Genomic DNA, 576716 nt, shown 5'->3' on the forward strand with positions numbered 1-576716 from the left:
GGGAGCGCAGGGGGGAGGGAGAGGGGTGTGGTAGGCAGAAACATGGAAGGAGACGATGATGAACCAGGAAACACTTGGAGTGTATCAAGTATATCGAGTGTATCTAAATTCAGCAAAAACATTCAACAGACCATTGAGAGAAAGTTTAAGTAGTGACAAGTCAATTGGGAACATGGGAAACGTGGAATGTTGAAAACAAATGGACTCAAATATGGCATAAAAACAACAGGAAATTAGATTAGATCTCTTAGCAAGGCCAGAGGCCTCAGAAAGGGAAAGAAAGTAATTTTTCATAGCCCTGCTTATTTCCCCAGGGGCTAATATGTGGCTGTATATTTAAGGATGCTTTCATTAGATTTCAGTACTTCTGATTTAATAAATTTAGTACACCCTGGGATTTTCCAGGAGGAAAGAAGTTGATATCACGTACATTAAATGAAACTGTAGAAGAGAGAGTATGTGTCAAATCTATCCCTTTTCTTATTTCCCAAGTTTGTTGACATAAAGGAGTCATAGGACACAATAGCGCTAGGGTCAAACCACCATTGTCTATTTGTAAAGCGTTAGAGCACTTACCACCTTATGGGAGTTCCCTAGGTTGCTTGTCAAGTGAAATTTCAAGAATTCCCTTATGAAGGATGAAAAAAGCCAAGTCCAAGATATGAGTTCCCTGTTGAAATGTAATTCATATGGGTGCCTCTGGCTAAACAAGTTGCTGTTAAATATTGCTCTAGTGGCCACCATTTAAGAACTCACATATTTGGAAAACTCCACCACCCTTTTTAAATTTTATTTTTAGAGAAAATAGGTACTTGGAAACATTAAACCCATATGATTATTTTAGATTTTTAGCAGAAAACTTAATAAAAGATAGGGACACATTTTAAGAAGCACAGTCTTAGAAAAATCAATATTTTTCAGCACAGTGCAATTTTCAAAATATCTCTCATTGATTATGTCATTAATTATATGTGATAAATAAGACTGGTTCTTCTTAAAGTAAGAGAATTAGAGGGTTTTGCAAATTTAGTTTGTTACTTAGAAAAATTGGGTCCTTCACTCTTCAGTTCAATGGTCAATAGACCCATGATCAAGTCTTGACTCTATCACTTGAGTATCTCACTTAGCTTCTTCTGATTTGCAGATTCTTCATTTGTAAAATCACTCCAATAATTCCCAGAGCTCTGTAGGATTGTTATGAAAACTAATGAGTAGCTTAAACAAGGGCAAGACAGTAGTATGTTATTTATTTTTGTATCACCAGTCCCTGAATTGCTCCGTGAAACAGTCTGTAATTAATATATTTCCAAAGAAGTTGATAAACTAAAACATGATAAATTATAAATTAACAGCTCACTGTTAATCAGATAACCTTTTTTTCCACCATCATTGCTTGCTGTGAAGCTTTGTCCCACATACTGCCTAGCTTTCCTATAACAGTCAATATATTCTATTTATAGTAGACAGTATTGTCTAAAATATTTTTTTCTTTAGAATACCAGGCTTTAGAAATGGCACTCTTATTAAACAACATGGTAACTAAAGAGTGATGAAACTAAAAAAAATATCTTTAAAGAATATGAAATCCAGAGATGGGAGATACGTATTCATACGTTTACAGCCTCATTCAAGGCCCGTAACAGTGCTGATTGTTGCACTTTTTTTTTTTCTGGGCAGGTTTGCAATAGGAGGTACATCATATATACTTATGCTATGTCTGATCTGATTCAATGTCCTCATTTTACTATGGAGGATTAGTTGACAGGATTGACACAGGATCAAAAATAGACCCAGATACTAAGAATGTTACTTTTATCTATGTATTTTAAAATATCTACTATCATCTTGTAAGTAAAACTCTGTTTAAATTTGATTTTGCCCCCATTTTGTCTATATTTTCACAGTTCTCCTTTAAGAAACCACGTGATTAAATGATCTTATATGAGATAGGGATGACAGTGTGTAAATTCATGTGGAAGAAACAGATGCAGATGAAATATTTCTCACTAGTATTAAACAGTAAACAGGTGTAAAGTGTTAATTAACACCTAGCATTTAGATAACAACTGAGTACAAACTGAGAAAACAGAATCAGAGACCATGAACATATCTTGAGGTGATCAAGAAAGAGGAAAGCAAGGGCTTCCCTGGTGGTGCAGTGGTTGAGAGTCTGCCTGCCAATGCAGGGGACACGGGTTCGTGCCCCGGTCTGGGAAGATCCCACGTGCCGCGGAGCGGCTGGGCCTGTGAGCCACAGCCGCTGAGCCTGCACGTCCGGAGCCTGTGTTCCGCAACGGGAGAGGCCACAACGGTGAGAGGCCCGTGTACCGCAAAAACAGAAACAAAAAAGAAAGAGGAAAGCAAGATAAACCAGAAAAAGAATCTGTTAATAGTACAAATTTAGTAATAAGGGATCATTTGTATTCAGTATAAAATATGGACTACTGGCATCTATTTAAGTGATTTCCATCATTTATTCCCAACTTACACTGCTTATTCAAAATTACGCAACCACTCCTTACCTTCGGCAGATGCTAACCAAATTAAAGGTATATGAACTGGTAAGAACTAAATTCCTAAGACGACTGATTCTGCAGACTTAGCACTTTCTTGAGACGATCCTCCTAGAATATTCTTGTGGACTTCCTTCTAAACCAGAAATGTGAATTTACGTTTAGAGCCCATTTTATTTTTAGAAAAAAAAATTCAGATCTAAATAATTCATCTATTTTTTAATAGAAACACAAATTGAAGTACCATTCTAGGCCAAATAAATGACGCCAAACTTTTTAAGGATGAATTTAACCGATACACGCAGCAAAATATTCAAGTGCAGTTCTTTAAAATGGATGCTAATTCACAAGACTAGGTGATACGGTAATCAATCATTACAGTTGCATTCAATATAATTTATTGTGTAACTCCTATCTTGTTTTATGGAAATAGATGAGCTCTTAATTAGTGTAAAGAAGTCAGAGAATTTTCTCAGGAGAGCTTTTAAGAAGCACGTTTTAGGGGATTTGGAGTAAGACTTTAAAGTCAGTTATGGCTACGAATCCAATAAAAAGCTGTAGGCATTTATGTTCTCATTTTCATTTTGTTTCCTCTTGGTAGTTCAGAGAGACATCAGTCTGTTGCTCTTTGTTCCATTTAAATTTAGGGTCCATTTCTTAAAAATGGCACGGGAGCCGTATATTCCCTTATATAATGTTCCTATAGATAACACCAAGGTCATATCAAGTAGAAAGCACACAGTACATGCAAATTGTTATAAGTGGGGAGCCATTCAATCTAAAGAAAAATTGTTGCAATTGAAAACCCCTGTAACTTCTTTGCATCCGTTTCTCTCTCTCAGGGTTCTGGTTCTTAGCTCTTGGCGAAAGGTAAGCAGGAAATCTGTTGACTTTTAGAATAATTCCAGGAAACTACTCCAGCACCAGATCCAAACAGGTGTGGGGTCTCACGTATAGTTGGGTAGGTTGTTCATTAAGGACTCTTGTTCAAAGAGTGACTACCTCCCCTGAGTCTGGACTGACTGACTGTCTTGAAGCTCAACCATGGTGGCCCCAGGTGACGGAAGGTCATTCCAAACGGAAAAGTGCCACAGAGCGTGTGGGCAGACAGTAAGGGGAGCAAAGGCACAAACTGAAGGATGTAGATAAGACTTGCAGCCCAGAAGTCTATTAAGCCTCATTAAGTCTCAGCCTACCAGACACGTCGATGGCTGTGTTAAATTTGTGCTGCCTGGGGAATAAAATAAATGAAATTTATAAAGTTCAGAGCCAAAAGTTTCTAGGCTCACTTCTGACGCTTCTGATTTATTTTCTCAAACAACACTGACTTTGGAGTTCAGACAGCTCTGTGCCAATGAAACACTTCGAGATGGCTTTAAACTTGTACTTAAAAAGTCATCTTTGTCAGCTCTGTGACCTGGCACCAGAATGGCTTCAAGTGAAGCAAGTTCCCGCTCCAGCTCCTTCCACAGCCCCACTGTGGAAGGAAATTCAAATCAAGCATGAACACACTGCTCTTTTCTTTATTTTCCTTTTCAACCCCAATTAAATTGTATTTTCACACTATGGGGCAGTGTGCAGGACAAGTTATTTACATGGATCTTAGAAGGATAGAGGGTAGAGTGTCACTGTCGCATTTCAGGTCGCAGCGGTAAAAGACCTTTTTTATTTTTCTTAAAGAGCTTGAAAGAAAGTTAAATGTAAGAAGTCTGGCAAAGCAGCAGAGCCTTCAAAAGCAGGCTTGTGAACATTAAGGTTTCCATAGCAACATTATCTTGTCCAAAGAGTTTATTTCTTCCGAATTTATCTACCATAGGATATTACTATTTATTTTGACCTATAGACCCAAAGTGATACTTATTACATGCCCAACGAAATTATAATTTGAAAGGCTCTGATCTCTTAGTAGTATTTCTTACAGCCTATTTTAGAGTATTGCTATTTGCCTCTGTTATATATCCAGCAGTATGGTATAGATCTTATTGTACAAAACCTGCATATTAAATAGTTTCGGTAAATATACTTTTGATAGACAAGATGAGATAATAAATAAAATGAGTTCTAAATATACTCCCCCATTTCTTCAGCTATTTTAAACTACTCAACTTCAGCTTGGAGCATTTGGGTGAAACATAACACTTTCTTGCCTGGGATAGATGCCTTTCATTTTGCAGAGATTTTTGAGGTGAGAACCAAAAGATTTCACTTCATCGGAAACTTACGAAAACATTTTCTGCCAGCTTTGATGTGGTGTCTTTTGCTGATGACTCTTGGCACTGTACATACCATCTCGGTCCATGAACAAACGTTGAGTACCTGTGAGCCAAGTGACTCCCTAGGTGCTCCTGAATTTAAAAAAAAAAAAAAAAAGAATCAGGAGAGGCTTTGACCTCAGTTAGTGAACCATCTTGTTGGAGAGATAAGATATCTATGGATGAATCTGACTAAGAACAACAGAGAAGCAAAAAGTCAAGACTGTAAACAAACATAGCTCCTGTTGAATATTTACCATATGTCACATACTGTCCTGTGAGTTTAATGTTCACTCTGTCTATGATGATGATGATGATTTGCATTTTAGAGAAGAGGAAATAAACTTTCCAAGATCCCGTAGAGTGGCAAAGATAGGATTTGAATGTGTCACCATAAAACTCCTACTTGTAATTCTCTCCCAGTGATACAGCTGTTCAAAAGTGAGTGCTATCATTCTGAACCAAAGACAGCAAAGAAGATATTACAGCTGGTCCAGGGCAAAGACTTGGAGGGTGCCTTAGATGTTCTCACCTAGAAAGGACAAGAAAAATTTTGACAGCTGGGAAGGAAGAGGAAATTTTGAATAAAGACCTGGAAACAGAATGCCACAAATCCCGCACAGAAAATCCAAATGCAAATGTAGATTGGGATCAGACGGGGAAGGGCCAAGGTTTCTAACCCAAGCAATTTGAAGCATAATCTGTAGACCCTGATATGTGGGCAGCATTCTTAGCTTGTTGAAGGGGTGCTAGAAACACAGTTCTAAGAAGACAACAGAACACAGAATGAGAGTAGAGATGCTAGAGGCAGGAGGACATGAGGGACAAGAAAAGGTCAGGAACAGAGAGGGACAGATGTGAAAATCTGTCACATCCAAAGAGATCATGTAGAAGTAAATACAGCAAAACTCCACCGAAATGCTTCTACCTATGTCTCATTTAATGATCTGTCTGTAAGTAATTTAATAAAACTAATAGAATTTTATTAACTGGGTTGAATGAAGGAGAGGGGTAGATAGGAGGCTATTCTTAAAAATGGTGTAAATCAGAAAGTGTTGCCCCAAAACATGCATTCATTTCAATAATATAGATGGAATTAAACAAATCCATGCCTAACCAGGTCCTTGGGGCCCTTGTTTTAGTGACTAGATAAGGCAAGTTTTGTAAATGGCATGTTAATTGTAAATAGCTACTTCTCTAATGCAGTAGTACGTGAAAATGTCTTACTTTCCTATGACCCCTAAGTTTTACTTAAACAACTCACCTTCACTGTGAAGAGATGCTAATGAATTCAAGTGAACTTTAGCCAAGCTCTACTTCACATCATATTATGCCATTTAATAATCAGCAAGCTTTATATTTTTTCCATGTGTGATGGAAACAAGGTCTGAATTATTCCCAACTGCAATGTCTGATGCAACTATTTTAAGAGAATTCGGGAACTCATTCAAGTTCTCAAAGAGTCTCCTTGTTTAAATTGTGGAGAGGCTTACCTGGAGATCACTATGACTAAGACTTAGTTTGTGTTAAAGACAGTATGTATCTCACATGACTGAAACAGGTTAATCTTAATGAGATGGAAACTGGATCCACCTTTTCAAAAGGGGAAAGCACTAGTGTAGGCATCACAGGCAGCAGTACTGTTGGCATTTTCACAGGAATTTGAAAGAGTAGAAGACTTACTTTTGCATCAGACCAACTGGCTAATAGAAATGCTTGGTTACATTGTGTCAGTAACCACAAATAGCAGAAAAATAGCCTGAAAGAGATTTGGTAGATTATTGTGCTCATAGAGATAATGTGTGAATGATCTTGAACTTCTTTTGTTGGAAGGGGTGTTGGTATAAGGAGGCTTCCCAATGAAGAAAAATAAACAGGCAGCTATTATCATTTAAAGAAGAAAGCTACCAGCAAAGGAATAATGTCATTTCCTAGAAATGGCAAGGGTAATTTGCTACTAATCGAAAAGAAGAAATTACATTTAAAGCATCTATTATTTGTCTTTTTTTAAAATTTATTTTATTTATTTATTTTTGGCTGCATTGGGTCTTCGTTGCTGTGTGCTGGCTTTCTCTAGTTGTGGCGAGTGGGGGCTACTCTTCGTTGCGGTGCGCAGGCTTCTTATCGCAGTGGCTTCTCCTGTTGCGGAGCACGGGCTCTAGGCGTGCAGGCTTCAGTAGTTGTGGCTCACGTGCTCTAGAGCGCAGGCTCAGTAGTTGTGGTGCAGGGGCTTAGTTGCTCCTCGGCATGTGGGATCTTCCCAGACCAGGGCTTGAACCCGTGTCCCCCGCATTGGCAGGCGGATTCTTAACCACTGCGCCATCAGGGAAGTCCTTATTTGTCTTTAAAACTAAAAAACCTCTTCTTGATGTTCTGACATTCTTTCAGAAGCCCCTTTGCCTTATCCAGAAGGCTACTTAGTTGTGTGATTATCACATTGTAGGGTTCTGCAGAGAGGCATAAAAAGCTAAAAAGTGAGCTTGTCAACCCTATGAGCCAGGATTAAAATGTGTTTTAATTTTCAGCTACACTAGCTAGACTGAGTGCCTTGGAGGGAAAGGGAGATTGCTTTGACAGGTTCAGAAATGTTGCTTCAACTGAGGGAGTTATATGCCTCAAAGAAAGCCGGGTGCCTTATACAACAGTAAACCCTGTGAACTCAGGCAGGATTCTTGTTATGTCAGTTGAAGTGCTGATACTTATTCTACTTGCTATACCAGTAAAGAATGTGCTGTAAGTAACAGAAAACCCTACTTATGGTGGCTTAAATAAATAAAAAACTCTAGTTCTTTTCCTATAACAAATCCAGGAATAAGTGTTCCAGGGCTGGTATAGCTGCTCTGTATAACTTTCTGCTCTGGCAACCTTAGTTTGTGGATTTCATCTTCATGATCACAAGATGGCTGCTGAATCTCTAGGCATTGCATCTTTGCTCCTGGCAGGAGGAAGGAGAGGAGTAAATTGGCAAAAGGAGGGTTAAGTCTCTCTGTTCTGAAAATCTTGCCTGGAAGTCCAGAAGACTTCCACTTGCATCTAATTAGACAGAACGGGATCACATGGGAATTTCTAGTTACAAGACGTCAGGAAAGTGGGATTTTGTTTTTAAATTTAGATTTCTACTTTCTTTAGGGTTGGATTGCCACATTACAAAATGAGAGTCCTGTTGGTAAGTAAGGAAAGAGAAAGGATATTTGGTATCTAGAACATGTTCATTGTTACTGCATCATCCCAGTTTATTACTTTCAGTTTGGCTGAATTGTTACTCATTTCTCCTGCTTATCTTCAGAGTCTGGTCATTATTCTGATTTCAAACAAACAAAAAAAAAAAAGATGAGAGATACTTATTCCCAACATGCTTAATAAAAATAAACACAAGAATAATGACTGAAACTTATAAAGAAAGGCAGATTAGAATTTTTTTTTCTTTCTCTTTTTTTTTAAAGAACCTCCATACTGTTCTCCATAGTGGCTGTATCAATTTACATTCCTACCAACACTGCAAGAGGGTTCCCTTTTCTCCACACCCTCTCCAGCATTTGCTGTTTGTAGATTTTCTGAAGATGCCCATTCTAACTGGTGTGAGGTGATACCTCATTGTAGTTTTGATTTGCATTTCTCTAATAATTAGTGATGTTGAGCAGCTTTTCATGTGCTTCTTGGCCATCTGTATGTCTTCTTTGGAGAAATGGCTGTTTAGGTCTTCTGCCCATTTTTGGACCGGATTGTTTGTTTTCTTAATATTGAGCTGCATGAGCTGTTTATATATTTTGGAGATTAATCCTTTGTCCGTTGATTCGTTTGCAAATATTTTCTCCCATTCTGAGGGTTGCCTTTTCGTCTTGTTTATGGTTTCCTTTGCTGTGCAAAAGCTTTGAAGTTTCATTAGGTCCCATTTGTTTATTTTTGTTTTTATTTCCATTACTCTAGGAGGTGGATCAAAAAAGATCTTGCTATGATTTTTGTCAAAGAGTGCTCTTCCTATGTTTTCCTCTAAGAGTTTTATACTGTCTGGTCTTACATTTAGGTCTCGAATCCATTTTGAGTTTATTTTTTGTATGGTGTTAGGGAGTGTTCTACTTTCATTCTTTTACATGTAGCTGTCCAGTTTTCCCAGCACCACTTGTTGAAGACACTGTCTTTTCTCCATTGTATATCCTTGCCTCCTTTGTCATAGATTAGTTGACCATAGGTGCATGGGTTTATCTCTGGGCTTTCTACCTTGTTCCATTAATCTATGTTTCTGTTTTTGTGCCAGTACCATATTGTCTTGATTACTGTAGCTTTGTAGTATAGTCTGAAGTCAGGGAGTCTTTGATTCCTCCAGCTCTGTTTTTTCCCCTCAAGAATGCTTTGGCTATTTGAGGTCTTTTGTGTCTCCATACAAATTTTAAGATTTTTTGTTTTAGTTCCTTAAAAAATGCCATTGGTAATTTGATAGGGATTGCATTGAATCTGTAGATTGCATTAGGTAGTATAGTCATTTTCACAATATTGATTCTTCCAATCCAAGAACATGGTATATCTCTCCATCTGTTGGTATCATCTTTAATTTCTTTCATCAGTGTCTTATAGTTTTCTGCATACAGGTCTTTTGTCTCCCTAGGTAGGTTTATTCCTAGGTATTTTATTCTTTTTGTTGCAGTGGTAAAAGGGAGTGTTTCCTTAATTCCTCTTTCAGATATTTCATCATTAGTGTATAGGAATGCAAGAGATTTCTGTGCATTAATTTTGTATCCTGCAACTTTACCACATTCACTGATTAGCTCTAGTAGTTTTCTGGTGGCATCTATAGGATTCTCTATGTATAGTATCATGTCATCTGCAAACAGTGACAGCTTTACTTCTTCTTTTCGAATTTGTATTCCTTTTATTTCTTTTTCTTATCTGATTGCCGTGGCTAGGACTTCCAAAACTATTTTGAATAATAGTGGTGAGAGTGGACATCCTTGTCTTGTTCCTGATCTTAGTGGAAATGCTTTCAGTTTTTCACCATTGAGAATTATGTTTGCTGTGGGTTTGTAGTATATGGCCTTTATTATGTTGAGGTAGTTTCCCTCTCTGCCCACTTTCTGGAGAGTTTTTGTCATAAATTGGTGTTGAATTTTGTCAAAAGCTTTTCCTGCATCTATAGAGATGATCGTATGATTTTTATTTTTCTGTTTATTAATATGGAATATCACATTGCTTGATTTATGTATCTTGAAGAATCCTTGCATCCCTGGGATAAATCCCTTTTGATCATGGTATATAATCCTTTTAATGTGTTGTTGGATTCTGTTTGCTAGTATTTTGTTGAGGATTTTTACATCTATATTTGTGAGTGATATTGGTCTGTAATTTTCTTTTTTTGTAGTATCTTTGTTTGGTTTTGGTATCAGGGTGTTGGTGGCCTCATAGAATGAGTTTGGGAGTGTTCCTTCCTCCACAGTTTTTTGGAAGAGTTTGAGAAGGATGGGTGTTAGCTCTTCTCTAAATGTTTGATAGACTTCACCTGTGAAGCCATCTGGTCCTGGACTTTTGTTTGTTGGAAGACTTTTAATCACAGTTTCAATTTCATTACTTGTGATTGGTCTGTTCATACTTTCTGTTTCTTCTTGGTTCAGTCTTGGAAGGTTGTGCATTTCTAAGAATTTGTCTGTTTCTTCCAGGTTGTCCATTTTATTGGCATAGAATTGCTTGTAGTAGTCTCTTAGAATGCCTTGTATTTCTGCGGTGTCTGTTGTAACTTCTCCTTTTTCATTTCTAATTTTATTGATTTGAGTCCTCTGCCTGTTTTTCTTGATGAGTCTGGCTAATGGTTTATCAATTTTGTTTATCTTCTCAAAGAACCAGCTTTTAGTTTTATTAATCTTTACTATTGTTTCTATTTCATTTATTTCTGCTCTGATCTTTATGATTTCTTTCCTTCTGCTAACTTTGGGTTTTGTTTGTTCTTCTTTCTCTAGATCCTTTAGGTGTAAGGTTATATTTTTATTTGAGATTTTTGTTGTTTGAGGTAGGCTTGTATAGCTATAAACTTCCCTCTTAGAGATGCTTTTGCTGCATCCTATAGGTTTTGGATCATCGTGTTTTCATTGTCATTTGTCTCTAGGTATTTATTTCCTCTTTGATTTCTTGAGTGATCTCTTGGTTATTTAGTAATGTATTGTTTAGCCTCCATGTGTTTGTGTTTTTTATGTGTTTTTCACTGTAATTGTTTTCTAATCTCATAGCGTTGTGATCAGAAAAGATGCTTGATATGATTTCAATTTTCTTAAATTTAATGAGGCTTGATTTGTGACCCAAGATGTGATCTATCCTGGAGAATGTTCCATGCACACTTAGGACGAAAGTGTAATCTGCTGTTTTTGGATGGAATGTCCTGTAAATATAAATTAAATCTATCTGATCTCTTGTGTCATTTAAACCTTCTGTTTCCTTATTTATTTTCATTTTGGGTGATCTGTCCATTGATGTAAGTGAGGTGTTAAAGTCCCCCACTATTATTGTGTTACTGTCGATTTTCTGTTTTATAGCTGTTAGCAGTTGCCTTATGTATTGAGGTGGTCCTATATTGGGTGCATATATATTTAGAATTGTTATATCTTCTTCTTGGATTGATCCCTTGATTATTATGCAGTGTCCTTCCTTGTCTCTTGTAACATTCTTTATTTTAAAGTCTATTTTATCTGATATGAGTATTGCTACTCCAGCTTTCTTTTGATTTCCATTTGCATGGAATATCTTTTTCCATCCCCTCACTTTTCAGTCTGTATGTGTCCCTAGGTCTGAAGTGGGTCTCTTGTAGACAGCATATAGATGGGTCTTGTTTTTGTATCTATTCAGCAAGCCTATGTCTTTGCGTTGGAGCATTTAATCCATTCACGTTTAGGGTAATTATCGATATCTATGTTCCTATGACCATTTTCTTAATTGTTTTGGATTTGCTTTTGTAGGTCCTTTTCTTCTCTTGTGTTTCCCACTTAGAGAAGTTCCTTTAGCATTTGTTGTAGAGCTGGTTTGGTGGTGCTGAATTCTCTTAGCTTTTGCTTGTCTACAAAGCTTTTGATATCTCCATCGAATCTGAATGAGATCCTTGCCCAGTAGAGTAATCTTGGTTGTAGATTCTTCCCTTTCATCACTTTAAATAGATCATGCCACTCCCTTCTGGCTTGTATAATTTCTGCTGAGAAATCAGCTGTTAACCTTATGGAATTTCCCTTGTATGTTATTTCTCGTTTTTCCCTTGCTGCTTTCAATAATTTTTCTTTGTCTTTAATTTTTGCCAGTTTGATTACTATGTGTCTCAGTGTGTTTCTCTTTGGGTTTATCCTGTATGGGACTCTCTGCCCTTCCTGGACTTGGGTGGCTATTTCCTTTCCCATGTTAGGGACATTTTTGACCATAATCTCTTCAGATATTTTCTCGGGTCCTTTCTCTCTTCTCTTTCTGGGGCCCCTATAATGTGAAAGTTGTTGCATTTAATGTTGTCCCAGAGGTCTCTTAGGCTGTCTTCATTTCTTTTCATTCTTTTTTCTTTATTCTATTCAGCAGCAGTGAATTCCACCATTCTGTCTTCCAGGTCACTTATCCATTCTTCTACCTCAGTTATTTTGGTATTGATTCCTTCTGGTGTAGTTTTCATTTCAGTTATTGTATTGTTCATCTCTGTTTGTTTGTCCTTTAATTCTTCTAGATCTTTGTTAAACATTTCTTGCATCTTCTCAGTCTTTGCCTCCATTATTTTTCCAAGGTCCTGGATCATCTTCACTATCATTTTTCTGAATTCTTTTTCTGGAAGGTTGCCTAACTCCACTTCATTTAGTTGTTTTTCTGGGGTTTTATCTTGTTCCTTCATCTGGTACATAGCTCTCTGCCTTTTCATCTTGTCCATCTTTCTGTGAATGTGGTTTTTGTTCCACAGGCTGCAGGATTATAGTTCTTCTTGCTTCTGCCCTCTGGTGGATGAGGCTATCTAAGAGGCATGTGCAAGTTTCCTGATGGGAGGGACTGGTGGTGGGTAGAGCTTGCTGTTTCTCTGGTGGGAAAAGCTCAGTAAAACTTTAATCTGCTTGACTGCTGATGGGTGAGGCTGGGTTCCCTCCCTGTTGGTTGTTTGGCCTGAGGCAAGCCAACACTGGAACCTACCTGGGCTGTTTGGTGGGGCTAATAGATTAGAATTTTCTAATAAGAGATCTTTTGAAAAGATTTTGTGTAAAAGTAGCTTTCCCGTGGGTACAAGGTTTTATAGAGCTAAAATGTGGGCAGAATCTTTGGTGAAACATGAAAAATATTAAGTTCACAGGTAACAAAAACACAGAACTACTCTGATATTTTCAGCCAAAACTAAAAGGTGAGAGTCACTGCCCTAAAGACAAGGATTACTTGGAAGGCTAAAGAAGAGTGATGAGTATAGAGCTATAGAAATGAAGTGAAATGCTGGGGAAGAAGAATTATTTTCTGTAGAGCCCTGCCCTAAGGATGAATAATAAAAAGAATAGAAAAAAATCATTAAATATGAAAGCATATCAATACATGCAAAAATATACATTGTAAGTCTAAAGTGGAAAATATTTTTATGTTTTGATAGGGATCTGTGAAATTACTTCACAAATTGGAATGTACTTTACTTGTAATAGTAAGCAATCATAAGCTTCTATGAAAAATGTACTGGTCCTTGCTTCAGACCTTTAATGGGAAATGCATAGTGTCAGTAGATTTTGAAATTAAAAAAGAAAAAATCTTGATTTGAAAATTCTACAAGCATGATTCTGTTATCCAGTCTGGATTTGAAACTTCAAGCCCTAATTGAGGTTTCCTGGATACTTTTCCACACCTGGAAATTACCCCTAAGGTTATTTAGAGATGATCTGAGGACAAAAGTAAAGGCCATGGGGTCCTGAATATGTGCTTTATTGTTTCTTCCTCTTTCCCCCTCTGGATATATACACAATAAAAAAGAGGTAGGAAGGAGAAGGGTAAGAACAAGTGATCTTTTCCAAGGCATTTATCTGGCTTTGTGAGTTTGATGATGGTAAGGGGTTAAAGAGATCATGACCAAACCCTCCACTGTGTCTTTTGAGCACTGCATTAAACACAGGCCACGTTTGATTTTGTTCCAAGATGACCATTTTGTCATTAAAAAACAGAAAGAGGAAAGAAAAGAAAAAGGAAGACTAATGGAAAGTGTATCCACCAGCCTTCTGCCACCGAAACTACAGACCAATTTCAGGGATACATTTGTCTTTAAACACATTATGTTGCCACCAAACATAAGCTAGTACTGAATTGCCAGTCCAGGGGAGATTTGCTTATGATTGCATTGGCTGGCTGCTTGGAAAAGACAGCTCATGTACAGGCATCTAAAACAGTAAAATCTACTTACTCTTAGACACATTCAGTTTTTAGACCCTTGACTGACTCCCATCACCAGAGGGGGGAAAAATCGAACAGCATTATCTGCTCATTTGAATTTAAGAAATAAGGCAGGTAAAGTCTTTTTCTTTGTCTTCTTTTTATCAAGTAGACAAGTACTCTCAAAAAGAAGAGAAGTGGAGTCTGCAAAAGGCTCCAACACTATAATCTGTACTAAATTACAGATGATTGGTGTCTTAGAAACCAGTGTGATTGAAATTGTACATGCAAGCTAACCCACAGGATAACATAGTATCTTTTTACTGTCCTGTAAAACTATATATCAATTTCCCCTAAAATTAGTGACATTCACTAAAGGGTAAGGGGCCATATTTTGACATTAATAAGGAATCACAGAGTTTTAATGGCAAAGCAAGGTAATAAAATTAATTCTTAGCTATAATGGGCATTAAAAAACGGATATAATTTATGATTAGGTCAAAAGTGCTAGGTGTTAGGCTCACAGCAGGTTGGAAGAAGCACCTGAAAAATATTCCTCCCCAGAAAGAATTTTTTTTAATAGTCCAGGAAATTCAAGGAGGTGATGTTAACTAGATAGTACCTAGAATTTTTTTCATTACTAGGAAAAAAGACTGTATTTTTACCTATGCTTTTTTATAGTTTATGTATCTTTATTCTTTATAGAACAATTATTGACTGATACATCAATTTAGCTTGCTAATAAAATTTTCAAAACTAATTTGATTGTGTTGCTTTATTAGAATAGTTGGAGTGTAGGTTTAAGATGGCTGGCAGAATACTTGTCGGTCTTTCTTCCGCTTGAGAACCAAAACAATAGTAAATCTGTAAAGTAAATATCATCCAAAAACAATGGGTCAGTAACAATGATGACAGAACAACGAATTTCAGTAGATGAGAGCTTTTAACAAATATCTCAAATGTGGAAATTGAATGAAAACCTGTGGAATAGTGACATAAGGCAACAGAATCTATAGTTTAGATTATGCATGGAGAAAGTAAGCAGATAAGAGAGCTAATCTCCCCTCTAGTGCCCAAACCTCAGAGAGCCCAGAACTCAGAGATAGAATATATAACAGACCCAGAGTGAAAAGTGGGACTGAAAACTTAGTATGAAGATTTATCCCAACTTTCCTTTCAACCTTAACACATTTCAGGAAAGCAGTCAAGAATGTATTTATTCCCAGTGCAGGGTGGGGGATGCAGGGAATGAAGAGTTCTTCTGAAAATAAACTGAAAAGAATGTCTGGGGACTTTTATTCTATCTATGTGAATGTCTGCACTCGATAATAAAGGCTTTCTATTTCAGCATGGAGTGTGAAGTAGGGGAAGGACCATATAAAGTCTTTCTTTGTCTGCTCACACCAAAGTACCTTGAAGTCCAAGTCAGTCTTTCTATTTAATCACTCTAAAATACAAACAGATAACCCAACAACATAAAGTGTTTGAGGACAGCCTGCGGAATGAAAGAAAAGATTAGAATAAACAAAACACTAAACCCAAAGGAGCAGATATATCAGATAACAAAAAGAAATTAAAGAAACAAAATTCCTTTTGTTACTGTCAGAGATATTTGAGAACATATGACATCTATAAGAAAAGAATAGTTAGTATAAAAATTATAATCTAAAAATAAAAAAGAGCCTAAAACTATGATTACTGAAATTCAATTCACAAAAAGGGATCAAATGTAATGACACAAAGGCTAACGTTTTAGAAATATTCCAGAGAGCATAGAGATGGGAAATATAAGAATAAAGGTAAGAGACATAGAGAATCATTCTGATTGTCAAACATCTTTCAAATCGGAACTTCACAAAGAGAAATCATAGAAACTGCAAAGAGGAAATTATTAAAGACACAAAATAAGAATATCTCCCAGAATTAAACAGAGATAAAAATATTTAGGTGAAAGAACTCATTGAATACTAAGATTGAGATAAGAAAGACCAGTGTCTAAGAAGCAATGAGGATATTTTATAAATACCTGGGGAAAGAAATGACCCTAAAAGCTTCCAAGAAGAAAAAGGCAAACAAATAAACAAAATACTAGGTTGCCAACTGAGGGGAAAAAATCAGACTGACATCAGACTTTTCATCACCAAAATAAATGCTTAAAGATGAGCATGCATGGCCTTTACATGTTCTGAGGAAAATTAATTTTGATCAAGCAGTCTGTATTTAGTCAGTCATCTCATCAACGGCATTTGGGAGAAAATAAAATAATTTCTAACTGTATAAGTACCTTTTATTTTTACATCCAGTGAACCTTTCCTGAGGGTGTTTCTTGAGGATAGACTCCAACAAAATGAAAGTGAAAAAAATAGGAAGATATGGGATATAAGAAATGGTAAGACTAATCCAGGATCTTTATAACAGGAAATATCAACTGTGCACAATACAAAAGGAAATCAGTGGTTGCTAAGAAGTATATCTTCAAAATGAAGACTAGACAAAAGGCTGAAAGATATTATAGATGGCTTATATTTCTTCTTACCCAAAGAAATAAAGGCTATGAGTTATTTCAAGAAATACCAAACAAAATGTACAAGAAAATAATTTTCCCAACGTAAAGCAAATTCAGGCATGACATGATTTTCAGCACTTGATAGAGTATAATAAAGGAGATTCTATTTAATATTTTACTTTGACTAACAGTTAGGTTACAACATTGAGCCCATAGAAAAAGAGTGATAATCAGACTTCTGGGCTTTGCAATAAGCAATATTTACATAGTCATAATAGCGTAAACACTGTTTTTGCTCTTTCAACTTTTACAATCAAAGTTTAGACAGCTCTCAGATGATTTCATTGTTGTTGCAGAATATAATGTAAATGTTTCTACCAGATGTCTAAATAAAGATTAATTTTCTAGTATCAGTGGTGGAGGTTAGAGCATGAATTTTTACACAGACTCAGACCCACTGAGTATGATAAGAACAAAAGCAAGCTTTAATGCCATCCCTCTTTCCTTACAAGCCACAGTAAGGAAGAGAAAAGGAGGATTACCAAAGACAAACGTTAAGATTTATAGTTTCTCACCACTCCAAGCAGAGTAATTCTCAAGCTGAAAGCAGGGAAAGAGTGGGCTTTTTTCAGATGGCCATAAGTAATTAAAAATCTGGTTCCTTTTCATTCCGGAGGAATTCCATCAGCAATGCAGTCATTGCAGCAACAGTTGGCCAAGGCTTTGAACTGTTGCCTCAAGCTATCTTGAAGGAAGTGTCCTTCGTTGGATGGAATAGGCAGCCTAAAGTAATGAGGATGGTCAGTTGCTTATATGCTAATCAGCCATAAGTGGTGGTCAAAAAAAGAGGGGTGGAGTTACATTTGGGTCTCATGCAGCCAAAAACTACAGTTAGAGCACTGGCATTTGCATCCAGATTGTGCTTCTTTCTAAGGTTTCCGGATCTTAGGAGAATGCTTACTGACCACAGAAGGAAAGACTTGTAAAGTACCTTTTCCTCCCTTGTTGGGCCCTAAATTCTGTAAAAGAATTATCCCAAGGAGCCCTACCAACATATCTTTATAACATAAAAATAAAGGTATAGATGATGGAAGTTAGAATGTGTAGGTGGGGCAGACAGTTGAGACGGAGAGAATGTAGCAGTCTTATAAAAATGGCATTCAAGAAAAACTTATCAAACATCAGTTGAACACAAAAGAGGTTTGTGTATTATTTTGAGTTACATACATAATTAATGCACAAACTAAAAATACTGATTTAACTATCAAACTTAGGAACTGGGTATATAGGTGGAGGTGGTTTCAGTGCATGTGCACTAAAACATCTATACCAGTGGCAACTCAGTAGCTAATGTAAACACTAACAAATTAATTATATGTCTTATAAGCACACTAGAGATGGGAGGACATTCACCAGAAGAAGTACAAGTACCAGTTGACTTGAGGAGTAGGATTAGAGATGGGAGTGGTGGACAGGGGTCTGTTGCTTTTCATTTTAAGCACATTTGTGTTACCTTATTTTTCATCATGAGGAAGCATCACTTTAATAAAAACTAGGCATATATTTAGAAAAGGACAAAACTAATTGGACTAGTTGTTTGATTAAAATGATTAAACAGTAGTATTTGTTTAAGTATTTATTTCCTGAAGCTAATATACTATCTGCCTCATTTTCTTCTTTTCCTATCTTATTCCCAAGTCTACTCCTGTTCACCTCCCTTGTTCTACTCACAACATACTCAACAATTCTTTGTGCTACTTCACACTAAGCATATAATAATCACTAAAATGCCTGTTGAATCAATCTTGCATTTAATATACTATTTTTATGTACTTTACACTGCACAGGGTGATTGATAGATTAGCTAAAAGCTAATTTAGCTATTAATAGCTAATAGATTAGCTAATTTAGATTTAGCTAATAGATTAGCTAAAAGCTGCGATTTTTGGATAAGAGAACTGATATTCCTTGTCAAATTTATTTCAAGGGAGAGTCTGAACAGTAAGTTATTGTATCAATGGTAAGATCATAGTAAAAGAAAATATTTTTTTGAGGGGAAAGAATAGATACTTGTAACCAGAAAATGAGTGATTCAGCAAAAGCAATTATTTTCCTATGAAGCCTCAAAAGACAAAGAAGGACTATTTTCAGAAAATAAAGAGTAACCTTGAAATTTGTCAATAAAGTTCTCATGTTCCTGGCTTGCCTGCATAAAACTATCATTTTACTTTTGCCTTTTGCTTTTTTTGGTACATAGTGGACGTGTCAAAGAATTTTTATTAATACCCCACCTTTTCACTGGGGACAGATTTCTATAACATCTTTTCATTTATTTAATATTGCTCCCTGTACGTTGCCGCTTCTGGTCTTTGGTGAATTAAGCTTTCTTTATTATATGTTAGGTCTTGGATCTTCCAGTTCTTCTCTACCTTCTTCCAAGTCATCATGCTTCTGCAAAGAGCCCAAAATTCTAGTCACTAAGGTGGTGGCTAGCATCCTTGAGTAGAGATGACAAAACGATGGCTCTTTCACTAAACTCGGCTTATGCACTTCCCCAGATTCACTTAGCCCCATCAACCTCTCTGGCCTTGGTCACTTCCCTGGCTTCCCAACCTGTAACTACACAGGCCATTCCCATGCTTGCAAAGCCTGGCCACCATCTCTGACCTTATCACAGCTTCTAATACCTCTAGTTGTCTTCTAGTGACAAGGGCCAGGTTTCAGCAAAGTCTCCAATGCAGTCTCTGCAGTGGGAACCAAAGCAATGCTCTGGTCCAATCAGTCAAGTCCAAGAATGCTTTGGCTTTCTCAGCAGCTGCCTGGAGAAGCCAAATAAAACAACCTGGAAGTTCAGGAGAGGTAATGCCCTACAAGTGAAATTTGACCAAAGAAAGGTAGTATGTAGGAGGCAGCGGTCAGATAAATTGAGGGACCGAGTAACCACGTTTGTTTCCTTGTAAAGCTGTGTCAACTTGGTAACGCATTCCCTTGTGTTTGCTTTCCTTTCTTCCCTGCATCATTGCCTTTATCCCTTACTCTTGGGGGCGTACACTCAATTCCCTGGGATTGTGTTCCTCCAATAAAATATTTACATGCAAACTTTATTTTAGGCTCTGCTTTCTAGAAACCTGGGCAATGCATTTGGCACCTGTATCTGGAAAACAGACCCTCAGGATAGGAATTTTCAGTTGGATTGCCCACCAGTGGAAGGTAATAGAGTCCCCACCTCTGATGGAAAGTGAAGTGGTAATAACCTACTACATACACAATTATTAAAGTTTTCACTTATGGTTAGCTGGATTGAGGTGTTGGTGAAAGATGGAGCATTGAGAGAGCAAGTGTTTAATGCACTTGGTCGATGGATAATTATATGACTGTGGTTGGGATGTCCGGTTTTAACATCATTGGAGAACATATGAAAGCATTCTTTGAAAGCCAAAGGTCTTGAATGCAGCTCTGAGAAAGGTTCTTATTCCTTGATGTACAGGGCATTCTCAACTAGAAATGAGGTTTAGAGTTTGAACACAATGGTGGCAGAGCTGCAACATGAAGTTGAATGTACAGCTTCTCCTTTGGAAAGAATGGGACCCTGAAATATGTGATCACATCCTCAGTTTATAAACCTGAGAGTCTTCAACCTTCAAATTCCACTGAAACCTTCTGGCTCATAGAAACACCCAGTTTCCCCTTGCTAGAAAAGAACAGTTTCCCTATATCTGAATACTATGCAATGCCCCACCCGAAAGAAAGGTGATACTTGTTTTCTTTAAGACTTACCCCCATTATCCCTCCTTGCCTCCAGGCCAGTAAAAAACACTGTTCTTGGAATAAAGAGCACACCCACAAAAGGAATTGTACGTAAACGTACTGCTAGGAACTGAGGAAATATGTATGGGAATGTATTTTGAAGGTGTTAATCGGGGGAGATGGAATACAAGGCTGAACAGGGGAGAACTCATTGAAACTGCGGCACTCACTGACACTAACGGTTCAACATTCTGACAAGTATACCCAAAGCTAGTCATAGTAGTTCACTCTGATGGTTCCTTGATGATTGGATATAACAGTGACCTATGATCAATTAGGTGGAGGTTTCAGAATACTCAGCATAGTATTGAGAGAAGGGTTAGACAGAGAGTTGGTGATGCCAGGATGTTAGAATGGATTTAAATAGTAAGTGTAACTGAGAAGCTGCCACCTGCCTATGTTCCCAGGAAGGACCCCAGAGACACTGCTTTCACTATGGCAGTAAAGATGTGTTTCGAGAAGCACTTTGGCGGCTATCTCTGTAGGAAGATACTGCCATGGAACTTGGATTCCAGATATTAATGGGTAAATAGCATTTGGGGCCAGGTGGCAGCATGTAACTATCCGAGACAGAGTAAATGCAATTGCTGAAATGGACAACAAAGCCAGATTAGCAATAAGGATGCCTCAGTTCATAGAGATTTAGAGCGATGGCTCTTAGCTAGCTGTGGTATGCTTAAGTTGTATAATAATAAAACAAACGAAATCTGGCTAGAATACCAGCTGGCGTCAACCGTCAAGATGGAGAAATCATAGGTCCTCACTAGGGTTCCAGGTTTCTCAGTTTATTGGGGTAGCTCATTGATTGACGGGGAGGCCAAGTGCTCTTGAGGAGGACCCGCAAAGACACTGTAAGTGTATACAGTAAATAGTCCTACGATCTTTCTCCAAGCAGACTTACCATTTCTAGGGTAACTGTGCTTTGCTGACAGCTTTCCAGGATTTCTAAGATGTGGGTCTGACATGGTACTGACACCAGTGAACAAAAAAATGCCATTAAGATTCTCTGAGTAAAGTGGAAGTTTACAGAGGCCAAATAAATGAAATTTTGTCCAAATTTCTTAATCGTTGGTCCAATGGGCATGTAAGTTCGTTGTGTGATCATTTTCCTGAGCCTCAAATATTTAATTGTGATGATAGCAGCTGGAAAACACTCCACGTTGATTCTCTGACCTGTGGGTAAGTGCCACTATGGTTGGAAGGGAAAAGAGAAGTTTCTGAAACTGCCCCCTCCCCCAGGTGACATAGTAAATTAGAAGAAATACTATATCTAGAGAGGAATCGCAGGGATTAACCTCAAAATCAAACACTAGAAAGCGATAGGGGTGGTGGCTCCAATCACAGCCCCCTTTAATTCACCTGTTTGATTTCTACCAAAACCTGCTTGGTTGAGGTGTATGTCAATGGACTGTCACAGTTTATTCACATGACAGATCCACTTGCAGTTGCTACAGGAAGGTTTGAAGTAGTGTTAAGTGGATGTACCTACGGGTAGAGGTTAAAAGTGTGTGGATCTTTGTGCTTTTATCCACAAGAAAGCATCTACTGCAGATGAGGTTCTCAACAATCAGGTGCCAGCATGAACTATCTGTGATTGTCAACCAACCTGTTCTCAGCCACAGTGTTGCTTGTGTTGTAGGTACATGAACAGAGAGATACGATTACAAGTTACACATAGGCTCGACCACAGGGATTTCATTCCACCAAGACTGGCTGATGCAACTGTCACCACTACTAAATGTTCAACTTGTCATTTTCCAGGTCCAACTCTAAGCCCGAAAAATGTCCCCATCCTCAGTGATACCAGGCAACCTCCTTGTGATGGGTTCATTCCATTGGACCTTGGAGGTGGTAGACATTCTTCCTAACCAAGATCAATACAGTCACTCAAGGACTTATAGAATGCCTGAGCTATCAACATGGCGACCCACATAACATTGTCTCAGACAGAAAGAACCTATTTTAATGCAAAGAGGTTTGAAATGGAGTTACAAATACGGGATTCAATGGCCTTGCGTCACCAAGAAGCAGCCATAAGTGGAATGGCATTTTGAAGGTTCAGTTAATTTATCAGTTCAAGGAAAACACCTTGTAGCTGTCCTGTGGGTTGCGGTACATTCACTGAACCGATGGCTGGTACATGGTGTTATGTCCTCAGCAGTAGAAGCCCAGGAACAAAAGAAAGGAAGTATGATTGCGCCTTCACACCATCAGTGTCAGTGAGCCTCTTGTAGAATTTGTTTTCTGCCTCTGCAAAATTAGTCTCTGCCAAGTTGGAATCCTGGTTTCCAATGTTTCCACCAGCAGATAACAGAAAAGTTTTCCACTTAATTGGAAGCCATTATTGCCATCTGGCCACCAACAGTGGACCAGCAGGAAAATAAAAGAACTGCTGTTCTGAGTTAAAACATAATCCGGGCTTCCCTGGTGGCGCAGTGGTTGAGAGTCCGCCTGCCGATGCGGGGGACGCGGGTTCGTGCCCCAGTCCGGGAAGATCCCACATGCCGCAGAGCGGCTGGGCCCGTGAGCCATGGCCGCTGAGCCTGCGCGTCGGGAGCCTGTGCTCCACGACGGGAGAGGCCACAGCAGTGAGAGGCCCGCGTACCGCAAAAAAATATATAAATAAATAAAAAAAAATTGCCGTACTAAGCTGGGGTTGATATTGCACAATTAAGGCAGAGGAGTATATCTGGAAACATGGATTTACTGGGATATCTTTTGGTTTTCAGTGTCCACTGATAACTGCAAACGGACAGTAACAGCAACCACAGGTCCCCGAATAGTAAGGTAAGTAAGGGCTTATACCCCTTGGGGATAAAGGACTGGGTCATTCCACCAGGAAAGTAACCAAGGCTAGTCAAAGTCTTGGTTAAGAAAAACCCAAGGTGACAGTAGAAGAGGGAGATGATACGTATCAATTATTATTCCAGAACCAGCTTCAACATCAGGGGAGGTAGTTTGTTTTGCTCATCCTCCTTCAGTCTCTTTAGGCTATTGCAACCGTTCACTCTTCCAAGAACTGGATTTGTACCACCCCTCTTAGAGTGGAAGTGAAGGCATCATATGCTTAAACAAAAGAGGATGTAAGCAGATCTGGGCAGTGCCAGAAAGGAATTCTGCCGGATCCAATCTTTGCACCTCTGCTGACGAAATCAGTGCTATTTAGCCCCTAGACCTTAGTCATTTGTCCTGTTTTTCAGATGAAGTAGCCCAATTCAAAATGCTCTTACAGCGTTCATGCCCTGGCCATTGCTGTTGTTGCCTCATCTTCAGATATTACCAGTTGACTCAGTTTCTCCCTGAGACGAGAGCTGAGCCTTAGTGCAACTTTCAAGTGTTAGCTGTCATGGGAGCCATTTAGCCTCTCCAATGCCCAGTTTCAACCTGACTGGACCTGCTGGAACTCTCATTTCCCAGGGGCTACCTGGAAGGGCCAAGTAGAATGCCCAGAAGTGCAGAGAAATTAAAGCATTGTGGTCTGACCCTTGATCAATGAGGAACAGAACTTAAGAAGGAGCTGTCAGTTTAAAATGCTTCCCCTTTCTCTCCTTTGGACAGATTCTCCTAAGAAGGGGTAGCTTCACATGGCCACTCCTTGTTACTACCATGAGTTTTCTTATAAAACTGTGGCCAGCTCTTTAACGCAACGTGTGTTTTCTTGTCATTTTTCCTTGTGTCATGTTCTTTTTTCCACTTACTTTTGTCCTGGGAGCCCACCTCTCAATAAAGCATTAGTATATGAGCCCTGTTCCAGGTGCTGTTTTCTAGAAAATCAGGGGTAAGGCAACTTCTATAGGAAAGACATTGAAGTCATTACAATAAAAATATTTGAAACAGAAAAAACAAATAAGCCCTCCAACCCAAGTGACTTGATATGTGTAAAGAGCTTAATGGAGAAGAGTTTGAGTAATATTTTGGAAGAGGAATAAAGTTTAGCATTCTTTTCTTTCTTATTTTTTAAAATTTAATTTATTTTTGGCTGCGTTGAGTCTTTGTTGCTGCGCGTGGGCTTTTCTTTGGTTGCGGTGAGTGGGCGCTACTCTTCGTTGTGGTGCGGTGGCTTCTCTTGTTGCGGAGCATGGGCTCTAGGCACGTGGGCTTCAGTAGTTGTGGCTCGCAGGCTCTAGAGCGCAGGCTCAGTAGTTGTGGCGCACAGGCTTAGTTGCTCTGCGGCATGTGGGATCTTCCCGGACCAGGGCTCGAACCCGTGTCCCCTGCATTGGCAGGTGGATTCTTAACCACTGCGCCACCAGGAAAGCCCGCATTTTCTCTTTCTGCCTTTCTCTGAGACATCACATTGTGGTAAGGCTTGGAAAGTTGCATTTGAGAGCTGGTAAGATTTGTTCAGTTCTTGGGTAGACAGCAAAGTATGAACAGCAAACAGGAAGCAGAGACTTTCAAAATATGCATTCTCTACTGTCCTCTTTAAGAGAAAGATGTAAAGGGGAACTTGAGGTTTTATACTTTCTAGTCTAGACTATAGAAATATAAACCAGTATTCTATTTAAACCAAAAGGGCTGAAACTCTGTGTATTTCTCAAGATTTTCCTGAACTTTCTCCCTAAACCAGCTATTATTTGAGTCTTATCCACCTCAGCAAATGTTAACTCTGTCCTTCCTGGTGCTCAAACTGAGACCTCAGTATTATCCTTGACACTTTTCCTAGTCTCAGAGCCTATATTCAAGCTATCAATAAATCCTATACACTTCATCTTCATTTTCTATTTAAAATCCAATCAATTGAAATCAATTTCAATATGGTTCAGCACTTTCCAATGGTTTTATGTCTCCCTTAGAGTAAAATTCAAAATATTTTTGTTTTGGTTTATGCACTGATATATCTTCTATACATGTGACGATTCCTGGTTGACATTATGAACTTAATAAATATTTTGTGAATGAATTGATATATGTTAAGCCTGCTTTCTAATCTCTAGAGATAAACAAGGAAAGTTATTTGAAAGTTGAAATATGAATTCATGGATATTTGGAGTAATGTTTCTACCACTGGAAGATGTAAGAATGTTCTAATTTCAGAAATTTTAACTAGTTGACTGTGACATGAACTTGGTAGAGAATAAGATGAAAAAGACAATTTTTCTTTCAAAACTAAAATCTGTGTTTTAATCTGCTGTTAAGCATGATCAGATTGACCCATTGGCTAAACATTTCCAACACCCCCAACTAGCAAAATTTTCTTGGTGACCAAATTGTCTCTCTGTTTAATGCCAGAAACTGATGACACTTTGTGGCTAACGTGATAATAAAAATCTTAAGAAACAGCTATTATTAGCCTCATTAAGAGAAATTGTGAAAGAACACCTCCATCTCCAAGTTCTACAGACAAATTTAGTGACCTAAAAGGAAGATGTGACCAAAAACGAAAGAAAAGAAAAAGTAATGGAACACCAATAAAAGTAGACTACCTTGACATTTAGATAAGAACAGTAAAAATTACCAAATGTCTGTGAAGTGTTTCCCCTATATTTAAAAATCATTTTTGTTGTGATACGTAGCTATGCTGTCATTTAAGATTCAAGAATGATTATATAGTATGTGTGATGTTGTATACTCTTATATTTTAAAAAAAATTATGCCATTTTAAAATGTTCCCCTTATCAGTCCAAAAAATTGAGATTGTAGGCATCTTTGAATTTAGGATTCTGTGCAAACTGCTTTGGCAGAATAAGGAAGGACAAACCCCGGTTTGGGGGGTAGAAGACTGGCTCCTCACCCTGGCTCTGCGTCATCCAGCTGTGGGATGATGGCATATCCTTTTGTTGCCTAAACCTTAAATGAGGGATGTGGGTTAGGTCATCTGCAAGGTTTCTCCCAGCTCTGGTAGGCTTTATTGATGATATGAAATTTCTAACAGTTTTAAGTTTAACCCCACTGCCATTTCAAACTGTTCTTTCCCCAAGCGCATATGATCCTCCCCTTAAAACTGCTTCTAGGGGCTTCCCTGGTGGCGCAGTGGTTGAGAGTCCACCTGCCGATGCAGGGGACACGGGTTCGTGCCCCGGTCGGGGAAGATCCCACATGCCACGGAGCGGCTGGGCCTGTCAGCCATGGCCGCTGAGCCTGCGCGTCCGGAGCCTGTGCTCCCCAGCGGGAGAGGCCACAACAGTGAGAGGCCCGCGTACCGCAAAAAAAACCCAAAAACTGCTTCTAACTTCCAAGCAACTCCATTTTTTTGTAGCCTTACAGCTTGCCAGAGGTAAAAACTTGCTGTCATTTTTGACTCCTCTGTTATTATCATTTAACTTACTACAAAGTTTGACTGCTTCTTTTTTGGAAATACCTCTTAGATTAACCACTTTTTATGTTCTGAAATCTATGATTTTACCTATGCGTTCCTCACCTCCTGGCTATATTACTGCAACAGTTGCCTGGCTGGTTTCACAGTCTCTAATGCTCTGCTCTATTCATCCCATATGTCACTTTCAAAAGAATCTTCCTGTACCAATGCTTTCATCCCACTCACCAGCTTTAGAATCTACCCTGGTTACTCTTTATTCCCTGCTGTTTTCCAATACATATTTACCCTCCAGGTGGCTGTGTCTTCTCAATGTGTTTTTCTCTCCCATGCCCTTCCACCTTCCCAAAACTCCCCACTTGCCAAGTTCAGTTGGGCTTATTCCATCATTAATGCTTTTTCTTTCTATTATTCTTAAAACTAGCTTTTGCTCTGATTATAAGTTACCTATTTCATTGTACCACATTTGAAGATACATAAAGTATAAAGAAGAAAATAAAAGTCAACCATAGTCTAACATTCAAAGGTAGCCATGGAAGGCAAGGTCTTTTCCTTTGTACATTTTTGTATTTGTATATGTAATAACAGCAACAAAATGACACTGATAAGCACTCCTTATAAGCCAGATATTTTGTTTAGCAGTTTCAATGGATTATCTCACTTAATACAACTCTATGATGTAGATACATTTATTTTCATTATTTCCAGATAAACTAAATACTGGGGTTCAATGACTTGTCCAAATTCAGAAATTAAATTTTGACCTACTGTTTCTGGAGTCTGAGTATTTAACCACCATGCAATTCTGCCTACCAAAGTCTTTTCTAAAATTTTTAAAAATTTTATTGAAGTATAATCGATTCACAATGTTGTGTTAATTTCTTCTGTATAGCAAAGTGACTCAGTTATGCATATGTATATATATTCTTTTTCATATTCTTTTCCATTATGGTTTGTCACAGAATATTTAATATAGTCCCCTGTGCTATACAGCATGATCTTGTTGTTTATCCATCCTGTATATAATAGTTTGCCTCTGCTAATCCCAAACTCCCATTCCTTCCCTCCCTTACCTCCCCTCCCCCTTGACAACCACAAGTATGTTCTCTATATGAGTCTGTTTTTGTTTCATAGATACGTTGATTTGTATCGTATCTTAGATTCCACATATAAATGATATCATGTGGTATTTGTCTTTCTCTTTCTGACTTACTTAGTATGACAATCTCTAGGTCCAACTCTGTTGCTGAAAATGGCATTATTTCATTCTTTTTGATGGCTAAGTAATATTCCTGTGTGTGTGTGTGTGTGTGTGTGTGTGTGTGTGTGTGTATACTACATCTTCTTTATCCATTCATCTGTCGATGGACATTTAGGTTGTTTCCATGTCTTGGCTATTGTGAACAGTGCTGCTATTAACATAGGGGTGCATGTATCTTTTCAAATTATAGTTTTGTCTGGGTATATGCCCAGGAGTGGAATTGCTGGATCATATGGCAACTCTATTTTTAGTTTTTTGAGGAACCTCCATAGTGTTTTCCATAATGGCTGCACCAATTTACATTCCCACCAACAGTGTGAGAGGGTTCCCTTGTCTCCACATCCTCTCCAACGTTTGTTATTTGTAGACTTTTTAATGATAGCCATTCTGACTGGTGAGAGGTGGTACCTCACTGTAGTTTTGATTTGCATTTCTCTAATAATTAGCAATGCTGAGCATCTTTTCATGTGCCTGTTCTGCCTACCAAATTCTTATATAAAGTAAGCATATTTGTTTATCAAATTATTTAAGCCTCATTTGCATATTCCTGTACTGAGATAACACAGTTATCCTCATGTTTTAGAGAAAGATAAATATACCTTTCTTCTATGGAAAATCGAAAAAGGCTTAGTCATTTGCTAGATCCATTTCTGTAATGCTATGGGTAAAAAAGTAATTACAAACGTATAGGCTTCAAAAGGTGGACTGCCTTGTACTCATATTTAAAATTATTTTCCTAAACTGTAACTGAAGTTTTGGGGGGAATTTTGCTGTAAATTTATAATAGTAATTTCATAGAACTGGTAGAGAAAATAATTTGGCAACCTGAAGCAAAAGGCAAATCATTATAAAATCAGAGTATCTGAAATCATGTACTATGTGAGTTGATAAAGCTGAAGGATAGATCTCCTATGATGATAAGTGAATAGTAAGTTATTGTATGATATCTATATATATAGCTTAACTGTGAACTCCAGTAAGTCATAATAGTTGATAAAAAGAGAATTTTAATTTTAAATTTAGCATAGTTCCAGCACAAAATAATGTCAGATGTAGAAAATGTTCTTTTTTTGAGGTGTAAATCTTTCAGAGTGAAGCCACATCATTCTGTTTACTATAGTTGTATGTATTAATCAGGGCTCCGAAAGATTGAACCAATAGAATGTATGTATATATAGGGAAAAAGAAAAAGATTTATTTTAAGGAATTGGCTATGTGATTGTGGGGCCTGGCATGTCAGAATTCTCCAGGGCACGCCAGCAGGCTCGAGACCCAGGGAAGACTCGATGTTGCAGGTCAAGTCCAAAGTGACTCTGGAGGCAGAATCCTCTCTTCCTTGAGGGACCTCTCAGTCTGTTGTTTCTAAAGCCGTCAACTGATTAGATGGGGCCCACCCACATTATGAAACATATTCTACTTTATTCAAAACATACTGATTTAAATATTAATCACATCTTAAAAATACCTTCACAGCAACATTTAGACTGGTGCTTGATAAAAAGTGGGTACCTTGGATACCATCAAGTTGACATATAAAATTATCATATTAAGCAACAGATTCATTGAAATTTATCAAATAAATTTAAAAGCTCCATTTTTTAATGCACTTACCTGCAATTATTTGTGATAAAAGAATAATCATAAACAAACCAAGCCTAAGTTGTGTTTGGACATGCTGTAGACTGCATCAAAATTTTCACATTCAAAGAAATAACCTTACAATTTTTCAGACTGAGCAAAATTCTGAGGAGTCAGATAGGATTAGGGAAGTTTATAATGGCAAACAAGCAGACTGTCCATGGAAATGAGTTCCTAAGTGAACTTAAGGAAAGCTAATGCTTTAGTAATCTTACATGTAATGAAAAGTTGCTGTGATTGTTTTTAACAAATGAGTTCTATTAACATAAGTCCCTGGTGGTTCTCCAAGAAGAAAACTTTTCTATATGTGAAAAAAATTCATATTTATAGGGAAAATTTTGACCTGCTGGCTCACAGCTCACTTGCTTGATCAATATCATTTGTTAATGACCTCCCATCCTGTGTGCAAAGGAAGGAAGGAAATATAAAATCAAGTCGCTTTTTTCATAAGAAACTTCAGTGTGCATGTGAGTCATTTGAGGCACTTGGTACAAGCGTAATCGAGTAGGCACTATGCCAGAGATTTTGGTGTAGGTCTGGGGTGTACCCCAGGAATTTTCATTTTGAAAAGAGGCTTTAAGATGGTATTGAAGCATGTGATATTCAGACCACACTTTGACTAATACTGATGACATACGTAAGTATAGATTCCTGCTCTAATCATTCCTGCTCTAATCTCTGTTGTAAGATTATTTATTTATTTATTTTTTATTTTATCCTAACAGCTACTTCCAGTTTTCCTAGAAAAACTGGTATAATTTAGACAGAGGGACTACGATTGGTCCCTTACTTCATTGCTATTTTCTAACAAATAAAAGTCCTACAAGATTGAAGCCAAGGTTATCTTTGATAACAGGGCTATTCTTCATACTTGGAACTCTTGAAACAGTCTCATTTTTATTCTAAGGCACACATTAAAAAAAAAAAATCTGGACATTGCTAAAATCAGTGTGAATCTTATCATAGATGAAGCTTTGTAATAATTACTGGGGCCAAATGGCCTTAACTGCCATGGTCTGTGCATTTGTCAACTTGGACATAACTCTTTAGTTTGTCATTATTTCAATTGCATTTGTTTAATTTTTAGTATAGATATGTTGAGTTTTGTTGCTATTTAAAATGTCTTCCCAAATTTTTGTTATGTGATTTGGCATTGAAACAAAATTTACTATATTCACAGAAATGCACGTAAACAAAATGATGTTGTATAAACTTAATAGTCAGCAAGATAAAGTCCTTGTCTTTAGAGGAATGACAACAATTCCATATTTTCTTGCAAAGCAACAATCAAGTGCTTTATAGCAGTACTTTTCCACATTTATTATACATAAGAATCACTGGGGAAGCTCATGAAAATACAGATTCTGCTTCAGTAAGTTTGGGTTGGGGCCTGAGATTACAAATTCCTCACACGCTACCAAATGCTGTCCGTGCCGCTGGGCCATGAACCACAGTATGAGGGCATCACGTTACTCAAAGAGGATAGATGTAAGTAGAGGAAGCTGTGTTACACTTTTTAAAGATACATGTAAAAGAATTATCTGTCATTTATTACTCCACATTTTGGTAACACCTTAGCCATTTATTATATAAATATGATAAATTTATAATAAATACAACATTTTTTTCTCTTCTAGGTATATATGAGTGATTGCTACATGAAAAAAAAACTCAAGTCTAAATTAATTTTTCAAGTTTAAAAACTTTCTGTTAAGGAATTGTTAAATTGGGAATGTATATACTCCAAAGAATTGGGTGTCAAAGAGGTGTTTGTCTACCTTATTTATAGTACTAACGTTATTCATGATAATTAAAACAAGAAAGCAACCCACATATCTACTGATGGATGAATAAATAAGAAAACTGTGGTATATACATACAGGGGAATATTATTCAGCCTCAAAAAGGAAGGAAATTCTGACACATGCTACAGTACGGATGGACCTTGAGGACATTGTGCTGAATGAAATAAGCCTGTCACAAAAAGACAAATATTCTATGATTCCACTCATAGCGGGTATTTAGAATTGTTAAAATCATAGAGACAGAAAGTAGAATGGTGGCTGCCAGGGCCTAGGGACAGGGAGGAATGGGGGTTTATTGTTTAATGGCTATAGAGGTTCGGTTTTACAAGATGAAAAGAATTCTAGGGATGGATGGTGGTGATGGTGGCACAGTAATGTGAATGTTCTTAACATCACTGAACTGTACACTTAACAATGCTTAAGATAGTAAATTTTATGGCCCTTTTAAAACAAATTGAAAAAAATGTATTAGGGATTTTGTTGTCTGATTTCTCATTTAAGGCAGAGCCTATACCTGCGTGACGGATAAGTTTCTCAAACGCGCATCTCAGGCATCCTTGCAAAATTGTGAGGTCTAGCTGCCATTTCTTATTTAGATTATTTTCCCCCATATCCGTAATGTAGCTGCTCTTAACCACTTTGGGGTCTGCTAAAATCCTTTGTCTAGTACCTATGGACAGAGTCATTCTTTTAATTCTTGATATGGCATATCTGTTGGCTGTTTCATAGGGAAGTGGTCCTATCCTAAGGGAACATTTAAGTTGTCTCAATTTAGCCCTTGGTACTAAACAATTTAACCATTTCCAGTTTGTCCCTGTGCATGTGATAAGATAGACTTGCTGCTAAAGAATTTCATAGATATGAGTCCTACTGCTATGGAATTCACTGTGAAATCATATTGTGGGGAGAAAAAATACTACTTTCAAAGGTAACTGAGAATACCTCTTAGGTCTAAAATAATCTTTCTTTAGAGACCTACCTTATTGGGTGTGTTAATTTGTGGAAGTGGAGCTCTTTTCTTCAAGAGTTGGAAAGCTTTCCTAGACCCCGTCCCTACATCCCCAGGTCCCTACACACACACACACACACACACGCACACACACACACAAAACTCACAAGGGAAACAATCTTAAATGCAGAAAAGCCATAGCTCAGGATACAGAGCAACAGCAATGGAGTAGCTCAGTCATCATAGTGTCACTTTACATCTTTGATAGCTTTGTGATTCCACCCATCCTTACTTTGCTTTTCTTTCTGCTTCTTCCTTCTGCTCCTAACTTCCCATAACTATTGTTTAAGGATCACGGATATCTCTTCATTCATGAGTCTTCTTGAAAAGAGAGCTAATTGATGAGCGTGTTTCTGTTCATCAGAGAATCCCTGTGGTGCAAAACTGTCCCTTCATGCCACACCCTAGCATGCTGGCCAGGCTATAAATATCTGCATATGTAACCAGTCACCCATTCCTAGTCCAACTAGTTGCGTCAAAAGTGGTGGTGTCGCTAGGTTTGAAATGCACATGAGAAATGCACACAAAAGGGTCTATGGGTGTGGTAGATGCTCTGATGCTACTCGGGGGTTCATTGTAACAGGCAGACATCTGTCCTGGTCTGTTGAAATACATATCGCTGAGACCCAGTGTGGTTTGGGTTAACTGAGTTTTAAATGGATTGCAGTGAGCTGCTAACACTGGAGACTCACTCTTTATAACAAATTGAAGCACTCAAAATATTTGTCCTTTAGGACTGTATTCAACTAGATTTCCACGCAAAATTTCATTCTTCCCCAAAAAGTTTAGGTGAAACGTATCTCCATCCCTGCAAACATGTTAAGATTTATTTTGCTGTTAAGAATTTCTAGGGAATTCAAACTAGAATTCCATTCAATTATTTATAAATATGTTGGTGTTTGATAGAATATTTGGGGTGATAATGCACTGAGACAAAGCATCGTCAGGGAAATGATCAGGATTTCAAAGTTTATGTAAACAGACAGACTGCACCACTAGGATGTTCTAAATAGTACAATCCTTACAGCTCCTGACTGAGCAAATGCTTCCAGTAAAGCAAAGGGTCAAACGGTATTGACTTAAAATAGAGCAGGGACAATTTTGGTAGTTACTTATAACAGTGAAGAGAGGATGGGGAAAGAAAGAAGACAGATAGGAAATTCTATTGAAAGAAATACTAATGCCCTCTACCCAACACAGGGAATCATCTCCTAGACCATAATAAATGTAAAAGGCTTATGTGCTTGCAGAGGTCTGGCAGAGCCATTGTTACACCAGTATCAGGTGTAGTCACTCAAAAAAGAAAATCCCTATAGCACATAAGAAGGTCAATATTGGGGTCATATCTGGGAGAATCCCTTTTCTTCAGTTCTGAAAGTTTATATTCGCTGCAGGAAAAAAGAAAACCCCAATTAAGGGAAGGTACAAAAGTCTCTAACAGCAAAGTTACAATAGCTAAAGAAAAGTCTTTAACTATGGGAATAATCAAAACTTTAGTGTGCTTTCTCAATGCATGTTCCTTAAATGAACACATATAGTCATATTTGAAGAGGACGCCAGCTAACAAGAAGTACAGTTTTCCCGTATTCCCTATCCTCCCCTACCATCTATACCAAATTACCATTGTTTGCCTCTCAAGCCTACTTACTCCACGATCTTTACACACCTGCTGCAATGCCTTGCCCTTGACAGAAGAAATAAATAGAATAAAAGTTTCAGGGAGACAGAATGTTACAATAATTTTTCAATTAAGTGGCAGACATCTCAAGATCCATGATAACTGAAAGCTAAGATAGGCTCATAGCAAGTTATTTTCAATTGCATTCTTTGTAAGGGTACTAAAAGGCAGTTTGGTAATCATACGTATGCCCATAATATAATGAAATATATCATTGAACATGTCATTCTCATGTTAAAAGAATGGACATTGAGAGTCACATAAGAACTTAATTCAACCCGTAGAATTATTCAAATAAACCCAGAGTTTGACCCAAGACATGATTCATTTTCATGCCAGTGAGCTGTACAGATTTCCTTGTAGGTGTAAAGTCACAGAATGTAAGAAAATATAGCCTCAAGCTTTCTCCTGGTATTTTAGTTTTTTAAATTCCTATTTTGAAATCAGTGGGATAAACTGCTTTTCATTCTCCAAGTCGTTTATAGTTTTAATCTGGGATGACAGTCTGTTGTTCAAGAGCAGTAACCATTTAATTCAGTCTGATTGTTTCATACACAAATAAATGTACTGTCTATACAGATTTAATAGCTGGTTAGACACTGTCAGCCCTATGTGAGAATATTTGTAATAATTCACCCCAGTTTCATATTAGTCAACTGAAACATCTTTGGACCTGTCAGCATTATGTTCACAATACTTAGCTCCATGAAAATAGAGTCACGTTATTTGTAGACAAATGTTGCATGCATGATTGACTAAATTGACCCCGAAATTGACTGCACAATGTTCATTATTTAGGAAAAAATGTCAAATCCAATCCAATTCTGACTTTTCTGAAAGGGTGAGTACACAAGACTACTTAACAGTCTGACTTTCTGAAAGTTTTTCCAAGACCCTTGATGGAACATGTATTATCAAGTAAGTAAGTCATTGTAGATAAATAAGAAGCACCCCAATACTCTAGTTAAGTTGTATTGCATGTATTTACATTTTATCTTTTCTTAATTTATAGATTCAGGTGAACAGCCTTCATTATTACTAAATATTTAAGGCACTTTGATGATGAAAAGGCAGATGTTGTATATTTAGTAATTGGGGAGTTGAGGAAGACCAACATTTGAAAGTTTCTGAAAGAAAAACTTTCTTCCTTTTTATTGTTTTTTAACATCATTTCAGTGAGGGTGTCCTGCAGTGATTAAAGACCTATAGGAAGCATACATACATACACACACACACACACACACACACACACACACACACACACAGAAAGGTTTTCACCTAAGCTTTCACCCCTGTTTTTACTAAATAATAAGATAATATTTCACAGATTTAACCTTGTTTTTGACTTTATACCTTAGAAAAAAATGATGGAGGCCAAATAATATAAATGGAAAGAATTGACTCCAAATATTTGTCCACCTGTGTTTAATGAAATATTTGTATATAATATATAATTTTTTATTATACACAAGTGGGCAAATATTTAAAGTCAGTTTTATGTATGTGTATGCATATATATATACATACATATATATATATGTATGTATATATATGTATATATATATAGAGAGAGAGAGAGAGAGAGAGAGAATTCTATAAAAGAGAGAGAGAGAGACCAGGAGAGAGAGTATTCTATAAAAAACATATAGTATATATAGATTTATATATTTCTAACACGTGAATCTTTCCTATAATATAGCAAAATCTTTTTATTCAGGTATAACTTTTCAGTATTCATTGACTTGATAAAGACTTTATAAAGGGCAAGAGAGTAAGAATGAAATGATTCTGGATTTAGCAGGTTGGGAGGAAGGTTATTTTTTCATCAGAGTTTAAAGAACTAAGAAATTCACAACCATGAAAAAAAACAAAGTTAGTTGTTGGAGGAGGTCCTAAAGAGGACGTGACCGCTGGTTGATCCTCAAGCTAGACTCAGGCAGCCAGAGGCTCTTCACCCCTCCCCGTCCTTGGAATGTACATTCTGCCCACCATTCCCACAGTGGAAGCCATTTTCAAGGATGCAGCCTTGAGAGAGTAATGTGTTACCGGGACTGAGTGAACCCAGTTAAGGCCTCTCTATAAAATGCTATGATCGTGGTGGACAGGTACAGAGATCTACTTGTCTTGTGATGCGCAAGACAAGCCTCCTATGAAAGTTCCCTTGCTTATTAAACCTGCCACCTACCAGTCTGGAGTGTCCTGCCTCTTTTTTCGGTCTCTCCTTGCCCTCTGTATATGGAAACCAGTTTGCAAACCAACGTTAGTGGATGCTTGTAATCAAATTGCCCAACTTGATTATAATTATATGTTAGGAAGCAAAATTTCTAAAATTTCCTCTATAAGAACTACTGCATTAAAACTCAGTGCCTTGGCAGTGACAAGCACATAAAAAAGTCTTTATCCTTATTGACTGTTATTAAAAATATTAATAACTATTTCCGTGATAGAAAATGAGCCATTGGGCCAGACCAACTGACATTTAAATGCAGATCCTGTCACGTTGCACAAACATGGAAAGGCTACTTAACATTTCTGATCCCCAGCTTTCTGTTATGTAAAACAAGGTTAAGAATGAATACCTTACATGGCTGTTCTGAGGTGCTAATCAGGTCACACATAGCTCAATAAGTACCTAGTATCTTGCACGTGTTCAATAATTTCGTTGTTGTTTTAATGGAAGGAAATTAAATTGAATTGTGAGGAGTATCAGGCTACAGATATGACTTTGGAAGGTCCTATCAAAAGGAAAATTCTCTTGTTTTTTTTGTTTAAGAAGGTCTTCTCTCCTATTTTTATTGTTATAGTTGAACAAATATGTTGTGGTCACCAGAAACACCCTGTAACCAAGAGTATTTCTATAAATCATGGGTTAATTCATCACATTATAACTGGCTAGCATCTTTTAAAGTTAGAAGGGTACACTTTGAAGGTGCCACGCCAAGAAATTGAGAGAAGCAGCAGAAGACATGGGTACAAAAGACAGCTTTGCTCATTGAGTTGAGAATAGCACAGCATATGAGATGATTAAAGAAATCCATACCTTCTTTGAGCATATTGAATTAATGTTCTGTTTTTATTAAACACAGGGTTATAAGTTTTGATTTTTATCTTGTTTAGGAAAGCTAGTGACATTTTCTATTGTTTCATAATATTTAGTGTACTTACATATAGATATGAATATGGTTATAGACCTAGATATACAATTTGACTCTCCTAACACCTCCTGAAGTAAGTAGTGTTGGCAGTATGATACCATTATACATGTGAGAAAACAAAAATGAAGGCATGCACTGATTTATTCTGGTTTATGTTGAAGGTCTGATTGGTTCATGTTTACCATTTAAATATCACCATTTTAGTTCCTAACACAAATAGGCTTGTAATTAATGACTCAAAAACTAACATTATGATTACTTTTTTCTTTCTCCTACTGGACAAGAGAGCAATATTTTTTATTGTGGGAGTATTAGCATCAATTTGAGGAAAATATATTAAAAATTAGATGCTCAGTATATATTAAATATGAATGTTCTCTTAGCAAGGCAGGATTGGTATGATTAGTCCCTTAATGCAGTCTAAGATTTTTTTCCTATGTACCCTCAGCTATAATACAGCCATAGGAACAATGAGTAAGACACACCTACACACACACACACACACACCTACACACACACACACACACACACACACACACACACACACGAAGAAGCACAGAAGAATGCTTTGTGGGTCCATGGAAGACAACCTCTGAGAAATTCCAGAAATACTTCTGGTGTGCAGACTGAAAAGGGCTCTGGTTCTGCATTAAGGGGCTGGCACAGAATATAAAAACAAAGGTTTAAATTCTAAGGAAATAAACCAGAATATGGAAGAAAAACCTTGAAGCACAAAGGTATTGCTGTAGCATTATTTATAATTATAAAGCTTTTGAAAGCAACCCAAATGTCTAAATACTGAATAATAATAATAAAATAGGCTATGGAATGTTACATAGCTGTCCAGATGATGTTTAAGAAGAGTTTGTAATAACACAGAAACATAGTTTTGATTTAAAGTAAAATGAAACACAGGAGACAATAGAAGAGATAGAATATGATAGGTATGTTTTTGAAAAAAGCATGTACCTATCTGCAAAAAAATATTTAGAGAAAAGAAGCAAAATGTTAGCATATATTCTATGTGCATGATGGGACCGAGTAATAATCTTTCTTTTTCCTGCATTTCTATATTTCTCAAATTTTTTTTATAATGGAAAAAAATAGAATGTATTCTCTTTTAAGCTGCCAATCTACTTTTTACATGTAAAAACAGTCACGGACTTCATCTCAACGAGGAAAGCAGAAATATACTAGTCATTTCAAAAGCAAGACTTTACGTGGCGAGTTGGTTGCAGGGTTTGGGTGTTAGAGGCTGGAATCAAATGCCTCTCCTGCGAGAAGTATCATTGCTGAATTGATCCTGACCGGAACTGTAAGTCAATAGAAAGGAAAGGTTAGCTCTCCCATCCTCCACCTACTAATCGCTCCTTGTTGCCCCCTACTGGCAGAACCTAGGAAGCTACTGGCAACTGAGAAATGCAGCTTGCATGGTCCCAGTCAGAGTGAAGCAGGGTATAAAAGGGTGGATTTGGAACAAAAAGACAATAACTTTAAAACAAACACAGGGGCTTCCCTGGTGGCGCAGTGGTTGAGAGTCCGTCTGCCGATGCAGGGTTCACGGGTTCGTGCCCCGGTTCGGGAGGATCCCACGTACCGCGGAGCGGCTGGGCCCGTGAGCCATGGCCGCTGACCCTGCGCGTCCGGAGCCTGTGCTCCGCAACGGGAGACGCCACAGCAGTGAGAGGCCCGCGTCTGGCAAAAAAAAAAAAAAAACACCACAGGCTTATTCTATGTAAATAATTAGAATAATGTATAAAATGCATTGCTCAAGACTAAAATCTTAGAGTAACAGTATTGAGACACGGAAACCTTTATTAATGACTTTCATTAATTGGATTACCAAAGCCAAAATGCTTCTTAATGGGATGAATTGAGTACAAATAAGTGATGTTAAACTTTTAACATGTATCATTTGTTTTTATTAAAGTGATTCAGCCATCACCATTCTACTCCAATAGATATTTTATTAAGGAAACTAATTTAAATGTACATGATAAATGAACTGTGTTGAAAATTCTATTTTTCTTCCCTTCTAACCTCCTGATCCTAATTAACTTCTCCACTACTGTTCCCATAGAAACCAACAATGCAGTCAATAAGATGCAAAGGTAGTAATGTACAGGCAGAAGCATTCTACAAGTACAGTAACAACATTTATTTTAAATCATGGGACAAATTAGTACTTGCAATTAGATTAGAAGTAATCTACTTCAAAATTCAAAATGAAAAATGCACTCTAATGGTAAACAAAGATGATAAGCTTTCCCTGAACAACTCTGTTTTCTCTATTTCAGTGTAAAATAAGCTTAATGCCCAGGAAATTAAGGTTCATATTTTTATGTGCCACTTCTTTTGGCTTTCTTGATTTTTCTTTAATCATGCCATATCCCATCCCCTTACCCCACACATATTTTCTCATGAATAAATTAAAAAAAAGCAACAAAATGTATAAAACAATGTAAAAGCCAAGCTCCTTTGCATGAAAGACCTGTCCCATTCTGCCCCCTTTTTTCACTCTAGATTCGCAAGCTAATTACAGCTGACCCTTGAACAACACAGGTTTGAACTGCACAGGTCCAGTTATACACAGAATGTTTTCGATAAATATGTATTACAGTACTACACAACCCAATGTTGATTGAATTGGGGGGTATGGAACTAGGGATAGGGAGGGCCGACTGTAAAGTTATATGCAGATTTTTGACTATCGGGGGTTGGTGCCCCTAACTTCTGCATTGTTCAGCAGTCAACTGTATTCACAAAATTATACATTTGAGGCAGACACCAAGGCACATGTCTCCTAGAGTTGGCCCTTACCCGATTAAACAAACTCCAGTTGGGTTTAACTCTACAAGTTAGACCATGAATCGAATGCTGAGTACAATAGCTGCTATAATCATGACTGTGTTTCAGTTAGAATGCCCTGGTAACATTCCAATTTAGCCATTCTGGATGTGGTGACGTTAGCATGCCTCCATCCCTTCTGAGGTTTGTTGCAAGCAGCTTATTACCAATAATAGTTGACAAAGCAAACAAAGGCAAACAATAATTATAAATGTTTTATTAAAAAAAATAAGAATCAAGTCTGTTCATGGTTATTTCTATATACTTTAACTCTCCATCCGTGTATTTTGATGTCGTTTTATAAATGCACAAACGTGTATTAAGAGCTATGGTTTCAGAAACTTTGATTACAATACCTTTATGTTTCCAGTGCATTGTGGAGGAGAAATTGTCAGAACAATTGTGGTAATCCATGCTTACCCTTCTTCTTTCATCTTTCCTGTCCTGCTCCACTATGCAAAAAACGAAAACAAAAAAACTGACTCTTAAATTAGTCTTTACCAATACACCGATAAAATGGTAACGCACTTTCATATCAAATTTGTACCATTGGCTTTTCATTTCTCAGATGGATTTGGTGGTATTTAATTGATTTACTGAACAGGTGGTTATTTCAGGATCTTCTTATATTGTGAATATAGGTAGATAGAGATAGATGGATAGATAATTATAATATAAATAATTAGGTCAACCATTTCTGACTTGTGATATATTCTGGTGTATATTAAGATTAGATTAGGGTGTTTACATTATTTTTAACAATATGACCTCTTTCCTGTCTCTAAATTCTAGCCAAACATGTGAGGGGAATTTAAGACCTACACGGCTCTAGCACATTATCTAAGTTATATACTGTGCTGCTATTTTCCTTTTATTTTTTTTTTAATTGACACAGAGGACAGCTAGTCTTCATTGCAATATGCACACTAATGAACTTTGAAGTATACGGATTTCACAATTACTCAAGCCCAGTGAGCCTCAGTGCCATGCCATTTCTCTTCAGCTGTCTTAAAACATGTGACTTTGAACTTCTTCCTTATCTAAAACTGCATCAAGAATTTTAAGCTTGAAATTCCCTTCTCTGACCACAAATCCTTGTTGTCCATTGTATTACTCTTTGCCAGTTCTTAGTTTCCCTCCTCTGTAGGAGATTAATGCTTCCCTGCCCGGTTAAACTCGGGAGTGAACATATGATACGCATGAGCTAATGAAATCCCCGTGAAAATGGTGTATGCCACTTCTGAACAGAAGCTGTAAGAACAAGCGGGTACATTTAAGTTCACTTTTCTCTTTGTTACATTTAAAAGCAGACTTGCAGATTTGGGCTCTTTTGTCAGCTTGGGTCCTAGAGTACCAACAGTGACAATTTGAACCGACCGTCCATCTAACTTGTAATGAAGAGAAAGCGTGAACATGATATAAATCCTTGTTGCTTTAAGTCTGTGGTCAGCAAGCTAAGGTCTGATTTGTTTGTTTTCGTGAGAAAAGTTTTACTGGAACATAGCCATGCTCCTTTGTTTATGTATTGACTGTGGTGCCATTTGTGCTACAATGGCAGAGTTGAGTAGTTGTGACAGACACTGTGACTCATGAAGCCTGAAATATTTACCATCTGGCCCTTACAGAAAGAGTTTCGGACCTAGCTTTAAGTCACTGAGCTTTCAGAGATATTTGTTACTGCAACTTAAACTAGGCCATCATTTCATTTGGTAACTCCTCTCTTTGTATTTGGTCAGAGCCTAAGAAATGGGCATAAATCACAATATTATTTGTTTACAGGAGTGTATGATGGAGGAGGTGACCTTGAAGTAGAGAATGACCTGATTCTAGAGGAGAAACAAAGTGAGCAACGCGCAGAGTCCAAGGGGCAGAGGCAGCTCAGTCACATCTCAGGCAAAATCGACATGAGTAGTGGCAAGACAACCTGTCTCAGGCAGCGTGGGCTGCCATAACAAGTACCATAGGCTGGGTGGCTTAAACAACAGATATTAATCTCTCATAGTTCTGAAGTCAGGGAGTTTGAGACCAGGGTGCCAGCGTGGTGGCGTTCTGGTGAAAACCCTCCTCCTGACTTGCAGATGGCTGCCTTCTCATTGTGTCCTCACCAGGTGGGGGATGGGGAAAAAGACAGCTCTACTCTCTTCCTCTTTTTATAAAGACTCTAATCCCATTATGGGGGCCTTACCTCCCTGATGTCCTCTAAACCTAATGACCTCCTAAAGGCCCTACCTCCAAATACTACCAAATACTACACTGGAGTGTTAGGGCTTCAAAACATATATTTTGGGGGAACACATTCAGTCCACATTACAGCTCAATGCTAGACCACCCAGATGGTGGCCCAGATTAAAGAGTTAGGATGATGGGCAGTTGTCATACGTGAGATCATACAGAAGCCCTTTGCTAGACTAATAACTAGGGCAACGCTCTGGTCTTCAGGATGAAGACAGGCACGTACAGGGCAAAGTAACCTGAAATATGTGGGCAGCATTCTGAGCACTTTTCAACATTTCAGAGGCAATCTGTTAAGAGTAAGGGACAGGACCTAAAACAGGTAACCATCTCTAAAGATTGAGTAGATGGGTGTGGCAGTGGAAGATACGTATTTGCAGACAATTGTGGAGAGGAGGAGAAAAGGGATGGAGGACAGACAGGCAATTGTAGCTAATTCTATGGACATTGGCTCCTGCTGACAAAGAGAAAAAGCACAAGGGCACCACAAGAGGATCTAACTGGGCAATTTAATTCTCAGTAACTCTAGATGAGGGAGGACAGGGGCTGTGGAGGATGGTGATTTATGACTCCTCTTGTTAAGATTGGTGCATAAAAATGGACAGCACTGAGAATGGGAGGAGCAGCAGTCTCAGCTGTGATAATTTGGCAGAAGGTGGAGTAAATATATCTTCTTCCTATTTTATACTAAACTGTACGTTTGCCTTTATGATCTTCAGTCATTTCATCTTTTCGTATTCTCACAGGCTATCCGTCCCTTTTCTGGTTTAGTTTGTTCCTTAAGCAACCTTAATTCTATGTTCAGTGATTTCACGTATATTTTCTTTGTTTGACCTCAAACTCCTTTTAGTCATCTGCTCGCAAATCCTTCTGCAACCACAAACTGTTTTAGATCCCTGAGCTCTCCTTTCCTGGCTTCTTAGCTTCGCTTGAGACACTAACCATTGACGATCAGTTCCACCACAAATGCGTTCTCCCTAAACTTGGCAGGATCCAAAATGAAACGCAGCACTTCTTATTCTTCTCTCATTGATTCCCAATTATAATTCCTGCATTATAATTCCAACAGCTGTTCCACACTATCTTCAAGCCCCGGTTTCAACCCATTTATTCATTCAGTAAATAATATTTTTAGCCTTTACTATATGTCAGGCTCTCTGCTAGCTGTTAGAGAAACAACAGTGAACGAGACAGGCGTGCCTTCATGGAGTTAGTGAGTGAGACAAACAAAAGCCAAGCAACGAAGATGTACCGTGATTAGAGCAATAATAGAGAGAGGACAGGTATGCAGTAGACTTGTATCACAATTCATCCCATATCCTAAGTTTTTCTTTATCAAATTAAAAACTAGAAAAGTGCTTTCCTTGCCTCTCAGCAGTCCAGAGTTTATGCCTGTGACCAGGGTCTACCAACCAGATCTACCAACATGTTGATTCAGAAAAGACTGATTTGAGAAAAAAAGCTAAATGGAACTTAATGTGGCAAGGGTGGGAGAGAGGCAGCCACCCATTCAATTAGCAATGACAGAGGACTAAATGGTGGCAGTTCAAGGAGTCCAGGGTTAATGGTTTTTGTTATACCAGCAGTAACAAAGATAGGGCTTCCTCAGAAGAAACTCAGACATTTCTTTTCCTGGTGGTACAGCCTCCAGGCCAGATTCTCTTAGTCCTCTGCTCTGATACATTGTCTGCTATTTAATATTCTTTAATACAGTTCTTTTCTGCTTAAGCCATCTAATATTTCTTTGGGTAATACCTAAAACTTTAACAGATATAAGAATGTTTGGGACTATATAGGAGGGACACATAACTTGGGTGAGAGTAGACCTTACAATATTGCCTAGAAAAATCAACATTCGCATTGAGACCCAAAGGATACACAGGGTTGATTCAAATAAAGCAAGAGGGGAACAAGTTTCCGGGAAGAGGATATAGTTGAGAAGTGAGGGAACATAGCATATGGATAGAATGCAGTATGACCAAAGGAATACAATGAGGGTGATGAGGTAGGGCATGTTGGCAGTGATAAAAAATGAAGCCATAGGGATAAACAAGGAACATACGAGTCTGATCATTAAAGCCAGGTAAGGAGTTTGAACTGTACTCTAAAAGCAGTGGGGAGCTCCTGAAATATTTTAGGTGGATAGGGAAATAATCAGATATGTACTTTGGGAAGATCACTGTGGCTTCAGTCGGGAAACTATATTGGAGTGGGACAAGGCAGGAAGGCCGCAGTGGTTTGGGTCAGAATTTCTGGTGGCCTGAGTAGGAGAGGAGCAGGAGAGAAAGGAAGAGAAGAGACTTATTTGGGAAAATGCTTTACAACTTAATTTATAGAAATGACTAAAGTCATTTAAAATGTGCTTCCTTAATTTTTCTCTTTTCCACTTCAAGGTTTATTAATTTGTTTTCAAATATTTATTGTTTTTTTTCATTTGTTTTGTCTTGTTTGTAATGTGCTAGAGACTATTCCAGGTGTCAGGAACATAATCAGTGAATGAGTAAGATGAAGCATCTGTTCTCATGGAGAACAGAGGCGGCAAACCATAAACAAATAAATACCGAGGAAGATGATTTCAGTGAGTGGTATGTGCCCTATTAATCAAAGCAGGAAGATGTGACAAAAAGTGACCTGAATAGAAGCTCCATGACACTGGAAGGTCAGAGAAAGCCTCTTCAGGGGTGTCACATTTGAGCTGAGACTTGAGTTGTGGGAATTTGCTGGCCATTAGGAGGTGCTGGGAATGAGCATTCCAGGTAGAGAGACAAGCCAGGGAAAATGCGAAGGGGGGAATGACCTAGGCTGGGGGAAGAATCTTAAGAAAGCTAGTGTGGTTGGAGCAAGGGGAGAGTGGAGAGAGAAGAAAGAGTGGACGGAGAGACGAACGTTGGACAATTTACGGAAGATCCGGAGAGGGCATTAGGAATTTTGATTCTAAGTATGATGCTGCTGCATTTTCATCCTTCTTCTTTTTAGCTTGTTCTTCAGAGAAAACAATGTACCGTCATCCCTCAGTACCCTTGGGGAATTGATTCCAAGACGCCCCCCGCCACGCATACCAAAACCTGCAGGTGCTCAAGTCTTTTGTATAAGATGACATAGTATAGTCCGCCCTCTGTATCAGTAGGATCTGGGAGGGCTGGCTGTATTACCGGAACCCTACTAGAATTTTTTACAAATTGTCCTATCATACTTCCAGCCTTTTCCTAATAAATGCCAAACATATTCAAGTTATTTATTCAACAAATATTTACTGAACATCTACCTACTATGTGTTAGACACTATGTGTACCTATTTAAAAAGAAATAGCCATTGCCGCCTCTTACTGGGCAATTCCCTTGACAGAAAATTCCATCTCGTACCTTCTGTTCCTTTCCACACAAGTAATAATACTGATCTTCACCCATCAGCTTCTACTAATCAGTCCTGCGGTCTTTACACCGTTACCTCACCTTATTGCATAACCTACTCCAGGAAAGTTCATCAGTTAAGACCTACTTGCCAAATTCCAGGGCCTCTCCTTTGTCTCATCCCACTGACTCTTCTATGCATTTGCTTCTTCGATTATCTAGTGCTAAAAATCTCCTTTCTTAGTTTCTAAGTCCCTGAATACTCGCCGTTCACCTCCTCTCTGACTGTATGTTGTCAGTCTCATTCACTGCCTTCTTTTTTCATTATCCCTTGGAAATGTAGGCATTTCAGAATTTTCAGTCCTTGAGCTGTGTCTCTTATTTTATCCATTTTTTCTTTGAAAATTGAGTTGAGTGTATTATCTTAGGCTACCACTTCAGAAAAGGATTCGCTGTTTATTTTCATTGGAATATTTTATCAGATCATTGAATTCAGTCTTTGAAGTGAAACATATCTTTCCTACCCCTAAACCCCCTAAATCCTGTAATCCTCCTTTATTTCCTGATCTCATTTTGTTCTTACTGCAACTCTCTTTTTTGGAAGTTCACTCTTTCCTGTCTGAACAATTACCATGGCTCTCAGTCTCATTTTCCTTTCCCCCCATTTTTTTTTCTGCATGCCATAGGCAAAATTAAATTTCCTGAAAGACAGATGCTATTCTGTCATTCCCCAGGCTAAATACACAGTGTACAAATGTGGTATTTAAGGTTCTTCTTGATCCCATTACACCTTACTGTTCTAATTTTACCTCTGGTATTCTTCTTCAGACTTCCTCTGCTCCTGTCAATCTCAATTTCTCATTATTATTAAAAGTTACACTTCCCCATCTCCAATACTATCCAATACTGAGATACTTCTTCTTATTTTTCTCCCTTATTTTGTCTTATTGAGAACCTCACTGATTTTGCAAAGTCTGTTTCAAATATTTCCCCCCTTTGAAAAGTAAAAACTATTCTAAGCAATAAATAATGTCCCATTCCCCTACAATGAAAATCAAGAATTCGTTTGCTCAACAAATATTTTTGCGCTCCAACTATTGCCAGACATTGTTTAAGGTACTGGAGATGCAGCCGTGACTAAGAGTTCCTCCTCTCAGGACCTTACATTGAAGAGCGTGTGGAGGGTGGAGACAGACAATAAATTAATATGAAAAGGAATATAAATATAACAACTAGTGTAACTGCTAGGGAGAAAAGTAAAGCAGAGTAAAGGTATAGAGAGTGTCAGAAACTGCCTTTGTAGATAAAGAAGTCAGGAAAAACTGTCCTGAGGAGTTGATGTTTGGGAGAGGAGAGTTGAGTGAAGTGAATAAGTGAACCGTATCTGATGATTAGCCTTATGCGTCAGCTTGGCAGGGCTAAGGGATGCCCAGATAGCCGGTAAAACATTATTTCTGGGTGTGTCTGGGAGAGTCTCTTCAGGAGAAAATAGCATTTGAATCAGTAGACATCATAAAGAAGATGTGGGTAGACATCATCCAATCCTTTGAGGGCCTGAATAGAACAAAAAAGATAGAGGAAGGTTGAATTCACTCTCTTTGCTTGAGCTGAGACATCCATCTTCTGGATCCAGCTATCTGGAGGAGGAATCTTCTAGGAAGAGGGAACAGAAACTGCAAATGCTGAGTATACATGGTGGACAGGTGGGAAAACATGGAGACAAGCGAGGCTGGGGCACAGTGAGTGAGGGAGAGAGCACAGGAAGTAATGTAGGACAGGCAAAGAGGACCCAGACCATTGAGAGCCTTGGAGGCCATGGGAAGAATGTGCGGGAGGCCACTGGAGGGTTTTGAGCAAAGGACTGATGTGATCGGACTTACATTCTAAGAGGGTCATTCTGGCTGCTGTGTATGCGAGATTGTGGGTGGCCAAGAATGGAAATAGTGAGACACGTTAAAAGGTTATTACAGTGATCCACCAAGAGATAATGGTGGTCTAATATGGTGGAATCACCAAGTGCCTATTATATAGAACACTTAAAACACTGGACTTTGCATTTTGGGTATTCGTCTGCAAGGATGTCACCACATCCTGAGCAGGGACTACACTTGTCCACTTTCGTATTTTCTAGAGTGCCTGGCCCTGGACTTTACACACAGATTGACAGGATGAGCTGCATTTATCATCCTCTCTCTGTAATGCACACTCTTCGAGAACTTTATTTAGACTTCACTTCGTTTTTTCTTTTAAAGGATGCATAATGCCAGTTTCTTCAAACTTTTCTCCTGGGTCTTAATTTACTATCTTTAGTTGTCTTTGTGTCCCTTCTCTGAAATGTAGTATAGCTGGCTTCCTTTTAAATTATTAAGTAAAAGTCTCCAGTAATGATATAGTCTTGGGTACACACATGTGAAATCCCTTTATAAACAAACTCTCTGGGCTTTCATATTATTTGGGGGAGGATTTTACTGAAATGAATATTCTATTAAAAATTAAGTGTATAGACTCTGGATCTGAAAGCAAAATGGCTTGCAACTCCAATGTTAAAGAATTATCTGGTGAAAAGAGTGCTTAAAATCTAAAATGGGCAAGTTTTTTTGTCAAAATATGGATGATATTAGGGAATTGCTTTATTTTGGTGTGCTGGATTTGGAAGTAAAGAGAAGGAGCCTTGATAATAGTGGGCCATGAAAACCTTAACCTCATACCATTTCCCTTTTTTATTTTTCTATTTACAAGGCAAAAACTACAGTGGGTTTAAGAATGAGGTTAAAATTCATCGTAAGGAAATCATAAGGCAGCGTGGTATTAGATCATCTACCTCTCTCTCTACTTGAGGTCCACCTTAGAAGTGTCTGGTCCAGAGGGGAGGCCTTGTGATCCAGCAGCAATTCTGGCTCATATATAAAATGTTACCTGACTTCTGACAGGGAGACAATGTTGGGCCTGATCGCACATGATTAGCTATGGGTGAACTGTGACAATTCATTTTAATTTGTCTAAGTTTCAGTTTTCCTTTTTTAGGGAGGAGGAGACAATAATATACCTATATTACGGGATTGTGGGGAGGATTAAAAGAGATAGCTATAAAGTGCTTGTATGAATGTCTGGAAAATACAGAGCACAACAGATACGAACCCTCGCCTCTACATGGCTTTTCTTAGCTGTCATGCCGATATTCTTCATTATCCAACTTAGATCCATTCTTAGCCCAGAAGGCTGACTCTCAGAGACAGCATCATCTGAACTCCCTTGACAACTGGCTTTTCGATGGGTTCATCTAGCAGTCCAGCAGGAGCTGGGACCATGGGAGAGCGGAGGAGGGAGGGTTTCCCCCCTCCCTCTCTGCTTTCATCCTGAGCTCCTGGCAGTGGCTGGGCTCCTCCTTATTTATTGCTCTGCTCATGGTTCCTCCTCCGTGTCTCCAGCCCTCACTGGCTCTACTAATACTACTCCCACTCCCTGTAGCTAGTGACTGGGTCATAACACCCCTCATTGGTCCCCTAAACCCTGTCTATACCTCTGAAAGTAGTCACTGTAATAGTTCTTTGCCCTTGAACCATCAGAGTGGAATTCTGTTTCCTGCTGTGGATTAGACTGACACCTTTCACATTCTTCCTTTCAGCCAAAGCTGGTTTCATTAAATTTAGGAAAGGTTTGGGACCTATGGAGCAGGATTTACATTAATTCAGCAAATATTTGCTACTGTCTAGGCAACAGGGATATTAAATAATCAAGACACAGCCCCTGCTCTCAAAGAGTCAGCAGTCTCCTGGAGGTATGAGTGTTGCAGTGGGTGGGAGGCAAAGGCAATATTTACACAGGTAAATATTGAAGTGCCAAGAGCATAATAATGTCTAAATATACAGGACATTGTAGATAAATAAAGTTGAGAGCCAGCACTCCCACAAAGAGGCTCTTGATTTTGAGGGCGAGTAGAAATCCTTCAGATGGGGATGGTAAGGTATATTTTTTTCAGGCAAGAAAACAAACAGCATATGCAAAAACTTAGAGTTACAAAATTGCTTGGTGCATTTGATGAACCTTTTGAAATAATGAGGGTTTGGAATAATTAAGATATGGGCGGAAGGCATGGGCGCGGGGCATGGTAACAGTAAGCATTATTGAAGCAGTAGGAGATGCGGGCGGAGAAGCAGTCAGGGACTACATCATAGAGGTTTTATATGACACTCCAGGGAGCTTGGACTCTATCCTAATAGGTAAATGCTAAGCCACTGATTCCTTTTGAGCAATTGGGTTATTCAGTCCAATTTGTAGTATTGGAAAAGGAACGCGGAAGGGATGTGGATGATGTAGGGGACAAGATTGCAGATCGGGAGACAAGGTAGACTTGCTATGGCCCAGAAAGGAGAGGAGAAGAGACTGGGAAAATTCAGTGAAGCGGGGAGAAAAAGAAAAGGAGACTTATTCTAGAAGCTTTGATAAGTGGTCTGGATGAGATTTAGTGACAATCATAGGGGAGCGCAGACAAAGACGCCTAGGGTGGCACTGAATTTCTGACTTGTGGTGGATCTGGGCACCACTGGCTATTAGCGTTCGTGTTGAGGAGAGTTAGTTTATTCCATTTGAATATGTTGAGATGGAATATTTGTGGCAGAGGCAGCTCCAGGTTTTGTGGGAATTGAAGCTAATACAATTTCAGAAACCTCTTTAAGAAAAAGAATTCAAAAGGTTAATACTAATTCTGCTAATGTGTGACCATCAGTCATTGGAAAAACATCTGTACTATATGTGATGAGAAAGTGAGAATAGGGCAGATGAGGTAGTTGAGAATACAGTTTTGCCTGAAACCAACTCAAATTGGGGTACATTCTAAAAAACTAAACCAAAAACATGGCCTGAAATCTTTAAAATGTCAGTATCATGAAGTACAAAGAAAGACCCAGAAACTGTTCCAGGTTAGGGAAAGTAAATGGATATAACACTGAATGCAGCACATAATCCTGGCTTTTCTTTTAGCATAAAGGATGTTATTGTGTATGAAAGAGAATGGTCTTTATATTAAGAAAGTAAATAGTGATGTATGTAGGATTAGAAGAGCATCATGTCTGAAACTTACCCTCAAATGTTTCAGGAGAGAGGGAGAGAGAGAGAGAAAGAAGGATAAAACAAATGTAATAAATGTTAACATTTGTGTAGTCTGGGTAAAGGGTACCTGGGAACTCACTGTATTATTTTTGCAACTTTTCTATAAGTCTGGAATTATGTCAAAATAAGAATACTGTTTTTAAGAAGAATAAGGTTTTGGAGGCAGACAATCTTGATTTGAATCGTAGTCGTGCCACTTCGCAGCTTTATGTTTTGGTGCAAATTGTATAACTTCTTTGTCTTATTTGCTTTAGATATAAGCTAGAAATAATAGGTTATTATGAGAATTAACTAAAGTGAAAAGATGTAACATTTGTAAATTGCTTGGCAAGATTCCTAGACAAAATTTTCAATAAATGATTACTATTATTATTAATAAAAAGTGATTTCCATTCCAGACAGTTGCAAGGGAAACAATGCCTTCAAAATATAACCAATTTTTAGAATATCTGTTAGGGAAAAAAGGTAGAAATGGTTGAGATGTGGAAGAGGCAATGGGTGGTGTTGGTGTAGCATAGGCATTGAAATAGGGCCTGCAGTCAATCAAAGTTTAGTTTTGGGAGTGGGGAGGACAGAGGTTTGAAGGGAGAGAAAAAAATAGGTGATGGGTAGGGGGCTGAGTACAACCTGATGATTCTAGGCATGAGAGGCATGGATGGTGTATCTGGGCTTTAGAGTTCCATGATTGTTGTAAAGTTGTATGGGCCCAGAATTGGCAGAAGGTCCAAGATGATTTTCTAGTGGGGTTTGGGAAGACCCTGGTTTGCAAGATTAGAACAGTAAATACCCTTCGGACAGAATTTCTATAAATTCTTCCCCAGATGTCCAACAAATATGTCTGTGTTGAATCTCTGTAGCTCTATTTTGGGAAGTCAGAGCAGCTGTGTGTTGAGCAAATTTTGTACCGGGATAGAACATGAGCCCAGTTTGATAGATAAAATTTGCTTTGCTATATTGTTATAATTTAAACTTATATTATTAAATTTCTATATTCTCTTTTTCTAAGAATCACCTATTGAATATTTTCTTAGTCTGTTCAGTCAGACTGTAAGATGGGTGGCTTATAAACACTGAAAGTTTAGGGGCTGAAAAATCCATGATCGTGGTGCTGGAGGACTTAGTGTCTGGTGAGAGCCAGCTCCCTGGATGACTATTTTTTTCCACTGTAAACTGGTGGAAGAGACAAGGGAGTTTTCTCCGGTCTCTTTATAAGGGAACTAATGCCATTCGTGAGGGCTCCACCCTCATGATCTAATCACCTCCAAAGGCCTCACTTCATAATATCATCACCTTGGGCATTAGGTTTCAACATATGAATTTTGTGGACACACAAACATTTAGACCATAGCAATTATTATGATCATATTCTGTTCTCCTTTATATTTCTAGAATCTTTCATAATGCCTTTGAGGCATTCAGTAGAGGTATGGTGTTGATTATCAATAAAAGTTTGTTGAATAAATGATTCAATGGGTAAGCGTGTTAATGAAGACATAGGAGTAGTTTTATCACGAAGAGATTTTATTTTTAGTGTTATTTGTTATTGCATTTTACCTGTAAGTCGTTATATTTATGAACTTGATTGTTTCAAGGTTTGGTTTGCAATCTTTAGATGGAGGGGAGAAATAACATGTTAGTCTTGGTTTTATAAGCATGTAATGTGAAGCAAGTCTGCAGAAAGCTGTTACAGTTTTCTTTTCTTTTTTAAACAGCATAGGCCCTGTGTTAAGAACAGGGTAATAGCGTTATTACTGGGTATAGGACATAAAAAATGACATTAACATCCATCTTCATAATGCTCATTCTTTTCCCTCCTCTGAGTGATTTTAAAAATTAATTTGATTACAGAACTGTTCTATAGGGTTAAACAAGAATGATTCTGTCTATTAAAAATAGCAAAGGTATAAATAAACGAAATTAAAATGGCTCCTACCCAGAAATCGTGCTTATAGATCTGCAGGATATTGACTCCGTAGGTATTACGCCACCTCACTCTGTGAGTGTGGTTTCTTAGAATAATGATATGGAGTGTGTACCTATTGTTCTAATTAAAACCCATGGTCATTCATCTAATTGCAACAATGCCCTCCAGGATACTTCTACTCCAAAGGTACCATTCTTCTTTGACCTGAACAAGTGACTTTAAAACCACCTGGCTTCTTGACAACACCTGAAGTGAAAAATTTAGTGACTGTGATATCGCACTAGAAACAGCATTATAGAATGAAAAATTTAAGAGGACAGGCAAAGAAGTGAGATTTTTCTGTCAGGTTTCTGGAGGTATAGCTTATAAGTTTCCGGCATTAGCCGTCATAATATCTAATTTTTTCCACAAATTAATAGAAGTCATCTGTTAATAAGTAACGACTATCTGAAATACACTAAAACCCCTGCGTTCCCAAGCTAAGAGAAAAATGAAGCTTTAAAGAGACAGACACTGTTATTGGCTGTGCTTTGTTATAGATTTAACCCTGAAGGCTGGGAAACTGTATCTAGGAGCACTCAGGGCTGGTACCCAGGCAACACAAAGATGAATTTACCCCATACTAGAAATATCCAATGTTACCGTGAAATAACTTTACAGCATCCTATGGATAAGTATATAAGTGCTATTTTCTTTTAGAATATATTGTGTCATTAGTTTGATTGATTTAGATTATATGTGAGGGCAGGTTGAAATAGGTGGAAAGTACTTTTTGATATAAACAGTAAGACATCATCATCATTATCAGAATCACGAGAGCTATGATTTATTTCATTATTAACTATGTACCAGATACTACCTAAGTGATTTACACATATTAACTCATTTAATCCTCAGAACTATTATATTGAAGAGGTGCTATTTTTATCCCATTTTGAACACCTAAAACTGAGGTGTAGAGAGGTAAAGCAACTACATCAATGTCATGTATTCAGGGAGTGACAGAGCTGGATTTAAACAAAGGTTTCTGGCTTCATAGTTCAAATTATATATTATATACATACATGCTACTGGCCGTTTCAATGTTTGAATTTATACATTTGGCAATGAGCTCTCTAGTTTCATTTCCATTTTTATCTCACAGAATGAATATAAGACATTTGGGCTAAATATGTAATATATCCCATTAGGCGATGATATTATTTGTTTGTTTGTTTTGCATTACGCGGGCCTCTCACTGCTGTGGCCTCTCCCGTTGCGGAGCACAGGCTCCGGATGCGCAGGGTCAGCGGCCATGGCTCACGGGCTCAGCCGCTCCGCGGCATGTGAGATCTTCCCAGACCGGAGCACGAACCCGTGTCCCCTGCATCAGCAGGTAGACTCTCAACCACTGCGCCACCAGGGAAGCCCGGCAATGGTATTATTAACGCGTCTCAAGTAAGTGGTGGCTCTTGAAAACTGGAACAACCGCCCACATACTTAGTTGTAACCGCAGAATGTTTCACGCACAACACTTACTTGCTCAAAACCTTGCCTCACTTACATCAGTCAATCCAGAGACTTCACATATCCCCCTCCTAATATCCCGCTTCTAACAACCTCTGAGTCTAACCCCTAAACAACAAAATCCATGCTTTTATTTACTTCTACTGAGACTCCATTTCAGAATTGTCTTTGTGGTATTTTTCCTTGCTGAAGAAAGTCAATAAAACTCCCATTGGTTATGTATAACAGGTTTCTTTGCTTAAGGAGGGAGCGAATGTTCCAGTTCGGAGATTCAACAAGATTCAGCTGAGACCCCTCAACTCAGTCTGCTTCAGCACTTATCTTTCAAGGCCATTTGCACCTGGCAAGCTCAAGTTTTCTGGTAGTCAGTGGCGAGTCACATGTTCTGTCTGAGCTCTGATTTTGTAGAAGACACAAAGTTTCTAGAACACTGAGTTTATTTTATTCGGTGAAAATTAGATTTTACCCATTGCAGTCCTTATTTACCTAAAGAGACTTGTCTTTGTGGAGGCAAGCTCTACATTGGCCATAGTGATCCTATGATACCTCCTGGTATTTGTGGAGTCCCATTCCATGGACTGTGGGCTGGGCATGGTGGCTTGATTCTAATCAACACAATATGGAAAAGTAGTAAGATGTTACTTCCAAAAGTAGGTTATAAAAAAATTGTTACTTATTGGGTGGGGAGAGAGGAAGAGAGAGAGGAGAGACAGGTCTCTCACTTAATTCAAAGTGAAGCCAGGTGCTGTGTTTTGACCTGGCCTGTGGGGAGGCACAGGTGGCAAGGATCTGGTGCTTCCAGCCAATAGCCTGTGAGGGCTTAAAGGTTGAGTGAGCTTGGAAGTGGGTCCTTCCCCATTTGAGCTTTGAGACGGCTGCAGCTTCAGCAGAAAACTCCACTGCAACCTTGTGAAAGAACCTGAATGAGAGGCTAAGCTATGTTTGGATTTCTGACTCACAAAAACTGTAAGATAACGTTTGTTGTTTTAAGCTGCTGGTTTTGGGGGTGGGTGGGTAACTTGTTATGCATTAATAGATAAATTATACAGCCCTTGTACCTGAAAGTGGAGTGCCACATATAAAACTCTAAATTGTGGAAGTGGTTTGGGAACTGGGTAATGGGCTTTGAAAAGAGCGTTAGTGAACGGTCAAACTACCTTGAGCTCATTTTAGTAGAAATATGTATTTTGAAGATACCACCAGTGAGGTTTCAAAGGGAGATGGGAAACACGGTATTGAAAAGTATAGGAGGTGGGGTCGGGGAGTCCTTGTTTTAGCAGTGGGAAGCTTGACAACTCTATGGCCTGTAGGGACATGGAAAGTAGAAAATATGCCTTATGAACTGGGTGATCTAGCTACAGAGACTTCCAAGCAACGTGCTGAAGGTGCCGCCTGGTTTCTTTTTGCTGCTGTAATAAAATGGGAGAGAGAGAATTGAGGGAAGGGATGTTAAAGGGAGCCAGGCGTTGATGTTTTTGAAAATTCTCAACCTCTTCCAAAAGGCAGGTGATACTAAAATTATGAAATGTGTTCTGAGCATAAATTGAATCCAAGATGCTGTCCAGAAAACATAGTTTAGAGATAGGACCAAGGGTGTGATTCTAAAATCTTTTGTTAAGAGCCCCATCTGATTAAAAGAGGTGCTAGAGTACTGTTCCATCATGCAAAAGGCCCTACGGAGAGATTATGTGTGTGCCTCACAGGTTCTCTCAATAAAAAACTAAAACAAGACAGCCCCGGGCTTCCCTGGTGGCGCAGTGGTTGGGAGTCCGCCTGCCGATGCAGGGGACGCGGGTTCGTGCCCCGGTCCGGGAGGATCCCACATGCCGCGTAGCGGCTGGGCCCGTGAGCCATGGCCGCTGGGCCTGCGCGTCCGGAGCCTGTGCTCCACAACGGGAGAGGCCGCAATAGTGAGAGGCCCATGTACCGCAAAACGAACAAACAAAAAAAACAGCCCCCAAGCAACTCTTATCTTGAAGACGTTTATGAATATAACTTTTGTCTAACGGAGTGAACCTCAATGAGATTCACAGATGGCTCAAAAAATTTTTGAATGAATTATATCAACAGAACCACTGCCGGCTTAGACTGAGAGCAACAGACACAGTACAGATAAAAAGAAAGAGTTGGGGCCCTACATTTTATGCCCAAATTTCTTACCACACTCTCCATAGAGTTGGAGACACAACAAGACTAGGAACGAATATCAGGGCTCTTCTTTCTGGTTCACTTATTTTCTTTCTAGTTTATTATAAATTATTAACCTACCCACAGGGAATTTGCCTTCCTCAAGGAAGTCTTTTTGTGGTAAATGACACCTACACCCCAGTAGAGTATTATTGTTATGTGAACATCAAACCTTTGCTTGTTTCCCTCACTGTAACCTATCCTGAGTCTGCAGTGTAATTGTCAGAGACTTAAGAAATCCAAGATCCTTGAGCCCTTTATGGACAATGTCTCATTGAGATGTGTGCCCAGGAACTTACCAAGTGAAACCACTATAGATTGTTCTGAAGAATTACTCACAGGGTATACTGACAGACTTTTATGCACATCACCTGGGTGATAGTTTCTACAATGAGGATTATACCACTGGAAAGAATGAGCATTAATCTTAAGTTTTAAATCATACTTTCACAACTTCAATGCTCAAAAGACAGGTCTAAACTATTTGGCCTCAGTGATAATAGAAAATCTAGTAGCTTTAGACTTTCTATTAACCTGTACCATTCCCAACAGTTTGTGCTGCATTTGGATAAATAGTATTAGTCACGTAGAACACTCCTTTGAACTGGAGGGGTTGGCCACTTGACTCTCCAAGGTAGATGCTGATACTTTTTGGTCATCTTTCTTATCCTGAGTTCAGTAATTTCTACACATGGCTTTGAAGCATTCTACGAAATCCAACCATCATTCTTCTTTTCTACTTTGTGTACATCTCCCATCTTAAATACTGCTGTGTAGCCACTGTCATATCAGATGATCTGACAACTCATCCTTTAACAGAAGCAAAAGATCATACCCTGGTTTGACTCTTAAACTAAGATGATGACATCGGATTATCACAATGCTGTAGATCTGAAATGAGGCTGCTGTTTTTGTCAACCCTTTGGACTAGCCAGAAGATGGCCCAAAGCTAGTGTGACTTAGGACTAGTCACACTAGTCCTAAGTGTGTGGACTAGTCACACCCCCAGTCCTAGTCACACCCCCCCTTAATCAGTTATGAAATTAGAACCACAGAATATCGTATGACTTACATATGACTTGCAGTTTTACTCAGAACCTCTCACCTAGTTGTGTTAAGTCCTTGTTTTAAGAAATCAACCAACTCAAAGACTCACTCCTTCTTATATCCCAACCTAAGGATTTCTGTCCAATCCATAAGCAATAAAAAGTTGTGCATTCACTTCCTGTGATGAAATGTCAATTCACAATTAATTCCTTACATTCTGTCTTGCTGAAATGAATAAACCTGATTTGCTTATATCATAACAGATTTCTTTATTTAAGAAGGTTTCCCACCCTGTGTCACTAGAAATATCTAAAGTTAACTTACTTTCTTACTTTGTCATTGTCTAAATTATGCTTTTTAAGTTTTTATGCATCATTGATTGTCATTAGATAGTATTGTAATTTTTCTTGGCATTTTGTTTATAAAGAAGCTTGGAAGGAGTGATGACATCAAGGATTGTGAATAAACATACCTTGACATTTAAAAATAAAAACTTTCGGGCTTCCCTGGTGGCGCAGTTGTTGAGAGTCTGCCTGCTGATGCAGGGGACGCGGGTTCATGCCCAGGTCTGGGAAGATCCCACATGCCATGGAGTGGCTGGGCCCATGAGCCATGGCCACTGAGCCTGTGTGTCCGGAGCCTGTGCTCCGCAACGGGAGAGGCCACAACAGTGAGAGGCAAAAAATAAAAACTTTCTTTAAAACTTCTATCTTTAATTTATTTTTAATTCTGTCACTAGTGCTAAATAATTACTTGCAGTAATTTTCCCCCTAATCCTGAATATTTTAAGATTGTGTAGATAAGACTTAACGTTTATAATAGATTCACCTATGGTATAGTTCAAGGATCTAACCTCTGATATTGAATAAATGCCACTGTACCACATAATCTTTTTTTAACATCTTTATTGGAGTATAATTGCTTTATAATGGTGTGTTAGTTTTTGTTTTATAACAAAGTGAATCAATTTTACATATACATATGTCCCCATATCTCTTTCTTCTTGCATCTCCCACCCTCCCTATCCACCCCTCTAGGTGGTCACAAAGCACCGAGCTGATCTCCCTGTGCTATGCAGCTGCTTCCCACTATACCACATAATCTTAAATACGATTTAACCTTTCAAAATTTGAGTGCCTGATGTGGGTCTAGCACTTCTCTATATCTGGTGAGTGGTTTAAGAGAAATGTAGGTAGCTTTTCCTTCAAGATTGCCATTTTGTTAAGAATACAAAACAAAGACATGAGAAACAGTGACACGTTTTGGATTTTCATTTGCTCAGAGCATGTTCAAGGTGGAAGAGCTATTTAAGCATGTGATGATGACTCACCACAATTGAACCATAACAGCGCCAGTAGAGTTCGTTTTTTTGATATTCACCTTTTCATTACTAGTTTGATTATATCTGATTTGGAGGTGTAAGGAGTATACAAAATTAGTAAAATTTTCAGTTTTTAAATATTAACAAATAAAATGATTATGCTTCTTTTATGAAAGTTTAACTTGATTCCTTTCAAAGCATTGATCTTCCATTTTATAAATTCTGCTCTCCCTGGTTAGCCTCTTCCTTCTTTAAGTGTACTGGCATACCATGAGATCAGAAATCCTTGCCATATAGAATCCCAGGCCTCCATTTCAGATTCATTTTTCATCTCTTGCTAATACTAATTTCCTGCTTACTTCCTGCTGGGGATGTTCCTTGACAATATGGTGGTGTTAAAAAAAAAAGAGGTATTAACACTCTAATATAGGTGTAGATGTAAGCATTTAAGAATCCTTTCACATAAGCACTTTGGGAAGGTAATGAACAAAGAGCTAGAAAAAAATAGTAATTGTGAGGAAAGTTAAATATACTGTCTAAGTAGGTCTCTTTGTATTCTACTTTAAGTTCGGATAGACCAGAGAACATTTTTATGATGAATTAATGCTGTCCTGTCAAATGCATACCAACCCCCCAGGGAAGCCTGATTATGTCGCCTGAGAGCATATGCTAAGAGGCCAATTGCCCCCTTTCTCTGGTTATGATCATCATTAATGATAATGGACATTCTGTTCTGGGACTGAGGTAAGGGCCTACTCTATTATTGACCGTTGATGCTATTGAAAATAATAGACATTTATATGGGAGAATTTAGGAGCATCTTGGGGAAGGTGGCTAGGGAAGGTCAATTCAGCATAACAGAAATAGCACCCCTCCATTCAAAGGCATTTGGCTGGACCTTGAGTCAGAGGAGGGAAGATGTGTTTGACAGATGTGACATCTCCCACTTCCATATTACTCAGTTGTGTGCTTTCAGTATACTCTCTTTCCATGGAAATTAGTTTCTTGTGTTCATTCATCTGTCCTAGCTACAAAGGTGAGGTGAATAACAGTTTTGCAAAGTCTTCAATTGCGAGGAAATAATAGGGGACAAGCTGGAGAATTAGAAACACTTTGTCTTGCATGATGTGTTCAGTTTTGCCTGACAAGGTGTCTTATGGCTCCAGAAGACCCAGAACTGAGCGGTATCAGGTGATAGCTGGAAGAATGTTTACACAATCACTGAGCTGAGGAGAAAAAAAAATGAATGTTGTAGCTGGACAGAGAACTGAAATCAGAGACATAGGGAAAAAGGCCCACAATTCAAACTGAAAGGGAGAAGAAAAGGCATAAGTGAAGAGAGATTATCAGGATCAATAGCACAAATGACTGAGAAAATGGAAAGACGAGTGAGGGATGGAACAGGTAAGATTAGAGAGTTTGTGCTCCAAGCATACAGTAGGTCATTTCTATGAAGTTCTTTTAAAACTTTTTTAAATTAATTAATTAATTAATTTTTATTTTTGGCTGTGTTGGATCTTCGTTTCTGTGTGAGGGCCTTCTCTAGTTGTGGCAAGCGGGGGCCACTCTTCATCGCAGTGCGTGGGCCTCTCACTATCGCGGCCTCTCTTGTTGCGGAGCACAGGCTCCAGACGCGCAGGCTCAGTAGTTGTGGCTCACGGGCCTAGTTGCTCCGCGGCATGTGGGATCTTCCCAGACCAGGGCTCGAACCCGTGTCCCCTGCATTGGCAGGCAGACTCTCAACCACTGCGCCACCAGGAAAGCCCCTCTGTGAAGCTTTTAGGACATAAAATTTGATGGGTGTGTGAGTGAAGGAGACCCCCAAATAAGAGTGGCGGAAACAGGTTACAACTGTATTTCTCTTTTAAATAGAAGTCTGGGTTTGCACTCCAAAGCTTATATGGTATAGTATGGTGTTGGGGCATAGGATTCTTCTGTCTTGTGTTCTCTCTGGTGATATGATCATGTCCTCTGTGTTCCTAGCAGAGGAAGACATAAAGATAAAGGGCACATGCAATATTTCTTAAGGAAAAGTTTATTAAAATGTTAAAAAGTTTGTTAAACATTTCTGCTTATCTCCCATTGGCCAGACCATAGTCATATATGGCCATGCCTAGCAAAAAATGGCTCTGAGAAATGTACTCTTATTCTGGGAAACTGAGTGTCAAGTTAAAATGGGAGGGAGAGTTTTCTTTTAGTGAAGAATAAAGTGAGAATAGATATTACAAAGTAATTAACTCTGATACAGAGTTAAACTGAACGCACTGTAACCATATCACCTGGCAAGTTGCCCACTGTTTCATAGCCTAACTAGGCAGTGGCAAGTGGAATGCTTCCATTATTTGGGATTCTTTCTATCTTTGAGAAGGAGTTGGAAATCAGAGTTCAAAGGAGGATGAGAGAATTCAAGGCAAAATCATGGAGCTCTTGATATCATAGTAAAGTTCTGTCTTTTTAGTAAACTAGCTTCTAATGGTCAAGCATTCAGGAGACTCTTAACTGCTCTGAAACATTCTAGGACTTTAAATTATGGGGACTAGACCTATATTTCAATCTGTATGCAACAAAGATGACAGTGGGAGAGAACTTGAACCCATCTCTCATGTGGTATTCACATGTGTACAGATCCATCTGAAAAACTCGGTTTTCCCTGAGGAGATTGAATCCGAGTAAAAGAAAATGAGGCCTCTAAGAGAATATCATCATGAGTTAAAGAATCTGGAAAAATGGACTAGCTTTAACAGCAGAGCTTAGAAAAATGGTTCCAAATAGAGTGTGAGACAGTCAGACCAACTCCTTCCTTCCCACCTGCAGTGTGCCAGTGCTTGCTGGTGAAGAATGAGTGGGCTTTGGTCTAAGCGGAAGATCTCTGCACTAGGGCTCACTTTTTTAAGCTCCCCTGACAGCACTGGCCATATGAAGTGCAGGGTGCTTGCTCTCTGTAAAGGGAGACAGGAACTGAAAATTAACGATGTGGAGAAGGTCAAAGCCCTGCCAGTGAAATGAGCAAAAATCCATTAGAAATGAGATCTTGAGTGATAGGAGCAGTGGAAATCAGAGTGGAAGGCCTATGGATATAACAGGTTTGAGAATCACAATCATTCCTCGCAACCCTAGATTCCAAGAAGGAGAATTTGGGAATGAGATGCCAGGAAAATTCCAGACTTCTGAATTATTGGCCTGGATTCAAATCTTTGATGATTGCACAGTGTTCTAAATGTGACAAATTTATCTTCATTGGTGTGACACAACAAAAATAACACAGATGGAAACAAGAATGGGGAAAAGAGTGATATTCCAGAATTCAGGTGTGTACAGTCAGGATCTGGGTGGGAAGCAAGAGCGTATGAGTATTTTAGACTAAACTGTTTTGATGCCTCGACTAGAAGTTTAAACTGCCCACTAGAACAGTCTTCTCTGCCAATGACATCCTGGTTTCCTGTTCAGTATGCTGCAGTATTCACTGATGAAGAAAGTAGAAAGGCTAGGAAATGCTCAAAATACAGCTCAAACCTAAATTCTTATAGGACACAAACCACGCATGCATGGTTTACTGGGATCACAGAGTGGAAGCTCCTTAGTCAGATACATACTGAGGATCAGGCATATTTGAATACGGAGGATTAGTGGGTTGGTCACACAGTAATTTCATGAAAAGAAAAGGCAAATGAAAGGATCTCAAAATATGCAGTGGATCATAAGAAAAAGTTTCCTGTGTTTATGAGGAAAAAGATGGATAAGAAATGTGATTGATAAGAAATGACAAACACTGTCTGACCTCTCTTATTTCACTTAGCATAATGCCCTTGAAGTCCATCCATGTAGTCAAAAATGGCAAGATTCCATTCCTTTTAATGGCTGAATAATATTCCATTATATATAATGGAATAAATATATACACATATATTTATAATAAATATACCGTAATTTCTATATCTGTTCATTCATCAATGGACACTTAGGTTGTTTCCATCTTGGCTGTTGTAAATAGTGCTGCAATGAACACGGTGCATATACATTTTTGAGGTAATGTTTTCATTTTCTTTGGATAAATACCCAGAAGTGTAATTGCTTCTTTTCTTTGAATAAATACCCAGAAGTGGAATTGCTTCTGGAATATGGTAGTTTATTTTTAATTTTTTGCGGAAACTCCATACTGTGTTCCATAGTGGCTGCACCCATTTACATTCCCACAGTGTACAGGGTTCCCTTTTGTCCACATCCTCACCAACATTTGTTATTTGTAGTTGTTTGTGATGGCCATTCTAAAAGGTATGAGGTGATTTCTCATTGTGGCTTTGATTTGCATTTCCCTGATGCTGACTGATGTTGAGCATCTTTTCGTGTACCTATTGGTCATCTGTATGTCTTCTTTGAAAAAAAAAAGTCTATTCAGATATTCTGCCCATTTTTTAATCAGACTGTTTTTTCATTGTTGAATTGTAGGAGTTCTTTATATATTTTGGATATTAGCCCCTTATCATATAAATTAATTTGCAAATATTTTCTCCCATTCAATAGGTTGCCTTTTCATTTTGTTGATGGTTTCTTTTGCTGTTCAGAAGCTTTTCAGTTTGATGTAGTCCCACTTTATTTTTGCTTTTGTTGCCTTTGCTTCTGGTGTCAGATCCAAAAAATCATCACCAAGATCTATGCCAAGGAGTTACCATCTTTTTTTTCTTCTAGTAGTTTTAAGGTTTCAGGTTTTACATTGAAGTCATTAATCCATTTTGAGTTAATTTTTGTGTATGGTATAAGATAGTGGTCCAGTTTCATTCTTTTCCATGTGGCCATCCAATTTTTCCAAAACTGTTTAATGAAGACATTATCATGTCCTCATTGTATATTCTTGGCACCTTAGTCATACATGGGTTTATTTCTGAGCTCTCTATTCTGTTCTGTTGATCTATGTTCCTGTTTTTATGCCAATACCATACTGTTTAAATTACTATAGTTTGTAATATAGCTTGAAATTGGGGAATGTGATGCTCCCAGCTTTGTTCTTTCTCAAATTTGCTTTTGGTATTTAGGGTTTCTTGTGGTTTCATACAAATTTTGCGATTGTTTGTTCCAGTTCTATGAAAAACGCCATTGGTATTTTGATAGGGATTGATTTGAATCTGTAGATGGCTTTGGGAAGTATAGACATTTTTTAAAAATTAACTTTTCTAATTTGTAAGCACCGAATATCTTTCCATTTATTTGTTTATTCAGTTTCTTTCATCAGTGTCCTACAGTTTGCAATATGCAGGTCTTTAATCTCCTTGGTTAAATTTATTCCTAGCTATTTTATTGTTTTTGATGTAGTTGTAAATGGAATTGTATTCTTTGTTTCTCTTTATGATAGTTCATTATTAGTGTATAGAAGCACAATAGATTTTTTAATACTGATTTTTCTGGGCTTCCCTGGTGGCGCAGTGGTTGAGAGTCTGCCTGCCAATGCAGGGGACACGGGTTCGAGCCCTGGTCTGAGAAGATCCCACATGCCGCGGAGCAACTAGGCCCGTGAGCCACAACTACTGAGCCTGCACATCTGGAGCCTGTGCTCCGCAATAAGAGAGGCCGCGATAGTGAGAGGCCCGTGCACCGCGATGAAGAGTGGCCCCCGCTTGCCACAACTAGAGAAAGCCCTTTCACAGAAACGAAGACCCAACACAGCCAAAAATAAATAAATAAGTAAATAAATAAATAAAAAGCCAAGCATTTGAAGCCCTTTAAAAAAAAAAATATTGATTTTTCTATCCGGAAACTTTACTGAATTCATTTATTCTAATAGTTTTTTTGATGCAGTCTTTATGTTTTCCTATATATAATACCATGTCATCTGCAAATACTGGCAGTTTTACCTCTTCCTTTCCAATTTGAATGTCTTTTATTTCTTTTCCTTGCCTATTTGCTCTGGCTAGGACTTCCAATACTATGTTAAACAAAAGTGACAAGAGTGGGCATCCTTTTTCTGTTCCTAATCTTGGAGGAAAAGCTTTCATCTTTTCACCATTGAGTATGATGTTAGCTGTGGGTTTGTCATATATGGCCTTCATTTTGTTGACCTAAGTTTCTTCTATACCCACTTTCTAGAGAGTTTTTAGCATAAATGAACACTGAATTTTGTCAAATGTTTTTTCTGCATCTGTTGAGATGAACATATGATTTTTATGCTTAATTTTGATAATGTGGTATATCACATTGACTAACTGTGGATGTTGAACTATCCTTGCATCCCTAGAATAAATCTAACTTGCTCATGGTGTCTGATCATTTCAGTGTATTGTTCAATTCAGTTTGCTCATATTTTGCTCATATTTTCTTGAGGAATCTTACATCTATTTTAGGGATATTGGCCTGCAATTTTCTTGTGACATCTTTGTCTGGTTTTGGTATCAGGGTAAGTCTGGCCTCATAATATGAATTTGGAAGAGTCCCCTCTTCTGTTTTTTGGAAGAGTTTGAAAAAGATTGGTATTAATTCTTTGAATGTTTGGTAGAACTCACCAGTGAAGCCATCTTGTCCTGGGAGGGTTTTCATGACTGATTCAATATCCTAACTAGTAATCAGTTTGTTCAGATTTTCTATTTCTTTATGATTTAGTCTTGGTAGGTTGTATGTTCATAGAAATTTATCCATTTCTTCTAGGTTGTCCAGTTTGTTGGTGTATAATTGTTCAGAGTAGTCTCTTATGGTCCTTTGTATTTCCATGGTATCAGTTTTAATATCTCCTCTTTCGTTTCTGATTTTATTTGAGTACTCCCTTTTTTCTTGGTGAGTCTAGCTAGAGGTTTGTCAGTTTTGTTTATCTCTTCAAAGAACCAGCTCTGTTTCATTGATCTTCTCTATTGTCCCTTTAGTCTCTATTTCATATATTTCTGCTCTAATCATTGTTATTTCTTTCCTCTACTAACTTTGGGCTTTATTTGTTTTTTTTTCCTAGTTCCTTGAGATATGAAATTTGATGATTTGAAACTTTTCTTATTTCTTGAGGTTGGCATTTATTGCTGTGAACGTCCCTCTAAGAACTGCTTTTGTTGCAACCCATAAATCTGATATGTTACATTCCTTTTTAATTTTTCTCAAGGTATTTTTATTACCCTTTTATTTCTTCTGATCCATTGGTTGTTCAGTAGCATTTTGTTTAATTTCCACATATTTGTGAATTTTCCACTTTTCTTTGTGTAATTTCTAGTTTCATGCCATTGTGGTCCGAAAAGATGCTTGATATGATTTCACCCCTTTTAAATTTATTAAGATGTGTTGTGCCCTAACATATGATATGTCTTGGAAAATGTTCCATGTGCACTTGAGAATAATGTGTATTCTATTGCATTTGGATTGAATTCTCTATAAATATCTGTTGAGTTCATCTGATCTAATGTGTTGTTTAAGACCAAGGTTTTCTTATTGATTTTTCTGTCTACATAATCTGTTCATTGGTGTCAGTGGGGTATTAAAGTCCCCTATTACTATTTTCTTTGAATTTTATTTATTTTTATATACAGCAGATTCTTATTAGTTATCCATTTTATACAAATTAGTGTCTATACGTCAATCCCAATCTTCCAATTCTTCACACCACACCACCCCCGTTCCACTTTCCCCCTTGGTGTCCATACGTTTGTTCTCTACATCTGTGTCTCTATTTCTGCCGTGCAAACTGGTTCATCTGTACCATTTTTCTAGGTTGCATGTATATGCGTTAATATACAATATTTGTTTTTCTCTCTCTGACATACTTCACTCTGTATGACAGACTCTAGGTCCATCCATGTCTCTACAAATGACTCATTTTCATTCCGTTATATGGCTGAGTAATATTCCATTGTATATATGTACCACATCTTCTTTATCCATTCATCTGTCAATGACACTTAGGTTGCTTCCATGACCTGGCTATTGTAAATAGTGCTGCAATGAACATTGGGGTGCATGTGTCTTTGTGAATTATGGTTTTCTCTGGGTATATGCCCAGTAGTGGGATTGCTGGATCATATGGTAATTCTATTTTTAGTTTTTTAAGGACCCTCCATACTGTTCTCCATAGTGGCTGTATCAATTTACATTCCCACCAACAGTGCAAGACGGTTCCCTTTTCTCCACACCCTCTCCATCATTTTTTTTTTTTTTTTTAATATTCACCTACATTTTATTCTGGCACTTTCATTATTTTTTTTTACATTTTTTTTTTTTTGTACATCTTCATTGGGCTATAATTGGTTTACAATGGTGTGTTAGTTTCTGCTTTATAACAAAGTGAATCAGTTATACACATACACATGTTCCCATATTTCTTCCCTCTTGCGTCTCCCTCCCTCCCACCCTCCCTATCCCACCCCTCTAGGTGGTCACAAAGCACCGAGCTGATCTCCCTGTGCTATGCGGCTGCTTCCACTTGCTATCCATTTTACATTTGGTAGTGTATATATGTCCATGCCACTCTCTCGCTTTGTCACAGCTTCCCCGTCCCCTCCCCACATCCTCAAGTCCATTCTCTAGTAGGTCAGTGTCTTTATTCCTGTCTTACCCCTAGGTTCTTCATGACTTTTTTTTTTTTTTACTTAAATTCCAAATATATATGTTATAGCATACAGTATTTGTCTTTCTCTTTCTGACTTACTTCACTCTGTATGACAGACTCTAGGTCCATCCACCTCATTACAAATAGCTCAATTTCGTTTCTTTTTCTGGTTGAGTAACATTCCATTGTATATATGTGCCACATCTTCTTTATCCATTCATCCGATGACGGACACTTAGGTTGTTTCCATCTCCGGGCTATTGTAAATAGAGCTGCAATGAACATTTTGGTACATGACTCTTTTTGAATTATGGTTTTCTCAGGGTATATGCCCAGTAGTGGGATTGCTGGGTCATATGGTAGTTCTATTTGTAGTTTTTTAAGGAACCTCCATACTGTTCTCCATAGTGGCTGTATCAATTTACATTCCCACCAACAGTGCAAGAGGGTTCCCTTTTCTCCACACCCTCTCCATTATTTGTTGTTTGTAGATTTTCTGATGATGCCCATTCTGATTGGTGTGAGGTGATACCTCATTGTAGTTTTGATTTGCATTTCTCTAATAATTAGTGATGTTGAGCAGTTTTTCATGTGCTTCTTGGCCAACTGTATGTCTTCTTTGGAGAAATGTCTATTCTGGTCTTCTGCCATTTTTGGATTGGGTTGTTCATTTTTTTAATATTGAGCTGCATGAGCTGTTTATATATTTTGGAGATTAATCCTTTGTCCATTGATTCATATGCAAATATTTTCTCCCATTCTGAGGGTCATCTTTTCATCTTGTTTGTACTTTCCTTTGCTTTGCAAAAGGTTTGAAGTTTCATTAGGTCTGTATTGTTTATTTTTGTTTTTATTTCCATTACTCTAGGAGATGGATCATTTATGTCAAAGAGTGTTCTTGTGTTATCCTCTAAGCGTTTTATAGAGTCCGGTCTTATATTTAGATCTGTAATCCATTTTGAGTTTATTTTTGTGTATGGTATTAGGGAGTGTTCTAATTTCATTCTTGTACATGTAGCTGTCCAGTTTTCCCAGCACCACTTACTGAATAGACTGTCTTTTCTCCATTGTATTTCCTTGCCTCCTTTGTCATAGATTAGTTGACCATAAGTGTGTGGGTTTATTTCTGGGCTTTCTATCCTGTTCCATTGATCTATATTTCTGTTTTTGTGCCAGTACCATATTGTCTTGATTTCTGTAGCTTTGTAGTATAGTCTGAAGTCAGGGAGTCTGATTCCTTCAGCTCCATTTTTTTCCCTCCAGACTGCTTTGGCTATTTGGGGTCTTTTGTGTCTCCATACAAATTTTCAGATTTTTTGTTATAATTCTCTAAAAAATGCCATTGGTAATTTGATAGGGATTGCATTCAATCTGTAGATTGCTTTGGGTAGTATAGTCATTTTCACAATGTTGATTCTTCCAGTCCAAGAACATGGTATATCGCTCCATCTGTTTCTATCATCTTTAATTTCTTTCATGTGTCTTACAGTTTTCTGCATACAGATCTTTTGTCTCCCTAGGTAGGTTTATTCCTAGGTATTTTATTCTTTTTGTTGCAGTGGTAAATGGGAGTGTTTCCTTATTTTGTCCTTCAGATTTTTCATCATTAGTGTATAGGAATGCAAGAGATTTCTGTGCATTAATTTTGTATCCTGCAGCTTTACCAAATTCACTGATTAGCTCTAGTAGTTTTCTGGTGGCATCTTTAGGATTCTCTATGTATAGTACGATGTCATCTGCAAACACTGACAGTTTTACTTCTTCATTTCGAAATTGTATTCCTTTCATTTCTTTTTCTCCTCTAATTGCCATGGTTAGAACTTCCAAAACTATGTTGAATAATAGTGGCGAGAGTGGATATCCTTGTCTTGTTCCTGATCTTAGAGGAAATGCTTTCAGTTTTTCACCATTGAGAATGATGTTGGCTGTGGGTTTGTCATATATAGCCTTTATTATGTTGAGGCAGGTTCCCTCTATGCCCACCTTCTGGAGAGTTTTTATCATAAATGGGTGTTGAATTTTGTCAAAAGCTTTTTCTGCATCTATTGAGATGATCGTACGGTTTTTCTTCAACTTGTTAATATGGTGTATCACATTGATTAATTTGCGTATATTTAAGAATCCTTGCATCCCTGGGATAAATCTCACTTAATCATGGTGTATGATCCTTTTAATGTGTTGTTGGATTCTGTTTGCTAGTATTTTGTTGAGGATTTTTACATCTATATTTGTGAGTGATATTGGTCTGTAATTTTCTTTTTTGTAATATCTCTGTCTGGTTTTGGTATCAGGGTGATATTGGGCTCATAGAATGAGTTTGGGAGTGTTCCTTCCTCTGCAGTTTTTTGGAAGAGTTTGAAAAGGATGGGTGTTAGCTCTTTAAATGTTTGATAGAATTCCCCTATGAAACCATCTTGTCCTGGACTTTTGTTTGTTGGAAGATGTTTAATCATAGTTTCAATTTCATTACTTGTGATTGGTCTGTTCATATTTTCTATTTCTTCCTGGTTCAGTTTGGAAGGTTATACCTTTCTAAGATTTTGTCCATTTCTTCCAGGTTGTCCATTTTATTTGCATAGAGTTGCTTGTAGTAGTCTCTGAGGATGCTTTGTATTTCTGCAATGTCTGTTGTAACTTCTCCTTTCTCATTTTTATTTTATTGATTTGAGTCCTCTCCTTCTTTTCCTTGATGGGTCTGGCTAACAGTTTATCAATTTTGTTTATCTTCTCAAAGAACAAGCTTTTAGTTTTATTGATGTTTACTACTGTTTTCTTTGTTTCTATTTCATTTATTTCTGCTCTGATCTTTATGATTTCTTTCCTTTTACTAATTTCGGGTTTTGTTTGTTCTTCTTTCTCTAGTTCCTTTAGGTGTAATGTTAGATTGCTTATTTGAGATTTTTCTTGTTTCTTGAGGTAGGCTTGTGTTGCTATAAACTTCCCTCTTAGAACTGCTTTTGCTGCATCCCATAGGTTTTGGATTGTTGTGTTTTCATTGTCATTTGTCTCTAGGTATTTTTTATTTCCTCTTTGATTTCTTCAGTGGTCTCTTGGTTATTTAGTAATGTATTGTTTATCCTCCATGTGTTTGGTTTTTATGTTTTGTTCCCTGTAATTGGTTTCTAATCTCATAGTGTTGTGGTCAGAGAAGATGCTTGATATGATTTCAATTTTCTTAGTGTTATTGAAGCTTGATTTGTGACCCAAGATGTGATTTATCCTGGAGAATGTTCCATGCACTCTTGAGAAGAAACTGTAATCTGCTGTTTTTGAATGGAATGTCCTATAAATATCAATTAAATCTATCTGGTCTATTGTGTCATTTAAACCTTCTGTTTCCTTATTTATTTTCATTTTGGATGATCTGTCCATTGGTGTGAGGTGTTAAACTTCCCTGCTATTACTGTGTTACTGTCAATTTCCTCTTTTATAGCTGTTAGCAGTTGCCTTATGCATTGACGTGCTCCTATGTTGGGTGTGTATATATTTATAATTGTTATATCTTCTTCTTGGGTTGATCCCTTGATAATTATGTAGTGTCCTTCCTCGTCTCTTATAACATTCTTTATTTTAAAGTCTATTTTATCTGATATGAGTATTGCTACTCCAGCTTTCTTTTGATTTCCATTTACATGGAATATCTTTTTGAGTTCCCTCACTTTCAGTCTGTATGTGTCCCTAGGTCTTAAGTGGGTTTCTTGTAGACAGCATATAGATGGGTCTTGTTTTTGTATCCCTTCAGTAAGCCTGTGTCTTTTGGTTGGAGCATTTAATCCATTCACGTTTAAGGTAATTATTGATATGTATGTTCCTATGACCATTTTCTTAATTGTTATGAGTTTGTTTTTGTAGGTCCCTTTCTTCTCTTGTGTTTACCACTTAGAGATGTTCCTTTAGCATTTGTTCTAGAGCTGGTTTGGTGGTGCTGAATTCTCCTAGCTTTTGCTTGTCTATAAAGCCTTTGATTCCTCTGTTTAATCTGAATGAGGTCCTTGATGGGTAGGATAATCTTGGTTGTAGGTTCTTCCCTTTCATCGCTTTAAATAGATCATGCCACTCCCTTCTGGCTTGTAGAGTTTCTGCTGAGAAATCAGCTGTTAACCTTATGGGAGTTCCCTTGTATGTTTTTCCCTTGCTGTGTTCAATAATTTTTATTTGTCTTTAATTTTTGCCAGTGTGATTACTATGTGTCTTGGCATGTTTCTCCTTGGCTTTATCCTGTATGGGACTCTCTGCGCTTCCTGGAGTTGGGTGGACTTGGGTGGCTATTTCCTTTCCCCTGTTAGGGACATTTTCGACTATAATCCCTTCAAATATTTTCTCGGGTCCTTTCTCTTTTCTCCTTCTGGGACCCCTGTAATGCGAATGTTGTTGTGTTTAACGTTGTCCCAGAGGTCTCTTAGACTGTCTTCATTTCTTTTCATTCTTTTTTCTTTGCTCTGTGCCATAGCAGTGAATTCTACCATTCTGTCTTCCAGGTCACTTATCCGTTCTTCTGCCTCAGTTATTCTGCTATTGATTCCTTCTAATGTAGTGTTCATTTCAGTTATAGTATTGTTCATCTCTGTTTATTCTTTAATTCTTCTAGGTGTTTGTTAAACATTTCTTGCATCTTCTCGATCTTTGCCTCCATTTTTTTCCTGAGGTCCTGGATCATCATCACTATCATTATTCTGAATTCCTTTTCTTGAAGGTTGCCTATCTCCACTTCATTTAGTTGTTTTTCTGGGGTTTTATCTTGTTTCTTCATCTGGTACATAGCCCTCTGCGTTTTCAGCTTGTTTGTCTTTCTGTGAATGTGGTTTTTGTTCTTAGGCTGCAGGATTGTAGTTTTTCTTGCTTCTGCTGTCTGCCCTCTGGTGGGTGAGACTATCTAAGAGGCTTGTGCAAGTTTCCTTGTGGGAGGGAGTGATGGTGGGTAGAGCTGGCTGTTGCTCTGGTGGGCAGAGCTCAGTAAAACTTTAATCCACTTGTCTGCTGATGGGTGGGCCTGGGTTCCCTCCCTGTTGGTTGTTTGACCTGAGGCACCCCAACACTGGAGGCTACCCAGGTGTTTGGTGGGGCTAATGGTGGATTCTGGGATGGCTCAAACCAAGGAGTACTTCTCAGAACTTCTGCTGCCAGTGTCCTTGTCCTCATGGTGAGCCACAGCCACCCCCCACCTCTGCAGGAGACCCTCCAACACTAGCAAGTAGGTCTGGTTCTGTCTACTGTGGGGTCACTGCTCCTTCTCCTTGTCCTGATGTGTACACTGCTTTGTGTGTGCCCTCCAGGAGTGGTGTCTCTGTTTCCCCCAGTCCTATCGAAGTCCTGCAATCAATTCCCACTAGGCTTCAAAGTCTGATTCTCTCGGAATTCCTCCTCCCGTTGCCGGACCCCCAGGTTGGGAAGCCTGACGTGGGGCTCAGAACCTTCACTCCAGTGGGTGGACTTCTGTGGTGTAAGTGTTCTCCAGTTTGTGAATCATCCACCCAGTAGTTATGGGAATTGATTGTATTGTGATTGCCCCTTCCTACCGTCTCATTGTGGCTTCTCCTTTGTCTTTGAGTGTGGGGTGTCTTTTTTGTGAGTTCCAGAGTCTTCCTGTCGATGATTGTTCAGCAGTTAGTTGTGATTCCGGTGCTCTTGCAAGAGGGAGTGAATGCATGTCCTTCTACTCTACCATCTTGAACCAGTCTCCCCCCCCATTACTATTGTATTGCTGTCTTTTTGTCTCTTTAGGTCTGTTACTGTTTGCTTTATATATTTAGCTGCTTCTATGTTGGGTGCATAAATTTTTACAGATGTTATATCTTCTTGTTGGATTGATCCCTTTATTATGTAATGCCTTGCTTTTTCTCCTGTTGCAGTCTTTGTTTTAAAGTCTGTTTTATCTAAGTATATCTACTCCAGCTATCTTTTGGTTTCCATTTGTATGGAATCTATTTTTCATAAAAAGATTAATTAAGTTCAAAGTAATGAATAATAAAGATGCTAAATGACAGGACAGGAGTGGATAAACACAGTGAAAACTTCAACAAAGAGATGGGAAATATAAGAAAGTACCAAATAAAAGTCAGAGTCAAAACATACCATAACTGAATTGAAAAATATACCAGAGGGATTGACAACAGATGAGAGGAAGAAGAATCAGTCAACTCAAAGACAAAGCAGTGGATCAACCAATCAGAGTGACAAAATGAAAAAGGAATTTTATAAAGTGAAGATAGCTTAAGGGACTTATGCAATGACATCAAACTGGCTAACATTTGTATCATGGGGCTCCCAGAAGGAGATTTTTTTTTCTCATTTTCATTTCAATAATTATATATATTTTTATTTCTAGAAGCTTTATTTCTAGGGTTCTAATGTACTTGTTCATTACCTGACATGTTCCACTGCATGCTCACTGATCTGTGTGCTTGCGTCTTAGCGGGTTCATACATATCTGGTCTAGGCTATTTGACATTTCTAATATGCAGTCCTTGGAGGACTACATATACTGCTTTTTTTTCCGGCTGACTTTTATTCACAGTGGTGGCTTTTTTCTCATGTACTTGTTTGTCTATAACTCTAAGCTCATTGTCTTATTTTCATTGCATTCTGATGGGCACATATTAGGAAACATTTCCCTTTACAACAATTCTTCTCAAACTATAATATAAAAATCACCCAAGGAACTTATTAAAGTACAGGTCATAATTCAATAGTTTTGGGTTGGGGTCTGAGAGCCTGGGTTTCTACTCTGCTCCCAGATGATAATATTGCTGTTTGTCCATAGAACACATTTTGAATAGCATGGGCCTAGAAGAATTGCTCAAGTTTCTGCTGGTGGTCAGAAACTTCTACCCAGAAACTGGGGTCACATCAACCTCCATCACCCTTGACTTGAAAGAGTACTGGAAGTTGCCCTACCACACAATTAGCTCAAAGCTCAATACCCTGATAGCATTAAGGTTGCTGGTATTTGCTCTCTGGGACATCCTGCATCTCCTACCTGCAAATCTGTCCCTAGCTCCATGCCCCTCTCACACTATTGAATGTTTTTTAAGAGGGGATATTAAGAGTTACTCCTGTTAGACCAGTGATACCACAAAATATGTCCCCTACTCAATACATGGTGTCTTGCTGCAGGTAGGTCCCTAGAGTACCCAGTTAGTTATAATGCCAGAAACAAAAGTTTTATTTACTTTTTAAAAACTTTAAAAAAAATAATTTGTAACAGAACACTAGCTACGTGTTGTCATGAAAGTCAGTGGAGATAATAGAGCTGGAAGAGCATTGATAATAATAAAGGGTTATAGAAATATGAAAATATAAATTGATATGTTTCTTGATTATCTGTGATTCCCTGCAATGGACAAAGTATGCAGTGCTATCATAAGGCAAAATGGTGCTTGATCCTTTTATCTCATTTACCATATTTGAACTGAGACATTTACTTTGGATCTTTGTTTCTCTTATTAACTTTGCTTGTATTTAAGCTATTACTACAGTGACCTCAACTTATCTTACCATAAATTTTTTTCCAACAGTTTTTCTCCATTTCATAGAAATAGAGCTCATACTACTAGTAGGATGCAAATCCAGACAGGCTGGATTGTGTTTTGTAATGAAATATGGCCATAGCACTGAGTTGGGATAATTTATATTTGGCAGTACCTCCAGTTCAAAAATTCCTACATGTGCCTGCTTTAAAGTATTTGTTAACTGATAACACTTCCCACTAGCCTGGGGCAAAGCAAGGTCATATTCAATTATAGAACAGGTAAGTTAAGGTGTTCACAATTCAAACTGGTAGCTCACCAAAGCTTCAAAGTAATATTCCAGATATAAGAGCTTGTTTTTAGCAGCTAACTAGCAGACCTTATAATGCATGCCAGGTGTGGTACCCTCTGCTCTCCAATCTACCCAGTCATTAAACCTTTGCTGAGAGCACATTTCTCTCCACTAGAATTTTCCTAGGGGCTCTATCCAGGTGCATGAAATAGTTAGGAGGACCACACATACATTTGCATTAAAATTAGATTCTGATTTGCATAACATTTACATACACCTACACAGACTGTGCCATCTATTCTTTTTTTTTTTGTGGTACGCGGGCCTGTCACTGCTGCGGCCTCTCCCGTTGCGGAGCACAGGCTCCGGACGCGCAGGCCCAGCGGCCATGGCTCACGGGCCCAGCCGCTCCGCGGCATGTGGGATCCTCTCGGACCGGGGCATGAACCCGCATCCCCTGCATCGGCAGGCGGGCTCTCAACTACTGCACCACCGTGGAAGCCCTGCCATCTATTCTTAGGTAGCTTTTTGCAAACATTATTTATTGCTACCATTAAGGTTGACACTCCTTGAATTTTCTTCTTTACTTTCATCCTCACCCAGTCTCTGACCCCAGATCTTGACATCAAAGAAATACACAAAGATGGTGCTGATATAGAGAGAACACAAAAGCTTTCTGCTGGGTTGTGGTGTGAAGAACACAAGACATATTTCAAGGAATCTTTCATCTTTAGATCCAAATTATACATTGCTTTTTCTTTTTCAAGAGCAGGAGGTAGAATTGAGATTTATTTATTTTTATTTGTAAATTTTTTTGCGGTACGCGGGCCTCTCACTGTTGTGGCCTCTCCCGTTGCGGAGCACAGGCTCCGGATGTGCAGGCTCAGCGGCCATGGCTCACGGGCCCAGCCGCTCCGCAGCATGCGGGATCCTCCCAGACTGGGGCATGAACCCGTGTCCCCTGCATCAGCAGGCGGACTCTCAACCACTGCGCCACCAGGGAAGCCCCAAGATTTATTTTTGATGGAGAGAAAAAGGTGCAAGAATGTTAGTATTTTAAGTATATAAACTTAAAACACTTGGTGGAGTGATTCATTTATGTAACAAATAATTATTGAGTACTGTGTTCAAGGGCTTTACTAGGTATTGGACATTCAGCAGTGAATAAAGCATAATAAAAAAAAGAAACCTGTTCTCATAGGGTTTACATTCTAGTTGTTAAGAATTGGATTGGGAGAGAAACGGATTTATTGGTAGATAAACCAATAAATGAGTAATAAAATATGTTTACAATAGTCATCAGTTCTAGAGATAAAAATAAGGTAGGGAAGGGGGCATAAGGAATGCAGGATTTCAGAATAAGGAGCCTACAATTTCAAATAGGGTGGTAAGAGAAGATATCTTGGAGAACTTTTTATTTCAGTAAACACCTAAAGGAGCTAGGAAAGAAAGCCATGCTGGCATCCAAGGGAACACTAGTGTCTTTAGGAATTACCTGAAAACCTTACTAAAATGCAAATTCCTGGGCTTATACCTCTTAGTCATCTAAGTTTTATTAAGTACCCCAAGAGATTCCAGTGCAAAAGGTTCTCATGCAACAAAATTAAGAGGAAGGTATAGGCATTTCCCGTATGTCCCCTGCCTCCACACGTGTACAGCTTTCCTCATTTTCAACATCCCACACCAGAGTGGTACATTTGTTACAACTGATGAACCTACATTGACACGTCATTATCACCCAAGGTCCATAGTTTACATTACAGTTCACTCTTGCTGTTGTATACTCTATGGGTTTGGACAAACTTATTTTTCTTATTATTTTTCTAGATTTATTCACATATTATTGGCATATGACATTGTGTGAGTTTAAGATGTACAGTGTGATGATTTGATGAACATACGTATTACAAAATAATTATCACAATAAGGTTAGTTAACACATGCATCAGCCCACTAAATTATGGTTGTTGTTTTTTTGTGTGTGTGGTGCAAACATTTAAGATTTACTATCTTGGCAACTTTCAAGTATATAGTACAGTATTGGTAACTATAGTGACCATGCTGAAGCTTAAATCCCTAGAACTTATTCCTCTTATAACGGGAAGTTTGTACCCTTTGACCAACATCTCCCCATTTCCCCTACCCACTGGTTAAACCACTTGTTGTATTGGTCTCAGCATATCGATTGCTAGCCTGAGGCACTCGCCTGGGCCCATACTACTTGTGGAGAGCCCCACAGACATCTCCCCAACCAGAGTCAAAGTTGTGGCTGAATCACCTCTTGTGGTTATTATTATTGCAGAAATCACCTCAGCAACAACCATCACGGAACTGAAGAACAGTATTTATTACTCACATGTCCTGGAGAATATACAGCACACCAAACGGCCCCACGATGAAGTTGCAAATAGAGAGAGAGGGAGGAAGTATGAACCTGGGACTCTGTCTTTATTAGAGTCTGAGGATGAGGTGTCTAGCGTTTCATGAGTTCACTCTTTATCGGTGAATTAAAAACATAAGAGCAGGAATTAGGGCACAGAAAAGGAAAATGGAGTCACCCAAGCAGTCTGCTATCTATTATACATTACCCAGGGCTTTCTAAAAGGTTAACCTTAGAGAAACTTCATGGAAGGGAGTAGCCTGCTTTCTCAAAACGACATTCCTTAGTCTTGAACTGCACCAGGTTTTCACAGTCTCCTACCTGGATCCCAAAGCTCCCCAAAACGCTCACTTGTTCATGGAAGGATGACAAATTATTTTTGTTGAGAAAGAATATAAATGGGGGGCACATTACTTGGCCATCTTTCTGATCTGGACAAGTACTGTAGTATCATAAAGAATTTTTTATAGCCCTAAAAATCACTTGAGCTCTGGTTATTCATCCGTCCCAACCCCCTAGCAACTACTCATCCTTTTATTATATCCATAGTTTTATTTTTCCTAGAATATCGTATAGTTAGAATCATACAGGATGTAATCTTTTGAGATAGGCTTCTTTCACTTAGTAATTTGCACTTAAGTTTCCTCCAAGTTTTTTCCTGGCTTGATATCTCTTTTTTTTTCTTTTCTTTTTTTTTTAGTGCTGAATAACATTTTATTGATTAGATATGTCATGGTTTATTTATCAATTTACCTCTGTGGAAGGACATCTTGGTTGTTTCCAAGATTTGCAATTATGAATAAAGCTACTATAAACATCCATGTTCAGGTTTTGTGTCGATAGAAATTTTCACCTCCTTTGGGTAAATACAAAGGAGCATGATTGCTGGATCTTATTGTAAAAGTATGTTATGTTTACTTTTGTAAAAAACCACCAAACTGACTTCCAAAGTGGCTGTACCATTTGCATTCCCAACAGCAGTGAATGAGAGCTCCTGTGCGCCACATCCTCACCAGCATTTGGTTTGTCAGGGTTTTGACCATTCTAACAGCTGTGTAGTGGTATTGCATTGTTATTTTAATATGATGTGGAGCATCTTTTCCTGCATGCTTATTTGCCATTTGTATATTTTCTTTGAGGTAGCTGTTAAGCTCTTTGACCCATTTTTAAATTGGGTTGTTTATTTATTGTTGAGTTTAAAGTGTTCTTTAAAATTTTTTCTAACAGTCCTTTATCAGATGTCTTTTGCAAATATTTTCTTCCAGTCTAAGGCTTCTCTTCTTATACTTGTGACATTTTCTTTCACAGAGCAGAAGTTTTTAATTTTAATGAAGTCCAGCTTAATTATTTCTTTCATGGATTGTGACTTTGGTGTTATACCTAAAAAGCCTTTGTCATACCTAAGGTCACCTAGGTTTTCTCCTGTGTTGTCTTCTAGTTTTATAGCTTGAGGTTTTACATTTTGGTCTGTGATTCATTTTGATTTGATTTTAGTCAAGTGTGTAAGGTCTGTGTCCATGTTCATTTCGTTGTTTTTTTTCCCAGCAAACATCATTTGTTGAAAAGACTATCTTTGTTCAATCATATTGCCTTTGTTTCTTTGCCAAAGATCAGTTGACTCTATTTACATGGGTCTGTTTCTGGGCTCTATTTTGTTCCATTGATCTATTAGTCTATTCTTTGTACAATACCAGACTCTTTTGGTTACTGTGGCCGTATAGTGACTCTGACTTTAAGTCAGGCAGCATCAGTCTTCCAACTTTATTCTTCCCATTCAATATTGAGTTGGCTATGCTGCGTCTTTTGCCTCTCCATATAAACTTTAGAATCAATTTGTCAATATCCATAGAATAATTTGCTGGGATTTTGATTGGAATTGCATTGAGTTTATAAACAAATTGGGAACAAACTGACATCTTGACAATATTGAGCCTTCCTATGTATGAACATAGGATATCTCTCTACTTACTTAGTTCTCCTTTGATATTTCATATAGATATTGTATGTATTTCACTAGATTTATACCTAAGTATTTCATTTTTTAGGTACTAATATAAATGGTGATGTGTTTTTAATTTCAAATTTCATTTGTTCATTGCTGGTGTATTTGAAAGTAACTGACTTTTGTATACTAGCCATATATAATGAAACCTTGCTATAATCGCTTTTTTTTTTTGCGGTACACTAGCCTCTCACTGTTGTGGCCTCTCCCATTGCGGAGCACAGGCTCCAGACGCGCAGGCTCAGCAGCCATGGCTCACGGGCCCAGCAGCTCCGCGGCATGTGGGATCTTCCTGGACCGGGGCAAGAACCCGTGTCCCCTGCATCAGCAGGCGGACTTTCATCCACTGTGCTACCAGGGAAGCCCCTTGCTTGTAGACTTTTTGATGATGTCTATTCTGACTGGTGTGAGGTGATAACTCATTGTAGTTTTGATTTGCATTTTTCTGATAATTAGTGGTGTTGAGCATCTTTTCACGTGCTTTTTGGCCATCTGTATGTCTTCTTTGAAGAAATGTTTATTTAGATCTTCTAGCCATTTTTTCATTGAGGTTTTTTGTTGTTTGTTTCTTTTTTGACATAGAGCTGCATGAGCTGTTGTATATTTTGGAGATTAATCTTTTGTCAGTTATTCATTTGCATATATTTTCTCCCATTCTATATGAGTTGCCTTTTCATTTTGTTTATGGTTTCTTTCACTGTGCAGCAGCTTTTAAGTTTAATTAGGTCTATTTCTATATTTTTGTTTTTCTTAACGTTACTGTAGGAGATGGATCCAAAAACAATACTGCTGCAATTTTTTTTTTTTTAAACCATAGAAACAGGAGCTTTATTCTCTAATGTGCATTACACGGTCAAGGGAATGGTTTCTTTTTCAGGCATCTGACTCTCATCAAAAGAAAATCCATCCTAGTTGCATCCATGTTGCTGCAAATGGCATTGTTTTGTTCTTTTTTATGGCTGAGTAGTATTCCATTGTATGTATGTACCACATATTCTTTACCCATTCATCTCTCGATGGACATTTAGGTTGTTTCCATGTTCTTTATTTTTTAAATGATTTGTAAGTGACGTTTAATTTTCTTTTTTTTTTTTTTTAACATCTTTACTGGAGGATAATTGCTTTACAATGGTGTGTTAGTTTCTGCTTCATAACAAAGTGAATCAGTTATACGTATACATATGTTCCCATATCTCTTCCCTCTTGTGTCTCCCTCCCTCCCACCCTCCCTATCCCACCCCTCTAGGTGATCACAGAGCACCGAGCTGATCTCCCTGTGCAATGCGGCTGCTTCCCACTAGCTACCTATTTTACATTTGGTAGTGTATATATGTCCATGCCACTCTCTCACTTTGTCACAGCTTACCCATCCCCCTCCCATATCCTCAAGTCCATTCTCTAGTAGGTCTGTGTCTTTATTCCCATCTTGCCCCTAGGTCCTTCATGACCATTTTCTTTTCTTAGATTCCATATATATGTGTTAGCATATGGTATTTGTTTCTCTCTTTCTGACTTACTTCACTCTGTATGACAGACTCTAGGTCCATCCACCTCACTACAAATAACTCAATTTCATTTCTTTTTATGGCTGAGTAATATTCCATTGTGTATATGTGCCACATCTTCTTCATCCAGTAATCCATCGATGGACACTTAGGTTACTTCCATGTCCTGGATTGTAAATAGAGCTGCAATGAAAATTTTGGTACATGACTCTTTTTGAATTATGGTTTTCTCAGGGTATATGCCCAGTAGTGGGATTGCTGGGTCATATGGTAGTTCTATTTTTAGTTTTTTAAGGAACCTCCATACTCTTCTCCATAGTGGCTGTATCAATTTATATTCCCACCAACAGTGTAAGAGGACTCCCTTTTCTCCACACCCTCTCCAGCAGTTATTGCTTGTAGATATTTTGATGATGGCCATTCTGACTGGTGTGAGATGATATCTATTGTAGTTTTGATTTGCATTTCTTTAATGATTAATGATGTTGAGCATTCTCTCATGTGTTTCCTGGCAATCTGTATATATTTTTTTTTAGAGAAATGTCTATTTAGGTCTTCTGCCCATTTTTTGATTGGGTTGTTTGTTTTTTTGATATTGAGCCACATGAGCTGCTTGTAAATTTTGGAGATTAATCCTTTGTCAGTTGCTTCATTTGCAAATATTTTCTCCAATTCTGAGGGTTGTCTTTTCATCTTGTTTATGGTTTCTTTTGCTGTGCAAAAGCTTTAAAGTTTCATTAGGTCCCATTTTTTTATTTTTGTTTTTATTTCCATTTCTCTAGGAGGTGGGTCAAAAAGGAACTTGCTGTGATTTATGTCATAGAGTGTTCTCCCTATGTTTTCCTCTAAGAGTTTTATAGTGTCTGGCCTTACATTTAGGTCTTTAATCCATTTTGAGTTTATTTTTGTGTATGGTGTTATGGAGTGTTGTAATTTCATACTTTTACATGTAGCTGTCCAGTTTTCCCAGCACCACTTCTTGAAAAGGTTTTCTTTTCCCCACTGTATATTCTTGCCACCTTGATCAAAGTTGAGGTGACCATATGTGCGTGGGTTTATCTCTGGGCTTTCTATCCTGTTCCATTGATCTATATTTCTGTTTTTGTGCCAGTACTATACTGTATTGATTACTGTAGCTTTGTAGTATAGTCTGAGGTCGGAACCTGATTCCTCCAGCTCCGTTTTTCTTTCACAAGATCGCTTTAGCTATTCGGGGTCTTTTTTGCTTCCATACAAATTGTGAAATATTTTGTTCTAATTCTGTGAAAGATGCCAGTGGTAGTTTGATAGGGATTGCATTGAATCTGTAGATTGCTTTGATATTAGAGTCATTTTCACAATAGTGATTCTTCCAATCTAAGAACATGGTATAACTCTCCATCTGTTGGTATCATCTTTAGTTGCTTTCATCAGTGTCTTACAATTTCCTGCATACAGGTCTTTTGTCTCCTTAGGTAGGTTTAATCCTAGATATTTTATTCTTTTTGTTGCAGTGGTAAATGGGAGTATTTTCTTAATTTCAATTTCAGATTTTTCATCATTAGTGTATAGGAATGCTAGAAATTTCGGTGCATTAATTTTGTATCCTGCTACTTTACCAAATTCATTGATTAGCTCTAGTAGTTTTCAGGTAGTATATTTACGATTCTCCATGTATAGTAAGTATCATGTCATCTGCAAACAATGACAGCTTTACTTCTTCTTTTCCAATTTGGATTCCTTTTATTTCTTGTTCTTCTCTGATTACTGTGACTAAAACTTCCAAAACTATGTTGAATAACAGTGGTGAGAGTGGGCAACCTTGTCTTGTTCCTGATCTTAGAGGAATTGGTTTCAGTTTTTCACCATTGAGGATGATGTTGGCTGTGGATTTGTCATATATGCCCTTTATTATGTTGAGAAAAGTTCCCTCAATGCCTACTTTCTGCAGGGTTTTTATCATAAATGGGTGTTGAATTTTGTCAAAAGCTTTCTCTGCATCTATTGAGATCATATGGTTTTTCTCATTCAGTTTGTTAATATGGTGTATCACATTGATTGATTTGTGTATATTGAAGCATCCTTGCATTCCTGGGATAAACCCCACTTGATCATGGTGTATGATCCTTTTAATGTCCTGTTGAATTCTGTTTGCTAGTATTTTGTTGAGAATTTTTGCATCTATGTTCATCAGTGATATTGGCCTGTAGTTTTCTTTCTTTGTGACATCTTTGGTTTTGGTATCAGGGTGATGGTGGCCTCATAGAATGAGTTTGGGAGTGGTCCTCTGTCTGCTATATTTTGGAAGAGTTTGAGATGGATAGGTGTTAGCTCTTCTCTAAATGTTTGATAGAATTTGCCTGTGAAGCCATCTGGTCCTGGGGGTTTTTTTGTTGGAAGATTTTTAATCACAGTTTCAGTTTCAGTGCTTGTGATTGGTCTATTCATATTTTCTATTTCTTTCTGGTTCAGTCTCGGAAGGTTGTGCATTTCTAAGAATTTGTCCATTTCTTCCAGGTTGTCCATTTAATTGGCATATATTTGCTTGTATTAATGTCTCATGATCCTTTTTATTTCTGCAGTGTCTGTTATAACGTCTTGTTCATTTCTGATTTTATTGATTTGAGTCTTCTACCTCTTTTTTTTTGATGAGTCTGGCTAATGGTTTATCAATTTTGTTTATCTTCTCAAAGAACCAACTTTTAGTTTTATTGATCTTTGCTATCATTTCCTTCATTTCTTTTTCATTTATTTCTGGTCTGATGTTTATGATTTCTTTCCTTCTGCTAACTTTGGGGTTTTTTGTTCTTCTTTCTCTAATTGCTTTAGGTGTAAGGTTAGGTTGTTTATTTGAGATGTTTCTTGTTTCTTAAGGTAGGATTGTATTGCTATAAACTTCCCTCTTAGAACTTCTTTTGCTGCATTAGGTTGGTTTTTGGTCATCATGTTTTCATTATTATTTGTTTCTAGGTATTTTTTGATTTCCTCTTTGATTTCTTCAGTGATTTGTTAGTTATAAAGTAGTGTATTGTTTAGCCTCCATGTATTTGTATTTTTTACAGATTTTTTCCTGTAATTGATACCTAGTCTCATAGCGTTGTGGTTGGAAAAGATACTTGATACGATTTCAGTTTTCTTAAATTTACCAAGGCTTGATTTGTGACCCAAGATATGACCTATCCTGGAGAATGTTCCATGAGCACTTGAGAAGAAAGTGTATTTCTTTCAAAGCACAAAGGAAGTGTTTTTGAATGGAATGTCCTATAAATATCAATTAAGTCCATCTTGTTTAATGTATCATTTAAAGCTGTGTTTCCTTATTTATTTTCATTTTGGATGATCTGTCCATTGGTGAAAGTGTGCTGTTAAAGTCCCCTACTATGATTTTGTTACTGTTGATTTCCCCTTTTATGGCTGTTAGTATTTGCCTTATGTATTGAGGTGCTCCTGTGTTGGGTGCATAAATATTTATAATTTTTATGTCTTCTTCTTGGATTGATCCCTTGATCATTATAGTGTCCTTCTTTGTCTCTTATAATAGCCTTTGTTTTAAAATCTATTTTGTCTGATATGAGAATTGCTACTCCAGCTTTCTTTTGATTTCCATTTTCATGGTATATCTTTTTGAGTTCCCTCACTTTCAGTCTGTGTGTGTCCCTAGGTCTGAAGTGGGACTCTTGTAGAGAGCATATATACGGGTCTTGTTTTTGTATCCATTCAGCCAGTCTATGTCTTTTAGTTGGAGCATTTAATCCATTTACATTTAGGGTAATTAATGATATGTATGTTCCTATTACCATTTTGTTAATTGTTTTGGGTTTGTTTTTATAGGTCCTTTTCTTCTCTTGTGTTTCCTGCTTAGAGAAGTTCCTTTAGCATTTGTTGTAAAGCTGGTTTGGTGGTGCTGAATTCTCTTAGCTTTTTCTTTTTTTGTAAAGGATTTAGTTTCTCCATCAAATCTGAATGAGATCCTTGCTGGGTAGAGTAATCTTGGTTGTAGGTTTTTTCCCTTCATTACTTTAAATATGTCCTGCAACTCCCTTCTGGCTTGGAGAGTTTATACTGAAAGATCAGCTGTTAACCTTATGGGGATTCCCTTGTATCTTATTTGTTATTTTTCCCTTGCTACTTTTAATATTTTTTCTTTGTACTTAATTTTTGATAGTTTGATTAATATGTGTCTTGGCGTATTTCTCCTTGGATTTATCCTGTATGGGACTCTCTGTGCTTCCTGGACTTGATTAACTATTTCCTTTCCCACATTAGGGAAGTTTTCCACTATAATCTCTTCAAATATTTTCTCAGTCCCTTTCTTTTTCTCTTCTTCTTCTGGAACCCCTATAATTTGAATGTTGGTGCATTTAGTGTTGTCCCAGAGGTCTCTGAGACTGTCCTCAATTCTTTCCATTTTTTTTCTTTATTCTGCTCTACAGTAGTTATTTCCACTATTTTATCTTCCAGGTCACTTATCCGTTCTTCTGACTTGTTATTTTGCTATTGATCCCTTCTAGAGAATTTTTAATTTCATTTATTGCATTGTTCATCACTCTTTGTTTGGTCTTTAGTTCTTCTAGGTCCTTGTTAAATGTTTCTTGTATTTTCTCCATTCTATTTCCAAGATTTTGGATCATCTTTACTAGCATTATTGTGAATTCTTTTTCAGATAGACTGCCTATTTCTTCTTCATTTTTTAGGTCTGGTGGGTTTTTACCTTGCTCCTTCGTCCGCTGTGTGTTTCTCTGTCTTCTCATTTTGCTTATCTTACTGTGTTTGGGGTCCCCTTTTCGCAGGCTGCATGTTCGTAGTTCCTGTTGTTTTTGGTGTCTGCCCCCAGTGTCTAAGTTTGGTTAAGTGGTTTGTGTAGGCTTCCTGGTGGAGGGGTCTAATGCCTGTGTTCTGTGGATGAGGCTGGATCTTGTCTTTCTGGTGGGCAGGTTCACATCTTGTGGTGTGTTTTGGGGTGTCTGTGGACTTATTATGATTTTAGGCAGCCTCTCTGCTAATGGGTGGGGTTGTTTGTGTTCCTGTCTTGCTAGTTGTTTGGCATAGGATGTCCAGCACTGGAACTTGCTGGTCATTGAGTGGAGCTGGGTCTTGGTGTTGAGATGGAGATCTCTGGGAGATTTTCACCGTTTGATTTTAAATGGAGCTGGAAGGTCTCTTGTGGACCAGTATCCTGAAGTTGGCTCTCCCACCTCAGAGGCACAGCCCTGATGCCTGGCTGGAGCACCAAGAACCTGTCATCCGTACGGCTGAGAATAAAAGGGAGGAAATAGAGAGAGAGAGAGAGGGAGAGAAAGAGAGAAAGAAAGAAAGAAAGAAGATAAAATAAAGTTATTAAAAGAAAAAATAAAAAATAATTTTAAAAAGATTTTTTGAGTAATTAAAAAATAAAAAAAAGGAAAGAAAGAAAGAAGAGAGCAACCAAACCAAAAAAACAAATCCACTAATGATAACAAGCACTAAAAACTATACTAAAAAAAATTAAAGGGCTTCCCTGGTGGCGCAGTGGTTGAGAGTCCGCCTGCCGATGCAGGGGACATGGGTTCGTGCCCCGGTCTGGTAAGATCCTACATGCCGTGGAGCAGCTGGACCCATGAGCCATGGTCGCTGAGCCTGCACGTCTGGAACCTGTGCTCCGCAATGGGAAAGGCCACAAAAGTAAGAGGCCTGCTTACGGCAAAAAAACCCAAAAACAAAAAGAGCAAACGGACAGTCAGAACCTTAGGATAAATGGTAAAAGCAAAGCTATAGAGACAAAATGACACACAGAAGTATACACATACACACTCACAATATATGGAAAAGGGAAAAAATATATATATATTGTTGCTCCCGAAGTCCACCGCCTCAATTTGGGATGATTTGTTGTCTATTCAGGTATTCCACAGCTTCAGGGTATCAAGTTGATTGTGGAGATTTAATCTGGTGCTCCTGAGGCTGCTGGGAGAAATTACCCTTTCTCTCTTTGTTCGCACAGCTCCTGGGGTTCAGCTTTGGATTTGGACCCGCCTCTACGTGTAGGTCGCCTGAGGGCATCTGTTCTTCAGACAGGACGGGGTTAAAAGAGCAGCTGCTTAGGGGGCTCTGGCTCACTCAGGCCGGGGGATGAAGGGGGATGGAATGCAGGGTGAGCCTGCGCAGGGGCCGGTGTGACGTTGCACTAGCCTGAGGCCCGCCGTGTGTTGTCCCAGGGAAGTTGTCCCTGGATCACGCGACCCTGGCAGTGGCGGGCTGAACAGGCTCCCGGTAGGGGAGGTGTGGATAGTGACCTGTGCTCGCACACAGGCTTCTTGGTGGCGGCAGCAGCAGCCTTAGCATCTTATGCCCGTCTCTGGGGTGCGCGCTGATAGCCGCGGCTCGTGCCTGTCTCTGGAGCTCCTTTAAGCAGTGCTCTTAATCCCCTCTCCTCGCGCACCAGGAAACAGAGGCAAGAAAAAGTCTCTTGCCTCTTTAGCGGCTTCAGACTTTTTCCTGGACTCCCTCCCAGCTACCTGTGGCCCACCAGGCCCCTTAAGGCTTTGTTCACGCAGCCAACCCCAGTCCTCTCCCTGGGATCTGACCTCTGAAGCCCGACCGGAGCCTCAGCTCGCAGCCCCCGCCCACCCCGGCGGGTGAGCAGACAAGTCTCTCGGGCTGGTGAGTGCCAGTTGGCACCGATCCTCCGTGCGGGAATCTCTCCGCTTTGCCCTCCGCACCCCTGTTGCTGCGCTCTCCTCTGAGGCTCCGAAGCTCCTCCCGTCCGCCACCCGCAGTCTCCGCCCTCAAAGGGGCTTCCTAGTGTGTTGAAACCTTTCCTCCTTCACAGCTCCCTCCTACTGGTGCAGGTCCCGTCCCTATTCTTTTGTCTCTGTTCTTTCTTTTTTCTTTTGCCCTACCCAGGTACGTGGGGACTTTCTTACCTTTTGGGAGGTCTGAGGTCTTCTGCCAGCGTTCAGTAGGTGTTCTGTAGGAGTTGTTCCACGTGTAGATGTATTTCTGATGTATTTGTGGGGAGGAAGGTGGTCTCCACGTTTTACTCTTCCACCATCTTGAAGCTCCTCCCCCTAAGCAGCCTTTAATACAGTGGCTTTAAAACTTTACTGATGCTGACCCACACTCAAAATATTAATTTTTACTTCTCAACCAGGTACACATGTGTACAGTTTTGAAAGAATATTCATGAATAAAAATTTACATTAAATCACACACAGTGTGATCTAATATTTTCTATCCTGTTCTGTTCTAACCAATTTCATTTTTAAACAGTGCTGGTTGCAACACTAAATATATTTCATAACTCATTAATGGATATTAATTTGTTAAAAGTATTTGAATTTAAGATAAATGTTTGTGGTAATGGGAAAATATATATGGCAGTTTCCTTCTGTGTGTATATTTGTGATTTTATTAAGTAATCATTTCCTTGGAATATGTGGAACATTTCACAAATGATTACAAATAATTCTAATCCTTTCCTTTGACAAGTCACCCGAGACATGCAAAATTTGTTACTTGGAATTAATTGAGAACCTGTTTGAGTGTTTATCAAGTCTTACAAATTATTTTTATGGTATATTCTTTTTCTTCATAGTTATTTTCTTAGAACTAGCACACTGCCTAGTGTTAGGTGTATGTTGAATAAACGGATGGATGAATGAATGAATAAACTCCACTTTGCCGCATTTTGTTGGGTAAATTTGCCTTTTAAGGAAAGTAGGACTGGGTTAAATAGAGAGTCTTTGAGGTGGGATAGAACATGTGAGCAAAGACATGGAGATAAGAAGGGGAATCTACCATATACCCACAGAGCGGTGAGGTGGGTCCCAAGACTGAAATCAGAGTTAGAAAGTAAGTGGTGAAGTAGAACATAATAAACATGATATTTGGGGTGGGAGGAAAATAAGGCAATGGTGAGGAAGATAAATAGAGCAAGAGAAAATTAAATCTAGATACATTGCCCATTGAAAAATGCTTCATTTTGATCTTCCCACATTTAAAAGTCCAGCCTGCCTAGAGGCATTTGATGGCCATGTGATGAAGCTGCCCCATCCTCATAATGGGGTTAGTAAGCCATTATTATCAGGGCTGGTAGAGTAACATCCACTGATGTGGAAAAGATTCAGAGACTATGGGTTTCTTGTCTTTACGACCAGTACTTAGACATCCTTTAATCATCTTATCCAAAACAGGTCAAACCCAAATAATGTCAGAACTTTCTTTGTTTCTTTTATAGCACTTAATCAAAATTTATGTTTTGCTTCTTGATTTTTTTCCTGTCACTCCTTTGGGTGATAGGCTCCATGAGATCAAAAACTGTCTTTCATGTTCGCTATAATATCCTCAGGAATAAGTACAATGCTTAGCATATAAATAGTAGTTTTGCAATATTAAAGAAATAAATGAACGAATGAAGTGGACGCACACAGTAGAGCTGGGAGGCTAAGCAGGCCTTTTGTTTTGTGTTCAGTTGGAAAGCAAACCTTGTCACACTGAGCAAACACAACAGAAATTTTCTTAAGTGATTAAAGCAAGCCAGAACACAGACTATTGTAGCATTCACTGAATGTCTTAAGGGGTTGCCAGCAAATCCATTAGAAAACCTGTTTATAGAGCATTATAATTCTGACATACAAAAGAAGAAAAAATTGCTTCAGGATGAATTGTTTCTTGTAAAATATCTGGAAAGTGACTTTTCTCATTTAACAACTTTATAGCAATTTAAAAATATTTTATAAATTCATCATGTGCTATACATGTCCATGTTTCTTTTTCTTCCCTATTTCTACTTCCAGTAAAGAACTTTGCATTGTTTTATATAAAAGTCCATTTTCATGAGCCTAATTTGATGAAATAACCTCCTTGCTATTTAATATGGTAATTAATATTAGAAAATTGCAAAAGAGAGGTAAAAAAAGAATTCATTGGAGTAAAGTATATTATATTTGAATCCCAGCTGTGTGATTTTCTGCAAGTTATTATCCTCTCTGAATTTTAGTCTCAACTTCTGATAAGTGGAAGTAATGAAGCAATTTGCTAGCATCCTCATGAAGATGAACAGGTACATAGAATCCTGGGCATAAACTATGATACCAGTCTATGGGAGCTTGTATAAAAATAATCTTAAATTTTAATTTCGTTTTCAATTAGAAAGTAAGAAATAGTGGGGAAGAGGGACAGGGAATGAACATTTTTGACTCTAATAACAAGCATGTTGTTGAGGTTATTTCATTTAATTCTTCAATTTTTTTTTTCCTTCTGGGAAATCTATTAGACTTCATTTCCTCATTCTATCTTCTGTGTCACTCAACATCCATATCTAGTAATCTTTTTAAGAAATATTTTAAAATCTCTTCATCTTATGTGCTCTAGTCTACTTTTCTGTTTTGTTTTGAATCTACCTCTGGGTCACAAATTAGCTCTTCAGCCATTATTAATCAGCTTCTAATTCTTCAGTGAGTTTCAAACTTCAGTTACTGTATCAGTTATTTCTAAATTTGCCTTATATGTATTTAGGCCCTTCTTTTAGAACAGGTCATTTAAAACATATTCATTTTATAACCTTTTAGAAAAGTTGTTCTCTCATTCATACTTACTAGTATGTTTTAATTTTCCTCTGGTTTGTCTGCTTGTTTTTTGGTTAGCTGCTTCTGTTTATGCTTTGTAATATTTGAGGTCAAATTTGCTTTCATCCAAGTTTTTTCCTGAAGGAATCTCATGTGGCTTGGAGTGTGGGAATGGCCCTCTATATGCAGTTGTGTTTATGTTTGTCATGTGTCTGAGGGATATTTTTATACTAGTTTCTTGGATTTGTGTTTTGATACCAAGAGATGGGTATAAACTTGAAGTTTAAAAATTTTCCAAGGTATGAGCCATTTTTTTTCTCATGGGAGACTTTTTATTAAAACTTAGATTCCAGGAAGCTGTAAATACTTTGCTGTATCCTGCTCCTGGTGGGTGGATCCCTTGTACCCTAAGAGTGCTGCCTTAAAAGGATTAACAAGACCAAAGCCCCACCTCCCATCCTTGTGTTAATACTCTAATGCTGTCCTATTATAACACCCCACCAGCAACCATCACATATACACACTTAAATAAGGTATAAAGGACTTCTATTTATTCAACAAATGGCTATTGATTACCTTTTTTTGTGTAAGGCATTATAAATTCTCCTATTTCTTTTCTCTGTGCTGACCCCCCTGCACAGGTGCACACACTGATAAAATGGCAGTATAAATGCTGTCAGATACCTAACATTTTTGAGATTAATTAACTCAGAAATCTAGGAATTTAAAAATCTCAATTTTTATAACAAATCGTGCTAGTGTCAAGAATCCTATTATGAATCAAAATGACCTGACTTGTAGCCATTATAGAAAATACTTTTATTATTCAAGATATGATGGTTTTTAAAACAATAAGTATTCTCAGAAAACAACAGTTGAGGGCTTCCCTGGTGGTGCAGTGGTTGAGAGTCCGCCTGCCGATGCAGGGGACAGGGGTTCGTTCCCCGGTCCGGGAAGATCCCACATGGCCCGTGAGCCATGGCCGCTGAGCCTGCGCGTCCGGAGCCTGTTCTCTGCAACGGGAGAGGCCACAACAGTGAGAGGCCCGCGTACCGCAAAAAAAAAAAAAAAAAAAAAAAAAAAAAGGATCTGAAGTCTTTGTATTTGGCAAATAATTTGGTCAAAATAAAATTTCTTTAAAAAAAAAAAGAAATTATCTTAGAAAACAAAGGGAATATAGAGTAAACATGGTGAACAAATCTATTTCTCCTTTGGCCAAACTGGAATTAGAAACAGAAGTATCAAGATTTTCTTCAGTTTGGAATTTGGAAAGCATTCAATGTCTTCTTTGGTCATTTTATTTAGAACACTTCTATTTTGGATATACATTAATTTTAAAATTTAATGAGCTGAGGTCACATTGGTTACAGGAAAACAGTTAAGTCAAAGATACATTAGAGGAGAGGACTCTCTTTAAAATCATTCTCCCTGTGCTGCATCACTCCTGGCAAGACAACCACTATCTCCTGTGCAAGGAATACTGACATCAAAATGCCTAAAACCAGTCACCCATTAAATAGTATATAAATGAATTAATTATCCACCTTCCTCCCAGAGGCAATCAGGACTAATCCTATCATTCCCTTTAGTCCTTCAAAACCACAGTCCCTTCTGGACTTTGAAAGCACAGGATTCAATGTTCACCCTTTGTTACCTAGACACTCAACTCCATAAGTTTTGTACAGCCTTCTACTCTGACATGATCATACATTCAAGCTTCATGCTCCAGATTCTTTCTCCATAAGGCAGGCTCTCTCATTAATAAAGCTCTTTGTTTCTTCCTCTTCTTCTTTTAAGGTTCAATTTAACTTCTTGCTTGAATTAAAATTTAACTCCTCTTTGAAGGTGCTACTTGCCCTTGTAGTATTTCGAACAGTGGCTGTATTTTCTCTCACCCCATGTGCCACTGGACATAGAGGTTGAGTAGATAACCTGCTTGCTCTTCACAACTCCTTTCAGACAATTTTTCTTCCTACTTGCCATATATGCCAGTTCCCACTGGAATGCGTATAATCAGAGAATAACCAGCACTAACATGTACTGCAATCTTCTGCTGTCCTTTTGGGGAGTGCTCCTACTCTTTCTGTTGAAGATTTTACTACCCGCTTAACCCTCTTCCATCACAAAATGATCTCTCCCATATCCTGGGTCTCCTTTCCTCCAATTATCTTCTAACCCATATCAGCTACCCATTTTTTTGAAGTTTATTTTATTTTTATTGAAGTATAGTTGATGTACAGTAATATTAATATAATATTAATATTATAGTTGATGTACAGTAATATAAATGGGTATATATCAGCCACCCATTTCTATGATCCAACCATAGATATCATCATTTGCAGGAGCTACATTCTTTAAAATCTCAATTTCAAGCATTGCACAGACTACCATGTTTACGGCTCATTCCTCCATTTTTGATCCTACACTGTGAGCTCCAATCCGTTGACAGTCCCACTTTAGCTCTTTGTTTTATTCATTTCCTCACATTCTTCCATGACTGGCTTTGTTTTAATAGGCCAATCACAGGCATCACTCTCAGTTTAGTTTCCCCTTTCTCTTTTCAGTCATACCAACTTGGCAAGACCTCAACACTAAGTTCCCACCTACCTACTACCTATAATAGGGTTGGAGAAAACCAAATATCCAGTTTGACTGATCTCACTTTAAATTCACACCTACAACCTCAAGTGGGTCATCAGGGTTGTCTAGGAATCCTCTGTTTCCCAAGTAAATTGATTCTTTCACTTCCTGAGACAAATGTTTCATATCTTCTCATTCTTCAAAGTTATAAAATGTCCCCTCCATTCTGAGCTGATGTCCTTGACTCATATTTTACTACTAAAAGGCAAAGAATAAGGAAGGAATGCTTACCTAGGTCCAGCATTAAAACTCCCTACCTGTATCTGAACCCGTATACCCTGCCTTACTCCAGTTAGAATGAATGACTCTTCATTATCCTATCTGATGTCCATTTCTCCATTTGTGCAGTGAATGACATTTCCTCTGACCTAGTCAAGAACATTGTTCCTGCAGTTGTTCCTTTTCCCTCCTGAAGAATTGATTGTTCCCTTCCTACTTGAATATTCTTATCAGCCTTTTATTCAAAAAATTATCTTGCTCCCATATCCCTATTTGGATACCCCGTTTTTCTGCTCCATCTTAGAGAAAATGTCCTCAAAAATCTTGGTTATATTCACTGTCTGTTTTCTCTCCTTTCTGTCTTTCTTGAACTTAATCCAGTAAGTTTTTCTTCCCACTAATTCACTAAATCTTCTGTCACCAATAAACTTCACGTTGCCAATTCCACTGACTTATTTATAATCTTGATTTTATTTGATTGCATAATAGCAAGGACCATGCTTGATCATTCCTTCTTGAATACTTTCTTTAGCCTCCAAGACAATATGTCCCCCCTCCCCCACACTCTGACTGTTCCTTCCCAGTCTCCTTTGGTAAATCTGCTCATCTTTATAACCTCTCAATATCACAGATCCCCAAGTCTCAATGATCAGATTTTTCTTTCTGTTGTGTTCATCTAGTCTAGTTGTTTTCAATATCATCTTGAGCCCCAGTCTTCCCAATGATACATTCAATCTCTACACCTGAATTGATAACAGACATCTCAAATTCAATCTACCAAAACCTCGAGTTTTTTACTCTGCTTTTCTCAGAATTATCTCCATTTTAGTAAAAGGAAATTCTGTTTACCCAGTAGCTCAAGCCCAAAAAGCTTAAGAATTATCTTTGATTCTTCTCCTTCTTTCTCAATTCCTCCTCTCTTCTCACAATCCCAGTTCAGTTTGGTGGCCAAACATGTCTGTTCTTTGAAATACAGCTAGGATCCCATTACTTTTCATGCCTCTCCTGATACCAAGATATTATTTCAAATGAACTACTGCAATAGCTTTCTAACTGGTCCCTGCCCTTTCATTTTTGTTCCCTTACAATCTAATCTCTCCAAAGAAAACAGAGCAGTTCTTTAAAAAATGCAATAATAATCAAGTGACTCCTCTGTTCAAAAATTTCCAAAACTTTTCCAGCTCCCCCAGAATAAATTGCAAACTCCTTAACCTCAAGGTCATATATGATTTATTTATCCAGACTCCAATTTCTCTTCTCTTACCTTATTCCTAACACTCACCCCTGAGCTCACTGTACCAGCCATACTAGCTTCCTTTCCATTCATTACACAGTGAGCCATATTTCTGTCTCAGGTCTTTGCATCTCCTGGGGACCCTTCTCTGACCTACAAGCTCCTCCTTATCTACATGACTTACTACCTCATTTTATTTTGGTCTCTATTCTAAAGTTGCCTCTTCGGTGAGGTCTTTTTCAACCACCTTATCTAAAAGAAGACATTCTTTCGTCTATCCCTTTATCTTCCTTTAACTTTTTGTTATAGCACTCAACTCCACTGGCTTTTATTTATTTTTATCATGGGTCTCTTCCAATTAAACTATAATCATATGAACATGACTCTGGTCTGTTTTATTCACTGTTACCCCTTATTATCTAGAAAATGACCTGTTGTGTAAGAGGAGCTCAATAAATATTTATTACGTGAATGAGTGAATAAATCCAGGAATATCATTTTCCAGTTCACAACATAAGACCCCCAATGGTTGTTTTCTAAAAAGTGTTTTTATTACATCTTATGGTGTCAATGAATAACAATTATTTTGAAGTCTTATTCAGTATTTTTTAGTAAGCCTTTTTAAAAATGAAAGCAAATCATGCTCATGAACTTTCAGGTATAGAAAATGAGACATTGAGAAGCTAAAAAGAGAAGGGAAAGGGAACCTTGTAGTCAGTCATTAAGTTAGAAGATTTCATAAAGACTACTTGAAAGGGGAACTGCTAATATACATTTGGAAGAAGCCACAGATATCTCCCATAAAATCCTTAGGATATATGTAAAGGGGTTGGGGGAGTAAATATAAAGGATGTCCGTGTTATCTGAGATTTTATTTTTGCCTTTTTTTATTAAAGTATAGTTGGCCTACAATGTTGTGTTAGTTTCTGGTATATAGCAAAGTGATTCAGTTATGTAAGTATATACACATATATACATATATATTCTTTTTCAATGTTACCTGAGATTTTTACCTTGTACAATTCATGGCTGAAGTTACAGTGATTAAGGGAGTGATGATTTCCTTATGAACATTTAACTCTTTATAATTCTAAGTATTCTGTACATTTGGCCAAATCTCACACCTTTACTCTGAGCCATCAAACCCTTTCACTGTGACTCAGTGTATTCCCAGTCATGACGCAAAAAACAACATTAGTAAAAACTACTCCATTCCATTCATGACTCAGTTTGAAGCCCCGCCACTTTCACGCCACCATCTTCATTCAATCCATTGATATTAATTACATCCTTTACCACCCCCTCCATTTCTTTATATTATTCTTACCTGCTTTAGCTATAATGGTCTCAGTACCAGAACTCCCTTTCATATACCATCTCTTGTCTCCTTGTCATTCTCGTCTTTCAGTTCTTTTTTGGAGAAACAGCAACATTAAGTAAAGACAACTCTTCATTTGCTCATTACCTGCAGTTGAGAAGCTGGATTTAATGGAAAATATACATTCACACGGACATTATATTTATAACCACCAACTTCAAATGGGCTTTTGGAAATGCCTTTGCCGGTCATCTTGATTGGGTATTTTCTTATTTCATTAATTTCTGCTCTTTATTTCCTTCCTTCTATTTCCTTTAGATTTTATTTGCTATACCTTTTCTGTATCCTTGTGATGGCTTCTTGATTTTTAGCATTTCTTCATTTTTAATATATACTTTTAAGGCTATAACCACTTCCCATGAGTTTAACTGTTTCTCACATATTTCCATATGCTATATTTTTAGGACCATTTTAGCCAAATATTTTCTAATTTTTATCGTGATTTCTTTTTTCTATCAACTTTTTGAAAGGGGATTCATATTTAGAACATTTAAGGTTTTTTTCTAGTTATTTTTATTAGTTTTTAAATTAATTCCACTGTGTTCAGAGAACATACTATATATGACTTTTGAGATTTAATGAGACTTCCTTTAAGGCCAGCTATGTAAGGAATTTTTAAATATATTTTGTTTCTACATGAAATGATTATAGACTGTAGTTATTTGATGTCATGTTATATGTGTGTCACTTATCTCAAATTTATTAATTATATTATTCAAATATTCTGTGTTTTTTATCTGTTGATTCTATTAGCTACTAAAAGAGTTGTTAAAACCTCTGGCAGTGATTTGTATTTTTTCTCCTGTTGTCCTAAATTACTTTATATATTGTGAAGCTCTGTAACTGGAAGCATATAAATTTAGAATTGTTGTATCCTCCAGTAGACTTTTTTTTTTTATCGTTATGAAATAGTCTTTTCTCTGGTAGTTCTTCTTGCTTTAAATTCTATTTTATCTGATATTAATACAGCTATATAGCCAAAACAGCTTCCTTCTCATTGTTTCTCTGAAAGACAGGTTTTTTCAACCTTTTGCTTTCAACCATTTTGTATCCTAAGAGGTAAGATGCATGTATTGTAGTTGTTATAGCAGATGCTGTATATGCTCCATCCATGTTCCCTTGGATCACTCTACCATTTCTGTGCATGCCAGCCTATCTTCCAACAGCCAGCACTTGCATCTTTTTTTGAGGGCTGCCCTTAGGCTGCAACACCTGTTTTGTCCATAGACATAGGTGTCAGGAAGTACCTGAGAGTTAACACTCCCCAGAGGCAGTCTTTAGCCAATGACTGACAGGTGTGGGAGTATGAATACTTCAACTCCCTTGACCTTTGGCAAGGTTATGCATTTTGCACTGCATTCTAGGATTTCCTCACTGGATTAAGCACCAATCATGTCCTTTTGTAGCTGGCTTAATACCATCCAGTTTAAAGGCTGCCTTGCCTTCCCTGTATCACATCTTCCTCTCCTATTCATGTTCCCTGCATCTTCCATAAACTACTTGCAGTTGATTCCTCAGCACAGGTTTTGCTTCTGCAGAACTCCAAAGTATGATGGAGGGACTTTTTAAAAACCTAGTTTGATAATCATTGTCTATTAATTCAACTATTTAGTTATTTTACATTTAATACAATTGCTGTAATAAGGACTTACATCTACCATCAACTATCTGATGTCTATTTATGCCACTAGTTCTGGGCTTTTTTTTTGGCCTTTTTTTTATTTTAAGGATTTTTAAACGTTCTACCTCTCCCGCATTAGTTCCTTAGTTTTGCTTTGTTTAATAATTTTTCATTATTACAACATGCATTTTGACATATTAACATCTGATTATAAATTAGTACTTTTACCATTTCCTATAGCTGGCATTTTATTGAGAACTTTAGTTATTTAATGCTCAGAGTAACCCAATGAACACCAAGCTCTGTAACTGCAGCCTTGATTATAGAGATGAAAAGAGAGGGAATAACCCTGGCAAAAGTGGGAAGTTAGCAATGTCTGTCATCATTACACTCATATCATATGGCCTTTTCTTTTTGATTGCTCAAAAGTGATCAGTACCATCTAAACATTCATCTATTTAAAATTTTCCATTTATAAGAGTAATAACCTTGTAATTATAACCCCGTTGCAGAGATAGTACATCAGGTTTTCAGAATTTGATGACATTAAATTATTGAAACATAAAACTAACTCCCTTTGCTCATTTTCCACACTTATCAGAAGTCTTTTCTTTATATCTTAGATTTTCATGTAAATTTGTTACAGGAGTAAATGCATTGATTAGGCTGATGCAAATGTATGTCACACTTGGGACTTCCCTGGTGGCGCAGTGATTAAGAATCCACCTACCAATGCAGGGGACACGGGTTTGAGCCCTGGTCCAGGAAGATCCCACATGCTGTGGAGCAACTAAACCCGTGCACCACAACTACTAAGCCTGCGCTCTAAAGCCCGCGAGCCACAACTACTGAGCCCATGTGCCACAACTACTGAAGCCTGAGCACCTAGAGCCCATGCTCCACAAAAAGAAAAGCCACCGCAATGAGAAGCTCACACACCACGATGAAGAGTAGCCCCCACTTGCCGCAACTAGAGAAAGCCTGCACGCAGCAACGAAGACCCATTGCAGCCATAAATAAATAAAAAATTTTTAAAAAGTGTTAAAAGAAATTGTAAAAAAATGTATGCCCCACTAGATAATACACAAATAATACATAAAATCCATTTTCTCATTGGCACTGGTCTCAGAACTTTCCCTGTCACTAAGATGTGAATTACTTATGGTGGCTTAAAATGTTGTTTACATTGCAGGCACTCATATCAAATAGAGGCAAAGATTTAGGTTAAGAGAAGAAAGTTCTTGCCAATGACATTTCAGAAGCCAGTAAGAAATGGTGAATTGGGGCAATGAAAAGGACTTGAAATCATATCACCTGTTCGCATTCTCTACCACTATGTAAGATTCATTTTGATGATTTGAGAGAAAAGTAATTGAACTTGGAGTGATCCAGAATTGGATTCTCTTCTGTTACTAACCAACTGTGGATCATGGGAGATATTGCAATTTTTATACTCTTGAGCTGTTTTTAGGAGCAAACTTTTAAGCAAACTAGCCTTTAAAAGACCATCTTGCTGCTTATTCTTTTTTTTAAAATTGAAGTGTAGTTGATTTACAATATTTCAGGTGTACAGTAAACTGATTCTGTTATATATATTTTTTTCAGATCCTTTTCCATTGAAGGTTATTATAAGATATTGAATATACTTCCCTGTGCTATACAGTAGATACTTGTGGCTTATCTTTTTTATATATAGTAGTATGTATATGTTAATCCCAACCTCCTAATTTATCCCTCCCTCCCTTCCCCTTTGGTAAACATGTTTGTTTTCTATGTCTACGAGTCTACTTCTGTTTTATAAATAAGTACATTTGTATCATTTTTTTAGATTCCACATATAAGTGATATCATATAACATTTGTCTTTCTCTGTCTGACTTCATCTAGTATGATAATATCTAGGTCCATCCATGTTGCTGCAAATGGCATTATTTCATTTCGTTGATGGCTGAGTAGTATTCCATTGTGTATATATACCACATTTTCATATTCAGTACTTGTGATTGGTCTGTTCATATTTTCTATTTCTTCCTGGTTCAGTCTTGGAAGGTTATACTTCTAAGATTTCTAAGAAGAACTTGTACATTTCTTCCAGCTTGTCTATTTTTTTGGCATATAGTTGCTTATAGTAGTCTCTTATGATACTCTGTATTTCTGTGGTGTCTGCTGTAATGTCTCCTTTTTCATTTATTGATTTGAATCTTCTCCCTTTTTTTTCTTGATGAGTCTGCCTAAAGGTTTTCAATTTTGTTTATCTTTTCTAAAAACCATCTTTTAGTTTTGTTGGTCTTTGCTATTGTTTTCTTCATCTCTATTTCACTGATTTCTGCTCTGATCTTTGATTTCTTTCCTTCTGCTAACTTTGGGTTTTGTTTGTTCTTCTTTCTCTAATTCCTTTAGGTGTAAGTTTACGTTGTTTATTTGTGATTTTTCTTGTTTCCTAAGGTAAGATTCTATTGCTATAAACTTCCCTCTCAGAACTGCTTTTGTCACGTCCCATAGGTTTTGGATTGTAGTGCTTTCATTGTCATTTTTCTCTAGGTAATTTTTGATCTTCTCTGACTTCTTCAGTGATCCATTGGTTGTTTTGTTGCATATTGTTTAGTCTCCATGTGTTTGTGTTTTTTACAATTTTTTTTCCCTGTAATTGATTTCTAATCTCATAACATTGTGGTCAGAAAAGATGCTTGATATGATTTTAATTTTCTTAAATTTACCGAGGCTCACTTTGTGGCCCAGCGTGTGATCAATCCTGGAGAAAGTTCCATGTGCACTTGAGAAGAATGTGTGTTTGGCTGCTTTTGGATGGAATGCTCTATAAATATCAGTTAAGTCCACCTGGTCTACTGTGTCATTTAAGGCCTGAGTTTCCTTATTGATCTTCTGTCTGGATGATCTATCCATTGATGAAAATGGGGTGTTAAAGTCCCCCACTATTATTGTGTTACTGTCAATTTTTCCTTTTATGGCTGTTAGTATTTACCTTATATATTAGGGTGCTCCTATGTTGGGTGAATATATATTTACAATTGTTACATCTTCTTCTTGGTTTGATCCTTTGATCATTATGTAGTGTCGTTCTTTGTCTCTTATAACAGTCTTTATCTTAAAGTTCATTTTTGTCTGATATGAGTATTGCTATTGCAGCTTTATTTTGATTTTCATTTGCACGGAATACCTTTTTGAATCCCCTCACTTTCAGTCTGTATGTGTCCCTAGATCTGAAGTGGGTCTCTTGTATACAGCATATATATGGGTCTTGTTTGTGTATCTGTTCAGTCAGTCTATATCTTTTGGTTGAAATATTTAATCCATTTACATTTAAGATAATTATCATTATGTATGTTGCTATTGCCATTTTCTTAATTGTTTTGGATTTGTTTTTGTAGGTCTTTTTTCTTCCTTTCCTCTTTTGTTCTTTTCTCTTGTAATATGATGACTAACTTTAGTGTTGTGTTTCAATTCCTTTTTCTTTTTGTGTATATCTATTGCAGATTTTTGGTTTGTGGTTACCATGAGGTTGTTTTTTTTTTCTTTTGCTGTACGCGGGCCTCTCACTGTTGTGGCCTCTACCATTGCGGAGCACAGGCTCCGGACGCACAGGCTCAGCGGCCATGGCTAACGGGCCTAGCCACTGCTCATCATGTGGGATCTTCCCAGACCGGGGCACGAACCCGTGTCCCCTGCATCGGCAGGCGGACTCCCAACCACTGCACCACCAGGGAAGCCTGACCGTGAGGTTTTGATATAGCTGTCTATATATGAACAAGATTGTTGTAAGTTGCTGGTCTTTTAATTTCAAATGCCTTTTCAATATCCTGCATTTGTGCTCTCTTCACAGTTGCTGTTTTTTTATTTATTTATTTTTGGCTGTGTTGGGTCTGCGTTTCTGTGCAAGGGCTTTCTCCAGTTACGGCAAGCGGGGGCCACTCTTCATCGCGGTGCACGGGCCTCTCACTATCGCGGCCTCTCCTGTTGCGGAGCACAGGCTCCAGACGCGCAGGCTCAGTATACAGTTGCTGGTTTTGATATCATATTTGTGTGCAGATGATTTCCTACCTTTACTTCATGTTTGCCTTTACTGGTAAGCTTTTCCATTTGTACTTGTTTCTAGTGGTGGCTTTTCTTTTTCTCTTAGAGAAGTTCATTTATTTGCTGATAATTTTTGAAGAGGTTTGTTTTGAAGAACTTTTTGAAGAGTTTCTCTATATTGTGAGATAATGTGTTGTAGGATTTTTTTGTTTGTTTTTGTCTAGTTTTAGAATCAGAGAAATCCAGGTCTCATATGGTGTTCCCTCTTCTATTTTATGAAAGAGGTTGTGTAGAACTGGTGTTAATACTTTAAATGTTTGGCAGAATTTACCAGTAAGACCATCTGGGCCTGAAGTTTTCTTTTTCAGAAGATTTTAAACTACAAATTCAATCTCTTTAACAGTTACAATACTGTTTGTTATCTATTTCATGTGTGAGTTTTGGAATTTGTGGCTTTTGATGAATTAGTTGGTCTATTCTGTGTTGTTGAATTTACATGCAAAGAATTGATGGTAGTATTCCCTATTAACTGTCTAATGTCTGCAGGACCTGTATTGGTATCCCATCTTTCATTTTTTATGCTGATAATTTTTGTCTTCCTTTTTCTTCATCATATTGCTATAGATTTATCAATTTTATTGATATTTTCAAATAACCAGCTTTTGAGTCCATTGATTTTCTTTGTTTATTGAGTTTTGCTCTTATCTTTATTTTCTTTCTTCTGCCTGCTTTAGGTATGTTTTGCTGTTCTTTAAAACATAGAATCTTACATACTGATTTAAGACTTCCTTTCTAGTATAAGAATTTTATGTATACTTTTTTCCCTAGCATTGCTTTAGCTGCAGCCCACAAATTTGATAAGTTGTATATTCATTTTTATTCGGTTCAAAGTATATTATCACTTCCCTTGAAACTTCCTTGACCCATGGGTTATTTAAAAGTGTGTGGTTTAATTTTCATATTTTTGTGTATTTCCCTTTTATCTTTGTATTTTTATTTCCAATCTAAATCAACTATGGCCAGAGAAAATACTTTGTATGATTTAAATTATAGACTTAGTAAGACTGTTTTTTGACCAAGATTATTATCTGTCTTGGTAATTTTTCTATCTTCACTTAAAAAGAATGTATATTCTGCCTTTGTACAGAATGTTATATAAATATCAGTCAGACCCAATTGATTCATAGTACTGTTCAGTTCTTCTGTGCCTTTACTGATTTTTTCCTACTATTTCTCTTGATTACTGGGAGAGAAATATTGAAATCTTCAACAATCATGAATTTATCACTCCTCCTTTCAGTTCTGTCAGTTTTCATAGCATATATTTTGAAACTGATGTTGTTTGCATACACGTTTAAAAATTTGTCTCTTTTGTGAATTGACTTTTATCATGATATTATGTCCATTTTTATCCCTGGTCATTTTCTTTGCTCTGAAGTCTACTTATCTAACTTTCATATAGTCACTATGTGAAAGTTTTCCTTTTGGTCATTTTAAATTTGATTATGACAATCTCTATATTTAAATGATATTCCAAATTATATTTAATATAATTGTTGGCATATTTCAAAGTCTTCCATTTTTAATTTGTTTTTTGTTTAATCTCTTTTCAGTTCTTTTGTTTCCCCCCTTTCTGCCATCTTTTTATTTATTTGGATACATTTTAATATTCAATTTTAGATTGCATCTAGAATTTTTGTTTTTTTACTATTTCTCTTTGTATTTTTAGTGTTTTATTCTAGAAAGTACAACATATTAAATTTTCAGTCTGTTTGACCAATATTTTGTCATTTAATATGCGACATAGAAAACGTCTACTTTTTGTGTCCCTTAACTATCCTTCTTCTATATTGTAGTTATCTTTTATATCCTGAAAATCTTATTAGACAATGTTATACATGTTGCTTTTAACCAGCAAACACATTTTGTAAAACATAAAATAAGAATGTTCAATTCTGTTTAGCACGTTAGCTGTTTCTTCTGTTCCTCCTTCATTCTTGATGTTCCCAGTTTCCTTCTGCTATCATTCAGTTCTGTTGAAAAATTACCTTTAGCAATTCTTTTAGAGAGTATACTGACAGTGAATTCTCTAAATTTCTTTTATCTGAGAATGTCTTTATTTTACTTTTATCTCTGGAAATATTTTTGCTAGATATGGAATTCTTGGTTGATAGTTCTTTGCTTTTAGCACTTCAAAAATACTGTTCCTTTTCCTTTTGTCTGTGTAGTTTCTTATAAGAAATCCAAAGCCATTTGAATCATTGTTCCCCTCTAGATAATATGTCATTTTAAGAAAAAATTGCCTTCATGATTTTTTTTTTCTTTGTCTTTAGTTTTCAGCAGTTTTATTATGTGTTTGTGTATGGATTACTTTGAGTTTATCCATTTTGGGACTCACTCTACTTAAATCAGTAGGTTCACATCTTTCACTGAATTGTGAAGTTTTCAGTCATTATTTCCTCAGTTTTTTTTTTCTGCACTGCACGTTTTTTCTTTCTATCTTAGACTACAATGATATGGATAGTAAGCTGTTACTGTTTCACAGGATCATTCTTTTTGATTGATTTCCTTTCAGTTTTTCTGAATGAATAATTTTTATTGACCTATCTTCTAGTTCACAAACTCTTTCCTCTACATCTCAATTTTTGCTATTGAAATTGACCATTAAAAAAATTCAGTATTTGTTTTTTGCGGTTCTTAAAATTCTCTTTGATTCTTCTTTATAGTTTCTTTCTTTGCTGAGATTTCTATATTTTTTTGTTTGAAGAGCATTCACTCTAAAATATTGAAGCATATCTGTAATAGCTACTTTAAATTCTTCAGATAATTCCAACATCTGTGTATTCTTAGTGTTGCCATCTATTATTTGTTTGCCAAGTAATTTTAGGTTGTCTCCTGAACATTTTGAATATTGTTTTATGAAACTCTAGGTCTTATTTAAATCCTACAGGGAATGTTAACTTTAAATTTATTTTTACCTTTCAGCAGGCACTTGACCTATTTAGGTTCAGGCCACAGATTTTGACTATTTTGTGTGGTGTGGTTTCAATGTCAGTTCTACTTTCAAAGGTTTTGCAATGTTCAGTATATCTGTTCCATGAGTGGACCACTCAGTGGCTAGTCTGGGACCTGGGTGGTGATCTGTCCCATTGTTCAGTTCTCAAAGACTATAGAGTGCTTTTAAGATCTGATCCATGCATGTTCAGCTTGGGAGTACGGCTGAAAATTTATAAACAGTGCTATGGAGTCACTTTCATGAATCCCTGTCTCGTTTTCTTCCTCCTCATACTTTTTGATTCTTCGAGCCTCCTCTTTTCTGTGCTCCAGCTAGAAAGCTAGAAGTTTATTTACCCTCATATGCCACACATTTCCCATGGTTGTCTCTGCGCCTGAGACAGAGATACTGCCTCCAAAAGGCAATGGAGTTTTGTCCCATTCTCTTTGGAAGACAGCTTTTCCTATAAAGGAAGGTCACGCTTGCTCAGAATTTTAGCCTCCATAGGCTCCTGTTTCTGCCACTGTTGGTGCCACCATTGCCAGATTGGTTTGGGGCTGGAGTGTGAGAACGGAGAAAAAGAAATAAAAAATGGAAGTGTTTCAGTCATTTGTTTTGACCATTGGGAGGTACTTTGTTTGAGCCAGAAGTAGAGAACTTCTGGAGCTCTTTCTGTCTTTTTGGGGTGTGTTCAGTTGAGATCATGGATATTAAAAAAAAAAAGATACACTAACTAATAGTTTGGTAGTACTTCAAATTCTAATCTTCTTCCCATTGTACTATTATTTAATTCCACATATCTTAAATAGCTGTTCTGTGCGTTCTGTCCAGTTTTCATAACTGTATTTTGAGGGAGAGACAGGATGAAATGTGCTTACTTCTTCTTACCCAGAAACAAAGTCTCATGGAAAAAAAAATTTTAAGGTAGTGTTTAAGTGCTGTTGGTATCTTATTTTTATATACCTTATAACCATTTTTAAAGGAGCTGTTGGAAGAAAAGGCATGAAGGATTTCTTTTAAAAAAATTTTTTTTATTTGTGGAGTTTACACGTCACTCTTTTTATTTTTTAACATCCTTATTAGTATTGATCAGTTTTTTCTCTGCTGCTCTGAATTCTTTCATGCTGTAAAATCAGCAAAAATAAATTGATTATTTGAGGGGTAATCATGCGAATACTTGGCTTCTTTTTAGATTTAGCTCATCACTCTAACTAAAAAGCCCAGCATTATCTACTACTCTCATGTGTTTAAAATTATTCCTATCAAAATGGGTTAGAGATAGTCACAGAAACTTCAAGGTGCATGTCAACAGAAGAACATTTAACTCTTTAGAGCCTATGTTCAGTTTAATGTTAAAATCTTCATCTATTTTATGACAATTAGCCCAGTGCATGCCACAGTGCATGACATAAAACAAATATTTAAAACATATTTGCTCAAATTTTTGAAAGAATAAACCAGTGCATTCAATTCGTAAAGCACACATTAAATGTTTTTTGTGCACAAGACACTATGATGAATGGAAATAAAAAGATGACCAAGATATGCCTCTGACAACCAGAAACTCTCGGTGGGAAAGCCAGATGTGCAAAAAACTTATTATAGGGAAGAATGAAACAAATGAAAGAGAGAGATGTCAGGAAACTTTATCAGAAGGAAAAATAAAATATGAGTAGATATAAAAATATTTTGTTAAATCAAATGAAAATACCACACACAATCTTTCTGATTAAAGTCAGTGTAATCCATGGGAAGAACACTTAACTGGAGTCAGGAAACATGGATTCCTTTCTCTAGTTCTGCTATTATCTGTGTCTCTGATCTTACAGTCCATTGACTATCTCGATTGTCTTCACCATATCTTAAAAACAAGGGACTTAGCTAATGCTTATGGTCACTCATAGCACAAAATTTATTTTATTATTTTATGTAAAAATTCTCTATCAAGAATTAATACGGTTATTTTGTAACTTTCACTTCAGATTTTTTTTTTAGATAATATAAAACATCACAAGTAGAGTTAGATCCTCCAATGCCTCCGTCTCTAATAGTAGTTACTTTTTTTTTTTTTCAGAAACTTGCTACTTAATTTTACTGTTGTAATCACTTCACAATACATAGTTATATCAGGTCATCACATTGTACACCTTAAATGTACACAATGTTTTTTGTCAATTATACCTCAGTAGAACTGGGGGATAAAAAAGAAACTGCTTTAGCCAGCTCTCAGAGCTGGTACTTTCCGTTCTTTGCTATTTTCCTTTCATTGACTTTCTTTGAATTTCCTGAGAATATTGTATGGTTTATGTCTCTGAGATCTTTCTCATTCTTTTCCATTCACCTGGGATACTCTCTCCACGGACATGTCCATACCAATCTTGTGTCTAATTAGCTCCTCTTTGAATAAGGAAGGTATATTATCTTCTCCAAAACATTTTCCTTATGTCCCTATCTTTATCTTATGAGATGCCAAGGATATCTCTACTAAGTAGTTACTACTTTGAAGTTGGTTTATATATTTTTGGTCCAGTTTTTAATGTTTTGACTACATGTTTTGTGTCCACATTGTTTTTATATTTTATATAATATTTCATTATACTGTGAATGTCTTTCAGTAGCTTGATTTTTGGAGGAACGGAACTTAATCTTTTCACTTAAATGTATGTATTAGAGATTTATTCTTGTAGATAACTATAATCAAAATAATTTATTGAATAGTAATATATTATAAGGATATCATAATGTACCTGTCCACCACCTTTGGATTTTCACCCCCCTCCCCAGTATTTTTTATTAGAAATCATGAATATATCCTTTATATCCTTGGGCCCATATGACGGATTGTCAAATACAGATCTAGAACTAAAATTGGTGGATCCTAGTATAAGTATATTTTGAAGTTCATTAAACATTGGTAAACTGCTTTCCAAAGTGATTTTATTGTCAATGTTTGAGAATTCTGATTTCTCCACATACTCTCTGATTCTTGTTATCTGACTTTTATAATTTTGGGGGTGTGAAATACTATATTATATCCTAGAGTTTTGGGGTAAACATCTTTCATAATGCTGGGCAAATCCTCTACTATTCTGGTTTGCTAAGAATTAGTTGTTATTTGATAGGTTTTTGGTTGTTTGTATAGTTCATAATAATCTTTCTGTCGTAATTTTGTTGACCTATATTAGATTGTTATGCCAGTGAGAAATAGGGTGCCATGGTTTGCTTTGGACAGTATTTGTACCCACTTTCCCAGTCTAATTAATAGCACCCCGTTTCACCCACAGGAGTGTCTTAATTTGAATGATAATAAAATCAAAATAATTTTTTATCAAAAAATTTCTGAAACTACTGATGATCACTTTTTTTTATCTTCCATTAATGTGCTTAAACAGGTTATATTATTAAATGCTCTGAAATTAAACAATTCTTATATTTCTGAAATAATCCTTACTGTGTTTAAGGACATATCAGACATTGTTAGATTTAGATTGCTAATATGTTATTTAGAATTTTTGCATTTATATTCATCAGTGAGGTTTATTTCTTAAATTCTTGTCTAGCACCTAAATTTCGGAGGTCTCATTAAAAAAAAATAAAGAGTTTTGCTTCTCTGTTTTCAGAGAAGTTCTGAAGTTAGGGTTTCTGTTGTTCTCTAAATTGAAGGTATAATTTCTTAATACATTTTAATAATGGTAATAACCAAGAGCATAAAAAAGATTGTAGATATTTTACTTACCTTTGCTGAACCTCAGTTTCCTTTATGGTGATACTAACCACATCTGCTTTATATGTTTCTATGAGGACCAAATTACATAACATGAAAAGCACACATTTGGTTTAAATGTTAATTAAAATTTAAAAATTTAGAATGGTAACAGATTGTTGAGGATTTTGACTGAACGGCTATAAGATAATGACATTAAGGCATAGGAGTTTGGACATAACCAATCAGTGGAAATAATCCAGAAACTAAGATGGACGACAGAAACGCTGTTGTTTAACCAGTGTTCAACCAGCCTCTCGCATCCAGAGGCTTTTATGAAAGGGCACTGGTGTAGGTTTTATGTTTATATCCAGGCCTGAGTTTGTATGCCCAAAGTCAATTTAAGTATAATTCAGATTGATTTTAGATACAGCACTGTTTATTCTAGTCATAGGCCTTTCTATATTATACTTGCCAGAGGCAAAAAACTTTGGGATGTTGGATTTCATGTCAAGCCAAATGATTTTAATTTGTTAACATTTTGAAGCAGCAAAAACAAAATGCTGACTGAGAAACAAAATGCCCCCAGAAGATATAACAACTCCATTAAATAAATTTTATATGGTCACCCAGGATGCATCTGGACCATCTTATCCTCTCTCCATTTGCTATGTGCTGAGAAAGTACAAACAGAAATAGTTTCCTAAACAGAAATGTATCATGTATCTAAGTCACACATTTTGTTCAAAAAACTATTGGGAATTTAGAGATAGCTATTGTCAATAGCCCTAGATTCCAAGTCAAGAGAATCTATAGTCTTCTGCCTCTGTCAAATTTGGCAAGTTTACTCTGTCTGCCTTATTTTACAAATATGTGAAAGGGTCCATGTATATCAGACAACTACTTTTCTTCATAAGATTACTATGGAGATCAAATATCAGTGTCTCTGTTGTACAACAAAGGGATTAAAGTATTGTATTCGTTAAGATATTAATTACAAAGACTGTGACAGATAAGCCTCAAATTTTCAGTGGCTTAATTCAAGAAATTTTTAAAGTTTTTATCTTGCTGGAGTGACTACTATTCAAATTAAGACACTTGTGTGAGTGAAAGGGAATGCTATTAATTAGACTGGGAAAGTGGGCACAGAGACTGTCCACAGCAAATCTGGGCACCCTGTTTCTCACTCTCATAACAGTCTAATACAGGTATTTCTGGTCAGGTGGCTTTTTTTCCAGTAGTGAACAAGAGGCTAAGTTCCTTGTAGATTTTGGCTGTGTCATCTTCCACCTATGGATTACAAAACCATTCTAATGGCAGTCATATGCTAGTAAGCGATGTCTCCAAAGAAGAAGAAGAAGAAAAAGCCAGCCCTAATGTGTAGCATTTGCTGATTGCTTTGGTGTAAATATTCTCATGATGGTAAATTTCAAACTGCCAACAATTTAACAACTGGCTCAAAAACATCATCGAATATTTAAGAATGGGCTTTTGTGGGCTGTAGAATCCAGCTCCAGAGTATGACTGACAAGATGTCTTCTTCATTCCACTCAGCTGGTATGGAAAGAAAGCATAGAAAATTATGTGTGGGAGATTTTTTTATGGGCCAGACCTTGAACGTGAGCTTATTATAATCACTTGCAATCCTCTGGTTAGAATTCAGTCACATGCAATGACCGTGACTGTGGTCTGCGTACCCAGGAGGATGCAGAACTGGGTCACATAAACAGCAAGCCTGCCTCTGCCACAGCTAGATGATCTCCAGGACTACTTCTTGTTGTTAAATACTATAAAAACAGGACTATGAATCTCCAGTTTTCTGTCCCCTAATAATGCAAACACTTGATCTTATATGTACTTGGGGTGGGGGGGGAGGATTGAGTGATCATCTGTAATTAAAAATACAGAATGTGAACTGAACATGTTGCTGTGTAGTAATTTTAGAAATAGTTGTCTTTAATTATGGCTTGATAGAATTACCCTATATGTATTATCCATAAAAGAGCTATTTAATAGTTTCTGTTAAATATTGAAACACTGTCTTCAAATCTAGAAATCAAGATGTGTTCAAAGTGCATTTTTAACTTTGAAATTTGTTCACATCTAGTGTCTCCTACTTGAATCACTTTGTGGTAAGGATTGAATTGACATATCTGAAGTAAAAAAAAAAACAAAAAATTTCACTGGTAGCTCTACTAAAGTACTAAAGTGGCAGTAGAGAGCAAGGCGAGTAAAATAAAGCTACCTCTCATTCTGATAAAGTTTCCCTGTGTCAGTTTCAAAAATGAACTCGTTAATTTTGTAGCTAGATCTCCACTGATTTTGTCTTAGGATATGAGAGTGCATATAATAAATTACATAAAACTCCTCTTTTGTTCAACTTGAATTTTAATCAACATTGATAAAACTCCTTTGAGTGTGGAAGTACGTATTGAATTGATGGAAGTAAGACAATTCAATATCAAATCCAACCATAATGGTATCATTATACTTTCTCCCAAATTCATTTTCAGGACATACTTTTTCTCATACAGTGAAATTCATTTGGATTTTTTTTTCTGATAACTGGTTAATTTGGTAGACAGTGTTATGAAATGAAAATGTTAAAGTACAAAGAAGGTATTTTCAGGTTATAGGTCGGCCTGAAATTTGTCCCTTGCACAGCTTGTACAATATTTAAAACATGAGTCTACATTCCATGAAGCCATTTACTTCCTTAATGTTTATGATCTATGTGGTGTAGAAACCAGTTTCCAGCAATAGGGAATAGTGGGTAACAATCACTAACCTAAACCCAAAATGTCTGAGCTTGAAGCCTGACTGCCACTTAGTAGCTCTGTAATTTGGAGCAAGTCATTTTAATTTTTCTGTGACTCAGTCTCTCTTCTGTGAAATGGAGGCTGTAAAATTTGAGTCTGTGCTTCAAAGCTTTGTTATGAGAATTAAATGAGTCAACATATAAAAAATACTTTAGAATAATAGTACATGGTGGGTGTTTTACAAACATTATTAGTATAATTGTATTTATTATTTCTTGATGAGATTATAGTCAATTTTATATTTTCTTCAAAGTGTCTCTATTTTCTTTATTTTTTCCTTAAGTAAACATTTGCCCAGTTAGAAACAAGCGAAACCAAATGTTTTGATAATACTCTTTTTCATCTGAGGAGTTGAGATGATTTTGCTAATTTTAACCCCCAAGAGTGAGCCACATTTAATCTAAATAATTAGTGTCATATAGTATAATGATTTTTCAAAGTTCAAATTTTGTGATAATAAAAAGTCAACAACTGCAAAATTAATTCCTGAATTGAGTACTAAGAAAAGTTTATAATTGACCCTTTTTACACCTTCAAGGGAAGTCACATGAACTGTTTCTTTCTGTATTCTCTTTACCTTTCTTCTGTTCAAGAATTCCCTTTGTCCTGTGAATTTTAAGGTACTTTTACAAGAAAGCAATTTTTAGTTATTATTAAAGCAAATACTCTATTGGGTATTAGTTGGGTTTAGCTTTGTTTTTAGAAAGAATTTTAAATTTTGAATCTGTCACTGTGACCTATCACTTTCTTGTTATTCAGTTCCCTGGGGTCTCAACTGTAAAATAGACTAACAACGCTGAAGTCTAAAAGATATAGGCACAAAGTAATTTGTTTTCTTTATGTGGGAAAACTCAACCTTGATGGACACAAAGGCTTTTGATGCCTCTTGTATTTCTCTCAGATGTGATTGTCCGTAGCATATCATAGGCTTGCTTAGAAGCCTGAGTTTCTGGCCTCATTCTGCGAGCTATATATGTGTAATTTTTTTCTGTAAGAAAATGATCATTTAAAATCATAGTTTGAGAATTTTTAGTTCTTTATTTTTTATATTAGATTTAATATTAGTGTCTGATTGATATTGTTACTGACCACTTTTACATTTACATGCTATGTCTTAGAAAAATATAAATTTTAGTCTGGTGTCCGTCATTCATTAGCTGTATAAGCTTAGTTATGTCTAACTGCTCCAGTAAACTAGAATGTTATAGTTAGATGGGCTTGTTCCCTTCTTTCTGTAACAATCTATAGCTTATGAAATGTAACAACTCCCAGGATCCTTTTTGAAATGAGGTAATCAAACCCCATGGCCTAGAATGTGGCCAGTGAGACTACAGACCAAGAAATCAAGTCTATGGAATTGGCAGCAAACATTGAACAGATGAAGTGCTATAGCAATATTAGATCAAAGCCAGAAGGATAGTGTCCTTGCTTATAGAAGTGTCCTGGGAACAGATAACGCATATGACAATATTTTGGAAATTCTAGAGTAGCATGCTGATGGAAGGTGATAGCATTGTTGTTGCATGACAGATTACGGAGCATGGTAGGGCTGAGAGGAACTTAGCAACTTGCTAAGAGAGGCAGTTCATGTTTTGGTTAAGAACATGAGCTCTAGAGCTAGACTGCTTGGGGTTGGACTCCTGGAACCACCATTTACTAGCCAGATGATCTGGGCAAGTTACTTCATATTCCTGTGATACAGGTTCCCCACCTCTAGAAATACTACTTACTTCATAAGGGTTGTTGTGAGGATTAAATGTTACGTATATAAGGTAATTTAAAAGGTTCCCTGAGGCACTGTAATTACTTTGTAATAGTTGTTGCTATTATTTTTATCAAGTCAAACTCCAGATTATTACAATTGGAAAATTTGGAATTGCAATGTTTTTCCCTATAGTCACTGAATAATTATTAATTTTAATAATAAGGATATTAAACCTTTATAGTTGCATTTGCAACAAAATTTTCTGTCATCCAGTGATTTGCTTTTTAACTTAAAAACTTTATGTAGTCAAAATTATTGCTCTTTTCTAAAGGAATGTTTAAAGATGAAAAGAAAAAGCCCTTAAAATCACTCCAACAGAATTTCGTCTTTGGGTATTTCCTCCTTTCACATAAAATCTTCTATATTTCTCTTTAATCTTCATAATCATCACCTGCAGGGGCATCAACGTATTGTTTCATGTTGACATTGAATCTTGTAATTGATTTCTTTCTTTGCTTTGATCTCTGTTAAAATCAGAGGTGAAGTGTGTGGCCCAACTTTGAAACATATGCACAATACTTATTTTAGAACTAAATTTGTGTGACTGATTAGTCATTACTGTATTTTTGTGATCTTATGTTGTAATTCTTTCACTCCTATAATTAATGCTGCAATAAACTCACTTCATAATTTTCTTCTTCAATGAATCCTCTTAAAATAATAATAAAGCCCAATAATGAAATTGATAAGCAAGAAGCTGCTCTGTGTAAAGCAGGACTAGAATCCCAAACTCCCCCCCCCCACACCCTTTCATCCTTTCTCTGGCATCTTTGGCAGAGGCCCAGATTCTGGAAACACTATTAAACCTAAACCCTTTATAGTTCACTTTCATATGTTCTAAATTTGTTCCTGGTTCAAATAAGACCATCAGAGACTTCAGTACTCTTGTCATTGTTTGGTCCCCTGGTAGAATTGTTTCACTGAGCTACACTTTAGAATACGACTCTGGATTTGCAGTATTTGTTCTAAGTGTACTGTTAAAGGACTTTTCAAGTTCATTAAGGAGAATCACTTTTAGGAGGCTCCATGGGAGAAATTTTTCTCAAACTTTAATACTGGCGGGGAAAAATGAACTTTATTCTATCCATTGGTGTTTTATATTAGGGACACTGAATCTTGTTTTCTCTCTTCCCTTTGATCTGTGCTTAGAGTTGAATTTGTGACCCAGCTCTAACCATTATACACAATACTTCTTTGTATAGTAGATTTATAGAAACTTTCTTATACTACTCTAATTTTTTACTTCATCTTGATTTCTTCATCTCTCTTGGAAACAACATATATGATTACTTATTGGTTTAAGTTCCCTGTAGTGAAATTACTGTGTGTACATGTGTGTGTGTGTGTGTGTGTGTGTGTGTGTATAAATGTTCTTGTAACCTTTTATATTGACTGTAGCCTTTGATTTGATAGAAGAATTTCCACCTTGCCTCACAGCTAACTTTATTACTAATTGTTCATGAATTAATTTCATAAAAATGAACCTAACACATCCAAGATGAACAATGCCTACCTCATGACCGTTGTGAACATTAAACAAGAGGATTTATGTGCAGTATGTCTAATATCTCTTGATAAATACTACAGATGCATTAATAAGTATTAGCCATTAGAGTATTTTCTAGCCAGCCACATTACTGGTGCCTTTAGTTTCCATGTAATAAAACAGATTAAAGGTTACATTTGCAGCAAATGCCTCAGCAATAGAAAACTTATTTTTCTTTACTAATTTTGTCACCAGTGTCCTAGAGCCCTTGGGCAAGTAATAGTTTCCTGTGGTGCACACTTCAGCCAACTGGATTTATTCACACAAACCTTCCTCTGCCTATGCTGTAATTGTCCTTGTAAAATGGTCAAGAGCTATGGTTGAAAAAAATTAATGTCCATTAACCAAAACACAACAGGTTCTCAAATACATAAGCTTTGTAGGGCTTTGCTGCAGGTAATGAATGAAATTACTACACTGTTTATTTTCAACCAATAATTAGTTTTCAATTGTAAAAGGTAGGAGTTACTGCCAGGGCTTTTATTTATTGGGTTGACTTCATTCCACTTGAGGATAATGTAATGTTTACATGGAGTACCTGTGGTTTACTGTGAGGATTACTTTCGCACTCACATAGCTCTAAATGGTAAAGTAACACAGGTAGAGGCTATTAACATGTGCAGCCAAACTAACTGTTCACAAATGCAAAAGCAGGTTTAATTTTTTTAGTAACAGATTGAGCAATAAAGATGCGTCATCATTGTCTGAAACTGTGTTCTCCACCGTATGTGAAATAATTCTATTCCGGTTTTATTTGTAAGAAAGAGAAAAGAAATGAAAAGAGTCCACTTGTTATTCATCCCAACTTTAGAAAATGAATGTCTTTGGCTCACTATACTTTAGTTTTTAATTGCCTATTTGACAGTAAACCTATTTCCATAACACAGTGTCTATATTTCATGTTTTATTTGAAATATCTGCTCTTTTTTCAAGATAACAGCATTTAGCTGTTTTTGTTTATAGAGCTTACTTTGTGTCATAGCATTGTTTGTCTCTGAGTAAAAAATCACTGTTAAAAGAGGATTTTTAGGATTGTTCCATTCTTGTGAAATGGTTATGCCCTTTGCCCATTATTTTTGAAGAAAGTCCAACTGAAAAGTAAGGATAGAGTCAATACATTTTTTTACAAATCTAGTTTATGTGTACTCCTCAGACCAACCTCCAAAAAAAAAAAACCCCACCAACTTACCTCTAATGCTTTTGACTGGAGGTCATCCATTTTCTTTTCATCTCACTGAAAGTTTCAATTTGATCTCATGAAATTATAAAAATAACCCAGACATGTTAATCATAAGAATGTCAGTACATATCAGACAAAATAGTCTTTAAAACAAAGACTGTAACAAGAGACAAAGAGTACATTACATTATGATTAAGGGATTAGTCCAAAAAGAAGATACAGCAATTATAAATATATGTGCACCCAATATAGGAGCACTTAAACACATAAAGCAAATATTAATGGACATAAAGGGAGAAATTGACAGTAACACAATAATAGTAGGGAATGTTAACACCCCACTTAACATCAAAGGACTGATCATTCAGACAGAAAAGTAGCAAGAAAGTCCTAGCTTTAAAAGATACATTAGACCAAAGGGACTTCATAGATACATATATCTACATCTATATACCTATTATATAGATATAGATAATATTCCATCCAAAAGCTGCAGAATATACATTCTCTTCAAGTGCACATGGAATTTCTCCAGGATAGATGATATGCTAGATCACAAAACAAGTCTCAGTAAATTAAAAAAAAACAAAAAACTGAAATCATATCAAGCGTCTTTTCCAACCACAACATAAGATTAGAAATGAACTACAAGACAAAAATAATGCAAAAAAACCCCAAACAAACAAACAAACAAACAAAAAAACCACATGGAGCTAAATAATATGCAACAAAATGACTAATGGATCATGGAAGAAATCAAGTACCTGGAGACAGATGATATTGAGCATTTTCCCTATGCTTACTGGTCAATTTATATTTACTTTTCTGAAACATTCAAGTTTCATGGCCATTTGTTAATCCAGTTGTTTTCCTTATGTTATTGATTCATAGGAGTTCATTGTACATTCTGAATACACTGTAAATCTGTTGTAAAATACGAATTTTGAAAATATTTTTCCAAGCCTTTGATCTGACTTATTAACAGCAGCTTTTGATGAATGGAAGTTCTTAACTTTGATAAAACTCAATCCTTCCCTTATTATTTTTTGATCAGTGCTTTTTGTGTCCAAGACATTTTTGCATACTGTAGAATATGAAGTTATTCTTTCATGATTCACTCTAGACGCTTTTATATTTTTAGCTTTTCTGTGTAGGTCTATGAATCATCTCAGATAAATTATTGTGGCAAATGTGAGTTTGGGGTTAAGACTCTTTTTCATCTTCCAGACTCTTACCCTGCACTATTTGCTGAAATGACTTTCTTTCTCCATTGAGTTGTACTGATACCTTTGTTGACAACCCGTTGACCATATATGTATTAATCTATTTCTGGATTTCCTATTTTATTCCATTGATCTGTACATCTATTGTTATGTCAGTACCACACAGTCTTGATTAATGCAGCTTTGTAGTACATCTTGAAAACAGGTATGCATGTCCTCCAATTTTGTTAATCTTTTTCAGAATATTTAGGCTATTCTAGGTTCCATTTCCACATATATTTTAGATTCAGTTTACCAATTTCTATAAAAAGGTAACTGGAATTTTTATTGTATTGCATTCAATATGCAAGTCAAATAGGGGAGAATTGAACATAATATTATCTTCAAATTAATGAATATTGAATATCTTTCTAGTTATTCTGGGTTTTAAAATGCTCTCCAAGTAATGTTTTGTTTTCAGTGTAGGGATCTTGCACTTCTTATGTGAATGTTTTTCTAAGTATCTTACAGGTGTACAAATATAAATGGTATTATTTCATTTCCCAATTGGTTGCTGCTGGTCATAAAAATACAATTGATTTTTGCGTATTAACCTTGTATCCTTTCATCTTGCTAAATTAACTTACTAATTCTACTAGTTTTAAAATAGATTCCTTAGAATTTCTATGTAAACAATATGTTGTTTCTAAAAAAAGGCAGTTTGCATCTTAATTAGCTGTCTATAAACTTTTTGCCTTTTCGCCTTGTCTTATTGTACTTGCTGAAACTTCCAGTACAATGTTGATTAGAACTTGTAAGAACACATCTTTGCCTTGTGGAAAGCGTTCAGTATTTTACCATGAAGTGAGATGTTAGTTGTGAGGTTTTCATAGATATCCTTTTTTATCAGATTAAGGATGTTTCCTTCCATTTCTAATTTACTGAGAATTTTTAAAAAAATCAAATAGATGAATAAACTTTTTCAAATGCTTTTTCTGTATATATCATGATTTTTGTCTTTTATTCTGTTACTGTGGTAAATTACATTGATGGAATTTCAAATATTGAAACAGCCTGGTATACCTGAAGTAAACTCCTCTTGGTCATGATGTATTACCTTTTCTTTATATGTTGTTGCGTTGGAGTTGTGAATATTGTTTTAAGATATTTACATCTACAGTCTGGAGAAATGTTTGGTTTACAGTTTTCTTATATTGTCTGTACTTTTTTTTAGTATCAAGGATATGCTGGCTTCATAGTGTAATATTCCCTCCTCTTACATTCTGAATTTGTATAAGATTTTTATTTCTTCCTTAACTGTTTGATAGCATTACCAATAAAGGTAAATTTATATTTTGCTCTGCATAGTAACTTTTCATTAATGAGTTTCTTACATTCATTTAATGATTTTTCTCCCTGTGACCTCTAATAGAAATTATCAGGATAATTCAGTTGGCAAATTATAATGTATTTAATTATAATTAAGATATCTACTGTGGCTGTCTTCAACTCTTGTTTATTTTTCTATTGCCATTTAATCTTTCACATAATTTTCTGAACCTTCCATGTGCAAATTTCTTCATGGTAAGAGTCTGTGTTCTATGCCTTGTATTATTCAGAATTCCTACGCTTATGGCATTTTGAGCACTTTGCAAATCCTTACTCATTTGATCTTCTGTCAAACCTCTAAAGAAAAATGTCCTTTATTTGTCTTTAGTTAATTCATTCAAATGTCAAGGGAGTCCCCTTAGTTTCGGTATTATTAAATTTGCTGATTAGCAAATCTCTGTTCTTCATTGAAATAGATTTTATCTCAATGCAGTTCTCATTCTACAATAAACATTTAAAGTATCATCAGCTTCCTTAGGTAGATAACTTCTGCAAATTCACAATTCTTAAACTTAATTTTTGTCATTCATTAATTGTTGTAGAAGTAAATGATTGAAAGAAAAAAGAACCATCCCTGTCAATCAGCCCTTTTATTCCTCACTGGATGACTTATAGAAAATTATACTTAAGATAATAAAATATATAAAACATAAATAACATATAAAATATAAATAAATAAAATATACTTAAGATGGTGAAATGTGATATAAATATTAAAAATGGACCTTGAAGAAATAAAAATTACAGAATGAAAATATAAAGTTTTAAAATTGTGAACTCAAATATATGTAAATGCCAGTTGGAAAAACAAAATTCCATTCCCTTACCTGGAACAATTCAGAAATGGTCATGTAGCCCAATTCTAGCCAATGAGATGCTAGAAGATATTTGCAAAAGTTTGGTAGAATCATTTGTACTGTTAAGGGATAGCTTTCAGGAAGCATGTACAGCTATCCTTATAGATATAAAGAAGACAACATGTAAACCTTCGTTTTCCTCACAGCTACTTTAAGACCATTAAGTGAAACAGTTTTACACTGAAATGACTGCTGTGGTTAGCAGAGGGGAGGGATAACTAAAGCCTGGGCTCTCGATGATATTATTGAATCTCTCAATCAACTAATCCTAAAAACTGCCCTATCTTTGGACATTATTATTTGGGTCAATTAATTACATTGCTCTTTAAGTTAGATCGTTCTTCCTTGCAGATAAAAATATTCCCAATGTTATGACTTCATAATCCAGAAAATATAAAAAAATACATTGTGTGTATGTGTGTGTGTGTGTGTAGTTTTTTAGATTGAGGGGGGTTCACTTTTCTAAGTGACAACACTTAGGCAGCAATAGAGTGGAAACCACTAGAAAATGTACATGACATAGGGATAGAATTTAGAGAAATATGGAAGATTTTTAAAGACCGAACAAACTGTGGTTTGGGTATTATATTTAGGGAGGAAGCCAGACTGAAAAAGATCAAGGAGAAAGCTGTCTCAGAGGAAGTGGGTAGATAATATCAGACTCGTTTCAATATGGATGTGAGTTGCAGATTAATTATCTTAAGTGCAAACTTTATAATTCTTTTTCTTATAAAATTTCCTATGTGGCCAAATCCAAAAGAAAAAAATATTAATTACTAAGTGGATGTGGTATTATATCAATAATTGCTATTTACCTAAGTAGGACATACATAGTTGAGCACAGTTTAAGTCATCAATAATTGTTATTTGGTTCTTTTTTTTTTAACATCTTTATTGGAGTATAATTGCTTTATAATGCTGTCTTAGTTTCTGCTTTATAACAAAGTGAATCAGCTGTATGTACACATATATCCCCATATACCTCCCTCTTGCATCTCCCTCCCACCCTCCGTATCCCACCCCTCTAGGTGGACACAAACCACCGAGCTGATCTCCCTGTGCTATGCAGCTGCTTCCCACTAGCTAACTATTTTACATTTGATAGTGTATATATGTCCATGTCACTCTCTCACTCATCCCAGTTTACCTTTTCCCCTCCCCATGTCCCCCAAGTCGATTCTCTAGTAGGTCTGCGTCTTTATTCCCGTCTTGCACCTAGGTTCTTCATGACCATTTTAAATTTTTTTTTTTAGATTACATATATATGTGTTAGTATACGGTATTTGTTTTTCTCTTTCTGACTTACATCACTCTGTATGACAGACTCTACGTCCATCCACCTCACTACAAATAACTCAATTTTGTTTCTTTTTATGGCTGAGTAATATTCCATTGTATATATGTGCCACATCTTCTTTATCCATTCATCTGTCAATGGACACTTAAGTTGCTTCCATGTCCTGGCTATTGGAAATAGAACTGCAATGAACATTGTGGTACATGACTCTTTTGAATTATGGTTTTCTCAGGGTATATGCCCAGTAGTGGGATTGTTGGGTCATATGGTAGTTCTATTTTTAGTTTCTTAAGGAACCTCCATACTGTTCTCCATAGTGGCTGTATCAATTTACATTCCCACCAACAGTGCAAGAGGGTTCCCTTTTCTCCACACCTTCTCCAGCATTTATTTTTTGTAGATTTTTTGACGATGTTCTGACTGGTGTGAGGTGATACCTCATTGTACTTTTGATTTGCATTTCTCCAATGATTAGTGATGTTGAGCATTGTTTCATGTGTTTGTTGGCAATCTGTATATCGTCTTTGGAGAAATGTCTATTTAGGTCTTCTGCCCATTTTTGGATTAGGTTGTTTGTTTTTATGATATTGAGCTGCGTGAGCTGCTTGTAAATTTTGGAGATTAATGCTTTGTCAGTTGCTTCACTTGCAAATATTTTCTCCCATTCTGAGGGTTGTCTTTTCATCTTGTTTATGGTTTCCTTTGCTGTGCAAAAGCTTTTAAGTTTCATTAGATCCCACTTGTTTATTTTTGTTTTTATTTCCATTTCTCTAGCAGGTGGGTCAAAAAGGATCTTGCTGTGATTTATGTCATGGAGTGTTCTGCCTGTGTTTTCCTCTAAGTGTTTGATAGTGTCTGGCCTTACATTTAGGTCTTTAATCCATTTTGAGTTTATTTTTGTGTATAGTGTTAAGGAGTGTTTTAATTTCATTCTTTTACGTGTAGCTGTCCAATTTTCCCAGCACCACTTCTTGAAGAGGCTGTCTTTCCTCCATTGTATATTCTCGCCTCCTTTATCAAAGATAAGGTGACCGTATGTGCGTGGGTTTATCTCTGGGCTTTCTATCTTGTTCCATTGATCTATCTTTCTGTTTTTGTGCCAGTACTATACTGTCTTGATTACTGTAGCTTTGTAGTATAGTCTGAAGTCAGGGAACCTGATTCCTCCAGCTCCGTTTTTCTTTCTCAAGATTGCTTTGGCTATTCGGGGTCTTTTTTGCTTCCATACAAATTTTGAAATATTTTGTTCTAATTCTGTGAAAAATGCCAGTGGTAGTTTGATAGGGATTGCATTGAATCTGTAGATTGTTTTGATAGTAGAGTCATTTTCACACTATTGATTCTTCTAATCCAAGAACATGATATAACTCTCCATTTGTTGGTATCGTCTTTAATTGCTTTCATCAGTGTCTTATAGTTTTCTGCATACAGGTCTTTTGTCTCCTTAAGTAGGTTTATTCCTAGATATTTTATTCTTTATCTTGCAATGGTAAATGGGAGTGTTTTCTTAATTTCACTTTCAGATTTTTCATCATTAGTGTATAGGAATGCTAGAGATTTCTGTGCATTAATTTTGTATCCTGCTACTTTACCAAATTCATTGATTAACTCTAGTAGTTTTCAGGTAATATCTATAGGATTCTCTATGTATAGTATCATGTCATCTGCAAACAATGACAGCTTTACTTCTTCTTTTCCAATTTGGATTCCTTTTATTTCTTGTTCTTCTCTGATTGCTGTGGCTAAAACTTCCAAAACTATGTTGAATAAGAGTGGTGAGAGTGGGCAACCTTGTCTTGTTCCTGATCTTAGTGGAAATGCTTTCAGTTTTTCACCATTGAGGACGATGTTGGCTGTGGGTTTGTCATATATGCCCTTTATTATGTTGAGAAAAGTTCCCTCTATGCCTACTTTCTGCAGGGTTTTTATCATAAATGGGTGTTGACTTTTGTCAAAAGCTTTTTGTGCATCTATTGAGATGAACATATGGTTTCTTTTTTTCAATTTGTTAATATGGTGTATCATATTGAGTGATTTGTGTATATTGAAGCATCCTTGCATTCCTGGGATAAACCCCACTTGATCATGGTTTATGATCCTTTTAATGTGCTGTTGGATTCTGTTTGCTAGTATTTTGTTGAGGATTTTTGCATCTATGTTTATCAGTGATAATTGCCCTGTAGTTTTCTTTTTTGTCACATCTTTGTCTTGTTTTGGTATCAGGGTGATGGTGGCCTCATAGAATGTGTTTGGGGGTGTTCCTCCCTCTGGTATATTTTGAAAGAGTTTGAGAAAGATAGGTGTTTGCTCTTTTCTAATTGTTTGATAGAATTTGCCTGTGAAGCCATCTGATCCTGGGTTTTTGTTTATTGGAAGACTTTTAATCAGAGTTTCAATTTCAGTGATTGTGATTTGTCTGTTTATATTTTCTATTTCTTCCTGGTTCAGTCTCGAAGGGTTGTGCTTTTCTAAAAATTTTTTCATTTCTTCCAAGTTGTCAATTTTATTGGCATATAGTTGCTTGTAGTAATCTCTCTTGATCCTTTGTATTTCTGCAGTGTAAGTTGTTTCTTGTCCTTTTTCATTTCTAATTCTGTTGATTTGAGTCTTGTCCCTTTTTTTCTTGATGAGTGCAGCTAAAGTTTTATCAATTTTGTTTATCTTCTCAAAGAACCAGCTTTTAGTTTTATTGATCTTTACTATAGTTTCCTTCATTTCTTTTTCATTTATTTCTGATCTGATCTTTATGATTTCTTTCTTTCTGCTCACTTTGGGGTATTTTGGTTCTTCTTTCTCTAATTGCTTTAGGTGTATGGCTAGGTTGTTTATTTGAGATTTTTCTTGTTTATTGAGGTAGAATTTATTGCTATAAACTTCCCTCTTAGAACTGCTTTTGCTGCATCCCATAGGTTTTGGGCCATCATGTTTTCATTGTCATTTGTTTCTAGGTAGTTTTTGATTTCCTATTTGATTTCTTCAGTTATCTCTTGGTTATTTAGTAGTGTATTGTTTAGCCTCCCTGTGTTTGTAATTTTTACAGATTTTTTCCTGTAATTGATATCTTGTCTCCTAGCGTTGTGGTTTGAAAGGATAGTTGATGCCATTTCAGTTTTCTTAAATTTACCAAGGCTTGATTTGTGACCCAAGATATGATCTATCCTGGAGAATGTTCCATGAGCACTTGAGAATAATGTGTATTCTGTTGTTTTGGGATGGAATGTTCTATAAATATCAATTAACTCCGTCTTGTTTAATGTATCATTTAAAGCTTGTGTTTCCTTATTTATTTTCATTTTGGATGATCTGTCCATTGGTGAAAGTGGGCTGTTAATGTCCCCTACTGTGATTATGTTACTCTTGATTTCCAGTTTTATGGCTGTTAGCATTTGCCCTATGTACTGAGTGTTCCTATATATGGGTGCATAAATATTTACAGTTGTTAAATCTTCTTCTTGGATTGATCCCTTGATCATTATGTAGTGTCCTTCTTTGTCTCTTGTAATAGTATTTATTTTAAAGTCTACTTTGTCTGATATGCAAATTGCTACTCCAGCTTTCTTCTGATTTCCATTTGCATGGAATATCTTTTTCCATCCCCTCACTTTCAGTCTGTATGTGTCCCTAGGTCTGAAGTGGGACTGTAGACAGCATATGTACGGGCCTTGTTTTTGTATCCATTTAGCCAGTCTATGTGTTTTGTTTGGAGCATTTAATCCATTTACATTTGAGGTAGCTATCGATATGTATGTTCCTATTACCACTTTCTTAATTGTTTTGTGTTCGTTATTGTAGGTCTCTTCCTTCTCTTGTGTTTCTTACCTAGAGAACTTCCTTTAGCATTTGTTATAAAGCTTGTTTGGTGGTGCTGAATTTTCTTAGCTTTTTTTTTCTGTAAAGGTTTTAATTTCTCTGTCAAATCTGAATGAGATCCTTGCTGGGTAGAGTTATCTTGGTTGTAGGTTTTTCCCTTTCATCACTTTAAATATGTCCTGCCATTCCCTTCTGGCTTGCAGAGTTTCTGCTGAGAGATCAGCTGTTAACCTTATGGGGTTTCCTTGGATGTTATTTGTTGTTTTTCCCTTGCTGCTTTTAATATTTTTTCTTTGTATTTAATTTTTGATAGTTTGATTAATATGTGTCTTGGCGTGTTTCTCCTTGGATTTATCCTGTATGGGAATCTCTACGTTTCTTGTACTTGACTATTTCCTTTCCCATATTAGGGAAGTTTTCAACTATAATCTCTTCAAATATTTTCTCAGTCCCTTTCTTTTTTTCTTCTTCTTGGACCCCTATAATTCGAATGTTGTTGTGTTTAATGTTGTCCCAGAGGTCTCTGAGTTTGTCCTCAATTCTTTTCATTGTTTTTTCCTCTGCACTGTGGTAGTTATTTCTACTATTTTGTCTTCCAGGTCACTTATGTGTTCTTTTGCCTCAGTTATTCTGCTATTGATTCTTTCTAGAGAATTTTTAATTTCATTGATTGTGTTGTTCATCATTGTTTGTTTGCTCTTTAGTTTTTCTAAGTCTTTGTTAAACATTTCTTGTATTTTCTCCATACTATTTCCAAGTTGTGGATCATCTTTACTATCATTACTCTGAATTCTTTTTCCGGTAGGCTTCCTATGTCCTCTTCACTTGTTTGGTCTGGTGGTTTTTTACCTTGCTTCTTCATCTGCTGTGTATTTCTCTGTCTTCTCATTTTGCCTAACTTACTGTGTTTGGCATCCCCTATTCGCAGGCTGCAGGTTTGTAGTTCCTGTTGTTTTTGTTGTCTGTCCCCAGTGGCTAAGGTTGGTTCAGTGGGTTGTGTAGGCTTCCTGATGGAGGGGATGGGTGCCTGTGTTCTCGTGGTTGTGGCTGGATCTTGCCTTTCTGGTGGGCAGGACTGTGTCTGGTGTTCTGTTTTGGGAGTCTGTGAACTTTTCATGATTTTAGGCAGCCTCTGTGCTAATGGGTGGGGTTGTTTTCCTGTCTTTGTAGTTGTTTGGCATAGGGTGTCCAGCCCTGTAGCTTGCTGGTCGTTGAGTGGAGCTGGCTCTTAGTGTTGAGGTGGAGATCTCTGGGAGAGCTTTTGCCATTTGATATTACATGGAGTCGGGAGGTCTCTGGTTCATCAATGTCTTGAACTCAGCTCTCCCACCTCATAGGCTTATGCTTGACCCCTGGCTGGAGCACTGAGACCCTGTCAGCCACACACATCAGAAGAAAAGGAGAAAAAAAAAAGAAAGAAAAAAGTAAAATAAAATTATTAAAATAAAAATATTAAAAAGTAATAAAAGAAAAGAAAAAAATGAAAGAAGAGAGCAACCAAACCTAAAACGAATCCACCATTGATAACAAGCACTAAAAACCATCCAAAAAAAAGAAATAAAAATGGACAGACAGAAGTGTAGGACAAATGGTAAAAGCAAAGCTATACAGACAAAATCACCCAAAGAAGCATACACATACACACTCACAAAAAGAGAGAAAAAAAAAAATATAAACCAAAAAAAAAGAGAGCAACTAAATCAGTAAACAAACCTACCAGTATTAATAAGCACTAAATACTAAACTAAGGTGAACATAAAACCAGAAACAAATTAGATGCAGAAAGCAAACCCCAAGTCTACAGTTGCTCCCAAAGTCCACCGCCTCAATTTTAGGATGATTCGTTGTCTATTCAGGCATTCCACAGATGCAGGGAACATCAAGTTGATTGTGGAGATTTAATCCACTGCTCCTGTGGCTGCTGGGAGAAATTTCCCTTTCTCTTCTTTGTTCGCACAGCTCCTGGGGTTCAGCTTTGGATTTGGCCCTGCCTCTGCGTGTAGGTAGCCTGAGGGCATCTCTTCCCCACCCAGACAGGATGAGGTTAAAGTAGCAGCTGATTAGGGGGCTCTGGTTCACTTAGGCCAGGAGGAGGGAGGGGTAAGGAATGCGGGGCGAGCCTGCGGCGGCAGAGGCCAGTATGATGTTGCAACAGCCTGAGGCACACCATGTGTTTTCCCAGGGAAGTTGTCCCTGGATCATCGGTCCCTGGCCATGGCGGGCTGCACAGGCTCCCAGGAGGGGAGGTGAGGACAGTTACCTGTGTTTGCACACAGGCTTTTTGGTGGCTGCAGCAGCATCCTTAGTGTCTCATGCCCATCTCTGGTGTCTGCGCAGATAGCCGTGGCTCGTGCCTGTCTCTGGAGCTTGTTTAGGCGGTGCTCTGAATCCCCTCTCCTCACACGCCCCCCAAACAATGGTCTCTTGCCTCTTAGGCAGTTACAAGCTTTTTTCTGGACTCCCTCCCTGCTAGCCGTGGTGCACTAACCCCGTTCAGGCTGTGTTCAAACAGCCAACCCCAGTCCTCTCCCTGGAATCTGACCTCCGAATCCCGAGCCTCAGCTTCCAGTCCCCACCCGCCCCAGCGGGTGAGCAGACAAGCCTCTCAGGCTGGTGAGTGCCGGTTGGCACCGATCCACTGTGTGGGGATCTCTCCGCTTTGCCCTCTGCACCCCTGTTGCTCTACTCTCTTCCATGGTTTTGAAGCTTCCTCCTGCCCATCCGCTGTCTCCACCAGTGGAGGGACTTCCTAGTGTGTGGAAACCTTTCCTCCTTCACAGCTCCCTCCCACTGGTGCAGGTCCCGTCCCTATTCTTTTGTCTCTGTTTATTCTTTTTTCTTTTGCCCTACCCAGGTACGTGGGGAGTTTCTTGCCTTTGGGGAGGTCTGAGGTCTTCTGCCAGTGTTCAGTAGGTGTTCTGTAGGAGTTGTTCCATGTGTAGATGTATTTCTGATGTATTTGTGGGGAGAAAGGTGATCTCCACGTCTTACTCCTCTGCCATCTTGAAGGTTCCCTGGTTCTTATTTTTATCTTTTTTTCTTGAGTGTCATGTGGCTCTGAATGTTGTATAATTTTGATGAACACGAAAATCAGATCTTAACAAGTTTGACCACAAGGAAAGCCTTTCATTTACCTTCCTGTGATAAGTATTTGGGAGGTAAACAGAAATTTACATATATATGTATTATATGTGTATATATATCTTTATATATTACATGTATATATATACATATATGTAATATATATACATAAATTTATGTGTGTATATACATATATTTAATTATAGTTAGTCTATTTAATCAACCTTTAAAATGTTAAGAATTTTCAAAAATTAAAGCATTAAGTTACCAAGGCCTGCTAGGATTTGAAGAAAAGGATCTGGGATATATCCTACATACTTAATGTCTACTGTATCTAATCCACAGTAGCTTATGTATTTTCAGTGTATTATAACTGCACTTCTCAAGTGTGATATCCATAACCATACTCAACTCTGTTCTTTTCCGTAATGGCATTTTCCTTTGTCTCATTTTTTCTTAGTATTTTTTGCAATGATAAAGCTTGGAAAGAATTTTAAGTGGCCATTCCCATTACTGTTTTTTCTTTAAGGCTATAGGATTTCTTATTTTTTCAAAAAAGGAGAATCATGGGAATGTATTTTTAAGTTACTGAAACCTGGGCATATAATTGGTGCAAAATTTATACCCATTGTTTGTTTTCCAGGAATGTTATGACACAGACGGGCCATCTTGTTTGTCACAATAAGTCAAGACATTTCCACTTCTGTTTCTTTCCATTGTTTCCCCTCAGTTAGTAGAGTCTAGACTGTAGAAGCTTGGCAAACTCTGTTTCTGCTACCAATTTCACCTGTCATCTGTCACCTCTCTGTGTATGCTTGAACGAAATTAATGGAGAAGAAAAAGTGGTACGGTTTAGGCCACCTTATCCTAATCTTTCCAGTGTTTATCACTGCAGGTAAAAGACAGCCTGCAGGCTTTTACTTACTAGATTTTTAAGGTAAATGTTATTTGATGAATTTTCATAAATATCCAATTTATAAAAAATACTTTCCTACTTCAAAAATAAACGGAACGGTAATGACAATAACCCACCACCAAATATAAAATGGGGTCAAAGCTGACAGCTTAATATATAATAAAACAGAGTTTGTGTTTTCTGGGTCAGGAAAACAGAGTGCAGAGAGAATTCAACTACATTTTAAAAATACTTCACTGCAAATGTGCCTTCAAATCTGTGCCAGTTGTTCTTCGATCATCAGTGTTGTTCTGCAGTTATTTTCCTAAAAGAAGGAAAAGAGCTTGTTTGTGGAAAAGGAGTATTAGCAGATTCAATTAATTAGGGAGATTTCGAGTGGGTATAAATGGTTAAATATTACAATGTGTGATTAGGATTTTTGTATCATTATTTTGTACCTATTTATTTCACTGTTTTAGGCTCTGCAGCTGTCAAAAAAATGTAGCATGCCTCAGAGAAGACCTGTGAAAGATACTTCAGGGAATTGACACTGGGCTAGAATAAGGATGTGTGGACTCAGTTTCTTCTCTCCCACACTGTCCTTAACCTCTGTGATTCCACAGTGCTTAGTGTCCAAATGAGATTAACAACCTTGAGATGCAGAGAGACTTTACAGAAGTTCTTCGAGACCTATGATAGAAGACATAAAAACAAGTCAGGATTATAGCTCTGTGATATAGAGTTGGTAGGATGTTATGTAAGTAGAAGGAAGTTATGAGCCTCAAAGCTAATTTAATATTTACCCATAGTTTATGACATAATTGCAAAACTCCTGCTGCAATTGAGAATAAGAACTACTAGGTAGAGATTATCTTCCCCCTTTCCAGGCTGTTCCCCAACTGGAACTTGAAGTAAAGGAGACCAGAAAGATTTCAGTGCCTATGAGATAAATGAACAATATACAAATACAATTCGATAAAAGACTAGGCTCTGTGGAGGGCATAAAGTGATGGAGGTTGATACCCACACTGGATCAATAGAAAGCTCCAAAGATCAAGGGTACCTACCCTAGTAAAATGTGGCACTAGTTGGCGTATACTCAGTGTTTAACATTTAACAAAAACTGAGAAGAAGCGTCAAAGTTCATATATGATGACAGTAACATAATGGTGATTACACTCAAACACAGCTCTCTAAATGCACCATGTGAACCTCTAAGCCCTTTTGTTTTACTTCTTATTTGGTTTTCATAACTCTGTGATGTAGGTATTAACTGTATCCTTCTTTAAAATGGGGAAACTGAGGTATAGCAAAGCTAAATAATTTACCCATGACCACACCGCTAGCAAGTGGTAGAGTCAGCATTTGAATGCCACTGCCTGTTTCTCTGTCCCCAAGATGGCATGCTGCCTCAGATGACCCCACTTCCACACGCATGGTCCAGTTCTCAGGCCACAGAGGAATGGACAGACAGAACATAAAACCCTGCTTACAGGCTGTAGCTCAGAGAGCAAAGCAAGAGGTCTCTGAAGGGAATAACAGAAATGTCTCCCACAGAACATGACAGCCAGCACAAGCCTGGACAGAGCTGTGAAGCATGAGCAAAATGAAGAAAACTGGCATGAAATTGTGCAGAGATGTGACCAGAGAGGAAATAAGGAAAGGGGTAGGGAGGAAGAAGTGGAGAGGGGTTATTTGTTAGGATTAGTTTCAGCTGCAATCGAGAGAAACTCCAAGCTTAAACAAGGTTTTTAATAATTATTTCTTTCTCACGTTAGAAGAGTCTCTAGATAGATGTTCAGTGTTTTTTAGGGCTGCTAACAGTATAATCGGAGATCCTGATTTCAACATGTAGTTACAAATCCAAAATGGCCACTCAAGTTCCAGGCTTGTATCCACATTTTAGGAGTTAGGAAAAGGGAAGGAGTAAAGGGGGCATATTTGACCTCTTAAAGGATGCTTCACATAAGTTAAAGACATTTCTAATTACATTTGGATGGCCAGAACATAACCTCATAGCCATACCTAACTCCAAAGGAGGCTAGAAAAGTAACCTTCAGTCCAGCAGCCATGTGCCTAAAGTTGGGCTTTTATTACTTAGGGAGAATATTGGGAGACAGCTGGTAGTTTCTACATGGGAAGAAAGGGGGAAAAAAAACCATAGTATCTACAATCTAGGAAAAGAACACAATTTGGAATAACACACACCCAAGACATGCAAGATATTGCTCCACAAGTTGTCCATGATATTGAACAAGTTAGTAAAAATATTAGTTTACTAAAATGAGATACTCACTTCAGAATGAAATTACAGAAGAAATTGCAGAGCTAAGGAAGTCAAACTAATAGATAAACTGGCAAGAAATAACGGACTAGATAGATCTGCAAAAGCATTAATAGCATGTAAGAAAGATTTCAGATAATCACAAAAATGCTGAGGAAAATAACCAATAAATAAACAAATCGGAGAGAATATAACAGATATGAAAGAAGCAGTAAATATGCAACATGAGGATAGCTTGTGTCTCTGGAATAGAAAGTCCAACGGATAGAACAAATAGTACCTTAAAATATAAGATTCCCCTAAAACGAAACAAGTTGAGAATGTAATATTGAAGAGATGTCATCTAATACAGGAAAAAAATGATACAAAATAACTGGCACTAATGTACATTCTCATTATCATGAATGAATCTTTCAGTCCTCTATGGAGTATTGAAAGAAAAAAAAACAGGGATTAAGTTGGCTTCAGATGAATCCACCACATCATTCAGTGACAGAATATAATGAGAAGTATCTAGTTAGCTTATGGAAAATAAAGTGTGATCCAGAAAAGCGTATACTTAAGCAGAGAAATAGTTCAAAGTCAATAGAGAAACATCCTTAAACATAAAAGAACCCAGGAAATATAGCACCAATGCTCTTTTCTCAAAACAAATCAAGAAAAGGAATCCAACCCATTAAAAGATGAAAATTTTAAAATGAGAAATGGAAAGCTGGTAGCTAATAGTCAGCATTGAATGTATTTAAACATTAAAACTGAAGAACCATGAGAACTGTGGTTATAGAATAGAATCTAAATATTAAACTTCAGGGCTTCCTTGGTGACGCAGTGGTTGAGAGTCCGCCTGCCGATGCGGGGGACACGGATTCGTGCCCCAGTCTGGGAATATCCGACATGCCACGGAGCGGCTGGGCCCGTGAGCCATGGCCGCTGAGCCTGTGCGTCCGAAGCCTGTGCTCCACAGCGGGAGAGGCCACAGCAGTGAGAGGCCCACGTACCGCAAAAAAATAAATAAATAAATAAATATTAAACTTCAGATAATATAAAATCAATAGTATAACTCATAAAACATGGGAAGCAAAACAAAAGTATGAATTATATCATCAGAGCTAGGACTATATTGAGACTGCTAAATTTGAAACATATATCAAAAAAAAGACTTTATCTTTGTAATGATTTTAATAATCTCTCTCTTTAATCTGTATGGTACTTTGAAAAATAGTAGCTCTCATGGTAAAGGAACATTTATCCCACGTTAAGCAGTGTGTTGAGTTTCACTTTATTTTCCCATTATTTCCTTAAAATTTAATAATTTTAGTCAGAAATAGCATTCTCTTGCCCTAAATATATATCTATATCTATATATCTATACCTATGTATATATTTATTTGCAAGGACAGTTAGCTAGAAAGTTGATTATTTAATAATTTTTTATGGGTGATAGGATTTGGGGTAATATTTTCTTCTTGGTACAATACATTAAACATTGCTCAAATTATTATTTGTATGAATCACTTAAAGCAACAAATCATTATTTTTTAAAAGAAATAGGATGGTCAATGAAGGCCTCCCTGATATGAAAGACATTTAAGAAAATTTCTGAAGGAAGTCAGGAAGCAAAATCAAAGATGCCCAGGGAGGAATATACTGGACATATTTAGGGATTTCTAGAAAGCTGGTGTGATACAGTAGATTCAACCAAGTACAGAGCAGTAGAAACTGAGATTATGCAGTGTTTTGTAAATCTTCATAAGGTCATGGGCTTATATTCTGAGTGATATGGGAATCATGTGGAGATTTTTTTAACACAGGAATTGTATGGTCTGGCTTACATGTTTTAAAGGTTTTCTAGATTTCTTTGTAGAGGATATACTGTAGAATGACAAGAATGCTAGGAATGAGGCAAGACAGGAGGTTAATGAATAATCCAGGTGAAAGATTGCAACTTTAATCACAAGGGTAGAGGTGGAAGAGAAGATAAATGGTTAGATTCTGGATGTATTCTTTTTTTTTTTTTTTTTGCGGTACGCGGGCATCTCACTGTTGTGGCCTCTCCCGTTGCGGAGCACAGGCTCCGAACGCGCAGGCTCAGCGGCCATGGCTCACGGGCCCAGCCGCTTCGCGGCACGTGGGATCTTCCCAGACCGGGGCACGGACCCGTGTCCCCTGCATCGGCAAGCGGACCCTCAACCACTGCGCCACCAGGGAAGTGCCTGGATGTATTCTTAAGGGAGCTCTAATGTGAAGTGTCAATGGGTTGGGTCTTAAATGTGAGAGAAAATGGATGAAATAACAGCAAGAATTTTGGCTGAAGTAACTAAAAGAATGCTACTTCCATTTACTGAGATAGGGAAGCTAGGAGATGGAACAATATAAACTGTTGAACATTATAAATTCAGTTTTAGAACATATAAGTTTGAAATTTCTCTTTGATATCTAAGTGGGGAGGTTGAATAGCTAATTAGATATAGGAGGATGTAACTTCTGGAAGAGTTCTGGATTAAAGCTGAACATTTCCAAATCATCAGTATAGTAATGGTATTTAAATCCAAGAGATTGAATAAAACAATCAAGTGTGTCAATAGAGAAGAGGTTCAAGGAGCAGCCCAAGTGTAGTACAGAGAGTATAGCATTAGCAAAACAGACTTAAGGTGGAGGCGTAAAGTGAGGTGTTAGAGGAACCTAGAGAGTGGTTTCCTAGACATAAAATGATCAAAGAATTTTATGATGGGGGAAGTAAGCAACTGTGTCAGATGGTGTAAATAAAATTCAGAAAAATGGGGACAGAGAATTGGACATTGAATATAGCAATTTGGAGATGATGAGTGACTTCTACATGAAATGCTTTGATAGAATAATGGGAAATAAAGCCTGCTTGGAATGTGCATGCAAGAGAAAAGAGAATGTAATTCTGAAGTACATATATTTAAAATCAGGTCTTTGGTTATTTCCCTCCATTTTCTCACTTCTGTCTTAAATTCCTACTTTGCGGATAATTTACCTTTCCTATTATATATTCTACTTTTAAATTTTATCTATTTACTTGGAATTTTGCTCAATTTTATTGTGTAACACTTCTGTTGAGAATTTCATCTAGCCTGTCATGGCATTTTGTTTGTTTCCAAAGCTCTGTATATTTCACTATTTTAAAAAATATAACCTTATTAATCATTACAGTATCTTACCTTTTAGGAGATATTTTGTGTTATCTTTCATTCTCTCCATGGTCTATATCTCTTCAAGTTGCTGCAATTTTTCCTTTTTTCTGTGAGTTGGTTCCTGTTTTTTTATGTCAAAGTCTTTTCCCATATGTTAGGTAAATAAATATGCTCATATTTTAGGGCCCTAAAAATTTTATTATAAGTTACTTGCGTGAGAGTGGAGTCAGCTGAGGATTTTGCTGTAGGATGATCTGGCTGTACAGTTTTGTGTGGGCATCCTGCATATCTTTAGGTCTTTTTTCTAGAGCTAGTTAGATTTCTCACACACACACACAAAATCTTTCATATTCCTGCTTGAAATTTGAACAATATTGTCAGAATTCTGGGACAAGATTTGAGAAAAGAAACAAATTTCATTTAGTATGTAAATTTAGTTTAACTTAATTTCCCTGTTTTCACAATGGTACAGCAAACCACAGTTGTGCTTGGTATATTTCTGTCCAGGGATTATCTTTGGAGATCTATATTATCTTTTTAAAAATATATTTTTTTTTAATTATTGAGGTGAAAATTCACATAACATAAAATTAACCATTTTAAAGTGAACAATTTGGTGGTGTTTAGCACATTTGCAATATTGTGTAATTGCTATCTCTGTATAACAAAACATTTTCATCACCCCCAAAGAAAAGCCAGTACCAATGAAGCATTTCCCCCTCCCTCTAGCCTGTAGCAACCACTGATCTGCTTCTGTCTCTATGGCTGTGGCTATTCTGAATATTTTCTAGAAATGGAATCATACAATAAGTAACTTTTTAAAAATTAATTTTTATTTAAGTATAGTTGATTTACAATATTATATTAGTTTCAGGTGTACAGCATAATGTTTCAGTGTTTTTATAGATTATACTCCATTAAATGTTCTTGCAAGTAATGGCTATAATTTCCTGTGCTATAAAATATATTTGTGTCACATCTATTTTATAAATAGTAGTTTGTATCTCTTAATCTCATATCCCTAATTTTCCCCTCCTCCTTTCCCCCTCCCCTCTGGTAGCCACTAGTTTATTTTCTATATCTGTGAGTCTATTTTTCCTATTTCTGTTGTGCTATATACATTCCTTTGCATTATTTTTTAGATTCCACATATAAGTGATATCACACCGTAGTTGTCTTTGGATTATTTTACTAAGCATAATATTCCCTAGGTCCATCCACATTGTTGCAAATGGTAGAATTTTTTTTTCTTTTTTACAGCATATATATACCATATCTTCTTTATACACTCATCAGTTGATGGACACTTGGGTTGCTTCCATATTTGGTTATTGTAAATAGTGCTGCTAGGAATATTGGGGTGGTTGTATATTTTCAAATTAGTGTTTTTGTATTTCCTGGGTATACACCCAGGAGTGGAATTGCTGGATTATATGATGGTTCTATTATTAATTTTTTGAGGAATCTCCATAATGTTTTCCATAGTGACCCCAGCAATTTACATTCTCACCAACACTGTACATTGGTTTCCTTTTCTCCACATACTCTCCAGCATTTGTTATTTTGTTCTTTTTGATGATAGCCATTCTGACAGGTGTGAGGTGATAACTCATTGTTTTGATTTGCCTTTCTCTAATAATTAGTGATGTTGAGCCTCTTTTCATGTGCCTGTTAGCCTTCTGCAGAAAAATGTCCATTCAGGTTTTCTGTTCATTTTTTCATTGGGTAATTGCTTTTCTTGATACTGAGTTGTATGAGCTGTTTATATATATTGGATGGACAAATTTCTAGGGATGTACAACCTGCCAAGACTGAGTCAATAAGAAACAGGCAATTTGAACACATAGATCACTAATAGTGAAATTGAATTTGTAATTTAAAAAACTCCCAGCAAACAAAAGTCCAGGACCAGACAGCTTCATAGGGGAATTCTACAAAAAATATAAAAAAGAACTAGTATCTAACCTTCTCAAACTATTCCAGAAAATTTGAAGAAGGAAAGCTCCCAAATTTGTTCTGTGAGACCACCATTGCCTTGATACCAAAACCAGACAAAGACACCACAAAAAAAAAAGAAAATTACAGACCAATAGCTTTGACAAATATAGACCCAAAAATCCTAAACAAAATATTCACAAACTGAATCCAGCAATATGTAAAAAGAATGATACACCATAATCAAGTTGTATTTATTACAGGGATGCAAGGATGGTTCAACATTTGCAAATCAATCAATGTGATATACCACATTAACAAATGGATAAAAATCACAAGGTCATCTCAATAGATTCAGAAAAAGATTTTGACAAAGCTCAACATCCATTCATAATAAAAACTCTTATCAAAGTGGGTATAGAAGGAACATATCTCAACATAATAAAGACCATTTATGACAATCACACAGCTAACACTATACTCAATGGTGAAAAGCTGAAAGCTCTTCTTTTAAATTCGTGAACAAGACAAGGATGACAACTCTTGCCACTTCTATTTAACATAGTACTGGAAGTCCTAGCCACAGCAATCAGACAAGAAAAAGAAATAAAAGGCATCCAAATTGATAAAGAAGAAGTAAAACTATCACAATTTGCAGATGACATGATACTTTATATAGAAAATTCTAAATTCTTCACCCCAAAACTATTAAAACTAATAAATGAATTCAGCAAAGTGGCAGGATACAATATTAATATACAGAAATCTGTTGATTTTCTGTACACTAATAATGAACTATCAGAAAGAGAAAGTTAAAAACAAATCCCATTTAAAATTGCATTCAAAAGAATAAAGTACCAGGAATAAACTTAACCAAGGCAGTGAAAGACCTGTACTCTGAAAACTATAAAACACCGATGAAGGAAATTGAAGATGATACAAAGAAATGGAAAGATATCCCATGCTCTTGGATTGGAGGAATTAATATTTTTAAAATAGCCATACTACCCAAAGAAATCTACATGTTTAATGCAATACCTATCAAAATACCCATGACATTTTTCACAGAACTAGAACAAATAATCCTCAAATTCACATGCAAGTACCAAAGATCCTGAATTGCAAAAGCAATCTTGAGAAAGAAAAGCAAAGCTCGAAGTATCTCATGCTCAGACTTCAGACTATGCTATGGTATCAAAACAGCATGGTACTGGCACAGAAACAGACACATAAATCAGTGGGACGGAATAGAAATCCCAGAAATAAACCCACACACCTATGGTCAATTAATCTATGATAAAGGAGGTAAGAATATGGAAAAAGTCTCTTCAATAAGTGGTGCTGGGAAAACTGGACATCTCTTTATAAAACAATAAGATTAGAACATTTCCTCACACCATATACAAAAAGAAACTCAAAATAGATTAAAGACATGAATGTAAGACCTGAAACCATAAAACTCTAGAAGAGAACATACATAGAACACTCTCTGACATAAATCAGAGCAGTATTTTTTTGGATCTGTCTCCTAAGGCATAAAAATAAAAGCAAAAGTAAACAAATGCTTAATTAAATGCCTTTGCACAGCAAAGGAAACTATCAACAAAATCAAAAGACAGCTGACAGAATGGGAGAAAATATTTGCAGATAATAAGTGACTTTTTGTGCCTGGGTTTTTTCACTTAGCATAATGTTTTCAAGGTTCATCCATGTTGTACCATTATCAATACTTCGTCTCTTTTTATGGCTGAATAATATTCCAATGTGTGTATATACCAAAATTTGTTTACTCATTTATCTGTTGACAGGCATTGGTTGTTTCTACCTTTCATCTATTGTGAATAACATTAATATATTATTCCACTTAGTATAATACCCTCTAAGTCCATCCATGTTATGGCAAGTGGTACAACTTCATTCTTTTTATGGCTGAGTAATATTCCATACCATATCTTCTTCATACATTCATCTATCAATGAACATTTAGGTTGCTTCCATATTTTGACAGTTGTAAATAATGCTGCAATGAGCATAGGATTTGAATGAGCTTTTCTTTCTTTTTGAATAAGTGTTTTTGTTTTTTCTTCTGGTAAATACCCAGAAATGCAATTGGTGGATCATATGATAGTTCTATTTTTAATTTTTTGAAAAATCTCCGTAGTGGTTGCACCAATTTGCATTTCCACCAGCAGTGCACGTGGATGCCTTTTTTCCCATATCCTTGCTAACACTTGTTATTTGTTATGTTTTTGATGCTAGCACATTCTGAGATGATATCTAATTATAGTTTTTATTTCCATTTCCTTGATGATTAATGATGTTGAGCATATTTTCATGTATCTGTTGTTTGGAAAAATGTCTATTCAGGTCATCTGCCCATTTTTAATCAATTGTTTGTTTTTTCATGAGTTCTGTGGTTTCTTTATATAATTCAGATATTAACCACTTATTAGATATATCATTTGCAAATGTTTTCTCCCTATCAATAGGTTGCCTTTTTGTTTTGTTGATGGTTTCCTTCACTGTACAGAAGCTTTTTAGTTTGATGTAGTCCCATATGTTTATTTTTGCTTTTGTCTCCCTTGCCTGGGCTGATAGATCAAAAAAATCATTCCAAGGTTGATGTCGAAGAGCATACCACCTAAGTTTTTTTTTTTTTTTCATGAGCTTTATTGTTTCAGGTTTTCCATTTAAGTATTTAATCCATTTTAAGTGTTTTTTTTTTTTTCTGTACATGGTATGAGAAAAAGATTCAAATTCATTTGTTTGAATGTTGCTGTCCAGCTTTCTCAACACAATTTATTAAAGCTGTTGTCTTTTCCCAATTGTATGTTCTTGACTAATTTGTTGAAGATTAATTGACCATGTAAGGGTGGGTTTATTTCTGGACTCTCCATTCTGTTCCCTTGATCTATGTGTCTTTTTTTGTGCCAGTACCATACTGTTTTGATTACTGTAGCTATGTAATATAGTTTGGCCTAGGAGTGTGATACCTCCAGCTTTGTTTTCCTTTCTCAAGATTACTTCGACTATTTGAGGTCTTTCTAGTTACATACAATTTTAAGATTATATGTTGAAAAACACCATTGTTATTTTGATAGAGATTGCATTGAATGTGTAGACTGCATTGAGTAGTATGGATATTGTAACAATATTTGTTCCTCCAATTCATGAGTACAGTATATTTTTCCGTTTGTGTCATCTTCAAGTTTTTTCATCAATGTGTTATAGTTTTCAGAGTACAAGTCTTTTACCTTCTTGGTTAGATTTATTCCTAGGTATTTTATTCATTTTGATACAATTTTCTTCATTTGTCCTTCTCATAGATTGTTATTAGTGTTTAGAAATGCTATGTATTTCTGTATATTAATTTTTTACCCTACAAATTTGCTAAAATCATTTATTCTAATAGTTTTTTTTTTTTTAATGACGTCTATAGGGTTTCTATGTATAGTATCAAGTCATCTGCAAACAGTGGCAGTTTTACTTCTGCCTTTCCCATTTGGATTTCTTTTGTTTCTTTTTCTTATATGATTGCTCTAGCTAGGAATTCCAATACTAAGTTAAATAAAAGTAACAAGAGTGGGCATCCTTATCTTGTTCCTCATCTTAGAGGAAATGCAATCATATCATTGAGTATGATGTTGGCTATGGGTTTATCATATATAGCCTTTATTATGTTGAGGTATATTCCTCCATGCCTACTTTATTGAGAATTTTTATCATGAATCATTGTTGAATTTTGTCAAAATCTTTTTTCTGCATCTATTGAGATGATAATATGGTTTTTATTCTTCAATTTGTTAATAAGGTGTATCACATTGCTTGATTTGCAGATATTGAAACATTCTTTCGTGCTGGAATAAATATCACTTGATCACGGTATATGATCCTTTTAATGTATTGTTAAATTTGGTTTGCTAAAATTTTGTTGAGGATATTTACATCTGTGTTCATCAGAGATACTGGTCTGTAGTCTTTTATAGTTTCAGTGTCTGGTTTTGTTATCAGGGTGATGCTGACCACATAGAATGAGCTTGGAAATATTCCTTCCTCTTCAATTTTCTGGAATAGTTTGAGAAGGATAGTTATTAAGTCTTCTTTGAAATGTTTGGTAGAACTCACCTGTGAACACATGTAGTTGTAGACTTTTGTGTGTCAGGAACTTTTTAAAATTATTTATTTAGTTTCATTACTAGTAACTGGTCTATGCAGATTTTTCATTCCTTCATGAGTCAGTCTTGGAAGATTGTATATTTCTAGGAATTTGTCCATTTTTTCTAGGTAACCCAATTTGTTGGCATATAATTTTTTGTAGTAATCTCTTACAATATTGATATCTATTGTATCGGTTGTAACTTCTCTTTCAGTTCTGATTTTATTTGGGTGCTCTCTTTCTCTCTGTTTCTTTTTTGTTGTTGTTGTTTCTTAATGAGTCTGGCTGAAGGTTTATTGATTTTGTTTATTCTTTCAACAACTATCTCTTAGTTTCATTGATCTTTTCTATTTTTTTAATCTTTATTTCATTTATTTCCACTCTGATCATTAACATTTCCTTCCCTCTACTAACTTTGAGTTTCGTTTGTTGCTCTCATTCTAGTTCCTTAGGTGTAAGTTTAGATTGTTCATTTGAGATTTTTCTTGTTTCCTGAGTTAGGCCTGTATTGCTATAAATTTCCATCTTAGAAATGTCTTCGTCATGTCCCGTTATCGTGGAATGTTGTATTTCCATTTTCATTTGTCCATGGTATTTTTTTTTTTTTTTTTTGCGGTACGCGGGCCTCTCACTGTTGTGGCCTCTCCCGTTGTGGAGCACAGGTTCCAGACGCACAGGCTCAGCAGCCATGGCTTACGGGCCTAGCCGCTCCACGGCATGTGGGATCTTCCCAGACCAGGGCACGAACCCACGTCCCCTGCATCAGCAGGTGGACTCTCAACCACTGTGCCACCAGGGAAGCCCTGTCCATGGTATTTTTTAATTTTCTCTTTGATTTCCTCATTGATCCTTTGGCTTTAGTAGTGTGTTGTTTAGACTCCACATGTTTGTGTTTTTTTCTTGTAGTTGATTTCTAGTCTCATACCATTGTGGTTAGAAAAGATGCTTGGTATGATTTCATTCTTATTAAGTTTTTTGAGCTTGTTTTGTGGCCTAGCATGTGATTTATCCTGGAGAATGTCCCATGTGCGCTTGAAAAGAATGTTATTCTGCTGTTTTTGGATGAAGTGTTCTGTACAGATCTATTAAATCCAAGTGATCGAACATGTCATTTAAGGCTAGTGCTTCTTATTTGTTTTCTGTCTGGATGATCTGTCCATTTACCTCAGTGGGGTGTTAACGTTTCCTACTATTATTGCATTACTGTCAATTTCTCCCTTTGTTTGTCAATATCTGGTTTATGTATTTATGTGCTCCAGTGTTGGGTGCATATATATTTATAAGTGTTATATCTTCTTTTTGGATTGATCCCTTTATCATTATATAATGTCCTTTGTTTTTTGTTATCTTTGTTTTAAAGTCTGTTTTATCTGATATAAGTATTACTACCCCAGCTTTCTTTTTGTTTCAATTTGCATGGAATATTCTTTCCATCCCTTCCTTTTCAGCCTGTGTGTGTCTTTAGATATGAAGTGAGTCTTTTGAGGAAGCATGCAGATGGATTTTTTTTAATCTGTTTTTCCACCCTGTGTCTTTTGATTGTGGCCTTAGCCCATTTATATTTGCATTAAAGTAATACTTGATAGGCATGTAGTCTTTGCCATTTTGTTGTTTTTTGTTCATTTTTGTTTTTCTTCTTTATTCCTTTCTTCTCTTCTTGCTCTCTTCCCTCATGGTTTGATAAATTTTTCAATGTTTGTTTTTCTTTTTTTCATGTATCAATTATCAGTTTTTTCATTTGTATTTACTGTGAGATTCTTCTATAACAACCTATGTGTATAGAAGTCTGTTTTAAGCTGATTGTCACTTAAGTTTGAGCATGTTCTAAAAACACTACGCTTTTATCTTCCCCAAATATGTGTTTGACATCATCTTTTACATCTTTTTATTTTGTGTATCCCTTAACTGATTATGTAGATATATATGATTTTACTGGTTTTGTCTTTTAATCTTCATACTAGATATAAAGGTGCTTGATCCACTCACTACTTTTACCATGTTTTTCCCTTTACTGTTGAGACCTTTTCTTTCACAATTTTCATATTTCTAGTTATGGGCTTTTCTGTTTTGTTTAAGGGAGTCCCTATAACATTTTTTGTAATGTCAGTTTAGTAGTGATGAACACCTTTACCTTTTTCTTACCTAGGAAACTCTCTCTCCTTCAGTTCTGAATGATAAATTTGCTGGATAGTGTATTGGTTGAAAGTATTTTCCCTTCAGTTCTTTGAATATATTGTTCTACTCCCTTCTGGTGTCTAAAATTTCTGCTGAAAATTCAGCTGATAGCATTGTGGGGGCACCTCTATATGTAACTAGTTGTTTTCCCTTGCTGCTTTTAAGATTCTCTCTCTTTTGGGATTCCCTGGTGGCGCAGTGGTTGAGAGTCCGCCTGCTGATGCAGGGGACACGGGTTCGTGCCCTGGTCCGGGAAGATTCCACATGCCGCAGAGCAGCTAGACCCGTGAGCCATGGCCACTGAACCTGTGCGTCTGGACCCTGTGCTCCACAACGGGAGAGGCCACGACAGTGAGAGGCCCACGTACAGCAAAAAAAAAAAAAAAAAAATTCTCTCTCTTTTAAAAAAAGTTTTTATTGGAGTATAGTTGATTTACAATGTTGTGTTAGTTTCAGGTGTACAACAAAGTGAATCTGTTATGCATATATCCCCTCTTTTTTTGATTCCTTTCCCATATAGGCCATTACAGAGTATTGAGTAGTGTTCCCTGTGCTCTACAGTAGGTCTTTATTAGTTATCTATTTTATGTATAGTGGTGTGTATATGTCAATCCCAATCATCCAATTTATCCCTCCCCCCCCTTACCCCCTGGTAACCATAAGTTTGTTTTCTACATCTGTAACTCTATTTCTGTTCTGTAGATAAGTTCATTTCTACACTTTTTTTTTTAGATTCCACATATAAGCAATATCATATGATTTTAGTCTTTCTCTGTCTGACTCCACTCAGTATGACAATCTCTAGGTCCATTCATGGTGCTGCAAATGGCATTATTTCATTCTTTTTAATGGCTGAGTGATATTCCATTGTGTATATGTACCACATCCCAATGAAAAATGGGTGGAAGATCTAAATAGACATTTCTCCAAAGAAGATATACAGATGGCCAAAAATCACATGAAAAGATGCTCAACATCACTAATTATTAGAGAAATACAGATCAAAACTACAATGAGGTATCACCTCATACTGGTCAGAATGGCTGTCATTAAAAAGTCTACAAACGATAAATGCTGGAGCGGGTGTGCAGAAAAGGGAACCCTCCTACACTGTTGGTGGGAATTTAAACTGGTACAGCCACTGTGGAGAACAGTATGGAGGTTCCTTAATAAACTAAAAATACAGCTACCATATGATCCAGCAATCCTACTCCTGGGCATATATCCAGAGAAAACCATAATTCAAAAAGATACATACACCCCAATGTTCATTGCAGCACTATTTACAATAGCCAGGACATGGAAGCAGCCTAAATTCCCATCAACAGAGGAAAGGATAAAGATTCTCTCTTTATCTTTAACTTTTAACATTTTAGTTATAATGTGTCTTGGTGTAGGTCTCCTTGAGTTATCTTGTTTGATACTCTCTGTACTTTCTGGACTTGGATGTCTGTTTCCTTTGCCTGGTTAATAAGTTTTCAGTCATTATTTCTTCAAATAGGTTTTCTAATCTTTTCTCTCTCTCTTCTCCTTCTGGAACTCCCTGTAATGATAATTTTAGTATGCTTGATGTTTTTCCAGAGGTCCATAAACCAGCAGTCCCCAACCCCCCAGCTGTGGACTGGTATTGGTCCATGGCCTGTTAGGAACCAGGCCACACAGCAGGAGGTGAGCAGCAGGCCAGCGAACGAAGTTTCATTTGCCTCTCCCCATTGCTTGCATTACTGTCTGAACCATCACTCGCATTACTTCCTGAACCATTAAGCACATTACCACCTGAACAGTCCCCCTATTGCTCTCATTACCACTGGAACAATCCCCACCCCCATCCATGGAAAAACTGTCTTCCACAAAACTTGTCCCTGCTGCCAGAAAAGTTGGGGACCGCTGCCATAAACTATCCTCATTTTTTTGTTTTCGTTTCTTTTTTGTTCTTTGCTATTTTGGGGTGATTTCCACTAGCTTGTCTTCCAGATAGGTGATCCTTTCTTCTGCATCATCTAATTTATGTTGGCTCCCTCTAGTGTTTTTTATTTCATTATTTTATTCTTAAGCCCTGATTGATTCTTTTTTATGTTTTCCATCTTTTTGTTGAAGTTTTCACTGTGTTCTTCCAGTCTTCTCCTGAATTCACTGAGTATCTTTATAACCACTAATTTGAACCTCTTCTCTGGGAGATTGCTTATCTCTGTTTCATTTAGTTCTTTTCCTGAATTTTTCTCTTGTCGCTTCACTTGGAACATATTCCTTTGTTTCCTTATTTTGCCTAACTCTGCTTTTGTTTCTATGTATGTAGTAGATCAGGCATGTCTTCCAGTCTTGAAGGAGTGGCTTTGTGTAGAAGGTGTCCTGTGGGACCCAGTAGTGTTGTCTCCCTGGCCAGGTGCTCAGGGGTATCCCTAGTGTTGGCTGTGTATGTCTTCATGTATTGATTGGGCCATGATTGCTGTGGGCATGCTAGTGTTCAGGGCTGGCCTGGTTCAACTTTTGTGGGCCATCTGCTGTGCAGGCCAGACCCCAGGGTAGGAGTTGCTTTGAGGAGATGCCAGTGCTGGCAGAGGATGTTGTCTGCTGGGTCTGGCAAGGCAGGGGACCACTTTGGAGATGCTCTGGGGCCAGCTGTGGGAGTCTGCTGGGACTAGCGGGGTGGAGTGGTGCTTTGTATGGGCTTTGGTGCCAGCCAAGGGTGCCTACTGGATCTGGAAAAAAGGGGAACCACGTTGGAGGAGCAGCTGTACTGGGTCCACAGGTAAACCTGGGGCTGGGTGAGTGGTGCTATTAGGTTAGAGGGGGAGAGTCAGAAATGACTCTTGCTAGTGCTGTACCAGTTAGGTAGAGTGTAAGCCATAAACAGACAAAACAAAATAATCAAACCAAAAAAATCTGGTGCCCACTAGCCCCCTTTCTGTACCAGAGAAAGTTCCAAGGGATCCCTGCCCCTTAGACACACACTCTAAAATAAGTCAATGAATTTCTTTCATATATGCCCCAGGTTTTTTTCAGGCTGCTGTCTCTGCACTGGGACTCAGAGTGAGTGAGTTTTTGCATGAGTCCTTTAAGAGTAAAGTCTCATTTTCCTACAAAACTCTGGCTCTCCTGGTTTTCAAAGCCAGATGTTATGGGGTTTCATCTTCCCAGAGCAGCTCTCCTGGGCTGGGGAGACTGATTTGGGTTTTGGAGCTGTTGGTCCTCAGGGGGAGCCTTTGAAGCTATGATATCCTTCCCAGGTGTAGGTCACCGTGCCAAGGTGGGTCCTAGCCAGACTGCATCTCTATGCCTCCTATATTTTAAGGAACATTTTTCCTTTTTTTTCTTTAGTTGTGGAAAAGCTTTTCTGCTGGTCTTCAGGTCATTCTCAGAGATAGTTTCTCTATATGTAGTTGTAATTTTGGTGTCTGCCTGGGAGGAGGCAAGCCCAGGATCTTCCTACTCTGCCATCCAATCCCAACCCCTAAATTTCATTCTTGAGTTAAAGTTTCAAATGTAAACCACATTACCTATCCCTCTGGAATCAGTATTTTTTTTAAAACTTTTTATTTTATATTCAAGTATAGCTGATTAACAATGTTGTGTTAGTTTCAGGTGTACAACAAAGTGACTCAGTTGTACATATACATGTATCTATTCTTTTTTCAAATTCTTTTCCCAGTTAGGTTGTTACAGAATATTAAGCAGAGTTTCCTGTGCCATACAGTTGGTCCTTGTTGGTTATCCATTTAAAATATAGCAGTGTGTACATGTCAGTATTGCTGACATCAGCTGGAAACAAAAAGACAACCTCAAGAATATACAGACCCTCAGGGTGCAAAGTTGCAATTTTCTTCCCCTATTGAAAACCCTCATGAAGCATTTTTTCTTATTAATTGGGCAGTGTATTGCATTTTGTTTACATGAAAGAAACCCTTCTAATAGATGTTGTGTTGTGCAGAACTTCCTATTATCACCAAGGAAAAATCTCAACACAATGGTGAAAGCTTACTAGAAGTCAAACAGATGAGTTTGGCTCCACTGTTGAACTTCTGTGATTCTTCTTGAAAGAGGGCCAGAGTACTTACATTACTTTGGAAGCCCCACTGGAAGCTGGGGATGATTTTCAAAGAAAAGATCACTATACAGATAGTTACACTTAAATATTAGTGATACCAGATCTTGCATCAAAATAAAATTGAAAAAAATTATTTTTACTTTTGTACACAAATACACAAATATACATATGTATCTAATTTTCCTAACATATCTGAAATATACATAGAAGGAATACCTAAAGAAATACATAAATATGACAAAAGACATTGTCCTAGGTGATTTTTTTATTTTTCTATTTTTTATGTTCTTCCAAATGTTCTACAATTAACATACATATATTAATGTGTTTGTATGTATATATTAAATCAAAGCTTCAAAAATCTTTCCCACAGCTTGCCACATAAGAATATACATTACTGACTGTTAACAAATTCATAGTAATTTTTGCTGTGATGAAACACAGAAGTTGGCAATAATTCAACTAAAATTTATTGAGCATATATTATGTGCAAGGCACTGTGCTACGAACTGTGGCAGATGCAGAGGGAAGTAAGACATGATTCTTGTCCTCAAGAAAATAGTTCATCACTGAATTTAATATATAGAATAACTAAGGTAATAAAAGAGAGATTCTATGAACTATGGCAGTGTTTTTGAAAATTGCCAATGCATGAGAATCACCTGGGGAAATTATTAAAGATGCAGATTTCTTATCCCTTCCCTGGTAGTCCTATGATTAAGAATTTCCATTTTAGTAACACTTCAAGGAAATGCTTCAAAGAACACTGAAATAAATGATAATGAAATGAGCATTGATTTAAGAGACACGTATTTGCCCTGTCTCTTTGTTTCTGCCTGTTACTAGGACATGTTTGGGCAACTTGTTTAAACTCACATCTTCAAACTCCATATATATAAATTGAGACAACCATTCTTACATATGTATAAATTGAGACAACCATTCTTACATTATAGGGATATTATAGGTAATATAAATAATATTCCTAAGTTATCCAGACCAGTCTACACAGTAGTTGCTCTCAGGTATATGGTATGGAAGTTTTTATCAATTCGAAGGCAGCGCTAGTGTTGGAGAGAGGAAGGAAATTCTGAATCAAATGAAGCAGAAGAAGCAATCAGAGAAGCTTTATGCAGAAATGGAAATTGGACTGTGTCTTGAATGTTGAGAAACACTTTTTTTTTTTTGCGTTATGCGGGCCTCTCACTGCCGTGGCCTCTCCCGCCACGGAGCACAGGCTCTGGACGCGCAGGCCCAGCGGCCATGACCCACGGGCCCAGCCGCTCCGCGGCACGCGGGATCTTCCCGGACCAGGGCACGAACCCGCGTCCCCTGCATCGGCAGACGGACTCGCAATCACTGTGCCACCAGGGAAGCCCTTGAGAAACACTTTGATAAACTAAGAAAAGGGAGAAATATTTTCTAGTCAGCAAAAACATGGTGGTGAGAAAACTAGGCGTGGTTTGAGAGCTCTGAGCTATGGACATGACTGGAGCAGAGAAAGCTTGGATTGTCGTGGAAGACAAATGTGAAAACTTGCCTTGTGGGCAGATCATAAAGCATCTGGACAACCCACCTAATGATCTCTAAAGTACTCTTAAAATAGTGGTAAGTTTAACTCCGTTTGAACAAGGGAGTGATTAGGGAAGATAGGGTTTTAACACGATGATTTGCTGCTCATGTAGAAGTTTTGTTGAGGGGATGAGAGGATAGGGTTAGGGAGACCAGTTCGCAGGCTATGGTGGTAATTCAAATCAGCAGTTATGAGTGTCTGAACTCAGGCAGTGAAGAGGAAATGGAAAAAAAAATAGAGACACATGAAGGGCATATCTGAAAAGGATAGCTAGAACTTAGAGACAGAAGAGATGTGAAAGTTGAAGAATAAGCAATTTAAAGTTGACCAAGAAGTTTTGAGGTTGAATGAATGGAAAGACCGTGATATCATTTTAAAAACTCAGAACAGAGTAAGAGAAATAATCTGAGAAAAAAATATGAAGATTTGAGTTTGGGGCATGTTAGGTGGAGGTGTTGGCAGAATAATCCAGTGGCAACATCCAACAGAAATGTAGCAGTGCAGGGGTGAGGTTACAGATGAAGAATCGGAGGAGAAAAAGACTCAAAGGTCATTCTCTTGATGGCAAGAAGGTGAAGACACAGGAGGGGATATAATTTTTCCAAGCATCATCATATTAATGCCAATGGGTTAATAGGCCTGTGTGCCAGGCATTGTTCTAAGCACTTGTTATACTTTACATCATTTATGTTTACAACAACCTTGAGAGGAAGGCATTCTTATTGTCACCATTTTATAAACTGTGGGCCAGATTGAGAATTAGTACTTTCCAAAGGTCATACTTCTCTCTACATGGCAGAGTCGGGATTTGAACTCAGGCAAACTTGCTCTAAATTATGTGTTCTTAACCTTGATGCTCTGCTGTTCTCAAGAGAAAGTATAGTGTGAAAGAGATAAGTCCAAAGCTAGAACCTTTAGGGATACCCCTGTTAAAGTCAGTGGAGACTCACATACCCCAGCATCAGACTGAAAACAAAGCAGGACAACAAGGCGATCGAGATACAAAGGGAGGAAGGAGAAGGGAAAAGAAACAGCCAGTTAGTAATGAAAAACACTACATAAAGGACAGAAGATGGACTTAATTTTTTTTTCTTACAATGGAATGGAAAGATTTCTGCTGATTAAAAAAATCTTTTGATCGAACAGAATATGATTTTAAGCTAGGTACTACCTTTCATTTTCTGCCTACCTTTTAAACTAGCCATATTGAAGGTCATTTGTAACACTTAAGGAAAAGCATGCTAGGATATGGAAGGGCAGCAAAACTAAATCCATGAAAAATCTGCACTCTGGCGGGATATACTGGATGTTGCGATCTACTTGGCTCTCTCTTCCCACCTGGTCTCTCCCCATGACTTCCCATCATTCTCTACATCTCTGTCTCTTCAGAGTTTGTTTTGTGTTGTTTTCAATTTCTGCATCATGCACACCTCCACAATTTCTCTTTAATGTCTTCACCTGGTTCATATATCGTGGGTTTAATCGTTAACACAAACTTAACATAAAGGAAGACTATTTCAAAACCTCATGAGGCTAACCTTCAAAATGTCCATATTATATAATACATATGTAGACATTATTATTATTCTCAGTTTTATTTCTTTGCCAAGTGTTTTTTTAGGCAGTAGTTTGTATCTATACTGATTCCACATGTCCATTGAGACTCACATGTGCGATGAATTTGACTCCTTGCTGGAAATTTAATCTAAACATGTTGAACCCCTCCATTCTGCCCTAATGAGCTCAAACCAACTTCTGGCTCTGGAGCAGTTTTTGTGTCCAAGCACAAAGTGTGTGAGAAACTATGTGTAGCTGGCTCATCAGAGCAATCTAAGATCAGTCTTGCTGAAGATGCTGTATTAATCTTGGCACTTCAGTCTTCCATATAGTTTTGTGGTTCTTGTAGTTTCCCTGTGCAAACCAGGTGTTAGCTAAGGGCTCCTGACTCCTTGTAGATATAAGTGAACTAATTTACCTACAGTTCTGCAGTTGGCAATAGACCACAGTTATTCCCATGGTAGATTAAAGATCCCTAGTGCTTATTTTCTCTGGTTACATCCATTTCCAGCTTCCACGTGTTTTCATCCTTTCTTGGTTCTACTCTGCCTCCACCCAAATTTAAAACTTGACCCTTTACTGGATTTGATTGAAAACTCTACTCACGTCTACACTCCATGAGAATAATTCTGCTGAAGGTTTATAGGAGTTGTGGAAAGAATTTTTAACTGAGTCCTGCACATTGGTCCCCCTCCTTCCTTATGTAAGTCCTTCTCTCAATTTATTTTAGTTTTTTCCTTCTCGTTTTTTTTGGTCTTAGGTAGAATTGGATTCACTCCTTTCTCTAAAATCTTGGCCATTATTGATGCCTTTAGCCTCTGAGCTTTTCTCCTAAGAACATATCACTGCTGGTCTTTCAAGTAAATACAGTATTCTCCTTGAAACGCTTATGTGAATAAAATTTTCTCCATTTTGTTACACTCATGAGACCTGAGTGTAACAAAATTCACAATTTTTTTACAATCACACACATGATTGTAATCACACACATACAGTCACACACATGATTTTTTTACAATCACACACACACCTCGTGTTCTCTAAGTTGCCTTTCAAGTGGGCTTCCCTTTATTTCTCTGCTTTGCCTTAATAGCAAGTTGCTCTAGATCTTTGCCAAGGTGGTCTATTGACTAACAGTATTACCATTCTGCCTGTGCTATTTGGAAACTCACCTGTCCTCAAGCCTTCATTTGGTCATTAATCCCTGAGCACCCCTCTCTCAAATGGTTCACTCCTTTCCTTGATTCCGTTTTCTGATACCTGGTGTTTGTATCACCTTCTGGATCTTCACCTTTCCCAGTTTCACTCATCTTCATTCAGCTTCCCCAGTCTAAGTCCTGACACCATGAAAATGTTCAATAAATATTTTTAATCAATGATGAATCCTCAAGACTCTCCCTGCCTCAGAAATCCCATGCATGGTCTGGTTACTGCAGAGTGGGTTTCTCCTATTCTCCTGTGCTGAGGTAGCTGGAGGTATGTTTTAATGCCATGGTCCAGAACACGTACATTACAGCTAGGCTCTGATGACATGAAATGCAATTTTGAAACAAAATCCAAAGGAAATGAGAACTAGTTTAAACCTAGGTAGCTTGTTTGTTATTGTTTTTCTTTATTTTTTAAACCAAGGCTTTTGAAAAAGGATTTCTTGTTATCATGCCTTAAATAGAGCAACCAAGAAAGCTGTGAATACCTAGTTCTATGAATAAGAATATAATTATTTTAAGCTGGTTTTATGTTTCTTCTCGAGAGTGACCTGCTATAACCTGATAATTCAACTGTTTATTTACCCTGGGGAAATGTTTGCAGATATGCACCAGGAAACACGTACAAGAATGGTCATAGAATTAGAATTAGTGACAAAGAACTGAAAAGAGCTCAAGTATTCATGTTCAGACGAATCAATAAATAACTTGTGTTTTTATGCAACAGAATACTATACAGCAGTGAAAATGAAGGGACTACAGATGCATTCATCTATATAGATGAAGTATTTTGTTAAGTGAAGGAGCAAGTTCCAGAGGATCTATAAAATATGGCATTGTTTTTATTGATAATAATGCTCTAGAACAATTGAAAAGCAAAGTAGTGTTTAGGCAGTTAATTTTATTTTTCCCTAGTGACTTAGCCAGGAAGAGTGAGAATTTCTCCAGTTATGAGGAAGAAGAGATAGAATTGAAGTAAGTCAACATTTTGACTTGTAAGTCTTCTTGATAGTGAATTATTCTCTTCAAAATCTGGGAAATTAAAGCATTGATTCTTCATGGGGTAAATTGGAAAAATAACTGTCATCCAAGAAGAAGAGAACACTGGAGAACTACATGGCTAATTATGATCTGGTAACTTCTCTTGGAAGTTTTTTCTAACTGCATAAGGCTGAAAATTCACTGAACTCTGGACACAGTAGGGGAGAATGAGTGATCTGCAAAAATAGGAGATTTAAGGAAGAAAAGTATACTTAAAATATGATGGAGGGAAAAGAACCAGAAATGTCCTCCTAAGGCTGGAAAAAAAAGCACTAATAATCAAAGGAATGCAAACCAATACTAGTTAACACGTTGATCGAATTGGCAAATATTACATTAGACTATACATTTTAATACTGTGTATTCATCTACATCGTTAGAAGAGTGTTAAATTGATACAAATCTCTAGGAAAATATTTAAGTTTGTAGCAATGATATTAAAAACATTCATATCTTACCATTAGTAATTCTAATTTTTAATCATAGATGTAATTCCAAGGTTGTTTATTACATTATTATCAATGATGTGAAAAATTAGGAAAAGCATGATTGTCTGATAATAGTATATGGTAACAGTTATGATGATATATCTGGATTATAAAATATTATCTATCATCTTTTAAAATTTCTGAAAAATATTGAAAGCACACAAACATGTTACTGATATAACTAGAAATTGATACTATAAATAAGAAATTGAACTATAATCTTGGCATGATGTCAACTATGTAAATATATAAGAACATAATCAGGAAAAAAGTTTTCCTGCAGGTATTGATATTATTGGTAAATTTCATCTTATTTATATTTTCAAGGTTTTCTAACTTATCTGAAGTGAGTAGTTAAAAAAATATTCTTAAGTAAGAAGAAACCAACAAACTTTAAAAAATGATGTGTGGAAGTCTTACAAAATTTTCCTTTCAACTGTTTCAGCTAAGCCTTCACTGTGGCGGAAAGAATACACTCTAAGCACCAGGAGATGTAATTTCGCCACTAACTAACCACCTTTGTTAGAAAATCTCTTTGAGCCTATTTCTTTTGTCTTTAAAGTGTCCAGCCTATCTCAGAGGGTTTTTCTGAGGATCAAATGGAATAATGTATTTGTAATTTCTTTTAAAGTACAAAGTGCTATATTAAGGCTGTTGAGATAGATCATTCCCTTCCCAAAAAGTGATTGGAAAATCATAGGCAGCTTTTCTCCCTACACTTGTCAGAAAAATCACACATTGTACTTTGGTAAAGAGTAGAAGTGTGATTCACATATCTTGTCTGGAATGAAATGAACATTAGTCATTCAAATGGGCAAAGTGGACCGAGAATCCAGAGAGCCAAATATAAAATGTCTTTAATTCTCCAGAATCAAACAGGTGGCTAAATGCTGTTACTTGACTTAGTGTTCCAGGATGGAAGTCCAGTAGGGAGGTGTGGAACCCAGGTTGAAACGTGACATCTGAAAGAAGAGACAATGGAGGGGAACAAGAAAACGCTATGAACGCTTAAAACTTGGGCCATACTAACGTGAGGAAATAAACACCTCGGCTCTTGACTTGGTTTTACCTTTTTTTAATGGCACCTTAAAAATAATGATTTGGTTGGAATATCATGGGTGGAGTAGAAAAGTGTTATTACTGGAAAGAGGGCCTTGTGAAATTTTGAGGTTTGTATTATTGTGACAGAAGGAAGCAAAAGTCTAAACGTAGAAGACCTGGTTTGTGGCACTGGCTCTGGCTTTTACTGACTGACTGACTTTGGGCAAATCTACTTCTCTGCACCTGGATTCCCTTACTTGGAAATGGGTAACAAATAATAATTTCCCAGACAAATTTAAGGGTTTTTATAAGTATCAAATATACAAAGTGAAATTAGTTTCAAATAATTAGGCTGTAATGAGTTCTACACATGTAAAGTATTATTGAGAAAATAGATATACTTTTAAAAATAGATATACTTTTTAAAAATAGTTATACCTTTTTAATACTTTTTTGGGTTACTGTTTGTGAATTAAGTTTTATAGAGGTAATACAATTTTAAATGCATTAGGAGGATATGCTATTTAGAGGCATCTTATAGGAAATCGTTTTGTGAAACTAATAACTACCCAGCTTTTCATATACTAGATTCCTTTAAAGTCAGACATATTCACAGTTACAAAATATGAAACATTTTGTACCATAACAGCAATACAAATTAGTAGTTTTGAGAATTTTACCTTAGAAAATGAGAACCTTTTCCACTTAGTTTTTGACTTCTCACACTTTGTCCAAGATAGTCAAAATCATTCATTTGGTTTAGATTTTATCATCTTTTGTGAATAATAAGGTGACAGGCATTTAGGATATTCCACAGGGACAAAGTGAAACATAGTGGGAAATACCAAGTTAATAGAACCCTTTAACCATATAACAATCATCTTGTGTGTTTTGTTTGCTGATGCTTATTTTGGGAAGTTTTAGAGTGTGTGCCCCGTGTTTCTCATATGGTCTGCTAGGTTCAATGAAGTAGATATTTAATAAACATTAATTTTAATATTCTCAGTAGTTAAATTGTTATTGTGAAATTGTATAATTACTCAACATCCCATTTCATTCCTCGAAGAAGAGTTCATTCTGTCCCTAAATAGTTTTCTCTTGTATATTTTATTCTTAATCAAAAATGTAACAGTCAAAAACCTAATTTGTTTTTGTTTTCCAATACGTAAATCAGAAAAGTGAAATTTAACTATTTTTCCGGTAGCCTTCTTTGTGGCTGTACTTGCAAATGGTGAGCTTCTGTAAGATCATTCTATGAAGCTGCTCTCTGGTCCCAACCTCTAAGCTTGGCTCTCAGATTCCTCACACATTTCTGAGCTGCTGGTTGGAAGTTAAGATGACATATATACATTTCCATGGAATAAATTACTGGGTAGACTAGATATGTTCTAATGTATATGATATATCCCACATGGAAAATAAATGCTTATACTCTGCTGAGATCTATCTGGATGCAAAATGAGCACGAAAGAAACTCACACCCACTCCCATGATCAAGATTTTTTTTTTAAAGTGTTCAGGAAGCACAGATTGTGCTATTTTTGAAACTAAAGTATTGCATACAGTACTATTTATTTTCACACAAATTTGGATGACCTAGCAAAAGTCACTGAAACCTTTGGGTTAGGTGTTTTTTGCTTGATTTCTACACGGGCTATTATGGGCTTGAATGATTTTCAGAAGTGAAAACTTTCACATTTCCTGAAACTGAATCATATGAACACTCAGGAAATTCTTTTGACCTCTGTTTTTTTGCTTTTTTTTTGTTTTTTCCATTCCTTTGACATACTGATGTTTGTGTTATAGGTAACAATCAGTAGTCTAAAAATAAATCTAACTGTGTGTTTAGGGCAAATTTTCATTGAGGAAGAGGAGAGTAAATACCTAAGAGGCTATATAATATTGCGATACAAAAGCAAATATAATGAATAGCATTTTGTGGCAGGCTTTGCTCATGCTTGGTTCTCAGTGAATGTTGAGCTGAAATAGTTTCTGCCGAAAAATAGTCAACTATTAGAGACTGCCAGCAAAAAAGAGAAACTGTGTTGGAAGCAAATCATATGTATGGAAGAGCTGGTCAAGAAGCACAGGTAAAAGTTATAAGATAAACACATCAACATGATAGTAATGAAAATGTGATGTCCCAGGGATCCTTAGGTGAAGAAAGTTTGAGAACAAGTGTAGTAGATGGTTATTCAAGGTCTATTTCTTTTCCGTTTGTTGGTTGGTTCAGAGGGTGGGTTTTGAAGTATAAGAAGGAAGAAGTTTCTCAGAACCGCTTTCCTTTTTTGACTTTTTAATATACAAAATGTTTTTTTGTATATCCGCAAGCACATATACATACATATGTGCCTAAAGATTGATTTTTCCTTTAGGGAACAGGCAAAGTACAAAAAACTGCCCTGAGTTTCTGAGCTGTTAGCATATAAAATGGATATTCCACCAAGTGCTTCTTTCACAAGGCTTCACCGATCTGAATGAACTAGCCGACTGGAGTTTCTCACCTCTCCTGTCTGGTCCATTGATTTCAGCCTGGATGTATTGATCCCAGACTTTCTAGGTGGTTCACAAACAGTTCAGGTTAAATTAACTTGAGGACGATGTTTGAAAATGCAGAATTACTCTCACTGTTTGATGCCTGTTATTAAGCATTGTTTCCAGAAGATCAATCTTTTAATTACATTGTGCCTCCCTACTGGCGGCTCTCAGTAACATGAAGTGTGATTGGAAAAATAAAGAGAAGGAAAAAAAAAAAATCCCTTCTAGCACATTGCCTCTGCAAAAGTGGCATCTCCAGGATATTGAATAGAGTCTGGTCGTTATCAGTTTATCTAAGGTTGATCCTAAAATCTCTATCAAACATTCACCTCGTGAATTCACATTTGGTAGGAAGAACATATACTACTTATATGCTCTCATCTATTGTGTGTTTGTTGTGTAATGGGAATTGTGTTAAGCATGCTAAGTGTTATATACTATGCGGTTCGCTCTGTCATCCTTTCCTGTTTTATTTTATTTTCCTTCTTGTTTTATTGAGACATAATTGACATACAGCACTATATAAATTTAAGGTATACAGCAGAATGATTTGACTTATATATCCTTCCCTATTTTAGAAGTGAGGAAACTAAGGCTCAGTGATGTTGGGTACTTTGTCTATGGCCTTATAACAATAAGTGGCAGAGTTATGTTAAATTTAGTTCTGTCCTACTTCAAAGGTAATGATATTAACTCCTATGCTATTTTTTATATAAAATATTTTTCTTTAAATAGCTTAATGCACTGCCGTATTTTTCACCTTTTGTAGTTTGTCTCTATTTCTGGTAGGTAGAAAGGGGCAGGAATCATCCTTAGCACTTTGCAGATGAAAAAAACAGGAGCATAGAAAAATTGAGTGCCTTTTCCAAAGTACATAAGAGAGGAAGAGAATTAAATGTATGTGTCTCCTCATTGTGAATGTCTTTTTATTTATGAGATATTATATTAAAGATGCTGCAAATTCTTTGCAAATCCCTCCATTGTAAGGTGGAGTCTCATTCCCCTCTCCTTAGATCTGGGTGACTTACTTGACCAATCTAATGCAGCCGAAGTAGTGTTCTCATATTTCTGAGGCACAGAAGCTTCTGCCCAGCCTTAGTCCAGTCACTCTGGGGGAAACCAGCTGCTTTGCAGGAAGTTACTCTGAGACCGCCATTCTGTGAAGAAGCCAAAGTTAAGGACTTGGGGAGGCCAAAAGGACAGGATAAAAGAACCTGACCAGAATCAGCTATTGTAATCATCTCATCCCAGGTACCAGGCAAGTGAAAGAAGAAGTTGTTTTAGCCTCAGGGGCTGCAATGTGGAGAAGAATCAAGGAACCCAAACCACAGCCAGGAGCAAAACCCCAGAGATATATTACCTCAGGAGAGCTGTCCCAGACATATCCAGCCATTTGAGCCATTCTATTTAGGTCCCAGTGAGCACAAAGAGAGTGCACAGTAGACAGGTTGCTCCAAGGAATGCTAGAATGTAACAGTGCCCTGCAGTCTATCAGGTTTAGTTTATCTACCCCACAGTTGAGGTGCTTTATTATGGGCTTTAAAGGTTTAGCTCGTGACCTACGATAGTATCCACAGATTTCCAGCAAGGCATTATCTTGAGACTTTGAGGGCCATGTCCCCAAGCAGATTTGAAAGTCAATTACAGGCTTTTGGTTTCCTGTGAAATTAAATTAATTAAAATTCCTAGGGAATTTTAACTTCTCATCAGACTCTCCTTTTATGATTTGGGCTTGTCTGAATGTGGGGACCTTAAAAAAATCATAAGACTCATGTGAGATGATCAACTTAGATATATTTTGAGAAGAGACATATGAATGCATGAATATGAACGAAGTTCTGATGATGGAAGGTATATATTACACATTGCTCTATCTACAAGGAAGTTTTAATACTCTAAGTACAAATAGTGTGGTTTGCGGTGCATTTACTCTGCATAACCCTGACCCTGCTCCCTTTGAATTGTATTGCTATTTTTTAGGAATTACTTAGGCTATTCAGACATTATGGTGGGGAGGGGTGCACTGCCATCTAAGAGAGTCTGGGAGGTAACCCTCTTCCTAATGACAAGTGTGAACAGATATTCCAGGCAAGCTTGATTTCATACTTCTAAGTATCTGTCATCAACGCACAGACTTATGAGATCACCCACAGGGTAATATCCAGCTGCAGAAGCTCCAAAATATATTTATCTCTCGTCCATTAAATTCCTAACCTTTGAAATGTCTAGGACCTATATTTTTCTCAGATTGGAGAAAGGGCTAAAGAGTAGCTCCATGTTATACAAAAGGAAAGAAGAAAGACATGATACATTTTCACCTTTGTTATCTCTTTATGCTGATTCCAGTTCCACTCAGATATAAGCTGGGATGAAATAGCACGTTATAAAAAGCAGCAATGTCACTGGAAGCAGAAAAATAGACAATGCAGAATTTTTCAGGACATTCCTTTGGAGACTTTGACCTATATGAAATCAAATTCTAGCTTCTCTCTTTTCTTTCTGAGGAGTTTGGATAGCAACTTTTGGTTTACTTTTGTTACCTGATTATTATCCTCCCCAAATGCCTGCTAGCCATTTATCAAAAATCTACCTGGCTTTAGCTGAAGTGAGAACAATACTTGAAGGATTTTGAAATACTGAATCTATATTAGGCCTCTGAAAAGTTGCTGGCAAGTACCATAGACAAGTGTTCCTAAGAATATTTTAGATTAGCTAACTTTTCAAAGTTGGCTGATAGATCCCATGTCAATTCACTGTAGCGTTCCGAAGGATTCACAGGTGTATCGAGCACTGAGAGTGGGAAATATGTGGCCAAGTAGAGTGATGGAAGGAAAGATGCTTACTTGCTAAATATTAGCTTCATATTATAATCATTTCAATCAGAAGTTGAAAATGAACTGGGCTGTCACACAACACCACACAGCTAAATAAACATTTTCATTCTCTACCCCACAAGTCAGGAACAACATTTAGGAATACTCAAGCTAAACAGGACCTTAAAGAATCTTCAAACCAACTGGTTCTTTAAATATAGGCTATTTATTTGTCTCAGAGGATGTCCATAAGGGTAAGCTAGTCCAAAACACCTGTTGCTCAAAATGTTCATTTAGGACGTTTTTCAAATTCTGATTTGAATGTACATTCAAGAGCTCAGAAATAAACATATATAACATAGCCACAGTTACTGATGTAGACAGACATCAATATTTTAAAGAGGTTTTCCTTTTGAATGGGTGATGGAACATATTTATAGATAGAATAATTGGTCATTGGGATCTGATTTGGAAACAACTGGTTTATCACCAGGCAGTACTATAATTAAGTTTTCTGGTTGAGTTAAAAGCTGGTCTGTTTCTCTTGTCCTGAGAACAGTGACCAAAATCTCTAACGTGTCCTATAATGTCTTGTAAGATCTGAGACGTGTCCTTCTTTCCCTCCTCCATTTCTAAGACTTTAACTTTCTTTCTCTGTACCTGCACCCCCTAACCTTAGTTTAGTCCTTGTAAACTGTAAACAGGATAGCTTCGTTCACTATCCTGAAACAGCCAGTGCCATATTGTTTCAGCCTCAGTCAAGTTAAATTTGTCATGTTAAATTTCACTGTTCCCATATAATGTTTATTGATTCTTTGCCTCTTATCTTTTGTCACCCTCCCCCTGCTATTTATATTAAAATATAGGAGCAAGATAAACACTGTATTACAGAAATATAGGTCATGATAATATTCTAGATTAAGTGATATCAACATTGTTATGTGGCAAACTCAGTCTTCAGGGCAGCTCATAAAAACATGTTGTGGAATTATCTTTTCTGTACAGTTTAGGTCAGAGAATGAGTTATTTCAAGTTACATAAAGTATTTTTCTGCATGGCAAGGCGACCCACTGGGACAAATCATACACAGTATAGGTATGATAATTCCCAGTACTCAGTCTGTCATTAATCAGTTAGCTAGTTGTAAAGTGGAGGCAGATCACTGTGTGATACACATGCTATTTTAAAAAAATTTATTAATTTTATTTTATCTTATTTTTGGCTGCGTTGCGTCTCCGTTGCTGCGCGTGGGTTTTTCTCTAGTTGCGGCGAGCTGGGGCTACTCTTTGTTGCAGCACGCTGGCCTCTCATTGCAGTGGCTTCTCTTGTTGCAGAGCATGGGCTGTAGGCGCGTGGGCTTCAGTAGTTGCGGCACACGGACTCCGTAGTTGTGGCTTGCGGGCTCTAGTGTGCAGGCTCAGTAGTTGTGGTGCACGGGCTTAGTTGCTCCGCGGCATGTGGGATCTTCCCAGACCGGGGCTCGAACCTGTGTCCCCTGCATTGGCAGGTGGATTCTTCACCACTGCCACCAGGGAAGCCTCACATGCTATTTTTGATATGGGAACCCCTACTATTACGGAAGATAATTTTAAGACATACAGAAACGAACATTTACAATTCGAATGGTTAGACACTTATGAGAAATTACTGGAATTTCATTGATGGGAGTATTATAAAATTACTTTATGAATAAATTTAAGTTAGAGAGTGAGTCGATTTAAAGGAAAAAGCAAACAATATAGCAAGTGGCAATAGATATGGCAAAAGGTGTAAAAATGGGTTGTGGCTAACTGAAATATTAATCTTTTCACCTTTGTCTTTGTCCCAAGTACAAGGGAATACACGTTTTCACCTTGGTCATTGCCAATCTTTGCTCAACCAGCTTAAATGTCCACTGTCAGTCCCAAACTGAGCTATTTCTTTTAACTTTCTTGGTAATCAGATATCTAAAATTATTTTATGTTTGGACATATCATGTTTATCCTTGAATCCAGATTGACATTTTTATCTTTGAATGTGGTTGGATTCGTCCCCTTCTTCCAAGTGAGAAATCATGCAAGAAGTGGTGGATTAGTTAATCTGTCAATCTCAGACCTTCTGAGACAGAAGGGTCTCTTACATAAAATTTAAAATTTGTATACGTAGACCAAAGGAGTGTGTGTGTGTGTGTGTGTGTGTGTGTGTGTGTGTGTGTGTGTGTGTGTTGAGAAAGACATTGATGATAACAATAGCTAATATTTATTGAGATCCTGGTACAAAAGGTGGGGAAATAAGGAAGTGGGACAGAGGATGGATAAGGAGTAGGTAAGCAGTGGCTGGAGGTATATACTAGAAGCTAAAAACAGGCTAGAGAATCAGGCCAGTCAGAAGAGAGTTCCAGTGAATGGTAATTGTCTGGACTCATGTTTGAGACCAAGGTTCTGTGCTCAAGACAACTTTTTGTATGTCCCAGTGCACCCTAGTATAGGGACTGTGTTTACTTAAAGTGAGTGGTCTAGGTAAAAAAGCCTGGAATTTAAGTGAGTGACAGTCCTATGGACTCTCTCACAGGCTATCTCTACCCTAAACCCTCTCTATCCTTGTGGTTGGCTCCTGAAGTCTGCTACTCGGAGCTGCCCTTTTTATAGCCTCCTCCATCTGGACTTGTCATTCACATCCTTCTATCTCCATGTCCTCAAGTCATATTGTTTGGTCTCACTTGCTTTCGTAGGGCCAAACTTTTTGCACTTTCCTTCAGCTCACTCCATGTCATCCTTCTAGTCCTATTAATGGCCACTGTTTTAAAGAAAATGCCAAACTTCTTATATGGCTACAATAATCAAGATTGTGTAGCATTGGCTAAGGGTTAGACACGGGGATCAGTGCAACGAACTAGATAACCCACAAATAGATTCATACAAATACACAGAAGCGGTTTTTGACAAAAATGCACATGCAATTCAATGGAGGAAAAATACCATTTTCAAGAAATGATATTGGAGCAATTAGACATCTATAATAAAAAAAAATGAACCTTGACCTGAGTCCCACACCTTATACAAAAATTAACTCAGAATGGGTCACGGACATAACTGTATAGCTTTATGTTGTATATTTATCAGAAAATCTTTGTGATCAAAAAGTGGGCAGAAATTCTTAGAGTTCTACCACAAACATGTTCCATAAAAGGAAAAATTGATAAATCAGATTTCATCAAAATTTTAAAGTTTTGCTCTGTAAAAGACCCTGTTAGAAAAATGAAAAGGCAAGATAGAGTGGGAAAATGTACTTGTAAACCTCATACCCAAAAAAGGACTAGTATCTAGAATATATAGAGTCAACAGTAGATGAATAGTCTAATTGGAATATGGGCAAAACAAATGAAGAGACATTTCACTGAAGAGAAAATACAGATGGCAAATAAGCACATGAATAGATGTTCAACATCATTAGCCATTAGGGAAATGCAAATGAAAACCACAATGCGCTATCACTAATATCTATCAAAATGACTAAAATAAAAATATGGGAACATATGTATATGTATAACTGATTCACTTTGTTATAAAGCAGAAACTAACACACCATTGTAAAGCAATTATAGCCCAATAAAGATGTAAAAAAAAAAAAATGACAACATTAAATGCTGGTGAGGATGCAAAGAAACTGTATCGCTTACACATTGCTGGTGGGAATGTAGAATGGCAGAGCCATTCTGGAACAGATTGGCATTTTCTCTGAAAGTAAACAAGCACTTACTATATGACACAGCAGTTGCACTCCTGAACATTTATTCCAGAAATATAAAAACTTAGGCTCACACAAAAACCTATACATACATTTTTATGGCAGTTTTACTGACAGTAACCACTAACTGGAAACTACCCAGATGCCCTTCAGTAGGTGACTAAATGATTGTAGCACCTCCACACCATGGAATACTACTTGACAACAAAAGGAACATACTATTAATATACCCAACAATCCATAGAATTACGCAGAATTAAAAATAATCCCAAAAGATTCCTATATGATTCAATTTACATAATATTCTTGAAATGACAAAATTATAGAAACAGATTAGGGATATGGGAAGGAAAAGGGAAGTTGGTGCGGTTATTAAAGAGTAACGGGAGGAAGTATTGTGGTGATAGAAACATACTGCCAATATTCTGGTTGAAATATTGTACTATGGGAGTTACGTTGGGAGATCTTACCACTGGGAGAAATTGAATAAAGTATACACAGGACCTCTTTGTATTATTTCTTATAATTACATGTGACTCCATAATTATCTCAAAAAAATTTTTAATCATCTAGATACAGTGTAGAATATCGTTCTAGGAAAGCGGGACTGTAGTAAGATGACGTGATGAACTAACAGAGGGAAGGAATGGATGTGGTTTGAGCTAAATCAGTGGCAATGGTATTTGTGAGGACTGTATCAGTTTGAAACATAGGAGGTGGTAAGAAATCAATAGTACTTCCTGAATATGTGGATGTGGGAGTAAAGGAAAAGAAGGTGTTATGGACGAAGTCTAAATTTGGGGTTTGGGTAGTTGGCTGGATAGTGTTGATATTCACTGAAATGGTTAATTTAAGAACAGAAGTAGGTTCATGGCAAAGGGAGGAGGAAGCCAAGCAAAAAAGGATATGGCCAGAGAGAGTATGAAGAAGATGATGCTACAGTCTCTACTATTTCAGGAAGGAGGATGGTCCATTATACTTATCACAAACTATCTGTAACTGATGCTGATATCCACTCAGCTTTGTTTGTTTTCATTACAAGCTGTATTACCTAAACAGTCGATGTTTGCAATGGGTGTGAAAACTTTATGCATCTTATTGTTTCAAAGATCTAATTTTATTTGACCTGAACTAATGAGAGCTATGAGTTGTATTTTACTGAAAGAATCAGGTTTTGATGTGAATAATCATCCTCACTTTACCTATTTTGCTAATATGCATTTTATATATTATGCTTTCATTAGGAACACATAATATTAATTTGACCGTTTGGAAAATGTATACGTATGTTTCATTCCTGGCACACCAGAGGCAATCATACACTACCCACACCTCCCCCCCCGCCCCCCAACAGTTCATCTTCTAAGCCTGTCTCTTGCTGTAGGGGAGGAATTCCACCTTACACCATCAGATCTTGGCTAACTGCCCTCAAACTCATGCAGCAGAACACCTAGTGCCTAAATATTCTAGTTCATTTCATTAGTGTGCAGTGCGAGAAGGAGTGAATGTCTGGAAATTGAAGCTCTCTCCGAAAGGCATAATTTTCCATTAATTTCAGATGAGAGCTTACTGACTCTCAACTAAAATACGCTGCTGTGTTCTTTAAACCTAGAGAAAAATAAGGGTAAGGCTTTAAACTGGGGGAGTTAGTAGAGATTATCCGGGCAACTAACCTATTCTTGGATCAAAGTCATATATACTCTGAATTTTTTTAAAAATATGAAATTACATCATTTGTAAAGCAGAGAGCTAAACATTACTGCTTGTATTGCACATTGTATTTTCTCCCTCTGCTGGCCAAGTGCTACAGCAACATCGAAATAAAAAAAAAGATGTTTTCCTCTGCATTGTATAATTAATTACACGCTAAAACTTGAAATATATATTGAGAGAAAGTGTCATAAAATATGTTGTATATTTTCCTCACCCTGGGTTCCCTCAAGCATTCTCTACACTCTCCCCTAAAAGAGAAACAAACCCAAAACACTCTGCCCTCAGGAAAGATTTATATTAGTAATGCCTACCTTGGTGTAATATGAAGCCAGTAGGCCCCTGTAAGAGTTGATTCAATTTCACAAACATTTATTGGGTCTTCATGTGGCAGGTGCCCTACTAGTTGCTGGGAACACGAAAATGAATAAAGCATTGTCCTACTCTATCCCTCAGGAACTCAAAGTCTAGCAGGGAAGGGAGATCCATACACAGTTAAAATTCAACATAAATGCTGCAAGACAGAATTGTATAGAGTCAGGAAATTACAGATGAAGAAGGAATTTGTACTTAAGTGTCGTGGAAAGCTACAGGGAAAACAAAAAACAGTTCTGAAGCTTAAAGGATTTTGCCACATGCATTCCACTCAGGAGGGTCCTTTGGGATAATGAAACAGCATGGGCAGAGGTACAGTGGGTGAAATCTTCCTTTTGGTGTAATGATGACTAGGTGTGTGGCAGAGAGTTAGGGTTTGTAGGTCAAATGGCTGGAACAGAGGCCAGAAAGTTAGGTTTGGATCAGAAATTTCAGACCCAAGATAGATATTCTGAGGAGTTGAAACCCTGCCTTATAGCAAATAAGAGACCACCCTTATTTTTAAGCAAGCACTTAACATGATTATCTTAGTATATTTGCATTTGGGGCTTGATTTTGTTTATTATGAAGGAATTTACAGCATCATTAAGGAGGAGGGGAAGAGTTTTTATGACAGGCTGTTTCCTGTACCACTACTAATCATAACAGGTTGGAAGCTGGGGTCCGGTAGCATTTAAGGCTGAGATTCAGATCTTGGCTGCTTTCCTCTCCGTTTATTTACATTCAATCTTTTGATGACTTAAGGAAAGAAATTCATGTCAATTTGACAGCGGGAGTGAGGGAGATGGAAGGCATAATATCTCACAGTAACTCCATAAATACCTAATGTACAAGTAAATATTTTCTTTTTAAAAATGAAAGTATGTTATTTCTAATCTTCTGAAGGACAGTTTCAGATTGGTTGACGTGTAAGTAACATGATTTGCTTTGGATTGCAAGATCTCAATTTGCTTCAGAAGTTGCACTTTTTTTCTGTGTTGTATTAAAAAAATAAATCTGCAACATGCAGTTGGAAATGAAGGCAAAGCATCTAAGCTGCTGCTAAATTAATGTTCTATCTCTGAACATTGACTCAATGTCACTGAGGGTCCTGGGGAAGTTGTTTCTTTCCTTCTTTTTTTTTTTTTCTTTTTTCCCTGTAGCAAGACCATGTCACATTTCCAAAATGTGACGGTATTTATTTAGTGGCTCTGCTCTACTCTGTTTTCCTCTTTTGCTTCCATCTTTCCCTCCCTTCCTCCTTTCTTTCCTTTCCCCCTCTTTTCCATAGCTAACTGGCTATGATTCCATGGTTAAATTAGTATTATTAAGAGGATCAAAACATCTGTGAAGAAACGTCTCCTAGATAGGCCTTCAGAGAATATAAGGTGATGCATTGGAGGAAAAGGTTTGCCTCCTTTTCCAGAACCAGGTTTGGGCTCAAGAAAGTCACGTGACTATCCTTGGTCTCAATGATCTCACCCATGAAGAGAAGGGTTAGATGATCACTGAAGTCTCCCCCATTTCTAAAATTCTGTGTTTTTGACATCCAAGCAGAATGACCAAGCTTAGCCCTAAGAGATTACCTCATTCTGTGTCCCCAGGTCCCAGACTGGGGAAGTTCTACAGGTCTTCATCAGACAATGGCATGGCATGTGAGCTCCTCTCAAACTTTCCTAGAGCCCAGGCAGGAGTACCAACAGAGGCCAGCAAAACGTAAGTCCGAATATTTAAAAGCTACAAAGCAATCTGTTAAATAAAACAGATCTTATACTGCTACCTCAATGACAACAACAGAAAAGCTTCAAAATGACAAGATATTTCAAAAGGAGTAAAGTTATGCTTATTCGAATGCCTATAATTTGGCATTAAAATATTAAAAGTGATGAACTTAATTACCATTGGGACATGTCTGGGTGTTTTGGGATGGCAACGCTTGGGTGAGTTAAAAAAAAATTAATAAATTAGTACATCTTTATTTTAGTAAATTTATTTATCTTTAATTTCAACAAAATGATTGATTTTGTTGTTAAAATCAGGATTTTCACATAATTTATGTTCTAATAACACTAGTAATACAAAGGATAAAAAAATAAGATGTATTCAACATGTATAAAGTTTAAATATGTTTACAGCAGTAGTGTAAAGTAAAAGATTGAAAAAGTAAAATTGTTTTCAGGGTTTTGAGGGTTTCTTCTTCTATGGTATTAAAAATTTTTATTAAAATAATTGTTATAAGCAATTTTAATCAAATTATATCAGTAAGAATGGGATTTTGTCTTTAACTTTTTGAAGTAGCAATTAAACCTTATTCACTTTTAAACACAAATAATGAGATTTTCAATTCTAGTGTTCAGTGCTCATGCAATTGACAATGGAAGAAATCAGTATTAGGCTTATGCTTGTTCCTTCTATCCCACATATATACATATTTGAGTATATGATTTATTTCATATTGAGAAATGGTTCTCAGCCTCCCTTGTAACTGTTAGGAATAGTACTCTACTACAAGAATATTCAGAACCACCAGTTGGAAAACCCCAAAATGATGCAAGAAAAAGGGTGCTTGGCAATGCTGGGAAATAGTACTTGGTTAAGCAAAAAATCTATTACATTTGTGCAATCTGAGAGGAGGTACTTAAGAGGTTAATTCGCTTGATGTTTCTTCTTAACCTAAGCACTCCTACGCTCCAAGTCGGCAGCAGCGTGACCCGTAAACCTTTATGGCATTTGAATGAGTTGCCTTTTTTGTTTTTCCTGAACAGTGTTAGTTATAAGAATTAATGTTTGGAATTATAGATTGTGCTATGGCAGATTTGAGCACCAAGTTCTAAGTGATACATGGCCCTATGTATCTCTGGCACATTTTTGTGAGCGTGTATTTACAACATGTAGGTCCCCTAAAGCATAGGGCCCAAGTCACCAGAGCCTGTAACCAGATCTAAGGGTGGGACTACCAGCATGGTACAGGGGAATCTTGTATATTAAGTGTTTATATTCCCATCAGTGTCAGTCACATTCTCCTCAACTCTCTAGCATCAACACTTATCTTCTGAGTGCACGAGATTTTTGAAATCACTTCCTGAGTTGAAAAATTCCGGCATGGTCCTCTCTCCTCGTGTCTTTGGTTGAGTGAGAAAAACAAATCGGGGCAAAGAGGGAGGTCGCTGTGTAAAGTACATAATGCTACAGGGTAAGGGGTTTTATTAACATGGTGTAGCTATTTTTATTTATGTTTTATAATTTATTAAAATACAGATTTTAAAATTAATGCTTGTATGAGTTAGAATAAATTTTAAAGAAATTTGTTGTTGGAGGATGGGCCATTTTATAACAGTGAGTCTTCCCTGAGACTGAAAACAGTCAGAGAAGATATATGACAAAGTACATCTTTGATATTAAATGATAGAAAGCCATTAAAAAAATGATTAAAAGGTTAGAGAACACTAACATTGAGAAGAAGTAATATTCAGAGAAATTAATATACCTGATATGGCAAGTCAGTCAGAGGAGGAAAACCTCCAAAATTGAGTGGGGAACTGAATTTTGGATGAAATGGAACATTTATTATCCATATTAGCCAGAGGAAACATGTTATTATACTTACTATGGCAGAAACTGCCATACTTAGGAGTTAGTTTCTGCTGCGTTTTGTAGCTGAAGTTTGAACCAGTAACTGACAGTGCCAAGATTATTAAAAACAAAAAAACAAGTTAGAACTGGAAGAGATTTAAAGATATACAGTATAGTTTCTTTGGTTTACACTTTAAGCATTTCTACTCTAACAGGGTTGAATTCATTATAATTTAGTTTCTTTAATTGAGATGCATTATTTTTATAAATTTTGTTCCAACTGGTAATTTAGATTCAGAAACCTAGGTGTTTTAATTATGCTTTTATGTTAATAAATAGATTCATTTTTATAAACTAAATATTTGAACTTCAAATTTGTGTAATCTTGAAACCTAATGCATCTGGTGACGGTTGTCCTGTCTTTTACTCTTTGTTTTAAAGTAACGGGTATTTGTTCTCCCCCAGCAGCAGTAAAATCTCAGAGCACAGAAAATACTCTGCAGCTGAGATGTGAAAAGTTAGTGAAGAATTACTCTCAGTTCTTAAATGTAAGAAGTGGCAGCAAGTATGTTTATGAGGAAATTGAGAAGGCAAATATTTTTTATATTTTAATTTTATTGCAGTATAGTTGATTTATAATGTTGTGTTAGTTTCAGGTGTACAGCAACGTGATTCAGTTATACATATACACATATTCATTCTTTTTTTAGATTCTTTTCTCATATAGGTTATCACAGAATATTGAGTAGAGTTCCCTGTGCTACACAGTAGGTCCTTGTTGGTTATCTATCTTATATATAGTAGTGTGTGTATGTTCCTAATTTATCCTAATTTATCCCTAATTTATCCCTAATTTATCCTAATTTAAAGCTCCTAATTTATCCCTCCCCCCACATTTCCCCTTTGGTAACCATGCTCCTAATTTATCCCTCCCCCCACATTTCCCCTTTGGTAACCATGTTTGTTTTCGATATCTGTAAGTCTGTTTTGTAAATAACTTCATTTGTATATATTTTTTTAAAAAATTAGATTCCACATATGAATGATATCATATGATATTTGTATTTGTCTGACTTACTTCACTTAGTATGATCATCTCTAGGTCCATCCGTGTTGCTGCAAATGGCATTATTTCATTCTTTTTTATGGCTGAGTAATATTCCATTATATATATGTGTACCACATCTTTATCCACTCATCTGTCGATGGACATTTAGGTTGCTTCCATGTCTTGGCTATTGTAAATGGTGCTGCAGTGAACATTGGGGTGCACGTATTTTCTTGAATTACGGTTTTCTCTGGATATATGCCCAGGGGTCGGATTGCTGGATCATATGGTAGTTCTATGTTTAGTTTTTTAAGGAAACTGCATACTGTTCTCCGTAGTGGTTGTACCAATTTACATCCCCACCAACAGTGTAGGAGGGTTTCCTTTTCTCCACACCCTCTCCAGCATTTATTGTTTGTAGACTTTTTGATGATGGCCATTCTGACCAGTATGAAGTGATACTTCATTGTAGTTTTGATTTGCATTTCTCTGATAATTAGTGATGTTGAGCATCTTTTCATGTGCTCTTTGGCCATTTGTATGTCTTCTTTAGACCTATTTAGACCTTCTGCCCATTTTTTATTGGGTTGTTTGTTTTTTTGACATGGAGCTGCATGAGCTGTTTGTATATTTTAGAGATTAATCCTTTGTCAGTTGCTTCATTTGCAAATATTTTCTCCCGTTCTGTGGGTTGTCTTTTCATTTTGTTTATGGTTTCCTTTGCTGTGGAGAAGCTTTGAAGTTTAATTGGGTTCCATTTGTTTACTTTTGTTTTAATTTTCGTTACTCTAGGAGGTGGATCAAAAAAGATATTGCTGCGATTTATGTCAAGGGGTGTTTGGCCTGTGTTTTCCTCTAAGAGTTTATAATGTCTGGCCTTAAATTTAGGTCTTTGATTCGTTTCAAGTTTATTTTTGTGTACGGTGTGAGAGAGTGTTCTAATTTCATTCTTTTACATGTAACTGTTCAGTTTTCCCGGCACCACTTATTGAAGAGACTCTCTTTTCTCCATTATATATTCTTGAAAAGGGAAATTTTGTAAAACTCCAGAGCTGGTTGAGGTTTTAGCAGAGATGACTGATATCCCAAATAATCAAAGAGAAGAAAAAGATGATAAACAACATCTCAGAATATTATTTATCAAGAATCCAGTGACAGTTTGATAGACAAATATTAGGCACCAAACTTTTATGAGGCAAGGTTGGCTTAGGTCTAAACCTCAGGAAGGGTCTCATTACCTTTTCCCTTGTGTGGAGTGAAGCAGGGAGTGAACCTGGCTTTATTTTCAGGGTAAACTCCTCCTCATCAGCCTAAGACCTGTATGCATGGCTAAAGGGCATAACAAATGCTTGAGTATTTAACGTGAGACTATTTTCTTCCAAACCTCACCAGTCCCGTTCTTTGCCTATTCTTTTTAGTCTCTGTATACCATTACCATTAGTCCGATTACCAATCTTGTCCCAAAACTCTAGAGTTTTTCTGTTTATTTCCTTTTCCTCACACTCCACGACCAAGCAATTCTTCTGGTAATTGGTAAAAGCCCCCCCAGTCCACCCTTCTCTCTTTACCTTCCCTGCTTCTGCCTTAATTCAGGTCCTTTGACTCATTCATTAGGCAGCATTTATTGAGGACCTACTCTGTGACGAGCATCATATTAGGTACTGGGCATGCAACGATGCATGAATCACAGCCCCTGCACTTGTCAGTCCAAAAATCTCCAGCTCACTTATTTAGAACAAAATATAAAAGGATACAGATGAAACGAAGGAAAGGAGGAAGCTTATGTTATTAGTGAGATGGCTGTTGATTTCCCAAAGGCTTATGGAGATGGTGTCCTAATTAGTTTATTTCTGCAGTATCTTACCTCAAGATATTCTCCAGAGTGCAACTGTAGTGCCTCTCTAAGATGCATGTCTCCTCGTGGCAGTCTCTTCAGTGGGTCCCTACACCTAAAGGACATAGCACAAGTTACTAAGCAAGATGACATAAAGCTCTCCCACGTCTTGTCAAGGGTTCCTTCTCTATCCTTAACTCCTGCCCCCACTCGTCTACACCTTCAATCTTATACCTTCTGCTTTAATAATATGCAGTTTGTCACCTTTTCCATGTCTCCACACTTTCGTACACGTTGTTTCCCCTCTTTGAATGTCCATTTCTTGTCCCTTTCTACAGACCTTTTGTGACCCAACTTGCAACCCTCCTTCTGTCTTTTCCCACATGCTGAGAACGGTGAAACCCCCTTACTCAAATACTTGTCCCATCCAGGGCAATTCGGAACATTTCACATGCCTCACTCACCCATTTGGCACATTTCTTCATTCATTCTTTAAAACCTTTTCAGGACTTGGGGCAACACCAAGAACATAACAGACACTTTATGCAAGTATGTGGCTGCAATAATACATGAATGAAGAAATTTTAGAACATTTGGAAATTTTAAATGTCTCCTATACAATATTTGCTTCTGATTTAGACAGAAGGGTAATTCTTTACATGTAATATTTTTGTTGAACAGCTATTATTTAGGGCAATATTATTTGTTAATCATGTTTTTGTAGCTTACCTATAATTTTGATTTCTGACATTTTGTGTTGCCTATAAACTGTTGGCAGGTATATCCATTATACTGAGCTAAATTGAAATAGAAGCATAAAGGTAGTACGCAATTTAGATATTAGGATATTAATGCAAACTCATTCTGAGCTATACCACAGGAAAGTCTCAAACAATATTGTAGCAAATGTAAGAATGCCAAACAAGGCATTCTTTCTGAGTGAAGAAAACCAAAATAATTGTGAAACTGCCCAGAAGGAAAAGGCTGGGCTGATGCCCACATTAGTTGCCGCCTTTAAACTCTTCATAAGTAACGAGAAGAGGACATGTGTGGATGTGTACTTCCAACCTACTTAGTTACGTTTCTGATAAAAGTAAAAATCCTAGACTTGATGCAAAACAAACTGGAGCACTGTGACATAGGAACTAGATGCAGATCATTGAGACAGGACTAGTCAGGGTCCAGTCAGGTGGCAGAAGCCACACCAATGATTTAAAAAGATTCTAAGATAGAAAATTTAATATCAAAAAGAATTAACTTGGCATAAAATTGCTAAGTAAGAAACAGATGAGAAACAAAACGAAAACCCTCTAAATTATCAGGAAACACGTACCAGCACTGGAGAATAAAGGGATGACCTTAGAATAGTACAAAGCCTAAAAATTTAGAAGAGCATCCTCGTGGGACTGAGACCCAGACCTCTTGGCAGTCACCTGCTGCTATGGAAAAACTGCTGTTTGTGGGATAAAGAAGTCTTTCTGGGGTGACAGTGACACGAACTACAAGCGAACAGAAAGTAAATAACAAATAACTAAGTCCTTTCTCTCTACTGCAGCCTTGCAGGTTCCCTCCATTGTCCCCTTTCGGGTGAGCCTGATGGGAAGCCAGATGTCAAAGCAAAACTATGTTTGCAGAGTCCTGGTCCAGCATCAGGAAGCTGCATGTAGAAATGTGGGTTTGGAGCTGAAGAGTAACAGCCTAATACCTGGCCTGACAGTCACTGGTGGGAGGACAGACAGGGTTCGGAAAGAATACATGTTAACATAACTCACAGTCTTGGAGTGTGGCTAAGTGGGGCCCCTCTCTTTCTGCCCAGCGGCTGCCCTCACTAATCCGCAGTGAACAGCATGTCCCTGCCCTCTGCAGCCCAGGCTGGGTCTGAGGATTGGATCCAGATTCACTTTACCTTACTGATAGCTAGCTCCCTGGAGCATGTTGGCCTAACACATACCGTGCACTTCTTATATTTCTGAGACAAAGAAATAATCCTGGCTTTGCAGAGGTGCCAGAGGAGTGACTTTAAGAACCAAGTCAATCCTGACTTGCTGTAAATTCAAAACTTGTAGAACACTAAATGAATAACAACAACAACAAAGAAAAGTTAACATAATAAGTTAATCACTATCAAATGTGTTCCTCTCTTGCAAAAATATTAATATTAACAATGATCATCATCTTCTCCTAGGGATAGGAAAGGGAGAACATACACACATAAGTCCCCAAAGAAAAATTTAACACTCTATGCTGACAAACCAGTTAATGGATAGATAATTTACAGATAGAAAAGAATGGAAGGCTTTTAAACCCCATCTCCACAGTGTCACTTAAAAAAATAATCACTGTACTTCTCCACCTTTGTGTATTTCTTGTTATTTGAGGTTAAGAATCACCTAGCTAAGAATCAAATTGAGGGCTTCTCTGGTGGTGCAGTGGTTGAGAGTCCGCCTGCCGATGCAGGGGACACGGGTTCGTGCCCCGGTCCGGGAAGATCCCACATGCCGCGGAGCGGCTGGGCCCGTGAGCCATGGCCGCTGAGCCTGCGTGTCCGGAGCCTGTGCTCCGCAACAGTGAGAGGCCCGCGTACCGCAAAAAAAAAAAAAAAAAAAAAAAGAACCAAATCGATACCTGCCTTACAAGCCAACTTTGAGTACTGCTAATGCTTCTACAAGCCTCCTTGAAGCTAGTTAAAACTGACAGGTAGTCAGGAAAATTAGTACAAGCTCACTGTCATTGAGACAGGAAGAAAGGAAATAAACTAGATAAAGCAAAGCAAATAAACCAGATAAATGATACCATACTAATGCTTAGAGATCTACAGTTAAAGCCATTTAAAGGTTTTTACTCTCGGATCACAACTTACCCTTCCAGTTTCATCTTAACGGCATGCTTCTAAGGACCTCTATAAGCCAGCACACTGGATGACTCACTGTGTTAAGATTAAAATGTTCTTCCTATTCCCTATGCCCTGAAAGTCTCCCCAGCCTTCCTCCTTCCTACCTGGTGAAATCCTTTGGAAACTTTATCGATACTCCCTTTGAATCAACTTCTTTATGAAGTTCAATATTGTTTTCTTTCATTTCCTCCCTTGTTCTTTAATAAGATCTATGTAGCATTTACATCATAGTAATTAGAGTCTTTACATTTCTCATATCTAAGATGTCATTGATAATAATTTGTCCCATTACTTTCTAAACCAGAAAGAAAGAGAAATGGCTCACATTAAACTCTGGGGGCATCAATCTTATGAAGCATCTCGACTTCAGAGTATAAATGAAAGGTGTGTTTTAGAATTAACGAAATGAGGTAGTTGTGTATAGGACTGTCTTTCTTGCTACATTGCTGAATTCTGAGCTCCATGAGAGCAGGACATGCGACTTAATATTGTGTCCCTAATGTCAAGGTTACTGTTTGACACATAACATATTCTTCAGTAAATGCTTGCTAAACGTGCCCAAAAAATAAAGATGCAAAATGAAACTGTATCATTAGCAACGTTTAGTCCAGACTTTGTTCTATGATCACAACTGATGATATGTAGGATACAAATAAGGGATACAGAATTATAAGATACAAACTTTCTTTTGGCAAAACTTCATGACTTTTATCTAGGGCTAGTTGTATTCAATATTTGCAGGATGACTAGGCATTTGTCTATGTGCTTTAATTTTAATACACATGGGAAGGCACTGCTCCTGAATCAACCATTTGTTGCCTGAAAATCCTACCTTCAGGTAATCCTTCCCTTATAACAAAATGTACAGTTTCCTGAGGGGGAATCTCATTAAGCTTTATCGGACAGCATCATTATGTTAGTTCACTTGGTCCTTCTTCAACAGCAACAAATAATAACCAATTTAAAAATAGTTCTGATAAAATAGCGTCCTTCAAGTTCATTTTAGCACTGACCAAGAAAGATTTGGAAAAGAGATTTTAGAGTTAAGGACTACAGGAGGACAGAGGGTTAGCCATTCAAGAGGCAGAAGTGAACGCTGGCAGGAACAAAAGACATGGCCCAAGTGAGAAGCTCTGCTCGAATGCAATGTTTTCTTTCTCGGAAACAATGCTTTTATTTCTATTCCATTCTATAGGCCTTTTCTTTATTTATGTTACTTGCTTCTATTCAATATTCCTGCCATTTACAACATTTATTTATCTTATTTCAATGCGTGTTGCACTGTGATGTTCATTTAGACCCTTTCTTTTCAATGCCTCTCCTCCCTTCCCCTCTGCATCACCATTCCTCAAGCTTCCGTATGTTTTCTTTCCCTTCATATTAGTTTCCTAGATCAAGAGCTCTATTTGGGAATGAAGGGCGTATCCATCCCAGAAGGCACATATCCCTGGAATTTTTCAGCTTTTCCTCAGCCTGAGCCCTGTTATTCTTGTTCCCTGGGTCAGCTTGAGCTCCACTGGTTCTAATTTAAGTGATGCAGGGCACAACCTCTCAAGTCAAACTCTGTCCTCTGTAAAATGTGGGTTTTTTTTTTTTCTTTTTCCCAACATATCTGTGGTTTTTATTTTTATTTTTTCTCCTTTAGTCTTTACAGATATGGCTGAGTAATTGGACTCAATATGCCCTTCCATGTCATATAATTGGCTTGAAATGTCGTTTCTGCACCTGTGTGTTTTGTTTCTCCTCTCCATATCTAAAGCGCTTAAATAAAAAATACCCCATTGTTTATCTCTGGCAGCCCTATATAGCAGCCCGAACCTCTCTACTTAGGAAAAAGAGACCTGACAGATGCCTCACATGTGGCCAAGGGAACACACCTGTCTGTATCACCAATACATAATACCTTGTGTTATTTGACACTTTGAATTTTTCTAAATGCCTTTATTTCTAGTTTTCATTTTCACCTCTTTCTTAGTTAGTTGAAATTTATGACATTTCTAGTGCCTTTTTAGTCATTGATTTTTGTCTTTTCTAGCAGTCATTTCATTTCTGAGTAGCATTCATATAGTTTTTATCACTATAATTCTGCATAATCAAACCAGTAATTTTGAGAATTTTTTTTTTATTCTGAACTATATTTCTTTCAAAACATACCCCATTACTCCACCTCTAAAATTCTGTTTAATCTTTGGAAGCTGAATTACTGCCAACATGTCTTTCAGAGTTATCCCCGGTAATTTTATAATCATAGTTCCCCCAACGTGATCACTAGGTAAAATGCTCTGACTTCTCTCCTTGAATTCTCTTGACAAGGCACCATCATCATTCAGATAATTGTTAAGTTCTTTCTCTGCTGTCTTCCTCTCAGAGACTGCTTCTGTTCACCTCTCCTCACCCAAGTCTGACATTTCTCTCATACAATGTTTGGGAATCAACAGCTCTCAGGCTAATTCTGGGAAGCCTTTTGAACATTCCTTCTTTTCTTTCCTTTTCTGTGCCCCTCAATTTCTCCCTTACTCAGAGTTAATAATTCACTTTCTGTGGTAGGTAGAATTTTAGCATGGCCTCAAAGACCCCCAGTAGCTGGTGTGCTTGCCCTGTACACGTTTCTGCTCTTCAGTGTGATAGACCTGTGACTATGATGGGATAGGGTAGAAGACTCTGGGCAGCCCCCAGAAGATGAGAATGACCCCCAGCTGACAGTTAGCAAGGAAACCGGACCTCAGTCCCACAAGTGCACGGTACTGACTTTGCCAACAACCACTTGAGCTAGAAAAAGGAATCTGAACTCTAGATGAGTACCCAGTCTGGCTCCCACCTTGATTTCAGCCTTGTGAGACCCTGGGCAGGACACTCAGCTCTGTCATGACCAGATTTCTGACCTAAAGAAAAGGCTAAGATAGTGATAGCTTGTTACACAACAATAGGGAAAAAAAAAAAAAGGTATGTTCTTTCTGTCGTCTTCATTTGCTGACCATCTCTCCTTGCGACTGGAATTCCCACTTGTCCAAAGTACAATTTCTTAGAGACAATATACCTCAAATCCTACCAAAGTTTGACCTCTCCTTTGGGCCTGTTTGCGTTTCTCCACTCTGATCCTTACTCTTGATTTTACTTAAGTCTATTCCTCTTCACCTCCAGGAATGTTTTTGCTTTGTTTTTTGTGATTTCCAAAGTGATAGACTTAATCTATCCCATGTATTTGCTTCCTCATAGGTAACATTCCTTTGGCTCACTGCTCATTAGTAATCAGGGTTGAATTCAATAGCAAGCCTGCTGTAATGCATACTTTCTGACGCTCCAGTGAAACAGATTGATTCATTTATTCACTCATTCACCGACTTTTTCATTCAACAGTTAGAATGTCAACCTAAGACACAGACTTCAGTTCTAGAAACCTCATGTTATGGTGGAGATAATGTGGTTGTAGAATCAAATAATACATTAAATAGAACTTTAAAAGTTATGTAAGTTTAAGCCATTACCCTTTGGAATAAGATATAAATATACACACACACAAAAAACATAGTTTAAGGCATTTATAGGACAAATTAGCAAATCAGTTTAAGAGAAATTTTGAAAAAGAATATGAATCAGTGCATATTTTATCCCTCAATGTATCAACTGGTGTTTTGCTTTTCTTTGAAGCAGTCGTTCACTGTCATATTTTAAGCAACTATTATATGTAAAACAACGTGTCAGGTATTTGGGAATGGCTAGTAAGGGGGAGCCAGGATTGAAAGGACACAATCTTGCCCTCTAAAAACATACCCTCTGTTTTCTGCATAATGACTACATCGCCTGTCCTCACGTGTGATTTTATAGAGCACCAGGCCTTAACGCAGGTGGACACATATTTTATACACGTACAACAGTCCAGGCACAGACCATGAGCTGAGAATTAGCATGGTAGCAGCAGTCATTGTGCATTTTCTGTCAACAACACAATTTGACCTGCAGCACCGGTGTAGGCAGAGGGTGTGTAAATTACCATAGCCCAAGGATAAACAAGAAGTTAAACAAGAAGTTAGCAGAATGGGTATCAGTGAATTGGGGTGAGAAACTGCAGCCTGAGCAGAAAACAAATACACTTCATACAATGAGTGTGAATTTTCCATGGAAATGAGAAAAGAGAATTCCTAAGAGAACTTATTTTCCTTGTCTATTTATTTCTGCCCTGTAGGAAGATGATAATGGGAAATATTTTAATAACATTGTAGGCTTTAACAAAGGCAGTGTTATTTTTGAATGATAATTTTTTTTAGAATCATAAACATAATCCACATCTCACTTTCAGGATATGTGCATCATCCTGAAATCAGTCTGAACACGATATTTAAATGTCTTTGAGCTCAGGGTGTGCAGCAAGAAAGCAGTAGAGCAAGGTCCAGACGTTTGTGCCCTGTGGTGTAAACTGACTCATCTGACATCTGTGAGAACGTGTGAAATCACTAGACAAGAAAAGGTCATTTTGTGCAGCACATGTATCCTAGGTAACAGTTTTTATCTAAATCTTCTTTCCTTAATTGTTCCGCGTTGCTAATTCCTTCTTCCCCTTCCAACCTAGTATGTTACCAGTGAAACTGTTGCATGAACAGTTTCTTTTAGGCAATCCTAAAGTCTAAAATTATATTTCAAATATTGGTATAATAAAAATCCATGATAAATGTTTAAAGAGTACTAGTTGATGAATCATTCAATACAACCAAGTTTCAGTATCAAAAAAAATTTTACAACCTCCTGAAATTGGATGTAATTAGGATCTGCCCCATTAAAATTTAAGGCACTGTTGTCAGACTCTGCACAGTTGTCCTTCTTTTAAAGTAGATCTCAGTCTGTTTACTCAGTGAAGCTGGTTATTAACTTCTCATAAGTAAACGGACTAAAAATCTCCACAGAGATGCAATCAGAATGGGAGCTGAAAAGTCCTAACCCTGTTAAAATAGCTGCAGTGTAAAAAAGCAGAACATTAAATGGAATAACTTCACAGAGAAAAGCTAATGATTGAACTGGGAATGACATGCCTTATCAATTTTGATTTATATAGTATCAATTTTTAGTGTGTATGTTCTTTAATTTAGTTGTACTTGGTATTAAAAGTGACCTTAGATTTCATGTTTTACCCAACACTTTAAAATATTCTCATGCATAATCGTGTATACACACATGTCCACATTCACATAATAATATTGGACACATATAAATCTCTGATTATACACTCCTCAGGAAATTTCATCCTTCTTCCTATTCAACTGACATATAATTGAATGATTTCCAAATGTATTTCTCTAGACCAAAACTTTTGTTGAATCTCCAGACTTGGCTATCTTGCATCCTATTAAATATTTGCAGCTAAGTGCCCCACAAATATCTGAAAACACATCAAGCCCCATAACAAGTTCATGGCACCCTCAAGTCAACCTGTCTTCTGGTATACTTTAGTCAGTGAATGCTACCATCAACAACAGTGTTTCTCAGGACAGAAATTTAAGAGTATCTTAGAAACACTCACTATCAAAACCTCCATGCCTGTCAGGTACCAAATTCTGACAATTTTCCCTCTGAACTCTTCTCAAATACATCCTTTCCATCCTTATTTTGAATTCCTTAATTTCAAGCTCTCTCCATGTTTTGACAGACTATTTCCATAGATTCCTTACAAACCTTCCTCCTTCTAGGCCAGGTTTCATTCAGATACTCTCCATGAAGTATGCTCTCATTAAAAGAAAATCTTATATGTCAAAAAAAAAGAAAGTAATGAATCTTTAATATCTACACAATAAAATTTAGACTCATTAGGATGGCATATATACTTCTTTCTTCATAATTTCTCTGTAATTCCATGTTCAACTTCAGCTCCCAGCATTCCCTACATAGTAGGGAACACAGTAAGGAGCCATGAATAAGGAGTCACAGCCACTAAGCAACAACAACATCTAGAAAGGACAAACTAAAAATAATTGGCAAAATAGTAGATGTAAACCCAACTATATAAAATTAAATAAAAATGCAAAAACGAAACCCTCCAATTATAAAGCAAAGAATGTAAGTCGATGAAAAAGGAAGACTTGATTATAAGTCATCTATAAGACACATATTAAATATAAAGATGCAGAACATTTCAAAGGAAGGGATAGAAAAATGATATGTCAGGCAACCAGCAAAAGAATTTGCATAGCATGGCCATACTAATATACATCAGCATTAGTATCTCCATACTAATATTAGATGAAATCTCAGCACAGAGTATTTCCAAAGATAAAGGGAGACATTTCATGATAAAAGGGCAATTAGGAAGACATAATAATCTTAAATGTGCATGCAACTAATAAGCGAGCTCCAAAATACACGAAGTGAAAACAGACAAAACTAAAGAGAGAAAAAGACAAACTAACAGTGATATTTGCATATTTTAATACTCTTCTGTTAATAATGATTAGAAAATTTGACCCAAAATAGGAAAAGATCTATCTAGAAGATCTATTTAGAAGATCTAAGTAACACTATAAACTAACTTCATATAATTGACATTTGCAGACAGCTTAAAAAAAATAGGAGTAAAAATTTTTTTAACTGTCCATGGAATATTTTCTAAGATCATATGCTTGATCATAAACAAGTCTCAATATATTTCAAAAGAATGAATCTACAGAGTGTGTTCTCTGACCGTGATATAATTAAATAGATATCAGTCACTATAAAATTACCAAATATTTGAAAATTAAACAGTGCACTTTTGAATAATCCAAAGAAGTCTCAAGGGAAACTTACAAATATTTAAAACTCAATAACAAAATAACGTATCCAAATTTGTGGGGATGCTGCTAAAGAAGTGTTTTGAAGGACGTTTAGAAATTTAAATGCCTATAGAGAGAAAGAAAAGGGAAGGAGGGAGGGAGGGAGGAAAGCTCACAATTTAAGTTTCCACCTTAAAAAGTGTTTTAGTCTACTCCAGCTGTCCTAACAAAATACCATAGGAAGGTTGGCTTAAGCAGCAGAAATTTATTTTCTCACAGTTCTAGAGGGAAGAAGTCCAAGGTCATGGTGCCCTCATGGTTAGTTTTTCTTGAGAGTTCTCTTCCCGGCTTATAGATGGCCGCCTTCTCTCTGTCTTCATGTAGCTGGAATAGATAGAACAAGCTCTCTCCTGTCTCTTCTTATACAGGCACTAACCTCATCTAGAGGGCTCCACCCTCATGACCTTATCTAAACCCCCATCTCCAAATACCATCACATTGGAAAAGAGGGATTCATGTATGAATTTAGGAGAACAATTCAGTTCATAGCAAGTTAGCGTTTCATGTTTCAAAATTTACAGGTTTTAAAGAGAAGATAACTTTCAGAAACTTGCATCGTTTACAAATATTAACGAATCCCTACCCAATACTATGCTTACTAATTTCAACCTAAAATCAACCTTGAATAACCCAGTCCCCTAACACTGTATGTACCCTGACTACTTCTCCCCTTTTAAGACCCCACTCAGACTCTGAAGATGGTGTTCTCCCATGTTCAGTAAATTTACTGAACTCAGCTTTGTAAAATCAACATGTTGCCTTGGTGGTCTTTGAAGGGAAATTCTAACATTAAATAAATTTATAACAGATATAATAATAAAAATAAAAGAGAAATCTCTCGCCTAAAGATTAATTAAATGCATAACCTCATTACACCTTGACTGGTACTCTTATTGCCATGCTTAATTAAAGAGTTGGGGGGGCATAAAGCCCAAATATGTATATGTGTGTGTATATATACACACACACACACACACACACACACACACACACACACACACACAGTTGACCTGCCTACTGTCACAGAAATGAATGGTTATTAATTTTATTTGAAAAAATTCTCAGTCCCTGAAGTTCATAAAAGCATTTTTAGGATAATCATTCACAGAAGTTTTCCAAGGACTTCTTAAAGTAGTTAACATGGTCCCAACTATACTTATGGGATATCTTAACATAGACTGTAATGGACTCTAGTGTCGATGAGTCTTTAAAATGGACTAACTCTGTTCTGGCTCCAGAGCTGTGTTCCTAAGAAGCCTACAGAGAGCTCTTTTGAGTTTTCTCAGCACATTATAATCATTATCAAGTTAATTTGTGTGACACCCCAGTGAGAGAAGTAAATACTGCTACCCTTCTTTAACAAATGAGGAAAGTGAGACATAACAGAGGTCAAGTTTCATTTCTAATCTGCTGTACGAATTAAAAGTTTTTTTTCTATGCCTCATCCCCAGCCATCTTAAGAGTAGACATAGATTCTTGCTCTTGTAATATTGTCATTTGTTCCAAATCACTAGTGTCTAAACACAGAAGAGAGGTTCATAATGTTTAGAACATCAGTTCATCAGTGGGAATAATCCCATTAATGGGATTTTAATATGTTTTATCTGTAGAGATCAATACAAACCCTAGTTTGCTATTTCAGCATAAAATATAAACAAACTGCTCAGTACACATCATGGCTCCAGTAGTAGCAAAACAGTTCATCATCTAAGAAGACAAAAGTTCCCTCCATTAAAATGCTCCAACAGTTGCCAGCTAGACTTTATAAGAATACCAGCTTCTAATTACAACTTCATACCATAAAAAAAAAAATTTTCCCTCATTTCCTTTTTTCCATTCTTGTAACAAAACAGCAATCATAGAAATTAGGTTGGCATGGAGAATATCCAGACAAGAACTTGAATTGCTCTGATCAACCATATTTATCTGATAAACCAATATTGCTCTGATAAACCAACATCAAAATAAAATATTTTGTGCATTTTACACACATTATCTCATTTACTATTTATCACAATCCAAATCAAAATAGAGCAGATATTATTCTCCCTATATACAAACAAGGAAACTAAAACACAAAGTGCTGATGCTACTTTCCTGAAACAAGTAAGTGACAGTAGGGTAGGAACCCATACCTTTGACTTTAAGTCAGTGTCTCCAACACATTACTGCATCTTGTGGTATCTAGGCTATTCTTTCCAGAGTCCAATGGCCACAATTCTTAGTAAAACTTGTCTTGGTAACAACAAGGCTATGATCACTGTAATATCAGTAGGATACATTAGCTTAAAAGCAAAACTTTCAAAAAACGATTGCCACATTAAAGAAATGTCTTATATATAAATAAATGTCAAATTGAAAGTTTTAGGTCACATAATACCCTCTAGATGTACTTAATGGTACCATAATGGCCTATTTCTAAAGGTATAATTTTGATGCCTAGGAACAGATTTTTTCTTGTGGATTCTAAACAGATTTCCAGAAAGGTTATATAATTCTCTTTAAAACATTCACATGATTTTATATTCTAAGATATATTTCTGTGTTTCAATTTTAGCAAAATGGGTCATCCTTAGTAATATCAGAAGCAAGATATTACCAGTTTCTTTATTGCACTCCTTTAAAATACATTTTAGTTCTATTCTATTATCATAAACTCTTAGTAATAGTAGAGGAATTCATGGTATCACATCTCTAAAGTACATCTGAACAAGCTCTTCTTCATCAGGCAAAACGATTTTGAGTAATGAATGGGGTACACTTTTCAAAGGTACTCAATTTTGAGAAATTTTTCATAACTAAGGTACAAAGCAATTAAAAGCATATCATTTAGTAAGTGGTATATTTGAATTATTAAACATGCCTCTTACCTGAAGTCTCCTGGAATGTGTTCCACATATAAATAAGGCTGAGGAATTAAGTTTAGGTACAGAAAAATAAAGTTTAGAGATTAAATATATGACCAAAATATTTTTAAATGTAAGAGGGAAAAGAAAATATTCTAACAATGAGGAAAATAGATGGCTTTTTACCTTAGCTAAAAGGTTAATAAATAAAAGCTCATAAGAACAGATTAGCAAAGAATGCATTGCCCATTGAAGGAAACTTCAGATGGGGATAAGAACAAAATAGTTAAAATTTATTGAATATACTGATCTTTGTGCTTAGAATTTTACATAAACCATCTCATTTAATCCTGACACAAATTCTGTGAGGTAGACAGTATTACTAAGATCCATTTTATATGTGAGAAAATACAATGGAGTTTGTATTAGTCTGCTAGGGCTGCCATAAGAAAGCACCATAGGCTGGGTGGCTTAAACAACAGAAATTTATCATTTCACAGTTCTGGAGGCTAGAAGTCCATAATCAAGGTGTCAGAATTGGTGTTCCTCACTCATTTTTGGTAGCTGACAACAGATAATTTTTTTTTAACAGAAAACATGATTTTTCTGTAGAAAAATTCTAAGTGACTGTACTAGAAAATGGAAGGCATGATTTGGCCTTTGATTAAAATCTTCATGCGTAAAATTTACACACTAATAGTGAATCAGAACAAAGCCAATAGCCTAACCCAATGGCAAAACCCTGTTACATTAGTTTATCTGAGATTGTTGCTTTCTTTCCATTCCCTCCTACCCTCCTTCCTTTCCTTTATTTTCCTTTCTTTCCTCTTAAACATTTTTCTTTCTCTCTGTCTCCTTTTTAGTTTGGTATATATACTGGGAAGATTAGCATATGACAATCCATCTAAGGAGATTTACACAAATTATTCATTCTACCTTAAGACAAATGTAGTGATTTTTGATACAATTTTGTACCTTTTATTCTGCTTTAAATAAGGAAAGCCCAGCGACGTTAATTGGAAGAAGGACCATAATGTATTAACACCCCTGTATTCTTTTAAGAAGGAAAAGCAGTAATGGTAATATGGCAGGAGCTGAGAAGGTCAGGCTTGGTCAGGTTTTCCATGTGATCTCCAGAAGAGTGGTTTCAATAGATTGGTGCTGCTAGTATAACTCTTGGGTAGGACTTGACAGGACAAGGGCCTGAAGAGATGGGAAGATCTCAGATCATGGAGGATCCTGAATGGCATGTGGAAGAGTTTGAATTCTATATAAGATGGGAACAAGGAAAAGCTTAAGATGGGGAAGAAATAATATCAAATTTCAATTTCAGAAAAGTTCCCTTTGGTAAGAATATGAAGAATACATTGGAGAGATAGTAGCCTATTTAAGAAAAAATTACTTCAGACTAGGTAATGGGAAAATAATGACCTAGTAAGACAACAGTGGTAAGAAGGAAGAGAAAATGGTAGAATTGGGAATTAAGTATTCTTCCTGCTTTCTGCAGCACCTTACACAGTATCTGCCAATAAATGCCCTTGAATAAATGCAGTAAAATGTCTAGGATTTGGATAAAGATTCTGGGGGGCGGGGGAAAGGTAGTAAAGAGTTTCAAATAGGGCTGTCTTTAATCTAACCTCTTTTCCTGAACAAGATTTGGGTCTCAGCATCTCATTTATGAAGTTGTATGGACGTTTCCCACAAATACCATGTGCTAAAGTGCAGATGAGCAATTATCTTTTTTTTCTTACTTTAACCCAGTTATATAAAGAATTTGACAGCTCAGGCAAGAAATATTAAGACCAAAAATCTAGCATGAGATTACATAGTCTGTCTCCTTTTGCTCATCTCAAATCATAGATGTGACCTGGTAAAATTAAACCATCAATGCCTGATCTGAAACAGGTGTTCTTAACAGGGTGTCTTCCATCTCTGCCAACTAGACCACAAGTTTTAGTTTCTCCTGGAACCTGGAAAATAGACTGTGCCTTTGTCCTGAACAGTGTGCTTCTTTGCTCTATTTTTTTCTTATCCTTTTCTTTTTTTAAAATTATATAATGATCTAATAGGAGGAAGTACGGCTTTAATTTTGTTATTGACTACCTAAATAGACCTTCCTGCTTGTTTAGTTCCTGTTTAACTGAAAAGGAAAGCTTCATTCAACACTATCTCTACCGTCACAGCAATGATAATGTGACCACTGCACACTGCTTTATGTTTTCATTATTTTCTCTGCACATAAATAAGGTGTCAAGAGTTTTAATACTTCACGAACAATATTCTGTAAATTATAGTAATATACTGTACTTCTTTGACCTTTTCAATATTGTGTGATTTGGTTGGCTGACCTCTCTATTTATAGCTCTGCTGAGTAGAGGGGAAGGAATGGATATCCTGCCGCTAATGAAAATATCGTATATTGAAAGAGTCAAATGATGATACTGTCTTGGTACAGATGACTGTATTTCACAAGATATACAGCATCAGGCATTGTAATTGTGATAAGTCATTCTCTTGACAAAAGGTATAATGAGATTAGAAAACTGCCGAAATTAATTCATTTACTGACAGGGTTTTTACCCAGGCTAAGAAGAGTGTGAATTTTTAAACAAAATCTCCTTAGAACCTGAACTTTGAAGTCACATTCCTTTTATTTCTCTACAGATACTTAAGATGGCATGTTTGGTACTTACATTAGTTAAGAATGGTTAAGAGTGATGATGGAGAATTTTCTTTTACAGCCTTAAAGAACAATGATCAAATTACATTTTCTCTTTCATTTGGAATTTTTGGCACAGTTTTGCCTTTTGGGAATAAGGAATGCATTCTTTAGGCTTCATACTGAATGGTTTTAATGATAGAGATAATATAAAATATTTGAAGAGAATTATTCATATTATTGTCTTTTGGCTCTATGCATGTGCCGACTTGTGTTATATTGCTTGCCGAAAAAATATTTAGGGCATTTCTAACTTTCATGAGCTATTCATTAAGCAAATCAGTATTGTTGCTATTCAACTTCTCTTGGACTATGCCTTTACCTTACAGGAAAGGGGAGGGATACATAAGCCAATTTTATCACAACAGAGAGAGTTTCTTCTTTGTCAATTTGTGTAACTACTTTGCCATCATTTAAAAGTAACTTTTGCCTTGAGAACATGTGGAAGAGAAGTTGAGCTCTCTTGCAGTCCTTGTTAATTTGTCATGATATAGTAATGCATGCAGGAGCAATCCTAATTAATGTGATGACTTGGCTTATTTCACAGGCATCTGAACTCTGCCCCCAAGACATTAGTGCATCATCTATAGTCCAAGCTTTGAAAAAAATGGCCCTGCACACCTCATTCTGTTCTCAGTAGTTTTTTTTTTTTCTTCTTCCTTTTTTCTTTTCTATGGATTGTAAATGAAGAGCTTTCACTTCAAGGAGACCTGCAACCTCCCCATCTGAAAAGCAGTAGAGATCTGCTCTGCTGTTCATTTTCATTTAGTGTCTTGGATTTACTCATTTGAACAGCTTTTGGGAAGCCATTATGTGTTAAAGGATTTTAGACAGGTTAGGTATGATTTATAACATAAGGTGGAATTAGACAGGTTTGGTTTGATTAAACAGCACATCTGTTGGGGTGGTGGTGGAAAGATTCATGAAGTAAAATCAAGTCAAAGAGAGAAAAATGAAACGGCTGTGTGTAGCATGAAAGAGGATATATGTGATTGGAGATACTTAATCATATATGCGACTCTATCGACCCGATTTCCTAATGTATGCTCAGATATTTCCCGAACTTTGTCTCATTTTATCCTCACAATGATTCTCCAAGATAATCCTGCTCTTCCCATCCACAGAAGAGGAAACTGAGCTGCTTTTTTTTTTTTCCTTTCTTTTATTAACATCTTTACTGGAGTATAATTGCTTTACAATGGTGTGTTAGTTTCTGCTTTATAGCATAGTGAATCAGCTATACATATACATATATCCCCATATCTCCTCCCTCTTGCATCTCCCTCCCACCCTCCCTATCCCACCTCTCTAGGTGGTTACAAAGCACCGAACTGATCTCCATGTGTTATGCGGCAGCTTCCCACTAGCTATCTGTTTTACATTTGGTAGTGTATATATGTCCATGCTACTATCTCACTTTGTCCCAGCTTACCCTTCCCCCTCCCCGTGTCCTCAAGTCCATTCTCTACGTCTGCGTCTTTCTTCCTTTCCTGCCCCTAGGTTCTTCAGAACCATTTTTTTTTTTAGATTCCATATATATGTGTTAGCATACAGTATTTGTTTTTCTCTTTCTGACTTGCTTCACTCTGTATGACAGACTCTAGGTCCATCCACCTCACTACAAATAACTCAATTTCATTTCTTTTTATGGCTGAGTAATATCCCATTGTATATATGTGCTACATCTTTATCCATTCATCTGTTGATGGACACTTAGGTTGCTTCCATGTCCTGGTTATTGTAAGTAGAGCTGCAGTGAACACTGTGGTACATGACTCTTTTTGAATTATGGTTTTCTCAGGGTATATGCCCAATAGTGGGATTGCTGGGTCATATGGTAGTTCTATTTTTAGTTTTTTAAGGAACCTCCATACTGTTCTCCATAGTAGCTGTATCAGTTTACATTCCCCCCAACAGTGCAAGAGGGTTCCCTTTTCTCCACATCCTCTCCAGCATTTATTGTTTGTAGATTTTTTGATGATGTTCTGACTGGTGTGAGGTGATACCTCATTGTAGTTTTGATTTGCATTTCTCTAATGATTAGTGATGTTGAGAATCCTTTCATGTTTCTGTTGGCAATCTGTATATCTTCTTTGGAGAAATGTCTATTTAGGTCTTCTGCCCATTTTTGGATTCAGTTGTTTGTTTTTTCGGATGGTTGTTTTTTTGATATTGAGCTGCATGAGCTGCTTGTAAATTTTGGAGATTAATCCTTTGTCAGTTGCTTCACTTGCAAATGTTTTCTCCCATTCTGAGGGCTATATTTTCATCTTGTTTATGGTTTCCTTTGCTGTGCAAAAGCTTTTAAGTTTTTAGGTAACACTTGTTTATTTTTGTATTTATTTCAATTTCTCTAGCAGGTGGGTCAAAAAGGATCTTGCTGTGATTTATGTCATAGAGTGTTCTGCCTACGTTTCCCTCTGTTTTATAAGTGTCTGGCCTTACATTTAGGTCTTTAATCAATTTCGAGTTTATTTTTGTGTATGGTGTTAGGCAGTGTTCTAATTCCATTCTTTTATATGTAGCTGTCCAGTTTTCCCAGCACCACTTATTGAAGAGGCTGTCTTTTCTCCATAGTATATTCTTGCCTCCTTTATCAAAAATAAGGTGACCATATGTGTGTGGGTTTATCTCTGGGCTTTCCGTCCTGTTCAGTTGATCTATATTTCTGTTTTTGTGCCAGTACCGTACTTTTTTTTGAATTTTATTAATTTTTTTATACAGCAGGTTCTTATTAATCATGAATTATATACACATCACTGTATACATGTCAATCTCAATCGCCCAATTCAGCACACCACCACCACCACCACCCTGCCGCCTTGCCCGCTTGGTGTCCATATGTTTGTTCTCTACATCTGTGTCTCAATTTCTGCCCTGCAAACTGGTTCATCTGCACCATTTTTCTAGGTTCCACATATATGTGTTAATATACGATATTTGTTTTTCTCTTTCTGACTTACTTCACTCTGTATGACAGTCTCTAGATGCATCCACGTCTCAACAAAGGACTGAATTTCGTTCCTTTTTATAGCTGAGTAATATTCCATTCTTTATATGTACCGCTTCTTCTTTATCCATTCGTCTGTCGATAGGCACTTAGGTTGCTTCCGTGACCCAGCTATTGTAAATAGTGCTGCAGTGAACATTGGGGTGCATGTGTCTTTTTGAATTATGGTTTTCTCTGGGTATATGCCCAGTAGTGGGATTCCTGGATCATATGGTAATTCTATTTTTAGTTTTTTAAGGAACCTCCATACTGTTCTCCATATTGGCTGTATCAATTTGCGTTCCCACCAATAGTGCAAGAGGGTTCCCTTTTCTCCACACCCTCTTCAGCATTTGTTGTTTCTAGATTTTCTGATGATGTCCATTCTAACAGATGTGAGGTGATACCTCATTGTAGTTTTGATTTGCATTTCTCTAATAATTAGTGATGTTGAACAGCTTTTCATGTGCTTCTTGGCCATCTGTATGTCTACTTTGGAGAAATGGCTATATAGGTCTTCTGCCCATTTTTGGACAGGGTTGTTTGCTTTTTTAATATTGAGCTGCATGAGCTGTTCATATGTTTTGGAGATGAATCCTTTGTCCGTTGATTCGTATGCAAATATTTTCTCCCATTCTGGGGGTTGTCTTGTTTATGTCTTGTTTATGTGGGTTTATCTCTGGGCTTTCTATCCTGTTCCATTGAAATACGTCTCTGTTTTTGTGCCAGTACCATTTTGTCTTGATTACTGTAGCTTTATAGTATAGTCTGAAGTCAGGGAGTCTGATTCCTCCAGCTCCGTTTTTTTCCCTCAAGACTGCTTTGGCTATTCAGGGTCTTTTGTGTCTCCATACAAATTTTAAGATTTTTTTGTTCTAGTTCTGTAAAAAATGCCATTGGTAATTTGATGGGGATTGCATTGAATCTGTAGATTGCTTTGGGTAGTATAGTCATTTTCACAATATTGATCTTCCAATCCAAGAACATGGTATATCTCTCCATTTGTTGGTATCATCTTTAATTTCTTTCATCAGTGTCTTATAGTTTTCTGCATACAGGTCTTCTGTCTCCCTAGGTAGGTTTATTCCCAGGTATTTTATTCTTTTTGTTGCAGTGGTAAATGGGAGTGTTTCTTTCATTTCTCTCTCATATTTTTCATCATTAGTGTATAGGAATGCGGATGATTTCTGTGCATTAATTTTGTATCCTGCTACTTTACCAAATTCATTGATTAGCTCTAGTAGTTTCCTGGTAGCATGTTTAGGATCCTCTATGTATACTTTCAGGTCATCTGCAAACAGTGACAGCTTTACTTCTTCTTTTGCAATTTAGATTCCTTTTATTTCTTTTTCCTCTCTGATATTGTGGCTAAAACTTCCAAAACTATGTTCAATAATAGTGGTGAGAGTGGACAACCTTGTCTTGTTCTGATCTTAGTGGAAACAGTTTCAGGTTTTCACCATTGAGAATGATGTTGGCTGTGGGTTTGTCATATATGGCCTTTATTATGTTGAGGTAAGTTCCCTCTGTGCCTACTTTCTGGAGGGTTTTTATCATAAATGGGTGTTGAATTTTGTCAAAATCTTTTCCTGCATCTATTGAGATGATCATATGGTTTTTCCCCTTCAATTTTTTTTTTTTTTTTTTTTTTTTTTTTGCTGGACGCAGGCCTCTCACTGTTGTGGCCTCTCCCGTTATGGAGTACAGGCTCTGGATGCACAGGCTCGGCAGCCATGGCTCACAGGCCTAATTGCTCCGCGGCATGTGGGATTTTCCTAGACCGGGGCACAAACCCGTGTCCCCTGCATCGGCAGGTGGACTCTCAACCACTGCACCACCAGGGAAGCCCTCTCCTTCAATTTGGTATGGTTTATCACATTGAATAATTTGCCTGTATTGAAGAATCCTTACATTCCTGGGATACACCACACTTGATCATGTTGTATGACCCTTTAATGTGCCGTTGGATTCTGTTTGCTAGTATTTTGTGGAGGATTTTTGCATCTATGTTCATCAGTGATGTTGGCCTGTAGTTTTCTTATTTTGTGACATCTTTGTCTGGTTTTGGTATCAGGGTGATGGTGGCCTCATAGAATGATATTCTCTCTGCTATATTTTGGAAGATTTTGAGAAGGATAGGTGTTAGCTCTTTTCTAAATGTTTGATAGAATTCGCCTGTGAAGCCATCTGGTCCTGGGCTTTTGTTTGTTGGAAGATTTTTAATCACAGTCTCAATTTCAGTGCTTGTGATTAGTCTGTTTATATTTTCTGTTTCTTCCTGGTTCAGTCTCGGAAGGTTGTGCTTTTCTAAGAATTTGTCCATTTCTTCCAGGTTGTCCACGGTACTGGTATATATTTGCTTGTAGTAATCTCTCATGATCCTTTGTATTTCTGCAGTGTCAATTGTTACTTCTCCTTTTTCATTTCTAATTCTATTGATTTGAGTCTTCTCCCTTTTTTCTTGATGAGTCTGGCTAATGGTTTATCAATTTTGTTTATCTTCTCAAAGAAGCAGCTTTTAGTTTTATTGATCTTTGCTATTGTTTCCTTCATTTCTTTTTCATTTTTTTCTGATCTGATCTTTATGATTTACTTCCTTCTGCTAACTTTGGTTTTTTTTTCCTTCTTCTTTCTCGAATTGCTTTAGGTGTAAGGTTTATTTATTTTTTTTCTTCTTCTTTCTCGAATTGCTTTAGATGTAAGGTTTATTTGAGATGTTTCTTGTTTCTTGAGGTAGGCTTGTATTGCTATAAACTTCCCTCTTAGAACTGCTTTTGCATCCCATAGGTTTTTGGGCTGTCGTGTTTTCATTGTCATTTGTTTCTAGGTATTTTTTGATTTCCTCTTTGATTTCTTCAGTGAGCTCTTGGTTATTTAGTAGTGTATTGTTTAGCCTCCATGTGTTTGTATTTTTTCCTGAGTTTTCCTGTAATTGATATCTAATTTTATAGTGTTGTGGTCGGAAAAGATACTTGCTATGATTTCAGTTTTCTTAAATTTACCGAGGCTTGTTTTGTGACCCAAGATATGATCTATCCTGGAGAATGTTCCATGAGCACTTGAGAAGAAAGTTCATTCTGTTGTTTTTGGATGGAATGTCCTATAAATATCAATGAAGTCCACCTTTTTTAATGTGTCATTTAAAGCTTGTGTTTGCTTATTTATTTTCATTTTGGATGATCTGTCCATTGGTGAAAGTGGGGTGTTGAAGTCCCCTACTATGATTGTGTTACTGTCGATTTCCCCTTTTATGGCTGTTAGCATTTGCCTTATGTATTGAGGTGCTCCTATGTTGGGTGCATAAACATTTACAATTTTTATATCTTCTTGTTGGATTGATCTGTTGATCATTAGGTAGTGTCCTTCTTTGTCTCTTATAATAGTCTTTATTTTAACGTCTATTTTGTCTGATATGAGAATTGCTACTCCAGCTTTCTTTTGATTTCCATTTTCATGGTATATCTTTTTCCATCCCTTCACTTTCAGTCTGCATGTGTCCCTACGTTTGAAGTGGGTCTCTTGTAGACAGCATATGTACGGGTCTTGTTTTTGCATCCATTCAGCCAGTCTATGTCTTTTGGTTGGAGCATTTAATCCATTTACATATAAGGTAGTTATCAATATGTATGTTCCTATTACCATTTTCTTAATTGTTTGGAGTTTGTTATTGTAGGTCTTTTCTTTCTTGTGTGTTTCCTGCCTAGCGAAGTTCCTTTAGCATTTGCTGTAAAGCTGGTTTTGTGGTGCTGAATTCTCTTAGCTTTTTCTTGTCTGTAAAGGTTTTAATTTCTCCATCAAATCTGAATGAGATGCTTGCTAGGTAGAGTAATCTTGGTTGCATGTTTTTCCCTTTCCTCACTTTATATATGCCCTGACACTCCCTTGTGACTTGCAGAGTTTCTGCTAAAAGATCAGCTGTTAACCTTATGGGGATTCTCTTGTATGTTATTTGTTGCTTTTCCCTTGCTGCTTTTAATATTTTTTGTTTGTATTTAATTTTTGACAGTTTGATTAATATGTGTCTTGGTGTGTTTCTCTGTGGATTTATCTTGTATGGGACTCTCTGTGCTTCCTGGACTTGATTGACTCTTTCCTTTCCCATATTAGGGAAGTATTCCACTATAATCTCCTCAGGTATTTTCTCAGTCCCTTTCATTTTCTCTTCTTCTCTGGGACCCGTATAATCTGTATGTTGGTGCGTTTAACGTTGTCCCAGAGGTCTCTGAGACTGTCCTCAATTCTTTTCATTCTTTTTCTTTGTTCTGCTCTGTGGTAGTTATTTTAACTATTTTATCTTCCAGGTCACTTATCCGTTCTTCTCCCTCAGTTATTCTGCTATTGATTTCTTCTAGAGAATTTTTAGTTTCATATATTGTGTTGTTCATCATTGTTTCTTTGCTCTTTAGTTCTTCTAAGTCCTTGTTTAATGTTTCTTGTATTTTCTCCATTCTATTTACAAGATTTTGATCATCTTTACTATCATTACTCTGAATTCTTTTTCAGGTAGACTGCCTATTTCCTCTTCATTTGTTTGGTCTGATGGGTTTTTACCTTGCTCCTTCATATGCTGTGTGTTTCTCTGTCTTCTCATTTTGCTTGACTTACTGTGTTGGGGTCTCCTTTTCACAGGCTGCAAGTTCGTAGTTTCTGTTGTTTTTGGTGTCTGTCCCCAGTGGCTATGGTTGGTTCAGTGGGTTGCGTAGGCTTCCTGGTGGTGGGGACTGGTGCCTGTGTTCTGGTAGATGAAGCTGGATCTTGTTTCTCTGGTGGGCAGGACCGAGTCCAATGGTGTGTTTTGGGATGTCTGTGACCTTATGATTTTAGGCAGGCTCTTTGCTAATGGGTGGGGTTGTGTTCTTGTCTTGCTAGTTTGGCATAGTGTGTCCAGCACTGTAGCTTGCTGGTCATTGAGTAGGTCTTAGCATTGAGATGGAGATCTCTGGGAGAGCTTTTGCCATTTGATATTACATGGAGCCGGGAGGTCTCTTGTGGACCAATGTCCTGAACTGGGCTCTCCCACCTCAGAGGCACAGGCCTATTACCCGACCGGGGCACTCTTACCCTGTCAGCCACACAGCTTTTCGGAAGTCTGAGGTCTGCCAGTGTTCAGTAGGTGTTCTGTAAGAGTTGTTCCACATGTAGATGTATTTCTGATGTATTTGTGGGGAGGAAGGTAATCTCCATGTCTTACTCCTCCACCATCTTGAAGGTCTTATTTTGTTGTGCTTGGCAGACACTGTGGGTTTAGAAATGGAAGGTTCGTGGCAACCCTGACTGGAGCAAGTCTATGAAACTGAGGTTCTAAGAAGTTAAATGACTTACTCAAGGACAAACAGCTAGGTTGAGACAGAGCCATGAATCAAACCCAGATTATTGTTGTTTTCTTCTTGTTTCTGAAGTCCATGCTCTTTGTATTTCTCTATAGTGTTCTTCCAAGTTGTTAGTCTGTTTCTCTCAGGCTGCTCACACATGGCAGTGTCTCAGGTCTTACCTGAAATGCTGAAGACATTTCAGTCTGCCCCAGTCCAGAGAAACCAGTAAGAATTCCTGCTTATAGCATAGGTTGTCCAGAACCTGATGACAGACTTTTGGGTAATAAATCAGTCAAGATCTACCTCTTCACCACCTAATATCCAGGTGTCCCTTCCTTTAACTAGTCATCACAGGTAGACACCCACCTGACAAATCCTTATTAATGTTCATATGTATTATTTATCCTTTGCCTTGCTCCGGAAATGATTTCACTTGGCTTATCCACTGAATGCTATCAGATAAGGGTTCATTTAGTTATCCCTCTTAGAAATACTTATACTTTCGTTTAGATACAAAAGAATTTTGGTCCTTACTAGTTACCTAATTAAAATAATATACCACTATAGATTTGTATAAACTGAGGAAGAAAAGACTGATATTTTTAGTCATTAAAGCATTCCTGACAATACACAGGCAGCTAATTACCTTGCCTGTCCTCATAACTGGTTTTGCACAATTAACAATGACAGTGAATTTTCATTTATCATCAAGTGCAGGTCCCAGATTAGAAGGACAACTGGACTAATCCAGATTAGCTGATCCTTTTATCTCAACTGCCAACATGGTCCTCTGTTGTTGGTTATGAGAGGAAACTCACAATCCCTCTAAGAGAATTTACTGACTATCAAAATGATATCCAAGGAAGATCGATATCTTCCTTCCTTCTTCAAGGAAGATGCTCATGTTCAAAAAGGCCTTGTCAGGGCTTCCCTGGTGGTGCAGTGGTTAGGAATCTGCCTGCCAATGCAGGGGAGATGGGTTTGAGCCCTGGTCCCAGAAGATCCCACATGTCATGGAGCAACTAAGCCTGTGTGCCACAACTACTGAGCCTGAGAGCCGCAACTTCTAAAGCCCATGCACCTGGAGCCTGTGCTCTGCAACAAGAGAAGCCACCACAATGAGAGGCTCACGCACCGCAATGAAGAGTAGCCCCTGCTCACTGCAACTAGAGAAAACCCACACACAGCAATGAAGACCCAATGCAGCCAAAAATAAATAAAATGAAATAAATTAATTTTAAAAAAAGGTCTTGTCAAATTAGCTTTGGATATCCAACTTCAAAACATTTTTCAAAGGAAAACAAATAGTATAATTACCATATTTGCTTCAAGTATGCAGCTTCTAAAATTGAGAGAGAAAGTAAACATGATTATGCTTTGTTTATTTTATTTCTCTACTGTCATTGATTCCTACACACACCTAGGACATTATTCAGATTTTTGGTTTCTCAAGAATTTCACAGAATTAAATATTGTTTAAGGTAAGTGGGCTATTAACCAAAGATGATAAAGTTGGTTTAGTGTTATATGAATAAATTCCACTCTGCTACAACAATATTTGACCTGTGTGTTGTCGAATCAAGTTACAGTAAATAACAGCAAAGCGCAGCAAAATCATTGCCTTTATTATCTTTATATTAACACGTAGAACAGTTATTTTTCAAATGATCATTTGTAAAATTTTAGCAACATGTGTTGGTGCTATTTTAATTCTACATGGGGAAAGTGACTGAGAAGGATGCATGCTTCTTGTCTTTAGGTGTAAGTTGGTTTGGAGAGAAAAAAAATAACAAGACTAAGACAACGTTTGTTCTAAAGGCAGGGTCCTGGGAGGCTGGGCAGGTTATTGAAACATTGTGATGTCCACTTGGCTAAAGCATTAAAGAAAATCTACCAGATCTGAGTTCCCATACTTTCTGCCAGGTGTTTCTCTTGGAGGATACTCATCAGCTAGGAGCCCCAAACACTGAATTATTCAGTAGAAACTCAGGCAGCTCTTGCTTCCCTGGTGAGCCTATAGTGCATTGTATCTCCCTTTGTCTGCCTTTGGGCTTCCTTGGTTATGGGCTCTGTTTAAAGAAAACAGCCCTATGCATTTGACTTCTGCTGGAACTTGGTGGAGAGATAACATATAACATGGTTTTGTTTTGTTTTAACTGATTCGGCACCCTTAGTGGTGCCCACTAGCCACATTAAAGATAAGTATCAGTCAGTAGTAGTTTTATGGTAACCGACGCCTGTCAGGATCTGTAACTTCACCACAGAAAAAATCTCTCTGGGTTGAAATTTTATATGCAAAATCTCAGTCTTAAGGGAGAGAGGAAGAGTAGAGGGATAAAAATGGATTCAGGAATTTTACAGGAACTCTGTATGTGCAAGATGATTCCAGCCACATCCTTCTCCAAAGCCACTCAAGACAACTTTATGGTCATAACCTTTTATTTTAACTTAGGGAATTCATAAGAGAGGAACTCAGTATTCTTGTATATTAGGATATATGTGATATACAAGAAATAACTATTGGGAATAAGGAGAGTTTAAGAAGTGAAATTTGAATTATTTTATCAATTTCATTATTTTATCCCAGATTCTCCCTTCTCAGGGTCAACAGCTGGCAAATTTATAGATCAGTTGACAGTATTTTTGTGTTAAATAGTTTGATGCATGCTTAAGTACCTAGGTTTTACTCTTTCCCTTAAAAAGTTTATATTCTATCTAGAGTGATAAATTACGAAATATAGAAAAAAATACCCCAAAGTTGATAATATGCTATAAATCACTTTTTCCCCCAGTTCTGACTTTACTGTTTCCTCTTGAGATCTCAAAATTCTACTCCATTTCTTCCTCCAGTTCCTTCACAAACTACCTCGCTCACTTCTCTGATTCCAGGGACTCAAATGTTGACAAGTCTTAGAAAAGAAAAACAGCGCCATTTTAAGCAAATAAAATTATTAATAACAAGCCCCCATAGGAGTGTCTAGCATATAATACATTCTCCTTAAATGGCACATATGTATGTTTGTATTATTATTCTATCATTTTTATTACCAAAAAACCCCGAAACAAAACCAAAAGGAAATCCTTGAGTTAGCATTGTTCAGGACTAGAGTGCGTGAATGTTTTGTTAATTAATGATGAAACCAAAAGAATCGGGAATCTGCTCTGGGCAGAAGTGCCCTAGTCATTCAGGGTTTACGTAGTCTTAATTATGGTATGTCTACCCAAAGGCTCAGTCTCTCTTTCCTACACCAGTGCTGGCCAGGACAAGAATAACAGTAGAAGCTCATTCTCAAAGGATTGTCTCAAAGAATTGTCTCAAAGAATTTGTGTAGAATCCATTACTTCAGTCCCCATTCTGGACATTTAAGAGGGTATGGACCACTCACATAATCACCCAAGCACAACTTTCCTGTCTCCTACACTGGCATATCCCTTCTCTTTACTGCTGAGCACTTGGTATCCTCATTAGGAATGAAGGTCTACCACTGACCCCTCATTGGAATCTTGCCTAGTTCTTGCCAGCACCCTTTCTCTCTCCCATTTTCCTACTCTCCCTGGGTTTTTTCCTCCAAATACTAGAGACATCTCCAAATACATTGCCACCTACTTCACATTCCATATTATCTTTGAGCTGATAACTGTCTTGATTCCTCTGTAAAAAGGGACCTCCTGAGTATCATCTCAGGTCTGAGTAAGCTATAGTTGGCCATGCCTGTTTAGACATTGAAAAGCAAGTTGTTTTCCACTCTGCATGGCAATTGGTCCTGTAAATGGGTGGGAAGTTTTAGCCCTGGTTCAAGCTTTGTCCCCTTCCCTAACAGCCAGGAACCAGTCTTAGAATTTCCTTTATTATTGGGCAGAGACAGATCCCTGTTTTGTGGAATTTGAAGCTTGTAAAATGTGGGAGTGCTACCAAATTAAGTTGTATGGACCCTACTCAGGCCCTAGCCCGACCAGCCAAGGCTCTCTGCCTCGGTGGGGAGGGTTCCTTTTTCTGTTCGGGTTCGAGTAGGGGATAACAGAACTGAAGCTGAGATTGACGCAGCACAAGCACTATTCAGTGGCCAAAGAATGGAGAAGTGGGAACTAAGTTCACAGATCAACTTCTCACCCAGATGGTGAGAATGATTTAATTTTAAAGAGTAAAGACAAAGAAAGGAGGAATGAGGCTAATGACGGGGAGGCATATGTATTAGTCTACTGGAGAAGGGGCAGGGCTTTTTCAAGGAAGTGGGGTGCCAACACTTTTCATCCTTTTTTGGTCCTTAGTGTCTGGTTATGGCTGCTGGTAGGTCATTTAACAAGCTAATGTAGTAAAATCAGCGTATAATGGGACTCAGGGTCTATTGGAGGTCAGCTTCTTCGCCATTTTGGTTCCAGCTGGTTCCATCTGTGTTTTGTCTGTTTGTCGCTTCCTTTCTTATCTCTGGACCCTTTAACTTAAAGAGTTACATCAACTCCTGCTAAAGGTGGGGGCATTGGCAGGTTTTGAGCAAAGACCTGAAGCAGCTCTGGCAACAGGAGGGACCTTTTTTTAGAACAAGAACACACAATTATAATTGCAAAATCTAGTTTAGGGCCTTAGGAGAGCCCCATGAAAGTGAGGGCCTCAACCTGAAGCTTAAGCTTCATTAGCTTCATGGTAAGTATGTTTGTGCCCCTGGGAGTTAAGGGGGCAATTAACGACACCACATATTTCTATCCTAGAGAAGTGTAATGAACAAAAATATAGTTTATTCAGCTAAAATAATTTTTTAAGTTTTTTCTTGGAAATAATTATAGGCTTACAAAAAAGTTGCAAAAATAGTACATACAGTTAGTTTCTGTATGTGCTTCACCCAGCTTCCTCTGTTAGTATTTTACATAGCATGATACATTATCCAAACTATGTTAACACTGGTACACTATTATTAACTAAAATATCGACTTTATTATTCAGTTTTCACCAGTTCTTCTCACTAAAGTCCTTTATCTGTTCCAGGAGCCAATCCAGGATAGCACAGTACATTTCATTGTGATGTCTTCTTAGTCTCTCCCAACCTATGACATTTTCAGTCTTTCCTTGTCTTTCATGACCTTTGAAGAGTACTAGGCAATTGTTTTATAGAATGTTTCTTGATTTAGGTTTTTCTAATGTTTTCTAATTATTGGTTGGAGGATTTGCATTTTTAGCAAGAATATCACGTAAGTGATATGCCCTTCTTAATGCATCATATCAAGAAGTACATGATGTTGATTTGTCTTACTACTTGGTGATGTTAACACTAACATCTTGGTTAGGATACTGTCTTCTGAATTTCTCCATGGTAAATTTACTATTTTTTCCCCTTTAATATTAATAAAACCTGCAAATATTCCACTTTTTTTTTCAAACTTTTGCCCACTAATTTTAACATTTATCTGGATTATTTTATTAGAAGTGCTCTGGAGTTCGAATGGTGGTTTGCTGTTTTCCTCATTTCTTCTGCATTTATTAATTAGAATTCTTCTATAAGACACCAATAATTACTGGAGGCAAGATCCACCACTTATTTATTTGTTCAATTACTTATTACACTATGGACTCATGGATATTTATTTTACTCTATGGGTTATAATCCAGCATTATTATTTATTTTGTTGCTCAGATTACTGCAGCTTTGGCCATTGGGAGCTCTTCCAGTTTGGCTCCTCTGTCAAAAGCAATTTTGAAATAATTTCTCTCTTGTGTTTTTCAAGCACTTTGAAGACACTGACTCCACAATCCAATTTCTTAAACTCTGTGTTCCCGCCTATTGAATGATCTTACACAGAATGGTTACTCTTAGACCTGAGCACTGTTTCAATCCTTCTAGCCCCTTGTGTCTTCCTCTATGCTTCCTGCAGTCCTGCTTTGTACTGTACTTGACTCTTCATCACAAAAGCCCAAGGATAGTCGCTGATGGTAGCCTTGGAAGGTGCGAAGAATAGAGGAGACTAGGCTGGCCAGGCATTCTCTTTTCTGCCAGACAAAGGGGAAAGAGTAACTAATTGTTATCCAGCCCATATGCACATACCAGAACTACTAATAAGTTCTTAACACACTTTATTTTCTTCACCTCTCATCACTTGCCTTATTGCCTATTTTAGAAGTGAAGAAACTGAATTTAAGTGACTTGTCCAAACTAGCACTGCTAGTAAGTACTCTACATGATGATATGTCTCATAGAGTTGGGCCGAGACTACTTTAGCTCATGTGGGTTGTAAAGAATGACTATACTGGAAACAGAAACTAGGGAAGGAGAATTACAGATGGACAACTTCATAAAAATAGGGAATGATTTTAAAGAGATTGCCCCAATATCTGAAATTTTAACATCAAAAAAATTATTTTTCTAGTAACAGGTTTTGTGAGATACACTTTTAAGCATAAAAGCACAGAGTGAATAAATAGATTCCAAAAAGTCAAGAAGACCAATCCTTAAAACTGTCTTTAGAGGGAGAATTCCATGTCCTTTCAATTCTAAGCAGCACTGAAAATGTGACAGATTTTGATTAAGATCAGTTTTGATGTTTTGTCAGGGAGAGAGAGAGCTCAGGACTTTTTGGGTTAGGGATATCTAATGCTTCCTTGCAACAATGATGAAAATAAAGCCCTTGATTTTTGAGATCGCTCACTCCAAATTTTACGAAATGACAGATCACCTAGTAATCCATTTCTTTCAAAGGACATAATTACAATTGTTCTATCCTTAATTACTTTAATCATGATTTATTTGAATATATTGTAAACATACAATGATTTATGCTTATTTATCATAATGGTTTTTGAGGCAAGCCTAAATATATATATATATATATATATATACACACACATCTAAAAAAATATATATATACATAATGTATGTTTACATTTTGTAGAGTAAAATATTCAGATGTGTTTTATGCATAAATGATTTTGAGACCATTGCTTGTATTTCATTCCCTTTCAAAACTCGTCCTATGCATATTACTTGTAAAGAGTGGATGGTGTTGACACTTTTCCATAGGCTATCAACTTGGGAAGGTTGAAAATGGTAAAGTTTCCTTAGGGGACTATCAAAGTTCAGAGAAAAATATTACAGAAATGAAGAAGAAAAATGATGTGCAATGATACTCTCTTACATAAAATTCACAGGAGAGATGTCTGAGATGCAGTGTACCACATCATAAGGTGTATATGTGTGATGCCTGTATGTGTGGGAATTCTGTTATAGGTTCTGAAATGAGGGGAAATAATCCCTGTCTTCTTTGGCTCCCTAGAATGCTGCATAGAAATAAAATATAATATATAATCTCCATAGAAATATATCACTTTCCAAAGTCTACAGCCAGATTTCAGAAGAGTGTTAATTAAGTTGGATTAGGTCCGTGAGGGATTTATGTAAGAAAAGCATTTAAATGCATCTTACGGAATAAGATAAAGACTTGGACACTTTGAAATGATTGTGTGGAAGTGAAGAGCAGGTAAGATTTTCAGGCAGGAAAAACAACTTAAAGTGGGAAAACATGAGACATATATAAGGAGTAGAGGGCAGTATAATGAGAAGTAAGGTCAGAAAATTAGTATCTAATTAGAACACCAAACTAAGAAATTTGCATTTTATTCTACAAGCAGAAAAAAGTCATTGAGATTTTTTTTTTGAATAGTGGAATGACATGATCAGAAGTATACCATAAAAATGTGAATTTGACACTAAGATAGATTGGAGAGAGAAGATATTGTAAGGAGGGAGAACAGTTAGGAAGTTAGTCTATGTAAGAGGTAATAAATATTTTAAATATTAGTTAGAGGAATGGGCAAGATGTATGAGAACAGTACCACTAAGTCAAAATCTGCAGGGACAAATTATCTGTGAGTTAGTAAGTTGTGGTTGTTTTTTTATTTTTTAATTTAAAGAAACTAGTAAAGTTATTTTTTTCCCACACTGACAGGAAAAATTGAACCTATCAAACAAGCTGTCAAAGAATCTAAAAGCCTTTCATGCAGTTTTTACAGATAATTTAAAATATATTTAACAACCATATTTTACAAATGGATAAAAATCAATTGCTCATTAAAAGGACACTAAAATTGACTTGAATATCCAACCCATATTGATATTTTTTATTCTGAATCTCTCATATGTGATACTTATTCTTTATCTTATTCATTTGCTATTTTAGCATGTATTTAGATGTAAAGGTTTACTCAAATGTTAATTATATCACTGACTTAATTTAACTTTTGTATTTGTTTATCATATATCTACAATTATATTGTAAGATAATATTTTCAAGAGAGGAAAGAAACAATCTTTATACTTCTAATTTCCACATGGCACCTGAAAGAGTTGGTTAACTATAGTAGGTAAGTTAACATGTGCTTATTGTGATAGACTGGGCCAAAGATTGGGTTAATATTGAAGAGCAAGGAACTTCTTTTTTCAGTGTAGTAGGTGTAACAGCAGCAATTATATCAGATATTTTTCTTTGAAATTGTGCCAAACTTCGAGTGTTGATGTTTGCAAAAAATGCAGTTTTATTTCCAAAGAAATCTTTATTCTCTTTTTTGAAATAGAATTCATGAGAGAAACTTGAGGTGCGTATTTTCATTTTTGAGTATAATTATGTGGGTCAAGGGTGATGACTCATGACAAGTCAAATGGAAGGCTAACATTTTAAAACTCCTTACAATAAAAGTGAGTTTTCTAAGAGTTCTGCAGGAGGAATGTTAGCTATCAGGATCAAACTTCTTAACGTTAGGAATGTGCATAGGCATATAAAAAGCATATGCAAGCACATTCCTACTAAACTCTATTGCCGTATGTATCTACATTCCTTAAAATATGTGTGTGTGTGTATATATATATATATGTATATAGGACAGTAGAAATTTACATATATATATAAAATTTTCTACTGTCCTACCTCCTTGTGGCTCTGGAGATACAAAAAAAAAAAAAAAAAACACAGATCTTATGTTTTAGATGGGAGGACTTTATTAAACCACTTGGTTTGAAATAGCTACAAGATAAACCTCCTTGGGTACAAGCAATGGTCTCAAAATCATTTTTCTCTAAAAATGCATATATATCCATTCCTTAGGAGAAGGCAATTCAATGTCACTGTTCCCTCTCCCCATAAAAAAACATTCATTGAATAGCACCAACACAAGCATCTGCCCCCCAAGTTAGTTTGCAGTTAACTGTCATCGCTCTGACCTCCAAGACATTGCAGGAAATGTTCTTGGCTTCTGTTTACATATTAAACAAACTAAATAAATATTAAGCACAGCATAAGAAAAACTATTCCCTTACAAACCGGGAACAAAAGCAGCTTGTATTCCACAGATTTACCATATAAAAAAAAAAAATTGTATGAGATGCTGTTGGATTTATGTATACAAGTCACTGTTGCTCTTTTTAAAGAGCTTCCAAAGTAGCAGAGAGAAAGAATGTATGTAAACCACTGTGATATAAAGCAGAACCTGCTGATATCACTTCATGTGATTAGAAGGGATAATAAATGCTATAACATTTCAAAGAAGGAAGGCATCAATTCCAGTTGGGCGTATCAAACAAGAGTCCTTAGGAAAAGTAGGAGCTGAGCAGAAAAGTCTGGTAGTATTTAGAAAGTTAAATATTAGGAGATTGGGAACTACAGGTTCCCAATATTTCAAGGCTAATTCACAAATATGAAATAATCTGATCAAACCTTGAGTTTTGAAGGAGCTAGGCCTACTGTGCTGCCTTCCAAGCAGTCACAGATTTAAATTTTAAATAATTTCTTTGGGCCTCAACTACAGCTGGTGCCACGCTCCAAAATTCAATTTTGACCTTGATTACCAGCCTCACTTCCTGATTCTCGCGTGCATCCTTGGCTTGCCGCGCCAGCTTGATGCCCTATTTAGTCCCCTCCTTTGACCCTGGATCCTGTTTCTAATGACTTTTCACCTTATAATACTTATCGTTGAATTACTTCTCCTTCTCATGGTCCTATTGCCTTTTGTCAAACTCATAAACATGATGGAATGGCGTATATTTTATTTAAGTAATGCTAAATTGATTACTTTGTTGAGAAGAGAAAAATTGGTGTAGTTGGGTAGTGAGGAAACAAGATTGAAAAATTAAGGAAAAACAGTAGAGGAGACCAAATCATATGGATTTCATTCGATAGGTCATACTTACCCCAATTTTATGTCATGCTTTCCTACAACCTATACTATATCTTTACTCATTTTTCCTTTAAATTGACTCATTTAAACATTTTTGTGTTCATCCTAAGCAACATTAGTCACATAATCATTGTTTAATAAAATTTTTATTCCCATTATGATAAATACATGACTATTTAAATTATTTTTCCATTTTTAACCAATGTTATGTGTTTTATTCTTTGGTAAATACAGTTATAATTAATAGGCAGCTATTAAAGCTTTAGCCAGATAATTTTAGCAAGATTAACCTTATGGTGTTATACAGGATGATTGGAGCTGGGAAAATAGAAGATTAAGGTAAACATATAGTTATGAGTTAATAAAGACCTGTATTAGAGTTTTCACTCTAATACAGAGAGAATAAAAAGAGGTGTGATAGGGAATCAGTAGGTCTTACTGGTAAGTTGAAGTGGCTGGCAAGTTTAAAGGGTTAAAATAATGCCAAATCTTGAGTCTTAATGCCTTGAAAAATGATGGTACAATCAATAAAAATGGGATTATCTGAAGAAAGCACTGGTTTGTGAGAAAAGATGATTAGTTTAGTTTTGGAGTTATTAAACTACGGATGTGGTAGACAGAATGTTGGAAGTTAAGGACTAGGGTTCCTGACTGATGTTTACCTGGGTGTCAGTTGCCTGGTGATGCTGGTTGTAACCATGGGAATGGCTGAGGTCTCTGAGGGGGAGTATGGAGAAAGAAAATAGCAGATGATTGAAGAGGGAGCCTTGAAGGGAGGCTTATATTTATTGTGTGGAAGGAAGAACAAGAGGCAGCAATGGCGACAGTGAAGTAATGATCCATCATGTAAGGGAAGAATCAGTGTAGTGTGTTTCTATGCACATTGAGGAAGAATAGTATCTATAAATGGATACTATTTAGTTATATTTAGTCATGGCTAAAAATAATGTTATTTTGTGAAAATGTTCAGAATGCTTTTGAACAAATTGGGCATCAGGAAGGGAAAGAAAGAGATCTTGTCAGAATGTTCAGACTTGATCAAGCACAGAATCTAGAAGAGTTGGTAACAGGCAGTTGGTGATAAGGATATCTGAGAGCAGGTAGCCTGATGAAGGGACTGTGGTTCAGGTAGAGAATAATGCTGAGTGGGACAGGGAAGAGCTTGGCTTCAGTCGGGGAGGACACAGGATAATGGGACTGTAATCAAGGTCGGCCACTATCTTGTGGGGAGTAGATAGAGATTCAGTTACCAATGTTAGTGAACAAGATTGAGGCTTGGTCAAAGGAACAGGCTGAGTTCCAGCTCTTAAAACTGAAAAATGAGGAAAAGACTATCAGCAAGTTTGACTTAAGACTGGCCACCTGGGATCCTGAAATAGGATGTTTTTTTTTTTTCCACTAAAGAAATTTCCCAGAACCTAGAATGGGATTTAGAAGACAGCTAAGAATCACATATCACATGACTTTACGTGGGGCGAGGGCCGGTGCGTGGGGCATGCTGCATAAACCGGAGGCCCACTCTGGAAATTCATTATTTAATCCTCATTACAGCTTGAAGGTGTAGAGTTAGTATCAAAACCAGAATTAGAAATTGCATTTTGAAATTCTTTTTGCAGGGTTTTCATGAGCATAGTGAGGTCAAGGAAAATAAGGAAGACCATTCATGAATGATGGTAACTCCTGTTGATGATCTCGGGAGAGTAGATTCATGGGAACCCAGACAGGAAACTTCACAGAAGTTCAGAGAAATGAGGGTGTAAGGGTCCCCCCCATGGGGACTAAACATGCTAATACATTAATGGATAGTGAATAAGCATTTCTAGAATGTTCTTGCAACCCACATAAAAAGGGGTTTTGGGTAATGCCAGTACTGTTTATTTAAAGTTTAAAATAGCACCGATAGAATCATTTCCAGAAAAAACACTAACTTGAACATATCCTCCCCTTCCAGGGACTCTTTGGCTCTGAGTGGCCAATCTATGGTATTTTTCTGTGAGGTGTCACTGTTGTTCCATTACTAGTGTCCGTGCATAGTGTATTAATCAAGGGGCCAGAAGATAAACTGACGAAACTTAAACAGTTTCTCTGGACTTTGTTGTTTAGTGAAAGTTCTTTTCCTTCCAGGAAGAGCGTTGCCCTCCCAATCACTAGAACAAGAGCTGTGCTATAGTGTTTTGTCTTCTTGCCTTGAGTTAATTACAGAACAAGGGGGAAGTATGCTGCCTTTTGTAGTCCCTCCTTGAGTCTTATGTAAGGTAATGTAATAAAGGAACACGTTGTACTTTTTGGACTCCTTTCTTGTAAAGAACCGTGTAATGGAAAGGTCCTCAAGTCCTCCAAGATCTAGCTTGTCCTTAGTGACCCCAGAGCCCATCTGTAGAGGCCAGGCTAAACCCCCTGCTTCTAGAATACCAGCGTTCCTATCCTGATCTTTTACCACGAATTTTGATCCCAAATTACGTATGCTAACCTGGTTAGTTCCCTCAACTCTTCTAGTTTCCACCTGTGTCACGCAACTGCTAAAAACCCATTATTGGCAAGAGGAGTTGGTGTAAAAGTTACAATTTCCTAACACCTCTAATTCTTGCACCCCTAATTAGCCACCAACTGAGCTACTTAAAAATGGTGTAAGGTGAGTTTGGACCCATTTTATGTAGAACACAAAATACAGGTATGAACTCATGTATGTTTTCTAATATAACTGAGACCAAAGAATGACAGGCAATAAATTACTTACCTTGCCACTTTGGTGCCCTTGTGGTTGTATAGGAACTAGACTGCTAACATCACTTAAAATATCGTGAATTTTGACCATGAAAACAAACTGCTTTTGAATTCTCCCATCACTGGGAAATGGGTTCTGCCTTGGTGTTGAGTCAGTTAAAGACACACAGTGACAAGGAGATTTGATAGCGTGCCAAAGCCATGCTGAATTTATTTCTTTTAATTGTATTCCATATTTCCCTTTTATGAGTATACCCATATAAAATGGTACATAATATTTAATGAATACAGGACTATAAGATTTTTTGGATTTAAATTCTAAGTATGCACATGAATGGAGTTCAATAAAATTATTTTATTGGTGCAAAAGAATGCACTCACAGATGCTTCCCTACTTTTTTGCAGTTTAATTTTTTGAACACAGAATCTGCTATGGGAACAGAGTAATTAATGTTGCCTGTCTCACAAGCAAAGTCTACTTGCCAAATTTACAGCTAAAAATGCAGCTCCAATCAATCTTACTGTGCCTTAACATCATGTTTTTCATCCCTGTCTCATTCTTTTGTTAATTAAATAAGATTTGTTATTTTCTGCCTCGCCATTCAAAGAGCTCACAAAACTTTGCTAGTACAAAATTCAAAGGCTTTGTACTATTTTTATATTGAAAAAGAATCAATTTAGTTTAGTAAGAGATTATGTGCAGAGTCATAGTCTAATCAGAGACCTGAAGGTTTTGAAATATTGTTACATTTCTGTTTCAAGTTATTCCTCTTATCAATCTCTTTTTTTCCACTTTAAACTGTGATCGGAGTAGAGAATGCCTTTAGAAGTGGCTTAAATGACAGGAGATGATCGCTGAGAAATGCAAAGGTTGATTAACAGCATTTGTGCAGATGGATTAACTACGAAGTAAAAGTCCATTAATGCATTTTAATAATGCATATTCAATTATGACTCACCTGGGCCAGACCATCTAGTCATTAAATGACGAGAGCAGCATGTGTATTTGCTCCTTTAACAGACAGCACACATACCCTCTTCAACTGCTCTATTCAAACAATACCACGTGGTCATGTGTCAAAGCTTGTTTTTAAGTCCCTCTCCTCTTCCTTATTTACTTTGGGGTCCAGGCTACCCAATCTTGTCTGACCTTCAACTTTTTGTTCTAAGAGCTCTTGCCTGAACTTAAAATTTTAATTTATTTGACCCACCGAAGCCCATATTCAGTGCTGTGAATCAAGATTTCATTTTTAAATAGAATATCTCCTGAAGATAGAGAAGTAGAATAGATATAAATGCTCCTTGAGACCAGAAGATGTAGTCCTTTGAATGTTTTGTGAGAAAAAAACCCACTTCATGTATCATTTGCATTTAGCTAAAAGCATTTTGCTTAAATGCCTGAAAGTATCTAGGGTGAAATAAGTATGCAAATCTTCTCAGAAACACTAGTAATATAAAACTAGCAATGAAATGAATTCTCCTCTAGCTGTTTGATCCGTTGGGTCAGTTGAGCACACTCAGTGTAGTACGTAGAGGTATAGCCATCATGCTTCATCTGACAAGTGGTGTATTCAACGAAGAGAACTGGTGCGTGAGCTTAGAGGTGGGTATGACCTTGCATGGTCTGGCAGCTGGATCAGACCTTCACTCTAAGTGTTGTATAGTCATGAGTTGCATCACAGGCGTCTCTAAGAGGTACTAATGCAGAGGAGAAGTTGACACCTAGTGAATTTCTTTGTCTATTGCTTTGAATTTCCGCAAGCTTATTACTTAGTAGAATACCCTTTCTTTGTTCTGTTTTTGGTGGAGGAAGGATGAAGAGTACTCCTTTCTGTAACTTAATAATTGTAGGGAATGGAGACATAGCATCTGCTTCTACCTTGGGCCTTTGTGACAAACACTGTGTGTGCCATTCCTTTTACTATTCAAAACCAGCTTAGGTATTTCTTCCTGACTCTTCCATTCCTTTATTACTCATTACTTCCTCCCTACATTTGTTTAGTGTCTGGTATTTTTGCTCTTTTCCTTTGTGGTGTGCCTGTTCCTTGGCCCCAAAGATAGATTTGGTGTCCCTGGGTTTACACTTGAACTCTCTGCTGAATGAATTTTATACTCGCCTTTTGCTTCAAGCAATTCAACATTCCTGCCCCAAGAGCTAACCCCTCTTTAAAACTGCTTAGCTAGAACTCCAACTGAGACATTCCAGCCTTCCTTTAATGTAGGGGTCGGCAAACTATAGCCTTTGGTCCAAAAGTGGGCCACAGCCTGTTACTGTAAATAAAGATTTTATTGGAACATAGCCATGCCCATCCGTTTACATGTTGTCTCTGCCTAATATTATACTATAATGGCAGAACTGAGTAGTGGCAACAGAGACCAAATGGTCCATAAAACTTCTTTGCAAAAAAAGCGTGCCAACCCCCGTTCTATAGAGTTTGGACAGGAAGGCAAAGAACTGAATTTTTTCCCCCTCAGTCCAGGTAGTTGTGTCATGTTTCCTCTTGTATATTGGAGGCTATTCCCAGGCCAGAAATGAACTCTAATTTTTCTTAAAATAATTATTAGATAATGCACATAGTTCTCTAGGTCATAATTGTATTCCCCTTGTCTGGTACTTACATATATTGTGCTTCTTTTTTTTCCAAGAGAAATATTAGTTATTATTTTTAGCATCAAGTATAAGAATTCCCCAGGGCAGTGGTTCCTAGGTCACCTGGGGTACTTTTTGAAACTCTTGCTTCTGGTGTCTCCCCACCGCCACCCCCAAGTTCCACTCTCGCACTACCCCCGCCCCATCTCCCACCAAAGGATCTGAAGGATCTGGAGTAGGACCTGAGTCTTTGTTTTTTTGTTCTGTTTTGTTTTGATCTTTTAAAAATTTATTTTTACTTAAGTATAGGTGAATTACAAGTTTATGTAATTACTGCTGTACAGCAAAGTGATTCAGGTATACATATATACATTCTTTTTTTTTTTTTTGTGTGGTACGCGGACCTCTCACTGCTGTGGCCTCTCCCGTTGCAGAGCACAGGCTCCGGACGCGCAGGCTCAGCGGCCATGGCTCGCGGGCCCAGCCGCTCCACGGCATGTGGGATCTTCCCGGACCGGGGCACGAACCGGTGTCCCCTGCATCGGCAGGCGGACTCTCAACCACTGTGCCACCAGGGAAGCCCCATATATACATTCTTTTTTCATATTCTTTTCCATTATGGTTTATCACAGGATACTGACTATAGTTCCCTGTGCTCTACAGTAGGACCTTGTTTATCCATTATATATATACCAGTTTGCATCTGCTAATCCCAAACTCCCAATCCAACCCTTTCCCAGCCCCCTCCCCCTTGGCAAACACCAGTCTATTTTCCTTGTCCCTGATTCTGTTTCACAGATAGGTTCATTTGTGTTATATTTCAGACTCCACATATAAGTGATATCATATGTAATTTGTCTTGCTCTTTCTGACTTACTTCACTTAGTATGATAATCTCTAGTTGTATCCATGTTGCTGCAAATGGCATTATTTCATTGTTTTTATGGTTGGGTAGTATTCTATTGTATATGTGTACCACATCTTCTTTACGTACTCATCTGTCGATGGACATTTAGGTTGTTTCCATGTCTTGGCTATCGTGAATAGTGCTGCTATGAACATAGGGGCATGTTTCTTTTTGCATTATAGTTTTGTCTGGATATACGCCCAGGAGTGGGATTGCTGGATCACATGGTAGTTCTATTTTCAGTTTTCTGGGGAACCTCCATACTGTTTTCCACAGTGGCTGCACCAAATTACATTCCCACCAACAGTGTAGAAGGGCTCCCTTTTCTCCACATCCTCTCCAGCATTTGTTATTTGTAGACGTTTTAATGATGGCCACTGTGACCAGTGTGAGGTGGTATGTCATTATAGTTTTGATTTTCATTTCTCTAATAATTAGCGATGTTGAGTATCTTTTCCTGTGCCTATTGGCATCTGTATTACTTCTTTGGAGAGATGTCTCTTTAGGTCTTCTGCTCATTTTTCGATTGGGTTGTTTGTTTTTTGTTGTCGAGTTGTATGACCTGTTAGTATATTTTGGAAATTAAGCCCTTATCAGTCGCATTGTTTGCAAATATTTTCTCCCATTCTCTAGGTTGCCTTTTCATTTGTTTATGGTTTCCTTTGCTGTGTAAAAGCTTGTAAGTTTGATTAGGTTCCCGTTTGTTTATTTTTGTTTTAATTTCTATTGCCTTGGGAGACCCACCTAAGAAAACATTGGTATGATTTATGTCAGAGAATGTTTTGCCTATGTTTTCTTCTAGGAGTTTTATGGTGTCATGCCTTATGTTTAAGTCTTTAAGCCACTTTGAGTTTATTTTTGTGTATGGTGAGAAGGTGTGTTCTAACTTCATTGATTTACATGTGTCTGTTCAACTTTCCCAGCACCACTTGATGAAGAGACTGTCTTTTTCCCATTGTATCAATATACTCGCCTCCTTTGTCTAAGATTAATTGTAGTGTGTGGTTTACTTCTGGGCTGTCTATTCTGTTCCATTGATTCATATGTCTTTTTTTTTTTTTTTTTTTGCACCAATACAACAATATTTTGATTAGTTTAGCTTTGTAATATTGTCTGAAGTCTGGGATGGTTATGCCTCAAGCTTTGTGCTTTTTCTTCAGGATTGCTTTGGCAATTCTGGGTCTCTTATGGTTCCTTATGAATTTTAGGATTATTTGTTCTACTTCTGTGAAAAAGGTCATGGGTAATTTGATAGGGATCACATTAAATCTGTAGATTGCTTTGGGTTGTGTGGCCATTTTAACAATGTTAAGTCTTCCAATCCAAGAGCATGGAATATCTTTCCATTTCTTTGAATCATCTTCAGTTTCCTTTATTAATGTTTTATAGTTCTCAGCATATAAGTCTTTCACCTCCTTCATTAGGTTTATTCCTAAGTATATTATTTTTGGAGTTGTGATTTTAAAAGATTTTTTTTTTTTAACATTCCCTTTCTGATATTTCATTGTTGGTGAAAAGAAAGGCAACTGATTTCTGTATGTTAACCTTGTATCCTGCTACCTTGCTGAATTCATTTATCAGTTCTAGCAGTTTCTGTGTGGAGTCTGTAGGGTTTTCTATATATAGTATCATCTGCATATGATGACAGTTTTACCTCTTCCTTTACAATTTGGATACCTCGTATTTCTTTTTCTTGTCTGATTGCTGTGGCTAGAACTTCCAATACTATGTTGAAGAGAAGTGGTAAAAGTGGGCATCCTTGTCTTGTTCTAGATTTTAGTGGGAAGGTTTTCACCTTTTCACCATTTAGTATTATATTAGCTGTGGGTTTGTCATATATAGCTTTTACTATTTTGAAATATGTTCCCTCTATACCAACTTCGGTAAGAGTTTTTATCATGAATGGATATTGAATTTTGTCAAATGCTTTTTCTAAATCTATTGAGATGATCATGTGGTTTGGTCTTTTCTTTTGTTTATGTGGTGTATCACATTGATTGATTTGCATATGTTGAACCATCCTTGTGAACTTGGGATAAATCCAACTTGGTCACGGTGTATGATTTTTTTTTTTTTTTTCTAATTAAGTTGGTTTTTTTTTTCACACACACACACTGTATTTTATTTTTACAAGAGACAAATAAGCTGACACCAAGCATTGTAAATGGATGAACACAACAAAAGCAACAATGATTGCAATTAACAAACATGAAACACACTCATACTATATCATAATATTGACATTCAGTCCAGTAATCCTCCACTGTAAAGGCTCCTTTACTTTGCAGTGAAAATTGATTTGTATATTTTTTGCCTCTGAGTCCTTGTGGGATTTTTTTTTTTTTCAAACAGAAAGTAACAAAAATTATAATCATCCTCATCAGTTCACTCAGTCCCATGTAATTATTTTTTTTCATCTTGATCTTTTGTTAGCACTTTTATGAATCCATCAGTTTTCCATTAGAGTTCTGAAAATGCTTATTCACTCAGTTCATCAGTATAGTCAGTTACCAGAAACCTGTACTTGTCAGAGTCTTTTCCATGAATTCCTTGAAGATGAAACTCTTTTATAGGAACATTTTTGCAAAAGCATCAGACTACACTCAGAACTTCTGTAAATGACAAAAGACTTAAAAATGACCACAGTTAGAGATTTGATGAATTGACAAGGAAATTTAGTTATTTCTGAGATATACATTTTAAAGTAATGACTTCAGACTATACTACAAAGCTACAGTGATCAAGACAGTATGGTACTTGCACAGAAACAGAAATATATATCAATGGAACAGGATAGAAAGCCCAGAGATAAACCCACGCACATATGGTCACCTTATCTTTGATAAAGGAGGCAGGAATGTACAGTGGGGAAAGGACAGCCTCTTCAATAAGTGGTGCTGGGAAAACTGGACAGCTACATGTAAAAGTATGAGATTAGATCACTCCCTAACAACATACACAAAAATAAGCTCAAAATGGATTAAAGACCTAAAGGTAAGGCCAGAAACTATCAAACTCTTAGAGGAAAACATAGTCAGGACACTCTATGACGTAAATCACAGCAAGATCCTTTTTGATTCACCTCCTAGAAAAATGGATATAAAACAAAAATAAACAAATGGGACCTAATGAACTTCAAAGCTTTTGCACAGCAAAGGAAACCATAAACAAGACCAAAAGACAACCCTCAGAATGGGAGAAAATATTTGCAAATGAAGCAACTGACAAAGGATTAATCTCCAAAATTTACAAGCAGCTCATGCAGCTCAATAACAAAAAAACAAACAACCCAATCCAAAAATGGGCAGAAGACCTAAATAGACATTTCTCCAAAGAAGATATACAGACTGCCAACAAACGCATGAAAGAATGCTCAACATCACTAATCATTAGAGAAATGCAAATCAAAACTACAATGAGATATCATCTCACACCAGTCAGAATGGCCATCATCAAAAAATCTAGAAACAATAAATGCTGGAGAGGGTGTGGAGAAAAGGGAACCCTCTTGCACTGTTGGTGGGAATGTAAATTGATACAGCCACTGTGGAGAACAGTGTGGAGGTTCCTTAAAAAACTACAAATAGAACTACCATATGACCCAGCAATCCCACTACTGGGCATATACCCTGAGCAAACCATAATTCAAAAAGAGTCATGTATCAGAATGTTCATTGCAGCTCTATTTACAATAGCCCGGAGATGGAAACAACCTAAGTGTCCATCATCAGATGAATGGATAAAGAAGATGTGGCACATATATACAATGGAATATTACTCAGCCATAAAAAGAAACGATATTGATCTATTTGTAATGAGGTGGATAGACCTAGAGTCTGTCATACAGAGTGAAGTAAGTCAGAAAGAGAGACACAAATAACGTGTGCTAACACATATATATGGAATTTAAGGGAAAAAAATGTCATGAAGAACCTAGGGGTAAGACAGGAATAAAGACACAGACCTACTAGAAAATGGACTTGAGGATATGGGGAGGGGGAAGGGTAAGCTGTGACAAAGCAGGAGAGAGGCATGGACATATATACACTACCAACGTAAGGTAGATAGCTAGGGGGAAGCAGCCTCATAGCACAGGGAGATCAGCTCAGTGCTTTGTGATTGCCTGGAGGGGTGGGATAGGGAGGGTGGGAGGGAGGGAGACGCAAGAGGGAAGAGATATGGGAACATATATATATATATATAAAACGGATTCATTTTGTTGTAAAGCAGAAACTAACACCATTGTAAAGCAATTATACTCCAATAAAGATGTTAAAAAAATAAAAAAGTAATAACTAGCATTATGACTTATAACATTAAACCAGAGCATATAACATTTTTGGAAATTTCATATAATGTCTGAAACATTTATATTAACATGTTTTCATACAAATAACCCAAAGAAAGTTTAGTATTAGTTGGTTTTTTTATTTGTTTGTTTTATTATACTGCAGGTTCTAATTAGTCATCAGTTTTATACACATCAGTGTATACATGTCAGTCCCAATCGCCCAATTCAGCACACCACCATCCCCACCCCACCACGGTTTTCACCCCTTGGTGTCCATACGTTTGTTCTCTACATATGTGTCTCAACTTCTGCCCTGAAAACTGGTTTCATCAGTACCATTTTTCTAGGTTCCATATACATGCATTAATATACGATATTTGATTTTCTCCTTCTGATTTGCTTCACTCTGTATGACAGTCTCTAGATGCATCCACGTCTCTACAAATGACTCAATTTCGTTCATTTTTATGGCTGAGTAATATTCCATTGTATATATGTACCCCTTCTTCCTTATCCATTCACCTTTCGATGGGCATTTAGGTTGCTTCCATGACCTGGCTATTGTAAATAGTGCTGCAGTGAACATTGGGGTGCATGTGTCTTTTTGAATTATGGTTTTCTCTGGGTATATGCCCAGTAGTGGGATTGCCGGATCATATGGTATAATTCTATTTTTGGTTTTTTAAGGAACCTCCATACTGTTCTCCATAGTGGCTGTATCAATTTACATTCCTACCAACAGTGCAAGAGGGTTCCCATTTCTCCACACCCTCCCCAGCATTTGTTGTTTGTAGATTTTCTGATGATGCCCATTCTAACTGGTGTGAGGTGATACCTCATTGTATATTGATTTGCATTTCTCTAATAATTAGTGATGTTGAGAAGCTTTTCATGTGCTTCTTGGCCATCTATATGTGTTCTATGGAGAAATGCCTATTTAGGTCTTCTGCCCATTTTTGGATTGGGTTGTTTGTTTCTTTAGTATTGAGCTGCATGAGCTGTTTATATATTTTGGAGATTAATCCTTTGTCCATTGATTCATTTGCAAATATCTTCTCACATTCTGAGCGTTGTCTTCTCGTCTTGTTTATGGTTTCCTTTGCTGTGTAAAAGTTTTTAAGTTTCATTAGGTCCCATTTGTTTATTTTTGTTTTTATTTCCATTACTCTAGGAAGTGGATCAAAAAAGATCTTGCTGTGATTTATGTCAGAGTGTTCTTCCTATGTTTTACTCTAAGAGTTTTATACTGTCCAGTCTTACATTTAGGTCTCTAATCCATTTTGAGTTTATTTTTGTGTATGGTGTTAGGGAGTGTTCTAATTTCATTCTTTTACATGTAGCTGTCCAGTTTTCCCAGCACCACTTATTGAAGAGACTGTCTTTTCTCTATTGTATATCTTTGCCTCCTTTGTCATAGATTAGCTGACCATAGGTGCGTGGGCTTATCTCTGTGCTTTCTATCTTGTTCCATTGAGGTATGTTTCTGTTTTTGTGCCAGTACCATATTGTCTTGATCACTGTAGCTTTGTAGTATAGTCTGAAGTCAGGAAGCCTACTTCCTCCAGCTGCGTTATTTTCCCTCAAGACTGATTTGACTATTTGGGGTCTTTTGTGTCTCCATACAAATTTTAAGATGGGTTGTTCTAGTTCTGTAAAAAATGCCATTGGTAATTTGATATGGATTGCATTGAATCTACAGATTGTTTTGGGTGGTATAGTCATTTTCACAATATTGATTCTTCCAATCCAGGAACATGGTATATCTCTGCATCTGTTGGTGTCATCTTTAATTTCTTTCATCAGTGTCTTATAGTTTTCTGCATACAGGTCTTTTGTCTCCCTAGATAGGTTTATTCCCAGGTATTTTATTCTTTTTGTTGCAGTGGTAAATGGGAGTGTTTCCTTAATTTCTCTTTCAGATTTTTCATCATTAGTGTATAGGAATGCAAGAGAATTCTGTGCATTAATTTTGTATCCTGCAACTTTTCCAAATTCATTGATTAGCTCTAGTAGTCTTCTGGTGGCATCTTTAGGATTCTCTATGTGTAGTATCATGTCATCTGCAAACAGTGACAGTTTTACTTCTTCTTTTCCAATTTGTATTCCTTTTATTTCTTTTTCTTCTCTGATTGCCGTGGCTAGGACTTCCAAAACTATGTTGAATAATAGTGGTGACAGTGGATATCCTTGTTTCATTCCTGATCTTAGAGGAAATGCTTTCAGTTATTCACCATTGAGAACGATGTTGGCTGTGAGTTTGGTGTATATGGCCTTTATTATGTTGAGGTAGGTTCCCTCTATACCCACTTTCTGTAGAGTTTTTATCATAAATGGGTGTTGAATTTTGTCAAAAGCTTTTTCTGCGTCTATTGAGATGATCTTATGGTTTTTACTCTTCAGTTTGTTAATATGGTGTATCACATTGATTGATTTGTGTATATTGAAGAATCCTTGCATCTCTGGGATAAATCCCACTTGGTCATGGTGTATCATTCTTTTAATGTGTTGTTGGATTCTGTTTGCTAGTGTTTTGTTGAGGATTGTTGCACTTATATTCATCAGTGATATTGGTCTGTAATTTCTTTTTCTGTAGTATCTTTGTCTGGTTTTGGTATCAGGGTGATGGTGGCCTCATAGAATGAGTTTGGGAGTGTTCCTTCCTCTGCAGATTTTTGGAAGAGTTTGAGAAGGATGGGTGTTAGCTCTTCTCTAAATGTTTGATAGAATTCACCTGTGAAGCCTTCTGATCCTGGACTTCTGTTTGTTGGAATATTTTTAATCACAGTTTCAATTTCATTACTTGTGATTTGTCTGTTCATATTTTCTATTTCTTCCTGGTTCAGTCTTGGAAGGTTATACCTTTCTAAGAATTTGTCCATTTCTTCCAGGTTGTCCATTTTATTGGCCTAGAGTTGCTTGTAGTAGTCTCTTAGGATGCTTTGAATTTCTACGGTGTCTGTTGTAGCTTCTCCTTTTTCGTTTCTAATTTTATTGATTTGAGTCCTCTCCCTCTTTTTCTTGATGAGTCTGGCTAATGGTTTATCAGTTTTGCTTATCTTCTCAAAGAACCAGCTTTTAGTTTTATTGATCTTTGCTATTGTTTCTATTTCATTCATTTCTGCTCTGATCTTTATGATTTCTTTCCTACTGCTAACTGTGGGTTTTTTTGTTGTTTTTTGTTTTTGCGGTACGTGGGCCTGTCACTGTTGTGGCCTCTCCCATTGCAGAGCACAGGCTCCAGACATGCAGGCTCAGTGGCCACGGCTCACGGGCCCAGCTGCTCTGCGGCATGTGGGATCTTCCGGACCGGGGAACGAACCCTCGTCCCCTGCACTGGCAGGCGGACTCTCAACCACTGCGCCACCAGGGAGGCCCTAACTGTGGATTTTTTTTGTTCTTCTTTCTCTGGTTCCTTTAGGTGTAAGGTTACATTTTTAATTGAGATTTTTCTTGTTATTTGAGGTAGGCTTGTATAGCTATAAACTTCCGTCTTAGAACTGCTTTTGCTGCATCCTATAGGTTTTGGATCGTCATGTTTTCATTGTCATTTGTCTCTAGGTATTTTTTTGTTTCCTCTTTCATTTCTTCAGTGATCTCTTGGTTATTTAGTAACGTATTGTTTAGCCTTTGTGTTTTTGTGTTTTTTACGTTTTTTTTTCCTGTAATTGATTCCTAATCTCATAGCGTTGTGGTCAGAAAAGATGCTTGATATGATTTCAGTTTTCTTAAATTTACTGAGGCTTGATTTGTGACCCAACATGTGATCTCTCCTGGAGAATGTTCCATGCACACTTGAGAAGAAAGTGTAATCTGCTGTTTTTGGATGGAATGTCCTATAAATATCAGTTAAATCTATCCGGTCTATTGTGTCATTTAAAGCTTCTGTTTCCTTATTTATTTTCATGTTGGATGATCTGTTCATTGGAGTAAGTGAGGTGTTAAAGTCCCCCATTATTATTGTGTTACTGTCAACATCCTTGATTATAGCTGTTAGCAGTTGCCTTATGTATTGAGGTGCTCCTATGTTACGTGCATATATATTTATAATTGTTATACCTTCTTCTTGGATTGATCTGTTGACCATTATGTAGTGTCCTTTCTTGTCTCTTGTAAGAGTCTTTATTTTAAAGTCTATTTTATCTGATATATGAGTATAGCTACTCCAGCTTTCTTTTGATTACCGTTTGCATGGAATATCTTTTTCCATCCCCTCACTTTCAGTCTGTATGTGTCCCTCGGTCTGAAGTGGGTCTCTTGTAGACAGCATATATATGGGTCTTGTTTTTGTATCCATCCAGCAAGCCTGTGTCTTTTGGTTGGAGCATTTAATCCATTCACTTTTAAGGTAATTATCGATATGTATGTTCCTATGACCATTTTCTTAACTGTTTTGGGTTTGTTTTTGTAGGTCCTTTTCTTCTCTTGTGTTTCCCACTTAGAGACGTTCCTTTAGCATTCGTTGTAGAGCTGGTTTGGTGGTGCTGAATTCTCTTAGCTTTTGCTTGTCTGTAAAGCTTTTGATTTCTCCATCGAATCTGAATGAGATCATCGCCTGGGTACAGTAATCTTGGTTGTAGGTTCTTCCCTTTCATCACTTTAAGTATATCATGCCACTCCCTTCTGGCTTATAGGATTTCTGCTGAGAGATCAGCTGTTAACCTTATGGGAGTTCCCTTGTATGCTATTTGTCGTTTTTCCCTTGCTGCTTTCAATAATTTTTCTTTGTCTTTAATTTTTGGCAGTTTGATTACTGTGTATCTCGGCGTGTTTCTCCTTGGGTTTATCCTGTATGGGACTCGATGCGCTTCTTGGACTTGGGTGGGTATTTCCTTTCACATGTTAGGGAAGTTTTCAACTATAATCTCTTCAAATTTTTTCTCGGGTCCTTTCTCTCTCTCTTCTCCTTCTGGAACTCCTGTAATGCAAATGTTGGTGCGTTTAATGTTGTCCCAGAGTTCTCTTAGGCTGTCTTCATTTCTTTTCATTCTTTTTTCTTTAGTCTGTTCAGCAGCAGTGAATTCCACCATTCAGTCTTCCAGGTCACTTATCCGGTCTTCTGACACAGTTATTCTGCTGTTGATTCCTTCTAGTGTAGTTTTCATTTCAGTTATTGTATTCTTCATCTCTGTTTGTTTGTTCCTTAATTCTTCTAGGTCTTTGTTAAACATTTCTTGCATCTTCTCAATCTTTGCCTCCATTCTTTTTCCGAGGTCCTGGGTCATCTTCGCTATCATTATTCTGAATTCCTTTTCTTGAAGGTTGCCTATCTCCACTTCATTTAGTTGTTTTTCTGGGGTTTTATCTTGTTCCTTCATCTGGTATATAGCCCTCTGCCTTTTCATCTTGTCCATCTTTCTGTGAATGTGGTTTTTGTTCCACAGGCTGCAGGATTGTAGTTCTTCTAGCTTCTGCTCTCTGCCCTCTGATGGTTGAGGCTATCTAATATGCTTGATGGGAGGGACTGGTGGTGCGTAGAGCTGACTGTTGCTCTGGTGAGCAGAGCTCAGTAAAACTGTAATCCACTTGACTGTTGATGGGTGGGGCTGGGTTCCCTTCCTGTTGGTTGTTTGGCCTGAGGCAACCCAACATTAGAGCCTCCCTGAGGTCTTTGGTGGGGCTCATGACAGACTCTGGGAGGGCTCACACCAAGAAGTACTTCCCAGAACTTGTGCTACCAGTGTCCTTGTCCCCACGGTGAGCCACAGCCACCCTCTGCCTCTGCAGGAGACCCTCCAACACTACCAGGTAGGTCTGGTTCCGTTTCCCCTGGGGTCACTGCTCCTTCCTCTGGGTCCTGATGTGCACACTGCTTTGTGTGTGCCCTCCATTAGTGGTGTCTCTGTTTCCCCCAGTCCTATCGAAATCCTGCAATCAGTCTGCACTAGGCTTCAAAGTCTGATTCTCTCGGAATTCCTCCTCCCGTTGCCGGACCCCCAGGTTGGGAAGCGTGACATGGGGCTCAGAACCTTCACTTCAGTTGGTGGACTTCTGTGGTATAAGTGTTCTCCAGTCTGTGAGTCACCCACCCACCAGTTATGGGATTTGAGTTTACTGTGGTTGTGCCCCTCCTACCATCTCATTGTGGCTCCTCCTTTGTCTTTGGATGTGTGGTATCTTTTTTGGTGTATTCCAGTGTCTTCCTGTCGATGATTGTCCAGCAGCTAGTTGTGATTCTGGTGTTCTCGCAAGAGGGAGTGAGAGCACGTCCTTATAGTCCGCCATCTTGGTTCCTCCTCCTATGCTCATGGTGCATGATTTTTATGTATTGTTGGATTCAGTTTGCTAATGTTTTGTTGATAATTTTGGCATCTATATTCATTAAAGATATTGGCCTGTAATTTTTTTTGGTGGTTTCTTTGGTTTTGGTATCAGGGTGTTGGTGGCTTCATAGAATGTCCTTGGGAGTGTTCCCTCCTCTTCAACTTTCTGGAAGAATTTGAGAAGGATTGGTATATGTTCTTCTTTGTATGTTTGGTAGAATTCAGCTGTGAAGCCATCTGGTTTTCGACGTTTGTTTGTAGGGAGAATTGAAATCACAGATTCTGTTTCAGTTCTTGTGATCAGTCTTTTCAAATGATCTATTTCTTCTGGATTCAGTTTTGGTGGGCTGTTATGTTTTTAGAAACTTGTCCATTTCTTCTAGGTTGTCAAATTTGTTGGCATATAATTATTCATAGTATTCCCTTACGGTTTTTTGTATTTCTGCCGTATCAGTTGTTATGCCTCATTTTTATTTCTTGTTATTATTTTTTGTGTGTGTGTGTTCTTTCTCTTTTCTTCTTGGTGAGCCTGGCCAGAGGTTTGTCAGTCTTGTTTATCCTTTCAAAGATCCAGCTCTTGCTTTTATTGACTTTTTCTATTTTTTTCCCTCTATTTTATTTGTTTCCTCTCTTTATTATATTATTTCCTTCCTTCTTCTGACTTTAGGTTTTGTTTTGTTCTTCTTTTTCTAATTCTTTTAAGTGGTAGCTTAGGTTGTTTATTTGAGATTTTTCTTATTTTTTGAGTAAAGCCTATATTGCTATGAAATTCCCTCTAATAACTGCTTTTGCATCCCATAGACTTTGTATGGTTGTGTTTTCATTGTCATTTATCTCGAGGTATTTTTAAATTTCCTCTGTGATTTCATCATTGACCCATTGGTTTTTTGTTTGTTTTTTTTTTGCATTACGCGGGCCTCTCACTGTTGTGGCCTCTCCCATGGACGCGCAGGCTCAGCGGCCATGGCTCACGGGCCCAGCCGCTCCGCGGCATGTGGGATCCTCCCTGGCCGGGGCACGAACCCGCGTCCCCTGCATCGGCAGGCGGACTCTCAACCACTGCGCCACCAGGGAAGCCCAACCCATTGGTTTTTCAGTAGCATGTTGTTTAGTCTCCATGTAATTTTTTTTTTTTTAATCATTTCTTTTTCTGTGGTTAATTTCTAGTTTCATGCTGTTGTGGTCAGAAAAGATGCTTGAGATCATATCTGTACTCTTGAAATTACTGAGCTTTGTTTTGTGCCCTTGTATATGGGCAATCCTAGAGAATGTTCCATGTGCACTTGAAAAGAATGGGTATTCTGGTTTTTTTGGATATAGTGTCCTCAAAATATCAATTAAGTCTAATTGTTCTATTGTATCATTTAGTATCTCTGTTGCCTTATTGCTTCTCTGTCTGGAAGATCTACTGATGTGAGTGGGGTGTTAATGTCTCCTACTATTATTGTATGCCTGTCAGTTTCTCCCTTTATGTTCATTAATATTTCTTTTATGTATTTGGGTGCTTCTCTATTAGATGCATATATGTTTATGAATGTAAAATCCTCTTCTTATATTGATCCTTTTATCATTAATTTTGTCCTTCTATATCTTTCTTTATGGCCTTTGTTTTAAAGTTTATTTTGTCTGATGTGAGTATTGAGACACCTGCTTTCTTGTCATTTCTGTTTGCATGAAATATCTTTTTCCATCCCCTCACTTTCAATCTATGTGTATCCTTTGCCCTAAAGTGGGTCTCTTTTAGGCAGCATATCATAGGCTCTTATTTTTTTAATCCAATTTGCCACTCTGTCTTTTAATTAGAGCATTTAGTCCATTTACATTTAAGGTAATTATTGATAGATATATATTGGTTGCCATGTTAAACCTTGTCTTCCCATTGATTTTATATTTCTTCTTTGTTCCTTTTACTTTTTATTTTTCCTTTAGTGGCTTGGCACTTTTCTTTTCTATCAATATTATACTTATTTTCTTTCTGGTTTTTGTGAATCTATTGTATGTTTTTGATTTGTGGTTACCCTGTTTTTCAAGTATGTTAACCCCTTCCTGTAACTACTTGCCTTAGACTTTTAGTCATATAGGCTCAAACACATTCTAGGAAAAAAAAATCTACATTTTCTTACTCTCCTCCCCCTTATTTTATGATTTTGATGTCCTCTTTTACATCTTCATGTTCATCCTTTTTCTGTTCATTGTGGTTATCATCACCTTCTCCAAAATTTTTTTGATTTTTAAAAAAAAAATCTGTGTACTGGCTTATTTAAGTAATTTATTTTCCAATTGTGATTTTGTCCTTCCTATAGATTCTTACTTCTTTTCTATTTAGAGAAGACCTTTCAATATTTCCTTTAGGATAGGTTTAGTATTGCTGTATTCTTTTAGTTTTTGCTTTTCTGAGAAATTCTTTATCTCTTCTTCTTTTCTAAATGATAATCTTGCTGGGTAGAGTATTCTAGTTTGCAGATTTTTCCCTTTCAGGACTTTGAATATATCTTGCCACTCCCTTCTGGCCTGCAACATTTCTTTGGAGAAATTAGCTGATAGCCTTATGGGGGTTCCCTTGTAATTAACCCTTTGTTTTTCTCTTGCTGCCTTTAGAATCCTCTCTTTAACTTTTGCCACTTTTATTATATCTTGGTGTAGGTCTGTTTGGAACCCTCTGTGCTTCCTGTACCTAGATATGTTTCCTTCTTTAGGTTTGGGAAGTTTTCAGCCATAATTTCTTCAAATACATCTTTTGATCTCCTTTTTCTTTCTTCCCCTTCTGGAATCTATTATATGTAGGTTGGCACGCTTTATATTATCCAATAGGTCTCTTATATATTGCTTTTTTATTTTTTTGGCTTTCTGTCTGCTGTCCTGATTGGGTGATTTCCATTATTCTATCTTCCAGGTTACTTATTCATTCTTCTTCATTATTCATTGCCTTTAGCTCAGCTTTCATCTCTGCAAATGAGTTTTCTAATTTTTCTTGGTTCCTCTTTATAGTTTCTAGCTCCTTTTTACAGTACTCTGCATTTCTGTTGATAGCCTTTCTTAATTCCTTCAGTATTTTCATTATCTCCTTTTTGAAATCAATGTCTCTTAGACGTAAGAGATATGTTTTATTGCTTGTTCTTTCAGGGGAATGCTCTTGGTCTTTTAACTTGCAGTGGTTCCTCTGATTCTCCATTTTACTTATATTCTCTTACTCTGTGAGTTTAGGAGAAACAGTTTTCTACTGTGGTCTTGGAGGATTATTTATCTGTGGTGTCAACCCTGTGTAGCTTGTGTGGGTTTAATATATTTGGTGTGAGGTCCGTTTTTAGTATGGATGCCTGTCACCTCTTTCCTCAGAGTGTGCTGGTTGTTACCCCTTTGATAGATTAGGGAGTGTGCAGATGCGGTGGCTGGTGCCTGGTCTTGGGGTCCTTGTGGCTCAGATGTGCCCCATGACACATATGGGAGTGGAGGTGGATGTCAACCACTCCTGGAGTTTGAGTGGGAGGTGGCAGGGGCCTGTGACCACTCCTGGGGTCTGGGCTGCTTCCAGTTGAGGCTGGTGGCTGTTGAGGCCTGTGTAGGCAGTGACCTGCCCTCTGTGAGCACACACACAGGGGAAAAAGTTATAGTCTGGGTCCTGACCCTACCCGTGTGCATACCCCCAAACAACAGCTACTGGCCTCTAAGGAGGCCCAGGCTTCCTCCACATACACCCTCAGCCATGGTCACACTGGATTCCAGCCCCTCCCCCCTGCCCAGTCTCTGTCTCCACACAGCCACCCCCAGTCCTCTCCGCAGCTGATCTCTGAAGCCCGAGTTCCAGCAGCCAGCCCCCACCAGCACCAGTGGACGCAGGTGTCAGGCTGAGTGAAGGCCAGGGCACTGACTGTCTGTGCAGTTCTCCCTCTGCTCTGGCTGCTGCAACCTGAATGGTGCCTTCTCCTCTAAGGCTCTGAAACTCCCCTTCTGTCCCGGCTGATCTCCCTGCTGGTGAGGGAGCTTCCCAGGGTGCATGAACTTTTCCTGTTTCACAGCTCCCTCCGAGGGGTGCAGGTCCTGACCCGAATCCTTTCTCGCTTTTTTCTTTTCCTTTTTGCTTTTTTCCTACCCAGTTACGTGATTGTCTTGCCCTTTCAGCAGTCTGAGGTCTTCTGCCACCGTTTTTTAGATATTCTGTGAGAATCACTCCACACATAGATGCATTTTTGTTGTATTTGTGGGAGAGAGTGAGCTTCACATCCTACTACTCTGCCATCTTGATCATTACAATTGTGCTTCTAACTGACTTATTTTTACTTAATCATTGAAAAAGTATTCATCAAGTTAATAAGAAGTAGGTAATCTTTCTACTCAACTGACTTAAAGCAATTTGAATGCAAAAGGCATTGTTTTATCAGGAGCTTTTACAGAAAACTCATATTTCTTCTTTCTCTTAAGACAGAAGACAACCAGGGCCTGTTTCCCAAATGACAACAATTGATTGGGGCTGAGTAGCTCTGCCCCCTTGAGCTGGGCCTGTGCCCTCCAGCATGCCCAGTTCATCAATACTCGTAACACATATGCATATCCACCTATCATTTTGGCCCCTGCCAGTACTCCTGTGGAAGTCTGAGTGTGGGACGGTCTCTGCTCTAGTTTTCAGAATTTGCTGAACATGTACAGAGCCACAGGTCCCAGGACTCTTGTTCTAAATAGATGTTTTAGGGCACTCCTAGGCCTTATATCCATTTTACTTTATTAATGCCAAATTTTGGCCTCTTGGGATAACAAATAAACTTGATGTGTAGCTTCCAATCAAACCAAACAGTTTATGAGGAAGATGCTTGACAAAGCCAGAGCTCTGAAATATTACACTTGACTGTAAAAGTCTTTTGTTCTAATGAGCCAAAGAGGAAATACGAAGCATTAAAGCCAAACCAGCAAAGGTGTGTTTTATTAGCTGGACAAAGTAGAAAATGGGAAACTGTGAACATGAGTGTTTATGGCTGCAGAAATTTTAGAAAGCCTAGAAAGAAAAGGAGAGCAGATGTGTTGCCTGAGGTACCCCAAAATAAAGAACTCTTATTGTTCTTCTGGGTAAGAAAGATATTATTCAGGGAATCTCTAGAGTTTTTCTGATCCTTGCTCAGTGAGAACAGCTCTGTGGTCCAAAATGGGCACTGACTGCTTCACTTGGTGGCCTTTTATTATTCCTCTCTTGCCAGCTCTTCCATGTGGTTCTTATTACTCAGCCATAGGTAGCAATGTGTGTGTATGTGTGTGTGTGCATGCACGTGCGCGCACAGGAGAGGGGTGGAAGTGGAGTGTAGTGAACTCTGGGGTGGAGGTGGGGTGTAGTGAACTCTGGGGTGGAGGTGGGGTGTAGTGAACTCTGGGGTGGAGGTGGGGTGTAGTGAACTCTTTTGCCTGCACTGGGGAGGCAAGCTGACAAAGGCCAGAGGATCAGAGTCAAGAAGAGCTTTGCGGGCATCAGGGAGAAAGAAAAAAAAGCAAGAGAAAGTGTTTCTGACTCAGTTTCAATAATCAATGTCCATGTTCTTTAATTGGCAATGAAGTCAAGTCTCTGTCTCTCTGTCACACACATGCACCTAAACACACGTGCACACACACATACTTTTCTTACAACGAAACAGATCTAAACGTCAAATAGAAGAAAAAGTAAAAACCCTCAGTAGTTAGTAGAAATTTAATGTTTTATGCTTGAAATCAGAAGTGAGTGAAAAGAATATTCAGGGTGTGTATTTTAATCAACACTTTGTCAATTTTTCATGTTAAAGATTTTTCCCTTGTTCATTAAATAATGCTAATATATTGTTGCTATGTCAAGATATATATTCCACATCCAATATGGAGGAACCCATCCCATGATTCTCAAAGGGCAGGAATTTGTCTTTCTTTTATCTTATCAGTGTTTATTTATCTGCTTCTGCTTACATGTATATTCCTAGTACCTGTAGATTGATCTAAGTCTTTGAAACTTCTTGTATTATCTTATAATTACCCTATGCAAACATGTATATTTCCTGCTGCATAAGTATCTTAGAATAATGAATGGAATACTGTGTGATAAAATCTGTTATGAAATATGAATAAAATAATTAGATCTAGATAAGACTTAAATGAAAATTTGCTCATATTCATTCCACTTCTAGGTCTTTAAAAATGCTTCCCTATAGCTAAACATATAGAATAGAAATGACCAAACTGAGGGTGATAATTGAGTAAAAGAGTTGTTGTGAAGGCAGAAAGGGGTGGAATCCAAGACAAATGTAAAGGAGTTTAATGAAAGATAAGAAAACCCTTCTAACTGGAAGGAAGTTAGAGAGAATGCTTATCCATACAAGTAAGTTAATGGACCCAATGGTCACTCAATTGCCTCTGTTTCTTTTTTTCCTAATGATTTAAGAAGCAAGCTAAGGAGGCTTTAGGAGTTCGAAGAGAAAAGATGTGAAATAACGATTTCAAAGAGTGAGCACTAGGGGATTTCTGGGCAGAGTTGAAGGCCAATTTGAAATTACTGGTTATGATTATAAAGGTTAGACCAATTAGCAATTTTACCACCTTGAATGTGGACTGCAGGCACCAACTAGGTTGATAATAGGTTTAATCAGATTTAGGAATTCATTTGTAAGGCTATCTCTTTTAATTACGGTTTCCATATGAAGTTGTTTATTGCCTGAAAATGTAATTTCATGAAAACTCAGCACCATAATGTTTGTAGGAAGGTGGAAATAAGACTAAGCCCAGATGCAGGCTAGTGTGATTATGTTCACAGAGGTCATTGCTTTTGAACATGAGGATAACTCTTTCACTTAAAAAGAAGGTGGGTCCTAGTCACAGATTTTGCATATTCTATCACCATGTGTACAGAGTATCTCTTACTCGGTTCGAAAATAATAGAAAATATATATATCCATTTTTGATGATTTTCCACGGGAGTGACCAGAAATAATAAAATTGAGGTGCCAAAAATTCAAAGATGAAGTGAAGGATGTCGTTATTCCAGGGTATGGCAAGTCATGGGATCTCCAAACAGAAGGAAAAAAAAGTAAGTTAAAGAGTAGACAATAAGTGGGAATTTCCTGGCAGTCCAGTGGTTAGGACTCTGCACTTCCACTGGTCCCTGGTCAGGGAACCAAGATCCCGCAAGCTGCATGGCGTGGCTAAAAAACAAACAAACAAACAAAGAGAGAGTAAACAATAAGTGATTATTACCGACCTCTTCATGTGTATTTATGCCACCACTTAAGAATGTTTCATCACTTTTTCATCCCATCAAGTGTCAACAAACCTTGATATCTCCACAGAGGAAATCGTGAGTCAAGTGGACACTGAGCATGGGAAGGACAGTGTTTCATTTTTGGTGCTGCTTGATGAGTTTATTGAAACCAAGAGTTGTTTTCCTACTACCCTATACCAAACAGACACCACATAACCTCCACATAGTTAAAGGCAAAGGAGGGCCATGGGGGAGTCCTAGTTAATATTCCCTATACAGGTAGAGTACACAATTGTCTGGAGTTAAGAGATTATGCCATGGTTGGAATTTTTTTTAATTTTATTGGAATATAGTAGATTTACAATGTTGTAATAGTTTCAGGTGTACAGGAAAGTGATTCAGTTATACATGTACATATATTCATTCTTTTCTAGATTCTTTTCTCATATAGGTTATCACAGAATACTTATTATAGAGTTCCCAGTGCTATACAGTAGGTCCTTGTTGGTTGTTTATTTTATATAGTGTGTGTGTGTTCATCCCAGGCTTCTGATAAATCCCTCCCCACCCATGTTTCCTGTTTGGTAACCATAAATTAGTTTTTAATATCTGTTTCAGAAATAAGTTCATTTGTTGCTTTTATTTTTTTAAAAAAATAGATTCCACATATGAGTGATATCATTTGATATTTGTTTTTGTTGGACTTACTTCACTTAGTATGGTAATCTCTAGGTCCACCCATGTTGCTGCAAATAGCATTATTTCATTCTTTTTTATGGCTGAGTAATATTCTATTGTATATATGTACCACATCTTCTTTATCCATTCCTCTATCAAAGCACATTTAGGTTGCTTCCATGTCTTGGCTATTGTAAATAGTGCTGCGATGAACATTGGGGTGCATGTATGCTTCCGAACTATGGTTTTTCTGCAGATATATGCCCAGGAGTGGGATTGCTGGATCATATTTTTAGTTTTTGAAGGAACCTCCATACTGTTCTCCACAGTACCTATACCATTTACATTCCTACCAACAGTGTAGGAGGGTTCCCTTTTCTCCACACCCTCTCCAGCATTTACAGTTCGTAGACTTTTTGATGAAGTCCATTCTGAGCAGTGTGAGGTGATACCTCATTGGGGTTTTGATTTTGATTGGGTTGTTTGTTTTTTTTGATATTGAGCTGCATGCATTGTTTGTATATTTTGAAGATTAATCCCTTGTTGATTGCTTCATTTGCAAATTTTTTCTCCCATTCTGTGGGTTGTCTTTTTGTTTATGGTTTCCTTCGCTGTGCAGAAGTTTTTAAGTTTAAATAGGTCCCATTTTTTATTTTTTGTTTTTATTTTCATTACTTTAGGAGGTGGATCAAAAAATATATTGCTGTGATTTATGTCAAAGAGTGTTCTACCTATGTTTTGCTCTAGGAGTTTTATAGTGTTCCATCTTAAATTTAGGTCTTTGACCCATTTCAAGTTTATTTTTGTGTATGATGTTAGAGAGTGTTCTAATTTCATTTTTTTACATGTAGCTGTTCAGTTTTCCCAGTGCCACTTATTGAAGAGACTGTCTTTTCTCCATTGTACATTCTTGCCTCCTTTGTCATAGATTAATTGACCATAGGTGTGTGAGTTTATTTCTGGGATTTCTATCCTGTTCCATTGATCTATATTTCTGTTTTTCTGCTAGTACTATACTGTTTTGATGATTGTAGCTCTGTAGTACGGTCTGAAGTCAGTGAGCTTGATTCCTCTGGCTCCATTTTTCCTTCTCAAGATTGCTTTTGCTATTTGAGGACTTTTGTGTCTCCATACAAATATTAAGATTTTTATGTTCTAGTTCTGTGAAAAATGTGATTGGTAATTTGATAGGGGTTGCACTGAACCTGTAGATTGCCTTGGGTAGTACAGTCACTTTCACAATATTGACTCTTCCAATCCACAAACATGGTATATCGTCCATCTGTTTGTGTCATCTCCAATTTCTTTCATCAGTGTCTTATAGTTTTCAGAGTAGAGATCTTATGTCTCATTAGGTAAGTTTATTCCTAGGTATTTTATTCTTCTTGATGTGATTGTAAAAGGGATCATTTCCTTAATTTCTCTTTCTAATCTTTTGTTAGTATATAGGAATGCAAGAGATTTCTGTGTATTAATTTTGTATTCTGCAACTTTACCAAATTTATTGATGAGCTCTAGTATTTTTCTGGCTGTATCTTTAGAATTCTCTATGTATAGTATGTCATCTGCAAACAGTGACGGTTTTACTTCTTCTTTTCCAATTTGGATTACTTTCATTTCTTTTTCTTCTCTGATTGCTGTGGCTAGGACTTCCAAAACTCTGTTGAATGATAGTGGCAAAATTGGACATCCTTGCCTAGTTCCTGATCTTAGAGGGAATGCTTTCAGCTTTTCACTGTTGAGAATGCTGTTAGCTGTGGGTTTGTTATATATGGCCTTTATTATATTGATGTAAATTCCCTCTATTCCTGTCTGGACAGCTTTTATCATAAATGGGTGTTGAATTTTTTCAAAAGCTTTTTCTGTATCTATTGAGATGATCGTATGGCTTTTTTCTTCAGTTTGTTAATGTGGTGTATCACATTGATTGATTTGTGGGTATTGAAGAATCCTTGCACCCCTGGGATAAATCCCACTTGATCATGGTGTATCATCCTTTTAATGTATTGTTGGATTCGGATTGCTAGTATTTTCTTGAGGATTTTTATGTCTAGTTTCATCAGTGATTTTGGCTTGTAATTTTCTTTTTTTTGTGATATCCTTGTCTGCTTTTGGTATCAGGGTGATGGTGGCCTCATAGAATGAGTTTGGAAGTGTTCCTTCTTATGTAACTTCTTGGAATAGTTTCAGAAGGATAGATGTTAACTCTTCTCTAAATGTTTGATAGAATTCACCTGTGAAGCCATCTGGTCCTAGACTTTTGTTTGTTGGAAGTTTTTGTAATCACAGTTTCACTTTCAGTACTTGTGATTGGTCTGTTCATATTTTCTATTTCCTCCTGGTTCAATCTGGGGAGATCGTACCTTTCTAAGAATTAGTCCATTTCTTCTAGGTTGTCCATTTTATTAGCATAGAGTTGCTTGTAGTAGTCTCTTAAGCTGCTTTGTATTTCTGTGGTGTCTCTTGTAGCTTCTCCTTTTTCATTTCTAATTTTATTGATTTGAGTCCTCTCCCTCTTTTTCTTGATTAGTCTGGCTAAAGGTTTTCAATTTTGTTTATCTTTTCAAAGAACCAGCTTTTAGTTTCATTGAGCTTTGCTATTGTTTTCTTTGTCTCTATCTCATTTATTTCTGCTATGATCTTTATGATTTCTTTCCTCCTACTAACTTTGGGTTTTGTTTGTTCCTCTTTCTCTAGTTGCTTTAGGTGTAAGGTTAGGTTATTTATGATTTTTCCTGTTTCTTGAGGTAAGATTGTATTGCTGTAAGCACCCCTCTTAGAACTTCTTTTGATGTGTCCCAAAGGTTTTGGATTGTCATGCTTTCATTTTCATTTGTCTCTAGGTATTTTTAAATTTTCTCTTTGATTTCTTCAGTGATCCATTTGTTGTTTAGTAACATATTATTTAGCCTCCATGTGTTTGTGTTTTATTACAGTTTTTTTCTTGTAATTGATTTCTAACCCCATAACCTTGTGGCCAGAAAAGATGCTTGATGTGATTTCAACTTTCTTAAAATTTTTTTTTTTTTTTTTTTTTTTTTTTGTGGTATGCGGGCCTCTCACTGCCGTGGCCTCTCCCGCTGCGGAGCACAGGCTCTAGACGTGCAAGCTCAGTGGCCATGGCTCACGGGCCCAGCCACTCCGCAGCATGCAGGATCTTCCCAGACCAGGGCACGAACCCGTGTCCCCTGCCTCAGCAGGCGGACTCTCAACTGCTGAGCCACTGGGGGAGCCCTCAACTTTCTTAAATTTACTGAGGCTTGATTTGTTGCCCAGCATGTGATCTATCTTGGAGAATATCCCATGTGCACTTGAGAAGAAAGTGTATTGTGCTGCTTTTGGATGGAATGTTCTATAAATATCAATTAAGTTCATCTGTTCTAATGTGTCATTTAGGCCTATGTTTCCTTATTGATTTTCTGTCTGGATGATATGTCCATTGATGAGAGTGGGGTATTAAAGTCCCCAACTATTATTGTGCTACTGTCTATTTCTCCTTTTATGCCTGTTAGCATTTGCCTTATATATTGAGGTGCTCCTATGTTGGGTTCAGATATATTTATGATTGTTATATCTTCTGATTGGATTGATCTTTTGATCATTATGTAGTGTCCTTCTTTGTCTCTTGTAAGAGTCTATTTTAAAGTCTATTTTGTCTGACATGAGTATTGCTACTCCAGCTTTCTTTTGATTTCCATTTACATGGAATACCTTTTTCCATCCCCTCACTTTCAGTCTGTATGTGTCCCTAGGTCTGAAGTGGGTCTCTTGTAGACTGCACATATATCGGTCTTGTTTTTGTATCCATTCAGCCAGTCTATGTCTTTTGGTTGGAGCATTTATTCAATTTACATTTAAGTTAATTATCCAAATGAATGTTCTTATTGCCGTTTTGTTGATTGTATTGGATTTTTAAAAATAAATTTAATTAATTAATTTTTGGCTGCATTGGGTCTTTGTTGCTGCACGCGGGCTTTCTCTAGTTGCGGTGAGGGGGGGCTACTCTTTGTTGTGGTGCATGGGCTTTTCATTGCAGTGGCTTCTCTTTGTTGTGGAGCATGGGGTCTAGGCACTCAGGCTCAGTAGTTGTGGCTCGGGGGCTCTAGAGCTCAGGCTCACTAGTTTCGGTGCATGGGCTTAGTTGCTCCGCGGCATGTGTGATCTTCCTGGACCAGGGCTCAAAACCTTGTGCCCTGCATTGGCAGGTGGATTCTTAACCACTGCACCACCAGGGAAGACCCTTGGATTTATTTTTGAAGGTCTTTTTTCTTCCCTTCCTCTTTGTTCTCTTGTGATTTGATGTCTATCTTTAGTGATGTGATTGCTTTTTCTTTTTTGTGTCTGTATCTATTGTAGATTTTTGGTTTGTGGTTCCCATGAGGTTTTGCTATACAGTAAGCCCCCTACATACGAACAAGGTCCATTCTGAGAGTGCATTCATAAATCCAACTTGTTTGTAAGTCCAAGGAAGTTAGCCTAGGTAGCCAATGAACACAACTAGCTATATAGTACTGTACTGTAATAGGTTTGTAATACTTTTCACACAGAGAGTACATAAAAAACAAACACACACAAAAAACATTTTTAATCTTGCAGTACAGTACCTTGAAAAGTTCAGTAGTACAGTACAACAGCTGGCATACAGGGGCTGGCACTGAGTGAACAGGCAAGAAGAGTTACTGACTGGAAAAGGGAGAGGAGGTGGGAGGTGGTAGAGCTGAAGGATTGTCAGCAATAGGAGATGGTGGGCAAGTTGCAATTTCACTCATGCCTGACATTGATGGCACAGGTTCTGGTTCCTTGCTGGCTTCAATTCTTTCTACCCTCTTGAAAAAACGAACCAGTGATGTCTGGATAGTAGCTCTTTTTTTCTTGTCATAGATGACATGGTAGCACTGGATTGCTTTATGAATGGCTGCTGCAACCTTTGTGTACCATTCTATGTTCGGGTCCTGTGCCTCTAAACTAAGAGTGCCTCCTCAAATAACGAAAATCCCCTTGCCGTTTCCTGTGTCATGAATCACTTTCCATCAGGTCTTCATTAGTAAGCTCCTCATGTGGCACAGCAAGGAGTTCAATGAAGTTGTCCTCGTCCAGATCTAGCTACAGCTTCTTGCTGAGGGTCACGTGATTGGATATGCAAACGCATGTTCTCATCTTTCAAAGTTCACAACTTGAAGGTTCATATGTAGGCGACTTACTCTATCAGTTTATATATGTACAAGCTTGTTTTAACTTGCTGATCTCTTAATTTCAAATGAATTTCCAGTATCCTGCATTTGTATTCTCTTCTCATGGTTGCTGGTTGTGATATCGTATTTGTGTGTGGATGATTTCCTACCTTTACTTTATGTTTGACTTTACCTGTGAGCTTCCCCATTCGTAATTTTCTTGATTCTGCTTGTGGCCTCTTTTCTGCCAAGAGAAGTTCCTTTAGGATTTGTTGTAAGGCTGGTTTGGTGGTGCTAAATTCTCTTAGCTTTTGCTTGCCTTTAAACTGTTGACTTCCCTGTCAAATCTGAATGAGAGCCTTGCTGGGTAGAGTATTCTCGGTTGTAGGTTTTTCCCTTTCATCACTTTAAATATATCATGCCACTCCCTTCTGGCCAGCAGAGCTTCTGCTGAGAAATCAGGTGCTAACCTTATGGGGGTTCCCTTGTTTGTTGTTTATTGCTCTTCCCTTGTTGCTTTTAATATTTTTTGTCTTTAATTTTTGTCAGTTTGATTAATATGTGTCTTGGCATGTTCCTCCTTGGGTTTATCCTGTATGGCGCTCTCTGAGCTTCCTGGACTTGAATGTTTCCTTTCTCATGTTAGGGCAGTTTTTGCCTGTAATCTCTTCAAATATTTTCTCAGGCCCTTTCTCTCTTTCTTGTCCTTCTGGGACCCCTATAATGGGAACGTTGGTGCATTTAATGTTGTCCCAGGTATCTCTGAGACTGTCCTCATTTCTTTTCATTTTTTTTCTTTATTCTGTTCCATGGCAGTGATTTCCACCAATCTGTCTTCCAGCTCACTTATTTGTTCTTCTGCCTCAGTTATTCTGCTATTGATTCCTTCTAGTGTGTTTTTCATTCCAGTTATTGTATCATTTATCTCTGTTCTTTAAATCTTCTAACTCTTTATTAAACACCTCTTGTAACTTCTGGTCTGTGCCTCCATTCTTTTTCTGAGGTCTTGGATCATCTTTACTATCATTACTCTAAATTCTTTTCCAGGTAGATTGTCTATCTTCTCTTCATTTAGTTGTTCTTGTGGGTTTTTATCTTTTTCCTTCGTCTGAAACATATTTTTCTGCCATCTCATTTTGTCTAAATTTCTGTGTTTGTGGACTCCTTTCCTCTGGCTGGAGGGTCATAACTCCTTTTGCTTCTGGTGTCTGCTCTTTGGTGTGTGGGGTTGGTCCTGAGGCTTGTGGATGCTTCCTGGTGGGAGGGACTGGTGCCTGCCCATTGGTGGGTGGAGCAGGGTCTTATCCCTCTAGTGGGCAGGACGTGTCAAAGGGTGTGTTTTGAGGTGGCTGTGAGCTCAGTATGGCTTTAGTTACCCTGTCTGCCAATGTCTGGGTCTATGTTCCCCTCCTGCTGGTTGTTTGGCCTGAGGCATTCCAGCACTGGAGCCTGGTGCCTGTAGGGCCAGGTCCTGATGGCAAAATGGTGACCTCTGGGACCGCCGACACCAATCAACATTCTCTGGGGCCTCTGTCACCAGTGTTGTTGCCCCCCCCCCCACTCCGGTGAGCCACAGCTGCCTCCCACCTCCCCAGGAGACCCTCCAAGACTCATAGGTAAGTACAGTAACTCCTACGGAGTTACAACTTTGTGCTGGGTCCTAGTGTACGTGAACCCTTTGTACACCTTCCAAGAATGGAGTCTCTGTTTCTCCCAGTACTGTGGAGCTGCCTGCACTCAGGCCTTGCTGGCCTTCAGAGCCAAATGCTTTGGAGATTCCTCTTCCTGATGCCAGACCCTCAGGCTGGGGAGCCTGATGTGGGGCTCTGGACTCTCACTCTTGTGGGAGAACCTCTGCGATATACTTATTTTCTAGTTTCTGGGTCGCCCACCCAGTGGGTATGGGATTTATGTTGCAAAAGTGCCCCTCCAGCTGTATCATTGTGGCTTCTTTGTCTTTGAATGTGAAATGTATTTTTTTGGTGGGTTCCAGTCTCTTTTATCGATGGTTGTTCAGGAGTTGTGATTTGGGTGTTTTTGTGAGAGGCGGTGAGCTCAAGTCCTTCTATTCTGCCCTCTTGTCCGGCATTGAGGAGCTGCTTTTAGTTTGGATGCTTGCTGCCTCTTTCCTCAGTGTGTGCTGGCCATTACCCCATTGATATGGGGTGTGCAGTTACAGTGGCCCTTGCGTGCTCCTCGGACAGCAGGGGCAGAGCCTGGTGCCTGCTCAGGGGTCTCCTATGGGCAGCTCCTCTCTATGCACTCCTGGGACAATGGGGACAGGGCCTCCGCCTGCTTGTGGGCTTCATAACAGTGGCCAGTACTGCCTTTGGAGCCCATGATGGTGGTGGTGACTCGCGCCCACCCCTGGAGCTCCTGTAGGCAGTGTCCTGTTGCCTGGGAGCACTCACAGGGAAAGAAGCTCTTATGGCAGTCCTGCCTCTCTCCTCGTGTGCCCCACCCACCCCCAGTAATGGTGCCTTGCCTCTCAGGTGGGCCCAGACTTCTGAGTACACCCTCAGTTGCCACAGCCCAGCCTCTTCAGGCTTTCTCCACAGAGCCAACCCTGGTCTTTTCCATGTGTCAGACCTCTGAAGCCTGAGCTTCAGCACTCAGCCCCCACCTGCACCAAAAGATGAGTGTCTCAGGCTGGGGAGCACAGGGCAGTCGACCTGTGCATGTTACTCTCCATTTTGCCTTCCCCAACCCGTTGCTGTGCTCTCCTCCTGGGTTCCAAAGCTCCCCCTCCATCCAGTCTGATCTCCCTGCTGGTGAGAAGATTTCCCTGGGTTCAGGAATCTTTCCTCCTTCATAGCTCCCTCCCTAGGGTGCAGGCCCCATCCCAATGCCTTCTTTTTCTTTTTCCTTTTGTACTGCCTGGTTACGTGGAGGTTTTCTTGTCTTTTCAGGAGTCTGAGGTCTTCTGCGACATTCAGTAGCTGTTCTGTGCTAATTGTCCCACTTGTAGATGTATTTTTAATGTTTTTTTATGGGATAAGGTGAGCTCCATGTCCCACTTCTCTGCCATCTTGATCCCAACTCCCCCATGGGGTGAATATTAATACATTATTAAAATGGTATATGGGGACACAGTATACCACCAATGGTATCTGGTGGCACAGTGGTTAAGAATCCGCCTGCCAATGCAGGAGACCCGGGTTCGAGCCCTGATCCGGAAAGATCCCACATGCCATGGAGCAACTAAGCCCGTGTGCCACAACTACTGAGCCTGTGCTCTAGAGGCTGTGAGCCACGACTACTGAAGCCCGTGTGCCTAGAGCCTGTGCTCCACAACAATAGAAGCCACTGCAATGAGAAGTCTGAGCACTGTGACAAAGAGTAGCCCCACTCCCCACAACTAGAGAAAGCCTGTGCACAGCAACAAAGACCCACCACAGCCAAAAATAAATAAATAAATTTATGTATTAAAAAAAAGGTGTCTGTATAACCACTATAGGGACATTTTAGTATGGCCTCTCCCTCTGTAAATACTAAAGGCAAATAGTGTGCCTTGTTAATTTTCTAAGTTTCTCCAGACTTTAATCCCACAGGGGAGGGTCCTTTAGCAGGAAGAGGTATAGTGGGTCTCTTCCTTAATTTTAGGCTTGTATTAGTCTGCTTAGGCTCTGATAACAAAATACCACAGACTGTGTGGCTTAAACAACAGAAATTTATTTTCTGACAGTTCTTGAGGTTGGAAAGTCTAAGATCAAGGTCTGTTGGGGTTAGCTTTCTGGCAAAAGCTCTATTTCTGACTTGCAGATGGCTTCTTCCTCACTGTGCCCTCACATGGCCTTTCGCTGAGTATACTCAGGAAGAGAAAGCTGAAGCTCACTGGTGCCTCTTCTTACAAGGACTCTAATCCTATGGATCAGGGTCCCACTCTTATGACCTCATTTAACCTTGATTACCTACTTACTGGCTCTAAGTCCAAATACAGTCACATTGTGGGTTAGGCCTTCAACACATGAATTTTAGGGGGGATACAATTCAGTCCATAGCAAGGTTTATGCAGTGCTGTATGGTACCAGAGTAAATGAATGCTTCACTGATCATGGTCTATTCATCAGTGAGCCCTTCATAAAACCGGGCTGGCAGTATAAGCTCATTACACTCAAATTATCAAGTGAGAGGGAATAGTTTAGTGTACACAAGGGGTAGGTAAGCTATAGGGCAGCTTGCTTGCTTTTCCACCTCTTATAGTGTGGATGCGGTTCAGGGTGGGCTGCCACAGAATGTATCACTTAGGCATGTGGATTATTTCAAGCTGAAGACAATCAAGGCCCAACAGATTCAATAAGAGCTTTGTAACTCTTCCTTAACTGCCTAAAAGAATTTATATATCAGGCTTATACCAGGAAGAGAGCTATTACCAGAGATAACTTTTTACACCGGAAGGACTTACCTGTGTGGCATGGCATGCATTTTTTTTTAACCAAACATTTGCTTTTCCCATATACCCATGAGTTGTCTTACTCCCTTTCAAGTCCCAGACCCCAATCCCCTTCTCCTTAGCCCAGGATGGCATATAGGACTCAGTTGTCTTGGCTATAAAAGAGCCTCATATCTTTGGAATTCCCATATATATGAAATTAAATTTGTTTTTCTTTTATGTCTTACGTCAATTTAATTATTAGACAAGCCAAAGAACCTAGAAAGAAGGGAAAAGTTTCCCTGTCCTACCATATGTATCATCATGTATGTGTGTATATTTGGATTCAACTTGCTAAAGTTTTGTTTTGAGTTTTGTATTTAGGCCCATGAGGTACATTGATCTTTAGTTTTCTTTGGTTTTGGTGTTAAGGTCATCTGTCTCATAGAATGAACTGAGATGTAGTCTCTGCTCTTCAGTTTTCTGGAAGAGTTTGTGTTGTAATAGTATTATTTTTTCCTTAAATATTTGGTAGAAACCATTCATGAAGCCACCCCGTCTTGGAGTTATCTTGAGGGAAGGTTTTAAATTACAAATTCAATTCTTTTGGTAGATACAGAGCTATTGAGTTTTTCTGTTTCTTCTTGAGTGAGCTTTAGTAGTTTGTGTACAAGGAATTTTTCCATTTCATCTAAATTGTTGAATTAACTGGCACAAAACTGTTCACAAAATTTCCTTTTTATTATTTCAATAACTGTAGAATCTGTAATGATTTCCCTCTCTCAGTCCTGATATTGGTAATTTGTGTTTTTCCTCTTTTTTTCTTGTTACTATGGCTGAGGTTTACCAATTTAATCTGCTCTGATTTTAATTATTTCCTTTCTCTGCTAACTTTGGATATACTTTACTCTTCTATTTTCTTTAGGTGGAAACTAAAGTCATCTTAATTAACTGCCACTCTGTCCTTCCAAATTATCAGGCCAAATATTTAAACCCTCCTTGGAACTGCTTTTAAAATTTTTCTCATGCCTTTTGTCTAACACACCAGGAAATTCTGTTGTCTACATTTATAACATAATCCAGTACTTCTCACCCATTTCCCATGCTATAGTCTTGGTCCAATTCACTGTTATCACTTGCCTGGATTACTGCAAAAGTTGCTAATTTATTTCCCTGCTTCTATCCTTGCCCCCTCTATAATCTATTCTCAATATGCAGTCAAAGTGATTCTTTTAAAAAGTAATTCAGATCATGTCACACAGCTAAAAACCTTCCAATGGCCTCTTACTTTCCTCAAGCCAAAGTCTTCACTATGACCTACAAAGCCCTGGATGATGTGGCTCTCTGTTAACTCTCTGACCTGATCACTTACAGGACCCCTATCTCTTTTTTAAAATTTATTTTTACTTCCCCCCCAGCTTTATTGAGATATAATTGACATATAACATTGTGTAAGTTTAAGGCGTACATGTTGACTTGATAGATCTATATATTGCAAGATGATTACCACCATACCATTAGAATTCCTAGCTCTTAATCTGCCTTAGACAGGCTAACGTTCACACTATTCTTCAGACACAGCAGGCATATTCCCTCTGCATATGTCCTTTGCACTACTTCCTCTGAGTAGAAAAAATCTTTCCCCAAATATGCATGCGGCAATGCTTCTTTCTTTCATGTCTTTGCTCAGTTGATCTTTTTCAATTATATTTTTAAGTTAAAAAATATAGTCCCCTCCCTTACATACAACTTTTTGCCTTTGTAAGTCCTTCTTAACCATGCCTAGTTCTGTTTTCTTCCATATAACTAACTGCCTACTACATACTACATCTCTCGTTTTTGTTTTTTTTGTCTTATTTCCCCTCTGGAATGTTAGCCCCATGTGGGTAGGTTGTCATTTCTGTTTTCTATATTTCTACATTTCTAATATATTGCCAGTGCCCTAAATAAGTTCAAAAAAATCCTTGTTAATTAATTAAAACTTTTAAATGTCTGTGCAGTATTCCGTATTGTGAATAAAGCTCTTCTCCAGGCTTCAGTGGCTTTGCCTGAACTGCTGACACCTAGGACTCTTCTGTGAACTGCCTTTGGGGTTCTGATACTGCTTTGCCTACGTGGAAGAAACAGCTGGAAGTAACCTTAGCCAATGCAGATACGGGAATATGAAAGCCCAGTTCTCTGCCTCAGGTCAGAACAAACTTTGAGGCATAATTCATACTGCAGAGTCCCCGTGTCATCAGGCTGACGTGTCCATAGTGAACTTTGTCTAATTCTGCAAATCTTGCTTGGATTCTTCCTATTCCCTATTCTTCTTCCCCTCTTCTCTCTGTAGTTCTTAGGGCACTTTCTTAAAAAGTCACTTACACATGAATTCTTACTTCAGAGGGTGCTTCTGAAGCCTGACCCAAGATAGGCTATCTACTTGGAATATATTTCTAGAGTAATTGTTGGGTAAGGTCGAAGTATACATTTTTAAAGTTCTTGACCCAACATTAATTTCTGTTGAAAGCTCAGCCTCAAGTAGAGGAAATAAAAGGAATTATATGATGTCTATTTTACTTGGTTGACAAAAGTGTAATGAATGTGCTAATAACTGAATAGTACAGAAACCCAATAGCTTCAAAACTTTCATAAAAATAAGATTTCCTGAGTCCACAGAATTTTTCTGTATATGTTTCTCTAATTTCTCATTCAACAACTAATGTTTTAACAATAACATACACACGTTTTCTGGTTTTTGTTTATGGGGACCTTTGCATCTTAATTATGGAAATGAAGTATAATACATATGGGTATACCTAGGTAAAAGATTAAGTTTAACCTTATGATGGTCTAGGCCTAAGAGAGGGGTAAAATCAGTATTATTGGGAATATGGCTCTTGTCCCTTCAAGTATCTGGAGGGGACCCTAGCCAACAGATGAATAGAGAAGAAACATTTATTCTTAGGCTATCATGCAACCTTTTTTTCTTAATAAGGTGCTTACAACACTTTTTATAACTGACTTCTTCACACACACCATCTGAGAATACAGCTGAACAGCTGTTAAATGGAGCAAACAAGAAAACCTTAGCTGCATTAATGAGAATGTTTTATTTTAAAAAAGAGTTGCAGAATTACTCTTGTACTTACTTTCCAAAACCGACTCTACTTACTGTTCACTATGTATTAAGGAAAATTATTTGTCTACAATTAAAGTAAGAAGGCTTTTCTCTTTGTTCATTCTTCAAATATCTGTTTGTTCTTCAGAGAGAACCACAGCCTTAAAAGCTCAGAATCCATAAAATATTTCTGTGTAATCTTCTTTGAGTAGAACTGTTCAGTCAATATAATAAGGCAACTGAGAAATATTTAACTAAAACTACCAAAATATTCAGCCATATATTTAAAAATTCTATTAATTCTAACTATTAATTCAACCCATTAAACTTCTAGTGCTTTAAATTAATTTACCCAAAGCTATAATACATTAAGCAAATGTCTAATGGTATTTGCATCTATACCAATTCAACAATGCATGTTTGGTTTTCTTCTCAATCTGTCTCTTTTTCTCTTTGCCATTAACTATGTGACCTTGGGCAGGTTACTTAATCTCTTTGTTCCTCAGCTTCCTTAGCTTTGCAGTGGGAAAAATAACAATACAATTGCTGTGAGTACTTTACTCTATTTCAGGACTTAACATTGATCAAACTTTCAACTTCAATCTCCAAATTACTTACAATGGGTCAGATTGTCTCTACACAGACCTTGGAAGCCAATGGCCAAAAAAGACAAAGACAGAAAGAGAGCGAGCTGCATGTTCACATTTCCTCTGGAAACTCCTAAAAGAATCTTACTACTCTGAGATCTCTTAATGTCCCGCTCACGCTCAGAGCCTTCAGTGGCTCCCTATTTCCTGTAAGTACAAACTTACAGCCTGATATTTAAGGATTTTATTGTTCTCCACTTATATTTCAGCCCTACTTACCATCACTTCCCTGTGCTTCATCCCAATGGACTACTTACCATATTCTGAATTTTTCCAACTTTACACAGACTTTCTGGAATGTTCTTCTTGAGCCTCTTTGACTGTTAAAATCATACTCACATTTCAAAATGTATCCTAGACTCTCCTCATAGAGGCAGAAAGATTTTTTCCAGCACTTACACACATCCACATTCATTTCCCATCCTCCTTCCCCTGGCAAACACAAATGAATGGGTTAGGACCAGTTTTGTGCCTCTATCATGGTGGCTATTTGTGCCTATAACTTGTGGCAAACTGTGACTATATCTTTGCCAATATAGTCATTTATATTCTTGTCTTCTCTATTCAGTTGAAAATTTTTTGAATCAGAAATGATGCTTACTCTGTTTCCTTGGAAATGCCTACCAGAGTGCCTTGTTATAAGTAAGGCCATAATACATATTAGGCAACTAGAATGAAGTAAGCAGGGCTTCCCTGGTGGCGCAGTGGTTGGGAGACCGCCTGCCGATGCAGGGGACGCGGGTTCGTGCCCCGGTCTGGGAAGATCCCACATGCCGCGCAGCGGCTGGGCCCGTGAGCCATGGCTGCTGAGCCTGCGTGTCCGGGGCCTGTGCTCCTCAACGGGAGAGGCCACAAGAGTGAGTAGGCCCGCATACCCCCCCCCCAAAAAAAAAAAAAATGAAGTGAGCAATTCTCCTCCTCCCTGGGCAATTCAGTGTAACATTGCACATCCACCTTTCCTCAGTAACCTACCAACTTTGTAAACGGAAAACTCAGTCCGAATCCTCCTGCCCCTCCCTCTCTGCTTGTGTACGCAGCAGCACCGAGAGCCTATCTGCGGTATAAACCACCAGAAGGGGAGAAAGACTTCGATTACAGTTGTCGCTTCTTCTCTCTGTTGACCTCCACAGGATTTGTTTCTTTTTTGAGGCATTCTCCCAGTAGTCACATACCCAGCTAATGTTTACAGTTATAATTATTCATGTCATTAGCAAATTTATTTCAACTCTCATTAGAATACAATAAATGTTATACTAAAATAGAACAAGACCAATAATACATCACATACAATCTACTCAATCTGATGAGCAGAGGGGATGTAACTTCAAAGGGAAAAAGATAACTGAAGTTAAGACAGTTCTGCCAGGTTATCATGTTGCCTTTAGTAATTTGTTTGAAGAGAATGAATGCTGGCTCTGCTGTTGATGCTATAGAAAATGAAATGAGAACTAATCCGGGGAGGATGTCACAGTGCTGGAGAAAGAAGAAACCAGGAGGTAACTGACATTTTTTTCAAAGGGGCCTCAGATTAACTATGCCCACAGGGAGTTTGTGGAATTGTAACTGGGACTTAACAGTAACAGTGACATTTCTTTGAAAAGAAGATTTCATCATCCTTGCTATCTGGAATTCAGGAGCTGTATGCTTCTGGACTCTTAAAAACTATGGCCCTTCAAGGGAGAAATAACTCTATTATTTTTTGACATACTCATTAAGTCTTTCAGCAATGTAAAAAGGTGACTTTATTTATTCATCCATTCTAGATACATTTAAAGAGAATCTACTGTATGTCTGGCTCTCTTCTAGGGGCTGGGGGACACAACAATAAGATAGATAAAATAGATAAAACTCCTTGCTTGCATGAACTTTCTTCCTAATGATAGGAAACATAAATACAAACACAAATAAACAATACAAATGAAGTATGCAATATGTTAGATAATGATGAATACTGTGCCGGAATAAAAAAGTAAGGATAGATTCCAGAGAGAGTATGACAGTTAAGCAGATACCCGAAGAAGCGTTCAGAAGAAACATCATTTTATACCTGGGAGAAAAGAACTTCATGCAGAAGCAGTGTAGAGGATGTGAGGAGTGAGTGTGATTGGTTTTTAAAAGGAAAAACAGAAGCCATTCTGACTGGAAAAGGATGAGTAGCGAGCAAGGGTAGTAGAGATGAAGCCTGATCATGGAAGGTCTTGTAGGTCATTGCTGGGACACTGGCCTTTGTCTGACTGGTACGGGAAGTAAAGAAAAATTTGAGTAGACGAGTGACACAATAGGATTTATATTTTAACAGAATCACCATCTGTTTTGTTGAAAATAGACAGCAGGAGGGCCAGGGAAGAAACAACAAGACTAATTAGAAGGTTATTGCAGCGATCCAGGCAAGAGAGGCGGAGGCTTGCACCAGCTTTGTAGTAATGGAAGGGGTGAGAAGTGGTTGGAATCAGGATTTGTTGACGGATCTGACAGGCAGATATAAAAAAGAATTCAAGGGTGGTTTCAAATTTTTAGTTTGACAATTAGTAGTGTTGGTAAACAGAGTTTCTGTTTACTGGGACAAGGAACACAGGCAGACATGAGAGTAAAATAGGTCTGAGGGGAAAGAATTGCCTAAGTTAGGAATGTTTTGGGTTTGTACAGGAGATTGCAGATAGTTCAGCTTCCAGAAAGCATGGTGAGTGTGAAAGGAAACAATGGTAAGTACGGCTGGACAGGTAGCCTGGGACTATATTGCGTGCAGGCAGTGGGGCCATGTTGGTACTGGGCAAGGTTCTTGGGAGTCCTTCACAGCTTCCTAAAAGCAGGGCTGATTTTCTTCAATATGAGACTTCCACAGGTGGCTTATCTCTTCAAACCTCCAAGGTCACACTTCAAACTCCAGCTGGATTGTCATGTCCCCTGTTAAAAGACCTCTGGGGTTGCATTACTGTCTGCATTGCAATAGCCTTTGGGCTATTCTTCCATGAAGCTTGCAGGTGGAAAGGAGGGTGGCTTCCCAGCTTTCTCTTCACTCTTTTTGCTCAGAGCGAAATTTCAGTGTTGATCGCTGCAGTGAGACAGTTAAGCGGCAAAACCAAAACAGAACAAAGCCCAAATAAAGTCAAAAACAGCTTACAAAGAGCTCTTCTAGGAATACTCTCTGCTCTTTAGTTTTGACTTCCTTCTGAGATAACTGGAAGTGAACTGCTGAGACAGTTCACTTTGTTTACTGTCCCCCAGTCTCCACATTGACTTGAGATGTTTGGCTGTAACTCCTTGATGTACTGCCATTTTTATTAATATTGAAAATACCAATAATCCAACTTAGTAAACTGTTTTCCCAAGTATCAGGAGTGTGTGACAAGACCTTGAAGCCAGTGCCACATACCACCTGGCTAACTGGAGAAGTCAGGTTTCAGGGTCAGAAGCCCCTCCCAGAGTTAAACCAGCTGCTTAGATAACGCGGATAGGATTTGGATAGAACCTCTTTATTGCTTTAGGCCATAGCGCTGTCCAGGCTCATGGAGTGTTCCTTTAAATACACTGGCAGCTAGTTGAAGTTTAACCACGAGTGAGTGGAAATCTGTGAGTTTTAAAAACTCATCCAGGTAGGTGGAATAGTGCAAGGCTTGCTGCTTTCAAAAGCCATTGAAGGTACCAAAACTTAAAGAGAAGACAATGAAAGGTAACAGTCTTAGAACTGAAGTACCACTATTGTTGGGGGAAAATATTGTTTACTTTTACTTTTCATGCTGAGTCTATCTCTGCTACTGACTTAACGTGTGACCTTAGTCCAGGCAATTCACCTCACTCTGTCTCATCATCTTTTGAGCTAGAATAATAGCATCAATTTTCCTTTCAAGGCATGTTAGGATGAATGGATGCTTATTATAAAGAACACTTAGTTTCTGAAGCACTGCTTACATGAATATGTTCATGAATATCTTTGAAGAAACATTCTGAATTATAAGCATTTGGATTTGGCCTTGGAGGAGCCTCTTAGGTTGCCTGTAGTTCAGTAGCTGAATCTGACTTAACCACATCACCTAGGCTTTTTTTGTTTGTTCGTTCACTTTCGTTGTTAAAGCTGTGGCAGATAATCATGTGGTGAATCATCATCAAATAATCCTGTGGTGAATAACCATGCTCGCTGAAAGAAAGAGTACAGGACCACCTAAGAGAGGATCTAGGTTTCACTCAGTTGCAAACCATTCCTTTTCAAACCCCTAGTAATGGAGAGATCCAATGTGTTCTCCCCATTTTTCTCAGTAGAGAAGTCTGCATTTCCTCCCATTATCATCCTATGCCTTTCCTGAAATAATAACAGCTATATGAAATAGCAATAACTATGGTTTAATGAGCACTTACTAGGCACCAGTGATGTGATGTATTAAATTTATATATATATATTACCATTGTAGAGCTGAGGAAATTGAGGAGCAAAGAGATTGTGCCTCAATTACTCAACCTCAAAGAGATTGAGTAATCTGCTCAAGGTCACAGAGCTAGTAAATGGCAGAGATTAAAAAAAAGTATAGAGAGAGGGAGGAGAGAGGACACAAAATTGTTTACCGCACAGATGTTTAATGAATGCTTGCCCCTTTCTCTCTCTCCTACCCTCATCCCTGTCCACACACGTGTGAATTAATTTAGTAGTTACTACTTATTAATTCATCCATCTATTCATCTATTTATTTTTGGCCAGCATCTTCTGAGATCAACCATATGACCAGAATTGTGCTCAGCCCATTAGACTTTATTTCATTGACTCTTCATCACAGCTCTTTAAGAAGAATCCTGTATCTGTCTCCATTTTATGGATGGAGAAATAGGCTTGGTGATGTTAAGTACATCTTTCAAGGTCATAAAGCTAGAAAGTTGTGGCATCTCACTGTTATCATTTTATATTTGTGGAGGACAATTAGTGCTCTTATTTCATTCCCAGAGTACTGTCAAATTTGTTATAATGGACTAAAATCACACAGGTTGCAAATGCCACATGGGACAGAATCATGTCATGCACACCTGTAACATTTCACGTGTGCCTAGGGTAGATGCCCAGACAATTCTTACTAATTGAGTGTGCAGAGTAAATATCATCTTTATCACGTAATTGAGGACATCAACTTTATAAAATGTTTAAATAATTTCCTTAACATCTATAATGTACCATTCAAACCATGACATTTCTAAAAGTGAAAAGTTGTTCCTATTCGTGTAGGGACACTACCCCAATTTGAGACTGTGTGGGTTAACCCAGCTGTACAGTTAACCTATTAACATTACACAACTAATTGCTTGTGTGATGTTAACTGAAGAGTTTTCAGAGCCTAAACATTTTATACAGGAAGAAATAGTGGAAAATGTTATTTCAACACCTTACCGTTCCTTTCTCAGTAGTACAAAATCTTTTACTTCTTCTCCTGGCAGAATCAGGAATGGAGAGCGTTAAGTTCTTCTTAGAAACTTCTCAAATCTTTGTAACTTAACATTTAGTAACAACTGATGCAGATATACCAGCCAAATAATTTCCACAGGTTTCAATTAAAGAGTGAATGGAAACCTGCAGCCTATCCAAAGTATCTAAAACGTCAAGCGTTCGAAAAACGGATCTTGCCTTTATAGAAACCATTTCAACTTCTAAGCCTTCATTTTTATATTCTGTACACACACCCTATACACCGTATATATCGGTAGGGAATAAAAATCTGAGTGTGCAAATTAAGTGGCTACAAATTAAGTAAAGATGGAATCACTTGTAAACTTAATACTCAGTTCTTCTTTAAAATATAGACGCATTGAAAAAGAGGCAAAACAAGGGTCACCCAGCACACACGGGGTCCGTTTTCACCTCGAAGAAATAAGAAAGCAAGAGATGGTGCAAAAATTTCCCTGAGCATCTGTTATGCCGAAATGATTTTATAGCTTGTAGAAAACTAATCTAATCGGGGCTTAACAGCAACTAATGACTGGTAAGGGCTCCATTCGATAACAAATGTTCCTGGTATTCTTGCTTTAGAAACGACTGCAGGCATTAGCTTATTAAGGAATTAGGCCCTGACTAGGTAAGCACTAAAAGCTCAATCACTGTATGATGAAGCAGTTATTTACATGTAGCTGCAGGAAAATCCAGTAAATCTAAAAAATTCGGGAGGCGGTGCGTGGAGGCCAGCACACTGAACGTCTAGTGAATTTAAGCTACATAATTTGAGATGAACGGTATCCAACGGAAACCTGAAAAGACTGTAACACTCAGAACGAGGCATCTAGCTGACCTGAGCAAGAAGTACCCCTGTTTGTACTTTGTGTGCGATAGCTGAGTTGCATTTAGGGAAAGATTTATCAAGTCCTTCTGTGAGTGTTCAACCAGATTTTGGGCACAGGACGCTTCTTAGAGGTGTCGTACCACTGAACCTCCAAACACACACAACCCTCCACACGTGTGCTCACACACACACACGCACATATACACATACGTGCACCTTGCATGTCTTGTTAACGTTTCTCCATTAACAGATCTTGGCAGTAATTTCAGAGACAGGAAAATATTTGAATGTGGGAACTTTATTTATGGTCGATTGTAATGTTATCCATGCTTTCCTGTCTTGATATAGTATATAGGTTAGCAATGGGGGAGGCTGATGAGGCTTAATGGTTGTGTAATAGATGCAAAGTTCCCACCTTTCAGATTCTGCTCCTACAAAACAGTGGCATTTTCTTCATGAACTCTGTGAGAAAATGAGCTAAAAATAAGATACCCCTTTTGAAGAACTGGTCAGTGAATGTGATCCGAAAGCATTTGATATCGCACGACTCCACAGGACATGGCCCAGTTCAAATGCTTAACACCTGAGGTGAGACTTGCCTTCTGCATTCAGAAACTGGCCCAGGTGTTTTCATTCTAAGTCTTCAGAAAAACCCTTTCCAAAAAATCTCACTTGAAAGGAATATTACTACCTACACCATGAAAATACGGAAGTTCCTTTATCCAACAGCTGCATGGGAGACTTACCTTATCCATGACCTTTTTTTCTCAAGCTCAGACTGAAATAGATAACAGCCACTAGACTGTAGGATGAAACAATGAGCTTTCGTGGTTCATGGTTGGCATTTCGAAATGCTCCATCCCTTAATCCCCAAGCCAACCCCCTCCCCAACAAAAATAACACCACCAACAAAAACTCCACCTGTTACGTAAACAACTTGCTTTGTTTCACCAGAAGATGGTCAAATCCATTGATTTTCATTCACTTGAATGTCCAGCATATGCAGGACTGAATCAACAACAGGCAGACTAAGCCAGTGATTAAGGTATAAACAGTTCAGAGATACCAGAAAAACAACAAGAAATATTTTTGAAAATACTAATATTTTAGATTTCAAAAGAAATTATCACAGGAAATTTCAAACGTGTTTTTGATTTTTCTTATATTTATTTTACCGCTTAGTATTTTTTTTAAGTATCAGAGACTTTGTTCCATAAATTTCTCAGGGTTTAGGGGCTCTTAATTTCTTAATATGATCCTCTTAAACATCACCGTGAACTCTGTAGGTCCTTCTTTGCAATTACACACAAATATCGAATCTAACACAACTGTCTACTCTAAGCTCTGTATCCTCTGCTTCAATCCATTGCCTCATGAGTCTCTGCCTTGCTACTCCGTTATCGCCTCCATCCTTGACTGACCCCATAGACCTATCATACTTCCTTCATAGGCTTTATCACACTACATATGCTTAAGTCAATGTGATTCTTCTCTGCAAGGTTCCCCCTTAACATCATATTTAAAAATTCCAAAAGTTATTCCCTATTTAAAAAAATCTGATCAGATAAAGCACAACTTTGCTGTATCCAGTTTGGCCATGAGATGGTCAGGGCTATTTGAAACCCATCCTAATTATGAATAACTAAATAAAGTATACAGTATAAGTGACAGGTATTATAATATGTACATCAACAGTGTGGTATGGGAGCCCAGAGAAAGAAGCATCTATCAGTGATGACTCTTGATGTAAGAACAGAAATTGACTCTGGCTTGATTTAGGGGGAAAAGTATTGGGAAGAGAGTAAGAGAAGGTGAAGGGGCTGGGAAACTGGGCTTGAAAACTGGGCAGGAATCAAGCAAGCAAAGGCCATGCTGTGGAACAAAATCCAGTCTGCTGGCCATTGCACTCCTTATGGTCAATCTGTGAACTTAGTTTTTTGCATCATTCACTCAAAGTTCAAACTGCTGGGGACTGGATCAGTTTTAGATCACATACTTGTCCTTGGGCTGTAGGGGGTGGAGACAAGAAGAATTTGGCTTGCTAACTTCAAGTTTTAAAAGGAGCCGCCAACAGTGAGAAGTGGACACTGGGAGTCCCTCTCACTAAAATACTGTGCACAATGCTGAATTCCCCAAAGGGAGAGCAAGCTGATAACAGAAAGGGTGGTGGGTTGGACGGTGATCAGCTAAAAAATTAACAAACGTCTGCTTACAGAATCTAAGTCAGGCTTCTTTGTTAAAGAAGTGTGTTCCTGAAGAAGTATCATTTAAACTGAAAGACAAGTCAAGAGTTTGCAAACTGAAGGAAATGAAGAATTAAAAAAAAAAAAAATTGAAGCATAGTTGATTTACAACGTTGTATTAGTTTCTGGTGTACAGCAAAGTCATTCCGTTTTTTAAAAGAAAACCATGTATATACATACATACATACATGTACATGTATACGCGTGTGTGTGCATATATATATACATACTTTTCATATTCTTTTCCATTATGGTTTATTACAAGATATTGAATATAGTTCCCTGTGCTACAGAGTTATTGTTTATTTTATATATAGTAGCTTATATCTGCTAATCCCAAACTCCTAATTTATCCCTCCCCATGCCTTTCCCTTTTGGTAACCAGAAGTTTGTTTTCTATGTCTGTGAGTCTGTTTCTATTTTGTAAATAAGTTCATTTGTGTTATATTTTAGATTCCACATAGAAGTGATATCATATGGTATTTGTCTTTCTCTGACTTTCTTCATTTAGTATGATAATGTCTAGGTCCATCCATGTTGCTGCAAATGGCATTATTGGAAATGAAGTATATTTTAAGTGGAAAACATACTATATGTGCAGAGACATAGAAAGCCCAGCACTTTCAATAATAGGAATATATTTGCTATGACAAGATTTTCTCCTGTATTTTAGCTTATGGAACAGTTGAAGGAGATGAAATTGGAGAAATAAGTTAAATCGCGGAGATAGAATTTTAAATGTATTATTTTGGCAATGTGAAGTCCACAAAGGATTCAAACAAGGGCTTGCCAAGATCAGATCTGTGCTATAGAAAGATTACTTGGGCCTCAGTGAAGAGGATGAATTTTGGTGATTCTCTCAAATTTAATCTTGTTTCTTTAGGCTGTGGGACAGATGTTAAAAATGACAACTTCGTGTCCTTTTTACAGTTTATATTAACCCTCTGAATTCTTTGTTTCACTTACAAACTCACCTTTCTGATGTGCAAACCTTTTGATATTAACATTCAAAAGACCTTCCTTAGTATCAAATGTCTTGTTTGGAGTGTTCCATTTGTTTTCTATTGCTGCTGTATACAGCATCTCACACTTAGTGGTTTAAAACAATACAGATTTATTATCTCATCATTCTGTAGGTTAGAGATCTGGCAGGAATCTTACTGCACTAAAATCAAAGTGTAGGCTGAAGATCTTACTGCGTTTCTTCCTGAGATTCTAGGGGAAAACCAATTGCTCCCTTGCCTTTTCTAGCACATAGAGACTGCCTACATCCTGTAGCTCATGGGCCACTCCTCCATCTTCAAAGCCAGCAATGTCTGGGTGAGTTCTCACATTGCATCACTCTGACTCCGCTTCTGTCATTGCGTTTCTTCCTCTGACTCTTCTCCACTCTTAAGGACCCTTTTGGTTACATTGGGTCTATCCGATAATCTTTCTATTTTTGGCATCAGCTAACATGCAGCTTTAATACCATCTGCAACCTTAATTCCCTCCTGCCATGTAAAATAACATATTCAGAGGTTCTGGGGCTTAGGATGTGGGTATCTCTGTCAGGCCACAATTAACATTTGCTGAATAGCCTTGCAACCAAAGTCCCAGAGTTGCCATGATACGATCATAGAACTCTGACTCTGCTTTCCCCATGGTGAAGCATTCAGGTTGTGTTATGTCCACGATGCTGGATGTAAATTCCTCTACTCCCAGGTCTGTTTCTCTCCTTCTATATCACAGTTGTTCACAGTCCTCACTGCCTAGCTCTCTTGAGGAGGTGCAGAATACGGACATAAAGTCCTTCATAATTACAGATGATCCACTGATTGCTTACAAAAGGGCTTCTTTTATAAGAGTATTCTCATTCAGTTCTGACACCAAAGCTTTGAACTAGCTTTTAATCTCCCTCCTCTTTTGCCATTCTTCAGATGAGACAACAAACGTTCAGAGAAACTAAGGGTGGAGCTCATAAAGTTGGCACTAGAACTCAAGCCCAGGCCTCCTGCCTTCACACTGGCGTTATCTGCCACATTCCCCACCACAACAGCTTCTCTGTGGGATGTGCCGCTGGGCTCACATATTAACATCGCTTTCACACAATTCCTACGATTCATGAAGGGGACTCGTTATTTCCTATCCATGACCACCGAACCCCATCTGAGCTTCTCCCGCCATTGGTAATTCTCTCTCTACTGCCAGAGCGCGCCCACTGGCCTTGTTCCCCACTCCCCCCCATATCAGCTTCTGCAGTTGAGCAGGCTTATTCTGGCTCCAGCTGTGGTCTTTTCTGCTCCAGATGGGAGGGAGGAAGAGACAGATGAAGGGAGGGGAAGCGGCCCCTCTCAGAGATGCGGAAAGCTTTAGTGCCCTTCTCTCACGGATACCTGCAGTTTTGCTTTTGTTAGAAATCACCACCAGCCCAGCAATATTAACCCGCAAACTACAGTCACAATCAGATCACACTCTTATTTCCTGGGATTCTGAGAGGCTTCAGAAAGTTATAAATATAACACTTTACAGACTGAACTGGACGCCCAGGGAGAAACCCCCGGCGATTAGCAATAGGACCTTGTGCTGATTAGATACAAATCTTTCAAAGAGTTCAGAGCATGTGCTCTCAGGGGTTTACTGTGTATCCCCTACCCATCCTGAAATTGCTCTGATAGCACAGAAGACATTAGACACAACTAAGTCCTTCTTAATGATCCCACTTGAAAATGATATTTGTCAAGTATTTTAAAGGTTTCAGATTCCTTTAACTTACATGATTTTACTCAATTCTCTCAGCATTCTGTGAAGTAGGTAAGGCAATTGCAAGTATCCCTTTTCATAGATGAAGATGTCAAGGCCCATCTTTACAGAGCTAGTGTGTGGTGGAATCAAGATTAGAATTCAGGATCCAGGTTCCGATTCAACTCTTATTTCCCTAGGCCATACTGTTCTCATCACTAGCTGCTCACTTTCTCTCTTTTACTGCCTTTTCCACCTCATTGGAAGGTGGCTTGAGGGAACTAAAGTGACAACAGATGCCAAATCAGAGAGCTGTCTTTTAAAATATAGTTTTCAATGACAACATAGTTACCTAAAGTATATTTGCATTAGCCTGGGGCACTGTTCTCAAAAAAATTTTTCCCTTTCCAATTACTGGTATAATCAAATAAATACGTATTGCTGGCCAACTCTGTCACAGCCCTGTGCTAAGTGCTAGAAGAGACGACAAAAGAGAAAGGGTCAGAGGTAAGGTTACTGTTGTCATGGAACTTATTCCACTCATTCCACTCTTTGTGCACTTAGACTCATTCCAATCCATGGAATGTTAAAGAACCATTAATTTTTTAAGGAAACTCATGCTGAGGATAAGTGCACAAAGAGTGGGAATGAGTAGCAATAGAGTTTGAACTGAGCGTGAAGAAATTAAGTAAGGGGAACGGGGAATACAGGCTTTGTTTTAGTTTGTTTTGTTATTTGTGTTAAGCTGGGGGACACCCTTAATAAAGATCTAGGAGAGGAAAAAGGTCTGCTAACAGCCATCACGAGGTTCTGGCAGCTTTCTGATTTTTGGGAAGCCTCATCCTTAGATCCATCTTTTTGCCTTTGGAAAGATGATGAGGCCTCAGCCTACATCCTTGCAAAACTTTGCCACTGAACTCTTGCCAGCAGTCAGAGTCTGAAACCCTTCAGTTTCAAATGTGAGTCCAAATGACCACAACCATCTACCAGTGTTTTCTAGGATGCTCACCACACCCCTGTCCTCATACACACACGTTCTTGAAGGGAAGAAGGCTGTTTTTATATAACACAATGGCCCAGTACTTTCCCAGAGAACAGAAACATGTATTTTATTTATTTTTTAAAAATTTATTTATTTTTGGCTGTGTTGGACCGACCTTCATTGCTGTGCGTGGGCTTTCTCTAGTTGTGGTGAGCAGAGGCTACTCTTCGTTGTGGTGCATGGGCTTCTCATTGCGGTGGCTTCTCTTGTTGCGGAGCACAGGCTCTAGGTGCACAGGCTTCAGTAGTTGTGGCGCACAGGCTTAGTTGCTCCACGGCATGTGGGATCTTCCGGGACCAGGGCTCGAACCCGTGTCCCCTGCATTACAGATTCTTAACCACTGTGTCACCAGGGCAGTCCCGTGTATTTCACATGTAAAAATTCCCAGTGCACTCAAGCTATGGTAGAGACTTATGTGTCTACAGCTACTTTTCTTCTTCCAGACACGTGGGAAGATTCTCCCTTCCTGAAATTGGATAGTGTTGTTCTGGCCAATGGCTTAGGCAGAAGTAACATGAGCGACATATGTCACTTTTAGATCAGAGCATTTAATTCTGACATAAGATCCTCACAACTGGCAAAATCCATCTGAACTCCCAGGATGAGGCGGCCATGGAGCTGAACTCCCTACTTAGGTGTGATTGACAGATACTGTGAATGAGAAATTAACCTTTGTTGCTTATATCACTAAAAATGTTGGTGTTGATGTATTCTGCAGCATAACCTAGCCAATTCTGAATGCCTTAATTTAATTTTTTTTGAAAGAACAGGTGGAATAAATTCAGTCTACTTCAACCCAGTGTCTGATTCTCAGCAGTTCCTCTTTATTTTCCGTAAGGTCCTTGACTTCTACGTTCAGCCTACTCATGATGGGTTTGTATCGTTTCCGGGCCCCTCTCCGGCTTGGTAGCCATTTTTCTGAAATGTTTCTTGAGAATTATCTTGTCAAAGAATTTGGACCAAGCCCCGGGAAGCCCAGTGGTAAAGCAGAGGATCTAGATACACAGGCCTCTGTGTGTTGCCCATCGATGGTACACTGTCCCATGTGTCTGTATCAGAGGGTCTGATCTCTCCTTCTGCCTGCTTTTAGGAAGTCCTAGGTACCCTCTACCCCAAAATATAAAACCTTGCTTGGTTAGAATACTGCTAGGAGGAAGTCAGCCAAGATACAAATCCATCTTGTCTCAATGGGCCAACAATATGTAGGCTGAAGAATGGTAAACTTTAAACTTTTAATGTTTTTTCTTCCTACTTCTTCAAGGTGTACTTCCTTTCCCTCTCCCTAAAGTTCGAGCTGCTCTTGCTTGTTAGACACCATCTTCATTATTAGAGTATACTTTGTTGCCGTAGCAAATTTGTTTTTACTCTTACATTTTATTGCACTTACAGCTGCTACAGGCAAAAGAGAAGGAGGCAGGCGGATCATGATTTTATTTTCTCTCAAGTGGCCAGGCTTCCTCCTGAGCTGAGAAACTTTTAACTCCCCCCAAAAGGGTGCAGTCTTACAGCCAGGAGTAGCAAAGGTGGTGCATTGCAGGGGAAGACAGGCCGTGGTTCTCCGGCCTGGGACCAGAACAGGGCACAGTGCTTTCCTGTGGATTACATCGTTCTTCTATTCACTCTTTCCTTTCAGGCTTCAGCATTTGTACTAAAAACAAAAAAGTAAGTAGGCCCTCTATCAGTGATGAAGATCAAAGAGGAAGCAGAAGTCGGAAAGTTTTACCGAAATGCCTTTCTAAGGTCGCTTAGTACAGGGTCTCAAGGTGACCCTGAACCCCCAAATTATACTAATGATGATAGTAATATCTTACACGTGCATAGTACCTTTGATCTTTCAGTGCATTTTTACATGTACTGCCTAATTTTTCTTTTTCTGTTGTTAAACAGTAGCCCTTAATGAAGACTTCTCCATGAACTGTATTTTATACTGATGTCTTAATGCATCCATTTTGTCACTTTTTCAACAAATACTTTCATATCTCCTACTGAGTTACTATTTGTACTGAAGAGACGGCATCTTAAACTATGTAATCCTGCCACTACTTTACTTTATGTGCATAAATCTTATCCCAGCAGACACGACTTGCTATTTGAGAATGCGTTCTTAGACAGCTTCTGTGGCTCACATGGGGACCACTCCAGTGTGAGGCACTCCGTAAACTTCACAGGCTGATGGAGAGTCAGGGTTTCGTCCAGTACTAGGACTATGGATTTGACACCTAGAACTTTAATTCTCTGTCTGTCACAGGCCAATGACTTTTGCTATTTGTAAATTAAAAAGTGCAATTAAGGTTTCCGTTCTTGGCATGATATTAAACATCATCAAACTTTATAAATACTTCTTAAATATTTTTGCAGGAGGAAAAATCTGTGACTTTCAACTGTAATTTTTAAATGTTCAATATGTATAGACAAGCTGCTGTATTTTATATAAATGAATGTATTCATAGAACAAACTTTAAATTTCAGAAAACAACACAGATTGTAGGAGTTTAAATTCCTGTTCATATTCCAGTAGCAATGAGTAATGTGTCCATTTTAGGAACGGTGGCAAACGACTGAGGAGGAGTGCGTTTCTACACTTGCTGGAGATTGCTATTTTGTGGAGAAGCATTTGTGGTCTGGTGACTCAAGACAGGGAGGTAGGTAGCTACCCATTCTGTATTCTAAATTCGGCTTCCACTGCTCCATCTGTGCTGGGCTCACGCTGACGCCTTGTCTAGGTAACACTACCCTCTACTGGGTGGAACCAGAACTCCTCAATCCTTTGATCCGGGGCAACGTGTTGTAGATTCTAAACTCTAAGACAGACGTTAGGGATGGTTTTCACAGATGAGGAAACTGACATCCAGAAGGCGTAATGGTCAAGGCTGTGACTCTTGACAGTTTATATCAGAGACCAGTCGAAGAACTGTGCTTTCTTGACTCTTGGATGGCTAATTTTCCCCAAAATTTCAGAGCAGGACGGAGGCTCTGAATAGCACACACAACAAAAAATATAAATGTATCACTTGCAGCTCTAGGCGTATCTGTTAAGTAACCAAATGTCTATTGCTGCATGAAGTACCTGTGCTATTTAAATCTAGTTAAGGTGAAAAATTCAAGATTTATCATAGACCTTTACATTATTTGTAAAACCACTCGAATACACTTTTTTTTCTTTTCTTTTTTAAATGTTTCACCGTTTGCTGCTTCAGTAAGAATGTGTCTTCAGATGGAACTTTGTCCTAAGGGCCTATGGAACGTTGTTAATGGGCACATTTTCAGAGCAGTGTTTCTCCAATCGGAGGACCTTAATTGGTGTCCTTACTACTTCTACATTTTCATGCAGCATTATGTGTTCAGCTCGACCTGCATAAAATGGACCAGATGAATAGATGGAGGAGGCAGCCGTGCATGTGGGAAAGAAGGGATTTGACAGGCCAAAATATCGTGTGATGTAAATTATAGTAACACCTCACCTCTTAATAATTCAAATGTCGATCAATCTCACCTCTTTAGCACACAACTAAGAACCTAGAAGTAGGCAATAAAGACAGCAGAAACTGGTGTTGCCTAGACCTTAATCCCGTTAAGAGTGGCCCCCGTGCCCTCACTTAGTGTCTATATTCTCTTTTTAAAAATTAATTAATTAATTAGGCTGCGTTGGGTCTTCGTTGCTGTGCGTGGGCTTTCTCTAGTTGTGGTGAGCAGGGCCTACTCTTTGTTAGGGTGTGCAGGCTTCTCATGCAGCGGCTTCTCTTGTTGCAGAGCATGGGCTCTAGGCACACGGGCTTCAGTAGTTGTGGCATGCAGGCTCAGTAGTTGTGGCACATGGGCTTAGCTGCTCTGCGGCATGTGGGATCTTCCCGGACCAGGGCTTGAACCCATGTCCCCTGCATTGGCAGGCGGAATCTTAGAATCTTAACCACTGCACCACCAGGGAAGTCCTATATTCTCTTATTTCACGTAAATCCTTTAAAATAGGTCCAAAGTACATGAAGAGAGCAAATTATGGGGTAGGGGCAGGAGCGGTAGTGGAACGAGCTGTTACAGGCACGTATACACATAGGAGTACAAAGTAATAGCTGGTGGCATGACAGAAAGCAGGAGACAAAAGGAATAGATTCAACTAAAGTATTGTGATCTCAAGATCACTAACAACCCTTTGCAAAGGGACCAAAATTCACACTCACCTCAGGAAAGTCCAAGAGTTAATTTTATAATAGTGACCTAGAATGGTAAAAAAGAAAAAAAAAAAAGGTTAAATAGTGTTCTATTTAATCCCCTTTAGAGTAAAAAAAAACAGTTTCACAGTCACCATTTTAGATTTCTATTCAAAAATAGTTAGAATGAATAGGAACTTCATTAATTTGTCATAAGCTGTACAGAAAATTCAACTATCTAGAAGAAGCCATAAGATTAAGAGAACTTGATGAATTTTATTGGCTCTTTGGAATTCCTGTATTAAAATGTAAAGTTGCTTTATTCAAGTCATTTAACAAAAGTATATCGAATGCCTCGTCTACTCTGTGCTAGGCAATGTTCTAATCACGAAAGATGGTACATGTATCCAAACAGACTTAAATTCTGGTCCTCACTGAGGACAAATGGAGGAAGGCATTCAATAAGCAAAATAAATACATAAATGTATACAGAATATGAGATGTAAACAACTATTTGAGGAAATACAAACTAGAAAATGGGGACACCAAGCACCGGTGAGTCTGAGGAGAAGTTGCAAGTTTAAATAAGCAAGTAAGGAGAGGTTTCCCTAAGAAGTGGTTGGGGGGTGAGGCAGCAAGCCACGTACGTGTCCACGGGAAGACTCTGGTTCCCTTACACACTTACCCTGATTACCCGTAATGCCTCCATAATCTCAACTGTCAACTCCATGCTCTGACCACTCTCTCTCTGATTTTCAGATCTTTCCTTCTGCTCCCTGACTCCAGCAGTCCTTGGATCTGACATCGATCCTACCCCCATTTCACTGGCTCTCAGCCTTCTCAAGCCCTTACTTCCCTTTAAATCCCATGGTCAACCATTATTACCACTCCCTAGCACTTCCCTAAATTCTCTCGGCCCCTCTTGCTTCGCTGTACTCATTTAGTAAAACCTCAGCCGTGGGGAAATCCCAATTGTCTTCCACTCTGTGCCTATGACCTCTCAGTTTAAATTAAAGACTGCAGATCTCAACCAGGCTCTTAGTGCTGCCCAGAAATCATACTGCAGAATTCTAGTCCATTTCCTCCTCCACAATCCCAGATGTATATTCCACTCCCTTTCCTGTTTCATTTTAACTCCAGCTCTCAGTTTTATGACCTTGCTTCCTATTTCACAAAGAAAAAAGACCCCATTAAGAGACAACTTTCACAGGTTCCCACCACCATACCCACCCAGCTAGCAGCATGAGAGCTGCCTTCTGCCCTGTTATGGTGGATGCAGTGTCTGTGCTGCTAAGGACACCTCCTTTGGGCACCCCATCTAATCCTATTTTGTCTGTCCAAGGACACTCCAGCAACCTTGTCCTGCATCATCATTTTTTCCTCTCTACTGAATCCTTCTCATTAGCTTGCTTACAAACAAGCCTGCTCTGGAGTCTGTGTCTCTTTCCAGCTACCAATTCATTTGTTTGCTTTATTACAGCAAAATTTCTCAAAAGAGTTGCCTATACTTAGTAGATCTGATTCCTCTTCCACCCATTCTTTTTTTGAAATAACTCCAGTCAGGTTTTCCAACTTTCTAGCCTCCCAAAACTACTTTCTCAAGCTCCCTAACAATCTCTAGTACTTTGCTATATCTAGTGATCACTCTTCATCAAGATTGACCCACCTGTACCATTTGATTTCGTTTTCATCATCTGTTAATGCTTCTTTTTATTGCCTGTCACCTATTAGGTCCTAAAGGGATTTTGATGGGAATGCACTGGAGTCTGGAACCCTGAATCTGTGGGGGCATTATAAATAAAAGGAAGATTTATATAGCACTTCACATTATCAAAACAAACAAGCTATAGAGCATCTATCTGAATATTTACAATAATCCCAGGAGAAAGGCATTTTTCAGATGAGAACTATTAATAAGGAAGACGTGACAAAGACAGGATTACATACATTTACATAGCTTCTCAGAGGCAGAAGCAAGCCTGTATTGGACAGTGGATACTGGATGGTGGGAGCTGAGTAGAGGTGGGTAGTTCTGCAGGCTGAAGAGGGAATCTTGCCAAAGAAAGGAAAGAACGTCAAAATAAATAAAGGATGGAAGAGGCTAATTTTGCCCTATTTGTCATTTTACGCCCGGACTATTTTAATGTATGAGCCATGCTACTAGAAAAGTTTAAAGTAATAAGGAAGAATCCTGAAGTTGGTTTTAGGAATAAAATTAAAAGCCACTGGGCTCTACCCTAAATTTCAATTGTTGTTCTCCTTGCATAAAGAGTATTGATTTAAAAAAAAAAAAGTGAGGACTGTTATGGGTTGAATGTTTGTGCTCCCTCCAAATTCACATTTGAAATCCTAATCCCCCATGTGATCTCATTAGAAGGTGGCCCTGTGGGAGGTGATAAGGTCATAAGGGTAGAGACCTCCTATAGGGGATTAGTGTCCCCAGAGAGCATTCTCACCCTTTCCACTATGTGAGGATGCAAAGCGAAAACAGCTGTCTGTGACCCAGAAGAGGGCTCTTACTGGAACCCAACCATGCTGGCACTCTGATCTTGGACTTCAAGCCTTCAGAACTGAGAGAAACAAATTTCTGTTGTGTGTAAGCCACCCAGTCCATGGCACTTTGTTATAGCAGCCTGAAATGACCAAGACGAGGACATTACAATTTAGTGCCTTAGTCCAGACTATGATTAAATAAATATATATATATATATATATATATATATATATATATATATATATATATATGATAGAATGAATGGCTTAAACAACAGAAATTTATTTCTCATAGTTCTGGAGGCTGGGGATTCCAAGATATAAAGGCCCTGGCATATTCAGTGTCTCTTGAGAGCCTGCTTCCTGGTTCATAGACACCTGTCTTCTAACTGGCTGGGTCCTCATGTGGTCCAAGGGGAAGGGAACTCTCTGTGATCTCTTTTATAAGGGCACTAATCACATTCATGAGGGGTCCACCCTCATGACCTCACAAAGACCCCACCTCCAAATACCATCACATTGGGGATTAAGTTTCAACATATGAATCTTGGGAGAACACAAACATTCAGTCTACAGCAGTGCCCAATATTTTTCACCCTGAATCTCTAATATTGCAAGAGAATCTGGAACTCTCTAGAATTCTTCTCAGAGACTGACCTGAGAAGGTTGCCACCACCAGTCTTTCTAGAGTTGGTCTTAGGACACAAGCAAATCTAGGCAATACGTAAGAGACTAAAAAAAAAAAAATGTTTGCATGCCATCCATCTCTACCCCTGTCCATCTGTCTCGCACACGTGCACATGTGCACACACACACATATTGATACAGAAGCAACCCACTGCTCTTGTACGGAAACAGTTATAGTTCAAGCTGGTAAAACATTCTGCTGAGCACCTTCTACACAGATTAAACCTTTGTCTTTCTTTGCTCTGAAGTTGATAGAGGAGAACACTTAGATGAACTAAATAATAAAGTGATCCCATTCTTGTCATTTACTTCCACATATATAAGGATAAAAAGGCCATCCTTGCATGAAACTGTAATGCTGACTACCTTTCTCTGCTCACTTTAAATCCAATCACTTAGAGCAATCCATCAGCATTCAAATACACAGAAGACTGCAGTTTCATAAACTGAGACAACACAATTCAGTGCCTTGACACTACATTTGCTATCAATTATGGTAGTCATAATCTCAAGTATTAGAGGAGGACTGGCATATTAACGTAAATACTGTTGAAGGGACTGTGCTGCTTTCACAAAGTTATTTTTTAAATTTTTTATTTTGTGCATTGCACTTCATTAAGCCTAGACAGAATCAGTGATGTGGATGCTGTACACACTCTGGCCTCTGCCTCTTGCCCACTATTTTATTTTATTTTATTTTTTTAACATCTTTATTGGAGTATAACTGCTTTACAATGGTGTGTTAGTTTCTGCTGCATAACAAAGTGAATCAGTTATACATATACATATATCCCCATATCTCCTCCCTCTTGTGTCTCCCTCCCTCCCATCCTCCCTATCCCACCCCTGTAGGTGGTCACAAAGCACCGAGCTGATCTCCCTGTGCTATGCGGCTGCTTCCCACTAGCTATCAGTTTTACATTTGGTAGCGTATATATGTCCATGCCACTCTCTCACTTTGTCCTAGCTTACCCTTCCCCCTCCCCGTGTCCTCAAGTCCATTCTCTAGTAGGTCTGTGTCTTTATTCCCATCTTGCCCCTAGGTTCTTCATGACCTTTTTCTTTTTTTTTTTTTAGATTCCATATATATGTGTTAGCATATGGTATTTGTTTTTCTCTTTCTGACTTACTTCACTCTGTATGACAGACTCTAGGTCCATCCACCTCACTACAAATAACTCAATTTTGTTTCTTTTTATGGCTGAGTAATATTCATTGTATATATGTGCCACATCTTCTTTATCCATTCATCTGTCGATGGACACTTAGGTTGCTTCCATGTCCTGGCTATTGTAAATAGTGCTGCAATGAACATTTTGGTACATGACTCTTTTTGAATTATGGTTTTCTCAGGGTATATGCCCAGTAGTGGGATTGCTGGGTCGTATGGTAGTTCTATTTTTAGTTTTTTAAGGAACCTCCATAGTTTGCCCACTATTTTAAATCCTACTTTATCAATCCCTTATATGATCTTGATATATTTTAGGTCTGTTTTTGTTTTGTGTTCAAAGACTTATTTAAATAGAGTTGTACCACCTATCATATGTAGCAGTGTGACTGAGAGAAAACTCATGGGTGTCTTAAAAGTTATTTCTCTAAGCCTAAGTCTCTTCATATATAAAATGATAACAATACTCACCTCAATGGATTATTATGAGAACTAGACAGAATAATATGAGCCATTGAACACTGTTCTCTCTTTCCCTCACCTGGGGTTACCCCAAAAGTGTCCGTGTAAGAATCAAGAATGTGTTTTAGTTATAAATGAATTTTTCCTTGTTACCCCCTCCTTTTTTTTTTAACAGAGATCATTTTAATGGAAAAGGAACTAATAAAAGAAGACAAATCACCTACAGTCCCATCACTCATTATATACCCATATTCATTCACTCAGCAAATATTTATTAAGCATCTATTATGTGCCAGGCATGGTTCTAGATTTTGAAACTAGAGCACTAAATGAAATAGACAAAAATTCTTGCCCTCAGGAACAGCTTTCATTTTTTTTCTCCTTTACATTTCTCTTCTGTATACACACATATGATACGTGGTTGCAATAACCGTAGTCATAGTTTTTATTCTGCTTCTTTCATTTATGATTAGATTCTTTTAAGCTTCCATGTTGCTAAACTCTATAATTTTAATATTCCTTGGAGTTGATACACAATAATTTAATTGCCCAGTCCCCTAATGTTGGAAATTTAGCCCCAGCACCCATCCCCAGGTGCAGTGAGCTCTAAGTATATATACCTTTTTCTACTGATTTCCTTTTTATAACTACATCATGGTGAGATTACTGTGTCAGAGTATACGAGCACTATTAGTCAGATCATTTAGGTAAAAGACGAAAATCCAACTCATTATTCTCTGGTGGATTCTATCTACATATTTTGAAGACAGTATACAATTTAGTACTCAAAGGTGTGAAACATACGTGGAATGGTACATACAGGAATTCAAACTACATTCAGTTAAGAGAGGAAGAAACAGACAGATTTTAGCTATACAGCTCTTAAAAACAAAAAAGATGAGATTTCCAAAGAGGAAGGTGTGTGGCCCAGTGCGGCCAAAGGTAATCAGAACGGGCAGAGTGGGTTGAGGTTATGCAAAGGTCACGATTGTGGAGTGGATAAATTTGAACATGATCTGATAAATGGTGGAGGGTCATTGTCATTACTTCAGCAAGAGAACAGCACAAAGAAAGGAGTGTTATATAATCTGTAAAAGCGATGTTGTCTTGCTCTTGGGAAGCTGAGGAACCTAAGCTGAGGAACCTAGATACCTTTCATTTTACTGAGCTTTTACATTTGCTATTAAACCCAAACGCTTCCTCTCACCGTGTTTCAGACCAGGAGGAACGTAAAAACAAACACCTGAAGCAGGATCAAGCCCAATGTGCTGAGGGAGGACCTCCTAAATGGAACATGCTTGGTCAGCACAGCAGGCTTGACCCTCCTATGAGGAAGACGCAGAATCAATAATCCCCAGAAAGGGAGTGGCAGCTCTGTATGACGGAAAGGTTCTTCCAGCTCCTGGGCTATCCAAACACAGTCCCTCCTTTCCAGGTAATTAGGCTTCTACTCAATAATGAGGCAGCATTTATAATCTGCTGACATGTCAGCCTGAAAGCCAGAGAGTACAGATGAGGAAATTTTGCTTTTTGTGTATCTTTTCCTTGTCTTCGAATCAAAGGTTATTGAAATTGACAAACTGGGCAGTCGGCTGAAGAGTACGCCCAGTTCCCTCTGGAGGACTTGGGTGTGGTAGTGATTAGATACCATTCAGGCCATTTGTTTCCAATTAATTAGAGGGGAAAAACAGACTCTAGGTTGAAAATGTTTTGAGGACAGGACTTCTTCACTTTATACTTGTTTTCCTCCTACCTAACTGTAGAACAGTGCCTGGATGGGCGCCTGCCACATAGTACCTGCTCAACAAGGTTTGACTAGTAAATGAATGAACCATATATACTAGTTGCTCATTAATATTTGGTAATTGCCTATTTGCTCAGTTTACAAGTTTTCTGTACCTGTATCTTTGTGACTAAAACTTAGTAAGGGAGAAAGCTGATTTTTCACTCCATTACAGTGAGAGGAGCTTGAGAGAAGAGCAAAGGAAAGAGAAGAAAGCACAGACTTCACCATAGGGAAATGTGCCAGATGGGCCTTTATTACTTTTAGTTATTGAAAGGCCTCCTGTCAGTTTTAAGAACATTTTTCAAAGCTATAAACTATCATAAAGAGATAAGTGAAGATGTCATTGTTCTGTCCAATGCTCCATTATCAAAGGCTAGTGTAGTAAGTACCACATAGGACCCATCCGTGCATATTTGATGAATAAATGATTGAATGAAGGGAATATGGTTCTTCCTCCAGGAATTTCATAGTGAGGGTAGGAGACAGAACCCCACAAGAGAATTGTGGAACCTTAGAAATCTTCTATAGCTTATGACTCCATTAGTGGTCAATTCTCATGAATGTTCAATCAGCCATGAACCCAAATACAGAGCCATTTTCCAGAACAAATGCTTCAGTGTCCATAAGGACACCTTGAGAAACTCTGTGGTTAATTTCTAACTCTGTATCTACCTCTATGCAGGTACTGGCAGAGTGGGAGAGATTTGAAAACAAAAAACAAATAGAAGATCAGATATTACTCTCTAGTTGGAGAAAAAATACATATACAATGAAATAAGGAGAGAATAAGAACATAAATGCAAAAATTCCCCAACTGAAACCTTTTGTTCTTAGATGGTTGCCCTGAAACACGTGATCAGAGCTTGGAAATCAGCATCAAATTGGTGGGATATAAAGCTAGTTATAGTCTTAGAAGCTCTCGTTTTGCAAAATTATCTTGCAAGTATAGCTCACTACTGATGATATCCTAGGTACCCAAACCAGATGGCATAAGATTTGCTACCTTAAATGCACAGCCCACATGCCCACTGAATTGTGTAAGGGGCTAACCGGGAATGTTAGATAACAACCCAAGCAGCATAAACAACCTTGAAGTCAAAGAAAACTATACGAAAATATATAGCTTTCTGAAGATTTTAAATGTTTAAAGCCCCTTAAGAAATAAAACACATGCAAAATAAATAAAAGAAATGTTAAATTGGCACTGGATTAACATACTATAATGCAGCAGTACCAAACGAATCCCTTGGTAGCTGAATAATTAAGAGCCAGGGGAGGATTTATAATCTAGGGCAACTAATACACAGGGCTGTAAGTGCTGGTCTAGCACTAAGAATTCAGCACAACTGTGTTGATGTCTTCCTGTGGAGGCTTATGTATTTTTCTGCTTTATTTTAGGACAGGAGAGTACATAGAGAGGTGAATCAGAGATCTATATTTATAATTCTATTTCTGTTTGATACCACAGTTTGCATTAAACAATATCAAACATTATAAAAGGTAATTTGCATTTCTCATTCTTAATGTTCAACAATCTAAAAAAAATGTTTGCAAGATATCACTCCAGGTTCAGTGTATCTTCCCTCACCAATTAGTTACTGCATTCATTCATTCATTCAACAGACATTTGTTGAGTTCCTACTAAGTGCAAAAAAATGTGGTGCTAGGCTTTGAACATGTGGAATGACTGAGAGATAACCCATTCTGGCTGAAGTTCACAGTCTTTGGAAAGTCATTTAGTTATGAGTGGTGATGCGGGAAAATATTAGTAAAGTAATTAGTCATTCTCCTGTTAATAGAAGATCAATGGATAAATAAATTTGAGTTTTGCAGTGGGGTGTGTGAGAAATGATCAGGTTACAGTTTTAAATGATGACCTTGAAAACTATAGCGAGGACAGCTTAGAAGAGAAAGGCACTGAAGACAGAGAGAAAATTAGGGAAAAATTGGAAATCTTCCAAGGATACTGAGTGTTTTGGATTAAGCCTGCAAAAGTGGGAACAGAGAAAAGAAAAGAATTCAAGAGGCATTTCTGAGGCAGAATTGACAGTCTTAGCAATTTACTGTGTAATTAGTAATCAGATGTGTATGAATTATGACTAAAGATATGAGTTGATGAGATTATAAATGAAAACATAAAGTGAGGGGAAAAAAAAAGCCAAGGCTGAACTTAGAGAAAGCTCCAATATTTAAGAGCCCAAGAAGAGAAAAAGGAGCCACGGGAGAATCTAGGAAAGAACCATGATCGATTCTGTGCTTTATTACAGGTAAACGCAATTTTCTTTCCATCATATTTACATCTTTCTTAATACTTATTAATGCTGGCTTGCTATCAGATCTTTCTTCTTCTGTTGTGCCATATGTGTATCTTCTGGGAATCAACTTCTAATTTAATACCAGTTTTTCTTGATATGTGCCATTCAGGCTTGATCTGGGATTTGGGAAATCTTAGTTCAAGAAATCTTAGTTCAAGGTATGTGGCCCTGGACATTTTCCTGAATATCTCTGCAGCTTAGTTCCCTAGCTGTAAAATTAATGATTGGTCTAAATGACTTTTACTGTCCATTTATATCTCTGGGATCTTAGCCATCCAGTGGTATACTGATTAGCAACCATCACTAGGTTTGTCCCAATCTGTGTGGAGACAGATTAATGGGCAATCGTCCACTGGAAAATGACAAGCGGCTCCAAGACTCTTACAACTCTGGAGGACTATGGTGTGGACCTTAGAAATACTGATTCTTAGACTATTTCTGGGGAACAGTCTGTGGCTTTTGCTGTGGTAGTCATTTCTTCTCACATGATCCTCAAAGTAGACATAAATTGCTTTGCCATGTCTGCTATTTTCCTATTTTTATGACTTTGGGGGGAAACGGACTAATTTAGGCTTCCTGCATATTCTTAAAAATTTGTGATAAAGCTCAGAGCTGCAACATTCCCCCAAGTTCTTAATCATGACTCGTTATTTCAAAAGAGCTTGCATTTTGCAAAGATATTACACAATGCTGATATTCCTTGAAAGGGAAAGAATTTGGTCCACCTACATCTGACAGACTGGTTTGTCAGAGAACACAGAGAATGTCCTTTGCCTACCTTCCCAGTCCACCTAGGTCATCTCTAAAGGCCCCTTCGAGCTAATGACACACCAGAGAAAAGCACATTTAAAAAAATTCCTAGAAGGGCTGTTGTAGTAAAGAGGGCTTTTAATGATGCTTTGACATTTCTGGGATGAATGCTTTGGTAGAACAAACTGAGAAAATGCTCAGGAAAGGATACGGGAAGCTTTAGCTACTCGTATGTGAACTGCCAGTAACTTTTTTCTGTTAATACAATTACACATAATATAAGGAAAATAACAGATTTAATACATTTTAAAATATAACACATTTTTTACTGTATGGTCATCTCCAATTTTTGAGGTCCTAAACTGAGTATATAAACCTGGACCTAGGGCGTATCTGTTCCATTAAAACTGGTTGCAATGGACTAAATAAATGGACACTGACATTTTAAAATATATATATTAGAACTGGATTACCAAGTGAAAAGGAGATTTTTTTTTCCCCTGGAGATTTTTAAAAGTAGAATGAATACTCATCTTTCCAGAATTATTTGGGTATCCTCTCACCTGAAGACTAGCAGAACTGTTAGACCTCCAGCAATTTATTCCAACATTCTAAGTTTATGATTGCTTATTACTCTACTGTTACTTCATTTAACGGTAGGCTTTAAATGTCCCTTAAACACATTCCTTAGATGTAAAGGTTTTTGTTTGAGGCCTTGGAGTAGAGAGTGAAATATAGAGTCTTCTGCAATATGAAGCAGTGTTGCTGAAGCATGAGAGCACAGTGGTGTCATTAGGGAGAGCTACTGCCCTAGAAGTTTGCTCTCCTTATGCCTAAATTGATAAATGGTAATCATCACCGGCTAATCTCCAGTGTAATGGAAACCTATTTGTAGTGATTACACCCTGGGAGAACTTAGTGTTCGCTGGGGGTGAGGGGGAGGGAGTTTGCATGCTTGCATCATGAGTACTCACCCATATATGTGCATACACACACACACACACAGGCACACACACACACATACCCCTTAAACCCTAAATAATAATAAATTAATCAGTTGCAGGGTCCAGTTGCTTATAGCTAAATTTAGTAGAGAATTCTGGTGATGCGGTGGCTTCCTATCTGAGAATGCCTTATCTTTTCCTCTCAGCACTTCTCCAGCCAATTCTACATGTAGCCCTTGGCAGATAGTACCCATTGCAGGCTCCTGCTGTCCGTGTTCCATGCTTGGCTGCCAGAGTACCAGGAGGTGTGGTTTAAACTACATGCACTCTTGACCAAAGTGGCATTCCCTGGCACCCAAATCTCCCCATCTCTTGCTGCAGCGTCTGAGAGAAAGCCATGACTTAATATCTCCAAACAGTTTCATTCATGGTGAACAGTGCTTGACATGAGCTTCAGAGAGAGAGGTGATTATCTTGGCTGGAATTAAGTAGCTACAGGTGTTAACACCTGCTGCACAGTTAATGGCTGTCTTCGTGACTGCTGTTTACTCTCTTCTTGAAACAGGTCACTTGGTGCTTGAGTCAACAGAAACAAGGTCTTTGCCCTTAATTTGCCTTCCATAATAGGCAAGCAAAATACAAGCCCAAGAGAATGAACACACGACCCCCTTGGCTTGCCCATTTAGAGAAGAGATGTACATGAAAATTTGGAGCTAACCTTATAAAAATTCATATTTCGAAAACCAGAATGCAGTTTAAATTTTCAAAGGGGAAGCATTACTAACATTTTAAAGTTTGGTATTCTGAAACAGAATAGCCATGGCCTTTCATTTCTCATCGTTGCTGCTGCCATTGTTTGGTTTTTACTTGTGATTAAGTTGATATGAAAGCTTCTAATAACAAGTATCTTGCTGTGGAATGCCACGTGTCTCCATAAATATTGGCTGAACAAATGCAATCTAGTTGTTGCTCACCAATTTACTGAACATTACCACAAAACCCAAATCTTCTTGGTTTGCATTTTTTAGCTCAGGATTCCCAGCTTCTGAGAATTCTTCCTCTTTAACACTGCTTACTGTACATTCCCATAGTACTTTCTTATTTCCTCAATTTCCTTTATTGCTGCTTAACCTGTGGTCCATAGACCATCAGCATCAACATCAGCTGGGATGATTAGAAATGCAAACTCTTGGTACCATCCCCAGCCTATTGGATCTGAATCTCTATATTTTTTAAAAACCCCAGAAATTTATATCTGCGTCACCTTTTTGAAATAATGGCATTACACACTTCCATTTCACAGTGCAATTAACTGTATATATGTCTGGCTTCTCTAGGGAATGAAAAACTCCTTGAAATCAGGCCTTTGTTCATTTGGAGCTACCAGTCTGCTTGCCTGCCCCTCACTTCTCTACCCCTGCAACTCCTTGCCCTGGGCAGTGGTCCGGATCTTGCCCAAATTCATCAAATCTCCCTGTACTACCTTTATTCCTCAGTTTAAAAGTCCAGGTTTTTGTCTTATTTCTAAAATCAAGTCTCCACTTCCTTTCTCAGTTTGGTAACTTGATATTTGCATTTTATTCCTGGACCTAATTCTCTCCTGAAAATGTGCCCAGTGTTCTGGTCCTCCTGAAAAGGGGGTACTGCTTTATGCTTTGATTACAAACTGCTGGAGGGCAGGAGCCGGTCTCATTCCATTCTCTTTTCACAGTGTGAAAACATAGAACATAACAGTACCAAAAGATCCCCGATCCATGATTTTTCACAAGCTATACCTTCAAATAGGTGCAGCTGCTTTAGAAACGGTGTTACCTATTTTAGGCCTCTGGCATTCACTAAGGAATTGTTCCGATGGATGAAGTTTGTCCTACCAACTTGAAAGAATGACTACCTCTCCCAAGCAAGTCTAATTTAGCCAGGTATGTGTAACTCGCCCAACAGATTTAGCTCCTTATGTTGCTATTGAATTTAGACTCATTATGGCAGAACTGGAAATTCCCAGTCCTGTACAAACTGATGTTTGAAGCTCTTTGGTAGCATGCTTTCTCATTATTTTGCAAAGGACTTTTCTTTGCCACCCTTCCTGGCCCTATCTTCACTCTGTTTACAAACAGAAATGGTAAAAAACACCAAGGGTAGAAGAAGCATCACCAACTTTTGCTTGTTAGCAGTAACATATTTACACTTTTAAGGATTTCTAGCTGCTTGTTTTAAAGCACATGCTGGCGATCTACTCTGGATTGAGTGGCCCTGTGCAAACAATGGTCTTCTCTGTTTCAATACAAGTGATCCGATTGTGCCTCTAGCTTGGACGACTGGAGGAAGAGGGGTGAAAGTGAGAGTAGATGTATATGTATACCTACAGAAAGAAAGAAAGTGGAGCTGGAGGGAGAGATCGAGCACGATAATGAGAGCACACAAGTAAGCAGGGAGATGAGAAATGCACAAGCCATTGCGGAAACACTGGTGTGAATCCTGGCTCTGTTACCTACTAGCTGTGGGAACCAGGGTATTTTTTTTTTTTAATTCCCTGCATTAAAAACAATTTTACCTAACATATTGGAACGTCAAGTTTCCCATCCATAAAATGGAAATCGCATTCCTAATTCTATTCATAGTCACCCTATACCTGTGCAGACTGTGCTCTGTACAAGGAACCTGCTGAGGGGTGACTGTGGCCCTGCACTCACCAGGACACGCAGCCAGGAACAAGACTTTCTCTGCCCTGAGGAAAAGACACTTTTTCCTCATGATCACAAAGGTACCACATAGGCTAGCTCACACGGTGGCCTTACTCATGTGATCTCTTATGAGGGTTAAAAAAGACGGAATGTAGAGTTATGAAAGAGCTTGGCACTCACTAAATATTTTGCCAGTTTTCTGGTCCTTGTTTTGCCTTTCTCTGAATAAAAATTCTACTCTCCGTATCTGACCTTCTCACCCAAGAACCAACGCTGTCTACTATTCATGGGCTCACATCTTCCCAGCTCTGCCCCCAGGGAGTTAATCTCTCCCCTCAGTTTCAATGCGAAAAGTCTCTGGAAAGGCATCTGACAGACCTGTCCAGAGTTACTGGTCCAGAATGGTGGCATGTGCTTAATATTGGTCCTCACTGTAACCATGTGAGCAGCAGGGAGGGGTACAGAGTTCAAAGGAGGGCACTTGTCTTTTTTCCCCCAGAAGATGAGTGGTAGGAAGAGATAAAAATCAGTATTTTCACCACAGTTCTTATAAATATTGAGCACTTGCTGTATGCTGAGACTCCTGATAATGCCAACGAAATACACAGAGACCAAAGAGGTAAAATTTGTTTGAAAAGACAGAATACACATGACTTGAGAACCACCACATCCAGATGATTCAGCCAACACAAAATAAAAATTATAGTACTAATGAGCGCTGCTCTTGATGGAGCTCACTCCTCCTGTCTGGGTCCCACTTTTCTCATCTGAAAAATGGGGGTACTGACTAGGGGCCAGCGTTGCTTGGTCAGGGAGGACAAGTATGCATCTTCTAAGGTGGAGAAAAGACCTTAATTCTCCACTCCTCTGATACTCATGTTGACTTGGTTCAGTGCATGGGTGTTTCCCCACCCCCCCCTCCACTGTTTTACTGTTTTGTTGAATTCATGTGCGTAAAATGAAAAATGCTGACTTATACTGTTGTTAAGTATATGTCAGAAACAGAAGTTACCTGAAAACATTTGAGGTAACTGCTAATTGCATTCATTTGCTAATTAGCACTCTTTGTCACTATAACACCAGATTGGATTTTCCACTGGAAAACAGAAATAAAACAAAAATCAAGAAAGTAGAATGCGGGCTTCCCTGGTGGCGCAGTGGTTGAGAGTCCGCCTGCCGATGCAGGGGACACGGGTTCGTGCCCCGGTCCGGGAAGATCCCACATGCCGCAGAGCGGCTGGGCCCGTGGGCCATGGCCGCTGAGCCTGCGTGTCCGGAGCCTGTGCTCCGCGGCGGGAGAGGCCACAACAGTGAGAGCCCCGTGTACCGCAAAAAAAAAAAAAAAAAGAAAGTAAGTAGAATGCTAGTTGCTATGAGGCTATCAGGCACAAAGATACATGAATAGTGTGGATATCATGCTAGTATTTGAAGGAGGGGAGGCCAGTGAGGAAACAAACAAACCTATGCCCAAAATAATAGCAGTTACTGCCTTTTTAGTTTAACAGTGCCGATTTGATTTACAGCTCCACATGGAACTAATAGCTCCTTAGAAATCAACTGGTATCTGAATGAAGGTGGTAGAGTGAGCCAAGGAGTGGGCTGAGTAAGGAATGTGATTACTTTGGAGGTTCTAATCATGAGGACAGAGGAAAACCAAGTTGTTTAACCAATGGGCTAAATATGGTTGTGCTAAAATGGAAAGCACATGTTTAAAAGTTATCAGACAGTAAGGTATTGTTCAAAGCTCTATAGGATTTGCCTTGGAATTTAGTGTCACAAGCTGACAGAGTTCCATGAAATGCACTACAATAATCACACCAGTTAGAGGTTGGTAAATTCAGATGGGGTAAATTTGCTCGTTATCCTTCCACTGTCGTGTAATCAGTAAGGAGAGGTGAAACATACAAACAATATATCTGGCTTTTTGCTTTTGTAGGAAGGAGTGTCACCTACAACAGATGTTCAGAGACCTTGCTTCTCTTATTTATCACAATGTCGTTTCTGCTTGTTGTTTAGTATTTCAATCATCTAATTTCTTTTATTCCATTTATTTTATTCTCTTCTCCAATTATAGTTACAGAACAGGGCACCGAGTTTGCTGATTTTTTTCCTTTCTTGTCATGACTGCTAAGTAGACCATCAAACAGTTTGGTGCATTGGTGATACAGAGTTGGGATAGGGGTTCTGCACTCTTGTGGTCTCACGTTCCAGAGCGTCAGAGACAGAATCACTGTAAGACTGTGAAGCCTGCCCTGTAAGAAGGTATTACAGAGAATATTTGAAGGTTATTGGAAAAGGAAGAGAGAGAGAGGGGGGCAGAGAAGGAGGAGAGAGAGGCAGGGAAGGAAGAAAGAAGAAAGCACGAGGATTGAAGAATAAGAACCTGATAATGGGAATTAAGGCCATGAGGGTGGAACCCCTGTGGGATCTATGAGGAACATGCCTCTCCAGAGCAGACATATCTGCAGTGACATGACATGATGCACATCTTAGATATCACAGATCTTGGGTACCACAGGGTCCAGTCTATCACTCTGAGGACGTAAATAAGCTTTAGCAACAAACTCTGTTCCTTAATAACTGAAATGTCTTTGCTTCTGAGTGTAGCTGGCATGACACATCAAAGGGCATAATTCATTTCAATGACTTGTCAGAACAGCTTCCTTACCAGGGGATTGCTTGAGATTCTTAGACACTCGAATTAGCCCGCTTTTATTCAGGAACTGGCCTAGTACATGAAGCTTATTCTGGGGAAGGGTGTTCTGAACCTGCCAAACTGACCTCCTGTAGTCTTAGCTCTGTCACCAGAAAGGCGGAGCGTGTTGAGCACAGTCCCTGCGCTGGCCTTGCTGTTTATCACTCCTTGCACATGCGGGTGCCCTTAACAATAGGCCTTCCTGCCCCACTAAAGGCAGAACACACGTAATGCTGAGCACCTGAAAATATATTATTTCTATTCACTGAACCAATTATATAGTATTAAAAGGTAAATAACAACAATAAGTAAATGTAGACTTGAAATTATATTCTTAAGCTTTACATCCATAGGTGATTTCTCTTTCTCTTTCCAGCCATATTGGCCTACTTCCTTGCACAAACCTCTAACTTCAGCCAAACTGGCATATCTATTTTTGTTTCTTCCCATCCCATAATTTGTGCCTGTCAACTACTCACTCAGACTCATTTCTCCACTTCCTCTACTGCCAATGTACGTTCTGACAGTCCTTCTAGACTCAGCTAAAATCTCACCTTCCCCCCAAGAGTGTATTTGAACCTTCCTTTTGGTTTTGAGAACATCTTGTTTATGCAGTTTGTCAAGTTAGACATGGGTTGCCTTCTTCTTTTCCTCCCATTGTTACGCTGAAGTTCTGTTTTACTTTTTTGCTATAATATACATTTTCACTAGTTTCTATTTTTTCTGATACCTTTAAAAAAGCTTTTTGAGGGCGTGTATCTTCTTTCAAATTTATATATATTCCAGTAATGCCAAGCTGGGTCAAAACATCAATCAGTCTTGTTAACAGTATATTTTTATTATTTGAATTTGAGCTGATGTCTTATACTTTGATAGAGTAATTCTGGTCAAGCAAAACGGATGATAATCAATTATCGCCATGGTTTCTACAATGTCTGAATAAAAAACATTACTTTAATAATTCCAGGGAAGATAATTTTTTTCCATAATAATTCTTTTATATTATATGTGATATGTATTGTCTAAATCTTACTTGCATATTATATGCACTACAGAGTTCCAATTCCAGGTAAGATAGAATTAACCCAAGATGAAGTTAACAGTTTCACTTCATTGAACTCAGCTATAAAGCCTGAACAAAATTCATGACCCAGCTCTCTGAGAACTCTGAAAAGTAAACAGCAACAGGTGGATCAGAGAAGGATACCAGAATCTGAAGCACCTCTGAATCAGCAGTGATTTTCCCTTCTTATTTTTTCCATGCCCTCAGTCTGAAATCAATGCAGTCTAAACCCAGAGGTGAGCATTGTAGTGCAGAGAGTGATAGAACCAGGAGAAGCTTGGATGAAGGGGTGTGAAAGGAAACTCCTAAAGCTCAGAGCATAGAGGAAATCCCTCAACCTTCTCCCTCCGTTCTTGCACTTGCCACTCACCAGTAAGTGCCATGGTGCGGATGTCAGTGGCAGTGACAGTGGCTGGTGGTGAATTCTGCAAGAGCCGGAACTCTAAGGGTAGGAAACATTTATCTCCTTTTAGTGAAGCTGTGGCTCCAAGAGGTTGGAGCCAAACCCAACTGCCTTCCCGCTCATTGGCCCCAGATGTGGTACAATCATAAAAGGAGGTGGTTTCTGGCTGAACAACCACAAAGAGGAGCTTAGATACTAGGAATGTAATGGAAAGTAAGGAGGAAGTGAGACCATAAAGCTGTTTGTGAATCCCTAGGTTCAACCCTCAAACTGTCCTTGCGTGAACCTGATCCTAATTAGCATACCGAAACCTGGAGAGCTGAGCTCATGTGTATACCTTTTCCCAGCTCCCAGACCAACCTCTAAGTAGCGCACACGTGGTACGGACCTGAACAAAGCTGCAAAAGCACTGAAACCGAACTGACGTTGGAACCACTGGCCATAGAAGCCTAAAGCTAGAATACAGGCAAACCTCATGCATATTGCTGTGCTTCCCAGATACTGTGTTTTTTACAAATGGAAGGTTTGTGGCAGTCCTGCATCAAGCAATTCTACTGGCACCATTTCTCCAAGAGCATTTGCTCACTTCACGGTCTCTGTCACATTTTGGTAATTCTCGCATTATTTATTCAGACTTTTTGTATTATTATATTTGTTATGGTGAACTCTGATCAGCAATCTTTGATGTTAATATTGTAATTGTTTTGGAGGACCGTGAACCACGCCAATATAAGACTGTGAACTTAATCGATAAATACTGTGTTCTGACTGTGCCACCAACTGGCCGCTCCCCCGTCTCTCTTCCTCTCCCTGGGCCTCCCTATTCCCTGAGACACAACGATATTGAAATCAGGCCAATTAATAAACCTACAGTGGCCTCTAAGTGTTCAGGTGAAAGGAAGAGTCGCTCATCTCTCATTTTAAATCAAAAGCTAGAAATGAAAAAAAATGAAAAAAAAAAAAAGCTAGAACTGATTAAGCTTAGTGAGGAAGGTCTGTTGAAAGCCAGATAGGCCAAGAGCTAAGCCTTTTATGCCAAATAGCCAAGTTGTGAATGAAAAGTTCTTGAAGGATATTTAAAATGCTACTCCAGTGAACACACAAATGATAAGGGAAACAGCCTTATTACTGATACGGAGAAAATCTAGTGGTCTGGGTAGAAGATCTAACCAGCCACAACATTCTCTTAAACCAAAACCTAATCTAGAGCAAGGCCCTAACTCCCCTCAACTCTATGAAGGCTGAGAGAGGTGAGGAAGCTGCAGCAGAAATGTCTGAAGCTAGCAGAGGTTGGCTCATGAGGTTAAGAAAAGAAGCTGTCTCCGTATCATAAAAGTGCACGCTGAAGCAGCAAGTGCCGATGTGGAAGCCACAGCAAGTTATCCAGAAGATCCAGCTGAGATCATTCATGAAGGTGGCTACCCTAAGCAACAGATTTTCACTGCACACACAACAGCCTTATATTGGAAGTAGTTGCCATTTAGGACTTTCATAGCTAGAGAGAAGTGAATGCCTGGCTTTGAAACGTCAAAGGACAGGCTGACTTTCTTATTAGGTGCTAACGCAGCTGGTGACATTAAGTCGAAGCCAGTGCTCATGTACCATTCCAAAAGTCCTAGGGCACTTAAGAATTAGGCTAAATCTACCCTGCTCACACTCTATCGATGGAACAAAAGAGATGTGCTGGATGACAGTTTACTATTTTAAACCCACTGCTGAGACCTAGTGCTCAGAAGAAGAGACTCCTTTCAAAATATTACTGTTCGTTGACAATGCAAACTGGTCATCCAAGAGGTCAGATGCAGATATACAAGATTAATGTTGTTTTTTATGCAGCCCATGGATCAAGGAATAATTTCAACTTTCTTTTTAAAAATTTTTTTGAAGTATAGCTGATTTACAATTCTGTTAGTTTCAGGGATACAGAAAAGTGATTCTTATATAGGTATATATACATATGGTCTTTTTCAGATTCTTTTCCATTATAGGTTATTATAAGATATTGAATATAGTTCCTGTGAGATACAATAGGTCCTTGTTGTTTATTTTATATATAGTAATTTGTATCTGCTCATCTCATACTCCTAATTTATCCCTCCCCGACCCTTTCCCCTTTGGTAACCGTAAAATTGTTTTCCGTGTCTGTGAGTCTGTTTCTGTTCTGTATATAAGTTCATTTGTATCATTTTTTTAGATTCCACAAATAAGTGATATCATATGATATTTGTCTTTCTGTCTGACTTACTTCACTTAGTATGATAATCCCTAGGTCCATCCATGTTGCTGCAAATGGCGAAATTTCATTCTTTTTCTATGGCTGAGTAATATTCCATTGTATATACAGATATACACACCACATCTTCTTTATCCATTCATCTGTCGATGGACATTTAGGTTGCTTCCATGTCTTGGCTATTGTAAACTGCACTGCAGTGAACACTGGGGTGCATGTATCCTTTCAAATCATGGTTTTCTCCAGATATATGCCCAGGAGTGGGATTGCTGGATCCTATGGTAGCTCTATTTTTAGTTTTTTTAAGAAACCTCCATACTGTTTTCCATAGTGTCTATACCAATTGACATTCCCACCAACAGTGTAGGAGGGTTCCCGTCTCTCCACACCCTCTCCAGAATTTATTGTTTGTGGACTTTTTGATGCTGGCCATTCTGACCAGTGTGAGGTGATATCTCATTGTGGTTTTGATTTGCATTTGTTTAATAATTAGCAATGTTCAGCATCTTTTCATGTGCCTCTTGGCCATCTGTATGTCTTCCTTGGAGAAATGTCTATTTAGGTCTTCTGCCCATTTTTTTGATTGGACATATATATATATATATATATATATATATATATATATATATATATATATATATATCTCTGTATGAGCTGTTTATATATTTTGGAAATTAAGCCTTTGTTGGTCACATCATTTTCAAATATTTTCTCCCATTCCATAAGTTGTATTTTTGTTTTGTTTATGGTTTCCTTTGCTGTGCAAAAGCTTATAAGTTTGATTAGGTCCCATTTGTTTATTTTTGCTTTTATTTCTTTTGCCTTGGGAGACTGACCTAAGAAAACATTGCTATGATTTATGTCAGAGAATGTTTTGCCCTGTTCTCTTCTAGGAGTTTTATGGGATCATGTCTTATATTTAAGTCTTTAGGCCATTTTTGAGTTTATTTTTGTGTATGGTGTGACAGAGTGTTCTAACTTCATTGATTTACATGCAGCTCTCCAGCTTTCCCACTACCACTTACTGAAGAAACTGCATTTTCTCCATTGTATATTCTTGCCTCCTTTTTCAAAGATTAATTTACTATAGTTGTGTGCATTTATTTCTGGGCCCTCTATTCTGTTCCATTGTTCCATATATCTGTTTTTGTGCCAATACCATGCTGTTTTGATTACTGTAGCTTTGTAGTACTGGCTGAAGTCTGGGAGGGTTATGCCTCCAGCTTTGTTCATTTTCCTCAGAATTGCTTTGGCAAGTCTGGGTCTTTTGTTGTTTCATATAAATTTTAGGATTATTCTAGTTCTATGAAAAATGTCATAGGTAATTTGATAGGAATTGTAGTAAATCTGTAGATTGCTTTGGATAGTATGGCCATTTTAACAATATTAATTCTTCCAATCCAAGACCACATCAGGTTAATTTGAGATAATAGTGGATAGTAAAATATGATGGTATCAGCCTATGACCTGGATTACCTGCATATTATAATAAATATGACCTAAATGCTTGAACTGCTACTAGATGTTTTTTTCCTCCAGTAACAAGGTACCAAGATGCATATAGAGGTAAGACTGAGAAGAGTTTTCAATGGCAACTGTAGGATAAACTTTCTCTGTAACCATCACCATGTTTTAGAATATTTTAGAAGTTTGAGAGTATGGATTATATAGAGGCACTGCTCTCCATTACTGATTTATACTGAAAATACCTAAAATCCTTAAATATTATGTAAAAGTTTGTTTTTAATTTAGCTTGAAGAGGTGCCCATTTGATAATAGGGATGTATAATAAAAGAAATTCTAGAAGGAGGTGCTCACGGTGCCTTTTGAGAACGGTTGTTCCCATCTCCATGCTGGGTTGCTCCATCTATTCCATTCCCAACAAAATAAAACCACCCAGACATCTTTTAAACATCTTAAGTCTGTTTCTGGAAATTTGATATTGCCTTGCAGTCAGCCTTTTAAATATTCACTAATCTGTATTTTTCTGTGTAAAGTTTAGTTTTATCAAATGCCCTTATTTAATTTGCTTCCCTTTTATACTGTTTTGTAAACTGAATGGCACGCTATAGAGACAGATTATCACTTGCCAGAAGATAAAGCATAGGAGTAAAATCACAGTATTATTTAGTGACTTGTGGTCTGTAAAAAGCAGCATGAGGGCAGTGGCTCTTGTGCACATGAAATCATGTAAATTATCTAAAGTAGTTTTAAAGACCTCATGAGTATTTTGAATATTATCAAACATTTTCCTAAGTGCAATACATTAAAAAAAAAGTTCTGTGGCATCAAAATCCACAAAACAGAGAGAACTAATTATTTTACTTTTTGCCAGGAAAAGAAAAAACACACAATTAAAAAAAAATCTGTTTTCTTGATTGAATAATGCACTATATTTGAACCACTTTCTGTTTACAAATGAATGCCTCAGTTAATGGATCTTCTGCATTTGAGTGTGTGTATAGGACTGAGTGAGTGGATTTCAGTGTGTGTGTAAATAAATATAGATACACATATGGTGGTAGATCAAATAAAAATTATTTTCAGTAAAGAAAAAATAATTATGTGACTCATGAATGAGGGTCCTGTTTACACTTCTGTCTTGAAGGATTAGGATTTGTTAGCTCACAAATAACTCTGAGTTTATTAAAAGTATCAATTAAATGCTGCCTAGGCCTGAATCCACGATGTGAAGTATAATACAAAATGAAACTGAATCACATCTATGAAATGTAAAAATTAAATTCATTTGATTACTAATATACTTATTATAATTTAGCATTCCTACTTTTATAAGTCTTGGGCTTGGTGAAAAATATAAACAGACCATATTTAATGATCATTAATTGTGTACAGTGTGTGGATATATGTATACATAAATATGCATATAAATGCATTTATTTATAATAACAAAGTAAAAGTATTCTATTACAATAAATGTGTAATAAAACTGCCTGAAAAATCATCTCTATTTTTGAGGGATTCAAGTATTTCCCAAGGGTAGATTTGAGAAGATATACTTTGATACTAGTATCTGTAATACATGCTCATAATTTGCTTGATTTCATTTTGCAAAGTTTTTTGTGTTTTTCCATAGACTATTACAAAACTCTGATGCACATTCAAAAATGTGTGAAATACATCATAGAATCGTTCACTTTATAGTACTATAATGTGGAAAAAAATGGTTGTTAAAGCTTAGGTTCACTCTTGGGATTGAAATGCTATAGCTGAAAATCCAGAAGTGGTGACATTCTTAAATAACGAATGTTATTTATTGAGTTTTGATTATCCTCTGGTAGAAAGAAAGAAGTTGTTAACTGGGCACTCATCAAGCCTTCAATATATGTAACTTTGCTGTTACTGTTGTCAATAACAGAAGTTAATCACAGGCACTAAGGAGAACTGAAATATGTATCTGCAATCAGGGGTTCAGACTCAGTGAACCAAGCAAGAGATCTTACAGATATAAACAGAAGTCTCCTTTTTCTATGTGGTAAAACAGATTTCTCTGGCATTCTGAGATGATGGACCATTTTAAAAAGTACCCTGAAATGATCCAGATGTACATCTGCTGGGGAATTGTTTGATCATATGGTTCCATCAGTAGGTTACTTGTCAGGAGGATCACCAAGTATTGCCTCCCATACTTGTAGTCAAGCCTAAGCCAAATTTGTATCAGGAAAAGCAGCCAAACTACTTGGCAGATTTGAAAGACAATGGGGAGACTTCCCTGCAGGCAAACACTTTCTCCAGAGCTATCAAAGTTTTCAGAATTATACGCTAGAATTAGAATATTTTGAGTACTACAGAGTCCCACAAAATACACGTAAAATATCCCCAGAAATGTTAATGCCACAAACCACCAATAGTGAAAATTTTAGAGAAATCTTTGTGTTTCTCAACTGCCATTTTTTTCTTTTTCTTTTTCACAGCTTTATTATTGTGGTATACCTGACATACAATAATCTTCACATATTAAAATGTTCAATTTGATAAGTTTTGAAAAGCCATAACTATAATCAAGATAGTGAACAGATCTGTTGTTCCCTGAAGTTTCTCACCTTTCTGTGGTCCCTGGGTCCTATCCCTCCCTGTCACCCTTCTAGGCAACCATTGCTCTGCTTTCTGTCAGTCACTGTAGAGTAGTTTGCATTGTCTAGAGTTTTATATAATTGGAATCATAAATTATGTAATCTTTCATGTCTGGCTTCTTTTGCTCAATATAATTATTTTGAGAGATTCATCCATGTTGTTGAATGTATCAATATTTCATGGCTTTTTGTTGATTAATAGTATTCCATTGTATAAATATACCACAGTTTGGCCATACAAGTATTCCAGGGTTTTGGCTATTACCAATAAGTCAGATATGAACATTTGCGTTCAGGTCTTTATGTGGACATCTGCTTTATTTTCTTTTGCGTAAATACCAAGGAGTAGAATGCCTTTTTCATTTGGTGAGTGTGCAAGAAACTGCCAAGTTATTTTCTAAAATGTTTCTACCATTTTACATAAACACCAGTATTCGAGGGTTTTAGTTCCTCGATATCCTCACCAACACTTGGTATAAACAGACTACTGAATTTTTAACCATTCAGCAAGCATGGGAAAGCGCTGTGTTTTCATTTGCATTTTTCTAATGACTTATACTGAGACTCTTTTTCTGTGCTTATTGGCCATCATCTTTGGTGAACAAGCTGTTCAAACAGTTTACCCATTTGTTAATTGGGTTTTTAAAATTATTATTACTGGTTTTGAGATTTTTTAATATTCTACATTGAAGTCCTTTATCAGTTATGTTTTTCAAATGTTATTAAATCTGTGTGTATGAAATGTGGTTGGCCGGGGGTTCCCAATACAAACTCAATAGCTGAAAACTTTTACTAAAAACTGGTCTCTCTTTTGCAAGTAACCAAGGATAAAAAGGATTTTAAACCTATCGGTACTGAGTGAGCTAGTCTTATTTCCGAGTCTTAGAGTAAAGCTTTTTTCTATAGTGTAGTGACTGTGGGCAGTTTCTCCCCCTGAACTGAAGATGACTCAGCTGCATCCTAGCTGTGTGATCTTTAATACTAGTAGCTGCCTCATGGTGGTGCTGTAGGGGTTCCGTGTACGTGAGCATGCAGTGAATGCTCAATACCTAGCTACTGCTGTTCACTAAGCTCATTATTCTTATTCACCCACTTCTCCCTAGATCCTATCTATCTGTTATAAGACCTCATTTAGCGTGGCCACCCTCTCAGGCTGATGTCTTACCCTTAGAGGAATGCACTTCAGAGGCCACAGGCTGTCAGAAGGAGGAAATTATGTTCTTGTGGTTTGAGTTTCAAAGAAACCATACGAATTAGGTGGAAATCTCTGGCCAGATAGTGCCAAGAGAAGCTGCTCATCAAGATCAGGCTATCTGGGCATAGAAGAAGGAAGGGTACACCATAGTTACAGTCTGTCTTCCAACCAAGGCAGTTAATTTAAATTCATCAATTTGCTCTCAAAGCCTGATCCTGACACTAAATTGAGTTTAACTTAAGGATCTCTGAATGAAAGTGTGTCATTCAGAGTTGAAAAAGAGTACATTCATAGGGGCCTTAACTTTTATCTTCATAAGATTAAAACAGAAACTCTCCCCAAATACCTGCTGACTGATTCTTTTTCTCAAGAGAAGATTCCAAATTGGCCAATGGATGGTTTATGGAAGCAAGACTTTCAGGAACTTCACTTTCAGAGAACGTGATGATTCACCTTGGTTTGAGATCAAATAATAATAATGATTCTGAAATACTTCCCCGGCCATAAAAAAAAAAAAAAAAGGAGTAAGTGTGAGAAGGGGATAATGGATGTGAGGTGAGTTAGGTCTGGTGCCATATGGATGGATATGGGAAGACACGAGTTTGACATTTGGGAAAACAGGAAACACTTTTAATAGTCAAATGAGCTTTGTGTTGGCATCAGGAAATACTTAGAAGTATGTCATCCCTATAGACTGTGAGTTGGGTGAGGGCTGAAGACCATGGCCATTTTATTCAGCATTTTCTTTCCAGTGCCTACCTCACTGTTTATTATATAAGAAAAGCTCCATAAAGACATAAAATGTGTATTTTCAGATGGCTCAGTTTCATCCTTCCCTCTCCACAAAGCAAAATTCAGCTTACTAAAAGTTTTCCTTCTCTTCCAAAATCTTAACAACAGATTAGGTGAGGTATGATTTTGGGGAAAGTTTCATTTGCCCTGGAACAAATACAACACGCTTTCCTCTCCTGCACTAAACACTGCCAGGGCTGAGGCCTCTGCAATGACTTCAGGAACCCACCTGTTCACGTATATCATCAGGGCTATAACTGTTTATTTAGATGCCTAATCAGCATGCTCTAGACCAGGATGAGAACGCTTAAGCTTTGAGAATCTTCTTGACTTTTCTTTACTCTTTTGATTCCACTTCTTTTACTCCTTGAAGGCCAGTTACTTAGAGCAACAGAGGCTCACATTTAGACATGGTGACTTAGTTGGGAAGGGGCCAAAGCTGGTAGTGAGCTGTTTCTATCCAGGCCAGAATAGCTGTCATGGGCAGATTATAAAAGGGACTGTGAAATAAAATTCATATTTTATGGCAAGACAAGAAAAATTGAAACATTAAAAAAAGGTTTCTCTGCCCTTTGGCCGCCTCTCTCCCTGCTACTGTGGTCTGTGTATCCGCATTATGCATCGAGCAAACCTCCCCATCAGCAAAAATACTTGCCCAACAATGAAGAGCAACATTCTCCTGGCATCGCTAAGACAACTCCTTAAAAGATAACATTCCTTCCTGACCTTGTAAGGGGTTGCTTAGATCTGGATTATGTAAATTGTCAATAATATGTCATTTAATGTACAGCCCTCTGTCTCAAAAAGTTTATATAACTGTGCCTTCTAACCGGTGGAACAGTTCTCAGAGCTTTCTGAGATGCTCTTCCTGTGTTATAATCCTCAAATTTGGCTCAAATAAAATTTTCCATTTCTTTCTTAGATCAACTGATTAATTTTTCGTCGACATATGCTTGGTACAGCTGGCAGGATATCAGAGACACCAGCCAGAGGACACCTGGAGTCTATCCGAAACTGGCGCTTGGTACCAGCGTGGGCCCACTGAGCCTCACCAGCTTCACGGTACTCCTTTGGTGTTCCCATGAGCTCTTCTGATATTTGGATCTCATTGTTTGGGTGATGATCCTAAAAATTTTATTTGAGCTGGTTTTCACGTAATACTTGGGAGTCTTAAGGGGCACCAGTGCATTTCCTAGGCAGGGCCTAGGGGGTCTGGGCAGGGGCCCAGGGAAACATAGGTGGCTGGGTTTACGTTAAATTTGCCTTAAATCAAAAAAAAATGAGCTGATGTATGGTCTGAACAAAACTTTTGCTAGTGAAACGAGAGACTGAATTATTCAGCTCTGATTAATCAAGGGCCATTTTGCTCCTTCTGGCCACAAGGTATCCTCAGGCGACTGAGGACCTTGCGGAAGTGTCTGAGAATCAATCCTCATGACATGCAGTGGTCCTATAGGGGAGACCCACCATGACCATTAAGTAAGTACCGCTCAAACCGGAAGGCACGAACAGAAGCTGATACTCTAGCACTTTGGGCACCTCTGATGGTTTTAGGTTCCCATAGGGAGAAACCAAGCCATGTAAAAGAAGTCGAACCAACCCAAGGGTAACTCCTTGGGGTGCCAGACTCAGAAGCAGCACACGTGAGATCCACCACACTGTCCTCAGAAAGTCGTTCAGATCATATCTCATATTTGAATTCAGCTAAGAAATTGATACTGGGAAATTGTGCCTCAAAGGCCAAACAGCTCCCATGCAAACAAGTCACCTATGGAAATACAGGCTGGGTTTATGTATGCTTACAAGCACTTAATTGGGAACTAAAGAAAACTGGGCCCTGAAATGGCCAAGGTGGGGTTCTTCTGACATTCCCAAATAATTTTGAGTGTGTAGTTAAAGCTGGTGGTCTTCTGGATCTGTGCCTGCAGGGCCTACTGGAAATAACAGTGGTGGTTTTCTCTTTTCTAACATTAGTATAGCAGGGAAAAGTATATGTAGGGCTATCTCCATGGATCTTTTGAATTTGAGAAACGTCTAAATTGTTAAAATTTTAGACAGCTCACATCTTAAACTAACATACCTATTTTAATTGGTATGTGGCAGCCCCAAAAGGCTTCAAAAAGCCCAAAATAGCCTTATTGAAGGATTTGTTGTAGAAGGCTGATGAAAGAGTAATGATATTAAAAGGTACCTAAAACTTTAACTACTGCTCCCCTCTATCTTTGAGTAGTCATTGTAATAATCTTCTGAATTGCTTTTCCACTCTAAAGAGACTATTAAGTGGTTACCTTTAGAAAAGGCACCACGTGAGGCTGTAGGCAAGACCCTTCAGATCAAAGGCCTAACTGAGGGCGGTACTAAAGAGTTTCTTAAGTCCAGGGAGGATCCTCAAAAGTATGTGTAAATGGATTACCAAAATGGAAGGCCACCGGTCTGACTAAACTGACTATATAGCCGGTATCTGGAGCCCGATAGGAATGTTTTTTGGTGGGGGCCCTCTCCTCTAAGCTAAGTGAGGGAAAGTAAAATATTCCATTATAGGTGAATGGGTGTGTCAGTCCTTTGATACACTGAGGTGGCCACCCAATTCTTTGAGGAAAAAACCAACTCTCCTCGTTTTTACAAATCTAGTATTTTACAGGACCAGAGGTGCAGCTCCAGAAATAATCCAAAGCCCACCAATCCTTCTCCTACTCCCCAAACTTCCCCTACTTATTTTAAGAGGCTTGCAAGTATTGAGGAAAAGGTTTTTTTCTGGCCTTAAGGGAACAAAGTCATCCTAGGAGGAACTTGCTTTTCTCCTCCTATGCCTTTGAGATGCAAATGTTCTACCTGGTCTTCTCTAGGAACCCTTATCTCCACTATCTTTTTAAAATACAAATTTCAGGAAATGGGGTAGGGAATTTGGAACTTGATTTGGCAGAGACAAATAGAAATCTTAAGTGTCTTTTCCATAAATATTTGTAAAAAGGGTTTAGCCATCTAGACAGGTGACCTTGATTTGTTCCATCTGCCGGAAACCCGACTTGAATCCAATCTCTTCTGTAACTGATGGGTTTTATATTGTACTTGATTCATGGCTGAAATCTGCGATGGGAACTATGAGGTCTCTGTGTTTGTACAGATCTCTATGTGTGTTGCAGATGTGTGGTACTGCCAAAATTAATCTGTAAAAGAGCTCTAGTTAATTGGCTTAAAGGAAATTAAGTGCTCATGTAAATACTCAAATACGAAAGAAACTGGCCAAAATGAACTTCAGGTTCACATGATCTGGGAAATATTCAGGACTGAATTAATATCTGGTATTAAAGTTAGCTTAAGCTTGTTGGTTTGATTAATATAGACATGTCTTTAGAGTTATCAGCATTAAGTATAATACTTTTATTGTACCTAGGTTTACTAGAAATCAAATAAGACCTTGCTATTCCTTGTTATAAAGTCTGTCAGCAAAAAACCCCAATACGACAAAACTTTTAAGTAAATCAAATAGAGGTAAATGATCTAAGAGCTTTTAGGTAAACTCTTTGGAATATTTGTGTTTTGGGAAAATCTGCTTTAAGGATAGTCTCTCTCTAGATTCTGGTAACTTGAAACTAAGTTAAATTACAAGAATTCATTCACTATCCAGGTCATTTCAACTAGGACAAAATACGGGAGCATTAATTTCTGGGCAGGTCTAAGTTTACCTACTTTTGTCTTATGAGAAACTAAAGATGTTTGGGTTCATTAGACATATCTTGTACCACATTGAGGAAAGAAATGCTATGAGAAGGTGTACATCTCTAGAGGTTATGAAATACATTCATAAGTGCCAGCCAAGAAATGCTGGTATGACCGTTTAAGGTTTTAAGGTTAAGACTTATAAGGCGAAACCCTTCAGTATGCAAGGAAAGTAGGGTGTGTATTTTCCGTAAAAAAAAAAAAAAAAAAAGTATGAGTAATGGAAGTGCATTTTGTTAAAAAAAAAGGTGATTTTTCTCTTAGAGCTGGTTGTTTCTGAATGGAAAGGGAAGTGAGGGACAGATTAATAAGGATACAGAAAGTTATGGAAGATGTGTGGAGGAAGAACACAGTTTTGCACGTGGTCAGAATTGGCTAAGATAAGATTGAATTTAATTTAGAAAATGAATTTTATGGGTAAAGAAGTCACATAAAACCTGAAGTTAGTTTTCTCTCTAAGGAGACAAAGTTTTCTTAAAATACTGAACTTTTGTGTGAGACTGTGTGAGGGTCTTTGCCTTGAAGTGATCTGTATTTGTCACTGAGGTCCTTTATTGTCATTTGATTAAGCGAATGGGTATTGTTTCACAGTGACTTGTGATTCTATTTGATCAAGTGTTCTAAAACTTCTTGATATTTTTGATAAACTTCCCAAAGATCGAATTCTAAATGAAGTTCACTTGACCTCTAGCTAACTCTGAGGTTTTACAAAGGGTCCTTGAAACCTCGAAATATGTGTTTTCTCTACATCTCAGAGAGAAGAATATTAAACTCATTAGGCTTATTTGGTATGTTAAATTACATGGGAAGCATTATCAAATAAGTGGTGATAAAACTTCTTAGATTCTATCCTGTGGGTATACATTATTAATGTACACGTTCGAGAAATTATATGAACTCCTAGACTCTGGTATGTCATGGTAAATGGTATCAGTCATAATTTTAGTAATTACCTCAAATGTTTTATGTCACAGCAGCAACCAAGTTTCTTTTCAACTGCATTGTAATCAGCCTTTAACCTTGACTTTTTAAGTCTCTTGTCATTTACAGACAGTTATCATTGTACTCTGATCCTCTCTGCAAAATGCTTCATCTTCAAGAAGATTCACAGCAAGGACTTTTTGACAAGTACAGGTTTCTGGTAACTTTCAGGTCATACCACTGAACTGGGTAAGGAATTAAAGAATTCTAATGGAAAACCGGATGGCTTCATAAAACTGTTAACAGAAGATTAAGATCAAGGATTAGTCACATAGGACTAAGCAAACGTTATGAATATGGTTATAATTTTGGGGTTTTGTCTGAAATGTTATTGGTTTTTAATCTGTGTTTTCTAGACATAAGGAAACCTTTAAATTATACTTCTGTAAGTAAAACTGAAACATTTACCTTTTCCCTCTACCTGATCCCTCCAGAATTGGAAACTCTTAGGTTCCCAGCAGCTTTCTCAGGTATATAAGGAAGGCCACCTCCTAACAGATGCAGGAATCTCAAGGTATTTTGGGGACCTCGAGAAGAGAAGTATTCACCCCAATCCATCCCCCAAATCTACAGATACCAAAGGCACAATCTATGACACACTTGGTACATTTTTCCTGGCCTTGAGGTTTTAAAGTTTAATCTGAGATTCTTTATGGAAAGTTCCAGCACAGCCAATTTAAAGAGTCTCAATTAACCAGACTGATTTTGCCAACAAATTAGTCTTAATTTGGCTATATTTGGTAGAAATGCAGGTACTTTTAGAGAGAAAAAGATTATGTTTCAGTGAATATTAAGTCCTAGTTTTGTTCATTGAGGTCTGTATTTACTGGCTAAGATGCAATTCCCAGATAACTTTTTGTAAAGTTCAAAAGTTTGTTTCTGAAATTTATCGCAGCAATCTAATTTTGGATGAAAAGCAGGTGTGCCAAGACCTGCAACCAGGAGATTATTCATACTGGAAAAGAAAGATATCAGATAAAGAACTGTTTATGGCCACATTGGAAGGGACCTTATCAGGCCTCTCCTGAATGAACTACAACTCCTGTTTCTGACTTCAACTAAGACCAGTATACTACCAGACCAGGACAAGAAGAAGACAACATCTGAAGTAGACAGCTGACCCAAGATTCTACTTTGACAATCGCTCACATTTTTGCTTATGAGCTAAATGTATTTCTTAGGCTCAATCATATGAAGTTTCGAAAATCAGTCTAATTGCTGGGTTTGTGGCCTATGTCTAGTACTCCCAGGTTGCCTTGCTGGATTTCTCCTCTCCAAGACTCTAAGTGATGGTCCTCAGAAATTCTATTAAAGAAAGAAACTTAACATCATGCAAGCTAATGTTACCACCAATATCACTAAATGAGACCCTGGCCAATTAATGATGCCTGTTTTGAACCTGGCCATGAATACTCCTTTCCATTAGATATTGAATATTGCATAGCTCCTAACTGGACCTAATGGATTTATGGAACAAGTTTATGACCCTAGTTCTCCCCAGGTTGGTTACGAAGATAGATAGATAGATACATAATCGATTTCCCTTGGGCTCAAGGTCACCAAGGGGTAGCCCTGGAAACAGCCCCTGTCAGTCTGTGACGGTAATCTGTAACGTGAGCACTCTGGCACCTATCAGTTTTCCAGGGGTAAGACCACTTGGCCACACTATTTGAAGTGTCAAATTTCTTCTCTGAACAATGCTCTTCCAAGTTTAGGGGAAATAATAGGAAAATGATGATGTTGCTCCTACTACCAATTTAAATTACAGTTTGTAGAACTTATAAGGTGATAGGCTTTTGACTTTCACACTGTATTTCACCTGCTCACATTAAGATGATGATGTCTAAATGACTTGAAATTAAAGATCACATCTACAGTTTGTTATAAAATAATGGGCATACATAATGCACATGCAGGGAAAACTGGCTTAAGTCCCTTATTGGATAACCTAGACTCGGCTGTCAATCCTTGCTGAACATTCTGCTAGTATAACCCCGACAAAAAGAGAGAACCGGGCTATTGGGCCCCAGCATCGAGAGACATGATGGACCCTAGAGCAGGCAAGCAGCCGCTTTGACTTCAAGGGGCCAAATATTTGATCACCTAGTGCTTTCTATTGAAAGATTAATGATTAACAGGGGGCCACTGTGAAATGAAATCCCTATTTTATGGCAAGACAAGAAATACTTAAAATTTTCTCTGCCCTTTGGCCTCCTCTCTCCCCCCTACTATGCATTGTGTATCTGCATTGTGCATTGACCAAACGTCCCCCATCAGCAAACATACCTGCTCAACCATAAAGAGCAACATTCTCCTAGCATCAACAAGACAGACAGCTCCTTAAAAGACAGCATTCCTTCTTGACTTTGTAAGGGGCCGCTTAGATCTGAAGTATGTAAACTGTTAATAGTACGTCACTTAATGTATAGCCTTCTGTCTCAAAAAGCTTGTATTACTGTACCTTGACTTCTAACGGGCAGAACAGTTATCAGAGCTTTCTGAGATGCTCTTCCTGGGTTATAATCTTCAAATTTGCCTCAAATAAAATTTTCCATTTCTTTCTTACATCAACTGATTAATTTTTTGTTGACAGGACCCATACCTTCTAGGTAATTGTATCTATTTTTATAGCCATAGGCTCAGGTGGTCTGAGCTTATGTATGTGAGCTCTGTTGATGACCTAAATGCTTTAATCTACACCATGGCTTTGTATTATATTCAGTGTGATAGTAACAGAGAGAGGGAAGAAAGGGCACTAACATATATATCCAGTACCTACTATGCGCAAGGCACAGTGTTAGGTACTTTAAATAGATTTTTAAAAAGATTAATCTACCCAGAAGCTCTACGAAAAAGTTAAGTGAGGAGTCCACAATCATATGGCAAATCAACTGGTAGACCCAGAATTCATATTCAGGTCTATCTGAATCTTTTGTCTCCATGACACTGTCACTATTTATTAGATAACATCTAATAAACGCCAGGAGAGAGAGTACAAGGCATTCATAACTGTCAGTTATAAATATGTCTCTTAACTGTTATTTATAAAGCAATTAGCTCTATTTTTTCTAACTCAAGTGCCATTTTTAAGGCACTGTAGAACACAGTTTGAAAAATTCTACCATGTTTTTAACATATCATATCACAATTATTAATTTTATAACTAACTTTTTAAATCCTGGGATTTATAAAAATCATTTTTCTTAAACCTTGATATATTTATACTAAATTCTTCACCATACTGGGTGGTGTAATTTATGAGTTTCAGGGCACATTTTGACATACTTTATCTGTACAAATGTCCTCTGGATATAGATAGGTAAGTAGATAGTTTTACACATCCAATTAAAATGATATACTTCTCTCTTCCTGGCTATATTTAATGTAATTTTATATGTAACATGCATCTTCAAAGTCTCTCTGAAATTCACTTGTGCATTTAAATTTCCTATAGGGTGAGTTTGATAGAAGCAAGCCGTAAGTAATATTTTGAAGCAAATTTACCGATAGAAGAATTCTGTGACTGTGGAAAAATGATTATATTTTGTGCAGTGTAACAAACAAAAATGTAACTGAGCTGTCCTCTGACCAGCAGATTTGAATTTCGTCTCACTTTGTGAGAAGAAAATTTAACTTTCTTCAGAATGCTGTCTGTGGATATTTTTCTCATACTTATTAACTAACATTTTGAAGTGCAAAAACTATAATGGGCTGCTATGGACTGAATTGTATTTCCCCCTCCCCCAATTCATATGTTGAAGCCCTAATGTGACTATATTTGGAGCTAAGGCCTACAAGTAATTAAGGTTAAATAAGATCATAAGGGTGGGATCCTGATCCAATAGGATTATTGTCCTTACGAAAAGAGCCAACAAAGAGCACTGTCTCTCTCCACCATGTGAGGTCTCAGTGAGGAGGCTGCCATCTATAAGCCTGTAAGAGAGTTCTCACCAGAAGCCAATTCCGCTGGTACCCTCATCTCAGACTTCCAGCCTCCAGAACTAGGCACAAATAAATTTTTGTTGTTTAAGCCACTAGTCTGTGGTATTTGGTTATGACAGCCTGGGCAGACTAAGACAAGGACTTTAAAAACATCTATCTCCAAAACTTTTGTACCAACAGCAATCCAGTTTGGTTTCAGGTGAAAAAGAAACCACAGAGATGATAGATGGGTAGATTGATTGATCTATATATCAATGGATCAATCAACAGATAGATAGATGATCACATTTCATTAAGGGCTCAGATGAGAGCTTTAGTGACTTTGGAAATTTCTGAACGTCATGATATCAAATGTGAATCTATCCCAAGTTATTGATCAAGATACAAGCTCAGAAGTTACTCTCAAGTATTTGATGGAGAATGTACCAACAGCTCACATTCTCCATAGAGGCCATGATGTCAAATGAAAATAGTGTTTTCAGGAATTTAATGACCTATCGAATTGGCAAAGGCCCTGAGGTACAACCACAGACCTTTTAAAAGGGGTTACTTAAACTGCCAGTGGTGCCTAACCTGAAAGTCACTATTGTTTTTAGAATTTGTAAACAAATGAAAAGTAAAAAAGTAATTACCTGTTTTTGTGCTGCAGAGTGAAAGGGCAGAAGTCACAGGAAATGACGGCTGTGGTGTGCAGGACTGACAATATTGCTGAAAACAGGTTGAGTACGCAGGAGATAAGAGATTCTTTGTAATCAACTTCCCGGATCCTATAAAAAATAATATCAATGTTATGTCAATATATATGATGGGTCCCAATAATGAAACTACATATATTGGACAAAGAGGAAAGTTAATAATCACCGGTCTTGGGCCTCAACTTATTTACCAACAATCTATATTAAATGGTTCCACTGGAAAGCTTCTTAAATGATAATAACAGGGTGCAGTATCCCCAAGGATGGGAGAAGTTTTTACAACTCTAAGTTGGTTGATATATTCACGTAATTATCGAATATTGGTGACTGTGCATTTGATGTATAGTATATGACAACGTGAGCGTGTTATTTCTTTTTTATTTAGGCCGTTCTGAGAACAACCCATAAACAGCTTCCCCCAAGTCTCCTCTTTATTATCATCCATCATGCTTAGCTACTTTAATTTGACATTAGCTACATCTTGATGCCAAGGAGTGCATGGATAATTCCACACTGACATTGCTCATTCCTAAAATGTAACCACAATGTTTGACATGATGCAGTTAGGCAGTAATCAAAAGCATGTTTTCTGTGCTCCCTCATAAAACCTCAGTGGATATAGGGTTTTTTGTATGTGATTATTTTTAGCCCATCAAAGGTGGGAAAAGATAAGTGAATTCTCTAAAAAAACAAACAAAAGCACACATAGAAAAATTTGGCAACACTCTCACTCATTAACAGGTATGAAGTGCCTATATGTGCCAGCAACTGGGTTTTCCATATTCAGTTCAATTTATAAGAACTGCACACCTGATCCACTACAGACACTGTTTGTGAATATTATCTAAAATAAACCTGCTCAAAATTCAACTAACCCCACATCCCTTGCTTATTCGCTCCTTCTCTCTCTCAATATAAAAGACAGAATGATGGAATAATCAGAAGAACCGCAGACCTTTAGATCATTTCTGGCTTATAGTGGAAAAAACGATGGCTTAGGGACTGTATATATAGCCTGTCACTCGCCAGGTGCATGATCTCTGACAAGTCACTTAACTTCTGATAATAACGAAACAATACCCTGCTTAAGTAATTCACAGGCTGCTTTGAGAGTCATATATGATAACATGTAAATATGCTTTGAAAGCTATCAAATGCTTAATAAATGTTGAATATCCTTATTTGGAAAAGTATTAAAATGAATATCAAGTTTGTATAAATGTGTCTGTATATGTCACAGATGGTTATAAATATGTATAGCATATATATATAATACAAATATGGCAATTTCCAATTTCTTTTACTCAAAGGGATTTTAACATTCTTAAATTTCTACCAATTTGAGGTTTTCAATAAATACAGAGTTGTGATGAATCATGTTTCTATTTAATTAAAGGTTAACAGGTAATTCTTCTGTATTACTATAATAATCTTATATAGTATGTATTATCAATAAGTTGTATGAATCCTCTTTTCTTTCTCTAAATTAATAGAGTAAAATAGATGTGTATCTGCATTAAGGAATTCACAATGTGAGCAGAGAAAACGGGAGTATATGAAAACTGTTCCTTGTATTAAAGTGTGTGTGCTGAAGGCCAATATTTCTGCAGAAATTCAGGAAAGGAATCATTCAATACGGGTGGGAGTAACTGAGAAATCTTCATTAAGAAGATGTGAGGAGTTGGGATTTAATGCACAGAGTGTGGGGACAGAGCAGGTTAAGGAAAACAAGAAGACTCTGGAAGGTCAGTGTAAAAGTGTTATGACTGATGTTTTGAAAGAAGAAGAAAGGATCAAACCAAGTTCCCATAAGATTTACTGGGGACAGGGGATTAAGAGGTAAAACCCATTATGTGTAAAATAAATAAGCTATAAGGATCTATTGTACAGCACAGGAATACAGCCAATATTTTACAGTAACTGTAAATGGAGTATAACATTTAAAAGTTGAGTCACTATGTTGTACACATGAAACATATAATATTATAAGTCAGTCAACTATACCTCAAAATTAAAAAAATAGATTTAATAGAGGCAGTACTACCCAACTACTGGTTTTCCTTCCCACTGGCCTCTTTGCTCTTAGTCAAACTCACAAAATATACCCCACTTCAGGGCCTCTTGACATGTTTCTTCAGCTTGGAAAAATTTTCTCCTAGTTATTTCCATGCCTTTCTTCCTTATTATGTTCACACCTTGGCACTTTATCTAAGAGGCCTTCTCTGACAACCCTATCTAAAATTAGCACCACCCACAGCATTAATCACCATGTGATATTATAACATACTCCTATTTGTCCTATTTCTCAATCAGTAGATGGACTCTATGACAGCAGACAACTGGCCTGCTTAATTTACTGTGATGAGAGGGAAGCTTGGAGATGGTAGACAGTAGACAGGTGGAAATGTGGAACTGAGAGTTGGGAATGAAGCCAGGACTAGGATGTAAGTAAAGAAGTCATTTGCATAGGAGAAAGTAGTGAAACTATGAAAGGTAAGGTATCTGAAAGAATTATAGGTTGTTGAGAGCCATTCCAACTTTCTGAACCTTCATTCATTCCATGAGGGATTGAATAGTTATTTGATGATAAATAGTCCTAAAGGTTCTTGGAGTCGTCATTCTGAACATCAATTCCAATCATCAATGCTCTAGGTAAAATAAGTACAGGAGAAAGAGTTTAGTATGTACTGAGCCCAGGATATAGTAGGTTGCTCTTGTTCACCAAATACTAAACGAGGGGAGAGCAGCCAAGATGGGAGAGTACAAAGACCCTGAGCTCACCTCCTCTCAGAAGCACAACAAAATCACAGCTACCCGCAGAACAACCACCAACGAAAAAGATGGAAAAAGAAAAGACCTTCTACAACTAAAGACATAAAGAAGAAAAGAAGGGTGGTCTTTCAGTATAAGAGTGAAGAGACTTCACTCTCAAAGGGCACACAAAAAATCTCACATGCGCTGGGACCCAGGGCAAAAGCAGTAATTGGATAGGAGCCTGGGCCAGACCTACCTGCTGGTCTTGGCGGGTCTCCTGGAAAGGTGGGGGGTGGCTGGGGCTCACCGTGGGGGCGTAGACACTGGTGGCAGCAATATTTGGGAACATTTTACTCCATGAGCACTGCTGTTGGTGGCTGCCATCTTGACTCATTAGCTCCAAGACCTGGCCACACCCAACAGCCTCTAGGCACTAGTGCTGGGATGTCTCAGGCCAAACAACTAACTGGTCAGGGACAGAGCCCCATGCATCTGCAGACAAGCTACCTAAAGACTTCCTCAACCCACAGCCACATCTAGACAGCCTCTAAGATGGCCTGGCCCAGCTACACCAACCAGTGGGTGGATACCAGCCCTTCCCTCCAGGTAGCCTTCACAAGCCTCTAGACCAGCCTCACCCACCAGGGGGCAAACACTGGATGCAAGAAACTACAATCTGCAGCCTGTGGACCTAGCCCACCGCAGCAGGCTAGACCCTACCCTGGGGCCAGCTGGGCACTGGCCTTATCCACTAGCAGGCCAACGCAAGCTTTGGGACACACCGGACCCCATACCCAACTATGGCAGGAACCGTACACCCCCGCCCACCCCCCAAAAAAAAGGTGAAAGAAACTCCAGAATCCCTGGACTCCAGGAACCAGCTCTGCCTGCCAGTAATCAGGCACTAACCTCAGGACCTGGCTTCACCTGACAGTGGGCAAGCAACAGCCCTGGAGTCTTCAGGGCCCTGACTCTGCCCACTAGTGAGCCAGCACTAGCCCCAGGGCCCCCTAGGGTTCCACAGCCAGTCACCTAGCGACCAGGTCCCATTAAACGGCAGCCAGCCACATCCACACAAGGCAGGGCCTGGCAACCAACTGGGCTAGGGACCAACCAAGCCCACCAGACTGCCTACATAGCCCACCAAAACAGGAGAACAAACACAGCCCTCTTAGGGGGAACCCCCAGAGCATAGAGATTGGGTGACAAGAGGGGAGTGTGCTACTGGGACAAACGACATCGCCTACAGAAGGCCATTTCCCCAAGGTTGAAAATCATAACTAACCTACCACATACATAAAAATACAAACAGCAACTTCAACAAAATTAGGTGGCAGAGGATTATGTTCCAGATGAAGGAACAAAATAAAACCTCAGAAGAAGAAATAGTGAAGTGGAGGCAGGTAATCTATCTGAGAAAGAGTTCAGAGTAATAATCATAAAGATAATCAAAGAACTCAGAAGAAGAACAGACGCACAGAGCAGAAGGTGAGAAGTTTTTAACAAAGAGCTGGAAAATATGAAGAACACCCAAACAGAGATGAAGAATACAATAACTGAAGTGAAAAAAGGAATCAATAGTAGTAGATTAAATGATACAGAGGAACGGATCAGTGAGCTGAAAGAGTAGTGGAAGTCACTGCCACTGAACAAAAAAAAAGAATGAAAAGAAATGATGACAGATTAAGAGAAGTCTGGGACAACATCGAGTGCACTAATAGTCACATTACAGGGGCCGCAGAAGGAGAATAGAGAGAGAAATGGCCTGAGAACATAGCTGAAAACATAACAGCTGAAAACTTTCCTAACCTGGGAAAGGAACAGTCCCCCAAGTCTGGGAAGCCCAGAAAGTCCTATACAGGGTTAACCCAAACAGGAACACACAAGACATATTATAATTAAAATGACAAAAACTAAATATAAAGAGGAAATATTAAAAGCAGCAAGGGAAAAGCAACAAATAACATACAAAAGAACTCCTATAAGCCTATCAGCTGATTTTTCAGCAGAAACTCTTCAGGTCAGAAGGAAGTGGTATGATATATTTAAAATGATGAACGGGAAAAACCTACCACCAAGAATAATCTACCCAGCAAGGCTCTTATTCAGATTTGATGGAGAAATCAAAAGCTTTACAGACAAGAAAAAAGCTGAAACAGTTCAGCACCACCAAACCAGCTTTAAAACAATTGTTAAAGACACTTCTCTAGGTTAAGAAGAAAAGGCCACAACTAGAAACAAAAAAAATACGAAATGAAAAAGCTCACCAGTAAAGGCAAACGTATGGTAAAGATAGGAAATCATCCACCCACAAAGGTAGTAGGGAGGTTAAAAGACAAAAGCAGTAAAGTCATCCATATCCACAACAAGCTGTTAAGGGACACGACACACACAGAAATTAGATGTAAAACATGATATCAAAAACAGTAATCGTGAGGGAAGGAGAGAATAAATGGAGGCTTTTTAAAATGCATTTGAGGGCTTCCCTGGTGGCGCAGCGGTTGAGAGTCCACCTGCCGATGCAGGGGACACGGGTTCGTGCCCCAGTCCAGGAAGATCCCACGTGCCGCGGAGAGGCTGGGCCCGTGAGCCATGGCCGCTGAGCCTGCGTGTCCGGAGCCTGTGCTCCGCAATGGGAGAGGCCACAACAGTGAGAGGCCCGTGTACCGCAAAAAAAAATAATAATAAAATGCATTTGAAATTAAGAGATCAGAAACATAAAACAATCATGTATATATATGATCTGCTATACAAAAACCACATGGTAACCATAGATATACACACAAAACAGAAAAAGGCATCCAAACGTAACACTAAAGATAGTCATTCAAATTACAAAAGAAAAGAACAAAAGAAGAAAGGGGAAAAAACCCTACAAATTTAAAACAATTAACAAAATGGCAATAAAAACATACATATTGATAACTACCTTAAATGTAACTTGACTAAATGCTTCAATCAAAATACACAGAGTGGCTGAATGGATAAAAAAAAATTACCTGTGTATATGCTGCCTGCAAGAGACTCACTTCAGATCTAGAGACCATACAGGCTGAAAGTGAGGGGATGGAAAAAGGTATTCCATGCAAATGGAAACCAAAAGAAAACCAGAGTAGCAACACCTAGACAAAATAGACTTTAAAATAAAGACTGTTATAACAAACAAGATGGATGCTACATAATGATCAAGGGATCAATCCAAGAAGAAGATATAACAATTGTAACTATACATGCCCCCAGCATAGGGGCACGTCAATATATAAGGCAAATGTTAACAGCCATAAAAGGGGAAATCTATCATAACACAATAATAGTAGGGGAATTTAATACTCCACTTACATCAGTGGACAGATCATCCAGACAGAATATCAATAGGGGAAAACTGGGCTTAAATAACACATTAGACCAAATGAAATTAATTAACATTTATAGAGCATTCCACCTGAAGGCAACAGAATACACATTCTTTTCAAGTGCACATGGAACATTCTCCAGGCTAGAACACATGCTAGGCCACAAAACAAGCCTCAGTAAACTTAAGAAAACTGAAATCTCATCAAGGACCTTTTCCAACCGTAATACTGCGAGGCTAAAAAATCAACAAGAAAAAAATTGTAAAAAAAACCCCCCAAACACATGGAGGCTAAACAATATGCTACTAAACAATTAAGGATCACTGAGGAAATTAAAGAGGATACAAAAAACTATATACAAATGAAAATGAAAACACGAAGCTCCAAAACCTGTGGGACACAGCAAAAGCAGTTCTAAGAGGGAAGTTAATAGCAATACAAGCTTACCTCAGAAAACCAGAAAAATCTCAAAGAACCTAACCTTACACCTAAAGCAAATAGAGAAAGAACAAAACCCAAAGTTAGTAGAAGGAAAGAAATCATAAAGATCATAAAATAAATAAACAAAATAGAGACTAAAAAAATAGAAAAGAGCAGTAAAACAAAAAGCTAGGTTTTTAAAAAAGAACCAAAATTGATAAAATCTTAGCCAGACTCACCAAGTAGAAAGGGAAAGGGCCCAAATCAATAAAATCAGAAATGAAAAGGAGACATTACAACTGACACGCAGAATACAAAGGACCATAAGAGACAACTACGAACAACTATATGCCAATAAAATGGACAACCTAGAAGAAATGGACAATTCTTAGAAAAGTACATGATCCCAAGGCTGAACCAGGAAGAAATAGAAAATGTGAAAAGACTAATTACCAGTACAGAAATTGAATCAGTAATTTAAAAACTCGAACAAACAAAGGTTCAGAACCAAATGGCTTCACAGGTGAATTCTACCAAACATTTAGAGAAGAGTTAATACCTATCCTTCTGAAACTATTCCAAAAACTGCAGAGGAAGGAACACTTCTGAACTCATTCTATGAGACCAGCATCACTCTGATACCAAAACCAGACAAAGATATCACAAAAAAAGGAAAATTACAGCCAATATTACTGATGAATATAGATGCAGAAATCCTCAATAAAATACTAGCAAACCGAGTCCAACAGTTACATTAAAAGGACTGTACACCATGATCAAGTGGGATTTATTGCAGGGATGCAAGGATTTTTCAATATCCACAAATCAATCAATGTGATACACCACATTAACAAACTGAAGAGTAAAACCATATAATAACCTCAACAAATGCAGGAAAAGGTTTTGATAAAATTCAAAACCCAATCATGATTTAAACTCTCCAGAAAGCAGGCATAGAGGGAACATTATAAAGGCCATACATGACAAACCCATAGCTAACATCATACTCAATGGTGAAAAGCTGAAAGCATTTCCTCTAGGATCAGGAACAAGAGAAGGATGTCCACTTTTGCTACTTTTATTCAATATTGTTTTGGAAGTCCTAGCCAAAGCAATCAAAGAAGAAAAATAAAAGGAATCCAAATTGAAAAGGCAGTAAAACTGTCACTTTTGGCAGATGGCATGATACTATACACAGAAAATCCTAAACACGCTACTAGAAAACTACTAGAGCTCAGCAATGACTTTGGTAGTTTCAGTACAGAATTAATATGCAGAAGTCTGCTGCATTTCTATACACTAACAATGAAAGATCAAAAAGAGAAATGAAGGAAACAATCCCATTTACCACTGCAAGAAAAAGAGTAAAATACCTACGAATAAACCTACCTAAGGAAGCAAAAGACCTGTACTCTGAAAACTATGACATTTATGAAAGAAACGGAAGGTGACACAAAAAAATGGAAAGATACAGTGTGTTCTTGGATTGGAAGAATCAATAGTGTTAAAATGACCATACTACCCAAGGCAATATACAGATTCAATGAAATCTCTATCAAAATACCAATGACATTTTTCATATAACTAGAACAAATAATTTTAAAATTTGTATGGAAGTACAAGAGACCTAAGAGCCAAAAAAATCTTGAAAAAGAAGAACAGTGCTGGAAGAATTATGCTCCCTGCCTTCAGACTATACTACAAAGCTACAGTCATCAAAACAGTATGGTACTGGCACAAAAAAAGACACATAGATCAACAGAACACGATAGAGAGCCCAGAAATAAGCCCACGCACTTATGGTCAATTAATCAACAAAGGAGGCAAGAATATGCAATAGAGAAAGGACAGTTTTTTCAATAAGTCATGCTGGGAAGACTGGAAAGCTGCATGTAAAAGAATAAAATTAGAATATTCTCTAACAGTATATACAAAAATAAACTCAAATGGATTAAAGACCTAAATGCAAGACTAGATACTATAAAACTCCTAGAGGAAAACCCAAGTAGAACACTCTTTGACATAAATCACAGCAGTATTTTTTTGGAGCTGTCTCCTAAGGCAAAGGAAACAAAAGCAAAAACAAATGGAACCTAATTAAACTTAAAAGCTTTTTCACAGCAAAGCAAACCATCACTAAAATGAAAAGACAAACTACTGAGAAAAAAAATTTGCAAATGATATTACCGATAAGGGATCTAACATATATAAACAGGTTGTACAACTCAACATCAAAAAAAAAAAAAAACACAATTAAAAAATGGGCAGAACTGAATAGACATTTTTCCAAAGAGGAAATGAAGATGGCCAACAGGCATATGAAAAGATGCTCACCATTGCTAATCATCAAAGAATTGCAAATCAAAACCAAAATGAGGTATCACCTCACACCCGTCAGAATGGCTACCATCAAAAAGAACACAAATAACAAATACTGGCAAGGATACGGAGAAAAGGGATGTAAGTTGGTGAACCCACTGTGGAAGTCAGTATGGAGGTTTCTCAAAAAACTAAAAATAGAACTGCCATATGACCAGCAATTCCACTTCTCCATATATACCTGAAAAAAACAAAAGCACTAATTTGAAAAGATACATGCACCCCAATGTTCATAGCAGCATTTTTACAATTGCCAAGATATGGAAGCAACTTAAGTGCCCATCAACAGATGAAAGGATAAAGAAGATGTGATACACACACACACACACACACACACACACACACACAATGGAATGCAATACTACTCACGAATAAAAAAGAATGAAATTTTTGCATCTGCAGCAACATGAATGGACTTGGAGGGCATTAATGCTAAGTGAAATAAGCCAGACAAAGACAGACAAGTACTGTATGATATCACATATGTGCAATCTAAATACAACAAACTAGTGAATAACTAAAAAAAAAAGAATGCTCACAGATACATAGAACTAGTGGTTACCAGTGGAGAGGGGAAGGGCGAATAGGGATGGGAGAGTGGGAGGTACATAGTATGGTGTAAGACAGGCTCAAGGATATATTGTACAACACAGGGGATATAGTCAATATTTTGTAATAACTGTAAATAGAATGTATCCTTTAAAAATTGAATAAAATTTAACAAAAAAACCCTAAATAGCACATGTTTATTTTCACATGATTTACCTTTTTTCTTAAAAGTATAATTTAAAAGGAGTCTAGGTATTTGAGATTGAAAAAAATTCCATTATCTAGTTAAAGTTATGCTATAATTAAGATGAACAGAGAAGATATTTTAGATTAAATCCTGAATATTCCTTGGGTTTTACAGAAGCAAAACCGGGTGGACTCTTTGGGCACTAACCATACCAGCCTGAACTTGGAACAATCAGAGAGAGAAAATCTGAACAAAGTTAAGTTGTTGGCAGGTCACACTTAATAACCTACTATTTAAATGCTTAAAGCAGTTAGACTCAACCCTCACCATGGCCAGTATCCCCTGCCACTCTGCTGTGAGGTTTTGCTGCTTGTCCAGATGTCATTCTTAAACACTTAAATACATATTCCCAAAACCAAGTTACTTGGACCATATGGTTGATCCAGAACTACTAATTTATTTACTTAATTTTTTTTTATATGTGTATGGTGGAGGCGGCTGTTATACCGACTGACTAAAAAGGAGGGACAGATGGTAAAGCCAGATGAAATACAAAGGTGAAAATATTCACGACCACGATTCCTCATGAGATTGAACACAAATCCAGACAGGATCTCCTACTAGATATTCTGAAGTTGGAGACTTTTCACCATTCCTTCTAAAACTATATTTATCAGGTTATCTCCATGTTTTCCTATTCATGATCCTTTCACTCCAAGCAGACTGGTTTCCTCACTGCCTGCTAATCATTCCTTATATAACCCTGCCTTTCTATTTTTGCTCATGCCACCAACTTTGCTTGTGATGCCATCCTTAATGTTTTTGCTGATCCAAATCTGACCATCATCCAAGACCAAGATCAGGCTGTCGATCAACTGAATACTTCCTGACCATCCTGGCCTGTTACCAGTCTTTCCCTCTTGTAGATACTATAGTGTTCTCTGTCTATACATGCCATTTAGTAACTGTATCATCTCTTTTATAAAGTTAATTTTTTTATCCCCAGGTTTCTCTTTGCAAAAAGTTGTGTGCTTTTGTGCTCTTTTATACCTTCTGGTACCCACTATATGCCTAGTTCTTCATCTTACACACAGCTGGTATTCTACAAATATTTGATTGATGGAAAACATAGGTAGTAGTATTTTATTTCTAATGAAAATAAATTCATGTTTTAAGGGAATGTAATGATTTTTTTCTTAAACAAAGCACCATAATGTCAACATTGTTAACCATGGCCCTAGGGGCTGCAGTTTTGTACTGTATTATTTTTCTGTTTAAAAATTAATAATCTTGTACCATAGCCACTGCCTTTTAAAATTTACTGGCATTGATTAGGGTCTACTCTGGACTGTGAAGGATAGCTTTGATTTGGGGCTTGGTGTTACAGTAGCAGTTGACAGGAGAAACAAAGTGAAGGTTTGTCAATGGGTCAAAACACTGAGAATATTAATAATACATTCAGATCGTAATTTTCATCTTCAGAACAAAAATGAAGACATTAACAAAGACCATAGGGACCTCAGAACTGATACACATTCATTTAACAAAGAAGGCATTTTCTGAGACATAGACTTGTGCTGCAATAATTCACAATCAGTGCTCCGGTATATTGGCTCTGAAGTATATTTAGTATACTTACTAAAGTATATTTGTTATACTTACTCCATGTAAGTTTCAGGGGAATTTGTCAGACAACTGTTTACCTGCTTCTCTTTGCAGTCCCTTTTTTTCCTACTCCTATTTTTTGGATCTTTTACTCCAACCCTTCAGTGCCCTCTGGGGCCAGCACCCTCTCCTTACAAATGACTGAGTTTCCTCTTTTCTCCATACCTATCTCCACACACTAAGTGCAGCCACTCTTTCCAACAGTTGGCAGTTTGATCTTTTCCAGCATAGGGCTACCTCAGCCAACAGCTATATTCATAGACTATGTGATGCAAAATACAATAGTATTTATTTTCTATAATCCAAAGGCTACTCAATAATCTCTTTTTGAATTGTGCAGTAGGAGGAGAGAATTTTTGCAGATTCCCAGATCTTTCTTTTATGCCACCATCTAGTATTTTTTGGAAATAAAGATATACCTGATCATAAATTAAGGATAAAAGCATTTTTAACATATTTTCCCTTGACTAATGATAAGCAAACTCAGGATTCATCATTGCATTCATCATCACCAAAGGACTCAGACTCTAATACTCTAATAATGTCATTTTAAAACAAGAGTGCCTGAGCTATTGACCCAAACAACACTAGATTTTCTGTTACATTAACTGACTGCATGCTAAATGCATTCAAATTCTCTACAAATTAGTTTTAAAGATTAAAATTTTCTCTGTACCAATACCTTTTAAAAAATCCAATACTGAGGGGAGAAGTCAGGGTGGTGGGGGAGTAAGAGGATGTGGAGTTCATCTCTTCCCACAAATGCATCAAGAATACATCTACAAATGGAACAGTTCTCACAGAGCACCTGCTGAACACTAGCAGAGGACCTCGTACACCTAAAAGGACAAGAAAGATCCCTGCATAACCAGGTAGGACAAAAGAAAGAAGAAGGGAAAAGGAAGGTGAGAGGAAGAGGGAAGAGACCTATGCCCCTGGGGGGGAGCTGAAGGAGAGGAGAGGTTCCCGCATCCAGGGAAGCCCCCTCACCAGTGGGGAGATAAATTGGGACAGAAGGGGAGCTTCGGGGGCTACTGGAGGAGAGTGCAGCAACTGGTCTGTGGCAGGCAGGACAGAGTGGGACCTACACAGATGGTCCGTGCCACAGGCCTGCACCCCCCAGCCTGAGAGATGTGTACACCTATGTGGACAGGGAGGGGCTGGGTGCTGGAATGTGGAGTTTGGAGAGCAGACCCAGGGAAAGGATTGCTGTTGGATTCCAGCAGACAGCCTGAAAGGACGGGATTGAGGAAATCTGCAACCAGGAATGCTTGTGGAGGAAACCCAGACAGCTACAGAAGCAAAGCACCATGGTCGAGTGATGTGCAAAGGGCAGGGCCACCGTTGCAGCCTCTCTTCTGATGCATCGGCCCCTGCCTCCCCGGGCACGAGGAAGGACTCCTACCAGGGTGGGTGCTCTTGCAACCCTGGCGGCAGCTGCCTCTTCCTCTGTGCCCCATCCCTGCTGGGGTGGGCTCTCTTGTGCCCCCAGCTACCGCCTTCTCCGTGCCCCCTCCTTGCTGGGGTGGACTTGTGTGCTCTAGGAGTAGACCTCTGTGGGTGGCCCACAGACAGAACTGGGGCTGAAACCACAGCTGAGCCCCAGGGACTGTGCAACTAAAGATAAAAAGCTGAAATCTCTCCCCACAACTGCACAAACCACAGACTGACACCCCCGAGACCAGCGTTGTAAACTCAGCACCTGAAGACCATCTGAACAGACAACAAGTACTCCTGCAGCCAAGATGGGTCTAGCTTTAGCAGTTGTAGACTTTGTGGGCATGTACCTGTGGGGGTTGGGTCAGGCTAGAGTCTGAGCTGCCCCCACAGCACCCACAGTGGGTCCAGATCCATGATTACTGCAATCCTGGGACCTGAATTCAGTGGATCTATGCTGGTGGCCTGGTGAAAACGTCTGAGAGACACCAGGGCCAAATGCCAGCATACTCATGGTTAAGGTGGGGCCTAGGGCAGCACCAACAACAGTGTAATCGGAGAGCTTGCACAGTGGGTGAAAGGTGACACAACAGAGCACACCCACAGGTGAACAGCTCCAGAGGAGGAATACTCAGTGGCTTCTCTCCCAGTGGGAGTGCTTCAATCCCACCTAGCTAACACCGCAGATCAGAACACAGCTACTAAACAGATCTGGGGGCCTCTACTCCAACAACTAGGGAGCAGATCCCACCCCTGACAGTGCAGTGACAACCACAGTGCAAAGGGGAGGCTCTGTTCAATATTCAGTGCAGGTTCTGGTCACCACAACATCAGTCACACCTCCTATCAAGAGGATAATGGCCATGATACACGGAGGAAAGAGGTGGCAGACATCTATACTATAAAAACAGCCCTCACACCAAAAAATATTAAACCCACGCAGGCTACACAAGGATGTTTGCACGTAAAAATAGCCCTCCAAGACAGTCTGAGGGTCTGGCACTGGAAGGAAAAAACCCCAGAGCATTTAGTCTTCAAGGCCAGTGGGACTTGAGTGCAGGAGCTCCACAGGACTGGGGGAAACAGAGACTCCACTCTTGGAGGGCACACACAAGGTCTCACATTTATGGGACCCAGCACAAAGCAGTACCTCCACAGGAACCTAGACTAGACCTACCTAGGGGTCTTGGAGGGTCTCCTAGGGAGGTGAAGGTCGATTCTAGCTCGCTGTGGGGGCAAGGACACTGGTAGCGGATGCCCCAGGGAATATTGATTGGAGTGAGCTCTCCCAGAGGTCCACATTTCAGCACCAAGACCCAGCCCCACCCAACAATGTACAGGCTCCAGTGCTGGAAAGCCTCAGGCCAAACAACCAACAAGACAGAAAACACAGTCCCACCCATCAGAAGACAGGCTGCCTAAATTCATACTGAGCTCACAGCCTCCTTAAAACACTCCCCTTGACATGGCCCCACCCAACAGAGGGACAAGACCCAGCTCCACACACCAGAGGACAGGCACCAGTCCCTCCCACCAGGAAGCCTACAGAAACACCAGGATCAATCTCACCCACCAGGGAGTGGACACCAGAAGCAAAAGACTATGATCCTGTAGCCTGTGGAAAGGAGACCACAAACACAGAAAATTAGACAAAATGAGATGACAGAGAAGTATGCTGCAGATGAAAGAACAAGAAAAAACCCCACAAGAACAACTAAATAAAGAGAAGATAGGCAATCTACCTGGAAAAGAATTCAAAGTAATGATAGTAAAGATGATTCAAAATCTTGGAAAAAGAATGGAGGCACAGACTGAGAAGATACAAGAAATGTTTAAGAAAGAGATAGATAGAAGATTTAAAGAACAAACAGAGATGAACAAGGCAATAACTGAAATGAAAAATACACTAGAAAGAATCAATAGCAGAGTGAGCGAGAAGACAGAGTGGAGGAAACCACTGCCATGGAACAGAATAAAGAAAAAAGAATGAAAAGAAATGAGGACAGTTTCAGAAACCTCTGGGACAACATGAAATACACCAACATTCACATATAGGGGTCCCAGGAGAAGAAGAGAGAGGGAAAAGGCTTGAGAAAATATTTGAAGAGATTATAGCCCAAAACTTCCTAACATGGGAAAGGAACCAGTCACCCAAGTCCAGGAAGCACAGAGAGTCCCATATGGGCTAAACACAATGAGAAACATGCCGAGACACATATTAATCAAACTGACAGAAAGTAAATACAAAGAAAAATATTGAAAGCAACAAATAACATACAAGGGACTCTCCATAAGGTTATCAGCTGATTTTTCAACAGAAAGTCTGCAGACCAAAAGAGGGCAGCATGATATATTTAAACTGATGAAAGGGGAAAACTTACAACCAAGAATAGTCTACCCAGCAAGGCTCTCATTCAAATTTGACAGAGAAATCAAAAGCTTTACAGAAAAGCAAAAGGTAAGAGAATTTGGCCCCACCAAACCAGCCTTACAACAAATGCTAAAGGAACATCTCTAGGAAGGGGGAAAAAAAGAGGTTACAACTAGAAACAAGAAAATCACAAATGGGAAAGCTCACTGGTAAAGGCAAACATAAAGTTGTAGTAGGAAATCACCCCCACACAACTATATCACAATCAGCAACCATGAGAAGAGGACAGTACAAATGCAGGAAATGGGAATTGCATGTGAAATTAAGAGACCAGAAACTTAAAACAAATATATATATATGTGTATATATATATATATATATATATATAGACTGCTGTATGAAAACATCGTGGGAAATGCAAACCAAAAAACTGTGATACACACAAAAGAAAAAACAACCCAAACACAACACTAAAGATTGTCATCAAACCACAAGAAAAAAAGAAAGAAAGAGGAAAGGAAGAAAAAAGACGTAAAGAAACAAACCCAAAACAATTAAGAAAATGGCAACAGTAACATACATATTGATAATCACCTTTAAGGTAAATGGATTAAATGTTCCAACCAAAAGACACAGACTGGCTGAATGGATTCAAAAACAAGACCCATATATGTATGCTGTCTAAAAGAGACCAACTTCAGACCTAGGGACACATATGGACTGAAAGTGAGAGGATGGAAAAGGTATTCCATGCAAATGGAAATCAAAAGAAAGCTGGAGTAGCAATACTCATATTAGACAAAATAGACTTTAAAATAAAGACAGTTACAAGAGACAAGGAAGGACACTATGTAATAATTCAGGGATCAATCCAAGAAGAAGATATGACAAATGTAAATATAAACGTATTCAATGTAGGAGCATCTTAACATATAAGGCAAAAGCTAACAGCCATAAATGGGGAAATCAGCAGTAACACGATAATAGTGGGAGACTTTAACAACCCACATACACCAATGGACAGATCATCCAGACAGAAAATTAACAAGGAAACACAAGCCTTAAATGACACAGTAGACCAGATAGACTTAATTGATATTTATATGACATTCCATCTGAAAGCAGCAGAACACACTTTCTTTTCAAGTGCACATGGAACAGTCTCCAGGATAGATCATATCTTGGGCCACAAATCAAGCATTGGCAACTTTAACAAAATTGAAATCATATCAGTCATCTTTTCAGACCACAATGCTATGAGATTAAAAATCAATTACAGAAAAAAAAACTGTAAAAATCACAAACATATGGAGGCTAAACAATATATTACGAAACAACCAAAGGATCACTGAAGAAATCAAAGAGGAGATCAAAAAATACCTAGAGACAAATGACAACAAGAACATGATGATACAAAACCTATGGGACATGGCAAAAGCAGTTCTAAGCAGGAAGTTTATAGCAATAAAATCTTACTTCAGGAAACAAGAAAAATCTCAAACAACCTAACCTTACACCTAAAGCAACTAGAGAAAGAAGAACAACCTAAATCCAAAGTTAGCAGAAAAAATCATAAAGAACAGAGCAGAAACAAATGAAACAGAGATGAAGAAAACAATAGAAAAGATCAATGAAACTAAAAGCTGGTTCTTTGAAAAGATAAACAAAATTGATAAACCTTAACCAGATTCATCAAGAAAAAAAGGGAGACAACTCAAATCAATAAAATTAGAAATGAAAAAGGAGAAGTTACAACGAACACCACAGAAATACAAAGAATCGTAAGGGACTACTACAAGCAACTATATGCTAATAAAATGGACAACCTTGAAGAAATGGACAAATTCTTGGAAAGGTACAAGCTTCCAAGACTGAACCAGGGAGAAATAGAAAATATGAAAGGACCAATCACAAGTACTGAAATTGAAACTGTGATTTAAAAAGTCCCAACAAACAAAAGTCCAGGACCAGATGGCTTCACAGGTGAATTCTATCAAGCATTTGAGAAGAGTTAACACCTATCTTTTTGAAACTCTTCCCCAAAATTGCAGAGTAAGGAACATTCCCAAGCTCATTCTATGAGGCCATCATCACCTTGATACCAAAACCAGACGAAGATACCACCAAAAACAAAAAAAATTACAGGCCAATATCACTGATGAACATAGTCGCAAAAATCCTCAACAAAATACTAACAATCAGAATCCAACAACACATTAAAAGGATCATGCACCATGATCAGGTGGGATTTATCCCAGGGACGCAAGGATTCTTCAATATCTTCAAATCAATTAGTGTGATACACCACATTAACAAACTGAAGAATAAAAACCATATGATCATTTCAATAGATGCAAAAAAAGCTTTTGACAAAATTCAAACTCATGTATGATGAAAACTCTCCAGAAAGAGGGCATACCTCAACATAATAAAGGCCACATATGAGAAACACACAGCAAACATCATTCTCAACAGTGAAAAGCTGAAAGCATTTCCTCTAAGATCAGGCTCAAGACAAGGATGTCCATTGTTGCCACTTTTATTCAATGTAGTTTTGGAAGTCCTAGCCACAGTAATCAGAGAAGAAAAAGAAATAAAAGGAATCCAAATTGGAAAAGAAGAATTAAAACTGTCACTGTTAAAAGAAAAAAAGGAAAAAAAAACCCATAAAAACTGTCACTGTTTGCAGATGACATGATACTACACATAGAAAATGCTACCAGAAAACTACTAGCACTCATCAATGAATTTGGTAAAGTTTCAGGATACAAAATTAATACACAGAAATCTCTTGTATTCCTATACACTAACAACGAAAGATCAGAAAGAGAAATTAAGGAAACAATCCCATTTACCATCACATCAAAAGAATAAAATACCTAGGAATAAACCTACCTAAGGAGGCAAAAGATCTGTACTCAGAAAACTATAAGGTACTGATGAAATAAGTCAAAGATGACACAAACAGATGGAGAGGTATTCCATGTTCTTGGATTAGAAGAATCAATATTGTCAAAATGACTATACTACCCAAAGCACTCTACAGATTCAGTGCAACCCCTATCAAATTAGCAGTAGCATTTTTCACAGAATTAGAACGAAAAATTTTACAGTATGTATGGAAAGACAAAATAACCAAAACAATCTTGCAAAAGAAAAAGAAAAAAAACAAATGGAGTTGGAGGAATCAGGCTCCCTAACTTCAGACTATACTACAAAGCTACAGTCACCAAAACACTATGGTACTGGCACAAACACAGAAATATAGATCAATGGAACAGGACAGAAAGTCCAGAGATAAACCCACACACCTATGGTCACCTAATCTATGACAAAGGACAGGCAAGAATATACAATGGAGAAAAGACAGTCTCTTCAATAAGTGGTGCTGGGAAAACTGGACAGCTATACATAAAAGAATGAAATTAGAACATTCTCTAACACCACACACAAAAATTAACTCAAAATGGATTAAAGATCTACATGTAAGGCCTGAGACTATAAAACTCTTAGAGGAAAACACAGGCAGAAACCTCTCTGACATAAATTGTAGCAATATCTTTTCTGACCCACCTCCTAGAGTAATGAAAATAAAAATAAACAAATGGGACCTAAGTAAACTTAAAAGCTTTTGCACAGCAAAGGAAACCACAAACAAACTGAAAAGACAATCCACCGAATGTGAGAAAATATTTGCAAACAAAGTGATCAACAAGGGATTAATCTCCAATATATATAAACAGCTCATGCAGCTCAATATCAAAAAAAAAAAAAAAACACCCAATCAGGAAATGGCTGGAAGATCTAAACAGACATTTCTCCAAAGGAGACATACAGATGGCCAAGAGGCACATGCCAAGATGCTTAACACCACTAATCATTAGAGAAATACAAATCAAAACCATAATGAGGTGTCACCTCACACTGGTCAGAATGTCCAGCATCAAAGAATCTATAAACTATAAATGCTGGAGAGGGTGTGAAGAAAAGGGAACCCTCCTACACTGTTGGTGGGAATGTAAATTGGTACGACCATTATGCAGAACAGTATGGAGGTTCCTTAAAAAACCAAAAACAGAGCTACCATGTGATCCAGCAATCCCACTCCTGGGCATACATCCTGAGAAAACCATAAATCGAAAAGATACATGCACTCCAATGTTCACTGCAGCACTATTCACAATAGCCAGGACATAGAAGCAACCTAAGTGTCCATCGACAGAGGAATGGATAAGAGGATGTGGTACATACAATGGAATATTACTCAGCCATAATAAGAATGAAATAATGCCATTTGTAACAACATGGACGAACCTGGAGATTATCATACTAAGTGAAGTAAGTCAGAGAAAGACAAATATCGTATGATATCACTTATATATGGAATCTAAAAAATGGTACAAATGAACTTATTTACAAAACAGAAATAGAACCACAGATATAGAAAACACACTTATGGTTACCAGTAGGGAAAGGGAGGGTGGGATAAATTGGGAGGTTGGGATTGACATATACACACTACTATATATAAAATTAGATAACTAAGAAGAACCTACTGTATAGCACAGAGAACTCTCTCTACTCAATACTCTGTAATGACCTATATGGGAAAAGAATCTAAAAATGATTGTATATATGTGTATGTATAACTGATTCACTTTGCTGTACACCAGAAACTATCACAATATTGTAAATCAACTATACTCCAATAAAAATTTTTTTTTAAATTAAAAAAACCCAATATCTTTCTTCTGAGCCCTGTTAATTGTGGAGGCTATGAAAATTCCATCTCTAGAACCCAGTGCATCTCTTTACTACATACCTGAAAATCCACTGCTGCTGGTAATAGTTTTAATATAAATTTTTAAATATATGATTTCTGTGACATTGATAGCTCTTTGCTTGAACTGCAATGGAAACTGGTTGACTACTTCTATTTCCTTTTTTTTCTACTCCTATTACTTCTCCATTTATCCCACTAGTTAAGAAAAAGGAGGTGAGAAATTGTCAGAATAAGTAGTCCACATGCCAGAAACATCAGACAAAAGGGTATGGCATTTGAGATGACTTGGTGGGATGCAAATGCTAGAGATATTGGAATACTTATTTCCATGCTTTACAGTCTTTAGAGAAGGGCCATATCTTCCCAGTGGATTTGGCAGAACATTTCCACCAAGGGATGCAATCTGTTGGAAATCCTTTTTTTCAACAAGATTCTCTGGTTCTGCCTTGGTCACCACCCCAGCAAAATTTGCAGATATTTTTTCAGTGGCTGTCTAGCCCCACTCCAAGTATAATGAAGTAGTCATTCATTCAGTACGCTAAAGAATCAGAAACATTTTTTGGTAAGGTTGGCAATACATACTACTGTCCATCTTTTACTACTATATTGAGATGTTTTCTGTGCATCACTCTACAGCAATCATTGAAAACATGCTATTTTCTTCTGCACACTATAGAAAGATTTCACAATTAAGCATTATAGCTTATTGTCCCTGGAAAATAATTTATTGAAGAACAAAGAATTAAAACCTGTGACTACCTAATTTTTTACGTTTGCGACAACAATTAATGGGCATAAGATCATCATATAAAATAAGATGTTTACTGAATGTTTATATGTTTCTTTAAAATATAAATAAGCCTATATTCAGTAAACATTCATCCATAGTTGCCACTGCATACAGTCTAGCATTTATTTCTTCTTGTTTTTAAGACTACCACAAATAAACCTTTACCCTTAGAATTTTTTCAAATACAAAATGTACTATTAGTCTTCAACTGTACAGACCTGATGCAAATAATATATCTTAGATATAGTATTAGTTTGAAAACAAAACAAATACATATAACAACAAAAATATCTTTGCATATATTTTAAAAAATTATCTGTGGTACATGGTTAAACTCTATGTAGATTGACCAAAACCTTAATAATGGTCATGAGTCAGAACCTTATCAATCTTCTAGAGTGGTTCTGACTGAAAGCCAGCAGAGCAAATTCAATCAAGATTGAGAAGGATGTAGTGGAAATGAAAGAGGGAACAGTCTGGTATTGAGGTAGAAGCTTATCACTGATTTAGGATAGTCCTGCTTTTTTTTTCTTCTTAAATTTACAATTTCCTATTTTCTGATATAATTTTCTAAAATTACAATTTTCTATATTTTCTCCAGGGCATGAGTATTAAATGAAATTGTTATTTAAAATATGTGAAACTCAATGACAATAGCAAATCTCAAGAGTTAAACATCAAACAAAAGGAGTGACTAACAGTACCTCTATGCCAAGAGGAATAGGTAGAGTCATCAAGCTGGCCTCTATATAGTTATGACATCTGGCACCTGTACTTACATGCCCTTTAAAAAATTTACTTGGAAATGTAATATAGGCACTCACAGAAGAGGAATAAAACCTATATTCACAGAAGAGATTCACAAGTCAAATTCTCCCTTTTTTGACTCTCATTCCTTCCTCTTTCTCCACTTTTAACCATGTTTGCTCTTAATTCTTATTATTAGTGCTTCTTGATTTATCACCCCTAGATACTCTATAGATTCTCATCTATAAAATGTGATGAGTTATGCACACTTACCCTACCACCCTCTCTCCACTTCTTTCTTCAACTCACCTTACTTTAAATTCTTCTCATGTTAACACTTATCAGTGTAATATTCAATAATATTCTTAATCCCTTATTTCTGGGTCCACTACCTTTACTCTCTATCAGCTGGATTCCCATATTGTAAGATGAGAAACATTAGCCTACCCACATCTCTATACCCGCCCTTCCTTACCTCCTGGCTCTGTTATCTATGTCATCATTTAATATTGCCAAGTTTTATAATATATATTCTCCTCTGTAAATATATCAAAGTCTTCTGTGTGTCTAGTTTTATTCTAAACCTTGAATACCATTGACTAGAATGTATGATATGATTGTGTAGGAATGATCAATTGTACAATCAAGTTGTATGACTGTATCTGTAGGAAAGTAATATAATCTTATTGTCACTAAATCTGTGCCACTTGAAGAATGTTCCAAGCATCAAAGTCCAACGGTTTATCTTACTCAATGCTCCAAAAAAAATTGCTCAAAATAGTTGAAAATTGTAGTTTGTTTTTTGCAAAACCATGACTTTACCACATCGCACTTTTTGCAAAGTTTTTAATTGCCTTTCTTTCTTATTTTTGGTAGAAGAGATATTAAGAGCTCCCACTTTTCCAATAATTAGAATTTACTATATTCTTGAAGACATTCTTCATTCTCATGTAAATCAATGCTTTCTGGTTTTTCTGAAAAACTATAATTCTGGGGGTCCACTGAACCCCTAAGTTACTTGTTTGTTAAATCCCGTGTCTTTCTTGGATTTTTCTTTAATTTTGCTGCGATAATTTAATTTTTCTTTTTGTTCTTAAAAATAGGTACATGGGAGATGAACTTTTTTAGATTTTGCAGATTTTAAAATATGTTTTTGTCTTAAATTTATTGATAGTTTGGTTGGGGGCACAAAGTAATTTCTGGGTTCTAAATCATTGTCACTCAGAATTCCTAGTAGCATAATTATGTTAATAAAAAGACTGATTTAACTCAGATTCGTATCTTTTCACTGGCAACATATGTGCTCAATGCAAGCCTTTTAATGCCATCTCTATATCTTTGATACTTGTAACAATCTATCCAGGTGTGAGTCTTCTTCCTCTCTACATACACAATTTGTGACTAAGAGGAAAGTTTCTCAGGCAAGACTATGTTCTAGAGCTGGGTGTGCCACTAAATTGTGGGACCTCCTGTAAGTTAAAAACTGAATCATATTTCACTTTATTCAGTTTTAAAATGATGAGCGTTTAACCCTTAGGTTAATAATAAACAGATCAGAATTGTTGGAAACATTTAAACAACACATTTAAAGAACTCAGAAAACATTAACTACTATTTCATTTTCCTCAGCACTCAGCAGATCCTTTCAATCTGAATGCATTCTGGGCCCTACCTTAGCTCATTTTTTTTCTCTGATAATTTCTTCCCATCTATTAACATAGCTTTCCCTTCCTGGACCTCCTATTAAGTAGATATTGTTCTTTCAGGATTGATTTTCCATACCTTTCATTATTTTTTTCAAGCTGTGTGCTTTGTATATTTTCTTAATCATGATTACTAGAACAGTGATTTTGCTTGTTTTGTCTTGAAGCAAGTATTTTCCATTTTCAAGAAACTTTTCTTGTTATCTGGTAAGATACAAGATGACAGCCTGTTCTTGTTTATTTGAATCTAATTTGCTTAAAATGTAATTTATATTAACTTAATTTAAATTGGTGGATACTAGTTAGAATTCTTAAAATGTCCCTTTCTTTTCCACGAATTAAATGTTTTCACTCCTATTTTTAGTTGTTCCACTTGTTCATTTTGGTCCTTTGTCTTATTTGTTTTTTTTGGTTTTATTTTTATCAAATGTCAGGTGTTCACTGGTTGTGTATTAATATTTATGGATAAGAACGATATTGACTGATATATCGATATATAAATGGTTCTGGTTTTCTCTCCATTTAGTGAGTCCATTCCTCCCATACTCTTTTCCCCTAAATAGAAGGAATTACTATGGGCTCCATGTAACAGGGCCTACTGAGGTGCAGGTTTCCCTTTGGGATGACCAATGGAGGTGTAGAGAGAGGCATACTGTCCCCCCATATTAAAAGAGTGAAAAGTTTATTTTGGAAATGGAGGATTAGCATATTTCCCACTTGATCCCTCTACCTTTCATTTTTCTCCTTCATCCCACCACATTTCTGCCTGGAGTTGCCTCCAACTCTGCTTTGCTTTTTCTCTCATCGTCACCATCCACACTAGGGTTTTTAGCTTTCCCCAGAATTTACCTGGTTTTAACCTGGACATCAAGCATCCTGCTGAGATCTCCACATGTGGGTAATGGTGACAGGGCCACCACGAGTGTTTTAATTCCAGAGCTATTTGAAATCTTGATTCAGAATATAAAGATGTTATTCAGTCTACTTTCTGCTGGCTTCAGGGCAAAAGGGCAGGTTTGTGGCACAGGTCAGATACAGATCAATGCTTTATGGTGTTCTTCCTTTGGCCAACCCAGAGCCAGTTTGCATACTATCTTCCTGTCCATCTGTTTGCCCCAAGCCCCATATTTAGATGGCCCTGGACAACTCTCTGGTATATGGAGCTTTTCCTGAGGACTCCCACTGGAGTGGCCTCTTCATATAAGGGGTGCCTCCAGATTGATTTCTCTTTTCGCAGTTTCAGATTCAGTTGCCACAATGGTGATCAGTGGAGTTGAGGAATTCGCCCCTATGATTTTTCTCCCTCTCATGCCCACGTTGCTCCAGGACTGGGCTATTGCTTAGTGTTACCTTGACCCTGAAACACATTCATGTCTGCCTGTTAGCTCCCTGTGGACAACTCTCCTGAACAGAAGCCACTGCCCATGTGGTTTCCGGCCAAAATGTTCCTGCAACCCATTCCCATCACTACCCTTTGTCAATATCCTTTGGGGATCCTGGGCCCTTACATTCACTGCCAAAACCACTTATCAACTTGGATTTGGTGCCTGGACATCATGGAAGGAATGTTATTATTGGTTTACCACCCAGATCTGCTCCAATTCAACCCTCCCTCTCCCTCTGCCACCATTGTACTGCTCCGTAAGTCCTGGGATATGACACATACCTCCATCAGACCCCACTGTTATTCAGTACTTCTGTTATACCAGATTTATTTTCTAAAAATATTCAATGGTAAGGAAATTTAGTTTTTCTCCTTTGGGCTCAGAAATTTCCAAGAAAGTGATACTCAGTTCTGATCATGAAACTGATTCCTCAAAGAAAAGCTCACTCCTCATCTGTGCATTTCTAAAAAGAGAACTGTGTTGTGGAGAGCAGATCTCTAGCCCAGCTAGTCTTACTGTAGAAAACATTTCCTATGGAAAAGTCAAACAGAAGAACAGAAGAATATTAGGGCCAGAAGTGACCTTAATAATCACCCAATCCAAACTTTTCATTTTATAAGCTGAGGCCAGAGGTGTTAAGTGGCTGATTTAAGGACTCTTAGTTTCTTAGTGACAGAGCCAATACTAGAACCCAAGTCTTCTGCCTGACAGAATATAATTATATTTATAAACTTACATTACAGGTATACAATTCCTATTTCTAACAGAAGTTATAAGCATGAGAATAGCTAACATTCTTTGCTCTCCTACTATAGGCCTGAGCCCGTGCTAAGCAGTACATGTCCATTAACTCATTCAATCTTTATGATACCCCTGTGAAGCAGGCAGCATTATCGTTTCTACTTTACAGACAAGGACACTGGCCGTTTGTCTGCTGTGATGATTATGAACAGCCACCAAGATCAAAGCATAACTCAGGATGCAGGCCGAGTTTCTGTTATCACACAGGGAGAAGGGAGGACTAAAAAACAATCATACAGCTTGAAATTTATATTGTATTCTCGTTTTTGTGTGTCATGACAACTCACTGGGCTGTCAGGCCATGAGCTGAAAATGAAGCTGAAAAACTGCATTTGTTATCACATAACAAATTACTTCTCTTCCCGGATTTATCTGGATTCGATGAACAGACAGAAGACCTAGCTTACTACTTAATATTGCTAAACCAGGGCATCCAGGGTTTCATATTTCTATTCATTTTTCTGCTTATCTTCTTATCTGTGGGTCCCTAAGACCTCCTTCTCAGGCTCCCCTCCCAGGACTCTTAGGTCAGAAGAAGGTTGACAGTGAGGAAGGAGGAAGAATCCCAATTGTGGATGAGCACAGTTAGTACCTGGAGTCTCGGGACTAGTGAATGTCAGCCGTCTTGTCTCAGCGGCCTGGGGAAGAAAAGGCTACATGCAGTCATTCCAAAGGAAACTGCCGATTGTCTGGACCACCTCCCTTGCCAGCCACAATTAACCTTCTCTTCATTGGGACGCTTTTTATCTGGCTTGACTGTGTTTCTCCTTTAAACTGGAAGTCTGAGCATTTCATGGGGAGAAGACACAGGAGAGGGGATGTGCCTTGGTTGTGGGTGTTTTTTTTAACAAGTTCTCTAAAAACCTTAAAAAAGGCCTTTTAAAAAAACCTCTGTGAATTACCTTCTTTTTTGCTTTAAAACGCAAATAGAATGCTCAATGGTCGGCCCTAGTTCATGAGATACACCCCTTAGGGTACAGAAGAGTGATTTTGTTTTAGGCCCCTAACCTAAACAGAATATCTTATTTCTGTAAAAAGAAACTTCTCTTACTGTAGCTAAAAGTATGCAAATACATGGAAAATATACATTAGACACATTAACACAAAGATAACAATTATTAGCGCATATATATATAATAAATATGTTCCTATGTAAAAAGTAAGCTGTCTTTTACTTTTCTTCCAAGAACACCAGGAAATTGCCATTTTGAAAGGCAATTCCAAACATCTTCAAAATGTAAACCATGGGGAAAAAGCAAGAAGCTTTAAACAAAGACCCAAGTCTAGTGAAGAGCCCGAAACAAGACCTCTCCTTCGGTTTGGAATTCTAAAATGTTTCTGCGGGATCCTAAACATGGTAGGGAACCACCTGTCAGGGACCCACATTCACTTATTCAAATCAAGCAATCATACATCTAGCTGTACCGTTTGCACATACATTTAATGCCCTCTTGGCATTCAAATGAAAGCTATTGAGGACACTGCCTGTGTCCACAATATGGTGGGCTCAAATCTGCAAAGTAGAAAATATGCTATTGCAAAGTCAACATATGGTTCCCCCATAATATAGATCTGCCTAAACACTGCAGAGAGCATATGGTGAGAGAATTTTGTTGACACAGTGGTAGAGTCAGGGACAAGAAGCTAGCTGACTTGGGGCTGACTGCCTTTCCATTTTCTACTACAGAAGGAAGTCAAGAAAGAATTTTGTCTTAAACACACATGCACACTAACTGAAAAATAAAAACAGTGTTTCTTTTCAGTTGCAGAATGATATACTTATTTCTCCTGGAAATGTCAGAGAGAAATAAGAAGTATGTAGGGCTCCTGCTAAAAGATGGCCTTAAAGAAATTTTCTTCTCATAAATTATTCAACTTAGTGTAGTAAACGCTCTTTGGGGATAACTTTTGAGTTCAAAAACCATCTGCTTTTCTCCAGTGATTGAACTCTGAGCCACAGTTTGGTTCTCCACCCACCATGGTTAAATTTAAACTATGTGATCCTGAACCCCCTGGCCAGCGCTGATTACCCTGGCGGAGACAATCAAATTCTCTCTCCCAGAAATTGAGAACTGGGATTGAACAAGAGCAGGTCATTCATTTGTGAGCTTCACTGGCACCAAATATAGAACCTTGGAATGTGTGGGTGGTCAGGATTCTCTGCAAAAATAGAGGAGAGAGAGAAACAAATGAGTCTTTCTTCTAACTGAAAGACTGTTGTTTTTTTTGGGCCGCAACTTGCGGGATCTTCGTTCCCCAACCAGGGATTGAACCTGTGCTCTGTGCAGTGAAAGCATGGAGTCCTAACCACTGGACTGCCAGGGAATTCCCTAACTGAAAGACTCAATACTCATAGTGTATTGAGAGCCTATGAGGGCATGAATTATAAATACCAAGATGAAGGGGAGAGAAGGGTAAAGGTGGAAGACGTTGTGGATTGTCTTTTAATCCTCCCCCTCCTCCACTAATTATTTTTATTATATACTGCTAATTTCTTCAACTAAATGCTTTTCTTCAAACAGAGTCTCATCAGGGAAAAATTTCTTCTTAAATTTCTCTTTGTAACTCTCTCCAGCCCCACCCAGCACAGTCCTGGGATTCACAGGAAGTCAACCTATGTTTATTATTGATTTAAAAAATACTTTTCAGAATAATTTTCCATAATTCCAAGTGAGGTGATTTCCACTTTTCCCTCCAGCTCCACTTCCTCCACTGTCATTTTTCCCCCAGGTGGGGAGTTAGGGAACTGCAAAAACCAATAAACAGAAGGCAGATTCCTTGAATAGAAAGAGTGCCTGCCCTCATAGGGAATGTGTCACTAGAATTTATTGCTGAATGGCTGGCCATTCTGGGGAAAGTCCCTTGCAGTCATATGATTTAGTCATCCTTGAAAGGCGACGGCTGATAAGTCATTTTTTACAAAATCAAGAGCAACTGTTTTAAGATTTACAGAGCAAATTTATGAAATGTAACAATCTAATCATCTGCAGTTTATTTCTGTAATGAAAAGATAGTCTCCCAAAGCCAGGCTTCTTTGTAAAAATGAATGTTTCTATGCTTTCTTTTTCTGAAAGGAGTTATACCACAATTTAAGCAGAGAAATTGCAGCACAGATTCATCTTCTTAGTGGGAGAGAGACCTCAGATAAAATTCAGAGAATTTAGTGAGAGCAGCAGAACAAAGAAGATATAATACGAGCGACAATGATTTCAGCTTTCCTTCTAATATGAAAAGACAGCTGAATTGCGGCACTTGGGCCACCCACTGCTGGAAGAAAATGCTTGAATCCTCAGTACCTTTGATTCACTGGTTTGTGGAGGTGAGAATGTAGCTCTCACAGCATGTACTGGAGAAGTAAGTTAAATTTCGTCTGTTCATCTTGTCCTACCCTTTGCCTACAGAATATTTCTAATTGAAGTCTCTGCTGAGGTAGCAGCCTAATATCTACACGGAAACATTATTTAGAAGCTTTTGTGGGGTTGTTGGGCCTTATCCATCCCTTTGAGAATGAGATGCATTTTATAGTTTTTGTTGGGCTTATTTGCTGCTGCCGCCGTTGCTTGTTCTGCATCTCTGACAGCAGTGGATTAGAGTGGCGTTCCTTCCTAAGATATGTAAGATAATTTCAGAAACAATGAAAACACTATGACGTGGTTCTCGGGTAACTTCAAACTGTAACTCCTTACCCATTTGTCCACTCTTTTCTCACTCCAATGAATGGTGCAAAATACTTTAAAGTAAAGGATTATACTTTCAAACAAATGATCACATTTCTTTGTCTTACAAGTATATCCCTTGCCTCAGAAAAATATTTTGCCACAAAATATATTAGCTACTTAAGGATCAGGGAAATACATATAATCAGCTCTTGTAGACACGATCAATGGATGAAATTCAAGATTACACCTTTGGTTTTTGCCTTCAACCTTAACTTTTCCTAACTAGCAGTTACTCCTCAGCATTTTATAAGAACATCAGTTTTGTCTGTCCCGTCAATTATTGCTTCTAGGCAACTTCTTTATCTTGGCAGCAACTTACTTCACACAGAGCCAGCGCCTGGTATTTCTTTTAAGATGAAAACCACTCTTCACCCAGGAGGAGGATGGTAGGGGTAGGACACCGTTACACAGGAGGAGGGTTCAGTTTTCAATAGATGTCATAAAGTCAGGAGGAGGCTGGTAGCTGACATTCCCCAGGGAGCAAGGCCCCAAACCAAGTCATTAATGGTTGGACATGGCCTAATGCACTTCCTTCGTGTGAATGATACACTGAACCATGAACCAACCTGTGGCACTGGGACTGCAATAAACATTTCCTGAGAAATAATGCCCTAAAATGAAAACTACATTAATAGCATGTGGATATACCCAGTGAGGAAGCCTTGATTATTTTCCTTGTCTCCATCACTACTGCTACTCTCAGTCTGGGTTTGAATATCTGCAGTGGCTTCCTTGAGGTTCACCTAGTCCCAGGATCCCTTTTTGTCCTCCGCCTTACTGTTGCCAGCATAAACTGCTACAAAGCATATTTGATCGTGTCTATCTCCATTGATTAAAAACACGGATTATCTCTTTCTCGAGCATGTTCATAAAACCAGGGTGAGGCCCTACAGATCATAGGAGTTCAAAAACCCGTCCCAGTCTGTCCCCAAAGTGCAAAATCCTTGACTACTTTCCCCATACAGGCAATAGCAAGATAACCAAAAGTCCAGTTTTCCTTCTTCCGAGGATATCTGCCTTTCCTCCCCTTGACAGGGATCCTTATATGTACCTTGAGTGTTGTAGGAAAGCACCACCGGATCAGTCCAATGTCATTACACTGAATGCAGTGAATGGATGACAGAGGAGCAGTGGTTTTCGGGGAAAACAATCTTCCCTCTACCCTTCTGAGTTCTAAGCTGAGACCCCTATAATAAAAGACAGATTAACAAGAGAAAAACAAACAGAGGGGTATTAACATGTACACCTCATGTGTGTAAATATATACGGGAGATATGCGGGGAAAACGGCGTAACTCCCAAGGTGGCTTCAAATTCAGGCTTAAATACCATCCTAATAGGGAAAAGATAGGGGAATGTAGGCCTCTTAGGGGAGTGTAAATAACCTTTAGAAAAGATAAATTGGCCTTAGAATAACAGACGGGAGATATGATAGCTTGTGACAAAGTTCATCTGGGTGTGGTGTCGGCTTCTAGTCTCCTCTTCTGTGGTGAGAGTCAATCTTCCCTGGTTGATGAAACTCTCTGGGAGGGGATTTATGATAATAGAGTTCCTTTTGCAGGATCTGCCTTTAGGCAGATAGGAGGAGTTCAGAGAAAGTTCCTCCCCACATCAGCTGTTTTTTAAGTCCCTAAGTTCAAAATAACCAATATGCCCAAGGAACATGTTTTGGGGTGGCATTATTCTGCTACCCTTCACTCACTTGACAATTTGTGTCCCAAGCAAAGAAATGGACTGAATCCCATCTTCCATAGCAGTTATCTGTTATGAAGCAGTGCGATCATCTGTAATAACAAATATTATGGGGAGGGATACTTACTCCCCAGTGATTTGATTAATGGACAGGCGCCAGCCGAGCTGGCTGGAGACATTTGAATTAAACTCTTTAGATCTCCTCGGCCTCATGGGGAGGACACGGCAAGGATAATCAGTTACTGCAGACAAGTGCTGCTGCACCAAAGTGGCTCAGGAATGGTTTTTCTGGCAGAAGAGGGAGGGAGTTAAGTTTCTTCTGCAGGAGATTTGGACTACATGATGGGGCACTCCCCCAATAGGTAAGGTTGACCTTATCACTTGGGTCCAAAATTCAGTAACGAAGGCAGGTTCTTTATCTCTTGCAGCTATCACCAGTTCTGGCGCCAAGCCCTTTTTTAACAGTAATGGGCGGAACAATTACTTCTCAACAACAGGATCCATCATACGCCCTCAAGAAAGTACTACAGATCTATAAATGCATCTATTTATCATGCACATTAATTCTTAAATGCAAATCAGCCCCGTGAACGCTGGGAAATCTGAGTCCAATGTCTACCACATCACAGAAATGTAATCCCCAAGCCCAGTGATAAGCCTCTCTCAGAGTGGAACTACTCTTTTCTCCCAGAAAGATTAAGACCGTTTTCCTCATTCATTTCCCTTTCTAAGTATGGCAAACATCAGTGATTCCAAGGTGGTATCTAGTCCCCACCTATTCTTTTTTTTTTTTTTTTTGTGGTACGCGGGCTTCTCACTGTTGTGGCCTCTCCCGTTGCGGAGCACAGGCTCCGGACGCGCAGGCTCAGCGGCCATGGCTCACGGGCCCAGCTGCTCCGCGGCATGTGGGATCTTCCCGGACCGGGGCACGAACCCGTGTCCCCTGCAGCGGCAGGCGGACTCTCAACCACTGCGCCACCAGGGAAGCCCCCCACCTATTCTTTAACATGAGAGGGCAGTATCCATTGCCAAAGAAGAGAACAAAAACCAAACAAAAGCAGTAAACACGTAATGATAACAACCGAAGCACAGCACTTAATAACTCGTAAGAGCTTGCCTCAACCTACAACTTGACCTTTAACTCTTGTCAATGCTACAGTTGAATTCTACTCTTCAATTATAGCATTATCTGTAATTTCACAAAGCATCCTATTGTGAGAATTGCTCCAGTTGCTACCTAGAATGTCCTCTCTCATTCCAAGCCCACCTGGTGACATCTCACTTATTTTTCAGGAGCCTGTTAAATACTTTCACCCTTGACTCAAATCCCAGCCTTGCCTGAGGTCCTGGCAGATCTGAACACTCTCTATTTTTTGCTACTTCTGCACTGCCTCTATCAGTGCACTTTTGTTGTGTTGTACCTAATTAGCTACATGTCTGTAAATTCTCTGTGATATGGTCTTTTCAGGGCAAGGAATTATCTAATTCATTTCTCTATGTCTGTTACCAAGACAGTGCCTGGAAAATAATGGATCTCTAAAGAGGAATGTTTATTCAATCAAATAACTCTCATTGATTCAAAATGGTTGAAATGGGATGGGGAAACATTCAGAATAATTGATATTCTAATTAACTTAGTAACCTGCATACCATAAAATTGATTACAGTGTTTGTCCAATTGCATATAATTATTTACCTATAAGGTTTAAAGTATCTGTAATATAACTTTATATTTTATTAATATTAAGCATGTACTGTGGACGTTGGGTGAGCACCATATCTTCCAGGCCGTATCTGGGGATAAAATGAAACCCTGACGCTGTTGACTGGGGCCTATATGACAGTTATTTATACCAAACGCCATGAGGATTAAGTCTCCTAAGAGCACTGTCTCTACCATCTCCTCTTGTTTCTAGCCCCTCAGCTGCTGATACCCTGTATTCTATGTATTGTTCGTAGGACCACGTGTTCCCCGCTCATCACTTTTCCTTGGGAAGGAAAGCTTGGCACATACAACGCCACTCCCCATTTTCTCTCCTTTGGGGAAGAGAAGTATACTGTTTGATGAATGAGTTTGGCAGAGGGAAGTGGGACTGTATGGCTCAGTCCCTGTCAAATCATCTCTGAGGCTGCTTTCTGGTCTGTTCTCTGAAACGCAGCAAGTGGACTGCCCTGCAGGGGTGTCCTGCAGTGGACCAGTACAGCCAGGGGCTGCCTGGGTAAGTCTGCCTAACTCATCAGTTAAAATCTCAGTAAGGCCCTCTGGCTACACCTAGAAATCTTGTCTTCCATTCCATGTTTGGTTCATAATAAAGGGTTTTGTTTATTGGTTTGTTTTTTAAATCTTTGCTTCTTGTTGTCTTTCTTTCAACTGGCTTTGAATTCTGGAGAGGGAAAAAGATTGTAATTCATTCACCCTTCCCTCTAAAACCTGAACAATGATTCCACAGAGCTCATAGTGAAGTCACTTTCTTTGTTTTCTATTGACTATTTTTTTCACTCTAAATGCATGTCACAAGAGAATGATGGACTCTGTGCCCTGCCTCTTGACTGAACCTGGAGTATTGCCTTGAGATAAACTTTGTCATCTGGAGTCCCTCCCCCTCAAGAGATACTTGGTCATTTGCAAATGGAACACAAAGTTTTACTTGTCGATTCTCTACACACGCCCAAGTCTACCTGAACCCTCTGGTCAGCTGCCCAGTATTAAGTTTGCATTCCTACAAGAAAAAAAAAAAAAAAAATCAACAGAATCTGTCGAAATTCTTTAAAATTCTGAATATATGAACATGTTTGATTGAAGCAAGTAATTGATTCATCTTATGTTGTGCAAAAGGGTTAGTCCATTATTATTAATGATGATTATAAAACAATGTACAGAGTATGAAAATGCTGAGCAGCTTACAAATAGAGAAGACAGTTATTGTTCATCGTCCCCTCCGGACGTGGACCCTCTTAGCCAAATAAAACAGTCGTTGCTGAGTCTGATATGCATGTTCCAGTCATGAAAAAAACACTTCTTAAGGTTAGAGCACCCTTTTGTATAAATTTTCATAGACTGGATAGCCTAACTTAAATAATGTTATCCTCCACCCATGGCCATGGGGTGCCTTAAATAGTCCTTAAAGCATAGCTTCCTTTTCTTGTATGAAAGTGCCCTTCCCTAAAATGTAGGGCTAGATTATAGTTCCAGCTAATATGTTCATCTCAGTCTCACGTACCTCATCTCTCTGTATCTACATGAGTGACTTCTACATGGCTAGCTTCTCACGTGTCTTTTTAAACGCAGCTCTTTCTCTCTTGTTTGATTATGGAGACACGATGATCAGGAAGGCGGTTTTACCAGAACGGAGTTACTGTCATTTCCCAAACACGGAAGACTCCACTGAACATTTGGTGGTAGACAGAAACTGTTTGTGCACTTCCAGGGGGAAAAGTAAAGCCCTTTCATTCTTGGCTTCTTTTAGGACTTCCAAATGTGTCTCCCTTCAGTTGTCTTGGTGATTTCTTTGCTCATCTGTCATCACAGGTGGTCCTTACTCTTCACCTGTTTCCTCTTCCTCCATTATTTACTGAGTGACTTTACTTGTGATGATATAAACACAAGACAGGCTTCAGTGGTCATGGATAACTATAGGATGAGGGTGACGAAAAACTTTCCTGTAAGAAATTCCACTTCAGTGAGTTAATTTACAGGAGGACAGTGAGGCAGGGGGTGACTTTTGATCATGCCACATTACTTCCTAGGCCTTTGGTGTTTGATTATCATTTGCTTTACGATGAGGAGAAGGTATCTATGTTGGAGGAAAACATAAGCATTAAGGACAACCATTCCGGGTATCCTTTGGAGTTGATTTCAAGGTTTTCAATATAACATCCATTCAATGTTCTTTACGTTTGTGAAGACAGCCCTCCACCTTCCAGCTAGTGTTCTCCCATGAGAGCAAATTCTAAAATAGCATGTCACTCTTTATTCACAATGACTGCCCAGTGCCCTTCAGCCCCTGCCATAAAACTTGGCAGTTACACCCAGCATATTTCTCTCACACATTCTGCTGGGAAAGCCTTCCTCAGTTTGGCATTGCTGTCTCTCCCCTTTGCTTTGGCGGTGAATATGAAAAAGCATTCATTATGCGGATTTTCAAACCGTAATCTGGCCCTGCGTTCATCATCTGAGCTGCCTCTATTTCACAGTAATGTCACATGAACCCTATTTAGCATATTTACCTGGTTTTTAGGTTTTTAAATTTTGGTGGGTTTTAGTAGCAATGGAATTGACAAAATGTGATGGTTTAGGAGTTCCCTATCCAGATGCCGTTTTCTTCCAGATTTGGAATATTTTCTCGAGGAACGATAGAGAAATGTTTTAGTAAGGTTGCCTGTGAATGTCCTTGACTAGTCTCTTGCTGCCATAATCAATTTGAACTATCTTTATATATAATTCATTTGTTCTTCCATCTTACAGTGCATTCAACACTGCTTCTATTTCCACATGTGTGAAGGTCATTTCTTTGGTCCACAAAACATCCCTTTCTTAATAGTACTGTTTGTTGGCACATATCAATTTGCTTGAAATTGACTCATGTGTTGGGGGCTAGGCTAGATTCTTGCTTTGTTCTTGCCTGTGCATAAAAGCCCAATCCCAGAGAAAGTCTTTCTGCTTTGAGGTGTGCAAAACATGGAGCACACTGAGGAAAAAATAAGGATTAACATAGGAGCACTGCACCAGGATTAGTATGTCAGGGTGCTAGTTGGAGCTTCTAACTAGTAGTATGACCTTAGCCAACCACTTCACCTCTCCTCTGAGACCAGCATTCTCCTGTATAAAATAAGGATATTGGACTATGTGATTTCAAATGCTTATTCTCATTCTAGTGTTCTAAGTTTCTAAGTGGTTTTATTGCTGGTGTGGCAAAAAAAAAAAAAAAGTTACAAATCAAAACTACCTTTGCAGAATAGTAAAATTCTTTCATATGCTGACTGCTTTTCTATCATATAGATTACATTATCACATGGCACATAAGAATATATACAACAGTGCTGTCTCTAACATTCCAACAAAACCAAGCTCTAACATATTTCAATGTTATCTCAGTACTTTTTGCGTATTTTTTCACATGAAGCTTTTCCACATTAGCTGCTTATGATCTTGTGTAGGAAAATATTAGATTATCTCATTTAAGCCAAAGGGATGGGGGGAGGAGGGAAATTCTTAATACAGCTATTCTTTCAAGTAGGTAAATTATTTCAGACATTCTAGCTTTTACAAAAGTTCTACAGGTCAGAGTCCCCTTTTTTTCTTTTCAAGCAGTAATTTTGTAAAGGCTTACAATATATTGGTGGTTATTATACTAAACTCCAGAACTGTAAGTTATGCTATGGAAATTTCTAGTAATGTGTGGCATTATATCTGAGGACATCTTCAGACATCTCCAATTTTTCCATCAGCTAGAATCAGGTATAAAATCAGTTGGGGATAATGAGAAGGGGAGGAAATCGTAAGACTGGAATAGGAAAAGAAGGGAATAAGTAGAAAGTTCCCACTCTCACACCCTCCCCACCCCTCCACCGCAAAAAAAAAAAATCTATCTCAAGGGGTCTTGCAAATCATAAAGGAAGCTGAGAATACAACAGAACCTCAGAATTTTCCTCCTGCTTCCCTAAAGAAGCTGATGACATGTCTGGAAACATGATGGGACACAGAAAGCAAAGCCATAAAAGCAAAAAATTCATTAACATCTGGATAAAGGACTAGACTTGGAAAAATGTCCCCCAATACATGTGACACGTGCAGTGAACCAAGACAGGTCTGTAGGTTCGCAGTTTGAACTGGAAGAGAGAGGGCACCCAAAAGGTTTCTGGTGAGCCGGGTCAGTAAACGGAAAAACGTGGAGTTGCCATATCAATGGGTTAACATGTATTAAATGTCACTGAAAACCTAGCTTTCTGGATATTTAATTTCATTTTAATAAAAAAATATTTGATAGATTCTCTTTCAACTCCCGTGGCTCTGACTGTATTTTTCCTATAAAATTTTAAATTCATGGTCGGGAATGGAAACATTTTATATGGGAAGTGACAATAATACATGTGTGTTTTTCCTGAGTTTTCTGCTTTGTTGGTTGTGGCCTTTGTGGGGAGGAAGGTGTGTCATTTGATCCACTGGAAGATCCCAAGACATGGGATTATATTTTCCTTTTCTCAGTTGAAGAAACCTACAACCACTTAAGGTTAAGTGACTCGTCGATGACTTGTCACAAAGCCAAGAAGTGGCAGAGATGGGACCAACACCGCAGTTCCCAGCTTCTCAAACCTTCACCAGGTACCTATGTTCCTTCCATCAACATTCTAAAATTAAAAAAATAATAATTTCTCCACTTCAAATTCAGAATAATCAAAACAGCTTTGCCCCTTAATTCTTCTATGGAACCTCTTTACAATGTCTTTTAAAATCCCCTGTAAGCTGTGGTATGATGAAAAGCACAATGACCTTTTATTTGAAGTACTGAATCTAAGGCACACTTACTCCACTAAGTCCTGTGAGCGCTTGGATACCTCATTTAAGATCTCTAAGTTTTAGCTGATCTGTAGAATGACAATCAAAATATCATCCCTCTGAGATTAAGGGGGATTAAATTAAGTAATCTATTCAAAAACGCTTTGTAAACTACAGATTATCACTCATAATTTACCATGTATGCTGAAGTTATTTTTCAGAAAATGTCAGTGGCTTCCTGCTGCTTATAACATTCACCCTCTTATGCAAGGCCTTCAAAGTCCTCTTTGACATTCATTATCAATCTTTTATTCTGCTAATAATAATAGCTAACATATATTGAGTAATTACTCTGTGCCAGGGATATACTCAACATTTATTTTCTCATGTAAACCTCATAGCAAGCTTGTAATAACAGCATCATTATTATCCCAATTTTGTAGCTATTTATTGGTATTTGGAACGCTGAAGAAACTTGCCCGACATCCACACAGAGAGAAAGGAAAGGAGTCAAATCCTGGCTGATTCCAAAGTAAACTCAGCCACCATGTATTACTGCTTCTAAATACAGCATTTTTCTTGGACATCACCTGACCATAATCATACTCAATTCTGCAACAACTACCTTACGACACTATGGAAAAAGCTTCGTATAGAAACTCACATAGATGCTGGACAATTACAGATGAACGTATAATCTGGGTACACAGTGACCAAGAATGCAGTCTCTGAAATCATATGACCTCAGTTCAAACCAGATCTACCACAGATCAGTATCATGATCCTGAGAAAGTTATTCTGCCTGTTCTTTATCCTTAAAATTCGATAATAATAAAACTGACCTCAGGGTGTTGCTACGAGAAGTAAATGAGGAAATACAGATTCGGCTCTTAGCATGATGTCTGGCACATAGATATCACTATACCAGCGTTAGACGTTTTGTTATCATCATTACTCCATCCCGCGTCACGTCCACCACAGTTCTGTATGCATGTACTTCACACCACAAAATTACCTGCCTTTCTGCCTCATTCACTAGTTGATTGGCCTAATTATTCAGACCTCGACCAAAACGTTGCTTTGTTAATGAATCTATCTTTGATGTGCCTGCCTTGTCCCCATTCTCTTGCACCCACTCAATCAAGCTCTCTTACTATACTCATAGTTCACTCTAATGTCTCCTTAAAACATATTATCATAATTGTAGCTAAATAATGAATTAGACTATCAGTCTTAAAATTTCTGTACCTCTCACTAGAAAGTGCCCATGAGGGAAGAGGCTATTGTCCATTGTTGGATCCTACACACAGTAAAGTGCCTGATAAAAACCTACTGGATGAATGAATAATGAATGAATGAATCTCATATTCCTTTATTTTATCCCTTTAATTTACGTACTGTCTCACGGTTTCAAAATCCATTTTCTTTGTCTTTTTCCCTATGAATTGTTCTATTCATATCGCGAATTTTCAAACTTCCTGGCCAACCCTAATTGACTAAAAATATTTATAGGAATTTCCCGTCGTTAAATCTGTGCCAATGACAAGTAAATTGCCAGTTTCTTCATCCTTAAATATTAGATTTCTGAAATACGAGCAGATTAACTCAGCTAAGAAAACAAGAAATAGAACTCTTTTCATGTTTTCCACACTGCTTTTAAACTGCATTTTGAATGTGTTTCTTGAAATTTGCATAATCATTCACGAACATCCTTTCACTTGAATACCACAGTAATGACAACTTAAGATACATTGTTTGCTGTTTATTCAAGATAGACTTCAGTTATCAAAGTAGAGCTTTATGTGTGCACCCTGTTCCATATTTGCTATGGACTCAATTAGTAACACGATCATGTGTGCTGATGCTATTTTGGAATTATGACTTGAAATGTACCATGGTAACTTCTGTAGTCTTAAGGAGCAATGCTTTATTTTTTTTACATCCTTTTAAATTATATAGGAAGTCTTTTTAAAACTTGAAATCTCAAGCATATGACACACTCGATTTATCAATGTTTATGCTATTTATATCTTAATACATCAAGACTTCAAAACATTGTGGAAATAGGGTTGGCTGAGTGCCAATTCTAACCAAAGGTGAACTTTAATCCCTGGAAAAAACTCCCTCTTCCTATGAGCTGATAACACAGAGAAGCTATGTCTTAATTGTACTCTGATACACTAAAAAAATTTTTTTTTAATTTTATTTCATAGTGAATATATTTGATTCTATTCATCATTTAATTTCACCATATTAGTGATGCCACTGACAGAAGTAAACACTACCTCTAGAGCATTATGAAGTTATAAGCTCAGAAAAAGGCAGTTCCAGCTCTACCCCTTACTAGATGGATAAAGCCAAGTGTACATATAACTTCTTGAATCCTTCTCAATCTGCAAAATGGGGATAATGGTAGTTCATGCCTTACAGAACTTCTATGAAAATTTAATGATACAGTGCCTAGAAGAGTTTATCACAGATCCTGGCATGTAGGAAACAATAAATATTAATCATCATTCTTTTTACTGTTATTATTATATCATTCATGGGTGGATATCTGTGTCATTCACATGGGCACTTGCCATTAACCTCTTTACATGTATAAGTTTATGCTTCTCTAGATACCATGGACCTACCCTCACGCCTTACACACAGTAAATGATCAGTTGATTGAAAGTCGATGTGTTGGTTTACCTCTGTCTGCATTATTCACTTGCCTTCCAGAATTGTCAATTGAGCACCTTTTTCCATGTGACATTGTGCTGGACACTGGAGAAACAGAGGTGTCCAGTGCAACTTTGTGGATGGCTTTTTAGTTCTAAATTTATCCAAAAACCTAGTGTTTTTAAAGCCATGGTTAAAGCCAAACTCTAGAGAAACAGAGAAAAAAGAGCTCTGTGTAATATTATACTTAAAGCATTTATGCCAAATAAGGCATTCTCAAGTTAATTATCTAAACTAACGTAGTCACAGTTGAATAACTTTGGAAGAAATTAGGGCAACAAAGCATTGACAAGGTGTGTGTGTGTGTGCATGTGTATTTCTTGAATAAGAGCATCTAACACAGGTTATTTTCTTTGAATTTTAAAATGGAATTAAAAAACCAAAACATATTGAGCCCGAATTTCAAGATGGAAACAATTATTTTTTTATATACTTATGGTATCTTAAACAGTTGATCTAGATGATTCTGCCACAATCAAGTTCATGGTATTGAAGATGTCCTAAAATTTGGCACACTGCTTATTTTAGTTTAATTTTGGAATGGGCATTCATGGGAGAAGGAGAAGGGCACTTTATTAATTTAAGAATCAAAAGAGTGGTCTTAGCGGTTTCTCTTTACCACAATAGGTTCCCAAACAGATATCCTCAAAGAAAAGTACTTCTATTACAGATGGGAGTGACAAGGATGAGGCTGATGACGCAGGCCGTGGTCATATGGTAAAGGACCTGAGTACCATGCTAAGGAAACTGAAAGCAATGTGGGTTTGAGCAGGGTCAAATCTGCATTTTGAAATCACTTCGGTGTCTAGGATAATGGATAAGAGTGGGAAGAAATCAGGGATGGGAGGAATAATTTGGAAGTCAGAACAGGAGCTGCAACAGCCAGAACTAGAGGTATAGAAGCTCTAATGGGGAAGGGATATAAGAAACTACAGGACCTATTTTTAGTTACCTTTCCAAGATGAGAAAAAGGGGTCGAATCCTTCTATGATCTTGTATATTTCTATCATACACGAGGCTTACATACATGTGGCTGGGCTTTATATAATTAATAAAGTCTCAGCATAAAAAGCAAAAAAAAAAAAAAAAAAAGGAGACATCAAAGAACCTCACCAAATAATGAGCGAAAAGAATTCTGGGAAATCAGCACACACTACCAGGATAAAGCCTGGGCGTCAGGGAGGGGATACACACACACACACACACACACACACAACATACACACACACACACACACACATATATATATATATATATATATATATATACACCAAAAGAATATAGTACATTCAAAAGTTTTCTAGCCTAAGTGATTTAAAGGACTATGAGATAGCAATTTAAAATCTGAGTCTGAGATAGCAGACTCAGATTCAGGAAAAAGTGATGAATTTCACTTGGCTAATCAGTGGCGAAATGTTTTATAATTTATTATTATTATTTACAAATAGAGCTGAGAAGCATAGAAGTAGATCTTCTAAATAGTGGTTGAATGGTTATTGGAAAGGCAGGAACAGATAAAGAATAAAGCAAATATTTGGTGTCAGAAAGGCTCATCATGTTGATTTGTTTGGACAGTTCTATAATAATAGTATTACTACTAATAACATGATTATTTATAATTACTTCAAAATACCATCAATTTGCAAAGGTGGACAGTATTGATTGATCCCTTGAGCTACTGGCAAACTCTTCGTTTTCTGGTTTGACTGACACTTCTGAGACCGTACATCTTTCCTCAAGCAATGACGGAAAAGAGATGGAAAATAATTGAACTGTGTTTTCTTTGAAAGCATGCAGAAAGAAAGCTTAATTTGGGGAAAGAATAAAGAGAAGCTTATCATCAGGCTACTTTTTCAGAATGGCCAAATCCTGAAAAAGTATGATAGCAAAGAAAATGCAAGATATGTTGCTGTATGCTCAGGAAAAAGAGGATTGATGCCCTAATATTATCCATTCTATAGCAGGCTGACTGACTGTAAAATGAGTTTTCACTTTATTTAAATGGAAGTGAATGCCTCATTTTGACTTACTGCATTTAATTTATCACACACAAATAGCCCCTTAAATTTATTACATAGCATCTGCAAAGAACACATCTGTAAAGGATCCATCTAGGCTTACTAGCGTAAGGAATAATCTCTTTAAGTCTTTCCTCTTTCACAGCACTTCACATTGCTCAGTAAGTTTCAGCCGTTTGAATTTACCATGTGCACGTACCTCAAAAGTGATAAGCCAGACAGTGCACACGTACACCTTAGGGGCAAAAAAAGTGATGCGAAAAGGTTCGACTAAGTAAAAAAGAAAAGAAAAACACAGCCAACTATAAAACAGGTTAAGAAGAATGTGAAAATCAGGGAGTCATGCAAAATAACTTTCCATATCAAGTATTAAAACATTCCCGGCATACACAATGTACTGAAAATTGAACTAAACTGGCTTGAACAACGGTTCAAAAATTTAGTCCAGGTTTTACTAGTGACTCAAAATATGACCTTGTACGTGCCATGCAACTCAGTTTGTTCATCTACCTAAAAAGTGCAAACGTTCTTGGAAGCAGGGAATAAACCACATAAAATCATCAGGTATTAAAATGCACTTGGGAGGCCTTTGCAGGGCAAGAGTTCTGAATTTCTACATGTAATACAAAATCCAAAAAGAAAAAAAGAAGGTTTCTTCTGCTGGTCTAGTACAGTAATCTAAGTGTTCATCTCCCAGCTAAGTACCCAGATTATCTCTCTATAGCTATCGGAAGTTCATTATCTGAAGACACTTTCTCATTTTTTGATACAATTTATTTTTATCAACTACCATACAGTTTGAATTTCTGTATCCTCTGCCATCTCAACACCAAAGCAATATTATTTCCAACTAGTCATAAACTGAGGAAGGCAAAAGAGAGGAGTGGGAGACGAGGAAGGGGCTTTGCTGTGGAATTTACGATCTTAAATGCCAGTGGTTTAGTTCCCAGGTAGCTTGACTATGATGTGATTTATCATATTGAGTGCCATGAGGTCTATAAAGATTTTGCTGACTTCAGGGAGGTAAGGCAGAAAGCAATAACTACAATAACCACTAAAACATAAACTCAAATAGTATCAGGGATCTCTGAATGCCAGGGAAAGAAATGCGGTGGACGTATCAGTACTAGAAGGAATAATCTTGGGGACTTTTACATTGTATCTACTGCACATCAAAAGGGAGCAGAGCTTACCTTCATCAATAGCTTCCAATGCTGCTCAAAGTTCAAATACTGGAATTCTAAATGTGTGGAAAGAAGAATAAAGAACTTTTCAGCTACATACTCTCTGACGTCATAATTACTTCCATTGGCATTATACTAGTTACGATACAGGTTCTTTTCTTGTAATGAAGGCGGAAATAGAAGTTTGTATATCCCTCACATAGCAGTCCAAAATAAATGGTCTAGGGCTTGTATACTGGTTTTATTGTATCAAGGACCAAGGCCCTTTATTTATTGTTGCTAAATTATCCTCATTTTATACCTGCCAATCTTAGATAACTTCTCTTAAGCTCCTGCTAAGCCATTCACCTTCAGTCAACCAGAGGGAAAAGGTAATGAAAAAGGGAAGGAGCAGGCATGATGCTTCTTTTAAAGGTACACCCAAAAGTTATGAATACTTTGACTCAGAACCCACTGGCCCGGGCACAAGAGATGCAAGAGAGGCTGGGAATTGTCTTTACAGCTGTGCAGCCATATGTCTCACTGAAAGTCTGTTCCTACAGACGGGTAGAATGGCTATCTAAGGGGCAGCTATCAGTCTTTGCCACAGTCCACTGCTTATCTCCCCCTGAAAGTTCAAGCCCCTTTTCCCACACATCAAACCACAACATAAGGCGCCACACCAAGACCTGACGGAGAGGACTGCGCATCACTCGGAGATGGACTTTGAAACGGATGCAACTTTGGAATTGTCTCCCTTGTAGCAATTCCTCCTGACACGGCTCATCGTGTTCACGATATTAAAATATAAAAGGAAAAGACGTTTTTCCACCCCTACATCAATATAAAATGGTGGAATAAATAGCACAAATGCATTTAAAACTCTCTTTTGGGAAGAAGCATTGGACATTCATACTACTCGCTGAACTACAGCAACCATCAAATCCCACTGGGCAAGAGGGGTGAAAAATCTGTTTTGTCACTGAATTAAGTTCCTTGGTTAATGCATATGGTAACTCATTACAATGACCCTGGGTACTGTCGCTGTAGGTCCTTGGTTTTGTCCTTTGGGAGATTTTCCTTGTCCTTATCCTTCATAATCAAAACAACGGAGAGGATATTCTTTTTAGAAGCTGGATATTTTGTGCAGCCCACATTCTGATGGTACAGAGTTGAGGCCAGAGTCTTGCTGTAAGGTTAGAAAAATGACAAGCTTTTGTAGGTAGCTCGTATTTCTTTGGAAATACGATTTCTTACAAAAATTTAGTGGGCTTCTAGTCAATTCTGTCTGCACGTAATCATAAACAAAAATCTCATCAAAAGATTTCTTAGGGCTTCCCTGGTGGTGCAGCGGTTGAGAGACCGCCTGCCGATGCAGGGGACACGGGTTCGTGCCCTGGTCCGGGAAGATACCACATGCCGCGGAGCGGCTGGGCCCGTGAGCCATGGCCGCTGAGCCTGCGTCCGGAGCCCGGAGCCTGTGCTCCGCAACGGGAGAGGCCACAACAGTGAGAGGCCCGCATACCGCAAAAAAAAAAAAAAAAGATTTCTTATTCTTAAATACCCTGGTCTTTAATTTACTGGCCTCTTTTACTCTACCTTTAATGGACTAAGAGCCCCACATCCTAATCTGATTTTTGCCCCTGAGCTCACTTTCATTGCCTGGCTGAAAACTCTTAATAGGAAATGCTTGGGAGAGACTTGAGGTTATAGTCTGATCTACTATGAAGGGTGCCTCTTCAGAGACACCGGTTCTAACTAGCCTACATTGCAATATCACTGATAGAACTTAAAAAACAAATCAACAAAAAGAAGCGAACACAGAGTGATATTCCAAGGCTTTCCAACCAAATCTACTATAGTTATAAGCTCTAGTTGCAGGAATGCTTTCCAAGGTATCTCAAGCAAGCCTGCAATGAAATATGTGTCTGCATAACAAAGGTCTGCCACGCGGCAGCTTGCCTTTCCTTGCTGACTTCCAAAATCACAAAAAAGAGAGCCACATACTTTGGTTTTTTTTAAACGTTAGCATTGCTCTTCTACATACCATTTGTATTATACAAATTTGTAAATGTTAGTTAGCAAAAAGGGGAATTAAAGAATAGAGATATTTAAATCTTTCTCAATAACTGTCCAGACATCCAAAGTGAATATAGAGAAAGCAGAAGAAAGGAAGTAAAAATAAGAAGAGACATGTATTAGACAGAAAATAACCTAAAATAATAGAGGTCAACTAAGTCAAAAGTTGTTTCTTATAAATGACTAATAATATTGACAAAACTGTGGTAAAATTAAGTAAAATAAAGAAGGGAGATGACTAAATAGCAGAATTTACTATTTAGACATAGTAGATGTTTGCACATATTAAGAGGTAAAAAGAACATGTTATGAAAAATGTCATTCTGGTAAGTTTTAAACTCAAATACAATGATCATATTCTCAGAAAAATTAACATCGATATTAATTCAAAAAATAGAAAATTTCATAGACCTAAACCATTAAAGAAACTGAATTAGCCAAATATATTTGCACAAAGAAAAGTTAAGGCATAGGCAGATTCTCCAGAGAGTTCTGTCAAATATTTAAGAAAAAATCAAAATCGCTACAATCTCTTCTAGTGAATAAGAGGGAACACTAAATACTCAAGTCATAAAATGAAGCTGGCATTACCCTGCTACCAAACCTGACAAGATCATTTTGTGAATAAAAACATTCCGATTTCACTTGTGAACATAGATGAAAGTAACTCTAAAGATACTAGAAGGATATGAGAGGTATGATAATTTATGACCAAGTTGGGTTTATCCCAGGAGTGACAAATGATTTAACATCAGGAAATTAACAAATTCAGAATCTATATAAGCAAAAAATTAAAGGTCTGGTGGAAAGAGAACAGTTTTGCTTCATGATAGAGAATCACAGCCTCTCTTCCAATTCTGAGAACTTTGTCCATTTTTAAATCAAGTTGTTTTTTTTTTTTTTACCATTGAACAACTGCTATTGTTCTAGGAGTTCCTTATTATTATATATTAATAGATTAATATATTTTAATATATTTATAAATATGTGTATATTTAGAAACATATTAAAATACATTAATCTATTTTTGGATATTAACCTATTATGGGATATACTGGTTACAAAAGTTTTCTCCCATTCCATAGGCTCCCTCTCATTCTGTTATTTCCTTTGCCACACAGAAGTTCTTTAGTTTGATGTAGTCCCACTTGTCTATTTTTGCTTTTGTGGCTTGTGCTTTAGATGTCATACACAAGAAATCTTGCCAATAACAACACTAGAGAGCTTTTCTCTATGTTTTCTTGTAAGAGTTTTGTAGTTTCAGGTCTTATGTTTAAGCAATCCATGTTGAGTTGATTTTTGTGATGGTGTAAGATAAGGGTCCAAGTTCATTCTTTTGCACACAGATATCCAATTTTCCCAACTCTATTTGTTAGAGACTGTCCTTTCCCTATTGTGTAGTCTTATCAAAGAGCATTTGACTGGGGTTTGTTTCTCGGTTCTCTATTATTTTCCATTGGTTAATGTGTCTATTTTATGCCAGTTCTATATGTTTTTGTTACTGATCCCCAGTGGATCTGTGACCCCCTCGGTGGGTCTTTTGCTTGGAGTCGCAAATGCCAATCGAATGAAACCAGGTTCGGTATAGCAGAGCAGAAATTTTATTCATGGATCAAGGAATGGAGAAGGGAGAGCTTTGCTCTAAAAATACCTTCTCTCCAAAGGGAGGGGGAGCAAGAGAATTTTGAGGGGTAGGAGGCAAATGTCATCAGGGCTCTAGGAAAGAGGCGGAGACTTCTAGGGGCAGCTGGGGGCAGCTGGGGCATGGGCAGTCTTCGACATTTCTTTGCATAGGGCATGAATGAATTGTGTGTAGTGGATTACAAATCCCCCCACCTTGGGTGGAGATCTTAGCCTGCCAATAAAGCAAAGGTAACTTTTGGACACCTCCAGGTCTCATCTGCACAGGTACGTTCTTGTGGTCGTCAGAGCCAGTTCAGGGTGACTGACCACTGCATACTTTTTAAAGCACAGCTGCAAAACATCTCTGTCAAATACTGAGTGCTTTTGAAACAAACACAGAAATAAATCAAGGCAAGGATCCCTTTAGCTCTTGGGGCAGGTGTGGGTGACATTTTGATTACTGTAACTTTGTAATCTGTTTTGCAGTCAAGAAGTATGAGGCCTCCAGCTTTGTTCTTCTTTTTCAATATTATTTTGGATATTCAAGGTCCTTCATGTTTCTCTATAAATTTTAGGATCAATTTTTCTATTTCTGCAAAAAATGCCACTGGGATCTTGATAGAGTTTGAGTTGAATCCATAGATCAGTTTGAGTGGTATGGACATTTTTAACAGTATTAAAACCTCTCAATCCATGAACACAGGATGTATTTCCATGTGTCTGTGTCTTCCTTAATTTATTTCAGCGATGTTTTGTAGTTTTCAGTGTACAACTCTTTTGTCTCCTTCATTTATTCATTTTGATGCGATTGTAAATGGGACTGTTTTGTTAATTACCTTTTCAGATTATTCCTTGATAGTGTCTTCAAGTCTTCTAAATGAGAAAACCTGGAATGCCACCAAACCACCCCACTCTGTTGTTCTCAGTGGCCCCCAGGCACCTCGAGTATGCAGGATACCATTAGTGCTCTGAGAGAGGAACGACAGAAACTGTCCCTTGGAAGCCCCCTGAAAAGATGGAATCTTGGGACTTAGGTGCCAACTCTTTCCCTCTCCAGGGAGAAACAAGGGTTTTCTTATTCTATGCTCAGTAGTAGGGGGGAAAGGGGGTATTATGGCTACTGAGTGAATGCTAGTCCAAACCATCACCTTTATTCTTAGTAGCCCCCAACCTGGCACCCTTTCCTGTCAGTGCTTAGATTCAGGCCAAACAGAAGCCAATCCCTTGGGCAGCCTTTCTGCCATCCCACAGGTCAAAATGTTGGATGTACGTTTCAGTTTTCTTTTTCCCTCCCAAGGAAGGAGCCAGGAGCTGCAATTTTCCTTCAGATCACCATGCTTTGATGTGGCTGGTTTCACGCTCACCTGGGGTGGAAGAGCCTCTTGACATGTTTTCTGATTTCTCACAAGGGAATTGGTTTCTGTATTGTTGAGTCAGAGTTTCTGTAGGCAGCAGGAGGGTATGGGGCTTCCTATTCCACCATTTTGCTGAAGACATCCCCTGGAAGTAACCCATCACAATAATTTAACCCAAACTATTTACATCCCTGGAAATATTTTCATCAAAAACTTTGCAGATAGTGATGGTTCCTCAAACATCTTCATCAAATATGTCCATTTGTCCAGCACAGAAAACAATGGCTGGACAAAAGAATCCTTGTTACAATTCAAAAGGACATTATGCTTATCTACTACACTGGTGAAATGCTGATTGAATCTGGTGAGAAAGAGGTAACAAACACCTTAGATGCCTTTGTAAGAAGTGTATAACCGAATGACACATAAAGGCCGTAAAAACATCTGATGCTTTAGTAACATTTCTATGTATCCAGTGGTCTAGAGTAGAGTTCAGCAAACATATTCTATAGAGAGCCAGATAGTAAATATTTTAGGCTTTCTGGTTCATACGGGCTGTGTCACAACTACTCAACTTTGCTGCTGTAATATACAGTCAACCATAGACAGTAGGTAAATAAATGAGTGAGACTGTGTTCTAATAAATCTTTATTTGCAAAAACAGGTGGCAATCTGGACTGCGTCTCAGTTTGCTGACCCCTAGTCTATGGCATATCAAGAAAACACTGCAGAGCAGAAGACCTCTCACTATAAATTGCACCCATCCTTTTCCTTATTTATGTTTGGTATAACTGACCTCTCAAAGACTTAGAGGAGTGCTTATATTCCACAACAAATGAATTTCTAAAGTTTTTTTTTCCTATTTTTTGAAAGATTAACTGAATTTTTCTTTATTGATTTATTGTCTCTAATACAGAAGTCTCCTCTTAACATAGTCAATACAGATCATTCTCCTTTTGTGCTTTTGGTTCTCCCTACCTTATTTTCTTATCTATGACAACTCCATCTTAATCTAACTTTTTGTGTCTTACTTACTAGACTGATTTCATTGAGGACACACAGCATATGCGGTCTCAAATTGTCTTTTGTTTCTTGTAGTAGCTCCTTTTCTCCAGCATGCTTATCCTTTACAACTTCTCTTATTTTTCTATTATAAAATCTTCCACATGCTCCATGTTGCTGCTGTTTTTCTTTTCTCTTTACTCCTTATAGAATAAAACTATCTATATGGATGCAGGTACTAGTTGAAACTTCAGGGTGAATGTATTTTCTCTGGTTCTTATAACCAGTCACCTGAGTGCATCAGTCACCACAGCTTTAGATCTTAAATTCAAGGACAAGTTGGTGTGCACAGGCTTTTGTCAAGTCGACATTGTCCAGACAGCCTTCACCTAGTGCGGCTTTGCTGGAATGTGATGAGATGTTCACCTGTTCCCATTTCCTGTTTCTCAGTGTCGTGAGGGAAATTTATTCCTGGTTAGTTGGAAATAGTTTGAAATTCTTATTTTTCAAAAGTAATCCATAAACACTGTAAGTTTCACAATTCAATGCTCATATACTTTTTGTGAATCAATCACAAAGTCGCAGCAGGCAACAGTCACATGTGACCTCTAGAAGCTGATGGCTCCAGAATGGATATAAAAAGTAGGATACTGAGAAGACAGAGACGGGGTCTGCTAGGTGAGCTCTGGCTGTCTCAAAAGGCAGCTTCTGTAAAGTACTGGATTATTGCTAGATTTTCTTTTCATCTGCAAAGGACCCAAGGCTCTGATGTAGTAGTAATTAACCACGTTTATATGAGGAAACCATCTAATACATTCCTTCAGTCTGAGAGTACTTCTATTTCATAAGCATGAGTCTCCTGGGAAGGCTTTCTCAATTTGGTTTGTCTGCAATGTAACTAGGGAGCTGTTTCTACATGAACAATGAACAATGTAGCATTGCTCTAAATGAACTATACTCAAGAAATGTTAACCGCTTGCCTTTGGCATATCATTTATATATGATATCCTGTGTTGTCAACACTATTTGGATTTCCCAATTATTTTCTGTGTGTTTTTGATCTTTTCATGGGAACATCCCCCAACTTCGATAAGGGATTCTCAAATTTAAACATTTGGAGATTAATTTGTTTCCTGATCTCTGCCTTGGGAATACGTTGGGATTTAGTAAAAATGAGATGCAACCTAAAAACCAGTATTTTTAGCAAGTCCCCAAAATGTTTGAGACAGGAGGGCAGAGGTCTACACTTGGAAACACTATATTAATTTGATGGTATTTTGACGCTTCTGGGGAAGTGTTCTTGCTTCAAGACCTTGGGTTGTCAGGTAGCACAGCTTGAGTATAGACAGGTATGAGAACCTCCTACCTTGCAGCCAGAAAGTGAGTTATGCCAGGCATTTTAGCTGTAGGCAGGGCTGTCAAAAGATTAGAAGTGGTAATTATTATATCCTCAGTCTGAAATAGTCTTTATCTGCTACTGAGTAGCTCTTATGAAGAGGTAGAATTGTCACCATTTTTTGAAAATAACAAAAAGAAAATGTTCCCTGTTTGACTTTTAGTGCTGAACTTTTCATGGATCCTTAGAGCCAAAGGGCAAGTGTATTAGTGCTGGGTGGTACTTTCCTTCACAAAGTGTAGTTTGAGAAACAGAAAAATGGGAGATCACGATAAGCAGTGATCCCTGAATGAAATCTCATTCTACTGCCATATGCCTGTAAAGTATGCTGCTCTAGAAAATTAAGTCCCTTTTTGTATTTATTAATATTTTCAATTCATACCCAGTCAGAGCACGAAGTTTCACATATTTATTACTTCCTATGTTAAATGATATTTTCTTTAATTTTTTGCCTTAAACTACTTATATATGAAACAAGTTTCAGAGCTAATATTCAAGAAATTAGTATAATTTCTGGCTTAAGTAACATTCAATAAAGTTTGTTTAGATTCCACCAGAGCATCTGTTCACAATTTTCTGGAATTCTAGAGCATCAAGACTACTCTCCGGGGATTCTACTCAATTAAAATGGGCCTTGTAAGGTAAACTCATCTCTGAAGGATGAGTCTCATGTATTTTGTCTGTATTTCACCACAGAATCTTATGCACTGCTTTGGAAAAGTTTGCTCAACTAGTAATGGTTACCTAAGTCCTAATTCCACTACTTCAAATAATCACTGTAACTTGACTACACTTTATTCATTTAGAAAAATGTTATAGCTATTATCACATAGATCCCATTCTATCTTTTACCACAGTTATTTATGTCCCCAGGTTTTTCTTCCCTACTAAATACTGAGGTCATGTATTCTCTCAAGATTCTTATATTGTTCCTGCACTTACACAGTCTTTTGCATATGGTCGATGCTCAAGATATATTAAATGACTTGACTGTTTATTTCTGTATTGACCTTATTTTTATAACGATGATTTACGTTTTAAAGATTTTTATAGAAAACTCCATTATCATCATTATAAATTTTCTCTTAAAGGAAGATTAACGGTATTTTGATTAACCAGAATTCCTCTTATAAGTGGGAGCTAAGCCTACCATATCTAGCTACCAATATTTAAAGAACTAGATAATACTTGTAACTAGATTTCCAATTAAAACCAAAGTATACCTGAGATACATGAGAATATTTATGAGAGGAAATGAGGTCAGATTATTTTAGTTTATTGGTAAATTAAATTCTAATTGATGAAAGGATCAAGAATTAGAAGTAATACCTTTTTTAAAAAATCCGTTTTACAGTTTACTTCTTACATGGCATATCTAGTCATACCTATTGTTTATCTGAAAATAACACTTTAAGTTTACTATCCATTTATATGATGGGTTATAAAACAGATCAATATATCATCTTCCATAAACACTTTTAACAGCTTGATACTGGCACAGTGATGTACAATATTATATACAAAAACGTGTCCATGTACCAGCTAAGGTCCCATAGATTTGACCAGGAAGTGAATGATCTCAAAATACCACGTGCCTGCTAAGTCTGTCTTTGCTTAGGGTGGCAGATCTCATTTTGAGATTTGTGCTTTTCTATGGTACCTTTCAGACCTTCCCTAGGTAAGCCAGCTTGCTACCACTGCCCTCTGTATGCAGTGTGGTTCTGCCCTGTTTGTAACTGTGCTGTGGCAGGCACTTAATAAAGCATCCCTCCTGCTGCCTTTGAGCCTATCAGCCAGCAGTTGTTTAGGTATTCTGCTATCATCCATCTCCCCATATATCCCACCTAGAAGAGTTATGCTTCAATATGCTTTGCTTCAAAGTGGATAGACTGGCTTCCCTCCAGGATCTCACTGTCAGTGATCCCGCCTCACCATTTAATTAAAAAGAACTTCCCAAAAAAGCTTCTCTGGAAACCATTTATAGAGTCCCAAGCCACACGAGCTCTTGCCACTCTGTATACAGCTGCAGATCCACAGACTTCCAGTTTCATTCAGAGTTTGGGGCAGTGAGCTAGAAATCTCTCTCCCTGCTGATAAGAAGATACCATGATAAACCTGACTCCTCTGCCTGAACAATTCCTATATGTTTACTGAACATCAGTTTGTGTCAGACACGTGCTATGTTTGCAATACTCACACAAACATAATTAAGGTCTATGCCTCAAGGACCACATCTTCTTGTAATTAGGGTAAAATATAATAAATGCTATAATAAATATTTGTAAAACACATTTTGAAAGTACAGAGGATGGATCTCTGCCTAACAGATAGAATAGGAAGAAAAGTAAAGCAAAGATGAAACAGGAATTTAGGAGGTAGACGGTGTAAAAGAAAATATTGACAAAATGGCCCATTCCCACCAAGACTGGGAAGTAAACGCTAAGAAAGGATATGTGTACCTGATAAAAATTCAGTAGAGATGATCAATAAAGAAGCATGGTTTAGATCTTCCAGACCATGATTTATCTCAATTTATCCGTAACAGAAGAGCCTAATCCTGTAAATTTACCCATTAATGAAAATGTCCAAAGAGAATAACTGATTTCCCTAGTGTACACAACTAGTTAGTAACATCTTTAGGTCTAGAATGCAGATTTCCTGACTGAAATGGGGTTACAAAAAAGAAGGGGGCACATCCTAGTGTTAAGAGTGTTTTGAAATGTATATGTTCCCCTCTCAGCCTCTGTGGAGATCTTTTTAATACATAACACGTAAAAATCAGGATTTAGAATTACGTGATTTCTCACATAACAACACTGGGAATACCAAGCATTTGTGATGACTAAGTTTTCCAATTATAGTGAGTTGAGAAAAGTAATAACATTAATTCCTTCTTTAGTCATAAAGACCATTACACATACCAAATTAAAGCCCATCTCAAAATTCGAATAGTGCCTATTAAGTTTTTTACATAAACTAAGCAAATAGTTTAAAATATCATATCAGTGGGGGATAGTTTTAACCTTAACTTATTTTAACTTCTCTGTGGTCTCTGACACTGTTCATTACACATGTCTTAGATTTTCAAAATTGTTATTTATGTTGATATTTTAGATTCCATTCTACTACTCTCTCCTGGTTTTTTCTTACCTTCTGTTTGTGCCTTCTCACTCATCATTTAGGGTTCTCTTTCCTTTCCTTAAATTTTGGTGTTCATCTGGTCTCCATCCTTAGCTTCCCCTCCTCTTTTTTTTTTTTTTTTGGAGGGATTTTACCTAAATGAATAGCTTCTCCAAGAGTTATTTTTCATTGGACCACTTTGCCAACGCTAGAAAGCATCCAACTGCTATTTCTACTTGAATACCCAGAGGGGCCTTAAATCAAAGATGCTTAAAACCCAACATTATTTTCCTCCTCAAACCTGCTCCTTCTCCTGCATCCCTTGTCTTTTGAAACAGCATCGCCACTGGCCCCACTGTCCAAGTCAGAAACCTGGAAGTCATCCTAGACACCTCCCACCTACTGACCCCCCAGTCACCAAGTGCTGTAAATTCTACCTTTTCCTTATTTTCTACACCTACTGCCACTTTTTTTACTCATGCCCTCATCTCTTCTTGTCTGGATAATTGTTGCTGACACGTAACTTGTCTTTCTTCTCTCTGCCTTATTCCCTCTGCACTCCATACCCCTCTAAGCATCTGCAGAAACCTTTCTAACACATGAACGTGATTAAAACGCTTCAATACCCCCTGGATGCTGTCAATCTAAAATTCAAATACGTAAACTTAGTTGCATGGGCTTCAACGTTTATCTCTGACCTACTCTCCTTGCACAACGTCATGTGCATCCCTAATCCCACACGCATCACCTGCTTTAAGATCTCTAAACATATCAAGCTACCTCCTGCCACCACCACTTGCATTTGCTGTCCCCTCTCAGATGTTTCTCTCTCCACCTGTGATGCCCTTCACTTCCTTGCTCAGTCATGTATCTTCCACTGATCCTTCAAATCCTGGCTCAAGTGACATCTTCCCTGGGAAACAGTCCATTATTTGGGAGCCCCACTCCTGCTTCCCAGCAGCACCTGGTGCTTTATCTCCACCACAGCGTGTATGGCTTCTTCCCTATTGTCCGTTAGCAGACTATAAACTCCCTGAGGTCAGGAATTGGCCTTACTTAGTTGTGTATGCTCAGCTCATAGTACAGAGCCTAGAATACAGACGACTGAAGATATCTAAGCAAGCATGACAGAAGAAGCCGAAAGAGAATTCGAAAAATGGATTTATTTTAGATCCCTCTCGGACGTTCAAGCCGAAATAAAATGTGAGATTGACCCTAAAGTGGAAAAAGTTGGCAAGTGATAGATCTGAACCACTGTTGATCGTGGAGACAATGTGTATGAAAAGGGCAAATGCTTATACCTAGCCCTGCAGATACACTGTGACTCTAGATAATTAGAGAGTCCTTTGAGGAATAAAATATTTATTTTAATTTAAATGAGTAGAAATTTCTGTTTAGAGCAGTTCAGTAAGATTTTTAGTCTCTCCTGTATATCAGACCCTGTGCTCTTCCCTGGAGATACAAAGATGAACAAGGTGCTTACTGTCTAGGGAGATCAAGATGGTGGAGTAGAAAGACATGGAGTTCACCTCCTCCAACAAATACATCAAAAATACATCTACACCTGGAACAATTCTCAGAGAATACCAACTGAAAGCGGGCAGAAAAATCTCATACAACTAAAGCTCCAAGGAAGATACCCACGTAACTGGGTAGGACTAAAGAAAAGAAAAAAAAAAGGGAATTGGGACATGACCTGTTCCCCTAGGAGGGAAAAGTGAAAGAGGAAAGGTTCCTTCACCTTGGAACCTCCTTCACTGGCTGGGAGGTCTGCCGGGACAGAAAGGGAGGCACAGGGGCCTGGAATCTGCTGGAGAGGAGTTTGCACAGGCTGGCTTGCTGCAAAGCAGGATACAGAGGGAACGGTGCTGAGGGCTTCTTGTCATCGCCGTCCCAGCCCTAGATGGGCACTTGCTGGTATGCACAGGGGGGGTTGGGTGTTGAAAATTGGGCTTCAGCAAATGGACACAGTGAGATGACTTGATTTGGCTGCTCAGACACAGCCTGAAGGGCCTGTGTATAGTCCAGGCCACAACTGGGGTACGCATGGGACAGAGCGTGGACCCACCACAGGAGCACTGTCATCAAAGTAAAGGGTGGAGCGTGGGTGCGTCTGCAATAGAAGCCTCATTGTCAGTGTGCTCACAGCATGGCGCAGCTTCTGTGGGCTTTGGGGGCTCATGTTTTGTGAGCGTACACACGTCGAAGATAGGTGGGGCTGACACATGATCTGATTATCAGCACTCCTGCAACAGAGATGAATCTGATCTTGCGGGTATGCACACTGGGTGGCAGGCGGCATCACAGAGTTGCACTTCCTGGTGGAGAGCTCCTGGAGAGGAACACGCAGCAACTTCTTTCCCAGAGGGAGCACTTCAGTCCTGCGCTCCCCACATTACAGCTTAGAACCAGATCTGGAGGCTTCTACTCCAACGAGTGGGGAGAAGGCACTGCCCCCGACAGGGCTATGACAGCCACAGAGCAAAGAGAAAGCCCTGCCCAACATCGAGTGCAGGCTCTGGTCACCACACTACCAAACACACGTCCTATCAAGGGGACATTGGCCAGTACACTCTGAGGAAAAACGTGGCAGGTGTCCACACCAAATACAGCCCTTTGCACCAAAAATATTGGACTCAGTCTACACAGGGATGCTCCCACATAAAAACAGCCTTTCAAGACCACAGTAGATAACTGTTTCTCCTAAATTTACAGTCAGAGAAATACAAGTAAAATTAAAAAGCAGAGGAACTACTCCCAATTAAAAGAACAAGAGATATCCCATGAGAGAACAAGCAATGAAACAGACCTTGCCAGTCTACCAGACCCTGAGTTCCAAAAGGTGGTAATAAAAATGATGAACGAATTAACAAAGACTATTGATAGAAAAGGCAGCAAGAGAAAAACAAAGAGTCAGTTACAAGGGAACCCCATAAGGCTATCCTCTGATTCCTCTACAGAAACGCTGCAGACCACAATGGAGCGGCAAAATATATTCAAAGTCCTGAAAGGGAAAAACCTCAATGGAGGATATTCTACCTGGCAAGATTATCAGTTAGAAATAGAAGGAGAGAGAAAGAATTTCTCAGAACAGCAAAAACTAAAAGAATACAGCAATACTAAAGCTATCCCAAAAGAAATGTTGAAATGTCTTCTCTAAATAGAAAAGAAGCAAGAATATACAGGTAAAGGAATATAACAATAGGAAAGGCAAATATATATATAAGGATTGAATATCACTGAAATAAGCCAGTATATAGATTAAAATACAATCAAAAAATTTTGCAAAACTGATTGTAACTATGATGAACAGCAAAAGGATAGAAATAAAGATGTAAAATAGGACCTCAAAATCACACATGTGGGGGAGGGGAGTAGAAAATGTAGATCTTTTACAATGTGTCTGAACTTACATGACTATCAGTCTAAAACAAGGAGGTGTACTTATGGGTTAATATTGAAAACAAGGGTAACCACAAATTAAAAACATACAACAGACTCACAAAAAAACCAATAACAAAAGAGCTCAAGCATAATACAAAAGTAAACCATCAAACCATAAAAGGAAAAACAAAAAGAAGAAAGGAACAAAGAAGAAATACAAAATCAACTGAAATACAAGGTTTAAAATAGCAATAAACACATACTTATCAATAATTACCTTAAATGTCAATGGACTAAATGCTCCAATCAAAAGACACAGAGTGACAGGCTGGAAAATAAAACAAGAACCTACAATATGCTGCCTACAAAAGACGAACTTTAGGGTGAAAGACACGCACAGATTGCAAGTGAGAGGATGGAAAAAGATATTTCATGCAAAATGAAATGACAAGACAGCAGGGGTAGGAATACTTATATCAGAAAAAATAGACTTTAAAACAAGGGCCATAAAGAAGGACAAAGAAGGACACTATATCATGATAAAAGGATCAATACAAGAGGATATTACACTTGTCAACATATATACACCCAATATAGAAGGAACTAAATACATAAAACAAATACTAATAGACATAAAGGGAGAAACTGACAGGAAGACAATAATAGGAGAATTTAACACCCCACTGACATCAACAGATCTTTCAGACCAAAAATCAATACGGCAACAGACTCTAAATGACACAATAGAACAGTTAGACTTAATTGATATCTACAGGACACTACATCCAAAAAACCAGAATACACATTATTTTCAAACTTGCATGGAACATTCTCTAGGATAGATAACATACTAGGGTACGAAATAAGCCTTAAAAGTTACAATAACTTTAATTATAATAATTAAAAATTATAATAATCTTATACTAGGGCACAAAATAAGCCTCAAAAATTATAATTTTAATTATAATCATTAAAAATTATTTCAAGCATCTTCTTTGATCACAATAGCAAGAAACTAGAAATTAGCCACAGGAAAAAAAAATGAGAAAAAAATGATTACATGGAGACTAAACAACATGCTACTAAAAAAAAACAAACAAAAAACACCAAAAAAAACCCAAAATAAAAAACAATGGGTCAATGGTGAAATCTATGAGGAAATTTAAAAATACCTCAAGATAAATGACAATGGAAACACAACCATACAAAATCTATGGGATGAAGCAAAAGCAGTCCTAAGAGGGAAGTTCACAGCTATACAGGTCTTCCTCAAAAAACAAGAAAAATTTCAAATAAACAACCTAACCTACCACCTAAAAAATTAGAAAGAGAAGAAACAACAAAACCTAAAGGCAGTAGAAGGAAGGAAATAATGAAAATCAGAGAGGAAATAAATAAAATAGAGATTAAAAAATAGAAAAAAAATCAATAAAACCAAGAGTTGGTTTTTTGAAAGGATAAACAAAATTGACAAACCTCTGGCCAGCCTCATCAAGAAGAAAAGGGAGAGGACCCAAGTAACAAAATAAAACATGAAAGAGGAGAAATAACAACCGATACTGCAGAAATTTTTAAAAAATCATAAGAAATTAATATGAACGGTTAGACGCTGACAAAATAGACAACGTAGAAGAAATGGATAAGTTTCTAGAAATGTATGGCCCACCAAAACTGAATCAAGAAGAAACAGATAATTTGAACAGACCAACCATTAGAAGTGAAATAGAATTTGAAATTTCAAAAAACAAAAAACAAATCTCCCTGCAAACAAAACCCAGGACCAGATGACTTCGCTGGGGAATTCTATCAAACATACAAAGAAAAACTCCTACCTATCCTTCTCAGATTCTTCCAAAAGATTGAAGAGGAGTCCTAAAGTCATTCTATGAAGCCACCATCACTCTGATACCAAAACCAGACAAACACACAACCAAAAAAACAATTACAGGCCAATATCTTTGATGAATATAAATGTAAAAATCCTTCATAAAATATTATCAAACAGGGCTTCCCTGGTGGCGCAGTGGTTGAGAGTCCGCCTGCAGATGCAGGGGACACGGGTTCATGCCCCGGTCCGGGAAGATCCCACATGCCGTGGAGCGGCTGGGCCCGTGGGCCATGGCCGCTGAGCCTGCGTGTCCAGAGCCTGTGCTCTGCAATGGGAGAGGCCACAACAGTGAAAGGCCCGCGTACTGCAAAAAAAAAAAAAAAATTATCAAACAGAATCCAACAACACATAAAAACAATCGTACACCATGATCAAGTTGGATTCTTCCTAGGGTCTCAAGGCTGGTTCAACGTACCCAAATTAATCAATGTGATAACACACCAACAACAACAAAAAGACAAAAAACACATGATCATTCCAATGGATGCAGAAAAAACATTTGATAAAATTTAACATCCATTCATGACAGAAAAAAAAAAAAAACCTCTCACCAAAATGGATATAAAAGGAGCATATCTCAGCATAATAAAATACATTATGGCAAAGCCCCAGCCAACATATTATTAATCGGTGAAAAGCTGAAAGCCTTCCTGCTAAATTCTCGAACAAGACAAGGATGCCCAATCTCACTACTTCTATTCAAAATAGTACTGGAAGTTCTAGTCACAGCAGTCAGACAAGGGGAATAAAAAAGGTATCCAAATCAGAAGGGAAGAGGTAAAATTGTCATTGTATGCAGACATGATACTCTATACAGAAAACCCTAAAGACTCCACACAAGAACTATCAGAACTAAAAAGTGAATTCACCAAGGTAGCAGGATACAAGACTAACATACAGAAATTGGTTGCACATCTTTATACCAACAATGAAATGTCAGAAAGAGAAAGTAAAATAAAACAAAACAATTTTTAATTGCGTCAAAAAAAATTACCTAGGAATATACCTGACCAAGAATGTTAAAGACTTATACACTGAGAAATATAAAACATTGATAAAGAAAATTGAAGATGATACAAAGAAATGGAAAAATACCCCATACTCATGGATTAGAAGAATTAATATAGTTAAAATGGCCATACTACCAAAAGCAATCTACAGATTTAATGAGATCTCTGTTGAATTACTCATGACATTTTTCACAAAACTAGAACAAATAACCATAAAATTTATATAGAACCATGAAAGACCCAGGCTTGCCAAAGCAATTCTGAAGAAAAAGAACAAAGCAGGAGGAATAACCCTCCCAGACTTCAGACAATACCACAAGGCTACAGTAATCAAAACAGCATAGTACTGGCACAAAAACAGACCAATAGATCAATATGAAACAGAACAGAGAAACTAGAAATAAACCCATACACACATCTATGGACAATTAATCTTTGACAAATGGGGCAAGAATATACAATGGAGAAAAGACAATCTCCTCAGCAAGTGGTGTTGGAAAAGCTGGGCAGCCACATGTAAATCAATAAATTTAGAACACTGCCTCACATCATACACAAAAATAAACTCAAAATGGCTTAAAGACTTATATATAAGGCATGACACCATAAAACCCCTAGAAGAGAACACAGGCAAAACATTCTTGGATATAAACCATAGTAATATCTTCTTAGATCAGTCTCCCAAGGCAAAAGAAATAAAAACAAAAATAAACAAATAGGACCCAATCAAACTTACAAGCTTTTGCATAGCAAAGGAAACCATAATCAAGATGAAAAGACAACCTATTGACTGGGAGAAAATATTTGCAAGAGATGAGACCGAAAAGGGCTTAATTTCCAAAGTATACAAACAGCTTATACAACTCAATATCAAAAAAACAAACAATCCAATCAAAAAATGGGCAGAACGCTTAAAAAGTCATTTCTTCAAAGAAGACATACAGATGGCCAAGAGGCACATGAAAAGATGCTAAACATCGTTAATTATTAGAGAAGTGCAAATCAAAACTACAATGAGGTATCAACTCACACTGGTCAGAATGAGCATCATCAAAAGTCTACAAATAATAAATGCTAGAGAGGGTGTGAAGAAAAGGGAAGTCTCCTACACTGTTGGTGGGAATGTAAATTGGTGCAGCCATTGTGAAAAACAGTCTAGAGGTTCCTTAAAAAACTGAAAAGAGAATTACCATATGGTCCAGCCATCCCATTCCTGGGCATATATTCAGAAAAGATGAAATCTCTAACTTGAAAAGATACACGCACCCCAATGTTCACAGCAGCATTATTTACAATAGCCAAGACATGGAAACAACCTAAATGTCCATCGACAGATGAATGGATAAAGAAGATGTGGTATATATACACAATGGAATACTACTCAGCCATTAAAAAGAACGAAACATTGCCACTTGAAGCAACATAGATCAACCTTGTTGTGTAATCGATATTACACGATACCACTTACATGTGGAATCTTAAAAAAAAAAGATACAAATGAACTTATTTACAAAACAGACTCACAGACATAGAAAACAAATGTACTGTTACCAAAGGAGAAAGGGGAGAGGGAGGAATAAATTAGAAATATGGGTTTAACAGATATACATCACTGTATATAAAATAAGTATTTACTGTATGGCACATGGCACTATATTCAGTATCTTGTAATAACCTATAGTGGGACAGAATCTGAAGCTGTACACCTGAAACTAACACAATACTGTAAATCAAGTATAATTAGTTTTTTTAAAAAAGATGCTTACTGTCTAGTGGAAAGAAAGACACTTGTACACTGCACGGGAAAAGGTGGTATGATGGGTACCAGCAGAATGGTATATCCAAGCATGCCATAGAGAAGAAAAATAAGGCAATGTTTGTTTAGAGGGGAAAGAGAATAGCTGGAAAAGTATTGCTGAGAAAACCTCCTAGAAGAGAGGACACCTCCAATGACTACTGAAATATAATTAGGGATTTACCAGTTAAGGAAGGGAAAAAGCAAAAGGAACAGCAAGAGGAAAGACTCTAAAGCACATAGCTGTACGACGTACACAGGAGATAAATTCTTTAGTAATATTAGAGTATAACTTAGTATGATGGATACGGCTGCTGTTTCCTTTTCAGAGCCTCTAGAGGCTTAGGAGGGGTTATACCATGGAAAATTGGTGTGCCATGGTGAGAAATTTGAACTTAACATCTAATCATCAGGTGGCTTTGAGAGAACTGTACCAGGGGAAACGGCAAAGTCGTATATGCAACTCAGAATGAACCACTCTGGGTAGAATGAGATGGATGTGCTAAAACTAGGAGGAAGAAGCAGAACAGAACAGGGGAAGAGAGACCTCCTAAAAGGCTTGAGACTGGATACAAATAAAAAGAGTGGAAAAGCTGCTTTCCAAAAATATTTAGCAAGTAAACCAGCAAAAAATCAGCCACTAGAATTTCTCATTTGAATTTATTTCAACATCACATCTTTAGCTAAGAGATTTCTGTTGTGTCTGGAGAAATTTTAACTTAGTAATAAAATAAAATAAAAGGATACTAAACCTTCACTAGTAAGCATGGGGATCATTCTGCTCTGGGATTAGGACTTAGGCCTCAAGAAAAATGCACCATGTACATCAGCATGCAGTGTTCACGGCACATTGCAGCCATATGGTGAGTTCACGCAGAACTGACACTCCTCTGGGCCCTTAATTAGATACACCTGACATGGCTTTTATTTTTTTAATGAGGAAAGGTGCCTCCCAATAAGTGGCTCCCAGGAAGCAGTAGAGGAAGGCACTCTGGTGCTACGTCAAGTACAATGTATACTCTGCTAATTCAATCCGGCAATTTACGTCCACACTGATTTAATGAGAAGTGCAAATTATTTTTAAAAGTTGAATATATAATATATTAAATATGAATATATTAATATATGCTTGTTGAATATATATTTAATTATTGACCAAGCTAACAGGGAAATAGTAGCAAAGTTTTTATGTCTCGTGACATTTTAAGTATCTTTAATCACAAAATTAGAAATTTTCATAATTATATTTTCTTTCCATACCTATATTTAATTTCCTGGTGTATAATTTTTAATAAACGTTTACTTTAGAATTTTTAGGATTTACATAAAGATACATATATACATAGTACAGAGAGTTCCCATGGAGCCATAATCCAATTTCCCTGATGTTAATATCTTATACTAACCATGATATATTTGTGAAAATTAAGAAATGAACATTGGTGTATTACTCCTAACTAAAGTACAGATTTATTCAGATTTCACCAGTTTCTCCACAAATGTCCTTCTTCTGTTCCTGGATACAATTCAAGATACCACACTGGATTTAATCATTATGTCTCCGTTACTCTATGGCAGTTTCTCAGTCTTTCCTGAGGTCATTTTTCATGACTTTGACTGTTTTGAGAGTACTCTCTGATGTTTCTCTCAAGATCAGACTGGGGTTGTGGGTTTGGGAAGCAAGGGCATAGGGATGAAGTGCCCTTCTCTGTCATCCTCTTAGGGAATATGTGACAACCACATGACTCATCACTGAGAATGTTAAACACGATGGCTTAAGGTGGAGTCTGCCATGATTCTCCACTGTCAAGTAACTATTTTTCCTTCCTATACTCTGTTCTTTGGAAAAGTCACCAAGTGCAGCCCATATCCAAGATATGGGAAGTTATGCTTCATGTCCTGGAGGAGGAAACACCTACATAAATTATTTGGAATTCTTCTTAAAGGGAGAGGTGTCCCTTCTCCCCCACTTATTTATTTATTTAGACATTTATATCAGTATGCACTCATGGATATTTATTTTATACGTTATGTTATAAACTATGTTATTTTTTTTTGCTCAAACCCTTTCACCTTTGTCCACTGGGGACTCTTTCAGACTGTCCCCTGTTCCCTTTGGCATGCCCACATCATTTTGCTTTTTGAGCACTTCATCACTTTCTGGCTCTATAAGACGCTCCAAGCTCATCTTGTATGGTATCTTCCCCTGCCTTAGAATTGGCCGTTTCTCCAAGAAGTCCTGGGTCCTTGTGTTAGAGAATGATATTAAGCCGTCAAGACCTGAACTACAATGCTTTTTGAGAACACTTTGTCTTTCCATTGCTTATCTTGTATTCTAAGAGCAAACCACAAAGGTCATTCTGTCCTGTCATTCTTGTCCAAAGAGCAGTTGTGACTTGGAGAGTTTTTTAAAAATACAAACTCCCGGTCTCAATGTTGGGGACTGTGCCTCAGTAAGCCTGTGGTGTGGGTACTGGCCTGGTTGTGCTGGTGTTGCTGTGTATTCATGTATTGATAATTTTGTTATGATAAATAGTTTAGGGACTACTGTATATGTAATTAACTCCCTTCATTTTATAGTGGAACCAAAGGAGGCCTAGAGAATGAAGTACATGCCCAAAGCAGCACAGCAAAGGAAGTTATGCCTTCACCCCAGTACATCAGATCCTTTCCATGCTTACATCCTCAGTGTGTCTTTACTCATACCTTTCAAATCAGTGAGTCTCAACCATGGTTTCTGCTGAGGGAGCTTTAAAAATCCCTATGCCCAGAACCCAGTCTTAGAAATTCTGATTTAAATGGTCCTGAGTGATACTTAGCAACTAGGTTTTTCCTAAAGGCTTAGAGATGATATAATGACCAGCCAGTGTTGAGAATTACTACTTTAAATGAAAAAACTCAATTCTGTTAGGGCCCCGGTACTACAGATTATGTTTTTCTGTGACATTTCTGAGTAATATTTTATTTGTACTGAATAACATCCCGGGTTCATCAATCTGACAAACATGTCAAGCATTTACTTTGTGTTTGGTGCAGTGATAGACTCTCCCTGGAGGGAGAGATTAAGAACATGAATCAATTATAGTCTCTTGCCTCCAAGAGCTTAAACTATGATGGGGGGGCATTAGTATGGATACAAATAAGTAGAATAACAAGTAGGTGAGTTCCAAGAGGAGCATAAAGTGCCAGGAAGGAAATGGGGGTTCAGAGGAATAAGGAAATGGTGCCTTCCTTCTGAGACTTTAGTATCCTCCATGGATGGCCCTTGCCAAAGCTACAGCTTTTCAAGGAAGCCAGAAGTCATTATTTTGTGTGGAAAGTCCATTAGTATCATGCTCTTGCTAACATGGTTATCGCCGAGGTCTTGATTAAGCTCCCTCATGCAGGATGCTAAGCAAACCATGTTAACAATGAATCCAGCTGTAAGAAAAGTTATGTTATTTTTAGGCATCTAGACTGAAAATTGCTTTGTACCATCACTGGGCAATGCTTCTATTACTGTTTTTACTGCTGGTAAATTAGATTGCGTGTTGTAGGAATCATGCATAACTGCACTCTTTTTAACATTTGCTACTGTAATCATTTCTGTAATTATGATACAGAACCTACTGCTGCAAGTTGTTCCTGCGGACGGCTATTTCACTGAGTCCTAAAGATGGTGTCTGCTGAAAATTCTATCTGCAAAGGCCCTGCTGGCAAGTGCCTCCCTGGTGATATGAGGCAGATAAGCTGTATCAGATGCTGTTAATGAGCTTGATTTACGATGTTCGTGGTTCACTATGACAAGTTATTCTGGGTTTTAGACATTCACATTCCAGCTTTTGGTATGTCCTCCCTCATCCCTTGGGAAAAGAAAGAAACCTGCCAGAATTCGAAAGCAACAGGCATTGTAAAGTCATACTGTCCAGAGACCACATTTTCTTATAAAAACTACCTCCTACGTGCAATGTCAAGTCGTGTAAATCCCTATCAAGAACAAGGTTCATGAAGCTGTTAACTGAATAATAACGACTAATTATTAATCAAGAAATGCCTTCCCTGTTAGCTCTGGGAGTCGCCTAAAACTCCACAATTAATGGATCTGTTACCTGTTTTCACAAAGTGAGGTGATGCCCCAACGTCGGCTGCTTACTTGGTCTAGCTTGTGGCTCATCGTCAGTTCCTATTCTTCCTGATCCATACTGTTGCCAGAAAAGGCACATGTACACAGCGTGTAAGCACGTCACAAGGAAAAAAAGAACCCAATCTAGCTTTACATATAAATAAAGAAAGCAGTGGTCCACAGTAGTGTGATCTGTGGGGTCTCCAGGAAAGTTTCCTCTTCCCCCAGCCCGTCCTCCAAACATCAGGCCAAGTACCACGGTGTCTGGAAGTCTGCCCTGGGAGCTTTGGAAATAATTCTGCTCTCTCCACGCACTTGGGAAGTTCAAATATTATGGGAGATTAATATGTTAAGTTGTCACCGGTTTACGTAATTCTTTGGCCCTGAATGAATTATGTCAACTTGGCCAAAGTCAAATGGGCTGCCTCCAAGCTGTGGTGGGCTCTTCTACAGTGAAGTGTCAGAGCGAGAGGCTAGAGGGTGTTAGCAGGCATGCGTTCAGGACTTGGATTGGTGTTAGACCATTAAATGTGTACATTTTTCTTCCAGCTCTGAGTTTTCATTGTTGCACAAGGCAGGGAATCTCTCTGGACCTTCTGCCTTCCCTACAAAATAGACTACCAGGATTTCTTCCTTCTCTTCAAGCTTCGCAATTCAACCCTTATTGCGTAAGAGGATAGAGTAGGCTAATATGTGGGAGAGGACACCAGGAGAGGAGAAAAGAGAAAGACCTCTGAAGAAATGTTTCATCACTGTCATAAAGGAGATGCTCGCATGATTTTTATTTGCTGAGTAGTAATTCACCTGGGGTCATCAGAACATGGATGGCTGTAGAATTCTCTGAGTTCAAAAGACATTTTCCCTGTCACTTGTATGATAAGTCTGGCGGGTGGTGTGCCAATTGTCTCTGCCAACATCTAAAAGTCCTTTAGATGAGACAGAAACAGCATAGGCACAAGGCAGTCACCTCCTGACCAGTCCTATTGAGGTCTGATAAACTTTGGAAACTCTTATCCACGCTTCTTGCTACCTCTTTTTTTCTCTCTAATCCCTCTTTCATCATAATTTGAATAGTGAACTACAACCAGGCTTCTGATCTTTTCCGCTGTTTTCTTCACCTAATTTCTGTTTTTCTTTCCTCTATGTTCTTTTCCATATCTCTTTGTATACAGCTCTCTGGTTAAGAAGTAGAATACGGTACCAAAGTGAAAGGGCACAGCATTTTTTTTCTTGGTAACTATTAAGCATAAAGTTCAAATGAAAAGATAATTAAGGAAAATTATTTTTTAAATGGGATGCCGTTTCCACCATTCTCCCGCTAGAACACCTTGCTTTCTTTTTATGTTTCTCCACACATACAGCTTCTTCATTCAGCTTTGTAAAATACTGATGAGAGTATTGACCCAACTAAAAGCAGAGATAATTGGAGGAATTCATTTGAACATTCACCTTCTAATGCTCATTTGTGGGCACCCTATTTATTAAGAAGAGCAGCATTCTTTTAGCCCTCCTGATTTTGTAACACCAGTAAGTTTTTACTCTCTGTCTAACCATACTAAAATTAAAAATGTTTCATGAGTTAGATCACTTTAACAATGACATCATTCGAACACTGTCACCTAGGTAATGGAATAATTACCATAGCAACAGAGCCTTTATCTTTCAGTAGCTATAAAATTTTGACAGATGGGAGAGACTGATTGAAGATTTAAAGCAGGACATAAATGTAACACATCTTAGTGGCCCAAGTCATAGTGATATCTTACAAACTGATATCTTTTTATAAAGATTAAATTGAATGTGAAGTATATATATTGCTATTTATTTCCAAAGTTAACTTCACTCTTGACCGAAATGATACTCTATTCTTTGAAAAATTGAGATCAGATTATTAAATGCAGGACAGTAATAGTAGATTGTTAAAAAAAATTATAAAATTTTAAGAGTAGTAAAAGGAAGACTGCTACAGAATAACTGTTCTTATAAAACTGACCAATTAAACATCTGTAGTTCTTGTAGCTACAACCTGTCTCCGATGGGAAATTCTGTTAAAATTTATTCTCCTTCATTTCTGACTTTACAATGAGAAGTTTTGACTTAAGTGTTGAGCATGTTTGTGTCTGTGAATTTGTGTGTCTGTGTGTGTGTGTCTATATGTTTGCCTTTCCTTCATAGTTAAACAAGGTGAACTCACTGTGCATTTTTTATTATTTTATTTATTTATTTATTTATTTTTTTCCAGTACGCAGGCCTCTCACTGTTGTGGCCTCTCCCATTGCGGAGCACAGGCTCCGGACGCGCAGGCTCAGTGGCCATGGCTCATGGGCCCAGCCGCTCCGCGGCATGTGGGATCTTCCCGGACCGGGGCACGAACCCGTGTCCCCTGCATCGGCAGGCGGACTCTCAACCACTGCGCCACCAGGGAAGCCCTCACTGTGCATTTTTTAGATGACACATTGTTATCACGTAGATGGTTTGAATCTGTCACCTAATTAAAGCGGAGCAGAACAAAAAGCCATTTACGTATTTCTTCTTCCTCCACCAAAAAAAATAAAACAAAGGGTGGATAATAAACTTAGTTTCTCATTCTTGATTTACTCATCTCTGCAGAATTATTATTTAGTAGAAGTGGGCCTAGTAAATTGTCTTTTATTGGACCCTGTCCAGGCTTCAAAAAATACCAGTTTTGATGGCCAAAGAAATACAGGGCATTAAGGCAGAGATCTGAACAAAAAGAGAATGCTTATTTAATAATAATGTGTTCCTTGGCATTTCCAGGGACTGAGGAGTACGTTTAATAATAAAAGCATTTAGACTATTAAAATAATCATTTATTAATAAATATGTATATATACATTTTCATGTGTTCATCTACCAAAGAACCGATTTTCACAATATCCAATCAAGGCCTTGAAAAAAATCAGCTTCAGTATGTAATAATAATTTGATAATATTTATAAATAGCACTCACTCCTTTTAAGATTTTTTTGTCGCCTCCAGCTTACTGAAATTTACATGACAACATGAAGGTTGGTTACTTTATCAAGATTTGTCATGATTTAAACCCAAGCAGAGAGACAAGACTAAATTACACACTTATTCTTAAACAGAAAATAATGACACAAGATCTATTCTATCAGTCACTGCCAAAATCTACCATGTGCCTTTATTTTTGGCCCTTACAACTGAAAGCAAACCCCATGCAAATCCATTATAATGGAATTGTTTTGTGGAATAATGTGATATTGTGTGTGTGTGTGTGTGTGTGTGTGTGTGTGTGTGTGTCAGATTTTTACTTCTCTGGCAATCTTTACAAATTTTATTATAACTTCTTTATCTGTTCGGGCAAAGAAATTAAGGTTCATTTTATTCATAGAGGACAGAGCTCTCCCAAAAGAAGTTATGAGCAGATTGTAAAAATTAGTCAGACCTCAAGAGGTTACCAGTGAAATTAAAGAGTGTTTCACTCCATGTTGACCTTGATGCAGGGCTATCAAGAGGACAAAGCACGAGCTTTAAAGTAAGAGAAACATATTTTAATATTTGAACCACAACTCACTAGCTATAAGACCCTGCTCTTTCAGCCTACAGTTTCTCATTATAAAAATTAGAAGAATAACACCTACTTCTTAGGATTGTTTGAAAATTACTTCATTTACAATGGATATAAGTACCTAGGAGAGGGCCTAGCACAATCTTCAGTAAATATTGACTTCCTTCACTTTTATCTTTCTAATTTTACAATCCCTTGGTTCTAGCTATAATTAGTGTTAGAACTGAGGTGACTTCAAGGAGGAAATGATCGATTTAAACCCAGTCTGGAATACACATCTCCAGGGTAGAGGGAAACAATGGAGGGCCAATGAGCTAATACAGGAAGGCAGCCCCTGAGATATGCAAATGAAATTCCCCCTAAGCTTATTTTGTAGGTCAGTAGTGAATATAAAAATTAGTTTCTTCTTGGTTTCAGGAAACCTTTCCTAAAGAAATTATGGAAGATTAAAAACAATTTCCTAGTTGAAGTTGCTGCGGATAAAGCTTTGACAGAGCCATTGCAAGTACTATTTGGTTCACAAAAAACTACTGTGCCTGCAGATACTTAAAACACATTAGGTTCAAAATGCAGTCAAACAATTCTAGACAACTGAGAATATGTCAGTAGCATGAACTGTGCATGAAGCCCTGACTGATCAGTCCCTTGAGGAAATGAGATCATGATCAGAAGGAATACATTTTTCTCAAAACTAGAAAAGCTAGTGTATATCAATTTTATTTGAAAAGTGTAGATGGCTACTCAACTCCACCTTGGACATTATTTTGATGAATTTTAAAAAGGAATAAAAATCTCTAACATGATATTACATAACCAGTTTGCTTGTAAATGAGTTAACTTAGTGTCTGGGATGGTTAGTTTAGGGCAGAGCCTGTAAGGTGGTAGCTCATCGGCCATGTCTTGTGTGGAGACACCAGTCTGATAGCACCAGAGATGCATCTGAAGAAGAGTGAGGGGTAAAAAATTGGTTAAGGGTCAGTTTAAGGAGGAATTAATGTTTTGTACTTCTTCCCTAACCATCACAGCAAGATGGAAATCCTTCTACTGTATCAGAAAACGTGTGTGCTCTCTGCAGACCCTAATTTGGAGAGGCTCAGATCATGGAGCATCAGAGAACAGTGAGCAAAACAAAGCTGTCATGTTGAATTCACGGGGATGATGGGAAAGTCTCCACATGACACAATATTAAAGTGGGATCCTTTCTACCCTAAACCTGACAGAAAAGAAGCCACATGGGTGAGATCCACAAGGACCAAGAGTCAAATCAAGTTAAAACACAACAAAAACAGAAACAAAATAATAAACCTCTGGATAAGGTGAAAAAACACAGGACTCTGGCCAGAATCTAAGCTATAGGCAATGTTTTCTTCCTTCATTCCTTTATTTCCTTTATGAAGAATTTACTTAAGAGGTAAAGGAGAAGGTAATGTGATCCTAAAGTAAGATCCTAGCTCAGCTTTGTCTGAGACTTCAGATGCTTAGAGCAAGTCCTACATCTAACAGCCAGGTGCTGGATCATCTAAGCAAGACTTGGAAAGGAAGTGGATAGAAAACTAGTTTGTCCTCCTTAGCTCAACTCTCACCCTGAGGATATGTAAGAGATATGAAATGCCAAGAAGGAGTTGTGTTTTCAGAGAAAATTTCTTCATAGTATTTCTCCTGTGGGAAAAGGAAGGGGCCTGCTTAATAATCACCTTAAGATTGGTGAAAGGAGCTCCAGGAAAACTCCTTAGAGAATCTAGACTATCTTTGCTGGACTTTTCAGGAAGTAGACACTGGTGCCAGAACCATGTGTGTTTCTGAATAGCAAAATAGAGAATTGCATTGGAAAGTAAATAGATGCATGTCCTTAGATGATGAGTCCAAGGGGCATGTTATCAGGACCAGATGAGGACCCCACAGTGGGAACAGGCCTGGGGTCCTTTTAAAATCCTACTCCAGACCTGCTTGATGATGAGACCCACAAGGAGGTTTTGGATTGCCAGAAATGTAGGGTTTGTTAGAGGAAGTAAAAGTAACTGCTAGAAGAAGATGCACTGCAGCATTACAGTATATGTAAGGGCGGGCTCCACATGAGGGGACTAACTGAGAAACCCAAAATGTGCCCCATGTAATTGCTTTATGACTATACCCTATTGATGTCTGCTCTTTCAAAATAATTGTACCGTTTATTACGAATGGTGACATAACCTCCAGCTCTCGTTCATCTACAAGTAGGCCTATAATCAGTCCCCTGTCCAGGCAAAAGACTGGAGGATTATTATCCTAAAAAATATAATTACTGGGCTTCCCTGGTGGCGCAGTAGTTGAGAATCTGCCTGCTAATGCAGGGGACATGGGTTCGAGCCCTGGTCTGGGAAGATCCCACATGCCACAGAGCAGCTGGGCCCGTGAGCCACAACTGCTGAGCCTGCGCGTCTGGAGCCTGTGCTCCGCAACAAGAGAGGCCGTGATAGTGGGAGGCCCGCAATGAAGAGTGGCCCCCACTTGCCACAACTAGAAAAAGCCCTCACACAGAAACGAAGACCCAACACAGCAAAAATAAATAAGTAATAAACTCCTACCCCTCCCCCCCAAAAAATATATATATAATTACTTCAGGGATACTGCTTATAGATTCAGACATTTTTGATCCCTCAATGAAATCCCAGAATCCCTGTAGGATCACTCTCCACTAAATTTCTCTGGTCAAAATCCTCGTTATGCCCACAGTTTCCAATCAAAGTTTCAGTGCTTTGGTTGGAGCATTCTTAGATACGAAGGACAGGCAGGAATCATAGGACATATAAGGGGATCATTAGCAAAGTAAAAGACAGAGGAAAAACAAGCAAAGTGAAAAAAATGCAAGCAATGGTATAGAAAAATTTTAAAAAGAAGTACAATTTGTATCACCAGAGATAAGAGAAGATATTTTACACATGCAACAAAAGCAGGACGATGGACAATTAGAGAAAAAGAAATAGCTTGTGGGAATTAAAATATATGATGGAAACAATTTAATAGATTGCTTAAATAAGGTTGAGCACATTTTCAAGAAATTACAACAAATATACGAAGAGATGAACAATAGCAAAAAGAGAGAGAGAGAGGGAGAGAAGTATCAAAATTAGAGGATTATTCCTGGAGATTCAATATCCAACTGAAAAATATTTTCTGAAAAAGAAGTGGAGAAAATTATAAAATTAATAAATCAAAATATTTCTTAGAATTGAGGAGTCTGAGTTTCTAGATTGAAAGGGTTCTCCAAGGTTCTAGCATCACTGTAACCACAGAACCAGCTCGAAACTGGCCTTAACCTCTTTCTAACAAGATATTGAGTTGTCTTTCAGACACAACAGAAAACCACAAGTCATGCAGCCAAAGCAAGTGCAAAGGGGAAAATTCTGACCTAAAACAACACCTAAAACCAAAGTTTCTCTCGTCTACAGAACCAAAGAACCTGAACCTGAATGCCAGAACCCTTTCAGAAGTGAAGAGTCCATTGTCCAGGAAGACCTGTTGCTGAAGCCCTCTTTACCATACCTTATCAAAAATGGCCAAGGTCCAACTGAAACCTGCCCGCCAGTGCTTCCAACAGCAGCCCTCCTCCCCTAACTCATAAAAGTTTGATCCAACCCCTGATGAGGGAGACAGATTTGAGCCATTTCATTTCCCCGTCTTCTTGCTGGTCAACCTTGCAATAAAGCCTTTTCTTTTCTCAAAAGCCATGGTATTGGTTTCTACATGCTTCCAGCAGCAAGCCCTTTGCTGGGTAATGTCATGAACATAAATAAGTAAATAACACAAATATAATCCCCACTGAGAAATATCTTGCTATTTCAGAATTCTAATAAAGAAAAGACTCTAAAATATTCTAGGGGGTGGGGAACACGTTATATAGGAAAAGAATTAAGATTTACTGTGGCTTCAGAATTCTCAGTGGTCACATGTGAAACCAGAAGTAATAGAATAAAGCCTTCAAAAATTTGACTGAAAGTTATTTCCAACTCAGAATTCTATGCTTAATTAATCTATCAACCAAGTATAAGATACAATAAAGATATTTTCTCACTTGTGACGTATTAATATTTTATCCCCCTTGCATCCTAGAAGTGATGTTCAAGAAATTAAGTGAAAAAATAAAAAGAATAAAACAAGAAGCGAAAAATACAGGACCCAGGAACCAGGATCCCTATTGCAGAACAATGGGGAAAGGAAGAAGACCCAGGTTGCCAGCTGTGCACTTGACCAAGAAAGCAATCAAACAAGAGAGGAACAGAAGGATGGAAGACTCTAGAAGACATGATCCAAAAGAAAAAAAAATTAAATAAATTTTAAATAAATAAATAACATTCAAATAAATTTTAAATAAATAAATTTTACCTTGCCGAAATTGACATAACTTTTTTGAGAGGATGGGAGAGGTGATATGAGTAAATGGCACTGGGAAGTTTGTATAGATTAACTATTAAAGTTAAAAATTGATAACTGAGGAAGTATCAATATAAGCTTATTATTTATTTTATTTCAGAGATGGTTCTCAGGTTCTTGAAAAAGACATCCCTCGGTTGTAGAGGATCTCAAAGGGGCAAAGAATTTATAGTTGCAACTTTCTAAATAACTGCTCTAAGAAAAGGGAGGTCAGGGGCCAATAATCAATAATAAATCTTTCTAAACTATAGTCAAACTAAGGCTGCCTTGGTTGCTACAAATAGAAAGAGGGAGGCTTCCTTAGTTACTTCTGATGCTAGTATGACTTTGAAACTAAAACAGAGAAGAGCAGTACTAACTAAAAAAGAAAATTACAGGCCAATATCACTCATGAATATTGATGCAAAACTCCTAAACAAAATAGTAGCTACTGTATCTAGGAATACATTTTGAACTATGTTGGTTTTATCCTGGGAATGAAGAGTTGAATTTAGATTTAAATATCTATTAATGTAATTTGCTATATAAACAGATTAAAGAAAATACACATGGTTATCTCAACAGTTGCCAACAAAGGCATTTAGTGGAATTCAACACCAATTCACAAACAAAAAGAAAAACTGAAGTTAGGAAACTACTGAGAAAACTTTTCTTTTCATAATAAAGGGTATTTACAAATCCTATAGCAAAATCCAAATAATAATGTAAACATTGGAAGCATCAGCATTCCTCTTATTAGCAAGCATAAGACAAAGACACTTGCAGTTACTACTTCTATTTAATGTACTAGGTGTTCTTACTATCACAGTAAAAAAAAAAAAAAAAAAAAAAAGAACAGAATGACACAAGAGTTGTGTGGTCTAAAAAAAGTAGAAACAAAGATTCCATTATTTGCAGATGATGTTATGATTGCCTACCTAGACAACCCCAAGACAATCTACAGGCAAATGATTAGAATTAACGAGAAGTCAACCAGGTATATAAGGTCTATATAAAAAAATAAACTGCATTTCTATATACCAGCAACAACAGTAAATGTAATTTAAAAAATATGTATCTATCATTGGTAGCTGCACCAAATATAAAAAAAAATATGAGTAAGTATAAATAAAGATGCTCATGATTTTTATGGAGAAAATTGTAAGGCTTTATTGAAACACATTAAAAATGACCTACAAAAAAAAAAAAATGACCTACATACATGAGGTTCATTAATAGCTTCAATATCACAGACATAGCAATTCTCATTAAAATAATCTACATGTTCAATAAAATCCCCAAGAAATCCTGACAGGGATTTTAATGAAATTGAACAAGCTGATTATAAAATGAATATGGAAAAACAAAAAGTCAAGGATAATAAGATATTCCTGAAGAACAGAATAAGAGGATTCATTTTATAGTAAATCTTATTTTAAACCTATTTTAATGAAGATTGGGAGTACTGGTATAGAAGTAGATTAATAAACAAGTAGAAAGCCCAGAACCATACTCACACATACGTGGAAGCTGGATATATGAAATAAGTGGTATTACAGGTCAATGGGGAAAGGATTCTGGAAATTGTTCTAGGACAATATAGAGAGGTAAAGTAAAATATGATCCTTATTTCATACAATACCCAGAATCAGTTTAAAGTGATTGCATAACTTAAATGTGAATCTTAGAATACAATGTAAGGGAATATCTTTGTGATTTGAGCATTGGGAAGAATTTCTTAACCAAAACACATAAAACACAAAACATAAATAAAAGTGATAAGTATGATTATGTTCATTATTCTGTCCACCAAAACAAACCATTTAGCGATTGAAAACAAAATCAGCAATTAGAGGGAGATATTTGCAAAACTTAATTATCAAATGACTAGAATTCAGAATATATAAAGTGCTCCTCCAAATCAATGAGAAAAAGATTAAAAAAACAATTTAAAGATAGGAAAAAAAATACATGAGTACTAGCAACTGACAGAGGAGGAAACACGTGTGGTCAGTAATTATACAAAAAGATGACAATTTAACTCATATTCATGGAAATTAAAACCAAAATGAGGGCTTCCCTGGTGGCACAGTGGTTGGGAGTCCGCCTGCCGATGCAGGGGACGCAGGTTCATGCCCTGGTCTGGGAGGATCCCACGTGCCGTGGAGTGGCTGGGTCCGTGAGCCAGGGCCACTGGGCCTGCACGTCCGGAGCCTGTGCTCCGCGGCGGGAGAGGCCGCAGAAGTGAGATGACCGCGTACGGCAAAAAAAAAAAAAAAAAAAAAAAAAAAACCAAAATGAAATATTATTTTACAAATTTCAGTGCAAAAAGTTTTAATGTCTCACAATAGCAATTATCAGTGAGAATGTGGAGCCACAGGAACTCTCCCACAGTTCTGATAAGAGTGTAAACTAGTAGACCCATTTTGAAAAGCTCCACAAATCTGCATGAAGTTAAAGATGTATGTACTTTACAACCCAGCACATCTTCCCTGAAGACCCTAGGAATCTGTTGCACGTGAGCACAAGGAGAAAGCACAAGAATTTTTATCTCAGCACTGTTTGTAACTGCAAAAAAATCTGAAACAACCTAAATAAATATCCACTAGCAGAAGCTGTGGATAAATTTTGTATGTTTAGAATACTATACAATAGTAAAAATAACGAATCATATCTCACAAACATTTCTTCATGAAAAGAAGAAAATTAAATACCACATTGGTGCTTTTGGGAGAAAAAAAGCTCAAAGCATATAAAATATATTTAGGGACTACATAGTTATATCCAAAAATATATAAACAAAAGCACATGAAAGACAACCAAGGACAGTTATTACTCATAGGAATGAGGCACGGGATGCAAAATGGAAAAAAGTCCACATTGTGCAGCTCTGAGGAAGTCTTGTCCAGGCTGATGAGAGCCCTAGAAAGGATTGCCTATTTACAGGAATCCAGTATTGGGCATAAATGGCCCAACGACAGTACCTGTGCCATACTCAGACACTCTTCAGAAGGAGCCCTGGGAGAGCACTGACTACAAAAGCCATTGTGGGGAAAAGTGGTGAAATTTAAGGCTGGCAAATTAGAGAACAGTACTGTATTCATGTTCATTCCCTGATTTTGATTTTTCTGTAGTTATACCAGAACCTGTACTTGTTCTTAACAATCACACTGGAGTATTTAGGAGCTGCACCATAATCTCAAATAATTCCGACAAAAAATAATATATATATTACGTAAGTTCAATATAGGTTACTTCTTATTAGTGGTGTTGTTGCTGTTTACTGGTCGTAATTAGATGAAACAATTTAGTCCCAAAGGACAATATTAATGATAAGTAATAACGACATACAATAAAGAGGGAAAAGATAAAGAAGTAGCTTCAAAAAAACTCAGGGGACCGAGGTGGTGGGAGGAAAAAAAACAAACAAACAAAAAAACTCAGAGTGAATTTTCACTAAGGACTACTCTGGGTACATTGTCTAAACTAAAAGTTTAGAAATGATTTGCTGGACATCCTGGGCAGGACTGAGCTTCCTTGCCACAGGCAAAAGAAAACAGAAATTCATGTGGGGCTGAGTCCCAGGTCAGAAACCCCGCACAGAGAGATTAGGCTTAAAGAAACACTTTGTTGTCCTGTATCCCTGACAGAAGAGAAGCGCTTCAAAGGCAAGCTGAGGCCAAACAGCTGACTGCAGCTGCTTTGTTCAGTTACACGTAAGTACAAGCCAAAGTAAGGATAATCCTTGTGTCCTGGGCTAATTTTATACAGCATGGTTACCCCTATCAGGTGCTCCTGGTAATAAACCAGCCAAGAACACTCAAGCATATGGTGGGCTTGGGGGAGCATGACCTTTACCAAACACCATTTGTAAATCAATGTGAAGAGTAATGTTAACCCTCCAGAATCTGGTGGTTTCTAGTATTTGGCTAATTGACTACCTAAATCCTCCACATTTGTGGGATGTTTCAGCTACACGTAGACACAGCCTCTGAAGTGCACTACACTTTTATCTGTGCTCAATGCATATTAAAGCACAGCAGGCACTGGGTATCTTCTCACCTACAGCCACAGTAGCTTTAGGTCTCGAGAGCTACCTTGCAATGATTTGAGAAACCATAGCTCAACAAAATCCAAGTGGCTTATATAAAAACGTACAGATGCTTTCTTAGTGATGCAGTTTATAAAAATGTGCCTAGCTGTTGTTTAAAGTATACATTTAAGAAACAAAACCTCAGGATTGAAAGCTACCGTAATGTTGAAGCCCAGGTAGTAGCTCTTAATCAAACAGCACACATAGCTTAAGATCTTTGTTACTTCTCAATTCTATTCAAAGTATCAGAAACATTTTTTCTCCTTGTAATCACAGAGATTTTTTTTTTTTATATGTGAGAGTATTTTATGTTAGCACTTGAAAAATTAACTTTCAATATACCTTTCAGCTCCCTGTGGGTCATTTTTTCATAGGAAACAGGTTTTTAATGCAATGAATACCAAGAAATAGATTAATTTGTCCCTGTTGAAATAAATTTATTTCCATGTTTCTATCTCACTAGTATAGTCATTTCATGTGAATAAAAAGAAAATCCCAAATGTTACTCCCACCTTCACAGCAAATGCTGAATGAATTAGAGGCACTGATGTATGAACAAAACTCTTTGGTACAGCACATTGTACTTAGATAATGATCAATCAAAGTTAAATTTAGAACCCAGAAATAAACTCACTCCTATATGGTCAACTAATTTATGACAAAGGAGCCAAGAATATAAAATGGGGAAAGAATAATCTCTTCAACAAGTGGTGCTGTGAAGACTAGATAGCCATAAGCGAAAGAATGGAACTGGATTCCTATCCTACGACATACACAAAAACTGGCTCAAAATGAATTCAAGACTTGAATGTACACCCTGAAAATATAAAACTTCTAGAAGAAAACACGGAGGGTAAGCTCCTCAACCTCAGTCTTGGCAATAATTTTTTTGATTTGACACCAAAAGGTAATAAAAATAAACAAGTTGAACTACATCAAACTACAAAGCTTCTGCACAGCAAATAAAACCATCGACAAAATGAAAAGGCAACCTATGAACTGAGAGAAAATATTTCCCATTACATATCTGATAAGGGGTTAACATCCAAAATATAGAGAGACCTCATACAACTCAATAATAACAATAAAACCAAACAATCTAATTAAAAAATGGGTAGAGGATCTGGACAGGCATTTTTCCAAAGACATACAAATGTCCAACAGGTACATGGAAAGGTGCTCAACATTACTAATCATCACGAAATGCAAATCAAAACTACAATGAAATATCATCTCACACTTTTTAGAATGCCTGTAACAAAGAAATAAGGGATAACAAGTGTTGGTGAGGATGAAGAGGAAAGGGAACTATTGTGTGCTGTTGGTAAGAATGTATGTTGGTATAGCCATTACGGAAAACACTATGGAGTTTCCTTAAAAATTAAAAAAAAAGAACTACCATATGATTCAGCAATCCCACTTTTAGGTACATATCGAAAGAAAATACAAACAAGATCCCAAAGAGATATCTGCGCTCCAGTGTTTATTGCAGCATTTTTCATAATAGTCAAGATATGGAAACAGCCTAGGTGTCTATCAATGCAAGAATGGATAAAGAAGATGATTTATATATATATATATATATATAAAATTATATATATATAATGGAATAGTACTCAGCCATGAGAAAAACTTTCCTCCTGCTGTTTATGACAACATGAATGGACCTTAAGGGCATTATGCTAAGTGAAATAAGTCAGATAGAGAAAGACAAATACTCCATGATATCACTTATATGTAGAATCCTAAAAGGCCCAACTGAGAGGAACAGAGATTAGAATGGTAGTTACAAGGGGCCTGGGACTAGGGGAAAAGGGGAGATAATAGCTAAAGAGTTCAAACTTCCAGCTATAAGATGAGTAAGTTCTGGGGATCTAACCTTCAGCATGGTGACTAGTTATCAATACGGTATTATATACTTGAAAGCTGCTAGAAGAGTAGGTCTTAAATGTTCTCATCACAAAAATGAAATGGTAATTATGCAAAGTGACACAGGTGATAGTTAATTCTATGGTGGTAATCATTTTGTAATATATAAGTGTGTTGTAAACCTTAAACTTACACAATATTACATGTCAATTATATCTCAATAAAGCTGGAAAAAAGAAAAAATAAATTTTGTGCATTGGGTGATATTTTTATAACGTAGAGAATAATGATAGTAACTTTTTAAATTTTTTTAACAGAAAATATTTAAAAAGCAGTAACTTTTTATTTAAAATGATCATGGATGGCTGACCCACAGTAATATATCACTCAGCAATACACATACATTAAAAAATTACAGTAGTTTATTACAGATTGAGACAGTTCTCTCTTCCAAACAGATTATAGTCTATTAAAATTAAAATGTGGACTGCTTATTGTCAAGATCCCAATACATGTTAGACAAATTAAAATAACTAATAATAAGAAAAAGGACCATTTGGGCATCTAGAATTGGGTCTATTGTAAAGTTAATTACTTCACATGTATTAGAAAATTTGAATTGGAAAAACGCAGGCTACTTCATAATATAGACCTATAACATAATACAAAAGAGAAGTAACGAAAGAAGAAAGAAGAGTCAGCAGCTCGATGATGAATTTTACATCCTCAAACAATCTTTGCATTTCCAAGTGAGAGATTCCCCCATCCCTAAGTATTTATATTTTAGAATAACATACCTAGTAAGCTAATGTTTTCTTTTTCAGTTACTTTCATAATTATAATCACATTTCATGCTCACTAAAGTGTGGTTAGAGTCTTAAGGCAAATTTAAGATCTATGATGAAATGAGAAGACTACAGTGTCATGATGGAAAGGAAACTTTGGCATCATTACTTAATTATTTTTTAGGTTATTTTTCTACCATTATCCAAATGAATGGAACAGTTACAGGCAATGAGAGCAAAAGTAAAACCTTGAAATTAACTTAATCAAGCAGGTCATTTTATACTGTTGATGTTGATTTGCTTGAGCTCCTTGGGATCAGGCACAAAAGACTTAAATAGAACCATTTCTAGGAAGGAGAAAAGAGGGTTTGATTGTGACAGATTCAGGAAGCATGACTGGCCCTTGGCCAGTAAGAAAGGATCTTCCTCTTCTTTCAACTCTTTATCTCTTACTTTTCTTACAATGCCCATTACTCTCTGATATAACTGGGATCTGATCTTATATGTTAGACTGTAAGTTTTTGATGGCAAGAACAGAATCTTTGCCATCCTGGTACCCTCATAGTACCTAGAACAGGGCCTTGTGAAAAAAGGCAGTAACAACTGTCGAGTGAAACTCTTTCCAGAACGTGATAAACTGACCCCCACTTCTCTCTCAGACTCCATTCTGCCACACAGGCTGTATGAATGGAAGAGGTCACATCAAGCTTTAGTCCTCCAGGGTCTGTACAGTGTCCGTTCCCTGAGAGAAGCCCTTTCACAGTCAACTGCCAGGTCCGTGGAAATATCTCGAAGATTTTCACATATCCGAGATGCACAAGTGCCACGGACTGAAAATAAATCCAGGTAACAAAATTGGAGATAACGATAGGGAGATGCTTGATGTGAGAAATGTCATAGCTCAAGTAGGAAAAAAAGATTAATAAAGGGATAAGCTCAGTGTGTTAGTAAATGGCAGAGAGGTGAAAAAATCCTCCCAGTGTTACGATAATATGGGCTGTGAGCTTACCCTTGAATCTTCAGAAAAGAGGACTGGAGTTCAGTGGTTTACAAGATATTTTTTGGGAAAAGAAAAAAAGCTGTCAGTATAATTCCTTGGAATAGAACATAACTTATTAAGAGGTAAAGCAGTGAGATATCAAGAAAGAAATGGGGTGGACAGCAGGCATATTTCCTTTGAAAGAGTGAAGGATGGTACAAAGTGTTATTTATAAAATGTTGTGTTTTCACACGAACAGGCATCACCACATATGAAGAAAAACGGCATTTAGTCATGATAACTCATCCCCTAAAAATGTAAATTGTAGAACTGCCATTTGGAAGTTCTGGTTCCAAAATATGCACTTGTGTTACTTCCCATTACACTTTGATCTTCTACTAAAGGTCAGACGTTCTTCATGTACACTGAAGGCATAATAGGAAAGAGGGACACTATTTCCTTGCATAAACCTGCTTTTTCCCACTGGACTGACAGTAGATCGTGCACCTCTACACCTCTTTTTCCTACTGCTGTGCCTTTGGCCGTAGTATTCCCCACAACTGGAATGTCCCCTTCTCTCTTGCCTTCAATTTTTCATCATTGCAAATCATACCTTCTCCTTGCAATCTTTTTATCTTTAAATAAATTTTGCTTGAATTCATTCCTCATATCACTGCTGTTCATCAGTGAAGTTTAAGTTATCATTTCATTGTCTCCTTACAATGGATCTCAAGCTCTTTAAGGTAGATGGGCTGTGCGTTCTAACTCGTGTGCACATGGGAATTACAATGTCCTTAACTGTCCTGCTGAAGAACTGAAAAACAGGTTATTTCTAACAGTTCACTGCTAAGAGTATACTTATGAGACTTGATTTTCAGGAAGTCACCTCCTAGCCGTAACTTTTTGCATACCTAGTAGTCAGCCAAGATTGATGGTTGCTTAATAGAGAGACTGTGGACCTTCGGATTTGGTGAAGTGAGAGGTCAGAGCCACTGCTACCAACAGTCACTGGTAGATTCACCAGGCACAGAGGCAAGTGGGTAGCACAGAATCCTGGGTCTGCTTCTCCCCAGCATTGACTGTTTACATCATGCACACAGGTAAATTAAATGCTTGAGGAAAAAGCAAAAATGAATATATGCTCTTAAGATGTTTTTATCTAAACAGAAGATCCAGTGTGTGTGTATATATACATACACACACATATACAAACATCTAAATAATGTAAGTATCAGCAAGTTGCTTAATTTCTGTAAGCCAGTCTGTAAAATGGAGAGATCCCAGTAATCAGCTCATGTGGTTAATTTCAGTATGTAACAAACAAATCTAAAGTAAGTACTTAATAAAATAGCTGTTGTTTTTATTATTCCTGTTGTTCTTATCATTGACGTGTACTGTTATTACTATTATTGCGTGTATCAGTAATTTGGACTTTCTGTAGATACATCTATAAACTTCTCTAAATACCAAGTATTGGTGGGGCCGTATTATCAAAATTAAGTACTGAAAAGAGCTGATTATTGGCCTTTAAGCAGTTTCAACCACAGTCTTAGTTATTTATGTCAGATATGAACAAATTCAATGACACTAGTTATGATGGATATTGTTCTGGTTATGTGGAAATAAATGAAGATTAACCAAATGAGAGAAGCAAAAGCTATTTATTCAGAGTTTGCTATAGCGAAGAAGTTGGCCACCATCACTTGTGTTTTGGCAGAGACTCAAAGGCAGGCAGAGGCATGGGAAAGCTTTATAATGATACAGTGGGAAGGCTTCAGGTGTGCCCTGATTGGAGGCCGCTGGAATGGGGAAGCTGTAGGTGCATTAACGTGAAGTAGGGCATCCCACATGATTGGTTAGGGTGCATTATCTGGCTTTCTCTGGTTGGTCCTAAGTCTAAAGTGGGGAAAAACATTTGGGAAGTTGTCAAGTCATAGCCCCTCGGGGCTGATTGTTACAGGGGCTATAGTTTGGCTTCCTGGATTGCTGCTAGAGATAGTAATCTGACTTCCTACAAATGTGATTTATAGCAGGCCATCTTCCTAGACTGCTTATTGTAGATAATAGGTTGGTTCACTGTACAGGATGCTGCAAGTTGTGGGTCAGAGTTCTGCTTTTATATACAGTCTGGTCATTGTACATTCGCATATTTAGTCTTTCAGTTAGAAGCATAGGGGCTGGAGCTGGAGTACACACCTTACTAAGTGTGTGGCCTCGGGCAAGCTGCTAAATCTCTGTGTGCCTCAGTCTCCCAACTTATCAAATGGAAGTAGAATAGTCATTAGTTTATAGGATGATTGTGATAATTAAATGAGTTAACATAGGTAAAGCACTTAAAACAGTGCCCAGCACGTAATAAGTATTAGAATTTTTCCTTATTATATGTTCAATAGAAGAATATCTATTGGATGTGATTCATGGGATATTACATTCCTTCAACTGCCTTTTAAATTACAATAATTCCAACATTTTGTACCAATACAAATTCTACTTTTACCTAAGCTACTGTATTATCTCTAGGAAATTCCCACTAAACAGCAAATATATTTCCCTGGAAGCTATGCTGACTCTCAATGCTTCACTATTTTTTGGCCAAGTGATTTTGCAGTGCCCTTCAGTGGGGGGAGTATATGTCACTACCTCATCCATAGTAAACTTGGTCATGCAACTTGCTTTTGCTAAAGAAATACTTGTGGACACTATGTGAGCAGAAGCCTTAAATGTATTTGCACAATTTGGCTTGATCTCATGTGCTCCTCTGACTGTCATGAGAAATGCATGTTCCACAACACCACTGCCCCTTTAGCTTGAGCCAGAAAGAGTTCAATGAAGCAGATCTAAACCCAATCAGAGCCTAGAGCCAAGTCCAGCCTACCCTGAAGCAGAGCACCTTAGCTGTTCATCAAATCTGTTAGAAAAATAAATGCTTATTGTTATAAGACAGTGGGTTTCAGAGAGTAGTTTGTTACACAGCATTATCACAACAGCAACAGGCTAGTGGAGAAGAATAACAGGTTAAATCTTTCACTCACAATTTTTGTCATTATTGGATAAAATGAGCTGTTCATCTGTTTAATGAGGGGAATCTGGACAAGCTGAGAGAGAGAATAATAATGTTTTGATAAGGCAGAAGTGATTTGGAAAGTTAGGGGAGCACTGCCAGAGTGAAATTTTGCTAACTGGGGATGGTAGAGGATTGAGACATTTGAAGGTACTAGATTCTTGGAGGAGTTATACTGAGAGCGAGATTAAGTGGAAGCATACAAGGGGACGGAGTGAATGTTTATTTTACTTTATTGTTTTGAATAGGATAAATGAAAGAGTTAATTTGCCTCCCCAAGGTAAATACTTCCTAATGGCAGGGAGAAACCTATACTTAGAAATAAAATTTATGACTAATAAAAATTAGTCAGAAAAAATACACTTTTGAAAAAAATCTCAATTTCATGGAAGAAACTCAACCAATTGAACCATGCTGGCTGTTAGCATTTCATATTTATGAGTGCACAAAAGCATGGTCTTTAGAAATACTGTATGTACAATATCTGAACTGCTTTTGCAGTTCTAGCATCAGGTTAAAATTTAATTCTATGCAACTCCTGATGATTTTGTTTAGAATATCAGCCTTTGCAGCAAATTCAGTCAGCATGATGCAGCAAAGCTCTTATGTTTTTGTGAGTTGCATGTAGGTAAAACTTTTGAGTGAAACATTGCAGACAGAAACATTATTTTCCTGGCAATGCAGAACCACGGCCATATGCTCCAAACCAGGCAAAGTGTGCAGTATTATTCATAATTATCTTTATTCATCAGAAATCTCTGGATTTCAGGTGGTGGTCACATTTACCCAGGGGGTGGGCTTGGCTGTCCTCCCACCAATCGTAATGCACTATGTTTCTTTTAACCACTGTTTTTATTTGGCAAAGCAATAAGCTCTGTGTATTCACTGTCAGCATACTATAGGACTTAAAATAAAATCTGCATTGTTCTAAATAATTACTCTTTGACTTACTTCAGGAACAAAGGGGCATTAATGAAATTGAGAAAATGATAAAAGAAAATGGAAAAAGGATTAGTCACACTTACCAATATTCTGCCTAACACCAACACTGGGTTTATAAATTTTTTTAATTTTTGATGATTTTAAAGGTAGAAAACTATCCCAACTTGTTTTGAATGTGTTTAATAACAATCACAGTTGAGCATATTTTTATAAGTTTACTGGACGTTTAAAATTTATTTTAAGTGAGCTCATTGGTCATATTTGTTTTCATTTATAAAGTGTATCCTTTTCTTATTGATTTCTAGAAGTTATTTTCCTTTGGGAGAAAATTAATAAGGAAGGAAAAGAGAAAGGAAAAAAATACCAAGAACGCACTTTTCAAACACAGTATCTTACCATGAGCTGGTAAGTAAAATCATTCCAGTTTGGAAATGTGTTTGGATTGTGTGTTATGTGGAAACATGGTGCTAGGTGCTACAGGGCAGGGGTAGGAAGAAAAGTCAGAGAACTAAGGAACTCAGCAAGAAAGGTGAGAATTTGTTCCTTGCCTTAAAAGGGCTGGACCTCAGGAACAAGACGCCTGAGAATTTGTTATTTTCTTGAGTAACTGTTTTAGTAATTTGATATATTCCTTTAGAAAAAGAATGAATTTTTCTTGTGCTAGACTGTATTACTGTTCAAATTCCCTGCCTCTCTCTGGGGTGGTGGATCCTTCCGACTGATGGCAGGCTTGACCCTGTCACCTGCACATTTCCGCTCTGAAATATTTAAGCCAATTCTAGAAGCCTGGGTCTCAAGGTGACAGCATGGCAGAGTACAGCCGTGCTGACCCATGATGGACATACGACCTGAATGAAAAATAAACCTTTTTGGGATCTGGAGGAGTGGGGGGATTTGTTACAACAACATACCTTGATCTAAGCTAAGGGTTTATTTCCCATTCAGATTACATGGAGCAATGAATATAGTTGCTTCTTTTATGGGGGGAATTCTGAAAGATAACATTCAATAGTATGGTATTCCTAGATTATTGAGAGTCCTTAAAGCTAGTTTAAATGATTTTGAATTTATCTTGTAAGCAATGGAGAGCAGGAGGGTTTATAAACAAAGACAGTGTATCTTCCATTTGGAGCCAGAGTTGATTAGGGGTGATAGTGTAAGCAGCTGTGACAGAACACTTATTACAATCTTACCAATGAAACTTGAGAAAGCTGATTTAGGATGGTGGCAACAGAAAGAAGAAAAGCAGCAAGAGCAGGTAGAAAAACAAAGAGTATTATTCATTCTCATTTGGCTTTATGCATTGGATAGAAGTTTAAGCTTAATAAAGATTCTGAAAATTTCCCAAACTGGATATTTCAGACACAATGTCTACCATCTGGGGTGTTGCTTTGAAAACATCTGGATAGTGATTAAATATCATGGTTTCCAAGTAAATGTCTAGCATAGTATATACACAATCTTGGAGTAGAATTTCAATCAAAACAGAATAAAATGAACAATTCCCAGGAATGCTTAGGGTTATGAAATTAAATAACTATAAATCTCACATTTTTCACTTTAACCCAAATGTGGTATTATATATGTATTCATAATAATATCTAACAAGTCATGCTTTTTTTTTTTGATGTGTGTGTGTCTGTGTTTGTTAGAAATTTGATTCAATGCTTTGAGTTGGGAACAGAGGGTCAGGCTTTAGAACTTGTATCCTGCTTGTGATTTCTAACTTCTTTCCTTCCCTCCCTCCCTTCTCCTCTTCCTCCCTCCCTTCCTCTTTTTCTTCCTTCCTTCCACAACTGTTAGCTGACAACCCACCACGTGCCATATACAACACAGGCATTAGGGATACAGCAGTGAACAGAACAGAGTATCTGCCCTCTTGCAGCTTCCACTGTTGTGAGGAAGAAAAAAATACACACACAAATATGTAACATAATGGCAGATAGTCCAAAAAAGAAAAATAAAGCTAAAAAGTATGAGTGAAGTACCATTTTAGAGGGGACATTGAGGGAATTTCTCTTTGTATGTCATTTGAGCAGAGACTTGAATGAGGTAAGGAAATAAGTCAAGCAAATATATGAGGGCAAGCTGGCTCAAGCAGAAGTAACAGCAGTGCAAAGGCCTTGAGGTCAGAGTGTGTTTCACATGGTGGAAGAATCAAGGAGGTCATTGTAGCTGAAGAAGAGTAAATGAGTGTGCGATTGGAGGAGGTGCAAACAGAGAGAAACAGTGGCTGAGATCATGAAACAACTTGCAAGATGTGGCAGGGGCCTGGATTTTTTTTTTTTTTTACATCTTTATTGGAGTATAATTGCTTTACAATGGTGTGTTAGTTTCTGCTTTATAACAAAGTGAATCAGTTATACATATACATATGTTCCCATACCTCTTCCCTCTTGCGTCTCCCTCCCTCCCACCTTCCCTATCCCACCCCTCTAGGTGGTCACAAAGTGCCGAGCTGATCTCCCTGCGCTACGTGGCTGCTTCCCACTAGCTATGTATTTTACATTTGGTAGTGTATATATGTCCATGCCACTCTCTCACTTTGTCACAGCTTACCCTTCCCCCTCCCCATATTCTCAAGTCCATTCTCTAGTAGGTCTGTGTCTTTATTCCTGTCTTACCCCTAGGTTCTTCATGACATTTTTTTTTTCTTAGATTCCATATATATATGTTAGCATACAGTATTTGTCTTTCTCTTTCTGACTTACTTCACTCCGTATGACAGACTCTAGGTCCATCCACCTCACTACAAATAACTCAATTTCCTTTCTTTTTATGGCTGAGTAATATTCCATTGTATATATATATGTTCCACATCTTCTTTATCCATTCATCCGATGATGGAGACTTAAGGTCGTTTCCATCTCCTGGCTATTGTAAATAGTGCTGCAATGAACATTGGGGTGCATGTGTCTTTTTGAATTATGGTTTTCTCAGGGTATATGCCCAGTAGTGGGATTGCTGGGTCATATGGTAGTTCTATTTGTAGTTTTTTAAGGAACCTCCCTACTGTTCTCCACAGTGGCTGTAGCAATTTACATTCCCACCAACAGTGCAAGAGTGTTCCCTTTTCTCCACACCCTCTCCAGCATTTATTGTTTCTAGATTTTTTGATGATGGCCATTCTGACTGGTGTGAGATGATATCTCATTGTAGTTTTGATTTGCATTTCTCTAATGATTAATGATGTTGAGCATTCTTTCATGTGTTTGTTGGCAGTCTGTATATTTTCTTTGGAGAAATGTCTATTTAGGTCTTCTGCCCATTTTTGGATTGGGTTGTTTGTTTTTTTGTTACTGAGCTGCATGAGCTGCTTGTAAATCTTGGAGACTAATCCTTTGTCAGTTGCTTCATTTGCAAATATTTTCTCCCATTCTGAGGGTTGTCTTTTGGTCTTCTTTATGGTTTCCTTTGCTGTGCAAAAGCTTTGAAGTTTCATTAGGTCCCATTTGTTTATTTTTGTTTTTATTTCCATTTCTCTAGGAGGTGGGTCAGAAAGGATCTTGCTGTGATTTATGTCATAGAGTGTTCTGAAGGGCCTGGATTTTCTTTTAAGTGTGATGGGAAACTGATAAATGGTTCTGCGCAGGGGAATAACACCTGACTCATGTTTCAAAATGCTAGATGTGTGGTACTGGAGCCAGGTGCCTATGTATGAATTCCTAGCCCTAGGACATTGGTCAAGTTACTTAATTGCTCTGGGTTTGTTTCTCCACATGCAGAAGGGGGTTAATTATCATAATTATATAGGAATGTTGTGAAGACTTTACAAAAGGTGATTCAGGTAAAGCTATTAGCACGATACCTCACATATACTAAATGCTCAATAAATCGTCTTTAAAGTTGCGTAAGCCTCACTACTGTTAAGTAAGCCTACTAAAAGCCTCACGAGGGAAGAAGACAACTGTGTCAGAATATGCAGTGATAGAAAGTATGGAGAAGACTAAGAAACTGATGGATTATATGATAGAAAATAATTTAATTGTTGAAACAATAATTTCAATAATGGGTGAGAGCAATGGCCAAATTAAAAAATTGTTTTTTGCATCTGATTTTACATGTATTACTTTTGCTTATCTTTTTTCTATAAGCTACAATCGTGCAAAAACCAAGTGGAGTAATATGTGATCTTTGACATAAGTTACATAACACATTTAATAGTCTTGTCTAATTTACTGCAGAAGTGTTAAGAACAGGAATATGTGTGAAGCAATTAACCAAAAACATGTGATTACTTGGCCTCACATGGCCCTGAAGTTAGAGTACTGAATGCTATTTTAGTTAGATCTGTTTCTCGTACTTTATTTGTTAAACTTTTTATCAAAATTAATTTGATGATATATAGTCACTGTCAGTGTATTATGAAAATGGCATTTTCTTTATAGCCACAGTTGATAAAGACAGTTCTATTAATTGCATTTTTAGTTCAGACTCTAACATTTATCTTATGTTTAAAACTATAGATCAGCCAAGAGTAATAAATTTAGAGAATGCATACTACCACTGAATAATTTAATAGGCTGAAAGCCTTACTTCATTTTCCTATGAAGCCCAGTTAGAAAAAACTGGAATTCCTTTTTAGCTATGTTGTGCATAATGACAATATTGCCTGGAGCCAAGTTGGGTGGTGAGGTTGTCCAGATGAGTTTTATACAAAATTAAAATGCAGGTAGTTTCAAGTCAGCCCATATGCTTTTAAATATTTGCGTTTGGTGACTTGAATTCGGGGCTGGAGGTGGGTGGGGAGGTGGGAGGAGGGTGTGGCTCAGAGGAGGAGAGTAACATGAAAGCCCATTAGCTAAGATTAACTTATAACAGGCTGAAAGAGGTTTTCATACCTCAAGTCATCGGGCCATCCCATCACGTAGCCATTTTAGATGACCATTTGAAATGTCAGAGGAGTGTGATCTCAGCCAGAGAACACTGTTAATGACTTATGGAGGCACCGGCTCCAAACGGAAACCACATGAACGGTGCCTAATATTTAACCAGAGTATGTCAGCGTGTTGATCAATGAAGGTGTCTTTCATTACAGTATTATTATAATTATTTTTCAGCATTTATATTATTAAGCATATCAAGGGAGGGTCCTATTTACTATTTCCTTTATGAGATTTACACATTAGGAAAAAAGAAATTTCAAGTCTAACAATATATGTACGTATCTAGACTCACTCTATCTGTGAATGTACATTCTTTTACCAGGTCTTCTCTTTCAAGCCAAAAGTAAGTGAAACAACTCACAGTAGTAGTAGTAGTAGGATTCAAATCTTACTCATTCTAATATCTGAAAGATATCTTCTGTTGAAATCAGCCTAATTTTGTTTAATTAAAAGTACTAGAGATGAGGAATTGAAAGCCAACATTCGCTAGACTAATAGGATCACTATCTATCTATCCATCAAGAGAAATATGTGTATTTGATATATATTTATCTATATATAGGAAGAAGATAGAAAACTTTATTTTTATGTATTTTTGAAAATCAAATATCATTTTTCCTTCAGCTTTGAGGTATAATTTATGAATAAAATTGTAAGATATTTAAAGTGTACATTGTGATGATTTGATATACCTATAAATTGTGAAAGGATTCATCCCACCTTGTTAATTGGAAAACTTTAATTAGAAATTTCTATTTATGTAACAAGATTATGTACAATAGAGATGACTTGTTTTAGGAATCTTGTTGCAAAATAACAATGATGCCATTGAGACACTTCAGAATTTAGTGAAAAGAATCCTGGAATGGAGAGACAGAAAGGGGATCTTTCCATTTTCAGAAGAAGCTGCTTTCCTCCTTTTGAGTAAGCTTATAGGTTGAATTCTCTAGAAATCAAAGAGCTGTACATATATCATTTCAGGGTACCATGGATATCCTTGAACTCTTTATCCACCATTAAAATATTCGTTACTGGAAAAATATAAGACACTGATAAAAGAAATTGAAGACAACAAAAACAGATGGAAATATATACCATGTACTTGGATTGGAAGAATCAATATTGTTAAAATGACCATACTACCCAAGGCAATCTAAAGAGTCAATGAAATCCCTATCAAAATACCAATGGCATTTTTCACAGAACTAGAACAAATAATTTTATAATTTGTATGAAAACACAAAAGACCCCAAATAGCCAAAAAAGAAAATCTTGAGAAAGAATAACAGAGCTGAAGGAATCAGGCTTCCTGACTTGAGACTATTCTACAAAGCTACAGTCATCAAAACAGTATGGTACTGGCACAAAAACAGACACATAAATCAATGGAACAGGCTAGAAATGCCAGAAATAAACCCATGCACTTATACTCAATTAATCTATGATAAAGGAGGCAAGGATATACAATGGAGAAAAGACAGTCTATTCAGTAAGTGTTGCTGGAAAAACTGGACAGCTACATGTAAAAGAATGAAATTAGAACATTCTCTAATACCATATACATAAATATACTCAAAATGCATTAAACACCTAAAAGTATGACTGGATACTATAAAACTCGTAAAGGAAAACACAGGCAGAACACTCTTTGACATAAATCAAAGGAATATTTTTTTGGATCCATCTCCTGAATGAAATAAAAGCAAAAATAAACAATTGGAACCTAATCAAACGTAAAAGCTTTTGCACAGCAAAGGAAACTACTGACAAAACAAAAAGACAACCTACTGAATGGGAGAAAATATTTGCAAATGATATGACTGATAAAGGATTAATATCCAACATATATAAACAGCTCATAAAACTTAACATCAAAGAAACAAACAACCCAATTATAAAGGGGCAAAAGACCCGAATAGACATTTTTCCAAGGAGGAAATGCAGATGGCCAACAGGCACATGAAAAGATGCTCAACATCGCTAATTATCGGGGAAATTCAAATCAAAACCACAATGAGATATCACCTCATACCAGTCAGAATGGCTATCATCAAAAAGTCTACATGTAACAAAATGTTAGCAACAATGGGGAGAAAAGTGAACCCTATACACTGTTGGTGAGAACGTAAGTTGGTGCAGCCACTATGGAAAACAGTATGGAGGTTCCTCAAAAAACTAAAAATAGAACTACCATATGACCCAGCAACTCCACTCCTGGGTATATATCCAAAAAACAAAAACACTAATTTGAAAAGATACATGCACCCCAATGTTCACTGAAGCATTGTTTACAATTGCCAAGACATGGAAACAACCTAAGTGTCCATCAACACATGAATAGATGAAGAAGCTGTGGTATATATATACAATGGAATACTACTCAGCCACAAAAAAGGATTACTTTTTGCCATTTGCAGCAATATGGATGGACTTGGCATTATGCTAAGTGAAATTTCAAGTCAGAAAAAGATAAGTACTGTATGATATCACTTATATGCGGAATCTAAAAAATTCAACAAACTAGTGAATATAACATAGAAGAATCAGACTCACAGATATAGAGAACAAACTAGTCGTTACCAGTTGTGAGGGGGCAGAGGGGCAATAGAGGCTTGGCAGAGGGGGAGGTACAAAATATTGGGTGTAAGATAGGCTCAAGGATGTATTGTACAACAAGGAGAATAGAGTCAATATTTTGTAATAACTGTAAATGGAAAGTAACCTTTAAAAGCTATATAAAAATAAAAAATTTAAAAGATAAAAGATCCATTAGAATGGAAATCTAACAGAAATATAACACACTTTGTCATTTTCATATGGGTATAAAAATTACTCTGCCTATGAGGATGCAATAATATTGCAAAAACTTAAATTGAAGAGAACTATGAATGTTAAAATGAAGACACCATAATACAATAAGTGGGACCAAGACCAACAGGTTTTATAAAAAACTGTACACTAGCAAGTCTTTATTGATTCCTTTATGTGCTGTGTGAGGCGCAGGTGGCTTAGTGTAACGAGTATCGATCATCATATCTGAACTTTGAATATTCTTTGAGAATCCTTCGTGGGCAACAATAAAATAAATCTGTGTGTCACTTTTGTTGGGTGAACTTTGCTAGTTTTTCACTTGAGGCTGTGCCATTGAATTGCAGGTATGTTTGCGAGATAATTTACAATGACTGATTTAGCAAGACTGATGTCCAACACCAAATCTATTAAAACTGTGATTGCCTCCGCATGCAGCAAAACGTATTATCTCACACTAAGATGAGGTTCATTTGAAATTAACCCACTATTTTATCATTAATATATGTCTCATCTTAGGCCACAGGCTTTCCATATTAAAGCACTAAAACCATTCCTGAAAACACTGTATAAAACTTTAAAAGCACACCTATACACCAAACCAAAGATAAAATTAAAAAACCACAAAAGTTATTTGATCCTCAATGTCTTAACTTTATTATGTTTGCTTCTCCATCCCCTTCCCCAACTGAATTCCTGTAAGCCATCAACTTTAGCTTTTACTTTTTGTTGATGTTTTCAGTAGCTGATGTCAACCCAATGAGTTTTTTTACCATTTATACTTATGCTTTTCTCTATAGCAATGCTGCTAAATGGACCTGCTAAATTCTTTAATTCAAAGAAATGCATATTCAAGTACTACACTCCCTTCATGGATTGAATGCTGAGAATATGTGACTTAAGTAGAAAATATTAGTCATCACTCTGATTTTATAGTTAGTTTGAGACATAGGACAGGAAATCCATTGTTTGAATGCCCTCTTTGAATTGACCTAGAATTTAAGAAATATATGCTCAGTATTTCAAATGTTACAATCAACAATAAGAAATGGACACAGAATTACAAATGAAATGAAAAAAATAATAAACATCTTATGAGATCCTTGCTTAAAAATGATTCTCCACAATGCAAAAAACACTTAATCTCTTGCTTCATGACTTTCTACCTCTTTACTAAATGTCTCCTTGTTAAAATCTCACACTGTGAGCTTCCCTGGTGGCACAGTGGTTGAGAGTCCACCTGCTGATGCGGGGGACACGGGTTCGTGCCCCGGTCCGGGAGGATCCCACATGCCGCGGGGCGGCTGGGCCCGTGAGCCATGGCTGATGGGCCTGCGCATCCGGAGCCTGTGCTCCACAGCCAGAGAGGCCGCAGCGGTGAGAGACCCGCGTACTGAAAAAAAAAAAAATCTCACACTGATATCTTAAAGAAATTGACAGTGTTAACCACATCAATTAGTATTTTTGGATCTCGGTTTTAATTGGTTAGAAAACTAAGTTCTGGAACATAGCCTTCTGATATTTAACAATTATTTTCAGTGCTATTACAACTCTTCTTTTATGTCCTAAACCTTTTATGTGAGTATAGAAATATACAGTTCTTATCTTGAGGTGCTCACAGTTACAAAATTGAGCAAATATCCTATTAATTATTAGTGGAGTTGGAACAAACTTAAGAAAACCTATTTTAAGCAAAGATAAACTTACATAAAATGTGTAAACAAGGTTAGGTATTTGTAGTACGATGGATTTTCATTAAAATATGATGGTTTCTTACATGTGCGTAAAGGATGACTCGACATGGAAAAATTTCAAAACTAATGACAAAAAATGAAGTACAATATCTACCCATTCACTTATAAACATATCTATAACCACATGCTTGCTTTTCAAGTCAGGGAGCTTAATTACAAATTATATGTGTGGTCAGGAAGTACTAAAGTTATGCAACTTAAAAAAATTACTATGAAAGTTTTTAAACATACACAATAATAGAATAGTATAACTAACCCCTATATACACTGTAACTCAGATTCAACAGTTATCAAGATGTTTCCATATGTGCTTTATTTGTCTTTTTCTTCTTTTGTTCTTTGCTAAAGTATTTTGAAGTACATTTCAGACTTCATACATTTTACCCATACATTCTTCAACAGGCATCTATGAGGCTATTTTCTTACATAACCACAATGTTGTTGTCAAACATAAAAAAAAGTAATTTCCTGATATCAATATGCAATTCATGCCCATACTTATAGAATATATTTTTTTTAAAAAGCAGTATCTTTTATAATTGGTTTGTTCCAATTGGGATGAAAACAATGTTCACAATTTACTTTTGAGTGTCATGCCTCTCAAGACTTTTTAATCAAAAGTTGATGCCTCCCTCCTTTTTTTCCCCTTCATGTTATTAACTTTTCACAGAAGTGGAATCAGTTCTCCTACTGAGTGTCTGTGATTTAGATTTGTCAGTTAACTTCCTTTTGGTGCGGTTTGTTTCCCTATTCTTTGTATTTCCTACAAATAGAAATAAATGATAGTCTTGATTAGGTTCAAGTTGACTTTTTTGGGGGGGATCCAAGAAATCTTCAAAAATGGTGCTATGTACTTCACGTTGTCTCATACAAAGAGAAAAGCAGTATCTGTTGGTTCCACTTTCAGTAATGTTAAGATTGATTAGAAGATTTCGATGGATCTAGATTTATATGCTAGACTGAGCCCACCATTATGAAGTTCACTAACAATTTTTCATCATATCTTTTGATGATGACTGCCTGAATCTAATTATTTCATGAGAGGTTGAAGAATGGTATTTTCTAGTTCTATTATTCTTTCCACACAAAGCCTTATTATTCTTTGTATATGCATATATATGAAGTCCCTCTTTAGCTAAGGCTATTCGCTTACTGAGAAATACAATTTATAAAGGAAAGACAGCATAAATGAATATTTAAAATATTTAAACCTTTCCTTGTCAATTTTCTAATTAAGGGGCTGATCTTCTAGTTGACTCCAATTGTATCCTTGGTCGTTGTGTTTTCTATTTTGTCTTCTCCATCCCCTTTTGTAACATTATGAATGCAAGGAGTTTTATATACTCAATCTTTTACAATCAATCGCATTCATTATTCTTTTTCATGTGCAAATTGTCTCAAATTTGGCCAAGAGATTTCCTCTAGGTTCACTTCTGTATCCCTTTGACATAATCCACTTATCTTTGACAGTTTTCTTGCTTTCTGTTACAACTAGATATTCCAAGGTCATCTCGTATATTTCTCACCCCAGATATGGAATCATTCATTACCCAAAAGAGCTCTGATTTCTTATGGTATTTAAAGACCACAATCTGGGCACTAGATGTACTCACTGCTGTTGAGCAGTCATTACTTTTTTGATGAGAAAAAAAAAGAGTTCATACTTACATTTCCAATTCAAATTTAATATTGCAGTACTTTCATTCAACATTTTGATTTTACAACTCTGTCTTTTTTCTCAAGCTGAATTTGTTACTTAACAGCAAAATTACTTATTTTCATTAATCTATAACATAAAGTAGTTTCAAAATAATAATATTAATGTGATCACTCTCAATTAGACTACTGTTAAAATCCAAGATTTCTTTGTAGTTCTATTTGTCCTTAGAGTATTTTCCACTAACTCCATATAGAGAAAATAATGTATTCTATAATTTGCTTTTAAAAAGTCGTATCTCTGTGTGCTTTACTACAATTAAGTTATTTTTTCTTTTGGTTTGTTTTTAATTTTTAGGTATTGCTTCCTGTTTTTTATTTTGTGTTTAGAACACTTAGGAATGCAAAATCATATAACAAGTTTTTTTTAAAAAAACCTTACTTTTTTATATGTCCCTCTACCCTATTTCTTCCTACTCTTTATAAGTAACCATTTTTATTAATTTTTGGTTTATACTTTTAGTGTTTCTTTTTACAAAACTATGCTTATATATGTATCTGTATATAACTTCCTTCTTTCACCAAAGGGAGTATATTTCATATACTATTCTATGCCTTGCTTTTCTTTTTTTAAAAAATTTATTTATTTATTTATTTATTTTTATTTTTGGCTGCGTTGGGTCTTCGTTGCTGCGTGCGGGCTTTCTCTAGTTGCTGCGAGCAAGACTGCTCTTCATTGCAGTGCGCGGGCTTCTCATTGCCGTGGCTTCTCTTGTTGCAGAGCACAGGCTCTAGGCCTGTGGGCTTCAGCAGCTGTGGCACGCAGGCTCAGCAGTTGTGGCTCGTGGGCTCTAGAGCGCAGGCTCAGTAGTTGTGGCGTCCAGGCTTAGCTGCTCTGTGGCTTGTGGGATCTTCCCAGGCCAGGGCTCGAACCCGTGTCCCCTGCATTGGCAGGCGGGTTCTAAACCACTGTGCCACCAGGGAAGTCCCTGCCTTGCTTTTCTTAATTAACAATATTTAATGGAGACCACTCCATATCTATACACAGAAATCTTCGTTCTTATATGATGTTGCATAGTATTTCAATGTGCTGAGGTGTAATAATTTGTTCAGTCATTGTCTATTTCTTGCACATTTGAGTCATTTCCAATCTTCCACTATTATGTATAGTGCCAGAATAAAACACTTGAACACAAGTCTTTTCATACATTTCCCATTGTAAACTGGTGTAGATACTGAGACATGGGATGGCTATGTCAAAAAGTAAAGGCATGAATTATAAATACTGCCAAACTCCCCTCAATAGAAGATGTTTTATATTCAAAGAACAATGTTTTGACAGTGTAATGCACACTGCATGATAAGCAGTGAACTGAATGACACGTAGGGGCTTAATCAAGCTTCCTTCTGTGGAACTTTTTGTTACTTTTGTTGTAGTAGTATTAGAATTGTGCCATTTTCGTATGGGCTGGGTTTTCTGCTAACTGGTTTCCTGTTTGGTCCAATAGGCAGATTTTAATTCTGAAGTAATTTTCCAGAGACTTGGTTTGAACGGCATTTGGTTGTTTAAAAAGTTGATGTCCAACAGTTAGTCTTATTTATTTAGGGGTCAATTCAAGTCTCTATTTTCCAGCTTCCATTCAGAGGACTGGCAAGCAAGAGCTCCTCCTATTACTTCCAAAGGTTTTATTGTGGATCGGATGTGATGGATCATTTTGCCCTCTCTCTTGTTTCTAAGGCATTAAACAAAGATTGATACTGGATTCCTATTCCCTGAAATAAAACTGTTTAGTTTTTCATCGCTCTGCTAAGAAGCAAAGATTTTATGAATGACTCTAAGCAAAAATATTAATTTCCCTCCTAGCTTCCTTTTAATTCTAACTTTCAATTTCCCCAGTATCTCTCACTGCAAAAAAACATATTCTGAGTCTGACATATTAGAAGCACAGATAGATCATTTTGGGGATGCATTTCTTGAGAAGCTTTGGAAGGGAAAATACTTTTACAGAAACCAAGAGGAAGATACCCTAGTCAATTAAACCTGATCTCATTCTGCATCAGAGGGCTTTATTTTTACTTTGTTTCCTAATATCTCTTTCTGTTGTACCCGTTACAAAGGAGAAATGAGAAGCAATTAACGATTGTCCTTCTCTCTCTATAACACCCTTATCTTGTGGCAGGCATGTTTCTTGAGGAGAAAGACGAAAATCACCGTTTATTTTCAGATAATAAGACAAAAGCCTTAAGTCCTTTTTATGCTCACAACTTCATTAGTGACAGGCAGTAAACCTGAACAGAGAGGAATACACAGGAAGATGGTGGTAAGCAAAACTGCCAGGAATACAGGATGAGTTTTGACTCCATCTCTATTTAAAGACAAAAATCAATAAGTTTACCATGTCTTTCAAAATTATCTTTGTCATAAGTTTGATATTAAGGATTAGTCCTAGAAAGAAGAAACTGATAATTAAGGCATGAAAAATAATAATGTATATCTTTCTTCACTAATAAACATGGTATTCAAGAAGACTAGAGCACATTTATTTCTTATCCACTTGTAGTTGTCTTTTATATAACATTTCTTTTTAAAAAATTGATCATGTGCCCTTTTGAAGAGTGGCTGAAAGACTCAGTGATGTAAGCCTCTGCTAAGCAACAGGGCAGTGTTTATGTTTCATTAAATGAAGTAATAATATTGACTATCTATCAAGGAAAAAAACTAACCGCCAGTGATTAATATCGAACAGAATATTTAACAACACACAATATTATGTATGAAAAGGCAATCTGATAACATGAAAACTACTTAAATACGAGGAAGAAGTTAACTTTTGAAAAGATTCATTGGTCATTTATAGGAGTGTGTCCTTTTGTATTCCAGCTTGGCTATTGTACACCTTGCAGGTAGAATCCTTGCACACATGAATGCTTTTGTAAATGTTTTATTAATAATGCATGTATTTTATTTCACTGCTTAAATTGATGAGACCATTAAATGTGCCTTAAATAAACACTAAAAGCCTTAAGCTGTTATGCAACACCTGCCATTTTTCTTTCTGATCAGCGAACAACTGCACACGTATCAAAACTATCTTCCCCAAAAGCAACTTCCTAAGGTTTTGGATGTTCCCCTCTTCCCCCACTTCCAACTATATTAGTCAGTTGACCTTGGCACTAGCACAGTTGGCAAATAAGAAAACAATCAGCTGTTCGTGTGTTAAGGCATCTTGCAACACAAAGAGACCTGTCACCAAATTAAACTACCTAACAGTTTTCACTACTTCCTTGAATAATTAGTACCCTGACTGAAGAAAGCTTGATCTTTGGGATGAGATTTGAGACAAGTCTAAGTCATAAATGCATCCTGCGCTTTATTCAGTCACAAAGGAAGTCTTTTTGCAACATAGTTTCTGTAAATATTTGTCAGTCCACCTCCAAGAAAGCCACCTCTAAACTGAGTTTTACAAACAAAAGTACCAAGGTATGTCTCATATGTGTGAGGACTGTCAAGTGTTTAGATCACCTCGATCCTATTTCACTCATACATTTGCATTTTTAATACAAGGAACCCACGTCTAAGGTGAGAGAATATTTATGAGAATCATTTCGTGAACTGGAAAGCAGTATATAAAAGTTAGTTAATACGCAACTAAGTATTTTTTTTTATTATTTAACTTTAAAAAAAAACCTTCTAAATATTGAGCTTTATTCTGGTACACAGTGAAGTTACTTGGAAAAGTTTAACCCTTTTTAGGTTTGCTTCTAATCACTGATCAGCAGAACAGAGGAGCCTTGAGTCTAGAGCTCATTTGTCCCCACTGCTGAGAACTCAACCTGATACCCTGAATATTAGCAGGTTTCTCCACTGTGGTTGTGAATATGAACTATTCCCAGCCCTGTGAAAACTAGGAATTGTTTCGTCACTCCTCTATAGGAGTTCCTTCCCCAGCTTTGGGTAATTCCTCACAGACGTGTTCTGTCAGGATGCCAGGACACACACAAGGGGATCTCTGCCTACCTCCAGAGCCCTTCGCTGTGCTGCTTTCTCTTCCGCAGTCCTCTGCCCTGGGAATTCTACCTCTTTGTCCTCCCTGAACACTCAACTATTTTCTTAACCCAGGGAGACCACCAGGCGCTGTTTAGATTCCCCCTTCCTGCTTTGCAACCTGGCAACTCTCTGCAGGCAATAAAAACTGGGCGATTGCAGGGCTCATCTCAATTTTTTCCCTTCTTTCAAAGATCACTCTCCTGTGCAGCCTATATGCAATGTCTGAAAAGCACTGTTTCATAAATGTTATCTATTTTTTTCAAATTTGTTTAAGAGGGTAGGGTAATCCCTGTTACTCCATTATGGCCAGCAGCAAAAGTTGCCAGTTTCCTGTTAATGTTGTATTATAGCTACAAATATTTCCCTAGATAGTCAAATTTATCAATCAAAATAAATATTACGGTTTCTCCTTTGATGTCATAGATAGAAATCAGCCCTTTCTGTAAAATTACACAAATTTTCTCCACCATTTTTGCTAGGCTTCTATAAGTCCGTTTTAAAATTTTAAACCACTAAAAATCTTGCTGTAAAGTATGAGGTAGAATGAGATTTTTACATATTTTTTGTGGTTACCTAGTTATTCTTAAACGATTTCTGAATAATTCATTCTTTTCTGTTAAATAATGTCATTTTTATCATTTAATTTATTTCCTGCAAGGACTTTTAGATCTCTTTCAAGATCAACAATGTTGATTCATTAATGCATTTGTGTATTCTGACATTATATGCAGTATTTATGATCACAGAATTATACTTTTAAGAGTTCTTGTCTGTATCGTTTTTTTGTTTTGTTTTGGGTAAGATTTCCCAAGTAACTTTTACATTTATTCTGTTTCATGAATTTTAGATAGCCGTTTTCCTTTACTGATCAACCATTATTATATATTTGGCATCAGATAAATACTAGCTTTGCAAAAATAACTTCGGAAGTTTTCATTCTTTTTCTATTCACTTTAACTATTAAGGTGATTAAGATTTGGAGTTCTTTGGTAGGTTTAATGAACTAGTCTGCAAAATTATCTGGGACCATCATGTTGAGGAAATGAAAAAGATAAGAACATAGGCTTTTCTGCTTTTTTATTCTTAGAATATTTGCAATATCTTCCAAGGTTATGATAATTTTCATTTTTCTACCCCTTCTTGAGTTAATTTTGGCAATTTGTATTTTTATAGAAATTAACTTATTCACATTTTAAATGTAAAATTATAAAATTGTAAAAATATTTCTCATATATTTAAAAGATAAGCTGTAATATCCCCCCTCTTTCTAAATTACATTTTTTTCTGTTTTGTGTGTGTGTGTGTGTGTGTGTGTGTGTGTGTGTGTGTCTGGAACTAGGTAGTGGATCATCTATTTTTATTAGTTTTCTCAATGTGTTTTGAGTTGAATTTTTTTTTTTTTTTTTGCGGTTCGCAGGCCTCTCACCGCTGTGGCTCCTCCCGCCACGGAGCACAGGCTCCGGACGCGCAGGCTCGGCGGCCCTGGCTCACGGGCCCAGCCACTCCGCGGCACGTGGGATCCTCCCGGACCGGGGCACGAACCCGCATCCCCCGCATCGGCAGGCGGACACCCAACCACTGTGCCACCAGGGAAGCCTCTTGAGTTGAATTTTTAAAACAACCATATTCTTTTTTCTGTTTTTGATGACATTTATTACTCCTCTACTTGTACTGTAATATGAGAATTTATCATTTTACTCATAAATTTGGATTTGAGGGTTTTTTCTTCTGCTTTTTCCCTTTTGCAAACTATCTTTTTCTCGTGCTCTCTTCCTTTCTTTTTACGTTTTTCTTGCTTTTATATACTTTTCCACGCAATGAATAAGCAGATGGTACCAGACCTGTCCTCCCATCATAAACTGGACAAAGCAAATCAAACATCTGTTTTCAGACACTGGACAGCAGGACTAAGTGCTGGGAGGAAAAGGAGGCAAGTGAGGTGAGCCCTATGATAGCCCCAGTTTACTGTACTGGAGAGACTTTCTAGATCACACCAGAGATGGAGAACCCGAGCAGAGCATGAGAGACTAGCTGAGTTCAGGAGAGAGAGGTCAAAGCTTGGGCAAGCTGAGGCAGCCAAAATCTGAGGGGCAGAGATAAAGGAGCTATACAAAAAAAGAGCTCCACAGCAATCCTCTGGAGTAAATAAATAGACCAGTTGTTCATTCATTAATTTGAATATTTTCCTCAATGAATAGCTCTTGGATTTATCAGTACCACCAATTTCTATTTTCTTATTAATCTTTTTATTTTGTTTTTATCAGTTACTTTCTCTACCCTCCTTAAATTTATTATATTATTCTATTTTCAATATCTAGGAGACAACATTACTTCATTTATTTTCAGAAATAATACAAATAATTTGGATTGTCAGATCTGATGTCCACAGATCAAAATTCTTGCTCTGGATCAAACTTTACTAATAATTTCAATACTACAAGTGAAACTGAGCAGGACCCTGCAAGACCCTCCCAGGTACAAAAGCCCCTCCTCCAAGTCCCCTGCCTGTTTTGAGAAAAGATGAAGTCTCCCAGGCCTTCCCTGAGTCACAAAAGAGCAGACTCAAGCAGTTCATGATTGGGACAATAGAGTCACAGAATTTTTAGTTCCTCCCTAAAGGACATAAATGATAGTATCTGCTCAGTACTGAGTTGTTTTATAGATACTACAATTGCCAGAAGAGGAGAAAAGTTGTGTGATGACCAGCCTCCAGTCATGACATAAGCTGCTCCGTCTTGAGCAGTACTCAATCTATAGCACGCACAATTCTAAGAACTGGCCTCAAGAGAATGCGATTAACACCATTGCTCATAATAATCTGTATCTCTGTGGACATCAAAATAATTGTGCCTTGTTCTCCCTGTATATGAAAGCAGGCCACTGAAGTTCTCAGCAAAGAGATGCTACAGACCCATGATGGCATCTTCCACTGAAAGACCTCAACGCCCTTTCTCAGCCTAAAGCGGCTGCAGAAGATGTACCTTGGTCCCTAATCCCACAGGAATGGAATGATGTCTGACAGTGCGGATCTGTAAGCAGCCCCTGAAAGCTAGCAGAAAATAGACTTCACCAAGCTATATTTTAATTTAACCTTCACACCAGGTGCCCCCAAGATTCACTAAATTTCAGCCCAAGCACACCTCTCAAATCTTTTGATCACACAATGCCTCATCTAACCTGTTGATTCTTGTCTTAAATTAAAGAAGTAGGAATGAAGACTAAGTAGTTAACAGAAGACTAGATCTTCTCCCCAGCCTTCCCTTCAGTAATCCTGCAAGTAAACTATGTGAACAAGATAGCATCTAGAGAAAGATCACAAGGAGTCAGAAAATTTGTATTCAATGGAAAATGATGAAGCACCTGACCCCCTACTTTAATGACTGAGATCATTTCCCCTTTTGCCCTTTAAAAAATTTTGTGGCCAAGAAGAATCTTGGGAGTTGGTCCTGGGGCACGAATCCGTCTTCTCCCCAGGTTGCAACCTTTCCTTTTCCAACCAACACTTGTCTCTCAAGTACTGGCTTGCGAGCTGCGAGCAGCCGAACCTGAGTTTGGTAACACAAGGACTCCAAAGGGCTCAAAGTAGATACAGCCTGGGACATTAAGGGTGTTTTCTCAGACACTTTCTTCCCATGTCAAACATGTACTTTCTGGTCCAGAATAATAGATGAGGTTCCTAAATAGACTTCACAAGTTTTGTCACATAGCAGGAGGGACACTTAACTTAGGTAAAATCTCTGTTTTATACCCAAAGAGTTGTGTAGCTTATATGCCATTTTCCAGTGAGCCATGCCTCACATTTCTATAGATTTTGACTTTGTTTACTCTAACCCTTTAGCTAGTGATACTCTTCTAAGGGAATTCTGTAGATAAGGTTTTTCCTCCTAGCGAATATTATTAGTCCTTTTACCCAGAAGTCTAGGTGACAAGAGATTAACCAGATCATCTGCTTTTTTCCTCCCTCTGGGAATGTCCCTGCACTAGAAGGAGTGAATGAATCACAAGCCAGATGCTTTAGTTCTTTCCTCTCCATGCTCTATCTCATTTAGCAATGAAATGATTCAGCAGTATTACTTTTTCTCTAAGGAATACATTAGCCATAAATACTATATATGCTCATATTATAATATTTAATCATTAAAATTATATTAATACAATTAATAATTACAATTTATCACTATTCGAGTTTCTAAATATTGTGTTAAATAATAGTTTGGACTTTTCGAGTCAAGAGTTGTTAAAATGTACTTTTATTTCCAATGTAACTTTATCATATTGTTAATAGAGGACATAGACTATACATTTTTACATTACAGATTTTACTGAGGATTCTTTGTAACTTTGTAAGCAAGTTTTATAAGTAATTTCTGGGTGTTCTTTTAACGAGGTATTCTCTGTAAGATATAGAATTTAATATATATGTGATATTAACTATTAGAATAAGATTCAGATTCTCTACTTCTATGTTATCAGTTTTCAACTCTGGCTACACACTGCAATCTCCTGGGAAGCTTTTATAAACCAACAATGCCTGGATCACACCTTAAACCAACTGGAACCAAATCTGTGTAGGTGGTGCCAGGTATCTGCACGTTTAGAGCTCCCTGAGTGATGCTGGTATAGTGAGGTACCATCACTGTTCCACATCCTTCTTTGTGTTAGGTTATCTTTTATTTCTTTCTAAAAACAGGAAAGTATGTTAAAATCTCCCACTAATTTTGTTACATTTTTTTCTTGTCTGTCATGTATTTTTCCTTCAATATTTTACATAGTTATAAGATTTAACAGTTATATGTTTATTGCAGAGAAATCATTCACGTAGACTTTTTTTTTTTTTGATGTGGACCAATTTTAAAGTCTTTATTGAATTTGTTGAAATATTGCTTCTGTTTTGTTTTGGTTTTTTGGCCCCAAGGTATGTGGGATCTTAGCTCCCCGACCAGGGATTGAACCTGCACCCCCTGCATTGGAAGAGTCTTAACCACTGGACCGCCAGGGAAGTCTCCGTGTAGACTTTTAATTGATCTAATACTTTATTTTTAATCATACATTTTACTTTAAGAAAAATCAAAGCCTCCGTTCTTTTAATTGCATGTGTATACTTTATATTTCTTCATTTTTTAAACTTCCTGAATTATGCTTCTTTATGTGTACTTCCTGTAAATAATATTTAGATGGATTTATATTTTTAAATCCTATTTGCTCATCTTTTCTTATAGGTGAGTTTTCCAACTCATACTGATTATTCTGTCAGATATGCTTTTTTTTTTACTACCTCAATTATTCTGCTTTATGTTTTTTATTCTTATGTTGGCCTTGCTGTTTCAGTAGTTTTAGATCTCTAGGAGTTTGTATTCTATAGCTATCTATTTCATACTCTAGTGATTTGGAAAGATAAATTCTAATAATGAAGAGGGTAATTATTAAGTTTTAAAATGTACATACCATTTCTGGTAATGGTAGACCATGTAATTTAGCTCAAATTGTCTATAGAAAACACCTAGAAAAGCTGGACCAAATTTTAAAAAAATAAAATGAAGAATTGGGATCACTAGCAAGGCAGTGAAGATTTGCGGCATTTGAGACCTCTTATCCCCCTGGAGCACCTACTGATCCTAGAAGATGCAGCTGAGATGCTGAGAAGAATATTGTTTCAACAGATGTGAGGCTCTAGGGGGACAAAAATTAAAGTGCGGTTGTCACCAAGAAGGGAAGGTGCTGACAGGCTATACATCAGGCATAAATATAAAGAAATAGGCTGGCTCTTTTGGGAACCAGGGACCAGCTTTATTTCAATAATAGTAATGGCTTGTGGAATTTTAATTCTCACTACATTTTAAATTCCACAAAAGATGATGATGATTTTATATATTTAATGTTCTTTTAGAATTATCCAAATTTACCCTTATTGCTTTGCATTCATTCTTGCACCTCCAAGTTTCCACCCGGATAATTTTTCTTCTGCCTGGAGTAAAGTTTCTTTGTTACCAATTTGCTTGTGGTTAATTCTCAAAATTTTAACGTGTCTGAAAATATGTCTTTTTTCACCATCATTTTTATAGGGTCCATTTGCTGGGCATAGACCTCTAGCCTGGTAGCTATTTTCTATCAGCTACTTTGCGATATAATCTTATCAACTGCCTTCCAATGTTACTTTAGAGATATCAGCTGATAGGCTTTTTTTCTTTCTTTCTTTCTACATATTATGTCCTTTTTTCTGGCCTCCTTACGATTTTTCCTTCTACTTTGGCTTTTGGCAGTTTTACTATGCTCCGCTTAAGTATTCTTTTCTTTATATTTATTTTGTTTGGGGTTCGTAATGCTTCTTGACTCATGTCTTTTACAAGAAAATAAACAGCTGTTTTTTATTCAAATATTGGTCTTCCCATTCTTTCTGTCCTCTTTCTGGGGATTCTACTTACATGTATGTTAGACCTTTTCACCACGACCTACACGTCTCTTACGTTTTTCTCTGTATTTTTAATTTGTGTTATGTGTGTGTTTTCACACTTTGTTCTGGCTATTTCTAATCATGTGTTTAATATTTCATATGAAAGTTTTGGAGGTATGCTGTGGCTTAGTATGATGTTATTGTTTTGCAGAGAGGAATGCTATTTGCTTCTGGATGACATCTAGAAGTTCTAGAAACGCAAGATCAGCCTCATGCAACCAAGAACTGAAATTAATTAACATTTGAACCAGGAGATATGGTTTCAAACCCTTGCTTTTAATGTCAGCACCACACTGCCTTCCCTTTAAGGGTTTGTTTCAGAATGTGGTTTTCATTGGTGGGGGACTCTCTGAATCCTTAAGTATCTGAGAATTTCTTTTGTTCTTTTCATATGAAACAATAACTTGTTTCTATATCAAATTCTTGGGTCACTACTTTTGTTTTTCCAACCCTATAGAGATGATCATATATTAATGAAATGTTAGGAAACGGAAGTCCTAGGACAGCACAATGTCTTCTGTCTTTCTAAGTCAACTTAAAAAGGAAGCCTGACTGGATGTTTGTGGTAATCTCTCTCTCTTTTTTTTTAACTTCATAACTACTTTCCAATCCATAGATATGTCTGAGTATTGCTTTTTATAAAATTTGTTTCTCATAAAGAGCAAGTCATTTCTTTCTTTCCTTTGATTCAGAGTTCTACCAGGTACACACATTTTCCTTCATTCTTTGAATATAGCTCGTATTTCATTTATATCTTTTTTTTTTTTTGCGGTACGCGGGCCTCTCACTGCTGTGGCCTCTCCCGTTGCAGAGCACAGGCTCCGGACGCGCAGACTCAGCGGCCATGGCTCACGGGCCCAGCCACTCCGTGGCATGTGGGATCTTCCCAGACCGGGGCACGAACCCGCGTCCCCCCCATCGTCAGGCGGACTCTCAACCACTGTGCCACCAGGGAAGCCCCCATTTATATCATTTTATCTCTATTTATCTAGGCACACTAATTACTCACTGGTGGCATTTCTGTTTTCTGGCCTCCATACTGACCATCATTCTTTCACTACTTTCAATAACTCAAACTTTAACTGGAATCCTGGGAGACTATCCCCAGCTTCATACTGTGAAATACACTTCCTGAAGTGGTAATTCTGCGATCTAACACTACTCTTGTAAATATTAATATTATACACTTGAATCAAAGCATTCCATTACATTTTAAAATAAATCCATTACTGGGCTTCCCTGGTGGTGCAGTGGTTAAGAATCCGCCTGCCAATGCAGGAGACATGGGTTTGATCTCTGGTCTGGGAAGATCCCACATGCCACACAGCTACTAAGCCCATGCACCACAACTACTGCGCCTGCGCTCTAGAGCCCACAAGCCACAACTGCTGAAGCTCGCGTGCCCAGAGACCGTGCTCTGCAACAAGAGAAGCCACTGCAATGAGAAGCCCTGGCACCGTAACGAAGAGTAACCCCTGCTCACCGCAACTAAAGAAAGCCCATGTACATCGAGGAAGACCCAAGGCAGCGAAAAATAAATAAATTTATTAAAAATAATAATAAATAAAATAAAATAAATCCATTACTACACAATGGTCTACAAAAAATGTAAGTTACCTATCCCAGCCCTACACTCCTCAGTCTTAATGCTGCTCCCACAAAGCACACATTTTAATAGTTTCTGCTTCAGTTCTTTTTATAAGTTTCCTCTGTGTATTCAAATAATACACTAAAATCTCTGCTTCATGGTTAGAATCTCTTGATTTCATTCTTTGTAAGAGGAAGCTATTAATGCACTTGCTCTTTCTTTGCCCATCTCCCCCATCCCTTTACCTTCTAAATTCTGCTATCTGTATTATTACATAGTCAATGATCTTAATATTTATATTCTTCTACATAACCATAATTAAATCTTCTGTGCTTTTTCCATACATTGATGCTAAAAGTTAAAAATCACTAAGCAACATCAAATTAGTATCAGTTTGGGAGGTTCATTGCAGAACCAATGAAACTACTGTAATCACATTTCCCTTCTCATAAGCTTTTAGTTTTTTTAAGTACCCTCTCCATTTCTTCTACCTAGTACCTGTATTACATCTTTAAATTACTCCAATATCTCAAGCATTCTATTGAATTGTGCATGGAATATATATTGTTGTTACAGCTATCTCCCTGTCTAAAACTTTGAGGATTCTTTTCCAGTCTGTACTGGTTGCTCTCTAGGACCACAGCTGTCTGCCACTTTGGGAAGTCTCCACTCTGTGCTCTTAAAGTTAATGCACTATTTCATGGTTCTTAAATCTTTCTTATTTTATTTTTTTTACTGAGGGAAATCTTCAAGAAATTTCTTAATATAGACTATATGGAAAGTAAATTTCCTGAGTCATTTTATGTCAAAAATGCCTTTATTCTTCCTTCCTACTTGACTGAGAGTTTGACTATATATCAAGTTGCAATATAAATACACAGATAAGAATTATTTCAAGTGACTTTACAACACAGAATCTGTACTATTCTTGTGGGATAATTTCTATGTTTACATTATTAGTAATACTTATATACTAAATTTTATTATGCAGTCCAATTATTAGTAGTTATAGTGATATTGTGAATCACTGTAACTACTATTTTCTACACTATATACTACTTTACTATATAGTGAACTACTATTCACTATAGTGAATTTTTAAATCTATTTCATGTATAGAAAAATCCAAGTTAGAAATCACAGTACTGCTTTTAGCACCCAAAAATTTAGTGTAAAAGAAAACAGACATAAGGATAAAATCAAAGAACTTAAATACAAATACTGTAATGTTACATATGAATTGGAACTATCAGTATGGACTCTTGATTATTTTGTCTTTTATTTTCTAGCTCTGTCCACTGAAAAAGCCTGGAATCAATGACAACCCATTAGCAATGAGTAACCTGGCACCCAGGGCTCCTTGGAAGACTAGCTGATTCCAGGTCTAGAGCTGTAAATATATAGGAGTAGGCTGAGATATCTTGTACCAGAAAGCAAGAAAGTTTCCAAGAATAATAGGTTAATGCAAAAAAAAGAAAAAAAAAAAAAAAGAGACAAACTCAGAAGCCCCCTTTGCTCAAAGGAAAAGCAATTTGAACACCAACAATCTGATGAATACAACTGATTAAAACATACTGAATATATAAAATTCTATGAGTTCAAAAAAGTGCCTCATTGGACATCATAGGAAGTAACTAAGGCAATAACTCTGAAAACTGGCCATTTAAGATGAAGGACATTATTCTGCCTTTCCTGTGTTCAATATATTTCAAGACAACCAAATATCTCTAGTTGATGAAAAAAAGTTCTTCTTTGCTGAAGAATACCAGCTAGAAATGTAGAAGGGTTGACAAAATAGGAAATCTTGTTTTGCAGCTCCTAATGAAATAAATAATGGATTCAGGCAACGATCATAAAGTAATGAAAACAGTAGATTACAAGTTATGAGATGTTTCATAATGACAGGGTTGGATTGCCAGGACCTGCATCCACTGATTAGTCCTAGCAACATTAAAGATGGAACAAGCAATCATTGTGGTCCTGAAATGTGATGCAACATGACACACAGCATTACCTATAAAGTGCTTTTGCAAAACAAAGAAACAAAATAAAAATGCGGAACCTCAATCTAATCAAGATTTACAGCTAACTTCATTTATAGGAGATAAATTAGAAGTTAGTTTAATGACACTGAAAAGAAAAAGTGAATAAACAAATTCAGAATGTGGAATATTCTTTAGGACCACTAAGCTGCTTTTGCAAAACTTCAATAACATGAGGGGAGGAAAGGGGGAAGTAAGTGGACTGCAGAGAAATAAAAGAGACTCAAGAGAGGGCTTCCCTAGTGGCGCGGTGGTTAACAATCCATCCGCCTGCCAACGCAGGGGACACGGGTTGAGCCCTGGTCGGGGAAGGTCCCACGTGCCATGAAACAACTAAGCCCATGAGCCACAACTACTGAGCCTGCATGCCACAACTACTGAAGCCCACGCACCTACAGCCCATGCTCCGCAACAAGAGAGGCCACCACAATGAGAAGCCCACGCACTGCAACAAAGAGTAGCCCTTGCTCACCGCAACTAGAGGAAGCCCATGCGCAGCAACGAAGCCCCAGTGCAGCCAAAAATAAATAAATAAAATAAATTTATTTAAAAAAAAAGACTCAAGAGATATAAAGAACAGATGCAATGGGTGAACCAAGTATAATCATCATGGAGATCATCAGGAAATGTGATTATACAAAGAATATTAAGTGACACTTAAAAAGAATTATTTATTTTGTCAGGTGTGATAATGACAGTTTGGTTTTGTTAGAAAATGCATATATTTAAAACAATATGTACTGATAGAGGTAAAAGTGAAATGACCTGCCATCACTGATTTACTTTAATACTGCTCAGCAGAGGAAAAAAAATGTAAAAAAGAGATAGATGAAGCAAATATTAAAAGATCTTGATAGGTATGTAAAGTTTCAGTGTGCTTCCTTTAAAAAGGTTTACTAAAATTTTTTTATAATAAATGTTTTAAAAATAGACGTTCTTTTTTGTGATTTTTTTCTGTGCTTTCTAAATATTGAAGTTTCATATTCAATTTTATCCTGTACCATGTCTAAACTTTAATATTTAACATTTAAATCTAAATCCATTTGGGTCTTGTGTTTGTGTGTGAAAGGGCATGAGTAATGTTAGATGAAAATCAAAATTCATCAATTTGATTCAATTCAGCCAATACTTACTAAGCATCTAATCTTTGCCAGGTATTTGGGATATGAAGATGGATATGATACAGTAGAAATGATATCAGTTTGCACCCAGTAAATAGTAGTGAATGATTAACTTCTGTCAGGAAGGAATGAGAAACAGCTTCATACAGAATTTATAATTTGAGCTGGGGCTTTAAGAATGAGTAAGAGCTTATCAGGAGGTGAGAGGAAGATTTCTCATAGACGCAACACAAGGGTAAAGACACAGATTTGTGGAACTAAATCTTAAGGTTTGGGCAACTACTATCGACTCTGCTGTAAGATAAATGCAAGAAACGAAAGAGAGAAAATAAAATAGTGGTGTAGGCAATGGCCCTGCTTCTCATATTCAGAAGCTGGGCCACACTTTGTAAGAAAGGAAGTAATTGGAAGGACTAAAAGAGGGGAATGATTATTCTTTAACAGTGGGGGAGGCAGGGAAAACAGTGCTAGGCGACTGAAACAACCTCGGCAGGAACTAACCTGGGCAAATCAGTGACAGTTATAGGAATGAAGAAAACGGAATGGACTTAACAGGTATTTAACAATTGATTAGAGGAGAAATGCGAGAGAACGATTTCACAACCACACTTTTGGCGTCATCTTTAGATCACGTTCCCTGGGAATACCCTAGACTTGATTTTTGTATGGAAGTGGATTCTTTATCATCTTGCCACCTGAAGAGACCAGCAGTTTTCTATACCAGCAAGCATATAAAAACCGTGAAATGAAATTCATATTTTATGGCAAGACAAGAAAAATTCAAACATAAAAAAATTTTTCTCTGCCGTTTGGCCTCCTCTCTCCCCCGGACTGTGCTTTGTGTATCTGCGTTATGCATCGACCAAACCTCCCCCATCAGCAAAAATATGCTCAACCATAAAGAGCAACGATCTCCTAGCATCAACAAGACAAATCCCTAAAACATTCCTTCTTGATCTTGTAAGGGGCTACGATGACACAGATCTGGATTTGTGTAAACTGTCAACAGTACATCATTTAATGTACAGCTCTCTGTCTCAAAAAACTTATATAACTGTGCCTTGACTTCTAACGGGTGGAACAGTTCTCAGAGCTTTCTGAGACGCTCTTCCTGGGTTATAATCCTCAAATTTGACTCAAATAAAAATTTCCATTTCTTTCTTAGACCAACGGATTAACTTTTCGTCCACAAAACTGACCATGGAACAGAAAAGAAAGACTAAAATGAGACCCACAAAAATTCAGTCACTTGTTTTGTGAAAATATTCCACTACAGTACATTGGTAAGATTATGTTTTTATCAAAAATTGATGCTTGGTCAATTCGATATCCATATGTTTCAAGCAGGACACACACACACACACACACACACACACACACACACACACACACACAAACCAACACACACACAAAAGCACCAACCATACATAAAGGAAAAACTGATACCTGGACCTCATTAAAACTGAAACCATTGTTAATCAAGAAACATAAGGGAGTGAAAAAGTAAGTAAAAAAGTAGAAAATATTTCTAACACAAATAATAGAAGATGAACTCATTCAGAATATAGAAAGAACAATAAAGCAATGACAACAACCATATAAAAAAATGTACAAAAGGTATGGACAGCCAATTTCATCCAAAAAGTGAAGGATATACAAGTGTTCAAAAAGCACATGGAGGGCTTCCCTGGTGGCGCAGTGGTTGAGAGTCCACCTGCCGATGCAGGGGACACGGGTTCGTGCTCCGGTCCGGGAAGATTCCACATGCCGCGGAGCGGCTGGGCCCATGAGCCATGGCCGCTGAGCCTGCGTGTCCGGAGCCTGTGCTCCGCAACGGGAAAGGCCACAGCAGTGAGAGGCCCGCGTACCGCAAAAAAAAAAAAAAAAAAAAAAAAAGCACATGAAAAGGTGTTTTTGTAAATGAGCAGGAGCCTATGGGGCCTTCCTGGGACAGACCCCTTCCCCCCAGGTCCTCTGCTTTGGTTCCTTTCTGAAGTACCTGGATAATAGTATCTGAAGCACATTTCCTGAGTTGTTTTACAGATGCTAAAACCCCACCAAATGGAAGAAAGTAACTTCTTGATGACCATGAGCACAACCTACTGGAGCCTGAGGATTGATAATGTTAACCCCTGTGTCGTCGCCCTGTTACTTTACCATCAACCAATCAGAGAATTGTGCCACCAAGCGATCACACCCTACAACTCCCCTCCGTCACCTTGTTTTTAAAATTGCTTGGCTGAAAGCCATGGGGGAGTTCAGGTGTTTTGAGTACTAGCTGCCCTGAACTCTCTGCTTGGCTCCCTGCAATAAACACAGCACTTTCCTTCACCACACCCAGGTGTCAGTAGATTGGCTTTACTATAAACAGGCAAGCGGACCCACGTGTGGTTCCTTAACATTTAACACATTACTCATCTTAGTAAATTCAGGTTAATGCTATAGAAAGAAACCACTACACAAGCACTAGAACGATAAATATGAAAACAGACACAAAAACAAGCTGCTAACATCAAGCATTGGTAAGGATTTGGAGGACAGAATCCTCACACACAGCTGGAGGACGCGCAAATTCGAGCAAGCATTTTTGAAAACCATTTATTAATATCCACTAAAACTTAAAGCATTCATACCCTGTGACCGAGGAATTTCACTCCTAAATGTTTACTTAAAAAATAAGCATGCATATGTTCACAAAAAGGATACTGGGGAATACTGTTAAAGCCAAAATTTGGAAACAATGAAAATGAGCTCAATAGAATGGATAAACTGTGACAACAGAGTACTACATAGTAATGAGGGAAAATAAACACTTTCATGGAGCATGGATAAATCTCATGAATATAATTCTGAGTGGAAGAAGCTAGAACAAAAGAACGCATTCTGCATGATTCTATTTATATAGACTCTATGGCAAGAGATATCAAGATATCAGTTACCTTTGTGAAGGCAGTGATTAGAAGGGGCACAACTGGGGCTTTTAGGATACTGAAAATATTATGTTTCCTAATGTGTGCTGGTCTGTTCACTTTGTGAATTTTTATCAAGATGTATACACATAACTCGTACACTATTTCTTACGTATACCTACTTCGTTAAAAAGTTTATTTATAAAATAATTGGAGTTATTTTAGCTCAGAATCGTATCATAAAAATCAATAGATTTGAGAAAAATTGTATCCACCCATGAAATGAGCTATATACAGTTTACTAACCAACTCACTTACTAACCAAGTGCTTCTTGTGTTGGATGATATATTCATAATTACTAATGTAAGCATACTTGTCCATATACTGACTTGTAGACAATATGTAATAAATATTATCCCTCTTTTAAAGTCCATTTCAATTAGTACTTTTTCTATGAATGCTTCTTAGCTCTTCCAATCGCTTAAATCACTCTCCTTTTTAAGTTTCCCCAGCATTTATCAATTGTGTCATTAACTGCAAAACTTAATATAGGCTGTCTCACCGTATTCCCTAGATATATTCATATAGGCTGGTTTTATCTCCCAGACTACACCTTCCTGAGTGGGGGAAAAACCCTTCGCACACATCGCAATTATGTACTTGGTGTATACACTAAAATACTTAGCAAATCATAGTGTAAGATATTTTAGACGCAATGTCATTGACAGCATGATTTACACTTAACAAAATTACATCAAATGCTATCTAAGCACACAGAAACAAACACTCACAGGACTCTCACATGCAAATCTGCAAATCCATGGTTCTCCCTGTTTTTGAGGGAGGAGTCACTGTGAGTCCTGGTTGCCTCTCACTATACAAGTCACAATCAAATAGCTGTTTCACTTACCGGGTAGCCAAGGCAAGGATCCAGAACGCAGGCCTGCCTAATCAGAAGTGATGCAAAGAAGCAAGGACAGAGGAGAATCCTTTCCATCACCGGCAGTGAGAATGTTTCCATTGGTAGTGGTGGGGCCACCGGGAAGAGACCCACACTTGTGCAGAGACTAACCTACTTTCATTTTCTGCACCACAGTCCATCAGTCTATGCCCACTGCTGCGCTTGCTTAACGGAAACTAAGGCAGACGCCACACAAGGAAAACTGCAGAACCAGCCCGAGCCTGAACAGGCTAAGGTAGCAACAGTCATCCGCCCTGAACCGGTTCCAGCCTGACCACGACGCCAGCGCCTGCGCAAATGAGGCCCAAGGCGTCTGAAAGTTGCCTTTGCCTCATTACCACGCTAAGAACTCCACCCAATTAGTTCCGTGGGGGGAGGGGCCCAAAGCACTGCGCATGCTCCAGCTCTTCCTAGATGTTACTGCCCCGTTCCGTTCCCTGAGTTCTGATGGCGCACCCACCTCTTACCTCTTCAAAGTTTCTGGCTTCCCTCCCCTTAGGGAGGAGGAGTCTTTAGAGCATGAGCCCTTCATTCCCTATTCCTTGATCAACAATTAAGTTTCTGCTCTGTTTTGCCGAACCTGGTCTCCATTTAATTGTCTCGAGTGGCACCTGGCAAGAAAAGGACCCAATTGGGGTCCCTGTGATCCGAGAGGGTCGGTAACCGTGGCAGTGAAGAAGGCTCCCGCGCATGATTTTGGCTATGATTTGTACAACTTAGTGCTTGAATGCAGACCTTTTATTGCTCAAGCTTCCTAGGGAATCTGTGACCCAGCCAGTATCCTTTCAACCGTTCCTCAAATCTTTTTTTTTTTTTTTTTGGCTGTAAATAAAAACTCTTAGGGATATATTTGTATGTATGTATGCACACTTGTATCCGTACACTTACATATATACCCACACATCCAAAAACAAACGTGCGTGTATGTGTGTGAATATACTGTGTCAATGCCACACAGTTTAGATTTTTATCTACTAAAAAGTGGAGAATATAAATGGTTTTTACTTCTTTAACCATTTATACAAAGCAGTTCTTGTTCTGCTCTTTTCTAAACAGACTTCATTGCTTTCTGTTTGCTTACATGTTTTAATAAAATTGTTAGTAGTTCATTGTAGAAATTGAGTCATTTTCAGAAAGACTTTTTGCCATACCAAGAATGTATAAATACGTGTCTATAATTTTTTTAACAATTTAAAATTTTTATTTTTTAAGATTTTACTCATTTCCCTACATGGTGTATGGTGTGAGAAAAAATAACTAGTTTTTTCCTAACTGATCAGCCAGTTGCTTGACACTAGTTATTGAATAATTTTTCTATTTATAGTTGATTTGAATTGCCATCTTTATGAAGTATTAAATTTATATGGGTATCTAGACTTCTTTATGGATATTTTCCTCAGTTTTATTAGTCTATAAGTTTATTCTTGTGCTAATTTTTCTGTTTAATTATTGCAACTTTATAATCTGATTTATTTCAGATTGAGCAGATGGTATCTTGTTTTCATTGAAATAAGCCCCTTTGTATCTGTGATTTGTATCCATTTCCTCATTCTAGTGTTTTTTTAAATTCATCTCCTTTTTTCCAATTATATTTGTAAGAGGTTTATCTACAATATTGTTCTACCTAAAGAACCAGTTCTTAAATTTATTCATCAGTTTTACAGCTTTTCTATATACTAATTCAGGGTTTATTTGAATATATTTTTATTTTAAAAACTAATATCTATTTCAACCAATTCTATTTACTCTCAGCTCTTTGGGGATGGTTCTAATTTGTTGAACCTCCAATATGTTATTTTCTGACTCTTTTCTTTGATTTATGCTAATTCCATCTCATAAATTGTCTTCCCCGAAATTCAACTCATCAAATTCCTGAGTCCTTCATGGCCCATTTTACATGTCACAGGGAAGCCATCCTTCCCTTCTTAGGCTGAATACATTTAGGACAATCATTTACCCTTAATCATATAATATTATTTCTTAATCTGGACTTTTTTGTATGTATCTAGCTTCTTCTCTCCTGGTAAACTGAATTTACTGGAGGTAGGAACCAACTTCCAAAACAATTTAGCACAGTAGTCAACAAAGAATTTTTAAAATGAACCACTGACAAGCATATATTAACCTTCTACTTTATTTATCTATTCCAGGAATTCTACTTGAATACAATAGAGGGTTGATATAGGTTTAACCTATGTGGGGCCTGTCGTGATGCTGCATTCATTGAGAAATTCCCACCTCAACTGAAAGACAGGATTGATGCATTCCTGGACTTCAAGAGAAACTTGCCATGGCATCCTTATTACTGAAGGGGAAATAACTATAAAACTCTTAATTTTTTTGTGATTCTGCTTTATGTCAACCTTACAGTTAATAAAACATCTATTTTTTTCTTTTTTCTAAAACATTTAATTTTCCTAATGTTTTCCAATGAGAAATGAAAGTATTTGGTGGATACAATTAGTTGTTACCACTCTATGTAAGAATAGTTTATTTTCAAAATGTGTGTAATTTATCTGTAATCAACAAAAGGTCATAAGTGTTAAAGAAAATAACCTAATATACAAAGGTGTCGTTTAACTACAATGCCATTAAGTCAGACAGACTTGTAGGTGTTTAAAACACAGAGTTACCTGGTAGGTAATGTCCATGCAGACATTACATGGAAATGCTTCGAGAATAATAAAGAAGGCCCTTCAGCAATGCAAACATGCAAAACAAGATGCTAACTCTGAATTCCAAGGCTTTTGCCTGAGTATACAGATTTTGTATTCTTGAATGAAGTATCTTCATTGTTTGCTTCTTCTTCATGGGATGTTAAACATTCAGAACAATTGATGAAGCCATAAACCTGCAAGATTTCTTTTCCAGCTTAAGCTAAATCAAGATAATCTTTATTTTTATTTGTCTAGTCCACACCACTAAAATGAGTTTATCATTGACTGAAGTGACCATAGTTATTCTCTCTGGGGTACCATTTTAATGATCCTTTTCATTTTATATCCTACTTTACTGTTTTGCTAAAATCAATATTTGAGGCTTCATCAAATTGAAAACTAAGTCTGAAATGCATGTGCTACTGTTCAAAATGCAAATGACTATTTGGTGTTTTTACTTCTAAAATAAGTAAACATATCAGGGATATTTTGAATGTATATGTTTAGTTTGAAATTTTCTACTCAGCAGGTTCCTTTATACTTCTGTAGATGTCTTTAATATGAACATAAATTAGAAAATATATTTCTTGATTTAGCTTGCTACAATTATTTTTGCAAAAAGTAAAAAACAAATAAAATTAGAAAACACTCAATACTGATGATACATAAATTATATTTCTTACAGAGTCATGCACATCTCCTGCATTTATTCACAGCTTCCCTGCCATCCATATGAATTTGAACAAGGAATCTTAAGAATACAGGGTGAAAAGTTGCCTTATTTGTCACCACACAGCTTGGTTCTGTCATTTTCCACATTAATAGGATTTTGTGACTGAGTGACCTTGTTAATACAGCAATATGTTTTCTGCCATATCATCAGTAACAACCTCTGCAGGAAAAACTAGCATTAAACAAAAAATCACAGTTGATTTCACTCCATTTTTTTTCTTTTACTTTAGCAAAAGCAAACAACTTCCATTATATCCTAATGCAACAACCATAACAACAACAAAAAGCTACTCTGAGTGGTGAACATACATGTTGAAATAGAGGGCCAAAAACCTGCTGTCCCACAGCACAATCAGATGGAGAGATCCGGATCTTTGGCAAAATGTTTTTTTTTAAGCGGCAATAATATGGGAAAAATATTTTCTACCAGAGATAGAAAAGCGCAAGAAAAATGGAATTAGGAGTCCTCTAAAAGACCTCTAAAGATTACTACAAAAATAATGAGTTGTATTAAGATGGCTAAAAGTCATTTTGTTTCCTCTTCAAATCCTACACTATCACATCAGTCAATTCTGGCTCCATGTTTTACTGTAAAAGAGGTTGTCTCTTAACCAAACAGTGTGCTAAAGCAGAAAAGAACACACTTTACTAAAGGGAGACCAAGAATCTCAGTAATTTGGCCTCATGGGCAGCTAGGAACATTTGCTCTTGAGAGATATAGTAAATAATCTTTACTGGGAATATGTAATTGCAATATGCATATGCAATTAGCAATATGCTAATCTCTCATTTTCCCATTCTCGATCAGTCTTCACCATCAGATCCCTATGCTCTCCGGAAACCACAAATATATTTTCCTCTCACTACCACTCTTTTAGGTAATTCATTACTTTTCAAGACCCTTATTCATTTCTCCATTCCAAAGATTCTTCATCTTCACTAGCATCCTTAAATCAAACTTATCTCCAATTCCCACTCTGTTCACACAGCCTCATCCTTTGGGCCACCCTTTCTTCACCACCCTGACTTTGTTGACCCTCATCTGGCTTTTCCGTTTAAGCTTCCACAGTTTCCTTTGTCCTCATAACAATTGCTCCAAAATGCCAGAAGGGTGTACTCAAGGGAACAGCAAAATCTGAATGTACTGATATTTGCCTAAAACAGAATGATGGACCAGATATCAGTTTGGTAAAAGCTTTCACAATTTGTTTCATAAGACTTGGGCTTAATTTTTTTTTTTTTTTTTGCTCCTTTGAGCTTGGCCTCAAGTGTCTCAGTATAATGACCATGAGGCTAACTTAGACCACTTCTACTTCGTGAGACCATGCTGTATTAGTCTATTAGGGCTCCCATAACAAAAATGCCACAAGCTAGGTAGTTTAAACAACAGAAATTTATTCCCTCACAGTTCTGGAGGACAGAAATCTAAAGCTTATGTGCCATATTCCAGGCCTTTCTCCTTGGCCCGTCTTCTCCTTGTGTCAGTTCACAACATTTTCTTTCTGTGTATGTCTTCAGTGTGACAGTATTTGGAGAAAGGCCCTATAAGAAGGTAATTAAGGTTAAATGAGGTCATAAGGGTGAGATCTTAATCTGATAGGATTTAGAAGAAGAGGAACAGAGAAATATCTGTTTTTCTCTGCATGAACACAGAAGAAAAGCCACGTGAGAACACAGTGAGAAGATGGCCGTCTACAAGCCAGCAAGAGAAGCCTCACCAGACACCTACCCTGGTGGCACCTTGGTCTTAAACTTCTAGACTACAGAATTGTGAGGAAATAAATTTCTGTTGTTTAAGCCACTCAGTCTCTGGTATTTTATTTCAGCAGTCCAAGCAGACTAGTAGAGTGTCCAAATTTTTATAAGGAATCTGGTTATATTGGATTAGGTAGGGTTCACTTTAATGACCTCATTTGAACTGTAAAGATCCTGTCACCAAATAATGTCACTTTCTCAGGTAATGAGGGTTAGGCTTCTAACATATCTTTTTTGGGGGTGGGGGGGGTACAATTCAACTCATAACAGACACCAAGTCTGAAGCATACCTCTTGCTCATTAAGGAACCTTCAAATTGGAAAGTCTAACTTTTTAAATTGCTATATAAGACTACTAAAAATATACTCACAGTAATTGACCTTAATTGTATGAAAAGACACCAGCAAAGCCTAATGAGTAGAATTATTTGTAAAACTGTATTAGTGGTACATGACACACTTCTTCTGACTTTATGGAAAATGTCAACATTTCCACAGTCAGGTGATAAATACCATCTTAACCTCCAACATAGAAGCTGATGGATAAGTATTAGCGGAATGAATTACTGAATCTCATGGGTAACGGGAAGGTCCATCTCCATGGACAGGAGATGAACTCACAAACCTGACCTCACGCTGCCAGTGTAGCACCTGGTAGTTTCTGCTGAAAGAACCTTGGAGTTTTCTCCTCCATTTAACCCCGAAACAAAGGACCGTGACTCTCATCTTTTCCATTCAAATAGTGCATCAGTCCTGACTTTTGCCAATTCTTTATGATATACACAATTTCTCTTGAGCCACATTAAGTGCACAAATTATCTCTTAAGCACATAGAATGTGGATTCTCACAGCAAGCTCACATAGAACATGGATTCTCAATATCATCCCAAGGGAGTAAACCTGAGTGGGAGGTAAAAAAAAAAACAAAAAAACGTACTCTTTTTATGTATAAAACACAGAAGTACATATCATACAAAAACAGATAAACTATATCTATGGCACTAAAATTTTATAGGGAGGTGGAAGTGATAGGGAAAAAATGCCTAAAAAGGCAAAAAAAAAAAGGCTTCAGGAGGTGATAATAAAAAAAAAAAAGGTTAATAAACATTGACATATCCCCTAGCCATGGCTCTTTTTTTTTTTTTTTTTTCCCCCCAGTACACGGGCCTCTCACTGCTGTGGCCTCACCCGTTGCGAAGCACAGACGCTCAGGCTCAGCGGCCATGGCTCACGGGCCCAGCCGCTCCGCAGCATGTGGGATCTTCCCGGACCAGGGCATGAACCCGTGTCCCCTGCATCGGCAGGCGGACTCTCAACCACTACGCCACCAGGGAAGCCCCATGGCTCTTTTTAAACATCAAACATCACACTCCAACCCCCAAACACCTGCCCCCTCCCTTTTACCCCCTTACATAGCCTGTGCCCTGTTCTGGTCCCTTCCTCCACACTTGTTTTACTTTATTAAAGATGAACGTTATAAAGTAATTCAACATTGGATGACTTTAAATAGAAGTTCCCTTAGTGTATTTAAATGTTTGTTTATTAATAATTGATAATAGATGGTAGGATAAACTGGAGGACAGGTAAACATATCTGAAGTTTTAGGACACACCTTCAATGGAAGAGGAGTTTAAGAAGAAAATGATGTAGTTCTATTTCAATACAGTATAAGGAAAATGAAGAAAGTCTGTGTCTTTATGAGAAGGTATTTCATATGATTTTTATAAGTTAATTTCCTGAGCTCATAGTGTTTTATTGTACATGGTAAAACAATATTGTAAATATTATTTTAATTACTTCAGTGAAAGTTCTGATATATCTGTGGAAAAACCAATCCATACGGATAGGGCAAGGGCACTGAAAGCCTTCATTAAGAGTATTCCAAAACCCCACAAATACACACCCTTCATAACTACCATTCATGCCTAAGAAGGAAGTGAAATAAATCCACTTCCAAGCAGACAGTATCAATGTTTATAGATTTCAAGAGAAGTGCCCAAATTCCAGTAAGGTCATGTCCTTTATTTAACTGTTTCTTTTTTCCTGAAAAGAAACAAAGAATGGCTTTGATGACTTTTTAAACACAGCATTTGCTTAGGTTTTTTACTAGTTTTTTTTTTCCCCCATAAAAGAATTAGTTTCTGACTTCTTACAAATAAGACTTGAGAATCAACCCATTTAGTCTCTATCTGAATTAATCCTAAGAAGGGGGAACTTCTTTAGTTCTTCTATTTAAAAAGGTGGCTTTTTAAGTCCAAATGAGTCATCATGAGCCACTCGGTCAGCTGTCACTTGGTCCAGGAATGAGCAGCAGGTGAGGTTCTTTAAAGCTCAGATGCTGCGGAGAGTGCATCCGTCTTCCCAGGCACCTCTAATCCTGCCTGGTCCACTGACTCTAGCTTTATGAGTTCTTTTGATTGGTAATTGAGAGAATAAATCTTTGAAGGACTTACATGAATGCAAAAATATATATATTAAGAGTTCAGTAATAAAATACCTACCAAAGTATTTTATGCAGTCTCCTTTTAAGTCTTGGGCATTTAATTAATTTTGCTAGACCAAGATAATGGAATCGGGATTCAATTATAGAGCTTTTGTTTTTATTCTTGTTCTTGTTTTTGTTTTTCTGATGTTAGGCAATTTCAAGTTTTTTATTTTCTGTCCCAAACTAGGAGTTATTTGTATTAGGGTAGGGACTGGGTGGGGGAGGAGTCACATCACAGACTTAAATATAAGTCACATCTACGGAAGTGGAAAGCTACGGGGAGAATTCAAAGGGATTAGTCTGGAAAGCATAAAGTCTAATAGGGAAATGTTAATAATATTGGGGTTGTTTAACCTGGAGAAAAAACAAGACTAATTATCGACTCCTTCAAAATATTGCTTTCATTAAAACACTCTCTTATTTAGATTCATAAACAGCTCCTAGAAGAGGACCTAAGAGGAGCTCCCAGAGGTTAAGAAGCAGGATTTAAGCAGACACTCAAATCCTACTAAATCAGGCTATGAACTTCTTTGAATTTATTTCTCATGTTTTCCTTACAGGACCCCCACCAACCTTCCAAGAAATGGTTTTATCCAATAATCCCCATTATCCTCAAGGGGGGCCATATACTATCAAAATTAATATTAATAACAATGTTAAAAATAATAACCATTATTTATTGCACATCCACTGTGTGCCAGCGACTGTTCTAAGCTCTTCACACTTTGCAATTATTAATTCTCATTCTCAAAATAGTACTACAAAGTAACCATAGTGATGCTCAATTTATATTTCTGGAAACCAAGGCTCAAGAGAAGTTCGATGCATTGCCTAAGATCATAAGGTATAAACAGCAGAAATAAAAATCAGATCTAAATTCAAAGTCTGTATTTTGTCCACTCCCCTATACTCCCTGCCTAAGTGACTGCATGATGGAAAGATACTGTTATGTACCAAGATGTTAACAGTAAATGATTTACAATAATAATGAATGTGATATTATATAAAGGTATAAGTATATATGAATTATAAAATAAAACTATGGTATATGTGCATGGAATAAAATAAATGCATAAGTAATGTGGAAAATGCTTATTACTGCGTTACATCTAAAAACCCACGTGATGGGCTTCCCTGGTGGCGCAGTGGTTGAGAGTCCGCCTGCCGATGCAGGGGACGCGGGTTCGTGCCCCGGTCCGGGAAGATCCCACATGCCGCGTAGCGGCTGGGCCCGTGAGCCATGGCCACTGAGCCTGCGTGTCCGGAGCCTGTGCTCTGCAACGGGAGAGGCCACAACAGTGAGAGGCCACGTACCGAAAAACAAACAAACAAACTAAGCCACATGATACAGATATTGAAATCATGTTTTAAAAATGCCCAGATAAGTCTGAATCAACTACACTAGAACATCAATAATGGCTGGGAAGGGATGGCAGGATTAGAGGTAATTTTTGTTGTTCTTTCTATCTTAAATAAATTGATGTTTTCTTTAATAACAATGTATTGTTCTTATCATAATTATTTAATAAATATTCTTAGGTAGCATATGATCTCTGATGTTAGGAATAAATAAAATTGCATTTTGGAACTTTGTCCATGCTGCTTTCCTCCCCTCCATGATCTCTCCTGTGTGTCCAGCTTCTGTTCGGCTACTCTGCCTCAGTGCCTACCACGCATCTCATTCTCTCCAAGATCCTTTTCCTGGCTCCCTCTTCCCACTGTACTTTTTTGCCTGGACCATACTTGTAGCCTTCTAGAGCCTGGAATTGTTACTTTTCTGTTTATCGCAAGCATGTCTTATTTCCTACAGTGTAATTCAGTGTCTTATGAACCTCGACAAATGTGCCAATGGTTTAATTAATGGAAGCTTTAACACTCTTCTTCCTAGGAGAGCAACCAGGTTGTCTCCATCTCGACTGAGCCCAAAATAAGAGAATTAGGCCTAGCATTCACATGAGGAGGAGATTTAGGAAATATTTACTACCATTAAAAGATGTTATATGCTGGAATAAGTGACCAAGTGGCATTTTAGACCAACCACACTGGAGAGTGTTAATAATAATTTGGCTTGATGGACATTGTCTTTGGTGAAGGCCATAATGACACTAAATTGTATCTACAGAGTCATTTTCCATTTCAAGAATTATTTGATATTCCACTCCTTTAAACAAACAGAAAGGTTTGGTTTTTCATCCTCTGCAACAAAAATGCAATTGACAATAATTTTTAAGCCACAATATTTTCCTAAATTAATATGAGACTGTATAAAGAGAACCCTCCCAGGAGAGATGATTTTGCTTTTTGTAGGTACCTTTGAGGATCAACAGGAGATTACCCGAAAACTTATGCACATGAGACCTTTTAAAATTATGTAGCTCTAAAATGTTATTTCCTTTCGTTTGCTTCTCTCTGAGAAAATAGAATCTTAGCTTTTCAGCCCCATCCATATATCAAAAGATGCTTGAAAACGGATACTCTGTGTTATCTATCTCAGTGTCTGGCTAGGAATTGGAACTGTGCTTGTTAACATAGCAAATACTAAGTAAATATCACTGAATATATGAATGAAAAAATGTTTATCTTCTATTGGCCAATGCGGGCAAATCTAGAGCCTCAGCATATACTGCAAGTTTAGAAGCTTTTCTTCTAGGAACAGAAACTGTTGGCAGATTCACACGGTTTCTTGCAAGATCTATCAGGTAATTTCATTGTTCCTTCTCTGTGAGGACCTGCAGAAACTAACATATATGTCCGCATACTGATTGGTCAATTGGTCCATTTCATGAACTGTCAGTCTCATCGAGCTCTAAGATTCTTAAAACTGAGGACCAAGGCTTCCCTGGTGGCGCAGTGGTTAAGAAATCGCCTGCCAATGCAGGGGACACGGGTTCAAGCCCTGGTCTGGGAAGATCCCACATGCTGCGGAACAACTAAGCCCATGCGCCACAACTACTGAGCCTGTGCTCTAGAGCCCATGAGCCACAACTACTGAGCCTGCACGCCACAATTACTGAAGCCCGCGTGCCTAGAGCCCGTGCTCTGCAACAAGAGAGGCCACCGCAATGAGAAGTCCACGCACAGCAACTAAGAGTAGCCCCTACTCGCCGCAACTAGAGAAAGCTTGCACGCAGCAACAAAGACCCAACACAATCCAAAATAAAATAAATAAAAATAAATTAATTAAAAAAACAACAACAACTGAGGACCAGTTCTGTTCCCTTAACTTGACTGAGAACGAGGAAAGATCATTCACTGAAGTATCTGCAGTGAAGACTGGCAAGTGTAGAAAAAGTCTCTTAATTAAAATTATTTCGTTTAAATACTCTAGCAGTTCAAGGGTATGAAATAGAGTCTCTAAATTGTGTGGCATAGCGCCCACTGGATTAAGTTGAGAGAACTTCTCACAATATGATTTCACTTACTGTACTTGGTCATTCCCAGAGAAAGACTGCTTTTTCAATTCCAGGAAAAATATTTTCCAAACAAAAAATGAAAACAACCAATTAATAAGTTTCAGATTTAGAGAGAGAGAAGATCAAGGTTAGACAGAGGGTGATCTTACAATTTACCATCCAAATTTGGATACGTTTCTTCTAAAAAATTCTAAGTAGGACTGAATGGGAAAACAGGGATAGGTAGGGACTTCCCTGGGAGAACCCATGTGTGGTCACCACATCAGACACCACTATTGGCTCCTTGTGTGACCCGAGGAAAGTTATTGTCAGCTGTATATTTCACTTCACCAAGGGAAATTAATTTATGTCTTCAGTAACACTTGAATTGAATGCCTACTCTGTTCAGCATCATGTGTGCTGTCAAGGTGAGAATAAAAACATTTTAAGTTCAGGATTTTAATTTCAGAAAGATTTCCATCCACTAATTGAGTAACTAAGAGCACAGTAGAACCTTGTCGTTCCTAGATTTAATATTCAGGTTTCAACAGTTACTATGTGTTCAAAGTTTATAACATAGAGTAATTTGTAATTTTGCAGAGGCATGGGTTTGAATTATGACGCACAAGATTCTGGGATCTCTATGGAAGAGTAGGGTTGGAAGGGGACTATTTTAGCTAGGACTATTTTAGCCAAGCAGACTGCTCATCAAGTCGGCATCTGCAATTCCGTGGGAATTTGCTTTGTCCACTATTTCTTACCTGGTAAACAACTCATAAGGGAAATAGCAAGGCATGTTAGTATTTGTGAGTTCAGAGATTTAGGGTCTCATGACAATTCGTTTCAGAATATCAAGGATCAACTATGTATAATTGATCTGCCTCCCTTCCCCTATCCTCTGTTAAAGCTCCTTTTTGGCTCATTCAATAAAGCGTATTGATTCATTTATTTATTCCAAACATTAAGGTATTTTCATGATCAAACATCTCCTGTTAAAGGTAATACCTTAATGAAGATTAATGCATCATAAAAATTTCTAATCCTGACTGCCAGTTAAGAGGTTAGATTCTTAGAAGCAGAGGTTAGGAGGAGACAGATGGATAAAGTAGCAAATGGATTAGGAGAACTGGATTCATTTTACTTGTCACAGTCTGGCCCAGGGTAAAGTGAAAATAAGGAATACCGAGTATTCATGTCTATAATTATTTCAGATTGAGCAATGGGAAATTCCACATACCTTTAGCACCTGGGTTTATTGTTGCTAAGATGAGATCAACATTTTCTTATTACATGAGAACTATGAAATACTTCTGCCAGGTCATGTAGGATCTCTTCAGTATAAATGAGCAGAAACATATACCTTTCTCTTCTGAATTTCTCTCATACAACACCCTACCCAAATTTCTGCCTAGTTACTTAATGAAAAAAACCTACTATGTGTCAGGAACTATGTTTGTTTACTGTTGACTCCTTCACAGAATCCACCAGAGAAACCTGTTGATCAGGCAAAGCTAAATTTATTGGATGTTCCTGCAGCAAGGGAGAAAACCACATTGATAGCCTTCTAGTGTCTCAAAGGAGAAGTTAGGGAGAGATATTTATAGGGTTTTGGAGATTGGATTCCAATGATTTAAGGTGGGAAGATTGTTAGAATTGGGCAAAATGCATAACAATAGTTTAAAATTGGTGAACAGATAAATTTAAGTTTCTTGATGAGAAAACAATTGTCTGATAAGTGAGTTATTTGCCCCAGTGAGAAGAATGTTGGCCAATAAGAGAACTGTTTGCCCAGATGAACAAACTGGTTGCCTGAATAAATTAGTTTGCCAGAATTGCCTGAAACAAACAGCAAACTTTGTATTTGTTTACAGTCTTATCTTTACAATTAAGTCTTATTGACACAGGTGATCTCACTTCTTAGTTTTGTGCTCATAAAGTTGAATAAGACATATTCCTGATCTCAAGGAACTTACTGTCTATCGTGCGTGACAAGACATGTAAGTGAATAATTTTGGTTGGAGAGGAAGGAGCAGATATAACATATGACAGAGACATATTAAAAGGACATAGTTGTTGATGGATATGGGCAGTGAGGAAGGGGAAATCTAGACAGTTGCACTTCTTACTTGGGTGTTTTGGCCAATACTGGCAACACTGAAAAGGATAGAAAATATGGGTAAAAATAGGTAGAGGAGAAAGATAAAGAACAATATCCATTCCAGACAGGTTGACGTTGAGATGCCTTCGGATAGTCAAGTAAGATGATAAGTAGGTAGTTGGCTCTATGGGTCAGTGTTTGGGGAAGAGACCTGCCGCATGGCATTAAATGCAAGTATCATCCAGTCTTAGCTGGTAGTAGAACCGATGGACCTAGGTAAGATCAACTATGGAATGTGCAGAGTAGAATGAAGAGCAAGGATTAAACCCTAGATAATTTCAGGATTTAAGAGACAAGCAGAAGAAGAAAATCCAGCCAAAGAGATTAACAAGGATAACTCAGAAATTAAAATAAAGAATTGTAAACGATAGCGTCAAAAGTATCAAATACTGCAGAGTAGTTCCTAAGACATAGGCTAGAAGTAACTACCTGATAAATGAAGTGTTAAGAATAACTTGCGTACTAATAATTTCAGTGGAGTGAAAAGAACACAAGCCTAAAATACAGGTTTCTCTATCTCACTTTTCTAGTTGAACTCCTCAGTACAAACTCTCTACTGTTTCAGAACAATATACAAAGAAAACTGTTTTCCTTTCTCTCAGTAATTTCCATGGTAATTCATCTCTATCCCCTCTCAGAGTCACCAACTGCAGTACCTCAGTGTAATGGGCATTTGTTATTCTTTTTGTCTAACTGAATTCCTTCCTATGTTTGGGGAATCTCTGTCTTACGAACGTGGTGAGAAGCAAGTCTCACCTCCCATTACAGAAGAGGAAAATGTCAGATATTCTATCTTCCATCTTCCCTTGCAGCTCAGACATGATCAGTGATCTACATTTCATCAATCAGATACACCAACACCAGACTTTGACCCAGGAGCTAATGATGCCAAGAATCAGGAACCTTGTAGGAGTCAGTCTCTGCAAGCAGGAGTACTTACAGCCAGATCGAGTTCCTGGCAAAACAGCTGGGACCATTGAAAAGCTGACCGCTTCGTGGCAGCAGCAGTAGCTGGAGTGGTTTCCTTGACATTTCTGACTTAACCTTGTTGATCTTTCTGGCTAAATTTCCTTCTGCTTGTCTCTTAAATCCTGAAGTTATTTAGGATTTAATCCCTGTTTTTCTTCTTACTCTTCACATTCTGTAATTAATCACGTCTGTGTTCACGGGTTCTACTACTGGCTAAAGCTGAATGATATTTGCATTTAATGTCTTGCCTTAGGTCTCTCTCCCGAACACTGGCCCATATAGCCAACTACCTACTTATCATCTCTACTTGATTATCCCAAGGCATTTCAACATCAACCTGTCTAGAACGGACACCGTTCTTTATCTTTCTCCTCCACCTATTTTGTGTGTGTGTGTTGTGCTGGCTCTGTAGTAATAAAAGCCATAACTGACACTTACTGAACGCTAACCATGTGCCAGGTACTGTCTTAAGAGTTTTCTTTGACTAGGGCGCAGAACTAGTCATTCTCTATCTCAGCCCTGTACACTTTTTGGGTTGGATAATTCTTTGTTTTGTGTTTGTGGGTCGGGGCGGGAGGGAGTTTGTCCTGTGTATTGTAAGACATTCAACAGCATCCCTGGCCTCTACCCACTAAATGCCAGTAGTACCCTACTGGCAATACAAGGCAGACAATAAAAAATGTCTTTCTAGACATTCACCGGCTGGAGGGTGAAATAGCCTTCCATTTAGAATCACCACATTCAATCATTCAATATTCACAACCACCCCAAGATGTGAGCACCAAGCTATGTTCTCCAGACCTCCAGGAGATTCAATTCGATCTTCTTTCAATATATCTAGTGGTGGGGTCTAAATCAGTTTGTGTCCAAATCTGCTAGTCCTGGTTTCTGTTGTTGGCTAACGTAAACCCACCTGGTGGAATTTCTCACTCCTCTTAATTCTGTTCTCACTGGAATATCAAAACATTTGCTGTATTCCCTTCAACAGCAAATCCCTGGCTCTTACATAATCAGAACCCTGATGTTAATGAGATATTCCTGCATGAGCGTCAGTAGCTTGGTAGAGAGAAGTGGTTTACTCTGTTTCTCCAACCAGTAAGGCCATTTCCAAGCTTAATTAGCTTTATTCGCTGACATAGGGCCAGCGCCTCTGCAGCCCTCATTAAAGTATTCTCAGTGAAATGGAAGGCACTACTGTCCCCCCCCACCTTTTTTTTTTTTTTTGGTACGCGGGCCTCTCACTGTTGTGGCCTCTCCCGTTGCAGAGCACAGGCTCCGGACGCGCAGGCGCAGCGGCCATGGCTCACGGGCCCAGCCGCTCCGCGGCATGTGGGATCTTCCCCGACCGGGGCACGAACCCGCGTCCCCTGCAGTGGCAGGCAGACTCTCAACCACTGCGCCACCAGGGAAGCCCTACCCCTTTTAATGAGGCAACTTCATACACTATTTTCTAAACAGTAGGTCAGAGGAAATCTCTTTTTCTCCTTCAATTTGTGGATGGCCCGTAATTGCATAGTTCGCTCATCCCTTGAGATCTCCCCTGGAGAGCATACTTTGTTCTTTGAAACACTCACTTTCTCCCAGGGCATCGCCTTGGTAAGTACCTACTCACCTCTCAGAATTCTCTTGGTAAGTTATGAAGTCAGGCCTACTGCCTGTTCAGAAGCAGCAGGCTGAACAAGAGACCATCACTTTACAATACACTGTGCCTAAACATTTTCCAAGTGCTTTTATTTTATTAGAGCGGCAGGGCAGCTCTGGTTAAACACATGGGTTTATAGTCAAACTGATGGGGCTTCCCTGGTGGCGCAGTGGTTGAGAATCTGCCTGCCAATGCAGGGGACACGGGTTCGGGTCCTGGTCCGGGAAGATCCCACATGCTGCGGAGCAACTGGGCCCGTGAGCCACAATTACTGAGCCTGTGCGTTTGGAGCCTGTGCTCCGCAACAAGAGAGGCCGCAATAGTGAGAGGCCCGCGCACCGCGATGAAGAGTGGCCCCCACTTGCCACAACTAGAGAAAGCCCTCGCACAGAAACGAAGACCCAACACAGCCATAAATAAATAAATAAATATAATCAAACTGATGAGTTCCCACCCTGGCTCAGCTGCCTGCTTGGCCTTGGAGAGTTTATCTAGCGTCTTGGAGTCTCAGCCACCTCATTCATGAAATAGAGGGAATCATACAAATGTCACTGTGAGAATGAAATGAGATGAGAAAATGGTATTCAGTTAGCAAATGGCAATCATTATTATTATTGTTACTTAATTGTGTCCTTTTTCTCTACCTTACAGATGTTTGCTGGTCATTTCTTTTCTCCTTATACGTGCCTACATATAATCTTCCACAAATTCTCCAAATGCTGGTTCCTGGGACTACCCAGTCTGTGATATCAACTGTGTACGCACTGTTTTCTGAGCCTTGGGATTTACTTTTCTGTCCTCACAATTTGCAGAGAGCATCCACAAGCATCATCTCATTTGATCTGCGACCTGTGCCATTCCACAAGGAAGGCAGCTATTATAGAACATGAAACCACAATGCAGAGAGGACTCGAGCAGGAATCTCCTCAAGGCCTGCTGACATCTGTTGGAGCGCTCTCCCCCGTGCCTCACAGACCATGACAATATTACACTTGTCTCCTATGTTTTTCATGCACTTATATCTTTTTCATTATGTGTTAAGTGAGGGGGCTGCACTAGAAGACCACTCAGTGTTTATGCCACTTCTCACCATCTATGAGCTCACGTGAGTGAGCAGAGAACATGTGGACAATTGGCAAAGGATGTCATCATGAAGCCAGCTGAAAGAAAGGTCAGGACCAGATGTAGTTAAATGGCAAAAGCCTTCAAGGACACTGTGCCATGCTGCTGGCCTGACTCTCTGACACTACCCTTTATAATCAGTGACACCTATTCTGCCTTCGCTCCTGTTCAGCATAGAATCACCACTCTGACTCAGCTTTCAGTATTGCTGCCACATAACTACTTCTCTTATCTGACCCACGTCAACACTTCGTTTCCAATTCCAGCCATCTGTGTTTAACTCCCCTCTGTCTACTCTGTAGGATATTTTGTTTCTGGTTGTTATAACTCTGGACTGGCTCCCTATCCTTACCTGCCCTCTGAACCCCAGGAAACAGGAAAACCCTAAAACCTATTCGCTAATTTCTGAGAACTGTAAGAGTTGGCCTCTCTGTTTTCCTAGCATCTGGAAACGCACCTAATGGGACTTTGAATCTGAATTTTATTTATCAGGACTTCCTGGTGTGAATTCAACTGTGTAAACCCAGAGTCTTAGTGTAGAAGTATCTAGGCAATCACTTCTTTGACAGGACTATGGCTATCACCAATTTTGAAAAGCTACAGAGATACAAACTTCCCACCTGAGGGAAAATAGTTCTTCCCTTTATTAACTCTTTAGATTTATTGCATCCTCTGATTAGAAAGAGTGGCACGTGTAAAAGAAAATTCCTTTGCTAGAAGTGGGTGAGAAGCCCTACATACAAACAATGAAAACAGTGAACAGAAGACTGATATTATCCCTTTAGGGGGACCCAAGAACCACGGACCAGAGAATACAACTGTAAGAATTTTGTAAAATTTCTAGAACCTTTGTAACTTTCCTGGTAATGCTATTTTTACTATTACCATCTGTTTCCCCATAGTGATTAGCAGTAAACTCCTTAAAATAAAAAGGGTCTGTGTGCTTATCTCCAGGACATTAAGAAACAAGAAAGCAGAAATATAGCTTCATATTCCGCAGGCAGGCTTGCAAGAGAAAGGTCCAGAAAGGTAGAGGGGTGTAAGCAATTTTTAAAGGAGATGAAGGTGGGATGAAACCCACTTCCTTGAAACCTATAAAAGGTTGGGGGGGGGCTTCCCTGGTGGCGCAGTGGCTGAGAATCTGCCTGCCAATGCAGGGGACACGGGTTCGAGCCCTGGTCTGGGAAGATCCCACATGCTGCGGAGCAACTAGGCACGTGAGCCACAACTACCGAGTCTGTGCGTCTGGAGCCTGTGCTCCGCAACAAGAGAGGCCGCGACAGTGAGAGGCCCGCACACCGCAATGAAGAGTGGCCCCCGCTCGCCGCAACTAGAGAAAGCCCGCGCGCAGCAACGAAGACCCAATGCAGCCAAAAATAAATAAAAGAATTAATTAATTAAAAAATAAAACAAACAAAGTGTGGCACTGCCATTGTGTAGCTATGTGACTTGGGAAAGTTACACTGTGCTCAGTTTCCTCATTTGTAAAATGGGGTAATAATATTACCACATAGGATCATTGTGTTATTGAAATAAGTTGTATTTGCAGAGTACTTAGACCTGCACTAGCATATAGCAAACACTATATAAGCTTTTGTTAAGTAAATAAAATACTGTAGAAAAATCTATTCCAGCTAAAATGTGTGGTGATGGGGCTGATAAAAAGCAAGGCTATCCAGGGAGAATGACTAAGGTGATAAGACTGAAAAAAGCGGGAGACTTATTTGAAAGCCCCTATGATAAGAATCAGATACTTGGTTATCTTTTCTCCTCCCTGACCCTTGCCAGGAGATGGTTGGGTTAATTTTCTAGAAAAATGGAACCAGATGGGCTCTGGAGGCAAATATGTTAGGCTTAAAATGGGCAAGGATGATCAGTTGGATTGAGACAAGGGGATGAAGTGAAAGCTCACTGTATAATGACTGTGTAGACCCTTCCCCCACTGCTCCAGAAAAACTGCCAGGGAACCAAGCTTACACAATGTAGGTAAGAGAGAAGGGAATCCTTCCCCAGAGAAACTGAACCACACAAAGGATAAAATATTTGGGCACATCTAGTGATAAACCAGTGACCATAAAACTTTCTTACAAGCGATGTCCACCAAGAACAAGTCCACCATCCACACAGAGCTTCCAAACCATGTTTTGGTGTTCCTACCTTAAATAGGAATGGATAGACAAAAATCACCAGGCATTTGAGGAAGGCCTTCACTGTGAAGGAGAGACCAAAACAAACAGATAAAAAGAAAATAGAGATGATTCAGGAAACAGAACAAACCTTTTAAAATATCACATTCACATAACAAGAACAGGATACTACAAACAGGAATAATTGGGACGGTGGGGGCAGAGCTCTTTGAATTTAAAAGCTTTATTTTAGTATTATTTTTGTTTTGTGGTACGTGGGCCTCTCACTGTTGTGGCCTCTCCTGTTGCAGAGCTCAGGCTCCGGACGCGCAGGCTCAGCGGCCATGCCGCTCCGCGGCATGTGGGATCCTCCCGGACGGGGGCACAAAGCCGTGTCCCCTGCATCGGCAGGCGGGCTCTCAACCACTGCGCCACCAGGTAAGCCCCTAAAAGCTTTATTTTTGTCTTAGGTCAGCTACCTTGGAAGTGTAATCAAATGGGACCTTACAGGGCTTTCCTGGGTCAGATCCCCACCATGTCCTCCACCTGCCTCTTGTCTATAGAAAACTTTAGCCTTCCAGGCCTTCCCCGAATTCCAAAGAATAAATTTAATCAGAGAGGTGAGAAAATGCAAAAAGGAAGAAAAACAGTCAAGCAAGACAAAATAATAGTAGTTTAGCCATCAAATAAAGTCAAGGACATTTAGTTCCTCCTCAAGGGCTATAGATAATATTCTGAGCCATGTCCTTTTAGTTGTTTTGCAGATACTGAACCCGCACCAGATGGAAGAAGTTAACTGTATGCTGCCCACAAGCACGTAGACCCCAGATCAGTTGGAATCAGAAGGTTGATGATTTTGACTCCCGATTACCTGATTACTTCACCACCAAACAATCAAAAGAACATCACGAGATGATCACGTACCTCACAACACACCTCCATCACCCTATCTTTAGGAACCTTCCCCTGAAAGCCATCGGGAGATTGGGCCTTTTGAGCACTAGCTGCCCTGGACTCCTCGCTTGGTGCCCTGCAATAAACGCTGCGCTTTCCTTCACCACAACCCAGTGTCAGTAGATTGGCTTTACTGCGGGGAGGCAATCGGACCTAAGTTTGGTTTGGTAACAGAAGTAGAGCCTGAGATGGGGATTCTTGTTCCAGTGATAGACTGAGGGAGAGTTTTGGGGAGAGAACCAGGATAGGTCAGGGCAAGAAACCTGCACAAGAATCTGGTCTCAAGTGGAAACTTCCTTCAGTCTAGGTGACAGTGAAAAATGTAGACTACACACTACCCTACCCACTCAATCCCATTTGAACAAGCATCGAGCCTGTTTACTCCCATGACTGTCAGTTCCTGTCTGGGTTCTGAGCCCTGCATAGCCACTCAGAAGAGGCAGCTCCTGGTTAGCCAGGACAGCTCTCTAGAGAGTGGGATGCTGTGAGTTACCAGTCCACACCCCCAGCAACTAGGGGATGGCAGTGTGGGCTGGTAAAGAGCATACTACCCGAATGCAACTTTCTCATTCATTTTCCCCATATAGATAGTCTAATTTTATCCTCCCCTAGTAACTCTTAATAGTCTAACTTCCTTCAAACACACTATGCAAATAATGTTTTTTGAAATGATCTAAGTTATTTAGGCAATTTTGACTTTAGCTTTTGAAAAATTTAAACAAATAACAGCAAGACTGGCTTGCAATAAACCGCCAACAAATATATGCCAACTCTTAGGCTAACACCTGGCATCAGCCTCCTTTCACTTCTATTTTTATAGTTTGGATTATATAACTGAGGAAGTTTCACTTAAATCTTCTTCCACTTTCATTGTATTAATAGAAGTTCTAGAAAAAATGGTGAAAGGAGAATTATCAAAGAAATGATATGAGAAAAATTTCCACAGTGAAAGGCATATAACTCCAGATTAAAAATGCCCACTGAGTGTCCAGTGAAATGAATGAAAAACGACCCACACAAAGGCACATCATGAGATCTTAGAATACTGGGGATAAAGAAAAGGTTCTAAAGTTTTGGGACAGAAATCTAGGGCTATTTTTATAAGCCTTTTGGCACTATTTTACTTTTTTAAACTACAAGTCGTAACAGTAATAACACAATATACAGGTTCCTGAGAGACCTTACATTCCACAAAATTGATCACTAAAAATAACAGGGCTCATGAAGAAAAATATGGTTGGGGAAGACAGCTCAACAATGAGGCAGATTTGTTCATCGAAGCACCAAAAAAAACCTCAGCAAAATTCTAATAACATCCACACATATTTTAAAAGTTAGTGTGGGGAAATAGGACAGCAGGGTGTGAAATTAGCAAAATGTCCAACTAAAAGCTATATCCAGAGTGTCTATTCAAAAAGCAGTAGGCCAGGCCAAGCCATGGCAGAGATGATGTGATGACGTATCTTTAAACCTTTTTATTATGTAATACGTAAGGGCACAGGATTTTGGTGAAAAAAAGACTCTCATAGATTTTCGTCCAATGCCCCAGTCTGGCGAGCACTTGGTGTCGTAAAAGTGTAGAAGCAGGGCCACTGGCTGACACCAGGTGACATCACACACGCTCATTTCGAACAGGGGATCCTAATCCCCTTCCTCTTTCTGTGTCTAAAACCATTTCTTTTAAATGAGAGTCTATGTTAAGTGAATATAGAAATAGTAGGAGGACAGAAGCCTGGGTCTGAGCCCAAGCTTTGCCACCAACTAGCTATGTTCTCATTCTCTAGACAGTGTTCCTCAACCAGGGGTAATTCCCACCCCCAACACACCTAGGGGATTTTTTATGGTTACAGCTGGTGGGGCAGGAGGAAGTGGGTAGGGGGAGATGGAGGGGTACTACTGCTACTTAGTGGGAAAACAGCAGGGATCCCACAGTACAAGGGACAGCCCCTCCCGACAAAGAATCATCCCCCCAACCCCCTGCAAAGTATCAGGACTGCAGAAGTTGAAAAACTCTGTGCCAGGATAATAAGACGCTGTCCTTATTTCCGTAACCAGACCCCAGATCCAGGAGAAGGGCTAGAAATCACAGGGAAGCTCTTCCTTAAAATTGAAGTCTTTCACAAGTGGGTTGGGATGGCTGGTAACAGCAAGCTTTCTTCCCCTGGAAATTTTCAAACACAAGCTGAATGATGACACTGCTGGGTTCTTTGAAGGCCATCTCTACCTTGGAAGTGTTTAAAGTAAAATACTTAGGGTTCCTTCCAACACGGAACCCTTAGGAAAGACAGACAAGATGGGAAGCCCTGAAAGGTGCATCGAGTAACATGCAATAAAGTTCTGATAGAACTCACAGATCCACTAGCACATAAATACTAGAAAACACTGTCCCCAGGTAAAAACATACATGTCCATAGGATTGTGAGATTGTTTTCGTTTTTCCTTGGGACAGCATGACTCCTACCCCCATCTTATATCAACTGTGCACAGTCCTCACTCCAGTACAAAATATTTTTTTCACTCAGGGTCTTTAATTAAATAAGTTTAGAAAGTATAGAAATTGGAAAAAAGGAATAAAACAAAAAGGACAGGGGAATATAATTTTTTTTAAGTTCCTTTGATTAAGACTGTAAATGGTGACTACAGCCCTCTCCTGGGAAATACTGAAACAGAAAGGCGCGAAGATAACTTTCATGGGGCTTCCCTGGTGGCGCAGTGGTTGAGAGTCCACCTGCCGATGCAGGGGACACGGGTTCGTGCCCCGGTCCGGGAAGATCCCGCATGCCGCGGAGTGGCTGGGCCCGTGAGCCATGGCCACTGAGCCTGTGCGTCCGGAGCCTGTGCTCCGCAACGGGAGAGGCCACAGCAGTGAGAGGCCCGCGTACCGTAAAAAAAAAAAAAAAAAAACGATAACTTTCACAGTTCAGATCAGGGGTTCAATGTTACCAGCGGCTTTGATGTTTTTTTAGTTTTTTCTTAGATGTGAAAGATCCTTTGGGAAGGGAGCAAGACCAAAAATGGGGAGCAGATATTAACCGGTAGCATTTAAGATTTTAAGCTGAGTAATCCTGTGTCTTAGGGGTATTGGGGCATATTTAAGAGTGCCAATTTTATGGCCTTAATAAGTGTTAGCTCATGTTTATTTCATTATGGATTTAAAAAAATATTTTGATACTTTCCAATGCTCTGGCTTGGATACATGCTTAAGCTATTAGTATAGAATATTGCCGTTTGTGTGCATGTGTGTGTGTTTGTCTGTGTCTGTGTTGCCTGACAGTGGTTATCAAGAAATGATTCCATGTCCCTCAGTGAAGTTAGCTGTGCTAACAGATACTACCTGCTAGGTTCAGTGACAGCTTTTCCTGATACTTAATGACAATTTCTTTTCATTTAACGTTTTTAATGAAAAATAATGTAGGAGTTAAAATTGGGAGAAGAGTACATTTGTACCATAATTGGCTTCAAACCTACCAATTAAACATCATATGAATTAAAGTTTTATGTGTTTTTAATTGTCCCCTCAATAAGTGACGAGTACAGCTTGTCTGTTAACTATACAATAAATTATTTAACTATTGGATTTAGTCCTGCTTTTCATAGATTTTAATTACCTGGAGAGGAAGCAGAGAGATGACAAAGGAGGACCCTCAGGAAAGTATGATCAAGAGGAGGCTATGGGGGCTTCCCTGGTGGCACAGTGGTTGGGGGTCCGCCTGCTGATGCAGGGGACACGGGTTCATGCCCCGGTCTGGGAAGATCCCACATGCCGCGGCGCGGCTGGGCCCGTGAGCCGTGGCTGCTGAACCTGCGTGTCCGGAGCCTGTGCTCCTCAGCAGGAGAGGCCACAGCAGTGAGAGGCCCGCGTACCGCAAAAAAAAAAAAAAAAAAAAAAAAAAAAGAGGAGGCTATGTCTGCCCTTCTCCTCAGTGAGAGAAGACATCTAATCACACGATGGTACTTGTGTAATTATAAAGTAATTAAAGTTGTGATTAGGACTGACCACAGAATGGACATTAACAAGTCTGTCAAGTTTCAGGCCATAGGTTGTAGGCTGCTGTACTGAAATAGGATCCAGCTGTGTACCAATTCAAAATATTTCCTTAGCAATGGTTCAAATTTGACTGAAAATAAGAAAGTAGGTTGCCTAGTTTTCATATTGCTAAATAAAATCCCTCTTTGGAATGCATCCCAAGCCTGCTGGTGATTTGCAAAGTACAGACAAAATAACAAGAGAAGAGGACGTTAACCAGCTTCCTCCCAAGACCTAGAAGCACAAAGACAATTTGTAATTATTCATCCATCCAACCTACCTCCCATTTACTGAGCATCTCTTAATTTGAGGCACTGAGCCAGGCACTGGCTGCACATGGTTGTGAGTAAGGTGTTACCTTGGCTGGTTGAAGGTGGAGGCCACAGCTACAATTAGTTCTACCCTACGCAAACGCTCACCTCACATTCACTTCACTCAAAGGGCATCTTCTCAGGACTCAGGAATCACTCTGGAAGAAAAACTAAAGGAGAATATGGTTCTTGTAAGTTGTATCCAAGCACCCTTTATTTTTAAATCCTAGGTGTTATTTTTGATGTGATATTCATTTCACCGTGCTTGGAAAGAAGACCTTGTAATTCTTTAGACAAGCCTGTCAGCTGCAGCTTTATTATGAAACCGCAGTGAATCCCATATACACTATCATTAAAGCGTACCGTGACATGATTTAGTGGCAGGTCTTGAAAGACAAGGGGAAGACATTGGCAGAAAAGGAGTGATGATGATGTGTGACTTGGTGATCCCCAAACTGTTAAACTAGATAATAAGACTACTACAGTCCCCTTGATGAACTCAATTCTCTGAGCCTCCTGCTGGCTGCGTTCGTTATATCAGCTGGGGACCTTGCTTTAATGACACCTGCAAGGCTTAATACTCTGTAGATTAGAAACCACGCCGTACCTATGGGACTGTCCACACCTCGCCAGAAGAGACAGAGCTTTCAGAAATCAGGAGAGATGTCAACTGGGCCTGGTGCCGAGGAGGGGCACAGAAACACCCACAGAGGCCCATCTCCCATCATCATTTCTCATTTTCCCATCTGCCTCTCAGCACTGGAATAATTGATTAGAGATAGAAGAAATTTGGGGCAGCTGCTGAAAGGAAAATCAGGCCTTGCTTAATAAGGCTGATGGGCTCCTGGTTGAAAGAAGTAGCCCCAGTAGAATTAATAGCTCAAGTCTTGTTTACTAGTCCTTTTACTGCAATGAGTCCTATCATCATCTATTGTTTCTATACTACTGTACCCTTTCTGCTCTGATATTTCTCTGAATGAGTTGACCTCCATGCTCTGGCTTTTTTCTTTCCATTTAGCCTTCTTAAATAGGCTTGGTCTTTCATTTCATCTGGATCTGATTTTCCCCCATATATTTATACACATTTCTTTCTGAAGTTTTAAAAATCACTTATCCGTCATCTGCCTACCACACTGTTTCCTTTCTTCCTTTTACTTCCATAGAGTTTCAACAAGACGTATTAGTGAGGGTGTCTAGTATTGTGCTTGGCCGTAGAGTCGCTGTCTGGAAGCTTCTTCCTTCCTCTCCTACCCCTAGCCTATATTAGTGGGTCTTCTCTCTCCAGACGAGAGTTGACAATGGTCCATGCCCTGTGGACCACATCTGGCCCACCACCCCTTGTTATAACTGAAGTGTTACTGGCACACAGTCATGCCCATTTGCTTTTGCTTTGTCTACGGCTGCTTCCGTGCTATGACCGAGTTGCATGCTTATATATCAGGGATCGTAGGGCCCTCAGAAAAAGTTTGTGGACCTCTGCTCTAGACAAAGTTTTTTTAGAAGTTCCATTCCTTTCTGCATTTGGCTGCTCTTCTTAGTTAGGCAAAGATCACAAGGTTAGGAAACTCAGTCAGAAATAATACCAAACTAAAGATGCCAGTTGGTTTCATTTAACTTTACAGAAGGACGGTCTCCATTCTCAGATAATGAAAGTCCCTATTATCTCCCAAATGTAACAATACATTTTTTTCTGCCTTTACCATATCCTAAAATTAAAAGTTGCTTTTCTATTCATTTATTAAACCAAGCTCAAGTGCCCCCACTTCCATTAGAACTTTCTGATTGTTTAGAACATTTCCCCCCTTTTAAGACACAGCCTTCCGCATCACACCAGCTCACCTGTCTCTGCTTCCCTTCTCCTGACTGCCTCATCCATTAGCCTTCCTGCCTCTTGTGATTTATGGTTTAGCAATATAGTTTTTTATTGCTTGAGAATGACTCTGTAGGTTTCTTTTCACTCTGAGTGCATTTTCCAATGAAACACACATAGTGCTTCACCTAAGATGGATTCTGGAAAATAAAAATGTCTCCATCTCCTTCCATGAATGAATATCCTATTCTGGTCTTTCCTAGTATCCCTGAGATTTCTATATTGCCCATTGGTTCTGAAATAGCATCTCCAATAGATGAAAATGAAGAGATAATATAGACTGGGGAACTACATAGTATTTTGTTTACTTGAAATAGTTTACAAAATTTAAAAATTGTAAGCATTTGATTAAAATCTGTATTCCCAGTTTCTCTTGAAAAATCAGAAAATCTAGCACCACCAAAATTTCCACGTCACTTCGACCAGCTGGAGCTCCACAACCCTGCCGCCTTTGAAGAGTCACGTGCTTTCTGATCTCCAGTTCACCATAGTTCTCACACTCCTCTTAGCCTGTGCTGGGCCAGCTTCATCACCGTGTTGCCTACTCATTCCCCATAGGCATTTAATTTGTGATTCCTGATCTAAACCAAATATCCAAGGGACATGAACATTTGACTGAAGAGCTACACACAGGTGGTTAACAGTAATAGCTTAATATAACTGGAAATGGAGGTAATATAATGGAGGAAATGGCAAATGCATGGAATTATATTCCAGATATATCATTTTACAGCCTGTATTGCTAAAATACTAACAAAGAAAAAAACAAACAAACTAACCTTGGAGCTTTGATAGTCTGTGGGTAACCAAGACCAAGCTAAGCCCTAGATTAGGTAAGTACATAGTGAAGTGGGTGTTATGGCCTGAATTGTTTTCCCTCAAAATTCATATGCTGAAACCCTATGCCCCAGTATCTCAGAATGTGACTGTGTTTGGAGACAGGGCCTTTAAAGAGGTGATTAAGTTAAATGAGGCTGTTAGAAGGGGCCCTAATCCAATCTGACTGGTGACTTGTAAGAGAAGAAAATCTGGACACACAAAAGGACACCAGGGGCATGCGTACACTGGGGGACTACCACAGGAAGAGGCAGCAAGAGGGTGACTGTCTGCAAACCAAGGAGAGAAACCTCAAAAGAAACCAAACATGCCAACATCTTGATCCAGAACTGCGAGAAAATACATTTCTGTTGTTTATGCCATCTGATCTGTGGTACTTTGTTACGGCAGCCCTAGCAAATAATACAGCGGGGCGCCTACAATAGTCTCCTCCTTGGCCTTATACAATGTTTTTCTCTCACTCTCCTATAACGGAAGAGTCCCAGGGTCACTTGTCTTCTCTCACACTCATGGAAGACATTCTCACAGCCTATGATACATTCCCCTCTCCACACTGTTCACCAAAGCAGGCCTACCTGCACATGTTTGCAAGGTCATGATTGTCAAGATGCCACCCAATATGATTTATGTCTGGGAGACAGAGAATGGAGACTGAGGGAATGTAACAAGCAGCTATTGATTCTTGCAAGTTTAACCCAGAAATATACAGCAAAACAAGATCCATTAATTATTTCACTGCTACTTCTGAGTTACCTTTTCTGTTGATGCTCCTAAAATATCACATATCTTTAACTTTGTAATACTCTCTTGTCCAGAAGAACCAATTGTTGATGACCCCTTTCTTAGCAATCATAACTCTACCTTTTATTTAATTAGTTTTTGTCAATATTTATTGATTAAAATAATGTAAATATTTTATCTATTAGAAGTTTTACATTTTAATTTAGTCACAGTTGCCAATATTTTCCTTAAACATTTGTGCTTCTGCATCTTGTTTCAGAAAAACTTACTATGGCTGATTCTGTTGGGGGCCTCCAATACCCATTCTACCTTTCTGCCTTAGTAACAGAATTCCAGTTTTTAGCCGGACATATTGCCACTCAGCTAAAAGACTACAGTTCCCAGTCCTTTAAAAAAATTTTTTTAAATATATTTTTATTGGCGTATAACTGTTTCACAATACTGCACTAGCCTCTGTCCCACAGCAAAGTGAATCAGCCATATGCATACATACATCCCCATATCCCCTTCCTCTTGAGTTTCCCTCCCACCCTCCCTATCCCGCCACTCTAGTTCATCGCAAAGCTCCGAGCTGATCACCCTGTGCTATGCTGCTGCTTCCCACTAGCTAACTATTTTACATTTGGTAGTGTATATATGTCAATGCTACTCTCACTTCGCCCAGCTTCCCCCTCCCTTCTGTGTCCTCAAGTCCATTCTATATGTCTACGTCTTTATTCCTGCCCTGCCACTGGGTTCATCAGTACATTTTTTTTTTTTTTTAGATTCCATATATATGCGTTAGCATACAGTGTTTTTCTCTTTCTGACTTACTTCACTCTGTATGACAGACTCTAGGTCCATCTACCTCACTACAGATAACTCAATTTCGTTTCTCTTTATGGCTGAGTAATATTCCAGTGTACATAAGTGCCACACCTTCTTTATCCATTCACCTGTTGATGGACACTTAGGTTGCTTCCATGTCCTGGCTATTGTAAATAGAGCTGCAATGAACATTGTGGTACATGACTCTTTTTGAATTATGGTTTTCTCAGGGTATATGCCCAGTAGTGAGATTGCTGGGTCGTATGGTAGTTCTATTTGTAGTTTTTTAAGGAACCTCCATACTGTTCTCCATAGTGGCTGTATCAGTTTACATTCCCACCAGCAGTGCAAGAAGGTTCCCTTTTCCCCACCCTCTCCAGCATTTATTGTTTGTAAAGTTTTTGATGATGCCACCCAGTTTTTAATTGGATTGTTTGTTTTTTTGATATTGAGCTCTATGAGTTGTTTGTATATTTTGGAGATTAATCCTTTGTCCATTGTTTCATTTGCAAATATTTTCTCCCATCCTGAGGCTTGCCTTTTTGTCTTGTTTATGGTTTCCTTTGCTGTGCAAAAGCTTTGAAGTATAATTAGGTCCCATTTGTTTATTTTTGTTTTTATTTTCATTACTCTAGGAGGGGGGTCAAAAAGATCTTGCTGTGGTTTAGTTCAAGGAGTGCTATTCCTATGTTTTCCTCTAAGAGTTTTATAGTATCTGGTCTTACATTTAGGTCTTTAATCCATTTGGATTTATTTTTGTGTATAGTGTTAGGTAGTGTTCTAATTTCATTCTTTTGCATGTAGCTGTTCAGTTTTCCCAGCACCACTTATTGAAGAGGCTGTCTTTTCTCCATTGTATATTCTTGCCTCCTTTGTCATAAATTAGGTGGCCGTATGTGCTTGGGTTTATCTCTGGGCTTTCTATTCTGTACCATTGATCTATATTTGTTTTTTGTGCCAGTACCATACTGTTTTGATTCCTGTATCTTTGTAGTATAGTTTGAAGTCAGGAAGCCTGATTCCTCCAGCTCAGTTTTTCTTTCTCAAGATTGCTTTGGCTATTTGTGTTTCCACACGAACTGTAAAATTTTTTGTTCTGATTCTGTGAAGAATGCCATTGGTAATTTGATAGGGATTGCAATGAATCTGTAGCTTGCTTTGGGTAATATAGTCATTTTCACATTACTGATTCTTCCAATCAAAGAACATGGTATATTTCTCCATCTGTTTATGTGATTTTTGATTTCTTTCATCAGTGTTTTCTAGTTTTCTGAGTACAAGTCTTTCACCTCCTTAGGTAGGTTTCATCCTAGGTATTTTATTCTTTTTGTTGCAATGTTAAATGGGATTGTTTCCTTAATTTCTCTTTCTGATTTTTCGTTATTTGTGTATAGGAATGCCAGAGATATCTGTGTATTAATTTTGTATCCTGCAACCTTACCAAATTCATTGATTAGTTCTAGTAGTTTTCTGGCAGCATCTTTAGGATTTTCTATGTAGAGTATCATGTCATATGCAAACAGTGACAGTTTTACTTCTTCTTTTCCAATTTGTATTCCTTTTATTTCTTTTTCTTCTCTGATTGCCATGGCTAGAATTTCCAAAAGTATGTTGAATAACAGTGGCGAGAGTGGACATCCTTGTCTTGTTCCTGATTAGTGGAAATGGTTTCATTTTTTCACCATCGAGAATGATGTTGGCTGTGGGTTTGTCATATATGGCCTTTATTATGTTAAGGTAACTTCCCTCTATGCCTACTTTCTGGAGAGTTTTTATCATAAATCGCTGTTGAATTTTGTCGAAACCTTTTTCTGCATCTACTGGGATGATCATACGGTTTTTATTCCTTAATTTGTTATTGTGGTGTATCACATTAATTGATTTGCATATACTGAAGAATCCTTGCATCCATGGGATATATGTCACCTGATCATGGTGTATGATCCTTTTAATATGTTGTTGGATTCTGTTTGCTAGTATTTTGTTGAGGATTTTTGCATATATTTTCATCAGTGATATTGCTCTATAATTTTCTTTTTTGTGATATCTTTTTCTGGTTTTGGTATCAGGGTAATGGTGACCTCATAGAATGAATTTGGGAGTGTTCTTCCCTCTGCAATTGTTTGGAAGGTTTTGAGAAGGATCAGTGTTAGCTCTTCACCAAATGTTTGATAGAATTCACCTGTGAAGCCATCTGATCCGGGACTTTTGCTTGTTGGAAGATTTTTAATTAGTTTCTATTTCATTACTTGTGATAGGTCTGTTTATATTTTCTAATTCCTCCTGGTTCAGTCTTGGAAAATGTACCTTTTCCAAGAATTTGTCCATTTCTTCATGGTTGTCCATTTTATTGGCTTAGAGTTGTTTGTAGTAGTCTCTTATAATCCTTTGTATTTCTGCAGTGTCAGTTGTGATTTCTCCTTTTTCATTTCTAATTTATTGATTTGCATCCTCTCCCTTTTTTTCTTGATGAGTCTGGTTAAAGGTTTATCAATTTTATTTATCTTCTCAAAGCACCAGCTTTTAGTTTTATTGATCTTTGCTACCATTTTCTTCATTCCTATTTCATTTATTTCTGCTCTGATCTTTATGATTTCTTTTCTTCTACTGCCTTTGGGTTTTCTTTGTTATTCTTTCTCTAGTTGCTTTAGGTATAGCGTTAGATTGTTTGAGATATTTCTTGTTTCTTGAGTTGAGATGAATTGCTATAAACTTCCCTCTTAGAACTCCTTTTGCTGCTTCCCATAGGTTTTGGATCATCGTGTTTTTGTCGTCATTTGTTTCTATGTATTTTTTTAATTTCTTCTTTGATTTCTTCAGTGATCTCTTGGTTATTTAGTAGTGCACTGTTTAGCCTCCATGTATCTGTGTTTTTCACAGTTTTTTTTTTTTCCTGTAATCGATTTCCAATCTCATAGCATTGTGGTCAGAAAAGATACTTGATACAATTTCAATTTTCTTAAATTTACCAATGCTTGATTTGTGACCCAAGATGTGATCTATCCTGGAGAATGTTCCAGGCGCACTTGAGAAGAGAGTGTATTCTGCCACTTTCAGGTGCAATGTTCTATAAAAATCAATTAAATCTATCTGGTCTATTGTGTAATTTAAAGCTTGTGTTTCCTTATTTGTTTTCTCTTTGGATGATCTGTCCATTGGTGTAAGTGGAGAAGTCCCCTACTATTATTGTGTTACTGTCGATTTCCCCTTTCATGATTGTTAGCATCTGCCTTATGTATTGAGGTGCTCCTATGTTGGGTGTATAAACATTTATAATTGTTATATCGTCTTCTTGGATTGATCCGTTAATCATTATGTAGTGTCCTTCCTTATCTCTTATAACTGGTCTTTATTTTAAAGTCTATTTTATCTGATATAAGCATTGCTATTCAGCTTTCTTTTGATTTCCAAATTTGCATGGAATATCTTTTTCCACGCCTTCACTTTCAATCTATCTATATACCTAGGTCTGAAGTAGACAGCATATATATGGGTCTTGTTTTTGTATCCATTCAACCAGTCTGTGTCTTTTGGTTGGGGCATTTAATCCATTTACGTTTAAGGTTATTACTGATATGTTTGCTCCTATTCCCATTTTCTTAATTGTTCTGGGTTTGCTTTTGTGGGTCTTTTCCTTCTCTGTGTTTCCCACCTAGAGAAGTTCCTTTAGCATTTGTTGTAAAGCTGGTTTGGTGGTGCTGAATTCTCTTAGCTTTTGCTTGTTTGAAAAGCTGTTTATTTCCCCCATTGAATCTGAATGATATCCTTGCTGGGTAGAGTAATCTTGGTTGTAGGTTTTTCTCTTTCATCACTTTAAGTATATCCTGATACTCCCTTCTGGACTGCAGAGTTTCTGCTGAAAACTCACCTGATAACCTTATGGGGTTTCCTTTGTATGTTATTTTTTGTTTTTCCCTTGCTGCTTTTAATATTTTTTTGTTTGTACTTAATTTTTGATAGTTTGATTAATATGTGTCTCGGCATGTTTCTCTTTGGGTTTATCCTCTATGGGACTCTTTGCACTTCCTGGACTTGATTGACTATTTCCTTTCCAATGTTAGGGAAGTTTTTGATTATAATCTCTTCAAATATTTTCTCAGACCCTTTCTTTTTCTCTTCTTCTTCTGGGACCCCTATAATTTGAATGTTGTTGCGTTTAGTGTTGTCCCAGATGACTCTGAGATTGTCTTCACTTCTTTTCATTCTTTTTTCTTTATTCAGCTCCTTGACGGTTATTTCCACTATTTTACCTTCCAGGTCACTTATCCGTTCTTCTGCCTCAGTTATTCTGTTATTGATTCCTTCTAGTGTATTTTTTTCATTTAAGTTATTGTGTTGTTCATCTCTGTTTGTTGGTTCTTTAGTTCTAGATCTTTGTTAAACAGTTCTTGTATTTTCTCAATCTATGCCTCCATTCTATTTCCGAGATTCTGGATCATCTTTACTATCATTACTCTGAATTCTTTTTCAGATAGATTGCTTATTTACTCTTCATTTATTTGGTCTTGTAGGTTTTTACCTTGCTCCTTCATCTGTGACATTTTTTTGCCATCTCATATATATACATTTTTTTCATGAGTGGGATTGTGTTCCTGTCTTACTAGTTGTTTGGCCTGAGGCTTCCAACACTGAAGTTTGTAGGCTGTTGGGTAGAGCTGGACCTTGGTGCTGAGATAAGCACCTCTGGGAGACCTCACTCTGAGGAATATTCCCTGGGGTCTGAGTTTCTCTTTTAGTTCAGTGGTTTGGACTCAGAAATCCCACCGCAGGAGCTTTGCCCTGAGCCCCAGCTCATGAACCAAGATCCTGCTAGCCACGTGGGGGGGCAAAAAAAAAAAAAAAAAAAAAAAGGAGAAAGGGAAGAACAATAGCAAAGCAAAGAATAAAATTAGACTAGGAAACTAATAGATATGTTAGAAAGAATATAAAAATATAGATGAAACAACAACCAGAAGGTAAAACAGAACCACAACAGTAAAAAAGAGGGGGAAAAAAATGTGGAAAAGACCTTGGCTGTGGAGGGCAGGGCCTAAGCAAGGGTGGGGTTTGGGCAGTGGGCGAGGCCTATGCTTAGGACCCACAGGGCTGGAAAAGGCCCTGGGGGGTGTGAGGGTGGGGCTTAGGCTCAATGGAACAGAAGGGGCCCAGGTGTGCCTCCTGCCTCTGGTCTCAAAGGGGGGCAGTCCCCACCTGGGAGCCCAGCATGCTTCCTGGGCTCAAGTGTGTGGGGCAAACGCCCCCTGCTCCTCTCCCACTCCTCTGGTCCTGGAGGGCCCCTGCTGCCTGCCTCTCCTGCTCACCCTCAGCCTCCTTCCTATGTCCCCAGGACCCACGTGTCCTGGAGGGGGCTTTGGAGGGTGGGAGACCCAACCTGGGAGCTCAGCAGGCTTCCCGGGCTTGAGTGGGCCAGGGATATGCTAGGTGTGCTCCCCCCGATCTGAGCCCCCAAGGGTCCCTCCAAGCGTGGGAACCTCTCCCCCCCCCAGGCACCCCTCAGGGGCACCAGTCCTGTCTGGCCTCCACTTCTCCTCCCCCCTCAGTCACCCCCTGTCCTACCAGTTCGCCTGGTGGTTCCTCCTGTCACCTTGGGTGTAGAGGTCCCCCATCAGCGTCCTGCAGGTGCCCTAGTTGTGGGGAGATGTGAACTCCATGTCTTCCCACACTGCCATCTTGACTCCTATACCTTTTAACTTACTCCTGACTCAGAAAAACTGACCTGGACTTTCCTCTCCAGATTCACTCATTCTCCTGCTAACATGTGAAGGTGACTATGGCTTGTTCAACAAGGGCCTCTTTTAGCAGGCACAAGGGAGGTTGCTGGATAAATGTTCATGGTATGTAGTCTGCACAGTGGAAACAAATAGTCAACTTGGCCTTTCAGCTTATAGAAATCAGAACACAATCTTCCCAGCCACATATGTTTTTGCACTGTTGCAATAACATCACATGCTTCTTTGCACGGTTGGGTGATAATCCCAAAAGAGAACCAGCTTCTTGGAGACAGAGATTAATTTTTTTCCTTTATATGTCTCATTGACTATGTTACTGGAACTTGACATTCTATTAGTCGTTCATTAGTATTGTTGATGGTTTTGCCCTGGTTAAAAGGCAGTTCCCCTTGGAATGCCTTATCTAACCTTTTATATTAATTAACATTATCCAACATGACAGTTAACTAAAGACAGTTTGGAGTTTACACAGAGAAGTTTCTTTTAGAAGAAGGCATACCCAATGGGGTGGCAGATGGGAGAGATCTGACTGGTTATCCAGGGAACAGCAGAAGGGAGGAAATCAGGCCCAAGTTGGAAAATGCCACTAATAAGGAAAATGGGAAGGAAATCAGCAATATTATCATGCTGCTGAAGGAGGGCTCTGTATGGAAAAATCTAACTGGGGGTCTCACGTGGGTAGAGACAGACATTGGTTTTCTAGGGTTTTGTCTATTTAAGGACATCCTCAGATCTAATTGTTCTGCCACCTGACCAGAATCAGTTCTATTATTTACAGTTTTCTTGTTTAAAATAAATGTAATCTATAAACATCTGAACTTGCATAAAAGTTACAAAAAGGTATATTATTCACTTTGTGAAATAAGTATTTTTCTTTGCAAGATTTACAATAGGTCTCCTCTAAAATATACACTCATCTATTGCAATTTCAGATGCATCTCCACGTGATTACAAGATTTTCCAAACCACAAATGTGACTTAAACAAACCCTACGTGCAAAATATATAATGCCACTTGGAAGTATGTATATATTTTAAGTATGTTAACATACACAAACTCCAAACAACATATAAGTGTACACATTCACACATGTACGCTTACACACGTGCACAAATTCATGCCAACCGCTTCTCTTTAGGTTTTAATTAAAGTGCCAATCCCAAAGATGAATGATTTTCAGGAATAGGCACTGAAAAAAGAAATAAAAGGGCCAGTGGCATTTTGACAGATGACAGTGTGACAGGGATGCATGGCCCAAGTTTTACTAGAATAAATCACCTTCATGCTAGTATTTACCCTTGACTCCATTTCCCTACCAAATTGGTTCTGGGAGGAATGCTTGCTTAGGCAGAGGTCAGATGCAAGGAATAGAGACCCATCATCTCCAAAATCTTCCTTGATCCTAAGTAAAGCAATAAGAACCAAAGACTTATCCATCACTAATAATTAAACATTTAACGAACTGGCTCAAAGTCTTAGTTTTCCTTTCTAGCTCTTGTCCTCACTATGGACACCCAAGCCAAGGGAGTATGTTAAACCAATGAGAACAGATCACATCTGGGGGAAAAGACAAAGGAGATGCATCCTTCAAAAAGCACATTTCATTTTCAGATTTCAATTCTTCTTCCACCGCCAGTGTTGTTACACAGAGTCTGCCGTTGCTGCTGGCTAGGACCTTGCCTCACATCTCCAATCCTCTCTTTGAGGGAAGATTCGCCCTCTGATGAAACCAGCCACAATTTAGAAACCTTCATTTCCTGGGCAGAGCCTTCCAGCCACACTAAATTCATCTGGGTGAAGGAAACTTAAGTGATTTGGAGGATTTTGTACATGATATTCTCCTACATGTATAACCCAGACTAAAGAGATTTATTTGGACGAAATGAGAAATGACCTTCAACTCTGTCTTTCACTTGCATCAAACCCCAAACAAAGTTGCCAAGTTTACAAATGTTTATCCATTATTTTCCTCCTTTCTCCTCACTTGGTGGGTATACCCTCCTCTACCTTCTCATTGGTGATGAAGCAAATAATTCAGCAATTTTAAGAGATATGGATTAGAGTTTTTCCCCCTTACCATTTTGCTGATTAGGAAGCACAGACTGCCCATGAATTTCAGATAGGCATCCAAACTTTTATTGGAACCAAGTAGCAACATTTGAATTTAACCCACACTAATTGTAATGAATCTCATGTTTTGTACATTCAGTACCATGTAACATGACAGTGCACACATTTACTGAATAGAACCATCCTCATTCACTTCCCCCATATGTATAAATACTAATGTTATCTTAGTAACTGTTGACAGTTAAGTCTTCTTCTTGCTCCTTTGCCTGTACATTGCAAATAATAAGATTTTGAAATCTTCTAAGACAAGTAGAATTTTTTGACTCTTACCATTAAAAAAAAAACAACAGATACTAGATAGACTTGTTCTCAATAAACAACCCTCACAATCTTCCAATGAATATATGCCAACCTAAACAAACAGCTGGCATCAGCCTCCTCTCATTTCTATTTTTTTTTTTTTTTTTGCGGTACGCGGGCCTCTCACTGTTGTGGCCTCTCCTGCTGCGGAGCACAGGCTCCAGACGTGCAGGCTCAGAGGCCACGGCTCACGGGCCCAGCCGCTCCGTGGCACGTGGGATCTTCCCGGACCGGGGCACGAACCCGTGTCCCCTGCATTGGCAGGCGGACTCTCAACCACTGCGCCACCAGGGAAGCCCTCATTTCTATTTTTATAATTATGAGTTAGGTAACAGGAATTTTTGTGTAAATACTCAAACTCAGTGGAAACCGTAGATATTCTGGACTGTTCCTCTCATACTTCCATTTAAGATTTACTTTCATCAAATGTGAAATGTTATTATCAGCATCACCATTATCTAATGGTATAAATGACTCAAGATGTCTTGCATTGCATCCAGATCTAAAGATAAAGAAATAAATCATGGAATAATTATTATGCTGACTCTTAAAATAGTCTTGCGGCTCCTCCTAAACTCTTTTAGATTAAATTAACTTGAAACCAATACTTGAAGAGAATGGATATTGACAACATAAGGTATTATGATCCTCATAGCATCAGTATAGTTCAATAGATATATATGACCAATGACCACAGGACGATATGAAATCAAGCTGTGCACGAAGCCACAAATGGGCTTATAGACGAACATGAAGCTGATCCTTGACTTGAGAACTCCTTGCTTTCTGAGATTTTCCCAGTATCAGTTCCTATTTCTAAGGATTCCTGCTATGCAGTTCCATTTCTCTGCTTTATAAGTGCAGTAGTCACAGCGACATGCCAAAACGTCAGGCAGAATATCGATTCATCATTAGGAAAAAATATCACTAATACTTGTGATTTTGATATGAAGAACTTGCTCATGAAGTCATGTCTATTCACTTTAATGTGACATTTTTTGTGCTGTTCAACATGTGATGATGCTTCAAGTTGGCTTCTAGCTGTCTGTCCAAAGGATGATATTGTATTCATTCAGGTTGTTTATCCCCAGGACACTCATTCCTCCAAGGGACCAAGTCAGATCTGCAGATTGTGCTCTCATGCTTCTACTTACTACAACGGGTCAATTTGCTGCAAAGTCCCTCAGAGCCCTAAACAAGGTAAGGCAGTGTTAAAAACAATTCTCCACAGGGCTGCACCTGGGAAAAATTGTAGAAAGTGTTGTTTCTACTTAATACTTTCATTTTCCCTTAGTTTTTCCCCCCACTATCCTAATACCAAGTATCAGTCTGGCATTGAACAGGCTTCCAACTACTTTTTAACAAAGGTTTCGTTTGAGGCAATGGTTTCCAAACTTGTCTGTTCAGTGGAATCACCTAGAGAGCTTTTAAAAAAAATGCAGATTTCCAACCTCAGAGATTCTGATTCAGTAAGATTCAACTGTGGGAAGTTTTATCCCTCCCTTCTTATTATGAGAACTTGGTAATCCAAAAATTTGTCAAGATCCAAGGAAAGGAATCCCTAATTGTAACCATCTTGTAGGAAACCCTAATCGTAGAGTCTTGTGATAAAAAATCATTTTATAATATTTATAACAGTGTATTTAATATCATGCCTCATCCATGACCTGACCAATGATATCTGGATATTCAGAATTTTTCCAGATCCCTTTTCTAGCTTTTCTTTTTGTGAATCTTTGCAGTAGAGCTTCTTATATGAGGAAGGCCATATGCAAGGATATTGAGAGCATCGGCTCTCATTTAAGATTTCTCGTGTTTACAAATGTTGATTTTGCCACTTGCTACCTCTTTAAGCCTCAATTAAAATGAAACAGCAATATCTACCCAAAGGATTGTTGAGAGAATTAATTGACATAATAAGTGTGCCACAATGTCTGATACACAGGAAGCACTCCATACATGTAGGTTATCGTAACAATTGTAGTTTAATGACATTGGAATCTTAAACTTTACATTTTACTTTCTGTAATTCTTCACTGCCTCTGATTATTGGAGTGTAGAAAAGGTATTTCCCAAGCAGGGAAAACGAGGAGGAGTATTCCGAGAACAGAGAGGAAATAAAGAATGGTGGGATATAAATAAGTATTGTAGAGAGGGGGAAAACGTTCCTAATGGGAGAATAAATGAGCCAAGTTGAGATTATTTAAAGTGTACAGAAGAAAATGAAGAGTATAATCCCCAGCACTTCACCACTCACCCCATTCCTGGACAGGTTAGGTTCACTGGGGCTTTGACGCTTGAATTTCTCATAATGTCAGCCACCTGGTGTCCAAGGCTTCTGCTGTTTTTACACTTCTCGACAAACCCCTGCAATTTTCCCATTGTTCTTCTTTTTATAAATGGAACAAGCGTGCAATTATGAAATACGTCAGTCACTTCTCTGATACAAGTATCTTAATTTCTTATTCTGGACTATAATGTTCTAATTTTCTCCTCATCTGATCTCTTGAATTATAGCATAAAATACATTTGGGGCCATCGTATTCAGAATACCTTCTCACATTTATTATCTAAGATTCTCTTTGCATTTCTAAAGCTTCCTTTATCTGTTTTACCATCTTCTTGTAATCTACCTACTGTTCAGTTCTTAATTTAAAAAAAGTTGCTCTTGTGAGGTTGAATGGCTGCTTTTGAAACCAGTAAGTAAGATTCTTTTCAGATTTCGTACTTATCTTGATGAGTGCTTACTTAGTAGACGATTCAAGAATTGAGGAAGTTAACGAGCTACTTTAGTTTCAGGGGAAACTGTTTGGGAGGGGGAAAGAGAGAAGACACTGATGTCCATACGGTCCTGTGAGTTTTTCTCCTTCAGTTATTTTCATTAAAAATGATAATTGCATGAAAACAAGATATTTTTTCCCTTGAGGGCACACCTGCTCTTTCTGTGACACGACTTAAAGAGTGTCTTTTTGTGTGTGACATCTGTTATTTCCAGAGGAGTCTGGGATAATGTTTCTTACAGATAAAAAAAAAAAGTCAGAGAGACAATAATTTTTCTAAGCTAAGGAAAAAAAAAGATAATCCTAAAATCTTTATTTAGTTGCTTTGTTCAAAGATATTTCATTCATTCATGGAGGGGATACTTTTCTAAGAAAATGGCTACTAGGTCAAATGAAATCAGTTACTGTTTCCACCAATGTAAATATAAAAGTGGTATGATCAGGACTCAGAGAGTTCAGAGAGGAGATTGCCTAAGATGACCAGAATTTTTGTCTATATAAATAGTTGAAGGTACACGACTTTTCATATATTGTTTTTTCCTGTTTAATGGATAGAATATTAAAATACTCCAGTTGATATTTGCTATATGTTGAGAACTAAAAACCTCTTTCTCCAGTTTTTAACTTCATTTTAAAGACAACTATGTTGTTTAAATAAAAGGAAAACATAACCTGGCTTGCAAAACAGCATCTCCACATTGTCACTAAGTAATTGTTCCAGTTGTGTGGGGATCAAAGTTCATTTTGGTTTCTTCTGGCTGGAAACAGGAATCTTATTTATTTCTTTTCCTTGATCCACTTTTTCTTTTCTTTTATTTCTTTAAACAAAATGTGGGGGAGGGGAGGAGCTCATTTTCTATAGTCTCCATCAGTTCTAGGATTTGAGGGTGCTATCCACCATTTCTATTTACTTGCTAACTTCTACACATAACTGTAGGTTCAGAAGTAGATTGTACAAGAAAATAAAGAGGAAAAGAAAACCAAGATTCATTACTTTTATACATGGTGGGGTAAAAGAGAAAAGGAAAATTACTAGATAACCTAGGGTCTATAATTACCTAACTATGTCATTTATCTGAGCCAGTGTTTCAGTTAGAGAAGTCAATTATAATATACATTTTGGATGTATATTATGGCCTGAGTCTCTTTTATGGGCATCTAGAATTTTGGCAGTTCACTCAACTCAGGGATTATCAATTTACTCCAAAAACATCTGATGCTGTACCAGGCACTGTATCAATATATCCATGCATGGATATCATTCAGTATTTTATACTTCACACAAATCATCTGATTCAACTCTTTGTTTGGTAGGGATTAGGAAGAAGGAGATTATTTGGACTAGGTAATTAATTCACAGTAACGTTTTATACCATGATTTAGTATATCAAAATAGCCATGGTGTATGTTTTTCAAAATATGTAAATGATTTGGTGCATTCCGATAGTCCTTTAGTGCTTTTGACCATTTAAAATAAATTTTACTTCCTATGAGAAAAATAGGGTTATATTATTTCCTGCTTTTCCCTACTAAAGCTTGTTTTATGGTAGGTATGATATAATTTGAAGGTTGTAGGAAGGACTGCCATTTTTAAATTCCCCCCTCTTTGCCCCAAGAGTTCCCATAATATCTCAAATTTCACTTTTAGAGATTAATTTCTTTTAGTCTGGAAGGCTTTTGTGCTACAAGAGTTTTCTATTAAAATGCAAGTGCCCCTGGGAGAGGAAACATCTTAACCAGTAATGAACAACCTGAGGCTTCATGTAGCTTTAAGCTATGGCCAAGATCTAATTCTGCATAAAAATGATTTAAAAGTTGACTCCCTGTTACTGTTTTTCAAATATACTCAGATATTAACATTTTAATGCATAGAAAGAAGTATAATTTTCCCATTTACATTTTTTCTAGTCAATAAAGTAAGTAAAATAAATTGTCAGGATACACATTTTGAGATTAGATCAAAGAGCATGCAGGGAGCGGCAAGCGTGGCAAACGGCCCTGCGTGTGGCGCCCTAGAGGACCTGGAGAGCAAGTGGAACCCTCACGGTGTGTGAGGCGACAGTGGTGCGGAGCAAGCCACCCAGGTGGTGTCACACTTCAGAGCACGTCATTTCCCACTTAAACTACCACTGATGAGCATTTAGGAAAAAAAAAAAAAACCCACAACTAATCACCCAGCCATTATCACACCTCAAAAAGTTAAGAGCTAAACATACACACCTGTCCAAGGATTTGGAGAAGCTGAGAGAAGATCCAGGGAAAATTAGAGCAAGTTGCGGGCCCAGCTGCTGCTTCATGCGAACAAGTTTGTGGGATCTTGGTTCCCAGGCTAGAGGTCGGGCCTGAGCACCTGTGGTGGGAGCTCCAAGTCCAAAGCACTGGACTAACAAAGAACCTCAGACTTCAGGGACTGTTAATCAGAGTGAGGTCTCCCAGAGGTCCTCATCTCAGCACCAAGACCTGGGTCTATCCAACTGCCTGCAAACTCCAGTGCTGAATGCCTCAGGCTAATCCACCAGTAAGACAGGAATACAGACCCACCCATCAAAAAACAAACAAAAAAAATCCAAAAAAACAAAAAAAAATGTTACAGATGAAGGGGCAAGGTAAAAACCTACAAAACCAGATAAATGAACACAAAATAGGCAACCTACCTGAAAAAGAATTCAGAGTAATGATAGTAGAGATGATCCAAAATCTCGGAAACAGAATGGAGAAAATATAAGAAACATTTCACAAGGATCTAGAAGAACTAAAGAGCAAACAAACAGGGATGAACAACACAATAAATGAAATTAAAAATACTCTAGAGGGAATCAATAGCAGAATAACTGAGGCGGAAGGACGGAAGAGTGACGAGGAAGATAAAATAGTGGAAATAACTGCCAGGGAGCAGAATAAAGAAAAAAGAATGCAAAGAATTCTGGACAGTCTCAGAGACTTCTGGAACAATATTAAACGCAACAACATTCAAATTACAGGGTTACGAGAAGAAGAAGAGAAAAAGAAAGGGTTTGTGAAAATATTCGAAGAGATTATAGTCAAAACCTGCCCTAACATGGGAAAGAAAATAGTCAATCAAGGCCAGGAAGCACAGAGTCCCATAAGGATAAACCCAAAGAGAAACATGCTGAGACACATATTAATCAACCTATCGAAAATTAAATACGAAGAAAAAATATTAAAAGCAGCAAGGGAAAAACAACAAATAACATACAAGGGAACCCCCATAAAGTTAACAGCTGATCTTTGAGCGGAAACTCTGCAAGCCAGAAGGGAGTGGCAGGACATATTTAAAGTGATGAAAGGGAAAAACCTACAACCAAGATTACTCTACCCAGCAAGGATATCATTCAGATTTGATGGAGAAATTGAAACCTTTATAGACAAGCAAAAGTTAAGAGAATTCAGCACCACCAAACCAGCTTTACAACAAATGCTAAAGGAACTTCTTTAGGCAAGAAACACAAGAGAAGGAAAAGACCTACAAAAATAAACCCAAAACAATTAAGAAAATGGTAATAGAAACATACATAATGATAATTACCTTAAATGTAAATGGATTAAATGCTCCTAGCAAAAGACATAGATTGGCTGAATGGATACAAAAACAAGACCTGTATACATGCTGTCTACAAGAGACCCACTTCAGACTTAGGAACACATACAGACTGAAAGTGAAGGGATGGAAAAAGATATTCCATGCAAACAGAAATCAAAAGAAAGCTGGAGTAGCAATTCTCATATCAGACAAAATAGACTTGAAAATAAAGACTATTAGAAGAGACAAAGAAGGACACTACATAATGATCAAGGGATCGAACCAAGAAGAAGATATAACAATTGTAAATATTTATGTACCCAACAAAGGAGCACCTCAATACATAAGGCAAATGCTAACAGCCATAAAAGTGGAAATCGACAGTAACACATTCATAGTAGGGAAATTTAACACCCCACTTTCACCAATGGACAGATCATCCAAGATGAAAATAAATAAGGAAAGACAAGCTTTAAATGATACATTAAACAAGATGGACTTAATTGATATTTATAGGACATTCCAACCCAAAACAACAGAATACACTTACTTCTCAAGTGCTCATGGAACAGTCTCCAGGATAGATCATATCTTGGGTCACAAATCAAGCCTTGGTAAATTTAAGAAAATTGAAATTGTATCAAGTATCTTTACCGAACACAATGCTATGAGACTAGATATCAATTACAGGAAAAAATCTGCAAGACATACAAACACAGGGAGGCTAAACAACACACTACTTAATAACCAAGAGATCACTGAAGAAATCAAAGAGGAAATCAAAAAATACCTAGAAACAAATGACAATGAAAACACGACGGCCCAAAACCTATGGGATGCAGCAAAAGCACTAAGAGGGGAGTTTATAGCAATACAATCCTACGTTAAGAAACAGGAAACACCTCAAATAAACAACTTAACCTTACACCTAAGGCAATTAGACAAAGAAGAACAAAAACTCCCCAAAGTTAGCAGAAGGAAAGAAATCATAAAGATCAGATCAGAAATAAATGGAAAAGAAATGAAGGAAACAATAGCAAAGATCAATGAAACTAAAAGCTGGTTCCATGAGAAGATAAACAAATTTGATAAACCATTAGCCAGATATTTCAAGAAAAAAAGGGAGAAGACTCAAATCAATAGAATTAGAAATGAAAAAGGAGAAGTAACAACTGACACTGCAAAAATACAAAAGATCATGAGAGATTACTACAAGCAACTATATGCCAATAAAATGGACAACCTGGAAGAAATATACAAATTCTTAGAAATGCACAACCTTCCAAGACTGAAAAAATGGAAAATATGAACAGACCAATCACAAGCACTGAAATTGAAACTGTGATTAAAAATCTTCCAACAAACAAAAGCCCAGGACCAGATGGCTTCAAAGGCGAATTCTATCAAACATTTAGAGAAGAGCTAACACCTATCCTTCTCAAACTCTTCCAAAATATAGCAGACAGAGGATCACTCCCAAACTCATTCTACAAGGCCAACATCACTCTGATACCAAAACCAGACAAAGATGTCACAAAGAAAGAAAACTACAGGCCAATATCACTGAAGAACATAGATGCAAAAATCCTCAACAAAATACTAGCAAACAGAATCCAACAGCACATTAAAAGGATCATACACCCTGATCAAGTGGGGTTTATCCCCTGAATGCAAGGATGCTTCAATATATGCAAATCAATCAACATGATACATCATATTAACAAATTGAAAGAGAAAAACCATAAGATCATCTCAGTAGATGCAGAGAAGGCTTTCGACAAAATTCAGTAGCCATTTATAATAATACCCTCCAGAAAGTAGGCACAGAGGGAACTTTCCTCCACATAATAAAGGCCATATATGACATACCCACAGCCAACATCGTCCTCAATGGTGAAAAACTGAAACCATTTCCACTAAGATCACGAATGAGACAAGGTTGCCCACTCTCACCACTCTTATTCAACATAGTTTTGGACGTTTTAGCCACAGCAATCAGAGAAGAAAAAGAAGTAAAAGAATCCAAACTGGAAAAGAGGAAGTAAAGCTCTCTTTGTTTGCAGATGACATGATACTATACATAGAGAATCCTTAAGATGCTACGAGAAAACTGCTAGAGCTAATCAATGAATTTGGTAAAGTAGCAGGATACAAAATTAATGCACAGAAATCTCTTGTATTCCTATACACTAGTGATGAAAAATCTGAAAGAGAAATTAAGAAAACCCTCCCATTTACCATTGCAACAAAAAGAATAAAACATCTAGGAATAAACCTACCTAAGGAGACAAAAGACCTGTATGCAGAAAATTATAAGACACTGATGAAAGAAATTAAAGATGATACCAACAGATGGAGAGATATACCATGTTCTTGGATTGGAAGAATCAACACTGTGAAAATGACTCTACTACCCAAAGCAATCTACAGATTCAATGCGATCCCCATCAAACTACCACTGGCATTTTTACAGAATGAGAACAAAACATTTCACAATTTGTATGGAAACACAAAAGACCCCGAATAGCCAAAGCAATCTTGAGAACGAAAAACGGAGCTGGAGGAATCAGGCTCCCTGACTTCAGACTATACTACAAAGCGACAGTAATCAAGACAGTATGGTACTGGTACAAAAACAGAAAGATAGATCAATGGAACAGGATAGAAAGCCCAGAGATAAACCCATGCACATATGGTCACCTTATCTTTGATTAAGGAGGCAAGAATATACAGTGGAGAAAAGACAGCCTCTTCAATAAGTGGTACTGAGGAAACTGGACAGCTACATGTAAAAGAGCGAAATTAGAACACTCCCTAACACCATACACAAAAATAAACTCAAAATGGATTAAAGACCTATGTGTAAGGCCAGACACCATCAAACTCTTAGAGGAAAACACAGGCCGAACACTCTATGACATAAATCACAGCAAGATCCTTTTTGACCCACGTCCTAGAGAAATGGAAATAAAGGCAAAAATAAGCAAATGGGACTTAATGAAACTTAAAAGCTTTTGCACAGCAAAGGAAACCATAAACAAGATGAAAAGACAACCCTCAGAATGGGAGAAAATATTTGCAAATGAAGCCACTGACAAAGGATTAATCTCCAAAATATACAAGCAGTTCATGCAGATAAATATCAAAGAAACAAAAAACCCAATCCAAAAATGGGCAGAAGACCTAAATAGACATTTCTCCAAAGAAGACCTACAGATGGTCACGAGATACATGAAAGGATGCTCAACATCACTAATCATTAGAGAAATGCAAATCAAAACTACAATGAGGTATCTCCTCACACCAGTCAAGAATGGCCATCATCAAAAATCCACAAACAATAAATGCTGGAGAGGGTGTGGAGAAAAGGGAAGCCTCTTGCACTGTTGGTGGGAATGTAAATTGATACAGCCACTATGGAGAACAGTATGGAGGTTCCTTAAAAAACTACAAATAGAACTACCATATGACCCAGCAATCCCACTACTGGGCATATACCCTGAGAAAACCATAATTCAAAAGGAGACATGTACCACAGTGTTCACTGCAGCACTATTTACAATAGCCAGGACATGGAATCAACCTAAGTGTCCATTGACAGATGAATGGATAAAGAAGATGTGGTAAATCTATACAATGGAATATTACTCAGCCATAAGAAGAAACGAAATTGAGTTATTTGTAGTGAGGTGGATGGACCTAGCGTCTGTCATACAGAGTGAAGTAAGTCAGAAAGAGAAAAACAAATACTGTATGCTAGCACATATATATGGAATCTTAAAAAAATGGTTCTGATGAACCTAGGGCCAGGACAGGAATAAAGACGCAGACATAGAGAATGGAGTTGAGGACACAGGGAGGGGGAAGGGTAAGCTGCGATGAAGTGATAGAGTAGCAGTGACATATATACAGTACCAAATGTAAAATAGATAGCTAGTGGGAAGCAGCCGCATAGCACAGGGAAATCAGCTAGGTGCTTTGTGACCACCTAGAGCGGTGGGATAGGGAGGGTGGGAGGGAGACGCAAGAGGAAGGGGATATGGGGATATATGTATGCATGTAGCTGATTCACTTTGTTATACAGTAGAAACTAACACAATATTCTACAGCAATTATACTCCAATAAAGATGTTAAAAATAAAAAATGATTAAATCAAAATGAAGCCTGGGTCAAAAAAAGTTCTCTACATTGTCAAATCTGATTTTAAAAGTATGAATTTGATTTATCCTTTGATATGGAATCTTTATGCCTTTCTTGAGATTTTATTGACAAAAAAATAAGTTATATATATATATATAAAAGAAAGTTACTGGTATATTAATTCAATTTAAAAATAGTTCATTATGAAAGGCTAATGTTCAAAACAACCACTTGTTTTTAAAAATATCACATTTTATGTGGTTGAAGAACATTTTTCAAATCTGAATTTGAATTTATAAATATGCTGAACAATTAGAATTATACTCAGCAAATTCAGTTCAACTTAAAGAACAACAAAAAAAGGCTTGCTTCACAACAGATGGAAAATAAGAAAATCTAAGCTATTGTAAAAGAGTCCTGAGACATAAAAAGCAGATGGACTGGGCCTGATGAAACTGGGTAGACCATAGCATAAAGCATGAGCAGATGAAAATCATCATGAAGATAATCACAGACACAGGGGAATATCAAATACAAAGTGAACACATGAAATAAACAAGACAGAACAAAACAAAACAAAATGGATTCCTGGAGCAATGCATCAGAGCTATTTATTAAAGAACTATATTAAAATATCTGTGCTAGTTGGTCTCTCTCGCTCTCTACACACACACACACACACACACACACACACACACACACACACACACACACACACACACACACTATGGCCTGCAGAAGAATCTTATCCCAGGCTAAAATCCAAAAAGTGAAGAATCTATGCTGTCTGGGGAGGGCTCAGTGTTAATCTGGCGGCTTACTTAAAATTCCTATGAGAGTGAGAAAAGACTGAGAAGAGAGAAGAAAGAGAGGTAGCGAAAGGCAGCTCTACTGAGGAGAAAAACATACTAAATTTCTTTGCTACTAGAATAAATCTCTTCTTATTTGGCAATGAGGAGATCTAAAACTGAAGAAACTCCATGACTGTGCAGCTAAAAAGTAGCCTGTTAGTTGAAACAAAATGTCTACACACCCAGAACCTAATTGAGCCCTTTCATTCAGGTAGGAGTCAGTGGAAGAAAAGAATGGAAGAACTTCAGGGAAACCCCATGCCACCTGACTCCATTAATCCAGTTCATGCGTTAACATGAACAAACCAACAAGGACCACCACTCATTTGAGAAAAACCAACACCATGAAATAATAAGAACAAAGTGAACACATAGAAAGACTGATCCTGGAAGAAACAGAGATAATTGCGATGTCAACGGAAGACTTTAGAAACAGTTCTATGGATCCTCAGTGAAATTAGAGAAGGTAATATATAAATAATATAAATTCAGCATGCTATGACAAAATAACAGAAAACAAGAAAACGTGTTTAGCAATTAAATATAAACATGTATTTATAACTGAACTAACTCATTAGAATGATCACTGTTGAAGACAAAATGTGTGATCCAGAAGCAAACATGAGTCGAACAGAGAAGAGACAAAACATATGAGAGAAAAATGCAGAAACTAGGAGTGCATATTCAAGATGTAATGTTTCTTATAGAAGTTCCAGATTGAGAGAACAGAGGTAATGATGATAAAGAAATTATGAAAGGAACAATAGACCAAAATATCCTGAAATTGAGGTTAGGGATAAGATCTCAATTTTAAAAGGTCCACTAGACCTTGAGCAAGATAAATAAGAGTGTACGTGTATATTTTAATAAACACACACAAAGGCACACACAGCGTCACCAAGAAAATCCTAAAAGGAAGTCATCAGAAAAGACAAAAGTCTTACTCAGGGCTTAAAGAATGGATGTGATGTAGGTAGGTAAAGAATAGAAAGAAGAGAGAAGTGGATGAAGATGGGGGTGAAGAGGGGCAGAGACAATTAGAATGAGGACTCAGATGCTGATATTCTTCCATTACCAAATTTTAAATTTAAAATATTTAAGGAAATGGTAATCTAGGCAAGTCAGTTAAATATCCCAAGTGTTCTTTTTTTTTTAGTAATTTGTTTATTTATTTATTTATTTTTTGCTGTGTTGGGTCTTCATTTCTGTGCGAGGGCTTTCTCCAGTTGTGGCAAGTGAGGGCCACTCTTCATCGAGGTGCGTGGGCCTCTCACTGTCGAGGCCTCTCTTGTTGCGGAGCACAGGCTCCAGACGCGCAGGTTCAGTAGTTGTGGCTCACGGGCCTAGTTGCTCCGCAGCATGTGGGATCCTCCCAGACCAGGGCTCGAACCCGTGTCCCCTGCATTAGCAGGCAGATTCTCAACCACTGCGCCACCAGGGAAGCCCCCAAGTGTTCTTAATGACTAGTCCTTGCTCACTTGAAATGGGAAAGAAATGAGTTCATATCTTTTTTATTTTCTGACCTTAACACATACTCAGCAAACTCTTATTTTTGGATGGACAAAGCCAGTTTTGAAAAATACATGAAAGGCCACTTTGGGGACTGGAGTTCTAATGTTGGCCCAGTATGTTCATCTTGTTTTGAATCATAGTATAATGAATAATTCTGGTGGTAATGACTGAACCTCCGTATTTATAGAAAACTGACATTTCTTGAACATGAAATTGTTCCTGTTTCTATGTAAATGAAGCTCTGCATTTAGGCGCAATGGCTTCTGTTCATTTCGCTTGCTCTGTCTTATTTAAATCAAAGGATTATATCATCAAGTTTCACCCTATACCACCCTCACCCTCCAAACTGCCATACATTCTCTTTAGGGTCTTTGTTCCTGCTCGAAGAATGTTTTCCTTCCCTTATGTCTCTCACCCAATGTGCTTATTTTGTACTTACTGGATTATACAATTATAAATATCTTATAATCAAATAAACGTGGTATATCAAACTAAAATAAAGTGAGATATATGTATGTATTTTATCTTTCTCCTCTCCTACTCATACACAACATATGCATTTGGAACATTTCCCTTCTTGACATGGGTCTTGCCAGTGTTTTCTGCTTCTGGCAGAATATAAAAATCTGACAGGGAACAGGCCACCTCTCCTTTTAGGGTAATTTCTGTCTGAATCAGTATGGGCTGCCATATCAAAGTACCATAGACTGGGTGGCTTTAACAACAGAAATTGGTTTTCTCCCAGTTCTGGAGGCTAGGAGGTCCAAGGTCAAGGTGAGGGCAGATAAGGTTTCTGGTGAAAGTTCTCTTCTTGGCTTGTATAGATGGCTGCTTTCTTACTGCGTATTAACATGGCCTTTCTTGGTGCACGCACGTGCATGCTGGCCTCTTCTTCGTTCAGCAATCCTATGGGATTAGGACCCCACCCTTAGGACCTCATTTAACCTTAATTACCTTCTAAAAGCCCTGTCTCCAGATACACTCACATTGAAGATTAGGGCTTGAATATATGAATTTGGGGGGAAAACAATTCAGTCCATGGCAATTTCTGTGCCTCACAAAGTGCTGCGCCTCACAAATATGGGGATTTTTCAAGTAAGTTTTGAACATTTTGATTTTATACAGAATCAGATCTCTCTGGAAGGAAGAGGCCAATTCAATTCAAATCCCCATTTTTTTTCTCTGAAGATTCCCAAAACTCCTGTCTGAGATTCTTTTCTTTTCTTATTCTAATTATTTTGTTAGTATTTTGATTAGATCTGCCCTTTTGTGACTGTAGTTCCTAGCCACATTTTACCTGTACTCTCTTATTGAGAAGTTGATCATGTCCTGTCTTATGACTGTTGTACTGCACCGTGAACTGCTTTTTAATCTCTTATTCTGATTCTTTTTTTCATATGTTTCTTACTTTTCAATAGGGTTCTAAGCCACTTATAGACAACATGGCATCCGATACTGCCACATAATTCCCTTATATATTTTCCACATATAGTAATGCCTGGCATGAAGGTGTTTTCTTTCTTCCTTTTCTTTCTTTTTGCTTGCTTTAATCCACGTGCACCTAATTAATGCTCCTATACCCAATTAAAAGAAAATTAAGTGAAAAGATTTGAGAGAAAATAGAGGTGGCAATAATTTTTAAGATACTTGTTATCTTTAAAGGACTAATAAGTGAGAAGAAAAGTATAATTCATTCTTATAATCTCCTAGTACAGTGTTTTGCAAATCGGTATTTTGTGGAACACTTCATGGGCAGGGTTTCCTGAAGCAAATGCTTAGAATGGAGTTTAGCATTCAGGGTATTTATTAAGAACCAGTATCTGTGAATAGAAGTGGAAGCATCAGAACGGGCAGAGGAAGAAGGTGCATTTGCCATTCACATCCAACAAAGCCTCAATTTATGCTGGAGGAGGTCTGCAGTTAACACAGCCCATCAGGGTTGTCCTGCATTTGCCTGAATCAGCCAGGCCTTTATATCTCTGCTTCTTTCCCTCACTGCATAGGGGCTGCACTTTAAGGAGAAATCTGTGGAATAAGTAGCATTTTGCGGCTGAGGCAAACCCTGAAGGAGTTGATAGCTGGGGCAAGAAGTTCTTTCTTGAAAGGACATCTGGGCTGCACATCCCCGTGTCTCTCACCGTCTACCCCTTGATGCGGCTCAGATCCACTCCACATTTGTTCAGGAAGAAGCTCCTCCGGTACTCGAGTGGGAAGTACTCATTCTGGGTGAAACTTTGAAGAGGAAAGTTCGTGGGGCATACTGCAGCCCCCACCACTGTAGACGCTCTCAAGACCACTGTATACATTCTCAAGACTACAAGGGATGCTCACTTTTCCTTCTTCTACTAACCGTTGTAAACCTCCTCACCTTCAGCCACCATGTCTTCTAAGCTTCAGACGTCATTCCAATTCTCGATCAGGAAAGCAGCTTCTGGATGGTATAGCATGTGGTTCTACCAGTGACTCTCATGTTCGTAGGTCCATTCCCACATGTACTTTTTTGTAAGGAGTCCTGTGATCTGACACAATGTTATGTGGGATTCCATGTGGGTCGATCAAACACCCCATAAGCCACTGGCAAAGTGGTGCTGACTTATGCTACAGTCAGAAAAGTGAAACTGTATTTGGAATATATGTCTATTACTGTTGGAACAAACCTCTGGACCTTAGAAGAGGAAAGTGTTTTAATATATCCTACTTGCCATTGAGTGGCGGTTTGGTCTTCTTGAGGAATTTGCCACATCAGGGGCCCAGCGTTTACCTCTGCTTCTGGCAGGTAGACAATCAAAAGCAGTTGTGGCCACATCAGGCTTCGTGAATAGAAGACCATACTGTTAGGCCCATGGTTAACCTGCATCTCTCCAACAACGACCACTCCATTCATATACTTATTGTGCCAAACTCGGGGTGGCCAGTGGCCAAGGCCGACTGATAACAGTGATCACGTCATTCTGTCTACTTGGTTGTTCAATGCTTCTTCCCTGTAGGACAGTCTCTTGTTGGTGTTAACACATCACACAAAGATCCCACTTTGTGTTCTGTCCCACATGTTCTTCCACATACCTCTAGCTCAGGCCTCATTCCCAAATTCCAATTTGTCTTCTTTCAAGCTTCCTGGCCAGATATTTTATGACTGCCCATGAGTTCTTATATATTCTAACCTTAAGCCACTTTTCTTTCTATATAGTTTGAGACCCTGGTGTCCCACTGTACCCTTTGAGATTATTTCCCCTTTTTTAAGGCCAATCCTAAATGGGGCTGCCGTGTAGCTGCCATTCCTTTTTGGTTTGCAGTCATATACCAAGCTGACACATCTAAAAACCAAACTGAGGTGTTTTCTTCCTGATCTTAAGAAAGCTCTCATATGACCACAGGTGTGAGCTGAGGAAGGAGTTTTGCAGCATCATTGGGAGTGACATGGGAGACTGGATTACCAGTTTGTTTGTGCCCCACAAAGCAACATGACAAAAGTGCATCATCGCAGATCTACCAAATACCACTCCGTCCCATAATGGAAATCTGGGCCTGCTGCCCCACGAGACTCGACGGATCTGACAGAACCCAGCTCATGGTGGGAAGCCCCAGATGCATGGTTGTTTAGTGTCTCATAACTTGTCTTTTACTCATATCAGACATTCCAAACACACCTTACCACTAGACAACTAAACATGTTACTGATGTAGCAGGCCTCTGAATTTTCATAGGGTTTACCTCCTATCTTCTGGAGCTCATGCGTCTTACCAAAGCCTCCAGTGTGCTAGCTGCTTCTTGGTCATCTGGCTCAATTACCACAGTCGAGTGATATCCACCACTCATACATTTCCCAGCCTACGTTCTGACCACGGAGTAACAGACTTGCGCTGGTTGAACATTTTACCTCCTCTGGGACTCAGCCACTGTGACCATTAAATCCTAGAACTGGTCCTCAACTTTCCCTTCTCTCCCACTTCAGAAGATGAGAGCATCTTCATAAGCTACCAAGGAGTCCCTCTGACTTTCAAAACTGGCTTTCAGTTTCCTGGTGACAAATCACAGCTTTTTGTTTTCATTTTTGCAGTACCAGTGGTGCTTAGCAACAGTTACCCCTTCCCATCATCCACATAGATACTGTTTCCTCTGGAATTCTCAAACATCTGATGCATCACACCAGCCATTGCATTCCTTTCTCTCTGTACAACATCCCGATGCACCACCAGTGAGAATCTGAACAATTCTACTGCCATCTGGTGCCAGGAGCCCTCTGTGATTACTTTACTACCTGTAATGGGGTCTCTGTTGCCTGCTGGGCAGTAAGTTAACTAGCTCCCAAATCCCATCTTATTGCCTGGTTTCTCAGACCACCCCTGGTAACAAATTCACAAGCTATTTATTGGGATTAACCCTGTGAGAAAGAAAAGACTAGAAGCAGGATTAAGCAGAAAAGTGCAACTGCTATGTAGGCCAAACAACACCTCATTCAACCCCATGGGGAGCACTGGAGTACGTAGTTAGTCAAAGCTATCTTACATTTGGGCAAAATGGCTAGGTCTTTACACTCCCACATCAACATGCAATTGAATGTGGGCCAACCTCCCTTCTAACCACTGGGAAGGGAAAACCACTGGGTAAGGCTCTCTGTGACTGAGGCAAAGCATAAAGGAGCTGACAGCTGGGGCAGAAAGTCATTCCTTAAAGAGGTATCTGGACAGCACATCTCAGAGTCCACTACAATTGTTCTGCAGGATGTTATAGGACTGATGGAAAACAGTGCTGCACTCTCAAATCATAATTGCTCACTAAAGAAATTTAAACAGATTCCTTTATTGCAGAACTTCTCAGAGCCTTTATAAAGCTAATATGCAATGTGATTCCCTAGACAGAAACAAAAAAGATTTCCAAGATGCTTTTATTCAGTTTATACTAGTTGGAAAAAACAGTGATCTATTGTGATAGTGTTTTTTTTTTTTTTTTAACAATGATAGAGTCCCAAGTGAACTCCTATTCCTGGGAAAACATATTCACAATTAAATATATCAGGAATGCACTGCTTTCCAACAACACAAAGAATGGTTTCAGAGTTATAGAGAAAAGCAAGTTCTTGATGTAGCTATCCCTCTTACGATGGCTTTCAAGGTGTGATTTTTCTACAAATTAGCAATTTCAGTTGAGTCTTTTAAAAGTTGTCTACTTCTAAAGGGCTCACCAGTCACGTTTACCCAATGGATTGGTACTGTCTCTGAAGAAATGGCTTGAGAGGTGAGTCCTGCTATGTTTTGGGGAAGTCATCGAAATTATTCGAAAGGGGAAAGAGGATGTAACCAATGTCCTATCTTGACTACCGCAAGTTCAGCATGTCTCTACACAAAGAGGTTCCCTGTGATGTTATATTTTAAGTGCTCAGAAGATCTTTCGGTTACGCCTTTGTCTCTGATTGTGGAAGAAGAAAAAAGTCTTTTGCTCTTCTTATGAAAAATATTTAGGACAACCCCCCCCCCACCAAATCCATTTTTGTTTTCTTTCACTAAAGTAGTCAAAAATATTTACAATGGAAGTTGAAAATAATTTAGTGGGTCTGAATTCATGTCCCTGTTTATAGAATCATCTGCACATAGCAGTATATAGTTTAAACTCCTTTGGTTCTTCTTAGAAGGAAATGCTAAGACAGTTCACAGTGGATTTTTACCTATTGCTTACACTAAAGCATTATACCTTAGAAAAAATAGTGTTCTGAACTGGGAATAAGGTGGGCATTGATACAACTTTACTTCCTGATGCCTCTGATTTGATCCTGTACAATTTACATAAGGAACTCTCTGGGCTTCCATTTCCTCATGAGTAAAATGGAGATTATTTATAAGAATTAGTTCTTTGTGAGAACTGGAGACATTGTATGTATTAAATCTAGTTTCCTACCCAGAAACCAGTATGATTCAGTACATGGTGGTAGTTATTATTGCTGTCAGTATAAACATTGAGGTTACTATTCCCCTTCCTTTTTCCTGAAATTTCTATTTGATTTTAAAATCAGCCAATTAAGTAGATAGTGACTACCTAAGTCTACTGGCTTCAGTATGTATATTTAAATAATGTAAAGTGTTACAATGACAAACACTATTTCCTTTGGCAAAGAACTATCTGTTGCATTTTGCTGAAATGACAAATAGCTCTTGCATATATGACGTCAGGGAAGCTCTTAAACAAACTGCCCTTCTGTAATTACAAAGAGAACACCGTCCCTAATACTGCAAGTATTTTTTTTAAATTATTTAATGGTAATGGAAACAGTGTAATAGGAGCTCTTATGGTGCCTTCCACCAGTGCTAATTAAATTATACAGTGAATACATGTGCAATTGATTTAAATGTCTTAGATCCTTTTCAGCATTGTTATGAATAAATTCACATATGCTTACAGATCCTAATGTGGTACTTTATTCCATTATCCTGAGTGGTTTGCCTTCTATGTCTGTGATGAAAGACATACAAGGGAAAATGTGTGTCTGTCAAATGCCCATTGCAATGAGAAAGCAATTATCCCAGGAAATGCTATAACAAGGGTTACTAGCTTCTGAGACTATGAATTTTATAGTCTCATCTGTCCCTGTTTCTTCTGAACATGGGATAGCTACTCAGACATAGGAGAGAAGGAGGCAGGGAGAAACTGGGTTTAGGAGAGCTCTCAGAAGATTGATGTGTCCAGAGACATCCATATAAATGATTTCCAATGTAAGCGTGCAGATCTCACTGGTCTTGACAATGTTTTGACTTTATTACAACATGAGAAGAATTTGGAAGTATGTTTTTCTTAATGTTATTAAAAAAACCTGTGATTTTTGTCTTTCTGACTTTGGAAGGAAGGGCGTTAAAATGGTCTTTCCTTTATGAAATGAGAATGAGAATAGGTTGTGGTTTTCTGTTTTATTTTGTATTAGTGTTCTTACTCGGTCAAGCAAAGCACCTGACAACTCTTTATCAGTTACCCAGGTTGATGGAGATGTTAAAGGTCTCAATAAATAAATAAATAAATAAATAAAGTGAGAACTACTGATCTACAGAACTATGTAACACTTGGTCCTGGCTCTGGTTCCTTCCTTCTCCCAGGAGTTCATTCTTCTAAATCCCTTAGGAGTAAAATCTAAGACAAACCAACATTGATTCACCATCACTGTTACTATATCATTTAAGAAATATTTTATTTAACTTACTATGTAGGTGTTATGGAAGCTATATTTAAGTAAGATATAAATGTGAACTAGGTGAACTTGCTTCCCCAGTCCATTCACTAGGAATCAGTAGTCATGTTATTTTAAGGTCTCTGGACTTGAGATCCTCATAAGGAAAAAGAAACTCCATCTTGCCAGATTACTTCCTGAGAAATTAATGGTAGTGCTAATGAAGATAATTAACATTTACGTGGGACTCTAAAGTTTATAAAATATTGCTATCTCATTTAATATATAAAATAATCTTTTGAGGTGGATTTGACTACCCCACCGTTCAAAGAAAGTAATTAAAATCCCAAAACAGAAAAAAACTTAAAAAACCTGAAACCATCTAGCTAGTAAGTGACTTAAACCTAGATTTTCTACTCAAGTTCAAGTACTCTTCTCTATAGCACAGCTATGTCGATCGACCAGTGGAAAATTTCTCCTATGCCCCGGATGTGGGTTAAAAGAGGATGATTCATTTCCCTTTTCCCCTCAAAGGTGATACGCTTTAGAAACTAGAATGTAAGACCCACTTACCTAGTCCCAGCTTGAATTGTCCTTCATGTTCGCCCGTGTTTCCCTGTCCTTTCCTAACAGCCTCTGTGCCCTGGGTTCTCCCAGTTTTCCTACAGAAAACTGCTGCTGCCTCAGATTCCTTCCTTGTTCCTGGTGTCTGAGTTGCCCCTGGAGATGGCACAGCCAGGGGGCTCCTGCCACCTCTACTGTACCATTAACACTAGAGGGCAGCATAGCAGAGTCCCACTGAGCATTTAAGCGAAGACCATTGGGTACCAAGGCTCTTCGTGGCATGCATCTGTCAAGCCTTTGGAGTTATTGGGAAGCAAGGCTGCTAACTCCACCCAGCATCACAAGCCTAGCTGTTTTGTCATGTTCTTCCTCTGGCTCCAGTGAGCTTAGTTCCCTCAAGGCTATGCAAGGCAAAGTGGGGGACGTTGCATCCAACTAGATGACAAGATCCACGGCCCCCATTCCCTCTTCTGCTTTTCATATATGTGAACACATACACAAATTGATTCAAAGAACCACCCTGAGCATTCCAAAGCTTCCTGCGAAAACATGCAAAATAAAATACTGACCTTGGATTTTATTCTTAAAAGAAGATTAACACCAGGCCAACTCAAATGGGCAGGACTTCAAAAGACTCTGGGAAGCTGATGATTTAAAGTGTCATTTTCAATGTCGTCTTTTTTTTTTTAAAGGGCCAAGGCTTGGATGTTTCCTCAGGCAGGTTTTTGCATTTTTGCAGTCCTAAGCAGCTCAAAATTGAATTAGAGCAGATTTTTGCAAACCATCACGAAGAACATGTATTTACCAGTTTTAAAAGCTTCCTGGAAGATTTAAGAGGGCAGGAGTACTTCAGTCACAATCCATTAACCCTATTTATCATCCATTGAAAATGTCTAAGTGGGAAAACATTTTCAATCTCTGCTAATGTGCCTAGAACTGATATAGCGTGTCATACTTAATTCCCACACTGCATTATGGAGTTGTGTTCTGGATTTGTGCATCCGAAGGTGGCAGAGCTCACAAATTCAGGATCTCATTCCTGCACAGCCAGACGGCACGACTAAGGCTGAGGTTTCCATCGTTTAACGGAGCAGGAATCAGAGCCATGCGAATTGGTTCCTTAGTCCCCTGCTCGGTACACTGTACAGCCTCCCTAACCCAGAAAATGTGGCTTTGAACATAAAATGTCATGAGTCTGATTTATAAATATTTCTTCAGCTCTGAAGGATATTTTTGCGTGTGTTATTTTGGATCTTTTGGCGGTTTTCTGTATTGATTTTGCACAATGTTTACTGAACATCTATTTAGATGTGACTGGGTACCAGTTGGCACCGTAAATAACATTTATTGACAATTTGCTGTGTTTTAGTCACTGTCCTAAATAGCTTACGGGCGTTGTCTCATTAACTACTTGCAACTGCTCTATGACTTACGCGAGGAAGGTATGATTATCATATCAAGTTCATAAGTAAGGGAACTAAGACTCAGAGTTGAAGTAATTTGCCCAAAGACATACAGTGATTAAATGTGATTCAAACCCAGTCCTGTCTGACTCTGAAGCCTAGCTCCTATTCTATAAAACATGAGAAGCGCCGGAGCATAGGCCTGAGGAATAAACACACGTAAACACCTATTACGTAGATTAGCATAATGTCAATCATTTCATACCGAAGTATATGAAAGCAGGAAAGTCAGGTCAAGCCCTAAGGCAAATCCAGGGGGAAAATACTAAAAAGGGGTGAGTCCAGTATCTGGGTTGAAAGTAAAGAAAGTCATTGGGGGGCCAGGAGGTCTGCCGGGGAAAGTAGAGCAAGAATGTGCAGGAAAGACCATAAGGGAAGCAGGGATGAGGCAAAGAGACGGGGCAAAAACAGGGGCTAGGATTCAGACGAGCCATGGAGCAACAAAGGGTCAGACCCTTCCTCAGGGTGGGACCCGTGCAAGTCACGCATCCGTCATTTGCTGAATCCAGGATGTTTGGCAACTCTCCTGTGAAGGCTCATGCCAGTTATCAAGGGTGAGGTGGACCAAGTGAAAGCATCTCACAGGAATGGAGGTCAAAGAGTGCTAATAACTGCAGCAAATAGAGAAGGCCTGCCACCGAAAAGATTCCAACTTGGGCGGGAAATTATAGAGAGGGTTGCCCTTCGTAGGGGGGAGGGGCTGGGCACTCTTGTGCAGGGCTCAAGCTGTGTGGCCCTAACCACCCACTGAAATGCCTGAGCCTTTCCTTACTTCCACTCCCAACTGGCTTCAGGCAAAATCCTTCACACCCTCCTCTGAGATCTCAAAGCACTGGGCATATATCTCTGTGTGGTACTGATTATGTTACAGTAAGGGTGGGTCTTATCCACGAGCTGTGAGTGTTCTGAGGGCATGTCCATTGGATTAAAATTATTTTTAAAAACCTAGTAACTCTGCCTTTAACAAACACACTCAATGGTCTTCCCCTTAGTGACATTTTTCAAACCCTTCGTGGCTACTTTTGTTTTGCCTTTGTTCCTGGTATTTCCTATATGAGACTTACTGAGGGAAATGAATGAGTAGGTGAGCAGGGCAAGTAATGGGAGAGAAGGAAAGGTACAAATATTGTAGCTTGGGCGCCCAAGAGCCTACACCAACTGGAGGTGGCTTAGCACCTACATGTGTATGGATTGCCTCTCTATAGGTTGTGCTAAAAAGAACCAACTCAACTCAGTTTACCTGCTTAGAGCCCTCTGGAAGCATGACTGCCCCTTTGGCTCTCTGGGGGAAAAGACCCGTCCTTATTTGGAACAACCTTGTGTCCTTGGGTCTTCACCCCCTGATCCACAGAAGGTCTGTGCTGAAGTGGCCAGGCTTCACAGCAAGTAATGGTAGCGGAAGCCGCTCTCGCTGGTAGCTCAGGGGAGAACGTGCTTCAGCGGCCCTATTGTGCAGGCAGGTTGGGAAGATCACCCACTATTGCTCTGTGTGTCCCTTTGTTTTTTTGTTTCTTTTCCATGTGTCTCTGTGCTTAATCATCCTTCCTGAGCCTGCCTTCTCATTCTGATTTTAATCACACGTGAGAAGGGATAATGCAGCTCATTTGCTGGACTCACTGATGCTCAAGTAGATTATTAGTTCCATGTCTTGAAATTACTATGCTCACTGAGGTCAGCCAAGAATCTAATCTTTGCTTGCAGAGAAAGAGGTAAGTCCTAAACAATGACATTCCAAGAGCTGTTCTTTATGTAAAGAGGAAATGTACTGATTGCCTGGTCCAGACATGGTTAAAAAAAGTAAAATAAAATAACAAAAACAAACAAGCATTTTCTGTTCCTCTGGGAGGAAAGTGAGAGGAGATGACATGAATTAGAGGAGGCAAACTTTGTGCGGGGTTGTGACGTTCACCTCTTACTTGTGCTGCTTCCTCAGCATGGACTTCTCTCATTCCCTCATTCCTCATCTGCTCCATACTGGGGAGAAATACAGTTTTGTGGCTGAGTTCTGGAATCATAGAAACCTGAGCTTGAATGCCAGCTCCTCCATGTATATGCTACTTAAGTTTTCAAAGGCTCAAAATTTCCTTATGTAGGATGTAAGTAGTTCCTGAAGTTACTGCCCAACACATTCCAGAGTATTCAACAAATACTAGAAATTACAGGTCTAAGACGTCAAAGGCAAACTCAATCTTATCCCCCATTGAGTATTTTCTTTACAGAACTGCCATGTGTTAGAGTCTTTACCAGAGTACGTAGGGATGGAATAAGACCCTCAGATATTTTATTTTTCCCATTCTCGCAGTCAGAAAAAAATGGATTGAATTATTTCAAAAATTAACAGTTAGAAGCTTTCACATAAATATCCTGATAGCTAGCTTCTTTTGAAAATTCAGAAGCCCTGGCAGTACTGGCCATCACCTTTTCCACATAGTAACAGTTCCCTCTAGCTCAGTAGGTGCTGCCCTCCTAAGAATGCCCTCCAGTGTGACACAGACTCCATCAATCTCTAATGTCTCCCAGAGAACAAGACCCATTGTCAATTGTCATTTTTTTTACTGGACTTTTATGGCTTTTTTCCTTAAAGAACAGAAAAATTCTATTATATTACCTTATTTATGCAAATTAATTCATTTTTTAATCAGCTCCCATTTTTTAAAAAGCTTCTTTGGGTATTGACTGGAATTGTACTGAATAGATAAATTTGAGAATAATTGATACCTTATGTTTCTAATCCACGATTATGGCCTATCTTGCTACTTTTTAGGTTATCTTTAAATTCTCTCACAATATTTTATAGTTTTCAGTGTAAAGGTTTTACACATATTTTGTTAAGTATTTGTTAGATATTTGACTTTTTGATGCTATCATAAGTAGGATTTGATTTTTAACTTTATTTTCTAATTGTTTTATCATTTATGTACATTGACCCATTTATCCTGCAACATTATCAAATTCACTTATTAATTTTAGTAATTTTGCAGATTTTTAAATATTTTCTACATGAAAAAAATCAGGCTTTTTCTCTTCAGTCTTTACAACTTTTCTTGCCTATTACACTGGTGAGAACCTTGAATATAATACTGAATAAAATGACAAGAGTGGCCATCATTGCCTTTTTCCCATTCTTAGGAGAAAGCATTCAATATATTCATAGATACCCTTTATTAAATGGTCAAAGTTATTTTTTATTCTTAATTTGCTGGGAATTTTTATCATGAGTGAATTTACTCAAACGTTTTTCTGCTTCTATTAGACAATTATCGGATTTTTTTCTCCTCTATTCTTTTAGTGTAGTTCATTACTTTGAATGATTTACAAAGGTTGAAATTCTTGTATTGCTTAATAGATCATGACATATTAGTCTATAAAGCTTAAGTATCTTCAAATATATTGAAATATTTAAAAAAATTAAAAAAAAATATGTGCTCTTTAATTGTTGGGTTTAGTATTCTGTAAATGTTAATTAGGCCTACTGGGTTGAGTGTGTTATTCAAAACCTCTATATCCCTGTGTATTCTTTTATCAACTTTGTCTGACAATTACTGAGAATAAAATATTAAAATCTCCAACTATGATTATAGATTTACCTATTTATTTCTTTAGTTCTGTCAATTTTTTTTTTTTTTTTTTTTTGTGTGTGTGTGTGTGTGTGTGGTACGTGGGTCTTTCACTGTTGTGGCCTCTCCCGTTGCGGAGCACAGGCTCCGGACGCACAGGCTCAGCGGCCATGGCTCACGGGCCCAGCCGCTCCGCGGCATGTGGGACCTTCCCAGACCGGGGCACGAAACCATGTCCCCTGCATCGGCAGGCGGACTCTCAACCACTGTGCCACCAGGGAAGCCCTAGTTCTGTCAATTTTTGCTTTATAAATTTTGAAGCTCTGTTTTTAGTTATATACAAGTTTAAAATCATGATGTCATTCCACTGAAGTAATTCTTTTATTATTATGAAATGACTAAATTTATGTGAAACATACTTTTTCTTTCTTAGGCTGTTAACATGGTATATCATTTCCTAAACTTTCTCTTTCAAACCATCTGTGTCTTAGCATTTAAAGTGTTTCCCTTTTATGTTTGGTCCTTGCTATTTTATCTAGTCTGACAATATCTAACTTTAATCGGAGTGTTTAGTTTATTATATTTGTGTACCAATTTGCGATTGTTTTTTATTCATCCCATATGTTTTAAGATTTTTATGATTTTCCCCCTCTTATCCTGTTATCTTTAGGTTAATTAAATATCTTTTGCATTCCATTGTATTCCCTGTATTGTCTTTTTATCTACCGTATAACATTTTTATTATTTTTTAGTAGCTGTATCACAGTCTATATAGAATCAATATTGAGTCAGTTCATATTTCACTGTTTTCAATTCACCTTCACATTTGACAAATGTAAGAACCTTATGATACTATAATTCCATTAGCACTCACTCCCAGCCTTTTTTGCTACTACTGCATATATTTTACTTCTATTATTTGTACTCCTTCAGTTTGGAGAAGGTAAGCGCAAGAAAAAAATTTTCTTTGAAAGCTCAACTTGAATCACTGGATGTATCATGTGATGACAATTTTTGGGGGAAAATCTATCAAAAGACACAAGGAAAAACAAATTCAAGTTCAAAAGAGAAATAGGACACACACCCGTGTGCACACACATATACACATATATATTTTCTACTTCCCAGTTGTAACAACATAAATAAATAAGTACATTTGGAGAACTAGAACAGACATACAGATTCCCAGCAGCAAAGATGATCCCCTCTCATCTTCCTCAAATCCCACAAACTGCTTGTTTGGAGAAGGGGTATGGGGGAGCAACAACACTTCCATTATCTGTTAGGCTCAATTAAGACAACAGCTGTGTTCCAAAATAAACAAGAGAAGAGGCTATTTTGCATTAGAATGCATTAGAGGAATGCACAGATGGCTTTAATCAGGGACATTGGAAAATTACCATTCTCTTCATTTTTCCAGTGTCTGTGTGACTTTCAGGTCTCAAGAACCATATCCCTACTCCCTACCATAGACAATTAGGAATAGAGGTTTTTATCACTGGCTGTGATGATTGTGCCTTTTTAGAGCTAATCTTGTAAGGATGCGTGCCCATTTCTTTATTGGCAATTTATAGCATTCATGCTTGTTATGTATTGGAGAAAGGGGAAAAAATTTGGAGCCAGGTTCTAAAAAGATAGTTGGCAACAGAGGTGTCTATGAATAAAACTCTTCTGGGCATTTAAAATGGAAATAAAATGACACTACATGATATGCTAAGTCCCAAAGCTAAATGGCAAACTGAGGATCAGAAATCCCGGGTTCCATTCCTGGTTCAGCTAATAACTCATTTTATAAACTCTGTTTGCTGTTTCCATGTTATTAAAATACCTCTAACTAAAATTGCTCACTACTCAGTATCTCTTATTCCTTCCTCAACTTTCTGAACAGAGAATAAGATTCTCTAAACTACCCAAAATAGAGCTGAGTACATTCCAAGGAATAGAAATGAATACAGATAGATAAGTAATAGTAACAAAAAGGCTGCCTGTCTGGGTGCTAACACCATTGACCACGAAATGCAGAAAGCTGCAAAAAGTTTATCTGGGGTCTTCAGAATTGCAGTTTTGGAGACACAGTTTCCGGTAAAACTGAAAGAGTGTTCTGGGGAATAGAAAGAATCAGGAGCTTAAAAAGGCAAATGCCACAAGGCTGTTTTGGCAGGAATTATGATTGACTCTGATGCAGGAAAGGAAATATTTGTCCTTAAGGAATAGACTGTCACAAATTATTTAGGGTAAGGATCCAATAAGTAGATAGGTTGTCATGAGTTATCTTAGGGTAAGAGTCCGATAAGTATCTTGACTTTCTGGAACACTGTGCTGGATGCCTGCATTGACAATAAGTGGCCAAAAGATTAGATTCCATCCAGGCTGAGACACGCGTGAGTCACAGTTTCTTGATGGCCTCCCAGCTCCATTTTAGAGGGCTCTCTTAGCAATACTGTATCCATCTTGATTTTCCTTTCACAGCACTTAACCTTAAATCTTCCTGCCTAGTTGAGTTGGTAAGAGCTCTTGAGGCTCTGGTTACTGTATGTGGCTGTTGGGAGCTGTTGGCCACTTACTTAATTTTATCCATGTAGAAGTCCCACTGCACTCAGCGTGAAGCACAACCTTGCAAGCGATACATTTTTATAGCATAGCCTATGTGCTCACTGCAGTTGTGTGCACTGAAAAGCCCCATTCAAATAAAAGGTTTGTTTTCTTTGTTAGAGTGGCTCTTTGGTGACGTTCCCTGACTATCCAATGGAATAGTCAACATATATGTCCAGGGGAAATGTAATTATGGTTATTTTTGATATTAAAAAAATAGTGAAATCACTAATATCCCAGCCAGAAACTATTTGCTTCCTCATTATAGTCTAAAAAGAAATAAAATTTATGATTTAAAAGCCTCAATTTGAATTCACCAAAAAGTAGATTTATTTATTTTTACTTTTTTGGCCACTCTGGGCAGCATGTGGCATCTTAGTTCCCGACCACGGATCAGACCCCCGCCCCCTGGCGGGGGTGGTGGGGTGGTGGTGGTGGTGTGATGAATTGGGAGATCGGGATTGACATATATACACTAATATGTATAAAATGGATAACTAAAAAAAAAAAAAAACCTGCACCCCGTGCAGTGGAAGCTCGGAGTCTCAAGCACTGGACTGCCAGGAAAGTCCCGACCAAAAGTAGATTTAGACAAGCTTTGAGATATTTCACGTTTTTAAATTTTACTTTGTCTTGTTTTTAGTATTTAAATTTTAAAGAGTTAGTGATGAAATTTTTTTAAAAAATCAATTATTTTTGGTGATGCTTAACCTTCCACTGTTGACATTGATTCTGCTACTCCATATCCAGTAAAAATCCTCTCAAACCCTAATTTCACCCCAGAATGCCTGATTTTAACTGAGCATGCGCTACCCTAAAGGACCTACTTCCAATCCTCTCAGATTGTGACCTCAGGGACCACCGGTGGAGTTGATGTCCTCCTTACTCTCTACCACTACTTCCCAGCCTCTGACAAAAACTTCTGCTGCTTTGATGTCTAGGCTTTACAGCAACCCCACCATCCCCTCCCTTGTTGCTGTCATCTGTCACACCCTTGATTAGGCCCTCTTATTAACTACAGATTTTGGCACTTAGCCTATAACATTTTCTCCATTCCAAGCCCCGCTATAAACCCAGGCACTTATCCAGTGACCTACACTGCTTCTCCATCTTCCAGGCACACTCCCTGGTATAACTTAGTCCTTGTTGTACCCTTTAATGATATTACTTTCAAAAAATTCTCCCTCTCCCAACACACTACTTTGATCTTTATCATCCTATTTACTTTTCAACATGATCAACGATTTTCCATAAAAAGAACAACTGAGCAAAAACCTTTTCTGACCTGCCATTTCCCTCCTGATTCATCTAACACCCTGTCTCTCTATTCCCTTTCAAAGTCAAACTGTACATGGAGTTACATACACTCAATAGGCACACTCCACTGTAATGTGGCTTCTTCTCCACATTACTTACCAAATGCCTCCCTGACACTGAATTCAGGGGATGTTTGTCAATCTCATCCTACCTGATGCTGCTGACCACTTCCCTGTTCTTACGACATTCTGTTCCTCTGTTCCATCTCATTGTTCTGCTTTTCCACCTCCTCACTGCTCCTTGCCTTGTCTTCTCTAACATCTTTTCTCCTTTCTCCCTGCCGGCATTAAATTCTGTAGTTACCCAGTGCTGTTCAAGACCCTCCACTTTACGCACTCAGTATCCTCTCCCTACAAGAATTTAGCCATGCCTTCAGCTCTAATTACCACCAATTTAATTTACAACTCAATCTTTATCTCCAGGCTTCCCTCTGCAGTCTAGATCAATATATCCACCTGCTTGCTTGACAACTCCACATTGATGTCTCAATAATACTTCTTTCTTGAGACAGCCTCATCCACCAGAGGGCAGACAGCAGAAGCAAGAACTACAATCTTGCAGCCTGTGGAACAAAAACCACATTCACAAGAAAGATAGACAAGATAAAAAGGCAGAGGGCTATGTACCAGATGAAGGAACAAGATAAAACCCCAGAAAAACAACTAAATGAAGTGGAGGTAGGCAATCTTCCAGAAAAAGAATTCAGAGTAATGATAGTGAAGATGATCCAGGACCTCGGAAAAAGAATGGAGACAAAGATCGAGAAGGTGCAAGAAATGCTTAACAAAGACCTACAAGAATTAAAGAACAAATAAACAAAGATGAACAATACAATAACTGAAATGAAAACTACACTAGAAGGAGTCAATAGCAGAATAACTGAGGCAGAAGAATGGAGAAGTGACCTGGAAGACAGAATGGTGGAACTCACTGCTGCTGAACAGAATAAAGAAAAAAGAATGAAAAGAAATGAAGACAGCCTAAGAGACCTCTGGGACAACATTAAACGCAACAACATTCACATTACAGGGGTCCCAGAAGGAGAAGACACAGAGAAAGGACCAGAGAAAATATGTGAAGAGATTATAGTCGAATATTCCCTAACATAGGAAAGGAAACAGCCACCCAAGTCCAGGAAGCGCAAAGAGTCCCATACAGGATACACCCAAGGAGAAACACGCCAAGACACATAGTAATCAAACTGGTAAAAATCAAAGACAAAGAAAAATTACTGAAGGCAGCAAGGAAAAAACGACAAATAACATACAAGCGAACTCCCATAAGGCTAACAGCTGATTTCTCAGCAGAAACTCTACAAGCCAGAAGGGAGTGGCATGATATACTTAAAAGTGATGAAAGGGAAGAATCTACAACCAAGATTACTCTACCCCCCAAGGATCTAATTCAGATTCGAGGGAGAAATCAAAAGCTTTGCAGACAAGCAAAAGCTAAGAGAATTCAGCACCACCAAACCAGCTCTACAACAAATGCTAAAGGAACTGCTCTAAGTGGGAAACACAAGAGAAGAAAAGGACCTACAACAACAAGCCCAAAGCAATTAAGAAAATGGTCATAGGAACATACATATCGATAATTACCTTAAACGTGAATGGATTAAATGTTCCAACCAAAAGACACAGGCTTGCTGAATGGATACAAAAACAAGACCCATATATATGCTGTCTACAAGAGACTCACTTCAGATCTAGGGACACATACAGACTGAAAGTGAGGGGATGGAAAAAGATACTCCATGCAAATGGACACCAAAAGAAAGCTGGAGTAGCAATACTCATATCAGATAAAAGAGACTTTAAAATAAAGAACGTTACAAGACACAAGGAAGGTCACTACATCATGATCAAGGGATCAATTTGAGAAGAAGATATAACAATTATAAATATATATGCACTCAACACAGGAGAACCTCAATACATAAGGCATCTGCTAACAGCTCTAAAAGAGGAAATCAACAGTAACACAATAATAGTGGGGGACTTTAACACCTCACTTACACCAATGGACAGATCATCCAACATGAAAATAAATAAGGAAACAGAAGCTTTAACTGATACAATAGACCAGAGAGATTTAATTGATATTTATAGGACATTCCATCCAAAAACAGCAGATAACATTTTCTTCTCAAGGGCACATGGAACATTCTCCAGAACAGACCACATCTTGGGTCACAAATCAAGCCTCAGTAAATTTAAGAAAACAGAAATCATATCAAGCATCTTTTCTGACCACAATGCTATGAGATTAGAAATGAATTACAGGGAAAAAAACGTAAAAAACACAAACACATGGAGGCTAAACAATACATTACTAAATAACCAAGAGATCACTGAAGAAATCAAAAAATACCTAGAGACAAATGACAATGAAAACACGACAATCCAAAACCTATGGGATGCAGCAAAAGCAGTTCTAAGAGGGAAGTTTATAGCTATACAAGCCTATCTCAAGAGACAAAAAAAATCTCAAATAAACAATCTAACCTTACACCTAAAGGAACTAGAGAAAGAAGAACAAACAAAACCCAAAGTTAGCAGAAGGAAAGAAATCATAAAGATCAGAGCAGAACTAAATGAAATAGAAACAAAGAAAATAATAGCAAAGACCAATAAAACTAAAAGCTGGTTCTTTGAGAAGATAAACAAAATTGATAAACCACTGGCCAGACTCATCAAGAAAAAGAGGGAGAGGACTCAAATCAATAAACTTAGAAATGAAAAAGGAGACACTACAACAGACACCGCAGAAATACAAAGCATCCTAAGAGGCTACTACAATCAACTGTATGCCAATAAAATGGACAAGCTGGAAGAAATGGACAAATTCTTAGAAAGGTATAACCTCCCAAGACTGAACGAGGAAGAAGTAGAAAATATGAAAAGACCAATCACAAATAATGAAATTGAAACTGTGATTAAAAATCTTCCAACAAACAAAAGTCCAGGACCAGATGGCTTCACAGGTGAATTCTATAAAACATTTAGAGAAGAGCTAACACCCATGCTTCTCAAATCTTCAAAAAAATTTCAGAGGAAGGAACACTCCCAAGCTCATTCTATTTGGCCACCATCACGCTGATACCAAAACCAGACAAAGATACTAAAAGAAAAGAAAATTACAGACCAATAACACTGATGAACATAGATGCAAAAATCCTCAACAAAACACTAGCAAACAGAATCCAACAACACATTAAAAGGATCACACACCATGATCAAGTGGGATTTATGCCAGTAATGCAAAGATTCTTCAATATACACAAATCAATCAATGTGATACACCATGTTAACAAACTAACAAACTGAAGACGAAAAACCATACGATCATCTCATTAGATGCAGAAAAAGCTTTTGACAAAATTCAACACCCATTTATGATAAAAACTCTCCAGAAAGTGGGCATAGAGGGAACCTACCTTAACATAATAAAGGCCATATATGACAAATCCACAGCAAACATCATTCTCAATCGTGAAAAACTGAAAGCATTTCCTCTAAGATCAGGAACAAGAGAAGGATGTTCACTCTCACCACTATTATTCAACATAGTTTTGGAAGTCCTAGCCATGGCAATCAGAGAAGAAAAAGAAATAAAAGGAATACAAATTGGAAAAGAAGAAGTAAAACTGTCACTGTTTGCAGATGACATGAGACTATACATAGAGAATCCTAAATATGCCACCAGAAAACTACTAGAGCTAATCAATGAATTTGGTAAAGTTGCAGGATACAAAACTAATGCACAGAAATCTCTTGCATTCCTATATACTAATGATGAAAAATCTGAAAGAGAAATTAAGGAAATACTCCCATTTACCATTGCAACAAAAAGAATAAAATACCTAGGAATAAACCTACCTAGGGAGACAAAAGACCTGTATGCAGAAAACTATAAGACACTGATGAAAGAAATTAAAGATGATAGTAACAGATGGAGAGATACACCATGTTCTTGGATTGGAAGAATCAATATTGTGAAAATGTCTATACTACTCCAAGCAATCTACAGATTCAATGCAATCCATATCAAATTACCAATGGCATTGTTTACAGAACTAGAACAAATCATCTTAAAATTTGTATGGAGACACAAAAGACCCCGAATAGCCAAAGCAGTCTTGAGGAAAAAACCGGAGCTGGAGGAATCAGACTCCCTGACTTCAGACTATACTATAAAGCTACAGTAATCCAGACAGTATGGTACTGGCACAAAACCAGAAATATAGATCAATTGGAGCAAGACAGAAAGCCCAGAGATAAACGCACGCACCTATGGTCAACTAATCTATGACAAAGGAGGCAAAGATATACAATGGAGAAAAGACAGCCTCTTCAATAAGTGGTGCTGGGAAAACTGTACAGCTACATTAAAAGAATGAAAGTAGAACACTCCCTAACACCAAACACAAAAATAAACTAAAAATGGATTAGAGACCTAAATGTAAGACTGGACACTATGAAACTCTTAGAGGAAAGCATAGGAAGAACACTCTTTGACATAAATCACAGCAAGATCCTTTTTGATCCGCCTCCTAGAGTAATGGAAATAAAAAAAAAAATAAAGAAAGGGGACCTAATGAAACTTCAAAGCTTTTGCACAGCAAAGGAAAACATAAACAAGACGAAAAGACAACCCTCAGAATGGGAGAAAATATTTGCAAACAAATCAACGGACAAAGGATCAATCTCCAAAATATCTAAACAGCCCATGCAGCTCAATATTAAAAAAACAAACAACCCAATTAAAAAATGGATAGAAGACCTAAATAGACATTTCTCCAAAGAAGATATACAGATGGCCAAGAAGCACATGAAAAGCTGCTCAACATCACTAATTATTAGAGAAATGAAAATCAAAACTACAATGAGGTATCACCTCACACCAGTCAGAATGGCCATCATCAAACGATCTACAAACAATAAATGCTGTGGAGGGTGTGGAGAAAAGGGAACCCTCTTGCACTGTTGGTGGGAATGTAAACTGATACAGCCACTACGGAAAACAGTACGGAGGTTCCTTAAAAAACTAAAAATAGAATTACCATATGACCCAGCAATCCCACTACTGGGCATATACCCAGAGAAAACCATAATTCAAAAAGACACATGTACCCCAATGTTCACTGCAGCACTATTTACAATAGCCGGGTCATGGAAGCAACCTAAATGCCCATCGACAGACGAATGGATAAAGAAGTGGTGGTACATATATACAATGGAATACTACTCAGACATAAAAAGGAACGAAATTGGGTCATTTGTTGAGACGTGGATGGATCTAGAGACTGCCATACAGAGTGAAGTAAGTCAGAAAGAGAAAAACAAATACCGTATATTAACACATATATGTGGAACCTAGAAAAACTGTACAGATGAACCGGTTTGCAGGGTAGAAACTGAAATACAGATGTACAGAACAAACGTATGGACACCAAGCGGGGAAAGCGGTGGGGGGTGGGGGTGGGGGTGTCATGAATTGGGTGATTGGGATTGACATGTATACACTGATGTGTATAAAATTGATGACTAATAAGAACCTGTTGTATAAAAAAATAAATAAAATAAAATTCAAAAAAAATTAAATTAAATTAAAAAAAACAAGACTTCATTCTTAAAATGTCCTAAACCAAATTAATTACCTCCTGCACCAACTCCCCTCACTTTGCACTCCAAGTAACTAAATCAAGCGTAGAAACTGGTTCTCTTCCAAAACTTGGTCAGTCCTATAAGTTGATTCTTATACTGCTCATCTTCGTCATTTTGTATCCATTTCCAAGTTCTGCCTAGGCTACCTTCTAATTATTTCTCAAATACATCTCACCACCTTCACCCTAATGAAACCTAGCAGTATCTCTTACCTGGACAACTCCATTGCAGTAGCTTCCTGACTGATTCACCTTTACCAACTCTTGCTTCTTTTCAATCAGCTACCCAAGTGATCTTTTCTCAAAATAAATCTTATCATGCTCCCCTAATGCTTGAAATACTTAATGGCTCCCCATCGTACTGAATATAGAGACCTAATCCCTCCTCCAGTAGCCAGTTAAATTATACTCCTTTGGGTCTCCTCCAGATGTGGTTTCTCTGGGAAAACTTTCCTGGCTCCTTTGACCTTCCCCACCCCTGCAGCACTTTATGAAGTGGGATTCAGAAAGTTCTAAGTCAAGTCTGGGTGCAACTGATCAGGAAGCAATGAGAGAAGTCAGAACGCTGACTCATCCCCTAAAATCTGAAAATGCTGCTGGAAGACTTCTCCAGCAGAAAGAGTCCTGTCTCTTTCAAATGCCGTCACCCTTCTTCACCAAGAACAATAATGTGTAATTTCCAGCTTCAACAGATGGTTTTTTCCACGCCTGGCAAACATGGTCTTTTTACCCATTCACACATCAGCTGAGAGCAGTCAGCAAAAACAGAATGAAGAGGTCTTTTTGCCTTCAAAAAAGTGACAGCAAATATTAAATAGCATGTAGTGTTCACCATTTCAATAAGCTCATTAGAGGTCCCTAGTCTAACGTCTATAGAATTATAAGGCTATAATAGAAACATTTACCAAAAGTGCGGCCATTTTTCAGAATGATCTGGTGTCCTCAACACTGAAGAAAATCATTTTGGAACACTTTTTCACAGATCACCTTAATTCAACTTGAACTAAATTCATTTATGAGAACTGCCGGGTTGTACGTCTCAACTTATTTCTGCTTTGAATTTGCCTGCGATGGATACTGCTGGAGCTGCATGGACCATTGAGCAGAGAAGAACACTTCTGCCCTTCCTTGCCCTTCCTGATAATCAGAGGGAACTTATGACTTGTTACATGTTTCCATAATGAGGGCTTCAGAAATGGCCGTTGCACATAGCCTGGGAAGGGGCAATAGAAAATGGTCTTCTGAGTCCTCTGGAGCTATTATTGTTTCTGTTGAGAGCTGTGGAGGATGTGGACAAGAGAATGGAAGCAAACTCAGAGAAGCTGTCAGTCAGAGCTACACTCTCTGGGTCTGGGAGACACATATGAACCAGTCCCCAAACAAGGAATGCACGTTGCTCTCACCTATGCCGTGCTGCCTTCAACTTGCTTATGAAGTCCAGCTTCTTTGAGGGTCCTTCAGTCGCTGTTTTTTCAAATGAAATGCCTCTCAGGTCTCTGTTCTAGGGTCTTTTCTCATTCTATTCACTCCTTCATTGCTTCTGTCATTTTGTATGTGGTAGTGGTTCCCGAATCATAGTTCTTGATTGGCTGTCCCTCATGGGCTACAGACACAAGTATCTCTCTACCAACTGGACCAAAGTGCTTGGATGTCACATAGGCAGCTCAAACCTGACATGTCCAGATCTGAACTCAATATCTTGCTCTCTTCAAATATGCTCTTTTTCTAGATTCCCCGTGTTTATAGAAGGTCCCAACTGTCTTCCAAGTAGTCCAAGCCAGAACCTTGGTGTCTAAGTCAGCTATTGCTATAATAACACTGTGTAACAACCTACCTCAAAACTCAGTTAATACGTTCATTCTCCTGCCTGTAGGTCTAAAAGCTAACTATCATTTTATTTGATTGTGTGAGCTTGGCTGGGCAACTCTGCTTCCTCTGCAGATCAAGTAGCTTAGCTCAAGTTAACAGGATGTGGGTCCAGGTCTGGTCCGCATGTGTAGACTCTGGGGCCCAGGCTAAAAAGGCAAATGGCTACCCTGAACGTTTTCTTCAGATGCTGCATTATTAGAGGGAAAGAGCCAACCAGCCACACAAGGACACTTAAAGTGCTTGCTCACATTGCTCTGCTAACAGTCCATCAGCCAAAGCGAGTTTATGACCAAATCCAACATCAGCGAGGACGGAAGTAATATTTTCTCTCCAAGTAATTCAATCTATCAGACCCAGGCATCATTTTACATTATTCCTTCCCCTTACTGATACCCTACCACCACCTCTACCAGTATCATTCCCAATCAATTACTAAGCCCTATTCATTCATTCTCTAAAAATTTCTAGAATCAGTGGTGCAGGACACTATCCTGCCCTTGTCTGAATTTCCACCACAGCTTCCAGTTGGCCTTCCTGGCTCCAGGCCTGCCACCAATCCTATTTCCACATTGAAGCTAGAGTGACCACTCAAAATCTTTTATTTTTTCACTTAGTAAGTACATACGTTTTACCTCCTACTATGTGCCAGGAACTACTCTCAACTCAAATCCAAGCCCTCAGGGAAGTTACATTTTAGTGACAGTAGGTGGGGAACAGGTAAATGGATGATGGATGATGTAGGTAGATGATAGATAGAGAGACAGATAGATAGATAGATTACATAGTATATCAGATACTGGCAAATACTGTGAGAGACGGAGGGAGCTGGGGAGCTGGGGGCAGGGGGTAGAGAATGTTAGGAAGGAGGACTGATCTTATAAATATAGGGTGAACAAAGGTCTAAATGAGAAACTGGCCTTTCCATAAAGGCTTATAAGAAGCGAGGGGAGGGGCTTCCCTGGTGGCGCAGTGGTTGAGAGTCCGCCTGCCGATGCAGGGGACACGGGTTCGTGCCCTGGTCCGGGAAGATCCCACATGCCGCGGAGTGGCTGGGCCCGTGAGCCATGGCCGCTGAGCCTGCGCGTCCGGAGCCTGTGCTCCACAACGGGAGAGGCCCACGTACCCAAAAAAAAAAAAAAAAAAAAAAAAAAAAAGAAGTGAGGGGAATGGGATTTGGGGGCAAGACAGGTTTAAGTAGAATGTGCATGGAGACAAGGTGGGAGTGTGTCCGGGTGGCACACAGTGGGTGAGGGGGAGGGCTGTAGAAGTCAGAGAGGGTCTGGAACCACAAAAATGCAAACTCTGATTCAGCTCCCCAGCTCAGCAGTACGTAAACACCAATAGAATTCAAACTCCTTAATGTGAGTTCCAAGGCCTTCCTTGACTTTATCTTCATTTTCCTTTTAAATTCCAATTCTTATTTTACATTCTATGATCAAGCCATTTGGAACACCCTTCAGTTCTCTGAAGCTACATTGCTTTATCTCAACTCAGGATCTCTGAATGTATCTCTCCCTTAATCTGAAACACAAATCCCCCACCCCCTCCCCATCACAGCTTTGCCTGGCTCATTCTTCCTTTCACTTGTGTTCTTAGATTTCCCTGGGGAAACCCTCCCTGCCCTCCAAAAGCATTTCCTGGTAGGATTTCCTCTAACAGAATGTCAAGGGCACACCGCACTAGCCATCTCTCTCAGCCCTCATCACATTGTGCAATAATCACCTGCGTGTTGTCTGAACTCCCTATTCCTCACTAGACACTGTCTTCCCCACCATTGTATGGAATCCTCCTGAAACAATGTATAGCATAGAGTGGGTACTCAGTATACATAGCATAAATAAATGTACAAAAATACTGTTCTAATAAGGAAGGTATTACCCTCAAACTTGCTATAAGAAAATTATAAAGATTATCGGAGCTGGTACCATCATCATTAATAGAAGGGCACAGATATCTGGCTTTCAAATAGCTCAAGGCTGAGATTTAGTAACAATATACCATCTGCAAAGTGTTTATTTCCTATCACCCTTTTCCCAGTCTAGTGCTGACTGCCTCATTCCCACAGGCAGACAGTCAAATATCCGTTAGATGATCCCCAATGCATTAGCAGGAACGGTTTAAGAGTTGTGTCTCCCACTAGTATATACATCTAAACAGTCATTTCTTTAAGATAAAAATCTTCAAAACTTAAAGGATTTGTTTTTTAATGGTGGGATTTCAAGCACTGATAAAAAACACAATGAGAGATATTTGGAGAAAGCGAGAACTCCTTGGAAGATTTCCAATTATACCAGGTAAGTGGTCACCTATTCCACATACAGATGATAAAAATCAATCCCTGAAATTCTGTCTGTATTATATTTTACACAGTATTCATATACTCTACCTCCTTTGAACTTTGTAATGGAAATCATGGACCAATCTTATAGATGAGTATTGGGCCACACCCGGCAGGCCTGCGAGCCCTGTACTTGCCCATCCTCGAGACTGAAGAAAGAGCCCAGAGTCAGCAACAGAGACATCGATGGTTTAATGGATGGGGGATCTTACCTGTCTGAAACAAGGTCCTGGAGTGACACCTCACCATGTGGCAGAAGGCAGTCAAGACATGCCAACAGTCTCCTCTCCTGGCTCCTGGGGGGAGGGGGAGGTTACCAACATCAGATTGGCTCACCGGTTATCAGGGAAACTAGCAGAGGGGCATGCCCCTCACTGCCCCTTTGATAAGTTCTCAAGGCGTTCTGATCTAAAGGTTAGAACAATCACCAGCTGGGGCTAGGAGCAAGTGTGTAGGAAGGTGAGTAGGGTGTAGGTGAAGAAGGCACTGGTCCAGCAGGGGATGGATAGAGAGCAAAAGAATAGCCATCTTGGGTGGCCTGATCATACAACGAGGAAAACAAAGGACTTAGGGAATAGCATAAAAGGACAGTAGCATAAAAGGACAGACCATAGGCACAATGAAGCCAAAATTCAAACTGGAATTGAAAGCCTATACTTTTTCAAGGAGAGAGAGAGAAAGTTCGAGATGGAAAGAATAAGAGAGAGATAGAATGAAATTTAATAATATGAGCCTAAATTAACTATCTGGGATGTGTGAATCTGTAATCTGCAATTCTGTAGTGTGGTCTTAGTTCTTGCATACCTCTCTTAGTGTGAGCGTTTGGTTGTGCTAAGTGTAATTCCAGTGTTTAAAATGGTAATATTTCCTGTACCATAACTCCAGAGCACAAGCTGATTTCTTTCAAAAGTGCTGTAACAGTAATTAAGAGCATAGACTCTGTAGCCTGATTACCCAAGTTCAAATCCTGGCTCTGAATTTTACTGATTTGTGACCTTGGGCGAGTGATTTAACCTCTCTGTGCCTCAGTTTCTGTATCTATAAAATAAGCACACTAGCACCTTTGTCCCATAAGATTGTTGTGCGGACTACATGAGTTAGTATCTTCAAAATGGTGCCTAAAATAGTCTGGTACACTGTAAGCATTTATAAAAGGATCAACTATTATTGTCTCCTGCTCAACTGAACAAGTAACTGTCTGTTCTAACACTGAAGAAGAAACTCTCCATGTTGGAAGTATTGAAAGAAGCTAACACTGATCCCCAAGGCAGCACATAATTCATTTTATGCTGTGTATTATGGGTGTGAGGCTGCCACAGCTAACACTCAGGAAATGCATGTGATTTTTTTCACGTTACATTCAGGTGAAGAAACACGCTTTTAAAAAATGCCACCCTCTGGGTTTTTGTTTGTCTTTGGAGGGTCTTAGAATTGGAGGCGAAATGAGAATTTCAGCATTGAATCTGGGGATCTCATTCTAGAAATATACTGACTACCATCTGGATGGTGAAAGAATTTGTTTTAATTGTAATTTAAGAAAGAAGAGACTTTTATGAGCAATTCCATTTGATGAGGATTTTAGGACCCAAAACAAGGTGAAAACGACTCAACTGAAGAGACCTGGAAGTTTCCAAATGCCAAGGACCAGTTAAGAATGAAAAGCCATGATTCTAAGAACTCAAGAGTTAATTTAGGTTTCATTTTCTGAGGAACAGATGGTTCTTAATAAAGTTGCCTAGACAACAGCAGCTCAGTCTCAGGGCAACCGCCCCTATGATTTCTCACCGTCCAGCACCAGCTCACACCAACCCCATAAACAACTTCAAGGCCATTCAGGGCCCCTTGGAATGGCTGCTGGCTGCTGTTAGTAGACCCTTGTGGCTGCAATCAGAAGGATCAAACACATCTAATTCAGCCGACCCAAGGTGTGGGCAGGATGTAGGTCGCAATGCAGCAGCTGGTGCTAAGGAGGAATCTCATAGGCGTGATCAGCCACAGCTCGAGTCCCTCTCACAATAGACAAGGGAGGACCACCTCCATGGACAAACGCATTCTAAAGGGCACAAGACAATTTCACATAATTTTTACTTTTTTTCCTAAATATTTTTGAGTCTTTCATTTGTTTTTCTACAATGAGCGCTTTGTTTTTCTAAATGTCTACAATTATAAACATGAATATGTCTTATAGTCTGGAGGTAATTAATATTTTCCTACATACGGAGGTGCTGAGGGATACTATAAGGTACCTTCCAAACTGAAAAATTTGAATCCTACCTGTCTCCTTCATGGTATTTTATCACAATTGTATTCAGTTGCTGGATTTTTTGCTTAATGTCTCCCTTCCCTTCTAGACAGTAGGACCCATGAAAGTGGAGACTACATGGACCTCTTACACCAATATGACATCTGTGCCTGGCGTGGTGTCTTGTACAGAGGGAGGACTCAAAAAGTGATGACTGTATTGAATGAATGCACTGCCATTAAAACAATTATAACGGATTAAAATTACGGCTTTTTATGATAAATGTTACACATGATTTTGAAGCAAGTCCTTCTCTTAATTATATAGGGAATCATTTTGACAAGCCCTTTAGGTGAGGCAGATAAAAGGCAACCGTGAGGAAGAAGTAAGCAAATAATACAAATGATAATGTTTCAGATTTACACTGTTAAGTATTCTGTATAAAGTGAGTATATCTTTCAGTGAATCTAAACCTATGCAGATTATGTCGGAATAAAGACAGATAGATAGAACACATAATAGGATATATGTATATATATATGGTTGCATAATAAATTACCCCAAAACATCATCTTAAAACAACAAACACTTATTATGTTACAGTTTCTGTTGGTCAAAAATCTGGGGGCAGCTTAGCTGGGAGTTCTAGCTCAAGGTCTCTCACGAGATTACAGTCAAGGGATGGCTAGGGTTACAGTCATCTCAAGGCTATCTGATTGGGGCTGAAGTAGCCACTCTCATATATATATATGTGTGTGTATATATATATAAAAAATGTGGTGTGGTGTAACCACCACCACAATCAAGATACAGTATATTTCCATCACCGCCACAAAACTGTCTCATGCCTTTTTAAAGTCAATTCCTTCTCCCACTCCCAGACACTGACAACCACTGACACGTTCTCTGTCCTATCTCTATAGTTTTGCCTTAAACTACACATAAATATTTATATGTAAACATAAATGAAATCATACAGTATTATACAATCTTTGCCTTGGGCTTTTTTCATTTTTTTATTACTGAGTAGTATCCCATTGTAGGGAATTTTATTCATGCACAAGTTGAGGGACACTCGGGATGTTTTGGGCAATTATGACTACAGCTGCTTAGACATCCACGTTCAGATCTTTGTATGGATAGCTTCAATTCTCTCAGGTAAATACCTAGAAATAGGATTGCTGTTGTGTTATATGGTAAGTATAGATTTAACCTTGTAAGTTAAATCATTTTCCAAAGTGGCTGTACCATTTTGCATTCCTACTAGTAACAAATTAGGGATCCAGTGTCCCACAACCCGGCCAGCACTTGGTATTATCAGTTGGTGTTACAGCTGTTGTTTTCATCTCAGCCATTTCTGTCCAGTATGCAGTGGTACTCATTGTGGTTATTATTTGCACTTCTTTAATGACCAAAGTTTTTGTATTTGTTTGCCATCCTATCTCTTCTTTGGTAAAGTGTGCTTTTGCCCATTTTTTACTTGATTGTCTTGATCAGAGGCGAAGAAGAAACTACAGAAAGAGGAGAGTCAAAGGCTGATCCTTTCTTTGCCTCTCTAGAGTAAAAATTCAGAGAGGTTCAGCTGAGCCTGGCCAACCACAATACGGACTGCATAACTGGTATTCTGCACAGAGTATTAAGTAGGTCATAGCAGCTTAACCTTGGGAAACACAAACTCCCTGAAGTCACCTGGATCTTGCAGAGATATCTGCACTCCCATGCTCACTGCAGTATTATTCACATTAGCCAAGATATGGAAACAACCTAAATGCCCATCAATGGATGAATGTTTAAAGAAAATGTGGTATATACATACAATGGAATATTATTCGCCTCATAAAAGAAGGAAATCCTGCCATTTGTGACAACATGGATGAATCTAGAAGACATTATGCTAAATGAAATAAGCCAGTTACAGAAAGACAAATACTACATGATCTCACATATTTGGAATCTAAAATAGTCAAACTCATTAGAAACAGAGATTAGAATTGTGGTTGCTATGGGCTGGGAGGTGGGAGGGAAGAGGGAGGTGGTGATCAAAGAATACCAAGTTTCTGTTATTTAAGATAAAGAAGTTCTGGAGATCTACTCTATAAAACAGGGCTTATGACGACTAATAATACTAATAATATCAATAACATTTAGCAAAATTTAAAATACTGTATATTGCATATTTTAAATTTTGTTAAGAGGGCAGATCTTCTGTTAAATGCTCTTACCGCAAAAGGAAAATTAAAAAAAGTGGGTGGGAGGAAACTTTCGGAGGTGACGGATAAGTTTATAGCATTGATTGTGGTGATAATTTCACACATGTATACTTCTCTCCAAACACATGAGATTATATACATCAAATACCTACAGCTTTTGTACATCAATTATACCTCATTAAAATGGTTTAAAATAAAAGTAGAAGAAAAAAATGATAAGAAATCTAAGGTGTTCCAGAAGAACTGTATAGAGAAAATGGAGGAGAGAAAATCACCAAGTAAATAAGAAAAGAAAAATCAGCAGAATTGAAGGTCAAGTCTTCCTGATTGAAAAAAAGCCACTGAATGCCAATTAGTCTATTTCTTGGTTCAGCGGTGAAAACGACCTGCTGAGTGACAATAAGGTAAACAATGAAAGTTAACTTAAACAGAACTAACTACTGGGAAAATGGAGAGGGTGAAGGTGGAAGTATTGGTCTTGGTAAGCGTGTCAAGTTCTCCTCTTCACAACTGGCATCTTGGGGAAGATGGCTCTGAACCACCATGTCTTAGGGTTAACCTAGATCAACTAATAAAAACAGGAACAATTTACAATAATGTGCAACTAGCCAGTAATCTATACCTTGTAATTTCAGAAGGACTAGTTTTTTTCCCCTAATCTGTCGTGGATTAACATGTGGTCCTACCTTACATGACTAGTATGCAGATAACATCACCCACTGATGTGCTGGAGCTGGCTTGTGCTAGCCCAGGAGAGCTGATTGTTAAATTTTCAGTATTTGACATTACGTTGGTGGCTTGAAATCAGCCATGATGGGAGTATTTACACCAGAAATCAGAAAACACTACAAATCAAAGTGAGGGTTTTTTGTTGTTGTTGTTAGCTTGTTTCTTCTAGAGAACCCGTCTACCTTACACCACTACAAACAATTCACCATGTAAGTCTAAAAACCCATAAAATGATCTACAACCTGTTCAGTGGGATGAGAGCAACAATGAATCATTGACTGTCGCAGCAATACCAAATTTCTATAGAAGTGTCTAAACGCTTTCTCTCAATTTTTGTACATACCTGGTCTCAGGTAGCAAACGGTTTGCAGACTGACCCTGATTTCTAGGACACATTGAGCAGCATTGCTGTAGAGTATGTAAGTTCTCCCCACCACCCTTAACTCAATTTCAGCTATCTTAACATATTTCTTTGTAGTTCCTACGTTATCACACTTAATAAAACTTTAACATGTGCCCGAGGTCAATTTGCCTAAAAAGTTTTACTTTAAAAATATTTCATAAAATTAAGAAAATTAAATGAAATAAAAAAACTGAAATGTTTAGGGAAGTTTCCAGCATACAGTAAGTGTTCAATAAATATATCACGAGTAAATACTATTGATAGATTATGAGCTGCTTAATGCAGGGACCTTGGTTTTTGTTTGGTTTTGGTTTCCTTTTATACGTATGCTCCTTAACACTTTGCAGGATGCTTGTCTCTTCATATGTGTCCAATATTTATTGAATAAATTAACGATGAACAAATAAATGATTGTAATGCTTGTCCTCTTAAACTTAATATAGACACTGTTTCTACATTGAAAGCAAAGCCACAAGGGGTGTTGGAGCCCAGGGATTTTGCAGACAGACCTCAACCTGCACAAATCCATTCTGAATATTTCCAAGCAAGCTGCTCATTTCCTGAATTTAGCCTTATGATGTGATGAAAGAAAACAATATGAGGATTTGTACTGAACTCAAATCTGAACTGAAAAGTAGTCTTATTTGACCCTCCGGTTTTTCCAAAGGAGGATGAGGTATGCAGGTACAAGGTGGAAAGTGACCTGGGCCCCACCCATCTCACTTGCCAAGTGAGAAAACTGGAGATTTTCCTTCTATCTCTTAAATTCTACTATTTTACATGGCTAACCAATTGATTGTGCAGAAGAATTCTTGCTCAAGAATAAAACTTAGCTGTGCTCTGTGCCATGAAGAAGTAAATAACATCAGAGTTTTTTTGATTAGAGGAAATGGATTAGATTTGCTGGTTTCTTAGTGTCATCAGGAAAGACTTTATGGAAGCGGGGCTCATTTGACACGTCTGACTCAAAGTTTGTGGGTGCCTGAGTATCTGGTGTTTCTCTCTCTGTTACCTTCTATGCCAGCCATCTATCATCATCAGGAAACAAGGTGCTAAGTACCACGAGATTCAAGAAGTAGGACATGTTTGCAAAAAATATTTAGGGTCAGACATTTCAATGGCAACTGATGAACCACTGGAGGAATGCCATTCACCAAATTCAAGAAGGCCAAGAATTTGGCTTATAATTCATATTTGAAAGCCATGGTTCTTAATCTCTTTGATGAAATCCATGGGCCCTTATCAGAAGGTATCTGGGCCCAAACTTTTGCATTAAATTTAAGAAAGTTCATAACCCTCAGAGCTAAACAGGTGACCCAGATTAAGAACCTCATATTTGGTTAAGTTGGGAGAACCTGGGGTGGCTTCTACATCAGTGTCCCTTGTTTGGGTGAAGAGTTGGAGCTAAGGCAGGAGTGATTTCTATGTGCACAAAAGAGCTGGGTGGAATGGACAAGAAGCATGGTCTCCTATAGAACTGGGTGAGCCAGCCTTTGAGATAGGGCGATTTGGGAAAGACTATCCACCTGGGAGAGAGTTAAGAACCCTGGAACGTAATTCTGCTTACGCCTCCAAATGTCTGGGTGATGTCATAATATTTTCTTTGGCCTTAGTTGTCTCATCTGAACAAGGATGGAAATTATCCGAGGATTTAGAAATTCTTTTAACTCTAAAATTCTATTATTTGGAGGTTCAAGATATGTAAAGAGTACAGGAAAGACACACATAATGGAGAAAAATTTTATGCCAAGAAGATGAACTTTGCAAAAGTTTGCCTGAGGGCTAAATTTCATATTCACCATCACTGTGTTATAATGAGTCCTCATATTATTTTTCCTTTTTTTTTTTCCCCCTAGAAGAACATCACTTCTATCTCTTCCAGCAATCATTATAATCTCAATTTAGGAAAATACAAACACACAAACAGTAGAAACCTTATACGGTACATCTACAAGTCAAACTGCCTTGGATGAGACTGAGAAGGAAAAAAGCAATATAAACTTCCCAGTTTAAGAAGCCTATAATTAAGTCCATAGCCAACACACTGGCCAGCCTAGATGAGTCAAAGCAGTTTGTTTGAAGTGCAGAGTGCAGGAGGATGACCACTACTTTGTGCTTTTCTAACTTGGCTCTTTGATTTGCATTTCCAGATTTAGAACTAGATCTGATTCTCTGTCTTCTCGTCTTTGGCTCCAGCCTCAACCTCCAAATCAAAAGTTCTATGTTTCAGAGGTGCAGTTAAAAGAAAACTGTTGGGTAGGTATCAGCCAATCAGAAAGAAAACTTTATAAGGGTTCCTCTGGCAAAACAAACTAAAAATAATGGTTTTGAACTTTTCCGTAACTGTGTAAAGAATCAGGCAAACTTTTTCACATTTCTTGCCTTCTCCAAAAGATGATACCAGGGTTAACAAGAAGAATGTACTCACATAGTTGACTTGAAATTCTATCCAGTTGTGGGTGTGTACAGACCTCACTGCTATAAACAATAACTTAGGCTTAGATTGACATTGCTTTGTCTTCTGAGAAACTCAGACCCTCTCTTCCCTCATATATTAGCCTTGGAACTTTAGTGAACTCGGTATTTCAGAAAATTTAAAATAAACAGGCTTCAAGTCCATGGAAAATAAGTATATCGATTAAACTTGCCTACCAGGTACCCAGACTCATGATCCATTCTGATCTTTAACCTTGCCCAGCCCCTCTGGGACATGGTAACTGGGATCGGCCTCTCTTCATATCATTACTAAATACCCAGTGTTACCTTCTCCAAGGGTATGCTTACTTACATAAATCCATCTTTTAAAACCAGAATATGGGGAAAAAATGTGACCATTCATCTACTATTTACCAAGCATCGCCATACACATTACCTCATTTAATCTTCACAGCATCTCTAAAACATAATATCTTGTAGGGAACTACATCCCAGTGAGACTAAATTACTTGTCCAAATTCTCTTACTTATTAAATAAAAGAACTAAGGTGCAAATCCATATATTCTAACTGCAAGTACATACTTCTTCCTTCTGGATCCAAATGTCTCCCTATACTATTGGAGCTTTCATCTGCAAAGAGTAGAGACTCAAGAAATCTTTAAAAGATGGGGCTTTAATTAAGGAAGTAGAATACTAGGATCGAAAATAGTTTGGGGTACTTATTCTCTCTGCACCTCTCACAGAACCCATGATTTCCCTCATTGAATGTTTCCTTCATGTGTGTCTCCTCCAAACTAGAAAATCTACAATGTTCCCCATCAAAAGTCTATAGACCCCTGACCTAATTAGCTAGCTAATAATCCAAACTCTCATTCTTATAACGACTTTTGCACCAGGACACCTATTGACTTACTGATTAGTCTATGGGTGGGCCACCTTTGGGGAAGTAACCACTCTTGGTCCAATCAGTGGCATTTCCTAAGCAAAATTTCTTTCCTTGAGCAGGGGGCGTGGGTAGAATTGTTTCAGACAAAAACACGTATTGGACACAGAGAACAATGACTGCCATGCCTGTGTTCACTAAAGCTTTATTAGAAACATGATAGCTAGAGGAAGACAGGGCATCTGATCCCCCTGTGTCCCCTGACATCACACATGTGCACAGCTAACCATCTCTATGAGTGCTTCCAGGCAGCCTGTTTATATAAGTAGGTTAATGGATGACCTCACACCCTTTGCCTTTGCTGTATTCTGCTTTTTCCTCACCCTGGAGCCCCTTAAATCATCTATGCACTTAGAGCACATTTGCCGTATCCATAACACAGACATTTTTAATGTATGAGCTAATTAAACATAATATATAAGAACTGATCCTAAAAAAACCTTTTATTGATTTCTCTGTTGCCATAGGGTACCATTGTTGTTTTCAACCAATATACTTTTATAGTCTTTGCCTGAAAGCTGTCTTTGATTCATGTTGCTCTGATAAGGAAACCCTCTCTTATAATCTAATGAATACCACAAATCTAAAATGCTAATGATTGGATCTTTATCTTGATAAATGATAATATTTTGAGAAATTAGATCAAAATGTCTGATTCTGCTAGATTGATAAATGGACAGTTTATCTTTTCAAATGCTCCCAACGGACTCATTTCTCTCTGAAATTATATATTCTGACTCTAAAATCTCCCCCTTTAAAAGTGGCATTCCACGTGTAACGTGTGAGGTATTCCAACATATCACGTGGTGTGTGGACAGGTATCATGTTTAGCAGTTCCTTTTGTTTTATTTCTTGGTTTATATGCTTAACTTTAATATTTCCTTCTTACCTTTTGCTTTTTCTAGTTTTTGGTAGAGTGAGCTTAGATCATTTGCTTTCACTGTTTTATTGTTATTGTTGTTTGTTAGTTTTCTATTGTATGAATTCAAGCTAATAACTGACAGCAGCTTTAGCTGCTTTTTAAAAAGTTGACTTGTCGTGCTATAGTTATCATTAGGCTATGGGGTTTAAAATTCTAGTGTTTTTTTAATTGAACTTTCTTAGTAAAAAGCACATTTGAATTAAAGAAAAATGGGATTTTTTGTCAGCTATGCTTTTGCTATCAATTTTAAATTTTATAGCCTCTGGTTGGGGAACATGTTCTTCACATCCTCCCTCCTTCCTCACTGAGTAGTCTTAGCTTCCTTCTCAGAAATCATTTGACTGTATATGCAAGAGTTAATTTCTGAGTTCTCTATTCTATTCCATTGGTCTGTATGTTTGTCTTTATGCCAGTACTACTCTGTTTTGATTACTCTAGTTTTGCAGCAAAAATTTAAATCTAGACGTGGAATTCAACTCTTTGTTCTTTTTCAAGATTATTTTGGCTATTCAGGGTCCCTTGGAATAAGAATTTTGGAATGGACTTTTCTATTTCTGCAAAAAAAATATTGTTGGGATTTTGATAAAGATTCCACTAAATCTGTAGATTGCTCTGGGTATTATCAACATCTTAACAATGTTAAGTCTTTCAATCTGTGAACAGAGATGTCTTTATTTACATTTTCTTTAACTTCTTTCAGCAATGTTTTGTAGTTTGCAGTGTACAAGTCTTTCACCTTCTTGTTTAAGTTCATTCCAAAGCATTTTATTCATTTCAATGCTATTGTAAATTGAATTGTTCTTCTTAAATTCCTTTTCAGATTATTCATTGTTAGTGTATAAAAATGTAACTGATTTTTGCACACTGATTTGTGTCCTACTACTTTACTGAATTTGTCTGTTAATTACAACAATTGTGGGGGAATATTAGGGTTTTCTGTGCATAAGATGATGTGATCAGTGAACAGAGAGAATTTTACTTTTTCTGTTCCAATTTGGATGTCTTTTATTTCTTTTTCTTGCATAATTGCTCTGGTAAGAACTTTTAATACTATGTTGAGTAGAAGTGGTAAAAGAGGGCATCCTTGAATTGTTCTTATCTTAAAGGAAAAGTTTTCTTTCTTTCCCAGGGCTTGCTCTTTGTTTGTTCTGTTTGTTCAGTTGTTGTGGGATGGATCTGTGCCAAGAGTCAGACTGAGGTGTAAACTCACAGGCTTTTCAGGTCTTTTCTGAGCCTCTGCCTTTCCCTGGGATAAATGGTGCCCTAACTTCCCCTACGCATGCAGTTGGTTTTGAATGTCCTGATCTTTATATGTCTGGCTCCCAAAAGAAGGAAAAGGGGGAAATGAAGGCGGGGAAAACCACAGTGCTGGCCCTTTAAATTCTCTGGGAGCCGCTTCAGTCAGCGTTTCAAAATAATTACATCAGATACATTCTGCCAGTATGGTTAGGTAGGGGAGTATGATTAGGAAGGGGAGACAGATTCCCGCCACTTCTTATTCCACCATCTTCCCTGATGTGTAAGACTTACAGTTTAAAAATTCAATTAATTTTTCTACTTTTTTTGTACCTCAGGTGCAAAGATTTTGATTAATTACAATTCTTGGTTCATAACACATTATAACTTTTCCTATGCAGGACACTCTTTTATTTGCTGGTTTACCTTTTTTGGATCTATCTATACATTCTCTTATTTATATACAATATAGTGGACACTTTGGAGCCTTCCATCCAGTGCAAGCCCCAGAAAATTATCAATAACTTGCATCTCCTGATATTTTCTTTTTCTACTCCTTACTATGTTGTATGTCATCAATTACTGTGACTATTATAATTTCAAAGGATGAAGTTTTTGTGTTTACTGGTTTAAAATTTTATATTTAGCTTTTAAATTGAATGTATTAATTGTGTTATTCCAGTGTTATTTATCCTACCTTATTATTTTTTTTGCTTGGTCTAACAGTTACCAAGAAGGCCATATTAAAATCTGTAATTGCAATTACTAGTTTATCTATCTCCCCATAATTTTGTCAATTTTCACTTTATATTTGAGTCTGTGGGGGAGCTTGCATATGTTTTATTTTGATTCATTATTCCAGTTTTCCATTTCTGAGTATATAACAGTAGATATGTGCCTTTCTCTATCTATATAAGAGATAATCTCCCTTCATCTAATTTTGTCAGAATTATTTCATTTCTGATATGCCTGGTATATCTTTTCCATTCTTTTTTTTTTTTTTTTTTCTTGGGCCCTGGATTCTACCTCAGCCAGTTTCCGATTAAAACTGAAGTGTAAGAGCCCCCACCTGGCTTCTGAATAACTAGGTTTTTTTTTTTTCCTTGCTTTTTATTTCTATAATTAATTACTTTTAATTGACATTTATTATGCATTTATTTTCCAATTATACTTTCTTGGAGTCTTTTATTCTTTTTTATTTTTTACATCTTTATTGGAGTATAATTGCCTTACAATGGTGTGTTAGTTTCTGCTTTATAACAAAGTGAATCAGTTATACATATACATATGTTCCCATGCCCAGAGGCCAGACCATCTTATTCTGAAAGTGTTTCACAATGTTTTTTATCTTATTTGGTAAACTTGTTTTGAAGCACATTAACCTTTGTTTCCCTTTTATGGAAATTCTAAGATTCTAGGGAAGGAAGGAAGTCTCTACTTGTTCTCCAACTGGTCTAAAACTAGATGTCAACTTTCTATTACTTGTACTATAAGACATCTTTATTTGCAATTAATTGATTACATCTCCCTTTCCTTCTAGTATTTGAGGGCAAGAGTCATTTCTGCTTTTTTGTGTCCCCAGTGCCTGGACAGTATTGGACAGACCTACTGATGACCTGATATGGGTTGAATGTTATGGCTTTTATGAAGGCTAATAACCTGGAATCCCAGCCATCAGGAAGCTTAGTGTTTAGCAGAGGTGAAGAAGGGGAGACACCTGGATTGATCTTTTTTATTGATTCTCAATGGTGCAGTAAATGAACCCAATTTATCAAGGGTTAAACACATGAATTACATCCATAGTTTCAGAATGCCAGTAAATGGAAGAATGATCTATTACTTTCCAAAATTATTGCACTGATAACTAATGCAAAGCTAGCTTTTCAGCTGTGTATTAAGTCCTTTTCTTCAGCCAGGTATCACTGTACTTAAGCGCTTCCCAAAGCAATTGCATTTTTGTTTCCGCTTTTAATACCAGACCGTTAATCCCCAAGTTCTGTTTGGAATAAGGTGATATGTGTGTACCTTGGCTTAGGGATTATGATAGTTAAAAGCCTACATTTAAAAAGGCAGATGCAAAATGGGATTTCATTTCTCTGTGGTATTAGGCTTTTACGTGCCAAAAAAATAACAATCTACAGAGAGGAATTTTTCAATAAGAGCTGCAGCTCTGATATTTTAGTCACAGTTGTCTCCAAATCAGCTGCAGATATGAATCTTGTTGGAGTAATGGTAGTTCAAGAAAGATATTGTATAAAATTGATTTAAATCATTTGATAGTATGTCTATATTCTGTAGTCAATAAAAAAAGAGTTTCATGGGCCAAGGAAATGATTGCTACAAAGCACTTGTGCCTCATCCTTGAAAATCATCATGCAGGACCTTGTTCTGGAATGTTTTGGCTACTCCTTCCCCAGCTAGCTTGGCAGCCCACTTTAATCAAGCCCATTTACTTGATGTACATGATGGGAAAAGTAAAGTTGACTGAGAGACATGCATTTGAGACTGACTGTCATTGATATGGAAATATTTTTGCATTTATATGGAGAATGAAAACTTTTCTATCAGAAGTTGGCAGATTTTTGATATTTTCTAGGATGAGGGAGGACCCCACATGGTAACACAGAGCAAAGTCTCTTTTCTTGAGACAGGTAAATGGAACATTAAACTTCTTTGTGGCCCAGACCCTGCAGTAGAGGACAAACACGTTAATTTTCTTAACAAGGGAGGTGGACATCATCTCTTTGTTATAGGCAAGGGTATGAGGCTCAGGGAAGCAAGATCATAGACAGAATCAGTGTCACAGGTGAGATCTGATCCCAGACTGTGCTTTTCATTCCCATTGCTGATTCCTAAGTGACCCATGATTGAGGGAAAGTTCAATATATTAAAATCCCTGGCTACTGAACAAATTAGAAGGTGCCTTCATAGTGCCAGAGGATTTCCTAGGAAGTCCCTTTAAATAGTCAGCACATAGAAAATTCTAATATTTAAAAAATTAGTACTAAAAATATTAAGTGATTTACTTTAATTTGCATTCACCATTCCAATAATATTTCTTTATTTATCAAGTACATGTATATGAAGTATTTATATATATTTATATATGATGCATTAATTCTGCACAATTCCCCTGTAAGATGGATTCTATTTTAGCCCCGTTTTATAATCGAGGGAACTGGAGCACAGAAAATAAATGAATCTCCTAAGGTCATATACCTAGAAGATGTGAAGGCAGGATCTGAACCCCAGTTGTCTGAGTCCTGAGCTCATGCTGCAAGGCAACACACTATTTCTCTGTTGGGGAGAACATATCCCCAACCTGTGATATGATACCATGAACTTCATTCCTTTGACAAATCATTTTACTGATGGGTTATGGTGAATTTAATTTCAGACAGCTGTTGATTGAGAGTTGTCATTTGCCCATCACTTTACTGGGTAAGGATGTGTAGAATAACAGGATATATGTAGTTACTGTCCTTGTGGAAATTTTAACCTATTTGAAGAGACTTCTTGAATTCTATCAGTGTATCCTAAATATGAACATCTATCTACTGAATTGCAGTGTTGCTTTTTTTCACTATTCAGAAAATGTTTTATTTGAAATACTACTTTGCAATGGTTTATATATTTTTTAAGCTATCCTATGCCAGAAATCTGTTTTTGCAGTCATAACTTCTATTTTAACTAGCGTAGCTTTTTTGTTTTTTTCCTTCAAGTTTTAACATTTGAGAGGTCTATGATATTCCTGTTCTATTTCACACCTTTCTAGAACTTTGGAGGGAGGGTAATCTCAATTGTACAGGAATTCTCAATTAACTTGAAAATCATGTTGCTGTATTCCCCCAAATATTCAGAATTTAGTGAGCTGAATGGGGAAGAAATCACACCTTCTATATTCATTTAACCATTCCACTAAGGTATATGCTCTTGTGTCCATTCATTCGAGGTTTTTTGGTGTTTTGTAGCTGGGTTGGGTCTTCGTTGCGGTGCACGGGCTTCTCATTGTGGTGGCTTCTCTTGTTGCAGGGCACTGGCTCTAGGTGCATGGGCTTCAGTAGTCGCAGCATGTGGGCCCTAGAGCACAAGCTCAGTAGTTGTGGTTCATGGGCTTAGTCGCTCTGCAGCATTTGGGATCTTCCTGGACCAGGGATTGAACCCATGTCCCCTGCATTGGCAGGCAGATTCTTAACCACTGCACCACCAGGGAAGTCCCATTCGAGTTTATTTTTAACCCTATCAATAACACTTGAAGTTTTCTTTCATTAAATTTCTCATTAAAATATTACTGAGATAAATTTTTTCAAGTTTGAGAACTGAAATATTTATTAATTAAAGTATTTACTATGTTTTTGAAATTACTCATTTTATATTATTATGCTATATTTCACAAATTTCCTCAATTTTTAGTAATCTTTCTGTTTAAGCCTGTTTTTTTTCTTATAAATATCTTCATTACATATGTTTTTAAACACTCCTCTAAATGCATCAGTGTTATTTTTAGATCATGAAGAAAGTGGCTCTCCATGCAACTTAGCCATGCTTATAGGCTTCCCAATATTTCAGCCTGGTTCAGTGAGCTTAGGAAACTCCCACCAGAATGCAGAGCCCAAGATACACTTATTTCCCCTTTTCCTCTCACTGCTATTTCACAAGGAAGAAAAAAGAAATTAAAAAAAAAACTTGTTAAAAAAATATTTTTTTACCATAATTAGATATAAACTTGAAATGTATATAGAGAGTGGAGTACAAGAAAGTTATGGCCTTGGCGGCTTCTAGAGGCTTCTAAGTTGTTGCTTTCTTCTCTCCAGGGGCCTCAAGGATGGTACCAGAGGATTTGCCCCACATGTTGGGTCCTGTGCTGCCTACACTGCTTTTCCTAGCCATCAGGCGGTGGAGCGTTCCCAGCCAAGCTTCCCAAGCTACCGATGGCTTTAGACGCTGCTGGTGGCTGTTCCTCTCTCCAGGGAGGCCCATGAGTGGGTGCAGGGAGTTCTGCTGCTTTATTATCCTAAAAGGAGAAGTATCTCTGAGAACTTCGTATTCAGATGAAACATGCCATGCGATGCTGAAATGCTGATCTAAATATAAAAGTACTTTAAAGCTGTAGGGCATTAAGAACACCTGCAGGCACTGAGTCCTCTAATCCTGTGGCTACCAATCTTCATCATTTTGTGCTTGGACTATTTTGATAGGATTTGGGTTCTTCTTCCTTTTTCCCACAATGCCTTGCTCCGATTTTGGGAGGGGATCTCAATCAGATAAATTCCCTTCCAACTACAGTTTTCAGCCTGCCAGTCTTCAGCACAAATGTTTTCAGTGGTTCCCTATTATATACGTAGAGTAAAATCCAAATTCCTTGCCATGCCATGTAACTCCCATGAGTTCCCTCTGGGAATGTTTACTCCAGCACACTGGTTCTCAGCGAGGGGCAATTTTACCTCCAGAGGGCACATTTGGTTGTCATAGCTTTGGGGGGAGGGAAGTTATTGGCATTTAGTTGGTAGAGATTAGGGATGCTGCTAAACGTCCTATGATACCCAAGACAACCCCCCATAAAAAATTACGGTCTCAAACATCAATAGTGCTGGGATTGGGAAACCCTGCTCTAGATAAACGGGGCTGCCAATTGTTCCTGGAATATTCTGTGCACAACTCCCTACCATACCACCTCAGTTTTCCACCTTTAATTCTAAAGTATAACTCCTGCCTTGACTCCTACCAACTCCCTGAATCCTTTCCAAATGCTCCCTCCCTCTTCTGAAATTTTATACCATGTATTGGTCCTACTCCTGTGTTACTTTTCTTAAATGTTTTATTTTCCCAATTGTATTATACATTTTTGAAGTACAAGGAATCTGTCTTTCATATCCCCCCACAGTACTTATCACAGGGCTGTACATATAATACGGGCTAAAAAATATTTGTTGTTTGACTGGACACAGGGAAAACAGTTCCTTGTGATGGTGGCCTCCCTTTATAGCCATGTAGCTCCACTTACTATATAAGTTGATTACTGCTACTGCAGTCATTGAATTCCTAATACGCAGACTAGAGCACAGTTCCTTTGTTTAAAGACACTGACAGTTTTACCAGGCCCGCAGCTCAAGGAAGCGTAATGGAGTATTAGTGATCAGGTATGGACCCGTCTCTTTTTGTCACGCCTATTGGTTTGCTGTTATCCTAAATGAGTGGCCATGTGGAACAAATCACTAACGTGAAGGACAAGGCAAAAATTACCAGGAAAGAAAGCATGAAATGGTAAAAGTTTTATTTAATCTAGAATGATATGGAAATGTTTCATCTGATGCCAGCCTGCTGTTTTAAACAACTGCAGCCTCATTATTTAGAACCACTAACATAACGTGTCTTTGCAGTGGAGAGCTTGCTAAGTCGACTCAAAGAACACATTAGCACGATCCTGTCTTGGTCTCTGCCTCTCATACAGATAAATGGTGTCATGTAATTTAATTTACCAAGCACGTATGGAGCAACGACTCTATAGAATGTACATATGTACAGTGCCCGGCATTGTGGACGATATGAAGATGCTCTCAGAGAACTCACCATCCAGTGGGGATGAAAGATAAGACAGGTGAATAGCAGTAAAATGGAATTCTGTGAGCACTCCAGGGATAGAGTAACCAGGCTGAGCAAGTGGTTAGCAGTGTCACTTTTAAGACCCTTCAAAAAAGAGATACAGGAATGCTTTGTCTGTAATATCCTTTTACTTTTTTTGTTGAGGTATATTAATTTTCTATGGCTGCCATAACTCACTACCACAAACTTAGTGGCTTCAAACAACACTAACGTATCATGGTATAGTTCTGTAAGTCAGGAAGCTGACACGGGTCTCACTGGGCTAAAATAAAGCCATTATCAGGGCTATGTTCCTTTCTGGAAGTTCTAGGGGAGAATCTTTTTCCTTGCCTTCTCCAGATCCTAAGCTGCCCACATTCTTTGGCTCATGGACCCTTTCCTCCATTTTCAAATCTAGCAGTGGTGGATTGAGTCCTTCTTATGCTTCAGAGTTCTAACCCATTCTTCTTATCCTCTTCAACTTTTAAGAGCTGATGTGTATAGATCGGGTCCACTCAAATAGTCCTGGATAATCTCCCCACCTCAGTGTCTTTAATTACTTCTGCAAAACTCCCTTTTGTCAAATAAGGAATATATTCACAAATCCCAGGGATTAAGTTGTGGACATCTTCAGGGGGCTATTATTCTCTTTACTGCATAATACAGGAAATTGAACAAATCTTAAGCATACAATTTGATGAACTGTGATGTATCTATACCCTTAGAACCACAACTAGGAAAACATATAGCACACTTTCAACTCTCTTGTTTTCTGGAACTTCTTGGTGACCCCTTCTTGTCCATATGCTCTTCCAGAAACAATCACTCTTTGACCTATATCACCACTGATTAGTTCTGCCTGTTTTTAAACTTCATATAAATGGAATCAAGCAATATGTACTACTTTTGTGTTGGGCTTCTTTTTCTCAATACTTTGCCTGTGAGATTAATTTGTGTTCATACAACTATAACAATAATTTATCTTTTGTATTTCTGTGTATTATTCCACTGTGTGCATGTACCGTATTTACCCATTCTCCCACTGTTAGGCATTTATTTTGTTTACAGTTTGGGGCTATTGTGAATAAAGATATGATGAACTTTCTTTTGCATGTCTGTTGATTCTCATGCATACATACGTTCAGCTTTAGCAGATACCATTGAAGAATTTTCAAAGCAGTTGTAACAATTTATACTCCTACCAGCAGTAAAAGTTTCAGTTGCTCTGTACCCTCACTGACAAATCATATGATCGGACCTCTTGATTTGGGGGCTTCAGGTAGGGTTATAGTGGTGTCCCACTGCAGTTTTACAATTTGCCTTTGCTTGAGGACTAATGATGTTGAGCACCTTTTCTCATGCTAATTGACTATTTGTATATTGTCTTCAAGTCTTTTTCCCATTTTACTTGTAGTTCAGTCATTTGCCTTTTAAAAAAAAAAACTTGTAGATGTCCTTTATATATTGTGAAAAGAGGTCTTTGTCAGATATATGTATTGCAATGTATTTCTCAACTGTGACTACGGTTTCACTCAATGATAACTTTTGGTGAATAAAAGTTCTTCATTTTAATAGAGACCATTTTATTGATTGATCAATTGATTGTTTTTATTTTTGTAATCTGTATTTTATTAGGCTTGACATTTTTGTGAGTGAATATTTGGAATATATAAGTTGAATGCCAAGTTACTACTTCCTGTAGTGAATTAAATGGATTATCCATTTTAACTCATCTGTTCTCTGTGGTTTACACTAGGGTATGTTTATGCGCTGCTTTTTATAACTACATAATGATACAGACCGTTTTAGAAATTTTTTTATGGTTATTGTTTTTGAGTTATATTTTAAAAATAGTTGCCTACTCCAAGGACATGAAGATATTCTCCTATGTCATCTTCTAGATGCTTTATTTCTTTGCCTTTCACACTTAGGTCTGTGGTTCACCTCAAATTACTTTTTTGTATGGTGTGAGGGAGGCATCACATTACATTTATTTCTAATATGAATATCCGTGTAACTCAGCACCATTTATTGAAAATGCCATCCTTTTCTCCCTTGAATTTAGTGACAACTTTGCTTTAAATCAGATGATTATAGATATGTGGGTATATTTTTGGACTCTCTATTCTGTTCCATTGGTCTATATGTCTATCCTCTTGCCAACACATCACAGGGACACTAGGACCAAGAATGCCAAGTAGTGAACTCTCACCAATAGTACTTTCACTGGTTAGAACAACCAACACATTTTTATGATAACTATTATAATTATTCTACCCTATGCTAAGGAGATCTTATGCATCAATATTTACATTGTAAGTTACTTGAGGAAAGCAATTTTCCTGGCTGTTTTGTAATTGCCCATTTTATACCTAGTAGACAGTCAATAATGATTGATTATATCCAACTTGAAGTTTCTCAACTAACAGATAAAGAATGATGTTTTTAGAATATTTAGAAGGCTGGAAACTTGTTGAGAAACACCCTTTAAAACTTAGACATATTTTAGGTAAACCAAACAACAATTCTCTGATTAGGCTCAAAGACTGAGACTCAGAAAACTTGGAATGTAGTCCTGGCATTACAGTTAAAGTTATTCTCCAAAAGGTCAGGCAAGTCGCTTAGTCTTTTGTGTTCGGTTGACCTTATTGGTAAGAAGAGAAAAATAATACTGTCATAATACTTCCACCTTATAGTACTACTGTGACACTGAATTTAAAACAAACTTGAAGAAGAAAAGCTTGATGTGCAAAGCTAAGATGTTACTTAAATATATATGTACATATGTGTGTGTGTGTATATATGTATATATACACAATTCACCATAAGTTCACATTTCTTTGTGAAATTATTATTGATATATATGGTGAAGATTCTAAGACCCTGAAAGATACTAAAGGACAGTTAAATTAGCAACAGGAGAATAAACTAATTTTAAAACAAATTTAGAGTTCATTGTGTCATAGTCTTTAAGTGAAAACTAATCTTAAAATTATATTATGCATATATATAGCAACTCTCTATTAACCAGAGCCCTGCCATCATTAATTTGGCCAGAGAAATGAGTGTGTGTAATAGTCACAAATGCTGAAGTTGTTGAGTCTTTCTGTGGACTTCTCTGATTTAATTGAGTATGTGCCTAAATTCAGAATCATGGTGGTTAGAAAACGTACAATCTAAAAAATACTTACATGATATAACACAGAGATACAGTGCTCAATAAATGTATGAATAAATGAAAAATTTATCCTTTCTCCGTGCTCCCGAAGTTCTATACAGTGTGAGTTGTGTATCTTATTGTGATCATTTATTTACATGCTGTTCCCTCCTGGGCTGTGAAGTCCAGAAGAGCGAAAGCTCCTTTAATCTTCTGGAGTCCCCAGTGCCTGACACATACTTAGATTCTTCGAATACATCTCTCAGCTAATTCTGATAGACTTCTCACAATAACTTCCTGGTGATTAGGGGAAAACATGACCTCCTTTAAGGCTTTGACAAAGACAATCCAGGGCCAAATGGGAAGGCAGTAATTAGCATATTGTGTTGGCCAATGCGTGTTTGCACACAGGTGAAAGGGGATTGACAGGAGGAGGAACTCCCCCACAAAGGCAGGAAAACTATGAAGAAATCAGTTCTATACAGAAAGACTGTCAGCTTCCCAGCATAAACAATTGACCCCAATACCTCTGGATATGAGTTCTGAACTAAATGAATATTCATGGCCATGCAACAGATAATATGGGCTGTTTCTGCCACGATAATGACTTTCTATCTTTTATGCATCCCATCCATTAGGATGGATTAACCGGCCACTTGTCTAGCCAAACTGGTCTAGGCATTTGCTCTCTTTTTAACGTTGGCCAAAATGTTGATGTAGTGTCTCTGCAGATGAAACCTGCCAGCATTTTGGGATTGTGGCTTAAAGGACTATGCTATATAGCTGACCCTCTTGATGGGAATGATGCAGCCCAGAGTGCTTTCCTTTCTACCCCATGTTATTGACTTGCAGTGAAGGTGGAACAATGCCAGCTGAAATCAAATGAAACTGAGAGGGCTGGGTCATTTTTCAAAATTGCATTTTCTGCAGACACCACTAAACATGGCTTAATTAACAGCAGCTGGGCAGGACCAAGAGGGATGAACCTGGATTCCCTGGGATGAGTCAGTGTTTTACATGCCCACTGAGTGTCCAATTAGGCCCAGAGCATGGTGTCCAAAGGGTGGAACATTGGTGTTTTCTCAAGCAAGAGGCTAGCACTAGAGGAACTTAAAACGAATGTTAGCTGATGATAGTAGAAGTGCAGAAAATGGACCTGTCCCACTTATTAAGCACCTGCTCTAGGCACTATATACATTATTTAAGGTAAGACTCATAAAAACTTTTTGAAGAGCAATATTATTATTTCTCCAATGCAAATATTAAAATGAGGTTCAGAGAGATTAAATAATTATTTCAAGGCCATACTGTTGGAAAGAGATTCAGAAATATTTAAATCAGGTACATCTGACACCCCAGGCCCTCGCTTACATCACTGTACTGTTCTGAGGCTTGGAGTGAACTGAAAAATAAAGGGGTATTTTAGAAATTTAGATCAGTGCTGCCCATACAAAAGCCACTGCGTTTTTAGAGGGAGGCCTTCAAGATGGCAGAAGAGTGAGACTTGGAGATCGCCTTCCTCCCCACAAATACAGCAGAAATACATCTACATGTGGAACAACTCGTACAGAACACCTACTGAACGCTGGCAGAAGACCTCAGACTTCCCAAAAGGCAAGAAACTCCCCAGGTACCTGGACAGGGCAAAGGAAAAAAGGAAAAACAGAGACAAAACAATAGGGACGGAACCTGCACTTCTGGGAGGGAGCTGTGAAGGAGGAAAATTTTCCACACACTAGGAAGCCCCTTCACTGGTGGAGACGGGGAGGTGGGGGGCGAGGGAGAAGCCTCGGAGCCACGGAGCAGAGCGCAGCCACAGGGGTGCGGAGGGCAAAGTGGTGAGATTCCCGCACAGAGGATCAAGGCCGACCGGCACTCACCAGCCTGAGAGGTTTGTCTACTCACCCGCCGGGGCGGGCGGGGCTGGGAGCTGAGGCTCAGGCTTTGGTCGGATCGAAGGGAGAGGACTGGGGTTGGCGGCATGAACACAGCCTGAAGGGGGCTAGTGCGCCATGGCTAGCCGGGAGGGAGTCCTGGGAAAACTCTGGAGCTGCCGAAGAGGCAAGAGACTTTTTCTTTCCTCTTTGTTTCCTGGTGCGCGAGGAGAGAGGATTAAGAGCGCTGCTTAAAGGAGCTCCAGAGACGGGCGCGAGGCGCGGCTAAAAGCGCGGACCCCAGAGACGGGCATGAGACGCTAAGGCTGCTGCTGCCGCCACCAAGAAGCCTGTGTGCGAGCACAGGTCACTATCCACACCCCACTTCCGGGGAGCCTGTGCAGCCCGCCACTGCCAGGGTCGTGGGATCCCGGGGCAACTGCTCTGGGAGAACGCATGGCGCGCCTCAGGCTGGTGCAACGTCACACCAGCCTCTGCCGCCGCAGGCTCGCTTGCATCCGTACCCCTCCCTCCTCCCGGCCTGAGTGAGCCAGAGCCCCCGAAGCAGCTGCCCCTTTAACCCCGTCCTGTCTGAGCGAAGAACAGATGCCCTCCGGCGACCTACACGCAGAGAAGGGTCCAAATCCAAAGCTGAACCCCAGGATCTGTGCGAACATATAAAAGAAAAAGAAATCTCTCCCAGCAGCCTCAGGAGCAGCGGATTAAATCTCCACAATCAACTTGATGTACCCTGCATCTGTGGAATACCTGAAAAGACAATGAATCATCCCAAAATTGAGGCGGGGGACTTTGGGAACAACGATATATTTATTTATTTTTCTCTTTTTGTGAGTGTGTATGTGATTTTGTCTATAAAGTTTGGCTTTTACCATTTGTCCTAGGGCTCTGTATTTTTTTTTTTTAAGTATAGTTTTTAGTGCTTGATATCATTGGTGGGTTTGTTTTTTGGTTTGGTTGCTCTTTTTTTTATTTTGAATAATTATTTTTTATTTTAATAATTTTTCTTTTCTCTCCTTCCTTCCTTCCTCCCTCCCTCCCTCTCTCTCTCTCTCTTCCTCCCTCCCTCCCTCCCTCCCTTCCTTCCTTCCTTTTATTCTGAGCTGTTTGGCTGACAGGGGCTTGGTGCTCCGGCCAGGTGTCAGACCTGTCCCTCTGAGATGGGAGAGCCAACTTCAGGACATTGGTCCACAAGAGACCTCCCAGCTCCATGTAATATTAAGTGGTGAAAGCTCTCCCATAGACCTCTATCTCAACAGCAAAACCCAGCTCCGCTCAACAACCAGCAAGCTCCAGTGCTGGACACCTTCTGCCAAAAAACTACCAAGACAGGAACACAACCCCACCATTAGCAGAGAGACTGACTAAAATCATAATAAGGTCACAGACACCCCAAAACACACCACTGGATGTGGTACTGCCCACCAGAAAGACAAGATCCAGCCTCATGTATCAGAACACAGTCACCAGTCCCCTCCACCAAGAAGCCTATACAACCCACTGAACCAAACTCAGCCCCTGGGGGCAGACACCAAAAACAACGGGAACTACGAACCTGCAGCCTGCGAAAAGGAGACCCCAAACACGGTAAATTAAGCAAAATGAGAAGGCTGAGAAACACACAGCAGATGAAGACGCAAGGTAAAATCCCACTAGACCAAACATATGAAGAGGAAATAGGCAGTCTACCTGAAAAAAGAATTCAGAGTAATGATACTAAAGATGATCCAAAATCTTGGAAACAGAATGGAGAAAATGCAAGAACATTTCACAAGGATCTAGAAGAACTAAAAAGCAAAAAAACAGGCATGAACAACACAATAAATGAAATTAAAAATACTCTAGAGGGAATCAATAGCAGAATAACTGAGGCGGAAGAATGGAAAAGTGACCAGGAAGATAAAATAGTGGAAATAACTACTGCACAGCAGAATAAAGAAAAAAGAATGAAAAGAATTGAGGACAGTCTCAGAGACCTCTGGGACAACATCAAATGCACCAACATTTAAACTATACAGGTCCCAGAAGAAGAAGAGAAAAAGAAAGGGACTGAGAAAATATTTGAAGAGATTATAGTTGATAAATTCCATAATATGGGAAAGGAAATAGTTAATCAAGTCCAGGAAGCACAGAGAGTCCCATACAGGATAAATCCAAGGAGAAACACACCAAGACACATATTAATCAAACTGTCAAAAATTAAAGAAAACTATTAAAAGCAGCAAGGGAAAAACAACAAATAACATACAAGGGAATCCCCATAAGGTTAACAGCTGATCTATCAGCAGAAACTCTGCAAACCAGAAGGGAGTGGAAGTACATATTTAAAGTCATGAAAGGGAAGAAACTACAACCAAGATTACTCTACCCAGCAAGGATCTCATTCAGATTCGATGGAGAAATTAAAAGATTTACAGACAAGCAAAAGCTAAGAAAATTCAGCACCACCAAACCAGCTCCACAACAAATGCTACAGGAACTTCTCTAGGTAGGAAACACAAGAGAAGGAAAAAAACCTACAATAACAAACCCAAAACAATTAAGAAAATTGTAATAGGAACATACTTAAGGATAACTACCTTAAATATAAATGGATTAAATGCTCCAACCAAAACACAGACTGGCTGAATGGATAGAAAAACAAGACCCATATATAGGCTGTCTACAAGAGACCCACTTCAGACCTAGGGAAACATACAGACTGAAAGTGAGGGATGGAAAAAGATAGTCCATGCAAATGGAAATCAAAAGAAAGCTAGAGTAGCAATTTTAATATAAAACAAAATAGACTTTAAAACAAAGACTATTACAAGAGACAAAGAAGGACACTACATAATGATCAAGAGATCAATCCAAGAAGATATAACAATTGTAAATATTTATGCACCCAACATAGGAGCACCTCAGTACATAAGGCAGATGCTAAGAGCCACAAAAGGGGAAATCAACAGTAACACATTCATAGTAGGGGACTTTAACACCCCACTTTCATCAATGGACAGATCATCCAAAATGAAAGTAAATAAGGAAACACAAGTTTTAAATGACACATTAAACAAGATGGATTTAATTGATATTTATAGGACATTCCATCCGAACACAACAGAATACACTTTCTTCTCAAGTGCTCGTGGAACAGTCTCCAGGATAGATCATATCTTGGGTCACAAATCAAGCCTTGGTAAATTTAAGAAAACTGAAATCATGTCAAGTATCTTTACCAACCACAACGCTATGAGACTAGATATCAATTACAGAAAAAAAATCGGTAAGAAATACAAACACATGGAGGCTAAACAACACACTACTTAATAACCAAGAGATCACTGAAGAAATCAAAGAGGAAATCAAAAAATACCTAGAAACAAATGATAATGAAAACACGACGACCCAAAACCTACGGGATACAGCAAAAGCAGTTCTAAGAGGGAAGTTTATATCAAATCTTACCTCAAGAGAGAAGAAACATCTCAAATAAACAACCCAACCTTACACCTAAAGCAATTAGAGAAAGAAGAACAAAAAAACCCCAAAGTTAACAGAAGGAAAGAAATCATAAAGATCAGATCAGAAATAAATGAAAAAGAAATGAAGGAAACGTTAGCAAAGATCAATAAAACTAAAAGCTGCTTCTTTGAGAAGATAAACAAAATTGATAAACCATTAGCCAAACTCACCAAGAAAAAAAGGGTGAAGACTCAATCAATGGAATTAGAAATGAAAAAGGAGAAGTAACAAATGACACTGCAGAAATACAAAAGATCATGAGAGATTACTACAAGAACTCTATGCCAATAAAATGGACAACCTGGAAGAAATGGACAAATTCTTAGAAAAGCACAACCTTACAAGACTGAACCAGGAAGAAATAGAAAATATAAACAGACCAATCACAAGCACTGAAATTGAGACTGTGATTAAAAATCTACCAACAAACAAAAGCCCAGGAACAGGTGGCTTCACAGGCGAATTCTATCAAACATTTAGAGAAGAGCTAACACCTATCCTTCTCAAACTCTTCCAAAATATAGCAGAGGGAGGAACACTCCCAAACTCATTCTATGAGGCCACGATCACCCTGACACCAAAACCAGACAAAGATGTCACAAAGAAAGAAAACTACAGGCCAACATCACTGATGAACATAGACGCAAAAATCCTCAACAAAATACTAGTAAACAGAATCCAACCGCACATTAAAAGGATCATACACCATGATCAAGTGGGGTTTATCCCAGGAATGCAAGGATTCTTCAATATATGCAAGTCAATCAATGTGATATGCCATATTAACAGACTGAAGGATAAAAACCATATGATCATCTCAATAGATGCAGAAAAAACTTTCAACAAAATTCTACAGCCATTTATGATAAAACCTCTCCAGGGGGGCTTCCCTGGTGGCGCAGTGGTTGGAAGTCCGCCTGCCGATGCAGGGGACACGGGTTCGTGCCCCGGTCTGGGAAGATCCCACATGCCGCAGAGCGGCTGGGCCCGTCAGCCATGGCCGCTGCACCTGCGCATCCGGAGCCTGTGCTCCGCAACGGGAGAGGCCACAACAGGGAGAGGCCTGCGTACCGCAAAAAAAAAAAAAAAAAAGAAAACCTCTCCAGAATGTAGGCATAGAGGGAACTTACCTGAACATAATAAAGGCCATATATGACAAAACCACAGCCAACATCATTCTCAATGGTGAAAAACTGAAAGCATTTCCACTAAGATCAGGAACAAGACAAGGTTGCCCACTCTCAGCACTATCGTTCAACTTAGTTTTGGAAGTTTCAGCCACAGCAACCAGAGAAGAAAAAGAAATAAAAGGAATCCAAATAGGAAAGAAGAAGTTAAACTGTCACTGTTTGCAGATGACATGATACTATACATAGAGAATCACAAAGATGCTACCAGAAAACTACTAGAGCTAATCAATGAATTTGGTAAAGTAGCAGGATACAAAATTAATGCACAGAAATCTCCTGCATTCCTATACACCAATGATGAAAAATCTGAAAGAGAAATTATGAAAACACTCCCATTTACCACTGTAACAAAAAGAATAAAATACCTAGGAATAAACCTAAGAAGACAAAAACCTGTATGCAGAAAACTATAAGACACTGATGAAAGAAATTAAAGATGATACCAACAGATGGAGAGATATACCATGTTCTTGTATTCTAGAATCAACATTGTGAAAATGACTATACTACCCAAAGCAATCTACAGATTCAATGCAATCCCTATCAAATTACTAATGGCATTTTTCACAGAACTAGAACAAAAAATTTCACAATTTGTATGGAAACACAAAAGACCTCGAATAGCCAAAGCAATCTTGAAAAGAAAAACAGAGCTGGAGGAATCAGGCTCCCTGACTTCAGACTATACTACAAAGCTACAGTATCAAGACCACAAAAACAGAAATATAGACCAATGGAACACAAAACAGAAATATAGATCAATGGAACAAGATAGAAAGCCCAGAGATAAACCCATGCACATATGGTCACCTTATCTTTGATAAAGGAGGCAAGAGTATCCAATGGAGAAAGACAGCCTCTTCAGTAAGTGGTGCTGGGAAAACTGGACAGCTACATGTAAAAGAATGAAGTTAGAACACACCTTAACATCATACACAAAAATAAACTCAAAATGGATTAAAGACCTAAATGTAAGGCCAAACACTATCAAACTCTTAGAGGAAAACACAGGCAGAACACTCTATGACATAAATCACAGCAAGATCCTTTTGACCCACCTCCTAGAGAAATGGAAATAAAGACAAAAATAAACAAATGGGACCTAATGAAACTTAAAAGCTTTTGCACAGCCAAGGAAACCATAAACAAGATGAAAAGACAACCATCAGAATGGAAGAAAATATTTGCAAATGAAGCAACTGACAAAGGATTAATGTCCAAAATATTTAAGCAGCTCATGCAGCTCAATATCAAAAAAAACAAACAACCCAATCCAAAAATGGGCAGAAGACCTAAATAGACATTTCTCCAAAGAAGATATACAGACAGCCAACAAACATATGAAAGAATGCTCAACATCACTAATCATTAGAGAAATGCAAATCAAAACTACAATGAGGTATCACCTCACACCAGTCAGGATGGCCATCATCAAAAAATCTAGAAACAATAAATGCTAGAGAGGGTGTGGAGAAAAGGGAAGCCTCTTGCAGTGTTGGTGGGAATGTAAATTGATACAGCCACTATGGAGAACAGTATGGAGGTTCCTTAAAAAGCTAAAAATAGAACTACCATATGACCCAGCAGTCCACTACTGGGCATATACCCTGAGAAAACCATAATTCAAAAAGAGTCATGTACCACAATGTTTACTGCAGCTCTATTTACAATAGCCAGGACATGGAGGCAACCTGAGTGTCCATTGACAGATGAATAGATAAAGAAGTTGTGGTACATCTATACAACAGAATATTACTCAGCCATAAAAAAAACGAAACTGAGACATTTATAGTGAGGTGGATGGACATAGAGACTGTCATACAGAGTGAAGAAAGTCAGAAAGAGAAAAACAAATACCGTATGCTAACGCATATATATGGAATCTAAAAAAAAAAAGGATCTGAAAAACCTAGGGGCAGGACAGGAATAATGACACAGATGTAGAGAATGCACTTGAAGACACAGGGAGGGGGAAGCGTAAGCTGAGATGAAGTGAGATAATGGCATGGACTAATATATACTACCAAATATAAAATAGATAGCTAGTGGGAAGCAGCTGCATCTCACAGGGAGGTCAGCTCGGTGCTTTGTGACCACCTAGACGGGTGGGATAGGGAGGGTGAGAGGGAGACACAAGAGGGAGGAGAGGTGGTGATATATGTATAGATGAATCACTTTGTTATAAAGCAGAAACTAACACACCGTTTTAAAACAATTATACTCCAATAAAGACGTTAAAAACAAGAACAAAAAAAAACAAAAGCCACTGGCTACATGTAGCTTTTGAGCACTTGAAATGTGGCTAGTCCAAACTGATAAGTGCTATAAGTGTAAAATACACATCGGATGTCGAATATTTAGCATAAAAATAATAATTTGGATATATTGGATAAAGTAGCATATATTATCCAAATTAATTTCACCTGTTTCTTGTTAATTTGCCAATCTACTAGAGAACTGAACATTACACATGTGACTCACACTAGAGCCTCACATTATATTTCTATGGGGCAGCGACCGTACTGGGGTGCAAGGACAGAGCATCAGTCCTTTTATTTCCACGGGATGGAAATAAAACACTAGTTCTGAAGCAGCGGCAGTTTGCTCCACCTCCTCCAAGGAACATTTGAACGTCTGGAGATATTTTTATTGCCGTGACTGGGTTCGGGGTGCTGCTGGCATTTAGTGGGAAGACCCAGGGCCACTGCTAAACATTCTGCAAGGCACCGAATGGCTTCCCAAAGCAAAGAGAGCCAAAACATTAAGAGCCTCAAATCAAGGCTGAGAAACCCTAGATTTGAGGACAAGGAGGGTTAGCATAAGCAAGTGAGGTTCTCCATTCTCTGAAGAATCAGGCCACTTAGCACAGAGGTGAACAGGGATGTTAACACAGGAGCTGGAAATTCAGCACTAGAAGCAACAAGGTACAAGGATTAGGTCTCGGTAGTTCTATTTTTAGTTTCTTAAGGAACCTCCATACTGTTCTCCACAGTGGCTGCATCAATTTACATTCCCACCAACAGTGCAAGAGGGTTCCCTTTTCTCCACACCCTCTCCAGCATTTGTTATTTGTAGATTTTGTGATGATGGCCAGTCTGATCCATGTGAGGTGATACCTCATTGTAGTTTTGATTTGCATTTCTCTAATGATTAGTGATGTTGAGCATTTTTTCATGTGTTTGTTGGTCATGCGTGTGTCTTCTCTGGAGAAATATCTATTTAGATATTTCTAAATATCTATTTAGAAATATCTATTCCGCCCAGTTTTTGATTGGGTTGTGACCCAGCAGTCTCACTACTGGGCATATACCCAGAGAAAACCATAATTCAAACAGACACATGCACCCCAATATTCACTGCAGCACTATTTACAATAGCCAGGACATGGAAACAACCTAAATGCCCATCAACAGAGGACAGATAAAGAAGATGTGGTACATAGATACAGTGGAATATTTCTCAGCCATAAAAATGAATGAAATTGGGTCATTTGTAGAGACGTGGATGGACCTAGACACTGTCATACAGAGTGAAGTAAGTCAGAAAGAGAAAAACAAGTATTGTATATTAACGCATATATGTGGAATCAAAAAATTGGTATAGACAATCTTATTTACAAAGCAGAAATAGAGACACAGACATAGGGAACAATCGTATGGACACCAAGGAGGAAAGGGGGGGGTGGGATGAATTGGGAGATTAGGACTGACATATATACACTGTTGATACTATGTATAAAATAGATAACTAATGAGAACCCACTGTATAGCACAGGGAACCCTACTCAGTGCTCTGTGGTGACCTAAATGGGAAGGAAATCCAAAAAAGAGGGGATGTATGTATAGGTATAGCTGATTCACTTTGCTGTACAGTAGAAACTAACATAACATTGTAAAGCAACTATACTCCAATAAAAATTTTAAAAAAGGATTAGGTCTCAGAAAGAAATAGCATGAAGCTATTCAGAAGAACTAAGGCCCAGAGGCCCAAGCCCCTGCCACACCCAGTCCATCCATTAGAGTTAGGCTGGAGTTACTTACATCCAGTGATTAGGGAAGAGCCAACCCTGTTGGTCCAGCACTTTTAACTGTGGGCAAAAAAGACTTGCAGAGACTTGGAGCCAGGCGGGGCCTGACAAACCTGACAAGTGAGATCAATTACATGATTTTTCCCAAAGATTTTTCCACGCATGAGTGTCAACCTCGGCACCCACTTATGTCAGGGCTCAGCAAACAGTCTCTTCAACCAAACAGTACAAATTGAATTTATGAAAAAGAGAATTGGCTGTGTGGGATAAACCAGCATTTTCTGGAGATGCATTATTGGTTTCAATAGACCTTTATTATACATTTTAGAACACATTTCACGTCAAAGAGACAGCTAGGCTTTTGTTGAAGACTGAATTTCAGCAGCACAATTTGAAACCTGTGATGTGTGCATATTAAACCATAGAAGCCTTCACTTCAGAGGATGAAATGATTTAAATTCTGCCTCTGTTCCTGAGACGCTGCAGGGTGAGGGAGGATGTGCGTACTGTCAACAGTTTATTTTCAGCCTGGGCTTGAGACAGAATATTCTCTCTCGGTGCGCTCAGCAATGGATGGCTTTCCATCTCTTCCGGTATTTGTCTGCGTCACGTTGGTCCATATCTGACTATGAAGGTTAAGAAGGAGGGCCACGGCATAGTTACATGGGCATAGGCGACCTTAGTCACTGCACTCCTTTGGGCCTCTCCACCGCCCACATTTCCGCACATACCCTGCACCCAAGAGCAAGCTGAGAAACACACAGTCAGGGCGTTCCATTACCCTCTTGGGGGAATCTGCTTTTTTAAAAAAGAGGAACCAAGAAGAAGGCAGGGATGAAAGAGAAACAAAGAATGAGGGCAATGGGACTGGCAAGGTCTGGGCTGGGGCCTGGGTTCCATTCTCACTCTCATAGCTGAGTAATCATGAGCAAGGGACAGAACCCACTCCTGCCTTCGTTCCGTTATTGTGAAGCAGGAGCCATAGCTCACCGACTTCTTGGGCTTACGTGAGATTAACAAAGGGCATCATTTGTTCAGAGCATGGACTCTGGAACCGTAGCAGCCGGGCTCAAATTCTGGCTTTGCCACTTACTTTCTATGTAACCTTTCACCAGTTACTCATCTCTGTATCTCTGTGAAGTGAGAGAAACAGTAGCCCCTATCGACCACGTAGTGTGAGGACTAACTAGGTTATGACAGGTGAAGCACATAGAGCTCTCTGGTCCTAGGTTACAGCGTCACTTAGCACTTGGCAGAAAACAGAGATATGGGGCATTTGGACTGGGTTCAGAGGAGAGTGGGCATCACAGATCACGGTGGTCTAGGAAAGACCATCTGGATTTCTTTCTTTCTTTCCTGCTTTATCTATGGTTTATTTATTATTGTAAGTATAGTTTTATTAAATAATTGCTCATTTCTAGCGTTTCCATTCACAGCATAGGTTACAGGAACGCCACTCCCAGATTAGTTGTATGTGGCTGCCACGTGAATCTTAGAAGGCTGGGCCTAGGTACTCGTTTGATCATGGAACATCTCTAAGCATGGAACTTTGTTTATTTCAGGGTGAGCAGGTACCCCAAATGAAAACTGAGCTTTAATTTCTTGCCATCTAGGTGGGATGAGGCTCTGCAGGGGATGTAATCTGATTACAAGGCAATGAAGAAATGAAGGCGTTCTTGTTTCCCCCGAAGTTAAGTGGTTTCATTTCTACCACAGAAGCATGGAGCAGTGATGTTATCCACTATCAAACTGTCTTCTGTCCCAGTCCCTGGTGAACTTACCAAGTTCCCAGAGGGCAAGGGCACTGTAGGAGACTCCAGGTGGAAGAATGGTGGAAGCTGGGGAAGGCCTGGCTCCAAGCCCCTGAGAGTCACGCCTTAGGAGAGAGGAGGACTGGCTACACGCAAAGCAGATGACATCTGCCACAAGAAAGTGGCAGAAGCAGCACTAAACCCAGGTGGAGTGATAGCACGGCCACTTGATAAACTCTGGAGAAGCGAGGAAGATCTGCCCCAGGTGAGTAGGAGGCAGCCATGTTGGTATGGTGACACTAATGCTTTTAGAGTCAGGAACAAATGTATCATCTCCCCGGCCCTCTGATAGGTTTGCTTGGGGGCACAGTGGATTTATATCTTTTGGGGTGACAACTTTTGTCCTGACTGTAAGTGGAATTAGGGAGATGAGTGGCTAGACTAGCCTCCTAAATTTAAAGCATAGAAACACAAAGTCCTTAGAGTTCACAAGTCTAGGGAAGAGCAAGTTTTTATCTGTCTCCATCACTATCTGATTTGACAATGGAGATGGTGAAGAGTACCCTGTCAAGACAAGGTGGCTTATTTACACGTAGGCACTGAATTGAAATAATATACAGTCAAGAGGGACAGACCTAGAAGAATACTCCTAAGGAGTACTAAGTAAGTCGTTAGTGCCACCCCACATCTGCAATGGTAAGGTTCCCTCTCTAACGACACCTGCCCACGTTTTGCTGCACACTCCTCTCTTCACCAACATCACTGCTATTCTCACGTTGAGCACTGCTGGGGACCCTTTCAGAGTCATGGAGTCACAGAGCAACTGAATCGGTCAAAACTTTGAGAATATCTACACTGGAGTCCCATTTCTCAGGTAAATAGACTAAGGCCAAGATATGTTACCCAGATTGGTGATCCAAACGACACAGCAGCAGAGGTGGGATGAGAAACCAGAAAGTTTCTATGATAAAAAGAGTACAGAATTAGCCACCAAAGAGATCTGGATTTGAGCGCTATTTTGCCAGGTAGTAACTGTACAGACTTGCGAAGAACTTTACATATTCTCCACTCTTTGCTTTCTCATCTGCCCAATGAGGATAACAATCATCACAGCGCATGGTTGTGAGGATTTAATGAAAGGAAATATCAGAGAATATCAAGTGGAAAAGCTTTGCAGTGGGAATGTGCTGGCAGGTCTGAGGAACAGAACAGGGTGCTGCAGCTGGAAGAGGGTGGGCAAGGGTGGCAGGAGATGAGGTCATCATGCTGATGACAGTATTTAGGGTCTTTGAGTCATGATAAAGGCTTTGACCTTTGCTCTGAGTAAGATGGGATACTTCCGTGGAGAGTATCTTTCTGACCACTCTGGAAAGAATAGACTATAGAAGAGGCAGAGAATAGGTAGAAGGACATTACAATAATTCTGGCAAGAGATGACTGTAGCTGGGACCAGAGCACAGTAGTGGAGATGCTGAGAAGTGTTTGGATTCCAGAAATATTTTGAAGTCAGAGCTCAGATGAAGCTGATGAAATGCATGTGAGGTATGAGAGACAAAAGCAGAAGAGTTAAGGATTACTCCAAAATTGTTGATTTGTTCCACTGAAAGAAGAAAAAATTTGGTAGAGGAAAAGCATTAATTCAGTTTTGGGGAGAGTATATTTTGAGTACAAGTAGAAATGCTGAATGAACAGCTGAGTATATGAGTTTGGAGTTCACGAGAGAGGAGCTGGTCGGAGTTATAAAAAGTGTCATCGTTAGGATACAGATAGTATTTAAAACCTTTTTCCCAGATGAAATCATCCAGAAAATGAGTATGGGGAGGGTGGAAACGATGTCAGAAAACTAAGCCATGGGACACACGGGGCATGTGCAGGTCAGAGAAATGAGAAGGAGTGTGCAGGGGAGAGTAAGAAGGAGCAAGCAGTGAAGTAGGAAGAGAAGGTTCTCCCCAAAGAAGGTATTTTAAGAAGGAAGTACTACTCAACTATGTCAAATGTTACTGACTGATCTAGTTAGATGAGGACTGACAACCAGCCATCTGTCTTAGCAACACGGAGTTCACCGGAAATCTTGATAAGAGCAATTTGGGTAAGTTAGTGGGGATGGAGGCTTAACCAGTGTGGGTTCATTAGAGAAAGTGGGTGGAAAATTGACTAGCTTGCCTACATATTAAAATATATTACAAAACTTCAAAAATTAAGACAGGTTTTATTGGCACATGAATAGAAAGACTGGCCAATGTAACAGAACAGAATTTCCAGAAATAGATCCAAATATATATGAGAATTCAGTATATGATAAAGGTAACATTTCAAGAATAAATGGTGTTGAAATAAACTATATACCATCTGGAAAAAGATAAAGTTAGATCCAACTTTATCCTTTCAAGATTTCCAATGAACTGCTTATGAAGGAAAAAAAAGTTCTGAAAGAAATCGTAAGTGAAATCCTTTACACACTGGGAGTGGAGAAAACTTTCCCAACTATGATTCAAATTCCAGAAGCCATACGAAAGATTAATAAATTACTCTAAACAAAAATTCAGCAAATCACTGTTTCACAGGACAAATAATAAACTGGAAAAGATATTTGCAGTACATATCACAAAGTACTAATTCCTTAATATAATTAAGAATTGTAAGAAAAATGACAATAACAAACAGAAAACAGCAAAAGATAGAAACAGAATTCACAGAAAAAGAGTTATTAATAGCCTTTCAACATATGACACGATTCCCTCTCATGAAAAGGAAAATATAAATTAAAACTACACTGAAGTATCATTTATCAGCGATCAGCAGGGCAGCAACTGAGAAATTTAACGATATTCTCTGTTGCTGGGGCTAAAGGATAACAATCATGGCCATGCTTAGCTGGTAACAGGGCACATGGTAAATATCCAGGGAGGGTAACCCAGGAATATTTATCAAAATTACAGATGCACTGTAATAGTTTCCTAGGACTTCAGTAACAAAGAGACACACACAGAGTAGCTTAAAACAGACTTTTTTTTTCATAGCTCTGGAGACTACAAGTCTGAAATCAAGGTGTTGACAGGGCCACGGGGAAGGCTCTGGGGAAGAATCCTTCCTTGCCTCTTTAACTTCTAGTAGCTGCTGGCAATCACTGGCATTCCTTGGTTTACAGATGCAACACTTCAATCTCTGCTTCCATCTTTACATGGCTTTCTTCCCTGTATGTCTCTGTCCAAACTCCCTCTTCTTGTTAGGACAACAGTCGTTGGATTAATTTGGGCCCTCATATTAACTTAACCTCAATTTAACTTGAAATGACCTCATTTTAACTTGGTTACATTTGCAGAGGCTGTACTTCCAGATAAGGTCATAGTCACAGGTTTCAAAAGTTAGGACTTGAACACATCTTTCTAGGTGACACAATTTGATCCAAAACATACATTTTCCCTTTGACCTAGCAACCTGTAGGGGGTCATTTATCTTATATATCGCTATAAAAGTACGTGTGTATAAAGTTATTCATTGCACCGCTGTTTGTAACAACAAATGATTGAAAATAACCCAGGTGGCTACCAATAAGGGTCAGTTCAACAAACCGTGATATATCTGCACGATGGAATATGTGTAACTGAAGACATGATTGAGGAAACTCTATGCAGTAACATGTACCGACCTGTGGTATCCACTGTTAGGTGGAAAAAGGAAAGGTGAAAACAGTTTGCATTGTATGACACCTTTTGGGTCCTAAAGGAATAAAACAGAATATATGTTTACTTTGGCTCATATTTGCATAAAGTGTCATTGGAAAGATACATAAGAAATTTAATAAAACAGGTTAACTGTTGGAGGGGTAGCAGGAATGAGGAGGACGGACAGAGGTGGAAGCAAGACATCTCACTGCAATCTTATAAATTGTTTTGATTTTTAAACCATTTAAATATATGACTTGTTCAAAATATGTTGTTAAGACTTCCATGAAGACAATTAGAGAATGAGAGGAGAGGACTAGGTATATGAACGCAGAGACCCTTCCTGCAAGTTTGATGCTCATGTATTTTCTGCTACCAGAAGATGTTAATGGAAGGTTTTCAAACCAGAAGCAGGACTCATGATTTTTCTTCAAATGATCCTTAAAGAGCTTCTTGACTAAAAAGTAGAGGGGTTGCCACTCAGTTGGCCATACCCCCAGGAATGCAACCAAGTTCTGACATCACAACTGACATCTTGATGACAGGGATTGACACTGACTGTAAATTACATCCTGATTTCAGAAATGTTAAAATGTGAAAAACTATGAATCTTAGAATAGGTTAAATATGGTAGCATGATTTCCAGGCTGCACTAAGATCCCATCTAAAGTTTATGATCATGGATTCAAAGTGGAACTGGCCAGCATGATTTTGTGTTTCTCTCCACCCACATTTAGCCCGCTAAGAGGAGGTGGATAATTGGATTTACCCAGCACTGGAGTTTTACCAGGGGAAAATGGCTGAAAGGAAAGGGGGCAAGGGAGCTGCAGAATATGCAAGCAGAGATTTTCATGGTGATGGAATCTAAGCTGGGTAAGGAGGGAAGTGAGGGCATGGGACTGTGACAGATTTCTGTTGGCATGTGACATATTTGCATTTCTTGCATGTGCTTATTTATTCATTTTCCAAACATTTATTGAGTGCCTCTATATGTGCCATGCACCATTTTAAGCACCGAGGATATGATATCGAACAAGATAGGAAAGTATCCTCATGTCGTTAAGTTACATTCTGCTAAGGGAAAAACAGATCATAGACAACAAAGAAATAAAAACAAATTTAAAAAACAAGAACAAACCAAATAATGCTCACAGCTATGCAGAGAATTAAAACTGGGTGATGTAATTAATTGGACAACTAATACATTTAGGGTAGTGAATAAAAGCTTCAGTGATGAGGTGATATTTAAGGTGAAATCTGAATGGCATGAATGACCCAGTCCCGTAAATTTCAGGGAGAATAAAGTGAATTGGGCATGGGGAAGGCCATGTGCAAAGGTCCTAATATGGAAGCTCACTTAATTTGTGATAAATATGGAAAGGAAGCCATAGTAGCTGGAGCATGGTAGCTGAAGTTTAGAATGAGGAGATGAGATGGGAGAGGTAAATGGGAGCCAGACCATGTAGGGCTTTGTAAACCAGGATAAGTGTTTGGATTTTAATTCTCAGTATGCACGTCATGTTATGATCTGGCTTATATTCATAAATGCCCAATCTGTAAGCTGTAGAATGAATTACGGTTCTTCCTCGATGGGTTTATGTCTCTATAAACCCATCGTAATTTGAAAATACTATAAGTAGGAAATATATTTAATACACCTAACCTACTGAACATCATAGCTTAGCCTAGCCTACCTTAAATGTGATCAGAACACTGACAGTAGCCTATGGTTGGGCAAAATCATCTAACAGAAAGCCTATTTTATAATAAAGTTGAGCAGCTCACTGAATACTTTCATTTTCAACTTTCATTGAAAGTGAAAAACAGAATGGTTGTAAGCATATTGGCTGTTCACCCTCGCCACCCCATGGCTGACTGGGAGCTGTGGTTTGCTGCCACTACTCAGCATCAGGAAAGAGTATCCTACCACGTGTCGCTAGCCTGGGAAAAGATCAAATTTCAAAATCTGAACTATGGTTTCGACCGAATATGTACTACTTTTTGCACAAGAGTAAAGTCGAACTACAGTAAGTCAGGGACCATCCGTATAGAACTGGTAACAATGCAATCACAGAGGCCAGTCGGGAGGCTACTGCAGTAATACAGGTGAAATATCATGTAAGCATCTGGTTACTGAGATTGAGAGAAACTGACAGATTTAAAATAAGCATTCAATATCTTGCACTTTTATAGTGGCCGATGCTTTAATGCCTAAGAGGATCAAATACGATAGCTCAGAGAAAAATCATTCAGGGAGATGAGTGAATACTTGACTCCAACATTTGAATATTGTCTCATTATATTCACCCCCTGTAGCTATGGACCGTGAAGGCAACCTTGGGCATATTCACTTATAACAAATGGTTCTATTCTACCAAAAGCTTACTTGAATTACCAATAGGGAATTTACTTACTTGTGTGGAAGGAAAGAAGGGAGGAAGGGAGGAAGGGAGGAAGGGAGGGAAGGAAGAGAAAAGAGGCAAGAAAAGAAGGAAGGAAAGGACATTGAAAAGACAGCAAGGTCCCCATGAATGGAAGTTTCTAGGGGAAAGGATACAGTGAACACAGTATGTAGCTCAGTTTTCATTTGGTAATTGGAGACCTGTGTTTTTAACAGTCAGCATGTCCTTCTCAAAGGCATATTTGAAAAGAGGTAGCATTTCTATCAATATTTCTCTGGGAAATGATTAAACAAGCACTTGTCCTAATTTTCTCCGCCTGCATGGGGTGGTAAGCAAACCTGTCCCATCTATCCTCTGTAAACGATGCAGGTGTTAATGCTCATGAAAATCACTGCACTGCCTTTGAGATCATGGGATTTTTCCATCCACATTAACCTTTTAGATGAAGGATGACATTTGTCTTTGCCTAAAGTGGGGGGAGGAGAAAGAAAAGACCCCAAAGACATGAGGGACCCCAGCAAGCTGTCAATGACATAAATAGTGACTGTGTCTTGGTCTAGAATGACACTGCAGTAAAGCCTTTGTAGTAGTGAACTGGGAAAACAAACAAACAAAAAAACCCAGCTCAAATTGAAAACCACAAGTATATTCTAAGGAATAAAGACACAGATCAGCTCAGTAGATTCCAGTGGAAGTAATGGCAATAGTGTAGGTTGGCAAATATGGCTTTAAACATGTCCCAGCAGGACAGCCAACTTGGGAACATGGGTCCCAATATCCAGCTGCATCATTTCAAAGAGCAGTCTGGGAGGAAATACAGAGATATTTGAACCTGGGGACTAATCTTTATATAATTTAAATGGGCTGCGGACAGCCACACCTGTGCAATTGGAAACTGCTGTTCACAGCTCCATTTTTAGTAATTAGAATTAACTCTAACCTCAGCAAGGTGTGGTTGGTACATAGCAATTTTATTTTCCACCCCTGTAGCATGGCTTTGAAAAATTCCTGCACTTCAGCCTCACTCAGAAGTTACAGAAAGAGTGATATTCACACCTTTATAAAAAATATTAAATTGGAGGGAAAATGCCCTCAGACTCAGATGTTTCTCATTTACATATAGGATTTTAGAGAAGTTCCTAAGACCGGATCATGGCAGGTTATCATTGACATTTTCCAGAGAGGGTATATTTGATGACATAAATTAGGACTGCAAGTTAATCATTAAGCAAAATTGTAATCCCAGTAAATTAATTGATCTCTATGCATGAGATCTGTTTCAGAAACTGAATGCCTGTCAGAGTACCCCCCTGAAACGGTGACCAGAGTTGTGATGTTCTACCTAGTGCTTCATCACATGACTCCCTACAAAATACAGCATTCATTTTAGAGTTGCTGATGCCAAACAGAAAACATGATCCAAGAAGTATTATTGGAACGTGCTGTGGTGCGATTAAAGCAGCCTGGACTGAGGGGTATTCTGGAACCAAATTAAAATGGCACCAGTGGAGGCACTAGTGTGCTGGAAAAATTAAAGCAGAACATTCTTCCTTTTCAATGCAAGAATCTGCAGGTGGAAAGCAGGAGAAAGGGGTGTGCCAGCATCTTGCCAACGAGAATGATGTTTTAGTAACGAGATCTTCAGAAGACATAAATGCCACCTTCAGCTAATTCATTGCCAACCTACCTTGACATCATCAAGTTGCTAGATCAGCTTGTGAATAAGAAAGAGCCCTGAGAACTCTAGTCCCTTTATTCAAGTCTGGTATTTTTGGATTCCAGCTTAGTAAATCCATTTGCCCAAAGAATAGAATATGGCAAGAGCAAATTTCAAAGCACTGACCATTATGTAATGTTTTTCTCAATCCTCCAGAAGACCCAGCACATGAATACATGGTACATAACTAGCCCTCTATGTTGGGTGACTGATCCAAAAATTATGATCTCAGGTTTGAGAAGGCAGATACTGTACCTCATATACCTCACACTACCACCACTCTGTGCTAGAGATAGGGTTTGTCTTGTTAATTGTCTAGACTTTTTAAAGTAATAGAGAAAATAGTAATAATGCACGTTAAATTCATGTGCGTCATTCTGTAGTTGTCACGTTGCTAATAATGCAAAAAATGAGAAAATATCTTTTTTAAAACTATTAAAAATTTTTACCTGATTCAACAATGATGTTTCTCATATCCTTGATGAAAGAATAAATTCCTGACATACATCTCCATTGTTTTACTTTCATCTTTCTCTTTAATGCAAAGAAAATTTCAACCAATATTCATGTTGGAATTGCCTCTGTTCATCAATGGTAACCATAAATTGTCCACAGATAAAATATTTTTTTAAAAAATCAACAAAAATATTCTATGAGAATCAACTGGCTTTATGGAATTTACAGTAAAGAGTATTATTTATGTTACTATTACTTGTAAATTGTGTGCTACATATTCCCTATATCAATAAATTCATAGTAAGCGTGTGTTCATGTGTGTGTGAGAGTGTGTGTGTGTGTGTGTGTGAGAGAGAGAGTGTGTGCGTGCAGAGCCAGTTGTTAGACACTTAACACAAACCGGCTGAGGGCTGAGGATAGGGCCGATAGGACTAAAGGTAAATCCCCCAAAACAAAGAAAACGAAGCCTGAAATGACCAAATTTCCATATTGAAAATGTAGAAGACGAGACAGAGATCTGGGTCACAGAAAATCTAAAAATGAAAGAATTAACAGAGGCTGGTCAAAGTAGGTCGAATTGACCAGTGGTCTATATTTTTGAGAACACCTGTAATTTTTGCTTATACTTTTCTCTCTTCATGGAAAGTAGTAACTAAATAACTAATATTTATTAGGTAATCGCTATATGTCAGATGCTATCCTAAACACATTTCACGGGGCATTCATTGTGAACACAATAACCCAAGAAGTTAATATATTCTTCCCCACTTTTTCAGATGGAAAATAGAGCATCAGTATGACATGAGGCAACTTGTTCAAGGACACAAGATTCTAAGTGTCTCTCCACTACCTAATCTCTCAAACTGTGTTGGTAGTTGCCCCAGGAAAGAAGTGCTGATCACTCCCACTGGAAAAAAAAATCTCCTTCGTTTGAGTCAAATTGTCCAGAGTTTTAACCTACCTTTCCAGCCCCTTTCCACCACAATTAACTCTTGAACAGGCTATGTTTCTGTCCATTTCACCTAAACTTTCACATATATGTTTTGTTTGCTATCTGTTTGCCTTTTTTCCAGTACCCTTCTTCTAAATGACTCTTCTTCACAAATCTCAATTCTAAATTCTACTCATCCTTTAGGGTTCAACTTAAATGCAGTCTGCTCTGTGGATTCCTTGATTTTCCTGGCTTGAAAAAAAAAAATCCTCTACTCATTCAACCCACTCTCTCTGTATCTCTCTTATAGCACTTAACCATTTTCCACTTTGAATTAGGCAGCCTTTCCCAAGATAGAACCTGGGAGAACGCTACTGTACTCATTTGGTCCTACCATGACAGTATCTATTAGCATCAAACATTCTTTATTTTTCCCAGTGCTACCTCCATTCGTTTTACCCTAGAACTTATTTTCCCCAAATCCCATTAACATAACATGGCTCCAGTGTTCCAAGGGACCACAATTTAGGGAATACTGGAGGGTATTATCCCTCCTTGACCATGGATGCAGGGACACAAGACCAGATTTTATCTTTGAATCACTCATTGTAATTTACCCATTGCTTTGTGAATAGGAATTGAGAAAATATTGGTTGAATGAATAAATGAACATGAATAACTATTTTTGTAGTTGAGTAAAGAGGATGCCAGTGGCCACAGACAGAGTACAACCTCTGGATGACCTTCCACAAAGCTTGCTTTTGGAAGCACTCATTTGCAAGTATCCAACTGGGTAGCATCCCTATGACAAAGTTAGGCAGAAGAACAGTCTAAGCAGCAGTTGACAGAGGACATATCAAGGCATGTGGCTGAGTCCTCCTCAGTTTGCTGCACAAGTAGGGGAAAATAACAGCGAAGATTTAGGAAATATCAATATGGCCTGCCATTACCCAGAAGTATCCCCTGCACTGGCTTGCCAGAAGACTGAAATGTTTATAGAAGTTCTTTGTTTAGGTTTAGGCCTCTCCCTGTGCCTCTTAATTGAAATCTCCCTGGTAGGAGCCTCTCATGTATACCTAACAATTTTATCCTATGGTCCTCTTTTTACAGCTTGGAAAGACAGGATCTTAGGAGAAAATAAGTGCCTTCCATGAAAAGGTTACTGGAAAAAAAAAAAAAGCATTCAGAAAAAGGTCACCCATGGACACAGAGAGACTTCAGGCACGTGCACGCACAGAGGAAAGACCACATGAGGACATAGTGCAAAAGTGGCCACCAGCAAGCTAAAAAGAGATGCCTCAGAAAGAACCAAACCCGCCTCCATCTTGACTTTGGACTTCCAGCCTGCAAAACTGAGGCTTCCGGGAAGATGGCGGAAGACTAAGACGCGGAGATCACCTTCCTCCCCACAGATACACCACAAATACATCTACACGTGGAACAACTCCTACAGAACACCTACTGAAGGCTGGCAGAAGACCTCAGACCTCCCAAAAGGCAAGAAACTCCCCACGTACCTAGGTAGGGCAAAAGAAAAAAGAATAAACAGAGACTAAAGAATAGGGACGGAACCCACACCAGTGGGAGGGAGCTGTGAAGGAGGAAAGGTTTCCACACACTAGGAAGCCCCTTCGGGGGCGGAGGCTGCGGGCAGCGGAGGGGGAAAGCTTCGGAGTCACGGAGGAGAGCGCAGCAACAGGTGTGCGGAGGGCAAAGGGGGAGAGATTCCCGCACAGAGGATAGGTGCCGACTGGCACTCACCAGCTCAAGAGGCTTGTCTGCTCACCCCCCGGGGCGGGCGGGGCTGGGAGCTGAGGCTCGGGCTTTGGTCGGAGCGCAGGGAAAGGACTGGAGTTGGCGGCCTAAACACAGCCTGAAGGGGGTTAGTGCGCCACGGCTGGCCGGGAGGGAGTCCGGGGAAAAGTCTGGACCTGCCGAAGAGGCAAGAGACTTTTTCTTACCTCTTTGTTTCCTGGTGCGCGAGGAGAGGGGATTAAGAGCACTGCTTAAAGGAGCTCCAGAGACGGGCGCGAACCGCGGCTAAACAGCGCGGACCCCAGAGACGGGCAGGAGACGCTAAGGCTGCTGCTGCCGCCACCAAGAAGCCTGTGTGCGAGCACAGGTCACTATCCACACCCCCCTTCCAGGGAGCCTGTGCAGCCCCCCACTGCCAGGGTCCCGGGATCCAGGGTCAACTCCTTCGGGAGAACGCATGGCGCGCCTCAGGCTGGTGCAACGTCACGCCAGCCTCTGCCGCCGCAGGCTCACCCCGCACTCCTTGCCCCTCCCTCCTCCCGGCCTGAGTGAGCCAGAGCCCCTGAATCAGCGGCTCCTTTAACCCCCTACTGTTTGAGCGAAGAACAGACGCGCTCTGGTGAACTACACGCAGAGGCGGGGCCAAATCCAAAGCTGAGCCCCGGGAGCTGTGAGAACAAAGAAGAGAAAGGGAAATCTCTCCCAGCAGCCTCAGGAGCAGCGGATTAAATCTCCACAATCAACTTGATGTACCCTGCATCTGTGGAATACATGAATAGACAACGAATCATCCCAAATTGAGGAGGTGGACTTTGAGAGCAAGATTTATTCTTTTTTCCACTTTTCCTCTTTTTGTGAGTGTGTATGTGTATGCTTCTGTGTGAGATTTTGTCTGTATAGCTTTGCTTCCACCATTTGCCCTAGGGTTCTATCCATCTGTTTTAAAAATTTTTTTTCTCTTAATAATTATTTTTTTATTCTAATAACTTTATTATATTTTATCTTAATTTTACTTTACTTTATCTCCTTTCTTTTTTTCCTTCCTTCCCTCCCTCCTTCCTTCCTTCCTCCCTCGCTCCCTCCTTTCATTCTTTTTTCTTTCTTTCTTTCTCTCTACTTCTACTAATTCTTTCTTTCTACTTTTTCTCCCTTTTATTCTGAGCCGTGTGGATGAAATGCTCTCGGTGCAGCAGCCAGGAGTCAGTGTGGTGCCTCTGAGGAGGGAGAGCCAACTTCAGGACACTGGTCCACAAGAGACCTCCCAGCTCCACATAATATCAAATGGCAAAAATCCCCCAGAGATCTCCATCTCAACACCAGCACCCAGCTTCACTCAACGACCAGCAAGCTACAGTGCTGGATACCCTATGCCAAACAACTAGCAAGACAGGAACACAACCCCACCCATTAGCAGAGAGGCTGCCTAAAATCATAATAAGTCCACAGACATCCCAAAACACACCACCAGACGTGGACATGCCCACCAGAAAGACAAGATCCAGCCTCATCCACGAGAACACAGGCACCAGTCCCCTCCACCAGGAAGCCTACACAACCCACTGAACCAACTTTAGCCACTGCGAACAGACACCAAAAACAACGGGAACTACTAATCTGCAGCCTGCAAAAAGGAGACCCCAAACACAGTAAGATAAGCAAAATGAGAAGACAGAAAAAACACACAGCAGATGAAGGAGCAAGATAAAAACCCACCAGACCTAACAAATGAAGAGGAAATAGGCAGTCTACCTGAAAAAGAATTCAGAATAATGATAGTGAAGATGATCCAAAATCTTGGAAATAGAATAGAGAAAATGCAAGAAACATTTAACAAGGACCTAGAAGAACTAAAGATGAAACAAACAACAATGAACAACACAATAAATGAAATTAAAAATACTCTAGATGGGATCAATAGCAGAATAACTGAGGCAGAAGAACAGATGAGTGACCTGGAAGATAAAATAGTGGAAATAACTACTGCAGAGCACAATAAAGAAACAAGAATGAAAAGAACCGAGGACAGTCTCAGAGACCTGTGGGACAACATCAAACGCACCAACATTCGAATTATAAGGGTTCCAGAAGAAGAAGAGAAAAAGAAAGGGACTGAGAAAATATTTGAAGAGATTATAGTTGAAAACTTCCCTAATATGGGAAAGGAAATAGTTAATCAAGTCCAGGAAGCAAGAGAGTCCCATACAGGATAAATCCAAGGAGAAATACGCCAAGACACATATTAATCAAACTGTCAAAAATTAAATGCAAAGAAAACATATTAAAAGCAGCAAGGGAAAAAAAACAAATAACACACAAGGGAATCCCCATAAGGTTAACAGCTGATCTTTCAGCAGAAACTCTGCAAGCCAGAAGGGAATGGCAGGACATATTTAAAGTGATGAATGAGAAAAACCTGCAACCAAGATTACTCTACCAAGCAAGGATCTCATTCAGATTTGATGGAGAAATTAAAACCTTTACAGAGAAGCAAAAGCTGAGAGAGTTCAGCACCACCAAACCAGCTCTACAACAACTGCTAAAGGAACTTCTCTAGGCAAGAAACACAAAAGAAGGAAAAGACCTACAATAACGAACCCAAAACAATTAAGAAAATGGGAATGGGAACATACATATCGATAATTACCTTAAATGTAAATGGACTAAATGCTCCCACCAAAACACACAGATTGGCTGAATGGATACAAACAAAGACGCATATATTTGCTGTCTACAAGAGACCCACTTCAGACCTAGAGACACATACAGACTGAAAGTAAGGGGATGGAAAAAGATATTCCATGCAAATGGAAATCAAAAGAAAGCTGGAGTAGCAATTCTCATCTCATAAAGACAAAATAGACTTTAAAATAAGGACTATTAAAAGAGACAAAGAAGGACACTACATAATGATCAAGGGATCGATCCAAAAAGAAGATATAACAATTGTAAATATTTATGCACCCAACATAGGAGCACCTCAATACATAAGGCAAATGCTAACAGCCATAAAAGGGGAAATCGACAGTAACACATTCATAGTAGGGGACTTTAACACCCCACTTTCACCAATGGACAGATCATCCAAAATGAAAATAAATAAGGAAACACAAGCTTTAAATGATACATTAAACAAGATGGACTTGATATTTATAGGACATTCCATCCCAAAACAACAGAATACACATTTTTCTCAAGTGCTCATGAAACATTCTCCAGGATAGATCATATCTTGGGTCACAAATCAAGCCTTGGTAAATTTAAGAAAATTGAAATTATATCAAGTATCTTTTCCGACCACAACGCTATGAGACTAGATATCAATTACAGGAAAAGATCTGTAAAAAATACAAATACATGGAGGCTAAACAATACACTCCTTAATAACGAAGTGATCACTGAAGAAATCAAAGAGGAAATCAAAAAATACCTAGAAACAAATGACAATGGAGACACGATGACTCAAAATCTATGGGATGCAGCAAAAGCAGTTCTAAGAGGGAAGTTTATAGCAATACAATCCTAACTTACGAAACAGGAAACATCTCAAATAAACAACCTAACCTTGCACCTAAAGCAATTAGAGAAAGAAGAACAAAAAAACACCAAAGGTAGCAGAAGGAAAGAAATCATAAAAATCAGATCAGAAATAAATGAAAAAGAAATGAAGGAAACGTTAGCAAAGATCAATAAAACTAAAAGCTGCTTCTTTGAGAAGATAAACAAAATTGATAAACCATTAGCCAAACTCACCAAGAAAAAAATGGAGAAGACTCAAATCAATAGAATTAGAAATGAAAAAGGAGAAGTAACAACTGACACTGCAGAAATACAAAAGATCATGAGAGATTACTACAAGCAACTCTATGCCAATAAAATGGACAACCTGGAAGAAATATACAAATTCTTAGAAATGCACAACGTGCCAAGACTGAATCAGGAAGAAATAGAAAATATGAACAGACCAATCACAAGCACTGAAATTGAAACTGTGATTAAAAATCTTCCAACAAACAAAAGCCCAGGACCAGATGGCTTCAAAGGCGAATTCTATCAAACATTTAGAGAAGAGCTAACACCTATCCTTCTCAAACTCTTCCAAAATATAGCAGAGGGAGGAACACTCCCAAATTCCTTCTACGAGGCCACCATCACTGTGATACCAAAACCAGACAAGGATGTCACAAAGAAAGAAAACTACAGGCCAATATCAGTGATGAACATAGATGCAAAAATCCTCAACAAAATACTAGCAAACAGAATCCAACAGCACGTTAAAGGGATCATACACCATGATCAAGTGGGGTTTATCCCAGGAATGCAAGGATTCTTCAATATACGCAAATCTATCAACGTGATAAACCATATTAACAAATTGAAGGAGAAAAACCATATGATCATCTCAATAGATGCAGAGAAAGCTTTTGACAAAATTCAACACCTATTTATGATAAAAACCCTGCAGAAAGTAGGCATAGAGGGAACTTTCCTCAACATAAGAAAGGCCATATATGACAAGCCCACAGCCAACATCATCCTCAATGGTGAAAAACTGAAAGCATTTCCACTAAGATCAGGAACAAGACAAGGTTGCCCACTCTCACCACTCTTATTCAACATAGTTTTGGAAGTTTTAGCCACAGCAATCAGAGAAGAAAAGGAAATAAAAGGCATCCAAATTGGAAAAGAAGAAGTAAAGCTGTCACTGTTTGTAGATGACATGATACTATACATAGAGAATCCTGAAGATGCTACCAGAAAACTACTAGAGCTACTCAATGAATGTGGTAAAGTAGCAAGATACAAAATTGATGCACAGAAATCTCTGGCATTCCTATACACTAATGATGAAAGATCTGAAAGTGAAATCAAGAAAATACTCCCATTTACCACTGCAACAAAAAGAATAAAATATCTAGGAATAAACCTACCTAAGGAGACAAAAGACCTGTATGCAGAAAATTATAAGACACTGATGAAAGAAGTTAAAGATGATACAAAGAGATGGAGAGATATACCATGTTCTTGGATTGGAAGAATCAACATTGTGATAATGACTCTATGACCCAAAGCAATCTATAGATTCAATGCAATCCCTATCAAACTACCACTGGCATTTTTCAGAGAACTAGAACAAAAAATTTCACAATTTGTATGGCAACACAAAAGACCCCGAATAGCCAAAGCCATCTTGAGAACGAAAAACGGAGCTGGAGGAATCAGGCTCCCTGACTTCAGATTATACTACAAAGCTACAGTAATCAAGACAGTATGGTACTGCACAAAAACAGAAAGATAGATCAATGGAACAGGATAGAAAGCCCAGAGATAAACCCACGCACATATGGTCACCTTATCTTTGACAAAGGAGGCAGAAATGTACAGTGGAGAAAGGACAGCCTCTTCAATAAGTGGTGCTGGGAAAACTGGACAGGTACATGTAAAAGTATGAGATTAGATCACTCCCTAACACCATACACAAAAATAAGCCTAAAATGGATTAAAGACCTAAATGTAAGGCCAGAAACCATCAAACTCTTAGAGGAAAACACAGGCAGAACACTCCATGACATAAATCACAGCAAGATCCTTTTTGACCCACCTCCTAGAGAAATGGAAATAAAAACAAAAATAAACAAATGGGACCTAATGAAACTTCAAAGCTTTTGCACAGCCAAGGAAACCATAAACAAGACGAAAAGACAACCCTCAGAATGGGAGAAAATATTTGCAAATGAAGCAACTGACAAAGGATTAATTTCCAAAATTTACAAGCAGCTCATGCAGCTCAATAACAAAAAAACAAACAACCCAATCCAAAAATGGGCAGAAGACCTAAATAGACATTTCTCCAAAGAAGATATACAGACTGCCAACAAACACATGAAAGAATGCTCAACATCACTAATCATTAGAGAAATGCAAATCAGAACTACAATGAGATATCATCTCACATCAGTCAGAATGGCCATCATCAAAATATCTAGAAACAATAAATGCTGGAGAGGGTGTGGAGAAAAGGGAACCCTCTTGCACTGCTGGTGGGAATGTGAACTGGTACAGCCACTATGGAGAACAGTATGGAGGTTTCTTAAAAAACTACAAATAGAACTACCATATGACCCAGCAATCCCACTACTGGGCATATACCCTGAGAAAACCATAATTCAAAAAGAGTCATGTACCACAATGTTCATTGCAGCTCTATTTACAATAGCCCAGAGATGGAAGCAACCTAAGTGTCCATCATCAGATGAATGGATAAAGAAGATGTGGCACATATATACAATGGAATATTACTCAGCCATAAAAAGAAACGAAATTGAGCTATTTGTAGTGAGGTGGATAGACCTAGTCTGTCATACAGAGTGAAGTAAGTCAGAAAGAGAGAGACAAATACCGTATGCTAACACATATAAATGGAATTTAAGAAATAAAAATGTTATGAAGAACCTAGTGGTAAGACAGGAATAAAGACACAGACCTACTGGAGAACGGACTTGAGGATATGGGGAGGGGGAAGGGTGAGCTGTGACAAAGTGAGAGAGAGGCATGGACATATATACACTACCAAACGTAAGGTACATAGCTAGTGGGAAGCAGCCGCATAGCACAGGGAGATCAGCTAGGTGCTTTGTGACCGCCTGGAGGGGTGGGATAGGGAGGGTGGGAGGGAGGGAGATGCAAGAGGGAAGAGATATGGGAACATATGTATATGTATAAGTGATTCACTTTGTTATAAAGCAGAAACTAACACACCATTGTAAAGAAATTATACCCCAATAAAGATGTAAAAAAAAAAAAGAAAAAGAAAAAGGTCACCAAAGGACTACCTTTTTTAATGTCACAAGTTTCCCAAATGTGTATGTGATACGTGGGTTATGTAGATATGTGTGGACCTACATGTAAAAGTGTTTTCTCCTCTTGAAAGCTATTTTTGCAGCCACAGGTAACCTTGAACACACTGAAAAATTAGAATAAAAATTAATAACAAAATTATTTTCCATTTCCCTTGACCCAGAGCTGCCAGGAGAAAATCTCAGTGGAAAAGTCTGAAAACTGCAGATATAGTGTACCCAAGTTCTGTACAGTTTAGCAAAAATGATGGAGAGATGTACCTTCATGATCAATTATAGGCTGCCTGCTGTGTTTCCTGAAAAATGATCAAATCTGTTACCTCCTAAAAGCAAGTCACTGATGCATGTCCTCCCCTGCCTACCCACCTCGGGCCCCATCTCTCCGGCCTGGTGTCCACACACACAATCTGCCCCACCGTGATTTATGGTTTAGAAAGAAGAGGATTACTGGGTGAGGTGTATACAAGAGCAAAAGGGAACCTGGACAAACCATCAAAGAGAAGAAAGGCGAGAGAGTGAACAGGAAAAAAAAACAGAACAACTATTAAATAATTCAGGACAATGCCCAAAGGAAAACAGACACTGAATGGGAATGGAGGAAATAAATAGATTAAGGTATACAATAGAGAAAAAAAAAAAAAAACAGAGTGGAAAGAAGGAGATGAAAGAGCTCACCCAAGGGAGAAAAGCAAGACGGCATTGCTGAGACCCAGCAGGAATACTGACAACTGGATAAAGAACAGAAAAAAAAAATAGCTCATAATCTCTTGACACCCTCTGAAGAGGCCCTTTGCAGTGGCTTCTTCTGATTCATACAGGTTTTCAATGCTTTCAGAAAGCCTATTTCTCTGGCCCAGTCAGAGGCTTTTTGGAAGTGTGGGGCAGACAGGGACTTCTGAAAGTAGTGGCCCAAGGATTATGGCTGGGGATGGAAAGAAAGGCATTTTATGGGGATATATGTATACATAGAGCTGATTCACTTTGTTATACAGCAGAAACTAAAACTAACACAACCTTTTAAAGCAATTATACTCCAATAAGGATGTTAAAAGAAAGAAAGAAAGAAAGAAAGAAAGGCATTTTAACTTCATTCTAGAATTGAGAGGTCACATATTCTGAAGTTAACAGTGAGGCCTATCCCAGCTAAACATTTTAACCCAGCCAGAACTGAGGAGGCAGGATTCATTCTATGCTGTGGATGTTGTCCCATCTGGGCTACTTTGTTTTCCAACGGTCAGTGAAAGTTTTCCTTGAGTAACAAATACAGTGGCTATAAGAGTTGGTGGGAATGCAAACCTCACTTGACAACTGGGAGAGCAAACATTTGCTCAGCAGACATTTATTGAGCACTTTGCTATGCGCCAACCTCTGTCCTCTTCCAAGTGAGGGAAGCAGGAAACGCGGGGTGGTGCCGGGTAATCTGTATCTTAGCAAACACTCAAGCTGATTCTGGGGCCACGATCTTCTGACCATTTTTCCAGAAACAATTCAAGGGCAGCACTTCTCAACCCTTTTTTCAATTATTACTCACTGAGGAGCCTTTCTAGACATTTTTTCCTAACCATACTCTCATGAAAATTGAATGCCACAGATATATTTTATATCTGTGTATGTACCATGGCCCTTTAGAGGGCCATGAACTACTTTAGTGTATAATTTTTTTCACCTTCCAAGAACTAATATTCTCCCCCTTGGGGGGACCATCTTGCCCCTATTAAGATATCACCTGTGTTCTAGGGGTTCAGTGACAGTTAAGATCCCCCGTAGATAACTCAGTCGGGTTCAACAAATAATCACTGAGCACAAATTATGTGTCAGGCACTGTGTTAGATCCTGGTGGCTCTAGGTACATAAATCAGTAATACATTGTCCCTCTCCAGCACTCACTGGGAGACAGAAGTAGTCAAGAGATCATTCCAGCATAACACGGGAAAAATAGAGTCAAGGAAAGGATGCCCTCGCTCCATAGCGGAGGGTGGTCAGTCCAGGTGGAAGTTGAAGGAAGACATCCTAGAAAAGACATGTGCGCTGGTGCATGAAGTTGAGATAAGTTAACCAAAGAGAAGTGGGTAGTTGAACCAATCTTCAAGGACAACGTGGCTTTTGGACTGGTTCTAGAATTATGCCTGGGATTTGGATAGACAGATATTTGAGATTTCTCTGTTGGGCATTAGGAGATAGACTTGGAACAAGGAGAGTTTTTTTTCTCCCAAATATAAATTGACTAATGTGTACAGTGAGTGTACAATAAAAATCTTTTAAAAATCCACTTTTATAAGTGGGAGAATGAGGTTCAGGGGTGTGTGTGTGTGTGTGTGTGTGTGTGTGTGTGTGTGTGTGTGTGTGTGAGAGAGAGAGAGATACCAGTTCTTCACAGCACTAGATGCCTAGCAAGTAACACATTAGTATGAGATCTTATATTTATTAGTTTATTTTTAGGAGTAACATCGTGAATAGACCCCACCCCAATCCCAAGTGTGTTAAGTCCACAACATTTCTTACCCTTTGTCTCCATCTTTCAGTAGCAAGGCCACTCAGGAAGCAACATACCCTGGATAAGCCATGGCTTCCTCTTTCATTGGTTTGCAAAGAGAGGGAGCTCCCAGGGCGATGAGTTTCACAATTACATGTTCATTGGTGTGAGGAAGCTCTTATTCGTCTGTCTCACCACAGACAGTCAGGGCTGAGCTGAAAGATTACATGGCCCCTTAGGTCTGCTTTTCCCCCCAACAGAATGCTCTACTCATGGTTCATGTCTCAATAGCATGTGCGTGAACATTAAAATTTTGCCCTGCCCTATAAGTCTCTACTCAGAGAATATGTTTTCTTTGCTTAAAGAACAATAATTGGCTGAGAGAGTGGCAGGTGCCCAGCAAGGTGCTTTGGAGGGTTATAGAGTATAAGACATAAAGATATTAGGAGTCCATTTCCTAGTTGGACACATGCATCAAAACATAACCACACGAGAAAATGCACACAGGTCAGCATTCACCAAAATGTTAAAAGGAATTACCTGAGTAGAATAAAAAGTGCCCATGCTTAAGTAAGTTTAAGAACACTGGGGTAAATAAAGATCAATAACCTTTTCAAGTTCTTCATGGAGTCTTTAGAATGTGAACGTAAGTTATTGAGTTGTGAATCCCTAAAAGTAGGATGGTCATATAACGTATTAGCCAACCTCGGACCCTTGTTAGAGGAAGAGAGGAGAACTAGCAACCATATGTCAGATTAACAGACACAAAACAGAATTACCTCAGGCATCCTGGGATGTATGGCCACCCTACTTGCAAAGGCAATACAATGTCTGTGTTTGCCAAACTCATTCCATGTAACTTTTTATTGCTGCTGTTAAGCTAAGCTTCCATAAAGGAGCTGTTAAGAAAAATACTTGTGTTAACAGGAGAAAGGGTGGTGTAGGGGAAAGGGCACAGTTATTACAGGCAGACAGACTTGGGCTCACAACTCAGCTCTACCGGATACTAACAAATACTAGAGCAGTGGTTCTCAAAGTGTGGCCCTCAGACTAGCAGAGTTACTAACATCTGGAAACTTGTTAGAAATGTGAATTCTGTGGTCTTGCCCCACACCTGCTGAATCAGAAACTCTGGGGATAGAGAACAGCCGTTAAGCAGTCTGTGCTTAACAAGTTGCTAGGTGATTCTGAAACACACTGAATCAGACACTTTATTTGATCAATCAGAGCCTCAGTTTAGCCATTTAAGAAACGATGCCAATAACCTGCCTTATGGATTACCCATGGCTTAAGGCAGGTACGTTAAAATGTTTGCTACCTATATCAGTCTATCGGTCCTTTCAGAGTTACAGATGGCGCACTCAAAATATTAAAGTAAAAGGAGTCCAGTGAAGATATAAATGTGGGTCAGCGTTGATGAAACCCATTCCCAAGGCCAGGTCAATCCTCTGCACTGCCCAATACAGGGCAGGTGGAATGGAGGTTGGAGAGACACCCACCATATACATTATTCTTGTGTTATGGCACCTACAACTATTTTAACTCTCTGATATGTATCTGTCCCCTTCATCAGACCATAAGTTTCTTAAGGGCAGAGACCATATCATCCAGATTTATTTTTCTACACCGAGCACATAGGTGGTCCTCAATTCATGTTTGAATAAAGGATCACATGGGTTAAAAGACAGTCTCTGAATTGTCTTGACACATCAGAAAAGAGAGAGGAGAGAGCTGACAATGAGATAACTCCTTTTGCCACATACCAGCCCACAGGATTTGTCACCAGCCCAGAGCAAGTTGTTCCAGCTCCTTGCTTAGATTTCTGCATCTTTTTAAACAAAGGCATAATGCATGAGGCTAAACATGGAGTCTCAGCAGCACATCTTTTCTGGAGATTGCTATTTCAAGCTTCCTTCTGCTGGGTGCGCAGCTCCATTGCAATGTATGTATGCCTCATCGGAAACAAACTTTGTTCTCAGTTGGGTCAGTTTGATAACCATCATCCTTTAGGCAGGTCCTTGGAAAGATGGGAAAGTAAATGGTTTCCTATGACTCACTGGGTAAATGACCCCTCAATTTACAGTTGAGTACATTGAGACTCAGAGAACTCATTAGTTGGTCCAGAGCAACTTGGCACTTGAGGGTACACTGTAATTCAGCAAAGAGTGCGACTGTCCTGCTCTACTTAGTCAGAATGCTTTAACTAATCCCTCTTATCTCTCTACATTATGCTGCAAAGTCTGAACACAGGTAGAGCTGTGGTCAGCTAAAGAGATTATCTGCATTCCGTCTATTTGTTCTGCCTTGTGACAAAACCCATTTAGGTTCAGGGTCTAGTTTTGACCCAATGGGTTCCTCAGAAGCCCCAGATTTTTCTACAGTAAGACATTCCTTTCTCTCCCTGAAATTCCTTTTCTGATCCAGCTTTCATCTCCTCTGTATTTAATAGGCAATGCCCAGCATTATGTACAGGAAATATTTAGTGCCAATTCTATCTAGTCCCTGCTTGAACTCCTATTTGGTTCTCTCTGGATGTCTCTACCCAACGAACCTTTGTGTTAGTTCTCTGGCTCTCTCTAGGTTACTTATTTCCTCCCAATATTTTTAGAGTGTTAGCGAAAGACTTCTATAATCTCCAGAATCGACTCCTAGTTGAGTAATCATTCCCATTTGTCATAAATCACACTCTCAATCGTGCACAAGCCAATTCATTTTCTGGGTCCCCTCTGCCTCCGTCCCCTTCACCTTCCTGGAAGTATTTACTCAGAGCCTGGCATTGTTTAGGATACCATGACCAGGCTCTAACATACACCTATCAACAGTACCAATAATATTAATATTGCTAACTTCAGCAGCCATTTTTCTCTCATTATCTTAACCTCTCAAGAGCATTTGACACAGTTGATCCCCTTCACCTCCAAAAAATGTGTTCTGTTTTTCTGTGACACCGTGCCCTTCTGGTTTTCTTCCAATCTCACTGCCCTTTGCTGACTTTTTCTCTTGCACCTGATGTCTGCATGCTAGGGCATTCCAGAGCTCTAACTCTCCCCTCTTCTCCATCTGTCCTCTCTCTCCCTGGGTGACAGAGCTTGGATTTAGGATCTTAGAGTAGGAACAGTTCTAGTGATGTCAGGTTCCAGAGAGATCAGAGTAGATGTCACTGAGATTAAGTAGATTAAGAAACCAAGAATCCAAGGTTTGGGGACAGTTGCCCACATGGACCTTGAAACCACTCAAAAACATGGCAGACAAGGGGGTAAGAGGGAAGCTGTGAGCCAGGTTCCAGGTCATTTGATGAATTTGAAGGTAACACTGGAGGATGGATGAGACAGCCCGATAGTAGGAACCAAAAGGGGCCTTGGATCTGAAGAGTGTCCTTGGGACCTGAAGACTGAAACAATCTCACATTTCAATTTTAATACCTTTAGTCACTACTGACCTTTCTCCTCTGGACCACTTGCAGTAAGTTGCTGAATATATGTTTATGACTTCAATTTTATTTACTTTTCAATAAATATGTCAATAGATATGGCCTTGTAGTATCCTCTGTCTTTGGATATATTGAAAGCTCCGGGCCCCAGGAGGGAGTGAACTGGGTCACATATCCTTTTAGTGTTGCTCATTCACACAACTTCACACAAACAACAGACTAGCATATGATACAGGTTTGGATAAGAAAGTCTCAGTAAGTGTTAATACGGCTTGTGGAAGCACTTTCCCCTTAGTGTTCTAAAAGATTTGGGGCCTATACATTTCACTGTACCTTCTTCTCCCACAAGTGACAATCATCCCATCTAGGCAGACCTAGTGCAGCCATCTAGGCAGACTCATGCTCTTGGAGAGGGACTGAGGGCTCAAGAATGCTGGGTTTTTCCCCTTTACTGTAAGTCTGGTCTTGAGTATCTGGTTTTTGAGTATCTTGTGCACAGAATAGTCTGTGATAGAGTGAGGATGCTCAGACGTTTGTCTCTATGCCCAGGGGAACAGTCTGTGTCAAGGGCAGAAGGCATCACGCTCATGACCCCAGTGACTGGAGAACCCAGGCCTACCATCCTTGACCCAGAACTTTAGCTGATTTTTACAAACTAGATCAATCCAAGAAGTACCTGAAACAGCCTCTCCACCCTTCATCTTCTTCCACCATGTTTTCATTTGCCAAACTGTACTAGATAATTTCTTGGGAACAACCTCATTCATTTATTCAAAAACATGCATTGCATCCCTAATATCTGCCAGTCATTGTGCTAGGCAAAAAGACAAAGAGATGAATCAAACTTATGAATTCCCTGTCTTTAAAAAGTTCATAATTTAGTGTGTTGGGGGGCTGGGGTTCTGAAGTCAGCAGCCTAAGATAGAGAAGCAAGGACTACAGTTGGTGAAGTACACATAGGGATTTATGGGCATGCAAGGGAAGAACCCTATCCCAGCACGGGATTCAGTAAAAGCTTCCCACATGACATGAGCCCTGTTTTGAGTGTTGTGAAGCTAGTAGGCAGTAACCAGCAGACTCTGGGTTTCCAAGCACAGCCTGTACTGAGGCACAGGAGTGAGAGAGCATGGAGCATTGTGAGAACTGCCTCAATATGGCATATTTTCCCACTCCCGCTTACATCTGGGTATTCTGGACATGAACATTGTAAACCCAATGTCACTGGTATCAATATAGAATTTTTAAAGACGGCCAGAGGCATAATTTCAGTGAGTGAAATTAAGGATCAGGGCTAGAAAAGGCCACTGAGAAAGCACTTTAGAAAGGCAATGGAAGCAATTCCACTTCTGGGAATATAGTCAAAGATAACAAAAACAATAACTCAGAAAGGTATCTGCACCCCCATGTTCATAGCAGCATTATTTACAACAGCCAAGACAGAGAAACAACCCATGTGTCCATCAATGGATAAATGGATAAAGAAGTTGTGGTATGTGTGTGTGTATATATATATATATATATATATATATATATATACATACATACACCCAATGGAATATAATTCAGCCATACAAAATAAGGAAATTCTACCATTTGTGACAACATGGATGGACCCTGAAGGCATTACGCTAAGTGAAATAAGTCAGAGAAAGACAAATACTGTATAATCTCACTTATATGTGGAATCTAAAACAAAACAGAACAAAACTTGTAGAAAAAGAGATCAGACTTGTGGTTACCAATGGCAGGGAGTGATGGGAGGGGAAATTGGAGGAAGGTGGTCCAAAGGTACAAACTTCCAGTTATAAGATAAATAAGCACTAGGGATGTAACGTACAGCATGATGACTATAGCTAACACTGCTGTATGATACACAGGAAAGTTATAAAGAGAGTAGATCCCAAGAGTTCTTATCACAAAGAGAAAAAAATTTTCTTTTACTTTATTCTTTTTCTCTCTTTTCCTTTCATTGTATTTATATGAGAAGATGGATGTTAGCTGAACATATTGCGGTAATCATATATGTATCAAACCACCATGCTGTTTGCCTTAAACTTATACAGTGATGTATGCAAATTATTTCTCAATAAAACTGGGGGAAAAAGTCAGTGGAGTTTTTGAAGGTTCTGCAATTCATTAGGACCCACATAGAGTGTGACACAAAACAAAGACTCCTCTCTTCTTTCTGTTTCTTCCAGCCACGTTAGAGAAGAAGGAAAGTGAAATGGTACTTTTATTTTCTCTGGTGATTTGGTCTGTGAATATTTGATAAATTCCTGGAGGTAAAGTCACAGTGGCAGCCCATACCAGGCAATACAAGACATAGTTCAACAAACACATGCTGTGTTTGACAAATTCCTTTGTTCCAGGCACAGTTCTAGACACTAGATACAGAAACAAGTAAGACATATCGTAAGCCCTCTGAGCAGATGACTCATCTTTTCAATGCACATGCACCATCGCAGTCACCATCACCGTCACCGTCACCAGGGAGAGCTGCCCAGGACTGTAGGCTGGGAAGACGTTAACAGCCACTTGATCCAAGTCTTTCATTTTTTTGACATCTTTTTTTTTTGTTTGGTCTGGTGGGTTTTTACCTTGTTCCTTCATCTGCTGTGTGTTTCTCTCTCTTCTCATTTTGCTTAACTTCCTGTGTTTGGGGTCTCCATTCCGCAGGCTGCAGGTCCGTAGTTCCCATTGTTTTTGGTGTCTGCCCCCAGTGGGTAAGGTTGGTTCAGTGGGTTGTGTAGGCTTCCTGGTGGAGGAGACTGGTGCCTGTGTTCTGGTGGATGAGGCTGGATCTTGTCTTTCTGGTGGGCAGGACTGCATCCGGTGGCGTGTTTTGGGGTGTCCGTGACCTTATTATGATTTTAGGCAACCTCTCTGCTAATGGGTGGGGCCGTGTTCCTGTCTTGCTAGTTGTTTGGCAATAGGGTGTCCAGCACTGGAGCTTGCTGGTCATTGAGTGGAGCTGGGTCTTAGCGTTGAGATGGAGATCTCTGGGAGACCTCTCGCTGATTGATATTACGAGGGGCCAGGAGGTGTCTGGTGGACCAATGTCCTGAACTCGGCTCTCCCACCTCAGAGGATCAGGCCTGACACCCGGCCGGAGCCCCAAGACCCTGTCAGCCACACATCTGCTAGTGTTGGAAGGTCTCCTGCAGAGGCAAGGCCCATCGAGGGGACAAGGACACTGACAGCAGAAGTTCTGGGAAGTACTCCTTGGCATGAGCCCTCCCGGAGTCCCCAAGTCTCATTAGAGGTAGCTACACTCCCTGGCCACTCTGGGCCCTGAAGCTGCATCATTAAAGAATGTAAGATCAAGCTCACCTAATAACTGTTTAGACCCAAGACAATGAATAGAATTGGTCCTAAAATTCCCTGACATTTGTGCATCTCTGTAGCTGCCTGTCATGTTGTATCCCTTATCATTGAGATCACGGATGTCACTTTCTAAGTCGAAGCAACACAAACACCTTTCCCTCCCACCCCTGGCCCCCAACTAGCACTTTTGTTTAAGGCTGTATTTCTTATTAGTTCCCAACAGTGTTCACTAGATTAAAGATGCATCAGAAATTAGATTCTTTATTTTCTACTTTTGTCCCTGAAGAGTGTAATAAAAAATAACCCAATAAATCTGGTAAATTAGCAATAAAACTCAAACTTTGGGGCATATGCGCAACTCTGCTGCTGGGGAAGAAATGTCAAACTATTGACAGCTGACCCAATCAGATTACACATTCCTATTTATAAGCAGGAAGGATGAAAGACGATTCCTCCATCTAAATTGAAGCAAGTTCACCACAAGGAACAAAAAAGTCTCAGGGGTGGAGAATATCATTGTTTTATTTCCTATGCAGCAACCATAATCTTATGCAAAGGAGAACATTTTAAAAGGTCGCTTCTTAATTTTCACTCAGAAGTTGGAAACTTGGACAGATGTGGGTTTTGGGCCATTTCCCCTCCTAGACTCATTGGCTGTGGTATTGGGCTGGAATTGAAGAAATCACCTTGTCCTGGTTTACGGTCCCTTGATTGTAATAAAAGAAATATTAATTCCAAATTCATGAGAAGCACTTATAAAGGGAAAGTAAGGATGTTATCCATTGAAAAGCTTATGAGTATCCAGACTGCCAAGAACTACTTTATTTGAAAGGAGAGCTAGAGAACAGGGGGCCATGGGTGACTTCTTGTATGGGAGCTGGAATCGCGTAAGTTATGAGTAATCTACTTCCCTGTCTTCATCACCCATCTTCCCTAAAATAACTCTCTTCCCAGACAGTGGCACATAACCTCTGACTACAGTGGCTGTCATAGACTTCAAAAGCAAAGCGAAGCCAAACAAATAAAACACTTTGTCCCCTAAACCTTCCATATCAAAATACACAACCTTAGGTATAGAGGCTAAGTGTGGATGCCCTTGTGGCTTTGTTTGGAATCTCACCCTTGCCCTCAGGATTCATTCATCCCACCCCATGTGCTCCTAGGTTCCAGGCCCTCTGCTGGACCTTCAGTATAAAAGGCATAATCTCTGCTCTGAGGAGCTCACAAGCAGATCTCCCTGAATGGGAAGAAACTTTGCAGATGCTCTGTTTTCCACCTGCAATCTATTCCTTACCTTATTTCTATTTATTCCAAACCTACATTTTCATAAAACTCTATTACAATTCCACCACTTCTGGGAAACATTCCCTGAGCTCACACTCTTTCTCTCCTCTGATCACATCTACTCTGTTTTGCCCTCTTGGTATTTAATGGTTCCTACTCTAACTTGTGACATCAATTGTAGGATGATGATGATGATGATGGTGGTGGTGGTGGTGGTGATGATTATATGACAGTTGGACATTCTATGCGTTTGTTTTATTTTCCCAGGCTACAACATCTTTGAGGGCAAAGACATCTTCATCTACACTTTTTGGATTCCTTCACAAAATTTAGATAGTTCTGTATGTGTAGTAGGCATTCAATGATTTTTTAAAAAAAAAGACGAAAGGAAGGACAGAGAGAAAGAGGGAGGGTAGAACTGACAAAACACTTGCAAATTCTCATCTACCCAATCAAATCCTCATTCATATTAGTAACGCTCACAAAAAGGCTACACATCTAATGCAAATCATGATGGATTAAAGGTCAGTAAGGAAGAAGGTTATGACCATATTGAATCTGCTTTGTAAAGTAGAAATGGGGGTTTAGTGGCCTTATGTGATGACACAACTTTTTATCATTTATGTTTAGGGCTGTGTGTGTGTGTGTATGAGAGAGAGAGAGAGAGAGAGAGAGAGAGAGAGAGAGAGAGAGACGCTGAAAATACCATCCCCCAATCCTGGCTCTGCCTCAGGTGTTCCGTCATTTCTAATTAGTGTTTTTAGTTAGAGTTTGAGAACCAAATTTTTTTCCTCACTCATCCATTTCTATTCATCCTCCGCTCCCAAGACCTACTATCTTTTAACTGAATAGGCAGTGCTTCTGTGAATGACTGGCCGTGGGAAATGTCAACTGTCAGCAAATTGACACTAGCTAGTATAAGTGCATATGGGAATTTGTCCCAAGATTCCAACTCAGCTGGTGAGAGAGGAGCTTGGAAGTTACACAGACAGCTGCTCTTCCCCATAAATGTTGGAGAAGACAATTTGAACCCCTTCCAATTGGTTTGCCCTGAGCAAGGAATAAGGTTGACAGAAATGAATTGGCAATTCCTTTGTTATTTGGGTAACCTGATCAATATACACAGTGAAACAAGTTCACTGGCTTGCTGATGGACTCCCAGGCTTAGAGAAGAACTTGGGACAGGCAGGGGTCCTGGAAAACCATTTCCCCAGTTCATCTTCAGGCTCCAGAATTTTGGGGGATGCGACAATAGAATAGGAATGATGTACCTTTGGCTATAGGAGGCCAACATTTTATACAACTTAATCAAGGGTGTAGGATGGGGAGGCTGTATGCATGGGGTAGGAGGTGAATAAAAAAATAAAGTCAAATGGAGACTGATGAGAAGGTTTCAAAAATGTAAATAGCTGAAGATCAACACTAATAGGTTTATAGTCATATATACTCTTTCTTCACTTCCCCAATTTTAGACAAATTAGTATTTGTCTTAACACTCAACTTATGAGTCAAAAACATGAAAAACAGCCTAAAAAGTTGTGAAGATTTTGAACTTCTGGGCAATTGCAAATGGCAAGATGTAGAATTCTCTGCATAATGGGGTATCCAGCAAAGACCAAGCCTTAACTTCTTTTTTTTTTTCAGAGCAAGGAAAACCTCTCTTTTAAAAGATAAGTCATTTGTGCTTCTTGGGCTTTGCCTTTAAGGCGAGGAGGCTCTTTGTCCTTGGGGGCAATGTTTTGCAAAGTCCATTTGGTCACACAGATGTAAAGCAAGCACTAACCATTTTTCTTAAGGGCAGCAGGGTAAGGAAATTTCTGCTGGATCCAGACTCTGAAGTGTAGAGAAGCCTGGAGATTTTGAGTAATTGGTGGAAAATGGAGGCTCTGTAAGCTTGTTCCTGTCATGTGGTGAACGTCAGGGACCTAAGCAGGGAACGTATCTACCAAGGAACTCTGAAATCTGATTCAGGTATACAGTCTCTTTAGGAATTGTCTCTTTGTGCAATAGTTGGGGTATCTGGCCACACTTCAGAAGAAGTAACTCAGGAGAAAGTCATGTCCCTTCTGGAGGCCAGGACAGAGGTATCGGCAATGCCCACTAGCTTGGAGACTGGGGTGCAGAAGGAGCTGGCAAACCTAACGGAAGTCAGGCTCAAGAAGGCAATCAGTGACAGGCAGAAGGTCAGAGTGGCCGTCAGGAGCCAGAGGCTGGCTGAGATAAGAAGAGAACATCAGGCAGATTCGTGCAGGAAGTATGAACAGGCTCTGAGGAGGAACAATGTGGCAAAAAGACTAGATTTCCTGAACTTAAAAAGTATGAGGGGGCTTCCCTGGTGGCGCAGCGGTTGAGAGTCCGCCTGCCGATGCGGGGGACGCGGGTTCGTGCCCCGGTCCGGGAAGATCCCACATGCCGCGGAGTGGCTGGGCCCGTGAGCCATGGCCGCTGAGCCTGCGCGTCTGGAGCCTGTGCTCCGCAGCGGGAGAGGCCACAACAGTGAGAGGCCCGCGTACCGCAGGATGAGAACTCTCTACAATCATTTGGATGTCAGTGTAATTGTGTCATTATTTTATAGACCCACACCATTCGGGCTTGTGACACATAAATTATATCTATAATTAAGCTATCAGCCCTAATATAATGATATTTTCATACTTACCCAGATAAGAATGTGGTATGCATTGATATAAGATACAAAAAAAAAAGCATGCGAGAAGTATATAAAAGGTGAAAACAGAGACATTTCCCTGGGTCACATAGGAATGAGAGTTTCACCAATGTTCCATTAAGAAAGGGAAGTTAGCGCTGAAACGCAACGTATAACGGTGTAGCTTGTTACATTATAGTTATGCTTAAGTTATTTACCTAATGAGATATCATTATAATTATATTCTTTAATTCATAGAACAGAATCAGTACAAGCACCCTTGTTTGTTAGCTTACGATGGTTATGCTAAACTGACAAGTTCCCAAGGTGCCTAGAAAATCGATACAAAAAATGTCTAACCAACGTCTCTACCTGTTCTACACATATGATATATCCTTAAAGAACGTACACCTTCAAGAACAACACAGAGGTGTCATATGATGTCTCCTTTTTTAAATCATATAGCAACACTCAGGGGGCTCAATAACCAGATGCCCAAATCAAGAGCCAAACACAGGTACAGAAATCTGACAAGTCCAAGACAGACAAGGTACCTCCATTCAACACTTCTCCTTGGCCATGATTGGCTCTTTTCCCTTATATCACTTTTATTTTTTTTTACAGTGCCATGGACTTTTAGAAGTGGGGCAAAACTTGTACTATCCCCTGATTTTGAGAGCTGGACCAGTAAATGAATAAATGCCCTGAAGGCATCTTTAGGAAAGAAACTTAAAATAAAATCAAGATCTTTCCAAGACTGAATCTTCTAATAAATAGTTCATTAATAAATCATAGCAGAAAAAAAATAAAAATAAATAAAATCAAGAACATTGCACAAGTCCGGAGACCTAGCTCAGACCCAGTTTTCTCTGGCTGAGGGCAGCATAATGGAGGATTTGGAGTCAAAGTCAAATCTTAGGCCTGCTGCTTCCCATATGTGTATGACCTTGAACAAGCAATTCAACCTCTCTGAGCCATGACTTCTCTACCTTTAAAATGAAAATATTTATGATAACCAGCACATAAGTGTGTTCTGAATATTAAGTGAAAGAGTATATTTGAAAAGTATTTTTGTAAACTATATTTACTGCTCATAATGAATTATAATTTTAAAGGCGCTTGATTTGCAAAGTCAAAAATTGACACTAGAATATACCATTGTGCTTTTACAGGTGTGGCTGAGACAGGAGTGGGGAAAGATTCTGTCAGAGGGAAAGGAGACTGAGTGGCATGTGAAAGATCAGAGTCTGAAAAACATCTCTGTGTCACACCCTCCACAACTGTGCTGTTTCCCAGTCCAATCAGATGTAGCCCTCACTGTGCAACTAGGCATTTCTCAGCACTTCAGGATCTAACCTGGACCATATCTTGTAGCCTGTCAAGGGTCAGAAACACTGCGTAGGTGAAGAATTAAGCTCTTGGGAAATCTATTCAACCAAACGTAAGTTTGAAAGGAAAGAACAAAACGTCTTCTGTAAAAACTCTTTATAGGTGACAGAGGGCATAAGCTGTGGAGGTGAGATATTTTATTTTGCTGTACACTGTCTGTAAAGCAATTTCTTCTCTTAGAAAATGATGTTTCAATTGGACTCTGAGTTATTTGTCATTCTGGGCCCCAAACAAAATATTTTTCATAAGAACATCAGAAATGCCATGCTGAATCAAACCGATGGTCTGTCTAGTCCCGTGTTTTGCCTTTGAAAGTGGCACCAAGAGAGGGCACAGATACTCTATTTTCATGGCTTCAAAAACATTTTTGACTGTGGATCCCGGTTAGAAATAGAGTTTACATTGTAATCCAGTATTCACACTCACACACGTGCAAAAAAACTCACCTATACATACTTATTTATATTATACATATGTTATATGACGTGCAACTGATACTTTGTGTTCCATTCAATTCCTTTTTTATTTTTAACCACTGGCCCTGACCTACTAAACTGATTTCATGATCCACTAATAGGATCACAACTTATAGCTTGAAAAACCTTGCTCTTTATGCTGTCAGCCTCAAAGGGCAGGGATATAGCTCTAACACTTCTATTTCTTATATCCAGGAAGGATCTATTACCCATAAATTTACCTAAAGCCACCTTTTGGGGAAATGAGTTCTATAAGTGTAAGTACTCACAATATAAGAACTTTCTCTCGCTTGTAATTCTGTAGTATGTTAGATAAAACAAATGTGATCAAAAGATCTAAATGAAGAACAGTAGGCTTGATTTCCCTTCTCTTCCTCAGAGATTTCATCTCTAGGACAGATGAAAAAAGCAGCTTACACTGGATTAAACCTTATCACAGTGTGGTGCATTGAACATTTCTAGAGAGTTAGTTAATTGATTTTTATGACAAGGTCCCATGGGCACTGATTTGTCAAAAGTGTATTAATTACATCACAGATTATATTTCCCAAAGATGGCGGCAAAATCATGCTCTATCTCACATGCTTTTCTGCAATGTAATCTTGTCACATCCCATTAAGAGGTGGTGTCCGTATCTTCACCCCATTGAATCTGGCTGGGCTCTACTTTGATCAACAGAGTATGCAGAAAGTGACTCATGCCAGTTCCAGGGATAGTTCTTAACTGGCCTGGAAGCACTCCCTTCCTGCCTCTGAGGGCAGCCACCAGGTAAGAAGTGTAACTACCCAGAGACCATCATGTGAGAAGTCCAGGCCAAGTAAGAGGCCCTGGGGATAAGATGTCACGTGGAGAGACAGAGAGAGAAACCAAGAAGCAAAGAAGTGCTAATGTATAAAGCAAGTACCATGGAGGAGCTCCTCCAACTGCAGGGACCAACCAACCAGTCAAATCTTTCTTGAATTCCTGACCCACAGAATTTTTAAAATAATTGCTTAAAGCCTCTAGGTTTTAAGGTATCTTATGATACCAAAATAGGTAACCAAAATAATTATCCATATCATGTAGATCTGAAGCTCTTCCATGGACTAACAAAAAAGACTGGACTTCATGATTTTCTTTTGAATTTACATTTTTGTTGATTTTGCAGTAACAAAATCAATATGCATAGTATAATTGTGTAAGTTAAAATACGAATCACACATTCAGAAAGATAGTATGTGATCTTTTTTAATGTAGTTGTTCCTTTTTACCAATATTTCAGTAATATCTATTCTTTATTTCCTCATTTTTATCCCCCGAGAGGCTTTTAGTATGTGTTACTGGGCACAGGGGAATACAGGGGTTAATGAGAAAACACCCCTGACCTTCAGAGAGCCAGTTTGTTAGAAAAAAGACAAGTTAAGGGATCATTTTACTAGATCAGTATCAGGAGAGTTATTCAGGAGGACTTCACAGAGGTAACTTTTAAGCTGGACCCTTGAGAATGAGTAGACTTGGAGAGGGGATATGATAGCGAGATCAAAACAATGGCATTCCAAGAAGAGAAGGCAGGATACTCAAAGGCAAGAAAAAAATGAAAGTGTGCTAGGTTGGATGTGGCTCTAGGAATGAGTGATCCGTGAACAGAGAGGAACAGTAAGGCTGAGCGTGGTTGGCTCCATGTTAGGAAGGACTTTGGAAGCCCCACTTAAAAATACTCAAACCAGCGAGTGATAAGGAACAAAGGAAATATCTTTGAGTAGAGATATGTCCTGAGCACGTTCATGTTAAAGAACTCTAGCAGAGGAATTCACAAGAATGTACAATATAAGCCTGAGCCCCAGGGTCCCAGTTGCCCTTACCCACAAGGTCTGGACTAACCCACAATAGGTAAACGCACACACCAACTGGAATCACTTCCTCTACTTGTTTCTTTTACTAAAATGGAGGGAGGGCAGCCATTCTGTAGAATCGCTGTTGCCCTATGAGTGTCATATAATAAAAGGAAACAAAGATTTTTCAAGAATAAAAGAAAGAAAAACAGTTAACCAAAATTACAGCAACTCAGCGTGCGGAAAGTTTGCACTGGGGCTATATATTTCCAACACTAGGACATTGAGCTTTATCCTCATATCTAAGACCATATTTCTATCACAGCTTACAAAGCAGAAAACATAGATCACTAGCAGAGATATAGCTTTCTGAGGTGCACTGAGGGTTTTTTTCTTCCTATACTACAGGATTTAGCTTTGGAATTTACACTTCTCTCATGTTCAAGAACAAGTTTCAGCAAAGACAGAGGTCAAGATGTTTGGTTTTTTTGGAGCTAATCTTATTATTACTCCAGTGGAGCATTCGAGCAACAAAAAGCCACCAGGTCAGATTGCCTGTGGCTAAAGTCTGTAACACAAATGGACATCATAGCCCAAGGAATCCTGCCGCTAGAAACAAACAGGCAGGAAAGGACTATAACCTCTTCGCATGCAAACCTCATGAGAGTGACCCAGAAAAATGAAATTCTCCTTGGTGGTGTATAATGCTTTATGATGATGACCCAGTCTCCAGGGCTGCTTAAAATTCTGAACTCAAGTTCCCTGACTTCTGCTTCCTTTCTCATCAAAATTGCTGTCCCAATTTTAACTGTACTTCCCTGAGGGCAGAAAACATCAACTCACCTTATTTCTAGCTGGTGTATAATTACTATATGCAATATTTATCTGGCTATTCATCTGTGTATCTTCTGTCTAGCTGGTGAAACTGTCAACAACGTTCTTAGCATCTTGTACAAGAATATGTCATTCGCTGGACATTTTATCCATTTGGTCCACTTGGCTTATCCCTTGGGTTTCTTGAAGGGATGGCGCACCTTTACTAGCCCTTCTTGAGAGGAATCTCTTGCTCCTTAGTGAGGTTTAGGCCCCCATTAGACCTTTATTTCTATTTAATTAGCCTGGTCATTGATGTACACCTTGGTGTACATCAAGTTCTTGTTTTTATTGTTCTGCTACCTCACTTAACAGCCCTTTACCTCATGCATTCACAATGCAACTTCAGGTTACTGGAATCAATAAGTAGAATGGATATTTTTGTGTCATTTAAGTCGTATGTGTTTCAGCACTCTAAACTGTAAGAGTGCCACCTCCATACTTCCTAGAGATTCTAATCTGTGTGTATATAGAGAAGAGTCAGACCAAGAATTTCCTAGGTTCCACTCTCTTCCACGCTGAACCAATGAGAACATCTAGCTGGTAAGAACTCTAAGAGATGTAGCACGGTAATCGGCCTCTTATTAGCTCCCCAATTTTGCCACGTCTTGGTGATGAGAAGTAATATCTCAACTAAGCCTTAGAGCAAGTATCTGGCTCAGGACTGGGGAGCAGGGGTGACTGCAAAAGCTAACCTGGTTAGCTCATTAGCATATTGTAAATGTAAACTAATTTCTTCAACTTCTTTATTTTCCAAAGCATTTGACCAGGGGGTATTTTGGCATCTAGATTGATTCTGACCCAGCACTAACCCACAGCAACAAGAGTGGCTGCATTCTCTAGGGCTGTTTGGCCTTGTCCAAAGTATGACTTTCCATCTACCACTGTTTCAGCTTTAAATTGTTCTTCCACCACAGAGAAGACCCATGGGATTGGGGAAATAAGCTTTATTTTGACATCCAAGCTTTCCTTCACCTGTCACAAATTTTCTAGGGAAGAAATTTTAGCCTTCATTTTTAAATTGATTGTGCCGTAGCAGAAGGCTGAAAAATGGTAGATGCACAATCACTAATTTTTCATAAAGACCATTACAACTTACTGATTTATTTTCCTCCTCCAGCATAGTCTTGAATTCTCTCTCTATATCTCTAAATCTCTCCATCCCTATCTTTTCCCTCACCCTTATTCCTTTCCCTCTTTTATTGCTTATGTGACTCAGCCTTTTTTACATTCTCCCTCCTAATTTAGACCTGAGCAACAGGGAATGGTATCTAAGCATCATGGTTATTGAGGGGCAGAGGTTGGAAGTGGATCTGGAGGTGCACTTATCTGAATGGAGGAAACCCTCTTTTAGAGCCGGCCAGTCCTTTGGGGCTCAGCCCTCCTGCTCTCCCTGATGTGCCTCCTTGTCTTGGATACTGTGGAACTGGTCCCCTGCAAGGCAAAAATTGCCTTCTGCTCTCGGCATCTGTCTGTTGTAGCCCTGAGCAATGACCTCTTCCCTGCTCCGTCCACCCCCTTCAGTGAAAGGGACGCTATCAGTGAAAAGGACAAAAATGCCAAGCTCCTTCCTCCCTGCCGTTTGCAATCATTTTAGGAGCCGCATTTGCCCTAGCCGCCCTGAGAAAAGTAAATGGTAAGAGCTGCGTGTGGGCCAGACGCCACCAGGGCCAGGCACTGATGATTCATCTGTGCCTTTGAGGATGCCCCGCTCACCTTAGATTGGCCACAGCTTCCATTAAAATAACCAAAGAGGTGGGATTGACGAGCCTTCTCCTCCCTCCTACCACTCACTTCCAGGAAGAAAAAAAAAAAAGAGTCTAGTGTTTTTTAAGTTATTATTGTAAACTTGATTTGTTAAGTAGTAAGTAGACAGGTGGAAGATGGGCAGTCCAGAGCACTCTTGCTGTTTATAGCCCATGTCAGAGCTTTAGTTATTACTATTGCCTCTTCTCAAATCCACTTAAATAACCTGTAAATTGTCAATGGTGTCCATGGAAACAAATTGGCAAAATGGACAAGGCACTTGGAAAAAAAAAAAAGAGAGAGAGAGAGAGAACCACAAAGAACAAAAAGGACTCTGTCAAAAAATAAAACCAATTTCCTTTTTAAAATCACACACATGTCACTCTTATTATACTTATGATTTCAAAAGATAAAATTCAGAACCAATTTTCCCTCCAGCATGTACATGACTCTTTCTTCAAGGAAAATGGGCAAGGCTGGACAAGAGGAAGTAGGGCAGGACCTGCAGGCAAATTCACAGGATCTGGACTTTTTGTCCTGGGTGCCCCCTCTTTCCACCTTCTCTGCCCTTTCCCCCTCTATTTGGTTCTCTCTTATTCCCACTCTGGCATCCAGCGCTCACATTCTCCCCAGAGAGAAGTCTCCTGATTACCTACTTTTAAGTAAAGCTTAAAGGACTAACCATGGGTGAAAGATGTGAGAAGGGATGCCCTTAACAAAGAAGGAAACTCAACTCTTTGAACTCAAATTTTCATTCTGGCAACCTGTGACTTTGTTAGCAAGTGTACTAATGTGTTAAGGATTTAATGCACCGTCTCTCCTGATATTCCTGCAATTTTAGAAATCTTTAGAGGCCAAGACTTTAAAAAATCATTCCGACAGCCCTATCCCGTGAGTGCTTTATGTCCAAATGTATGCTAAGCCCAAAGCAGACACCAAGAAAAGAGCCCTGCTATAAAACCGGTTGGGGAGAGGGGAGGGAAATCCATTCACATATCCCTTCCAATATGTCTTTATTGAGTTTCTTCATGTCATGCAGGGCAAGTTGGTGGGTGTTGGAAGAGTGGCAGGATACAAAAAATAAATATAAATAAGAGCTATTCTTATCATCACAGTTGAAAAACATACAATCATAGTAATAATAGCTAAAATTATTGAGCGTTTTTCACTTGTTGGATGCTGCTCTAAGTGTTTTGCAGTATAAACTCATTTCATACCCACAACAACCTGTGCCTCTTCTCAGACCCACTTAAACTGTAAATTTTCAGTGGTTTCTATGGGAATAAATGGACAGTACACTCGAAAAAAGTAAAGAAAGAGAGAGAATGCAGAGGACAAAAAAATGTTGTTAAGAAATAAAACCACGTTCCTTTCTAGCATCACACAAAATTCACAGCCAAGACAGTCATGAAACCAAGAGCAATTTCCCCTCTAACATGTATATTCACCTCTTCTCCAGGGGAGGTGAACAAGGCAGGTCAAGGGGAAGCAGGGCAGACCTGCAGGCAAGCCCACAAGGTCTGGAACTTTCACTTGGGCATCCCTTGCTTCTACATCCTCTGCACCTTCCCCCTTTTTTGAGCTGTCTCTCACTTCCAAGTCCAGCAGGTTAGTTTCACTGCTCCCATTTTAGAGAGGAGGAAACCGGGACACCTAGAGATTAAGGAACTTGCTCCAGGTGACACAGCTGGTAAATGACAAAACTACGATTTGACTCAGGGAGCCTGGCACCGAGTCCATACTTTTAACGACTGTGGTAACTCCCTCCCTTAAAAAAAATCACAATCACCTTATAGAGGAACTTATAAAGTGCCACAGGAGCACAGAGGCAAGAGTAAGAACAGGACCTTTTGCCCTGGGTGCCCCCTCTTTCCATCTTCTCTGGAAAGGGTATTGGAGGGTATTGGAGATTAAGTGGCTTTTAAAGTGAGCCTTGCAGAAGTTCACTAGGAAGCAAAGAGCATTTCACAGAACACCAACAAGCGTGTGCATCACAAAATAGCATCCCACGGTAGGCAAGTGATGAGTATGCTGATGTGAGTGCATCTTCAGATGTGCATGTTTAGAGGCAGGGATACCGTGACAAGTGATAATGCTGGGAAGCTTAGCAGTGGTGAACTCATAAAAGAACTTTTACTATGTTATCCCTCCCACATCTGGTAAGACTTAAATGAATCCTTTAAGGGTCAGCTTAAGTGTACTTTCTTTGAGAAAGTCTTCACTGTTTCCAAGGTTTACCTAGGAGCACTCACCTCCCGGCGAATTCCATGCATTTCTTTATATTAATGGCACAGTATGCTGCCATTGCTAGTTTATTAAGCTCTCTCCCCGCCCCCCACACCCACCCCTGCTCCGTGCTGTCCTTGAGGGCAGAAAATGAATTTTTACGCTGAACACACATGTTCCTTGAGCAATGCCTGCCATGTAATGTATGCTCGATAATACCCATAACCTCTTTTCTACTCAAGGACCTCATGCCTGGAAGTATGCCATCTTTCTTCTGCTTCATCATTTTCCTTTCATCGAATTTACTGTCATCAACCTAGAAATGGACCCTTCTTTCTTCCTTATTAAAAAATCACTTTTGAGCCTCATGTCTCTGTCTAGCCACTACGCTATCTATCTTGTCCAGTTTCACAATAAAATATCTTAAGAGTTGTTAATTTTTGTTTCCAGACATCCTCACTCCCGTTGTTGCTTTGACTAACTTGAAACAGGCTCACGTCCCTCTATCTACCTCTCCACCAAAACTGCTCTTGCAACAATGACTAGTAATCTTCATCTTGTTAAATTCGAAAGTCACTTCTCTGTCTTAATCTTGCTTGACTAATCCCTCCTTCTTAAAACACTTTTCCTTTCCTTCCATGATACCACATTCTCCAGAGTGCCCTGAGATTCAGTTCTGCTCTCCATTGTCTTCTCTCTGTATACTCCAAAAATAAACTCATGATTTCTTCCTTCTAGATTGTTCCTTCCTTGTTCTTCTCCATCTCAGTCAGTGGCCCCATCAGTTGTATAGTTAGTCCAAAACTGAGATGCTATTCTTCATAACTTCTTTTTGGAGGGAATAGGACTTAGTCTACACATAGATTCCATTAATGAGTATTATTAAGTCTGTGTCCTAACCATGTCTGGAATCCATCCACTTAGCTCTATTTCTACACCATCACCATCTATCACACAGATTATGGCAAGTCCCCGCTACCACCTTGTTTCCTTTCTTACCTCTTCAGATCCACTTTCCAAATAGCAACAAGAGTAATCATTTTTTCCAACCTCTTTTTTTTTTTGTCCTGAAATAAAACACATATACAGAAAGAACACAAAACATAAGTATTCAGCTCAGTGAATTACAATAAATCAGATATCCATGGAACTACCCCAAGTTCAAAGTCTAGATAGACTCGTACCAGCACATAAATCTTAAACGATCTCCTTCCAAACCCCAACCATCTCCCTCCCTCCTACAGATAACCACTATCTTGACCTGTACAATAAGTTACTTTTATTTATACTTTTATCACTTAATCATCCATCTGTCAACTAAAATAGAATTATAAAGCATGCATTCTTTTAGTTCTGTTTTTTTCATTCAATACTATATTTGTGAGTATCATGAATATTGTTGTCTGTAGCAGTAGTTGATTTATTTCTATTGCTATACGGTATTCTATTGTGTGTTTATGTCATAATTTATTCATTCTATTCTTGGTAGAAATTTTCGTGTTTCTGCTTGTGGATCACTGCAAACAATACTGCTCTGAATATTCTTCTATGTATCTCTTAGTAGACATGCACACACATTTTTCTTGGATACATATCTAGTAGTAGAATTGTTGGAATATAGATTATATGTATTTTCAACCCTAACAGAAAAGTTTTCCAAACGGATTATTCCAAATTGCAAGTATAGTACAATAAACACTTGTCTCTTCACCTAGATTCACTAATTATAAATGCTTTACCACATACTTTGCACTCTCCCTCACAGTAGTTTATTTATTTATTTATTATTGGCACTACGTATGGTTACTTCTCATTGGCATTCATCATTTTAAAGAAGCACTTCAGATCTTCACATTAAATTGCAAACATCATGACCCCTCAGCCCTAAATACTTCAGTATACATTGCAGGAGAACAAAGACACTTTCTGATACGTCACATTATCTGACATATTATCAAATTCAGGAAATTTAACATGAATAAAATACAATTGACTAATACAGTGCTCCTCAAACTTCAGTGTGCATTCAAATCATCTGGGGATTTTGCTAAAATGTGAATCTAAATCAGCAGGTTTGTGATGTCAATGATTATCCGTGTTTAATAAGCTCCCAGGTGAGATTAAGGAGACTGATTCATGGATCATACATTGATTGGCAATTATGTAATGTATATACTCGAAGATTTCTGATGGTGTCAATAATATCCTTCAGAGCATTATCTTTTGTGATGCAGAATCAATCCAGGATCAAATGTTGCACTTCCTTGGCATGGTTACTTTTATTATTGAAGGATATTCCAATGGGCTAAAATTTTAGGTTGCCAATTGGTTTTTTTCAGCACACTAAAGATATTATTTCATTGCCTTCTTCTAATTTTTCAGAAGTTATAATTCTTTTTGAGAAATCAGCTTTCAGCCTCCATACTGCACCTTTAAAGATTATCTCTTTTCCCATCTTCCATTTATTTCTAAAATGATCTTTCTTTTTGTTTTCTGTGATTTCACTGTGATTTGTTTAGGTATTGATTTGCTTTTATTTACTTTGCTATGGTTTTGTTGGACTTCTTCAATCTATGGGTTGCAGTCTTTCATCACTTTTAGAAGATTCTTGGTCACTGACACTTCAAATATGTGATTGCCCATTCTCTTCTCTCCATCATAAGTATATCTTGGATTTTACTGTGTCATCCTTGTCTTGCCCATTTTCCTATATTTTCAATTCTTTGGTCTCTCTGTGCTTTGTTACAGATATTTCCTTCCAACCTACATTTCAGGCCACTACTTTTCTCTTCATCTATGTCTAATATGCTGTTTAACAATTTCATTGAGTTTGTAATTATGTTTATTGCATTTTCAATCTCAGAATTTATATTAGTTCCTTTTTAAATCTGTTGTGTCACTTTTTAGAGGGTCACGTCTTATGCCAATATTTTGTATCTTGTCTTTTGTCTTTTTGAAGATGATAGGTTAAATTGTTTTAAATTCCAGTATCTGAAGCCCTTGTGGGCCTATTTTCTATCTTTGATATTTCTACTATTTCTCATTTACATTTTCTTACCTGCATACACCTGGTTCTTTGATTCTGTGCCAGATATTGTATTTTTTAAAAATATTTATGGAATTCATTGGGTCCTAGAATGATGTTAATTTCCTTGTTAGGGAACTTTGCTTTGTTTCAGCCAAGTACCTGTGAGAACTACAATCAGGAATCCCCTTAATACAACTATAAGGCCTGAGAATTCCCGAATTACTGAGAGGATTCAAAACTCTGCAGTCAATGCAACAGCTGATTTACAAGTTAATCCTTTCACCTAGTGCAGCTCTTCAGAAGTTTTTCAGGGAAACTCCTAAAATTTAGATCTATTCTGCTGGCCCTTCTAAGCTGTCAAAAGAGCTATTCCACTTCCTAGATGTGTCTTTGATCAGCAAACGCCACTTGGGCAAAAGTGGACCCCAAATACTGGGATCTTCGAGATGCTGTTATAATAATTTCTCACAAACTTATTAGTTCCTCAAGGTCTTCCAGCAGATTAAAAAGCAAAAATTGGTCTATGTTTTATCCTCAGTGGGATTAGTCTGAACTACGTAGTCTACTAGTTCCAAAGACTGGAATCTAAATAATATTTTTGAAATTTATATAATGAGACTTAACTTTGAAGCGCCAAATAATAGATATTAAATACAAAAGTGAGGTGACGAAGACGCAGACTTTTCAAAATAGGTTTCAGAAAGCCAGTGAGACAGCCGGTCTAGAAGACAAAAAGGTACTGAGAGAAATGCAATGGAAGTGTAGATTTTCTCAAGCCCAGAGAAAGGATTTATAAGACTAGTCTGAGAGTTTGAGAAACAGTTCTAGAACACAGAAGAACAGTGCTGACTTAATCTGAAACAATCCAAAGATGAGAGGCCAGCTAAAGCGTCACGCAGTAGCAGAGTAAAATGCTTTATCTGGGAAGTAACGACTCTCAGTGATGGTCAAACATGCAAGAATGCAGGGGACTAGATATGGAAACTCTGGTAAGCATACAAGCTTAAGATCATTTTTAAAGTGATCCTGAATCCAAAGGGTTGCTTCTGGGGACCATGAACTTCCAACAGAGGGTATACGTGAAGTGGACTGCCAGAAAACCAGAAGTTGGGAAGCATAAGGAACAGCAAGTCAAAGAGGTAATTCCCAAATGAAAGGAGCTGCAATCTGAGGACCTAGCCAGGGAGCCTCTGAAGAACCCACAGATGTCGTAAGAAAGACACTTTATTTTTTATTTATTTATTTATTTTGCGGTACGCGGGCCTCTCGCTGTTGTGGCCTCTCCCGTTAGCGGAGCACAGGCTCCGGACGCGCAGGCTCAGCGGCCATGGCTCACGGGCCCAGCCGCTCCGCAGCATGTGGGATCCTCCTGGACTGGGGCACAAACCCGTGTCCCCTGCATCAGCAGGCGGACTCTCAACCACTGTGCCACCAGGGAAGCCCAGAAAGACACTTTATATACGTCTTACAGGCATCAGGAAGGCAAAGCTGTCCTCTAATTATACTAGTCAAATAAGAACTGTTTGTTCCACTGCTTTTCTTATTTACATGCACTACAATCCCAAAAAGGAACAGCATCTAGCAGGTAGGAGAACAGGTGAGCAAGCAAAAACAATGGATCTGATTGCATTCTGCTCCTCGAAGGCAGGAAGACTCAGCTGCAGGTGAAGGGGAGAAATCTTTCCATTAAATGAAGATTAAAGTCTTGCTTAATATATCAGATTGGACATCCTGCTTTCTGTATTGAGTTTATATTTGTGGCTTAAGGAAACCACAGGGCTTTCTATCACCTAGAAGTCACTGGAAAATTAATGGAGGTCTCTAAGGTGTTTGATCGGAGGGGGAGAAAGAAATTTTCAGTGAATTAATTTTAAAGCGTTGATGGGAGGTAAAAGTAAGTTGAGTTTTTGATGAGATCCCACTTTTCTGAGTAAGAAATAAATGACATCATAGTTTCAGGAAGATGACTCCGGAAGGGAAAAGTAATATAGGTTACACGGAGAAGAGGTCAAAGTCAGAAATGCTAAACAAAAGCCGCCGTTATGATAATCCTATGTGAGATGGTGAGAGAATGGACGCCTTTCAGGCTTGAGGGACCTGGAGGTAATAAACAGCACTTGTGTCAGCCCCAGAACACCTATGTGGGTGATACAAGTACTATCACCATTAATCTATTAATCAAAATTCTCTATATCTGTATCACCTCTGTGATTTATTTTCAGTGTTGTCTTCAACTAACTGTTAATTTTTCTGATCCTCACTTTCCTCACTTATAAAATGAGAAAAATAATACCCGAGATATGAATGTGATAAAATATACAATGATAGATAAACTCCCAAGTTAAATGGAATTGAGTTCCCTAAAAGAATGAATGAATGAATGAATGAATGAATGCCTGGCTCTAGTGTCAGATTAGGAGGGAAGAAGTGCTAAGCTCTGCATCTTGAAACCCAGTTCAGATGTTACATTAGAGCTGAAATTCCTCATGTAACCATTTCTGTGTGTGTGTTTTCCTTTAATAATCAAAGTCATGTTTCAATATTAAAGAGGTGGTTTTAATGCCTCAAGGACTAGTCTGGAGAATCCACCTAGATGAGCATAAACCTGTTGGGGTGAATGATCCTACTTGTTATTCAGATTAGTGTTTACCAGCCAACATCCAGTCACAGTCCTGTGCTAAAGGCTGCTGGCAAATCTTCCCATGATGCCTGAGTTGAAGTGAATACCAAGGCGGTGTCAGCGGCTGGCTTTCATTAGGTACTCTGACTGAGTTGAATATTGAAACAAGGCTACCGGATAGAGTTATCCTGGATTCCTGCAGGAGGGGACCAGAGGTGCTGGAAGCAAAATGAGATGCAGGTGGGATAGCATAATAAGTTCTGTAATTTACAAGTGTTAATATGAAAAATCAGAACGTGAACCTCACTGGAAAGGATCTATAGGCTATTTATCTACTCAGAGTGACCTTGTAATCTATCAGTCATTAAAGTGATAGCAAAGAACGTGAATGCCACCCTGTGGCTACCAGCAGAAATTATACTTAATATAACATAATTTTACATAATTAGAGGATAATGGGAATGTGATTAAAAGAAATCATGCAGATGCCAGGAGAAAGAGGGATGGCCTGGATAAACAGTTATCACTGCTAATATATGATGCAGGGAAGCATTACCCCAAATATTAAGGAAATAAAGTCCCTAGTCTCTTTAAATAATGTAAGCAAAGAAATAAACTCTGATTATACGCACACAAAGCATTCGACAAAGACATAAATAGATTACTGGTAACGACAGAGACAAGAACAGAGAAGGAAAGGTATGTCTTTTGGCATCCTTGTCACTTAAGCATACTAAGATTATGAGAGCCTCACATATACACAAAGATGATAACTCCTACATGCTCACGTGTCTCCTTATAAACAAATTTGCATATCCCAATTCAAAGACCCTTTTTTTCTCCTGTGAGTTTTTTCTTCACCTGATTACTGAAAAATGATTGGTGATTTCATTCCCTTGTTTACCAGATTTTCACAGAGCCAGGTGCTGTCCTAAGTCCTGGGGTTAGAGGTCCCTGCTCTCACTGAGCTTACATTCTATGTGGATCAAGAGACAACGACCAAATAAACAAATAAGCACATGTCAGGTGGTAAACAATTCAACAGAGAAAAATTAAACAATGCAAATGGAATGTTGAGTGCTGGACGGTGGAAGAGGGGTGGAGAAAGCGTCTTATACAAGACATTTGGAAGCCCGAAAAACGCAGTGAGGGAGCAAGCCATGCACACATGGGGCAAGGAAACTTCCAGGCAAAAGGGATTACAAGTACAAAGGCTCTGAGGTCAAGTTTGCTTGGTGTGTTTGTGGAACAATGAAGAGGCCAGCATGGCACAAAACAAGTGAGAGGAGGAGTGTTTGGGGATGAGGAAAAAGACGTTATGGCAGTGGGAGGGCAGCTGGGCACACAGGCCTTTATGGACAATTTCAAGGACGCTGGCTTTTACTCAAAATTAGAGTTTACTGACATGCTCTGACTTATGCTTTAAAAGAATCAACCAAGCAAGTGTAGAAAAGGGACTATAGGGGCGAAAACAAAGTGGTTATTTCAGAAGTCCAAGAGATGATGATTGTGACTTGGTCCAAGGTAGCAGCAATGAACAAGGTAATGGCAGTCCTATTTTGGGCAGATAATAAAGGTAGAATCGGCATCATTTACAACTGGATTCAATGTAGGGATGCAAAAAAGAGAAGAGTTAAAGGGTTTGGGCTGAGTAATCAGAAGAATGGAGTGGTCATTCACTGATTTGGAAAAGACTAAGAGAGTTTAGGTGAGTAAACTTGGGAGTTTCTCTTGGGAAATGATAAGCTTGGAGCATTCCTTAGCTATCTAAATAGAGGTGTTGGGTCGAGGAGTAGGGTTATCAAATTTAGCAAATAAAATGCAGATGTCTGGTTAAATTTGAATTTCAGATACACAATGAATAATTTTAAATATAACCATGTCCCAAATGTTGTATTTACCTATGCTAAAAGATTATTCGTTGTATATCTGAAATGTAAATTTAACTGAGCATCCTGTATTTTATCTGGCAGTGCTAGTTTAAGAAGGCATTTGAGTTTCAAGCGTGGAGTTCAGGAAAGAGTTCTTGATGGGGATGCAAATTCAGGAATCATCATTACATAGATGGTACTTAAAAACTGAAGCTGCTTGAGATCACCTAGGGATGAGGAATGGATAGAAAAGAGACAAGACCTGAGAATATGCTTTGGGGCCGCATTCGTAAATCAATAGCACAGTGTGGTTATCAAGCTTCAAACCATCCCAGACTTCATTAGCTTTTGAATATGAGCCACAGAATTATTCACACCTGACGCTCTCAGAAGCAGACAGAGGCCAGTTCCAAAGTGCATTTCTCCCAACGTGTCTGGAATAACACTTCTCCACATGTTATCACTCTTATCACATGGTGAGCTTCTGTAAAAGACAGGGACAAATAAGCAAACTACTCAGTATCAAGATATAAAGGGAAGAAATCTCACGAGGTCCATCCTGGGTCACCACAGTAACATAGGTTCTGAAATTATTTAATCTATTTTCAAATTTCATCTCCAAGATGAGCAAAATCAGTGTAAGAGAAGAAATATTAGGCCAGTGAAGGCCAGTGGAATATTTAAGTTTTAACGTCAGTGTTTCAAACTTTAAGAGAAAGAGCGTGAAGGTTTGTGTAGATCTCCGTTTTATTTCACTTAGAAATACTTCAGGTTTCTAAATGGAAGAACAAAGGGTCACTAGGAGATTCATGGGCAGTCAATTTGGAATAGATGCTAAGACTACTTGGCTACTTCACTCTCTTAGTGCCCTTATCTGCACTTATCTCATCCCTCTATGAGAAGTCATTTAAGTGGCTGGCCGGATTCTTCCATCTGTCCTTTTATAAGCTCATCAGAGTGATATAAGCTACAGGTCATAAACAAACCTGCCTTTGCTGTTGAACAAATCGTAACTTCTCTTGTTTCTGCCCTTCCTAATTGTGTGATCTGGGGCTTGTTAATTAACCGCTTAATTTTAGATTTCTCCATCTGCAAATGAGAGTACTAACAGTACCTGACATGCAAGAATTTTGTAAGGATTAAGTGAGATAAGCATATTAATCTTTTAGTAGAGAATCTGCCATGTAAAAAGTGCTCAACAAATGTTTGATATCATTTGTATAACCGTTAATGCTATACAGGCAGTGTCTATGAGTGAAAACGGTGCAATGGTATTCAAAGCAACATCAACTGAGAAAATAATTTAAAATGTAGTGCTCACATCTTCCATATCTAATTGCCACCCAAGCTCCTTGCTTTGTAAAATGTAGTGAGTTCCTACACTACATTAATGGAATGCAATGACTGACTGGGGTCAACTGCTGCTGCCCTGACTGAGGTTATAGCTGCCACTCTGGAACGAGCCCACAACTTCAGGAGTCCACTATTCTTGGCATGGTTCACTGACATATCTAGAAATATCTACCCCACTAGGCATTGTAATACTGTCCTCTAACATGAATTTTGAGAACAGATTTATAGAAAGAAATATAATTAATGAAAAAACCATATACTTTATAAACTTTAAATATGGAGATTACAAATCACAGTTAAAGAAATTACCAAATTCTGTTTTCATCGTGAGAATATAGATACTACTTGGAGTAAGTGGTAAAGTAGGATTTGGAGGCAAAGACTCTGTAATTCCCAGACTTTGGGCTTCCCTACTCTCTGGGCATAACTTCTAACAGTCAGAAGCTCATTCCCAAAACAAAGTGATTTCCTAGAGAAAAGGCTTTGGGACCCTCCCAGTACCCCTCCTCCCATGCTACCTGGCCCAGGCCACAACTTAATCCCCGCTTTCCCTATCTCTTCCTCTTCATTCGTAAGGGGGGTCTGCACAATTTTCTGTTTTCCAGAGCACTGAAATGGCACGAACATGTCCACCTGCAAAACAGCGACGCAGTCTTTCCTCACGACTGTATCATCTGTATCAAACTCCTGAGCTGTATCATCGGATGAATAATCACACTAGATTGCAGAAGAGGAAAGCTTTATTACTTCACAATATCTATTAATAAGAACCCATAAGGATATCATTTCTTTCTAGGGAAGCAGGATGGATATGGTTTGGTCCACATATTAAAAGGTAAACGTGTATGTAGAAACACAATCATTTGAGATACTAGACTAAACTATATGAAATTGCTGGTAATTGACCATTTTTCCCTACAAATACAGCCATCTCATACAGTTCAACCTAATAGAAACATTATTTGACTAAGTGCATATTGCCTTCAGAGGGAAAATAAGTGCTGAATTACTGAACTAACATTTGTCATCACAAAAAGATACTGCAGGCAATCAGTGTGATTCTGAGGAAACCCAAACTTTTCCAAACACCTTTTCAATACTCAGAATGAAGAGACCTGAGAAAATATCATATGCCCATTTTGCAGGTGGAAAGGTTAAAGGTCCACTAAAATTAAACTGGCCAACCGTAATGTAAAATGATCACCACCATGTTCCTCATCATTTAGTGTCCAATTCTTGGCACACACACAAAAAATATTTGAGAGAATGAGAAAACAGGAGGAAAACTGTTGCAGAGAAACAAAAGGGAAGGTACCTAAGAGTTTAGAGGACTTCTCTTGTTTAGAGAAGGGTGAGGGGGTGTTGATGCATTAAACACGAACACAGAAGTCAGTCATGGCAATCACTGACTAAAAGCAAGTTCTCACTTCCTTTAGAAGGCATCCAATTCATCTCAGTTCTTCTCTCACCAGATTCAAAATATGTGTTCCTAAGACACTGCTTCTCTATGGCTGTCACTTTTTCTCCCTTCAAAAGCTGTTCTTGCTGAGTAGATCTCAGCCCTGTTACATAGTTTTTAAAAAAAAATCCCAAAGACTGCTTTGAGGCAGGAAGAAAAGAAAATCAATGAGTCATCATGAAAAGAAGGACCGGGAGGCTCAGTTCAAAGGGACACTTTAAAGAGCCCTACTGTTTCTCACTCATGGGGATGGCCAAGATGTTCATGTACCATATGTGGGCCCCATCATATCATTTAACCTCATTCATACTGTGGGGCTTAAGGCAATATACTTCTATGAGATATTTCAGTTTTTAAAACATATTCCCAACTATTATCACATCAACCCTATGAGATAGGTAGGAAAAGCAATGCTATCCCTCTGAATAGAAAAGTAGAAATTTTTTGCTAATAAGGAAATCAAGGCTCATGTATTTGCTCAAGACCTCAGAAGTATTGCAAGAACCATGACTAGAATCTAGGCCTTCTGATTGTTCAGTTTCAGAAACAGCATACTCTGGATCTAGAGAGATCTGAGTGTCAGCTCTATAAACCAGTTTCCTCTGTAGTCATCTGAGTGGCAATTTTGTTAGCTATAAAATGTGAATAATAGTGTCTATTTCATGGGACCACGGGCTGTGCTCAAGGAATGTTGATTCTCTTTCCCTTGCCTGCCAAAGACAGAGAATGCTATGATGGGGAAAGTGAAGTAAAATGAGCGGATATTCAAAATGGTTAACCACGAAAAGTGGTAAAGGAAAAGAGTTTTCTGGGTCAAAACTACAAGAATGTCTTTTAAAGTTTTGGTGCCTCCTAGACAGTGTTATCCAAATAGCTTCAATCTGAAGATTACAATGTACTTCCCTTTATCCAAAGGAAACAAAATACACAAGTTGCCCTAGAGGTTAATGTGAAAAAGAACTTGTTATCTTGATTATTTTACCTTTCTAAAACATTTCAATTCAAACCTAAATTGAATATTGGATTAGCCTGAATGAAGGGTGGTAATTTCTTGAAAAATACGTCATGGCCATCTCTGAATTATCCTTATTTACAGAGGGAACCAAAGAAACAAAATCCCTAAAACAGCAGATTGCCTCGAAGTATTTTCTTGTCATAAAGATCAGAATATGTGTAATGTTGTATGATTTGAGGAAATACAAACTAGTTCTTTATGAACATACATATCTTTGGGTTTGCTAAACACGGTAGACTATCAGTTTTGTGAAAATTAGTTCATCAGCTTAGCTAGTTGTCACCTCCACTCTAAGCAGGACAATGAGAGAATAGGACATGGGAATAATAAATTTTGATGTGGCAACACTGAATTCAGTGGGAACCTTCATTTCTCAGTGCTTCTGGACAGCATAAAAGTGCAAGGTAGGAGAAGAGAGACCACCAATACCAAGAGTTCTCCATTACCTTTTGCCTGGATATGACACACTATTGAAATTTATAGGCTATTAACCGCTATTTTTCAAACATTTATTTATTCTTTTTTATTCAAGAAATATTTGGAGCGCTATTTGCCATGCACAGTGCAAAGACTTAGGGGAAAAAAGGCTGATTGATTCATGGCTACTGTTCTCAAACAGTTTAGAATGTAGTGATACATAAACTTGTTTTAAGATAAGTTTACATTCCCTGAAACACATATAGTGGAAGTGGCGTTACGGAGTCACCAACTGAACATTAAAAACTAAATGTAAGCATGTCAAACTATAAGGCATTAGCTACACAGGTTATGGTGCACACTCTAATGGAATGTGATGAAACGGTTTAAAAATAGAGTTCTTGAGTTCTATTTAAGAACCTAAGAAATTACTCACAATATATTAAATGAAAAATTAGTTTTAAAATACTGCATCTGTTATACCTCAATACTTAATGGCTTAAAATAAAAATACAGCACATCTTATCATCTTTTGGTTGGCTAAGGAGTCTTTCTGCTGGATTCTTCTGGGATCACTGATGCAGGAGTGCTAGGCACTGCAGCTACAGGCTCACCAGGGGCCTGGCTTATCTGGGACATCTAGGATGACTGGACTTACCTATCTATAAATGTGGTCTTTTATCCTTAACGAGGCTTAACTTCTACTTGGATTATGCTTTCTGATGTCCCATTGCCCAGTGAAAGTCACAGGGCTAATCCCAAAGTTAACGCGGGAGGGGACTATACGAAGGCATATGTGTACACGGAGGAATGATTCATTGGGAGTCATAGTATATATAACCTACCGAAATTGTATGCACATTATAATCACATTCTAACACACATATCTCATATACACAGTCTGAAGGGGACATCCCAAAAGATTAATTTATCTTTATAAGCAAGAGTGAGGTTATAAGAATTTTTTCTTTATTTTTTAATCTACATTTAAAAAATTTTCCTACAATGAGCATACATAGGATGCAGTATTTCTATTAAAGATTCAAAATTAGCGTAAATAAAATTATCTGTGGCTATTTTTCAACAATATAGAATTGGTTGAACCGTTAACATAGCTGAAGGACAGACATTGCAAAGCGAAAGCACCACTTCGAGACACTATCTTCCTTCTCTCCTTCATTCTTCTGGAAGGAAATCTGCCACACTGCCATTGCTATTTTTTCACAACTTTGCTAGATGTTACCCATCCCTTTAGTTTGGAAGTGTTGAAAATGACATGAGTCATGTGTTATTCATCAAAAATTACGGTAATATTAGCATGCTTTCAGACAGTGATTTAAACACCCGCATACCTGTAGCCAAGTCGAGTTATACTCACGAGGGTCACCCCGGTTTTTGATAATGCCCCCACCTCTGAAGCCCTGCTAATGTGCTTTCTGTCTTCTGATTGTCCTTACCCCTTTGTAGTCTATCATTTCCTCAAGGACCACTGTGTCCTGAAGCCTCACCTAACTTACCTAACTAGCTCAGCCCACACTGATATCTCCTCGTGCACAGTTTATTTGATCATCTGGTTATGTTCTGTTTTGCATTACCATTTAATGGCTTACGTTATGTTTGTACAGGCCCTCAATTAATGTTTGAAGTCTATGTGAAACTTTGATTATTTACGTGCCTTCCAATTTCAATTAGTTGAGCCTTTGGGTTTTCAAAGGTAAAGAGCGATTCCACCTTCCATCCTTCGCCTTGCAGCGGGAGAAAAAGGGGTACCGATTTCCTGCTTGTGAGCACTTGTCATTTCTCCTGAGCTGTGACACCACTTTTTGGTAAGGGAAGTTCCTTACAAGTGGAAAGTTCTGGTGTTTGAGCAGGTGTGCCCGCATTTTGGAGATCTGTGAAGGGCATTTAGCGAGAAGGCATTTTAGTAAATGAAGAAATTGAACAAACTCATTTTGAAGACCCTCTTGCCTTCCCCACTACCCACTTCCTGAGTGTCTTTTCTGTCATCTGGAGATGAGAGAAGATGATTTGGGCAGAGAGAAGACTTACACGTTTATATTTCCTGGAGCCTGAGCGGAGGCAGATAGCTCTTGTTGCATCATGGAGATAAAAGGAAATGGGGTTATTTCAAAAGCAGTAAAAGTTTCCTTTATAGTCTCCTCGTTTTTCCACCAGTTGTTTAAATTTGAATATTTCCTAGCTTTCTGCAGTGATAAATGGGTTGAAAAAATGTTTATCTAATAAAGTCCATGCTCTTAAATAAAGCAAATTTGTTTTGGAAAGAGGTGCATCCTCACTTTCTTCCACTGGTATCCAAAGCAGGATTTTAGGAGCTTTTCTTTCCTTTTTGCTTTTCTCTTATTCCTCCCTCCCTTCCTTCTTCTCTGCCACTCCTTTGGGGTTCGTTGTCCACAGTTGTCCCCTGATGCTGCCGCAGGAACATGGTGGGGATCTCAACATCCTGGTGGTGATGCTCAGTGGTCTCTCCTTCTTAGACATGATCCTCTTTCCATGAGATTTGTATAGAGAGAAGACTGCTTATCCAAGCTCAAAAGGAGTTTGCCAGGTTTCAAGAGTGTAGCCTGTCCCCAATTGAGTTTCGAGGCAGACAAAGTTGTCTTCTGGGCTCCAGGCTCAGATGTCTGCTATGGTCCCTTTGTGATTCCCTAGCCAGCCTGTCCCACATTCTGCTTCCTTTCAGCACCAAAGAGAGTATTATTAGTGCAAATATAACATGCTAAGAAGCTGTGTCATGTCTTAAGTTATTTCAGACATTAGGAGAAAAGCAAGTTTGTCATCCATTCAGTGAAAGCACGGGAGAGGCTTCTTACCCACCTACACGCTAACTGTGGTCTGAGAGGAGTGTCTAATTGGAGAGTCTGAGAAAATGACTCTGAGAGTCATTTTCCCCACTAACTGTGCATTAATTCACTCTATGCATTAATCATACCCATATAGTGTAGAACAGGGGTCAACAGCCCTGGAATCAGTTGCTTGGGTTCAAAGCCTGGTTCTACCACTTTTTAGCTGAGTGACCTTGGGCAAGTTCTTTTACTTCTATGTGCTTGAATTTCTTTTTATCTATGACCAAACCTACCTCATAAGTTTGTTGTGAGATTAAATGAGATAATGCATGAAAAGCACTTTGAACAGTGTTTACCACATCGCAAGCACTCAATGAATGTTATTATTATATTTGTATTCATTCCTTAGACTACCTGAGAGTGTCATCCTTATCAAATACCTCTCCTACAGTATCTGACTTAGAAGGCCTTACTCCCTCCATGACCAGGGATGCTTAGACCAGTCTAAGAAATAAGAACAGATTTATAAAAGGAAACTAAAGATGATTATAAGAAGTTAATTAATGCAACACAATTTTATAGTATCATGGACGTGAAAGGAAATCAGAGATGGCCTGACCTAAAAATATCAATCGTAATAACATGTGGAGTCTAAATATGCCTTCTGTCAACCCTAACACACACACACGCGCACACACACACACACACACACACACACACACACACCCTATCTATCCTAATCCCCCACCTTCATTCTATTCAACATCTACCAAATCTCAAACGTAAATTCTGATAAGATCCCTTGAAAGCCCCAACTATATGTTAGGCTCCAGTCTCTTAGATGATCTGATATATCTCTAACCTATTCCTTGTTCACTGGAGTCTACATATCCTGACTAACACGCTCAGCTTACAGAGGAGAAAAATGAGGCCAGGAGAGGAGAAATGGCTCTGCCAAAGAAAGACATGTTGCTAAGTATTGTGGACCAGCGCTTCTCTGGCTCTTGTCCCCACCCTGCCAGTTTTAGGGTCTCTAACTTCTTGTGATGTATGCTTCCCCCAATAATTTCTGGCAGCCCTTAGGGAACATCCCACATATGCTCAAAATCAAACTGTCCTTTCAGCCACTGCATGGTTTCTCTGTTCTTTGCATTCTGTTGGCCACTCTTTGAATTACTAAGTCATGTCCCAAGTACTTCTGGGTCCATGATGCCTCCAGCTACTATGGCATCTTCCAGTTCCTACCGCTGCTTCCGCTGAGCATTCTTGCTGGCACTCCTAATGATCTGCCATCTCCCATCCAGCACCACTGCCTCCCCCTGGGCACTGTACCCCCACTGATGCCCTGGGACCTATAAGGTGCCAAAGGTATGCGTGTTGTAGTATATCCTGATACACAGAAAACCAAGGTAATGCAACTTGTATAGCATCCTGCTCCCAAATTTCAGAACAACTCTTTCTTTCAATTTCTTACTTATAGCTCCTGTATTCCTCCCTTGTGTCTCTCGCTGGGGTTGCATCTAAAATTGAGTAGAGGAGCAGGGCAAAAACACAGTAATGAATTCAGACAACTTCTGTTTCTACTTTAATTTGGCTTTCTGATTCTCCTATCCATTAGGACATAGCCTCTGAAACTGAATTCATAAGTAAAACACAATAACAAAAATAAGAACCAACACTCTTTGAAAACTTACTCTGTGTAGGGCATGGTGCTAACCATTTTACACACATGAATGCATTTCATATTCACAACCACCCCATGACAAAGGTAATATTATCGACTCCCATTTATAGATGAAACCAAAAGATGTTTAGTCACTTGTGCAAAGGCTTAGAACTGCTAGCGGGCAGAGCAGATATTCTAGCCAAGTGTGGCTGCCTCCAGAATCCAAGATCCTAACCACTCTACTTTATGGCTAGGCTTCACAGAGTTTGCAAACTCACTAAAATTATATATATAAATGTTGCATTATATAATTTTTTTCTGGCGAGAAATATGAAATTCTCAAAGGGTCAAAAAAGGTCCTAGCTTTATGTTGAGCTTTACTACAGGAAACCCTACAGTCTCTTACAAAATTAGGTACTCGCTACATCTACCCCACTGGGTCACCAAACCTGCCCAGACACATCTGAACCTCAGTAGTAGATTTACTGCCACCGTGACTCCCACTGTGACCAGTTACAAGCAGCAGAGCCAAGACCATGTGTTTAGCTGTGCTGAGCTGATTCAAGCAATAAGATCACGTGCTTCTCGTCTTCCTACCTTCTAGACTGAAGGTCTTTCTGAAATCTTTCTGGGTGACTAAAGGCCCTGTGAAATCAGGGGGTTGAAGAGATGGAAACGAAAGAATCCAATCCATGGGAATGGAGAGAAGACTGGAAGCCCAGTTGGTGGGAGCCTCCACTTCAGGGGCTTACGGCAAGGACATCCCTCCCCACCTGTGTCTGCTCAGACAGCCCCACGGAGTGACTTAGCACGCTGCAGCTGTGCAGATTTCCATCGCTGATAAAACTGTGCCTGAGAGGTATTCGCTGATGATTGTCGACAATCAGATGAATTATAGATGATGTTGGTAAACAAAATGCTGCCTTGATGAATGAGTTTGGCTCTACTCTGACATGACTGCTAAGTCATTCAAAGCACTGATTAAACCCATTACTGTAAAATAATCACCATCCATTACCTTTAATGTCGTGAACTGACAACCTAGTTAAGGCAGCTGATAGTGTCAGCAAAGTGATTTGTTATACTGCATGTCCATCGACAATAAATCACGTCAATAAATCAATGAACAGTAGCAATAAAACAATGTATTTTCATATTTCCTGACATTCAATTACAGAGTGTGTATACTGCCTTATTCTTAAACACAAACACCGATATGGAAGGATTCAGCATTCACCAACAACGAACACAGGATTAATTCTATTTTAGCCCAGACTGGAGGAGGCGTGTATAATTGTATGTGTGTGTGTGTGTGTGTGTGTGTGTGTGTGTGTGTGTGTGCATGTGTGAGCATGGACCTTCTTCGGCTACTTATCTACTTGACACTGCCAGAATAACACATTACACAAGCATAAAGATGATACTAAGATGTTCCTTGCCCTGAACTTAGATAAGGAAAGGCAATAATATACAGAATAAAGAGCAGTGGACCAGGAATTAGGATGTCTGAAAACTCTACTTTTAAACCAACTGTTTGACCTTGCACAAGTCACTTAAACTTTCTGGGATTTAGTTTCTTCATGTCTAAAGTGGGGATGATACCTGCCTACTTCAGAGAGTGATTATAACAATCAAGTGATGATATACTATATATGAGAATCTTTTGCAAAATGTAACACCTTCAAAATTTAGTTTTCATTTCCCTTATCCCTATTAGCTTTAAAACTCTCTCATCTTATATGTCAATGGCTCTTTCCAGGTCTAGAGGTCTTGTATGCAATTAAATATTAGCTAACTCGATTTTTAATCCAGTAATATTTTATATACTGAATCTTTCCTTTTCACTGACATGTTATCTAGCACTTAATTTTGTACCAAGCAATGTCCTTGAGACATTGGTCTCCAGAGGACAAAAGTGCAAAGAAGTTCACCATTTAATGATGGAAATAGAAGAGAAACAGGAAACTAACAGAATTTGCTTAAAAAATCATTATATGAAAGTTAGTTCCCCAAACACCCAAATCACATTTTCTTTTAGCCATTGTGGCAGAGATTTTGAAAACTATAGTGTATACTTATGAGTCTTCAATACAGTTTCACAAATAGTTTTTTCAGAAAACTATTAGATATAAGAGGCTGTGAAGGTTAGACATATACATATGATTCAGACCCTCAGAAGGGCCTGCTATTCTGAGAGGAAAAATAAGTATACCAATAACTACAATACAAGGCAGAATTTGTGAAAAGCAATCAGAAAGGTAACTACCAAGTTTCTTTATGATTAGAAGAAAGATAAATTACATCTGATTGGACCAAGGCAGGTTGGCACTGTGATGATTCTGGAAGGATGAGTAAAATGTAAATGAGTAATGTGATGATGGGACGAAGGAATTGATTACGGAAAGTTCCCAATGGAGAGACAAGCCAAGGCAAATGTAAGGAT

Source organism: Pseudorca crassidens, chromosome 14, assembly GCF_039906515.1.
Source record: "Pseudorca crassidens isolate mPseCra1 chromosome 14, mPseCra1.hap1, whole genome shotgun sequence".
NCBI classification, from domain to species: Eukaryota; Metazoa; Chordata; class Mammalia; order Artiodactyla; family Delphinidae; genus Pseudorca; species Pseudorca crassidens.